This window comes from Periophthalmus magnuspinnatus, chromosome 13, assembly GCF_009829125.3.
Source record: "Periophthalmus magnuspinnatus isolate fPerMag1 chromosome 13, fPerMag1.2.pri, whole genome shotgun sequence".
Classification (NCBI taxonomy): domain Eukaryota; kingdom Metazoa; phylum Chordata; class Actinopteri; order Gobiiformes; family Gobiidae; genus Periophthalmus; species Periophthalmus magnuspinnatus.
In genome coordinates, this window is record NC_047138.1 from 5958206 (window position 1) to 6482336 (window position 524131).

At 39.5% G+C, this 524131-nt stretch overlaps 45 protein-coding genes across 69 annotated transcripts; 26 read left to right on the forward strand and 19 right to left on the reverse strand.

The window, feature by feature from the left end:
- Positions 1-12398: 12398 nt before the first annotated feature.
- On the reverse strand, positions 12399-21470 carry treh (trehalase (brush-border membrane glycoprotein)). Its single transcript, XM_033976828.2, has 15 exons — positions 21366-21470; positions 20987-21087; positions 20783-20924; positions 19989-20076; positions 19778-19878; positions 19571-19663; positions 18899-19015; positions 17992-18114; positions 17846-17895; positions 17156-17356; positions 16846-17060; positions 16060-16171; positions 14874-14986; positions 14743-14796; positions 12399-13987 (listed from the first exon to the last, which is right to left on the reverse strand). The coding sequence occupies exons 1-15, from the start codon at positions 21440-21442 to the stop codon at positions 13844-13846; spliced, it is 1731 nt and encodes a 576-aa protein (XP_033832719.1). The 5' UTR covers positions 21443-21470; the 3' UTR covers positions 12399-13843.
- Positions 21471-21592: 122 nt separating this feature from the next.
- ddx6 (DEAD (Asp-Glu-Ala-Asp) box helicase 6) lies at positions 21593-28040 on the reverse strand. Its single transcript, XM_033976829.2, has 14 exons — positions 27902-28040; positions 26729-27163; positions 26592-26655; positions 26413-26517; positions 26023-26152; positions 25776-25922; positions 25598-25692; positions 25399-25521; positions 25200-25328; positions 24974-25090; positions 24832-24895; positions 24554-24655; positions 24301-24479; positions 21593-24212 (listed from the first exon to the last, which is right to left on the reverse strand). The coding sequence occupies exons 2-13, from the start codon at positions 26923-26925 to the stop codon at positions 24304-24306; spliced, it is 1449 nt and encodes a 482-aa protein (XP_033832720.1). The 5' UTR covers positions 26926-27163; positions 27902-28040; the 3' UTR covers positions 21593-24212; positions 24301-24303.
- Positions 28041-29455: 1415 nt separating this feature from the next.
- LOC117380100 (C-X-C chemokine receptor type 5) lies at positions 29456-30522 on the forward strand. Its single transcript, XM_033976830.2, has one exon. The coding sequence runs from the start codon at positions 29456-29458 to the stop codon at positions 30494-30496; it is 1041 nt and encodes a 346-aa protein (XP_033832721.2). The 3' UTR covers positions 30497-30522.
- A 168-nt stretch (positions 30523-30690) lies between these two features.
- bcl9l (bcl9 like) lies at positions 30691-77271 on the reverse strand. Of its 4 annotated transcripts, none has more exons than XM_033976827.2 (9): positions 76875-77271; positions 38360-38416; positions 37534-37901; positions 36626-36748; positions 36271-36403; positions 36106-36190; positions 32613-34890; positions 32279-32533; positions 30691-32169 (listed from the first exon to the last, which is right to left on the reverse strand). In XM_033976827.2, exons 3-9 carry the CDS (start codon positions 37826-37828, stop codon positions 31076-31078), a joined length of 4263 nt encoding a protein of 1420 aa, XP_033832718.1. In that variant the 5' UTR covers positions 37829-37901; positions 38360-38416; positions 76875-77271; the 3' UTR covers positions 30691-31075. The 4 variants fall into 4 exon arrangements, with proteins under 4 accessions (XP_033832718.1, XP_055081773.1, XP_055081771.1 ...); XM_055225798.1 differs by lacking the exon at positions 76875-77271 and adding an exon at positions 75304-75338; XM_055225796.1 differs by lacking the exon at positions 76875-77271 and adding an exon at positions 39113-39315.
- An 8577-nt stretch (positions 77272-85848) lies between these two features.
- LOC129456730 (V-set and immunoglobulin domain-containing protein 10-like 2) lies at positions 85849-87459 on the forward strand. Its single transcript, XM_055225983.1, has 2 exons — positions 85849-86150; positions 86985-87459. The coding sequence occupies exons 1-2, from the start codon at positions 86075-86077 to the stop codon at positions 87347-87349; spliced, it is 441 nt and encodes a 146-aa protein (XP_055081958.1). The 5' UTR covers positions 85849-86074; the 3' UTR covers positions 87350-87459.
- A 2191-nt stretch (positions 87460-89650) lies between these two features.
- On the reverse strand, positions 89651-117408 carry cdon (cell adhesion associated, oncogene regulated). 2 transcript variants are annotated; one of them, XM_033976822.2, is made up of 19 exons: positions 116975-117408; positions 103291-103427; positions 102884-103162; positions 102258-102404; positions 101960-102103; positions 101577-101870; positions 101087-101356; positions 98378-98652; positions 97569-97743; positions 96087-96203; positions 95345-95548; positions 94878-95059; positions 93755-93860; positions 92581-92703; positions 92168-92359; positions 91707-91996; positions 91550-91629; positions 90824-91077; positions 89651-90275 (listed from the first exon to the last, which is right to left on the reverse strand). In XM_033976822.2, the coding sequence occupies exons 2-19, from the start codon at positions 103361-103363 to the stop codon at positions 90121-90123; spliced, it is 3360 nt and encodes a 1119-aa protein (XP_033832713.1). In that variant the 5' UTR covers positions 103364-103427; positions 116975-117408; the 3' UTR covers positions 89651-90120. The 2 variants fall into 2 exon arrangements, with proteins under 2 accessions (XP_033832713.1, XP_033832712.1); XM_033976821.2 differs by having other exon boundaries at positions 90824-91080.
- A 49468-nt stretch (positions 117409-166876) lies between these two features.
- Positions 166877-169408, reverse strand: si:ch211-151h10.2 (uncharacterized protein LOC567699 homolog). The gene is made up of 8 exons (XM_055226184.1): positions 169340-169408; positions 169201-169250; positions 168974-169103; positions 168326-168438; positions 168076-168256; positions 167696-167779; positions 167530-167625; positions 166877-167205 (listed from the first exon to the last, which is right to left on the reverse strand). The coding sequence occupies exons 1-8, from the start codon at positions 169406-169408 to the stop codon at positions 166909-166911; spliced, it is 1020 nt and encodes a 339-aa protein (XP_055082159.1). The 3' UTR covers positions 166877-166908.
- A 1229-nt stretch (positions 169409-170637) lies between these two features.
- prdm10 (PR domain containing 10) lies at positions 170638-189514 on the reverse strand. Of its 3 annotated transcripts, none has more exons than XM_033976823.2 (23): positions 179518-179571; positions 178066-178176; positions 177795-177953; positions 177667-177726; positions 177492-177593; positions 177251-177422; positions 176934-177175; positions 176635-176835; positions 176444-176516; positions 176242-176359; positions 176054-176162; positions 175667-175933; positions 174842-175186; positions 174410-174565; positions 174142-174321; positions 173956-174066; positions 173686-173886; positions 173454-173597; positions 173200-173370; positions 172673-172807; positions 172408-172588; positions 172228-172325; positions 170638-171701 (listed from the first exon to the last, which is right to left on the reverse strand). In XM_033976823.2, exons 2-23 carry the CDS (start codon positions 178123-178125, stop codon positions 171513-171515), a joined length of 3474 nt encoding a protein of 1157 aa, XP_033832714.1. In that variant the 5' UTR covers positions 178126-178176; positions 179518-179571; the 3' UTR covers positions 170638-171512. The 3 variants fall into 3 exon arrangements, with proteins under 3 accessions (XP_033832714.1, XP_055082247.1, XP_055082248.1); XM_055226272.1 differs by lacking the exon at positions 179518-179571 and adding an exon at positions 179247-179304 and having other exon boundaries at positions 170662-171701; XM_055226273.1 differs by lacking the exons at positions 177251-177422; positions 177492-177593; positions 177667-177726; ... (1 more) ...; positions 178066-178176; positions 179518-179571 and adding an exon at positions 189508-189514 and having other exon boundaries at positions 171445-171701; positions 176934-177167.
- aplp2 (amyloid beta (A4) precursor-like protein 2) lies at positions 180594-228848 on the forward strand. 3 transcript variants are annotated; one of them, XM_033976454.2, is made up of 18 exons: positions 180638-180918; positions 207630-207803; positions 208589-208718; positions 214568-214680; positions 215126-215346; positions 215797-215981; positions 216412-216579; positions 217952-218085; positions 218631-218705; positions 219640-219798; positions 220222-220350; positions 222124-222223; positions 222985-223161; positions 223755-223790; positions 225089-225162; positions 226114-226194; positions 226965-227120; positions 227256-228848. In XM_033976454.2, exons 1-18 carry the CDS (start codon positions 180847-180849, stop codon positions 227355-227357), a joined length of 2286 nt encoding a protein of 761 aa, XP_033832345.1. In that variant the 5' UTR covers positions 180638-180846; the 3' UTR covers positions 227358-228848. The 3 variants fall into 3 exon arrangements, with proteins under 3 accessions (XP_033832346.1, XP_033832345.1, XP_033832348.1); XM_033976455.2 differs by lacking the exon at positions 223755-223790 and having other exon boundaries at positions 180594-180918; XM_033976457.2 differs by lacking the exons at positions 223755-223790; positions 226114-226194 and having other exon boundaries at positions 180639-180918.
- An 842-nt stretch (positions 228849-229690) lies between these two features.
- st14a (ST14 transmembrane serine protease matriptase a) lies at positions 229691-239304 on the forward strand. The gene is made up of 19 exons (XM_033977243.2): positions 229691-229981; positions 232088-232247; positions 232727-232857; positions 232999-233069; positions 233212-233378; positions 233458-233493; positions 233885-234119; positions 234971-235113; positions 235237-235340; positions 235434-235546; positions 235618-235754; positions 235833-235937; positions 236357-236464; positions 236543-236659; positions 237047-237169; positions 237369-237552; positions 237661-237932; positions 238118-238254; positions 238400-239304. Exons 1-19 carry the CDS (start codon positions 229940-229942, stop codon positions 238556-238558), a joined length of 2544 nt encoding a protein of 847 aa, XP_033833134.1. The 5' UTR covers positions 229691-229939; the 3' UTR covers positions 238559-239304.
- A 253-nt stretch (positions 239305-239557) lies between these two features.
- Positions 239558-246711, forward strand: dhx34 (DEAH (Asp-Glu-Ala-His) box polypeptide 34). The gene is made up of 16 exons (XM_033976820.2): positions 239558-240450; positions 240534-240845; positions 241047-241301; positions 241370-241472; positions 241600-241817; positions 241958-242132; positions 242210-242403; positions 242482-242583; positions 242656-242913; positions 242983-243156; positions 243256-243358; positions 243432-243538; positions 243716-243982; positions 244052-244231; positions 244993-245137; positions 245237-246711. The coding sequence occupies exons 1-16, from the start codon at positions 239764-239766 to the stop codon at positions 245374-245376; spliced, it is 3420 nt and encodes a 1139-aa protein (XP_033832711.1). The 5' UTR covers positions 239558-239763; the 3' UTR covers positions 245377-246711.
- A 248-nt stretch (positions 246712-246959) lies between these two features.
- Positions 246960-252549, reverse strand: spred3 (sprouty related EVH1 domain containing 3). The gene is made up of 6 exons (XM_033976819.2): positions 252044-252549; positions 250283-250448; positions 249993-250161; positions 249832-249893; positions 249581-249739; positions 246960-249367 (listed from the first exon to the last, which is right to left on the reverse strand). Exons 1-6 carry the CDS (start codon positions 252052-252054, stop codon positions 248363-248365), a joined length of 1572 nt encoding a protein of 523 aa, XP_033832710.1. The 5' UTR covers positions 252055-252549; the 3' UTR covers positions 246960-248362.
- Positions 252550-255523: 2974 nt separating this feature from the next.
- Positions 255524-257279, reverse strand: psmd8 (proteasome 26S subunit, non-ATPase 8). The gene is made up of 7 exons (XM_033977694.2): positions 257136-257279; positions 256710-256782; positions 256525-256627; positions 256275-256440; positions 256085-256185; positions 255880-255991; positions 255524-255805 (listed from the first exon to the last, which is right to left on the reverse strand). The coding sequence occupies exons 1-7, from the start codon at positions 257238-257240 to the stop codon at positions 255668-255670; spliced, it is 798 nt and encodes a 265-aa protein (XP_033833585.1). The 5' UTR covers positions 257241-257279; the 3' UTR covers positions 255524-255667.
- A 66-nt stretch (positions 257280-257345) lies between these two features.
- Positions 257346-259706, forward strand: nup88 (nucleoporin 88). Its single transcript, XM_033977691.2, has one exon. It carries the CDS (start codon positions 257381-257383, stop codon positions 259538-259540), a length of 2160 nt encoding a protein of 719 aa, XP_033833582.1. The 5' UTR covers positions 257346-257380; the 3' UTR covers positions 259541-259706.
- A 1201-nt stretch (positions 259707-260907) lies between these two features.
- ehd2b (EH-domain containing 2b) lies at positions 260908-266192 on the reverse strand. Of its 4 annotated transcripts, none has more exons than XM_055226005.1 (7): positions 265855-266192; positions 264731-264961; positions 264488-264664; positions 263504-263601; positions 262339-262751; positions 262094-262258; positions 260908-262021 (listed from the first exon to the last, which is right to left on the reverse strand). In XM_055226005.1, the coding sequence occupies exons 2-7, from the start codon at positions 264949-264951 to the stop codon at positions 261473-261475; spliced, it is 1623 nt and encodes a 540-aa protein (XP_055081980.1). In that variant the 5' UTR covers positions 264952-264961; positions 265855-266192; the 3' UTR covers positions 260908-261472. The 4 variants fall into 4 exon arrangements, with proteins under 4 accessions (XP_055081980.1, XP_055081979.1, XP_033833584.1 ...); XM_055226004.1 differs by having other exon boundaries at positions 263486-263601; XM_033977693.2 differs by having other exon boundaries at positions 264731-265155.
- A 377-nt stretch (positions 266193-266569) lies between these two features.
- Positions 266570-279552, reverse strand: bicra (BRD4 interacting chromatin remodeling complex associated protein). 6 transcript variants are annotated; one of them, XM_033976465.2, is made up of 15 exons: positions 279454-279552; positions 278209-278254; positions 278068-278113; positions 277606-277671; positions 275366-277426; positions 275028-275198; positions 270971-271540; positions 270698-270890; positions 270504-270601; positions 270292-270429; positions 270173-270219; positions 269949-270097; positions 269765-269859; positions 269573-269678; positions 266570-269304 (listed from the first exon to the last, which is right to left on the reverse strand). In XM_033976465.2, exons 2-15 carry the CDS (start codon positions 278247-278249, stop codon positions 267500-267502), a joined length of 5586 nt encoding a protein of 1861 aa, XP_033832356.1. In that variant the 5' UTR covers positions 278250-278254; positions 279454-279552; the 3' UTR covers positions 266570-267499. The 6 variants fall into 6 exon arrangements, with proteins under 6 accessions (XP_033832356.1, XP_055081822.1, XP_033832357.1 ...); XM_055225847.1 differs by lacking the exon at positions 279454-279552 and adding an exon at positions 278756-278776; XM_033976466.2 differs by lacking the exon at positions 277606-277671.
- Positions 279553-280739: 1187 nt separating this feature from the next.
- On the forward strand, positions 280740-284013 carry napab (N-ethylmaleimide-sensitive factor attachment protein, alpha b). The gene is made up of 11 exons (XM_033977207.2): positions 280740-280985; positions 281517-281596; positions 281678-281794; positions 281901-281947; positions 282016-282093; positions 282168-282223; positions 282300-282384; positions 282451-282555; positions 282630-282698; positions 282782-282832; positions 283583-284013. Exons 1-11 carry the CDS (start codon positions 280888-280890, stop codon positions 283682-283684), a joined length of 888 nt encoding a protein of 295 aa, XP_033833098.1. The 5' UTR covers positions 280740-280887; the 3' UTR covers positions 283685-284013.
- A 1413-nt stretch (positions 284014-285426) lies between these two features.
- On the forward strand, positions 285427-286743 carry b3gnt2l (UDP-GlcNAc:betaGal beta-1,3-N-acetylglucosaminyltransferase 2, like). Its single transcript, XM_033977026.2, has one exon. It carries the CDS (start codon positions 285462-285464, stop codon positions 286728-286730), a length of 1269 nt encoding a protein of 422 aa, XP_033832917.1. The 5' UTR covers positions 285427-285461; the 3' UTR covers positions 286731-286743.
- A 100-nt stretch (positions 286744-286843) lies between these two features.
- bckdha (branched chain keto acid dehydrogenase E1 subunit alpha) lies at positions 286844-290316 on the reverse strand. Its single transcript, XM_033977025.2, has 8 exons — positions 290049-290316; positions 289007-289165; positions 288845-288931; positions 288670-288778; positions 288335-288496; positions 288059-288265; positions 287844-287985; positions 286844-287650 (listed from the first exon to the last, which is right to left on the reverse strand). The coding sequence occupies exons 1-8, from the start codon at positions 290142-290144 to the stop codon at positions 287308-287310; spliced, it is 1305 nt and encodes a 434-aa protein (XP_033832916.1). The 5' UTR covers positions 290145-290316; the 3' UTR covers positions 286844-287307.
- Positions 290317-290540: 224 nt separating this feature from the next.
- Positions 290541-292206, forward strand: exosc5 (exosome component 5). Its single transcript, XM_033977513.2, has 6 exons — positions 290541-290658; positions 291119-291232; positions 291312-291433; positions 291519-291659; positions 291789-291878; positions 292027-292206. The coding sequence occupies exons 1-6, from the start codon at positions 290562-290564 to the stop codon at positions 292120-292122; spliced, it is 660 nt and encodes a 219-aa protein (XP_033833404.1). The 5' UTR covers positions 290541-290561; the 3' UTR covers positions 292123-292206.
- A 103-nt stretch (positions 292207-292309) lies between these two features.
- tmem91 (transmembrane protein 91) lies at positions 292310-300494 on the reverse strand. Its single transcript, XM_033977512.2, has 4 exons — positions 300022-300494; positions 295622-296727; positions 294812-294958; positions 292310-294047 (listed from the first exon to the last, which is right to left on the reverse strand). Exons 2-4 carry the CDS (start codon positions 296057-296059, stop codon positions 293892-293894), a joined length of 741 nt encoding a protein of 246 aa, XP_033833403.1. The 5' UTR covers positions 296060-296727; positions 300022-300494; the 3' UTR covers positions 292310-293891.
- A 7364-nt stretch (positions 300495-307858) lies between these two features.
- ppp1r13l (protein phosphatase 1, regulatory subunit 13 like) lies at positions 307859-316193 on the reverse strand. 2 transcript variants are annotated; one of them, XM_033976940.2, is made up of 14 exons: positions 316047-316193; positions 312570-312624; positions 312357-312472; positions 311654-312212; positions 311491-311583; positions 311314-311399; positions 310907-311225; positions 310366-310817; positions 310143-310277; positions 309917-310050; positions 309642-309808; positions 309174-309367; positions 309040-309096; positions 307859-308932 (listed from the first exon to the last, which is right to left on the reverse strand). In XM_033976940.2, exons 2-13 carry the CDS (start codon positions 312604-312606, stop codon positions 309061-309063), a joined length of 2328 nt encoding a protein of 775 aa, XP_033832831.1. In that variant the 5' UTR covers positions 312607-312624; positions 316047-316193; the 3' UTR covers positions 307859-308932; positions 309040-309060. The 2 variants fall into 2 exon arrangements, with proteins under 2 accessions (XP_033832831.1, XP_055081957.1); XM_055225982.1 differs by having other exon boundaries at positions 307859-309096; positions 316047-316189.
- A 484-nt stretch (positions 316194-316677) lies between these two features.
- Positions 316678-318120, forward strand: opa3 (outer mitochondrial membrane lipid metabolism regulator OPA3). The gene is made up of 2 exons (XM_033976961.2): positions 316678-316860; positions 317385-318120. Exons 1-2 carry the CDS (start codon positions 316719-316721, stop codon positions 317711-317713), a joined length of 471 nt encoding a protein of 156 aa, XP_033832852.1. The 5' UTR covers positions 316678-316718; the 3' UTR covers positions 317714-318120.
- Positions 318121-318324: 204 nt separating this feature from the next.
- hnrnpul1 (heterogeneous nuclear ribonucleoprotein U-like 1) lies at positions 318325-325433 on the forward strand. Its single transcript, XM_033976723.2, has 16 exons — positions 318325-318394; positions 318844-319109; positions 319226-319474; positions 319618-319822; positions 319925-319998; positions 320085-320224; positions 320331-320430; positions 320517-320629; positions 320705-320968; positions 321063-321185; positions 321258-321386; positions 322690-322858; positions 323482-323748; positions 323821-323969; positions 324362-324589; positions 324660-325433. Exons 2-16 carry the CDS (start codon positions 318875-318877, stop codon positions 324768-324770), a joined length of 2556 nt encoding a protein of 851 aa, XP_033832614.1. The 5' UTR covers positions 318325-318394; positions 318844-318874; the 3' UTR covers positions 324771-325433.
- Positions 325434-325514: 81 nt separating this feature from the next.
- Positions 325515-334317, reverse strand: rasgrp4 (RAS guanyl releasing protein 4). 2 transcript variants are annotated; one of them, XM_055225775.1, is made up of 17 exons: positions 333935-334317; positions 330726-330901; positions 329955-330076; positions 329747-329802; positions 329522-329653; positions 329255-329396; positions 329002-329175; positions 328792-328908; positions 328404-328679; positions 327859-327939; positions 327508-327612; positions 327282-327391; positions 327045-327195; positions 326925-326961; positions 326271-326399; positions 326023-326201; positions 325515-325957 (listed from the first exon to the last, which is right to left on the reverse strand). In XM_055225775.1, exons 1-17 carry the CDS (start codon positions 333949-333951, stop codon positions 325847-325849), a joined length of 2115 nt encoding a protein of 704 aa, XP_055081750.1. In that variant the 5' UTR covers positions 333952-334317; the 3' UTR covers positions 325515-325846. The 2 variants fall into 2 exon arrangements, with proteins under 2 accessions (XP_055081750.1, XP_033832616.1); XM_033976725.2 differs by lacking the exons at positions 329955-330076; positions 330726-330901; positions 333935-334317 and having other exon boundaries at positions 329522-329672; positions 329747-329949.
- A 2019-nt stretch (positions 334318-336336) lies between these two features.
- On the forward strand, positions 336337-379857 carry ryr1b (ryanodine receptor 1b (skeletal)). The gene is given in 110 exon segments (XM_033976721.2): positions 336337-336623; positions 344609-344728; positions 345972-346073; positions 346950-347024; positions 347102-347180; positions 347283-347395; positions 347489-347588; positions 347750-347846; positions 347936-348010; positions 348096-348252; positions 348340-348504; positions 348583-348704; positions 348772-348958; positions 349044-349179; positions 349256-349351; positions 349419-349537; positions 349619-349752; positions 349837-350078; positions 350162-350354; positions 350460-350676; positions 350766-350870; positions 350973-351076; positions 351164-351247; positions 351318-351477; positions 351563-351710; positions 351795-352000; positions 352786-352960; positions 353039-353247; positions 353329-353675; positions 353784-353916; positions 354022-354182; positions 354258-354420; positions 354525-354611; positions 354687-354913; positions 354987-355431; positions 355539-356081; positions 356192-356392; positions 356471-356576; positions 356655-356798; positions 356881-357154; positions 357232-357349; positions 357454-357586; positions 357858-357952; positions 358031-358166; positions 358238-358421; positions 358505-358616; positions 358730-358850; positions 358920-359089; positions 359173-359393; positions 359509-359599; positions 359710-359850; positions 359940-360103; positions 360218-360296; positions 360369-360458; positions 360538-360681; positions 360773-360850; positions 360951-361026; positions 361120-361243; positions 361318-361433; positions 361514-361581; positions 361694-361815; positions 362059-362108; positions 362489-362549; positions 362637-362763; positions 362836-362944; positions 363027-363108; positions 363203-363333; positions 363419-363558; positions 363560-363601; positions 363603-363656; positions 363658-363742; positions 363812-363841; positions 363844-364054; positions 364138-364225; positions 364317-364409; positions 365999-366076; positions 366078-366170; positions 366266-366325; positions 366397-366531; positions 366616-366728; positions 366799-366895; positions 367009-367115; positions 367217-367268; positions 367387-367464; positions 369490-369589; positions 369669-369748; positions 369818-369894; positions 369991-370064; positions 370433-370450; positions 371824-371904; positions 372031-372119; positions 372226-372354; positions 372438-372542; positions 372692-372773; positions 372853-374165; positions 374799-374884; positions 375061-375244; positions 375328-375414; positions 375530-375784; positions 376067-376197; positions 376742-376784; positions 376867-377000; positions 377089-377149; positions 377247-377393; positions 377476-377610; positions 377684-377840; positions 377945-378009; positions 378142-378242; positions 378326-378377; positions 378457-379857. Coding segments are annotated over 110 exon segments (15180 nt in total). The 5' UTR covers positions 336337-336575; the 3' UTR covers positions 378553-379857.
- Positions 379858-380668: 811 nt separating this feature from the next.
- On the forward strand, positions 380669-384597 carry LOC117379723 (galectin-4-like). Of its 3 annotated transcripts, none has more exons than XM_055225904.1 (14): positions 380669-380768; positions 381705-381793; positions 382297-382501; positions 382580-382709; positions 382871-382926; positions 383014-383040; positions 383131-383157; positions 383273-383299; positions 383366-383392; positions 383609-383635; positions 383708-383737; positions 383901-383989; positions 384111-384276; positions 384357-384597. In XM_055225904.1, exons 1-14 carry the CDS (start codon positions 380724-380726, stop codon positions 384501-384503), a joined length of 1092 nt encoding a protein of 363 aa, XP_055081879.1. In that variant the 5' UTR covers positions 380669-380723; the 3' UTR covers positions 384504-384597. The 3 variants fall into 3 exon arrangements, with proteins under 3 accessions (XP_055081879.1, XP_033832308.1, XP_055081880.1); XM_033976417.2 differs by having other exon boundaries at positions 382580-382693; positions 382867-382926; XM_055225905.1 differs by lacking the exon at positions 383014-383040 and having other exon boundaries at positions 382580-382693; positions 382867-382926.
- Positions 384598-384940: 343 nt separating this feature from the next.
- Positions 384941-408529, reverse strand: LOC117380396 (tyrosine-protein kinase receptor UFO). The gene is made up of 20 exons (XM_033977201.2): positions 408206-408529; positions 405027-405237; positions 404629-404729; positions 404364-404546; positions 402279-402359; positions 402083-402198; positions 399544-399739; positions 395571-395710; positions 394428-394572; positions 394329-394346; positions 393122-393251; positions 392422-392513; positions 390768-390863; positions 389922-389999; positions 389671-389763; positions 388911-389032; positions 388041-388150; positions 387653-387812; positions 387421-387557; positions 384941-387133 (listed from the first exon to the last, which is right to left on the reverse strand). Exons 1-20 carry the CDS (start codon positions 408324-408326, stop codon positions 386683-386685), a joined length of 2781 nt encoding a protein of 926 aa, XP_033833092.1. The 5' UTR covers positions 408327-408529; the 3' UTR covers positions 384941-386682.
- On the forward strand, positions 408225-414321 carry si:ch1073-83n3.2 (uncharacterized). Of its 2 annotated transcripts, none has more exons than XM_033977205.2 (7): positions 408225-408308; positions 410673-410782; positions 411915-412029; positions 412896-413154; positions 413313-413346; positions 413436-413616; positions 413728-414321. In XM_033977205.2, the coding sequence occupies exons 3-7, from the start codon at positions 411990-411992 to the stop codon at positions 414084-414086; spliced, it is 873 nt and encodes a 290-aa protein (XP_033833096.1). In that variant the 5' UTR covers positions 408225-408308; positions 410673-410782; positions 411915-411989; the 3' UTR covers positions 414087-414321. The 2 variants fall into 2 exon arrangements, with proteins under 2 accessions (XP_033833096.1, XP_055081894.1); XM_055225919.1 differs by lacking the exon at positions 408225-408308 and adding an exon at positions 408707-408771.
- A 5531-nt stretch (positions 414322-419852) lies between these two features.
- LOC117380399 (cytochrome P450 2F5-like) lies at positions 419853-423753 on the forward strand. The gene is made up of 9 exons (XM_055226267.1): positions 419853-420256; positions 420331-420493; positions 421135-421284; positions 421527-421687; positions 421757-421933; positions 422112-422253; positions 422333-422520; positions 422616-422757; positions 423157-423753. The coding sequence occupies exons 1-9, from the start codon at positions 420092-420094 to the stop codon at positions 423336-423338; spliced, it is 1470 nt and encodes a 489-aa protein (XP_055082242.1). The 5' UTR covers positions 419853-420091; the 3' UTR covers positions 423339-423753.
- A 931-nt stretch (positions 423754-424684) lies between these two features.
- LOC117380397 (cytochrome P450 2F5-like) lies at positions 424685-427957 on the forward strand. The gene is made up of 9 exons (XM_033977202.2): positions 424685-425020; positions 425095-425257; positions 425343-425492; positions 425752-425912; positions 425985-426161; positions 426873-427014; positions 427094-427281; positions 427386-427527; positions 427601-427957. The coding sequence occupies exons 1-9, from the start codon at positions 424772-424774 to the stop codon at positions 427780-427782; spliced, it is 1554 nt and encodes a 517-aa protein (XP_033833093.1). The 5' UTR covers positions 424685-424771; the 3' UTR covers positions 427783-427957.
- A 1295-nt stretch (positions 427958-429252) lies between these two features.
- Positions 429253-432917, forward strand: LOC117380398 (cytochrome P450 2F5-like). The gene is made up of 9 exons (XM_033977203.2): positions 429253-429437; positions 429655-429817; positions 429891-430040; positions 430817-430977; positions 431170-431346; positions 431416-431554; positions 431878-432065; positions 432137-432278; positions 432376-432917. Exons 1-9 carry the CDS (start codon positions 429267-429269, stop codon positions 432555-432557), a joined length of 1473 nt encoding a protein of 490 aa, XP_033833094.1. The 5' UTR covers positions 429253-429266; the 3' UTR covers positions 432558-432917.
- A 551-nt stretch (positions 432918-433468) lies between these two features.
- On the reverse strand, positions 433469-438184 carry LOC117380782 (cyclin-dependent kinase-like 1). Its single transcript, XM_033977626.2, has 10 exons — positions 437982-438184; positions 437295-437468; positions 437056-437177; positions 436176-436248; positions 435659-435749; positions 435131-435331; positions 434741-434823; positions 434610-434666; positions 434248-434397; positions 433469-433981 (listed from the first exon to the last, which is right to left on the reverse strand). Exons 2-10 carry the CDS (start codon positions 437460-437462, stop codon positions 433886-433888), a joined length of 1041 nt encoding a protein of 346 aa, XP_033833517.1. The 5' UTR covers positions 437463-437468; positions 437982-438184; the 3' UTR covers positions 433469-433885.
- Positions 438185-439333: 1149 nt separating this feature from the next.
- On the forward strand, positions 439334-448635 carry tgfb1a (transforming growth factor, beta 1a). Of its 2 annotated transcripts, none has more exons than XM_055226268.1 (6): positions 439334-440989; positions 445653-445937; positions 446490-446724; positions 447331-447481; positions 447633-447743; positions 447831-448635. In XM_055226268.1, the coding sequence occupies exons 1-6, from the start codon at positions 440659-440661 to the stop codon at positions 447876-447878; spliced, it is 1161 nt and encodes a 386-aa protein (XP_055082243.1). In that variant the 5' UTR covers positions 439334-440658; the 3' UTR covers positions 447879-448635. The 2 variants fall into 2 exon arrangements, with proteins under 2 accessions (XP_055082243.1, XP_033832355.1); XM_033976464.2 differs by having other exon boundaries at positions 439345-440989; positions 445659-445937; positions 447831-448631.
- A 13939-nt stretch (positions 448636-462574) lies between these two features.
- Positions 462575-467192, forward strand: ppp5c (protein phosphatase 5, catalytic subunit). Its single transcript, XM_033976463.2, has 13 exons — positions 462575-462722; positions 463531-463772; positions 464021-464168; positions 464273-464394; positions 464492-464557; positions 464645-464743; positions 464837-464942; positions 465028-465170; positions 465442-465529; positions 465612-465652; positions 465743-465921; positions 465991-466072; positions 466216-467192. Exons 1-13 carry the CDS (start codon positions 462626-462628, stop codon positions 466276-466278), a joined length of 1476 nt encoding a protein of 491 aa, XP_033832354.1. The 5' UTR covers positions 462575-462625; the 3' UTR covers positions 466279-467192.
- Positions 467193-467342: 150 nt separating this feature from the next.
- Positions 467343-469872, forward strand: LOC117380266 (THAP domain-containing protein 5-like). The gene is made up of 5 exons (XM_033977047.2): positions 467343-467593; positions 467888-468062; positions 468198-468844; positions 469147-469333; positions 469425-469872. The coding sequence occupies exons 1-5, from the start codon at positions 467529-467531 to the stop codon at positions 469536-469538; spliced, it is 1188 nt and encodes a 395-aa protein (XP_033832938.1). The 5' UTR covers positions 467343-467528; the 3' UTR covers positions 469539-469872.
- A 1648-nt stretch (positions 469873-471520) lies between these two features.
- Positions 471521-474550, reverse strand: LOC117380561 (claudin-3-like). The gene is made up of 2 exons (XM_055226270.1): positions 473886-474550; positions 471521-472624 (listed from the first exon to the last, which is right to left on the reverse strand). The coding sequence occupies exons 1-2, from the start codon at positions 474371-474373 to the stop codon at positions 471976-471978; spliced, it is 1137 nt and encodes a 378-aa protein (XP_055082245.1). The 5' UTR covers positions 474374-474550; the 3' UTR covers positions 471521-471975.
- A 1748-nt stretch (positions 474551-476298) lies between these two features.
- Positions 476299-477296, reverse strand: LOC117380204 (claudin-4). The gene has a single exon (XM_033976965.2). The coding sequence runs from the start codon at positions 477188-477190 to the stop codon at positions 476528-476530; it is 663 nt and encodes a 220-aa protein (XP_033832856.1). The 5' UTR covers positions 477191-477296; the 3' UTR covers positions 476299-476527.
- Positions 477297-479600: 2304 nt separating this feature from the next.
- LOC117380337 (claudin-4) lies at positions 479601-492208 on the forward strand. Its single transcript, XM_033977129.2, has 2 exons — positions 479601-479652; positions 490963-492208. The coding sequence occupies exon 2, from the start codon at positions 490985-490987 to the stop codon at positions 491624-491626; it is 642 nt and encodes a 213-aa protein (XP_033833020.1). The 5' UTR covers positions 479601-479652; positions 490963-490984; the 3' UTR covers positions 491627-492208.
- On the forward strand, positions 480696-481653 carry LOC117380500 (claudin-4-like). Its single transcript, XM_033977317.2, has one exon. The coding sequence runs from the start codon at positions 480779-480781 to the stop codon at positions 481400-481402; it is 624 nt and encodes a 207-aa protein (XP_033833208.1). The 5' UTR covers positions 480696-480778; the 3' UTR covers positions 481403-481653.
- On the forward strand, positions 482156-485276 carry LOC117380030 (claudin-14). The gene is made up of 2 exons (XM_033976751.2): positions 482156-482870; positions 484511-485276. The coding sequence occupies exons 1-2, from the start codon at positions 482278-482280 to the stop codon at positions 485253-485255; spliced, it is 1338 nt and encodes a 445-aa protein (XP_033832642.2). The 5' UTR covers positions 482156-482277; the 3' UTR covers positions 485256-485276.
- Positions 486547-489624, forward strand: LOC117380759 (claudin-4-like). Of its 2 annotated transcripts, XM_033977597.2 has the most exons (3): positions 486547-487186; position 487481; positions 488936-489624. In XM_033977597.2, exons 1-3 carry the CDS (start codon positions 486704-486706, stop codon positions 489607-489609), a joined length of 1158 nt encoding a protein of 385 aa, XP_033833488.2. In that variant the 5' UTR covers positions 486547-486703; the 3' UTR covers positions 489610-489624. The 2 variants fall into 2 exon arrangements, with proteins under 2 accessions (XP_033833488.2, XP_033832644.1); XM_033976753.2 differs by lacking the exon at positions 488936-489624 and having other exon boundaries at positions 486617-487685.
- Positions 492209-492219: 11 nt separating the features above from the next.
- Positions 492220-493167, forward strand: LOC117380324 (claudin-4-like). The gene has a single exon (XM_033977112.2). The coding sequence runs from the start codon at positions 492323-492325 to the stop codon at positions 492995-492997; it is 675 nt and encodes a 224-aa protein (XP_033833003.1). The 5' UTR covers positions 492220-492322; the 3' UTR covers positions 492998-493167.
- An 86-nt stretch (positions 493168-493253) lies between these two features.
- sbds (SBDS ribosome maturation factor) lies at positions 493254-495152 on the reverse strand. Its single transcript, XM_033977516.2, has 5 exons — positions 494906-495152; positions 494651-494780; positions 494375-494575; positions 493982-494146; positions 493254-493897 (listed from the first exon to the last, which is right to left on the reverse strand). Exons 1-5 carry the CDS (start codon positions 495031-495033, stop codon positions 493772-493774), a joined length of 750 nt encoding a protein of 249 aa, XP_033833407.1. The 5' UTR covers positions 495034-495152; the 3' UTR covers positions 493254-493771.
- A 188-nt stretch (positions 495153-495340) lies between these two features.
- Positions 495341-516830, forward strand: tyw1 (tRNA-yW synthesizing protein 1 homolog (S. cerevisiae)). 2 transcript variants are annotated; one of them, XM_033977068.2, is made up of 16 exons: positions 495341-495478; positions 495681-495805; positions 495899-496027; positions 496221-496322; positions 496854-497048; positions 497113-497394; positions 497712-497831; positions 499206-499326; positions 499899-499951; positions 500037-500155; positions 502376-502485; positions 502811-502988; positions 503707-503842; positions 505468-505578; positions 509452-509619; positions 515806-516830. In XM_033977068.2, the coding sequence occupies exons 1-16, from the start codon at positions 495388-495390 to the stop codon at positions 516025-516027; spliced, it is 2262 nt and encodes a 753-aa protein (XP_033832959.1). In that variant the 5' UTR covers positions 495341-495387; the 3' UTR covers positions 516028-516830. The 2 variants fall into 2 exon arrangements, with proteins under 2 accessions (XP_033832959.1, XP_055082238.1); XM_055226263.1 differs by having other exon boundaries at positions 495687-495805; positions 515806-516828.
- The last annotated feature ends 7301 nt before the right edge of the window (positions 516831-524131 follow it).

The following is a 524131-nucleotide window of genomic DNA, read 5'->3' on the forward strand; positions in this document are numbered from 1 at the left end:
ATCCAAAATGTGTTGTCCACAGATGAGGACACCAGGTCTCAGGAGGTTAAAACCACAAATGTCACAAAATAAAGATCTAAATACTGAAATATAATTGTCCACACACCTAGAAATAAGATTAATATTATGAATTCAACATTTTAAAGAGGGTTAAACTGCAAACACAGAACATATTTAGATCACGTTTATCATTTATCGTTTTGATTTGATTGCTATTTATTGCTATATTTGCCAAAAATGAACAATGTTTAAGAAGTTTCACTTTAGTTTTTGATGCTCTGAGTCCTCCCTTTGTTCTCTGCACTAAGTCACTCCCCCTCCAGAGCATTATCACAACACAATCAGCTGCATCCCGCTAATGAAACGACTGCACATCACATCAGGTTTGTGAAGTTGTGTATTGTGTTGTATCCTGTTTTTTTTCCTGCTCTGGCTCCATATCACTTTACAGACTCATCATTTTGGTTTTAAATGTTCATATTAACCTGCGCTACATGATCCTGGTGTTTTTATTTAGCTGTTATGTCTGTAAATCAAGATGGACCATTAAAAAGAGACAAATCAGGCGCTCTCTTTCCCTGAGGTTGTTCCCGTTAGCGTTAGCAATAGGTTTGATTGACAGCGTTGATTAGTGCCAACTCCCTACTAAACCAACAGTGCAGGTGGGATGGGGCATTACCTTCATCAGCTTCACTCCAGATTGGCTCTTTCGTTGCTATGATACTCACGGTCGGAAACGCCTCCAAATTTGCCTCTCGATGAGCTTCCTTCGACTTTAGCCGAACGCTGTGGGTGACGTCACACTCCCTTAATCCACTTCTTTATACAGTCTATGTCAAACACAGACATTTCCCCAGCAACTACTTCTATTGGCCCGACTTTTTCATGTTCTGAGACGTGTGAATTTGCATAAGACACAACCGACTTTGTTTGTTTCTTAAAGGCGATATGAAGACGCCAAGTGTACATCGGAGAACCTTAAAATGATTCCCTACTTTGATGTTGATATGTGCTTTATGGAGGTATTTGTTTCCGTCAAAGTGTAATCTAGCAGAATTATAAAAATAAAAATGGATCATGTCTACACAAACTAAACCATTAAAAGTCACTGATGTTGTTAAGGGCCAGTGTATTTTCAGAGCTGCTTAAGCGCATAACGGATCACAACCTACATGCAAAAGAAAAGACTTCAAATGTTGTGAAGAGGGAAGTGTTGCATAAAACGTCTGAACTGGATTTTCATGTTACTCTCAGCCTTTGGAGAAGTACATCCAAATGGATAATGGAGGACCTTGATCTCTGCTGCAATCACAGTCAAAGCAGTTACAATCATTGCACAAGCCAAGGACAGTCTATATTCAAACTAGGACTTTCCTCAAGCTTCTCTAAGACTCAAAGCATAAAGTTCACCGCATACGAGATGGAAGTCTGAATGTGCTTTTCTGTTTCCAGGAAAATAGATTAGAAACCAGACAAGATATACAGCAAATAAATAAATGTACTGGAAAAAATATTATCCATATAACACAACTCAATTTCAAAAAAAGTATCTTGGTTTGAGCAGATTTGAAGCTCACAATGTAACTTTACTAGTCCTTTATTTGCTTGTCTCAGTGAAGTAGATGTTATTTTGCCTGGAATGTTACACAGTATGGCATTAAAGTCCTATATTTTGCATTTATTTAATTTCACTTGTGATTGTTGAAAAAACTCCTTGGAAAAACATGTATTCTTACTGTGAAAGGGCTCGTCTCTCCATAGATCTAACCTGTAACTTGACCTGGTAGCGTCATCAGCTTGTCTCTGTGTTAAAGGTCAAAGCACCATCAACAAGTTCCAATGTATTTATTTCAAGTTTATTCTGACTTTTTGTAATAAATAGCTTCTCATTTGAATTTGGGTGATAAAAAAAAGTTGAAATAAGAGTTTTCTTTCCACATTTGCAAACGTATTTTCTCCAAATGGTATTAAACCCACAAATGTCACAAAATAAAGATCTAAATACTGAAATATAATTATCCACACGCCTAGAAATAAGATTAATATTATGAATTCAACATTTTAAAGAGGGTTAAACTGCAAACACAGAACATATTTAAATCACGTTTATCATTTATCGTTTAGATTTGATTGCTACTGATTGCTATATTTGCCAAAAAATAACAATGTTTGACAAGTTTGACTCTAGTTTTTGATACTGTGAGTCCTCCCTTTGCTCTCCGCACTGAGTTACTCCCCCTCCTGAGCATTACCACAACACAATGAGCTGCATCCCGCTAATGAAACGACTGCACATCACATCAGGTTTGTGAAGTCGTTTATTGTTTTGTATCCTGCTTTTTTGCTGTTTGCTGCACGGGAGCATGGGTAACGTAGGTTTGCACACTAAGCATTGGACAGACTGTTAGCGCTAACCGTAAAGAGGGTTCAAAACCTTCTCAGACATAGTTTTGACGAGGAAAAACATCATAAAAAACTCAAAAATACTTCCTCTTTGACCTCATCTGGATAATCATTGTTTTCAGTGTATAGTTTCATCGTCTATATTAAAATATCATGAATCTATTGTTTCCATAGTGAACATAAAGTCATTTTATTTTATGATTAGCTTGCGCACTGTCTGTATCATGCACAAGAAGCTAAACCAGTAATAATTTAGTCAGGCACCCCTCTGAGCCACCTCCCGGGGTCCTCCGTCTCCATCACAGCCACCAATCCGCCCATTTTCTTCCAATCGGTGACACTTAATTATTCGTATTCTCGCGCTGATTAAGAGCAGCGGATGTTCCAGATGAAATATCAGTGTTGTAAACCACATGAGGTCTTCTGTATTCTTAAACCTGCTGCTGGGGAGAGGGCTGTACCGAGAGCGTTATAATGATGCGAGGGAGCGGACAGGAGCAGAGCAGGCATGGGCCCTGTTCCTGTTCGGCCTAATGGGGTCTGTGTCCACTGTCTGATTAATTAAACATCGCCTTGAGGTCAGGAAGTCACAGAGGAGATGCGATTTATCTATGGGGCAGTGTGTAATGGAGTGTGGGTCTACTGCAGAGTCGCTCATTAACAGTGATAAACTTAGTGGATGTGTACGAAAGCTCGCACTATTCAACTATTCAGCAAGACAGGAGCTCTTCAAATGTGTGGAGGAAAGCAAGTGGAATCCTAATGGCGTTCTTGAAATGTGTCATATTTTGTAGTAATGATGTATTGGTTTTATATAGATAGCACTTTTCACTCGCTTTAAAACTGGCTGCATTATTCTTTCACACACCAAACTTCGAGATGGTAGGCTGCCCTGGGGTAGACTGATGGATGTGTGGCTGCCGATCTGCACCTACAGCCACTCCAATCACCACCCATCACTCACTCACACAACACATTCGTTATAGGGCAAGGTAGGTGAGGTGTCTTGCCCAAGGACATGAGGAAAGAATGCACCAGCTGGAGAGAGGATTGAACTGACAAGTTTTGGGTTTATGGGCAGATCCGGCACAAATGATATAGCTATTTATGTGCATTAGATAGAAAGGCAAGGCAAGTTTATTTGTATAGCGCAGTTCGTACACAAGGTAATTCAAAGTTAAAATCACAATAGAACAAATCGAAACATAAATAATCACAAATAATCATCATAAGATTAACATTAAAGGAGAAAAGTGCAGAATAAAAACCTGTCAGGCATATGCACAGCTAAGAAGAACCGTTTTGAGTCTGGATTTAAACATTGTCAAAGTACAGGCCTGTCTCACATCTTCAGGAAGACTGTTTCAGGTTTTAGCTGCACAAAACTGAAACACTGATTCTCCATGTTTAGTCCTGACTCTGGGCACCAACAGGAGGTCGGTCCCTGAAGTCGTCAGAGTGTGAGCTGGTTCATGTGGCACTAACATGTCGGAAATGTACTTTGTTGCTGGTCTATGGACAGATTTATTCACAAACCGAGCTTCTTTAAAGTCTATTCTCTGAGCCACAGGAGCCAGTGCAGAGACCTGAGCACAGGACGCATCTGCTCATACTTCCTGGTTCTAGTCAGTGCCTGAGCAGCAGTGTTCTGGATGTACTGCAGCTGTCTTAATGCTCGTTTGCAGAGGCCAGTGAACAGGACGTTATAGTCGTCTAACCTACTGGAGACAAATGCATGGATAAGTCTCTCTAAGTCTGGTTTTGACAGTATACTTTTGATTTTTGTTAATGCCATATTTTGTGAGATTCCAAGAAAAGCAATAGCATCTCCATGGAAACAAGCAGGCAGGACACACTCAACCTGAGAAGTTACTTAGCTCCTTGTGATGCATAGACGATGTTTTAGACTATTTAAAGGATCAGTAATGTGTCCGTTGCACAACAAGAAGGAGCTGCACATATAAGGACGAGGCATAAGGTTTGGATTTATTTTGGTCATAGAATGTGTTATGCACCAGCCACATTTTCAAAATATGATGGACTACAAATCATCTGCTGCAGTTCACAGCAGCTCTTTCTGTATATCCTGAAGGAAATGGGATGGGATGTGTTGTGTTGTTGCTCCCAGTTAGACGCAGAGCGGATGCCAGGTGAGTCAGGTGAGTGCGGCTTTGTCCTGGGATCGTAGAAAGAGAAAAGAGATAAAGCAGATCATGTGACGGAACTGTTTCAGAAGCTGGTGAAATGATGTGAAATTACCTGAAAAGATTTTGTACAAGAAAAGATGTTTTAAAATGAATTCATGATTTTTTCTTTTTTGTTGTTATAGCTTTAGAATTGTAATGTAACTTCATGTGATATGTTTGAGATGCAGCCACTGTGCCAGCGATAAAAAAGCTTGGTATAGATTACATTACATGACATAGTGTCCTTGAGCAATACACTTGGTCAACCATGAATGCATAATGTGATTCATGATTTATTTTTGAAGGTTTGGTTACATGTTGCTTCATAATCCAGAGTGAGACATCATTCTGGCACTGACTAAAAGACTTGAGTGTTTGAAAGTAGAGCTCTCCATGAGTGTTTTCCCATCATGCCTTGTGCTTTTGTCTTTGAATGCAGAGTCGTGACCTCCCTGAGTGTGTTGTCGTTTGATTCCTGCCATTTCCTGTGGTCTCCTGCTCCGATGAGTGGGTGTGACTGCAGCACACTGCCCCCCACTGGGCGCTGTACGGCTCTGCAGCCCCACCGTGCCGCATCCCGCTGGAATATCAGAGCATCTGTCCCCCCTGCAGCTCGCCTTTCTATTTGCGCAAGGCCATCTCCCTCCAGCACAGGCATTTTTCAAAGACTCTGGGAATACGCTGTGGGAATACATTATCAATGTATCCACGGCAACACCTAGGAGGCCGGTTTCAACTATTCTGAACCATCACACTAATACACTGTCCATTGAAATCTTTCAGTCATTATGAATTATGTGACTCAGTTTAAACAGGAGGAGGTAAAGTGCATAACGTTTGTGCACTGATCTAAACCATATTACACAGGAAAAAACACACCAACAAGCTGTAAATAGTAAACTTGATTAACTACTTTTTCATAAAATCAGGGAGGAAAGTGACTAATTAGATACTCAAAATATCTTCTACATCAGGGGTTACTGAGTAGAGAACAAATACAAATTGTTGCCAATGCTCTGTTGTCTCATTTCTGTTTACAATGGAACAAATGTAACCCATCAAACACCGTGAAGCTCTTAAAATGAAATTCCCTCCTTTGTCCTGACAGAGCTTTGGCTGAATCTCCTGATTACATGGTTGAAATTGTTTTGACAAAAGAGGAAATTGGTTTCTTCATTATTCATTTCCACGGGGACACAGCAGGTCTGTGGTGGTCACGACACCAGCAGGCCTAGTGAGCATCTACATGTAGTGCAAGAAAATATGATAAAAAGAACAGTGACGCACACCGCAAAATCCCTGTTGCATCACAAAAGAAAGTATAAATATAGCCTCTTGTTCTTGTTGTGAGAAATGCAAGTTAATTAGAGGACGCGCCAAAACACAGACACCTAGAATTGTTTAGAAGTACGTCGTGCACTGGCTGCATATTGATCAGCTCAACTAGACACTGCAAAACTTCGCCCTTTGGTTTAGGGACCATTAAAAACCTGTTCATTCAACTACTTAGCGAAAGTTTGTTTTGTTTTTACCTGTGTGAATAGTTAAGCTCTAACTAAACCATTGACGTCACATTTTTGTGACTCACATTTTTTACCTCCCACTCAGTGTCTATGAGGAGATACAGAGATGCTCCAGGAACTGTTCAACAAGATTGTCACTATTTGTACTTTTAACATTTTAGGCTATATTGTATTTATTTATATTTTTTAACTGTGTGCAGCAAAATGGATTTTACTACCTGTCCAGTTAAATCTACCACAGCTGCAGAATATTATAAAAGTGATCATAAGAGGATCAAATTAAAAAGAAAGTCATTACTATCATTGTCATCATCATCATCATTATTATTATTATGTTGTTGTTGTTATTAATGTTATTGTTATTATTGTTATTATTATTATTATTAGTAGTAGTAGTATATTTTATTTTATTTTTATTTATTTTCTATTATTTTTTCTATTATTATTATTATCTTGTTCTAAAATGTAGCATCTTGTTACGTGACACATCGTGCATTCACTCTGTTCAGACGACACTAAATCAGACTCATTTAAAGAAACAAATTAATTGTTAAGGCAGTTTAAAAAGTTAGACTTGAGGGAGTTCAATCTAACTTATTATCTGGAGTTTCTAACAAATAACTGCAGGTAAACCAAGCTCTGAATTTTTCAAAAGCACAACGGCGCACTGACAATAAATCTGGTGTGGCAGCTTCCGAGGGGGTTTATTTTGTTGAGAAATGCCACCTCCACTTATTACCAGCACATTTATCACCCACAGACTGAATGAATATTGACTTGGGCTGAAATAATAGCTTAGCAAGCACAAGTCTGGCCCATTCACAAGCCTCCTCTCTCGCAAACGCCGAATCATGAGCTACACAGAATCCTTCATGCGATCATTTCATTTCCTGCTTCTTTCCAGACTCACTTTATGCAGACCTGCTCTGTGTGCGGCAATACAAACTCAACTCACACTGAATTATATAAATGGAATGAAACTACAGCTACAGTTGTGCGATATAAGTATTTAATTGTGACAAAACGGTTGTAGGTATGAGGAAAGCAGCACCGTTCAAATGAGGAAAGGTGAGCAGCTATAGTGAGTAAAAGTAGGGATGTTTGAGCCGTTGTAGTTGTCCATGTGTTTCAGAATGATGAAAAATTGGGAACGTTGACACAGTAACAATAAAAAAACGAGAAAAAACTCATATCATTTGAGAAGTCCTCAGAAAATTGCCTAGTCATGGGTAAAATTTCCAGTAATATGCAACATTTTGAGGACTTATCCCAATTCTATAGATGTATTTTGTGTTCAATGTTTTATCGCTATGGCAACAGTCCTAATTTCTCATCATTCTGAAACCCAGGAAGCTGAAACCCTTCATTTAGAAGCAGAAGCGAGTGGTGAAAGTATAGTACAAGGATATGTGTTTGTACTTTTTCCAGGAAACGCAGTAACAGTACATCGCCCATTCACATTAACACACCGTTGCACAAAAACACTAGAGAGAAGGTGGGTCAAGTGTCTCCCGACGACTCCCGCTTCTCCACCCTCCCTCGATTCATATTTCACACACGTCTCACTGACAAATCAGAGGTGGGAGGAAGTTTCCAAAGCAGCCACGGCACAATAAATATTCAAGTGTTTCTTTTGGAACTTCTCCAATGCAGCAGCGCCTCTGTTCACTGTCAGAGATGTGCTCACGTGCCGTCGTTCCCCTCCATCTCTCCTTCTCCCTCTCTCTTATCCGTAGTGGTGCTCCTTATCTCTCTCCTCGTTCTCCCGTCTCGTCTGCTGCACCATCTGTGGAGTGGGAGTGTGCGGAGGGCGCCTCCTGTGCACTTTTTCACTCCCTCGGTGTGGTTCAAAGCTCACAGTGCAGGTGGGGAAATTGTGTCAACCAAAAGAACTTTAATAATTATACAGTTCTTCCTGATATTTTTAGGAATGATCAGGAATGGCAATCACGGTTTAGCTGCAGGAGTACTGTAGTGGATTTAGTACATTTATTTCACCGTATAAAGGATTTGAACAGCATATGTAACTATAACCTTGAATGTTTTGTTTATTTATTTATTTATTTATTTACTAATAAGGTCTGCATGAATGTGGAATGGGATTTAAATCTTATTCATTTATCTCAGAAGCACGGGAATAACCATGAATTATGTTTACGTTAATTGTTTTATAATAAATTAACTGTCTAATTAAATTAGTGCACAAGCAGCAGTTTGCCATTATTACATGTGTTTTGTGGCAAGCAAAACTGATTAGACATTTACCCGTGAACTAGAACGTTTAGGTTGGTCAGTTTGTCCTGTTTTTTTTTCCACTTTTCCACTGCTCTCTTATTGTTCTCAGCCTCAATGTGCAAAGACATGCTCTTGGTGGAGAAGACTTAACACAACAGCTCATTCATGCTCTAATGTGGAGGAGCAGTGAGCATGAATGCGATAACCTCACATGTACAAGGCGAAGCGTATTCACGACGCATGAACACTCTCCATTACAAACACAAAACACAAACGTTCCCTCTGCAGATTCAGGTCTGGAGCTGACAAGTCCAGCCCTAACCAGCACCAGAGCTATTGATCGAAGCCAGTCATCGCACTGTCATCCCACTCTGATGGATAATGGGAAAATCAGTGTGAAATATTGTGCGTGATTGTCAGGCTTTCGGTTCAAACACAACTAAATTGTCTCTGAAGACGAATGAGAGCATGTGATTAGTTGTTTTTTTCTTGGAAACATTTCAAGTGTGGGGTAAAAGTCGTCCATTTGCTGAAAGTGCGGCGCAGTCCAGTGTTGATAGGTTGTTTTTTTTTGAGTGCTTGCAATATTGAATGAGACAAAACAAGGCTGGTTCTCATCACATAAAGGACACTACAGACTGACAGTGGGATTTGGAAGAGGGGACATGGCTCATAAGGATAACCAACAAACACAATAGTAGACCTCAGTGTAAAATTGTCTTTATTTTCAATCACTCAAGTGTTTTGTCAACTTGCAAACATTCTATGATAATGACATTGTTTAGTCAGGTTCTGTGTTTCTATGATCACTCCACACATGAACGCAGCCCAAATTATAACGTTTTGCCATTATCAACATTTGCTTTGAGTCAGTTGCAGAAATATTGAAATGACACCACTGAAAATTTGGCATATTGCACAATCAGTTCTGTTGCACACATTTTTCATTTCCAGCTACAAGCTCAAACCAAAGGGCCAAAGTTCTCACTCCAGAGGCCGATCCATGTCCCACAGACTGAAGTTTACATCCCACAGACTGATGTTTTGATCCCAGAGACTGAAGTTCATGTCCCAGCGATTGAAGTTCAGGTCCCAGAGACTGAAGTTCAGGTCCCAGAGACTGAAGTTCAGGTCCCAGAGACTGAAGTTCAGATCCCAGAGACTGATGTTCAGGTCCCAGAGACTGATGTTTAGATCCCAGAGGCTGAAGTTTAGATCCCAGAGACTGAAGTTCAGATCCCAGAGACTAAAGTTCACGTCCCAGAGACTGAAGTTCACATCCCAGAGACTAAAGTTCAGATCCCAGAGACTGAAGTTCACGTCCCAGAAACTGAAGTTCATGTCCTAGAGACTGAAGTTCAGGTCCCAGAGACTGAAGTTCACGTCCCAGAGACTGAAGTTCACGTCCCAGAGACTGAAGTTCAGGTCCCATACCAAGGTCCAAACCCAGGAGTTGCCCTCAACAAGGAGCTGACCTGTCGACATCATAACTGCATGTGATTCCTCATGTGATGGGCACCACTACCACCATCTTCTGGCAAAATATTCTGATGGATGTTCATAGTGTCACAAGGAAACATGAGACTTTTGATATTACTTTATAAAGCAAATATTTTTAGTTCCCTGCTGTTACAATACCAGGTTATTTTGTTGTCGTTCCAGTCAGCCACATGGACCACCTCATTAATATTCTTGAGGTCAAACGGAACAAAAAGGTTATTACTACCGGTATATCTGTGTCAGTATTGCAATATAGAACATTTTGAATTCTGAGCGCTCCTTCCACCCCTCGTGTTGAGAGCACATCCTCCCCGATAATATTACATTTCCTTTAAATAACAGCTCGCCCTTCATTTGATCAAATGTCCACTAAAGGAACCAAAAGTCTATAGGAACGATACCTCAAGAGTTATTGATTATGAAAAGCCTGATATCTCCAGCCCCTTCCAAATCAATATCACTAAGCTATCTTATATTAATCTGTATAATGCCTGCAGTTAGCCAATCCTTCCATTTTAGAGGTCAAGGATCAGGATTCATTTACACACAATTTAGTGCTAAGCCAAAGACAGAGGGATTGCTGTGAATGCAATGGTCATAATTAGGAAATGCATTGCAAAGGGACAAAGGCATGCTCCCTTCAATGAGTTATTGATTAGAGCAGAGTGAATTAGAGAGGTCTGCAGCTCAGGAACAGCATGCCACCGCACACGCAAGAAAAACATAATATCAAGTACCTCAACTCAACTAAACTCAAGTAAAAATACAATTAATACAAATATTAGTTGACGTAAACATACTACATTGCCACAACAGGGATACTATAGCCATTTCTTCTAGGGATATACTCTTAAAATGTTACTTATTATCATTACTGCAGAGCTACAACTGCGACTCTTTTATACAAATATATATATATAGCAACGTCAATATAATTTTGAGTGCCACTTTATTATAACTAAGACTAACAATGGGAAATTAAAGGCATTTAGTATACATTTTGAGGTTTGGTTTTCACTTGTTAAAATAATTGTAATTGTAATTTTTAAATGTTATATAGTCTGTATCTAGTTTCCCGCACACAGCCTGAGACATTAAAGAGAGGGTGAAGCTGGCCGTGCAGAGCAGGAGAGCCCGTGCAGGACTCAGCGGATAATGAGCAGTGTGTGATGTGTGCTGCAGGGGCCAGAGTGAGCTTTGTAATGGAAGCCCCACTCAAATACAGCAGGAATCCACAGCCATTGTTCCCCCCTCTCTCCAACATCACTGCGCTTTGAGAGCATTTTACAGATTTTAGAACTACATGCAATAAAAAGGAAAATGGTTCAGGTGACATGGAGCTTTAGGAGAAGGAGGAGGTTGAAAGAAAAAAAAAGATAATTGTTGTTAAATGTTCATAACCAACAGCATAGTTTTCAATGTTTTGCAAAAATTGTGTAGTGTTATATGTGTATACATATATATATATATACATATATATGTATACATATGTATATGTATACATATATATGTATACATATATATACATACATATATATCTACACATATGCACTTAGTTAGTCAATATTTAGTCAATATGAACAATTAGAAATCTGTAAGCTGCCTTTTGGACGACTGAGGGTCTACACAAACATAAGCTGCATTTTGTCGACCTTGTTTGTCAGGAGTTTCTGAGGAAAATTCTTCTGCGTACTCAAACACAGACATTTCTAAATTCTGTATATTTTAATATGAATAAGTTTATTCATATCTAACTGAGAAATGTTTTGTGTGGGTGGCTGCTAGTTTGTATGCATAAGTAGTAACTCAGAGACTCCGGAGGACATGATGCCCTGACCTTTGCTTCCACAACAATATGTAACTCACTTGTCACCGCTGCTTTACACGTGCCTAACTATTCCTCCAATGTATCCACATGTCTGCAGTGAGAATACAGTCCTACAGCGCTGGTCAGAAAGTACATTTATATCAGCTATGTAACTTTTGTGTCAATATATCAGGCATTCATTACTAAGTTTAGACAACACAGTTGATTCGTGTATATGAAAACACATCTTCAGTCCTAATGTGTTGATACATCTATCAGTAATATCAGTATAACCACTAAATAGACCAAGTACAGGATTACCAGGATTTTCTACCTTAACAAGTGTCCTGTGTCTTTTAGGACAGATGGTCTGTCACCTGTTGTGTCCATGGAGACTTTATTCCTCAGCCTGGCATTAAACTTGTCTGCCTAATTATTTATACTAAATATTTATTGCATTGTGGGTGTTTTATTGCCCAAAACCTGCAATATGGCCTTGTGGTGCTATTTGCTTGGTTTCATGGAGTTTCCATGGAGACAGGCTCCCTCATCAGGAGTTACATAGTGCACATTTAAGTGATCATAGTGAATGAATCAAAATCAGGGATCTTCATAAAGAGATACAGTTTACTTTATAACTGTTTTAAAAAATTCCAAACATTATTATGCACATATATGTGCAGTTACATTGTCCATTAGTCATTTTTCTGAAAGAAGACTGAATACACTCTAAATACTGCAGGGGAGTAGTGTCTACTTGATTTAGCTGTGTCAGTGAGGGTCAAACATAATGCCTGCCTTTGCCTGCTGCTAAATCTGTCTAAACACATGTAGTGCTCCCAGCTGCTGCCTGGCGGGTGTCACAGCTCAGAGCGTGGGATGGGCCAGTGCAGCTGATATGACATGTAGATGGAGGCTTACAATAGCACATTACCGTGGTGATCTTTGGGACAGCATGGACCACTGCTCATTGGCCTTTTACCCATTTAAGCAGCACACTCTATCTGCTGTGCGCTTTCAGGCTAAAGAGGCAGACGTACTGAAATCCCTACTTAGAAATGTACATCTACCACAGCCGAAAGGGATGCAAATTCGTCCTCAAAAGGCATATTTCTCATTACTTTTGGTGACAAGTATTTGGATGTCTGTATGGACTTAATTTCATGCTTGACCTGGATTTTGACATAGCTGCACAAGCAGAAACTGTACAGTAGAAATGACTTTTTTCTTTGTCTTTGGTTTCCATTTAAATTTTAGTTCCTCCTTTAACGGAAATCGCTATGGGTCAAAGGCTGTTCTTTTAAAAATAAATAGTATGATTTCTTTTGATTTACAATAAAAGATGTTGAACTGTATATATAAGGGATGGTTAACGTTACCTATATTTGGAGAAAAGGCTTGAACAATGGAGAAATGAGTTGTTCTTGTTCTTTCTGGTTTTAAATCCTGCTGCGTTTCTTTAGTTAATCAGATCATAGGCCCAAGAAAAATAATTCAATGCAAATTAACTATAAATGCTTAGATAACCAGTGCTCATATTTATTAATTTGATAACATGCCGGAGATTATTACACACTGTAAGCGATATCCATTTCTGGGCCATTTTGAATCCCCATCACATATGCAGCACAGCTCAAGCATGAAAACCTATTATCAACTGAATAATGCAATTTGATTTCTTCATTTTATTTTATGAAAGTTTTTTTTTTTTTACATTTTAACTTTGTATTATAATGCAAGCAACACTGCCAAATTGTTGGTTAAAAACGGGGCATTTAGTATTCGACTACAGCAAACATGGGTCATTAATGTACATTTTTTGTTCATTTTAAATTACAATATTGATCTAAAATGACTTAATTGTTTTAATTGCTGCAAAATGGCAACATGGGAGTAAATAGTGAGCAGAGGGTGGAAACAGGGGGTCGACTGCAGGGCACTACTATATTACACAAACGTGCAACATCATTACAACAAGCTCTTAACAGTCGATTTTACCTAATATATCTCTTTAATATTACAGTACCTACAAAATCAATGGCATTAAATGATCTTATGCAAAACAACACATACTGTACTAGCTGTTGGTGGTTAGTTCCAGCGTAGCAGAGAAGCTGTAGTGACTGATGTGGTGCAATGAAAGCTGGACTAAAACAGAGCCTCCAGGTGTGCTCCATGTCACTGTGGTGTCAGTGGAGCGTGAAGAGGAGCGAGAGGAGCAGGAGGAAGATGAGGAGGAGGCCAGGGCTGCTGTGTCTGCTGCCCGAGGTGAGAGAGGCTCCGTACTGGTCCAGCAGCTGAAGGGCCACACCGTTAGTCCAGCCAAAGCCAAGCTACACACACACAAATGCACACACACATCAAAGCAGGTGAGCACAATAGCATGGAAGAATAACAGGCAGAGGCATACAAATGAGCTTCCTTTTTTTCGTGGTTGCTGTCAAATATTGCAATAGTGCATACACGTATATACAAAGAAAATATAAACATGAAACATAATATAAGCAAAATCTAATTCTATAGATTTGGCACAAAATGAATGATGAAATAAGTTATTGGATGCAAAAGGTATTGCTGGGCAGAATAATGGAGAACAGAGACTATATTCAGTTCTGTTTTGGACTTGAATCTGTGATATAGTTAGTGTTATTGTGGTAGTTACTTTAAGACCAACAGATTTTACTTTTGATTAACTCTAAACAATCATATCCAAGCTCAAAGAAAATAAAAAATAGTGAAAAAATGGTTTACCGTGTGTGCCGTATCTTACAATATTCAATTATACTATGAATGGGACAACTGAAATAAACTAGATTTTGACATAATTCTAATTTACTGGCTGAGTCGTAAAGGAAAATTAACATGTAACAAGATTCAAAGTGTGCATTCAACACTGTTCTATCTAAATTACTGTGGATATGTACCAAAGACGGAGTGTCACATCCAAACTCAGCCGAGCAGAAAAATGAACAAATGGTCTTATTTGAAATGAGACGACGCAAAATGGAAGATAGTACATTAGCATGCAAATAAAGCAGAGACAAAGTGACAATAAACAAGTTCTGGACACAAAACACATGCAAAGTACCTGGACTTCATACTCCCCTCCACCACCGGGTTTACCATCCCCATTCACGTCATACTGTGGAAGGAACAAAGTATTAGCTCTGACACCGCTATAAAAGACTCACGTTTGAATTTCCAAGATGATTTTGTCACCTTTTCAAACATGGCTTCATACGTGGTGTACGCCTTCCAGTTTGTACGAATCCACTTCTGTGCCAAGTCTTCTGCAAGTTGCTTAGCGTCTTCTGAAGGCACCTTAGATAAACCTGAACATCCAATACGACTTTTTAGAGTAGTTTGTAAAAGACAGTTTTGCACTTCAATCCAAACACATTGTACGGGCTAGCACATAGAGAAACACCTGCTTATGACACTAGACAGTAGAATAGAAGCTCTTCGGATGATTACCTTTACACAATGTACCTGTATAACATAATTATTTTTTGGTTTTATACTACAAAATCAGTGTACCATTGTGTATTCTTTCAACAAACAGATGGTAGAAAGAATGTTGACTCTATGGTCGAATGAAAAATGTGTCACTAACAAAGATACTAACTGTGCTTCCCAAATTAATTTTTGCAGAACGTGGTTGACCTGATTCCAAATTGTTGTGTGTTCATTTGCTATAGATCAGGCTGGAGGCAAAACAGCAGTGAAAGCCTGAGAGGAGAGCTGGCTGCAGCAGCTGTGAGCCTGGCAGGCATCTCAGGGACAGGGAACAAGCGCTTGATGAGGACTGGGGGTGTTAGAACTAAAGCCAAATGCTAAATATGAATAGTTTGCAATTATGGTTTGAAATCATTTAAAGGTGTACTACATAGTCAGTTTTCCGGAGAATGCTCTGCCACCGGCTTGTCTCCATGGAGATGTTATGGCACAGTATGGCATTAAATGTAGCATTTTTTTCATTATTTTCAATTACAGTTGTTTTTAGCTCTAAAAAGCAACAGTGAAAACCATATATTTTGGCTGTGAGCAAGCTCGCCGCTCCATAGATCTCACCTGTAACTTGACCTGATTGCGTCACCTGCTTGTTCTCATGAAGGCTGATATGTTTAATGTCATGCTGTGGAATATTACAGGTCAATAACATCAATCAATGGTCAATAACATCTCCATGGGCACAAGCAGGTGATGGTGGACAATCCAAATGAAAAGTTACATAGTGCACCTTTAATTTACACTGGATTTTCATATACAGAGACAGATAGGTTACAGGAGACCAGCAAATGCCACAATCTCATAAGGTTTTGTCTATCAGTGGAAACCCTAATGGTCTGTCAGTTGGTAAAGACGCAGATATAAAGAGTCAGATGTGTGTCTCGTCTTCCCTCACCCTCGATCAGCATATGTTGCAAAGGAGGCCAGGCATTGGGATAGTCCCACTGCTGCCCGGACTCCACCAGTGATGTAGGGACTCCATTTGGGTACTTGAGCGCACCACTCCCCTGTAAAGCAAAGAAACAGAGAGAGCTTCATGGTGCGTGGGTGCCCTCTAGTGGACACAAAAGGTACAACATCAGGGAAAATATAAAACATCTGACAGTGCACTGGAGAGGGTTGGGGTTTCACAGCTGATGAAGAGGGGGATGTACTCTCCTCCCTCCACCACTGTCAGGACACTACTAAAATACTGTTTATAGTGGTAGATGGTGAGTCATAATGCGCTGTTATGCACTGCTGGACTCCCATAACTAGTGACAAAATTGTCCCAAATAAAAAAAGCACATTGCTACTATTTTCTCTTAACACATCGCAATATGAAAATAACACTAACAATAACACACTTGTCATCATTTTGACTTCAGCACAATGCATCTGCTCTAAATGGCTGATTGTGCTGGGACACGGAGAGAAGCTTATTGATAACACTACCGATTTTGAGTAAAGCACAGTCTGAAATAGCAATAGGTACAAACATATTATCTTGAAAGCCAGAACAGCCAAAAAGGAACATTCTCTAAATAGGAGGGAAGAGGGACTGAGGCCTAAATGGTTGCACTGGACAATCAAAAGAGGGACAGGTAGTACCAGGTAACAATACAACTGATATTATAAGTAATTTTACCTTAACCAACATCTTTCAATCCTTCAATCAAGATTTTTTCCAGTTCATACTAACCTTGAGATACTCCACTGCCTTGTGTGCCTTCTCATCAGAGTAGCACTCGGCCCAGAGCGGTGCCAGGTTGGAGGGGTAGAATTGCAAATGTTTAGAACCTGTCTGCAAGTTGTAGTCAAACCACGCCCCCTGCTGGTCGTCCCACAGCACTGCATCCATGGCACGCAGTCTGTTTTGTGCTGCCTGCTCATACTGCACTGCTGACTCATTAGAGCCTGTCACAAAAGCACATATGCTCCTTATGTCACATTATGTAAGAGAGATTAGAGTCTCAGAGCAGATCAGACTCAGAGCAGATCAGACTCCTCACCCATGATTCGGTGAAAAGAAGCCAGCACCTTCTCAGTGCGGCACAGCAGGGCGTTGAGGTCAGAGGGCACGATTTGGCTGGTGCGCGTGTCTTTGAGGGTGCCAGAGTTTTGACCCGTACTGCTAATGTACCAACGAGAAGAGAAGTCCCATCCAGACTCTGCTCCAGCTTTAAGGTCCATCCACAACTGTTGCTTAGAAGCTGAGTAGGAATAATTACACATTTTAGTTATTTAACCAATGCATTTAATAGAATTTATTTAGTGTGTTTAAATATTTTGCTGATGTAATTGATTATATGAGCAGGAGTTTGATGTTTTCATGGATAAATAGTAGCACTAGTTCTAATAATACTTGATTGCAGTAGTTGTAACTTCTGGAGTATGAATCATTAGTAGTATATTATTTTATTAGATTTAGTTGCTATTTTTTTTTTTTTTTTTTACTGCATTTGAGAACAGTTAATTAGAACCACATCTGCAATCTGAGATCCCTTTTTTATCTTTCTCCATGGCATAGCATTTAAACATAACAAAAGCAACTTCTACTTTAATGTTAGAGGGATTTCTCAATAATTGACAATGGCTACAACTGTTTAGAGCAATATGTAATGTATCTGCACATTTATATAACTATATTTGATCCACAAAGCCTAAGAAAAGGATGAAACCAGCCACTAATCAACCCTTACCCTCCGTGAGTCCTTCAGCCAGCTCCAGATCGTCTGTGTAAGACTCAGGCCTGGATTCAATCACAAAGAGGAAAATGTTTCAGCTTTTATCATTCATTTTTCTGATTATGTTTTGGATCATTTGTGGTCATTTCTTTTAGACATACCTTGGCAATCCTACCTGGACGTCAAATCTGTTGAGACTGTGGTTGTTGCCATTCACGCTCACCAAAACAGAGCGATTCTGCATCCAAAACGAGTACTCCTGATCCAGTCTGGGTAAAGCAGCCCTGGGATGTGACATAGGACACAAAACAAACACTTTATCATGTGAGCAGACAATATTTTGCACATTGCAGTTTAGCACAATACGACAAAAAACCACAACCAAGATGAAGATTTAAAGAGCATACTATTTAACATTTGTTTACTGAAGCATAACTCTTCAAACTATTAACTTCCTTTTGCAAATTTTGGAGTAAATCATCTGCTGCCCCATCACAGTAACATTCAGTCTGTGGAGGAGCTGCTGAACTTGTCAAGTTTTGATATAAAAATACAACATTGTTTAAGAGAAAGTAGGTGCTTGAAACTCAAATGTTAATTACATAAAGTATGTGCCGTTTAGGATTAAAATATTTAGTATAACCAAAACAATCTACTGCAGTATAACAAAGTTTGAACATTTTTGAAAAGCTTGTGTTGTGAATAATGGTCTGTGGAGTTATTATGGAGTGCAGTGATGTGAATGACCTTTCAGATAAATGCCAGCTCTTCATCAGTTTAACCCATTAGTGCATGAGGATTGGTAACTGCAGCAAAATGTTTCAAGGTCACAGTGACATTTCACATGCCATAATCATATTATATAATTTGGCGCACTTGAATTAAGCTAATGTGCAACAGTGTCTGAAAATAACCCCAGAGTCCCTGCAGCCAAAGCTGTCCCTGCTGCACTGGGCAGAGGACAGACTGCAGCTCAAGGGAATTGTTCAACTTAATTCTGCATTTTGGGGAAATAGAAGAAAAATGAGAATGTGTGTGACAGGACTTCAGCGCACGTCTAAATATCACCTGAGGAGCTCTTTATCCTTGGTGACCTGATAGTAGCTCTCCACCATAAGAGTGAGGAATGGAGGCTGACTGCGGCGCTCGTAGTAAATCCGCCCACCGTTTGGAACGCAGCCATATCTGCAGGAGAGAGAAGATCTGTGACTCTTTCAATCCTGACATCCCCCTGAGAACACCATTTCACAAACCAATGGCGTGGGCTGCAAATGACTTAACATTTAAAACAAATAGGCCGAAGCACCTGCAGTCAGACACAGCCCTTCATGAAGCGTTGTGAGGTGGAAGAGGCTTTAAGGCAGTGTCTGTCTGCAGTGCCCATGGAGATCAGTGGAGCTACAAGATGAAGAGCAACTGAATAAAAATAAACACTTGTATGATCACCATTAGAAAACCACAAAGGCTACAATCATTTAAGTAATAAAATGTCCACTGCAAACAACAATGTGCAGTTTATTATGTTAAAAAAACAATAAAAATCATGTAGTGAAATGCATAACAATCAGTCTTCTGAAAATGAGCAGTTGTAAAGTTTAAAATGTGCACTCTAAAGAGAATCGTATTCCTATTCCTAATCTTAATCCATTAAAAACATAAAATACAAATCAAATCATCATTTAGTCCATTTAAAACACACTTATTTGAGAGATTGGACAAATTGTAGTTTCGCAGACTAACCTATCAACAAGGTGGAGGAAGTTCTGGATCATCCCTTTAGCTGTGTCTCTCATCTCAGAAAGCAACAGTCCATTGATGACCCAGTAGGAGTCCCTGTGGAGGGTACAGAGGGGGGTCATATGACTGCCCTGTTCACCTGTGCAAAGAGAAACTGCCCGTCCAACACATCTGCACCGGGGGCAGACAGAATAAGGACACAGCTCTCACCAATAGTAGAGCTCCCTGAAGCGTCCTCCAGGCACCACGACAGGGTACGGCATATAAATCTGTGAGTAGAGCTCAGCATGATCCTTAACACTGTCCTGAATCTGTATGAACATAAGACATAAAACTATTTTAAAGTTGTCTGAGGTGAAAGCTTAACTTAAATGTTATAGTGTATATAGTGTTATAAAGTGTATATTTTTAATGATGTCACCTTTTTGCCAAGTAGTTTCCAGAGTTGATGGATATTGAGAGCCCATTCACGCAGTTGTGTGTCCTTTATTTTGTTTAAAAATGCTGGGCTGTACAAAAATAACGTTTTAAAAATGACAAGATTCCATATATTCCATCCACCCAGTTTCTTCCGCTTATGAAGAACCAGGTCACGGGGGCAGCAGTCTAAGCAGGGACTCCCAGACTTCACCCCAGACATGTCCTCCAGCTCCTCCGGCGGGACCCCAAGGCATTCCCAGGCCAGCTGAGAGACAAAGTCCCTCCAGCGTGTCCTGGGTTTTCCCCGGGGCCTCCTTCCTAATACTATTACTATATTACTATTACTATAATCGTCAAGAAGTGAATACTGATATATGTAAGTAGTTCAATGAAGAAATTGGATGACAAAATTCTAAATTCTTCAATGTAATATTTTGCTGCACATGTACAGGTTGAGGTTTGTGGGTTACTCCTCTTGGGGATTAAATTGAAAGCAGTATTTGGTTTATTTATAGACAAATTTAGTACTGCATCCGCCCTCTTTTTGGTTAAACATTAATTAGAACTACACTATCTAGTGATAAGCTTGGTCTAAATTGAGACTCATAATTTAGTCCAGACAAAGTTTGGGTTTAGATCTGGCGTATTCGGAAAAACAAATATCATCTTAGACGGTGTAAGAATCACTGGCTTAGATCATGTATGTTAACCTGGCTCACCTGTGTAGCACTCTGAAACGCTGAATACATTTTGCTGCACAAAGTTACATGAACTAAATACTGAAATTGTACTTACTTGCTGTGCCAGTCTGGTGGGGTCCATGTTTCAAATTCTGTGCCTGGTTTCTCAAAATACATATTGAGGAACTCCTGCAGTTTTTCTCGCGGGACAGTTGGGGAAACACTCGAGAGGTTTTTAAATGCAGATAAAATAATATCTGCAGGAAAAAAAGCATTATCAAGTCTGAGAATCCAAAAGTAATCTGTCAACCTGACCTACCAGGGGCGACTTTAAGCTTCATGTCAACAAAGTACTTGTCATCATCATATAGTTTGGCTTTCTGTACTTGATCCAGGATGGACCCAGTGCAATAAATTTCACTGCAATGAAGGTAAAATATTAAACAGCATTAGCACATAGGCCTGCCATAATTAGAAGTGCAAGGTCCATGAAAAAAACTATACTATATAATAACCTTTATAAACTTAACTCATATGAATTGCATACTTTTCATACATATAGAAAATACAGAGAAACATTATTGATATCTTTTGTCAGTGGAAAAAAAAACTTCTAATAACAATCAATTCATAAACTCAAGATTTAATTGAGAAACTGATTCATACAGCAAATTTATCGAGCAAACCTTTGGTCTTACCTGTCACATGGTGGAGGCAGAACATTTTCACAAGAAATAAATACTGTGAAACACAGAAGAATAAGCCAGCTACTCATTGTGAACCAGACTGCTCTGAAGACAAGAGGTTAAATACTATACTGTGTCAATCGGGCTACAGTTTATAGAGCTGAGTGCCATATAAACTCAATAGCCCCCCCTAACTACAGTGTAGATATTAAAACCAAACAATAACACACACACAAAGATAAACTTCAGTGAGCTTTATTTTCAACAAAACTTTTCAGATAATTTTCCACTGTTTTAACTCAAATCCCAGTAAAATTCAGCTCCACTGAAACATTGCCAATTAGACCAAATTGTAATGAAATAAAACTCAATTTTAACTTGTTAAATTTGAAGATAATTTAAACAAGATGAAATCCATTTGAACATTTAATTTGAAACAAAAATAAAATCCATGTCTGAGGGCATCTTAGTGACAATTTCAATCCCATCCCAAAACACTGGATCTTACTTAATGCCACTTAAGGCTCCCACCCACATTAATGAACTGATGCAGCCGTTGGAAACAGACCTCACAAGGAGCCTGCACTTCAGGAGGAAACAATGTGAGCCAGAATTTACACAAATGTGTTTGAGTTTAGACCAAATTAGTGACTGCATCAGGGCAGCAAAAGGACCAAATTAACCACCCAAATGTTTTTAAAAGTCCTTAATGAATGAGACAATTCAATATACATTTTGTAATTATTTACCAATTCAAGGCAAGATGCTCTTGTCTCAGTCTTTAAGGATTTGACTGCAGCCTGTGACAGTAGAGCCACTATCAGCACAGTACAATGTTGTGCCTTTTGGTGTTAAGTGTCTGTGGCTTGTACGGTCAGAGGCTGTCAGCAAACAGACAGCTGCCATGTGTCTGAAGGTAGAATCCCTGTTCTCACAAACTCTGCACAAATTTGGACATCCTCCCACCCCCCAATATTCCCATGTGCAAAAATATGTAATGGACTAAAGCCGTAAGAACAGGGATCCACTCTAACCAACGAGAATTAAGGATTATAGACAATCTTAATTTAAATAGACAGACATTTTTAAATCTCACTGATTAGAACCTAAAGCATCTCACCACAACAAGGAAATTGCACTTTATCAAAAGAAAATACCTCAAATTTCAAAAACTTAAATTGAGGGGAGGGGGAAGATAATGAGTGGATTTAGTTACCCACTGTGTAAAATAAGCAGCCTGACCAAATAGTTTCATTCCTTCAACATTCCCCTTTTCGTTAATTTTAAAATAAAAATCTTATCTGGGTCAGAAGTGTACAAAAAGCAGTGCAGTCCATTATTGCCTAAACCCATTATTTCTGTTAACAGCAGCCAATCAGACTGAGCATGTTGTGGAGCTGCACAGATGCAGACCACGAGTTGCTGCTACATTTAAGTGTGATGTTAATTTTGGATGCTCTCGGTTGACTTTTTTTTTTTTAACATCACAGCTCCTTCCTAATCCTTAATCAGGAGCTGTGCCTAAAGCCAAGATGAACGTAACAGTAAAGTACCTTCCCCAAAATACAGATTATCTAACAATTTAGCTGCACTGCAGCACTTGTACTACTACCAAGACAAAAATCATTGGCCATTCGCGATTCACAGAGACCTAGATGGTAGAGGTGGTCTCAGGTTTTACAAGTTAAGGCTGGTGACAATAGAGAATTCAACACTCACACGCACAAGCTTTAAAAAGCCATCTGTCTAAACAATACTTGTTAACACTGGTATCTCAAGTCAAATAGTCAATCATTTAAGTGCAGCTAAAATAATCACATCTACCTTCAAATCTGAAGGGGTTTCAAAATTGTCCAAAACATTTCATGCAGTCTCAAGATTATGATCACTTAGAATTTTTCATAACTTAGAAATTTAGGTCACAATTTCAAAAGGAAAACCGGTATAACATCTCCAGTGATAACAAAAGAGTAAGTCGTTTTTCAGTTTATCAGCCAGCCTTATAAACTTGTTTAAAACAATCTAAAATGAAAGTATATACACAAGATGAAACATGCACCCCACACGGGCTGCACGTTTCTAAACAGTGTGGCCATCCACTGGGAAAGTGAACGTGGGCTTAAAAGCTCCAATTGTCTCCATCAGGAATCCTCATGCGGTGATGTTGAGGTGCTGCAGCGAGTCCATCTTTAGAGTTCCATTGTAAAGACAAGAGGAAAGGACCAGGGCCTCTGAAAGCATTTGGACAGTCTCTCTGAAAAACCCAGTGTTTGTCCAAATGAATCCAAGTTCATCCTTAATAATAAGCCAGACCTGTGCATCAAAGCCAGCAAAAAAAAAAAAAAACCTCCAGCAGACCTCCCTTTTCTGGAAAATGTGGCGACATAAAACTTTATGAATTCACCTGTGTGATCAGACAACAGGAGCCTGACCATTTCTTTCATTAGGTGAACAGTGTGTGGTGAGACAGGACGTCACAAGGATTATTACTTTTGAAGAAGTTGAACAGCTTGTTAAGGCACTTGATACAAACTGGTTTAAATTTTCTAGGAAAAAAAAAAAAAAAAGCTGACAGGGCATGACTGGGGGTCTGTGGGTGCTGGCTTAGTGTCACTGATGGATAGGATTCACCAAAATGTGCACATTTCTACTTTGTCCAAAGCTTTCCTCTTCGTGCACTTGTCTTCGATGTGATGGTGCAGCATAAAGCCTTACAAGGCAAATGAGTTCTTCCCAAATACTTCAGCCCAAAACACAATCCTTACGGTGGCACCCAGAAAAAAACAAAACAAAACCTGTACATTTAAAAAAAAAAAAAAAAAAGGAGAGGGAAGAAAGGGGAACGGAAGGTGGACTGGTCTGTGGAAGAGAGAGAATGCGTTGTTTGTATTAGAACTATATGCTCAGCACATGTATATGACTGCCCTCGAGGTAGTGGAGTACTCACTGCTCATGGCTTGGCCTCTTCATGACTCTCGCTGTGATACTCGGCCACATAAAGGCTCTTGTCAATGATCCCAGGGATGGGTTTGATTTCGGTTCCGAGCTGCTCTTCAATGCCCTTCAGGTTGAAGCGATCATCATAGGTGATCAGATTGATTGCAAGACCAAGATGCCCAAAGCGTCCTAAAAAATACATTGGCGAAATAAATAATCAAGTTCAAACTGGTTTATTTTGAAAGGAAAATGTAATCTCTTACCAGATCTTCCAATACGATGCAGGTACGTTTCTCCCAGCTTGGGAAAGTCAAAGTTAATGACGACATTCACAGCCTGAATGTCAATTCCCCTGGTGAAGAGATCTAGTGGAGATGGTATCATTTATTTAAACTATTGTTACTGCTGCTACCTCTACTGCAACACTACAATGGCTGCACACAAAGTACATGTTTTTTGGCACGTGCAGCATACTTTTGCAAACTTGATTTGACCAATTTGGAGGCTGCCACAGAATAATAAATGTTGTTCTACCACTCACCAGTGCACACGAGATTACGGCACAGGCCATTTCTGAAGTCATGGAAAACACGATTGCGGTGCTCCTGAAAAGTGTGAGGGGGTGGAAAAACTGTTAGTCAAAATAAATTTTAAAGTTTATATATAGTTAAAAATGTACCAACCTGTCTCATCTTAGCATGAATGTAAAAACATGAATAGCCCAGCTGAGAGATCTTCTTGGCAAGTAGCTCAACTCTTTGAGAGGAATTGCAGAAAATTATAGACTGGTTGATCTGAAGCTGAGTAGAAGAGAGCAAAATATTAAATCAGGCCAAAAAAACAAAACATTCCAATATTATTAAACAAATAATAATAATTAAACAATGAATGAAAATCAAAAAGTGTTACCCTGGAAAACAAGGTGTTGAGGCAGTGGACTTTTTGCCGTTCAGTAACATAAGCATAATACTGGGTCACTCCCTTCAGGGTGAGCTCCTCCATGAGGTTGATCTCATAGGGTTTTTGTAAATGTGAATTCTGCAACAAAGTACTGCAGTTACAAACAGGTTAGCTGCACGGCAAGTGTTAGGTAGTTGAGTGAACATACCATGAATTTCTGCACACTGAGGGGGAAGGTGGCAGAATATAGTAAGATCTGTCTCTGTTTTGGAAGAAAGCTGAGGATTTCCTCCATCATTACCACAAAGTCTTGTGACAACAGTTTGTCTGCCTGTGAGGTAAAAATATAAGATTAGGTGCACATAGGTTCAACAACAACAAACTAAAGAAAATAAAATTAAACTCACTTCATCCAGCACTATCATCTGCACCTGATTGACTTTGGCTACTCCTTTCTTGATGAGGTCTAAGATTCGCCCGGGAGTGGCGATCACCACATGCACTGTGAACAGAGAGCATGGTGCAAACTGAACAGACTACAGTTCAGAGGTGGATTTTAGACAAACAGTTGTAACGGATAGTCACCTGTTTCATCGAGCCTCATGATGTCATCACGTAGGTTTGTGCCACCTGTAGTTGCCATCACCTTCACCCCACCCATGTGTTTGCTGACCTGGATACATATTTGGCTTACTTGCAGAGCCAGTTCTCGAGTGGGCACTATGACAAATGCTACAAGCGAAGGAAGAGAATAAACAAATCATTTGCCAAACCCTGCCACACACAAATTAAAAAAAGGATTTGTTGAATGCTGTGTAAAAAGGCTTGTCACCTTGTATGCAGTCCTTCTTCAGGTCAATGCGTTCAAGTAAGGGAATGAGGTAGGCTCCACTCTTCCCTGTGCCGTTTTTGGCTCTGGCTAAAATATCACGTCCTGACAGTGCAATGGGGATGCTTTCCTCCTAGAACAAAAACACCCACAGACTGAACATATTTAATTTATTATGCAGTGTATAAAACAAGCTTTGCCCTTGAAAGAGGCAGAATGAACAGTTTCACCAAGGTTAAATAAGTAACCATTTTCATGGTTACAGTAAACCAAACAATTGCCATGATTTGAGACAGGATATAGATGAGGCTTACTTTTGAGGGTTTTTTCCTTTGGATTGGAAATTGTATCACTTGTACAACAGAAAGATGCATTAGTTATAGATGACAGTACCTGAATAGGGGATGGTTTCTCCCAGCCCATTTCAAATATTCCCATTAGTAGCTCTCGTTTTAGGCAGTAGTCTTCAAATTCATTGCCTTTAGTTGCTGTGACATCCTGGAACAAAATTGGCATCAAGTAGTTGGTATTATTAAAGCATGGGCATATATGCTTTTGTATCAACTACACACCGATGTTTTCATTCTCATGTCTTTTGGGGGTAGTTTCAAATTCTTCTTCCAGTCATCCCCAGGTCTGTAGGATGAATTCATTTAGCATATACGCATTTGTGATCAAACTCAATGTGATCAAAGCTGGTTTTGCTTACTTGATAACAGCATTAGTTGTAGTAGCTGGCAGAGAGTCTCCATTGTTAACTGTGCCTTTTATAGGATTTAGCTGTGGGCCTCCTCCTCCTCCTCCTCCTCCTCCTCCGCCTCCTCCTGGCTTCCCTGAGCCTCGGATCTGTCCATTCTGGTTGGACAAGCCCAAAATCACTGGGCTCTCTGTTCTTGCAGTACTCATGACAACTTAATTTTAATGTACCAAATAAACTTATCGGTCACAAATGTGTGACGACTTATGGAGTTACTTTGTTTCTTCTTATCTTAGTGGGTACCACACAAGTTCTTATCTCATAAGCAGGTTCAAATGGAATCTTAAAATTTTTAGATATATCAACAGGCTAGCTTTGGAATTATGGCTCGCTATTTTAGCTAGCCATCTTGCATAGCTTGGCCTTTGAGTCCACACAAATCCAATCCTGCAAAAGTAGAAACAGCGACGTTAACACAGATGTTATTAAACAAAACTGTATTTATGGCAGGTCTAATTACAGAGGCCATTGCCATTTCATTCGTTTTTGGTAGTTTGGCTCAAATGTAATAGCTGCCAACCTTCAAAAAAAATCATATCCATACCACAAAACACTAAAACGCACCATCAAATAACCTTGTTTGAACACGGCTAACAACGCGAGTTAAGGGATTATTCGTTCACTTAACATCACGAGACAAAGTTATATCCTCAACTTCCAGTATCATATTACATACTTTACCCTGGCGAATTAGCTTTACAGCAAATAACGACAACAGAGCAGTTAATATCTGTACAATTAAAGTTTTACGTAGCGTTACAACAAAACGTTCCAACATGTTAGCATTGACGTTAGCTGGACTGTTAGCTTCCGTTACAAGGCTAGCTCGCTGATTGTACAGCACATTTAAGTAAAAATGTAAATTCAATCTAGTTAACCAGCATTATAAAGCTTTAGTCAGTTCTCATAATACCACTGAGGATTTGCGATGTCGTGATAAATAGTATACGATGACGTTGACTTGTACAGGCCTCCTCGGGACTTTTGATCGAGGCTAGCTAGCATAAATAGCTAACAGTGACGGATATTGACTTCGGCCTGTAAATAACCGCTGCACAAATCTTCATATCCTTTCAGTATACAAAGCTATAGGTCTGCGATGTTATTTTAAGTCGACTGCCTTACCTTTTCTTTTAACTGACCGGTCTTTGTAGCGCTGATTGTAAGGTGTAGCTATTGATTTTTGCTGACTACGAAAAAGCCCTGACAAGCCAGTGTCCAAGATGGCCCCCGCTCTATTTGAACCCGCCCCTTGTCGACATCGTCATATTTTTAATCATTTTCAGGCAGATTTCTAATTGGTTTAAAGCTGTAATTAAACGTTGTATTGAGCATTTGCAAAATAAATAAATAAATAAATTAAAAAAAAAAAAATTGTTGTCTAAAATCATTTGTAAATTGTAGGCTTCTGCTTGATTGACAGTGTATTGTATTGTAATGTAATAATAATAGTGCAAATCACTTTTAAAAGGCGTATTTGAAAGTTTGGAATTTGGTATTTTCTCCTTGGATATGTGTTGTTATGTGGATCAAACCGGCTAAAGTATTTATAATCATCATACATGTTTTATTTCTTGCACTTTGATCATCTACCAAAACCAGGAGCCTCATAAATCAACAGGCTATAGGCTAAAGGATTACCCAGTATCACTATAAATAATCATTAAAACTAAATCCTGATTGAAACATTTAGTTGGAACACATTTTATAGCCCTATATTTTAAAAGTTGGCCTTTAATGAATTATACCCTGCAGCAAAAGCTTCTGTATAGGCTGCAGTTAAGGTTTAAGGTTGAAACTTCAGCCTTTGTATTTCTCCGTTTTGATTTGGTATTTCTCTTGGTTTTGGTTGTAGTAAAATTTAGTGGAAAGTTTTTTGACTACCTAAAAATAAATTGATAAAGTCCAGTGAGTGCTCAAAACGTGTAAGAAAGGTAAGAGGAAGTTGGACAGTTTACCCCAACCCACTCACTAAGACACATATGGCAACCTATACGGTGTATGAGGTAAGATCTAAAATATTCTTAAAATATATGTTTTTTTATGCTAATAATTTTCAGAGCACTATTTTTGAGATGTTGATGCTGTTAAGTCCTAGACGTTAAGAAATGTATTGTACATACACTACTACTTCACATTTTTTTGTAAGAATGAGAATCTTAATGTGACTTTTGTAACTACTTTTGTACTTTCTATAAGTTAAAGGTATACATAGCACGCTCATAAATAAACAATGATGCAAACACAGGTGATGTCAATACATGAGGGGATAGAGCTTTGGACTCAGGGTGATTGTCACACATTGCTTCAATATGTTGTCACCCTGATAAGATCTTCAGATTGAATGGGCATCAACCAGACATATATGCCTCTGCTAATATTTGATTATATAGAGAGCTTGAGCCTTTATGCTGCATGTTCTTGCCCCAAAGTACAGAATACTAATTAGAAAAAAAGGGGAAGTGAAAAGAATTTCACCCACTGTGATTCCTGTAAACATTCTGTGTTTGTTCGTGATTTTGAGATTTAATTTAATCTTAAACAATAATATTAAACATATTAAAATAAGTCTTTTTTTTTTTTTTTAGTACAAAATTAAATATATTGTTCACAGTTAAGCCTCATGTCCTTCTGAACCACAATGGTAATGTACATTTTCTGTTTTTTCAGATAAAGGATATGGGAGAGCCTGATAATGTCACCGACTATGGCAGCTTGTTCGACTATGAATATGACTGCCAAATGCAGGAGAAGGCCATGCAGCTCTTCCACTCTGTGTTCCTGCCTGTGTTCTACAGCCTGACATTTGTGCTGGGGGTAGCAGCCAATGGCCTCATGATCACAGTTCTCCTGAGACGTCGGCACTTCCTCCGCATCTCTGAGATTTACCTTCTGCACCTGGCCCTGGCTGACCTCATGTTGCTCTTTACATTTCCATTTGATGTGGCCGATGCTGTGACTGGGTGGATGTTTGGCAAATTTCTGTGCAAGTTTACAGGGCTGATGAAAAACATGAATCATCTGTCTGGAAGTTTCCTTCTTGCTTGCATTGGATTTGATCGATACCTGGCTATTGTTCATGCTATCTGTAGTATCCAAATTCGACAGCCCAAAACAGTGCTTCGAATTTGCATTATACTATGGGCAGTTTGTTTGGTGTTCTCAGTTCCAAATTTGTTCTTTTTGACTGTGATAAGGAATGAAACAAATTCAACTTGGCTTTTTTGCGATTATAATGCCAACAACTGGCTTCTGACCAACAGAGTTCTGAATCATCTGTGCTTTTTCTTGTCACTGTCTGTTATGGCTTACTGTTACACTGCAGTGGTGGCCACTTTGTACAAAAGTCAAAAGAATAAGACCAAACAAGGCGCAATTCGTCTTGCTTTACTGATAACGCTTGTGTTTTGCCTCTGTTGGCTTCCATACAATATTACATCATTGATGAAAACTTTGGTGGATGTACAATTAATTATAAATATTAGCTGTAATTATCATGCATCACTGACCTCTGCTTTAGAGGTGACAAAATGCCTTGGCATCTTCCACTGCTGTCTGAACCCTTTCCTCTATGCTTTTGTTGGGGTGCGTTTTCGAAATGAACTGATAAAGTTGTTCTGTGAGCTGGGTTGCCGTCGTGTGTGTCTTCCATTAATGAGTATGCGGAATAACCATCATTCATCCATTTCAGATGGAGAAATAACCACAAACACCTACTGAGAGAAATACTTTTGAGGCTTGTAAATGTGCTGGATGTCTTACATTTGAAATACATTTTATTACCACATTGCCTTTTACCTGTGTTGATATCAAAATTTCTTGTGTAAACTTGATCTAAAACCTTAATAAAGTAACCATGTAATAAGAGTATGCTTATGATATTTTCAAGAGTGGAAAACTCAAAACAAAGTCAGTTCAGAGGTTGTTGTACTATATTTGACTTCTAATAAAACACAGTTATACAGAACAGTTGCAAAAAACAATCACAAATTGCATGATATATACAGCAGGTATATATTATATTTTTCTATTACTCTTTTGCACATTAGCTTTGAGAAAATAAATCAATAGCATCAAAACAAATAGAAATTTGAGGCACTCTCCTTACTGCCACTCTGCACAACAATTATATTGCAAATTTACATATATTACATTTTTAAATGGCTTCAGATTAATAGTTTAAAATCTGATCATCTTTGTTACCTCATCTTTACAATTTATATTTTTTCTTAAATTATGTAAATATTTAGTCACATAAATGGACAGTATTAATCCAGTGCTAACATAATGTTGTATTTATTAGAATGGTATATTGGCCATACCCCCTGATCCATAGCTAATTGGACTGTCCAAAGGTGTTCCCCTTTGTCTGATTGACTGAGGACCCATCATGCCTGGTTGGGGCGGGCCCATCATTGGACCCTGAGGGCACATTAGAGGTCCTTGGGGACCGAAGGGATCACCTGGAAAAGCCAAACCTTGTTGCTTGGCCTGCATCATCATCATCATGTTGTGCTGTGCCATAGTGTTGTGAGAGTGTTGTTGAGAGGGCATTATGCCTTGGTATGGGTTGGCTGAATGGTGAAGAGTGTTGTTGGGCATCATACCATGCTGTTGCTGCTGCAAAGACATGGCTGGTCTTCCCATCATATGTCCAGGGGGGCACATTGGACCAATCCCAGCACCAGACACCATACCTCTAGAAGCTCCCATGCCTTGGCGCCCTACACTATGTGACAGGGGCTGCAGCTGTTGTTCCGCCATCATATTTTGTAGGTTAGCTATGTGTGGGTTTGATGAAGGGCCACTGCTGTGAGCAATAGACGAAGACAGTTGTTTGAGTAGCTGCTGTGAAGAACTGTGCTGAGATGGTGGTCCTTGAGATGGATTCTGATGAGCTGTATTGCTCTTGGGAAAATACTGAAGTATACTACTGGGTTTGTCACAAGGAATGATTCTGGAAAGGTCAAACTCAGGAATACCTGTGTGCGTAGGGCGTATTACTTCACTTAGATCTGGGCCATTTCCCATAGGCAAAGTATTGAATGAATCTGATGGTCGTTGGTGTGGGTGACCTTTACTGATCATGTGCAGCTGCTGAGGAGGCAGGATATTGTCATTAGACTGTGTGAAGTTCTGGACCATTGCTCCCACAGGTGAATGCAAGGGCCCATGAGGCTGCAGGCGAGGAAAACCTCCCATCTGGTTCTGAGATAAAGATGAAACTATTCCATCAGGGGCACCAGCTCCAATCACAGAGTTCATGGAGGACAGAGCCATTTGGTTTGGTGAGGAAAGCATTGGTCCTGTTGCATCATGAGAGAGCTGCTGTTGACCGTGGCTGATGGGGCTTTGTGGTTCTGGACCAAGCAACTGGGATACCTGGGTGTTTCCTACAGAATTTTAAAAACATTGTTAGATTTATATTGTTTTTTTTCATACAAAACAAACAACGCTGCTGAACTTTTTTTGAGCTTTTTGTTTAATTACTTGAATTCTTACCTCCGATGCACACACCAGACAGAAGAGGGCGGTCTGGCAGCATCTCATCATCAGAACTGGCAAGTGTTTTGATTGCTTCATGATAGAGAGGGGTGGAACTGGGCATAGCATATTTGGACATCTGAGACATTATTAACGACAGAGGATTCTGTGAAGGAGGTGCCTCGGTAGAGGAAGTAAATGGTACACTTGTGTTTGTACAGCCTGGCTGACTAATAGGTGTTAAGCTGGAACTTCTGGGAGGCAGTGACTGACCTGCAAACAATAGAAAAAAACATGACAAAGTGCATATACAAATACAATATAATCATGTAGCCAAACTAAAGCTCTTTACCCGTCTCAAGAGACGGTCCTCCATTGCCCACCATTTTGCCACTGGCAGGACCAGAACTTGGAAGAGCTGGTTTTGGAGATGTCCATCCAGGAGAGCCAGCAGCTCCGCTAACAGCAGGAGACTTGAGTTGTCCTGGTGAGGCTGAGGGAGAGTGCAGCCCATGGGTGGAAGAGCCAACTACTTGAGGAGATTTAATGGAAGAAGGAGTCCCAGCCCCTGATGCTGGAGGAAGAGGAGGCTGATGTGCCCCAGAAGACATCTGGGAAGGTGACTTTATTCCTGCCCCTGAGGATGAAGGCAGAAGAGGTGATGGGACTTGGTCCATTGACGGAGAATTGAGCTGATGAGGTGCAGGAAGTGATGGAGAGGCTAAAGGATGAAGGTTCAGCGTTGGATCTGAAGGGTGTCTTGCTCTGGCATCTGGACCCTTAAAGCCCTCTGTCATTGGCATATGACTGAGCCGCATCGTACCTCCCATCTGGTTTGGGCCTTGCTCTTCGAACATTTCAGAATCGGTTTGAAGATAAGGCCCTTCAACATGTCCTCCAGTGAAAGGACCTGGGTTTGGAAAGTGAAAAGGACCATCAGGTCCAGGGTTAAATCCCCTATTTTCTTCTCGTCTATTTTGTGAGTTTCTTGCTTGGGACATTGCAGCAGGGCCAAAAATTTCACTTAATGTTCCAACTTCCAATGAACTTCTAAGCTTTTGAGTTAAATTCAGCTGCTGATGTTGCTGTACATTAATGGATTGTTTCATATTCAGAGGATTATTACTCCCAAGAGGAGAATCTACCAAGTCCTTTATCTGAGGGCCAGCTCCAGGTGAACCCAAAATAACATGTGAGCCAGGAAAGTCCATGGAATCATTTTGAGAAGGTGTACCTCGGCGAATCACCCGATTAGGTCGTTGCATGTTGAATTGCAGCTGTTTAGCCAGTCGAACAAGTTCACTTCTCGGAAGTCCTTGCATCTGACGTTTTTCTAAAATATTAAATATTTCCTCACGTGCAATTAGATGATTAGAAGATTCTATATTACTTTGCAAGTGCTGAGGAGGCCCACCAGTATAGAGGCCTTGAAACTGACTTCCAGGTCCTTTATTATTGGGCATTTCATCTAACCAGAGCATTCCTGGTCTAGTTGCCCTTTGGTGTCCTACACCATCCAAAGGAAATGGCCCTGGACTACCAGGAAAACCTCCTGCTGGTGGGCCTCTTGAGATATGACCTAAAAATCTGGGGCCCTGAGGTCCTTCTGGTATGTCTAGTATTTGTGTATTTCCTCTAACTCCCCCACCCATCATGTTGTTTGCCCATTGCTGCTCCCCAGGTTTGCTATGGTAGGGAGGAGGTGGTCCTCTCATCATCATTGGACCTCCAGGCATTCCCATTTCAGATACTCTATAATTTTCAGAATGAACCGGAGGTTGTATCTCCTGTTGTCTTCGCTTCTCTTGATAGTATTCCTCTTGGAGTTTTCTCCAGGCAATTTGTTCAGGAGTCAGCCCATCTGGACCAAGTAAATGACCAATATCCACCCCAGATGGGGACATCTGGTGATGAGGGTGGTCTATATCATGATGTTCTATTGGTGGTCCACGCAGTGACTCTGTCTGAGAAATGATTGATTGGAGTGGTTCCTCATATTTCCTCATATTCCCCATTGGAGATGAGGAAAGCACATTATTATTAGTACCGCTTCCAGAAATAGCCCTTCCATTGCTATTGCCATCCAGAACGCCACTCCTTTCTGTAACGCTAGGCAGGTTGTTGGGATGGTTACTGGTGCTGTCTGGATCTCCAGGCCCAGCATTAGTTGCACTGCGCAGAAACAGTCTCTCAATGTCTCTCAGTGTCTGCAGAGACCGCTCTCTGTGTTCTAGCTGCTCTTTAGAAAGATTTTCAGGGCACAGTCTGGGAGCTTGAGCACTTTGTGGGTGTATAGACTGAACAGTAGGGCTTTGAGAAGGAGAAACTGTTGGAATAGGAAGAACCATACCTCCAACTGACTCTCCATCTCTAGTTGCTGGTACTTGGTCTGCTGGCAAACTACCACCCTCTAATCTGGTGAAACTTGTATGGGATGCCTCGCTGGTTCTAGTCTGGGCAATTTCACTGGTGGATGAAGGTGGAGTCCCAACTCGAAGTGCCATGCCCATTACACCTGCTGATGATGGCCGTGGAGTTCCACTTTGGGATTTAGGTGTGGAACTGGGTGGGGAGCTGCTAGATCTCACTTTCTCTGGCATGTTAGAGGTCTTTTTTCTTGCTGGATGGGCCTGTGAAAAAGATGAAAAATGTATTGTTTGTAAACAATAAAAAAAATCCCATAATAAAAAGGGATTTTAAACCTATGATTAAAACATGAAGCACTTTGTTAGTTTTGTTTTACCGGTAACTGTGTGACATGTTCACATAAAAAAAAATTAAAAAAACTTTGCATCTACTGTACTATGGAAGCCCGTTTCCGCCATGAAAAAAAAAATAAAAGCCCCACAGAAAGTCGAAATTACGAGTTTTAAACTCGTAATTATGAGTTTAAAACTCGAAATTACGAGTTTTAAACTCGTAATTATGAGTTTAAAACTCGAAATTACGAGTTTTAAACTCGTAATTATGAGTTTAAAACTCGTAATTATGAGTTTAAAACTCGTAATTATGAGTTTAAAACTCGTAATTACGAGTTTAAAACTCGTAATTTCGACTTTTAAAACTACTAATTATGAGTTTAAAACTCGTAATTATGAGTTTTAAAACTACTAATTATGAGTTTAAAACTCGTAATTAGAACTTTTAAAGTCTTAATTGAGCTTGTAGCACACTGCAACTGAGTGTACAGAGCAGAGGAGACAGGAGGAGGACTGTTATGTTTATCACCTACATACTTTTAAAAAATGAATAAATTAAGCTCCAGTAAAGTTTCTGGCGTCTTGAACAAATCAGTGGGCCCTGAGTGCTGTTCTGACCACTCATGAGCTGTGCTCTGTGTCTGTGAGCGCTCGTTTTCCTGGTCTGAGCAGAGTGCCAGCTGGTCACAACCCCGCTGGTTTATTGAGGAAATTATTAAAATACCAAATTCATTTAATCAAAATTGATGAGGTTCACTTTTTGTAAATGTTACATTCCCAAAATTACGAGTTATAAACTCATAATTCATACTTTTAAAAGTCCTAATTACGAGTTTTAAACTCATAATTAGTAGTTTTAAAAGTCGAAATTACGAGTTTTAAACTCGTAATTACGAGTTTTAAACTCATAATTACGAGTTTTAAACTCATAATTACGAGTTTTAAACTCATAATTACGAGTTTTAAACTCATAATTACGAGTTTTAAACTCATAATTACGAGTTTAAAACTCATAATTACGAGTTTAAAACTCGTAATTTCGACTTTCTGTGGGGCTTTTATTTTTTTTTTCATGGCGGAAACGGGCTTCCATAACTGTACACCCGAAAACCCCCCTCAAATTTAAGCATATGATTTGCACCTTACCTGTTCCAACTTAGAGCGAGGAACATTTTGCTGGTGAAAAAGAAGAATGGAATCACTCTGGCCTTTTAATACAGCATCTGCAGCACTGAAAAACATACATAAAATATAAAAAAAAAAACTGTTCTTCAAAAAGAATCAGACTGTTACTTGAAACGTGTGCTGTACCTGTTGGCTAGGCTGGTTGTGAAAACATACACTAGTTGCTTTAAAGTCTGTTTGGGTTCCACCTTCATCTCTGGTCCAGGTTCTGATTTGAGATCACGTAGACCCGGAACAGGACCCACCATGGTCTTTTCTCCTAAAAGAAAGAAATTTCACAATCTAAATATAATCTGTAATACACATAACACAATATGTATTATGATATCTTCAAGTATACACTAGATGGAGCTAAATACATGTATTAATTTAAACAAATACACAGAGCATTTTTCAAACTTAATGTCATAAAATGTGTTTAGCTAGCTGAAGGCAGAAAATAGTATTTTATTTGATGCATGACAGTAACTACTAAACTTACTGTGGATTAGAGTTTGTGGCTTCTCTTCATCTTCCTCTGTGTCAGGTCCAGAGCACCATTCATCTCCACTATAGGGCTGCTTTCTCTCCAAAACACAGCGTCGCTTACTGCGCATGATGCCTTCTAAAAAATATAAAAGACTAAGTAGTAGTAGAAGTAATTTAAATACAACAGTCTCAAGAATTACTAAAACAAATTTCTCATTTAGTTACAGCCTTAAAATATTGATGATATGAGTCAAAATAAAAGCGAAAAGCCTTGAAAGGAGATCTATGCAAGGTCATGACATACGCAGAAGACAAGTAATGTAGAAACATTGTTAACAATATATGCACATACACATTGTCAACTACTGTATGCATAGACACAAGCATCACTTTTCCATAAAACAAAATATGTGCAAGTTGATGTACACAGACTACATTTGACAGTTGTTCTGCCATAAAATTTGTAATTTAAATCAATAAGATTTGTAGAACATACAACTACATACATTTAAAGTCCATTATTTATCTTAAGTGCTAAACAAAGCTCTTTGGTTGCTTAAGATTTACAGTAATCCAATTCTTGTACAGGAAACCCAAATAACATTCATATCATAAAAGAACCCTACAATCAGGTGCTCCCTAAGACAACTCAAAAAGCACTGATGAATTCTCAGCCAGTACGAGTCAGCCTGTGAAAAGCCTGGGGAAATTCTAACGCTGTCAGAAAGGTCAGGACATTTCAGTGAGAAAGGAAACAAGTTCATAGGTCACCTCAGTCCCAACATTCACTTCCTGCTGTGGAGGAGGCAAATGCGCATCATTTGGCGTTTCAAGATTTAGCTGATAGTAAAAGCAAAATGAAGGACGCAGCATAAATCTATAACATAATGTGTACAGGGCTACAGTGGATGCTAAACATACCTCCTTTGGCATCGCTCTCCACAGATGTGCGCACATGTCTCTCATCTGAGTCCATGGAGACACTGCGCTCCCGCTTTGTTTTGGTCTTCAGCATCCCTCCAGCGGAGCTAACTGATTGGCTCACAGACTTAAGAGCGTGACTGCCAGGGGAGACTTGGCTGCTCTTGACTCCATTGCCACCGACACCTTTTGGGCCCTGCTGCTGCTGAGCCTGCTGGTTTACAATGGGGTTGTGGGATTGACTCTCACTACTGACCTGTTTGCCATGATTGGCTAGTTTATTATCCGTGTGCATTTGACTGGCTGATGGCAGAAAAAGGTGTGGTATGGAGTATTGTCTGTCACCCTCACATGGTTTAGTGGCAGTGCTAAGGGTAGAGAAAATTATTCATTTTAGCAAGTTATTTGAGAAATTCCAAAACATAAGATCAAGAAACCATGCCAGGTCAAATGCAGCATTTGAAAAAGCAAGAAAAACAGAACCATAATCCCTCATTAATTCAATGATAATCAAGTAATTACTTTGTTTTGTCTGAAATTATTAGGGCTGCAACTACTAAATCATTTTATTAGTCAATAAGACAACAAAACATTTTGATTAGTAAACTTGTACAAGAAAAAAATAATTTGACAATTTTCATTTAAAAATCTGTTTTTCCAGTTTTTAGTACAGATAACAACTGTAAAATGTTAAAATGATTGCCATTAGTTCTCACAATTGAATAGATGAGTCATTGCAGGACTAGAAATAAATGTATTGTCTGTAACATTCTGGTAAATTTTGCTTATGTACAAATTCACCTACACACAAAATGATTTCACTTACCTCACACTTCATCTGTAACACTGTCATGGCTCTCCTGGGACATTCCTGCACATATGTCTGTGAACAACAAATGGATACAATCAATAGAGATAAACAGAAACCAATCAGTTCTACGTGTATTTGTCAACATTGTCTAACAGCTATTTCAACAAACAAAACATGCGGCCATGTGAGACCACTATCTTTTTAAGGGAAATGGGCAAAGTGATGTGCAGCTCACACGTTTTAGACTCCACCTCCTGCAACACTCTGCAAACCGCAAAACTCTACCACACATTCCACAACACTCTGTAGCAATACCTGTCTCCCTCTTCTGAGCTGGTCCACTCTTTAGTTACCCACATGACAAAAACACATACAAACCTGTTACATTACACCTCACCATTTTGGTTTATCCAGTATCCGTTTACAAAGACAGCTACATGCCAGCTTTTTTCATAGGGAGTAATACACATGAGCTCTTCACAAATGCGGTTTGAAGCTGCTATCCAACAAAAGGGGTCGACGACATTAAAAAAAGAGTTTGGCAGGTCCCAGCAAGACCTTTCCACACCTGCTGCTTGTGAACAATAGCTGGTCATAACAGTCATAAGAGCTAGTTCACAAACACGCAGCAGAGATATTTGGCTGACAATATGCAGATATCTTAGTCAACATTTCCAGTGCATTCTATTTTCAGAACATCACCCCATGCTTCTTACTGTTTCTGATCAGCTGATCAACCCTTATCAAATCATCTGAGGGCTAACTTACCTCGTCAGGTAAGGACAATGCTGTAATTAGTCATTAACACAGCACAGAGCTCTGCCTTGTTTGGTTTCTGAAGATCTCGTCAGTCATTAACCAAGAGGGACGTCACTGCTGTTGACAAAGTGTGACTCAGTTGCTTTGTGTAACTCAAAGTAAAGCAGGCCATCCAATCATGGTCACTCTGAACTTCAAGTAGGTTGGCCTCACCTCACATGCCTGTCTGGTACATTTGCTAGATAGCAGTGCGTAGAGTCTCATTGAAGACAACATATTTAAAAAGTACAAAAGGCCAGTGAAGCAAAGTTTACCATTACAAAACAATTATTTTATAGCCTACAAGATGGTTACCGTGTAGTTCACGGTGTTATGATGTTGTGGTTCATATTCAGTTAACATTAATGTTTAACCAGTGCTTCACCATCTTGGCTCTCAAATGAAACTATCCCAAACACAATATGAATACAGTGCTGAGCGGAAATGTCATTAGCCTACACTAGAGGGACAAAAAGGATTGTAAGTTCAGAGTCCAAAACATTTAGTCAGACTACTAGACAAACATGACTTCAGCTTATAAAAAAGGTCAAAATACCAAAATCTATACTGGATACAAAATTCTTAGACTGTAAGCTACCAGTGTTTTTCAACCTTTTTTATTTGTGCCACTATAAATAATTATTAAACATGTAGTTTGATTAAATGTACAAACCTAATGTTCAATTAAAGCCGCAAGCGGCGATGATGGCCCTCGCCCCCCGCGCGACCGCCCCCCCATGCGACCGCCCGGGGCCGGCCACCGCCCCCACGCACCATTTTCCCCGCCCGGCCACCCCACGGCTGCAATCCGCCCCCCTTTCTATATAAATATGTGTAACCAACACATGACAATGGCTGTGCAAGGCGTTGAACCGGCAACTGCGTACATAATACAGGTATGGTGTAATTGACTTTTTTGCCTCTTTTAATGCCCAAAATTATCTCCCCAAGTTTCATGCTAATCGGACAAAGTTGAGTAGACAAAGTTGCGTGTAAGAAATTTTTTAATGATTTTTTTTTTGAGTGTTTGCGCCCCTGGTGGCCAAATGTGGAAAATGAATCATGGCCATAATGTAATTTTTTGTTTCTTCTGATGCCGTCGATTTATTCCGTGAATTTCGAAGGAATCCGATAATATTGGCGATTCACCCTTATGGTAGGGGGCGCTATAGTGTTCATTTTGATTAAAATTAATATTGCATTCCATTCATGCCCCAATCACACATATGTGATGTGAATGTGAGCTCTGTAGGGCAATGCCTGTGGCCGTGAGAGGACATTGAAAAAACAGGAAACAAAGGCGTTTTCGGTGGCGGCGTACGGGCGAACCGTGTGGAATTTGGAGAAAACGTGGATAAGTTATGAAAACCCATGTGTCTGGATGTGGCATGTGAAATCTGAGCTCATTTGGACCAAAAACCTGAGACTAGTAGCGTTTTGAAAACACGCTGCAAATGAAGTGGTGAATTTTTGATCCAAAATGGCCAACTTCCTGTCTGTCATAGAGCAGTACTTCAATTCATTTTTATGCTTGTCCGATGGTGCTCTATCACTGTTCCGAATTTTGTGAATGTATTCCAAAATTAAACAGGCTCCTCTCCCATAGGGGTGAAGTTTTAGGTGGCGCTGTCGAGTCAGGGGGCATGGGACATTTTCCCGACCCATGTGAGACTTTTCGTGAATGTTCAGGGGGTGAAAAATGCGATTGTTTTGGCGGAAAAACGAAGAACAATGTTAATATGCAGTGTGGCCCTGGGCTGTGTGGCCCTGACTCTATATGAGAGGGGTCTGTGGCTTTGCACCGGCAACCACGTACATAATACAGGTATGGTGTAATTGACTTTTTTGACCCTTTTAATGCCCACAATTATCTCCCCAAGTTTCATGCCAATCGGACAAAGTTGTGTATTTTACCAATACTGTAGGGGGCGCTATAGTGTTCATTTAGATATCAATTAATAGTGCATTCTATTAATACCCTCACATCACACGTGTGATGTGAATTTGAGCTGTGTAGACCAATGCATGTGCGTGTCAGAAATTTTTTTATGATTTTTTTTTTGTATTTGCGCCCCTGGTGGCCAACCGTGGAAAATGACTCATGGCCATAATGTAATTTTTTGTTTCTTCTGATGCCACTGATTTATTCCCCGAATTTCGTAGGAATCCGATAATGTTGCCGTTTCACCCCTATTGTAGAGGGCGCTATAGTGTTCATTTTTATTACAATTAATAATCCATTTTATTAATACCCTCATATCACACGTGTGATGTGAATTTGAGCTGTGTAGACCAATGCATGTGCGTGTCAGAAATTTTTTTATGATTTTTTTTTTTAGTATTTGCGCCCCTGGTGGCCAAGTGTGAAAAATGACCCATGGCCATAATGTAATTTTTTGTTTCTTCTGAGACCATAAATTGATTCCCCAAATTTCATAGGAATTGGATAATGTTGGCATTTCACCTCTATGGTAGGGGGCGCTATAGTGTTCATTTTGATTAAAATTAATATTGCATTCCATTCAAGGCCCAATCTTGCATATGTGATGTGAATGTGAGCTCTGTAGGGCAATGCCTGTGGTCGCGAGAGGACATAGAAAAAACAGGAAACGAAGGCATATTTTGGTGGCGGCGTACGGGCGAACCGTGTGGGATTTGGAGAAAACGTGGATAAGTTATGAAAACCCATGTGTGTGGATGTGGCATGTGAAATCTGAGCTCATTTGGACCAAAAACCTGAGACTAGTAGCGTTTTGAAAACACGCTGCGAATGAAGTGGTGAATTTTTTATCCAAAATGGCCGACTTCCTGTCTGTCATAGGGCAGTACTTCAATTCATATTTATGCTTGTCCCCCCTCTCTCTATATCACTGTTCTGATTTTAGTGTGTGTTTTCCAAAATAAACCAGGCTCCTCTCCCATAGGGGTAAATTTTTAGGTGGCGCCGTCGAGTCAGGGGGCATAGGACATTTTCCCGACACCAATTTTATGACATTTTTCGCCGAGCCGGTCGATTCTATACCCCCATGTGAGACTTTTTGTGAATGTTCAGGGGGTGAAAAATGCGATTGTTTTGGCGGAAAAACGAAGAACAATGTTAATATGCAGTGTGGCCCTGGGCTGTGTGGCCCTGACTCTATATGAGAGGGGTCTGTGGCTTTGCACCGGCAACCACGTACATAATACAGGTATGGTGTAATGGACTTTTTTGACCCTTTTAATGCCCACAATTATCTCCCCAAGTTTCATGCCAATCGGACAAAGTTGTGTATTTTACCAATACTGTAGGGGGCGCTATAGTGTTCATTTAGATAACAATTAATAGTGCATTCTATTAATACCCTCACATCACATGTGTGATGTGAATTTGAGCTGTGTAGACCAATGCATGTGCGTGTCAGAAATTTTTTTATGATTTTTTTTTTTAGTATTTGCGCCCCTGGTGGCCAACCGTGGAAAATGACTCATAGCCATAATGTAATTTTTTGTTTCTTCTGATGCCACTGATTTATTCCCGAAAATTTCGTAGGAATCCGATAATATTAGCGTTTCACCCCTATGATAGGGGGCGCTATAGTGTTCATTTTTATTACAATTAATAAACCATTTTATTAATACCCTCACATCACATGTGTGATGTGAATTTGAGCTGTGTAGACCAATGCATGTGCGTGTCAGACATTTTTAAATGATTTTTTTTGGAGTCTTTGCGCCCCTGGTGGCCAAGTGTGAAAAATGACCTATGCCCGTAATATTATTTTTTGGTCCACGTCATGCCCCCAATTTATTCCCCGAATTTCGTAGGAATCCGATAATGTTTGCGTTTCACCCCTATGGTAGGGGGCGCTATAGTGTTCATTTTGATTAAAATTAATATTGCATTCCATTCATGCCCCAATCTCGCATATGTGATGTGAATGTGAGCTCTGTAGGGCAATGCCTGTGGTCGTGAGAGGACATCGAAAAAACAGGAAACGAAGGCGTATTTCGGTGGCGGCGTACGGGCGAACCGTGTGGAATTCGGAGAAAACGTGGATAACTTCTGAAAACCCATGTGTCTGGATGTGGCATGTGAAATCTGAGCTCATTTGGACCAAAAACCTGAGACTAGTAGGGTTTTGAAAATACGCAACGAAAAATTTGGCGAATTTTCGATTCAATATAGCCGACTTCCTGTCCGTCCTAGGGCCGCACTATGATTGGCTTTTTTGCTTGTCTCCATGAGCTCTATCACTGGTGTGAATTTCGTCAAGCTAGGGCGAAAAATGCGTGTCGGCTCCCAATTCATTTCAAAATTTTGAATTTTCTAGGTGGCGCTGTCGAGCCGGTGTGCTTCGGACATTGTCGCGATGCCAATTTTATGAAATTTTTCACCAAGCCGGTCGATCCTATATATATATGTGGGACTTTTCGTCGACGTTCAGGGGGTGAAAAATGCGATCCTTTTAGCGGAAAAATAATAATAATAATAATTAAAACTGCAAGCAGTGATAAAGGCCCTCGCCACCCCTTGCGACCGCGGGGTACACGCCACCGCGGAGATCCTGCCTTTCATTCCCGCTTACATCGTTCCCCCCCCAAAATCAGCGACTGAGTAATACTACTCCATTCATTCCAATGACACCATTTATCACATTTTCACGCCTGCACGGTTGGAAATAGATGTGTTCATTGGCTTTTTTGTTCAGTATGATGAGAGGAATATGTGTACCACATTTCAATGGTCTATGACAAAGTAATTATTTTTCATCCTTGTTGACCAAAACCCATGTATTTCAATGAGAAATGTCAGATGTTGTCATGGCAACACCTTTGAAAATAGAGGTATAGTGTCATTGACTTTTTTGTTCAGTATCGGAATAGGGATGTCCATGCCAAATTTCAAATGTTTATGACAAAGTAATTTTTTTGTGTACCATTTAAAATTTCAAGGGGGCGCTGTGGAGCAATGTAATATTTGATATGTGTAAATTGCATATCTATGCACTCAAAATAAGATTTTAAACAAAACGTATATTAATGCTGGAAAATAGGACACAGCATGTTCAAGTTACGGACAATTTAGTATTTCAAAAAACGTCTTTTTTCTTTGAAGGCTGGCCACACCCACATTTTATAACTTAAAAAAATTTAGGAGAGTAGCCTATAATCCCACATGTGTCTAATTTTTTTTGACCAATTCGCAAGTTTCTTGAATGAATATCCAATGCGCAAAAAATTCAAATGTGTGAGGTAAAATTTTGAAAAAATGGGGTTCCGCCCACAATGGCCGACTTCCTGTAGGGTTTAGGGTGGGGTCATAATATAATTTTTTACGTGTCTTGACATGTTCTATGTTTGTACCAAATTTCATTTGTCTACGATGAAAAAGATCTCTCATTGCCGCAATGTATTTCAAATTTTGAGGTGGCGCTATTGAGTCATTTTGTTACGTACATTTTTTTGCACATCAAAATACAACATTTCTTGCCAATCTTGAATTTTAGGCCATAGTTTGATGAGTGTAGAGCAGGGGTGCCCACACTTTTTCAGCATGGGATCTACTTATAAAGTGACCAAGTCAAAAAGATCTACCACCTTCTATAAAAAATGTTAAACATATTTAATTATATTTTTTATACTGAACAATGAAACTTACATTTTTGTCACTCTGATGACTGCACTGAATGGAATCAGCCAGGGATCCATAGTCCGGAGAATAGCTGCTGATAACCGGCCTCAGGCACGCTTCCAAATGATCATCAGTCAATGTGGAACGGTATTTGGACTTAATAATCTTCATGTGAGAAAAGGCTGACTCGCACAAATAAGTGGAGCCGAATAATGCAGTCAAGGAGGATGCGCACTTCCTCATGTTGGGGTACTTTTCCTCTGTGAGTAAGTTCCAGAACTGTCCATGAGCCCTGGACTTAAGATGAATGTCAGCTTGTAGTGTCAGAATCTCCTCCTCCACTCCAGAAGAGTTCAGGTGAAAAAGTGATGCAATTTTTGTTGACAGCGAATAAACATCAGCATCTTCCAGAAAAGGGTAACACATGAATGTAGCGATTGGCTCCAATAAAACAAAGTCTTGAAAGCGTTTGTCAAACTCCGATAGACAGTTCTCAATCTGCTCTGTGTAGCGTGCACTGTCAAGTTGCACGCACGCCCTGCGTCTCCAACTCTGATGCGAGGTTCTGGAAGTTACCCAAATCATGGCGCTTCATCTTTGACAATAGATGCAGCATTTTCCGTTTGAAAGCATTAACAGAGCTGATCATATTGATCACAGTTTTGTCTTTTCCTTGTAACTCGACATTAAGGTCGTTCAACATGTTGGTCAGATCGGTTAAAAATGCTAAGTCTAGCAGCCACTGGTCATCATGTAGTTGCGTGTATTCTGCATGTTTAGCAACACGGAAAAACTCCTTAATCTCCGGACAGAGCTCTCGAAATCTTTGCAGGAATTTCCCTCGACTAAGCCATCTCACGTCAGTGTGTAGCAACAACTCCGAGTGGTTGCAGTCAGCCTTGTCCAGATGTGCGCGGAATAGCCGTCTTTGGAGCGATCTAGCGCGAATAGAACAGGCAATCTTCGTTGTTACGTCCATTATCTCTCTCATGTTGAGCATTTTTGCGCATAACGCTGGTTGGTGTATTATGCAGTGGTAATTGAGGAAGTCCGGGAAAGCATCATCGTCCCTGCACCTGGCAATAAATCCATTTGAACGGCCAACCATCGCGGGCGCTCCGTCCGTGGTGACGGACACCAGTTTGCACACTGGGAGTTGGGTTTTCTCAATAAAGTTTTTGAAAGACTGAAAAATGTCCTCTCCTCGCGTATGTTCAGTCATGGACAGTAATGTTAACAGCTCCTCTTTTGCAGTCATATCGGAAAATACCATCCTAATAAATACACACAGCTGGGCTGTGTCACTCACATCTGTAGACTCGTCCAGTTGCAGTGAAAAACACTCGCAGGCCGCGATATCCTTCCAAAGTTGCTGGGTCAAATCCTCGGCCATAGCCTCACTGCGCCGTGTAACTGTATTTTTTGATAGCTGGATAGCTTTAATTGAAGATAATATTTCTGGTTTGTTTTTAAAGTCTCGAAACAACGTGTTAGCTGCTTCAACGAATGCCTCTTTTATCATCTCTCCGTCTTGGAAGGACTTCTTGTGCTTAACAATTAAGTGGCTCACCCGAAATGATGCCTCGGTGGCTGCCTTTGCTTTTGTGGTCGGATGTGTAAACAATAACTGCTGTCCGGACAACTGGGATTTTAGATCCTTCACCTTTCTCTTTCTCAGCTCACTATTTGGAGGAAAGTTAGTGTCATAGCTTTTGTGAACAGTCCGAAAATGCCGCTCCACATTTCCTTTCTTTGGAATAGCGACAGTACACTGGCAAATGAGGCAAACGCACTTCGAATATGACATTGTGAAAAAATAGTCCTCCTCCCATTCTGTATGAAAGTGGTAGATTTTTGGCTTCTTACTTGGTCCAGCTCCCGCACTCATTTTATATAATTTATTAAGTTTAGATAGAAAAACAAATTGGAGCTAACTAGATAATGTGATAGCTTGATTTTGTTTGGCCACATTTGGCGCGTTTGTAGACGCATGCGTGTACAAACGCCTGGCGTCTACTTTTTGGGGAATGTCTCGCGATCTACTCGTACTACCTTTGCGATCGACCGGTAGATCGCGATCGACATATTAGGCACCCCTGGTGTAGAGCATCTATTTAGTCTACAACAAAGTCCAGTACTCTGAACCCCATTCATTTCAATGACACATTTATTATGTTACCACGGTAACATAGTTGCAAATAGAGGTATGTTGTCATTGGCTTTTTTGTTCAGTTTGCCAAGCCAAATGTCCATGTCGAATTTCAAATGTTTATGTCAAAGTAATTTTTTTGGTCCAATTCAAAAGTTCAAGGGGGCGCTGTGGAGCAATATAATGTCTGACCTATGCAAATTGTATATGTATGTGTTCAGATCCACATTTTGAAAAAAATGTATATTAATGCCGGGAATTTGCAAACTGCATGTGTGAGTTATGTGCACTTTAAAACTTCAAAATATTGCTTTTTTCTTTGCAGGCTGGCCACACCCACATTTTATGATATAGAAAAATCCAAGACAGTTCCCTATAATCCCACATGGGTCTAGTACATTTTTACCAATTTGCAAGATTCTTGAATGAAAATCCAAGGCGCAAAAAATCCAAATGTGAGAGGTAAAATTTTGGAAAAATGGAGTTCTGCCCAAAATGGCCGACTTCCTGTAGGGTTTAGGATGGGGACATAATATAATTTTTTACTTGTCTTGACATGTTCTATGTTTGTACCAAATTTCATTTGTCTACGATGAAAAAGGTCTCTCATTGCCGTAATGTATTTCAAATTTTGAGGTGGCGCTATTGAGTCATTTTCATACGTTAATTTTTTTCCACATGAAAATACAACATTTCTTGCCAATCTTGAATTTTAGGCCATAGTTTGATGAGTGTAGAGCATCTATTTAGTCTACAACAAAGTGCAGTACTCTGAACTCCATTCATTTCAATGACACATTTATTATGTTACCACGGTAACATAATTGCAAATAGAGGTATGTTGTCATTGGCTTTTTTGTTCCGTATAATGTGAGGAATATGTGTACCAAATTTCCATGGTCTGTGACAAAGTAATAATTTTTCATCCCAGTTATCCAAAACCCATGTGTTTCAATGAGAAATGTCAGACGTTGCCATGGCAACACATTTGAAAATAGAGGTATGGTGTCATTGACTGTTTTGTTCAGTATATCAATAGGGATGTCCATGCCAAATTTCAAATGTTTATGTCAAAGTAATATTTTAGTCCAATTCAAACGTTCAAGGGGGCGCTGTGGAGCAATTTATTGTGTGACCTGTGTAAATTGTATATCTATGTGTTCAGATCAACAATTTGAATAAAAAAAGTATATTCATGCCGGAACGTAGGACACTAACTGTGTGAGTTACATGCAATTAAAAACTTAAAAAAATTGCTTTTTTCTTTGCAGGCTGGCCACACCCACATTTTATAACTTAGAAAATTCCAAAAGAGTTGGTTATAATTCCACATGGGTCTAGTTCATTTTGACCAATTTGCAAGTTTGTTCAATGAAAATCCAAGGCGCAAAAAATTCAAATGTGAGAGGTAAAATTTTGAAAAGATGGGGTTCCGCCCACAATGGCTGACTTCCTGTAGGGTTTAGGGTGGGGTCATAATATAATTTTTTACTTGTCTTGACATGTTCTATGTTTGTACCAAATTTCATTTGTCTACGATGAAAAAGGTCTCTCATTGCCGTAATGTATTTCAAATTTTGAGGTGGCGCTATTGAGTCATTTTGATACGTTAATTTTTTTGAACATCAAAACACAACATTTTTTGCTAATCTTGAATTTTAGGCCATAGTTTGGTGAGTGTAGAGCATCTATTTAGTCTACAACAAAGTCCAGTACTCTGAACCCCATTCATTTCAATGACACATTTATTATGTTACCACGGTAACATAGTTGAAAATAGAAGTATGTTCTCATTGGCTTTTTTGTTCAGTATGATGAGAGGAATATGTGTACCAAATTTCAATGGTCTATGACAAAGTAATAATTTTTCATCCCAGTTATGTAAAACCCATGTATTTCAATGAGAAATGTCAGGCGTTGCCATGGCAACACATTTGAAAATAGAGGTATGGTGTCATTGACTTTTTTGTTCAGTATAGCAATAGGGATGACCTTGCCAAATTTCAAATGTTTATGTCAAAGTAATTTTTTTGGTCCAATTCAAAAGTTCAAGGGGGCGCTGTGGAGCAATTTATTGTCTGACCTGTGTAAATTGTATATCTATGTGTTCAGAACAACAGTTTGAATAAAAAAGTATATTCATGCCGGGACATAGGACACTAACTGTGTGAGTTACACGCATTTAAAACTTTTAAAAAACGTCTTTTTTCTTTGCAGGATGGCCACACCCACATTTTATAACTTAGAAAATTCCAAAAGAGTTGCTTATAATCCCACATGGGTCTAGTTCATTTTGACAAATTTACATGTTTCTTGAATGAAAATCCGAGGCGTAAAAAATTCACATGTGAGAGGTAAAATTTTGAAAAAATGGGGTTCCGCCCATAATGGCCGACTTCCTGTAGGGTTTAGGGTGGGGTCATAATATAATTTTTTACTTGTCTTGACATGTTCTATGTTTGTACCAAATTTCATTTGTCTACGATGAAAAAGGTCTCTCATTGCCGTAATGTATTTCAAATTTTGAGGTGGCGCTATTGAGTCATTTTGATACGTACATTTTTTTGAACATCAAAATACAACTTGTTTTGCTAATCTTGAATTTTAGGCCATAGTTTGATGAGTGTAGAGCATCTATTTAGTCTACAACAGAGTGCAGTACTCTGAACCCCATTCATTTCAATGACACATTTATTATGTTACCACGGCAACATAGTTGAAAATAGAGGTATGTTGTCATTGGCTTTTTTGTTCAGTTTCCCAAGCCAAATGTCCATGTCGAATTTCAAATGTTTACGTCAAAGTAATTTTTTTTGGTCCAATTCAAAAGTTCAAGGGGGCGCTGTAGGGGAAAAAAAATTCTGACATATGCAAATTGTATACCACTTCGTGCAGATCAAGATTTTAATCAAAATGTATATTAATGCCGGGAAATAGGACACTGTATGTGTGAGTTACGCTCACTTTAACATTTCAAAATATAGTTTTTTTCTTTGATTGCTGGCCACACCCACATTTTTTGGTTTAGAAAAATCCAATGCAGTTCCCTATAATCCCACATGTATCTAGTTCATTTTGACAAATTTGCAAGATTCTTGAATGAAAATCCATGGCGCAAAAAATCCAAATGTGAGAGGTAAAATTTTGGAAAAATGGGGTTCCGCCCACAATGGCCGACTTCCTGTAGGGTTTAGGGTGGGGTCATAATATAATTTTTTACTTGTCTTGACATGTTCTATGTTTGTACCAGATTTCATTTGTCTACGATGAAAAAGGTCTCTCATTGCCGTAATGTATTTCAAATTTTGAGGTGGCGCTATTGAGTCATTTTGAAACATTAATTTTTTTGAATATCAAAATAATAAATTTTTCACCAACCTTGAATTTTGGGTCCAATAAAATTGACTTTTCGTTAACGTTTAGGGGGTCAAAAATGACTTCAATCCGGCACGTATAATAATAATAATAATAATAATAATTAAAACTGCAAGCAGTGATAAAGGCCCTCGCCATCCCTTGCGACCGCGGGGTACACGCCACAGTGAAGATCCTGCCTTTCGTTCCCGCTTACATCGCCCCTCCCCCCAAAATCAGCGACTAAGTAATACTACTCCATTCATTCCAATGAGAGCATTTATGATATTGTCACGCCCGCACGGTTGGAAATAGAAGTATGTCTTTATTGGCTTTTTTGTTCAGTATGATGAGCGGAATATGTGTACCAAATTTCAATGGTCTATGACAAAGTAATTATTTTTCATCCCAGTTCAACCACAGCCCATGTATTTCAATGAGAAATGTCAGACGTTGCCATGGCAACACCTTTCAAAATAGAGGTATGGTGTTGTTGACTTTTTTGTTCAGTATAGGAATAGGGATGTTCATGCCAAATTTCAAATGTTTGTGACAAAGTATTTTTTTTACATGCCATTTAAAATTTTCAAGGGGGCGCTGTGGAGCAATGTAATATTTGACACATGTAAATTGTATATCTATTCGTGCAGATCAAGATTTTAAACAAAATGTATATTAATGCCGGGAAATAGGACACTGCATGTGTGAGTTATGCACACTTTAACCTGTCAAAATATTGCTTTTTAATTTGAATGGCTGGCCACACCCACATTTTATGATGTAGAAAAATCCAAGAGCAGTTCCCTATAATCCCACATGGGTCTAGTTCATTTTCACCAATTTGCAAGTTTTTTGAATGAAAATCCACGGCGCACAAAATCCAAATGTGAGAGGTAAAATTTTGAAAAATGGGGTTCCACCCAAAATGGCCGACTTCCTGTAGGGTTTAGGGTGGGGTCATAATATAATTTTTTACTTGTCTTGACATCTTCTATGTATATACCAAATTTAAATTGTCTACGATGAAAAAGGTCTCTCATTGCCGTAATGTATTTAAAATTTTGAGGTGGCGCTATTGAGTCATTTTGATACTTTAATTTTTTGGAACATCAAAATACAACTTTTTTTTTGCCAATCTTGAATTTTAGGCCATAGTTTGATGAGTGTAGAGCATCTATTTAGTCTACAACAAAGTCCAGTACTCTGAACCCCATTCATTTCAATGACACATTTATTATGTTACCACGGCAACATAGTTGAAAATAGAGGTATGTTCTCATTGACTTTTTTGTTCAGTTTGCCAAGCCAAATGTCCCTGCAAAATTTCAAATGGTTATGTCAAAGTAATTTTTTTGGTCCAATTCAAAAGTTCAAGGGGGCGCTGTGGAGCCAAAAAAAAATTGACACATGTAAATTGTATATCATTTGGTGCTGATCAATATTGTAAACAAAATGTATATTAATGCCGGGAAATAGGAAACTGCATGTGTGAGTTACGCGCAATTTAATAGTTCAAAATATTGCTTATTTTTTTGCAGGCTAGCCACACCTACATTTTATGATGTAGAAAAATCCAAGACAGTTCACTATAATCCCACATGTGTCTGGTTCATTGTGACCATTTGGCAAGTTTCTTGAATGAAAAGCCAAGGCGCAAAAAATCCAAATGTGAGACGTAAAATTTTGGAAAAATGGAGTTCTGCCCAAAATGGCCGACTTCCTGTAGGGTTTAGGGTGGGGTCATAATATAATTTTTTACTTGTCTTGACATGTTCTATGTTTGTACCAAATTTCATTTGTCTACGATGAAAAAGGTCTCTCATTGCCGTAATGTATTTCAAATTTTGAGGTGGCGCTATTGAGTCATTTTCATACGTTAATTTTTTTCCACATGAAAATACAACTTGTTTTGCCAATCTTGAATTTTAGGCCATAGTTTGATGAGTGTAGAGCATCTATTTAGTCTACAACAAAGTCCAGTACTCTGAACCCCATTCATTTCAATGACACATTTATTATGTTACCACGGTAACATAGTTGAAAATAGAGGTATGTTCTCATTGGCTTTTTTGTTCCGTATGATGAGAGGAATATGTGTACCAAATTTCAATGGTCTATGACAAAGTAATAATTTTTCATCCCAGTTATCCAAAACCAATGTATTTCAATGAGAAATGTCAGGCGTTGCCATGGCAACACCTTTGAAAATAGAGGTATGGTGTCATTGACTTTTTTGTTCAGTATAGCAATAGGGATGTCCATACCAAATTTCAAATGTTTATGTCAAAGTAATTTTTTTGGTCCAATTTAAAAGTTCAAGGGGGCGCTGTGGAGCAATTTATTGTCTGACCTGTGTAAATTGTATATCTATGTGTTCAGATCAACAGTTTGAATAAAAAAGTATATTCCTGCCGGGACATAGGACACTAACTGTGTGAGTTACACGCATTTAAATCCTTTAAAAAACATCTTTTTTCTTTGCAGGCTGGCCACACCCATATTTTTTAACTTTGAAAATTCCAAAAGAGTTGCTTATAATCCCACATGGGTGTAGTTCATTTTGACCAATTTTCATGTTTCTCGAATGAAAATTCGAGGCGTAAAAAATTCAAATGTGAGAGGTAAAATTTTTGAAAAATTGGGTTCCGCCTGCAATGGCCGACTTCCTGTAGGGTTTAGGGTGGGGTCATAATATAATTTTTTTCTTGTCTTGACATGTTCTATGTTTGTACCAAATTTCATTTGTCTACGATGAAAAAGGTCTCTCATTGCCGTAATGTATTTCAAATTTTGAGGTGGCGCTATTGAGTCATTTTGATACATTAATTTTTTTCCACATGAAAATACAACTTTTTTTGCCAATCTTACATTTTAGGCCATAGTTTGATGAGTGTAGAGCATCTATTTAGTCTACAACAAAGTCCAGTACTCTGAACCCCATTCATTTCAATGACACATTTATTATGTTACCACGGTGACATAGTTGCAGACAGAGGTATGTTCTCATTGGCTTTTTTGTTCAGTTTGCCAAGCCAAATGTCCATGCCAAATTTCAGATGTTTACGTCAAAGTAATTTTTTTGGTCCAATTCAAAAGTTCAAGGGGGCGCTGTGGAGCAGAAAAAAATCTGACATATGTAAATTGTATATCATTTTGTGTAGATCAAGATTTTAAACAAAATGTATATTAATGCCGGGAAATAGGACACTGCATGTGTGAGTGATGCACATTTTAACACTTCAAATTATTGATTTTTTTTTTGCAGGCTGGCCACACCCACATTTTATGATGTAGAAAAATCAAAGACAGCTCCCTATAATCCCACATGGGTCTAGTTCATTTTGACCAATTTGCATGTTTCTTGAATGAAAATCCAAGGCGCAAAAAATCCAAATGTGAGAGGTAAAATTTTGAAAAAATGGGGTTCCGCCCACAATGGCCGACTTTCTGTAGGGTTTAGGGTGGGGTCATAATATAATTTTTTACTTGTCTTGACATGTTCTATGTTTGTACCAAATTTCATTTGTCTACGATGAAAAAGGTCTCTCATTGACGTAATGCATTTTGATTTTTTGAGGTGGCGCTAATGAGTCATTTTGAAAGAATAATTTTTTTGAACATCAAAATAATAAATTTTTCACCAAACTTGAATTTTGGGTCCAATAAATTTGAGTTTTCGTTAACGTTCAGGGGGTCAAAAATGACTTAAAAGCGGTAAGTATAATAATAATAATAATAATAATAATAATGGAATTTTTTTTTCCACCCATTATTTTTCTCCTAAACCATAACAGCTACAGTCATGTGACTTTCTCACATTGTGCCCCATCATAAATAAGGCCCCTGTGATTTTTTTCACACGTCCACGTCAAAGCGTTTGTCTTCTACGAATTTTTGAAAATGAAATTTGAAGAGGGCGCTAGAGAGCCATTTTGTGAGAGAGTGCCTTGATTTGCATATCATTGCGTTCAGCTCACAAATGTGCATAAACGCTGTATTAGCGTTTTCCCAACAAAAAATGTGTGAAAGAGAAATATTTTATTGAAATATTCCAAAAATTGCGATTTTGTTGAAAATTCACCCTGACCACACCCAAAGTCATAATCAAAATGTAATTGATAATCTTTAATCACACATGGGTTTAGTGGGATTTGGCCAAATTTGAAGTGTTTCTGATGAAAACTGTGCGAGAAAATGTCCTGAATGCGAGGGTGTGCACTTTTGTCGTTCCCGGGTTTGATCCAATATGGCCGACGTCCTGTACATTTTAGGGCGGGGCCATAATATCATTTTTGTCATGTCCCGACATGTACTATTTTTTGATGTGAGTTTCGGATTTTTACGTCGACTTTTTTCCGAGTCGGGCTCCCATTGGCCCCATGAAAATCAAAGTTTGAGGTGGCGCTACCGAGTCGTCTTTCGTTATTTTTTCTCGGGGTCTTTTGTGACAATTAGAGCTCGTCGAGTTCTAATTTTTGACACCACTCACTGCCATGTCGGGGCGTGTTTACTACTTGATTTTTGCCATTTTCCACTGCTCCGGACGCGGTTTTAATGAGTCCCTCGCCGGGACGGAGTCCCAGGCTCGGGCCTAATAATGGAAATTTTTTTTCCACCCATTATTTTTCTCCTAAACCATAACAGCTACAGTCATGTGACTTTCTCACATTGTGCCCCATCACAAATAAGGCCCCTGTGATTTTTTTCACACGTCCACGATCAAAGCGTTTGTCTTCTACGAATTTTTGAAAATGAAATTTGAAGAGGGCGCTAGAGAGCCATTTTGTGAGAGAGTGCCTTGATTTGCATATCATTGCGTTCAGCTCACAAATGTGCATAAACGCTGTATTAGCGTTTTCCCAACAAAAAATGTGTGAAAGAGAAATATTTTTTTGAAATATTCCAAAATTTGCGATTTTGTTGAAAATTCACCCTGACCACACCCAAAGTCATAATCAAAATGTAATTGATAATCTTTAATCACACATGGGTTTAGAGGGATTTGGCCAAATTTGAAGTGTTTGTGATGAAAACTGTGCGAGAAAATGTCCTGAATGCGAGGGTGTGCACTTTTGTCGTTCCCGGGTTTGATCCAATATGGCCGACGTCCTGTACATTTTAGGGCGGGGCCATAATATCATTTTTGTCATGTCCCGACATGTACTATTTTTTGATGTGAGTTTCGGATTTTTACGTCGACTTTTTTCTGAGTCGGGCTCCCATTGGCCCCATGAAAATCAAAGTTTGAGGTGGCGCTACCGAGTCGTCTTTCGTTATTTTTTCTCGGGGTCTTTTGTGACAATTAGAGCTCGTCGAGTTCTAATTTTTGACACCACTCACTGCCATGTCGGGGCGTGTTTACTACTTGATTTTTGCCATTTTCCACGCTCCGGACGCGGTTTTAATGAGTCCCTCGCCGGGACGGAGTCCCAGGCTCGGGCCTAATTAAAACTGCAAGCAGTGATAAAGGCCCTCGCCACCCCTTGCGACCGCGGGGTACACGCCACCGCGGAGATCCTGCCTTTCGTTCCTGCTTACATCGCTCCTCCCCCCAAAATCAGCGACTGAGTAATACTACTCCATTCATTCCAATGAGAGCATTTATGACATTGTCACGCCTGAACGGTTGGAAATAGAGGTATGTCTTCATTGGCTTTTTTATTCAGTATGATGAGAGGAATATGTGTACCAAATTTTAATGGTCTATGACACAGTAAATATTTTTCATCCCAGTTAACCAAAACCCATGTATTTCAATGAGAAATGTCAGACATTGCCATGGCAACACCTTTGAAATTAGAGGTAAGTTCTTATTGACTTTTTTGTTCAGGTTGCCAAGCCAAATGTCCATGCCCAATTTCAAATGTTTACGTCAAATTAATTTTTTTGGGCCGATTCAAAAGTTCAAGGGGGCGCTGTGGAGTAAAAAAAATTCTGACATATGTAAATTGTATATCATTTCATGTAGATCAAGATTTTAAACAAAATGTATATGCCGGGAAATAGGACACTGCATGTGTGAGTTATGCTCACTTTAACACTTCAAAATATTGCTTTTTTCTTTGCAGGCTGGCCACACCCATATTTTATGATGTAGAAAAATCCAAGACAGTTCCCTATAATCCCACATGGGTCTAGTTCATTTTGACCAATTTGCAAATTTTTTGAATGAAAATCTGAGGCGCAAAAAATCCAAATGTGAGAGGTAAAATTTTGAAAAAATGGGGTTCCGCCCACAATGGCCGACTTCCTGTAGGGTTTAGGGTGGGGTCATAATATAATTTTTTACTTGTCTTCACATCTTCTATGTTTGTAACAAATTTCAATTGTCTACGATGAAAAAGGTCTCTCATTGCCGCAATGTATTTCAAATTTTGAGGTGGCGCTATTGAGTCATTTTGATACATTAATTTTTTTGAACATCAAAATAATTAATTTTTCACCAATCTTGAATTTTGGGTCCAATAAAATTGACTTTTCGTTAACGTTCAGGGGGTCAAAAGTGGATTCAAAGTCGCGACCAAAATAAGAAGAAGAAGAAGAAGAAGAATAATGGAAACGCATTTTCCACCCATTATTTTTCTCCTAAACCATAACAGCTACAGTCATGTGACTTTTTCACATTGTGCCCCATCACAAATAAGGCCCCTGTGAATTTTTTCACACGTCCACGACAAATCGCTTGTCTTCTACGAATTTTTGAAAATGAAATTTGAAGAGGGCGCTAGAGAGCCATTTTGTGAGAGAGTGCCTTGATTTGCATACCATTGCGTTCAGCTCACAAATGTGCATAAACGCTGTATTAGCGTTTTCCCAACAAAAAATGTGTGAAAGAGAAATATTTTATTGAAATATTGCAAAAATTGCGATTTTGTTGAAAATTCACCCTGACCACACCCAAAGTCATAATGAAAATGTAATTGATAATCTTTGATCACACATGGGTTTAGAGGGATTTGGCCAAATTTGACGTGTTTGTGATGAAAACTGGGCGAGAAAATGTCCTGAATGTGAGGGTGTGCACTTTTGTCGTTCTCGGGTTTGATCCAATATGGCCGACGTCCTGTACATTTTAGGGCGGGGCCATAATATCATTTTTGTCATGTCCCGACATGTACTATTTTTTGATGTGAGTTTCGGATTTTTACGTCGACTTTTTTCCGAGTCGGGCTCCCATTGGCCCCATGAAAATCAAAGTTTGAGGTGGCGCTACCGAGTCATCTTTCGTTATTTTTTCTCGGGGTCTTTTGTGACAATTAGAGCTCGTCGAGTTCTAATTTTTGACACCACTCACTGCCATGTCGGGGCGTGTTTACTACTTGATTTTTGCCATTTTCCTGGGTTTCGGACGCGGTTTTAATGAGTCCCTCGCCGGGACGGAGTCCCAGGCTCGGGCCTAATAATGGAAACGCATTTTCCACCCATTATTTTTCTCCTAAACCATAACAGCTACAGTCATGTGACTTTCTCACATTGTGCCCCATCACAAATAAGGCCCCTGTGAATTTTTCCACAAGTCCACAACAAAGCGATTGTCTTCGACGAATTTTTGAATATAAAATTTGAAGAGGGCGCTAGAGAGCCATTTTGTCAGAGAGTGTCTTGATTTGCATATCATTGCGTTCAGCTCACAAATGTGCATAAACGCTGTATTAGCGTTTTCCCAACAAAAAATGTGTGAAAGAGAAATATTTTTTTGAAATATTCATAAATTTGCGATTTTGTTGAAAATTCACCCTGACCACACCCAAAGTCATAATCAAATGTAAATTGATAATCTTTAATCACACATGGGTTTAGTGGGATTTGGCCAAATTTGAAGTGTTTGTGATGAAAACTGTGCGAGAAAATATCCTGAATGTGAGGGTGCGTACTTTTGTCGTTCCCGGGTTTGATCCAATATGGCCGACTTCCTGTACATTTTAGGGCGGGGCCATAATATCATTTTTGTCATGTCCCAATATGTTCTATTTTTTGATGTGAGTTTCAGATTTTTAAGTTGACTTTTTTCCGAGTCGGGCTCCCATTGGCCCCATAAAATCAAAGTTTGAGGGGGCGCTGTGGAGCAATATAAAATCTGACCTGTGTAAATTGTATATCTATGTGTTCAGATCAACATTTTGAATAAAAAAGTATATTCATGCCGGGACGTAGGACACTAACTGTGTGAGTTACATGCAATTAAAAACTTTTAAAAATGGCTTTTTTCTTTGCAGGCTGGCCACACCCACATTTTATTACTTAGAAAATTCCAAAAGAGTTGCTTATAATCCCACATGGGTCTAGTTCATTTTGACAAATTTGCAAGTTTGTTTAATGAAAATCCAAGGCGCAAAAAATCCAAATGTGAGAGGTAAAATTTTGAAAAAATGAGGTTCCGCCCACAATGGCCGACTTCCTGTAGGGTTTAGGGTGGGGTCATAATATCATTTTTTACTTGTCTTGACATGTTCTATGTTTGTACCAAATTTCATTTGTCTACGATGAAAAAGGTCTCTCATTGCTGCAATGTATTTCAAATTTTGAGGTGGCGCTATTGAGTCATTTTGATACATTAATTTTTTTGAACATCAAAATAATTAATTTTTCACCAATCTTGAATTTTGGGTCCAATAAAATTGACTTTTCGTTAACGTTCAGGGGGTCAAAAGTGGATTCAAAGTCGCGACCAAAATAAGAAGAAGAAGAAGAAGAATAATAATGGAAACGCATTTTCCACCCATTATTTTTCTCCTAAACCATAACAGCTACAGTCATGTGACTTTTTCACATTGTGCCCCATCACAAATAAGGCCCCTGTGAATTTTTTCACACGTCCACGACAAATCGCTTGTCTTCTACGAATTTTTGAAAATGAAATTTGAAGAGGGCGCTAGAGAGCCATTTTGTGAGAGAGTGCCTTGATTTGCATACCATTGCGTTCAGCTTACAAATGTGCATAAACGCTGTATTAGCGTTTTCCCAACAAAAAATGTGTGAAAGAGAAATATTTTATTGAAATATTGCAAAAATTGCGATTTTGTTGAAAATTCACCCTGACCACACCCAAAGTCATAATCAAAATGTAATTGTTAATCTTTAATCACACATGGGTTTAGAGGGATTTGGCCAAATTTGACGTGTTTGTGATGAAAACTGGGCGAGAAAATGTCCTGAATGTGAGGGTGTGCACTTTTGTCGTTCCCGGGTTTGATCCAATATGGCCGACGTCCTGTACATTTTAGGGCGGGGCCATAATATCATTTTTGTCATGTCCCGACATGTACTATTTTTTGATGTGAGTTTCGGATTTTTACGTCGACTTTTTTCCGAGTCGGGCTCCCATTGGCCCCATGAAAATCAAAGTTTGAGGTGGCGCTACCGAGTCATCTTTCGTTATTTTTTCTCGGGGTCTTTTGTGACAATTAGAGCTCGTCGAGTTCTAATTTTTGACACCACTCACTGCCATGTCGGGGCGTGTTTACTACTTGATTTTTGCCATTTTGCGGGTTTCGGACGCGGTTTTAATGAGTCCCTCGCCCGGACGGAGTCCCAGGCTCGGGCCTAATAATGGAAACACATTTTCCACCCATTATTTTTCTCCTAAACCATAACAGCTACAGTCATGTCACTTTCTCACATTGTGCCCCATCACAAATAAGGCCCCTGTGAATTTTTTCACACGTCCACGACAAAGCGATTGTCTTCTACGAATTTTTGAATATGAAATTTGAAGAGGGCGCTAGAGAGCCATTTTGTGAGAGAGTGCCTTGATTTGCATATCATTGCGTTCAGCTCACAAATGTGCATAAACGCTGTATTAGCGTTTTCCCAACAAAAAATGTGTGAAAGAGAAATATTTTTTTGAAATATTCCATAAATTTGCGATTTTGTTGAAAATTCACCCTGACCACACCCAAAGTCATAATCAAAATGTAATTGATAATCTTTAATCACACATGGGTTTAGTGGGATTTGGCCAAATTTGACGTGTTTGTGATGAAAACTGTGCGAGAAAATGTCCTGAATGTGAGGGTGTGCACTTTTGTCGTTCCCGGGATTGATCCAATATGGCCGACTTCCTGTACATTTTAGGGCGGGGCCACAATATCATTTTTGTCATGTCCCAACATGTTCTATTTTTTGATGTGAGTTTCAGATTTTTACGTTGACTTTTTTCCGAGTCGGGCTCCCATTGGCCCCATAAAATCAAAGTTTGAGGGGGCGCTGTGGAGCAATATAAAATCTGACCTGTGTAAATTGTATATCTATGTGTTCAGATCAACATTTTGAATAAAAAAGTATATTCATGCCGGGACGTAGGACACTAACTGTGTGAGTTACATGCAATTAAAAACTTTTAAAAATGGCTTTTTTCTTTCTTTGCAGGCTGGCCACACCCACATTTTATTACTTAGAAAATTCCAAAAGAGTTGCTTATAATCCCACATGGGTCTAGTTCATTTTGACAAATTTGCAAGTTTGTTTAATGAAAATCCAAGGCGCAAAAAATCCAAATGTGAGAGGTAAAATTTTGAAAAAATGAGGTTCCGCCCACAATGGCCGACTTCCTGTAGGGTTTAGGGTGGGGTCATAATATAATTTTTTACTTGTCTTGACATGTTCTATGTTTGTACCAAATTTCATTTGTCTACGATGAAAAAGGTCTCTCATTGCCGCAATGTATTTCAAATTTGAGGTGGCGCTATTGAGTCATTTTGATACATTAATTTTTTTGAACATCAAAATAATTAATTTTTCACCAATCTTGAATTTTGTGTCCAATAAAAATGACTTTTCGTTAACGATCAGGGGGTCAAAAGTGGATTCAAAGTCGCGACCAAAATAATAAGAAGAAGAAGAAGAAGAATAATAATGGAAACTTTTTTTTCCACCCATTATTTTTCTCCTAAACCATAACAGCTACAGTCATGTGACTTTCTCACATTGTGCCCCATCACAAATAAGGCCCCTGTGATTTTTTTCACACGTCCACGATCAAATCGCTTGTCTTCTACGAATTTTTGAAAATGAAATTTGAAGAGGGCGCTAGAGAGCCATTTTGTGAGAGAGTGCCTTGATTTGCATATCATTGCGTTCAGCTCACAAATGTGCATAAACGCTGTATTAGCGTTTTCCCAACAAAAAATGTGTGAAAGAGAAATATTTTATTGAAATATTGCAAAAATTGCGATTTTGTTGAAAATTCACCCTGACCACACCCAAAGTCATAATCAAAATGTAATTGAGGTGTTTAATCACACATGGGTTTAGTGGGATTTGGCCAAATTTGAGGTGTTTCTGATGAAAACTGTGCGAGAAAATGTCCTGAATGCGAGGGTGTGCACTTTTGTCGTTCCCGGGTTTGATCCAATATGGCCGACGTCCTGTACATTTTAGGGCGGGGCCATAATATCATTTTTGTCATGTCTCGACATGTACTATTTTTTGATGTGAGTTTCGGATTTTTACGTCGACTTTTTTCCGAGTCGGGCTCCCATTGGCCCCATGAAAATCAAAGTTTGAGGTGGCGCTACCGAGTCGTCTTTCGTTATTTTTTCTCGGGGTCTTTTGTGACAATTAGAGCTCGTCGAGTTCTAATTTTTGACACCACTCACTGCCATGTCGGGGCGTGTTTACTACTTGATTTTTGCCATTTTCCAGGTTTCGGACGCGGTTTTAATGAGTCCCTCGCCGGGACGGAGTCCCAGGCTCGGGCCTAATAATGGAAATTTTTTTTCCACCCATTATTTTTCTCCTAAACCATAACAGCTACAGTCATGTGACTTTGTCACATTGTGCCCCATCACAAATAAGGCCCCTGTGATTTTTTTCACACGTCCACGTACAAAGCGTTTGTCTTCTACGAATTTTTGAAAATGAAATTTGAAGAGGGCGCTAGAGAGCCATTTTGTGAGAGAGTGCCTTGATTTGCATATCATTGCGTTCAGCTCTCAAATGTGCATAAACGCTGTATTAGCGTTTTCCCAACAAAAAATGTGTGAAAGAGAAATATTTTATTGAAATATTCCAAAATTTGCAATTTTGTTGAAAATTCACCCTGACCACACCCAAAGTCATAATCAAAATGTAATTGATAATTTTTTATCACACATGGGTTTAGAGGGATTTGGCCAAATTTGAAGTGTTTGTGATGAAAACTGTGCGAGAAAATGTCCTGAATGCGAGGGTGTGCACTTTTGTCGTTCCCGGGTTTGATCCAATATGGCCGACGTCCTGTACATTTTAGGGCGGGGCCATAATATCATTTTTGTCATGTCCCGACATGTACTATTTTTTGATGTGAGTTTCGGATTTTTACGTCGACTTTTTTCCGAGTCGGGCTCCCATTGGCCCCATGAAAATCAAAGTTTGAGGTGGCGCTACCGAGTCGTCTTTCGTTATTTTTTCTCGGGGTCTTTTGTGACAATTAGAGCTCGTCGAGTTCTAATTTTTGACACCACTCACTGCCATGTCGGGGCGTGTTTACTACTTGATTTTTGCCATTTTCGGGTTTCGGACGCGGTTTTAATGAGTCCCTCGCCGGGACGGAGTCCCAGGCTCGGGCCTAATTAAAACTGCAAGCAGTGATAAAGGCCCTCGCCACCCCTTGCGACCGCGGGGTACACGCCACCGCGGAGATCCTGCCTTTCGTTCCCGCTTACATCGCTCCTCCCCCCAAAATCAGCGACTGAGTAATACTACTCCATTCATTCCAATGAGAGCATTTATGACATTGTCACGCCTGAACGGTTGGAAATAGAGGTATGTCTTCATTGGCTTTTTTATTCAGTATGATGAGAGGAATATGTGTACCAAATTTTAATGGTCTATGACACAGTAAATATTTTTCATCCCAGTTAACCAAAACCCATGTATTTCAATGAGAAATGTCAGACATTGCCATGGCAACACCTTTGAAATTAGAGGTATGTTCTTATTGACTTTTTTGTTCAGGTTGCCAAGCCAAATGTCCATGCCCAATTTCAAATGTTTACGTCAAATTAATTTTTTTGGGCCGATTCAAAAGTTCAAGGGGGCACTGTGGAGTAAAAAAAAATTCTGACATATGTAAATTGTATATCATTTCATGTAGATCAAGATTTTAAACAAAATGTATATGCCGGGAAATAGGACACTGCATGTGTGAGTTATGCTCACTTTAACACTTCAAAATATTGCTTTTTTCTTTGCAGGCTGGCCACACCCATATTTTATGATGTAGAAAAATCCAAGACAGTTCCCTATAATCCCACATGGGTCTAGTTCATTTTGACCAATTTGCAAATTTTTTGAATGAAAATCTGAGGCGCAAAATATCCAAATGTGAGAGGTAAAATTTTGAAAAAATGGGGTTCCGCCCACAATGGCCGACTTCCTGTAGGGTTTAGGGTGGGGTCATAATATAATTTTTTACTTGTCTTCACATCTTCTATGTTTGTAACAAATTTCATTTGTCTACGATGAAAAAGGTCTCTCATTGCCGCAATGTATTTCAAATTTTGAGGTGGCGCTATTGAGTCATTTTGAAACATTAATTTTTTTGAACATCAAAATAATTAATTTTTCACCAATCTTGAATTTTGGGTCCAATAAAATTGACTTTTCGTTAACGTTCAGGGGGTCAAAAGTGGATTCAAAGTCGCGACCAAAATAAGAAGAAGAAGAAGAAGAAGAATAATGGAAACGCATTTTCCACCCATTATTTTTCTCCTAAACCATAACAGCTACAGTCATGTGACTTTCTCACATTGTGCCCCATCACAAATAAGGCCCCTGTGAATTTTTTCACACGTCCACGACAAATCGCTTGTCTTCTACGAATTTTTGAAAATGAAATTTGAAGAGGGCGCTAGAGAGCCATTTTGTGAGAGAGTGCCTTGATTTGCATATCATTGCGTTCAGCTCACAAATGTGCATAAACGCTGTATTAGCGTTTTCCCAACAAAAGATGTGTGAAAGAGAAATATTTTATTGAAATATTGCAAAAATTGCGATTTTGTTGAAAATTCACCCTGACCACACCCAAAGTCATAATCAAAATGTAATTGTTAATCTTTAATCACACATGGGTTTAGAGGGATTTGGCCAAATTTGAAGTGTTTGTGATGAAAACTGGGCGAGAAAATGTCCTGAATGTGAGGGTGTGCACTTTTGTCGTTCTCGGGTTTGATCCAATATGGCCGACGTCCTGTACATTTTAGGGCGGGGCCATAATATCATTTTTGTCATGTCCTGACATGTACTATTTTTTGATGTGAGTTTCGGATTTTTACGTCGACTTTTTTCCGAGTCGGGCTCCCATTGGCCTCATGAAAATCAAAGTTTGAGGTGGCGCTACCGAGTCAGTCTTTCGTTATTTTTTCTCGGGGTCTTTTGTGACAATTAGAGCTCGTCGAGATCTAATTTTTGACACCACTCACTGCCATGTCGGGGCGTGTTTACTACTTGATTTTTGCCATTTTCCGGGTTTCGGATGCGGTTTTAATGAGTCCCTCGCCGGGACGGAGTCCCAGGCTCGGGCCTAATAATGGAAACGCATTTTCCACCCATTATTTTTCTCCTAAACCATAACAGCTACAGTCATGTGACTTTCTCACATTGTGCCCCATCACAAATAAGGCCTCTGTGAATTTTTCCACAAGTCCACAACAAAGCGATTGTCTTCGACGAATTTTTGAATATAAAATTTGAAGAGGGCGCTAGAGAGCCATTTTGTCAGAGAGTGTCTTGATTTGCATATCATTGCGTTCAGCTCACAAATGTGCATAAACGCTGTATTAGCGTTTTCCCAACAAAAAATGTGTGAAAGAGAAATATTTTTTTGAAATATTCATAAATTTGCGATTTTGTTGAAAATTCACCCTGACCACACCCAAAGTCATAATCAAAATGTAAATTGATAATCTTTAATCACACATGGGTTTAGTGGGATTTGGCCAAATTTGAAGTGTTTGTGATGAAAACTGTGCGAGAAAATATCCTGAATGTGAGGGTGCGTACTTTTGTCGTTCCCGGGTTTGATCCAATATGGCCGACTTCCTGTACATTTTAGGGCGGGGCCATAATATAATTTTTGTTATGTCCCAATATGTTCTATTTTTTGATGTGAGTTTCAGATTTTTAAGTTGACTTTTTTCCGAGTCGGGCTCCCATTGGCCCCATAAAATCAAAGTTTGAGGGGGCGCTGTGGAGCAATATAAAATCTGACCAGTGTAAATTGTATATCTATGTGTTCAGATCAACATTTTGAATAAAAAAGTATATTCATGCCGGGACGTAGGACACTAACTGTGTGAGTTACATGTAATTAAAAACTTTTAAAAATGGCTTTTTTCTTTGCAGGCTGGCCACACCCACATTTTATTACTTAGAAAATTCCAAAAGAGTTGCTTATAATCCCACATGGGTCTAGTTCATTTTGACAAATTTGCAAGTTTGTTGAATGAAAATCCAAGGCGCAAAAAATCCAAATGTGAGAGGTAAAATTTTGAAAAAATGAGGTTCCGCCCACAATGGCCGACTTCCTGTAGGGTTTAGGGTGGGGTCATAATATAATTTTTTACTTGTCTTGACATGTTCTATGTTTGTACCAAATTTCATTTGTCTACGATGAAAAAGGTCTCTCATTGCCGCAATGTATTTCAAATTTTGAGGTGGCGCTATTGAGTCATTTTGATACATTAATTTTTTTGAACATCAAAATAATTAATTTTTCACCAATCTTGAATTTTGGGTCCAATAAAATTGACTTTTCGTTAACGTTCAGGGGGTCAAAAGTGGATTCAAAGTCGCGACCAAAATAAGAAGAAGAAGAAGAAGAAGAATAATAATGGAAACGCATTTTCCACCCATTATTTTTCTCCTAAACCATAACAGCTACAGTCATGTGACTTTTTCACATTGTGCCCCATCACAAATAAGGCCCCTGTGAATTTTTTCACACGTCCACGACAAATCGCTTGTCTTCTACGAATTTTTGAAAATGAAATTTGAAGAGGGCGCTAGAGAGCCATTTTGTGAGAGAGTGCCTTGATTTGCATATCATTGCGTTCAGCTCACAAATGTGCATAAACGCTGTATTAGCGTTTTCCCAACAAAAAATGTGTGAAAGAGAAATATTTTATTGAAATATTGCAAAAATTGCGATTTTGTTGAAAATTCACCCTGACCACACCCAAAGTCATAATCAAAATGTAATTGTTAATCTTTAATCACACATGGGTTTAGAGGGATTTGGCCAAATTTGACGTGTTTGTGATGAAAACTGGGCGAGAAAATGTCCTGAATGTGAGGGTGTGCACTTTTGTCGTTCTCGGGTTTGATCCAATATGGCCGACGTCCTGTACATTTTAGGGCGGGGCCACAATATCATTTTTGTCATGTCCCGACATGTACTATTTTTTGATGTGAGTTTCGGATTTTTACGTCGACTTTTTTCCGAGTCGGGCTCCCATTGGCCCCATGAAAATCAAAGTTTGAGGTGGCGCTACCGAGTCATCTTTCGTTATTTTTTCTCGGGGTCTTTTGTGACAATTAGAGCTCGTCGAGTTCTAATTTTTGACACCACTCACTGCCATGTCGGGGCGTGTTTACTACTTGATTTTTGCCATTTTCCGGGTTTCGGACGCGGTTTTAATGAGTCCCTCGCCGGGACGGAGTCCCAGGCTCGGGCCTAATAATGGAAACGCATTTTCCACCCATTATTTTTCTCCTAAACCATAACAGCTACAGTCATGTGACTTTCTCACATTGTGCCCCATCACAAATAAGGCCCCTGTGAATTTTTCCACAAGTCCACAACAAAGCGATTGTCTTCGACGAATTTTTGAATATAAAATTTGAAGAGGGCGCTAGAGAGCCATTTTGTCAGAGAGTGTCTTGATTTGCATATCATTGCGTTCAGCTCACAAATGTGCATAAACGCTGTATTAGCGTTTTCCCAACAAAAAATGTGTGAAAGAGAAATATGTTTTTGAAATATTCATAAATTTGCGATTTTGTTGAAAATTCACCCTGACCACACCCGAAGTCATAATCAAAATGTAATTGATAATCTTTAATCACACATGGGTTTAGTGGGATTTGGCCAAATTTGAAGTGTTTGTGATGAAAACTGTGCGAGAAAATATCCTGAATGTGAGGGTGCGTACTTTTGTCGTTCCCGGGTTTGATCCAATATGGCCGACTTCCTGTACATTTTAGGGCGGGGCCATAATATCATTTTTGTCATGTCCCAATATGTTCTATTTTTTGATGTGAGTTTCAGATTTTTAAGTTGACTTTTTTCCGAGTCGGGCTCCCATTGGCCCCATAAAATCAAAGTTTGAGGGGGCGCTGTGGAGCAATATAAAAGTCTGACCTGTGTAAATTGTATATCTATGTGTTCAGATCAACATTTTGAATAAAAAAGTATATTCATGCCGGGACGTAGGACACTAACTGTGTGAGTTACATGCAATTAAAAACTTTTAAAAATGGCTTTTTTCTTTGCAGGCTGGCCACACCCACATTTTATTACTTAGAAAATTCCAAAAGAGTTGCTTATAATCCCACATGGGTCTAGTTCATTTTGACAAATTTGCAAGTTTGTTTAATGAAAATCCAAGGCGCAAAAAATCCAAATGTGAGAGGTAAAATTTTGAAAAAATGAGGTTCCGCCCACAATGGCCGACTTCCTGTAGGGTTTAGGGTGGGGTCATAATATAATTTTTTACTTGTCTTGACATGTTCTATGTTTGTACCAAATTTCATTTGTCTACGATGAAAAAGGTCTCTCATTGCCGCAATGTATTTCAAATTTTGAGGTGGCGCTATTGAGTCATTTTGATACATTAATTTTTTTGAACATCAAAATAATTAATTTTTCACCAATCTTGAATTTTGGGTCCAATAAAATTGACTTTTCGTTAACGTTCAGGGGGTCAAAAGTGGATTCAAAGTCGCGACCAAAATAAGAAGAAGAAGAAGAAGAATAATAATGGAAACGCATTTTCCACCCATTATTTTTCTCCTAAACCATAACAGCTACAGTCATGTGACTTTCTCACATTGTGCCCCATCACAAATAAGGCCCCTGTGAATTTTTTCACACGTCCACGACAAATCGCTTGTCTTCTACGAATTTTTGAAAATGAAATTTGAAGAGGGCGCTAGAGAGCCATTTTGTGAGAGAGTGCCTTGATTTGCATATCATTGCGTTCAGCTCACAAATGTGCATAAACGCTGTATTAGCGTTTTCCCAACAAAAAATGTGTGAAAGAGAAATATTTTATTGAAATATTGCAAAAATTGCGATTTTGTTGAAAATTCACCCTGACCACACCCAAAGTCATAATCAAAATGTAATTGTTAATCTTTAATCACACATGGGTTTAGAGGGATTTGGCCAAATTTGACGTGTTTGTGATGAAAACTGGGCGAGAAAATGTCCTGAATGTGAGGGTGTGCACTTTTGTCGTTCTCGGGTTTGATCCAATATGGCCGACGTCCTGTACATTTTAGGGCGGGGCCATAATATCATTTTTGTCATGTCCCGACATGTACTATTTTTTGATGTGAGTTTCGGATTTTTACGTCGACTTTTTTCCGAGTCGGGCTCCCATTGGCCCCATGAAAATCAAAGTTTGAGGTGGCGCTACCGAGTCATCTTTCGTTATTTTTTCTCGGGGTCTTTTGTGACAATTAGAGCTCGTCGAGTTCTAATTTTTGACACCACTCACTGCCATGTCGGGGCGTGTTTACTACTTGATTTTTGCCATTTTCTGGGTTTCGGACGCGGTTTTAATGAGTCCCTCGCCGGGACGGAGTCCCAGGCTCGGGCCTAATAATGGAAACACATTTTCCACCCATTATTTTTCTCCTAAACCATAACAGCTACAGTCATGTGACTTTCTCACATTGTGCCCCATCACAAATAAGGCCCCTGTGAATTTTTCCACAAGTCCACAACAAAGCGATTGTCTTCGACGAATTTTTGAATATAAAATTTGAAGAGGGCGCTAGAGAGCCATTTTGTCAGAGAGTGTCTTGATTTGCATATCATTGCGTTCAGCTCACAAATGTGCATAAACGCTGTATTAGCGTTTTCCCAACAAAAAATGTGTGAAAGAGAAATATTTTTTTGAAATATTCATAAATTTGCGATTTTGTTGAAAATTCACCCTGACCACACCCAAAGTCATAATCAAATGTAAATTGATAATCTTTAATCACACATGGGTTTAGTGGGATTTGGCCAAATTTGAAGTGTTTGTGATGAAAACTGTGCGAGAAAATATCCTGAATGTGAGGGTGCGTACTTTTGTCGTTCCCGGGTTTGATCCAATATGGCCGACTTCCTGTACATTTTAGGGCGGGGCCATAATATCATTTTTGTCATGTCCCAATATGTTCTATTTTTTGATGTGAGTTTCAGATTTTTAAGTTGACTTTTTTCCGAGTCGGGCTCCCATTGGCCCCATAAAATCAAAGTTTGAGGGGGCGCTGTGGAGCAATATAAAATCTGACCTGTGTAAATTGTATATCTATGTGTTCAGATCAACATTTTGAATAAAAAAGTATATTCATGCCGGGACGTAGGACACTAACTGTGTGAGTTACATGCAATTAAAAACTTTTAAAAATGGCTTTTTTCTTTGCAGGCTGGCCACACCCACATTTTATTACTTAGAAAATTCCAAAAGAGTTGCTTATAATCCCACATGGGTCTAGTTCATTTTGACAAATTTGCAAGTTTGTTTAATGAAAATCCAAGGCGCAAAAAATCCAAATGTGAGAGGTAAAATTTTGAAAAAATGAGGTTCCGCCCACAATGGCCGACTTCCTGTAGGGTTTAGGGTGGGGTCATAATATAATTTTTTACTTGTCTTGACATGTTCTATGTTTGTACCAAATTTCATTTGTCTACGATGAAAAAGGTCTCTCATTGCCGCAATGTATTTCAAATTTTGAGGTGGCGCTATTGAGTCATTTTGATACATTAATTTTTTTGAACATCAAAATAATTAATTTTTCACCAATCTTGAATTTTGGGTCCAATAAAATTGACTTTTCGTTAACGTTCAGGGGGTCAAAAGTGGATTCAAAGTCGCGACCAAAATAAGAAGAAGAAGAAGAAGAATAATAATGGAAACGCATTTTCCACCCATTATTTTTCTCCTAAACCATAACAGCTACAGTCATGTGACTTTCTCACATTGTGCCCCATCACAAATAAGGCCCCTGTGAATTTTTTCACACGTCCACGACAAATCGCTTGTCTTCTACGAATTTTTGAAAATGAAATTTGAAGAGGGCGCTAGAGAGCCATTTTGTGAGAGAGTGCCTTGATTTGCATATCATTGCGTTCAGCTCACAAATGTGCATAAACGCTGTATTAGCGTTTTCCCAACAAAAAATGTGTGAAAGAGAAATATTTTATTGAAATATTGCAAAAATTGCGATTTTGTTGAAAATTCACCCTGACCACACCCAAAGTCATAATCAAAATGTAATTGTTAATCTTTAATCACACATGGGTTTAGAGGGATTTGGCCAAATTTGACGTGTTTGTGATGAAAACTGGGCGAGAAAATGTCCTGAATGTGAGGGTGTGCACTTTTGTCGTTCTCGGGTTTGATCCAATATGGCCGACGTCCTGTACATTTTAGGGCGGGGCCATAATATCATTTTTGTCATGTCCCGACATGTACTATTTTTTGATGTGAGTTTCGGATTTTTACGTCGACTTTTTTCCGAGTCGGGCTCCCATTGGCCCCATGAAAATCAAAGTTTGAGGTGGCGCTACCGAGTCATCTTTCGTTATTTTTTCTCGGGGTCTTTTGTGACAATTAGAGCTCGTCGAGTTCTAATTTTTGACACCACTCACTGCCATGTCGGGGCGTGTTTACTACTTGATTTTTGCCATTTTCTGGGTTTCGGACGCGGTTTTAATGAGTCCCTCGCCGGGACGGAGTCCCAGGCTCGGGCCTAATAATAAGAAGAAGAAACCCAGGAAGAACAATGCCCCTCGCCATCACTTCGTGAGTGGCGAGGGCCAATTAGAGTCTGAGTTAGCCTGACACTGCTACATCATATACACAACTAAAACAAATGTGCCATTATGCATCATTTTAAGTGTTTTTTTTTTTTGGTTTTTTTTTGTATTAATTTACAATACATCAAAAAATTAACCACAGGTTTGTTAAAATTCCAATGTACATTTATTTATATATATAGATGACAAATAAATATATTAAAATGTTGTATATCTCCCAAAAAACAATTCCGATATAACTTGTTCTGTCAAGTGACTGAATTTTCTGTTTATAAAAAAAAGGAAATGGATTAGAGTTACTAATATGTCAACTGTAACAGGGTTAATGAATGTACATGTCATAATAAAGTTAATCCAGTTCAAGTCTATTATTATGTTTTTGTTTTCCAACACTTTTACGGCAAATATTCACTCTGTTATGAGTGAGCTATGTATTGTTGTCCCCATGAGTGGCAGTATTTTTAGTCTGAGGGGATATGAATAGCCCCAGAGGGCCCTGGTAAGTCATGGCCGAAAGTGACGACAAAAATCGGGGCCAATCCCAGAACACAGATGCCACAGAGGCTCTCTGTGGAGTGGGCGTTAAACACAAGCCACAGTGTACCAGCACACATAAATAAATAGTGTGAGTGGGACTGAGAGCACACCCTCCAAAGACGTGTACACTTTTTACTAATGTGCAGCCCAACAAACTTCATTTGCCCATGGCACCACTAAATATGTGGCCTTGGTGAAGTAGCCTTGGAGATCACAAGACTGACTGACAATAGGCTGAAGTTGAAGCGGGGCCGTTAGTACTTGAGGATACTGACTGCATTAACAAAACAGATGACAGTGTGGGTACTGTTCTTTACAAACAGCTGCCAAGGCCTGTGTCCAACCCAAATATCTCTTTGCATTAGGGATGCAACAATACATAAAGCTATTCAATCATTAAACACTGTGCGTTTAAGATATGGACCCCAAGAAGAGCCACCATTGTCAAGGCAATGGCTAATAGGAATTGAAATGAACAACATATTATGCCCGTTACAATACAATAAACGAATAATATATTATGAAATACTGTTTTGCCCTCTAGAAAGTAGTTGGTAACACCTAGGACATGTTGGCTGGATAGTACCCCAGACAAATGATTATCCATTTCTCCAAGCTTGGGACAGCACAAAAAGTCAGTTCTAGTGTCTTGTTGAGTAAATGGAAATCAATAGGATCACATGTGGCTGCCTCTTATCTCCACACTGGCTGGGATATACTTTATTGCCTCTAAAGGCCCTTGATAGGATGCAGTCTAGACAACACATTAGACTCAAGACACATACACTGACAGACAAGCATTCACTTACACTTACATTCACTCTAAATGAAACCTCATTTAAATTTAACTGTCCAGGGCGGTGTAGATAATGGGAAATCTTCTTGCAGAGAGAGAACAACAATACGTTTACCCAAAATTAAGCTAAAAATGTAGAGAAGAATCTAGGACACCTCCTTGACCTTGGTGTCTTTGTAATATCTATACAACACATTTTACAGACTGAAACTGACAGAAGAAAAAAGGCAAATATTTGGGTGTGGACCTAACAAATATTTAAATAAAGTTGACATTTTTCTAGTGCGGCAGAGCTGGTCTTTAGTTACTTACCTGCTGTTCCGATGTGCCACATTCCCAACACAAACGCCTCTGACATTTGACTTGCCACTCTTTGTGGGACTTGGAGGGGGATGTCTAACTACCTCCATGACACACAAAAGTTTCAAATAAGGCCAAAAATGTGGTCATTATCTCCGCACACCACCAAGTTTGACAAGTGGCCTCTCTGAGTGCTAATCGCCCCAGGGTCTACTGTAATAATTACTTTTACGTCTCAAAGCTCCTGGGACCAAGCGGAGGAGTGGTCTCAGTCCTTTTATCTTTTATGTTTTGTTGTCATATGCAGGTGGACAATAATTCACTATGTCCATCCAACTGTAGCTAAGTGGATAGGCCTGTCACAATAACACATTTTGAAGTGCAATATATTGCTACAGAAAATATTGTGATAATAAGACTGAAGACCATTTTAACCAGATAAACCCTCTTGAACCATATTAAAGACAAAATATATAAATAGCACAGATTTTATAAGTTATACTGGTGCAAATCAAATTACTGCCAATACATTTTGAGCTTAAAAGATGTGTTAATCTTTTATTTATTAAACAATAAGTCAGCATAGCAATTGGTGTTTACAGTTTTCCCTATTGATAACATGGTACTTTGTCATGAATATCCAAAAGGCAAAGTCACATTCATGTTGAATCTGATCATTTCTAGTAGTGTCTTGACCCAAGAAGTTATTTAATACAGATGGGGGCAACTAACATTAATATTGTTAAAATGCACATTTTTTGTTGTAATATGATACGAGTGTTCTTTACATCTTTTATGTTGTGATGTCATCTGAAATCCAGCAATTATTGTGAATGACAAATGGCAATAAAGCAAGGTTATCAAAAGAAAACTAAGTAACAGCCTGCTGAGGCAACTATTGAATGAGGAAGATGTAGCATATTTTGAGGAAATACACTCAGGTAGTCCAACACATCATTGGGGGGAGGGGAATACCAAACAAGTACAACCTTTGAGTAAACACTAGGCAATACCATTGAGAAGAGTCAGCAATAGAGAAAATCACAAAAATTACCCCTCTTTTACTTTTTATTTACTGAGAATATAGCCCAGATAAGTTTAGGTTGAAATGCTTGACACACTAGGTGGTTAGCACTGAAGACTAAAATGACTTTATGGCCTTAGCTTGGTCTAAGGACGCACTGAAGAAAAACAGAAGCACAAGAGTTGTGTCCTCTCCACAACCTACATGGACAAGTGCCTACTAGAGCAAGGAAAAAGCCCAACCCGTCAAAAGCACAGAAAGAATCAAGAGAATGGGCTGTGTGAGGCAAGCAGCACCTGTTTACGTCTTTGACCTTTGCCCTAAAGGCAAAGATTGAACTGGGAAGAGGATGATTGATTTGCTGAGACAGCTAAACATGCCTGATATGAAAAAACTGGAATAAGGAGATAAATTATGAAAAATCTATTTTATGAGCTTTTAACCATGCTACATGTGGTGTTCCCTCATCTTTAGTTTAGACAGAGATGCATTTTAATTATTACTGTTTTGTGCTGTATTTAAGGCTAGTGTGATCGAGTTGCTCCAAAAATTTACATTTTCACCTAACCCCTATCCCCACTCACCCTGTTCTTACTTGCGACACAAAACCCAAATTGTCATGTAGACAGTTTTCAAAAAGTAATAAGAAGTAAATCTTAAAGTAAAGCTTGCTATGGTGAAATACTTCTATGATGAGAAGTAGTTCTAGTTTTGAACAACATGTCAATCGACCATTTTTTACTTGTTTTTTAGATTAATATTGCGTTTATGATTAACAAAATGTTAAAGAAAAATCTCTGTATATTGATAGTTTATTACTAAATACCACAAGAAAAGCATATTATCTGCCCGTTGAGCAGGACGCTCCTACTTTCAGTTTGACTGCAGGATCTGGAACCAGACGATACAGAGCATCAAACGACCACGCTTATTTGGGAAGTGCCAATCATAGCTGTTAAATTTGTCGCACGTGTCTCCCAAATGCAGAAGGCATCTCCTGTTAAATATTCGCGTGACATTCAGAACAAAAAATGTAACTTTTTTTTTTTTTTTTTTACCTCAGACTCATAGAATTTTGTTAGGTTTCTTGTAAATTCTGCACAAATCCGCACGATTTCTCAATTTCATCCAGACCATGTGTTTCTCTGATTGATTAAACCGATTCGTGGCAATCAAAATTCTGTGAGACAGGCTAAACCATCATGAAAACAAAGTTCATTTTTAACATATTTGCATAGGCATACTTTTAAAATTAAGAGCTTTTAAGGATTATTAAAAGGATCTATTCACTAGGCCCACATAGTCCAGTGCTGTCTTGGGGCATTCGGTCATGTGGAAAGGTTCTCAATATCCCATTATTCTTTCATAGCTCACCTTAGCAGTGCTCCCTGTAACTCAGCCCAAACTTCTCAGATCACCTGTCCAGATAAGAAACATGTCAGCTGCACAAACCACATCTCTCTGCATGGACTATGCCATTCTCTAAGTTACGGCTGGACTCATTGCTCACTGTTTAATCAGATGTGGACACAAATAAAAGAAACTTAAGATAAGAAATAGGTCAACTCTATCGTCATTTCATCCATAGTTACAGGTTTAGTGAAAACAGCAGAAACTTGTAAATCACAGTCGAATATGGTTCAAACCCAAAACAAGGGAAAAACTGCCTTGTACAGTTCAAATGCTCCAACAGCATTTACATAAGCCCTAGGCAAATGCAAAGGATGAGATCACACACAAGTGGAAATGCAAAAGAAGAAAAATGCCAAAGAAACCAGGCACGATTTCACCTTCAGTGGAAAGCAATGCACAGTGGACTGTGGCCTTGAAAGACAATTCAGATCAAGTTGCAAACTCTGTTAGGTGCTATATATAGAGCACCAGGACATTGTAGATACACAGCATGGAGTGAGTGCACTGCTCAGTACTCACATATCTGAGCTGTGGGACAAAAGAAAAGACAGACTAACATGTCAAAGAAATACGTTAAAGTTAAAGCTGATAGGCCCACTGCAATGTTTAGCACTAGTAGTTGAACATTTAGGGGAATAAAACTAAATGTGAAAAGTGTTTACTCATATCCTGTCGTTCAGTCAAAAATACACGCCCACATAGTCTACTGACATTTTCGTTTTATGTAGTTTGTAAGATTTGTAGAAGAGCTAGAACTCAGATTAAATCAAATATGACAGGATTTCTGAAAAAAACAACTAAAAACCACGCCACCATTAGCTTGTCACAGGCCCACAGTTGCTTAGTTTTCTACTTAGTTTGATATTATCCTTACCTCCTCTGCAATAACAGATGTCACCCATTATTAAAACACACAACTAAATATGTCATCTTAAGTAAAAAGCAACACGTGGGTCAGTTAGTTGAAGAAAAGTGATAATTATTCCCCTTGTGCACAGTCATGTCAGTGCCCCATTGTTGTTTTAATGACAGGTATCGATACTGTGCTTTTCACCTGATGAACACAGGTTAGCCGCTGTTTAGCATCAAGCCAATCAAACGTTGGCACAGACTTTGAGGTTAGCTAAGAACGCGAGTCTGTCATAACAAACCAAAAAAACCTGGAGTTATTTGGGTATATTAGACACTGATAAAATACTAGCTGTTGCTGTGAATAATGGTGTTTGGGAGAATGTGTGTCCCTGATGTGAACCCAGCAGCAGTGAAGCGCGGTGGAGGAGACGGGCTAACTTTAGCATGCTAATTCAGATTCAGCGCTAGCTCCGAGCTGACGTAGCCGTTGCTCACACATCTGCAAGCGAACCAATGCTAGCTAACGGGATCTGAACTTTCACAGGGGATTGTCACTGAGCTGGAGACTTTCTACAAGAACACAAACTTAGACGGGGTTTAAGACACAGGCAGAGAGATGTGTGCACGCCATACGCAGCGTGTTTACACAGTGTCATAGCGGGGGAAAGAGTAGTCCATACCCCATTTATTGGCAGCGCGACGTGAAGAAGAGGCCGATGTGAGGACTGACGGCCAGCAGACATTCCCCGGAGTGGCCGCCGCTGCAGCCGCCACCGCCACCACCGCTTGCTGCTTGCTTGCTCGCTCGCTCCCTTGCTCCCTTCACTTCTCCGCAAGATGCACAGTTCCTTCTCTAATCTAATCCGTTTGGTTCATGTATAACAAGCCCAGCCGCAGTTTAGTGTCAGTCCACGGTGACAAATATCGCAGCGCGTGTTGTGGCTGAAGTTTGGCATGAAATGAGAGGACGCGTCACCTTGCAGCGGTTCATGACTCCCACTGTTCAAGATGTAGAAGGGCAGGACGAGTCTGCAGCTGATCACAGCATTAGCATGTCCGCATCCGCACTTTTCTTCAATGCACTCACTCTGGACACTAGTTGGTTTTGCACAGTTTTTTTTTTTTGCAATTAACACCACCAATGTAGCTTAGTGTTGCAGATGTAAGCACACATTGAAACACATAAACGCATGCGTCAGATAAACTACTGATAGTCACATACATGTTTTACTTTACTGTATCACAGATCACACTGAATATTGCATAAATAATATTCAGATGTTTTGAAGCCTGTGCTGTTTTCCAGATGAATGCTCCCTCTGGCGGTCTGGGTATCAGCAGCAGATGCCCTCATGTGAACTCAGCTCAAATGAAGTGCACTCTACATACTACAGCCCGGTAAGATGATGACTTCCTCCTATCTGTTTCATGCTATTGAATGTTTTTAATGTTGCAAGATATCTTTCTACAAGGCCTGATTAGAATATTTATACTTTTACTTTGGTGTTTGAGTTGGAAATAAATCAAACTCTTAGACTGCTGGACACTTTCACACCTGTTGCACTTGGATGAAGGCCTATCTGATTCTGATATAAACCTACTGGCTACCTATTATGCCTGATAATTGCAGTTATAACAAATACAGGTATGTCTTACATTATTTTAGAATCCCTTTAAGATATGGTTTATTTCCCAACCCGACATGACAAGCAAAATTGATAGGTTCAATAGAATGAAGCAATGCGAGAGAGGAGATAAATTGTTGGAGTAAGGTCAAGAGAAATGTAGGAGGGATCAGTGGGGACTTTGAGACCTGCAGAGAGACTGAACAAGTGAATGAGGCGGAGGACAAAAAAGTGAAACTATGTTGTCATGGAAACTGGCATGGATCTGAAGAGAAAAACAAGAATGTAAATTGGTTTGCCCTTAGGTATAGTGCTGCTGCTGCGGGGAAGAAATCATCATAAATATATAGTCAGGACCTCCCATTACAGCACACACAAATAAAGCAATTTGCAAAACTAATGCATCCATTATTATTACACTGTTCACGCTGCATGCTAAAGGATGGAGACGGCAGCAAAACAATATTATTTTTAAATTGCCCATAAGCAACTTGGGATCGAGACAGAATGCACCACCTATACTGTATTATTTTCCAAGACAGGAATAGATCTGAGCCTTATTTGTCCCTTAATCGGATGGGCCGTAAAACATAGGTTAAGTGAATGAGATAATCTAATTAATTCATTAATTAACAATTGGATTCATATAGTGCCTTTCAAGATACCCAAAGTGCATTATTCATTCATTGGTAAGCTATATTGTAGCCACAGCTGCTGCTACAAACTTAAAGACCAGACTTATAATGGATGGTTTGGTTACACAAAAGAAATTTAGATTAATTCTATTATTCATGTTATCTGAAAACTATTTTTATTTAAATTCAGCAGTTCTGTAATCTGATAATTCTGATTTTGGAGATAATACAATATAAAATGGAGCAAAAACAGGTTTCCGTGGTGATTAACTTTATCATCACATGGAGCAATGGAGGCAGCGTGGTTCACGGTGGTGGACCATTTTTTCACTTTTAAGGACACTGTGTACTCGGGACACAATGACACAAATTGAAATCTTTGCCAGCAGAAAAAGCATTTTGATACAGTGGTAGTAACCATCAGCTACAATACAAGGGAATAGAAAAGATTTGGATTTTGTGAGCTAAATGATTTTGGTCACAAGCGTCTAGTAAAAAATTGATATCATGAGAGCCCAAATCTGGACAACAGCAACAATGTGATCAGATTCTACATCAAAATGTGAGCATTAGTGTTGAATACAAAGTAGATGGAATGAAGTGGGTTCTTTAACATTTGTGAGATGAAGTGTTCAGTGGTTTTGTGGCACCATACGCTTTGGGACTGGCTGCTGTCTTGGTGGAGGTGTGGTGTATTTCCATAACATCTTTTGATCAGTACCTCTGGTGGTGCGTGGACTGCCTCTGGTGGTAAGCGGGCCCTCTGCAGTTTTTGTTTAATTTAGAGACAAATCTATTATGCTTTTGTTCTCTTTTGAGTTAATCACCAATCAAAACTACTTTATCTATGGTTTAGGCTTATTTTAGACCTGGTTTAGTCTCACTTTAGACCTTGTTTGGTCCTAAGTTAGGCTTTATAAAGGTTTAGATTTGGTGGTACCTGGAAGATCAAATATTATCTAAGAAGGTACCAGTGTGAAAAGGTCAAAATATTCAAATGCCACAGTTTTGCAGGAAAAAAAACCCCAAAAAACTAAACATAAGTATTCAGAATATTTTACGGGGTTATTTCTAATTGAAGTCTTTTTACCTTTAGTTCATGTTCAGAATAAAATTCTAAAAGAAAAAAAAATGCATTTGATATTGCTACATACATTTTGATATTACTAATATGACTGATTGTTTTGTTTGTTTGTATATGTTTATTTATTCACCTATAAACAGTGAAACACAATGGAACAAAGCTGACAGCAGATGGCAGCAAAGTGTAGACTTTTTGGTACGCCAACACTCCCTTTGTCATTGTCTGGTCTACTAGAGATATAACCTTTGCTCTGTTGATAACATTAATGACATTTTGTGAACATAATTGAACAACATGAACAACAACTGTTGTGCCTTTCAGATATATTCCTGTCAGTTGTTGACAATTAAAGATTACTATATTTTTATGCAAAGTCAATTTAAGTCTGATTTGGCCTTGAACTAATGAGTTGTGGCAGTTCAGCTTTTACTGTATTGTTCTAGTGAGTGAGATAATCAGATTCAGTTTTAACTCAATTACTGCTCTTGTGGTTTGTCTTGGTATTGTTGTAATGTCAGGACTTGTTCTCTTTAATTCTCTCTGAAGTCAAGCTTATTTCATCTTAACAAAAGTGCCATTTAAAAACACTGACAGCTTATAGCTCCTGTCCTTCCCTTTCCTGTATATTTGTGCTTAGTTGGTCTGATCTGCTCTTGGCAAGGGTCCAGAGGTGTCTTTACAGTGGCCTGTTACACAGCCCTTTACACTGTGTGTATTGGTATTTGTAATGAGAGACACAGAACCAGTGGAGCTCATGAAGTTTAACGGGGGCCACACGAGGTGAGGTCCTTCACTATTTGTGAATCAGTGCTGACCCTAAAAGAGGTTATGGGCACTGGAGGTGTTGCAGTGACCTTTTGTAAGCTGTGAAAGTCTGGCCAGAGCTCACAAACAAACAGTGTGTGCGTTGTCCATGTGGCAGCAGCCTCTCTGAAAGCGCCACAGCTCCAACCGTCTGGATCCTATTAAACGCTTTTGTCTTTCTCCAGCCCCCCCTCCTGGTTGTACTGTCTGTTTTTACTTTGTGTTATTCATATTCATTCCATCACAGCCCTCCTCCCGCTCTCAAGCATCCCACAATGCATTTCGTCAGGACTGTGAGGCAGATGTGTTATTGGGCCATATGAAATCTCAGAGCCAAACTCGGACAATGGACTTCAAACAGTATAATCCAAAAAACAATAATGACTTTGCTTGTGCTAAGAGAGACAACAAGCTTATTCTATTAGTCCTTGTGTAAATGCTCGACTCGGCCTACATGACGGCACAGCTGGCAACGAGTGGCCTCATCTGGAAGTGCCATCAGCCTGTAGTAAAAGCTTTGCTGATGGGCGGAGCTAATGCGACATGTCCCGCCATAGCAACACTGGGAGCTGTGCACACCAAACCTGCTTACGCTCCAGTTTACTTGTATGTGTAAGTGTGTCTAAAGGTTACATTGGACCACAGCATGGAGCAGGGAAAAGTTTGCCCTCCTCCCCCCTCTCCTCTCTCCCAATCCTGTCTGTGTAATTGATCCCAGCCTGGACATTGGAGTTGCCAGGAGCGATTCATATCGTTTTTATCTTTTAGACAAGCCCTCTACTGCTTCCAGATGGAAAAATCACTCTGGGCCCCGAGTTTATTTATGAAAAAATGTAACGCTTTAATGTTTTTACCTTACAAAAAAACAAGAAGCAAAGGGGGACATTGCTCTTGATATGACTTGTAGAAAATATATATGTAGCATACTTAAGATTTCAGATTCTACTTGCACAGACATTATTGAGTATTTTTACGGTCACCTTTCTTAGAAAAAGTACTCCAGTGACCTCTCCTGTACAGGCAAAGATGTTGCAAAACCAGTAACTATCTACTTTACTGGATTGTAAAAAGGAAGGCCATACAACAAGATTTTTATTTATTTTTTCTCACTATAGAATGTTTTCTCCATATGGCTTTGGGTCGAACCTGGATCTATGTCAGAAGTACAGTCAAGAATTTGATCTCAAGTACTCATTTATCCCACTTTACAGTGTGTCCTAATAGTAATGAGAAATCTAAATTAACAATCTTAATAATATTAACATCAATACTGAATAGGGAAAAGCTCGGCTGTGAGTGTGAAAAATATGCTTGTGGTTTGAGAGGCCTTCCTCTTGTACTGTATATGTTCCCAAAATGATTAAGACAACTTCATTTTAGCCTAGAATAACTTTGAGCCTGTATCATAATGTCTTTCATGCTGTGATGTATGCCATTATAATTTTGAAACAACAATCATGCCAGCCAGCATAATACACATTCACACCATTTCAATTAGCGGTGTAGCTGTAAATCACAGAAAGCGTATGTTTTTCCCCTAGGAAGGAGTTAAATTATGTTTGACATCTCTATTACACTAGTGGAAACTTAAATACCAATTTGACTGTCATCCTTGGAGTTTTTCTCGGTTTTTAGAGGAACTTCTCAAGCTGCCGTCATGCCACAGAGCTTCTGTTCAGAGCGAGTGATAATTGACTGTCGTACATCTGGGGATAAATTGGATAACAATTCCCTAAATGCAACAATGTTTTTAACATAAAACATGGCCACAATGACAGTGACTCTGAAACTAGTAAAAAAAAAAAAAAAAAAGAAGTCAGTTCTTTAAAAATTGATTTAGTCAGATGTTGTTTGCGTGGGAGAAGACAGTTCAGTGTGTCACAAATAATTGTATACATTAGTTATGTGGTTGTTTTGGTCTGGTTGATTAGCTCCCCAAATAAATGTTTTTAGATTGTGTAAACTACATACTATTATTTATTTATTTTTGGATAATTTACGTTTTTTTCTGGGTGAGAAAAAGGCACTCATAGTGAGACGAGAAATGTTATATTCAAACAATGTTGATATTTATTAGTGTGACGAGAGACTTAATTGAGTTTGACACCACATGCCGTAACTTGTTGAATGTGCAACTGTGAAGTCCGAGGTGTTTGGTATCCGGAGTTTACAGGAATGTCGACTTTTGGCTCAAAGTGTTACAGTTGCAAGTTTTACTAAACCCCCCCTTTTTTTAATCTGCAGTTATTTGACTTAATAAGCCAGTGACTGCTGTATGAAGACTTTGGCTTCTGCACACTGTGCAGCTGGGGCAGGGGTGTCCTGTTGTAGGTTACAGGGGTGTAAAGGGGCTCCTGTAGTGGCGGCTGGTTGGGGCATAACTGATCCCCAGATCCTGATGGACAGTGGTCAGGTCCGTGCTCAGTGCATAAATACTGCACGCTACATTAGCTGCCAAAGCCTTTCCACATGTTGTTTGCTGAAGGCCTCTGTGGTGCTTAAAGGCGTCTGGCTGTTTCAGCTCAGCTCATTCAGCACTTCATAAGATCATTCTGGATCATTGTCATCTAACAATCTAGAGACATCATTACAACAGTGTAATGTCGCAGATTAAAATATGTTTCTGTCACAGTATATATATAATTTTTATTTTCTGAAGAAAATTGTCCAGGGGTTCCCAAACTTTTCAATGCACAACTCCAATATAATGGCTAACCCGCACTGTGAAATGTAAAAGTATGTCATAAGAGTTGATATTGTTGTTGTGTTTGTTTGTGTGTGTGTTTTGCCCCTTTCACTAAACTCATGGGAAAACTCAAGGCTCAGTGCCTTCTAACCCTCACTCGCGGAACCCTTGAAATATCCACATATCCTTGGTTGCAGCCTTATATTTAGTACCCCAACCACTAGGGTAGATACAGGGCCTGTGGACCACTACTACTGGATTTTTTTTGCATAAAATGGTAAATAGTAACACATGTACACAAAATGGTAAGAAGTAACACATGCACACAACAATGTGGAAAATATGCAGGGATACATAAGGGAAAACCAGAATCTTGTTGCAAAAGTTACTCGGAGATTTATGTAAAACAATATTTAGTGGTATTTCTCTTGGGAGAGGCCTTGCAGGCTGCCCCTATCCCAAGGCCAGTCATCTGGACGCGCTGTGCTCAGGTATGAGCCCAGAAGGGAGACGAGGACATGGGGGTCACGGACCGCCTGGACCTCTGTTTTATGAGCTCAAGTCTTTACACAGCCGTGCTCTGCCTGTCGCACCCATAAATGATGATGGAACAGCTATATTCAGAGGCTGGTTAATATATGTGACCCTGTCCACTCGAGCAGTACAATAAGACCACTGCTCCACTGGCCTGTGTGGCCAAAAACTGAGCTGTCAACTTGAGGAAAAACAGGAAAACGTGGCACTACTGGGACCACTGGTGCAGGGGAAACATGACGTGAATGAAAAAGTAAATATAAAGTAGTAGTAATAAAAGTAAATTTTGCTCTGCCCTTTTAGTCTACTTTTGTTTATGTTACTCTAAACATGTTGAACATAGTTGGTCTTGTTTTTTATGTACCACAAATATAAAGTACACCAGAATAGACTTTCTAGGACCAATATATTTTACCTTCATGTGGGTTTCATTAAGCCTTTGTGACAAAGGGGGCATACATTTTGAACCAATCACACAATCAGAACAAACATGGGTGGTCCCATTGAAACTGGAGTGATTTTATGTAACACAAGCAGAAGGTTTTTTTTTGCCTCCTCAATAATAATTTTATAGTTTGTCTTTACATTCCCAATAGACACATTCACTTGAGTTTGTTATTGTCTTAATAATCATAATTTTCTTTTCAGTAAACAACACTTCCCCTACCACTGTAGATTATGAAAAATAAATCAATACCACTGGAAGCAATGCGATTAAAAACACAAATTTAGTGGTGCAAAAACTTTTCCTCATCACTTACAAATAAGAGTCAGGAGATAAGTGGAAACACATTCTCTAAATGTGTGCCAACAAATACTGTTTTCTCATCCAGCGCCTGAATCATCTGCTGTTTAGCTTAAGCCATACAACCCGGCACAGGTGGTCCCATGGCAAATGAGAGGTTAGCTTTGCCCTTAACAATACTAACGCTAATGATGTTTTTAATCATAGGTTCTGCTCGGAGAACCCACCTGTTTTGTCAAGTGTTGAGATCACATAAAGTCGTATGGTAGGGTGCGCAGTGGGAGCGGGTGACACATGTGGAGGCTGCAGGGTAATGTGCTGCCCAGATCTCCATATTACTGCCTCAACTCTTTTCTCTTATGTGCTGCCAAAAAGACAAAACCAAAGTCAAGTTGGCCCCATCTAAGCTGCTCAATGAGACAATGGCACCTGAAAGCTTTTACAGGGAGAAGATAGTCCAGATAAGAGATTTTTGTACAGTAATATCTACACATTAAAACTGTACTACGTGACTTTTCTGGTGGAGTGTTTGCTATGCCGGCTTGTCTTCATGGAGATGTTATTACTATGCTTGGCATGTTCCATAGTATGACAACTTAAATTTTACTTAGCCATAACATTTTGTGCTAAATGAACACATTTAAAACAAGTATCTTTACCTATTCAGCAAACCTAATTGGAAGACTGGGCAAGGAATAAGCAGCATATGACTGCTCTTACTCCAAAAGCCATCGCACAAGTTTACGAGTTTATACACATTCGGAAAATAATCCTGGATATCAAATATGCTTCAGTTCATATTCAGATTAATGATCGATGTTACCCATCTGGGACTAGTAAATTTCCTAAATGGCAGAATTCCTCCTGACTAAGCATCCCAGCTGCAGCACCAAAGGCATTTTTGACTTTTGCCTCTTGCACAAATGTTTTCTGAAGCTGTTCCAAGTCTTGTTTGTGCCAGATCAATGTTACTGAACTTGTGCAGGTGAATCAGGCTGGACTTGACAAAAAGCCAGGGGCTAATGTCTAAAAAGTGTAGCTTTACGCAACTTTTTTAATCATCTTTGTCTGTTGTTCTGTGACTTTGAACTCAGCCTCATCTTTAAAGTACCCGAGACTCATGTTGTTTTATATTGGATGTTTATCACATGTGTCTGTTCTCCAACAACAGCTAAATATAGTGAGGACCTCACCACAAAAAATGATGCCTAAACTAATTACAACCTTCCCTTTACTCGGGAGTCGCCTCGAGTCACAGCAGGTTTATGGGCTGCATCCATATTGCTCCTATGCAAGCTGCTTTTTCCTTTTATCCTTCCTTTAGTTTACATTTTGCTCCTTTCTTTTTTCCTGACTACTTGCAGCAGCCCAAAAGTTATCAGTCTTGGGGATTTAATCGTGTTTTTCTAAGCATGTTTATACTAGATTTACTCTGATTCACCAGTTTGGTTTTAGTTTTATTTATTTGGATCCCCATTAAGTCTGCAGTCTACAACCACTTGTTTTAACTCAATACACAATACCTTCATCTCATTCTAATAAGTCTATTCAGCCAGTGTATTCAATAATACATGAGGAAATGGCGTCATGGTGATACTCTACACTCTGAGTCCTCAGCTACACAGGCCAAATGCAGACACCGGTGAGCTGGAAACTCTCCTGAATAATTAAATGTGAGTTCTGTAGTTTGGAGCAGTTTATCTCGTCAGTCACACATTCTGACGCAGTGTTGTGGATGGCACAAGAAGCCGGGACTGGACTTGGTTTATGGGACTAAAAAGACCACGAACCATGATTCTACACTTTCTCTTCATCTTCTCAATAGTGGCTCTCCCTCTCCAAGGTAAACTTGTCATTGCTCTTTTGATGCCTGTAACAATAGCAGCTAACGGGGAGCAGACAAGCTGAGACCAGTGCAGTTCCTCCTTACCATTAACGGCTATCATTATTTTGTCAAAATGCTGAGTGGAGCCAAAGACAGAGTCATAAAATCGAGTTTGTAAAAACACCAGCGGCAAATAAACAGTGTGATTTCAGAATGATGTGTTGCTCATCTCTAGGAGCTGATTCCCAACCTTCTGGGGGGTCCACAAGTTGCTGTAGAACATTTCAACTTTTAAAACATGAAGTTGGGGTAGCACAGCACAGTGGCATAGTGGTTAGTGCTCTGGACTCACAGCAACAAGATCCTATTGGGAGTTTCATGTTTGCATGTTATTTAGTTTCCTCAGGTTTCCCCTCCCACTGAAAACACATGGATCAGGGTGGACTACAGACTACTACGGACTCATAACTAACTGACGTCTATGTTTGTTTGTTTTAGTTTTTATATAGCTTATATATAATTATGAACAAAGCACGTCACTTTTACCATAACACAGTTGTCCTGTCTTCTGGCAAGAATGTTCTTAACTTCTGCAGTTAAGAAGTCAGTATGTACTACATGAGAAGGTTGTAGCACTGTGGTTTAACTATTTAACGTTGACTGACTTAAGTTTTGCTGTTAGTATCCATACCTGCCACTGACACCATAATTAGTTCAGATTATATTCCAAGAAATGTAGAGATACTTTCCCCATTTGATTTGATAGGCTTCATGAATCCTTTATATTAGATTTCATGAAAAATTGGTATACTCTTCAATAATCTTACAATGGTCTGTACGTGTATATTGCAGGCCTGGAGCTGTTCCCTGAGGAGGTGGAGTACATTCGCTCTAATCTCACAGTGGCTGTAGGAGGCACTGTCACTTTACCATGTGGCTCTCCTCCTCCTCAAATTTTCATCTGGGGCTTCACCAAACCAGGCACTGACAACAACGTGGCAGTGGCCTTTAACTACGGACACGGAACCAAAGTGCAGTCCACGTCCAGCGACCTGGGACAGCTGATCATCCCCGAAGACACGTCCTCTCTGCAGATTGAAGATGTACAGGCTGAAGCACAGGGCATGTTCACCTGTCAGGCTCTGTATGATGAAGAGCAGGGAGTCAGAGCCACCTTCTATTTCACCAACCTCAGTGTAGTGGATGAGTCCACATAATAGACTGAAATGTTTTGCACGCCCATATAGTTCTATATTTATGCAAAAATGATGTGTCTTTGTTCTTTGTTCTTTAATTTTATATAGGAGTGAAACAAATCTATGAAATAATCCTGCATTACTTTCTCCATCTAGTACCATATATTCAGAGTATTTGAATCATAGTGTATATCATACAATAAATCATACATATATATTTAAAAAAAAAAGTCCAAAATATCTTAAACAAGTATCTTGTTTTTATTACCTACAGACATTTCTACCTTCATGGACTTGGAAATTAAGTGCAAGAAATACTGTAGTTGCAATTAAATTGTGTATTACACTTTTAAGTGTTTACTATCTACAATTATTGTAGAAATAGAAAAAAGCACCTGTAAACTTTATTCAATTTACCTTAAGTACTTTTAAACAAAAGTAGATCATGATACAAATTTTTATGATGTATCTCCAATCAGTCAGACACTCGAGACATTTGATATAAACTAAAGTATAAGTCACCACAATTCCCTTTTTGAATCTAAAACCATCAGTTCTATTGTAAATGTTTGTATATTTAGAATTTGACACCACATGACCTCATCACTTGCAGCTCTTTATCACTGGAGCCGTTCCAAATCCAACATGCTCCACTTGTGGTTTTGTGGCATCTCCAAAATAGTAGAAAAGACCCAGAGCTGAACAAGGCCAGCTCCCAACACACAGACTGATTCATAAGGACTTGCATCCTCATTGAGTTTGAACTGAGGAGGAAGAATGGTGGGAGGGGAGAGAGCCTGGCGTTAACAGGTCGGCTCTGCTGCAAGGGGCACAAATTCCTGGGAAGACAATGAGGTTTTTTGTCCCTCGTGGTTCTCCTTAATTAGGGGGTGTAGCTGCGTGGGCAGAGGGTCCCAGCCGACTGAAGGAGGGTGTGGACTGACAGGCGTGGGACATGTAGGAGAGGCTCATTCGAAGACAACCCTGGTCTTATCTGGTCCTCATCAGGCGGGCTGGGATCTGTCAGCATACCCCCTTGCACCCCCACACCAATCTCTTTCATTTCCACATCCATTTCCTCCCCATTGTCTCCATCTATTTATCCAAACAGCAAAAGAAAGTCATGAAAGATGTAAGGAGTTACATGTTATTTTTGCAGATGGTGGACTGCATTATTTTGCATAGTGCATCATATAAAAGCAATGTTATTTTACATCCTATACACATTTCTTGAGCGCAATGGTGAATACAAAAGTAGTAGATGTATGATGTACTTTTTAAGCCTGTAAAGTGGCGTGAGAACTTCTAGCAGAAAAGCTAACCAAACTTTGGCTTTGCTGTGGCTTCACTACAAGACAAGCTGAAGAAGAGAAAAGAAAAAGATAAATTATAGTGTCTGTGAACTGCGTACATTTATTTAAGACGTATACCCATGTTTGCAGATGTTTGTTAATGGGTAAAAGATGAATTCAAGTCAACTGGATAAATATTTGACAGGCTTGGTTGCACAACACAGACTAAAAATATCAGGCGGAAGGAGCAGTGCCACGCCTGAGCAAGAGCTGAGTGGCTGTGGGCGCCAGGAATATCCACTGGAGACGAGACTGGGCACAAAGCGAGCAAATGAGCAACAAAAAGAGAAAGAATATAGTTGGTCAGCAGGAAGTGCGGCCCATTTGAACTTATAAAAGAAAAGTCTGCATAAAAAATAATTCTGCTACAACAATTAAATGTAAACCCATTTCTTTTCAGGTTTTCACAAATGTTGAGATGGATATGAATAAACAAAAAATAAAGAAAGAAAGAAAAATATCTGCTTTTATATCATGGCAAAAAAAGTTTGGATCAGCCAATTTAAAAGCGCAAAGACATTTCACTATATGGCCCGATTCAGTATTTTGCCCAGTTAATAGGAAAGCTTTTTAATAAGACAATAGATGGGATGAATATCGTTAACATAAATGAAAAATGATGGCCCAATTGTCACGCTAAATTCGTTTTGTAAGACTGTATCTTGAGGAAACCCTACATGTTTTTCTGAGCTGCACCCGCTGCTTACACTGCTCAATGTCTTCTACAGATTGGGGCCAGTGGGTCAACACAGTGCACTCAAAGCACCAGAGCATTTTACATAAAGTAATGAGCTATCAAGTCTTCAGTGAAGCAGAGAGCAAGGCCTTAAGTGAACAGTGAAGGGAGTGTTTCAGGCGTTTCAGGGGTCACTGCAGTGGAATAGCCCATCAGAGCCACTTCAAAGCTCCACCGCAAATATGGACAGGCCTGGAAAACCTACTCTAGTAAATCATTCATCAAGAAGGCACAGAAGACAGAGAAATGTGTGTTTACTCTTCCATATCTTCTCTTTATATTATTACAAAACTTTACACAGACACTTGCGGATCTCCATGTTTAAGCACAACACAAAGACGAACAAAAAGCATAAATAATATAAAAGACAACCTTTTTTCTTTAAACAGATACATTCATATGAAATAATATTTTACTACTACAAAAATAAATAAGGCATCTAAAAAGTTTTTTCATCAGTCCTTCCTCCAGTGGGATTTCAGCAACACACTCTTTTCACTTTTGTCCATTGAGTCCTGCTTAAGTCTTTAAAGCCATGTCTTCTCTGATAAGTTTAATCCAATTTGCTCCACAGATCCATGTGGTTCAAACATGCAGTGCGTCCGACTGTTCGTATATCCTCTTTTGAGTCAGGGTCCATAGTCTGTCCCAGTGCTCAGTTATGGCCCATACGACAATAGGCTGTGCATGTAGAGAGCCACAGTTTAGACTTCCTGTGGCCCAGCCTGGATCAGCTCTCCTCCCAGGCTGCTGCTAGAGATCCAGCTTGGCTTCTCATCACAGTCCAAGTCTGTCAGAGTGAGTGCCTCCCAGCACACCACTGTCCCCTCCTCGTCCATGCACTCTGGCTCCTCATCCCCTACAAACAACAATCATGGTTTAGATCATTGAATATGCTATGCCTTTGTTCCTTCATCATATTACATATAAACAATGTAATATATTAATATTACATTGTTTATAAATGCAAATTGGTATTTTTATTATTATTGAATGTGGGTGCTAAGAAATAAACAATAAACACAATAAAACCTTTGTATATGAAGCTCACTACATGGTTCTGGAAGTAAATTTCCCATTCATCTTTCACATTAACAATAAAAATATATAATATATTTGATATATATATATATATACACTACAGATGGAAAGTAGCATTATGCTAAATCTGGTGCAGCCACATTGTCCTTAAAAAAAAATAAATATATATATATATATATATATATATATATATATATATATATATATATATATATATATATATATATATATATGTTTTTGAACTAATACCACTACCACACAGAAAAAAATGTATGGAAACCGCAGCAGGCTTCAAAGTAGGCGGGACCATAACAACACAATATCATCACTAATATATTATATGATTGTTTTTGCAGCATGTCTCACCAGTTCTGTCTGAGTTGTCAGTGCTGTCTCCTAAACAACAGGAGTGCTGTGACGGTGACCCTCGTGCCTCCTGTGGGTGGTACGGACTGTTGGTTTCGGGATCCCCAGTGTGAGAGTGGTGCTCAGGGCTGTGGCAGTGCTGGGACACCTGCCCCAGAGGCACCATCTCCAGGCCATCCTGCTGGCAGCCGGCCACACGGTGCATTAGAGGCAGAGTGCCACTGGAGAAAGTGCCATTGGTTTTGTTGTGACATCTGCTTCAAAACACAGAAGACACAATTACCCTTGAGGTGCCTCACGAAGACCAAACCTATTTTTGCACAAAGTTTGTTAAATTATAAATTATATTTTTTCCCATCCAGAGTGGGCATTAGAGAACCTGTTCCTTAGAGAACCTGTTCCTCAGTCGCCAGTGTGGCTTTGCTGTTTCCCTGAACTCAACTTTCCTCTATATTGGTTTATGATTGGATTGTGGCCACGCCCCTCTTTCCCAGCAGCAGAGGTAAATAAACAGAGGGCTCATTAGGTCTGTGGCTGGGTGCACAGTGCACACAGGGTAAACTGTGATGCTGAGGACTCTTAAGTACATAAACAGATCAAGTAGTATGGGAAAAGGGCAAGTGTGTATGTGTCCATTAATCAGACTAAGTGATTAATGTCTTGTCATTCATAATATCTCTACAGTGTGATTGGAATACTGTATAAACCATGAGTCTATTTTCTTACCTGTTGTTGTTGCAGAGATTTTGACAGCTCATACAATCAGATGACTCTGTCTGTGGAAGTGCTTTGTACATCCCACCACCCTGATGACAAACAGTGTGAGTTTAGCTACATTCAAATGATCACCTTTTCCAGACTTACAGTAGAACAGGTGACTCACGTTATGGTGATGGTAAGGGTGTGAGTGCTCACACTCCCGCGTGCTGTGGGGCAGGGTCCCGTCGTGGCTGTGCCCAGGAGAGAACAGACTTCCTGTCCCGTTTATCAGGGACAGACCGTTGGGGAGTTTGTGGTGGAGGTGATGGCACCCTTGGGACAACATCTGGCCACTGTGTCCATAGCTCCCATGCACACCTCCATTGATGTGGTTGTTTCCAGCCACGGAGGTGTACTCAAGAACATGGCCATTCATCTCTGCTGGCTGGTAGCCAGCGTAGCCCGGGGGATACTCTGATGAGAGAGAAGAGATGCCAACATGTAAAAATGTAAAGACAAAACATACACATTTGTGGTAAACTACTGTTTGTCAAAGACTGACTCAGCACAAGTATCTACTTAATTAAGACCATAACAAAGTGCTGGGCATCATTTTGTATTTATACTTAAATAAGTGTTACTCACTGTGCATGTTGTTCTGCTGCCGATTCCTCCACAAACACATAGCAATGAATGCTAAAAGAATGAGCACCATGACCCCCAGAACACAGCCTACGATCAGGTAGAGCAGCCCCCCTGGAGGACTGGGAGGCTCCTGAGGGTGGGGTCCGGGGGGAGTGATGGGGTGCTGGCTGGGTGAGCCTGGCGCCTGTCGTGCTGAAAAATACACAAAGAGCAGTGCTTAGCCACTCACAGCAACACATAACAAAGGCCCAAAGCATACAAAGGTGTCATAAAATACACTACTATTGTGTTATGTAATTATAGTGGTCAGAGCTGTTATTTAAGTTATAGCATTACCAGAAACAAGCCTGGACTTCTGATAAAGAAAAGGTGAGGAGACACATGACTCAATGCACTACACTTTATGGTCCTACCTTTAGTCTCACAGATCATTACGTTGCTGTATTCGCTCTCGCCCCCGTCATTAAAGCACTGCATCTTAATATCGTAGGAGGTCTCGGGCTGCAGGTGTCCAATCATGTGCCAGTGCTTTACACCTGAGGGAGAAGGGACAAAGGTGAGGACATCCTGCTATAGTTGCTGTGTGTTTACCCACAATCAGGGCACCCTCTCTCTCTCTCTCTCTCCCTCTCTGAGGTCATGTTCTTTCATGCTCTCTCTATCACTCACCCCCCTCCCCTCTGTCAGCTCTAGCCCTCAGACAGTTGCTTTGCTTTAGACAAGCCCCATATATGGCAGCTTCATGTTTGTTCTGGCTTGTCTCCAGTGTTCCCACTCCACACATACTACACACAACTTAACTTTGGACTCATGGACCAGACTCGCAAGATGGAAATGCAACATTTCCAGCAAATGGGGCTGAAATAAGATGCTGTTCTCTCTCGGCGCTGATGAATGTGACCTCAATAAATCACTTACTACATGGGTAACTATTAAGCCATTCCAAAAATAAAATACAAAGTCCACTTAACCATGCGACGGTGTTCATTTTTACAGATTTAACTCTGACACAAAAGGTTTAATGCTTTCTAAACTTTTTTTTTTAATTAAATAAATTAGAGAATTAACCAACTCAACATGTGTAACTACTGCATTCAATTATGGACAAAAAGTGACCAATGTTGTGTGCTTTAGATATAACATAGGACGTCCTAGCTTGTACCAGGCCTAACTGTTAGCATTCTTCACAGCAACCGGAGCCGCACTCCTGTGGCTCCTCTCAGATTTCAGGTCTGACCCATTAGCTGGCGACCATTTATTAAAAACAGATTTCAGCGTGTGTGCTTTCGGGGAGCAGCAAGTATAAATCAAACAGCAAAACTGCACCACACCACAGTATCCATTACTCCCTGTTTATCTGCACCGTACATGAGAGCAAGGATACTACAAATACTACTTACTACACTACTACTAGAAGTTCAAAGTATGTTGGGATTACTTTATAATGAAATCATAATACATACATTCTACAGTTTGAAGTGAAGTGAGCACAGACATTCTTTAATTTAATGATTACATTTACTCAACATTTTTTTGTCAATCCTTTTACTCCACTACTTTTGACAGTACTTGGGTCATTGAACTTACCCTCGACAACGTCTCTTTTGTAGTCGCTGTCATTGTCACTGTCTGTGGGCCTGTAGTAAATGTAGAAGCCCTGTATTGGAGTGTTGTTGTTGCTTGAAGGGCTATACTGCAATGGGAAAGGAAAAAGATTACGTTAGATTACTCCAATCTGGCGGGCAATTATTATTAAGGGAGAAGCTTTTCCTGTTACTAATGGTGGATTTGTTATCAGCAGATATACTGGACGGCGAGTATAATTGTGATTGCACTGTCTGTCTGTCTGGACCACAGAAACAAATGGGGCTGTCGAAGCTAAAGTTAATGTGGGGAACAATCTGCACAAATGGCTCAGAGGAGAAAAAGAGCTTTGATGAGTGCAGAATAAAATGTAGATGACAAGGGCCCTTAATCTCAGCCTGGGCAGATCTGTAATCACTGCAGCCGCTTGTTAGAGGTCTGATTGGGTCCAGCGGCCAAGAGGCAGTGAAGAATAACTAGTGTACATGCATTTGTACGAATAAAGAGACTAAAATGTTTCTTAAGCTATAATGGCCCTGCACGATGGTATGATGCAAGAGATCTTATAATTCATCCATTAACCTTTCTGAGAGTTTATTGTAACATTTAGAATTGAATCAACAATATGCATTTTGTGTACTCTGTACTGGGAATAAAGTGAATAGAGCTTGTGGGTTGTGTTGCACCATCTCAGACAAGTTTCAGTTAGCCAAATGGTAATGCAATGCAAAATACTAACGTTAGCATTCATTCAATAGTATTCTGACGCTGTAGTGTGATAAATGCATGTAACGAACAATTTCAGTTGACCAAAACAACACAATTCAAAAGGTTGTCGTGCTTCTTGGTGTCTGTATCTACTTATAAAGCATTTTTATTGTCCCAAAATCAAGAGGTGCACATTAAAAACCTCCACTTAGAATGTTACTGCCACATAATGTATGGGTCTCATTGTCATTGTAAAGCTGGTGTTTTATATACATTGCTACTATATCTATTTCATTCAGTTTATACAATATTGCAATTTGTAATTTATGTAATTTGAGATATTTATCTTACAGTTTGTGCATGACTATAATATACTAACAGTGTGTAATTTATCTACCAAGCAAAAAAATGTACGTACAGTCCAGCGTAGCATTATCTGAGTGTCGCTGATGGCATCGGTGGAGGAAATGTGAGGTCCCACAACAGGTCTGTCGGACATCCTGGGACTGGCCTGAGGGACCTGGTAGGGCTTTGATGGGATACTGTGAGGACTCTCCCCATACATGTTCATCGCTACCACACGAAATCTGTAGGTTGCGCCTGGGAAGAAGTTTTTTGTTATTAGTAATACCAAACTAGTAATCAAATAGTAAATACCCTAATGTTACTTGTAGGATTGTATCATGAAGCTATCAGTTCATAATTATCAATATAGTATGTGATAAAATTAATGTGCATATAAATCTGATCTATAGTCTAACTTTATTTCAGACCTCTGTTTTTATTTTACATTTACTATAAGTGAGGGATTACACCATTGTTTTGGCAGTCACTTTACATCTCACTTTATTGCACTATAAAGTTTTCAGTTGTGTGAATACTTACCAGGCTCCAGGTTGCGCACTTCCACAGACAGTTTTAGAGGTGAGATGTTATCTGCTGCTACGGCCCACTCTGCACTGCGCCCACGTTTGTACTCCACCCGAAACGCTGTGATGGGAGAACCTCCATTTGCTCTGGGAATCCACGTGACGTAAACTGAACTTTCCGTCGCCATGGAGATTGTTGGTCTATCGGGAGCTTCAGGTACTAAAAAGAAGATAAATAATGTAGTTTTATTTCATGTAATCAGCAAAACCTCATTGATAACCACAACAATCATATTTAGTCTTGAAAACAAATTAGGTAAGAAGAAAAAAAGGAAGCTACATGCCATAGAGAAATGTATACTTACTGAATGTGCCCTTGGTCACATAGTTAGAGATGGCAGAAGAAAGTTAGAGAGAAAATGGGTTAGTAAAAGGAGTGCAAAAAGGAGAGTATGGCTGCTTGTAGTGGTGCAAACATGAATGATGGGTTTGCACCGTATTTACAATGGCAAATATCTGCATTTCAACTACAAGAATGTTATATTAACTTTTAAATACAAAAAGAGTCAACATAGTCATTGCTAATTAAGTGTTTTCTTCTATATTGTGCAGCCCTGATGTATAAACAAACAACAAATATCATTATCATCCATATTTTTATATATCACCAGTCAGCAGTATATACTTGCAGACTTGGGAGTCAACAAAATACTGTATATAATTCTTTTCCCCGTAAAACAAAGAAAGAAGAAGCCTACCTCTGTCGTGTATGACCACTCCAAAATGTGTGTTTGGTATTTTGTCTTCTGGAGCTTTGGGGGGCAGTGACACAACCGGAGGCTTGGAGGGATTCTTGTTGGAGGAGGTGCTTTTTTCTAAAATAACAAAAAAGATAAAAGAGGTTGGGACTGCCACAGATATAAGTGTCTGATAGTAGTGACACTACGCTTGGAGTGCTGTCTTTTTCCAACAATATATTTATTTAATCTTTCGCAATAACCGAGTAAAAGTAAATAAATACAAAAACAAAAGGTGCATTACTAATACACATACTTTTTTAACCCAATTCCCCAGCTACTACTTCATGAATATAAATCAAATAGTTTAAACTTGACTTTATTACTTTTACTTAACACTCAACACTTAACTATCACAGAAACAATTTTTAAGCAGTATTTAACAAGAGTAGATATTCTGAATAATGTTAAGATGTACTTCACTCTTTCCTTCAGCCAGTGTTTAGAAGCCACAGATCTGTTTGTAGACTTTTGAGAGCAGCCTTTAGGCTCCAATCAAATTTGTGGTTTGTGGCATTTTATATTTGTGACCAGTGACTTTTTCAGCTCTTGTGTGGTAGAGAATTATTGTGTGCTTTAGGGACACTTGTGGTTGCAACATTTTATTTTGATTTGTTTCACAAAGAAAACGAAACCCAAGAGTACTACTTTGTTGGGTAAGTTTATGTTTGGACCACAAACTGACCATTTACATAAATATGCCTAGGAACACTTTACTCCCATTTGTATCTGGTTTAAAATAAATGACCATGCAAATCATTTAGCCTAGAGATTTTTTTTTATTGCAACACAGTTTAGATCGTGCAAAGAATAAATGAGTTGTTTCATTGTGACATCCTTTGTGCCTCAAACTTCTAGCATCTGATTTCCCAAAGCGAGGTTGCGACGGGATATTATGCGGTGGCTGCAAAATGATTTTAAAAATAAAATTCATAACATGATATTACATTTTCGTTTAAATCTGAAAAGAGGGGGTTTTCCTGGTTGTTTGCATGGTTACTTTGGCATGAAAAGTAAGGATCTCTGCCTTTATATAAACTTTTAAACATTTTATTTTACTTGTGTAGTGCATACATTTTTTGTAAATCTTTCTTTATTTTGTTCCTTTCTTTTAAGTAGGCCGACAGGATTTTGGAAAAAAAAAAATCTGATTGCAATTTGTCTGACAGGTAATAGTTCATACCGTAAACCACTTGAGCATTTGAGAGAAGAGAAGAGAAATATAAACTGCTAAACTAGTACAAGAATCCCATTAATTTAAGAACATGTTTGTAAAGTTGTAAAGCTCCAAACTACATACAACAAGTTTTTTTTATACAGCGAGTACATTCTACTATCTAAATAACTGCAGCCTCTGTGATTTGATAAATCTGTAAACTCAAATAGTGACTTTGATTTGATTGTGACACATTATATAGCTGTATTTTTTGTTTAGACACTGACCCTTGCCGGTGCGGAAGGTGAGCATGGCGGGTTGTCCCTCTCCGGCTGAACTACGCGCCACCATCAGGACTTCATAGAGACTGGATGGCTCCAGCTCGGACAGCCTCAGGGTTTTCTCAGAACCCGGGACACGGATCGTAAGCCAGCTCCCAACCACGGTCCCCATTTCATCAACCTACAGACAGACAACCGCACAAAAAAGAATGTCAAGACAGGACACAAGATGACATTAAGAATAACACAATCAAATGGGTTAGTTATTCTCGGGAAGGATAGGCAAGGGCTTATGAAACAATGCCTGGGAGATTTCTGTCATAATTTCCACTGTACACTTAATGCTGCCAATTGAATCTTAGCTGGTATTGGAACATTTTTATAGTTATAGCAGCTTATGAAAGAAACTGAGCTCTAAGCAGGAAATGGCTAAACATGAAGTCACACCAACTTGCTTTTGAAAAACAAAGTGACAATTTTATTTTTACTGGAAAATTACAGTAACACGTAAAATTAAGTCACCATGCTAGGGTTGTAAAAAACACCAAAACCTAGACACTAATTGATACTAAAAGCCGTATTAAACAATATATTAATTTGAAGTATCAATACTGAAAAAATGCCTAAAATATAATTGTAGTATTGAAACGTTATGGACTACTGAGCCTTTACCTTAGTAGCAAAATCAACTAAGAGAACTCAAGCAGTACAAAATTTACAAATCCAAATAACAAATCTCTTATAAGACTATTGCACTTGCTTTACTAAACTGACCGTCAAATGCAAACTGTCCCATTTAACATCTGTGACGTTACCTTTCTGTATTTCACAAAGTACGCATTGATGGCGCTGCCTCCGTCGCGGCCCGCCCTCCACTCCAGGTCATACACATCGGGTTTGTGGGTTTGAGGGGGGCTGATGATGATGGGGGCCTCTGGAGTGGAGCGGTCATTACTCCTGTCGGCAGGGAGGTGCAAAGTGTCAGAGTCCTCCTCAGTGAAGAAGTGCTCCAGACCCTCATCGCTCTGCATGGGATGTCCCGTAGGTGAGGCCTCAAGGACGGCAGTGACTGTGGGCATCAGCAAGGAGTCTGTACAAAATAGGAAAATATGAAGCATTATTTTCCAATGGCATGAAATACAAAAAAATGCAAAAATAAAACTGTGTTGCCTTTATTTGGTTTTGCCAAATAACTTCACCCAAGGACCAGGAAAGTCAGCACAGATACTCTGGTGCCATAGGGGATCTCTCAAACAGCTTTCAATTTAATAACTGATTCTGAAAGCTCAAAATTACTTAAAATGATCTAATACTGATCATTTGGACAGTACCATTGTCAAACATCAGGGTCAAACATTTATGGATTTTAGGTTAAACTTGACTATTTGAAGACATTAACCATTCAGTTAGAATATTTCATTTTCACTCATTAATTGCTGTGGCAACGATTATTTTTCTTATTTTTCATCACTATGAAACCCAAGACTATATCATGTCCAAAGAGCACCAACATCCAGGTGATGACACATGAGGGGCCACAGTATTCAGTATTCAACAGTATTTTTCCTATTTTACGTTTACAAAAGATTTATCCAGATAATTCAGTATTTCTCAAACAATTCTGGACATTACATTAAGTGAATTAATTGGATTGTAAATGCCTGTCTGTGGTTCAACTCAAAGTGAAAATGGAAAGTTTTACATTTGGAACAAGACTTTTAATCTACATAAAATAACAAAAAACTGGGTAAGCTCAGCTCTACATAATCAGCCTTTGTTTGTGTTTTTTTCATTAAATGTTGGGCAGAGCCAGAGCAGTCCACCTGGGCAAATCCAACTGGCTGGAGCGTTATTACGGCTGACACTACTTGGCAGACTGAGGGTGGAACATTTCACAGACATTTGGACCCAGAGCACGGCTCGCGGGGGCAGGTCCCGTTCACTAATGGCCCCACCTCTCCAGCCGAGACACCAGTGCCAGTGAACAGGGAGGATAAGGTAGACACACTGCAGAGACACTGTCCTCCACAGCTCTGCCTCTGCTCTTGGCCTGTTTTTGGTGTTTGCACCACTGGTTCACTTTGTAAAGCAAACAGGCCTGGAGCTGGTAACACTAGACCTGATCCAGGACTACGGCCAGCTGCCACACATTCCACACTCCAACCATTAAAATACCGAAGAGAAGCAGAGCCCAATGCTACATCAGCTCTGCCCTGTGCTCTGTGCCTGTCTGCCCCATGCTCCAAGACCTGAGTCAGAGAGGCTCCTCCTCTGCACCACTACAATGTTAAGAGACTCAATAAGGGCAACAGGCCCTCACAATATGAAGCAAAAGGCCATATTTCAATACTTAGCTGCTGTCTTTTCAAGTGCTGCTGCAAATAGTCTGTAGTTCCAATATAAATAAATCATAATGTAATAATAATAAATCATCAAGAAATATCAGAACTGATGAATTTTGTTAACTTATACATCTCAAATATGTATCTATATTTTAAATAGCTCATTTTAAATAGTTAATTGTTGTCTTTTGGAGAAGAAAAATTATGACACATTACATGCACAGAATTAGCTTTCATGAACTGTGATTATTACAAATCCAACATGTCCTTTAAAAGTAAAAACATCATTGCTGTTTTTTAGCAACATGTAGCCACTGGGAAGCAAACTTGGAAGCTGGAAAAAACATCAACAGTGCAACCCACAAAACAAACATAACACGTTTTAGATGAAAAAATTGCCATGATTTGGAAAGCAGTGGCCACAGCCTGGAGACTGGTACCAAACTTCTGAACCCAAACTGACCTCAGTTTGTCTTTGTTTAGTATTTCCTGCTTATCAGCCTCACTTTCTGTTTTTGTACTTTAAACATAGGTGTAGCTCGTTGATATTAAATCTCATTCTTCTCCTGGTTTGTGAAGAGGAGCAGAGCCGCCCCAAACCTGCCTGATTTGTACTCCCTATGTACTGCCTGTAGCTGCATTCATCATTGCAGAGATACAGGGGCCAGCCGGGGAATGGGGCCCTGGTGCAAATGCTTAGGGAGGCTTTGGTGGAGAGGTGGAGGGGGCTGTGATGTGTTAATAAATAAAAGCCATTTGTGTATGATGTTGACAGCTGGGTGGTCTGGTCCTCGTCATAACCCTTCATAGCTACTCCTTACATTCCAGCGTCCGGGGGCTTATCCCCGACGGCGTGCACAAAGCTCGCTCTCACGCTCAAGTTCAGTTCAAGGCTCAGGAGGAGGACAACCTTGGCAAAGCCTCTCCTATCGGCATGCACAAAAACATTTAGATTCACACTTTGAGTACAAGGATCCCCTACAGACACTGTGCATCACAGCAAATGGCAAAATGCCTTATAACATCAACCTTCTTACAATCCTGATAACAAAACATTATCTAAGGTGATAACTATTTTTGAGGAAAAAGTGGGTTAAGTTCTACACAGGTTAGAGTTGCATGTTTGTGACTATTTAAAGTAATTGTGAATCAGACATAGAATAACTACAAAAAGGACTTTACCTGACTTGATCGAGAGCATCCCATGTGACTGCACCACCGCAACACCATTGTCCAACACACACTGGTACAATCCTCTATCTCCTGGTCTCACGTTGGAGATAATGAGTGAATCCTTTGTAATTTGATAATGCTGCGATGGTTTCAGAGGTTCTGTGTTGAATATCCAGGTGATGTTTGGGCTGGGGTTGCCGCTCCCTTTGCATCTGAAGTGCACAGAGGAGCCAGGACTCTTCAGCTGATTCGTCAATCCTTCTACTATAGATGCAGGTTCTGAGGAAAGACACATATACTAATTATGTAACGACTCCAATTTATAGCTACATTTTACAACAGGAAAACACTAAACATGTCAGGACAAATAAATTACAATATAACTGCAGAAAAGTTTGAGATTTATATTGACTATCCGGCCTAAAAAAGCACATTTAACAACTTATCTCTTTGTTGCCTGTATATTTTGTATAAAGAAGTTATCACTATCAGTACATACCTAAAACACTGACAGTGTAGGGGGCACTCATAACAAGAGTATGTCCAGATTCAGCTGCACAGGTATAACTCCCAGCATCATCTTGTGTCGTTGAAATAAAAACAAGATTGTGGTGCAGAAGATGAACTGAAGGTCCCAGGATCACTTCTTTGCCATTTTTAAACCATTTGACTGTTTGTGCACTACTCCCAGAAAGGACACATTCCAGTGTTAGTGAATGAGAGGGCTGCACTGAGATGGTCAACGGGACAAAAGGGTAAAGTATTTGGACAGGAGTGTTGTGAATGGGGTTTTCTGTTAAACAAATAAAAACACCTAATTCATTAATTAAAAATAATAATAATTGTAAAATCAAATATCAAGATATAAGATCAAAGACTTACGTTTGACTGACAGTTTGGCCCCGTGTGTCTGCGTAACAGTTTCTCTGGTCACAGGGTTGTATGCTCCACATTTGTACATGCCTTGGTGTTTTGATGATACTGATATAATTTGAAGATTTCCAGATGGAAGAACTAAATAGTTGCCTGAAAAGTGATGAATGATCAGCACATAAAAATGCGTAAAAGGATTTGAGATGCTGACTATAAAACTATTACTATATTATTATTATTATTATTATTATTATTATTATTATTATTATTATTATTATTATTATTATTATTATTATTATAAACAAACCTGTAGATTCTTCTATCCATTCCCCTCGCACTCGTAGTCTAGGTAACGCTGGTGGGACACTATGTGGTAAAGGGCACTCTATGAGAACAGTACTGCCTTCTTGTACCGATAAGGACCGCCGTCTGCTCTCTTCATATTCTGAGATTTCTATGAAAGACAAAGTTGTACACATATTAAAATCGTAGGACAGCGTAGAAGTCTGTCTGCCTCTGCTGTAATCCGTTCTGTCAGTGTGCAAAGACTCTAGTGCTACTTGAGTGAATGTTTGTTTTGGATTTGGATTTGTTTATTGTTGCACTGAGTAAATCAGTTTTGTGGTCGATACAGCTCTGAAGTCCCGATAGTTCCTTAGGGCTATGTGTGTTAGTATGCATTCCCAGCAGGAACGTAGTGCACAGGAAAGGCCCAGGCTCATTAAGGATACTAAACAAGAGACTCTGGACAAATGCTCAACAAAAACTCAGACAGTTTCCTTCCCTTGTGCCATTCAGCAGCAGCCACGGACGCATTTTCGTTCAACACTCACAAATGACCTTCCTTTCTGCAAAGTCGCTTCCTCTCTTTCTCTACCACTCCTTTGAGGAAAGTGTAAGTACAAACAAAGGACCAACTCTCTGTATCCGTACCTGCAATAGACACGTGTGCCGGGCTGCTGGCAACAGCTAGCCCCTTTTCTAAGCGTGCCACACAGTAGTAGTGGCCCACATGGCTGGGTTTTAAGGATGAGATGTTCAGAGAGCCTCCACTGATCTCTACACCAGGAAGGGCGTCCTGTTCCAGCGGCCGTCCTTTAAAATGCCACGAGACCACCGCTGAGGGAGGGGATACTGAGCAATGCAGATGCACCACTGATCCTGCTACCTGGACCACAGAGGACGGCTCAGACAGAAACGAGGGGTACTGAGCTGTGGAGGCACAAAAAAAATAAATAATCAGACATTAAAAAAACAAATATATAATACAATATAAAACAAAATAGAAATCAAAATATAAAAAATAACTTAACCTATTTGTAAGTGAATAGAGGACTTACATGAGCAGCTGGTGAGCAGGGACTGGCTCAGACACAGCACAGTGGACAGGAGGACCCTGAGGCCACTGTCCATGATGCACCTCCACCCCTGCCAGTCACCCTGTTGTCCAGCACCCTCCTCCTTGGGTTGGAAAACGCTGCAAAATAAAATAAGCAAAACATTGAAACCAATTTTTGACAGAAAATATCATGAAAACAAATCCAACAAATATAAAAACAATGCTAATATTTTTAAGTAGAAAAAACTCTATCCAGTTTCTAGGCCATCCGTTTAATGTGCATGACACATCCTCTTTACACACTCCTTGATCTCCACACTGCCTCCTCCCCTGCGCCCTCTTCTCACCCGCTGGAGTGTCTTTACAGAAGGTGGAATGTCCCGGGACCCCTGCCCCTGTGTCCCACCTGCCCCTGAGTGTAATGGAGTGGCTGTGAGAGACTGTGGCTTTGCTCTAATATCACTCTCTTGTCACACTGTGTTGCTTCCTCATAGGTTCAGCGTAGCCTGAAGTGCAGTCCTAACACACACAGTGAACAAGAGGAACGCCAAAAGAAGCCCCCAAAAAGGAGTGGAGGGCACGTAATTAGGAGCATTCCTCTATCCTTTTCAAGCCGACCCCCTCCAACCGCGGCACCACCTCCCACTTTTTCCAAGAGTAATCCTGGCCGGCTTTGATCCCAGGTTCCTGGTTGGTTACCAAGGTTTGAGCCTGAGGCCAGGGGGACAATGGCAGTCCAGCTGTGATATTCAGACTGGAGCTTGGGCAGAGGGCAGACACCAGCAGCAGGACTGACCAGGGCCACAGGCTGGGTCAGAATTAAAAGGGTAATGTTTGGGTGGGATAAGCGGGGCTCAAAAGGTTTCTGACAGCTTCTAATCTGAAACTTTTAGCAGATTTGCATTTTCTGATTTAATTAACCCCGATATAGTCACAACATACTAGAAAATGAACTAATTCCCAGTCAATTCACTGACAGTATTTTAGTAGAAATCTGTCCAGATTAAATTAGCCAACTATATCAGCGTCAGTAAATGTATCAAGATTGGGGCTCAGTATTTATCGTGTGTTACTTTCTTTGCAGTATTGGGGACAGCTTTGTTAATTATTTTAAATACGATAAGATTTGACATTTAACAAGTAACTCGGCTATGCCTAATTATCATTACATGCTTCGTATTTGTTGCAGCTCAATCCTGTACATTAAAAAGGTTTACGGGGATTATCCTGCTAGTATCAGTGGCATAAAGTAGTTTCAGTATTATTGTTTATTGTGATGTTTTCTGTATCAATATTACATGCTTCAAAATGTGTTATCAGGCACAGACCTAGCTCTTGGATATTTTTTTTTTTATATCCAGGGTCAAACCTGTTGCACAGATGCTTTCTTCTAATTCTCACTCCCTTTATCTCACTCCTTACATCCTCAGTGAAGACCTAGAAGAGGCAGGAAATAATAAACTCCCCAAGCTGCTGGCTCACGCCCACTTCTCACCCTGAGGTCAAAGGTCATGGAAGAGCATAAAGTGGGTAACCCTGGACTTCTCCCCAGAGGTCACCCCAGGCTTTCTTTTAACCATACACTTTTCTACTCAATAATTCTACTTAAGTGACATTTTTTCAACATTTCAGTTTAACAATGTGTTCATGATTGTTACAAAATGGCTCGGCAATAGAAATATAATCACATTTTCTCATTGAATTTTATTTGATTTTCATTTTGTCTTATTAAAAAAAGGCTTTCAATATCACTTTAACGAGAGCAGACAGCCTGTAAATCAATGCCATGTGATACAAAAACTGTTACATTTCTTCCTCAAAAGTCTAAATTCCTCACCATAATTTAGTCTTCAGCATAGACAATTATAAATTACTGAATTAAAATTGGATTAACTGCACAGCCCTTGTTTAATTCATGTATTTGGGCTGGGACTATTTTTCTAACTTAAAAAAAAAAAAGACTCTGAGGACTCGGGCAGACAAAGCTCACCTTAACTTTTATTTTCATTAAAACTACAGCGCCCTTGTGCCATAATAAGACATATATGCTGCCCACAAATGGTATTAAAAAGCAAAGTTTGAGGATATGAAGGCACTTTTAGGCACATCAAACCCACATGCTACAGCCAAGCATTTCTCCACCTCACGAGTTACAACAAGCCTCGACTCACTGCCCCTATGTCATCACTGCAAACTATCTTTCTGTCTGTGTCAGAATAATGACATATAATTACAATAACAACGGAGTCATATGATGTGCACATAGGTGGGGGCAAGTACAGTATACGACAAAGGTGCTGAGACAGTAGTTTAGCAGTAGACAATAAAGTTTTTCATTTGTAATTTTGAAAGCAATGCTCGGTCTCTATGTGCAAACAGACAGCCTCCTATCTGTCACATCAATCTGCCGAGACGAGGAAACACAAGGGCATCGTTTGAGGGGCTTATCTTTGGCTCTGCTTTGACATCCGCCAGCATGAGGCCAGCCCAGTGGAGACAGACACTCTCAGGCTAGATCTTGTGTCCCTGATGCTGGCAACATTATAGCCACATGGAGAGGTACATCCTGCTCACTCAGACAGAGGCAGATTTTCAGACAGAAAAAATGAATCGCTGACAATGGGAAAGTCCCTGTCAAATTATTCCTATAGTAAGGAAGGAAAGAGAAGGAAAGTAGACTACCATCTCATTTCCAGCACCAAAATAAGATGGAAAAATTAATGCTCCAGTTTCGTGGTCATATCACATTTTCAGCTTTCTGCCTCAGTTTTGCAATGTGAACTCATCCCAAAATGTGAGAAAATGGATATCTGTAGAATTTTTAAGAGATATGACAAAAAAGAATAATTGTTTTTCCTAATCAATCTTGAATTGCTATTAAATTGTATTTTTTCTTTTCAACTCTGCTCCAAATCACATGCTTTTACTGACAGAGAATCTTCCTCTCAATTAACATTTGTTCAATTGCCCAGCCCCACTACAAATCATTTTAGTACATTTGCACATCACACAACTTTGATTTGACAATCTACTTAAGAAAAAAAACAAAAAACAAGTATCTAAAATATGCTACATTTAGTTGACATTATAATAAATACATTACTTGATTTATTTTGGTGGTTTCTCCGTATTGTCTATTGTAAGTCAGTCAACTGCGACACAGAGTTGGGTTTCAGCAGCACCCATCCATCACAGAAGGACTACAAATGTCTCCTAGACTAACAAGGCCTCTACCTGTCTCCTTGTAAGACATGAGGATCCCTGGTGATGACACAAGGGAAAATAAACACACTGACACATTGCCCTGAGGGAAAGGAAAGGGTTCCGCTTTAAAAGGGGGGTAAGCACCTGCAATTCTGAACAGGAACTACTGCAAACCCCATCTGCCCCTATCTGGCCGTAACATCATCATATTAGATACACAAAGACAAAAGTAATGGAGCATTTAGGATCCCCCCGGGTAAGAACAGATCACAACTAGTGCACTGGCGGAAAAGCTGTGTACGTGTCACGCTCTCAAAAGACTTATATTGATCTACTTTGATGTGTGTAATCATCTAGGAAACAATGCTGTACCTATGAACGTTTGAACATTAACATTTTTTCCATTTATTACACACTAGAGGTAGGCACAGTTGTCATTTCTTTTGCCAAGTAATAGTTGAAAGTCTTTGTGGCTGGTAGAAGAGCCTGTTGCATGTCAAGGCAATACCACTAAAGCCAAAAAGCATTTTTCATAAGTATGGTCAGAGTCACATAATACTGACTTTAAGCTTAATCTCCACTGTCCAGGAGGCTATATGTGAACTGCCTCTAACAATACATTTATGAAGTCAAGTATGTGAGAAATGCTAAAAGCTTAAAGATCACAGAAATAGCACAGTACATTAGAAAGAAGTGGTGTGTAAAAGACAGATCGGGTTATTTCTGGTATGATGGTCTAATCTGACCTGTGCACTGGAGATGATTCACATGCTATATGCCGAACCTGTCTGCACTCGCCCCTCATCCTACTGACAGAGGATCTACAACGTGCATTCCACAACTGCACTCTGAGAAACACTGCACCAAGATGCCAGATAAATTCACAAACCAAAAAATAACATGCAACAGCGGGTCTTAAAAGCCACCGAAAGCTCTCCAAGATTGTAAAAAGGGGTTAAGGGGTGAAAAGTTGCCAAGCCTCCCCAATTTGGTAAAGACGCTGAGATAATAGGCAAGATCCATATGCCAAAAACTGACAGATGATTTAGCACATTGAGAAACTTGAGCAATACTGTCCAGAAAGAAGGCACTAGGGGACTATTATAGGCTTCCTGAATTGGTCTGGGTGATCCCATGGAGGCAGCCTCAGGCCACGAAGCACAAATAATGAGTGGAAACGCATGGGGCCTTACTCTGATTAAAGACTGAGACATTATTAAAAGTAGGACAGCTTTAGAGGTGGGAGTGAACGAGTTAGGGGCAGGGTTTGGGTTGAAAATTAGCAGAAAGAGAGAGGGGGTCTATTTTGTTTTATGTCCAAAAGAGAAAATCACATTCCAAGGGTTTAGACGATCTCTAACAGGAGACGACTGCCCTTGTCTGAACCTGAGATTTTGCAGAAAGTTAATGCAAGTTCTCCTCGATAAATCTTTGAAACGGGAGTGAAGGAGAGGGAGATAAATGGGCTACAGCTACAAGGACGGTCTGCGTTTTAGACATATCTGTCTCTCAGCACATTTGTCTGAAGGACAGGAGACAGAGCCGAGGTCAAACGCAGCGCAAAAGAATACAGAAGAGAAGAGGTGATGAAAATGGAGTCTATATAAATACACCATTTGGAGGGCATAAAGCAGAGGTTGGACATAATTTTACAATGGCAGAGAGAACTACAATGATTTTGTTACAGTGTTTATCGACTCTTTTTAACGGCTCATAAAGAACACCGTGTTTTTGCGTGTTGGCTGCTACAAAATGCAAAAAACTGTGATAGGATTAAATTTTTTGAAATGAAATACAGTATATAATATTGTAATATAGTAATAATAAGCAACATTTCATTTTTCCCCTACAAATATCAGTCATTAAGTAGCTGAAGTAGTTAGAGAGAAAGATAAACTAGAAATGCATGTTATTTAAAACTGCTTAGTCAACTTTTTTTGTCTTTTTCGATAACTTTTGATTGGTCAGTTGCTTCCCAGAGATAAGAAAAATAATGACACGGACATCACTACAGACAGCTGCCACCTTCATGTGCCCCCTCCCTCAGTCTTTGTGAAGTGGTCACCCAGAGCAGAACATGAGTCTGGGGTGAGTGCGGGGCCAGACCTATCCCAGAGCTCGACACTGCTCCTCTGTGAGACCAGATGAGAGGCCCCTGGGATCAGACAGTCACATCTCTCAAAGCCCTGTTTACCAAGGACACACAAACCCCCCTCTCCTCCAGACCCTCCCCGAGTGCCAGGGCCGGGACCTGGGATACCACACTAATTCTAGCCCTGAGGCTGCTTGGCCCAAAATAGGGGGAAAGGCGAGAGAATGAAACAGTGGGAGAAGGCCTGAATGGTACTGTATGTAAGAGCCATTTTAATTGGGAGATTGTTCTGCGATGTCTTGTTTTTCCTGGGAATTTGCGGTCAGGGGGGGGGAGCGGGACAGGACAGTGGGGAGGCAGGGCCAATTCCCAAGGACCTGAACAGCGGGATTAACTCAATAGCAGCTCTCGGACAGTGGAAACAGATCCCAGGGTATCGCTGCCATACAAGGCCACTGTGAGACCTCTCGCGTTGCACATGTAACTAACAAGCTGTTCCCATTGTCAGAGCGCCTTGGGGTCTTCCGGCTGATTTCACAGGCCTTTGAGCCCACAGGGGAATGTCTCCTCTGAAGCAAAAAGGTAATTCTGATGGAAAGGATGGAATGCACCAGGAGAAGGCCCTCTGCTGCCCGCGGGGTGTTATAAGGCTGATCTCCAACATGTGCCAAGAGTCTAACTCATCACGCCAGCCGAGAGGGGAGCCGGTATAGAGCAGACATGGCACCAGGGGCACAGGAGGCCAGCCACATTCCTCCTTATCAGCTTTGATTACAGAGATGATGGGAAAACATGGAGATGCAGAGGAGAAGACAGAAAAAAAACATTGAGTTGTAACTGTCTATCGGTTTTACAGGGAGTTAAGGCCATATCTGTGATTGTAAATGATGTTGTGTGGGCTGTGAACTATGGGCAGGCGGTGATGTGATCCAGCTGCCCCCTCCCCTTTCTCTCCTGGATTCCATCAGTGCGTCTCTACAGCAACAAGCACAGAAAGACGCAGACAACAGTTTCTGCTCAGTCTCTTCCTGATAGCTTCCTGGCGGCCAACCAGAAATTCTTTCAAAGCAAAGCATACATTAAATATTGTAATTTTAAATGCACAATGTCAACTAAATGACAAGGTGTCCGAAAAAGATACAAACAAGAAACACATCAGCAGAAGCATAGGGGAATACTAATTCACTTTGTCTTTGTTCTGTGCAAGGCACAAGAAAGAAAGAGTATTTTCATTTCTCAGGATGATAAATGGCCTGTCTAAATAAAGTGGACGGACGGTCGTATATTCACAGCAAACTTCGACTCTAGAGCCGTGCAGCAGGACAAAAACAAACACGAGGTAATTTACAATTAGTCTTCCTCAACAAAATCCTAAACAAACAAACCAGTATCCTTGTACGCATGGGGAGGACGCTCAGATGAATGTGCAGCCCTTGTTGAAGTGTGCAAATTCTTTATTTAGATTGTCTAAATGTTTATCCGTTTTGCCTTGTAACACTCCACGCTTGTTGTGCCCCAATCTAGAGATCACAAAACAAACCCCGGTGGTGAGTTTCCACTTTTGGCTGTTAGACAAACTGTAAAAACCTCAGATTTAGCCTATGCACCGAGTCGCCCCTCAGTGATGCCACAGTCAACGTCAGAGGAGGGTTTGGCACAAGACAAAGACGCTCTGCTAAAGTAAACATTTCACTATGATAACAGCAACATTATTATTTATGCAACCAACTTATGTTGCCTGAGGATTCTGATCTAACCACCAATTATGTGAATAACTTAATATATATTTTGGACAATTTGTTAGTCACCCAGTTTCCCCCAGGGCTCAAACACTGCTTATTTGAACTAGAATAAGAATGAAAAATGATCTGAAGAAGGCTTAAGTCAAAACCTCAACAAATCTGTAACCTGTACGTGTGCACCTTTTGTCTCATTTACTCTTTCATTTAAGTGAGCCCCCTTAAACCATGATTTGCAAGTTAGTATATCAAAAGAGGATATCTAGTTGAGCTGTACCATCACTTTATCCAGGCTTGGGAAGTTTTTACTGGCACAATTTTGGTTGCGGCCCTTTGTCACCTAGTCTTAATTTCTTATTGTTTAATTCTTTCAATGCAGCTCTAAAATGTAGGTGTCTATGCAAACATCAGCCATCGTATAGTAAAAGCCAATGTTAAATCTGTCAACTGGACCAAAACCTGTAAGAGTGAAGATATTTCATTGCTCATCCAAGCCGCTTCCTCAGTTCAGTCCAGAGCTGAAGAAGCAGATTGAATGAGCAGCAAAACGTCTTCAGTCCTGCAACTTTTCATCCAGTTGACAGATTTAACTTTGGCTTTTACTATGGATCAGACCTGGACGGCTGAGGGATTACACAACCATCAGCCATCATATGTTTTATAGAAGGACATTCTACTTAACACAATTTGCGGTTTGCCTAATGAACTATATGCTGAGATTCTTCAACTAACTCTCAATATCTTATAACAGGGGTTTCTACACTCCCAGAGGGGCCACAAACTTGAATTTGGGGCGTCCCAAAATGGCACCACTAACCACAGGCAGAGAGGCAGGCAACAGCCCAGCCACACTGCCTCACACTGACTGGGAGAATATAGGAGAAAAACAGCCCTTCTAACAAGTAGCCTGTTTGTCAGCTGCAGGGGAGTGCCAGCCGCTAGTCCTGCCTTAATATAGTCTTGCTGATCCCTGTGCCGGCTTTTCAACAGTGTGCATATTCTGGTCTGCAGAAAACCCCAAGTCAGATGTGACTTATTGGTTAAACATTTGAAATAGAAAGCTGCGGTTGCACACTCAAGACACAGCTCTGAGGCGAGACTTCTGAAGTATCTAGGAGGAAACACTTGAGGAAATCAAAATGAATCTTACGAATAAGAGGGGGAATACGCACGCAAAGAGAAAATGTTCCTTTTGCGCTGGTCTAAAAACTTTTGTGTCCTACTGTCAGCGAGGGTCCAGTTCATAAGTTCATATGTTGAACTCCTCCCTCGAGGCGGCTGAGGGATCACTAAGAAAATTACTTGTGACACGAGCAGCAGAACAATGGCCTCAACAACGTATGTGCGCTAGTATTACGAGCAAAAGTGTTGTTTTTGGCAACGATATGCATGCAACGAGAAAAAGATGACATTTTGAATCTTCTGGAGGGACCATTTCAGATGTGCGTCTTGTGGTGAAGGGAAATATTAAGGCTTGTATTTATGTTATAGTGTGATATATTTCTTGACAATACACAAAAGGATACTAGGGCTACTACTGGGTTTGTCTCTTGGTGTTTTTCAAATAATAAGATGTATGTATAAAATGAACGCAAGCACTTTTTTTTCTTATTGATTACATTGTCCACTGGCATGAAAAAAACAAAACGTAAATTCATAAATGTTGAACCTATTGATTTGTATTATTAATATGACTTATAACTCACGAAAGCACAACAAAAATCACTATTTTAATTGAACTGAATATTCATTTTTGCTGCCTCTCGTCTGTATAACATACTACTGGTCTATAGAACGTTGTGAAGTCATCTGAAGCCCAACAATAATGGAAATCTGTATATTTTTATTTAAATGGAAAAGCTCACTGCACACTTTATGCATTGGACTATCGCCAGACTCATCCAGTCCCTCCATATTTCAGTGGCTGACTTCCACATCTGTTTCTCCTGTTCTGAAAACTGTTTGTTTGTCTTAACAGTTACCGCCCGATGTTTCTCATTTCATTTCACAAATCTCTTGAAAGTCATTATCCAGTTTCAGGTCCTTCAAGGTTTTGAATGTGAGAAACTCAATCCCACCATCTGTTGAAAGCTGGTGTATACATGGAGCTACAGTGGGCTCACCTTTGACATTTTGCGAGGTGTAGCACTGGAAGAACGCAGCCTATCTCTAACCTCCAGGAGTTACTGAGTTGCATCGTAAGAGTAGAGTAGGGCAGAGGCAGGTTGTTGGGATCGTCTGTCAGTGTCATGGGACTGGGCCAAAATGGAGGAGGGTCTTTTTGAGGGGTGTGCAGTTAAACTAATGACAGTGTGTGCGCTGAGCAGATAAGAAGCACTACCAATGACAACTTTACATAAACAAAAGCCAGACACCTTTGGCTACTGAAACACTGCTTGCACTGTAGTCGTTAGGTAAGAGGTAGAACTGTCAAGCATCTTTAGCTTTTGGTCATGTGAAGAGCATTTAGCCATTTTGACCGTTTGTTTTGAAGTTTTAACTGTCAGTAATTATATTTTAGTAATATTTATTTCATCTCTGTTTTTGCAAATCACAACACTTTCATGATGTAAAAATGCTTAAACTGTTTTCAAAATTTCAAACTATATGCATAATATCCATATAACTTATTTCTTGCTACGCACTGAAAACCAGTTTGGAGCACCGAAAATTTGTATTTGTAGCGATAAGAGTTTAACAGTTATTTAGCATTTTTTCCATGAAGATTCAGTCAATTCATGTGCCTTGTGCTGATGGATTTACTTTGTTTTTATGAAAGATTTTTGTCAAATGCCCTGTCGACCCTAATGTGTAATGGATCATTGCTAAGAAAACTTAATTGATGTATTGTGTGAGAACAGATTGTGAAATTGCAACACAGCAGCATAACTCTTTTGCAAAAAAGATACACTTACTAAAACTGCATGTATATGACTAAACTATCTCTCTTTGACCTGCCCATCCTCTCCTTCAGCCCTTGCTTCTATAGCTGCTGGGTGTTGTCCGTCAGCACCGCCTGGTTCCTTGGACATAGGGGTTATTTGGCACGCTGCCCACAACTCCCCTCTGTCCATCTAATGAGCACTGCGCTCCGACTCTGTCCTTGACAAATGGGACCCGGCGCTCACTGTGCGAGGCTGGTATTAGAAAATGGGAAAGCAGTAGTATGACTTAATGCTTGAGCAATGAGACTATGAGAGTGTAAGGAGGGTTGTGTCAGGAGTTTGGAAACACTGGGATAAACATCCATAAAATAAGACTTTAATAAACTGGGATATGAATAGCAGAGATGGTGAATGAAAATCACTATTCAGTATTGATTTGTGTGTTGTTGTTTTTTTAATACAACAAAATAAATGTGAGTTTTACTCACATTCAAATCTGAACTCCACTACAACAATAAAAGGTGCTGCTTAAAGGTGCACTTCGGAACATTTCTGGTTACCGGCCTGTCTTCATGGAGAAACATTCCAGGCAAGTAATAACATCTCCATGGAGACAAGCTAGTAGTGGACCCTCATCAAAAGTTACACAGCACATCTTTGGTGTGCTGCAGTCTACAGTGACAGTGTCATGTTTACAGATGATAGAGGCTAATTATTAAGACCACTTGTCGCAGTGCCATTAGATAAGGTAGACGGATTTTTCAAAGTGCGTATTCATAAACCTCTAAAACATATTCATGTACACATGCAAGGAAAAAGGACTGAGTGGGAACCAACTATCTCCCAAAGTAAAAACGTGCAGTAATTTTCCATATATGCGCTCTCTCTAAAAGCTGATCTTATGGCTTGATATTATGTCAGATCACGTCTCAAAACCAAATAAACAAGCAGACCACATTGTGATTTTGGTTTTACATTCACTTCAGCTCACTGTGAGGCTGAGGTTTGCTGCTTGGCCTCAAATCTTTAAGGCTTGAAAATGGGAGCAAATGCTAGTGGCCCAAAAATATACTTAAGTCAGCCATGTGAACACACCCTCTGAGACCACATCCACCTAACACCGCCATGTTCATCTTTAACATTCTTAAATCAACAACCAATGACTAAAATGTGTGTACAATGCACACTATGTAACTGGAAGAGTTGTTATAATGTCACATTGTGGAACAAACATCTCCATGGATACAAACAAATATCAGACCTTCCACCTAAATAGGAGCATGTGTATCCATATGTATTTATTCGACCAGTGAAATCTCTATTACAATGTCTAATGCCATTACCGATACTTCTGTCAGTGTGTGGTGCAACTACAACCTGTACATTTTTTTCTGTCAAAATTATAAATGCATTTCCTCAATTTTTGCTTTCTTCAAACTTGAGCAGAAGTACTTTCTCCCCCTGTGAGCTGCTATTTGTCCTTGTGGTTGTGTGATTGAGCTTCATCAGAAAAATCAAGAAAGCCATTATGAGTAAAGGGACTGGTATCATTAAACATGCTTACATTCAAATTGCCCACTTAACATACTTCTCCTACAGCAGCATGTGTTTATCATTAGGCCGTACCCTAATGCCTCGAACATTATTCGAGTGGGCTAAATGGCAGAGCTATGCTTTGTTCCAGTCCCGATAAGGGCTCGCTGATTTCCACACTAGAACTTAATGTGAAAACTAAAAACAGAGCTCTGAGGTTGTCCCTGGAGGAGTGCACTGCAGAAGTAAACAATACAAAGATGAGTTCTCGTAGTAGGAGTCAAATTGTATTTTAACATTATTGTAAAAAGTAATATGCAGCGTGGTGATATAAATGCCATTTGTCAATTATAGCTCAGCTAAAAGACTAAAACTAAAGAATATTTAGTGGAACTGGATTGATCAATGTGAGGAAAACCATTGTGATTATTGTTTTCTCTTTTGTCATGTGACCCAGGCACAGCCTCTGTATATGTTACTGGGTTGTTACACACATCCAGCCAGGCATATGATCACATTACTTTTTCTTTTCAATTTCTACTAATCAATTTAAAAATAATGGGAAAAGGTCAGATTTGAACATTTTAGAAAATGTTTAATTGTAAAAGTTTTGAAAGTGCACCAGACAAAATTAAACCTGGTGCAATAGACTGGCTATAAAACCCCAAAGAGGATTTGTCCCTGAAAGTGAACAGTCAGCTCAGGCTTAGCACTGGTGAGCAGATCTGAGTGGGCCAATATTGAGGATTTGTGAGAGGATATGAAAGCCATCGGAAGTGTCTTCTTGTCCCCCAGTGAGGAAACAATGCACCAGCAACTGTTTGAACTTGGAGACATTTTATCTGTGCGCAGCCATGTGTGTCCCCCTGACTGGATGTCATCCACTGGAATGGGACTAACACTTTGTTCTCAATATCGTTTAAGTGTTCACTTTTCACAGAGGAACCCCTATGTAACAAAAGCCGTGTGCATCCCTGATGATAGGGGTGAACGCAGACACAGGAAATGACTAGAGGGCACGACCAGGGATTGTCTCTTTTTCACTCCACTCTTTTATAGTGCCATCTGCATCAGCGTATCAGGTGTAAACTATTGAGGGAATGTGCATTCTATATTTCACAAAAACACAATGGAATATGGCTACAGTTCATAAAATGTGTTTAACCACTAATCCCCCATTATGCATAGAACTACCAACAGGAACAGAAGAGGAAGTCTGAGATTGTGGTTTGTATGAAATGCAATGGTTTGTTTTAGCACCCATCTGACGTGGATTTAGCAAAGCCACATTAATGGCACCCTCAGAACTTATACCAAAAACACTAAGGACTATCTGAAAAAATACGCACTACAAATATTAGTCTCTGCTCCATGTTTCTTTTCAGTGGCAAATGTGGCACAAAGCTGGCCCCTGACTCAGGCCCATTATGACAGTCCAACTTTAGAACAAAGTTAAGCTACACAAACAAATGCCCCATATTCACCTTTTAGACTTTGACACCAATATGTCAGCGGGAGCAGCCTACATATGTGCTATTTCTAAAAATTCTCTTTGGTGTTTCAAAGCAGAAATGCAGCCCTCAGGCCATCTATTTCAACTGAAATGCTCCAGTGAAGTGTCACAATTCTGCAGCGCTTTAAACAACTAATCTGATTTTATAAAAAGGCCTAATACAACTAATACAATACAACTACTCAAACTAAATGGTTAGTCAGTTTTGGGGGGTTTATCAAAAAGCAGAATTATATTGTATTTGTATTTTAACTTCAACTAAATAAGAAATAAAAATATTTATGAAAAGAAAAATGTTTTAATAAAATAGGGTTTTATCACACATTAGGATAATCACACTGCTTCATTTAGAAATAGAGATTCAGTTGTTATTATGGACTATTTTAGAGTTGAATCGTTGGTGTGAACATGAAGATGTGCACAGTGAATGATATTTTTATTAGTTTACATAATGTTCTCCTTAACACATTGTCCATACTGTGGCTGTAGAAGTGACTTTGGTTTTTTCAGTGTCTGCACAGCGCGTGAGCTCCACGCTACTCTCCTCTACACTACAAACCTAAAGTTACACAGACGAGAATGTAGTGTCTAATTTGACCAGGACACCTTTGTTTTTGACTCTAGTGGTGGGTTGTTCTGCTGGTTTCGCGCACGCAGCCTCCACAGCCCTGCGCGCCCGGACCTCTCTAGTGCGGACCTCTCTTTACTTTAGTGCTTACCTCTCGGAGAAAAGAGCGAAAGCTGTGATTTAGCAGCCAAACACATTCTTCTGATGGCAAATCCGATCAGGGCCCTCCATTAGACGCGGGCTCGATGTGTCAAACGTCGGGAAAAACAAGAACACAGCCGAATCACCAAAAGGGTGAAGAAAGTTTTCGGAGCCCCCGAGCAGCGCAGGCTTCGGGGCGAAGGTAAGACACGTCCCACAACTCGTGAAAAACTCGCTGCGAGCCGCTTGTAAGTGTTGTTTCTCTTTGTTTCAGACTCATGCGCTGGCACAGAGGCGCTATATTCCCGCTATGTCTTCGTTCTGCCCGTGGAAGCTCTAATAGTAACTTGTTGAGCCTCTTCTCTCTCTCTAGCGCCGTGTCTTCCACACACGCATCTTTGAAGCCAGTGTCGAGTTGCTCAGCAAATCATGGCAGCGCCGAGGCTGGTCGTCAAACCAGGAATGTCCCTGCCCCACAGCCCGGATCCCGGAGAGAGGAGGGAGGGAGACACGAGGGGGTGTTGCCCATAGACTGAGCATTAACAACTTTTACAATCCAACAAGGAAAAAGGCTTCCTGCTCTCACCTGCGTGAGCGTAGTCCAAAGAAAAGATTCAGGTGAGTCTGGTGCACCAGGCTGTAGGCTTCTTTATAACACAGGCCTACAACTAGTGATAGCATAAGAATATGCAAAAAGTATAGGCCGAAAACAGTGATGTAATGCATTCTGATTTTATTAGGACTAACTAATATATATATATATATATATATATATATATATATATATATATATATATATATATATATATATATATATATATATATATATATATATATATATATATATATATGCAGAGTAGATTGGCTCTGGCCCTGTATTGTCTGTTGTCGTTTGGAGTGGACAGCACATGTGTTATAAGCATGGGTCCTGGTAATGATAGGACAGTGCCAGCATCGCAGGTGCAGCTCACCATCTGACAGCTGACTCCTATCAGTGCCCCATCCAAGTCTCCTCAGGCCACTCAGCCTCAATGAGCCAAAGCCAACACAGCAGACAGCATGGAGAGGATGAAGACAGACCTTTGGTGCCAGAACAATTACAGCCCATTGTAGATAAAAAAAACAAAACACTGTTTTGTTGGCATCTGAAAGTCAGGTTAAAGTAATAATTGAGGTAACAATATTAACACCCCTTGTGACAAACTTCACACCAGTTGTTCTTGTAAAATTTGATGGATATCAGCCCCCCTTCTCTCAAAATATTATAGCTTTAAATTAGGTGTACAGTCTTGAGTATAAGGTCTGATTTTCTCTGTGTGTTTATTTCATTATTTTCTATTTTATGACTTCTTTTTAATTGAACGTAAATAATATTTGAACTTATTATTGATGACCAATACTTGAAATCAAACTCGGCTCCTCTACCAATGAAAATTTGACCTTTGACCAAACTAAACTCTGTGATTTTCACTGTACTGCTCATGTGTCTGTGTCTGCATGTAGGTGGTGGTCAGAGCTGGAGACGAGGCCCAGGGTTCAGAGGGGGGTGAGCTGGGGATTGGACACAGTCGCATGTGAAAGGCCACTGAGCGGTGAGTCTACAGGGAGCTGGGTCCACACACAAAAGCCCAGGGAGGGGCAGGTTGGAGGTATGAGAGAGTTGGGGGGCTCGCTGGGAACCAAAGCTGACAGCAGAGACACTTCTCATCCGCGGAGCTCTGGGCTGTCTCTGGCCCCCTGTGGACCGGACTGTTGTGCTTCAAAAGGCGCTCACACGAAGGAGCAGCGGCAGTAACATTGGGCACCGCACAAAGCCCTGCTGACCCCTGGCCCACATTTTAGGACAGCTTTTGTGTTCTGCTAAGATCAGGTAAGATCATGTATCAACAGGTCACAACATAGAACCACATTCAAAGTGACTTTAAACGGGCCTCTTCACAAGTCATTCCCCCGACAGCGTGCTTCATTTCAGAAGGACTGTAACTGCCTGCCCCAGGGCAGATGTGGCTACAGAAGGAGCTTACCACCTCAGAGTATGGGGAGCAAACAAACTGTACACAAAATGAAAAAAAAAAAAAATGCAATCATGGGATGTAACGCTACTAGAGACAAATTGACACAAGATATTTATTTTTAAAAGTGAAATTTATTGAAGTTTGTTGAAAAATGTTTGATATTCCTATGAGTTTGTATCCACTAACAACAATCTAATGGTACTGTGTCTCTTGGCTGACCTGGAAACACCTCTGGGTTCTCTTTGTGGAGGCCTTAGACTGTCACCCCTGCAACACAGCCCTGCATAAAGAAGGCAAGTTTTTATTTATAATCACTGATCGTTGCCAAATCATAACACTGCCACTAATACTGTGGATGATATGCTTGGCGATCCCAGAAGGGAAAAGCTGAAGAGGAATAAAGATTCCTGGTGTGACGTCGCGCTAACTAGGGCTTTTGAGATCTTCAGCTGGGATTGTTTGCATTAAGGACGTCCAGGCCCCTGTCCTGTGCTCTTGAGGACTTTAATCCTGGGCCCACTGTCAACAAAGTGTTTATGACCTGCAAAGCAGAGCACTGTTTTGTTGACTTTGTCAGCAGGGGCCCAGGGGATGCCTGACTCCCAGGGCTATTAAAAGACACTTTCAGATAAGACCAGGACCATCCCAGCACTTGAGCTGCTCTGGATTTGTGGATTGGGCTGCAGCTTCACTAATTATTAGACTTGAGTTTAATAAATAGTTGAGTGAGGTCATTATGCCAAACTGGAAACTGTGAATTGGCGTGTAGATCATAAGCAGTGATTCATGTCTGATTTAGTACAGTAAGCTTTTAGAAGACACAGAAGCAGTGTGGATTTCATTTCACTTTGCCATTAATTCTTTTGCAGTGCCTTCATTGTCATTCATTATGTATGACTGGCTGAGACTTTTCTGTTTAACTTTTTATAACCTATTATAGACATAGAAAACATTGGGGAGGGAAACACATACACAAGTGAGAAGAATCACAATATTTTACAAGCAGACTAAACGGATTTCCCCTCGGAGAACCGTATATCTCTGCACAGGACAGGTGTGTGCGTGTAGTCCGCCATTGTTGCCGTCTCTAAGCTGCAGCTGTGTGTCTGTTCACCAATGTGTAAAGAAGGAGGGGAAGCTGCAGTGTACTGGCACCCCTCTCCATCTGGTTTGTGCATCAGCATGGTGGGATCAAATTATCCATCATAGGCTCTCTGGGAATTTCATCAGTCTGTAACATCTCACTCATTCACACATACATAGACTTGAGCAAGCACAGCCATCCTGAGTGCCCCTCTTGACATGACAGTGACACTGCACATCCTCTGTCCCACTTTACAGTGCAGCTCATCAGATATGTCTTCTCTTGAAGACCGATACGAAGCATAAAGCTGTCTAGAGTTCACTTTCACACGCTCGCTGTTACGTCTCAGCTGTCGGCGTCTTCTACAGGTTTCTAAAGCATAAACACAATTACTGCTTTGCCTATCCTTCAGCTGTAAAAATGATCCATTATGAGATAAAGCAGGCATATTATGCAAAATTGGCTTTTTTATGAGATTTTAACCATTTTATAACATACTTACTTACATACTTACTTAGCTACTTAGCTTACTGAAAGTTGTATTTTAATTGATTCATGAATCTGTGAATATCCTCCCTTGTCCTGCATTTAAGGATTGAGTGCTCTGAACAATTCTGCACTCATCCTGGCTGCACAGGTCTATCACACCAGACAAGACCCAAGGTGTAGGCTGTGCGAAGAGGCACCTGAGACAAGATGCTGGCAGGGAACGTATACAGGGAGCAGCATAACCAAGTGGCGGGCTTACTGCACAGAAACATCTGTGTAGAGTGTGGACTGGAGACCCCAAGGTCAAGGTGGGAAACACCTCCAAAGGGAGTGGAGAAAGATTGAGCCAAGATCCTGTGGGACAACCAGATACAGACTGACAGAACGGTGATGGCCAACCGGACATTGTGGTGGTGGATAAACAACAGAGCAAGGTCGTAGTGGTGGACATCGCAGTGCCCAGTGATGGGAACGTCAGGAAAAAAGAACATGAGAAACTAGAGAAATACCAGGGGCTCAAAGAAGAGCTGGAGAAGGCCTGGAAGGTGACGGTATCAGTGGTGTCCGTGGTCACCAGAGCACTCGAGGCAGTGACCCCCAAACTGGAGGAGTGGCTACAGCAGATCCCAGGAAAAACATCAGACATCTCAGTTCAGAAAAGTGCAGTACTAGGAAGAGCAAAGATACTGAGCAGAACCCTCAAGCTCCCAGGCCTCTTCTTTAACATTATTTTAAAGAAGTCACATCTGTCACGAAAGAGTTCTGGACTAGAAATTCACTAAGAATGATAAAGTAGTGAATTTCTAGTCCAGTTCTTTTTCTGACCCCTGCTGGCTATACTTAGAAATGGTGGCACTGTCTTACAATCCATCAATATCATATACTATACATATACTACTTGCACACTTAAGATATAGAAATTAGGTGGGAATTACATGAGTGAGTGAGTGATTAGTGAGTTTCAATTTAGACTACTATTAGAATATTACAGTTCTTTGATATGGACACAAAATATGAGCAGTACAAACAAAACAAATTGACCCAAATCAACACATAATTACATTGCTAATATGTGTGTAATTCTACTGAGAGTACCCTTTTAGTAGACTTCCTGTCATGTACATAAATACAAATGACTTTGGGTGCAGTATATCATTTCCACTGGCCTGAGATTTTTAAGCGTTTCCCAGATTGTCTAGGCATGGTCTTCCGATCTTATCCTGTCTGTGATGTGGAGTTGTCACAATAAAGAATCCGGGAGCTGGTTGTTGTGGGCAGCTGGGGAATAGTGAGCAGGAAGGAGACTCAAGTGAAATATCTATTACTGCTTAACACTGATGTCTCCTTTGGTCCCTGTGGCTCACTGCGACCTTGTGATTTATGGAAGGGCTTTAGAGCAGAGGATCAAAATACAGCTGCCCCAAAGCTGTGCATAAACATGTGTACACCAGAACTAACATTTATCTAGTTCCATTATGCAGTATTAGAGGAGATTTCAAGGTTCAAGTGTAGTACTGTTAACGTAACGTCCGGTTGATATTCTCTCATTTGCCAGTATACACCAATTTGCATCTAAAATAGTTTTATCTTAAGTTGTTTTTAATTCAAACTGCTTGGAAAGAGAACACACTTGCTTACAGTTATTGTATACTGTTAGTTGTCAACCTTTCTAAATTAAAAAAAGCATTAAATATATTCTCTACTACAAATATAAATATATACTGACTTTCTCTTCCCATACAGTAGCACAAGTTCAGTGGCTTTGATACTGTCATATAGGTTGAAAATCCTCTATTTTTTACCTTGCCATGTCAAAAAATTTTGGCATTTATGAAAGCAATGGCCATATCTTGCAGAAGTAACAATGTACCATTGAATTATAATATTTTATTTCAGTGGTAAAAGAGATACTACTTTTCCAAATCGTATGTTAAAGGAGTAACCACCCTCCACTCTTTACCTTAATCTTCAAGCAGCTCTTTTCTGGCTATTATTTCCAAAAGAAAAGCGCTTATTAACAAGTTTTCTCAAAGTGAATCCTTGGATTAAGCATCATGACACTGGCTTAAGCTCAACACCGGCTTTTAAAGGTCAGTTTGAATGGCATGAAGTGATGTAGAAAATCTGCCAGATGAAGAGGATTCGAACATCTCGTGTAGCACCAGAGCGTAGCCATAGAAACAGGAAGTGCGAGGCAAGCGTTCAAGATGGCCACCAGCTTGTGAATGGGTGCATTCCTCAACAGCAGGGCGTCAGCATGCGGGAGGAGGGGTAAGTCAGTGTTTACTCTGAAAAGGGACTATATAAATACTAACTGCTGCTGTTTTAAGGACTTCCTGTCACTAGGTATTCCATAAAACAGTAGTTAAATAAACAATCAGTTTCCCATTGGGGCCTGCCCTATCCATATACTGCTGTCAGGGCTCATGCCGGGATCCCCAGTCTGCAGTGAGTGGATTTAAAAGGCCCAGACTGGAGTCACGGAGCTGTTACAGGTCACCACACTCTCTTTCACTCGCACCCGTCTGGTCGTATAACCTCCGCACATGCTAACTCGCCACTGAGAGACTCATTCAGCATGTTATTCTCAGCTCTGAAGGACTTCCCCACTTACTCTTCAATGAGCTTTTGAAATACTTTCTGGTTTGAACGACCAAGAATGGTGTAGACAAGAGTGATCTGAGTGGGGCATCCTTGCACCCAGAAAAGAATATGGGAATGTGGAAGAAATGGGATCCCTGTAATAAGTAATGTTACTCTTAATGTCATCATGGGAATGAAAGGGCTATTAGACAATTTGTAAAAGTTATCAGATCTATTGATATCTGGGCAATTGTCAGTACTAAAAGTTGTAAATACTCAACAACACTCAACAAAACTTAACAAAAAAAATAAACAAATAAATCACGCATCCAGGTTTTACAACCAAAGCTCCAAGCTTTTTTATTAACATTATAGTATCAATACAGCTGTTTACACTATCCCAAAAACTATGATTAGCAACTTTATCACTAATAATAATACAGATGTTATTATTAAAACTAATTGATTTATTTTGAGCTATAAATGTAAATTTTGCACATTTAGACAGTATAAATCATAACAAAATAATCATAAAATAAAGCTATGTTCAAGATGGACAAAGTGAGTTATCTGCATCATTTCACTGGTGATAAATATTATTTTGTTCATGGCATGTACAGCTGCACATTTTTCCTAGAAACACTATATGGTTGTTTTGGCTGTTTCTGTCTGTGGGCTGTGGTGGACAGACACAAGAGATTTGCTGGTCCAAACCCCACAGGAGCGACTCTTCCCGGAACAGGATGAACTGGGAAATGTCCGGCAGATGTGAAGTGAAGGCACTGATGTCTTCATAATCATGTGTGTTTTCATGCTACTATCTCCCAGGCTCTGCCCCGTCCTGCCTCGCTCCTTTCATGCCAGAGATAGCGCTAGATCCATGAACAATCTCCACCATCCCACAGGCCGCTCTGCTCTCTGCGCCCCATAAATCTCTCCTCTCTGGGGACATAGACACTGTACAAGGAAGGATAGAGCTGTCTCAACTGCCCTGCTCTAAATTATGGATAAAAGTCTCCAAAAAAATGTTTGCCACTTTGGTGCATACTAGAAAAATAAATATCTGTGACCATATCACACTTTGGCTACATAAAGTTTGGAGATTTCATTTATTATATTGAAACTGTGTCATCTCCATGAATGTTCTAGATGAGCTTGCCCTAAAAGATATAGGTCAGTGAGACCTGAGAGAGAGTGTACTCTGAGGGAAATGGGGTGCAGTGAGACAGATAAGTGTAATGTCCTGAATCCAAATGTGGAATTGTACATTTACAGCCTCAGAGAGGCTCTCAAACTATTTTACATCCTGGACTTCTTTTGTTTGATTTTCTGCTTTCTGCTTATTTTGTCAAACCTAGGAGATCCATAATGCACCTTTAACATTTCCGTACATTATTTTAAAGGAGTCATATTGGCTTTTGACTGTAGCAGGCAGTAGATTGTGTTGTGAAAAGTTGCCACATGACTTTTTTTTACTATCCCTATATGATTTCAAGTCTGAATATGTTTTTAATCATCACAAGAAAGTACAGATGAGTGGGCAGAGACAGGTGTAGGTGACAAAAGATTTTTTCTGTGCACTCAAGCGTCAAATGCAGAATTACTCAAACATGCATGAATCAATCAAAATACAACTTTGAGTAAGCTATCGACCTAGGGAACACATTTATAACATAGTTTAAAGCTTCAAAAAGTCTATTTTGCCCTCTTTAAAGAAATTATTTGATTACAACTCTGACCAGTGCATTATGTTCTTACTTTGCCTGTGTCTTTTACTTTTTCATATAGTAAGCTTTAAAAGTATTTCATATTGACACTATTGCATCCACCACTCCCTTCTTTACCATAACACTCTTTGATGTTCCTGGTGGTGTCCAGTGTGGGGATATGTTATTGTGCCTGAGGGTAGCTCTAGCCAGCTGTACGTCACGTAAAGGGACAGGCAGTTCGTTCACACCTGTGTGCGTCTTGGGTGATCCCTCAATAACAGCTAAAGCTCCTGCATAGCTCACACCTGGCTCTGTCTGTGTCCTCTGTGACCACTGAAATGTCTGTCTCTGTGTGCAAATAAACACGCAGGTATGCCAGGCGAGCACTAAGCTCCTGTCACCTGGAAGTAAGGTCAGGCAACTTTAACACAGAGTTTGGAAGATATTCACATGTCATTGCTCAGATTGTGACATCCATATCACCATCAAGGTTTGTTTATGGCATGCATTTTGTATATTTTAGCAATAATGGTCAAACACTACATCTGGTATAAATATACTTTAAAAAGCTTTTGTACCTTTAGCTTACCAGATATCAGTCTATACCTGCTTGTAAGATATTGGAAGCAAAGCAAGACAGAGCCTAGTTAGTGCTGTGGCACATGGTGCACCCATTGACAGAGTTGGTGTACATGGCGCTCTATAGTACTCTTTAAAAAGGCTTGGAAAATAAAATGCCATGTTTATTAATGAGGTTACGATCTTAGAATTACTTACATTTGCAGTGAAAAGTACTGGCCATGATAATGAGTCATAGTTTGGACACTTCTGGTCTATTATTTTGGTAGATAGTTTACTTTTGTTTCATATAAAAGGGTTTATGCTTAATGGATAACACTGTTGGTGTTAAGCTTGAATTGTCCAATTCTAGGTCTATATATATATAAGCTTTTCAATCTCAAGTTTAGAGATAATTCATGCATCTTTTTCTGACTCAAATGTTCCAACACATTATTTTATCCAAATATTGTGAAGCTATACATCAACGTCATGCTCTGAACCAAACTAATAACATTTTTTAACGTGCGGTACCTCAAGTTTGCTCTGAAGAATGTCTCCTATAGCACATCGTAGCGTTAATCTGCTGTGTTCAATCACCCTGATGGATATTAGAAGCAGGTTGTTCAGGTCTGGTCCCATCACCTTTGACCCTGGCTGTAATCCGCCTCCCCATCAGCTCATTAAGACCAGGGACTTCACACCTCACCCCATGTTGGCCGCAGCTGTGTACCCCCGGTGCCCAAGTCCGGTACGGGGTGTCAGACGGGCTCCTCCATGTCGGGCCCCTCTGATCTCTGCCATAAAACGTTATAAATCACAGCACTGAGGTGATGGTCCAAAGTGCTCATTAAAATAGGTCATTATAATATATGTGCAGAGAAGGAAAGGGCCTCAGTCTATAGCTGTCAGCCTGTCGCTCATAATGAGACTAGCCTGGTGCAGTCCGCTAATGGCCCATGATTAGGAAAAGTCTAGATGGGGTGTTAACAAACGTTTAACTACACGGGCAGCAGTCATAAAGATTTCACAGCTATAACAAGCTCCATAATAGCACATAAAAAGCGCATTGATGCATCCTGTGTTCTTAGTTATGTTTTTGCAGACCCTAAAATGGCCACCTATGGTCTTTCTTTGAAGCCAGTTTATGCATTAGTGTATGTGACAAGTAAATCTTTTGTTCATATCCTCTCCAAAAAAGGCATTCAACTCTGTGTCTTTCTTTATCTTGCACAATGATTCTTCCTCTTTATGGATATGCACTGTTTTTCTAGACTACGGATTGCTGCTTTCAAATATTTCCAGCCTTGCATTTACTTGATCTTGTATAGTTGCCAAGTTACCAACAGGATGCCTCCTCCTTTATTTTTCCACTTTATCTCACCTGAATAGCCACAAAATGTATTTATGTTTAGACTTTTTCTTTTAGTTTTTTTTTTGTCATTTTAGATCAAGAAAGAAAAGGAAGAAAAGAGCACACCTGCATCTCAAGATTAAACGTCTTAATGTAAGAAACACACGTACAGTTGACAATACTTCATCAGTTGAATTCAATAATTGTTGAAAATGGATAATGGTCACACTTTTTGCCAAATAAAAAAGTGCAGTACTGCTATGAAGTGACTGTGTTAGTATTTCATTTGGAGCTAGTTCAGTTTAAACTTGTGATGGTTAATTGCGGTGCATTGTTTTCTTTCCCTTACTGTTTTTTTGTTTTGCGAAAAGGGAAAAGTAGAAAACATGTCTTTGCTTCTAATGTATTCCACTTTACTTATTCTGACTTTGTTGTGGAGTTTTGTTGTCTCAGTGCAGTCATTAACCTAATCCATTGCAGTAGTATACGTAAGGCTTATATCATCTCTATCCTGCCATTTCATGTCAAAAACCTTTGAAAAAAATATGCTGAAATAAAAGCCGGACACTGGGCTAAAGAAAGGAGGAGTGAAATTTGGTCTTGACTGGATTAACGGAGGTCTGTTTTCCCTCTTCGTGTCAGTGCTCTCTGCTCTGGGATGGATAGATAGTGACGGACTGCCAGTTGGTTTTCATTACGTCCTGTGCACTTCAGACCTATACATAAAAAATGGCATCTCTCCCTCTCTTCCTCTGTGCCCCCCGCTCCCCCTCTCTTAGCACACTTTTCCCTCTGAAGAAAAAGGTACAAAATTGGTCCTGAACAGAATTGCCAGAGGGGACTTTTTCCAATGTATTTTTCTAATATCCTCTTCAGACTCGCAGTCTCCCCATGTGCATGCCTTTTTACTTTTAAGTAAAACCCTGTCATCTACCCTGTGGGGGCTACATTGGAATGCTCCCTCAATATACGATCCGTACCTATATGCTCACAGGGGAGAGGAAGGCCAGTACAGGGTGGGGGGATATGGGAACCAGTAAGAACCTTGCTTTGTTTGTTGCCCATCCTGCATACTGACTTCAAAATTGAACAGCAATAAAATAAGGTACAGATGTGCATTACCGGCTCAGACTTCAATTGTCCGCAAACCTGGGTGGAGGCACGGTCAGATGTTATTAAGCGGTGAACTGTCTGACTCCATAGGGCAAGTTTATCTCTGCAGTATGTTGCACTGTTGGATTCCACCATATTATAACTACAAGCAGCACTGGTCTCTGTTAACCCCACTATATTGCAGTCACGCCATGCTGCACCTATGGAGTATGTCTGTAAAGTGAAGCAGGCGAGTTGATCCTCATCGGATAAGACAACTGATCTGTACCTCTGTTAGTCATCCCCTTTGACTTCTGGACTGGTAACCTTCCACTGTTCATTATTTCAATCAATAAGGCTTTCTTTCCTGTGTGCACCTCCTGTTGTAAATCATCAGGTATTAGTTGCTGTCTATGTAGAGAAAACAGACCTGCAACACAGTGTCTGGATACTAGATCAATATGTCAAACTATGGAATTTTCAAACTAAATCTTATTTTCAAACTAAATCTTCAAAATGTGCACTTTTAATTTTCAAGAGGTTCAATGTACTGTACTGTACTGTACTGAATATGTACAAAATGTAATATGATAAGATTATGCTGCAACTACTATTATTGCTCCTACTATTTTTTCTGATTACAGCTTGGCAGCTGCTTTGTGCTGTCATTTGTGAATGAACTTATGTAAGCATTAAAGAATTTGAGTTTGTAGCTGCATCCATTTCCATTATTTGTAAACAATGCTTCTTTTATAACTTTTTTACTACAGCTATCTGTCATATTCTATACGAGCATTACTCTAATTAAACAGTATTATTCAAGCACACACACATTTCTGAATTTTTAAATAAATTATGGCCTTTGCCTTGTTTATGTTTACATTTTTGCTTCATAAAATACTGTACAGTTTGAATAGTCTAAAGTGTTTTAGTGCTAAGCAGTGGTGGAAGAAGTACTCTATTTTGTTACTTAAGTAAAGTGTATAGATACAGGAGCAAAAAAAGTGTCACATGAAAAAAATCTACTTAAGTAAAAATGTTAAAGTGCCCATTTAAAAATGTATTTTGCACAGATTTTGAGGTCTTTTAAGGCTTTAAATTCTGAATTTTGTTCAACTGAAACAACTGCATCAATTTTTCTAGCTGTTTTTATTTGTTGTTTTTTTTTTTTTTTTTTTTTGCTCAAATTATGAACGTGCTCAAAATAAACCCTCAGCCTTTTCGGCAGGTCTCAAAAAGTAATAAAAAATGCTTTCAGTTTTCAGTACTGTTCAAATATGTAGTGGAGTAGAAAGTACAGATATCTACTCTTAAATGTAGTGAAGTAAAAGTTAAAATTATCCACTTTAAAATTAACTTGTAAAGTACATATATCTAAAATTTGTACTTAAGTACAGCACTTTACTACTTTTACTTCATTACGTCCCACCACTGGTGCTAAGTATGTGAATAGGTTTGTGCTCCCAGACCCTGCAGATTTGCACAGATACCTTATCAGCATCACTTACTCTGCCAGATGGTTGAGTGGGAGCAGAGTCATCAGCAGCATCAGTCTGTGGTGATGCAAAGCAGAGCAATTACAATCCTTGGATAAGTCACACAAGTTGTTGTTTTCAGAAGAGCACTCAGTGAGATTAGGGCTGGTATTTATAATGTATCTTATCTTCTGCTGTGGAGAGTTACAGATAGAGACAAGAACTACAAGACAACAGCATCACTGACAATGATAATCTGTAATCTCAAACAAATTTGTTGAGTTTTCTACATCAAAGGGCACAATGCATATACTGATGCAACATCACTGAGGTAATGAGTGAAGTTTGAAAACAATTTATCCAAATCGTTAACAAACTCAAAAATAAAAAAGACAGCCATCATGTCAAGTGTGAACACAGATATTCTGCTTAATGGAAAGTAAAACCTTGATTATGGTGGCAGTAAACTATTTGGGACTGGGACCACAAAAGATCATAAAGAACCATTGAAAGCACCTTTCACTTTTTATAGGGGCTGTAATGATAGATGCTGCTGATCTTTAAGACATATATAAATCCAAAGTACTTTAGTTATAGAGATTGTCTTAAAACATTGAACTTGTAACACTGGTAAAACATAGTAAAATATAAGTAACATTGCACAAAGAATTATAGCTGTGGTTTTTCTGCCTGAACTGCCGTCCACTTTAAAGGCTAATGATTGAGGGTCTTTCTTAATCCCAAAGGTAGTGTGGTGAATTTAATAAAAAACTGCATCAGATTACAGCAGATCAGCATCATCATTAATGGCTATAGAGTTACCAGGGCACAGATTCATCTAAATGAATATGATTTATTGTATTGATATGGATCCATGTTAAGTATGTCATGGTTTTTAAGCAGGAGTGAAGCTGACCCCTAGACAAAATGTTTAGCTAAGCAAGAGTGGTTTGTGTCACGGTCATTAAGCATGCATAATGCATTCCTCCACCAAATATCATACAGAGGAAGAGGCGTCTAACTTTGATGTGAACAGCCCAAGTGGGCGCTGGGGTGAGCAGGTTGAGGGGTGATACAGGCCTGTGATCTGCTGCAGTGTGACCAGTGTTAGAGAAAGGGATAGAGCGAGAGAGGGAGAGACAGAGAGAGAGGGAGAGAGGGGAAGAGAGGGGAGCTGGACGAGTCCTCACCCCCCGCTGCACCTCCAACATCTGCTCACAGACATCACCAATCACAACACTACACTACAGGAGCCGTGACCAATCGCCTGTTCACTGATCTTTTCAGGAGATCCTGGTGTAGGGCGAGGAACAAAAAGCCAACCCCCACCAATATGAAGCCCCTGGCTCCATCCACCCGCTCCGTCCTCCCCGTGGTCCCGTGGCTTTGATATGTTAGACCCCTGCATAGAGGAGTAGCCTCCATGGCTCTCACACACCCACCTCTTGATAATAAGCACATGGGTTTGACGGGGAAATGACAAGGGCTTTAGAGTGCATAGACACCTTCTGACATGGATCTGTAAACCCTTATTTGTTACCTTCACAAGATACACTTTAAAAGGGTTTTTCAGAGACAGCTCCCCTTCAACGGGTTATCAAGCGTCATAGGAGATTGTAAAGAGGCATTGAAAAATTGTAGACATGACAAACCATTTTTTTTCTTTATTTTCTTTATCAACTAATTACAATGAAGTTTAGAGGTAAAAATTAGTTTGTAGCACTTTGCTAGACTGATTGATCCTAATTAACATTGTGTTTGTTTGTTTCTCCATGCTCTTCATCCAATTACATGCCATATTATCCTGTCCATTAACACCTATGGGCCAGTGGAGTCAGTGGTTTCTCCTTGAGAGTTTATGTGTTTGGCAGAATTGTGAAAGACTATAGTTTTATTTTGTTGTCTTCTTTACTGACGACCTTTCAGTTTGGTCAGTGTTGATACAAGTTCAATTGGCCACTGATTTGGACGACAGCAGACAGTCCAGACAGTCAGTTCTTGAGCCTGTTGGTCTCAGCGTGTAATGACATGGCTCACTGTGAACATCTGAAGGTCTGGCACTGCGGCAAAGGGAGGATTGGGTGTACTGAGTGAAGAGCACAGAGTCATTATGGGATAGAGCAGGCAGAGGAGACAGGGCACTTGAGTACATGGCATTGTGCCCAGAGACACAAAGGGTGCCCGCATTGGGATGACATCTTCCCATCCACATGATAGGCCATGACCAGCTCTAGTTACACCCCAGTGCTGAAATATGCCCCCATGCATCTCAAAGCAGGCTCATCCAATCTGCGCTTGTCTGAGGGCAACTTTCAAAATCAAAGGAACAGCTGACATGGACAAACAGATAAATCATAAGACATAAATCCTTTTACAACTCTTCTATGTTTCCCCTTGTTACTTGTCTGTTAACATAGTTTTATTTATATCTTGGTGTTTGCAGTATTCTGCAGACAAAAGAGGGGTCTATCAATCCTCTTACAGATTTGGGGTTGGGTCACAGGTACTGCCAAAAAGGTGCAGTTGTGGTTTCCCAAGCAGTGCTCAGGGACAGCTCGTCACGTGATTATCACAAACTGGGTGTTTTGTACAGCGTGCATTGCCAGTGACGCAGATTGTTCTTGTCACGCAGTATTAACACACAAGCATCTACCTTGAACCACTCATGTTGTCGGGTTTGAGCTCAAATCCACTGAAATTTATCAAATCATTCTCATTAAGTACTTTGAGCTATGTTACACTACAAACACAATTTGCACTTTGTTCTGGTGTCAAGCTACAGTAACATTAGATTCTGTCTGATCCTTTCATCACACTTTGATGCGGTTGTCATCAAATAAACACAGAGACTGCAGTGCTAAGTGTGGCTCTGATTTCGTAGCAGATGTGGCCTATATCAGGGATCACCAGGTGAAGTCTGGACCTCCTGCCACAACAGGTGTCTAATGGCTATAAAATCTCATCTACTCATCCACTTCTACTTTGAGAAACTTTACATGCCTTTCATCCTAAACTCTGTCACTTCTTATTTATCTAATTGGAGCTTCTGGTAAAGAGGTATTGACCCGCCAACCTCCGCCCCTCCCCACCACAGCCCCCTCTGCTGGTAGACCCCATGTCTCCAGCGTTTATACATTGAAAGCTAGAGTCTTTATGCACCTCTGCACATTGAACTCTGCCTCACCCCCGCTGGTGATGAGCTCGGGATCATCACTACTGACAGATCAGACAGAGTTGACCATCTCACTGCAGAGAGACTAGGGGCCCCAAACTTCACATATTCCATCTGTATTCTTGCTATTAGAGTGAATATCATAAATGTCAAATGTCTTATTATGGAAATTTGACCCCTGCTGAAGTCATACAGTCAATGGGTATCTTTTACAGTATTGATATATAACAGATGTTGAGAGAATGTAAATAACTCTTATGGACAGCTATAATATGTTAAAAATGTATAAGGTGGTGGAGCTGACACTTGAGACTTGAATCTTCTTTATTTGGCATTTCCCTTTTTGATATCACAGCAAATCTTTGACTTTTCAGATAAGAACCATGTATAATGTTTCAGCTTAGCAAACCTATTCATTTGTCTGGGCTTTGGAATAGCACAAATAACATCCCTGCTGAGGAAGGTGAAAACAAGACATTAGTAACCATTTTTATTTCTAATATACTACACTGCCTGGCCAAAAAAAAGTCTCCACCAAAAAAAAAAAAGGTCACACACGCTAATATTTTGTTGGACCACCTTTAGCTATGATTACGTTGCGCATTCTCTGTGGCATTGTTTCGATTTCGCTTCTGCAGTGTCACAAGATTTATTTCCATCCAGTGTTGCATTCATTTTCCACCAAGATGTTGCATTGATGATGGTCGAGTCTGACGCTGCACAAAGCTTCTCCAGCACATCTCAAAGATTCTCAATGGGGTTAAGGTCTGGACTCTGTGGTGGACAATCCATGTGTGGAAAATTATGTCTCATGGTCCCTGAACCGCTCTATCACAATTTGAGCCCAATGAATCCTGGCATTGTCATCTTGGAATATTCCAGTGCCATCAGGGAAGAAAAAATCCACTGATGAATAACCTGGTCATTCAGTATATTCAGGTGTCAGCTGACCTCATTCTTTGAGCACAGACTGTTGCTGAACCTAGACCTGACTCGTACCTATAGACTTGTACCTATTTGTTTAGTTAAATCCAGGTGGTGACATTTTTTTTTGGCCAGGCTTCTTCAGTTTTCACACTGTTCTGGTACGTCACTGCCTTTTATCTGTCTTGGAGGAGCTAACTACAGTGAAACTAACACTCCCTAGTTGTTTACTGTAATGAATACCTGTTATTAAGTTCATTGAACAACCCTAAGGTGTGAACTCTGACCCGGGTCATATTTTGCATACTCGTCCCTGCCACTTATGGGTCATTTAGTTAGCTCCTCCCCTCAGACAGGTATAAAGCAGTGACTTACCAGAAACCTGTCAGAACTGAAGAAGTTAGTGGGATGAGTGGCAAAACATATTTACTGTTTGGTCCAGCTGACAGATTTTTTTTTTTTTTGCAATGGATCCTACATGGACAGTACCTAGACACTAATCACTACAAAAACTCAGGTGCTCTCAAAGTAGGAAGAGAAACTCGACTTGACAGACATGACAGGTAGACAGGAAGTAAGGAAGCGCAACAGGAAGCACAGACCTAACTCTACGTCAACACTGGAGGGAGTTTCAAATGGCTTAAGCAGAGACATGAGCCGTAGCAGCCAGGGGAGGGAGGAGCAGGAGTCGGGTCAACGGCCTGAGAAACCAAAACAGGCCTAGTGAAAGAAAGAGTTTCAGTCAGGAAGGCACAGTGGCTGCTGGGTAATTTATAGCACAGAAAGGCTTGTAGGGTGAAAAACATTATTTTAGCGGCCCCCACATCCTAATAGAAGCCAGATGTGAAGGGATTAACAAAGCCCGTTCCCCCTTCTCCCTCACCCGCTGCAGCTCAAGTCCCCTCTGTCTCATTTTCCCTCACTTTCTCTTTTCATACTCAATCTAGGCTTTGCTCTGCCACCATTGCATATTTTTCCTTCAGAGTGTGATGTGCTTTGGGAATACGAGGCCAGTCAACACTTCGGTCTTTGAGGTGAGGCGTTGGAGAGCGTCGCAGAGCTTTTACAAACAGATTTTGTGTGTCTGCTGGATGTAGTAACAGGAGATTGTGGTTGGTAATGTCACCTTATAGCCCAGAGGTTTTACTAAACTAAAGGCTGCTGCACCACACGTGAGCAAGCACCAATACAGGCTGGCACCAATATATCTAACTACTACATATAACTACAATTAATGTGGCTGTGTGTTACTTTGAACTACTAATTAGAACATTGTCATAATTGTAGTAGTAGTAGTAATAGTAATAGTATAGATTGACATACTGCTGAGTAAAGAACATCCTAAAAATTTGCTAATAAAAAAGTTATTATCTGACTAAATTTAAAGTATGTATGTTGAGATTAGTCTGTTTATTGATAATTGTGAAACTAAATAAGTAATTTCAATTCCGTCTATGCTCTAATGGACACTATATAACTTTTCTTATGAGGGCTCCACCACCTACTTGTTTCCAGAGATTGTATTACTTTGCTTGGAATGTTTCACAAGATTATTCAGTTATAGACGTTTGTATTGTTAAAAAATACATAGACATACATTTGTCATTTGTACTGACAGTGGGGTTGCCTCTCCACAGATCTTACTTGACAGATATTGTTGCTGTTTGATACCTGGAGCTTCAAAAAGTGCACACAGCGCCTGCAGGCATTGGTAATTCATCCCTATGTAAACTCAGCTCAGCCAATAGGATCTCTTCATGACAGTCACGTGACAAAGTGACACAGATGTTTGAAGTCTATTTTAAAGCGTTAATCACTAAAATGTTTGAACTAAAAGAAGCTGCCAATGAAAAGCTTCTGCATTCCTTCCAGGAGATTGGTATCAGTTCCAATGTCAACACATTATGTAAATTGCACAAGATTACTTTCGTTCTTCCTTCAACACTTACATCATCACCCGGGAATAACAGTTAGATGTTTCAGCTCCAGAAACCATCTCTGCGAGGCATTTGTTAACAAGGGAACTTCCAGGATAACATTAAAATGTGTTTACAGAAAAACAATGCAACAGGTGGAGGAAGGGAAAGTTTTTTCTTTTTGACTTGATATCAACAATGCATAACAGTTTTTGTTATACTAGTGTAATATTTCTTTTGGAAAAAAATTGCTTTTTGCAGTTTTGGAAGTGCTACCTGCTTGTCTCAATGGAGATGTTATTGCTTTGCCAGGAATGCTCCACAGTATGGAATTAAACTGATACTGAATACGTTAAAAAACAATTCTCAATGTGAGCCTAGCTGCCTGTTCATAGATCTGACATATTATTAGGCTTATTAGTTTAATGCCATGCTGTGAAACATTCTGGCAAAAGCAATAACATCTACATGGAGACAAGGTGATGGACTCTCTAACAGAAATGTTACACAGTGTGTCTTTAAACTGTGGTAATAGTCATACATGTGTAGTAATGGTCTCATAGTGGCACCTATAAAACTGTCGTCATCGTACATTTTCATGATATTTTTTTATAATTATATATATTGTTTTGATTGTAGTAACAGTACCTAGTACTGTGTTTCAAGTAGACAACTGGTATTTCCAATTCTGAATCACGTGAAAATCAGAAACAAAGAAAGGAATTTCATCAAAACTTTTGACCATCAACCAAAGTCAATCTTAAGCATTTTAGTATTGTCCAGATGGTGTGTGGCCTGACGGGTGATGTCATATTGATCTTGTGTTGAAGTTGATGCCTTTACTCTTTGTGAATGTGAGATCGCAGCGGGGGCAGATTCTCTCTGGAGTGACAGGGCAGTTGTGGCGGCAGCAGCGATGAAGCCTCTGATCCAGAGCGTCCTGCCTCCCAGCTGTCACTGAGCCGCTGGCATGCCTCATGCCCCCCTTCTGCCCCCCCTTCTGCCCCCCCTCCTGCCCCCTCTTGCTCTGTTTGAAGACCACTGCCCAGGAAATTGAAAGCTGAAAGACAAGAGTGAAGAGAATCACACTACAGAACATAGATCAAAAGCAGCAGCAGTAGTTCATCTTAAAAAATGTTGAATGAGTACAATAGTGCACGTTAACGTTGACACTACATGTGTAAACTGACACTACATGTGGCTTTGAGCGCCTTGAAGTGGATAAGCATCGTATAAAAATGTGGCCATGACCGTCTGAAAACAAAATATTAGATTAGACCAGTTGGTTTGAGTTTTATCAGCCGTATCTGTATTAATATACACTTTGAATTATTATGTGCTGCCTCTTCTGACAGTTAGCTCACAAACTGCACAGATTTCTATTAAACCAAGGAAAGGTTAGGGCAGGGATCAAAGAGCAAACTGTTAAATTTCTACTGCAGATCTTTAAATATATTTAATGCTTTTACCACCTGGAAAAGACAGCCCTTAAATGTTTCAAATGGTGATTCTTTACCTTTTTTATATTTGACAACTTCTGTCCATAAATCTTGGGAAACAATGATGTCTTTAAGTTCTTGTTTTTGTACTGATGTACTAATAAGCTGCTGTAAAGTGTATACTAATTCCATTATTTACTTTTTTTTTTTTTTTTTTTTGCAGCAAAGGAAAAATGTATTTAGTGCATTGTGTAAAATTCTTGGTGCTCATGTGGACGAGTTTGCTGATGTGTTGCAGAAGGTTGGTTGATCTCATTTGTTATGTATTGTCTCTCTATGGCTCTAATAACATTGCAAGATAAATATATTGTGACTGAAAAAAGTGGGTTACCCTGTTGCCCTTTCTATGCACATTTACTAGACAGTCGGATGAACAGGTGGGTGTCACATGGACGAGAGCGGTAGAGGATCATCCGCAGCAGCCTCTTGGCACTGAAGCCCAAACATGTGAGCGGTGGGCCAACAATAATGTCCGCCTCATTAGTCCTGCACACCACAAGACTGACCAGCTGTACCATAGAGGAGAGCTTATGAGGCTCGCCACTGTAAAGTTTACTAATGCAAGCACCGCTTAACACACTCTTAAATCACTGCACAGAGAGCAGAGTTACTACGGTGACGAAAAGTGGAGTCAGCAAGCACCGCTCTGAAATATGCACAAATGTATGCTTGATTTAATGATGTGTAACTTAGGAGACACATTTGAAACAAGAAAAAATGACTTAACAAGAGCCTGGTATATGGGTCAAATTCTTTTCTACACTTTTTACCATTGGAGACTGAGTCATAAGCCATTTTTTTGTAGCATTTAGATTTGGCCCTGGTTTTCACATTGGATGCCCACCCTTGTGCAATTTAAGGATTGGAAAGATATGAGCTTTTCTCTCAATTATATTTGGCAAAAGTTTCATCGATTAGCTTGTTCTGATTTTGTCACTTCGCTCAATCATTGTGAAATATTTCACTGAATATTTTCCTAATCACGCTCAAGGATCACAAGATTGCTTATGTGTAGACTTAACTACGCAAGTTAAGAACAGTTTTTGACAACTCCTCCAGCCATGATATCATCTTGACAGTGCAAATATAGTTAGCTACTGGGACAGAACCAGTGTATTATTGATATTATTAATCTGCAAATGTTGTGGTCTGTCCAAACACAGACCATGTGGAGCCATGCAGAGAAATGTTAGTACAGCTACACTCAAGAAATATGTCCAACTTGGGCAGTAAAAGTTACAAGCTTTAGATTTTCCATTTCCTGGCTGTAACATAAAAAGAAAGATATCATTGCTTGAAGAGGGGAAGTTTTCCTATAGTTTGTATTATTCTAAAACATTGATATTCCTCCCAGGTTTCAGTGGATTGTAAAAATAACATTTGGCAGTACTGGAGTTGAGATTTGGGTCCAAGACTGGCATCTAATCCTAAATATGACACTCATGTATTATGGCTATCTGGACCTTCTCCAAGTACCTCCAAAGCCCATTTTACAACAACAAGGAAAGAGCTCTACTACTGTTACACTGTAGCGCCAGTACGACCCAAATATTTGCAAAAGTAAACCAGGACATGGTGAGATAGGAGGTAAGGCCAAATGTGAAACCATGTAATTATGTAGTAATAGAGCCTCGAGGTCTGAGGGGTTAATTCGTCGCACAGGACTCCTCTTCTTTCAAACTACTTGGCGCCATTGAATTGAACAGATTTGCACTTTATGACATGCAGAGCGGGAGTATTAAATGGGGAAATGATCCTCCTACTGGCTGATTTCATTGTAGGATATCAAATAGTACATAAAGTATAATGGAGGTGTGTGCAGACAGCTAACTGCGTGACTTTGGCTCCCACAGACGCCTCATAATCAGCTCTTATCACCTTCTTATGTATACAAATGTGTACAACTTGGGAACCATGGAAACCAGTCACCACTGTAAAATTACATGGCATTTTGTCAAAGGGGATTACACAAGGAATGATCATAGGTCTTATAAAGTGTGATTCTTTTGGTTTCTAACAATGCACAAAAATGGCAAAGCTCTTTGAATGGTTTTGTCTTATATACACACATATCCTATCATCTCTTTGGCAATACATCCTTTCTGTATTTGCTATATATGACATCCACAACTGTGGGACTGGGCCACAGACAAGTTACGATTCCTTTCATAGCAGTCAAAGTTTAAGTTTGTTTGGAGCAATTGTGACACAAGGGTGAAACACATTTTCCGTGCATGTCCAGCAGACTGGATCATCTTTATTTTTATAAAATCAAGAAAAAGTAGAAAAGTTTCTGTGGCAGCCAATTCATTAAACTTAATTATCAATAATCTGGTATTTAATAGACAAGCTACAAATAAGCATTTTAATGGCAGCATGTTTTACAGACGTCCACTTTGATGTTAGAGTGACATACATTTTCTGTATGCAGGACAGATCTTTGGCATTTACAAGTGGTTTTATTGCTGCCTCTCTTGTTTTCTGGTAAGGTATTAGTGAAGGCTTTACTCAATACTTTACTGATACTGAAAACTCCAATGTTCAAAATATGTGCATGCATATATAGTTAAATTATGTTAGCCTTGTAGTAGCGAGGGGCACAGGATTTGTAACCTGATCCCAGGTGTGGAGGTGAGGGTCACAGTTTTATGGCCGAGCTGCTGGAGGTCACAACCTCTGCTCTGAGGAATCTGGATGTCACCATAGCGATCACAATGGAGTGGTGAGAATGACAGGTAGCCCCCGGCTGTAAATAACAGATATGCTCTCATACTTTAGGAGGGAGGCAGAGGGCAGCCCAAAGCTGCTGTAGCCCACAACAGGAAATGAGAATGAGAGGGACAGACAGGGAAAATAAAAACAGACAAATGGGAAACATAATTGCATTTCTGAAGTGGAGGAATGCTATGAGCTGAAAGTATCTTGTGTCCCATAAACATGGAAAAGGTAAAATGCTTTGTAGTAAGTGCATCAGCTTTGTTCTTATATCGTCTAATCAGTCAATACAAACTAAATTAACCTTAGTAACATAAAACCAGCTTCTCTGGGAGTCCTTATTCAAATGAGCTTTTGACAGTGAACAAAAAAGAAATGCTGCTTCTTAAAAACAAGTATTACAACATGTTCCTTGTTGTCTTGACTGGAGTGGCCACACAGAACATGGCCTACAACCTGACAGTCAGTATAAAACATTGCTTATTATTGATTTTGTTAAAGAGTTGATTGGAATTCGCTTACATTAAATATGTTCAGCCTTTGAAGTACAATTTCATAAGATATGTAATAGGTATAATGTAAAATACTTTTAACAGTTGTTTTTTTTTTTTTTTTTTTTTTTTTTTGTAGAACTGTGAAAGCCCCATCTTTACTGAAACCATTCAGAGTGGCCCTGCAGTGCTATTGATCTGTGCTCCAAAATGTGCTGGAAACTTGAGCCAGGCCCTCTCTACGCTCTGTCAGTGCATCTGTGTGAGAAAAAGGACTCAGGTGTATACAAAATACAGAGATGTGGAGAAGGGGCATCTTTAAAGGGGAGGGAGTCCTTCACCCACCCCCAGGGTAGGTCACAGTCCCTGACCTCTGAACCCGCTCTGAAAGAAGGGAATGCTGGGAAGGCAGAGTGGAGCATGTCTGAACAGAGCAAGAACCAGAGCAGCATAGCGAACAAAGACACAACACAAGTTTTATTTTAAACCATGAATCACAGAAAATGTGACAGGTGGGGTAGGAAAAATCAAGTAGACTAAAGTCTAAGTAGTTATAGTCTTGTTAAATTTTGAGAAATAAAAGAGAATGGAATCAGATTATGATTTAATTGTGTCTAAAGGCTAAATAGTGAACTTTATCTCTTACCTGAAAATCCAAGATATTTTAGACATATGGATGGGAAATATAAACTTTAGAAATTATACATTATTTATTTTAGTATTATTTTAGTAGTATATTTAGATTTAAAGTGCAAAGAAATTAGTGTTGTTCCGATACTGTTGATATTGGCAAAAGCTCCAATACCGCATATTTTTCAGGCATTGGTGTCAGCGAGTACTCAGACCAAATCACTGATCCAATTACACTTCGTATTTCCAGAATGAGGACTTGTAGATGAACTTGATACAATAACTACAGAGAGTGAAGCGGGACAACAGCTCTAACACAGACTTTGTGTACTCTGCATAATTAGCCATGTGCTCAGACGATGAGTGTCTTTTTACAGGCCTCACTGGTGTTTTTATCCAGCTCTGTGGTAGAAAGTGACCAAGTAGAAAAGTAAAAGCACTTACATCAGCACAACATATTATCAAAGCCATTATACATTTGACTCTTTAGTCCTCATTCTTGTTGATTTTCTTTAGAGATAGAGATAGAGCCTTTTACTAGAGTTATTTTTTGCTCCAAAATTGAGTAGCCTTAGTCTGCTCCTTCACACTGTGCAGTATCGGACTGGCAAGTACACTAGGGTCAAGTATCGGTATCAGAACAGAAAATGGTATAAGAACAACAGCAAAAGAAGAAGAATTAGTAGTGACAAAATGTATTGTATTCATGCCCTGTCCTTAATATAGGGGAGGGTGATAGACAAAAATCACATGATAAAATATAATGATTTTTATGTTTCCAGAGTGATATTCAGATGATATTTTCACAATGTATCAGAACTGTACTAAAATGTATTTGTAAATATCTTTGTTTTTGATGTAATTTTTAATATAGATATGTTTTAAACTAAACAGCGCACTTGATATTCTCATTTAGCTTATCTCCAAAACAGTATTTGCAGTATTATCCTTTTTCAGATACATCTCCCACCTCTCGTGTTATGCTGTTGTGAGTGTGACTTCATGCTGTCTATCCTTGGATCCACTTAAGAGTTTGTTCATCTCTGTTATTCCTCACGTTTGACTTTGGGCAACTTCTAAGGGTCCATGCAACCTCTGACCCCTCCCACATCTGTCTCTGCAGCCATGTGCTTTCCAGATGTGAGCCTCATCCATAGTTTAAGCAAAGCAGTGCAGTGAGGCAGCAGTAGGTGGCAGCATATTAGGATTGTCTTTTTGTGCGCGTTGATTTATTCTTTCTTTAGTCTCTTTAGTTGTTTTATTGTTTGAATTTGAATTTCCCATTTGGACTGACCATGCAAGTTAGTCCTGTCTTGGCTGATGTGGAACGTGACCTACAAACCCACAAGCTTCACCCAGATTGACATTTGCTTGTGCAGCTCCGTGGTGGTGCTTCCATCCCCCTGTTTCTGTTGTAACCTGCCTTTTCTGGAGCTGTTGTCAGTCTCTCAAACACATGTGAGGAATTTCAAACCTTACACATGAGCAAACACAACATCCTGGGCATTTAAGGCTTATACTTCTACACTGCGGTACCAATCACCAGTCAGGATTGTTTTATGGCTTTATGCAAAAGTATATTTATATGTAAAAGTAGTCAGAGAAAATCAGTACTAATTGAAGACCAAGTTTTAGCAGAACTCAGAGCTTGGGATCAAATGTGGAAAAAACATCATTAATCAGAACAAGCGTTGAAAACTGTACGTTGCTGGGAAAAGCAATATAAATCCAAACCAAAAAGCTCCTGGATCATTACTGGTAAATACATTTAACGCTATAGTGTCAGAATACTTTTTAATAGATACTAAATTATCTTAAAATCTCTATAACATTAGGTTAACTCAAAATTCAGTTGATGTATGAGCGCTATTCTTTGTTAGCAGGAGAGGTTTTGTGAAGGCGATTGGTAGAGACTTGGTAAAGAGTTTTGTTTTGAACTTTTTTATATATTTAGCTTTTTCTGATCTCCATAAAAATGCTTACATCTACAAATCACTATGAGCTAAATTGCAGACATTTTCAAATTTGACCTGCCGCAGCCCTTTGACTTTGCACCCTGTGGGAATGCCATACGCATTTACTCATATTAAAGAAACCTTTGTTGCTGAAAATGATTATTTGGTCAATTTTAGATGCACTGTCAGCTGATTTTCAAGTGAAGTGACATCAGACCTTTGCCATGACAAGTATGACTTTTGCTCACAGACTAGCTTAGCGCCTGAACACACTATTGCACCGTTAAAGCTGCTTACTTCTTTGCACCACACACCTTTGTACTTATCCTGTGGCGGAGTTAGTAATCTGGGGACCGCAAGTGAGTTTGACTCTGGGGCCCTTTATATTATTGCCTATTTTTTCCCCATTGTTCTTCAGACGCGCACATCTCTATTTATTTTATTTAGGATGGACTGGAAACTTCAATTTAGGGTATGATTACGTTTTTGTTTTCATCTATTACAGCTTATAGTATAGTAAGAAATCAGTTTGGTAAAATCAGTGGTTTAATCATTTTAAAATACCAGATTACTTTTCTATGGAAGCCCTACAGACAAAGGACACATGTAGCCCTACCTTGTCATGTATCGATTATGTTTTAATCCAGGCCTATTTAATGACTTTTTCATATTGAGTCAGAGAGAGCTAAATTCCGGGACATATTTGCTGCAGACATTTTACACAATAAAGAACTTTGAAGTAGTTCTGACATAAAACAAGAAACACTCGGGCTATGAAGACTTTTCTTCTATGAAATAAACTCTCACTCAATGGTTATTAGGTTTTCACCCTGCAATTTTCAACATTCAGTGGTTTGCTGGTTTGTTTGCTACGTTTGAAATGTTTTTTGTTTTGTTTTTTGCATTTGCACCATTCATTTGAACTTCAGTCTCACTTGTGCTAAAGACAGAGGAGAGGAGGATAGAGTGTGTGCCTGTCCCACGCTCCTCACAGTGCTGCAGCTGCGAGTTAGATCCAAATGAATGAGCTCGAATTAGATAGATTAAAAAGCAAATAGTACACAGTCTGCCCCAAAAATGAATTATATTTAGTTGTTTAAGTGATGGTTTGCGTTTAAACTTTTTTTCAGTGGGACTACTTTTCTGTGCGTAAGGTTCAGCAGCTTGCCGTCTCCCTCCCTCAGGTTATACGGACAATTAATATGCACAAACAACGATATTCTGGGGCTGCAGCATGTGAATACGCGCAGTTAATATGCAAGTATTTAATATGTATTCAGTGTATTTGCTGCTCATTCATGCATCATGTTTATCTAAAAGTGAACCAGACCATTGACTTTATAATAGGTAGCTGTGTCTTAAGTGAAAATAAAACTAGAAGAGTCCAGTAAAGAGAGATGCCTTTGCCTGTCTCCTCACACAGGTATCCTCAAGCCTCCAAAGAGGAAGAACAAGTCCATTCAATAGTCTGTTGTCTGGCCATTTCGTAAACATCTTTGAAACTATATCAATGGCAGCAGGGCCCCGTACTCTTGGACTAGTCCGTTCTAACCTGAAAGGGGGGAATGCTTTGACAAATAAAATCAAAATGACATACTATTTTGATGGTGTTTTATTGTTTAAAAGTAAACTACTCATTTATTATGACACTGAGAGAATATCAAATGTGTCTGAAGTTGGGGCCATTGGTAGCCCTGAAGGACAATTGGTTGGGGGCCCTTTCAGGGTAGGGGGCCCTAAGCAGTCGCCTACTCTTGCCTAATGGTAGCCCCGCCCCTGTCCTGACCCCTACACTCGTTCTTTTGGACCATTTTTCCAGTCCCCAACCCCTGGCTTCAGGATTCCTGGGCCAAGCCAGCGAGCTAAGAGCACCAGAGAGAGGGCCCTGTCTTGTTTGAGGGGGAATGTTGAGAACAAGCCAGTCTGAGAAAGGAGGCCATTGTAGGGGGCTGGACCGGGGACAAGTCACCCATTCAGATGCGGCCAGCCGTGTACAATGGCTAAACTAACATCATTGACATTTGGAGTTGCCCATGCTATAGAGTGAGAGGAAAAGGGAGGAGTAATAAGACGAAGGGAAGGGAGCATTAAAATGGGAGGGAGGATGAGCTACTCAAAAATGAATTTCAGTGATGACTGTTCATACAGCTTTTATGTTAGATATAGAGCAGAGGACACCTACGAACACATAGACAGAGGGTCATTTGAGATAAGGTGCTTTCTGATCTTTGTCCCAGTGGAGAGGAGGGTACCACACAGGGACAGGCAGAGCAGGCAGATGCAGGATCAAAGTTCTCAGATAGCATAGTTTTACACTGGCATTTAATGGCACTAGTTTGATTAATGACAACACAAGCAGCTGAGTGGCTTCTATGGCAGCTACTAATGACTCTCTCAACTCTGTCTGACAGATATGAATGAGGCCTGGTGCCAAGAGCAACTAAAACTATGCCTGGAGTTTAAATAGTTTATTTTAAAAATGCACAAAGCTGTGATATTAAAACTAAGACTAGACTTTGTGATACAATCACAAAACAGACATTCATGAGTTGCACTGAATTGTATATGTATCATAGATAACACATACTTTTGTTCCTTTGGGCTTTGCACTTCAGTCACAGTAAATCTCCCTTCTCTATCAAAACTATGTAGCATAACTTTGACTTCCAAAGAAGAGAACCTCAACAGCAGTGTTGAGAAGGTTTCAGCGGTAGTAGTGTAATATTTCTGTTACTATCTGTCTGTTTGTCAGTCTCAAAATATTTATTTTATTTTATTTATGCCTGATGTATTTATATTACTACAGTAAAGTAAGCAGTTAGTGTGGTTTAATTTCCAATTATAGATCGGTTGCAGTTGTTTCGTTGTGTTTTTTGTCCGGGTGTTGCTCAGGTCAAACAGCTGGGAGGGTGGAGCCTACACATTTGTGGGTGCTCCTTGCTTAGGGCATATCTACACCCCACTGACTGATGACGTCCACAGTCAGGAGAGCTTATGTAGGCAGCCGCACTGTATAAACACACATATGCTGCAGCTGGAGGGGTAAACAGGCCCAGACCACCAGGCCTGTCGAGTCTCTGCTGCCAGTGTAAGTCGCCTGGCACTGGGGCTGATGAATCCTGGCATCACATGGTGTAGTGTGGGGAAAGGCCACGCCCTCTTTTCTGTAACGCCCCCACTGCTCAGGGCAGGTCTTAATTAAAATAACATCATGCACACTTCATGAATATACAGGGCGACAACTTAAAATGTTTTCTCACTGTTTCACTGCATTTTTAATGTAGTTTATACAAAGTATGTTAAAACATTTTATAATACATAATACAGGTAACTCTAACTACACTTTGATATAACTTCTGAAGCCTTATTAGAGAGCCTGAATGAGAGACCCAGAGCTACACTGCATTGCCTTAAATCTAGTAACAGCTGCTAAATCAGCCAACTGTGAACCTGATATACACTCCCCCTCTGTAGCACTGACCTGTGCCATGAATCAGACCGGGACAGGAGGGACTTTGGTCATGGTTTTTGTAACCACAGAGTAATTCATATCTTTTCAATGTAGACATAGATTTCAGTCAATATCTTACATTTGTCTTGTGGCTGTGGCCAAAATCTGATATTTGGTTAAACTGATATCAAGATTTTAAAATCTATGGCAAGTCACCAAATTGATTTATTTATGATCTAAAGTTGTTTATCCCATGACTGTGTAAACCACTATATAGCCACATTTTTTAGCCTATTTGCTATTTCCATTTGAACTTACAAATGTGTTTTAAAAGGCATCTGATACAATGAGGACACTGCCAATGACACATGGAAACACAGAGATGGGTCACTTTAGAAAAAAAAAAAAAGAAAAAACAGCACCAGATATAGACAAAATTTCCAATACAGGCCATCCCTGATTCAGCTCCTTGTGGTAATTCTCCATGCATCAACACTCATCAAAATGTGGTCTTGCTGCTGAGCAAATCTGATCTGATTAAATGCAGATGATTTTTTGAGGTTTCTTTGGCTCCAAAATAATATTGTTGCTGTGCGATGTTGTGTTTATTTTTTCATACAATTTCTTTGTGGTTCAGCATTCGTTCAGCAATGTATCACATTAACAAAGTCCCAGACAGACGACTATTATAGTATATTTATTTAATTATGCAAAGAAAAACAGATGCCCCAAATAAGCATTGACTCATGTGAGGGTTATGTAATCTAATATTTGCTGACTCATATCAATCGTTTTCCATATCACAAATTGGGGGTTGAGAGACAGGGCTTGAGAAAGTAACTGTTTTTTATCCTGCTTGATAATCTAATATTGGGTATGAAACTATGTGTAAAACCAAACATAATTTAATAAATTATGATGATCTGGACTTGTGGGAGACAGACAACCTGGAATTCAGTGAGCTCAAACTTGATTTAAGAACTTTCCTAGTATTTGAGGACTAACACTTCCAGTACCGTGATTTTACATTTTGGACCAGTCTTTAGGTTAAGGTTTACTTTATTGTCCTTATAGGGAAATTTTTCCTGTGCATTGACCCGTTGGGTCAGTGCCATGGGGCAACCTGTCAAGAGCAGCGGGCACAGCATCTGAGGACCCATCTCTATGATCTTGTTGCTAGGTTTGCTCAGGACTGGCTGGAGGATGTTACCTATTATGTATGTTTTTGTTTGATGGTAGAAGTCAGAGTGTCTTGAGGAAAGAAATGTGTAAACTCCACAGGCCCGAGCAACCCCAGAGTTGAACCCGAGGTTCAAGTTTAGAACTTCTAAATGAAAACACAAGCCTAATTCTGCCTTTTATGTTTATAAAAGCTCAATGCATCAGTTGTGTCAAACACAAAGAATATTCAACATGCATTTGTATTACCATAGTTAAACATGACTGAATCCACCTCACATGAAATAACTTGTTTACAAATATTTACCAAAGAGCAAATCCTGCTCCTTCAATCCATCTATATATGACACACACACACACACACCCACACATACATTCCCAGAGTGCATCCCCCGTCAGTGGTGGGGGCTTGTTCACACCGCCAGTGCCCATGTGATTATGACTGTGTTAAGATAAGGAACCACACAGGTCGTGTGGGTGGACAAAGGCGACCCTGTCCCAGCAGCTGCCCCGGAGAGGCGGACATAACCCCAGCTGGAACACACTGCACATTTACCTGGGCCTGGCTCCACCTTCTGTGTCCCGGAGGTGAGGGGCACAGAGATGTTCCCCTTGGCCAACAGTGAAGGGGGCAGTCCCGCTGATACACACACTGCACAGTCCAGCTCATAGTAGGTGCTGCACGGGCCACCCCCTGAGCAAGCCCACCCAAAGGACTGCTGCTGACTGGAAATTTCAAATGTTAAACTGTTTTTCCACTTGTTGTTGTTTGCGATCTGTGCGTCCCTCCAGGATTTCAATGTGCATTTTCAATTGGATATTACTGTGTGTATGAAGGGAAATAGCTATAACATACTCGTCCTTCAGGAATCAGCAAAAAAAGATGTACTGCTAACACATCATTTTATATGGCATTGACATTTCTACAGCAGTATTTTAAAGATGCTGTACACTTTTACTGGAGGACAGGTTACAGGTCAGATCTATGTATAGATAGACCTGTTGTGTGTAAGAATGCATTCTATTTAATTATGTGTAATGGAAGATAGATATGTTAGATGCCGTACTTTGGAACATTCCAGGCAAAGCAATTTACATTTTCATGAAAACAAGCAGGTGTCAGCCTCCTCACCGGAAAAGTTACACAATGCACCTTTAAACTAAACTCTAAACAAACAAAAACAAAAAAAAAATAAAATAAAAATAATCCTATTGAAGAATACTATCCACTTTGTCTCCAGAAACAGCATGATGTCATAGAGAGGAAGGAAGTCCCCCCTCCAAAAGGCAATTTCACTGCTATAGGAGCATATTCAGCGTCTGGATAAAATATATACTTGGCCGAGTTATAGCATCAGGTGCGAGTGTCTATATAGCATAAAAACTTCACTAAGCCATGTGAAGTACAGCACGGGTTACCTCATTTCTAAATACCGGTCTGTGGGTTTTATAGTTGTATTTTTTGAGGATTGTAGCAGTATAAACTTTGCATCGAGCCTTCATTTTTTAGTGACTTTGACAGGCAAAAAAAAACGTTGGCGACTTTCGTGATTTCAATAGTACCGTGAAGCATAATGTTTAGTGGTTTGTAAGGTTGTGAAAACAAAATAAATGCTCTTAAGAAGTGAAAATGCAACAGAACATTAGGATTTTAAGGGCGAATAATGAGAGTTCGGGATTATCCATTTTATGAGTCAATTCTTAGTCGACACTTTATGTGACACTTCTACAAATATTGATAAAACTCATTTCTGTCAGATTTTACTACAAGTTTTATTAGTTTTTTTATTTGCTTTTGAGAAGATTTTCACCATCTTCATTAGCAGTCATTAAAATAAACTGAAATTTGGTTATAAAGGTCAATTTTTTCTATCTGCAGACCACATTTTTCTGTCCCGTTTTCTCGTGATCGTAATCCATGCCTTTATATTTTTTCTCTGTCCATTCTCTTCCAACAGCATAGCTCAATTGTCTTTTCATCTAGAGGCGATGAATGCGCTCAGTAGTAAATCACGGCTGTAGCGTGTCATCCTTGGACTGTAGTAAGCCTCCGCTGAGGTCTGGGAGGAGAGAGAGAGAGAGCACACAGCTCCTCTCCATCGCTGCCTGGTGCAAATCAAAATGCTGTCCTCTCTAAAAGGCCAAGCATGTGCTCAAGTCATTTGAGGCCCCGAGAACAACCTGGGAAAATACAACTCCCATTTGCGTCTATAAATTTACAAACAAATAAAAAGTGTCCTGCCTCCAGTTCAAGGCTACATTTGGAGAAGTGTTGAAAAGTAAAGTCTGTTGCTTTGTACAGAATACATAGTGTAGAAATAGCAGTGCTTAGTGTTTAGTTCATTACAAAACTTTACGGCAGATAAAATATGAGTTCAAAAATTATATTCTCAGTAGCATTTTAGCAAGGGTCAAATTTATAGAATTATATGTGGATTTCCTTTAAACTTCCACTATTTCTTGTTACAGATACTACAGCAACTATACATGGATTTGATGGGTGCACAATAAAACAATGCAGGATTTTTAAATTAGTTTATATACAATTATGTCATATAGGCAACCAAGATAGATTTAGAAAGCTAACTAATTATCCTCTTAACCAGTTATCCCAGCGTTTGCAAATTTTCGATAGAGGATGAGCATTCAGTGTCTGGACGTCAATGTAAAACAAACTAACTACCCTAGAGAAATGTAACCTTCTTCCTGAAGCGCCAACGAAGACGGCCACTAAAATACCTCCTTACTCGTTGTGCAATTGCTGGGCCACTTCAAACTTATTAGCATTGCCCCGTTATAATTGCAGTGTTTGCATGTCTGCACGCATATTTGTTTAAAGCCGCCTCTGTCTCAGAAACAGATGCAAGTGTTTTGGTTGGATAAATAAATCGGTGGGAATTTTCATGAGCTACATTAGACAAACAGCTGTGTTACAGGTGGACACACACGCATATGGGTTTACGTGATTTTTGGGGACTTTACATGGACTTACATTCATTTCCTGAGGACTGATCGTAGCCTTAATCTAACTCACTACTTGCTTAATTCTAACCCGTAACCATAATCTATTTAATCAATGTCTGAACTTTAACCATGCTGTTGATCTTATAATAAATTGTGTACGTCGTAGGGACACGATTTGGAAGTAGATGTCTATAAATTGAGTTTGTGCACAGATTTTAGTTCTCACAATGTGATAAACACCGGCATACACATTGTTATGAACAATTAGACTTTTCTGTTTTGATACAATCTGGACACAATATGATAATGAGCACGACACATGACATTCTAGTCTATTTTAATTAAGGGAGTGGTGGCAAATGGGGATAAACGTCTGATCTTCACATGTTGCTTTTAGTCATGGCTGTTGCATCTGCAGTGCCCTTGTGTAAACTGTGTGCTTTTCATTCCACATTGTACTTTGAAGATATATCCCATTATAAAAGAAAGATGTACAGAAAGCCAATTACCTCACCTCCTGGCAGTGCCTTTAATGAAAACCAAACTGTTTCCTTCAAGTGAACAAACATGACAGGCACTGAGCAGAGGAGCGTTTTTTTCCGCTCTTGCCAAAATATTAAGTGAGTACAGGTGCTCCAGGAATGTCTCTCAGGGAGGGGGCAATGCAAAGCTTGACCCCCCCCCCCCCCCCCCCCTCTCTCTCTCTCTCTCTCCCTCTTTCTTTCTCTAACGCTCTCTCTCGTTCTCCCTCTCTCCTCTATCTCCTCTGTCTCTTCCTCTGTCAGTGTCTCTCTCTTTCTCTCCCTGCCCTCTCTTTCTTCCTCCCTCTCCTCTCTCTCTTTCTCTCTGTACGCCAGACTTTATATGTGTGTTTATTTATCTATTTGCACATGTGTTTCCTCCAAACGCTAACTGTTTTCACGCTCGCTTTAGTTGCACGACAGAATAGCGCGCACCCAGAAGTTTGTCTAAGCAGCCGACGCTACAGTTTGGAGAGCGGGGAGAGAGAGAAAAAAAAAAAACTGGAGCAAAAACAAAAATGATTGTTGCATTATTCGGGAGAGGCTGGAAAGGGCTGCTCTAAACAGCACCAGATGCAGGAGTCCTGAGACAGACCAAGGAGCACCATCAAAGCTTCAGAAAGTGATCTTCAGAGGCACTGGGGAATGCTAACAATATAAAAACAACTTTACTCTGTTTACTATGGTATATAATATAAGCCACTTTTAATGCTATTTTGTGTAAATCTTTCAGGGATAGGACTCGGGTCGTGAATGTAGAAACCACAAAAGCCTTAACGATAAGAAATATAGATACAAATTTGAAGCTTTTACAGCGTATCTTGTTGATTTGATTTAATATGTATTCGATCAAAGCACATGCATCTTCATAGAAAAGAAATTGCATAGTCTCCGGTGCAAATCCCACCCTGACTTTGCATCCACGGGCAAGAAGAAATCCAGTGTAAACTTAACTTCTTTATAGACATAAGGAGAATGAGTGCAGTTTAGGACAAATCGGATTGGAGAAAAAGTTTTTACGTGACAAAACAAACAACTCGTACTCTGAAAGCCAACACATTTTGCTCGCACACATTACAGCTCAGTCCCGTAACCAGATCCTTCTACCTGTGCCTTCTACCTGCGCATGGGGGACAGAGCCAAGCTGTGGTCTGACTGATGAGAAGGTGATCTGTAGCCCGCACCCCTTTGGCCTTTGGTGAAAGTGCAGTATTGGTCACATCTGCCTCTCACATTCCTCCTCAGTGGCTCTGTGCAGGGTTGGCGTCTTGGCACAGCACTGAACGGGGAATTTTCCACCGGTCGACAGAGAGAGGGGCACACAGTTGCACCTTTGTCTCTGCCCAATCACTGCCCTCCGCCTGCAGGACAGCTCATTGGGCACAGATATTGCATACAGTCAAAAAGTCAGCGGAGACAATATCGCGTTTTACACAGGCTGAAACAAGCTCAGGTGATAGAATGATCTCCCTGAAGCGATATGGTTGCTGGTTCAAATCCCTCTACAACCGGCTTATTTTAGTTTCTTGTTATTGCATCAATGGACAAGATGCTTCTCTCTGGGGCAAAGCATAAATAAAACTAATGACTGCATGATTTCTTTACTTATGGGGACAAAAATAATAATAGCAAAATGGCTTCCCACAATTTTAACATGCACATTTATAGCCTAGCCAAAAAAGTTTAAATGAGTTGAGAGTTCTTTTCCCATATACCCACAGAAGTATTCCTCCCACTGCTAGCGTGTTACCCACTGGGTCAGAGGGGGGCCCCCTGGTGGTGGGGTAATTAAAGTACCATAGCTCAACCAAGCTGCAGTAACTCTCTCAAATCCAGAGAGAATGAGCGGAGCCGTGGGTGCTCCTAATCCTGTTTGCGGCCATCGGGAACCACTCCAGTCCCAGCCGGAAGACGGGCAGGTTCAGGACAGAGGACAAAGGCACAGCAGTGGGACAGCAGTGGGACAGGGAGAGGGAAGGGGGGGTGGGAGGGGACACTAAACCTGTATCCAATCTACACAGCAAAACAAAAAAACATGTACAGGCCCCCCTTATTTAATTTTTTGGACTCTTAGCAAGCTTTTAGCAAGTAATGTCATTTCTTAAAAAAAAAAAAAACAGGTCTAGAGTTAACTATTGAAATGCAATGTAATAGACTTCTTGCATGAGACTCAATATTACAGTGCAAGCCAAAGTTATAATGAACTGTTCTTGTTTAGACTGGATTTCATTAACTGAATGTGGAGTTTTACTGGAATATGAATGTTATAAATCTCAGTAAGAAATAAAAAAAATTGTCTTGACTTTTGTACAGCCCACATCAGGGCAACATGATTTTAAGCCAGTGTTTTAGCAGAGGTTTAGACTGGAACTACAAACCCATTAAAACAACTTTTTAACTTTCACAATTGTGGAAGTGTGTAAATTCATATTACGTACAGGTTACGTTGATAATTAAGATGTTACCAAGCCTAAATCTTCTTAATAAACTATTTTTTCATCATTAAATAAGTATTTGTTCATGCTTTATTAAGTCTAATTAAGGTGTAGTTATTATAAAGTTATTTCCACAATATATAAAGAATCCTTTTCCACATCTGACCTCCAGATTACACGTTTTGCCTTCACATTGAGAATATTTGTAGCCTCGCATGACCCGCTCTTTATCTGAACCAGTCGAGCTCATAAAACACTCTTGTGCTCATATGGACAATAATCCTTGCCTTGGGAACACACATTTGGAGAGAAAGGGTCACAGTGGTAATCCGGTCCACAGGTCTGCCCCCTCATCTCCCCTCTCCTCGGGGGGTGTCCGGCCGCCCCGCCCCGGTCCTGATGTCCTAGCGCCAACTCAAAAAAATCCAATTAGAAACCTTCATTACCAGACACAGCAGGAGGGGCTGAACAGGCCTGCACACACACACACACACACACACACATAAGGTGCACCTGTGGGCTGCCCCATACTGAGGTGCAGACAGGAAGAGGGGCGTGTCCAAGTTGACTCCAGTTTGTTGACTCATTTCTGCCCAAAGAAAAAGCTTACACAGTGCAATATAACATCAGCGTGATTGGTGTTTTCCATGATGCTATGTCCCAGGTGGAGACATGACACTCTTTTAATGTGGTAAACTATTACAGAATGCTACACCTACAACTACATCACCCCTGCTCCCATCAGACGCCGTGGTCAGTGATAAAGAATTAAAAGTTTTGAAGTGTAAGTGACTTTTTAGTGTGTTATGCCTGAGATATCATCAAATCTGGAATACAGCTCATCTGCACATTGTGAGAACCCCACTCTGAACTTGATGATATTTATTTATTACGGTTATCATTTTTAAGATTTTATGTTCTGAAGGCTTTATGTGACAGGACAGCTTCAGTGTGGAACGGGACGAGACAGGCTAAGAGTCAAGCCTGTAAAGCAAACGCACAATGTCAAGGTGGTAACAACATATTCAATTTGTTAAACCACTCCACCAAATTGTTACCGCTCATTATCTGTAAAATATAACTTTCCACAGCTTTGGAAACAGAAGTGGGCGTGTTTAAGCACTTTTTGTTCCTTTAATCCTTAGTAAGCGTGATTTTAAGTGGAGGGCGACATGAGTTTTGCTGTGTCTTCCTCCTCCAAACCAAACATCCACATTCCTGAAAAAATCTGCAGAATCGCCAGGCGTAAAATTCACTTCTCACATGGGCACATCTGCACCTCCTAATCATAACCTGCACTGACATTTCAATCCCGCACTCCACCGAATGCCCCTCCCTCACGCTGGACTGTCTTCTTCACCTCACCTCCAGCCTGTGTGCCTCATTACACCCACCGAAAAACAATTAACAATGCCAGCTATAATTACTGTAATGGCCTTAAGGGAACTAGTGACCTGCTTCCCTTGTGTGGATAGGTCTGGGGGTGCATGCTGTTTGGGACGGGGAGGGAAGAGGTGGGACCGGATATGGTGTCGGCACGTCTGACTGACTAATGGCTGGTCAGGGCAGTGATTAGGTTGTGAGGAGGGGGAAGAGAGGAGGAGTGGGGTGTGTGGTTTGGGGGGTCCGGTTTGTCCCCCTGCGAGCAACAAACAGCCCAATTCATCATCCATGGCCTAAGATGTGTACAGAAGTGATGAATGTGTAAAGTCAGGTAAATGACTGAATTAGAGTAATGGCTGATTACAGCAATTTGGCCTGAGCAGTGCCAGAAATATTACATTCCAGGCCGCAGCAGCTCATGGTCTGGGCTAATCCCAGATGTCTGAGACGATGTGAGAGAGGGAGGGGCACGTTGCAGGTTTTGGTCAGTGAGAGCCAAAACCAAGGCAAACTACAAGTGTATCAGGAAGCAAGATTATACTTAAGACATAATTAACGGAAGGCACTGTGCAGACCACAAATCAAGTAGAAGTAGTAAAAAATTTAAAACGGGAACTTGAACTGCACCAATGATGTCTGTAAGATAGTTTAAAAACTAGAGATATGCTAAAATATAAAATATTCATATATTGTGATACTAAGTGCATATTGTGGTCTGCTAATATATTGCCGTAAGTATGTTTAGTTTACTTAACAGAATGATTTATGACAGTGCTACAATTTCGTTGCCTATTTAGAGAAAGGCAGTTTATGCAACTGACATATTTACTGTGATTAAAATGGGTAATATTACTGTAAGTTTTTGCAGGTTTAGCAAAGAAATACTGTTGTTGAGATCTATTTTGTTCTTAAAAACAGAACATGGCTGAACATCATCCAATATATTGATTATTGCAGGTATTGCAAAATTGGGATATTAACATTTTGTGAGCTTTGTATTGTGTATCGCTTTGAATTGTGAGTGAGCCTGTGATTTCCAGCATTATTAAGAAGCGCTCAGACGTGCACTGTATTGTTTATTTGTTGCACAACATTTAAGTTCGCTCTGGCCTGTCTCTGTCTTTGTAGAATCCATTCTCTGACTGGCTGACTCAGTTGATTGCACCTCTGGAGGAATATATTTGGGATGCTTAACTTGTGTTTACAGAGCAATCTCTGGGAGGAATTGCACTGCAGAAATTACCGTCCACTTTTGATGACTCAAGTGAAAAGACACACTTGTGAGCGAGCTGAGCTAATTAAAGCCAGTCGACTTGTTTTTGATAAATAGTTGTCCTCTCCGCATGCCTCCCTTTGCGTCCTCCCTTTTTCTGTTCTGTAGACCTCCCACAAAACCTTACAGATACAAAACAGAGTGGAGCAGGTAAAATGGCTCAAAACACTCTTGGGAAGTAGAGGCACGAGTAGAAATCATTGCTTTTCAAAGGGTCAGTGCAAAAGGAAACATAAGAAAAAAGACTGTGATGGAGGAACAGTATGAGGTAAAGCTCTCTCTCCTTCTCTCTCTGTTTCTCTGTCTCTCTCTCACACAGGTTCCTACTCAGCCGCTCCTTGTGTGGTCCGGAGCTCCGAGTCATTCCCAAACAATCAGCATTAATCCAGGGAGTGAGAGGCCTGGAGTACAGTGCTGCCAGAGGAGCTGATGTACAGTACTGCGCACACACTGTGGCCAGTCACCCTCATTGCAACCACACGGCCTAATTACACAGCCAGTGTACTAGGTCACTGTGTAAAATAAACATATAAAGTTATTTTGAAATATTAGCCTGCTATTATTATCACTAAATAGTTAATTTACAAAATTGAAATGATTGAAAATTGTTTGCATAAATTGTTAAGTTGTTCAACAGTTGTCTTTGGAATAAGCGTGCAGATGTTCAAATTTACTTAATGTCCTGCTAAATTTTTTTTGTTTTTTTTTGTTAAATACAGTCAAAGGATGAATCTCTGTAGCATTTTAATTGTAATTCAACTTTTATTACAGGATTTGTTATAGCATAGTTAGTCACCTATTGAAACTACATATGTTAGGCTGACAAAATGTTTCCCTTTTAATCTTTCCATTGAACTAACTTTCTAAAGCATATAATCAAACTGAGTCTTGTGTCAGTATATGCCAACATTGAAAAGCCATTGCATTTAAATAGTTTTCTTTAGCGGTGTGGTCAGGTCAGGTTTCATAGTGGCAGGTTCAAGATGAGGTTCGAGTTCAAGTCTGAAAAGTTCTTTCAAATACTTGAGATGCAGAATAGTTTGAAGTCTCATATCTGCATTCTTGAAACATATTGAATAACAAATGAACGTCCGTACGACTGCATTGTGGATGTTGTTTTAACCTACTCTGCAGTAAAAGACATCCTGCCAGAGAAAGGCAAACTAAGACATGAGTTAATGTGTTGCTTTTATTTAAAAAAAAATTGAGCATATATTTACTATAGAGCCACCAGGCATAATGGTTGTTTCAGAAATAAAATTGGAAATGTTTTGTTAAATCTGTTGGTTTTATTGCCACATAACAGCAAGAGGAAGAGATTAAAGGGGCACTGTGTAACTTTTGTGATGGGGAGTTCACCACCACAGCATGGAATTAAATCTTTATTCATTTTCAGATACAGTTTATTGCTCAAAAATACCTTTAAAAACATAGATTCTTTAATGTGAATGGACCCCCATCTCCACAAATACAACCTGTAACTTGGCCCTGGGGCGTTACCACCGGCAATAAACATCTCCACATGTAAGAAAACATACAATTTTAAAGTTCTTATCTTAACAAATTAGTTAACTGAAGTGTTCAGTAATCATAAAGCAGCACTGTTGAAATACTTATTGCCATTACTTATTGCTTTTGTTAGCACCACTGCTGACCAAGACCAAAATCTAGAGTATTGCAGTATTATGTATGACCACCTGCCTAAAATGCAAATACAATTGTGACAAATCATCATCGTCTGCAAATAAGGGACAACACACACAGCTGTAGTATAGTCGTCACAATATTACCTGCTTAAAACCACTGGTCACATTCTCTGCTTCTAATACAAAATATACACAAAACAACAGTTTGTTTATGAATGTAACATGATGAAGAAAATGATAAGTCATAGTCAGTGCACATAATGACAAGGTCACTGTTAAGGACTGTTGAGTCAGCACCAGTATCCTCAGGGGGGACAGTGACAGGCCTGGCTGCCCATAGACTGTGGGTCTGGAGCTGGCACCAGACGGACAGCTGTGTTTGTGGAGCGGCCCGGTCTGAGTGGTCCAGATGCTCACAGTGACTCGATAGTGTTCATGTGGGAGCGCCGTATAAATCAAACTTCATATCAAACAGCTTTATTCCCAGACTGGTGCTGCAGCTTCAGTCTGGAGTGGTGAGTTTGGGGTTCCTTATGTTTAAAAATGTACAGAAATGAAGGTCACTATAGGGTTTTGTAGGCAGCAGGTACATGCAAGTGTATCAGAGTGTCAATTTATAACCATAGCTATCAAAAAATGTTATAGGTGCTTTTCAAGGACTAGGTTGAGAGAGTAAAAAACTACTTAATTCTTAAAAAGATGAATGTAGACTTGCTCCAGAACACTTTGAAAGTATGTATTCTTACTGTGAGTGGATCTCGACACAGATCTGACCTGTAACTTGGTCTTGCGGTGGCACCTGCTTTTTTCCACAGAGATAAATAAGTTTAATGTCATACTGTGGAACAACGTATCTCTATGGAGCATACCGTTCACCAGAAAAGTTACATAGTGCACCTTTAAATGCACTGTACCTGTTTTGTACTTTCTTAAAAATAGAACTAGTTCATTTTAAACTGTTCGTAGTGTTTTTCCTCATTTACTGTATGCATTTAGAGCATCCTGATTATTCATAGTGATGAGTTTATACACATTTTTCACAACTTTCACAAAGTTTTTCCATCATGGTATGGCCAACAACAACTAGCATGCTACGACAACGAGCATTTCCTGTGTATCAGACAATATAAAGCTTAATAATTGGATGCAGCCAGCACACAGTGGACATATTTTTACCTCAAGAGCTGCTTATACACTATATTTGTATTGGGGCAAGACATTTTTTTCTCAAATATATGTGAAAAAATGGGTACGGGGTCTTTAAGTGAAACCCTTCTGCACGGTTATGAACTCATGACTAAGCATAGGAAATACTTTGGTAAACTTTAATATACACAGAAACCTGGTTAAACAGTCACCACATATAAGGACAAGTCACAAGTAATTTTGACTCTGGTTAAGGGTCACAGTTGGATTTCCTTTAAGACTTCAGGAAATGAATGCAAGCAATGGAAAAACTATATGTTAGAGCAGTCAGATATCTCATGTATAGTAGCTCACGTCAAAAAAACTTACATTTATGAGGCCAGGTGCACTTATTAAAATATATAATCCTAGACTAAATGAACACTTCTGTCACACGCCATGACTAAAACTAATGAAGTGAACATGGGGACATGAGTTTCAGGAGTCAGGGTTGGATGGAAAATGAAGGCAGTGTTTACCTGGTGCAGAGTTTTAAGGTTATTATTCCAAATATACAACAGTGAAGGAGGCGGCTGCTGTGCTGACTGAAGTTTTGATTGTCAGATGGTTTTACTAAAATACTATTATTGCATTAATTCAAACACTAGAACTGTATTTGGAAGCTCATTATTTATAATAATGTCGGCCATCATTTATTATATTTTTATCTTACCTCCTACTTACTTACTACGTACTCATTTTCATAGTACATTTGCTTTGAGCACATCACATTTCCCCGGTTTTACTCTCTTCCTATAGACTCAGTCCTACCTCCCCCATGTCCACAGCCAGAACACACCCCGTTACGCCATAGGCCGGCTCGGTCCGGAGCAGCTGCCAAGAATAAGACAGGCTGATGTGGGGGCCCCAGGGGGAGGCCCTGCGCTGCTGGGCTAGTGCTGCTCCAGCCCCGTGCTCACTCTCCTCAGTCAGGCCACTTGGCTGTGTTTATTTAATATTCAGTCAGCTGTGGGGAGTGGGGTTAGCCACAGCTTATAAAACTCAGTCAGCATGACCAAGATATAACCCCCTCCCCCTCTGTTCTGCAGCCACACGTGCTCGCACACACACACACACACAGACACACACACATATACATACACGGAGATGTAACTCTGCCAATATGAGGCACTTTTATGTAGATGACTCAGACCATTTAAAAATGCAACAAGCTCCACCAAAATCTGTGTCCCCATCACTGAGTGGCATCTGGAAGGGAATATAATGTAACAGGTGTCGAATTATTATCAAATGCTTGCTGTCAAAAAGGCAGATGATTTGAAGTGGTCTCAGAAAGAAAAAGTCAAAAGAAAAGGAAGAATGTGTGCTGTAAATTTCACCTGCCACCATAACTCAGTATTTTAACTCAGTAAGCCGTGAAGCAGTCTTTTCAAGTTGCCTCAAAAGTCCATGCATCTACAGTGAAATAATTCCAGTCTAGATAAAAGTTATACCAGGAAGGCTAAAAACACATGTTGATATACACATCATTTAATAGAAGGAATATAGTGTAGTGTAGGGGAGAGTCAAATGTGCCAACGCCAACAGTGCCAATGCCAACAGTCAAACAGCCAACCCGCCCTTTCCCTTGTAGTGTATATACATAGGCCAGTGTACAGCAGCATTGGTTCAGATCAATACTTCCTGCTTTATGTCATAATATTGCTTTAGCCACACTTGAAGTGAAGTTGCAAAAAGTTTGAATGCGTCACATGGTTTCACTAAAACTATTTGGATCTTATATGTAAACTATCATACTTTTAGTCACGTAGATCAAAGCAGGAGTCTGGGACGTAAGGGGCTTATTCGACTGACTGGGTTTGAAGTGACAGGGCAGGGACAGAGCAGGAAGTCAAAGGCCCAACAAGTGAGCAAGTTCAGAGTAGCATGAATATGGATTTGAGCTTGTGCAAAGAAACGAAAGGGGGAAGGGTGGCTTAATATTTCTCACAGCAGCCTATATTCAGTTCGTCCCGCTGCGAGCAATCCCTGGATGCCTCTGTGTCCCTCGACAGGAAGGCTCCATGGCAACCCCTGGGGTCACAGGTCGCGGGGAAAGGTTGCTTTTATCTGCTAATGAGGTCGGTACCTGGGGCTGTGTGTGTCTCCGCTGCTCTGTGGAGGCAGGGGGCAAGTGGACCATCATTGCGAGCTACTGACACTGATGCCATCTTCACTCATCTCCACTCTTTCATTGCGGGGTACGAGGGGCGACCGAGTATTAGTTTCTGCCCTGTAGGGAAGATAACAAACGGCTCAGAAATTGCTGTCACCCAGTCTGGCTTCTCATTGTGCAAAGTGTTCACATGCAAATCGAGCAATCACGCCACAAGACTATAGCGGAGCACATTCCCCATAACTCCACTTCAGTGCTGTGATGGATGGGCCGTATATAGCAAGATGGTGTGTGTAGCTACTGTTAAAGAGGGAAGATGAATGGCATGCTATGAGCTTCTTTTTGTACACAAATCTCAACAGCTGAAAGACCAATGACAGACAAGTCAAACATTTGCAATTAACACTATTTTCATTCACTGGCTGTTTAGAAAGAGGTACACTTAGAAATATTGTCTCTTAGAATGAATGTTACTTAAATTGGATGAGTTAATGTACCATGCTTTCCTAATCTCTCTACGTCTTTATAAAATGAGGGTCAATTGTATTTTGAAGTATGAGTTCATCGTATTTGCCCATACATTATTTTGACAGTAGTGTTTTGTCACGCCACTTGTTGTCAATATCTGTCATGATGTATCTTTAAATATTTAGTTAACGTAATTAAAGCCTCAATACTGTTTTAATTAACTTGACTGACAGGTTATAGCTTCTTTCCATACACAAACCTGCTTCGGTGAAAAAACTGTGACATAAGTGTCAAACACATTCACTGTAATTAACATTTTCATTCACAACCCTGACACTAAGACGGCGTTCACTTTGACTTATAGACTTTTCTTAAACAAATGTTAGCTGAATGAGACAACCTAATGCGACTTAAACACACTTCCCTTGCCAGTCAGCCACACTACATCACATGAGACTCATTGGCCCATGTGCCCCGTGAATGGAGGGGTAGAACATGCACCCTCGCCAGCCCCCATCTCACTCCCACACACCCCTTTTACGCTCATGCACACGCCCCCTGTCATGTTCGTAGCGCTGCAAAAGAAGTCCATTAACTCTGATTTAGTGGCAGTGTCATGCGGTCTCCTTTTGTGAGGTGGTGACATTCAGTGAATGGGAATCAGAACTGCCTCCCCTCCTCCTCCTCCATCTTACCCGGCTCTTGGCTCCGCTCTGGGGACAGGAGGAGACGGGTATAGTGCTGCGTGGCTGTGGTGGGACAGGGGGCTGGAGCGACATGGCTCTGAGTGGCGGGACTCTTTGTTTGGGGGGCAGCCTGTTTGTTTAGCCTTTCCTTTAAAGCAGCCTCACACATCAGGGCTTCAAACTGATCAACACTGACACCTTCAAGGCACCAAGTGTGGAAGGGAAATATATTGCAATGTCTAAGCAAGCATTAAAGTGGGACTATGTAACTTTTCTGGAAGAGGGCTTGTCTTATTGGATCAATGCTTTGCCTTTGAATTTGCGGCCTGAATCTTATTTCGTCAGATATGTGAGAGGTGACCCTGCCCACAGCAAGAACGCAGCCTTTTATGATTTTGTGTTTTTTTCAAACAATTAAAACACCTTTACTTGAATAAATACAAGTTAGACAGGTTTAATGCTATACTGTGGAACATCAGGCAAAACAATAGCATATTCCCCCGGCCCGACACTCCACTATTAAAGTTACACAGCGCGTCTTTAACTAGTGTTCAGGGATTGCAATCTTTTAGTTTTAATGATATTTAAATGATTACACAACATGGCTGCTATTTTTTTATTATGTGTTATTGGCTCGTGGTTATTGGAAGTTTTATTTTAATAATTTATTTGTTGTTTTAAGATGGTTAAAGAGTTTTGTTTTTTTCTTGTCAGGCCCTTGTTTCTCCAGTGACCCTAAAGATAAACAATGTAATGGAGGGAAGGAGTGTGCCAGTCAAACAATAACACCTTTTATAGGCATTCCTCTGCATGACATGCGGCTGTTAACAGGTAACACACCTCCTCGTGTTTCCACAGATAAACCCATACAATATATATTTAATTTGGCAGCTGGGGCATGGGTTAGAACCATAAATAGCAAGTTTTGAAAAAGCTCAATTATTAGATTATGGTAATATTCTGCTTGTTTGAAATCTATTGTTATATACTTAAAGATATACTGTGCATCAACATCTAAAATTGTCTTTGGTAAAGGTGGGTCATGTATAGTTTAAATACTCAGTAACGTTGTTTATTATTGCAGATATTGACATTTTGCATCAGGTTCATTATTTAAAACGAAAACCATGAAATCACCTTGTCAAGAAATGTTAATAGAGTGTGTCAAACTTTTCCACGCACAATTAGATCAGCTGGGAAATTGAAGGACTTGCCAAAGTTTTAAGGATATTATTGGAAAAAGAAAAACAGTGTTGAAAGATATATTGTTGTTTAAGTGTTTGTGTTTCCAAACTGCCCAGAGCTCCAGGAGGGAGGAAGGCTTTACACTTCAAACTCAGAAATGTTCCTCCACATTTCATTAAATCAAACCATATTTCAGTCAGACCTAAAACCATGCTAAAGGTCACGTAGTCCTTGACAGAGCAGTCTCTAAGCTCGCCACAGCTGTTAGCCATTGGTATCAATAGCTGTTCCCCTGACCTTTGCAGAAGAGCCCTCTCCAGTAAAACGCTCCGTGGCTCTGTCCCAGTGTCCAGGCACAAGGTAATCCACGTCCAGCCTATGTCCCGTCAGGAAACAGGAGGGTCAAGGGTCAGCCCTGATTGTTGTAGTCGACCCTCTAGGAAAACAAAATAAGCAAATATTTACGCCATCAGGAAACACTCCACTAATGATGCTTAAGGGACGCCTGTCAGTCACAGCTATTTATGTGCATCAGGCTGACAGCAAAGACGTGTAAGTATTTATAGAGGATTATTTTTAGTTCACATTGTTTTGATTTTTTTTTTTTTTTTTTTTTTTCAATCAATCAAATGTAGGTATGTAAGTAGGGTTTGTTACAAGACGCAGGAGCAAGTCAAATATTGAATAGCCTTTCCAAATAAACAGTAGCTAAATCAACGTTAAGAACATTTGAAAATCAGAGCTTATTAAATATACTTTTACTTTCATTTAACATCTTGTGATAATTACTGTGTGTACATATCACACAAGTACACAAGTAAGATATTTATGGCTAAAATGTCAGAAACAGTGTCACGAGTGTAAAATGTAATACAAAGGACATTTTAATTTCAAATGCTATTCACGTCCACCTTTCTTTTAAATCTGTTTTCATCCCTGGTAAGTGTTTGCGTACCCCTGATTGGGAAACACAGCTCTTGCCTGTTTGTTTACTGACAGTATATCTCATGTCAGATTAAACATGAAAGGTTTTGGGCCTTTTTGATTCTTATAACTAAATACAGCATGCAGGAATTTTCTTGCACTAACTCAAAGCCCATTAATGTTGCTTGCTTGGCTTCCCTCCAGCCATGTTAGATCAAGCATAATAACTTGTGAGTTTATGGACCTTTGCTCCCCAAATGTCTACCATGTTGCTAATTGCGTACATCTGTGGCTTGTGTTTTGATGTTTTGTCTAAATGTGCAGCTGTCCATTCAGTTTCCAACAGGCTCTGGATAAAAGTGGCATGTCCGAGCACTATCTGTGCCCAACCTTTTAATAGCAGTCATTTGAATGGGTTTTTTATCATGCACCTGGGGGCCATCACTTTGTTACTAATCCTGATCTTAAAACTGACCCACTGGTTCAAGGAGACAGTTTGGCTTTGCAGCATAAACAAATTAAAGACTGAAAGGCAGCATGCGTGTTACAGAAACAAAATAATAAGCTAATATTTGGAGGTTATTACATTATTTGAAAATATGTCTTTGTTGTATTCATTCCAGACCCGATCACAGTCAAAAGTGCACTAGGTTTTCTGGTGGAACATCTGCCACTGCTTGTCTCGATGGATATGTTACTGCTTTGATTTGGATGCTCCACAGAATGGCATTAAACTTATCAATCTCCACGTCTAGCAGGTGATGTGAACAAGCCAAGTTACGTGTCTGATCTGTGGAGAGGTGAGGTGCACTCATAGTAAGAATGCATGTTTCACAAGGTATTTTGAGTAATAAAACACAAAAATATGAAAATGAATACATACAAAATAAGTAAGTGAAACATTACAGTGAATGCAATAACTCTCTGGTAGCGGACCTGTCAGAAAAGTTACATAGTGCTGCTTTAAATGAAAAGGGTCCAAGGTAAAAAGTATGCCAAATGAACAAGCACTTCACTTTATGCTTTGTTCTTCATTCACATATATAAATAAATGACAAATATCCATTTACACACAGTCCATTATTTGCAGCTTTTACACGTTGTTGCGACCTTATCTTTTAAATTGTGATGTTTTGGTTAACGCATCATTTACCATGGATTAATTACACTGGTTTATTTGACTTGACTCTTAAGCCTGCTGTAACAGTCCAGTGGTTTGTTTGGATCAGATAGCGGCTGTCTTTACTGTGTTGCTGCTGCAGTGTCATCACACGAGGGATCAGTGTAAATGTGCGCTCTGTGGACATCAGTGAAACCCGATCTGGAGTAATTGTTGGGATAAAAAGAGGGATTGACCTCTGCCATTAACCGTATTTTGTGAAACAACACACACTTGAGCTGGCTTTGAAATGTCTCTCCTTTGACGAGAGCACTCATCTGATGTTAGTGTAGCTAAACAAAGACCCTGCTAATGTCATCTCTGTGTTCTCTCGGTGAGCAGATAACCAGTACCACAACATCCCTCTGCTGGACAGGACCTCATATGTGAGAAATGCAGAGTTCATATGGACTGCACCAGGAAACTGCCCAAATACTTTTTCATTTACATGCAATAAAAATCTACTCCCCTACTACTGTCCCTTATAGGGATCCACAAACTCACCATATTAATTGTGAAGTACTTTCAACTGAATCACATTTTTAGGGTTGAATAACTGTACGTCTTTCAGAAGCATTTTTTAAATTTGTACTAACAGAAAGGACATTGAACTTTAGGTTGATAGGTCTACTATTTGAGAGATTAACCATAAACCAGGTCAACAAATCTGCCATCTGACAGCAAATTCCGCTACAGAATTCTAACTTGCCCTAAAACTCATTTTAAACTAGGCATTCTGGACCATGTCACACAAACGCAATCTATTGTTTTGTTATGGTACTTAATATATAAAAACATTTACTGAGTGTGGTTATGATCATTGCCTATTTCAATGCATTTCTCTTCTAAGAGAGGTCGTCCATATTCATGAACATGCCTGAACACATTTCTGTGGTCAAAGCTCTTGTCAGTGTCTTCATATGAGCAAACACACAACACGTCTGCTGGATCACATGTGTTTGTGTGGAGTTGTTGTGATAGTTTGGACCCTGCACATTCCTTTCATCTGGGACCCTCTGGCTGAGCCCCACCTCTCCCTGTCGTGGCCCCGGTGTGAGAGGGGCAAACAGATGCAGCTTTGGCAGATGGTGCCCAACTCAAATCAAGCCCATATTTCAAGTTCAGTGTCCACTCGTCCAGAGCCTGTCCCCTGGTATGATATTTGAGTTGAGATCAAAGCCATTTGTGCCTTAATAAAGGTCTAAGGCTGCTCAGTTTTTTTGTAATAACACAAACACTTCCGCCAGTGACCTTCAGTGCCCCCTCAGCCCTCTTCTCCCTGTGGCGCCCAACCTCCAAACCTGCTTTGAAGGCTTAAGCCGTCACATATACTCAATCACAAACTCTGAACTTCACTAACATGGAAACATTTCCTTATTTACAGGAATATAGATGTAAATATGTATTTATAGTTATATTTTAAAGAAAAACACTGCCTAATTTTTAACAACAATAAATAAATGATACAAATAAAAACAATACTCATAACATCATACACATTCAAGCTGTATAATTGCACTGCACTAAAACAATTTCATATCTAAGTCCTTCATCTTCATTGTTAATATTATGGTAAGGGGCGCCCCCTTGTGTTCATGAAATGTAAACTATGTCTTATAAAAGTTTTCAGGAGTCCATGAAATATAAGGTAGCAGCAAACAGTCTATGTGAAAAGTAGACTAGTTTTAAATATGGTCCAAATCAATAGTTACTTTCTCCTCCGTGACAAGCGCAGTCGTCCGATGGTGGTGGTAAAGGGCCGAGCTGTGCGCTCACACAGAGACTGTGGAGTGTCATCATTGTCCTCGTCCACATCCGCGGGAGAAATGGACATAGAGGACGTGTCACTCAAATGCTCATTCTGGACCTGAGGACTGTCCGGCAGAGACGCTATGGACAGAGATGTCTCACTCTCCTCACTGTCTCTGCCCAGCCCCTCCAGATGGGCCTGGAAGGTCAGGGTCTGCTGCTCCACATTCAAGAAATCCTCCTGCAACTTGTCAAACTACACAAACAGGACACATTATTAATAATAATAATAATAATTATATATATATATATATATATATATATATATATATATATATATATATATATATATATATATATATATATATATATATATATATATATATATATATATATATATATATATATATATATATTTATTTCAGTTCACACATACAGAATAAAGTGATTACCTACTAAACTGTATCGAATTAACCACAGCTCATAGTGCTACTATTACTGCTGCTATATCCACCAATGCTGAGTGGTTATGTTGTCATATTCAGTTTAGCCAATACAATTCAGCTGTGTGTAAAAGTACCTGTTCAATGTTTGACTGAAGCAGCTTCTCTGGCCACACTGACTCAATACTGCTATTCACAGAGTGACTCACATTAGTGTGGCTCCATGTCAGCTCCTGGAGACAGACAGGACATTAGTCAAGTCTTTAATAAACAAACATGTTTATATCGTCACAGAAACTTCACCTGCAACACTCGAATGGTGTCTTTTAGATGTGACTGGCAGCGCTGGAGTTTGTTCCTGTACTCATCCACCTCCGTCAGCATAATCTGTGGAAAAGAAGTGTTACCAGTATTTAAGGGAACAAGTAATGTCACAGACAGACAGAGGCTCTGTTACTCTAATAGACTCATTTATAATGTGTTTTTATAATATTTGGCAGGATTTATTTAAAATTTTTATTTTATTTTTTATAAGAATTCACAAAAATACTTTTTAAGCCTGTTAAAGTCCCATCATAACATTCCAGCAAAAGAAAAATGTACTGTACTTTTGACACCCAACCCAATCTTCTTCTGATGCACTTTATAATATCTATAATAAGTAAAGCATTATTGTGTGTTACCTTGACATCAGCCTGAGCGGAGGGCAGCTCTCTGCATTCACGCTCTCTCTTCTTGGAGATTGTGACTCCAGTGTGCATCTCCTCCAGCTGAGCCCACAGTCTGTTCAGACCCTGCTGCATGTCACAGACATTGGCCTCCAGACTGGACTGAGCCTCCACCAGCTCACTCAGCAACACCACCCTGACAACAGAGCAGAGGGTAGGGTTTGATCTAACCAGTCACAGCACATAACTACAGAGACAAACTCACCTCTGCTGGAGATAGCTGTAGATAAGCCCCACTTTCTCTGTGAGAGTCGCATCAACCTCCTTTACTGTTTCTTCTGGGTGAGTGTCAGCCTCCTCAAGAGTTTGAAAAACTAACTGGAAGTTAAAGAAGATGACAAAAATTACATTTTACAAGTACTTGTGCAGATATACTGGCTGGATAGTCAGTTACAGAGTGGCAATTTCAGTGACACTCAAATAATAAAACTCGCTGGAGGCAGGTTAGATTGAATGATTAGATGTACTGATTTCTCTGAACACATTGATGTTTTTTTATGTTCATGACTGAACAATAGGGTGAAACAGTACACACAGGATTCTTAGGGCATGTAAAGTCTGTTAGAGAAGACTGTTTTTTGTGTAAGAGGTTCCTGTTGATGCTTAAACCTCCAACAGGAATCTTGTAACAGAAGTCATATCCCTCCTCTGTCTGGATGAATAGAAACGACAGGTATAATAGCCCAGGGCTAGAATATTATGCTGTTGAGACTAATAATGTGATGTGTGTAATACCAAGAGAAAACCTATGATCTACATGCAGAGAGTGAGTGAAACACACATATGACAGATGTCTCCTTTAGGCTACGGTGCAATGCCTGTATTTTATTGGTATTTGGACAGACCTTCTCACCTGCAGACTGCTGAGGAGAGCCTGAATATGGGCCACAGAGGGGCCCTCTAGTGGCTCCTGCAGCACACACCGAAGCAGACAGTCAGCCAAGACAAGAGCAAGAGGCTCGGATCTGCTCCACTGCACAGGTCTGAAACATGTCACATGTCACATGTCAGAATAGATGATTGCACTTGTATGGTTGCATCATACAAAAAGAGATTTTAATAATAGGTTAATGTAGTTACCGTAGAGAGACATGGCACACGTTTCTTTGGGTTTGTTGAGAATGCTCTTCCTTGAATAAAGAGAAGGAGTTAAAAGTTTGTTGTTGTTTTTTTTAATCAATACAAATTTGGAGTCCAATTCTCATCATAGTGCTCTTACTTTAATGTCCTTTATGTGCCCCTTTTGCAAGTGTTTTTGGAGTGCATGAGCACCTGTGGCCAGCAGCATCCAGACCAAGCAGAGGAATATAAGTCCAGTGAGAGAAAGGTACTCTTGCTCCTCAACCTGGCAAGCAGACCACACTACAGCAACTGCTACAACAATCCAGAGGTTTTTCCTGGGAAGAACTGCTCTATGGTCAAGCAGCCAAGAGGGGATCTGGGACTGAGCTGCTGTCAGGGTCTGGGACCATGACCATCTGAGAATTTAGACATGTTCATGTTATTATTTTGTGCACATCACTGATGTCTGAATGACAAATAAAAAAATAAATACAATATTCAATAGTGGACATTTCTATATTTTGTCCAAGTCCAAGCTACACTTAATACATTAGAACACTGGCATTATAATATAAAGTATAGCAATAATAAGCAATGATATTGCAGCAGTAATAGTGATACACATAGCAGTATACATGTTGTTGAATCTTGTTAAAGTTTAACCCGAGAGTTGCCACTCACTGACACACAAATGACAAAAAAAAAAAAGTTAGAACCTACCTGCTCAGCCCACTCATTTCACTTTCCTGGTCTTTCTTCTCCATCCATTGAAAGCAATCGTCCCAATTTACAATAGCAGTAATCGTACTTTCATCTTTCTGTTGTAGAGACAATGGTCAGCTGAGGCTCAGTAACACAATAGTCACAGAGTAGTGAGTACAACATTGATTTGAATGTAGGTGTGAAGCTTGACAGACAGGTTGTACAGGAAAACTATTTTTCTGGGCAAACCTTTTTCTCTTGACAATGAGAGGAATGTCTTGATCAAACTAGTGACAAATGTATTAAGAACCAGTCCAACCCCTTCCTCATAAAGACAACAGCCAAAACACACCCCAAACAACAACCTGTGGGAATGACTAGGAATGAATGACAAGGTATTTATAGTTTCGTGTGTGTTGTAAAGCCGTACTCTAAATCTAATAGTACAAATTTCTCCTGACAATTGTTTGCTTCTGGTCTTTACACTAGCTAAAAAATCTGGAGTAGTGATGTAAAGAGGCAAACAATTATTAGTGGTGGCCTATCAAAATGAGCACAGGCTAAATTGTGGGTAACATTTCAAGTGAAATGCATGGAAAATTTATTTCAGCTAACACATGAACATAAAAAGTATAATTGCAAAATTGGCAAGTCTAGTTAATGTTTCAAGTAACTTGTATGAAATCATGCACAGTCTGGTCTAAACCAGGAATAAGGGCCAATGTTTATTTATTTAAAATAAGAGCCAAAACAATTTCTTCTCATGATCAGTTTATTGTACTTGTGTCAAACATACATATGCAAATACACTGACGTATGACAAAAGGCCCAAATGTTGTTACTGCAAATATATAATGTAATATTCATATGTATGTTAGCTTTGGAGGTAAGGTGCTGAGACATTTGATATCTTTCTTATCAAATGATCTGTCAGTTTTTTTTTTGTTTTTTTTTTACATAGCAGAGCAAACTGTGCTATATTTATCTCGTGAGGTACAGTACAGCAGAAATAATGTTGTAAACACCATAACATTTCAGATATATATTTGCTGTAATTTTGAAAGAAAATTCCACATTGTGCAACGCTGGAGTAGTTGTTAAATTAAAAACAAAACATATAAATAATAAAATAATACTGAGAATGTTTCAGTGTGGTCCAACATCCTTCACTTTAAAAAATCTCCAGCCCATTTAGAAATAAAACTAACTTGTATGAATGCTAAATGTCTAAATTAAAGGTGCACTATGTAACATTTCTGGTGGAGGGTACATTATCTGCAGGTCTCCGTGTAGACTGCTTTACCTGAAATGTTTTACAGAATTGTATTGAACTTTTAAACTATTTCCATCTATGGATAAGCAACCCTGCTTACAATAACAATTAATGTTTTTCAATTAAAAACACCCATAACTTAAACAATGTATACCATATTGTGGAATATTCCTGGCAAAGCAATGGCATCGGCATAGACCTTCCACCAAAAAAGTTACATAACGCACCTTTAAATATAAATTATCTAAATATGATAAATAAATGTGCTTGTTATCTTTTTGGGCTTAAACTACAAAATAATCCCATGATCACTATTCATTCATATGTGCGCTGTGCCGCAAGGGTTGTATTTGCATTATGGTTTTGTGATGTGCACTTCACTAGCACCACTGCCGTTCGTAGTAGTCGTGATGATGTACTGCGTTGTAGCCTGCTGATTGGTTGACTGCTGCTCGAGATGTTCCGTGTGGCTCTGGGCTGTGGTTTGGGGCACGGTCTGTTTGGTGTCCAGCTCGGCTTGACCCTCTGAGATAACGTAGTGTGTCTTTGAATTAAAAAAAAACAAAAACAATTGAAATAATTTAATGGGAAAATTAGTTAACCATTATTTTAACTATACAAAACATTACATCAACAATAAACATATTTGAATTTTAAAAAGTCTGATTTATTTGGTCCTTTCTTTAAGGGTTTCTGTGTAAGCTTTTTGATGGAGGGGCTGCTACATGCTGGTCTTCATGGAGATATGTTTTTCTGGAATGGTCCACTGTATGGCATTAAACTTATCTATCTACATGGAGAAAAGCAGGTAACACCATCAGGCCAAGTTAGGTTTGATCTGCGGAGATTAGAGGCAAGCCCCACTCTCAATAAATGCATATTTAAAAACAAAAATCTGCAATAAAACATCATACATTTATTGATAGGTTTAATGCCATATTTCAGAACTTTCCAGACAAAGTAATAATCTCTCCATGTAGACAAGCAAAAGAGTCACCCTCCATCAAAAAAGTTACAGAGTGCAACTTTAATTACTGTTTGGTACAAAATACAGAGTAGAGTTTTCTTACCGTTTTGACCTGGCTACTGTTCACACCTGATACAGGGGTGCTAGCCTCAGCAATGACATACTGAGCATGAGGTAGTGCCATCATCTGGATCTCAGACGCTACAAAAAGGTAAAAGGTAAACATGAGCTCTGGACATTCAGGCAATATAATAACCTACTATTACAAAAAAATATGACTTACAGTATCCCCTATAGTTCCAATTTCCAGGTAAATATGCATGCTGCACTGCCCCCTGCTGCTGAGGTTGTGCATTGCTGGTCGAGAGACTTTGAGACTGGGCTAAGGTCACTGGGGTCAACTGAGAGGGACTCAACTCCTGACTGGTCTGTTGGGAGGAGGGGCTAAGAGGCTGACCAGCGACCTTTATAAGTACAGAAAAAGATGTATATGTTAATGTAAATGTAACATGTAATTGTTATAATGCCTGTTGGTGACAAGGTCTTACTTGTGTGGCAGGCCCGTTGCCTGTGGGCTCTGTAACCTGAATGTGTTGCACTTGGATTGAATGCTGGCTATAGCTGTGAGGGTCATGAAGCTGGCTCACATCTACGGCCTGGTGCTGAGAATGTGGGGAAGACGCCTGGAAAGAAATAACCATAACTTTATATAGCTGGTACAAGTTGGAGCCTATTTGATAAAGGATTATAAACATAATACTGGCTTGTCAAAGCCTGATCTAATCAGATCTCAGAAGCTAAACAAGGACTGGCCTGGTTAATACTGGAATGGGAGACCTCTGGTAAAACTGGGTGCCACAGTGGGGTACTTACACGCACACACCACTTACATTCTAGGCAATGTGAGTGAAGTGTTAGTGGTGGTTGGAGGGGCTGATGGCACAAATTGGCAGTCTCACTTCCATCAGCCTGCCCCAGGGCAGCTGTGGCTACAATTGTAGCTTACTACACTGAGTGTGGAGGAAATGAGTGTCCTATATAAATCTTTATTATTTGTATTATTTGGATGGCTTACCGGGGCTACCTGCACAACCTGTAGCTGAATGTGCTGAGGTTGGGCTAAATTGGCTCCAGCCTGAGAAACTGGGATGTACTGGATTCTTTGGTAATCTCCCTGCGCTGTCCGGTAATCCGTGGTCAGTGTCTGGGATAGCTCTGTCATAGCTTGTGTGAGTAGATCTGTGGTCTGTACAAAAGGACAATTATAATAATTTAGCAAAACAGAATAACATATTTTCATTGACCATGTGTTATATAGGTCTTTCTTACCACCACAGCCTCAGCTGTTGTCCCATCTGTGCTAATCACTGCAGGAGTACTACTGATAACTGCGGTGGTCAGTGGACCCTGGATGGTGCTAGCAAGTTGGGCAAACTCTGGGTGCTTTTTGCGTATGTGCTGCACCATTTTGGTCTAGGAAACAGAACAGCTTTTTAGAAAATATTTTATGAATGACTTATTTTATGAATAGCTACAATGTGTAATAACACAATGTATTTACCTTGCTGCTGTACTGCTTCGCACAGTGGGGGCAGCAGACTGGAGCAGTGGCAATGGTCCCCGTTAGCTGAGTGTGTGTACTCAACATAGGATCTGGTTCTCCAGGAGCAGCAGGACGCAACTTTCGAATACTTGGAGGCAACTCGGCTCCTGGGTGGTTTTTTAGGATGTGAGCCTTCCTCTTGCTGGCACTTTTGTAGATCTGTAAAATACAGTTAAATTAATAATGAAGGATTTTGAAAAAGGCTCTTAGAATAACATGATACATTACCTTATCACAATACTGACAGAAGTAGTCTCTGTTGGGCTTGATAATTGGCAAAGTAAGCTCAGGGACATCATCAATTCGCATCTCAGGATGGCGTTTGGATAAATGATTCACCTAAAGCCATAACATACTGTTTAAGTGCATTTACATTATTTATGTTAATGTTTTTTGTTCAGAGCTTGTTCTCACCAGCATCCCTCTCCGCCGGAAGCCCATCATGCACAATCTGCATTTGAACATGAAGCTTTCGAAATCTGTGGTCGGGACTTTCATTTTAAGAGCTTTGGATCGGTGGATTTTATCAGCCTTCTTGGCTTCTCTGTCTGGATTATGCATTCGCTGCATGTGCTCACGTAGCTTGTCTTTCCTCTTTAAAATACAAGAAAAGTACATTTAATACAACATCCAGTTTTCTGAATAAACTGGGTCCGATGCTTTGGCAATGCCAAATTCAAACCTTAAACTGCTTGCCGCATGTCGAACACAGAAAGTCCTTGCGGTCAGAGTGGCGTAACATGTGCAAGCGAAGTTTGTCCGGCCTGCAAAACGCCTTCTCACAATCTGGGCACTGAAAGACCTTCTCCGAATGAAAGCAACGAATATGCTTCTTCAACTGTAAAGCAAAAAATAATTAATATATACTAAGAAAGTCAATATTATCTTTATCTTAGTATATAACAGATGTTTAGAACAATATTTATTCTTTTTCTATTGTAATTCTTCCTTCCTGGCACAGCCTAAAATGAAAATAATAAAGATAAAAATTGCAAGTTGGTGGATGCTACTGTCTAAAATACCAACGTTTCTACAGTAGCTTTAATTTCATTCCCTAATTTCATTAAAAAGGGAACTTCTGAATAATGTTAACTGTTTTACATGCAATACTGACCTGGATAAAGTCATTAAAAGTCTTTTTACAGGAGGGACAGGTGAAACAGCCATCTACTGCATGAACCCCGACATGATCCTTGAGCAGGTCAAGCTTTTCAAAGATCTCTGGGCACAGGAGACAGGTGTAGGAGCGATTTTCTGTGTGCACCAGCAGATGGTCCTCTAGAGCAGAGTCTGTCATGAAGCTCTTTGTGCAAATGTGGCAGGAAAAGGTGTAGGCCTCCCGACCATGAACCCGCAAGTGCTGGTCCAGTTTGTCTTTATCACGAAAAGCTTTGCCACAGTGAGTGCATTTGAAAGGACGGAAACTTTTTCTGATAAAAAGGTGTTGCAGTGCTGCATTCTGAAAACAGAAATAAGAGAAAATATCAGTTTATTTCAAGGTGATTAAATGATAACAAATGTAAAATCTGTTGCAAAGTATGGATGGTGAAACATCTTACAATGCATAATACACACAATGAAAACAAAATGCATGTTTTCTGCAATCCTTTTAATCACACCTACCTGTACATCCACCTTTACAGGCAGCACGCAGTGAGGAAAAGAGACACAATGGTGTAAATATGCCCTCTGTAGTACTAGAGCTTAAAGCCTTATAGCCATAGTTAATGTTTGCAAGCACAACCTTAAAATAAAACATATTTCTCCATAAAATGTAGTAACATCTCTGTGTTGGTATTCAGCAAGTAAATATCTAAATGACCAACAAGTAGCCCAAATAGAGCAAAGTAGTACTAGTAGCATTTTTCTAGACTCATTTCTTGCACTTCTTATTCACACAGAAGCATTAGCACAGTCAACAATAACATTAACTTCTTACTCGTATCCTCTTGGCACGGCGCATATCTTGAGATGTGAGGTGGGCATCTGACTCGCTGTTCTGTGACGGGTCCTCCTTCAGTACAAGAGGGAGCTCCAAGTTCGAGGGCGGAGAAGCAGATTCTGGGACTGATGCCTCTACAGCAGCAGGGAGTTCACCTTCTGCCTCTGTCCCAGGCTCAGTCTCTAGTTCTGCTGCTTTTAGCCCATTTTGAACCCCCTCAAATTCCTCTTCATTATCTTGCTTTTCAGTAAGTTCAAGCATTTCCTGTTAATGGGAAATATTGAAAAGGCTGACTTTTCAATGATTTAGCAAAAATACATTACAAGCATGTTGATGCTATTTGATATTTGGTTAAGTTTTGACAAATATAGAAACTATACTTACAGTCTTCTCAGTCTCATCTTCTACTGCACTTAAGCGCATGAATTTGGCAGGACGTCCTGGTCTTCTTCCATGTCTCTTTTTGCCCCTTCCTCGACCCCGCCCTCTTGCTCTACAGTTACAATTATTAGACCATTAGTAAATATTGTAGTAACTTAACAAAAATAAAAAAGGTGTAGCAATAACAATACCTAGTAGCTGTAGTCAACTTGTCATCATGCATGTTCAGATGATGTTGTAATTGCTCAGAGCTTACAAATCGTTTGTTACATTCATAACAAGGCCAGTTCCGCTCCAGCTCCCGTAATGCTGGTAAACCATAAGAAATTATCACTAAAAGTAACTTCAAAACCTAACGCTTTAATGTTTGTTATGGCATAAAATGTAAAATACCTTTTCTTTCTTCTTCTGTTACACTGTGAATCTTTTGATTTGCAAACTCAGCATACGATGCTGCATACCACACCTACAGACATCAGTCAACATCTTCAAATGAACCACTTTTTAAAATACATTTTAAAGTATCTTGCAGCAACTGCCAGAAGATAATTGACAACTATTCACTGTTATCTTACAGCACTGACCTTAAGTTCCTGTTTGGGTTGGATATTCTTGATAGTTGTGAAAAATATTTCAGGACCATATTGGTAGGCCACAAGATTCTGCTCCAGATGGTTCTGCGCTGGTCTCACAAACATCATCCAGTTACAGCTGTCCTCCTCCGACAGGTTGAACCACATGTCACTCGACTTCTCTGCTTCTTTTTCAGAATCCAATAAGCACAGCTAAAGAATAACCAGAGTCCTTAGTTGTGCATGACATTAACAAAGAGTTAAAGTTTAAATTATTATAACATATATTTTGAGAGACATGTCAGGCCTACTTTAAGGTGGATGTAGCTATCCTGGAGTTTTCTCTGAGAAATAAGAGGGGCTTCCAAAGGTCCAAACTGTGTGCGCTTTGGGATACGCCTTTTGGAGAAGACACCACCAAGAAATCTGTCAATGTACAGGATTTGCGGAAGGCTGGCCCGGGCTTTGGACAGCACTGGTCTATTGGGAACAGGGTGCAGAGGACCATGCTTTAGACAGACCGAAGGGTTCGCCCCATTGCACTCCTCACACCCTGGAAGAAAGATAACACATATTTGTATGCAAAGGCAAACTCAAATATTATGTTAAAACAAAATGTTTGACTTACAGAGTTTGTGGGGGTTAAAGTCTTCATGCTGAGAAGGGGGTTCCCAGTCGTCCATCTCTGAATCATCTTCTTCATCTTCATCAGAATCATCAGTAGAGTCTGTGGCACCAAGAGGACTGGAGGGGGGCTCAGCTATATCAGTTATGGAGGTAAGCTGATTGGAGAGTTGCTCCTTAAAAAAGATTACAAACATTACACTTCATATTACACATTATATTACATCAATCAGAGAAGGTCCAACCTGTGGCACAGGTTCAAGAAGGGCTTGTGGGGCTTCTGCTACATTACTGAGAACATGTAGATTAGCCGCGTTCATGTTTTGGCCACTGGGAAGCAGAACAACCTAAAAATTACACAAGTTAATACTTTTGGGAAAAACGAATAATACTTATTTAAAACTTTATTACACAACATACTTGTTGTGTTGCACCATCCTGCTGGATGTAAGCCACCTGTGGCTGGTCTGCAAAGACAGTCTGTCAGAAAAAATAAAGAGGACATGAGCAAATAAAAATAAAATACTTTTAGTCTCCAACTTCTTTACCTGAGTGCCATCTGCAGGATGAATGTAGACTAACGTGTGCTCGGCTGACTCTACAGATGTGTAGGAGCTTCCGTCTGCTGTGTATACCACCTGTTGTTGTCGGTCAGTCTGATCATCACTGTACACAATCTGAGCAACTGTGCCTCCTTCAAAATGTACCTGCAACACAGCAGAAATGAATCTGTATGTAAAACAGGGTTCTTAGGGCTCATAGCACTGCAGCCCATGCGTCTATATTAAATAATGCATCCATGCCTCAGACAGTGCAGACCTGTGTGCCTGACTCGCTCTCCTGACTCCACACTGTAGAGGCCTCCTGCTTGGTTTCCATAGTAATACAGTCCAGGCTTGTCACCTGTAACCCCTGAGACACTCAGGAATCCTACAACAAACACAACCAAAGGTGGTTTGGGAACTGTAGTTAAAACAGGTATAATAATATTGTTCTTTGTTAGTGCACAATGTAATTTTTTAGATGGAGGGCTGCTCTGCTCCACAGAGATGCAATTTCTTTGCTTGGAATGTTCCACAGTATGGCATTAAATTGAACTATCTTCATGGAAACAAACAGATCATGCTATTAGGCCAAGTTACAGGTTAGATCTGTAGAGAGGCAAGCCAACTCAAAGTGAGGATGCAAAGTACTTTTGCCACAAAAAAATAAATACCTGTAATTGAATGGATGCAAGATAGATGTTTAATGTCATATCTTAAAACTCCAAGAACAGCAATTACATCTCTTACCAGAAAAAAAGTTACATAGTGCACCTACAAATTTGAGTATGCGTTTTGCTAAATTATGCATGTAATAAAGAAGTGCAAGCAAAGCATGGTAGTTTAAGAAGTGGATGAAATATTTTGTCATTTGAGGTTATTGTGCTTCTCTGTCTTTATAGGAGACATTACTACCAAACAAAACACGAACCATTACCACAGAATTAACTCTTTTGAACAACATGGGATTTGGGTAACAGATAGGCACAGATCACGCCAAAATAACCCCAAAATAACCAGGCAGGTTTGTGTGGGTCCGCTCGCACAGGACACTCAGCGGGGGTACGGAGGAAAAGGCGGCCTAGGATTGCTACACAAGGCCGCCGTAAAATGGTGCCAGCGATGTGTTTTGTAGCCTAAAAGCCCTGCTGAATAATAATCACTCGATGAACTACTTCTAAAAGGCTAGTTGGTAGAATCGATAATAATTTCAATCCCCCCTATTTTAACCCTGCAGGTTGTCAGTCCCAAACGGACCATACCACAAAAAACTGCCCTAACGAAACCCGGGCACTCACAGTCCTCTAACATTAGCATTACGGACACATAGAGCCACATTAAACGCGACATGCAGGGCAAATACTACTGATAAAACTCTATCACGACTGTACAATGTAGAGGTTATATATGTGAGGGGTTATAATGCGTTAAACGGACAGGAATCTTTAGCAAACCCACCCGTCCCCCATTCTAGTTGAGCCCAGCCCTTCAACTGCTCTGTGGAACAAGGAAGAACGGGCTCCATTTTGGGTGGGACTAACAACAACGGCTACACACAGAGACAAACGGTTCAGAAAAGACATGCTTTATCACAATACCACCGCAGAAATAACACGCTCACTGGACCTGTGTTACGAGAGGGACTTCTAAAAAATCAGCATACGTTAGTTTTATTGCAGCACTTGTCCTAAAAGGTTCATTTTGTGGAAGTCGTAGAAGTCGGTCTTACCTCAGAATGGTAGCTGCAGAGATGGCCGCATTGCATATATTAGCATAATCTACCTAGCAACCATCAAGGGTCTGACTCCTGATTGGCTGTTATTTAGAGGGAGCTTAATAAAATAATTTGTGGCGTAAAAATACAATATATTATACGTTTATGTATTTTATATGTATTAGAAGTACATATTAATCCAAACAATAATAAACTATATTAATTTCACCTTAAATTTTACAGTAGCCCAGTATAAATAGGCTGTATATGCGAAGATAATACATACTTATGTCATCTAAATATAATAAAGCCTTCCCCTAGATTGCAAAAGTGCCCAAAAGAGTACACATTAATCCAAGATCTTGTATGGTTCTTGATGTTCAAAGTTGTGTTCTGCATTAATTAGATTTTTAATCATTTTGAAAAATCATTAACCTAACACCCAATACAACCAGAAGATGGCAGTAAGAAATTGGGTAGATGTCAGATATCTTTAGTTAATCTTTGTCTCTACGGTTTAAATGTGCACTATGTACCGTAACTTTTCTGTTTGACGTTCTGCCATCTGCTTTTCTCCATACGGATGATTTATCTCTCTCAAATGTCCTATAGCATGACATGTAATACATCTATCAAACATTTATTTTTTATAACAGGTGTTATGTCTCAAAAATCCTTACAAAGCATGCATTCTTACTAAGCGTGAACTGGCCTCTCCACTGATCTGACCCGATAGATAAGTTTAATGCCATACTGTGGAACATCACAAACAAAGACATCTCCATGGAGACAAGCAACTTTAACAGGCATGTTTTCTCACACCAAACATCTGATTCATTTCATCTAGTCTATGGCTTCATCTCACAGCATTGTCCCTTTTCTTTATTAGAAGTAGCAATTCGTGTCCTTTTTCCAATTTTGTTTTGTTGAGGAAACAACAAAGAAGAAAGAAACCTAAAAGAACAAACTTTAAATAAACGATGATAGTCACCACCGCATTTGAAACAGATATTTGTCCTGGCCACACGGTGGCGCAGTGCGTGCTTCCCCAGGGCAGGACTAAACGGGGCACGGATCAGGGATCTGGGAGCAGGGAGGGAAAGACGGAAGGAGGTGGGAAGGGGAGGAGGCACAGCTCCACACACACTGCTGCACATTTCCAGAGCAGGGCGACGCACGCGACAGGAGGGTTTCTCTGGAGCTCAAAACAAGCGGAGCAGGACTCGTCCCGCGCACACTTTGGTCAATTATTTCCAGGACGCGATCAGCTCTTTCTTCTTGCAGTCGACAGCCTCCAAACGCTCAAAGGATATAACTTATTCAGAGCATACGAGCTCCTTCAACATGGGTCCAGTCCCAGCGATATCTGTCCTGTTTTTGGGCATCGTGGTTCCCTCCTTGGCCGCTTATATTGAGGTATGTGACCAAAATGAGCTTTTTACATTCTGTCATTGCGATGTTATTGCGGTGTAAATCCGAGCTTTCAGTGTTCTTCTATAAAGAAACAAAGGGCCCCGGGCCAGTCGTTTTTACGTAAATGGGGCGCCTAGACCAGTTTTCTGCATTTTGTAGTTATTTCACTGATTTAATGTGGGTCAGTTTATATTTGTAATCCCAAGACATTAACAAACTACTCATTGTGAGATGTATCTGAACGGTCTCAGTGCTTGTCCTGATGTCGCACCACAGCAGTCTGTTTGTGAGAGTTGGACAATATGGGCCCTGAAGGTGTTCTGTGACCCACGCTGCCTGCTACAAAAATCAAATGGAAGACAACAGGTGCTTTGTCACGTCTTAAAGAGATCTTGGACAATTTCCAGATCAAGATCTTCTGAAGTAGACCTATTCGACTAAAAGTTCTGATACTTGGGCTTATCAAAATGGGCTGTTCTCAGAGGATGAGGGGCATTTCAATGTATTTAGTCGAGGGCCTTGGTTATTCAACAATGCTGTGAGTGAGATCCAACTCGAGCTTCAAGTCACCTGCCATTAAGTGATTATCAGTTGAGACTATGACCTTTTGAATTAGTATCAAACCTTCTCTAGTCTGGCTAAAGTAAAGGATCCCAGTGTGCAGTTCACTTGTCCCAATTTTCTATTGGCTCACCATTTGTTGTCCCTGACACTTGTGCCTTTCCTGTTTCTGTCACAGAAAGATCCATTTTTAGAGCACCCACCCCTGAGCTAACAAGTCTCACAGGAGTAGTGCTGATTATTATGACAAAGCTGGACAACTTGACATGACATGCAGTCTGAATGATGATTTTGGATTGTGCATTTTAATACGCCAACAGTTGCAGCCCTATGCAGTTATAACATTGCCATACAGGATGAAAACCATGACAGCTTTAAGCATTTTTCTTTCAAGGGAATGCATAGACCTATTCTGAAGTGGTATGTGTGAACCTATTAGGTGCACTTATTTGTACTTCACAGGCTTTATCGAGTGTTTCTAAACTCTCAAGGTTTTGGACGAATACTGAGGCTTGACCATAAACTTTTGCAGGCCTACATTGCTGTAGACATGGACCACACATGTTTTTTCCATTGTTCCTCCGTCATTGACCCATTTGTTTCACACTTCCTTTCTTTGGGACGTTACCTCAGCTGTGTACACGCCTGTGTTTAGTCAGATAACCGAATGTGCCTGATTACAAGCTTTTGTTTCCTCAGCTGTGATTCCCCTCTCACATCACAGCTCCATACTCAAATCTGAATCTTCTTTCTTCATAATATATTCTGCTCCATTATACGTGTAAATGAAGTGCAAATTCTTACTCTTGCTTTTTGAGGCATTATGCACATCTGTAGTTTGTTCAGGACCATTTAGCAACAGCATACACACCCCATGCAGTTGTAAACCACTGGATTGCATCACCGTGAAGCATTTGCTGTTGCTCCCTTTGGATTAATGGAATACAGAATATGTAGAGCACTTAACACATTCGGGACATTTTATTCTCTGCTGACATAAGCACATAATCTCTCCCCAAGCTAAATGTTATGCAAGCCAACATTGTAAGAGCCTAGTTTTTGAATTTATTGCAGTGGACACGATATTTAGGACAAGATTGAGCTTGTCATCTGATAAAGTAAAGGTTACTCATTTGATGATGGTTGCTAAAAGTACTGCTCAGTTCTTATTGCAGTTGTATTGCACCAGAAATTTCCTCTTATCATGGAGTCTTCTTGCCGGACTGAGAATGCAAATAGGCCAGCAGCAGTGACATTAAAGTCCACCTCTTTGTGTGTATTCTGGGCAGACGGGGAACAATCGCATATGAATTCCCCCAGTACCCTGTTATTGTTGGGTTAGGGGCACTAGAGCTGGCATTTAAGGAGACACAATATAACTCCCTATGTGGGTTCTTTGTGTGTTGCTGAATAGGGAAAACATTACCATACAAGCTCTATTTAGCCTGTAAAAGGGCCAAAACAATGGCTGCCACTTACATGTGATAATGATCTCGCTATTATGTTGTGGGGAAGCATACTGTATTGCCTTCAAAGCCTTGTCTTGGCCTTTTGACCTCTTCTGTTTGCTGTGTCTGGACACGTTGGCCTGCTCCATCAAATGAGAAGCTTTCCTTGAATTTGTAGATTAGCTGTATAAGTCTTGTTTTCAATTGTTGGGACAGCCCTGTATCCCCATGAATCCTCTTAGCGACAAGAGACACAGGGTCTGCTGCTTATAGATCTGCAAAGAGGGAAGCACTAATCCTCAGCTCTACCCTTCACTGTCAGCTCGTACGTGCTCCCTTCTCACCCACACACTCTTCATTTGTACACCTGCACGAGCAACTGATCTCCAAGACCCTCTGAGCTGAGTCACACACCTGTATGTGGCTCCTCACATGCTTTGTACCATTGGATTATTCCATTAATAGAATGTCATCATGGCTATTTAAATTCTTCTGTTTGTGCCACTTAAGATTTTGATTTAATGTTTTTGTGCTTCTAACCTGCATATTTTTACTGAACAATGAGCATTCAGTAATGGTATGCAAATCAATACAACATTTGGATAGCAAATATTGATTTGAACTACAGGTTAAAGCTGTCAGTGACGATACAAAAATTCAAGAAAAGGCTTGATCCCAATGTTGATACCAGAACAGGCTCTTTTAGATATTTGATTTGAGTGTAATTTTCAAAGCATAATACTATTTTATACAATTTCTGATATAAGATAAGGTATTTTTGACAACCCTACTACCCTACCCTACCCTACCCTACCCTACTAGAGTATCAGGGAAGAACCTAGAGAGATGTACTCTTATGATGAATATTGAATAAATTCAGTATTGGTCACAACTGTGTGTAATTGTATCAAAGATTTTAGTTTAAGGCTTTTGTACGAAAAGCCGCTATCAAAATAGCTTTGCAATATGCAGCTTTTATTAGTGGCTCTAAAATGGGTCTCATCACGTAACGTCCTGCATTATCTACTTGGCCTTGCATATTCTGTTCCTCCAGTCACATTCTGATAATGAAAATAACTTGTTCTTTTTGCATCTGGAGATTTGTTTCGTTGTGTGCTCCCTGAGTGTTTGTCTGTCTGCTCTCTCAGCTCATCACATATTTAATCAACTCCTCTCAGTGAAGGATGCCATGTGCCGGTGTGAGCCGGTTCAAATCCTAACACTCATGAATGCACATCACTTAGCATTGCTCCAGCCTGCTTCAATATGTAGGCCGCGTCCACCCCAGCCCAAAGACATCTGCACATATGTAGTTAAGGTGAGTGGCCCTTATATACTGCTATCTGACTACTGGAATCTGTAGCCTCCAGTGCCATTTCTCTGTTGTTCTCTTACTGAAACCATTCACTCTAAACATTATCCCCTCTACCCTGAAATGGGATGCATTTTTTGCCCCTTCAGTACTTTCTGTTTCAGAGTGAGTGCATTTGATGTAAGGCTGTAAACCCGGTCACCCCCATTCAACTTCTGTGTCCCTAGCTGTGAGTCATTCTTTCTTACCATAAATAAAATATTGGCTGTTCTATCCGTGAATTATAGTGCACCGGGCCTGTATGGCACGCCTGTCCCGCCCCAGTGAGGACTTTGTCTGCCCTGATATCTGGATACATAAAGATCAATGAGCCAGTAGAGCTACTTTTTTCTTTTTTTTGTTCAGAAAAAAAGTGTTATCTTCTAGGGCTGCAAGATTTTGGAAGAACATTTGTGGAAAGACTGCAATAATAAAAAACTGATACAAGAAATGTATGTAGGAGTTCTACTATCTTGCTTTTGGGGATTTAATCAGTGATACTCCTAAAAAAAAAAAAATGTACTCAAAACAAAATTATCATGCAAGATGTTGAACGAGGTGAAGAGGATCAAACTTCCATGTGATGTTTTGAAGGTTGGAAATAGTTTTACATTTACATTAGTTGATAAAATAAAAGCTGAAAGGCACTTTGCTCTGAATCGTGGACTTTGAAACCTTAACAGAACAAATTTAGACCAAAATATTTGCACATTTTTTGTCAACTGCCATTTCTAGTGTCTGGTAAATTTGGAACTGGAGCCACTGTGAATCTGGTAATTGTTGCTATCACACTGGCTTAACACAATCACAGGCACAGCTTCAAAAGTATTCAAAAATGTCCACACTCTTTGGCAGACAAAATGTTTCTTTTTTAATATAAGCTTTTTTAAACATTAGTCTTTTCATATTGTGCATAAATGTGTAATATGTCTAAGTAAAGCAACTTTTCACAAACCGTATGATCTAATGTTTATTTTCTAGGTCTTGGCATAGTGTAAACAGACTGGCATACTTTGATTGCCAAAGCAGGAAAGAGGAGGAGTCCTTTATGCTGCCTTGATAAGCTGCCTGCTTGGCTTAGTGCCTTGTTGATGTAGTTTGCAGTGCACATTGAAAACAGAGCCAGCTTCCTCCTCCTTGTCCATCTTTCTGGCTGCTGAGGTCCTCCCGTATCTTTCCTTCAAACCCCCCATCCTGTTGGAAGTGGTACCATCCGTGAGATATAATGAAGAATAACATTTGCTCGGAGTGTATTTTTTTTCTCAGGAGAGGGAGAGGGGAAATGAAAATGTCAGAGTGGTAAGCGATAGAAGCAATGCAGTGTAAGTCTATATCCCCATAGAGAGGCGTATACTGCTGCTGTACCACGGAGTCCAGCTCTGTGAAGACTGCTCAGCCTGATACAGCACTTTTCAAGGAGAAGGTGGCAAGGACGCATGCCGACCAGAGCCCATTGGGATAACACTAAACGCATATCACACACCTATCAACGCTGACCTTGGCTGTGGAGCAGAGCAAATATGGACCATTGGCGCAAACTGGTCCAAGGGCAATTATGTTTTGTTCAGTGTGTCTTTATTTCTTAATTCTTTTTTATTTTATATAAGCCCAGCCTCACAGAATGAAGATCACATGGCAAATACAGAACCATTTTTCTCTCTTCTTAAGGGGATTTCTTACTATATATGTGGTCTTATGTCCACATTTAACTGCAATAATCTAATTTTTAAGGAAATTTCTTAATGTAATGAAAAATAAAGCAGGTTTGGTCTGGTTATCTCAGTACTATGTTTATCCTTGAACAGTGTCCAGAAGAATTAAAATCAAATGTCTATTCCTCAAGGCTGACTAGCTTTGAGGCTACTTTGTTTCCATGTTTAATTTATCGTCATTCTACAGTCTTTGGGTGATGCCATTTTACTTGCTGAACCTGAATGAACAGTCCTTGAACAGGTGATGATTTCTTGACACTATTTTTTTTTTTTTAAGTAATTGTTTAATGACCACGTATGTAAAACAGTGTTGGATTTGTGGAAGAACTGAGACACACTCATTAAGGATTCTGCACCAGGTTTTCATGAGGTCAACCTGATATTATGTTTCTAATAATTCTCCTCTTATGACGAGTGTCCTTTGTGTCCCAGGAGGATGTTATCAGATGAGCACTGGAGCTTCAAAAAATATTCGTAAACCTTTATACCCAGTGCCTAAATCAATTCATGAATAATGAATTATGAAAGCATGAGAATGGATTGGATGTAAACCGGATGATGTGGTGCGAGTGAGTTGCTTGGTCTGAAAGTATTCTGACTGACATGTAGCTGTATAGGAATCCCTCTTGTATGGCCCACATGGACTGTACAAGTTCCCTGAAAATGCACTTTCCTTGAGCGAGAGTACTGCTCACAAACTGCAGCTGTGCCGTCCAATCAGGCTTCACGATCTGAGACAAAAACCAATCAGCCTCTCTAGAGAATTCCATTAGTTTGATGAGATCTGATTTTGGCTTTGGGCACACATGAGAAATAGGCTGCTGTTTTCAGACAAAACCATTAAAAGTCATTTGATCAACGGCTAATTATAGTTTGCAGCTAGCCATCTCCACCAGTGCTAACCTTATCAGTTTGTCCAGAGACTGCCCTGCCCTGACTATCAATGTTATTCATGCCACTCTCTTTAGTTTTAGTAGGAGGTAACCCGCTGCTGTTGGAGGCTGACAGGCATTCACTGCAGTCCAGTCATGCAAGAGGAAACATTTATCATCCTCGTAGTTATAGATAGATACTGTGCTAAGTTAGATTGGAACATCTTTGACAGCAAGAAGTCTGATGAAGCAACCAACAGTTTCATTATGTTGTTCAGATAAAAAACAATAGGCCCAGTATAATTTTATTGCATTTTATATATATTTTTTTTTTTTCTTTTTATGTCTAATTGTAATTTCAGCACTAGATGAGTAATCAACTTAACACTGTTGATTGTTGAAGACAGCACAAGCATAAAAACAAACCAAAGGATCAATGGTACAGTCGAGAGGTCGCACCATGACTGATTAGCTGCTAGCCTCAGCATGTCTCTTGATCGTTGTGATTGAAGTCCTTGGTCCTGCCCCCTGATGTGGCAAAGCAAGGTCACTGAAGTAGCTCATAACATATAAGTCTGTCTATGCTATGTTCATCTTTTCCTTGTTATAGATGGTCTCTGACATGTTGCCTGTAGCATGGCAGTGTAATGTGGGATGTGGATGGTTTCTATTCTATATGCCTGACATTGCCCATAGGGGACAACATGGAGCAGCACAAGCGTTCAGATCTGTCTTGTTGGACAAAATGCGATGTGTGCTGCAAGAAATCTGAACAGTCTTTACTAATAAAACAAATGGCTACAACTAGTCTCATACTTATCCTTATTCTTTAAATTTGAGAGCTTGAGAATATACAAGTTAATTAAGTTCAATTATTTTTTACTCTTAGGGCTGTGCAGCTCTTCACTTTAATCAAATGAAGAGCTTCAAATTGTCAATGTCTGAAAAGCAAAGGGCTTTCCTCTGTAAGTAAAAGCATGATATTTGGAGCAGACCTTGAGACCTTGGAGGAATAAAATTGACTTGTTCATATCTATGAAATGAAGGTTGAAAACTACATGTGTTTTTAATATGAAAAATGATCAGTTCATTCATATAATATTTTAGTGTTAAATCTTCAAGTAACTTTTAACCCTCTAATCTTTTATTTGTTCACATTTATGTTGAATATCACGAATGGCCAATAAATCTTCACCAACTTTTACATGTTGGTGTATGGGCTTTGTTGTCCGTCCTTGATCCAGTTGTGTCTGGACTGTAGCTGTTTTACGCTCGTGGCCTCTGCAGAAGTCACAACAGCCCTGTAACGGGCCACTGTGATATTTCCATGTTGTCCTTGAGAAATCTCTCTCCCACCTGCCCTCAATGTCGCTCTTCTGTGCACTTCTGTCCCTTTTTGATATATATTTTTTACTGTTTGTATCAGCTGCGTTGAGCATTGAATGCCACTGTACAAAGCAGAATGAATGGTTATATTTGTTCACAAGACTACTTTGTCCTCCTGCCTAGGCCTGTCACAATAAATAAAAATTACGTGATATATTTCTTTAGAAAATATTATAATAACTCAAACTACTTTATGCCACTGACACAAAAAACATGCATGATGCCTGTAAAGCCTTTAAATATGTAGTGCAGGTGATACAAAATAAGCAAAAGAAACAAAAACAACAAAAGAAAACTTAAGAATTTATAGTAAAAGCCAAAGTTAAATCTGTTAACTGCACAAAATGTTGTAGGAGTGAAGACATTTTGCTGCTCATTCAATTCTGGTCACATTGCTGGTGGACACTACCTTATATCTATATGAATGGAGGAGCTAACTACACTGTTAAGAATTCAGCTGGTGTTGATAATATGTCCTAGAAGTTACCTCCTATTATACTCAAATCTCATATAGTACTGAAGGAAAAATACAAATATTTCCACACCTGTGCAATGAAAATGTACATAAATCTTGACCGTCAATAAATGTTGTTCCCGCTTTAATTTATGGAAATCAAAAAGTAATTATTGTGACATGCCTACTCCTGACCCCCTCATCCTATTTCTAAAGCTAGTTTTCCCTCGCTGCCTTAATGTGATTCACTCTTTTCTCCTTTGCTTGCTGAACTTGTGTGCTGATTAAGTGCAGGGCGTAGAGGCAGCGACGTTGGTGACAGGCTGAGATTTTGCTGAGGTGCCCCGCTTCCCTGCTCTCTCTATTGACAAGTCTGCCTCCCGCCTGTCTGTCTGCCAGCCTTGCGCCGCTACTGCATGCTGATGAGGGCGCCGTCACCTAGCACGAAAACCAGGGCACTAGGAGGAAAGGATGCAAGTGTTTTTTCCCTTCAGACCAAAGGGTCAGAGAAAAGTGAAGCGAGAACAGGTAATTTCCCTTAAAATCCTTGCTACTCATTGCAGTGCAGTGCAGTACAGATTAGGTTTTAGTCACAGTGGAGAGGCGTACTCTGTGTCTAATCCTGCCCCCTTTAAACTGCTGAGAGTGCAGTACAATGTAGGGGGAAGAGTCACTCCACATAAAACATCCTGCGCAAAACATAGCCCTATAGTTCAAAACAAACTGAGCCCCCTCTAACAATCGCCTAAGCTCAAAATCTCCTGTGTAGCTGATGCCAAGAGCGGAACTCATGACTCCTCTTTATCACTTCACACCAGAGTCTCACTCACTTGAATGAGAAAAGTTTGTGCTTTGTCCTATATAGAGTTTCTACACTTATTATAAAGCTGAGCTAGACTGCACTCTGTTGCAGTATGTAATATATCCATTATCCTCTTACCAGGTCCTTCAGACGGCACCAGTGGTGTGAATTTTGTCACAAAGTGCAGCTTTTACAATATACTTTATAGGGATAATTTACTAGAGAAAAATTGGTAATGCTTTAATGATTCTTATTCAAAATGTATTAAGAGTCTTCCAGTTGAAGTTTGAGCTAGGGAATTTGTCAGTGTAACCTTTCTGGTTCAGTGTATTGGTAGAGCTGTGCAATTACTCAAATTTGAATGGTTATTTTAATCATCATTGATTAAAAAGACCAAGCCTATATCACTATATCAAGTCTACAGAATATGGCTCTGATTATCATAAAATGAAAATTTAAAGCCATTTTGGTTCAATCAAACAGACGTTTTGTGCTCAAACAAAATACAATAATTTAAATACATCCTGATTGGGGTTTAATAAGTCAATAACTTACTTCTACCAAACTATAACTTACATGTTCTGGTAACGTAAATCTGGTTAAGTGCTGGCATGATGGCACCTCGCTAGCCACATCAGAGTCCAATTCATGCTTGAATTTTCAGCAGTAACCCATCTCATTACAACTCGGGTCTGAATAACCGCAGCAGGGCCAGTTTATGGGCGAGCATCTGGGAAACACCTCAGAAAGCAGTGTCCATAGCTCTGTAAGATTACGGTAGTTCTTCAAGCTCAAATCTCTCTGGAGAACCACCCGATCCACTCGGGGGCAAAACCCAAACCTCCGGTTAGCTCAACTCCTTTACAGCAGGACTGGTGGACAGTTAACTGTAAGCGGTCACAGGGGAGTCACTCCATCTCTCCTCCCGGTGACAGCAAGAGGGCCCGGGGAGACCCTGATTTCTGCTCTCCTCCTGCAGATGACTTATTGCTCCACAACAAATTTAGTTTTCCGGATCTTGAGCATTTTCCCCTACTGTCCACTCATGCTGTGCCTCCACCGCAATCAGTTTGCTCCCTGAGCCCTGGCCTCACTCGGCTGCCATGAATACACGCTCTGCATCACTACAGCTCCACAGTGTAATAAGCCCAAGGTCTGGCCAGTGGATAGGCCTGCGTGATTTCCACCTTTAGAGGCTCTTGTCAATTTGGATGAGAGGAAATCTCCCGCCACTGCTCCACCACTGCCCACATTCTGGCGTGAGCGCAGCACCTACGAGCCTGACAGATCAGCACACGAAGAGGCTTCCAACAAATGCTACTGCTGTGACTCCATGCTGCACAGAGACATGGTGCACAGGATCTCCAGCCTCAGTGTGTCCAGCCAAAACCCTTCAGCGCTCTTCCATGGATCATTCATGATTCGCCCTTGGATCATCCATTTTCCGACATTTGTGGGTAAGACAAGGCTACACTTTGTGCCATCCAGGTGCTCAGGACATCAAAAACTCCATCCCACAAAAATGAATGTACATAGTAGGCCTTGGCGATTTTAGGTAAAAATACAATTATCAAATTTTTCTCCAAAAATGTTATTTTTTCCCCACTCAAAAACTACAGAAAATGGTAAAAACCTAATCTGTGGACCTTTTGTTCTCCTGCTCAAAGTGTAAATGTTTTGAATGTCTGTGTCTGTTGGCTTTGTAAATGATCGTGATTAAAAAAACAAACAAACAAACAAAAAAGGTCAGAGAGATCATTTCTATTCCGACTAGACCTGACCCTAGAAATTGATATAAAGGTACACTCATTGTTATAATCTTAACAAACAAACCCCATAATTATAAGGCAAATGGTACTTTCCCACTGGATTTTAGTGACCATTGTCCAATTGGGTGTATTTGAAATACAAAAGTTAAAAGGACACCTGAGTGTAAAGGCGAGAAGATCATTTCAGACATTTCAATGAGCAGGCCTTCATCTCTGACCTGTATTACAGTGATATCAGGTTAACATCACCATTTCTTGACACTGATATGGCCTTAAATTTTGTATTAATTCATTTAATGAAATTGCAGACCGACACTGGCCCTTAAAATAAAAATTGGAATGAAATAACTATAATAATCTTTGGTTCAACACAGAAACCAAATTTTGTTAGAGAAAGACATGCTGTCATAGTACTGTCGCTGCAACCACAAAAGTTTTAAATGACATTTTCACAGCCCTAGATGACAAACAAGATTGTGTAGCACTGTTTATTGATTTAACTAAAGCTTTTGATTCAGTAGATCATAAAATCCTCTTGAAGCACCTGAAGCATATTAGATTTGACAATGGTACAATTGTTGTACAAAGTTAACTTTCAGACAGAACCCAGGCAGTTGTAGCCAATGGGTTTAAATCACATTTTTTAAACTTTAAGCAAAGGAGTGACCCAAGCCTATTTTTTTGATTCCATCACCTCATCGCTTTATCCGGGGCCAGGTCGCGGATGCGGCAGCCTGAGTAGGGAGGCCCAGACTTCCCTCTCCACACACACTCCCTCCAGCTCTTCCAGGAGGATTCTGAGGCGTTTACAGGCCAGCCAAGAAACATAGTCCTTCCAGCATGTCCTGGGTCTTCCCCGGGTTCTCCTCCCAGTGGGGCGTGCCCAGAACATCTCTTCAGGGAGGCGTCCAGGAGGCATCTGGAATAGATGCCCAAACCACCTCAGCGGGCTCCTCTCGACGTGGAGGAGCAGCGGCTCTATGCTGAGCTTTACCCGTGTGACTGAACTCCTCAACCTATCTCTAATGGAGCGGCCAGCCACCCTGCAGAGGAAACACATTTCGACCACTTGTGTCCGCGATCTTGACCTTTCAGTCATTACCCAAAGCTCATAACAATAGGTGAGGGTAGGAACATAGATTCACCGGAAAATCAAAAGCATTGCCTTTCGGCTCAGCTCCTTCTTCACCACAACAGTCCAATATAGAGACTGCATAAAGCCTCATACCTTTATATGCAGGTGATTCCATTTTGTATGCAAGTGCTCCCTCTGCTAATCAAGCGAATTTAAAACTGCAACAAGATTTAATGAAATTCAGAATTCACTCAAAAATCTTGAATTATCATTGAATGCACTAGGCCTCACTAGAACTGAAATGGGGAATAAAGCTTTTGGTTGTTTTGCTTCCCAAAAATGGAATACATTTCAAGGACAAGCAAAACTGGTTACACTGGCACAAATATTAATCTGACAATAAACATTTGTAATCACACCTGCACCTGTTTTTTAGTGTTTTAAGTGGACCTATGTCATTATTTTTGTTTTGTTTTTAAATATTTTTTTTTGTTTGCATTGTTCTGTATTTTAATAGGGTCATGCTCATGAAGGAAGGACTGAAGATGGAAAGTAGCCAAATTGGCTATAATCCTTACTTATTTTACATTTTTAAATGTTCATTAATATGTGATGGCCCTTTGCAAATAAATAAAATAAACAAAGAGACAAAGAAAGTCTGAGGACCCCCACTGGGCTGTCTCTGTATAAATAAAGGTAAATGAAAAATGAAAAAATCAATGTGAGGGAAAAAAATAAAACCTATTAAATCGCATGGAATTTCAATAATGGCAGAAAAGCTAACTATTTCATCGGATTCTTTTACTAAACTCAATCAAAGTTGTTGTATATCATTTATCATTGGCTAAGAGATGCATACAAGGCTACCACTTTGCCTGAGAGTGTGCGTAAGCTATGTTTAATGAAATGGAATGAATAAAATAACTTGTAAGGCTTATTTGTTGACTAACATCATGCCACTACTGCACATAATCTGCCCCATTAGAGTCAACAGAGATGCTTCAACTCTTTGGTCAATGCTAATAGGTATAGTACTTGGAGATTATTGGCTAATCATCTTTCTCTGGAGAGCAGTGGAGCAACAAGACGGGCAGAGCAATGAGGACAAAGCCGGCCTTGTTCTAATCCATGAAGCTGTTAATGAAATCGGAAGTGGTTAAGCACAGACAATGGACCCCTTGAGTCATGCTGGATTGTTTGGTTCAAATAAATACAATGGTTGAGTGAGATGGCTTGCTAGTTTGTCTATTTTAGTTGTAAACATCTGGTGCAGTGATGTCAAGAATGTAATCGGCTTTGGTCCACGTGAACTGTAAGCCAGTACAGAGAGCGGTGAGGGTCAAACTCATGAGAGGGGCAGGTGAGGAGGAGGAGGAAAACCATATACTGTGCTGGTGTAGGTTGTACAAAGAATAGTACAAAGAATAGTAGCTCAAAGTGAGAAGAGATGAAAGGCAGTCTATGGAGGACATAAGGGCTTGTTCATACACAGAGCTTTTAGTGGAAAAGCCAAAAAGTGTTGGTCTGCTGCATCCAGAGACACCTTGATTGAGAGTGCAAAAATGTGCTATTAAATTATACACCATGTATACACTTTCTCCCAAAAATGTACAAAAGTCAAGTAGTAAAAAGTAAAATAATTGAAAGTACTATAACATGGATATATAAAGGTTCATTATGTAATTCTTCTGGTGGAGGGTTCGCCAAGTATACTTCATTGCATTACCTGGTTGTATTACCTGTTTTGTTGCCATAGAGATAAATATTTGAATGTCATTCAGTGAAATATTATAGGCAAAGCAATGATATTTTCACGGAGACATGACTTTAATTCAGGCCTATTTCACAAAATTGAGTTTTAACCATGTTCTAGTTGCTTCCCCTCACCATTAATCACGCAAAGTTGTATTTGGAGTGATTTGCTCAATCTTTAATCACTTATTTTCAACATGCCATATTACAGATCAGTCCCCATTTTCACACTGCACTGTACTTCCTTCATTCTCCAATTTTATTTTCTTAATCAGTGATACGCACAGAATTCGGCAGCATTTCGTATTCATTTTGATATGAATGAAGAAAAAATCGTCCGATAGATAGCTGCAGATCACGCTAGCAAGCAAAGGTGCTGACTCTTTGTTGTGATGACATTTACAGCAATATTGGCTCCTATTGGGCAGTGCAGTTTTCTAACATTGAAATCTGCGGACTAGTTTCGTTTATTAAATTGTTTTAGATGAATATTGTGATTTGAAATGTGCAAATGATTAAAACATAAGGATCCATGGGTGTCATAGATTATAGCTATATAGCAGAAACAAGCACAATAGGACTTTAATTTGAAACGCTGCACCATGGATGAATATTTATTAAACTTTTCACTACTACATTGACTTTACTTTGTCTCCCGCTGAAACGCATCGTCAGAATCCCAATCTTCCATCCATTATCACCTAATAAACAGCTATTATCTCACTGATTTAACACTGCTGCACATCATGCAATTCTGCACCTGTGTAGCTTAGCAACTAAACAAGGAGCTCTGGGTGAAAGCCTAGGTCTAATTATTGCTGTATCATTTTGACAGGCTTTAACGTAGATATCCACAAAGCCTGCATTTAGAACCGCCCTAAATAACTGCACTCATGCCCAGACAGCCGTGTTATTGAACTCCCCATCTGAATTATAGCAGTAGTTTTTCAGACAAGTACGGTTGAAATTGAATAAAGCATAGATTATTGCTCCACGCTTATATTTCTGATTTTGAACGTAAAAAACTAAGGTCAGTTTTAACTTGAAAAATGTTAAAGCCCACCTGTATGCAAAATCGACTCTTTAGAGCTTTTAACCATGTTCTAGTTCTTTCTCGTCACTATTTACTCACCCGAAGTTGTATTTAGAGTGTTTCATACATGTCTGAGCAATCTTCAATCACTTATTTTCAAGATGTCTTATATCATAGTCATTTTGGTACAAATGAGAAAAAAATCCACTGTTCACTAGAATGATTTGCAGCTATCCATCTGAGGTGTCAGCTCTTTGTTGTGACAATGTTTACATTGTTTCTTTTAAGTCATTTTAGATGAATATTGTAATGTCCAAATTAATTATAACATAATGATCCACGGGTGTCATTGATTAGAGCTAAATAGCAGACACAAGCACAATAGGTCTTCTTTAACATGACAAAAGTGCTGGATTGTGGCATACTCGCGCAGATTTGTGTTTGATTTAACAAAGATGTTTTTTTTTCCCACATTTTAGTCACATGGACAGTTCATCAGAAAATAATGATTGAAGAAAGGATAAATATCTGTAGTGATATAAATTTGAGGATACCAGTTTCTCCTTAACAGCTTTTTGTCTAGGCTTCTGCAGCACTTTACTTTTTGCTTTTAGACATATCCTAAGGAAGCTGTGGAAGGCCCTTGAAAACTTCTCCAATTTTGGCAGCACTGTTTGGCAGCACTGGCAGTATGTTATAATACTCGCTGTTATGGACTGTAACAAATTTGTCATCACATCTCTTCATCTCTTTAATTTCAATCAGATATTGTTAATTTAGAAAAACACAGTTTATTATTTGGAGCCCACCTAATTTCACACAGCATGCAGAAAATGCAAAAGTCAACTTTAGATCTGTGAGAGGTACAGCTCAAATCTGTGTCAAGATGTTGCAGGGAAATTGGCTATTTGGTTCCCCTCTGGTTCATCTTGCCTTGCTCAGCTGACTGGCCCATCCCAATGCATGAAACTGTAATGAAACGTACAACAAGCACCCCAATGTTACATCACACGTCCTTGCCCAATCCACAGCCCAGTGTGACTTTTAGGCTCAGTGCAGATAAGAGAAAAGGAGGGCCACACCAGACTGTCAAGTCCAGAGACACATTCAAAGAGAAGGATTAGAGGGAGCTGGGACTGGCTTAAGTCTCTGCACCAAAGCACTTTTCCCATGACCGTCTGTCCCTCAGTCATTTGGACTTAGGCTGTGTTTGAACTCTAACTCGGTGTATCCTGGTTTGAATCCTTCAAACAGTTCAGTCTCCTATTTAAACCAACTCATGATTTATGCAGCTCCTGTAGGTAAAGTAAAACACAGCAGTTTTGGGTTTCATGGATACATTTTCAAAGTCACACTTTGACTGTAAAATAAAAGGTTCATAAAAACTTGAAATTATTTATATGGCATATTTTTAGGTTCAATCATTATCTCAAATATGCTAGATGTAGTTCAGCAAGCCCTGACTAGGGTTTATTGGTTGGAATGAACTCCCATTTGATGAATAATGGCTTTAATTAGCATGACGCTTCTGAGGGGAGCATGTTATGCTGTCCTAGCTGTGTTTTGCAGTGAGTATTTGCTTGTCCCTTTTCAAATGGCTTTAATGGCCTGTGCAGGCTAACCCCCTCTGCCCACACAATTATAAATAACTTGGGGGTTACACCTTCTCCCAACTGAAGGGCCATGAAGAAAAAAAATGTTTGTGCTAATTAAGGCTTATTTCTCCTCCTGGCATGCTATGTATCTACTTTACATTTTTATGGCCGACTTTGAGCTGACACTCTTGTCCGAAACCACTTCAGCTAATTGCTACATGACAACGCAACAGTCAAGAGCACTAACTTGAGATTGAGACCTGACAATGTCCTTTAACCAATTCAGAGCCTTTTTGAGAAAGATTGTCAGAAATTATTGTCCAGTTCTGTCAGCTTTTCTTTTTTTTATAACGAAGACATTTGTGGAGAGATGTGATTCAGCAGGCGGAGGGTGAGATGAGGTTCTTCGTGGATAAATGTTCAAGATTTTGACAGAAGTGGCAGTGATGATGCAGAGCCGACTACCACTGGCCGCCGCCGCCGCTGCGCTGCTGCCAGATAATAACATGGTCCCAGAAAGCTGTGGGGAACTCAATTCCAGCGGAGCTCACAATTATAGTCTGCAAATGCATATGAGCCGCTCTGAGCTATTTTCCCTCCAGCAGATGGGGTTTCAAGGGAGAACAGTAATGAGCAAAACCTCACAGCAACACTTAAGTCAACAAAATGGGATGAAATGTAAAAAAATAAGCCAGAGTATTTTTTTTGTTTGGCACAATATACAAACTGGTCATTATAATGTTATTCGCACCTGCGTAATAGTAAGCGTTTTGAAATTTCCCTTTTGAACAGTAATTGTGTAGGGCTGTACTCATAATATCTGTATGTCAAAATCATTCTATGGACGTCTGTAGTGTGATACTTTTAGGAGCCTTACTCTTGTCTTTTACTTGCTCCACTCTTTGCCTTAACTCTTCTGAAGTGATTTGAATAGAATATGTATGAATAAGTCCTGTTTCGGGCATATTTGTGAGGACATTGTTAATAAGTGTTATACCAGACCAGCCCAGTCTAACACGTGTTTACCTTTAGCATGTCCAGAGCTGTGACTGACTGTTGTGAAACCAGAGGCCGTTTACTGTCTGCTCATCACTGGGACTGGGGACATTGCTGAACACAAGGCTGCACACTGCCATGGCGATGGGCACCGTTATTTTTCAGCACAAAAGAGCTGAGCACAGACATGGCTTTGTTCCACTGTGTATGTGCGACAGGGGAGTGATGTGTGGACTTATTGAGCGCGGGGTCGCTCCAGTATTTTTGTACACAGGACTGTGAAAGATGAATGTAGCAGAGTTGTTATTGTGTGCGAGGCATCCCGGGTGTCACTCACATGATCCTCACTCAAATGCCAGGCTCTACAGCTTTGCCCTCATTTTTTCTTTCTTCATAATGTTTTCTCCAATCCTCTTGCCTCTTTGCCATCTCTTCTGCGTCAAGCTTCTGATCATCCATCTCCAGCTCGTTTCTCTGCTCCACTTTAGGGGTTGGGTTCATGTGACGTCAGAATAGCATTCTATGGGGCTTTTGGAGATTGAGAAGAAAGGCAGGGTTGGTTTTACAATTTACTGATATTACACAATGTAGATGGCTTCATGTTGTTTATAGTCAAATATGTCAACAACAACTTGGCATGACATGAACTTAAAAGTGGTGCAAAACGTAATTATATTTTCACTAAAGCTAGACTGAAGTATTGCTGTATACAATTCCATTCCACCACTCAAATATACCTTCTATTTGTCTCCCACTCCTCCTGTTGGTCAGTGTTATATGTATAAGTGACCTGAAGAAATAACTTATCACATTGAAGTATGACAACTCCAAAACCAGAAAGCTTTAGTTTCCTCATCCCAAAAGCTATATAAAGCTACAAAACATATTGAGTTAAAAATAAGTCTTTGAATTGTGGCTTCAAGCCCATGAAAAAGAGAACCCAAGTGCTCTTATTGGGTTCCCCTGTATAAATAAAAATAAATTACATTTTTAGTTTATTTATGTATTTAACATTTTGTGATGATTTTGATCCATGTGACCAAAATCACAAAAAATGCCCCGTTATTGTGACTAAAGTAATATCCCCTGCCCTCCATCTGTTTTTGACACCACTAGATTCTAGAACGTGAACCTATTCAGTCTGTTTTTCTCTCCTCCCCGCTCTCCTGTTTGTGCCTCCACCGCTCCAGTCTGCTCCTGTGTGAATAGCTGGGATACTTTTGTAGCAGGTTTCCATAGTGACGAGCCATTTGAACAAGTCGTCATTGACGTGGGTTTTGCTCTGAGCTGGAGAGAAGCCATGTTATCTCCCTCTGACACACAGGCAGACCTATGCCACTCAAAGCACCGCACGGTTTCACAGAACGCAGCCAGAACTTAATTACCGAGACACATCCTGCACTAAGACTCAAACCAGTGGCGACGTATTGTTAGATCCAGTTTCAGCTCTGTCTCTAAGTGCAGTAGCATTTAACAGCAACCGCAACAGGTTGAATAATGGCATGTGTTAATAATTAATATGTGAAAATGAAAGCTGGTGTTTACTTGTAGTTCAACTTGCATTGTGGTATTTGAACTATACATTTACAATCAGTGCAGCATTCTCACAAAAGAACAGAATAAAAACAAACACAAATGTGTAATAGCCCATATAAAGCATACAAGCATACTAGTGTTAAAGGGATGGGCGATATTGCTGAAAATGAATCTCTGCCGCATTGAATTATTATCAGTGTTTAATAGTACATCTTATTTATATAGAGCTTTTTATAGCGCCAGAGGACAATCCAGTTTTTGACAACTCATAGCTCAAAGTTCACTGACCACTTGAAAAGCAAAGGACACTTATTAAGACTGCCTGGATTTCTGTTTGTCTGACCAGCGAGTCCCTCCTACATTCTGTCCTAATCCAGTAGGGTCTGGAGCCAGACTATAAAGGCCGTCAAACAACTGTCCTAACTTAGACACGCGCTACAAATTAGCAGCTGTCAACTGCAGAGGACAGCTCTCAAATTTTGATATCATTCAGTTTAGTTTATTAGTTAATTTATCAGAGACAATGTACATAAAACACTGATCAACACAAAAGAAGTAATATGCATGTGCCAGGTTATAGCACTTCCTATTCAGAACAAAATATAGAACTTTTACCTGAGATAAATAAGAGTTTGGTTCTTCGATTGTTGATCTATTATCTGCGTAATTTTTACTCCGTTTTTATTTTTAAGTCACCATGTTGGCTTTGACAGGAGCAGAAAATGCATTTCTCTGATTTGTTAGGCATGATTTACAAGCAGATTATCTAAAATCAGGGAGACGGGATACAGTTCCAGCTTCACGTGTTTGTAAAGTTTTGTCAAAGAGTGTGGTTTTGGGCAGCCGTGTAGATTTCTATGTGCCTTTGCTGGATGTTTGGGGGCAGTAAGTACAATTTCACTTCTTTTTGCCCATTTGTAAAGCCAATAAAGCTGCATTAGGTGGTACACTACTGGAGTAGCTCTGTCTTACTCGCAAGGACTGGTTCAATCAAGTCCAGATTGTGTGTGAAGGATTATAAAAAGACTTTTGTGTGAACTTGGGACATGCCACTACCAGCCCATCTGTAGCAGTATGTTACACAAACAGGGATTTTTAAAAAGTCATCATCTGACATTTCAGGGCAGAGAATATATCTTGCTTTTCACTTGTTCCCTCTGAACAAATCATGGTAGGTTAATGAGCTGCTTACTTATATTTTCCTCCAAACTATAAGGACAAGTTTTACAACTCATGGGGACAAGAATATTTCCATACTGTACTCTTTTACATAAAAACAATGGATGCACTGAGTCATTGAACATAAATTTCCAGTTGCGTTGAGACAGTTGATACAAAAGGCCAGTTCATAAAGATGGAGAGGCTCATTTGCATTGGAGTCAGTGTCTGTTTGTGTGTCTGATTCTGCCCTTTACTGCTTTAGATGTGATGGCAACACAATTATCAGTCACTCATAATGTTAAAACAATACAATAAATCTGAATTTGGAAATTAAATAGAAATACTGAAATATGCAAGTTTGTATATTTTGGCACTGTTAAGCACAACAAATGGTACTACAACCTGGTGCAGTTCAAGGTTGGTTAACAATTCAAAACATATTTTTTTTAGACTTGGTGGCACAAAATTAAGCAAAGCAAAATTGTCCTCATTTTTGAGTCATGGATCATTAGCAGAAAGTTGTAGTAATATGAATTGAGATCAAATTTAAGTATGAATGTGTTGCAGTGGTGGTTGTATAGTGGTACATAGTGGTAGTTTCATTTGCAGTGAATAAAGTAATGGCAAATGGCTAAACATTCAAATCGATAATCTGTTTCTGTTTCAATACATCATACCACTGCTCTGTGTGTGGCTTTCTCTCTAGTGCCTAAGTTGTTTAGTGTTAAGTCACCACAGGGAGGGATTAGGTGGATTAACGAGGCCTGGCGTTGCAGTCACATGGATGGTATAAGCGCTCTGAGAAACTGGAGGTCTGTTTTTATAAACCTAAGGCGGCCATACTTGAGCCAAATTTAGCCCTTGCTCCAGAGGGACCGTGCTTTATATACCAGCCAACACCAGAGCCGACTGGCTGTGGTGCCACACTAACCACATGTAACAGTAATTGTGTGTCAGAAATGTCACCCAGTGGTTTAAGATTATTGCCCTCTTTCACTTAAGCATTGTCCTCCTGTCCTAAGTTGTTTTTTTGTTTTGTTTTTTAACAAATAAGACTGAACTCAGACCACACAGGCTGGACAAGATAGAGCAATTTTTCAAATGTGCATTTTTTTCTACTTTCCTATTGGCTAAGTTACCAGTGCAATTCACTAAAACATTAGTTCCAGGTAGTCCTGAAATGGAGTAAGTCTCTGCATAAGGGAAGGGCAGGTATCAATTTTTTCAGCCAAATCGCAATGTCCAATATTGATCTTGCTGTTCTGGCTTATATCAGATTTTTTTGCCAGTATAGAACAATTTCCAATCCATTGCAAGGCCCACAAATTGGAATCCTTTTTAAGTTCACAGATTTAACAGATAACAGATAACGATACTGATTGTGCACCTACAGCCACCATTTCAATGTTCTTCTACTTATCTTAAAAATATAATAAATTAGGCTGATGTATCAGAAAATGTTACTAATACAGATAATTGAAATTTCACAATGTTAATTATTAACGAAAGATGATGCCAGAGGCAAAGTATCATTACTGATGAGTAAGCCAACGCTTTTTTGTATTTTAAAACTGTCTACACTAAAACTGTTATGTGTTTACCAGTCATGCCTTAGCTTGTTTTATGTGAGCTCCAATAAAATGTTTGTTTGCTGGAGGCAGACAGAGGCAGCCGCCACAGTAGTGGGAAGGCTGCAAATGAGCTCAATGATGTTTCTGACAAGCGTCTGTGGTGGCAGCCCTGTCTGTCATGCCATCAGGCCACCTCTGATTTCTTTATTACATTATTTTGTCTCCATTCATTTGAGAATCATATGTCAAACTGTGACGTGCGAAACAATCAGCACCAGCTCCCTACTTCTGTCATCTCCCTCTGTTTGCTTAGCCACCCATGTCCGCTCCTCCACTCCCTCCATCCCGTTTGTCTATGACTGGAGTTCACGCTTGCACATGATATGACTGCTCCTGGTGAGTCACTTATGACAGATAGCAACTCAATATTTACGCTCATTAGGTGTGGTGGGTTGCAATTCTGTTCCTGTCAGTAATACTTTCCTGCCAGTGCTTCATGAATTTAATAGAACATGACAGAATGCTGAAAAAATCTATGCATGCCATGGAGAGGTCGTAAATGCACTCACTTCCTGTAAGTTTCACAATGAATTAAAAACTACTGACTAATACTATTGCAATAATTTTGGAGTTGTCAGTTTGTAACATCACCCTTGTAGTTTTCATGACATTGGGTTTGTTGATTGTATTGACTACTCTCCAGTCCTCTTTGTAGGACTTGGAGTCATATGGCACTGCCAGAAGGCTGTGGTATAATGTTGTTCATTTACTGTTTTCTTCAATCCTAAAAGAAAAACATGCCTGAATAATGAACTTAAGAGGTATGCTGCTTATAAATATATTTGTGCTCTTGCTGCTATAATCTGGTTGTTTTTTGTTTGTTTGGGGTTGTTTTTTTATTTGAATTTTTGTGACAGTGTATTTCAAGTAAATTATCCGTCTCCTCAACCATGTGGTGTACTGTTTTGTTTATTTTATTTTTTTTATTAATTTAGCATAGAGTTTGCCTTGCACTATGCTGGGGTTGGAAGGGCCACAAACTGATGCTGACTGGATTTGATGGCATTTCAGATGGCCAGGGTGAACATATAAGGTCAATATAACCCCACATTTGTCCATAAGTGGTCCACGTTAGGAAAAGGTTTCAAGGGTAGTCATCTCTGGATAATGGCTTGTGAAATCAAAATGTTTCAGCAGATTGGTAATGGCTTCCGGGTGGCAGCTGAAACATCTTGAAAAAACATTGCCCAGATCATGATCGCCCTAACACATATCAAGGTTGAAATTAAATGATAAACCAATGCTGTTTCAAGGTGATCTAAAGAAATGCATACCAAGTGAATTATTAACTTCTTTTGTTTACTAAACTAATGGGTACCCACGTTGTAATGTTAGTAATATTATTCTGGCTAGTCAGAAAAAAATTTATTTTATGGACATTCTTACAATTTACTTTCTAGCATACAGTTATAACTACTGTTACAATGGGATTTCTCTCTCTTAAGGTTATTATGACATTTGTCACATATCAGTCTGTGACCACACCATGAAACACCATGAATGAGAAGTATTGTTTTGTTTCTAACACCCTGTGCACAGTCTGTACAAAGTCTTTCTCTTGTGCTACATTTGAGGTGATCTTCCAGAGAAATGACCATGAATGAGCAGGAGGAGAGAAAACAGGCGTGTGGAGCAGGACCAGGTCATTGGACAGGGGGAGGCTGGGTTTAAAATGGAATGTAGTAGTAGGGATGTAAGAGTAATCGCAATTGAATCGAGATTTGAAGATGATCTTGCTACTAAAACATAAATCACAAATCTAATCAATTGCAGTGCTTGAAAGCATGGCCTTACGTATTGAAGTATATGAGCTCTGGGCATAGGTATTTTTTCTAGACCAAATTCTACTAATAAAGAGCCAATTTATTATTATCTATGTTTGTACAAGTGGATTTTTTTTTTTTTTTACATATGTGATCTTCATTAATGGTATATACTGATAAATAAAACAGTCTAGGAACAGTCAGTAACCCATGAAAAAGTTCAAGACCACACAAGCTTTTAGTTACTTTTCATTTTTTTGGAAATTTAATGACACTTTTTTTTGCAGTTTTTAAACAGCAGTGGAAAAATACATCTATAATCAATAGCTCGAGTTTCAATGGCAAAATGCAATGCTTTTCTTTCAAAATTTTAAGCTCTTGTGTTTCTGAGCATCACAGTCCAATGTGAAGCTGCAACTTCCATACACCGCTGAGCAGAAGAGCAAGGGCGGAGCAAAGGAGGGCAGCAGAGGGCTGGGGATCCACTCGAGTTTTATTTGTGCATATAAACTCCCTTTCCTTCAACAGTAGGTCTAGCTGCCATAAATCAAGACTCATATTCAACTCAATACTCAGAGAGTCTTGATTAATCGCCTCATAATTCTGAGCAATGGAAAAGTCTTTATTTAAAGTTAAAGTTTGTTTTTTTGTTTTTTTTATTTGGATTTGAATATATTAAAAGTCCTGCCCTGCTTACAGCCCTGCATGAAAGGACATCTTTTTTTCATCATTTCAAAATTGGTCAGCTCTCAATCAATGCTCGTCACAAAAATGTAAATCATCATACTATAATTACTAGACTTATAAGTGTGTATACTAAATCATTTAGCCATCTTGGGGTGCTTTCACACTTGCAGCCTTTGATCCGGACTTTTGGATTTTTCTGTTTGGTTTGGTCTGGTCCGAAGTCCAGGTGTGAACGCTCTCGCGGGCTGTGGTCTGGACCAAGTGGGTCCTTTCGTCTGGGGAAAAAGTGTCAGTCTCAGTCCGGAGACACGCATTTGATCACACACAGATGAGCAAACATGAACCCAAACGTCTGAAGAAAAGGGAGAGACAAGCCTTTACAAGTGGTTATAAAGTTGTGTATTGTGCTGCTTTGACACAGTGGACAGCAGCATAGACCTCTTGGTTTCATCAAGTGTCAAATTAGCAAAATTAGGCTTCCAAACAAAGTAATTGCAAACCACTCTGCCAAAACAGAAACTACTGCTCGAGAGTTAAAGAAGTCTTATTTGGCCTAAAATCATCAAATGCACCTGCAATCGATGTTAGTTAAGTTATTCTCCCTCCAAGAGCCACCAAAACTAAGAAATGCCCTACACATCCACAACAACACCAGTGTAAATTGTCACATCAGATAAACCAAAATTACCCATTTACCAAACGCACACTTATGAGAACATATCAAACACATGCACGCTAAATGACAGCATTTGGTTCACTTATAGTAGAGGATGCGCCGCTGTAAATCACTGTACTGTAGATGTAGTACACGCATATCGTCTAGCGAACGTTTTATTAGTGATCTATAAACTCCACATGCATACAGCACTTCCACTGCAGTCCTCTGCTTTAAATCCAATCATAGTGAGTGGGCAAAAAATGTTTTATATATCCATATAATCCGTTTGTATCAGCACAGCACAGGGAAAGTCGGATATTTAGTAGTGTGAAAGCAAAAGTCCAGGGAACAAGCTAAATTTATAGAACACTTTGTACGTTCTCAGTCTGGACCAAGGTTTGTTACTTTCAGGTGTGAATCAGCCCTTAGACAAACATAATTGTGTGGTGGCAAGCAATTATTGTGAATATTGCATGAAGTGGAGTATGCTTGGTCTGTCTGTTCCACTGCAGCCAACGTCTGATTACACAGCAGTTGTTTTATCCAGGCTCCTCTCTGTTCTCCTCCCATTATCAGCACGTGAGCTGTGTTTCAATGGCAAGCTTTGTTAAACACAGTGTTGCTGGTGTTGCCTCTTCAGCTGTTTTCGTCTGGTATCTTCATGCTGCCATCATTGACTGGGCTTCGGGCACTAGAGCAGGGAGAATGCTGCATCAATTTGGTCGCTCTATCTCACAGTTATACACCACAGCCTGTTTATTCAGCCATGTTGTTATGACGATCAAGAAAATATCAGTCCACTTCCTCTTCAGAGACTCCCTGCTGTGGGATTGAGCAGAGTGTTCGGGTACTCTGTTTTGTATTGTAGTGGGATTGGCCAATTGTAATGGGCTATGACTATCAACAAGTTATGGTGATCAGAAATATGTGATTTAGCTTATTCTTCTTGAATCAAATCTATTTTTTGCTTGCAATGAAAACACATAGGTTGGTTTTAGATCAAGATCAAATTGTTATGTTGTAATTATAGCATGACATAACATGGACCTGCAGCTGGATGCTTGGAAGCAATGCTTAACACTATACCAATATATCAGGCCAATTTTTGCACTTTTTTGCACATTGGCTATCGGCGTTAAATCTCCTGCCTAGTTCGATGTATGATTTAGGCTCACCAATTGCTGCCTAAAACTTTATTTTAACACTTTACTGCAACAATAGCATTGCACAAAATGAGATTACTCTGCTCCATTATGGGTTAGTAATAAAAACTTCTCTATTCTTCTTCTCTTGAGATTATCTTATTATAGGTTAATTATGCTGAGCAGTAAAAAGTATTAACAATATTTATTTCAAATCATATATTTTTGGGAAAACTGATCAATATAGGCCCAAAACTATGGGCAGAGCTTATCAGCAATCAGTTGCTCTGGATTCTAAACCAAAAAGGAAATGTTTTTTTTCTTCTGTACAGTAGTGGTATCTTAACAAAACCCAGCCCTTAGATAATGAAGAATGACCATGTTTTTGTGTCTCATTTGAAGGCTAAATAACGTCCTGCTCATAAACAAGGAAATGCTTGTCGTTTATCAGCACTACAATGGGATGACACAGAAGATAACATTTTATGCTCTTTCATGAGAACATTAGGCTGTACATAAATGTTTTTGATGAATTGTTATGCTGATGCGATGATTTGTGGTGTGTCTCGACTGATCATTTTACTGACAGTTTTGTTTAGATTGAGTAATAAATTATCTATGCTGGTGAGTTGGCTTTATCTCCAGAGGATTGAATGAGCAAAGCTTTGCCCTCTGCTTGGAATGTCCTGCTTGGTGAGGCATGACGGCGGCAGCTCTGCCTCTGCTCTAGTCTTGCGTATACAGCCTTCTGGTCTAAAGGGCAGTGGGGCTCAAACACAAATCCAATCTGAACCAGGCTTGTTTAACAATCCACCTGCTCAAACATTCCCGAGGGGCAATTAATTTGTGTCCTGTCTTTCTTTCTAAGGTGAAGTGTTGAAACTGTTGAAACAACAAGTTCACTGAGGTTGTTCTATCACTACGTGCACATCTTGAAGTATCAATACCTAGACAAGCAATACTAAAATCTAGCTTTTAAACAGACTAGCATTTTAACCTTTTCTGAATGTTTTTAGAATGGTCTTCATCTATAGTATAAGACCACACGGTAATATGAAAGGAAACTATATTTTGGTGTTGAAAATCACATGGTATTATATTTTAAAAATTGTGTTTCAGTCATTGTGATAATCCTACATAGTACAATTTCAATTATTGAGGTACATCCTTGTTTAACTTTTATTCTATCAGCAGCATTGTCATTGAGCTGATGTAACACACACCAATAATGTGACCTTAAAATAAAACAGTATTATGCATGTCTCGTCCCTTGCATCTAATTTACAAAACATTGTGCAGCCCTTATTCACCCATTTCTTTCTTTCTACAGGCACTAGCAGCCAATGCCGGCATCGGGTTTGCTGTAGCCGAGCCACAGGTGGCCATGTTCTGTGGAAAGCTCAACATGCACATCAACGTACAGACCGGCCGCTGGGAGCCAGACCCCTCTGGCACCAAAAGCTGTGTAGGAACCAAAGAAGGAGTGCTGCAGTACTGTCAGGAGGTGGGTGTACAGACTTCAACAGGACTGATTACAGCAAAATGATTTCTCCACCTGTATGTGGGTGGTATCCATGTGTTTGAAGCGTTGCTATAGACTTTTACTTTTAAAAAAGCTGAGTATTATATCTTTTAAATGGTCAAAAGTCCAAGAAACAAAAATAGATTTTTGGTGCAAGTGGATGTTATATCCTCAAACGTTTACATGTTGGAAGAAAGGTATAGACAAGGGTTTAGCAAAAATTACGATGGTTAGATGAATTGGTCACAGCATGATGGTCTGCAAAGTGGTTTAGTGCATGTTTGGATCGAATTGCCACGATCGTCCTTAAGAGAATTGTCTCTGCAGTATGAAATTGATGGCACAGTATAGTGTATCACATATATGGTTGCATATTAAGGCATGTCATGGGTAATGTACATTTTTTTATCTCTCATTATATCCGTGGACACTACAGATACTTGAATTTTCTCACATTTCCACACTATCTTCATAGCCATTGGACTGCCAGCATTAGTGTCATGTTTATTACCCTGGCTTTCTAAGAAAATGAGCCAAGGCTTACGTTTTCATGCAGCTTCCCCAGCAGCTTAAGATGCAGTTATTGATGACATTTTGATGGCATTCAGGCAGAGCGTAAATTGTGCGCTCTTTCATGGATGAGCAGATGGCATCTAGAGAGTATACAGCGTGGATTAAAATGATCCCATTCAAGCTCTGCTCACAGTTTGCAGTGAGTCTCCTTTCGTAATGCTCATATTACAGTTTCTGCTTCCTTCCTCCAACAGATGTATCCTGAGCTCCAAATCACTAATGTGGTGGAAGCCAACCAGCCAATCCACATTGAGAACTGGTGCAAGAAGGATAAGAAGGTGTGCAAAGGACATGCCCATATCGTGGTGCCTTACAAATGTTTAGGTAAGCTTCAACACCAAATCACTGCTAGTTCAAGGACAGTGCGTTTCTGTGCCCTCATCTGTCAACATTAGATTATGATGCATTTTAGCCATCAGAGAGAAAGAAGCAGAGGAATAGGGTAGTGTGATCCGGTTGGCTAATCCTGGCCTTGAGCGGCACATTGAGAAAGCCTGAGAAGGATGAAAGCTAAGCGATGGCTTTGGGGCAAGCTATTATTGCAGGAGAGGCTTGTTGAGCAATAAAGCACAATCTTATTTTCTCCCCCAGACAGTAGCCATAAACTGCACAGACACACAGGGTCAGAAAGGGGGAGGTGGACTGCGCAGTCATACACACACTTGAGCTTTGGGTTCTGCAGCATCACAATAATCAGTAGTGGCTACAGGGCTACATCCTGCTATATTAAATGTCAGTTCTTAGACTTTTGCAAGCCTCGGTACTTCGTGCTTGTCCAGCACTCAAACAAAAAAGGTATTTCACTGCCTTTGTGTCACAAGCAAGATTTCTGTAGCATCAGCCGCTGTTGTAGTTGCATAACGTAATATTCAAACTAATGCCAGATCATATATATCATTCACCAAAATGTATTAAAATCAGGGTGTAGTTGAGAAAAATAGAGAAATATGTCCATACTTTCTTGTTTTTCACAATGGGAGCGAGGCTATATGGACACCAATACTTCTTCATATTATTTTAAGTATATTTGGTCTGTATTAATTCAAAATGGTTATTCTACACTCTCCTGAAACTTAACAGTGGTCTTATGGATCCTTACCAACATAACTGGCCTCTCATCTGAGTAGATTTGAGATGTGCCAAATCAGCGTCCTCACTAATGCATTGGCCCGGAGCTTGTCTGTCTCAGCCTTATTCGCTTTACCCAATCTTTTTTATGAATCAGCACCACAGCCATTTAATTAAAACAAACCCATTAGTTCACCAGGAATAATTAACCATCCCTGTTTCCTGTCGTTGCACATTTTGTCACCACTGGTAAAGGTCTGTAGGGTCAGGCCTCCTAGAATGATGAAAATTGCCTGTGCTGTTCTCAGTAGAGACAGCTGTGTGGTCTGTGTAGTTGGAGGGACCTTTTGAGATGCTTTCAGATAATTATGTAATGGAGCGTGTTAATTGGGGGTGCAGGAGGTTCAGGCATATGCTACATGCTACAACAAATCTTTATGAACGCCTCACCACTTGTCACCTTCACATAAAATGCCATTATCGCCATGTAATAATGTTTGTGTACATTTTTTAAAATCACAGCAAAATAATTTTATTTTAATTGTAATAGAACTGGCGGTGGTTTAAGCATTGCACGCATTGTCCTCCAGGCTTAATCATTCTACAAATGGTTTGCTTTGGTCAACCCACCCCCTGACAAAATTGGAGCATGTAATTCAAATGAAATATGCATTTGATTTGCTGGGTCATCGTAACAAATTATCTTCCTCAAACTGGCCTTCTCTTGTTTAATGTATTTGTTTGTGAGACCTATTCACTTAAAATGCTAAACTCACTAAAGTTATATTATTATTTGTGTATTTTTGTGCAGTCCCTCTGTCCACACACAAAAAGCTTATGAATGTCATTTCTGTTCTGTTCAGCCTAATCCCTGCAGCATGTCTTTGTCAAACAGTAAAGGATTATTTTCCAACACGAGGCAGGTTTATTTGTATAGTACAATTTGTACACAAAGTAATTCAAAGTGCTTTACAGAATAAGAATGACATTCAAATTTGAAAAAATAACATTAAAAGAGAAGAGTTCAGAATAAAAACCTGATAAAAAAAACTCATTTGAAGGTTTTAGAGCAAGAAGCAGGAGGTGACTGCTGTCACTTTCTCTTTGCTTCTGTGGGCCAAAGACTATGACTTTAGTCTTGTCTGAGTTTAGCTGGGGAAAGTTTTTTTTGCATCCACACACTGATCTGTTGGGTGCAGTGGCAGAGTGAATCCACTGGTCCATATTCACCTACTGCCAGTGAGACATAGATCTGAGTGTCATCTGCGTATTAACTGGCCTAACAACACCATGTAGAAATTGAACAAAAGGGGTCCCAGGGTTGACACCCTACAGATCGGGGGCCATGTGGTCTGAGAACACAGTTTTTAATCTCAACAAAGTACTTCTTCTAGATAGGACTTAAACCAGTTTAGTGCAGTACCAGAGATGCCCACCCAGTCCTCTAGTCCCTGTAAGAGGATCCCATGATCGACAGTCTTGATCATGTTAGATCTGAGTGCTGCTTTTGGCACTGAGACTTTGCCTGCATCAATGTTCAGGCGGATGTCATTTGTTACCTTGGTAAGAGCGGTCTCAGTGCTGTGGTGAGGTCGAAAACCTGATTGGAAAACATCAAAGGAGTTGTTCATTTGGAGAAAGTTGACAGATTTAACTTTGGCTTTTACTAAGACCTGACCGACTGAGGGCTTACACAGACATCATTTGGAGAAAGTTAATAAGCTGTCTGTAAAAAAACTTTTTCAAGGATGTGTCTAAATACTGCAGATTTGTGATGGGTCAGTAATTTTTTTGTATTGTGGCATCATAACTGCTCTTCTTTAGGAGAGGCTTCATAACCGCAGGTTTCAAAGCTCTTGAGAATGTTCCAGACTGAAGTGACATTTTAACTATGCAAGCAAGTGGTGGTAGCCCTGAACCTTGCCAAAAAAGAATATTGCAAACTTGTTGCACTTAAATGTGGAAATTAGTTCTAACGGTAGCGGAGCTGGAGGGTTTGTTAATCTGTTTACTGTTGCATATAGGACAGGTGGAGAAGTTGTTACTTCCAGTAATGTCTGAAAAATACCTCTCCCTTGTATATATGCAACCACAGTTTATGTAGAACATCTTTTGTTTGTAAATCTCATAATAAACCTGGAGCTCTGACTTGCACCATTCCCACTCGGCCCTCCCTTTTCTGTGCCCTCCAGACTTTTTATGATTGTGGCTCAAATGGTGAGAGCAGTCACTGGTAAATGTACAGCTGGGTGTGGCTTGTGCAAAGAGGAGCCTTACTCATATTGATTTGTGGGTAAATAAAACATAAAACCCAGAACAATAGATTCAAGTGGTTATTAGGAGAAAATGAACACACATTTGAATGGATTAGTGTTTATACATTTTCTAGAAAGAATAGGAGGAAGTTAGTAAAATCTTTATTACTCCAGAAAAGGTGATCTTCTCTTAACAAAACTTTTTAAACCTCACCCGGCCCCAGATAAAGCAGCAGAAGAAGATGGATGGACTAAAAGAGCATAAACAAAGATATTCAATGTTCTGTAAATAAATACATGCGATAAAATAAGAATTAAATAAATAAATAGCTAATTTTGTAATGGCTACTTGAAAATTATTGCTTTTTGATATAGCCATAGTAAAATAAATATATTGCTGCTATTAAGATTTGTAGGTATATTCTCATTTAACAAATCTTAAAAAAGAAAGAAATGCATGTTAAATTTATTATAAATATTTGGCAAGTGAATTTGCTTACAGTACTTTTATTGTTTGTGTATTTTGGATGTAATGATGATTACACTGCATTAATACATGGGGCTCCTGTTTGAGACCCTTGAGAGATAATAAGCATAGCGTCGACAGGCAGATTTTAAAGTGGAGCTTAATTAAATTCTCCTGCTCCCAGAGCTCAAGGTATCATTGGTTTAGTGAGTGTAGTCATACCTCTTCACTACTTACTCGAGCGGGCTGCAGGAGAGGAGAAATGGAGAGGGTTTCATCTGTGGACAGACAAAAGGTTACAGGAAAGTCAAATGAGTACAGTAGATGAAGCGGGGTCAAAGAGAAGGGACTAACTCAGCACTGCACAAACGTATGAAGTAAAGCACTTATAAGGCACACAGCTGCTGCCTGGACAGTGCCATCCATCACCCACTGCAGCATGAAACCTACTGTACAACCAAAACATGGTGTGGTCCTTGGATATGGGTGAAAAGAAGAAGCCTCTGTGACTGAATGTGTTTGCAGCTGGTACAGGAAGAGCAGCTGATGAGGAGAAATGATAAGGTCATTTCCTGTCCATCTTTGAGTGAAGATTTATGGAAGGTTTTACATGGTTAGCACTGCTACTGATCATGTTTGATTTGATTAGTTTTATTAGTAGTATTTTATATTATGATGTTATGCTATTTGATTTCAAGTCATAGGCATCTTCTACCTAAATACATTATAAGTGAAGAAGTAGAACATATTTATCAGTCAATCACATGTATTTTTATTATTATCAGAGCTTTTTTTAATATTTCCTGTAACATTGAGTTTTAACAATACATTTTTTATTTTTTTTTAAATCAAGTACTGCATAGTGAGCCATTTTCAGGAAACCAAAAATTGTATCACCATTACTAATGCAAAACTTAGACTCTATAAGACTATTTTCTATTATCTTGCCTCTGGAAGTATTAAATATTTTCAATACAAGACTTAACAGTGCCCCCCCTAAATGTTTACGTGTAGAGATACAACACTTTGTGGCCAGGGGGAAATCAAATAGTGGTGCGCCGTTAAAAGGGTGTTACTCTACCTCCTGGGCGGGGATGAGCAGCAGCTGCAAAGGCCTGCTATTTCCAGTTCTTTTCTCTTCCTATCCAACCCTCTTATTTTCCAAAACACTGCTCTGACGGTCCAACCTCGCTTCAGCAGGTCGACTCCTGACTGGAGGTGGTGTCAAAGCACTAAATGAGCAGTTACGACAGATCCCAGCCCACTTTGTCGAACCTTGAGACCCTCATTTGTGTGATTTCAGCCTACCTTTACATCAGACCCTCCAGCTTTCATGACCTTTACTTAAGTTTATACTTAGCTTATAGTCTTCTTGATGGCTATTTGCTGCAGAGTACCTTTTAGCTGCACCTGCATTTTTTTGTTATTTTTTTTTCACTTACAAATTATTTTATTGTGTTTGTTGTTTTCAGTTAACTTTTGTGAATACCTCCCAAGCACATTGTTTAATACACTGTAATTGATATGAAAGTAATTTATCATTATATTCACCATTCATTATTATTTCTCTGTTACCTGGTTGGAAATATTTGTAGCAATGGTTTGAAAGAAAGTGAAGTACAATTTATAAGTTGTAACATGGCAAGGCAAGGCAAGTGTATTTGTATAGCACAGTTCATACACAAAGTAATTCAAAGTGCTTTACAGAATAAGAAAGTCATTAAAATCACACAAATCAAAACATAAATAATCATCATCAATCAACATCATTCAAGTTTCTATTGGGCAAAGCAGTACCGATAGTTTAAGTATCTGTAGTACAAACATTATAAGAAGTAGATGTTGCAGTAACCACACTTGCTGTTATTAGTAAATACTGTAGTAGTAGTAGTAGTAGTAGTGATATCATTAGCATTAAACACCAAGTATGTATATATATTTATTTTTTTTGGTTTTCTACTTCCAAATCTACATCAATCTGAGTTTCATTTGGTGCAAATAATGATTGAATTTCCTGACATTTAATTTGCTTTACGGCTTAGACAGTGCCACAAGTCTAGCCTAGATATTGGATCTATAAATCATCATTCAGCCCATTTAAAATCCAATGCAATTAAGTTGTCAGCAATGCAATATCTTGTTTTCCCAGCTGCCATTTTGATTGGAAAAGTTTTTAAAATGTTGTTTGTCAGATGTACAGGTAACGTTTGAGTGTTTTTGACATGTAATTAAAGTAATATCAGAATGAGGCCTGCCTGTTTCTGGCTTGTTTCTTACTTGTTTTTGGTCCCACTTTTTGAGCACTGACCAATCCAGCAGGCAGAGTTTAATTGTGAGCAGATTGGGGCCTGACTAACAGCCTGTTTGTGTGATTTATGTTACAGTGGGTGAATTTGTGAGCGATGTACTTCTGGTTCCGGAGAAGTGCAGGTTTTTCCACAAAGAGCATATGGACATGTGTGTGAGCCACCAGCAATGGCATGGCGTGGCGAAGGAGGTAAGAAAAACTAACGGTAATAATCCTATATTAAGTGTTTTTGTTTTTGTTTTGTTTTTTGTTATTTCTTTACTTAAAACCAAGAGCATTGCAGGAAATTGCTATTTCATGGTGGATGCTAATTCCATAATTGTAAATAATCCATGTATTGTCAATAGTTTATTCACACACCTGTTTGAGTATGAGCTGCATCGATTAAATGGTCTTTACTTCAGACTCTAATCACATTACTGTCAAGGCAATGCAGTTAATCCCACAAGAAGATGCACAGATGTCCTTGAAGTTGATCTTGAAGCTTGGTTTTATAGCTAAAATAGACCACTTAAAAGCACTCGTGTATCAGATGAAATTTTCTTCAATCTCCATCTTCAGTTGGATACAATTGTTAATAATAATTGGCAGTTTAAAACTAAATGTTAATACATTTCTGCTCTTCTTTTTCCAGGCATGTGTCAAGAGTTCTATGGTGCTGCACAGTTATGGCATGCTGCTGCCTTGTGGCATTGACAAGTTCCATGGCACTGAATATGTCTGCTGTCCCGCCACACGGTCTGAGGAGGCAGCCCCTCCACCCCAGCCCACTCAGGAGGAGGACGCAGATGAGGAAATCGAGGATGAGGAGGTTGATCTGGTTGACCTAGATGAAGACGAGGTGGCTGAGGAAACGTAAGTGAAATGAATCTCAAAATAGCAGAAATTCACTTCACTTTTACTTAAAAACACTTACATTCCACATGGCCCATAATTGAAAGGTTTACACTAAATGAATGAAACTGTTATTTGGTCCCAATTATCCAGATGTAACTTGTTTGTGCTTAAAATATGTAGGTATTTTACAAAGAGAGCTTCAATTTTCTTAATTTCAACTTGCCGGAAATATTATTTTGAGTAGTATAACAGAAATCTTGAACAGCTCTCTATACAGTATGTGTGAGTGCCTGAAAATGGCAACAAAATTTGTCACGTCGTATTGGTGAAGGGCGGATATTAAGGCCATCTGGATGAATTAAAGCCCTGTGACATTGACCTATGGGGAGTGCTCAGCCTTGTTTGATAAATCACACGTCCTTTTGGCCCACGCCCCTTCACTCAATCATCCACTCCTCCCTTTCACAGTGAGGCGCCTGCTGCCGAACTGCCCACACAGAAGGAGGAGTCATTTCTGGGGGACGATGATGATGACGAAGAGGAAGAAGTGTACTACGATGCTTATGAGGTGGAAGATGCTGAGAAAGAAGACTCAGACAGGAAAGACAACAGCATGACGCAAGATGACGACAAGGTTCTGGAGGAGGTCAAAGGTTTGTTGAAGATACATGTTTAACTTGCTGTGTGTTTAAAGGAGAAATATCTTTGGAAACATTGATATTCACAACAGAGTAAAATATTTTGAATGTTGTCTATTCTGAATGAAAGATAAGATGTCAGTTTTACAACACAGCAGAAGAACAATTACATAATTGCTTTGTGGGAATGGTTGTATTGCTGTGTATCACCCCAAAAAGAAGGTGAATGCAATACTTTTAATTATGGATTCCCCAATTGGATGGATGTTGGTGTCTTATTGTTGTCTTTGTCATAATTTATTTCTCCTTTAAACAAAAAACACACTCACCACCTCTAAGAAATGAAAATCTGATTCTATCTGACTATTGAATGTAGTTGGTTAGCTGTCTTTGATTTGAGTGGCGCCCCTAGTGGCCGGTTGACTAACTGGCTGTCCCCTGGCAGCCGTGTGCACCTTGGAGGCAGAGACGGGTCCCTGCCGCGCCTCCATGCCGCGCTGGCACTTCGACATGAGTCGGAGGAAGTGTGTGCGCTTCACATACGGGGGCTGTGCCGGCAACCGCAACAATTTCGACTCAGAGGAGTACTGCATGTCCGTGTGCAAGCGCCTCAGTAAGTCTCTCCTAAGACTGGGACCAGCTTTACTAACTCCTTCCAATCTTTCCTGTGTCTGCTGTTGACTCCAAATCTGAAGTCTCATTTTTGTGCTTCAGCTTTTAACTTGAATATCAGAGCACACACACCAACAATTTTACATTTATTTTAATGGCTTTTTATAAGTTGCTGTTTTTTTAACAAGCCATTATCCAGTTTAAGACCTTCATCCAAATGACATGACATTTCAAAATTGGAGTTTGGATATTACGCTGTTGATACCAATCTTATTAAATTAAGGCGTCATTGCACCAAAATGTCTTCCCATAAATACCAGAATTTCTGTCATAATGTTTTATTGCAGAATTTGCCTAATACATTTCCCAACTAAATTTAATCAATTTAAAGTCTCTGCTCTAAATGACTGTCACATCAAATTCCGTATTGTACAAAAAGGGCTGCTCAGACTGTGACAGGACAGATGTGAGTTTATTCATTCAACTATTTGATAGTTTCGTTAATGCCCTGAAAAATCAAGACCAATGAAGGATTTAATGATACCAATATGACACAAACATAATCCAAGGTTTGCTTAGAAGCATTTGTAGTCAATCAGAAATAATGCATTATAATAGCAAATGTTTGGGCTGAATTATAAACTGAATGAAATCTGTCAATTCATATATTATTTATTAAAAGAATGCATTGGATTTATCTTGTGTCATCGTTACCAAAGCACTTTACTTTGCATTATTCTTTCACTTCACACCTGGTTTTGTTGAGCTATATCTGTAGCCACAGCTGCCTTGGGGTAGGCTGCTAATTTGTGCCATCATCCTCTCAGACCACCACCAATCCCGCTCACACACCACATTCTTATTTTAAAACCTCCTTTTATAATGCCATAGCAAAGTCTAAATCTCTAAACTTCATATTTCATGGTAGAATTTCTTTCACATATCCATCTGCATGCTATGTTTTATTTTTTCTTCTTGTCTGTAATTTTTTCAGCTGTCACAGATCACTGTTGTCATTTGTCACAAGGCTAGTTCCAGATATGTTACATTTTTGGTTCAAACAGAGTTACAATAATAAGCTGAAGTTTAAGAGGCTTTTGATGTTCAGATATGAAAGACACTATTGTCTGCGTTTTGAAGAGAGGGAGTCCTGTACAAAATCCTTTGGTCGTACCTAACCTAAGACCTAAGAGACATGAAAGGCAACTTGATGTAAATGCCACAGTATTTAAGGAGAATGGCAATGAGAGGAGCCGTTTTGTGACAGTCTGCAGTCTCTCTGCTTATCTCTGCCAGCTCTAGCCCACTTGTCTGTACCGGTTGGGTGACATTTGCCATTCAGTTCACTCGGCATTTGTCTTTTTGTATTGCAGTCCTACCCCCAACTCCTCAACCCACAGACGACGTGGACATCTACTTTGAAACCCCAGCTGACGACAAGGAGCACAGCCGCTTCCAGAAAGCCAAGGAGCAGCTTGAAATCAGGCACCGCAACCGCATGGAGAGGGTAAGTAAACAGTAAACAAGTCATTTTATTTCATTTTTCTTTATTTATACACGGCTTACAGCATGTTGTAGGCTTTTTATAAACCAAATATTTCTATTGATTTTCATTTGTAACACTACATATTCTTGAACAATCAAAATGCATTCCTTGTACCTAAGCAGACAGAAGACCTTAATGAAAGGACTTAATTAAAAATAAGCTTTAAGTATTTCGTAATCTGTTATTCAGTCTAACTTGAACAGTATACTGTAAACTTAATTGACTGGTTTCAACAATAAAGCCACCACTATAACACAAACAAAAATAAGAAAGAGATAGGATTTGAACTAAACCCAAACTTTATTTAAAACATTCAAATATGTTTGCATGCAAAGCTAACACAATGTTTAACAATGTATGATCTGCAGATATAAACAAGGTTATAGAAGTAATAGTACTAATTGGGAAGTATCGAAAATCTTTACCCCATTCTTGTCTTTTTTTTTTTTTTATCAACTTGCCTTTTGAAATTGCCTCCTCACCTGTTTCATTACACTCATTACCAGGTCCGAAAGGAGTGGGAGGAGGCTGATCGCCAGGCTAAAAACCTGCCTAAGGCCGAGAGGCAGACATTGATCCAGGTAAGACACAGATCCTTCGCCTGGGACTGCCTCTTTGTCCCTTATTACCACTTACACCCCACAGTCGGTCGCTGACTCTGCCGTTAAATAGTGCTTCTCCCTGGCTGCTCTATCTTTATCACTGTGAGGCTAAACCAGGATACAGTGTGAATGGGAGACCTCTAAATGAGTAACTCTTGATGACAGTGTAAGTATGAATGAATCAATACTTTTTATCATAGTTCAGGCTGAGATTTAAAAAGTGTTGCTTAGTTCCCTAACATTATTTCTCAAAATTCTCATACATCATTTAAAAAAAATGCCTCAATGTAGTTTTATTGGTCTTTTAATATGTAGTACTCATATTGAACACTTATAGGTTAATTGAAACATCTACTGTAGATTTTCTGTCCATCTTAATGTGTGGTGTGAATTTGGAAACCTGTGACCATTTTGTTCCCAAGGTTTTTATTGATATATTAAAAGCATACAAATTTATATTTAAGATTGGGTCCAAGTTGTGACGACTTAATGAGGTAAGAACATGTTCCAAATTGCAACTCGCTCACACTGTCTCACTCTTGATTCACTTTTATTTGCACAACATTTCAGTCCCTCTGACCTTCCTCACGTACCCTCAGGTTGTCTTAACCTTTCAGACCAAGTGCTTCTCCTCTGACGCACCTGTCGCCCAATCAGGTGTGCAGAGTCTTCACAGAAACGAACCCATCAAGAGTTGCAATTTGGAATATGTTCTGACCTTACTGTTGTGCCATGTTCAGTATTTTAGAAAAAGACTGACTTTTGTTCAGCAGCATGTTATATTTTTATTCACTGCCTTTTCCCTCTTGATAATAATATTGTTATTGATTAGACTCATACAGATACAGTACAAGTGTAAAGGTAGCTGCTTGCTTGGTTCTGGGTAATTAGTATTTATTGTGAATGCGTGCAGCACTTCCAGGCCATGGTGGAGTCTCTGGAGGAGGAGGCCGCCAGTGAGAAGCAGCAGCTGGTGGAGACTCATCTCGCTCGGGTAGAGGCCATGCTCAACGACCGCAGACGTCTGGCCCTGGAGAACTACCTGGCCGCCCTGCAAGCCGACCCACCCAGGGTAAATGCCACCGACTGACCCACAGAACAAAGGAGCCTCTATCTCTTCTTAATCTGTGGAGCGCTTCTTACCTTGACCTTTTTTCTGTCTGGTAACATAATTGGACTCAAATGCTGTAAAATGACCCAATGCAAACTTGTCATGATGAGAGGCATGTACCACTGCCTCTCACCATCACATTTAAACATTTATACATATACCATTTTATTATGTCACCTGTGAAGTTATAGGACACTCGATGTATCCTTTGGCATCAACGTTACCAATTACTTTAGTCAGTTTAGTCCTGTGTGCAAACCCCTCATATGGTGCATATACCTTTTTCATTATGTCAATTTGTATTATATTATTATTTTAATGTAAAAGTTGCCGGAGGTGCTTCTTACCTATTCAGTTAATTTTTTTTTTCTTCATCATCTTCAGCCTCATCGCATCCTTCAGGCCCTGCGGCGTTATGTCAGAGCTGAGAACAAGGACCGGCAGCACACCATTCGTCACTACCAGCACGTTTTGGCTGTGGACCCCGAGAAGGCTGCTCAGATGAAGTCACAGGTCAGTGATGAATATTAGATTAATGTCATTATCAATGTCTCCTCCAACTCAGTGCATTTGATTATGCAGATGTAAAAACAAAAAGCCCTCAGCTAACATATCTAAATTTAAAAATCACTGTCTAGTCGTGTAGCTTTGAATTTATTTTTCAGGTCAAATGTATTAACATGATTATCTGATTGTCTAATATGCTTAAAGTATAAAGTATTTTAGTTAAACTTTTCCTGTGTCCTTTTGTATTGCAATCACCCAGTTTAAACTCTCACCAGTATAGTGCTCTACATCAGTAAATTCAATTGGCTGAAGCTTTAGCGTTTTGCATCCGCCTCAGTACATCTGAAACCTCCTACTGTGCTCTTTCCCAGTTCTTCCTGTTGGAGAGATAATGATCCCTGTGGTCTCTCTGTTCTTTGATTGTAGAGTTGGGAGCGTGTCTGCCTTTGAGTTTGAGGCCAGCCGATTCACCTAAGCTTGAGCTGCAGATTAGCATTGCACCACTCTTGTGTAAAAAAGGGCTCTTCTGTTAGATGTGCTGGAGTCTGTGTGTTTCTGCTTTTTCATCGCATTTATACTTTCTACAGTACTATACACCATCAGCAAAGGGATGAAAATACACACTGAGAACAATAATAACCAAGACTTGATTGCTCCTTCATGCTGCAAAGATATTTCTGTTTGTGAATACGCGGTATATAATTAAATCTGCCAGTAAGTCCATTTTCTTAGTTAATTAATCCTTTTAACCTATGACTGAAGTAAACACAGAGATTTAAATAATGCATTTTTTGTCAATGGTTTTGATTTACAGAAACAAATTGGTTTATTCAGTCAGGACATTTCGTTTTCTACCATATCTTACATGAAATATTTTTATTGTAATTGCCATGTATGATTTATGTGTCGCTTGCTGTATGTTCACAATGAGGCTTCTTATGTCAACATAGACAGTTGGACCTTTCTTTGGGAGCTTAATGGGAGAGAGGTGTTGTTGCCATCTGTTGCTGGCTTTAGTGCACTACAGGCCTTTAGTGGAAGGCTCCATCAGTCAGTCATTACAGTGGACACAAACAGCTCGGACATGCCAGGAGCTGAACAGGTCTGTCCACAGCAACGCTTTATGTTGTGCCAACCCCCTCTGGCAGCAGCAGTGTGGAAATACAGTATTGTCCAATTCTAAACATAATTCTGCTGGATACAGAACTGTGTCTGTGCTGAGAGTGTTGTGTTTGTGTTCAGTTCTGACATAGCAGTCTCTGAATGCTGCCAAATCTCTTCAAAGTGTCAACTGCATTTTGAATACTGCATGCACCAATGTTCATGTTGATGGGAAAGTTTGAGAAAGTCTCACTATTTTTTTTTTTTTTCAGTGATATTTTTCTGAAAAAATCTGACTTTTTGCACTCATGATGAAAGACTAAGATGGATACACAAAGACTAATGACTTTCTCTGTTCTGAGATAATTATATTTAGTGAATAATGAACTGCTTTTCATAATGCTGCAAGAAGTGGATTTTCTTAGATTGAGAATGAGGATAATTAAACTTCCCTGCCACAATTCAAATGTATAGCTCTTCCAAATAAATCAAAACCCCAAATTAAATATCTTGATGGTAGTTCATTGCAATTTACATATGTCAGATGCACTATTTTGTTCAGCCATCATTTTATAACAGTATATGAGTACCGGTATGTAATGTATTCATAGTTAACCTAAGAACAACATTAGTGTATCTCTTGAATGAATGAAATTAAACAAATGAAACTATTTTCAGGTGATGACCCACTTGCGTGTGATTGAAGAGCGTATGAACCAGAGCCTGTCTCTGCTCTACAAGGTCCCATATGTGGCAGAGGAGATCCAAGATGAAATTGGTGAGTCTTGCTCTTTACAAAACTTTTAACTCATCTAGAATGACATATGAATGAAAGTGTTCTGTAATGGCAAAAGGAATTCATGGCATCTGTTATCACTCAAAATAACCTTGTTTACTTGAGAATTGAAAAGTTATGTTATTAGTACAAATATAGGTATTCTGTTGACTCTTTAGACTGATTTGCAAACATCACAATGGCAATGTTTGTTCAACAACACAGAACTTATTCATTTTCAGTCATAAGTAGCACATTTTCATATTTTTGTCCCTTTTTAGTTCAACAAAGGAGCTGTAGCTTACTCTTGTGGCATAGATTAAAGTGCAGCGTGTGTGCGGTGACAGAACTGGGTCACATCCCAGTGCATCCTGTTGGGATATCTGCACATTTCCACACAAAGAAGCGCTCTGGAAAATACTAATTGATGTTTAGCAGGATTGGGGACGGCCCTGTTTTGTTGCTGGCAATCAGTGAGTGCTATGTTAATTGGAGTAAATTATGGATAGCCCCTAAAGTTGCCACAATATTAAGACTTGAACCACTATTTCAGTACTAAGAAAAAGGCTCGATCCTCACTGCCACATTTGATATCACAGTTCTGAAGCACACTTTTTAAATTTCTTGTCAGTGTCAATACTTCAAATGAGTATCTAGTTTCAATACTGGTTCTAGTACTGATTAGGATCTGGTTATTATGTTTGAATAGCCTTATGCATTCGATAGTTATGTATTTTAATGTATAGTATTTATTTGTGTTGCAGATGAGTTACTACAGGAGCAGAAAGCCGACATGGACCAGTTCCTTTCTTCAATCTCAGAATCCCAGCCAGACATCACAGTATCGTCCGAGGAGAGTGTGGAGGTCCCTGTATCCGAGATCATCAAGCCTTACCGCCCTATTCAGGTCCACACCCTTGGATCCCGACCAGAGCCAGAGGGTGAGCCTATTGAACTTATATTTTCATGCACGTACCTGTAGAAACCAGATTTAAGAATGTTTATGCTTATGCCAAGTTTTGTTGGAATTGGAAAGGAGGAGTGGTGGGTACATGTCCACAACACTAATGTATTTCCCGTTAGACACTTGATTTGGATTGGTTTTGTGCACAGTAATCAATGGCCCTGGCAGAGTGTGACAGAGAGGCCCCAGGTGCGGGTGTTCATCCTAGATTACTTTGAGAGAATGAGCAGTTATCATCTTCATCATTATTCTGTGATAAATGAGTTTGGGAAAAAGTACTTGGTGTGAGAGGGCTTCTAACAATAAATCCACAGAGAACATTTCCTGCACACATCAGCACCCTGCAGGCTACAATACAGAACTTTCTAACCCAAATGAAATGGCTTCCTTTTTTGAGTTGAGTTTTGATCTGTAAAATTAATTTCCAGATTCCTCCCTGCTGGGCTCCTTTTCCTAATCAATTAACACAGCTTGATGATGCTGCCTTTCTCTGCTCACGTACGTTTTCTCTGTTCTCTCCTTCCCCTCTTTTGTTCCTCTCTTTTTCTGTTGCTCATTTTGAATGCCAAGGAGATCTATCAGACTCCCCACGTGCCTTCAAGAAAGGTTGGTGCCTTTGCTGCATCTTGTTTTCCCTGGCTCCTCCTGTCTCCTCAGCTCCCATGCCATTTTCATCTCCTGTTTACTTACTCTCCTGTCTCTCCCTCCCATTTGGTGCAATTTGACTTGCTTCATCATAACATTGTAATAAACCCTTTACACGTTTATTTTGTCATGAGCTGTGTGGTTGGATTTCAATTGTAATTTTTAAGGTCTCTCTGGCTGTAGGAACAAGAAATTGAAATTTGTTGTCTTTTTAGTGAATTTGAAGAAAACTTACTCTTACCACATACAGTCTCCTTCTCATAGTTACTTCTTTGCTGTAGATGTCCCTAAATATTCAATATATTATTGTAAATAGACAAATTTTGAAACCTTGCCTTATCTCCTGAGAACTACTCAAATATTTGACTGTCAAATGTTTAATTTATGTATGTAACTTATGGTTGAGTTCTGCTTTCAAATTCAACATATTGTGCTATTGTGTAATGTTATTACTGTTTGTTGTTTTTATTGTCCAAATTCAATCCATGTGACCATTATATTGCATAAATGTTGTGTTTTGTACTGTGTCAATTTGTATTCTTAAATTGTCTTAAACTGGGAAAATATACATAAAGTAAAGTACATAGGTATAATTTAAACTTTGCATTATCCAGCCTTTGCTGTTATTGACGTAGTACTGTATTCATTGCCATATTCAATGCTATACTGTTGTTGCTGCATGCACACTGCAGAGGCATGGCTGATGTCACTGGGTCTGTGAACACACAGCATTGTTCTTTATTTAATACAAAGCTCTTGAACTCTCCAGCAGCAGACAGCAATAACTCTACAGCAGCCGCAGCAGCAGCAGCCTATATTGTTTAGGGGATGTCCACGGCTGCCGCACACTCGCTCCCTTCAGCTTCTTATTTATTTATGGCAGATCTGGCGGCTGTGTATTAATAGATCTTATGCCTTTTTCAGTACCATCAGTCTTCCATTGTAGCCTACTTTTACCTCAAACTAAGTAATGACTTTCGTTTTCAGTTAATCACGTAAATTGATTTCACTGTGGCCCCATTTTTTAATAGATACGATAAATAGTGGTAAAATTACAGTTAAGTTTTTATGGAAAATTTAGGGTTGGATTGCTGTACAGAGCTCACAATGTGAGCTGTATCAAATAAAGGCCTTTGTTTTCAGAAATGCCCAGTAGAGATGAGGCGACAGTTGTATCCCTCTGCCCCACTGCCTCTACCATCCCGTTCTGTAGTTGTTTGTCTTGCCCTGGTATTGACTGTGTTGCTGACCTCCTACAGGCTCAGCGATGGACGGGCTTATTGGTTCTGAGGAGAGGATCATCAACAGCAAGCCCAAAATCAACAGCAATGTGGTAAGATTCCCAGCAAGCTGTTAGTTTGCTGTACAAGCATTTGTTTTTCTTCACGCTTTCTATATTATCTTTGTTAAATGGAGTGAACAGATGTTCAATTCAATTAAAATATTAACTGTAAATTTTAGACTTTCCATGACTTAACCCTTATGTCTCATCATAAAATAGTAATTCTATTTGAATACATTTTGCCATTAAGATTCATTTTTAATGGACATTGTCTTACAAATTAAAATAGTCAGTTGTGTGTTGAAGCATAAGGGTTCAAGTGTAGCCAAATGAATGAGTTCACGCTCTGTAACTTTGACACTTTAGTTTTAAGATTTATTATTACAGTAAAAGTAATTATATTGTCATAGTTACAGCTGTCTACAGCGTGTGTCCTCCTTTGGCAAAATAATCCTCATTTAAATCAACTTTAGGTGTTGTTCTTGCATGCTGCTTTACCTTCCCTGAATCACTTCCCCCTTAGTTTGCAAACTGTTTTTGTTTTGCATGTTTATCCAACATCAACTAAATGTTCCATTGCAAGTGTGTGATTGCATGTTTGTCTTTCTTTGTTTTGTTTTTTTGTTTTAGATTGAGTCTGAGGGTTTATAGCACACAACAGCAGTAACATGGCTCTCTGCGTCTCTAAAGCAGATTTCGTTCCGCCTCTGAGCACTCTCACTTCACTTGCAGCGCTTCACATCATTCAGATTAGGGCTAAAGTGGCTTCAGTCTATTAAAAAGACATCCTATGGGCCTATGGATGCCTGCAATCCCTTTGTGCTCGTCTTTCAGATTGTACAAGACGGCTCCAAATGTACCATCATACTGACAGTTTTCCGGTTAGCTCCTGCACATTGATACCGCTCTGTTCTACCGCTCACTTCTTTGCCTATCTGATGCACTCAGTTTCACACACACATTGCAGTGGGTGTAACCTGGACTCCCTGTCTGTGTTGACAGGTGATTGATGAGTCTCTGGATGTTAAAGAAGTGCTTTACAGTGCAGAGAGAGTCAGCGTTATGCATGGTGACGAGCTGATGGTGAGTACAGCGACGCCCTCTGCTGACCTCTCTGGAGAACTGTACTATTCTACTTTGAGAAATGATAAGGAGCAGGGATTATACCATGTAGCTGAAATCTGCAACAATACTTAAGCATCATTACTCCTGTCTTTAAAGATTTCTGTACGTTTTGCTTATTTCTGCATGAGTGCATGTGAAATGTGAATGTATTTGAATGCAATTGTGAAAGTGGGCGTGAATCCACACAAACTGAGCATTCTCAGTTTATGTGTGACAACAAGTGAGAATATACTCATATGAACAGATTGAATCATATGGGATACATTACTTTGTGGAGACTGGTGCAGTGCCTGTGGTTTGGTGTAAAAGTTCCTTAAGTATTACACAAGCCTCCACTTAGACACATTTATTGCATGTCTCTCTTAAGGCGTGTCTCCTCAGTAAGTATATTAAATACAATGAATCCAACAAATTAAACTGCAATATATCTATTATAAAAACTAGTCTAAGGGTGCATTCACATTTGCACCCACATTACATCAAAATTGGGACAAAAACTGGGACTAAACCCAGAACGAATCCTTGACGAGACCAAGGGCTGGACCAGGACCAAACCAAGTGTGAATGCACCCTTAACTAAGTACTTTCTGGCTAAGAGTAGCAGCTTTATAGCATCATATATTGTTTTTAGTGTGTGTGTGTGTGTGTGTGTGTGTGTTTTTTTATGAGCGAGATGTTTCTGTTGTGCTGAAGTCATAATCTAAATTGGCCTTCTGTCTCCTTGTCAGGAGCCCTACAGGCCCTTGGGAGAAGACTTCAGCTTTGGGAGCAGTGCCCTTATCGGCCTGTTGGTGATCGCTGTGGCTATAGCAACTGTGATTGTGATCAGCCTGGTGCTTTTGCGAAAGAGGCAATATGGCACCATCAGCCATGGCATCGTAGAGGTGAGTTGGCCGCCACAAATTCAATTATGAGCAAAAGGTTTATGTTAATATTGTAATAAATAAACTACCGGTAATGCTCTTTTGGCCAGTCGTCATTTACATTGTTTTTTTGTTGTTGTTGTTTTGTTTTTTTAGGTTGATCCTATGTTATCGCCAGAGGAGCGTCACCTCAACAAGATGCAGAACCATGGCTATGAAAACCCCACCTACAAATACCTGGAGCAAATGCAGATCTAACAGAGGCCACCGGGGGCACTGCTGCATCAGAGGGGGAACACATGCGTACTACTGACCAAGAACATATGTTGCTAATGTTAAAATATGTTTGCATATATCCAAACTCCATTTTCTGGTTTCAAAACAATCCCTAAATAATGCTACTACTTCTACTACTGCTACTGTTGTATTATAGAGCTTGTTTTGATCATGTATTTTTAAACAGGTAAAATGTGATTCTGCAGAATTTACAGTAATAACCAGGATGTAAAACATTTATTCAGGTGTTTTCTTCTAAAGTTGACAAGCGAATCAAGAAAAAAATGACTTGTTTTAAATCACCATCTTTGACCGCAAACCCAACTCCTCCATCAATTGTTAATCATACAGTTTTTGATGGTTTTATGGTTTTTACTCTCAATAGACTGCTTGTATATGAATGGTCTTTGTACCAACTTTACTGTATAGCAAAACATCAAAAGAGCAAAATTGAAATCATTATTTTTTTTGTTTATTATGACAGATACAGTATAAATATATATAAGAGTAGATGTTTTTAATCCACCTTTTTCCAGGGAAGGTTGTGAGTTGGTTAAATAGTTTGAGTGACAATTGCAGGCACGCTTTTGAGTGCACATGCACAGGCTCCTAGCTCAAAATGGGGGACACTGAACCAACTAATGAATGTTAAACTGGCCTAGTTACATATTTTGACACGTTTTATCAGGAGAATGACTACATATGAAGTAAAGCATATTGACTAGAATGTGCCTGGAATGTATTATGAAAGGGTATAAAGAAATGTCCCCCGTGTCCTGCTGTAAAAAGTGTGTCTGACTAATATACTAAAAACTGTATTGTTGGCTTTACTGGTTCTAAAGCCCAAAGCTCTGTGATGTTATTTTGTAGCATAATTAGACCCAGTCAGTTGAGTGTGTCGTAAAATTTGAGGTACCAGTAGTAGATTTGGATAAGATCTCAAATAGTTTGTGAAAGGGTCTTATAGGTTGCTTTGGCTGGCCCTGGATCACTGTGAGCTGGAGGGCTGTGCAGACAAAACACACACAGAACTGAGGGGCTTCAAGAGCTGGTTTCTGAATAAAAAGCTAACTTGTGTATTTTTACAGATGGAGAATGACACAAATAATGTCTACCCAATGGCCCTCTTTAACTCTTAGTATTGTCTTTGTATGCTTGTATAGTTGATGTTGCAATCATGGCTTTTCCAGAGGACTTTCTGTGATGTGCATTGTTCTTATATGAAATTCTATATATTTTTAAGTTTTTTTTTTTTCTTGTTTTCTATTTGTTCCTCTTCCTGTGACAGTATCTCTGTATGTGACTGTCTCACTATGCACCCAAACAGCTTTGATCTTGTAACTGCCTGCTTGATTGTGGGAAGAGAACTAATATAATATACATATTAGTGATTTTAAAATATTGATTGTCACCAATGGAAACAGATTTATGAATACAAGGAGGATACACGTCAATAAACTTACAAGTTCCAAATCTTTGAGTGTGTTGGGTTTTTTTTTGTTTTTTTGTAATGCAAACCTTAATCTGCTGCTAATCTACTAATCACTATCAGTAGTGGCTTTTCATAAATGCTTTCTTTTAAAATAGACCAGATGTTAATTTATATTGGGTTATACATGCCCGATTTGTTTTGACCTTTGTAACAGTTTCTGCCATCAGTTAACAGTAATTATTTTTGTGTAATATTCCATTTTAGTAGAGTAATAATGTCTGAAAGAAGTTTCTTCATCTGGGTGGTGACTGTTGTACAGTAGGTCAACTACGTTTTGTTTTGTGGCGCAACAGTTTTTCATGTGTCAGCATGTGTGTGTGCTTTTTATGAATCATGTTGTGTCTCTGAAGATAATGTGGGAATTTCTGGCGCGAAGGAACTTTTGTCAGGAATTTGTACCTGGTTTTGGAAAGACAACACATGAATGATTCACTGTGAGTCACCTGCATCTTTATAACCCCCAAACAACCACGTGACAGATACTAGACCTAATAATGACTCGATCTAAGAATAACTACAGACACAGATGCATAATGTTACTGTAGACGTTTGATGTTCTTTTGATTTGTATTAATGTATTGGCTCAGTGTCATTAGTCCACCACAGGTTTAAACAGTGAGGGGGTAAATGTTGATTTGACCCACAGAGGTGTAAATGAGGCGGAGGGTTACAGTTAATCTGTCTCTTTGTCCCAGCTACATATTGATGTTTTAAATGTATTTATGTCACTTTTCTATGGTAGTTTTCGTTTCGTCACTGTCTCGCTGCGTAAACAGGAAGTATATTCAGGTGCACGGGGCGGGGACACGCCCATAGAAACCTCAGGTACCCGGAACTGCCTCTGTACAGGGCGACATATTGAGAATAGACTCGTGCTGGAAAGCACCTCGATCAAAGATCGTTTTAGACGCATAAGACGTAGAGTTTGTGAACTTACTTTAAGTTATTTGGTTTCTTCTTATTCTTCTTATTCTGTTCCGGGCTCTTAAGTCCACTGCAAACTTACTGAGTACGTTTTTCCTTTTCAAAGTCAGACGCTCAGTACAAACAGGGTTTGCTTTTGGTTCTTTGGATGGAGTACATGGACAGTGGACTGAGGTATACTCCCAGAAAGGTAAGAAAGTGACTCTGCCTTTGCTTTCATAAAGAGTGTTTGTGTTTTTGGTGAATGGGGGTTTGTTTGCTGGTGTTTGTATGCTGGTGTGCCTGGGTGTTTGACCACACTCAAATAATGTCCAGCTGATGGAGACAGGGGGTGGACACTCTTTAAATCAACCATTTGGCTTTAAATAAAGTCTTGAAGGATTTCTCAGACTGACCTCTTGCAAATTGGGTCACTCCAGACTTCAATGACACCTCCTCCTCCTCAGCGCTACAGTCACATTAACCCACAGACACACTTGAGCACTTTTGTTTGAGCTTGGGTCAGTGCCACACTTGTATCTTGGATTAAGCTTTCACAATGGACATATTTCAGCCACATAATGTTTGGCAACAACAATAATGAGGGCACACACAGCCGGTTAGAATAGAGGCTATATTGACAACTTGTCTTTTTAGGCTAATTAATCACCAAAACGAGACAATTCAAGACATTTTAGACTCTCTGGACACATGTACATAATATGGATCAGGTCTACATACAGACTTTAGAGAGCAGTAACTTTGGTTCCAACAAACAGGTCTTTTATTTCACCGTTGTGGTTCTTAGAACTTCTGTGGCTTTTCTGAGAATGGAAACAAAGCCGCACTTTGAATGTACCTCAGAATATTATTTCCACACACAAGAAAACTTTTCTGTCTCAACTAACAGCTTGAGTTTTCAGATGCATAAGAGGACTTCCATCTTGTACATGCAAACTTAACACTTGTCCTGGACCTGGTTGGTCAGTGCAAACCAGTGGACCATTTCGGGCCAGTATCTAAATTCCTGTAGTATCTTCCACCCTGTTGTGACATGTTGACTTGAATCCTTCCCCTCACTTTTTCAGTTGCCACTCATTCTGAGCTGCATCTCACTATAGAAACACAAATGACACTACAACAAAATGAACACAGTAGTGGCAAACAGCAGCATAATTTATTATTTAAACAGCTTCTTAAAACTACAAATGTCTGCCTGCGAGGGATGATTGTAAATGTCACAGAAGTATTTATATGGTAAACAGTATAGTACGGTTCATGGCCAGTGTATTACAAAAAAAAATAAAAAAAAATCACAGTTGTTGTTTGCAAAGCTGTGGGAAACATTTGTGGTGCCACTAAACCAAAAACTGCATGTGGAAAGTTGAACTTGTATTGGGGATTTGCTGACACAGTGTGTTGCATGTCAAATATTTTGCGGGAAGTTCAGATTTTTTTATTATTATTATTATTACTTGTATATATTTATTCCATTATATTACTGGAAAATACATTCTAAATCGTCTGTACACAATCAAATTTTAAAACAAATTTAGGTTTGTTTTGGAGTGTTCAGAGTGCTGAGAAGTGTGCATGTTTGTGTGTGTTGCTGTTCCTCAGAATATGGCTGGAGCAGGTTTGACAGGATATTTCATGGTGAAACCTTTGTACTCCCCTCCCCCTCATGACTCAAGCTTACGCTTCTTATTCACGACACACTAAACTATATTTAGGTTTTGCTAAAAAAGACAGTGACACATCAGTTACAGTGTAGTCTGTGAGCTTCAATAAAGTGAAATCTTTATAAATGATGTATTTGATTTGATGTAGAGTTTATGTTTATGTTGTGGAATGGATCGTCTTCAACTGCCCCAGATTTGCTGCTTATTGTCAAATCTATAAATAGGCCACACCTGATTGTTACGTTCTTTTTGTAGTACAGGAATTACAAATTGGATAAATGTATTCAAATTATTAACATGTATGTCTAAAGGTAAATGTCATGATGTACAGTCATACATGAAAAAACAAACCAAAAACGCCCTTTTATGGCAGACTAATCTCTAAATGAATTCATATAATTTGTACAAATGCAAATCTTAATGGTAGTATTGGTAGTAGAAGTTGAAAACAAAATAATATGTGGTTATAATGGCATAAGCTGTAGGGGTAATTTATTCAAACCAGCTGACTTTGACTCACTACAGAGTTTTAATTTTGCAGTAATAATTAGATGTACTGATTGTGATTACTTGAATTAAACTATAAATAAAATATATTTACTATGAATTACCCAGTGACATTTGATTATTTTCAGGATGCAGGATGGGAAACTACAGATCAGTTCTTGCCAGTATCTGATCACAAAAAACTGGAAAAGAAGAAGGGTCCAGGAAAAGTGGGGGCTGTGATCGGCGTGGTTATCTTTGCAGCAGTCATAGCTCTTATGGCCGGTCTGCTGGTCTGGCACTTTCACTGTAAGTTTATTCATTTGAGAAAAAACAACAACGTAGCACCAGCATTGTCCGTGTTTTAAAAAGGTTTCATAAATGATGGTGCTTAAAGGTGCACTGTGTAATGTTTTTGATTGGGGGACCACCACCTGTGTGTCTGCATGGAGATGTTATTGCTTTGCCTGGAATGTTCCACAGTATCGCATTAAACTTATCTATTTTGCATTTATTTAAGAACGGGTTTTAAATACCGGGTTATAAATACTATGAAAAACATGCATTCTCACTGTGGGCAGGGTCACCGCTACACAAATCTGACTTCTAACTTGGCCTGGCCGTAGATAAATTAAATGCTATACTGTGGAACATTTCTGGCAAAGCAATAGCATTTCCACAGAGACTAGTACACTCCATCAGAAAAGCTACATAGTGCACATAATGATAATGATGAACTCAGTCAAGTTTTTTAGACTAACAGGTGTCTCTATGTTCGACTCCTGCAGTTCGGAAAGACATCAGAGTTAAGAGAATGTACACCGGCTCCTTGAAAATCACCAACCAGGTGTTTGAAGATGCTTATGAGAACTCCACCACTCCTGAATTCAAAGCCTTGGCCAAACAGGTCACCATGCAGGTAAGAACATGTTTATTAAACCAAAACAAAACATTGAGGACTAATTATAATGTATAGTGACTTGAATGGGATATTTCCATCACTGTGACACTTTCACTTGAAGTTAATAAAGTTTTAAACTGTTTTGCAATTATTTTCTAGCTGAAATCGATCTACGCCAAAGTCCCACAACTTTCCAAATACCATGTTGGGTCTACAGTTCAAGCATTCAGGTAAGTCTTTTTTTTTTATATCTTACCACTTGTGGGGAAATAATGACTTCAGACCAAGGCAGTGTGTTTTATAATTTAAAAACAAACATTTAGTTAGTTTTTTTGCTAAGTTATGGTATAATTGTGACCTTTCTTTGTCTAGTGAAGGCAGTGTGGTCGCCTACTATTTATCTGAATTCAGCGTGCCTGCGGGTCAAGAGGCCGCTGTTGACAGTGCAATGACTTCAATCAACCAGCAGGTGGAAAAAGAGCGCAGTTCTTATAACAGGCCAGGCAACTCTCTGATGCTCGATGATGTGGTGTCCTCAGGTGCCGTCATTTGTACTGTCTGTGGCAATTTGTCTATTTTTTTTTTCTACTGCTTCTAATAATGTAATTTTTTTTACAGCACTTGATGCCCGCATGCTTTCAACATCATTCCAACGTAAGTATTTTTAAATCCTAAACTTATAGTTGCGTTATGTAACTTTTCTGGTAAGCAGTTCATCACCTGCTTGTCTCCATGGAGAAGTTATTGTTCTGCTTGGAATGTTCCATAGTATGGCATCAAACCTATGTATCTTGCATTTATTCAAATAGGAGATATTTATAAGAAAGTCCCCTCTCCACTCATATGACCTGCTACTTGGCCCAGTGGCATCACCTGCTTGTCTCCATTGAGATGTATTTATTTAATACTCTACTGTGGAACTTTCAGGCATTATTATATCTTTGCAGACAAGCAGATGTACCCTCGACCAGTAAATTGTAATATCTTAACTGTAGTCTTCTTACCAATTAAGATTTATGCAGTTGACTTATACCTTGTGTTTCAGAATTCCTGAAGTATTCCGAACATGCAAGGACCAACTACATTGGGAAGATCGAGTCTCCTGGTTTTCCCAACAGGCCCTACCCTCCAAACACATTTATCCAGTGGCAGCTGAGAGCCGATCCCGGATATCTTGTCCAGCTAGATTTCGACACCTTGAATCTGGAGGAAAACTGCAAAAACGACTTTGTGAAAATCTATGACTCTCTTATAGCTATTGAGAGCAGAGTTCTGGAAGAGTGAGTTTAAAATAGTCCTAAATGTGCAATAGAATATAGTTATTGTATTTTTGTTTATTTCATATTGCATGCGGAGGTAATATTGGGGTGTTGCTGAGGAATAGAATAAATAATAGAAGTATCTAGATCTAGAAAGAAGACCTTAATATACAATGTGAAAGAAGGTGTACGAGGCACCCCGATGTGCTTAGTTATTCTTTTATTTCTTATTTCAATGACACCACATTTCAACTTGCGTCTTCATCAGGGCATGTAAAATCCTCAAGGTCATACTGATTGTATTTAAATATATGTCTCATAATTGCACTGTGACAAACAACCCATAAAAATAGATGTACAATAGAACAGCAAAAAAGTGATTCATTACATGCTATGAGCATGTACCAATCTGAATACAGACCATAGCCTACGAACAGAGTGGTGTATGTTCATTTATAAAGCTCGGGTAGGCTGCTTGGAGATGACAAAATGATTATATTAAATATGAAGTGATCAATAGATGAGAGACCGTATAAATGAAACACGGCAACACAGATGTTATGCCATGCCATTCACATATGAACATTGACTGCACTGAAGATCACCTGATTATTGTTTTCACTTACTCACTCGCTGGATCACTGCTAACTATATATTCCCTATATAATGTACAATGATGGGTTGAATTTGTCGTACTAGCCACAGCACATCATCTCTTATTAGAGAATAGCATAAATATAGGAATTATAGTAAAATGAAATGACTCGTCATCAAATAAATATGAGTGTGAATACTTGTAGTTAAGCCATCAAGAAAATTATCATTGTGTATCTTCGCTGCAATCCTATCTTATTATTCTGCATTTTTCACAGGTTGTGTGGTTATTATTCTCCAAGTGAACCAATGACTTTCCTCTCTTCTGGTAATGTCATGTTAGTGACTATGGCAACAAATGATAGAGGAAACTATCCCGGATTTAGAGCTCAAGTCTCTCAAGTCAGGCGTGGCAGCAAAGGTAACTCTTCTGGGTTTTAACTTGTTAACAGGCTTAAGCACTCAATAATGAACTGATTGATTAATTGAATATTTGAAAAAAGTAAGTTATTGCTATAATTTCTGGTCTATTATAATTTTACAGGAACAACATGTGGAGGTCAACTCACAGGTCAAAAGGGTTCTTTTACTTCTCCAAATTTCCCCAACTATTATCCTCCTGACACATTGTGTCAATGGACAATTACGGTATTTACTTAATTAATTGCATTTGCATTGCACCTTTTCCAGTTGTTTGTTCTCTTGTCTGAACAATGTGATTTGTGTCTTTTTAAAACAAAGGTCCCTGAAGGGAAAGCTGTAAAGGTGACGTTCAACAAATTTCTTTTGGGAGAGCCTGGACAGGAAAGTAGCAAGACCTGTCGGAAAGATTATGTAGATATTGATGGGAAAAAGTAAGTAAAAGATGAATTACACATATAAAAACATTATGCATTGATATTAAAGACATGTTTTTATCACACAGAGTGTGTGGAGAAAAGCCAATGAAAACGGTAACACAAACCAGCAAAAGCAACAAAATGACGATCACCTTTTACTCTGATAAATCCTATGTGGACCGAGGTTTTGATGCACAGTATGAGGCCGTTGACATGAATGATCGTAAGTTCTTCAGATTTACTATTTATCCATATTTTACACAGTACAGTAGACGAATATTAATAGCAACTGTACCCACAGCTTGTCCAAAACAGTTCCAGTGCAGAAACCAGCGTTGCATCAAGTCTGAGCTCAAGTGTGACGGATGGAATGACTGTGGAGACATGAGTGACGAGCTTCAGTGCAGTAAGTGCAACATCCAAATTAATGTGTCTTAAATATAGATGGAACCAGATGTTACATATATTGCATAATAACACATTGTTATTTATAATGTCCATTTATGTATATGCAAAGGGACAATGCATGATGAACACAGTGCATGTAAATTTGTGTATGAGATTATACCCTGTTTGGCTTATTTCTTTCTACAGGCCATTTTTAATGCATTTATTTATTTTAACCAATACTGAAAATCTTCCTTTCTTGCTCAGCAGCTCTAAACTCAGCATTCTTCTACCATGTATATTCTCAATTCCTCTTACACACTGCACACTTTGTTGATGTTATTGTAATTATGGTTGCATCATCTGCAAAAAAACTGACATGATAAATGTATGTTATGTTATATATGTAATGATGTAAAGTTATTTAATTTCTCCTAGCTTGTAAAGCAAAAGACATCAGCTGCAAAAATGGATTTTGTAAACCACCATTCTGGAAATGTGATGGCATAGATGATTGTGGAGATGGCACTGATGAACTTAACTGTGGTGAGTGACCACTCTGAGTTTCTTCTTCAGCTGAGAAACTAGGAGCCTATCACTTACATGTGCTTTACTGTATCACAGGTGGATGCCCCTCTGGACACATCACATGTGAGAACAAAAAGTGCATTTCTGAAAAGCATCGCTGTGATGGGAGAGACGACTGTGGTGACGGCACAGATGAGCTTCAGTGTAATAGAGGTCAGTCCTTATTGGTGGTCTCCAGATTCTATAATGTGATATCATACTCCCAGAAGTGGGGCAAGACTGTATTGATTACTTTATTGTACTTTCATAAGTAATATCCAAAAGATAAATTCACAATGGTGAGCTGATCATTTCTATCAGTGACTATACCCAATAACTATCCATCCATTTTAGCTGCCCCCCATCTATATTGAATATTATCAGCCTATAGAGTGTTATGATGTATTCTGAAATCCAGCAATAGTTTTTTACTTACTCAGAGTTCACCTTCCTTTTTATAGATGCCATTTTGAACACCTTTTACCATTAAAAAATATATAATTGAAATCCATGGATGCAGTGGGTAACATCAATGTGTGTTGTTTGTTGTGTTTTTTTCAGACTCAGAAGTCACCTGTACAGAAACTACCTATAAATGTAAAAACAACAAATGCATCTCTAAAGTTAACCCCGAATGTGATGGGGAGAAGGATTGTGAAGATGGCTCTGATGAGGAAAACTGTGGTATGTTTAGTTTAGTTAGTTTATTAGTTTATTTGAAGGGACAGTGTGCAAAAAAACATTAATAGATGCTTTGCACCAGATTATAGCCGAAGCTAGTTTTCGTCTGTCTGTTTTAAAACAACAGTGCAATAATTTTGTTAAATTGTTTTTCAGTCATAATTGCTTTTTATTTATTAACTTTGTGTGTGTGTGGGTTCAGATTGTGGTCAGATTTCTTTTAAGACTTCTCGCGTTGTGGGCGGTCAGGATGCGGGAGAGGGAGAGTTTCCATGGCAAGTCAGTTTACATGTCAAGGACTATGGCCATGTGTGTGGAGCGTCCATCATTCATCCCCGCTGGTTGGTTACTGCTGCCCACTGTGTGCAAGATGACGGCAAGACAAGGTACCAACTGCAAACATCAACTCTAACGTGTAGCTGTAGCTTGGTGTATGTTTCTTCTGTAAAACTGGTCTACCCCCCATACTCATAAGTTAAATATTGTGTCCACAGATTTTCTCAGCCTGGCACTTGGGAAGCATACTTTGGCCTCCATACCCAAAGAAAAATTGGTACTATGGTAGTAAAGAAGGCACTGAAGCAGATTATCCCCCACCCATACTATAACCACTACACCTTTGATAACGATATTGCACTGATGGAGCTGGACAGTCCTCTCACGTTCTCGGACTACATTAAACCCATCTGCTTGCCTTCTCCACAACATGTCTTTCCCATTAGCAGCACCGTGTGGATCACTGGATGGGGCGCTACTCGAGAAGGAGGTGAGGTTGTCTGAAAATATATTTGATTATACCATTTGTAAGTTTTGGAACTAAAGTAATGGTAGCCCAAATGTTCAGTGTCCAACGATCACACTATTGTGGTGTTGGTTTCATATTTTATAGACACCAGTTAGGTTCCCATGACAGTTTAAATCACTGATGGATTTCTTTATCATATTTCTAAGGATTTGCTGCTTCTGTCCTGCAAAAGGCCCAGGTGAGAATGATCAACCATGATGTGTGTAATGACCTGATGTCAGGACAGCTCACATCTCGAATGCTGTGTGCTGGAGTACTCTCTGGAGGAGTTGATGCTTGCCAGGTATTATAGCTTAATCTTTTTATTATTGTTTTTTCTTCAAAAATAGATATTTATTTTAACTTTATGTACAGGCCCAGATGAAAATGTCTTTAGTCTGCATATGATTGATACCAGATTGATACATTTATTTTTATTTGTGTGTCAGGGAGACTCTGGCGGTCCTTTGAACTTTCCAGAAGGGAGTCGAATGTTCCTGGCAGGAGTGGTCAGCTGGGGTGACGGCTGTGCCCGAAGAAATAAACCTGGCATTTACACAACAGTCACCAAGTTTAGAGGATGGATAAAAGAAAAAACAGGCGCGTAGAGCGCCTTACATTCATAGACTTAAACACCACACCGATACAGGTTAACAACAAAACTGGCTTAATGGCTGGATTCCCACCTATACTGCATTGGAAAAAGTGTCCACTGCGATTTAGTAAGCTATGGTTTGTGAAATGTAAATATTTGTTTTGTGTGTTATTTTTAAATGTTTGTTGCTGTTACTGTTCTTATTTTGTGATGGAGCCGGATTTTATTTGTCAAGCTCACCACATACCATTTACTTGTAATTGTATTTTTTTACTTTGTGATCGTGAAATAATCACATTGATGTAGATATATAATACATGTACTGAACTGATTAGACAGACCACAAACTGAGGACAATTTAATGACTTTGTACATTATCATTTCATTGCTGATGATGGGGATTTAGTAATGTTTTAATGCAATTTTAACAAATGTAGCTAATCTGACTTCAAACACAAACCCCATTTTACATCTAATTTAGTTTTTTGGTTTTTTTTAATTTGTTGTTGCCATTAGCTCAACTCTGTCATGCAATATGTCAAGCATACTGTTTAATCTGTGAATATGTTTTATAGTAAATGTTTTTAAATAACTACATTTTTTTGTATGTTTTCTTCATACCCCTTTCATATGACTTGCTTATCTATATGTATTATTGTATGCTAATCTATCTTTTTAGTATCTGTACTGTACCTTTTTAACCAATTTCATGATATATCCATTAGTTTAACTCTGATTAAACTCTTATTGGTGGTTTTCAGATTCTAGATTATGATGGTGTCATACACTCAGATATTACATTGTACTTTAATGGGAAATATCAAAAAAGGTAAAGTCACAAATGTTGCACCTGATAATTTCTATTATTAACTTAACCCAAGATCTCACAGTATTACAACAAAATTAAATAAAATATTGTTGGCCTGTAGAATGTGTCAACTGAAACCTGCGGTAGATCCATAAACCGTTGCTCCCCGTCGGACATTATTTATAAACGGACCGGAAGAGGTCCGACCATGTTTTTGTTTCGGCTTAAAGTTGCATTCGTGGGGTTGCGTTGTGTCTTTAACTAAATGAAATTTTGCATTCATTGCGAAATTATGCTTCTATGAGAACCTCAGTGCTTTAACCTACTTTGTAATGCTATAAAAATACACAGTTGTCCATCGCATCGTTTTGGGGATTTATCCAAAACTGTAGCGGTAACCAGCCTGATCAATGGACTCGAGGGGGAGAGAGAGTCGCAGCTGGGACTGGGACAGCCCGCGGTGTCGAGCCGAGTTGGACGAGATCTTCTTCAGACAACATGATTACATTCAGAGTGGGACCCCGGAGCATAAGGACTTCTGGGCTTTCTTTGAGCGTTTCCAGAGATTCATAACAAAGAGGGAGATGTCAGGATATTGCAGCTCTGAAAATGAAATGGTCAAGAAAAGCAAACACCACAGGGAAGTGGACTTGGGGCTTCCTACTGACTACGATGCTCGGTATAAAATCAACCTGTCTGTGTGCACCAAAGACATTGAGGAGCGCCTGGGGAAGCAACATAAAGGCGGGCGGTCTTCATCTGGACCGGGACGTCAAGAGATTGCCGAGTGTCGCCTTTCGTATCTGCATTTTCTGGATTTCACTCAGAAACAGAGCTTTAACAAACTTGCCAAACTGCGACGGGAGCAGAAAAACTTGCCAATTTTCCAGTACAAGGGCCGGATAATAGAGCTCGTGAGACGCCACCCTGTGGTTGTGGTGGCGGGAGACACAGGCTGTGGAAAGTCCACTCAGGTTCCTCAGTATCTCCTCTCTGCAGGATTCACACAGATAGCCTGCACTCAGCCACGAAGAATAGCCTGTATATCTCTGGCCAAGAGGGTCAGCTTTGAAAGTCTAAACCAGTATGGCTCAAAGGTCTGCTTCAACAACAACAAAAAGCATATATTTTGGCTGATTAGTAACTTTTGTAAATGTTGTTGTCTGCTCTTCGTTAACAGGTGGGCTACCAAATACGTTTTGAGACAACTAGAACCACAGCCACTAAACTGATTTTCCTGACTGAGGGGCTGCTGTTGCGTCAAATTCAACAAGATGGAGAGCTGTCCCAGTACCAGGTGCTGATTGTAGATGAGGTCCATGAGAGGCATCTCCACTGCGACTTTCTCCTTGGAGTTCTGCGCACTCTTTTGGAAAATCGCTCAGACCTTCGTCTTATTCTCATGTCCGCTACCATCAATATCAAACTCTTCTCAAATTATTTCAACAGTGCTCCTGTGCTACAGGTGCCTGGGAGGTTGTTTCCCATACAGGTAGAGTTTTTCTGCAACTCTGTCCAGATGTAGTACTTTTCCAAAATAGATTTATGTGTGTAGGTGTTAAGTGTTCTCATGCTGAGTGCTACTATTTTTTATGCTTTAGAATAGACAGTGATTTAACCAGATATATTTTACCATACCCATAATCAAATATGAATTAATAAATATATCATACAACAACTTTGTTCTTTTTAGGTGACATACAGACCTATTTCACCGGAAGAGCAGGTGTCCCGCTCTGAGAAACTTGACCCCCGACCATACCTTCGCATTCTTCAGGGGATTGACCAGCGATACCCCCCAGAAGAACGTGGAGACCTCCTCATCTTTCTCAGTGGTGTGACTGAGATTTCCACAATCCAAGAGGCCTGTCAGATTTATGCTACACACACACGACGATGGATCATTTTGCCTCTGCACAGCACTCTGTCTCTGGCCCAGCAAGATAAGGTGCTTCCTTCTTGGGTATTCCTGGCTTTGTATACTTGAAGAGACTGATATATTTTCTGTTGTTTTAGGTTTTTGATATTGCTCCTCCAGGGGTCAGAAAGTGCATAATTTCAACAAATATTGCTGAGACATCAGTTACAATAGATGGAGTACGTTTCGTTGTTGACTCAGGTAACATAAGATTTGTATTTTTGTTAGTAAAAATAAAGTAAAAGGAAAACTAACAAATCATGATTTGTCATATGTATTGTCAATGAACACAAATATCAATAGCTATTTGTTTTTGTTTTGTTTATAGGAAAAGTTAAAGAAATGAGTTATGATCCTAAAGCAAAAATGCAGCGTTTGCAGGAATTTTGGATCAGTAGAGCCAGCTCTGAACAGAGAAAAGGCCGAGCTGGTCGCACAGGCCCAGGAGTGTGTTATCGCCTTTATGCTGAATCTGATTATGATGCTTTCGCTCCATATCCTGTGCCAGAAATCCATAGAGTGGCCTTGGACTCATTAGTTCTTCAAGTAAGTAAAAAAAAAATTATGTGTGTGAGTGTGTGTGGGTGTGTGTGTGTATATATATATATATATATATATATATATATATATTATTTCAGTATATATTATTATTATATAAAATACTATGATTTTTTTTTTCACCTCAGATGAAAAGCATGGAGCTTGGAGATCCACTCAGCTTTGTCTTCATTGATCCTCCACCTGCAGCTAGCATCCAAACTGCAGTGACCTACCTCAAAGACCAGGGTGCTCTGAACAGTCAAGGTGAATTAACCACTATTGGGACATTACTGGCACAACTACCAGTGGACGTGGTCATAGGTGAGATTTTCTATATGGGATTAAAACAGTTTGGCTATTAAAAGTATGGAGGTAATCTGCGACCTCTCTTTTTTCAGGGAAGATGTTGGTTTTGGGCTCTATGTTTAACCTTGTGGAGCCTGTGCTGACCATAGCAGCAGCTCTCAGTGTTCAGTCACCTTTTCTACGCAGTTCACAGCAAAACCCAGACTGCGCCACTGCTCGCCAACACCTGCACAGCAACCAGGGAGACCCCTTTACTTTGCTCAACACCTTTAATGCCTGGGTGGAGGTAAAGTTATTATGGTGTCAAAAACAAACTAAGAAACAATGATTATTGTTCCATAAATCTAAAAATATTTCTGTTCAGGTTAAGGGTGAGAGAGGTGGAGGATCTAGGAAGTGGTGCCGCAGAAGAGGTCTGGAGGAGCAGCGGCTTTATGAGATGGTCAACTTACGCAGGCAATTTAAGGCATGACACTTTTTACATTTGTATAATTGTTTTTATATAAGTGCATGAATATATCCTTAAAATATACAATAGGATTTGTTGAAAAGCCAAGGACTTCTGGAATCTGAAGACGGTGCCTCCTCTAGTGGCAGCCGTGGGCAACGCATGGAGCGGTTGTCGGAGAGAAGGAAGCTGCATCAGCTGAAGAGAGATCACGAGCAACAGGAGAGCAGTAAACGTAAAGTCCTGCGACTGGAAGAAGGCCAAGAAGATTCATCGGGATCAGACACTGAGGACAGAGGCCGACAAAAGAAGGACAAAGAGAAGGCAGGCCATGATCTGGACATCCAGGTAAAACTGATATAGTCTCACAACATGCGTGGTACCATTGAATGGCTACTGTTTACTGTGCATTATCAGGAGGTGAAGTTCAAATTGCGTCATGATGTGTCCGAGCTGCACGATGCAGTGAGCGCCTGTCAAGACCTGTCCTCCAGAAAACAGGCACTTCTAAAACTGCTGGTCTGCCGAGGCCTTTATCCACAACTGGCTCTACCAGATGAACACAACACCGCCCGAAAGGACTCTGACCAGGTTAGGCACCATCATTTACCTCTTCCATTTGAAGCTGAAACCATTATTATTTAGCATTTTGTATTGTCCTTAATTTGGTGTATTCCCCTATCATTTCAGGTTTTTCACACAAAGAATAAGCAGGGAGTTGTGATCCATCCAACAAGCGTTTTTGCCAATGATCCAGAGGTGTTGCATGTTCCTGAAGATGACGGCAGAGAAGGTAAAACAGCAAGCATCTAATGATTCACTCATACACTCCCCTGTGTATGTTCTCATGTTTTTAATGTCAACAGGACCTACTAAGAAGGACAGCAGCAAACATCAGCTACTCGCTTTTGTCACTCTGCTGGAGACTAACAAGCCCTATTTGACAAACTGTGTCCGCGTTCCAGCACTGCAGGTACTCCACCCACATAAATGCAAACCAATTTATATTGACTTTTCATTTCAACTTTTCATAAAGTAACTTGTTAGACCCAAAATACAAAAAATTCACAAAATAGTATTTTAAGACAAAATTAATATTAAAATACTGTAACTCGTATAAATCTTTTGTTTACTTATGTCATCCTATTAGACTTTGCTGCTCGTTGCCAACTCAGTGGACAGTAATGCAGACTGCAGTCGTCTTGTAGTGGACGGCTGGCTGGAGCTGGAGTTCAAATTGCCAGAGGAAGCTCTGAAGATCCTATCCACAGCTCTTTCTCTCAGAGCAGAGTGGGAACGATTCCTTCTGCATCAGCTGGGCCACAGTTCAGTGCAGGAATCATCAACAAGGAAAGTGTCCCGAAAAGACTTGGAGAAATTAAGTGATGGCCTGGTTCGCTTTCTGCATTACACTGAGGTGCACAATCCACTTTAATATATTAAGATTATTCTTACACTTTTCTAATTTAGTTCTTTGCTTCCACAGGTTAGCTATAGCATTCGTAGACTGACAGCTTTACAAACTCAAAACCTGTACATTGGCTGTCAGGCTGAGGAGACCACATTTTCTGGTGTTAACGCCCTTTTTCCAGGAGTTGAGGCCAAACCAGATCCCATTAAAGGAGGCCTTTGTGTTACCAGTTTTTTCAACTACAACTGTCTGTCTGTAAGTCACTGTGTGTATGATACGTTTTTTAAATGATAAACAGAAGTGTAACATCAGGTCTAGGATTGTCTAACCCTATTATACACTGCCTGGCCAAAAAACAGGTCACACACTCTAATATTTGGTTGTTCCGCCTTTAGCTTTGATTATGGCACGCATTTGCTGTGGTATGGGTTCGATTTCGCTTCTGCAATGTCACAAGATTTATTTCCATCCAGTGTTGCTTTAATTTTTCACCAAGATCTTGCATTGATGATAGTGGAGTCTGACGCTGCACAAAGCCTTCTCCAGCACATCCCAAAGATTCTCAATGGGGTTAAGGTCTGGACTCTGGTGGACAATCCATGTGTGAAAATTATGTCTCATGTTCCCTGTACCACTCTTTCACAATTTGAGCCCTATGAATCCTGGCATTGTCATCTTGGAATGCCATCAGGGAAGAAAAAATCCACTGATAGAATAACCTGGTCATTCAGTATGTGTCAACTGACCTCATTCTTTGAGCACGGACTGTTGCTGAACCTAGACCTGGCCAGCTGGAGAAGGCTTGTACCGATTGGCTTAGTTAAATCCATGTGGTGACTTTCTTTTTTTTTTGGCCAGGCAGTGTATTACAAATGTTGATATAGAATTTCGTATGGGATGCTTTCCTTCCTTTCCTTTTTCACACATTTTTTTCACCTTTCCTTTCACATTTTTCTTGATTTTTTTAAGATAGTTTTTTCATAGAGGTAAAATTTTGTAATACGTGTGTCTTGTAGGACTCCAGAGATCTGTACAGTGATTGTCTGCGTGCATTCTGGACCTGTCCAAACTGTGATCTATACATGCCTCTCACTCCTCTGGAGCGCATGCAGCATGAGGCCACCTGCAGGCCGCCAGGGGAACAGCAGCAGCCAGAGGAAGGTCAGTTTTTTATGTTCTTTGAGTTCTCCTTGCCTTGGCCTCATTATACTGAGTGTAGAGATTTCTAATTTGTACTCTTTTTGTGTTTATGTTTTTCAGAATCTGTGAGTGCAAAAACAAACTCGTCCATGTCCAGTCTGACAAGAGTTTACCATTGTGACATCTGTGACAAAGATCTCACTCTTACTTCAACTGAGATCCTTAAACACAAGAGGCAGCACATGTATTCTGTCAAATAATCAATGTCAACTCCAGCCAGTTGGGGATCAAAGACTACTGATTTTTTAGACTTAAAACATTAAATGTATTTTTTATACATGTCTCCCTCATTGTTTGTGTGAAGAGATAAAAAGACACTCATTTAAAATATAGAGTGAGGGTTTAATAATGATACAAACCCACGATATGTAACACCTCAAAGCAGCACATTGGCACAAAGTCAGAAGTAAGACAGCACGGAAGATAAAAACCTGTCTCAAAAAATAAAGAATCAGAATAAATATCTCAATAAATAAATAAACAGGTAATATTTCAAGAATTACTTTGAAACATAAATAAATACATACAATTAAAAATATGCACATTGGCAAAAATCAATAACCCAAAATGTAAAGAGTACTTAATACAGAGTTACTTAGAAATAATAAGTTATTGATTAATCAAATCAAAAGGCACATTTATTAAGATGTAAGAATGGGGCCTGCAGGTGTGATTGCATGACTGTCAGTGCTGTCCTCTCCTCTAACACTAAATATGAACCAGAAGTAGCAAACTGTGTGCAATGGCTTTACTAGTTGTGTCTGCACCATTGAGTGAACATGTGCGTCAGTGTGCAGGATTCACACTGCAGAATTGTGGGGAGTGGGTGTGTGTGGGTGAGAAGGGTAATTCAAGATCAGAAAATGGCAGTCTCGTGACCAACTAGGTTTGTGTTCCCCGCCATTTTGACACAATATCTTCTTCACTGTTGGCAGAAAGGCCTGGACCATGTTGAATATCATGACTGCCTGCTGCCTGTTCACTCACATTAAGTCACTTTGGATAACAGTTCTTGGCTAAACCTAAATGTAAGTTTGATGAAGCTTCTGAAAGGTTCATTCTGCCATAAACCAGGGTCTCCAGGCATTATGTCCACACAACACTGTAATAGCCATAATTTCTTAAATACACAGTGCTGTTACTGTAAATTGCCTCACATATTTTAATACAGATTTAATTTTACACTGATTTTACATAGCCTGTGCATTTTGTTTTTTTAAATGTTGTCTTTTGTTATTAAAAATACCCTGTGTGATTGCTAAATGTATAATATGCAGGATTTTCCAAATGTATATCACAATTTACTGTACCTCTCTTAACACAACTTTGTGGTGTCTGAACTGTGAGACAGAAGCCCAATGCATTTATCTCTTCCTCAAATGTAAACCAATATACATAGAGCTATAACAGAATAATTATATAGCTTCAAAAGTCAGTATAAAACAAATAAAAAGGGTATGAAGAGGCTTGTTTACAAATACTGTCTAAGAAATCCTGAATATTATACTGTTAAGCACCGTTCAAGCTAATTGATTTTTTTTTTTTATTGATTTAAAAGGTGCACTGTGCAGGATTTAGTAACCCCAAGTGAGAAATATTTTTTCATATTCTCTATAAAGACACCTATTCTGTTAAATTATGAAAAGAAAGATCTGAAACAAGAGCTTGAAAGAAAATAAAATGTTGCAAAAAGGGAAAACAACCAATGCAAATCCTATACACTGCACCTTAATACATTCCAATAAAGCAATGTACATAAAAGTACAACAGCTTTATCTCAGTAATCCAAGCTGATGAAAGCCTTTCTTATACTTTTCACTGTTTTGCAGTGACTTGGGGATGTTGTCCATATTTTATCTAAATTCTGGTTAGTTGTTGCACCACTTTGCAGGTCAACAGGGCAAAATAGCAGCATTTCCATTTATATTTAAAGCAACATTCAACAAACATATCCTCAGCTGTTCCCTAACAAAGAGCTTGGTCCATTATTTTCAAGGTGATGCATCTGCAGTATGCATGTTCAGACATGCACGCTGCCCCTCACAGTTGTGTTGCTAGTATCATTACTGTTTTGCTTTTCAACATTAACTCCTAACATTAAATGTGTATTTATATACTGAGTATATACCATTGATCCTTTTACTGTTCATTGCACTTATTTTTGGTAATGTCTACCTTAAAGGTCAAGACACATCTACAGATTTGTCACAACAGGGTCCTGCTTCACTGGTCTTTGGGACTATATGATGCTTGTATACATTAGGTAGAATAAACTCAATCAGAGGCCTCAGTTGTAAGCACCTTGACTGATTCTACAAGTATAGTGGTAGGATGTAATGTTTTACATGTGTAATATTTTACAAATACATGGATAAATGAAATAATCAATGTGAGTTTAATGATTGACACATATTTTGGATTTTATGATTACAAAAAATCCCCATTTTATGGTTACCAAGGACCACAATGAATAACATTTTGACTTTTAGTCTTAGTGGTTGTCATTGCAACTTCCCTTAATATCTCTCAATCACATCTGAAAAGTGTTCTTTTGTGGTAATCTACTACTCAATCAAAAAACAACAATGAAGGGGCCTCTCCGTACTTTTACTTCTTTACCTGGGGATCTGAGGTAAAATCAGAGGTAAAGGGTGATATCTGCTTATCTGATGGATAAACAGGCTAGCACAAAACAGATTACTTCTCCACCATGTTTTGAATGTGTGTGCCACTGGGGGGTTCTTTCAATATGTTCAACATTTAATAAAATATACCAATTAAAATTATAACAATTATATATATAAACATCTTTAGTTTTTTGTGTTTTTCTTTCTAAATAAAAAGAAACAAAACATTTGAAACAGTGTACACATCATCTTTGCCCTTCTCTTACGGGTGTCTGAAGATGGCCAACTCTGCAGATCCACTATGAAGGCTTAGGATGACACCCACAGATCCTTGTGAGTGCAGTGCACCTTCAACAGGCAGGGGCCAGGAGGAGGGCCCCAGGTTGCACAGACAAAGAGCAGGAATGCAGTGAAAGGCCATAGGGCTTTGGAGGGCCTGGATCTGCTGAGAACACTATAAGCCACTTGCTCCATGTAGTGCGTGCCTATAGGTGCTCTCTAATCTCAACATCCAAACCACATTTGGTCCAGTGAACCCCTCCCACCCCTGCACCTGGCCTCATCGCACCGCTTTGTGCTTTCCCCCACAGCAGCCACACCTCTCTCCACAGCGCAGGCAGGCGCGCAAAGGCAGGTAGCAGCACATGCAGGGCACAAAGACTGACAGGGCTAGGAGGGCCAGCCAGCGCGCACAGCACAGAGGGTGCGGATGGCCCCCCAGTGAGTCATCACACGAACAAGGCTCCCAAAACTCTCCCTCAGAGTCTGACATGCAGTGGTAGAGCAGACTCTCTGCGCACCACACACATGTCCACTGGCGCAGGCAGTGCAGGGCCGGGTCAGGGGCGTCTCTACAGCGCCCCCTCCCGTTCTCGGATGCGCTGAACACAGAACGGCAGTACACACAGCGGGACGAGCATGAAGATGAGGCCTGGGGACACGGGCTGTCATCATCTGGGGATATAACCCCGGGGTCACCACTACTGCTAGCCGCGCCCCCTCTCTTACGAGTCCGTGATCTAGGCGTAGCCAACGAGGTGTGTATGCAGCAAGGTGAAGGGGACCCTTTACCTGTGTCCTGGGGTGAGCCGCCACCCGAGGACATCCCAGAGACAGCGTTGGACATGGACATGCAAGTTGGGGAGGATGAGGACAGACGTTGGGACGCTTTACTGTCCAAACTCACGGTCACATCACAGCCTGTTGTCCCCACTCCTGCCAGCTCCTTCTCAAATCGCACCACACACAGCTCAGATTTGTCCTGTAGACTAACTCCACTGCCCACAACTACACCTCCTGTCAGGCCCCCCACCATAGTCCTAGTAGCACCGGCTCGGCGGTAGTCCTCATAGCCCCTGGAGCCCCACAGGTCTTTGCAGGGGTCAACGCTGCGCAGATCGCCCTCCTCCAGCAGTGAAATGGTGGGAGACAGAGGGGACAGAGGAGATGATGCAGGAGGACCAACAGTAGGCGTTGGAGGAGCGGGTGGAGGAGGCGGAGGAGCAGGGGGATTCAAAATAGCCGACATTTGTGAAAGCTGGTGCTGTCCGGGCCGGGTGTGTATCTGCGGAGAGAGTATAGGATTACTGAATGAGCCAAGAACAATGTGTACAGTGGCAGTGGAAGTACACACAATGCTATCATCTCAAGGGTGCCTGAAATAGATGGATGGGTGACTTAGTATTTTCTACAAATAGCTTAAGTACTTATTTGGAGAACAACACAACAACACAAGATACCACAACTCAATGTTCAGTATGGTCATTGAAGTATTTACCTGAGCAGGAGTTTGGGTGGTGACAGCATGACTGGAGCCAAAGCCAAATTCCTCTGCTCGTACAAAACAGGTAGATGAAGATTCACTTGTGACGATGGTGATGGGTTTGGGAAGCATTTCCTTCCGACTGTTCGACGATGACTCACTTCCTGTATGGGACTAATCAAAGGATCAAAGTCATTCCTCAAGCGACAGATGCCAAAATCAAATGCTAGCGCACCAAGAAAAAAACAAACTGCTGGGACACTTACAGCTTGTCCATCATCTTCAGTGTCAGCCTCTTCAGGGGTTGAGGATGAGGGGGAGTCTGAGCCTTTTCAAAAGCAAATAAACTGGATTTAAGAACTAAATGATCATTTGCATGCCATGATAGAAACTACTGAGGAGAAAGTTGCAAAACACTTGTTAATACCTCTGTCAAGTTTGTCTATGACAGCCTGCAACCCTTTTTCAAAGGAGATGGCATCAGCAGGACTCTGGAAAGTGAGACCAAACTTGCGATCTTCAACTCTCCAATGATGGAAGATGGGGTTGACTTTGTTGTAGACCAGTCCTCTTTGTACTGCACACTCCAACACCGGCTAAAGACAGAGCCAACCCAAAACAAACCACAGACTTAAAATGAACCACCATGGAACACTATGCATCAGACAACACCCATTCCAGAGTCTTCAGGTGGACCACACTGCCACACACACTCACAGCTCGATCTCGCAGCCGTTCTCCTCGTATGATATACTCTCTCCGTCCTCTGCCTTCATGACTCCGCCCCTTACATATGACCACATGACTAAGGCCGCCACCTCCTAGGGGCACCCAACCGCCACTGGAGTCATCACGTGTCATCACCACTGCACGAACACGCACACTGGGAAGTCAAAGGAGGGAGGAAAGAATATAGCCAGGTTAAATAACCACAATGAACATGGAGAAAAAAAAAAAGAAAAAAAAACTTTAGTAGGTTATGCAAGATATATTTTACACACAATGAAAAATGCAAATAGCAATATTGTCAAACACTGACATATCAACAGGTGTTTAAGTGTGATGTACACACTCAAAATGATGTGCTTTATTTTGTGTAGCCTAAGTGTCAAATGCATACAGTAGGCCAATGATCAATGAGCTTTATATTTATCCAAGCTCAGTCAGCAAACCTACATGCATAAGATAATCACAGTACACTATCATGCTTATATAGATTACAGTAATATATTTCTACATTTCGGAGGTAGTTGCCATTTTATTATGCATGATAATGTAAACATGAGAGGCATTGAGGAAGTCTTTTGTATTGGCAGCAGCTTCAAAAACCAATCCAAACTGTGATTCAATGTGAATCTCGACAAGAAAGGAAATGTGGATGAACTGGATAAAAGCAAAAGCAGCGCCGAGGAGGTGAGAATGGCCAACAGGCGGAGGGAGGGAGAATGAGTGTTTCCCACATAGATGTATCAATGAACGCACCCATTCGCCATCAGAGGCCCGGCATAAGGCAGCCTCCACGGTTTGGCCTGTCTTCGACGATTACTGTATCAACAGCCTCATACAGCGCCTGTGATATTCTCTGATGTTATGTTTCGGTCAAATTATATTGGGTTTGTTGCAGTTCTTTGGTCAGATGCAGCTTGGTTTTCCCCATAACGCCCTGCGCGCGCTCATTAATGCAGGCCTATATGATGCTAGATTTTTTATGAATGGGACGCAACCAGCCTGACTTCGACATCGCCCAGTGCCTTACATATTTCGCCGGAAATGTTATTAGGTCTAAATAAAATCGCGTGTGAAAAAGAGAGCGAGTGGGAGAGAGGTTGGGGAGGAAACAAGAGATGGGGGAGGGGGCCATTAGAGAAAGGAAGGAGGAGAGGAAGGGTGAGGAGGGAGCGCGAGAGAGGGAAAAAAAAATCACATTTCATTCATAAAGTTTGGCTTTAAAAATCATAATGAAAGCTCAAGACACGTTGATAAAAACCAAACGCACTCACCCATGCCTTGTACAAGTGAAGCCGCGGCTTTTTAGACGCGATACTGGCCTCGCCATATTTTGCCTTTTCCCACATTTTACACATTGGTTCATTTCGTGACTGTTTTTTACCATTTGCTAAGCACGCAATGACTTTGGAGAAGAGGCGCTTATGTCGCTTGTTTAACGTGTCATCTGTTTCCAGTCTTTTGGATATTAAGAGCTCGTCATCCAAAGTCCACACGGCGCTGCGTTTACATTGATCACATATTGGCTCAGATCTATGGGAAATGGGCCGTATAATGTTGCCTGGGGACTACGTAATGGTGTTTTTATCCTCGGCTGCCAGCTAAACTCAAGTGCACCGCTTGTGACAATACAACAGTGTGTGATGCTTATTGGAGGCACATCCATGGCGCTGCTGTTCACTCTGTCAGTTTGGCTGGATGGCTTGACAAATGTCTGATTGCAATGTTAGAAATGAAAATGTAAGGACTTACTCGCCCTCCATGGCTCGCTGTAGCCCGCCGCTTGCAGCAGCCCACTCCGGGGTCTCCTCACTTTATATCCTCCTTTCAGGAAAGACTCGCTCACATCGTCGCTTTTTCGGCTCTCATTTTGCTAATCTTCCGCTGCCTTTCTCTGGTGCTCCGGCTCCCTCTCTCCCCACCTTTATGTCGTTTCGGTGTATCAGGATAGGTTTGAGGTTGCAGCAGCCATTTTCCGCTGGCAGCATCCTCCCTCCCTTCCTGCCTCCCTCTTACTTCAAATCACTCCCTCGCTTTGCCTCTTCCCTTTCTCACTCTACCTGCCCTGTACCAACACTGCACTCAGCGCTGACTGCATCGTGCCTCTCTCTATAGGGTGTTTCACTGGGGCCATGTGATTGCAAATGACTAAAATGTAGCTCTCAGTTGATGATAGACGCGGTGACGTGGGTGGGATGCATCAAGCTGGATAAACCATCAATGACCTCCAGTTTATCCTACAATATGCGTTTAAAAACTTCAGCAGTACTGCCTGAAACTTCATTTGTAGTCTATTTATCCTTCATTACTGACACTGTAGTAGGAGATAGTCAAATGTAGGCTGTATGAGCGCGCGCCTCTGGTAAAGTTCAGCACCACGGACAGCGACAAGTAAAAGCGTAAAAGCGCAGCGCGGTCAATCCAAGCTGGTCTTTTTAAACTCTGGAAGTTCAGTTTAAGAAAAGATTAACATATGATACCCACAAACAAAGATAACAACCTAAATCATAACAATTAATCACTCACACTTTTCACAAAACCTTGTACAAATCGCTTTATCACAGTAAAACCAAGAAAATAAAACACTTGTTGCTCAAACTCAGTATTTAAAATAAAGAAATAATTTAAATATGTTGCAGTCTGACAACAAGGAAACACCAAATATATCCAGTGTTTTAAAATGTATAATTAAATTCGGTTTTGGAGTGTACCACGTGTTTGTTTGTGTTTAAATGAACACGCGCGTAAAGAGGAAGAGACACGAGCAAACAGACAAACAGCAAACAAACTGTGACTTAAAAACAGGTTGGTAAACGAAATGCTTACTGTTAACAGATTTAACATTCAATCTACTGTAAATATTCATGCTAAGGTATATTTTTCTGATGGACTACGGTCAGCAGTGGGTTATTTTAACGTTATGTGGTTGGTTCTTCAATATTCGTTTTTTCAGCAAGACTAACGGTAACACAATGGGTGGTGGAGCGTCTAAAAAAGAGAGGAAAAAACAGAAAAAGAAACAACCTGCAGAGCCAGGTGTAAAATCCCAGCTTCTAAATACAACCTTACCTGAGATCATCATTTAGATTAAGGTATTTGTTAACTGTTATTCTGCAGCAAATGATGAACCAGTTTTGCCCCGTGACTCTGCAAAAGTAAAGGAGAACTGTCAAGGATCTCCACATGATGATGAAGAAAATAAGTGTAATATAGCATGTGCTGCTCCACTAGAAAATGAACGACCACAAAATCTAAATTTCACTGGACAAATGGAACAAGAAAATATTGGTATGGAAGTGACACCCCAACCAGGCGTGCATCATTTTACAAGGTGAGCTCTGTTCTCTCAAATTTTCATTACCCTACATTGCATTACAAGGATTTATGTTAAAGAATATTACGATGGATTATTGTATTGGATTATTGCAGCAAGGCTAACAGTAACATAATGGATGGTGGAACGTCTAAAAAAAAGGGGCAAAAACAACAGAGGACACCAGTTGCAGAGCCAGGTATAAAATCCCAGCCTCTAAATACAACCTTACCAGAGATTGTCATTTATATTTAGACCTTTTGAATTTGTTAACTGTTTTTCTGCAGCAAATGATGAACCCGTTTCACCCCGTGACTCTGCCAAACCTGATGTGAATGCTCCCCAAGAAAAGGAGAACTGTCAAGAATCTCCACATGATGAAGAAAATAAGTGTAGTATAGTATGTGCTGCTCTACTAGAAAATGAACGACCACAAAATCAAAATTTCACAGGACAAATGGAACAAGAAAATATTGTTATGGAAGAGAGACCAACAGACAGAAACAATACTGAAGTGACACCCCAACCAGGCTTGCATAATTTAAGGTGAGCTCTGTTCTCTCAAATATTCATTATCCTACATTGCATGAAAATGATTTATGTTAAAAAATATTAGGATGGATTATTGTATTGTATTATTACATTGGATTATTGCAGCAAGGCTAACAGTGACATAATGGATGATGGAACGTCTAACAAAAAGGGGCCAAAACAAAAGAAGACACCAGTTGCAGACCCAGGTATAAAATTCCAGCCTCTAAATACGACCTTAACTGAGATCATCATTTAGCTTGAGGCCTTTTGAACTTGTTAATTGTTATTCTGCAGCAAATGATGAACCAGTTTCACCTCGTGACTCTGCCAAACCTGATATGAATGCTCCCCAAAAGGAGAACTGTCAAGGATCTCCACATGATGAAGAAAGTAAGTGTAATATAGCATGTGCTGCTGCACTAGAAAATGAACGACCACAAAATCAAAATTTCACTGGAGAAATGGAACAACAAAATACTGGTATGGAAAACAATACTGAAGTGACACGCCAACCAGGCGTCATTTAGATTAAGGCCTTTTTAACTTGTCAACTATTATCCCATAGCAAATGACGAACCAGTTTCACCCCGTGACTCTACCAAACCTGATGTGAATGCACCCCAAGCAAAGGAGAACTGTCAAGGATCTCCACATGATGATGAAGAAATTAAGTGTAGTATAGCATGTGCTGCTCCACTAGAAAATGAACGACCACAAAATCAAAATTTCACTGGACAAATGGAACAACAAAATACTGGCATGGAAGAACGACCAACGGACGTTAACAATTATAAAAACAATACTGAAGAGACACCCCAACTGTACTGCGTGCATCATTTTACAAGGTGAGCTCTGTTCTTCAAGATTATGTTAAAAAATATTAGGGTGGCTTATTGGATTTGATTATTGCATGACAGACACCATTGTGTAGGAACACCACGCAAGGTCAGAAGGTGGTGAGTGACAATCTGTTAATAACTAATTTGTAACCATTTTTTTTTTCCAAATTAATTAAGACTTTTCTTAAACAGGATTGCTGACTGCCCCAACTACCTGTCTGAAGCTCCTTGGATTACAACAGCCAAAGTTGCAGCCTTTGTGGCACTGAGGGAGGTTAAAGACATGGAAAAGCAAATGAAGGACTAGGTGGAACAGTAAATAAATCTGCACTTTTTTTGTTTTACTTCAAGATTTTAAAATGTATTTGAATATGTATTTTAAACAAATGTTTAGTTATTCATTAGTTGATAAGATTTCAAGAGGAACTACTCTGGGGACAACCTCAGAAGGCGAGCCTTCTTGATTAAACTTGGTCTTAAATCTATTTGACAATAAACTTTTGTAAAATTCAAAACAGAATGGGAGTAAAAATTTTCTTTTAATTGTAGTTTTATTGTGTGCTGCAAACAGAAGAAATCTGTTTCCATGGACATAAGTACAAAGAACCATCAACATTTAGACAAAGTATATATGTAGATACCTTATATTTCAAATTATGGGAATTTTACTTATTAAAGGAATAACACAAATTACACAATCATTTCCAGCTGCCTTGCGTATTCGATGACCTGCTGTGCTAGTTCTGTAGATGGGATGTTCACCTCCTCTGTGCGCTGCTGCTGACTGGTAAAAGAATAATATCCATCAGGACTCAAAGTCCATTTCCTCTGTAATGAAAGGATTAGGTGTTAATATGCAATAAACACAAAAACTATTACACCCCAGCCATTTCAATTCATACCTTTTTGGCATATTCTGTCATCTTTTTGGGAGAGCTAAAGAAAAGTACTCGTGTGGCTTCATTGAACTGGATTTGCTCATATGCCTTCTCTATGCAGCCCGCAATTTCGTCACTGAAAATGTATATAAATACACACACACAATCCAGTTAGAGACACATGTACTTAAAACAATTTACACATTTGCAGTGGTAGATTGGTCCTTACCGAATTGTGTCAAGGAGAATATCAATGAAGAAGGTGTAGCTCTCAGCAGGTATGTTACCTTTTGCAAGAAATACTTTGTTATAACTTCCTTCCATCAGGTACTAAACAACAAAATCACAAATTAGACCAAGAAATTAAATGGTATAAGGAGTGGGTATATATTTTTATATACACAAAGAAAGATTTCAACCTGCTCTAAGGACACTGGGTGCCTGATGTACACATTTGTCTGGATATCTTTGGCACTTAACCTCTCAAGTTCAGTATGAAACTCTGAGACTCGATTCTGTGACAACAGGAAGAGTAGGTTCAACCCAAGCAACTGGTGCATGTAGGCAGCCTCAGGTAGTTCATTCCTTCAAAACAAAACATATTAAAATATAAAACAATATAATAACTTATTATATATAACAGTTAACCCAAATAAAAATCAGAATTACTTGTAGTCAAAGTAGTAACACTTTAACTGTGCCATGTATCTTTCAAAAGAGGGGATGTCCTTCTTGAGAATACTCCACAAAGCTCCAATCTCCAGGACATCACCTACAAAACATGGAGGAAAAAAAAGCACCTTAACACCAGAACATTCATAGGAACAATAGGGCTGATGCATTATACTACTTACGGGCCAAAATGAGCTGTTGCTTGGTGAGTGAAGACCCAGTTGTAGGTAAAAAGTTCAGTTCGAGTAATGAAACCTGTATAAAAAAACAACAGTGTAAGCCAACAAACGGCTAATGTAAATAAATGCACCCCATCTACACATCATAGCAAAAGAATAAAAACCGATGCAAACAGTAAATATTTTTGATTAAATATTTATCAGAGACAGACTAGTTATTGTACCAAATAGTTTCAAGAAAACACTGGAATAACAATGATTGGAAACCTTATTTAAACGTGAAACCTGATATAAACATCTTAGCTTGGTTAGCAATGGTTAGCTTCCCAAGCTGCTTTAGCTACCGTGACTTAGAACAATTATTTGTATGATAAGCAGTATCCACTGAACAGAGTAGCTACACAACCAGAAAGGCAACTCTTATATTACCTTTAATTTGCTCAAAAGTTCTCCGCATTTACTCAGATTTGGGTTTTTCTTGTTCCATTCCGCTTTCAGAGTCTCGTACAATCCCGCTGTCTCTTTCAGCGCCATGGTGATTCTGCAAAAAGTACAGCACCGGCCACCGAAATACGTTAAAGTACTGTCGTAAAAATACGGCAGCAGCCATCGGAATACGTTAAAGCACTGTCGTAAAATCTGATGTTTTGCGCTCACCGGATTGGTAGTTCAAGATGGCGGCATTCAACACTGAACAGTGGCGAAATTATCTACCAAATCATTCAATTTTTACCAGAATTCGTGAAAATGTTCTGTCAGAGGCCAATGGGAACGAGAGAAGAGTCGCTAAGAATCTCGCCTTTTGTTTGGGGGCAGATTTTTTTCTGTGGGATGAGACCGCACGCGCCTTTCACACGACCAATCTGCGACAGTTAAACCTGCCACAGGAAGATCCCAGCAGCAACGATGCGAGTTATCAGACCCTCATGTGCATTAATCCTCCCTTTTTTGAGGTAAGCCAGGTGCTGCTTAGTCCAACTCGGCATCATGTGGCACTCATCGGAAAGAGGGGTGTCTCAGTGCTGGAGCTGCCACAGCGATGGGGGAAAAAGTCGGAGTTTGAAGGTGGAAAGAGCGAAATAAACTGCAGGACCATCCCAGTGGCGGAGCGTTTCTTCACCAGCTCCCCTTCTGTGAGTCTACGCCAGGCAGCTTGGTTTCCCACCGAGATTGAAGAGCCCTACTTGGCGTTGCTTATGTCGGATAATACCATCAGGTTTTACAGTCTGAACTCGCCTCAAACGCCAGCTAAAGTACTTTCACTTTCACAGTCAGACGATGACAGCTCAGCCCATCAGCCTACGCGCTCCTTTGCTGCGTCTCTGGGAGAAATTGCAGTGGCGTTTGACTTCGGGCCCACCTGCTCTGCTCACCGAAAACTGGCCGCGCAGCGCTGCAAAGAACAACCCCTCTACCCCTTGTATATCCTCTATGAAAACGGAGAAACCTACCTGAGCTACACGAGCCAAAGCAACGGGGTCACTTTGAGCAAGCTAGTTGGACCTCTCCCTATGTACCCTGCTGCAGAGGACAACTACGGATACGACGCATGTGCCATCCTGTGTCTTCCATGTGAGCCCAGCATCTTGATCATTGCCACAGAAACCGGCACTCTGTATCACTGTGTGGTGCTGGAGTCTGAAGAAGAGGAAGAGTCTGAGAAGTGGATTGACAGCTCGGAGGCAGTGCCAGCCCTGTATGTCTTTGAGTGTGTGGAGTTGGAGCTCACTCTGAAAGTGGCGACTGGAGAGGAGGAAGAGCCCCAGGAGTTTGACTTCACGTGCCCCATTCGTTTGCACAGAGACCTGTTGTGTCAGCACAGGTATCATTGCACCCACGAGGCAGGGGTGCACAGTGTGGGGCTCATCTGGATTAACAAGCTGCAAAAGTTTCTTGGCTCGGGTGAGGAGGATAAGGACAGCCTTCAAGAGCTGGCGGCTGAGAAGCGCTGCATTGTGGAGCACATACTTTGTACTAGACCTCTCCCAACGACTGAATCGGCCCCAGTGCGTGGCTTTGTGATTTTGTCAGATCTTTCTCTGGGAGCTACTATGATCTGCATCACTAGCATCTATGAGTGCATTCTCTTACCCCTTCTGAGTTCCATCCGGCCTCCCTCTCCTCCCCTGCTCTGCTCCCACCCTGGACCAGGCTTGGGCAGTTCACCTCTGCGTGCAGTTGCTGATGATTCCTTTGAGCAGCATATTCGTAATATTTTGATGCGCAGCTCAACCAATCCTCTTGTTCTGAAAGCTGGAGACAAAGAAACATCCCCTCCACCTCAAGAGTGCCTCCAACTCCTCAGCAGAGCTACTCAAGTGTTTAGGGAGGAGTACATTCTGAAACAGGACATGGCCCGTGAAGAGTTGCAAAAGAGGGTGAAGTTACTCACAGGTCAGAAGAAAAAGCAACTAGAGGAGCTGGTTCTGTGCAGAGAGGAGAAGAAGAGTCTCAGGGAGACAGCGGAGAGGTTGGCTGACAAGTACGAGGATGCAAAGTATCGACAGGAGACCATAATGAATCGTGTTAAAAAGGTGCTCAGTAGCCTTCAAAACCAACTGCCAATTTTGTCAAGTAGTGAAAAGGACATGAAAAAAGAGCTCCAGTCCATCACTGATCAACTGAAAAATCTAGATAACAGTATCAAGCAGGTGAACATGAAGATGGAGTACCAGAAGTCACAAGTTGGCAAAGACCAGGCTGCAGAGAAGACCCCAGTGCAGCTGAACGCTCAGCAGAAGAAAGTTGTGCAGGATGTTCTCAAAGACCACGGACAGCAGATTGGAGACATGATGAAGCAAATCAAAGACATTAAAAACCATTTTAGTTTCTAAGTGCTATTCATTTATTTCTGGCATTTCTGGTTATTTCTGGCATTTTTACATGGTGTTTTCTTTTGTTCATGTTTTCAATTGATACAAGTTTGCTGTTCAATATAAGCTTTGAAAAAATATTACACCTAGAATCTTTGTTTTTCTTTTGATAAATATATTTTAAAAAGACAGGACGTTTGTGTATTTATTACTGAAAAAGGTGAATGCTGTCCTACACTTACAATAGTTTACTGAAGTATACTATACACTAATAATGATTATATAAGGCTTTTGCCATAAAGTATTACAATTTCAGTATTAGTAATTTAAAATGCAGTATTCCATAGTATCTGTAGGAGTTACGTAAATTTGAAGTTAATTGCCAGAATATTGCAGAAATTTTCATTCATGGAAGTATAAGATCCATGCTTCCATTACACCTCGTCCACCAGATGTCACTGTTGCGCTTTGTGGACATCTTTTCATACATTTTTTGAGATGTCTTTTGGTGAGGAATTCCCCACGTAAACACAGTGACGCAAACGGAGACCCCCGTTTCCTTGACTCAGCTTCATAGGGGGTGATTTAGTGCGTGAAAGGGTCATGTGTACACTACAGTTATCTTAACTCTATTTTGGAGCTCTACTGATATGTGGTTATTGTTTAGTCATGATGTTTGGGAGATGATGATGTTGGGAAGGTATACATCATTGCACAAACAACACTATTACAACAGCATCTAAGCACTCTCATTAACTCTGGGGAGGGTGTGGCATTTACTGCATGTTTAGGTCAATTATGTGTCCAAATAAGGCAATGTGTGTAGTATTTTTTCCACAAAGGTATAGTGTCTAGCTCCTGTCCTCGCGCCTTAGGAAACTTAGCGGACCCTAGGAAAGGAGATATTAATAACTCCTAGGCCAGCCCTCTACATTCTTCACATGTGAGTCACTGAGGGAGCGAGCAGGCGAGGGAAGAACTGTATTGCCTGTTTCTCATTTGTGTTTCTTTCCATGGGGGAGTGGAACGACCCAGGAAAGCCACCCCTCTTTCTCCGAATGTTTTAGGTCTTATGAGACACACGTAGGCTTAGTGCAAGATAGATATTTGGAATACACGGCATAGTTTACACAAGCTAACCCCACAGAAAGACGAGCAAACAGTGAAATGAATGGCCTGTATACAGTATTAGAGGGTTGGTGGGGGGAGAGAGGAGATTGGAAAAAATAGTGGTCTTGGGACTTTGGCAAGGGAGAGAGTGAGTCACTGTTTTCTGGTCTCCAGGAAACCAAACCAAGCTTGATATAAAATGAGGAAAAAGTTTTTTGGAAAATGCATAAACTTTCTGCAAAATGTTTTAACCAACAAAATATCACAAAAAGACAATGCACAGTCATAAGTTTATTTGTTTACGTTATTAACATTTGGTGAGGAGGTGCACAGTAGTCAGTATATTCAGTCTAGTTCAAAAGTTTCAGCATGTTACATACAAAGTATTTGCAACAATATAAAAATAATATATAGTTTTGAAAGGGTTAGCACAGATAGGTGAGATATTAAATTTGCAACTTATTATTTGGTAAAACTGATGTCATTAGTTAAAATAATCATGTACTAAATCAGAATGTCAGGTCTAATCACTGAAGGAATGTTTAGTCAAAATATTTGTAATACTTAACATTTCTTTAGATTATATTAAATAATAGCTCTCTCAGAGGGCGTCAAACTTCTGCTTACCAAACAGACATTTTAAGAACTTATTACTCACAAGGAAACCTCAAGGCCAAGCAGAAGATACAAGCACTGTTCTCTCTTAACAAAACGATCAGTTGTGAAATCTAGGGCAATGGTGCACTTAAATAAAAAAGAAAGGAGAAATTGCATACAGCATCTCAAGCATTTCAGCATGGGTAAAAAGAAACAGTAGCATAGGTAAAATAATGCTGAGAGTCTTTATGCATCTGACCCCTTTTGTCTGCGTTTGGATGGGGGTACAAGCCGAGAGGGCAGCTCAGGGGGCAGACCATGCCCCTCCAGTTTGACTTCAATCAGGTGACTTGCCAGGGCAAATTCTTCATCATCCAACATACCATCACGATCCACATCCGACAGCTTCCAGATCCGGCCCAGTACTGAGTTGGGAAGGCGGGAACTCACCATCCAGTCCTTGGCCTTGGTACCACTCAGTTTCCCCTCATTGGGAGCCAGGTTGTAGAAGATCTCGTCATATTTTGGTTTGTCCTTGGTCACTACCCAAGTATCCTCCTCCTCTTCTGCCTCTCCATTCTCCTCAGCAAAGGGGTCTCCCTCAGTAAAGGGTCCAACACGGGTGCCCAGGAAGGCCCCTCCCTGTACCCCAGGCTGGTCCCCTGCCTCTAGCTCTTCTTGTCGCAGAAGGGGCATCAGTTTGGCAATGTCAGAGGACAGCAGCTCATCTAGGGCAGCCATCAGATTTGGTTTCAAGGTTTTGAATTTGGTGAAGTCATGGACCATTAGTTGTTCCTGCAGAAAAGTAGATTTAGTTTTACCTTAGAGTTGGATGTCTTTATAAATGTCAAAACTATTGTGACAAACCTGCATTTTTGCACAGTCAGGAAAATCCCCTGCTGAGATGTTGTGTGCCAGTTGGATCTTGGAGAAAATGACTGGAAGTTGGTAAATTAAGTTTTTCTTTTTATTATCTTTCCTGAAGACAGAGGGCATCTCTTGTTTCAAATAACTAATAATATGTGCGTGGACCTAGAAGTCATGAAAACAAGATAATTGTTAGACACCTCTCTAACTGCCATTTTCATGTTTTTTTCATTGACTCTACTGACCCTGACCAGTCGTGCCCTCTTCACCAGGTCATTCAGCTTACGCAGCGCTGCATTACGAGGCAGGTTCTGGATGTCTGCAAATAGGTCCTCCTCCTCCAGCTCAAACAGTTTACGGTTGTCTGCGACCATCAGGGGCTCAGACCAGAAAGACCCAATGTAGACCCGCAGAACCTCAGGGGTTCCAAAGACTTTCCCCAGGGACCACATCAGAGCGCCATAGACTCTCATGAGCTGCTGTGTGCCCACCATGTCAGCCTTGTTCAGCACAACACGAAGCTTATCTTCATTGCCTTTCAATGCACCAATGGCTTCAGAGAACTCATCAGAAATTTCTAGTTTATGTGCATCAAACAGCAAAATGATGCGGTCCACGCGCTCAGCAAACCAGCGCAGCACTGCTGGGAAGTCATAGCCTGTATGGATAAAAAATAAAAAAAAGTAAAACTAATAACATATGACAGGGCAGGAGAGGAGTTGAGGTCAACACAGACTCAAGCCCAGTCTTCTTATTTAAGTAAATAGCCTATCTGGAGGTCACTGCATAGGCCAAGACTATTGGCTATATCATATATACTTATACTTACTTATACAAATGTTAAATATTCCTGCAGTTGTTGAAAAAACAATCCTTTTGGTTTGTATTTTCTGCTTTAAATCTGTTTTATATGCTACTTGTTGATGCATGATTAATTTAGGACAAAATACATATTATGCAATTCATCAATTGCATAGTTGTTTACTCCAGTTCGAACCACAAGAATTGTTCCAACATTCTTTCACCTCTGCACCACTGGCAACTTGACAGAAATCAACCACATCCTTCTGCCTGCCATCTGGAGGGTTTTTTTTTCATTTCTGAACAGAAATTCTCAAGTTTGTTAGTAAATCATGCACTTATAATTTTTACGTAGAGCATGAAGATATGAGCTGACGTTATAAACCACAGTGAAATGAAGGATGGTCCTCATCAGTATTCTCAGCAGAATTGTATCTTCACCAGTTCTGCTCTTAATTATAGTTTAATAGATGCTGAGTACACTGCTGAGAGAGGGATTGTGACACTGATGCTGGTCCCACTGGTTAGATATGCGAAGATGACTTGTGATGTTTACGATGCGTCTGTGAGAACCCCAGGCCCCCTCCTCACCTTTGCGGTCTCTCTCACCTCGACTCACTCTCTGCTTGGCCCCAGACAGGATTCCAGGCGTGTCTATGACGCTGATGCTCTCCAGAACCTGGTTGTTCATCTGGGCACACTGGAACCTGGTATTGCCAGCAGCATACAGAGATACTGAACATTAACCTTTTATGATAAAAACTGAGAGAAAATCTAAATTATCTAGTGCAAAAAAGGACGTTTGATGCAAGGTCCATATTGGATACTGCTTAGTCGACCTCCTCCCCCTGTTCCCCTGCAGACCATTGTATGGAAGCAGGCCTCTCAATGCTCATGGTTTCCTGAAGGAAAATGACCGCTAGTGCCAGAATCAAACAATAAGGCGTGCTAACAGTTTGCGGCCTAGAACAACAACATGGCTTCCTGTAGTTTATGAACTTAATGAGCCCACCGGCTCCAGTTCAGGAAGTCAAAGCAAAAGGAGAGACGTAAGGACATTCACAAACACACCCTGCTAAGGGACAGAGAGGGCCCCAGTTGGAAAACCATCATCACTCAGTTACACTGGCACTGTGTTAACAGAAGGCTCTTTGTATTTCTGTCGCATTTGGACTTATTAAGGCATTACTTCTCTTACAGCAATATTTCCACTGCATCACATACAACTCTGTTATTATACTGTTAACAGTCTCACTATTATTTAAATGTTTACATGATGCCTGAACATTGCTGGTGACCTCACATATTTGTCTGTGCCCTGAGGGGCTGTCGAGCTTTAACCTCATCTTTGAACTTGTGCACATTGCAGTTCCTCTCTGAGTACATTAGCCGTCATCACCCTCTCTGGCGATATCGCTCCCTTTCTCAGATTTTCCACAAATAAGGCAAGTACCTCCCTCCTCTGACATTTGGCACAAGAACTAGAAATTCCAACAGGCTAAACTGTTATCTTTGCTTCCCTCTCTCCATCTAATTGTAGTGTTTCTGTTGATGTTGATTGACAATGTAAAGAAATGCTTTAAAATTGGTCACCTGTTGAGAAATGTGTTTCCAAAAGGGTTGAGTTTTCGAAAAGGCTTGTTGGGATCAACAATAAGAGCATTCCCAGGAATTACTCCCTCCACATCCCCATGCATGATTGCTGTGAAGCAGTCAGTGGTGGGCTCAGGTCCCACCCGACTTCCAGGAATCTCCTGCTCCAACAGGTACCTGTCAATACGCATAGGCAGTGAGTCAATAGCTTGTTTAGATTTTTTAGATAAAGTAAATACTTACTTGATGAATGTGGTCTTTCCAGTAGAGTACTGTCCAACAACCAGTACCATAGGTTTGTTATCGAAGTCTGCATCCTCCAGACTGGGAGAGTGGAAGTCATGAAAGCCATAGTATTGCTCCAGTGGCAGGAGTTTTTTGCGGTACAGAGACTTAAGCCCCTCGGTCACAGTGCGAATCACTTCAGGTGCCTTCTTCACATTCTTTTTTCCCCAACGAGACATGCTTTATTTTCTAGAAAACGTCAGAGCTGTCAGATGTGTGTATGTTTGGAGATGTGCTTCCTTCAGGTGTTTCCTGTATTTATTCTGCAGCTTCTCACTTGTCCTTGGATACCTTCGGGCGCACGCCTTAGAAAAGTAATATGGCTGATGTTTTGCTATTATTCAGAACTTCTGTCAAAGCAGTCCTCTGCAGTAAAATAACTCCTGAAATACAAGATAAAATGTTCTCATTGACTCACGCTAAAATGGGACAAAAAAACCTCAGGCCCACCCACTGACTATTAAGTATTGTCAGTGCATGTCTGGAAAAAATTTAGAGTAGAATGGAAAACTTGCAAACCCAACCCTGCATCAGGATTTGCACAGGCACAGCTCATGTCCTACAGTGAAATGAGTAAGACATTCCTTCTGACCCCAGCAGTTTGCCTTAGTGGATCAGGAATCGCATGCACAAATAAAGCACTTGCAAGAAAAGATGGCCACTAAAAATAGTCCATATATGGTTAAAAAACTTGTATCAACAGAGCTGAATGTACACATTACCAAAAGGAGACAGGACATGCATCAATAGACATCAGTTAATCTGTAGAAAAATATCCTAGATAAACACCCATTTTGGTCAGGGCAAATCAATTATGGCATGTCATAAGACCAAAACTGTTGTGAGAACAGATTTTATAGTAGTCATTCATACTCAAGAATTGTACAAAACAAATTTAGAAACCTCTTCAGGCAAAACGATTCTTTAAGCTTCCCGACAAAGCATAAAGCTGTAGGCTATAAAGTTTATCATTTCTTAGCAGGGAAACTATAGCATAACCCAAGGGCTCAATGTGGCCTTGAATGAACTAAACAGCATGCAAATAATTAACGTCAAATACAGAAAACAAAACAAGTACTTACCAAATTGCAAGAGCACAGCTTCAAGATCTTTCAGTCTTTCCCGCAACTGGAGTTTGGAAAATATTTGCACTGAAAACCCCCAAATAGAGGAGCTGCTGCTGCATATATGGGTGTTCCTTTTACAGCAAATAGGATCCCAGATTACAGAGGATGATTCTTCTCCAAAGTTTAATGTATTTCAGATGAGCTGTAGACCTGGCACGGATCCTCGCTCTGCCTGTTGAAACCAGCACAGGGCAAACACAAGCACTACACTTCAGATAACTTTGATTCCCTTGTCTCCCTCTTTTCTGCAGCACCTCCTCTTCAGGGCACGAAAGCAGGCAGCACTAAAACTCAGATGAGATGGGCTGTGGTCAAAGGGCGTGGACCTGGAGGAGGGACACTGAATAAATAATTTTACTAGAAACAAAAGGATTACGTTTTCTAAACTAAATCATACACTAAAACAACGCGTAGAGTTTCCATTTGACTCTATTTTGACAAACCTATCGTCTGTGCTCCAGCTCCTCCCAGACTATAAAAGCATCATACCTCAAAATATTCAAAGTATTATCTTTTTTTTCATGCACCACCTACTGGCCATGTTCACGATGTCATCTCCACAAAAAAATAAAAATAATAATAATAATTAAAAAAAAGAGTAATTTGCACCACCTATGTATAAAACAAATATGTCCATTATTCAAAGTGACAAAGACAGAAACAAATAGCCTACATTTCATAAGAAGCAATGTTTAATTTACAGTTTTACTAAATGTACATTTCTTTTTAAAAAGTCATTATACACAATAAATACAAAATTATTCTGTAATACTATACTTCAAATTCTTTTTGTACATTATTATTGTTCCTTTTTTCTCCATTTCATTGTGATGTTTGTGTTTGAATTGTCCATCAGAAAAAAAGCAGACACAAAGGAGGGGGGAGAGTACAATAGCAGAAAGATGAAAGACTTCAGAATACACAAATTGAACAGGTAGAAATGACCTGCCACCTGCTGGACAAACCTGGAACTTCAAGCAGTCAGTACAAGAATGCATGTATTTGAATTGAATGAAGGTTACAACAGAAAAAGGTCACGCTGAAAACCAAGAATCGCAAAGTAATAGTAATGAAATGTATTAAACATTTTAAATGGTTTTATCATATGGTCAATATATGGGGGGGGGAGGTTTCCAATGACAATTTTTTGGTTTGCCTGAAAGAGAACACTTTAAAGCACAAATTTTGACGTTTTAGTTCATTTTTGGAGTGATCTATGCTGCATAGTACTGTGAATGCAGAGTATCAAATTAAATTATATACCCAGGCAATGTGATGGAATGTGGAAATACTAAAATAATGAAATGACGTGTAATATAATATAGAGAATAGGGAACACTGAACAATTTTTGACCATTTTGTTTTGTTTCTCAAGCTCGGCTGAGAACACAAAAAAATCCAGGCATATTAATGTACATGAATGTAGCGTTCCACAAATTCACACATGTACCATCAACAGTAAAGACAGAAATGTCTGGACAATTCAAATGAGCAAACAAAGCCATCATAACTTGGCAGAGTATACAGTGATACTGTGTTCACAGTGCCCACCCTCACTCACTCGTCAGTCCCCAGTATCGCTGGTTGAGGTGAGGGCCTGTTATCTGCTCTGAGTCTGGGGTACCAGGCTGCCATTGTGGCCTCGGCCACGGACCTGAGGGTGCTGGGCCAGGGAGGATGATGAGGCGGACGGCAAGACAGAGGGTCTATGGGACAGAGGGGTGGAGACCCCCTGGAGGTGGTGGTCGTGGTGAGGTCTGCTTTTGATATGGGGGCCATGGCCAGTGGGCTCCTGCTGCAGGTTTAGGATGCTATCAATTGCGCACTGCAAGTGCTCATTCAAAGAGTCATCGGGGGGACTGCCACTAGAGAAGCTGGCATTGTCCATATCCGGAGAGTCCGACTTGCAACGTTTAGCAGGAAGCAGAGAGTCTCGGGTGAAAGATTCTGGGGACGGGGGTCCGGGGGCGTGCTGGTCCATTCGAAATGTCCCACCTGCCCTCTGTCTGTTTTTCATCTTTTTGTATTTACTTTCACCAGTTTCAAAATCCGTGTGCTCACCCTGCTTCTCTTTGGAACAGTCCCTGTCTGAAAGCTGTGGCACATTATGTTGTGAGGTTTTGAGACCACGGCTGAAAACCTCATCTACGTGGTCCAGCCCATGCATTGCACTTTCTAATCGACCCACATCATTACTAGACTCTCTATAGACATGCTCCCGGTTGTCTCTTTTTTCTACCTTCACACTGGCAATAACGGTCCTTTCTGAAGGAGAAGAGGATTTGTGACAGGATGGTGAATCTGTGGTTCGGGGGTAACCCTCATCGCCTCCTCCTGGTATACCAGGGCGAACACGTGGACTGACATTTTCACGGTAGGTTTTTCTAAGGGGCAGACGACAGGTGGTCTGTGATGAAGTGCTGGAGGCAGTAGGGTTGGGTTTGGTCCCCCCTGCACTGTGATGTTCCATTGTCCCATTCATTTGAACAGAGGGCTTGGACAGGGTAGAAGGAGCTTGTTTGTAGAGAGGATTGCTTCTAAACTCTGGGTTAGACTGAGCTGTGCTTACTGAAGGGAGATATGTGGATGGAGTACTAGTGCAAACAGGGGTCTGAGTTCGAATGACGGTGGTCACTGAGGTGGAAGGGGGGCCTTTTGCGTCTTGTAAAGCGGAGTTTGACTTATTTGAGGATGGTTGTGTGGACTGACTGCTGTGCTGAGGCTGAGGTGTATGCACAGGATCTAAGGCAGTGTTGTGGACCACCTTACTGAAGCCTGCCTGATCCTGCTTGATTTTGAGCTTCAAGCCGATCCTCCTGCGAGCTTCGTAGGTCTTTATGGGTGGTTTACTAGTCCGCTGCAGTAAAGTGTCATCGTCATCAGATGCTTTAGAGTTGAATGGTGAAGGAGAAGAAAAATGTGAGGATGAAGCAGCAGAGGCGCGACTGATGGAAGAACTTAGAGTCACCGTATGCTCTGGCGTGGATTTTGTAGAGTCGATGGGAGGTGTGGGGCAACTACTGGACCAAGACACTGAGGCTCCACTTCCTCCCTGTTTAATGACCAATTTGGTTGGAGGGAAAGGAGAGGCAGATGACACAGAGACAGGAGGAGGCGCTGCAGCACGAGTAGTGGGGACAGGAGCTGGGGCTGGTACTGAAATAGGAGGGATAGGGGCTGAGGCTGAAACAAGAGGAGCAGGGGCAGAAGGAGGGGCAGCCAGAGGGACAGGAGCTGGTGGAGTAGGAGGTTTTGGGGTCACATTTGGTGTAGGAGCAGAGGCAGGAACTGAAGTGAGAGAAACAGCAGCCTCTTGAGTTCCTGAAGTGGCTTCAGGGGAAGGAGAAGACTTCTTTGAGGAAATAGCTGCACTCTCCCATTTGCGCACATTGGCCAAAAACTCCTCTGCAATAAAACAAATGAAATATTTCACCATTTAATAGATTTTTATGATTTTGATTGAGTCAAAATATTCTTAGTGTGGAAAATGAATTTATAATCTTAAATATATCCAATTAAGAAATTAATCCATAAACTACTGTTGATATAGACACCTTAGATTAGATAAACCAAAACAGTTCAAAATTCATTGTTTACCCAATTTAATAATAGCAATCTGTATAAAATCTTTCAGAAACCTTGATATAGCACTAACAAGTAACTTTGAAAATACCTGGTCTCTCTTTTGCCAAAATTCTATCTTGACTTATTGCAACCTTCTCCTCCTGTATGAACATGCGGTCAATCATTACCATCTCAGCAGACGGGCCCAGTCTTTGCTTAAATACAAAAACAAAATCAATTCAAAATTAGTCCCCAAACAGAATTTTAACAAATAAAAAATCATTTTCGCTTGGGAAGGTACCTTGGATTCTGAAAAAAGCAAATGTCTGTATTTATCCACCATAGCCTGTGTCCGCTTCTGAAGCATGGAGGATACCCTCTCAAATTCTTCATCCACTGAACCCAAAGAAAATGAATGAATGAATTATACGATATACACTACACACATTTAAGTTATAAATCCAGAATACACAACAAGATGTAACCTTTTTCATAATCCTCTGAGGAGTGTACATTTCCTTGGTAGAGATGATAAGGCAGTAGTCTATGCAGCGTGTCCTCAAATGTGTTAAAAGGAGCACTGTAGTTTGGGTGGAGCGCTGAACCCTGTTGTTTTCTTAGTTGTTCTAGCAACCTAGAGTAAAGTAAATGAATTCAGTTATACAAGAAATAAAACATGGTGTTACACTGAAATGATCACAGCACTTACCTTGCTTCCTTACTAGGCTCTGCAGTAAAAGGCATCTTCATTGTTGTCTGCAAATATAAAGTTAAGTGAATACAACTGTATTGAACCTGTAATATCAGAGGCACTGTGTGCTTTCTTACATGGGTTTGTACAGCAGCAGCAGGAGGTTGTGGAGCAGGCATTTGAGTCAGACTAGTTCCTAAAACTTGTATTTGCACCCCTCCTTTACCCAGGGTCAGTCCTCCCACCGAGCTAATCACCCCTGGCTTTGGCTGAACCTGTGGACAACAAGATGTATTTCATTATCTTTTGCAGAATGCATTTACTGGTGCAGCAAAAACCAAATACTTACCTGTGCAGGCTGGTTAAGGCAAGTAGGAGTGACAGTTTGATTCATAATTGTTGCAGCTGGTCCTTGGGCTCCTGAGAATACCTGTAAGTCACTTGCTCCTAAAGCAAATAAACACATGAACATGAACACATGAATGAACACATACGACACACTTCATGTTGTTTCATTAACATATTTAATGACTGGGCCCTAACCTGTTGCAGGTGTTTTCACAACTACTGATGTTGGCTGCAGCACTGAGGGGATCTGACTGGGCAGACCAGCACTCGATGATGACATCACTTTGTCTAGAGGCACGTCTTGCTGGGAGCCAAAATGAGTCGTTGCTTGAGGTTGAATTTGAGGCAGAGAGGGCTGCTTTGACTGTAGCATAATGTTATGATGAACCTACAGAAAAAAGCTAATTTATTATCAGCAATAGACACTTTGATGTTTGAGATTTTAAGTTTAGATTAGTAGTGTAATACCTGGTGTAGCTTTTCCAGCAGTTGTTTTTGCTGAGGTGAGGGCTGGGCAATAGCTGACAGCGTCTGGATTTGCGCTGTTACTAATTGCAAGTGGTGCTGCTGTTCTGTGGAGAGGCCCATAACAGGGACCTGGGCTTTCACTACTGCACTAGTCCCTGTGTTTATGGGGGATGCACTGAACTGATGCTGTGCAGAGGGAGGTTTTGGGGACTGTGATAAAGGCATTTCTTGCTGATGAGGGCCAGGGACAGTGGTGGGCTGGGGTTGAAGCTGAACTTGAATCGCGGTCTGTGGCTGTGATGTTGGCTGAGGAGATTCTGCACTTTGGTTGTGAATTATAAATAGTGGAGGGTGGGAAGGCGTGCAGGAACGAGAGGGAGTCTGATTCTGAGGCTGAGGTTGTGAGGGCGGTCTGGATTGTTGGTGTGGGGACTGTATGTGTTGGCTTAAAGTGAGTGGAGACTGAGAAGGCTGGGGGCTCTCGGAAACACGCTGCGCTGTGGGGTGAGTGGGCACGGCCGGTGACATGTTCTGGATCTTCAGGGGCTGCTGATGTCCAGAGGAAGGAACCTATGAAAATACAACCATAAGAAATATAGTCAACAAAAATCAGTTTCAATGTACATAAATCAATGTCAAACATTGAGAAAGCGTACAAATTTGCACAAAAAACAACTGAGCAAGGCCACAGCGGTTCTGATTTTACACGAGGAAATCAGAGAAGAACAATAATGCTGATTAGGGCTAAACAATTAAAAATGCAATCCTAGGCAAATTGTAATTTCATGTGCATAAAAAAAAATCCAGATTAATTTCAAAAGTTTGAACCATTTAGAAAAATTAATATTTGAGAGAACATTTCAAACAAGAATTTGGGAAGTTTTGCAATGGCTGTAGAGATCTTGTCCATGGTGTTCTATACATAAAACAAACAGGATATTTAGCAAATTCTATATGATAGGTTATATTATAACCTAAATAACTGAAGCATTTGCAATTGTAATTGTAACTAAACAAGCTATTAATTTCCAAACAATTGTTCAACCCCAATGCTAATGCAGAAATAAAATTATTGTAAACAATTTTACAAATTGGGGAAAACATTCAAGCAAAAAACAATAAAGCAAAAACTAAATCAATTTTGATAGTGTCACAGTGCATGTTGATTTCCCAACTGATATTTTTCCTAAAAAAACTATTGCTTGATGTGTTGCCTGGCCAGCTGACACTAGTTTTCACTATTCTAAAAGGTTATAGTCTGGAACCTTGTCCAGTGCTGTTTTCAAGTGCATGTATATTAGCTTGGGAGATTTCTGTGAGGGCAGAGAAACTGCTAACAACAATCCCTTAATGGTAATATTAAAGGTGCAAGCAGAGATGATGGCCCATGCCACCGTGCACATGTCCCTCACATGCGACTGCTCAGGAATCACCTCTGAATCACCTGCTTAATCGTGATTCCCCTAGCATCAACCGCCCCTGCATCGCCAACCGCCCCTGCATCTCCGACTTGGGTGGCCGGTGCCCAGACCACGACCTGATCCTCTTCAAGCTGACTATCTAATGCAGTGTGCCAATTGGCTTACACTGGTGTGGTTAAGGACATTGAACCTCGGCAAGGAACGATATTGAAATCTGGTGTCACGATTATCATGGCCAAAATAATTGCAATTAACGATTATATCACAACAATGATTAAAATTGTTATTCGTTATTGTTATTAAAAATGTTATGGATGTGAATAATTATAATTTCAGCATTATGAATAGGTTCCATATTTAAATAATTGTAGTAACATTGCTTTGTTATATGTGAAAACAACCGTGATCAAGAAGGAATCATCGTGGGCAAGTATGTTTTTTCTGCTGATATAATGACAATTATCTCTCTCTGACATTTTGTATACCGTAATCATGATTATTGTCCCATCCTGAATTGAACCAGCAACCTCGTGCATTATACAGCTATGGTGTAGCTGACTTTTTTGACTGGAGTGCCTAAATGATGTTTGTGTCAATTTTCAATTAGGTTGCATCTGTTAGTCAGACAACCATAGTAATGTATGTCTCTCATTATACCTGGAGGGTCCATGGCTGTGAACCAGCAACTTCATGAATAATACAGCTATGGTGTAATTGACTTTTTATGACTGAACATTCTAGGTTACTCCAATTATTTTGCATAAAGTAATTTATGTCTCTGTATATAGATTTGGAAACTCCAATATGAAACAAAAAGTGGACTCCACAGTGCAAACGATAACATAAACGATGACATTGACTTTTTTGTGTTATGGTCAATACAATTAAATACCTCAAGTTTCATGATAATTTGATATTTTCTTACTTTTTATGTATATTTTAGGAGGTCACCATTGGTTATGTGCTCATTACTCTATTCAGGCTTTGATTTTGCACTATTGGCTGACAAATGTGGCGGTGAGCAGGTATCAAACAGGAAATAAAGAATTTTTTTGATGCCATGCTAATCAAAAACAGCAATGAATTAAAAAAAAAAAAAAGGATAACTGCTGATTATCAACATTTCTAGATGAGGCATGTGGAATGTGAGCTCATTGGGACCAAAAACTAAGGGGTAGATTTCATACAAAGGCAGTAAATGTGACAAGAAAATGCAGTATGGCCGACTACCTGTTCATCATTGGGCTATGCTCCAGTTCAACTTTAGGCCTGTATCATGGAGCTCTATCACTCTACTCCAAAATTTGCCTGTTCCCACTCCCAATGGGGTCCTATTCTGTTCCATTGGCACTAGGAGTTTACAAAAATATTGAAATGTCAATATATCGTATTATTCACTTTAATGATACAGTATCAATATCATGGACTGTATCGATACATTTTTTTGTATATTTTACCAAATTATTCTGTCATGGTAGGACTACAATTGTATGGCTTGTTTAGAGGAAATAAAATTATTTATGCAATTCATTTGACATTTGATTCACAGTTTTGATTATTAAAATAGCAGTATTTAATATTAAATACACAGGTAGTGGTTTAACAAAAATTTTTAGTATCACAGTTTACACACAATTTAGTAGATGATCCTTTAGAGCAGTTAAACTGCAGAAGTCCCTGTGTACATGTAAATGCGGAACTTGTAAAAGCTGTGGATGAATAATATTGACCAATGAAAGTTTGATGTGTTCTTCTAGTTAGTTTGATTTCCACTAATCAAATATCCCCAACGCCACAGCAGAGGCAGTTTCCATAATCCCCATTTCCCAGGCTTGACCAAAAAACTTGCTGCATAAATGTCCACATTATTTATCCAACTCATGAAAACAGAATTATTATTATTAACCAATTAACGAAACACGTGGTCTAATTGTTTCAAAAGACTGTAGTAAAAATAAATCACTCTTCTACCAGGTGAGCAGTAGCGAATTAATGACACATTTCATTTGAGCTACAAATACATGAACTTCATAGGTCTGCCGTAAAAACCTGACAATACGGTCTGCTGTGAGGAAGGTTCTAAACACTCATGCTTTAGAAAAGTAAGTAAGAGTGGCTGGCTTGCCAGGATTTGATTTTTACAATTCTGGGATGGTGAGGGGGAAAAAAAGGGTGGGGTATATTTGGGAAAGAGACAATCACAGAAATATTAATGTTTAGTACATGGATAACAGTTAAGGGGACATACGAGCTGATTCACAAAGTGATAGATCAGGCAAAGGATGCTACCTCTTAGTTGATGTTTTTTTAATACTTTAATCACCTTACATCAATTGTTGACAGTTTTAGCCAATTGTTTTATGTTAAAATGAAGTTATGTACAGTAAAACTACATTGCATTAGGACAAATAACACATAAGTTCCAAAACCAATATAGATTAAACTAGGAAATTGCACAATAAATGTACAATTGTTAGCATACGCTTTAAAAATTATCAAAGCAGCGCATGATTAAGAGAAGCATAAAAGGAGGGTTGGAAAAGAGAAATACAAAGCGGTGATGGGGGGGAAAGGGTAAGACACCCTAACAGCAGCAGCGACAGGTGGGTGGGGCTTAGTATAAATGGCTTTTCTACCTGCTTTACCACTGTTGTCAAGAGGGAGGGGCTCTGAGAGACCCAAGACTCTGTTAACTGGCTGTCATGGACAGTAAGGTCCGGAGCAGTGATGTGGTTGCTGCTGACGATTACAGACGCTGGCACTCCTACAGAGGGGGTAGACTCTTTCTCTTTTTGATGCTGCAGCTCCTGATAGGAGTACATTTACCATTCAGGGGTGTCAAAAAGGATGCGGGATTGAGGCATTGTGGAATAAAATAATCACCAAAAAGATCAGGCCCAATATTACTCCAAGCAAGGTTAATGTTAATTTTAAACAAGGAAATGCATATAAACTTAGAAGATGAAAAACATACCTGTTGAAGGAACATTTGTAGAGACTCCTGGCTCAGGATCATGCTGGATCCCTGGTTGGTAAACACAAGCCTTCCTGGATTTTGCTGAGTTTGAGGGGGTACCAGCCCCATAGTTGTCATGGTGGAAGAGGTGGAGACTGAGATGGACGGAGACGATGAAGGTATGGGAGTGGCTGAAGAGGCGCTGGGAGTCGGCTGCATGGCTACAACAGAAGGCTGGGGTACATGGATCTGTGTGGGATGAGAGGTCTGCTCTGTGGAGCTTCCCAAAACTGTGACACATTCTGGCTGCCCCTGGGCGGTGGTTCCTGCAGCAATGCTACTACTGTTGCCACTGCTCGGGACTCCACCCGTTTGTGGCTGTACGTTTGTCTGAAGGCTAACTGCTGGGCTAAGGCCCTCCACCTGACCCAGCATCAGGGGGTTCTGGATGGGCATGCCCTGTATGACTGTCTGTGCATGGCCTGTGACTGTGTGCGTCTGGGCCTGATTATGAGTTTGAGCCAAAGAGACGGGCATCTGAAACAGGGTGGGTGTGCCCATTTGACCAGGTTGGAGTTGGATGGGACCAGAAAGGATGTGTGCTGCCCCAGAAGGTCCCTGGGAGGTCAAGACTTGCCCAAGGTTGATGTTCTGATTTGTTGTTAAAATCTGGTTTGCGATTAGCTGTCCACCTGGACCCTGGCTGGTTATGATGTGGCCACCTGGATGTTGTGTGAGGATTTGTCCTCCAGCCTGCAGCTGGACAAACTGGGGATTCTGACCTTGAAGAACAGTCTGCGAAGGAATTACAATGCTTCCAGATTGGTTTAATAAATGTACACTGAGAGGTTTGCCAGATGCTTGTGCTGCTTGTGGTTTGAATAGTGTTTGTGAAAACTGTGAGGCTTGTGATGTGGCTTGAGTGCTTAAGACCACATTAGAGCCAGGCTTTCCCGCCAGGAAAGCTACATTTTGAGCTGCAGATACTGGAATCTGCTGTAGCCCTAGACCCTTGTGACCATCATTTTGATGGGGCTGAGGTGTGGGCTGTGGCTGTTGCTGTTTGTAAAGTTTTGGCTGGATGGCGCCACCCTGAGGTGGTTTGGGCTGAATGGGTGTTGGTGTGCGCTGGATGATAACGTTCTGCATGATTTGACCTTGAGTTTGTGGCTGGGGTGCTATTCCTGAAGCTAGAGGGGAGTTTCCAAAGCCCACAATCCCAGCAGGGGCAGTTACTGTACTGCCACTGCTGCTACTGTTGGTGCTGCTGACACAAACTGTAGGTCCATTTAAAGCTGGGGATCCTAAAGTGGCTTTGTTACCTTGGATCAGAAGTCCACTTCCTGAGCTTCCAAGGCCAGCTTGAGAGCCAGCTCCTGAAATCTCAGGTCCAGACTGGTGAAGCTGATAACCACCCATGGCTTTCGCTAGAATTGGCTGTCCAGACTGATTGATAGTCATAACCGTGGGTTGACCTACAACCTGAATTTGTCCTATTCCTAGCCCAGGCTGACTGCCATTGGGAAGTGTATGGAGACTCGAAATGGGCTGAAGGGTCACATTTCCAAGGCCTACAGGTTGCATGAAAGGCTGCACACTTATGGCCTTGTTCATCACCTGGGGCTGAAGCTGAAGGCCCTGCTGGGCAAGCACTGAGCCCAGCATATCAGCTGCTGCATTGGGGGGAGTTGCAGTAGAACTTGGACCTCCAGTGAAAATAGTTCCTGCCCCCCCAACGCCTATGCCTACACCAACAGTGCCCCCTGCACCAGTGAGGCTGGCATCAGGCAGCGTCTGAACCACTTGTGTAAGTCCTGGGATACCAAAGGACCCCAGGTCCAGCTCCGCCTCTGCCTCTTGTAAGCTTTGCTCTGTGATGTTTGCTTCAGCCAAGCTCTGCTGGAGGATGTCACAGGGTTCATGATTTGTCCCAATACCGTTGCTTCCACTTTCACCGCCTGGAGATCCTCCCAGAATGTCATCATCTTCCAAGAAGTCCAAGTCAACGCTGACTCTGGGCAGGCCGGGCGGCTCATTTGCTGAGAGCTGCACTGTGGGCTGAACTTCCGATACATGGCCCTTATTAAAAAAAAAAAAAAAAAAAATCAGCAACACCAAACACATCTCAATTGCACCTAACACAATTTTACAGAGTGGCAGTGCTTGCAGTGTTAGTGGAAAGAAAGCTCATCAGGAGCAGTATGGTAGGATGAGGACAACAGATGAGGTGAAGGCAGAGACTGGGGGATTTTACTCACCCCTGCAGCAGAGAAGAACGAGCTGGAGGGATCACTCGAACCATCCAAAAGGTCGTCAGTGTCCAACTACAGAGACACCCACCAAGAGCAAGATAGACAGAAAGCCCCAAGGCACCCAAAGCAGCAGGCAAAAGCCAGAACAGGACAGAAAGATGAATAATCAGAAGAAGGGCAGGTACACAGAACCATGTTAGAACTAACAAATGAAAGGGACTACAAAGGAAAATGTATTATTATGCTTTAAATAAGTGGATTTAATAAGGCAATTTTACAGGTTTTAGTTTTCAGGACTCAAAGTACTTCAAAGAAGATAATAGTGATATAAGAAAATTGAATAGCAAGGATTGCAAGGATGTTGGGAAAAAGTACAAAGCATCTATGAGTAGGCCTGAACACTGAAGTAAACAAACCCAAAATGAATTGTGACTGTAAAAAGTGGTACAAACAACTTAAAATACTCACATGGGTTTCAGAGCCATGAAGAAAGTCATTTAGAGCTTCTGGGTCACTGTATTATAACAGAAAGCACATAATATCAGTAGCGTAATTAATGCCATGATGTTAAAATAATACCAACTAGATGTGTAGTGTAGCCTAACTTACCAAATTACATCGAGAAGGCACCTGCCGTCTTCATCATCCATGACAACTGATTAAGAAAAAAATAGTTAGGTTCAGCCTAAATCTTATTGCATAATGTCCCGATGCCTGCAAATAAATAAAATGCTCATGTTCAATGTCAATAGAAATATAAAAAACAAACAAAAAACAAATATTATAGTTACAGAATGATGTTAACAAAAATTGCAGAGGCACGAAGCAGCTAAAGTTCGTTGTTGATGTTGCTGCCGCAACAGCACTCGAGACTGTAAAATAGTTTTTATAAGAAACACAAGATATGGCCAGTAGGCTGGTACTTATATGTCGCAATTGAAAAGCCTACGAAAGTCTGTCAGGATCCGGTACATTTTACATATAGTTACTTAAAACAAATGTGCAGCGATTGATGGCAAACAACAAACGGAAAACGCGCGGGTTTTACCAGGTAAGAATTGGTCTGGGCTTAGCTTTTGCAATAATGTAAACATTACGTTTAATGCAGCACATTATACAAAGCCTAAGTTTAAACTATGGTTTAAGACTTGCATACCTCTCTTGCACCTCAAAAAGGCACTGGATCGTAGCCATTACTCGGTAAGAGCACAGTAGGTGCGCAGGATATGAATGGAGAGCGGCTACATGCTAGTCCGTGTTTTTTTCCCTTTTCAACAATGATTTGCATGCAGAGTTTGAATGTTTGTCAGGCTTGGCCTTTATGGCAGTACAATATACCTTTGTGAATAAGAGCAAAAATGCTTTTAAGGCCTATGATTTGGGTAGTAGTCTGTATTTAAAAGTAATAAAAAACTGACAGTCTCTCGCTAGCCAAGCTAACTAGCCTTCTTAGCAAATCAGCAATCAACAATATTGAGAGGTCCAGCTAGCCACAGCCTTTGACATTCAAAACAAACCACCGATTGATGAGATTTTGATCCTTAAGGTCTAAATCGATCGTCCCACTTTACAAACACACGCTAATAGTGTTTGCCTTTACATACAAACATAATTACGCAGCGAGCAATGGCTCCCCTTGCAAGCAAAATATTAGTTAATGTTGGAATACTCTTGGATGAGGGGGGTATGCTTGGGAATTCGGTGTAAAATGACCGGGTTAGAGAGGCGTGCAGCATCGTAACTTTGGAAAATGGTAGCTGTGCAATTTGCGTCTTTTCCGCGCCTTTTACATACTGCAGCTTACAAGCAGTTTTTCGGATTAATTGAGAAATAGCTACATTGTAACAAACTCACCCGAGACGATAGAGGTGCAGGCAGCGCGGGGTCTCCAGGACAGCCTCGCACGGGCTGCAGTTCAGGACCCAATTACAGCAGGAAACAGGCGTCCTGCGCTCTGCCAGACTGAATGCGACGATCATCCTCAATCTGATGTGGTTGCCAAGGTTTCCAACTGTCAGACACTACGGACCTTTACGGAGATGAATATGTCCAAATACGCACACACAAGCGAGTATAAATGACTCATCACAATAATAATAATTTAAGGAGAGCTGTAAAACATGTCGTCATTTCAGACATAACCACTCTCTTGTGTTGACAGAAAATAATCTGCATTTATAATCCGAAATCTGTTTAACACTCTTCGAAGTAGGCTATAATTCACTCTACGACTGCGACTTTATTTTTAGATTTCAACAGATTAAATATCAAGAAAATACATGGAAGTTTAGAATGTCGTAATGGGGGTATATAATAACCAGTGGAGGGGTCGGCCATGGTTACCTATAGCAACCAATTCGCGATCCATTTCCGGTGGCCATGTTGGGGCTGTAAAATTCTACTCAAGAATTTATGCACATAGATAGCTGAACTTAGTTACTACTACTTTATGCCACTTACACAAATCATTTAAAAACATGAGTTGCAACAAATAAAATACAAAAATAGTAGTTATTTTGTATAAATGAGGTGTCATAGAAGTCATTTCACCTCCCAATAGCTCAAATATTATTACACTACAATAAATTAAACTAATAATCTCTATATTTGTGCAAAAAAAAACTGTACACACAATAAATAAAGAACCCCAAGAATATTTAAAATGACCTGATCAGCCTAAAATCAATATAGCAATTATTATGTGACAGGCCTATTAATAATTAAATGTTTTGCTTTATACTTTATTTATGGGCCAAATTTCAACCATGTAACGTGTAAAAATCTGTAAATATATTTTATAATAATTGCCGTAAAGTGAAAAGAATAATTATCAGTTGCTGTGCCCATATGTGTAAGGACATACATCCTTACAAATATACATCAGTGCAGTACTTCGAGGGTGAATATTCATTTTCACTTCGTAGAAAAAAAAAAAAAAATCCTGAAAGAGAAAATGTTTACTGCATTATTAATACAACAAATATACCATTATACCAGTCAATCGTTAATTTTGGTCTACTTTTTGTATTACTTTTATTTAAATTTTCCTACGCCTACAGTCACAAGATGGCCGCCACAACTGCCACGGCAAAAGAGACCACAGTCTTTCTACTTACTTTTTAAATCATTCGCAGCAGAGGGTCCTGTGTCACGTGATTGGGACGGTCTATGCGGCTGCTGCTGATGTGACAAGGCAACAGAGCAGAGGCTATTGCTAGCTGTTATCGTGTAGGTTTGTTGTTTAATGTTTCTGATTTTTTCCTTTAACTTTTGAGAAGTAATCGTAAAATGGACAACAGCGGGAAAGAAAAAGAGGCAATGGCTTTAATGGCCGAGGCGGAAAAGAAAGTGAAATCTTCGCAGTCGTTTTTTGGATCTTTGTTTGGGTGAGTGTTTGCGCTAGCTTTATAAAACGTAGCGGGTTCTTGGTAGCTTCTGTAACGCTAAAGGCCAACTAGGTATACACATTAAACCACTTGGCCTGTTTTAGTTTTTAAGTGGAAAAACACGTTTACCAAACCTTTCTGGTGCTGATAAAATACTGCTGGGTTGCAATGTAGACAGTAGTTATGGTCCATTAGTGACCTCAGCATTTTAGATGGGACAGTACTCTTTTATAACTTGGATCAAACGAATCCGTACACTATGTTCTTTGTATGTACTGACATCCCGACATGGCGCAATTATTTTGGTCAGTTTCAGTACAACGCTGCAGCTGTATAACAACTTGTTAATTATCCTTACGTTGAGAATGTGTTGATAATCCTTACTACACCAAGGTTACAGAGTGATTTAGTGTTCTTTTCTATACCAATTGTTGTAACTTACATTCATTTTACCACTACAGACTCTGGTAATTGTAGAAATGCATAATTTTTAAGAGGTTTAACGTTGGTTTGTTTGTGCTTTTAACACAGGGGCTCCTCCAAGTTGGAAGAGGCATGTGACATTTATGTGAGGGCTGCAAACATGTATAAAATGGCTAAAAACTGGTGTGGTAAGATGTTTTGCAAATCCTGACCTTAATTGTTGTGAGGGATTGCGAGACAAATTTAAGATCTGTTTATGGGCTTTTCAGCTGCAGGAAATGCATTCTCTCAAGCTGCACGCCTCCACCTGCAGATGCAAAGCAAACATGATGCTGCTACAAATTACATTGATGCTGGAAATGCCTTCAAAAAAGCAGATCCACAAGGTACATTTTCTGATTCTGTCAGTGCCTTAGTGTCACTCACCAGAGCATTCACTATTTTTTATTTCTGATTATTTATCTGTTACTTAATTATCATTTGCATCCACAGAGGCAATAAACTGTTTAAACAGAGCAATAGAAATCTATACAGATATGGTGAGTTATTGCATCATATGCCATTTTAGAGTAATATCAACTAACTTAATATGTGTTTTCATTTCCAGGGACGTTTTACAATTGCTGCAAAACACCACATCACTATTGCTGAAATATACGAGACAGAGTTGGTGGACATTGATAAGGTTAGATAGAGTATACATTGTGTTTTGTCTGATATATCCATTTTGTGGCCTAAAATGTTAATTTTACATTCTAGGCGGTTGCACATTATGAACAAGCAGCAGATTATTACAAAGGTGAAGAATCCACAAGGTGATTATATATTTTGAATAGCATGTTCCACTACTGGTACTGTTTACAATTTTGGTTTGAATATTTTTCTTTTTAGTTCAGCCAACAAGTGCCTTCTGAAAGTTGCAACCTATGCTGCCCAGTTGGAGCAGTATCAAAAAGCTATTGAGATATATGAACAGGTGAGTTCTTGCTTGTATGCCTCCAAATTATGTTGTACTCCTGAAATTATTTTCTTCTACTTGAAGATTGGAACATATGCAATGGACAGCACACTTCTGAAATACAGTGCCAAGGATCACTTCTTTAAGGCAGCACTCTGTCACTTCTGTGTAGACATGCTGAATGCAAAGGTAGGCTGGATTTGTACTGTTCAAACATGAGTAAATGTTTGTGTGTAAATGGTTGTTATTGTTATTTCACCAAGCTTGCTGTGCAGAAGTATGAGGAAATGTTTCCAGCCTTTTCAGACTCTCGGGAATGCAAACTGTTGAAGGTACGTTTTTATTGTAAGCACTTATTTTCAGTGTTTGGTCAAATTAAATTGTTAACCATCTCTATCTTTTCTAATTGATCCAGAAACTTTTAGATGCATATGAAGAGCAGAACATGGATGCCTATACTGATTCGGTAAATATGTCAAACATTGTGGCGCAAATTTAGGTCATTTTCACACTGGCTCTTCCTGGTGAGGCTGACCCAACAGAGCAATGTATGTGCATGTGCGTTTGGGCCAGTGTGAATCTAACAGCTGTACTCTGGTGTGTCTAAACTGGTTTTCTCGGAGCAGCTGGAGTGTGGGGGAGTGTGGAGTGATCAACCTTGGGAATACCAATTTCAATAATAATTTGGCACTCTAAATCTGGTGTTACACATTAGATCACCTCTGGCAGACATGTCTCGTGCAGCCTCTGTTTTAGACCTTTATTTAACCAGGATAGCCCTGCTGAGAGAGAGTGTCAGCAGGGTTAAAATTGTCTCTTTTTCAGATATAAATACATTTATTTGTGAAAAGAAAGAAAAAACCACACTGCACGTAGTAGTTAGGAAAGTGTGTCTGTCCATGTGTTCACAGGGCTCTGTTCGCTTGTTGCTTTTTGTCATTAAAAATAATTTTGTCGATCACTTCTCATGTAGCCTATGGTTGGGGTGAGTGATAATTGGTCCAAACCAACAGTGAAGTAAATAGAACTAAATCCAGCATGTACTGCGGCTGCTCCACTAAGCTCAATAACATGTAAAAGCGCCCTAGAGATAATGCACACTTTGCTTTGAAACAAATCATTAATTTGCTGTAAAGCTGTCGATATGAAATTCAGGTCGTGGTGCAAGTAGATTGTTTGTTATAGCTCTACTTGAAATATATTTATTTTGTCTCAGGTAAAGGAGTTTGACACCATTTCACGGTTGGACCAGTGGCTCACTACAATGCTTCTTCGTATCAAAAAGACCATACAGGACGATGAGAGTGACCTACGTTGAACCCTGTCATCCTTTAACATCCATTTGACTTTAACCTTTGGCCTATGTTTTTTGCAGATAATGCTGATGTCCAATATATAACGTTGTTTTACTATTACGCTTCTCTTACACATTTTGCGTTTTTAAAATGTAAAAATTTGTTTTCTCTTAGTTCACTCTTTGGGTATAAACACTATTTTCTTTAACCCTTTATATTAAGTATGTTAAGGCTCTAATTTAAGAAATTTGAAATGCAAGTGATCATGCCAGCACAGAGAAAATGTACTTTTTTATTATTCATGTAATTGTAAGGGAGTCACAACACTTATAAATAAATGCATCCAAATTAATATATTGGTAATATGAGTAAAAATTTTGGCTATATTTGCCTAAAAAATATCTAATGCCCTTGGCTGTAGGGAAGGCCAGCTGTAATAAGTTATTTTTTGAACTCCCATTAAGGAAATTTTTATAATAAAAATTTTCGAATCAAGAATAATTGTACAGTGCCGCCCCCTGGAGTCAGATGGGAGTAGCACATGTTCAATTACGCGTACGGTTTATATTATAATTCAACAGTATCATCTGCAAAAGAGACACTATGATTTCCCCAAGTACTCTCTGCCTTATTTTGCCTGATTCTCAGGATCTGCACAGATTTGATGGAAAGGTGCATAGCTTTATCTAGAGCACTTTAATCCTCGGTAGGTTTGTGCATGATTTGGAATGATTGGAAAACCTCTTGTACAGGTTACATGTTTTATTGTCTAATTGTTGGTGGTTATTTAGTTTTAAGCAGGCTCGATTTTTAAAGCCTTTATAAGATGCAAATGAAATTAAATACCCGCCTCTGAACACTGTGTGTATTTCCTCCTGTAATTTTGTCCAAAACAAGGGTCTTCGTCTGGTTGAAGCCTTCTCAAATTTATGTATCTGTGACTTGATCTTTTGAATAAAAATGACTTTGACATTGATTTGTTGTGGGTGCGGCTTGTATCCACTTGTCCCTCCCTCAGGTGAAGTGCACGGTGCGCTGTGCAGAGCTGCTCTGTGCTCTTCACGCTGCAGATGGTGTGGAGAGACAAGGAATTTCTTTCTACTTTTACCCGGAGTCCCGTAATCTTTTGTAAGTATTTGGTCGCAAATTAATATGACAAATTTACAACAATAGTATGCCTATATCGTTTCATGCATTTTAGTGTGACTAATTAAGAACACCTGTTTGTGATGACTGCAGGGGTCAGGCATTCTCACATTTGGAAGTTTATTTATTATTAATATCATTATTTTTAAGTTATCTGATTCTCAATTCTTGATAGAAAACCTCAACAAATTTTGGATAAAATATTGTATTTTTTTTGTTTACTTTAAAGGGTTGTGTAGGCCTCCTGAGGGATTGTGCTGTTATTTGAATGTAGCTGGCTGGGTTAGGTCTAATCATACTCTGGAGACTGCACCTTAACTACAAAGTCCCATAGCAATTTCCCTTTATCTGCTGGTAACATCAGTGATTGTTGGGGTACATTGTCATTCTCATAATAGGCTACTGCTGTAAGCCTATTCAGTGTGTGACCTTGAGTTTAAGTTTTATTTTGGGAAATTACTTAATTTGATGTCATCTAGGCATCTGGTCAAATGAGCCAGAGTGTGATCAGGTGATAAACATTTGTTTTCTTTATTTTGCAGAATTGGACTGTACATGCAATCAAACATTTCAGCAAATGGCTTCCCCCTGAATATGAACTTCCCTTAGCTTAAAGGTTAAAAAGCACTGGATTGCATAACTTTTTCTAAAACAATGAGACCCTTTCAAAGCTTAATTGTTATGGTTTTACTGACTTCATTGTTTCTCATTTTCCTCTCAACATTACATTTGGAGAAGACCCACAGTCACAGCCTGGAACAGAAAGAGCTAAGGAGGCCTCGGATTATTCAAGCAGCAGAAAAACTTAATGCAACTGTCTCACCATTGACCAAACATGTGAGTTTTCCCACCGTAAAGCCTGATGTCAGTGTGTCTGTTTCAAGTGGTCTGACACAGGCTATCTCTAAAAACAAAGCCTACTGGAATCGACTGCTTTACTCCACCCTTAGGCAGGTGAATAGAAAAGAACTGGAGCATCATCATCTGTGGTCTCACTGTAGGGAAGTCAACCAAGAACTCTTGAAAACCAATATTCATGATTTTGCTTCATATCCCTACATGTTTCAGGACTTTTTAATGGCCATGAATTGTAAGTCTCCTCCACTCCTGGTAAACCAGCCAGACAAATGTCTGAACAGTGACAGAGGTGGGCAAACCTTCCTTCTTTTTGCGATCAAGTCAAGACCTGGAAACTTTGAACAGAGGCACTCAGTGCGTGAGACCTGGGGAAGAGAGGAAGTTTTTCAGAATAATTTGAGAGTACGCACCCTGTTTCTACTGGGCAGCCCATCATCAGATGACCCTGATCTTGGTGCCTTGTTGTCATTTGAAGCTAAAACCTTCAAGGACATCCTTCAATGGGACTTCAATGAGTCTTTGCTGAACCTAACACTCAAAATGGATGCATTTCTCCACTGGACTTTGAAAAATTGTCCACATGTTTCCTTTGTGTTTAGTGGGGATGATGATGTTTTTGTTAACACACCAGCATTACTAAGTTACCTGCAGTCTCTAGAGCCTTCAAAGGCTACTCAGCTCTTTGTTGGTCATGTTATAAGTACAGCTGCTCCACTCAGGGACCCTAAAAGCAAATATTATATCCCTCTGAGTTTCTATGATGGAACATACCCTCCTTATATTGGGGGTGGTGGCTTTGCTGTCTCTGGGTCATTATTGCAACGGCTTCATTCAATTTCACGTGTTATTCCTTTCTTCCCAATTGACGATGTTTACATTGCAATGTGTTTAAAAGCCTTAGGGATTTCTCCTGAGGCACATTCAGGTTTTCAAACATTTGATGTAAGTGAGCAGGACCGTCAGAACTTGTGTGTGCATAAAGGTCTCATACTGATACACCAGCGATCCCCCAGGGAGTTGAAGAAACTGTGGAGAGGAATTCATAGCCCACTTCTGACATGTTAAATTCCTTATTCCAAAAATTATATAATGTCTATTCTGTAAATGCTTTAGTTTTGTTTTTCTCTTCAGACAGGACTTGAGTCTAAAACATACAATGCAAGGCTACACAAAAGCAATTACCATGTCATGTTTATATATTTTTTTCCCTCAAACATGTAACAGAAAAATGTTGTACAGTTTATCAGAACAGTATACACACTCCCATATAACAGGTACAATATATACTGTATAAAAGGACTAAAGGACACAACATAAGATGACACATTTCTACACAAAATGTTTTTTAATTGAACAACCTGACCACTTTATGATCAAAATAAGAGTTAGCAATTGGCAAACAGCATTTAAGTGATGTCTGCTTTTTTTTTCTGTTTACGGTAACTAAAAGGCACCAAAAACATTTGTGTGACTTATAGTACTGCACACATTCATACTTTGTTGTCTTAGTTGTGCATAAAGGAAGAATAAATCCCATATCAAAACTACAAATCTGTTTACAGTTATATGCAATTTTGTGCAATTCTTCACCTAGGTCACAGTCAACTAGAGGATTACATTGTTACTTAAAATGATCTGTTAGTTATTTTTCATATAGATCGAGAGGGTAGTGCTCTTTGTACTGCTGAACATGTCTCCACAGGGACTCCCTCTGCTTGTCCAGCTGTGGGGTCATCTCCTTGTACACATCCGTAAAAAGTAGCTCAGGGTTAGGCTTCAGACGCCTCTCCGCCTTCTCAAAAGCCTCCATCACAGTCTTACGGGACTGTTTCCTCCAGCTCCTCTCATCATCTTCACTCCACCAGCCCCGAGCTGTCATGTAGTGTCTGAGGCGAGAGATGGGGTGGTCCTGCTTGTCCCAATAGTTCACCTCATCCACAGAACGATATGCTGAGCTGTCATCACTTGTACTGTGGTGACCGATTCTACAACGTTAAAAAAAAAAAAGCTTCTTAAATATTATGCTTAGAAAATGTTTGCAAATGTGTGACTTTCAAGTAATTGGAGAGGGGAGTTGTGCTTTGTGCTATTTTTTTTGTAGTTCAAATTCTATGACAGAAATATTTTAATTATAGATTATACATTTGCATAATTTAAGGACGATTACACATAACTAACCTGTAAGTCATTGCCTCAATTAGAAAAGGTTGGTTTTCTGCTACAGCCCTTCGCCGCGCTTCCTTGGTGGCATTGTATACAGCAAAGACATCATTTCCATCCACTCTAATTGACAACATTCCATAACCAGGTCCTCGTGCAGCTGTTGATAAAATGTAGAATAATCAGTAAAACTATTGGCCAATCTATTTAACTTATTCAATAAAACATCTTACCAATGCCATCACCCCTATACTGCTCATTAGTAGGGGTGGAAATTGCATAGCCATTGTTGCGGCAGAAGAATATCAAGGGGCATTCAAGAGTGGCAGAGAAGTTAAAACCAGCATGTGCATCTCCTTCACTAGCTGCCCCCTCTCCAAAGTAACAGATCACAGCACGATTGATGTTTTCTCTCTTAACGGCATAAGCTGCTCCAGCCGCTATAAAGAGGAAAGACTGTATTAGAGAAATTAAGGTGGAGCTGGGACCAACTAGATGGAAATACTCACCCTGGGGAATCTGTGTAGCCAGGGGTGAAGAGATGGTAACAAAGTTTAGGTCTTTGCTGCCGTAGTGAACGGGCATCTGACGGCCCTTACCCAGGTCATCCGCATTTGCATAGCACTGAGCCATGAAGAGATCCAAAGGAAAACCACGGTACATCAGCACTCCTGCATGTGCAAAACTGTTAATTAGCTGTATTGTTAGTGTTTAGTAAAATAGATTGATTGATTATGCTTACTTTTATGATTTGTTGATAATAGAAAAAGTTATTTTAATGTGTTTCTGAAAGAGCAAGAAATATGCCCAAAACATACAGTAATATTACAAATACCAGCCTTACCTGCTTCACGGTACTGGCCAAACACTATGTCATTTGGATCAAGAGCAGCAGCACTTCCAATGTGTGTCCCTTCTTCACCGTAGTTGGTCATATAAAAAGAGATGCGACCCTAAACAGAGGTTATATTTAGGGGGGAAAAAAAAAAAAAGATACAAAAAACTGTAGAAAGAGTTACCTGTCTCTGAGATTCATAAAGAATCCGATCCATTGTGTTCAGCATTGTCATCTTCTGGTAAAAATTTAAAACTGTCTCTTTTGGAAGCTGAAAGGAAAAAAATCTAAATCTCAGACAAGAGGTTCATATAAGCACAATATTTTTAAAAAACTATGTATGTACTTGAGGATCTTGAGAGGGGTTGATAATATTGCCCTGGCGGTCCATCACTCTGTATACGGGGATCCCAGAGATGACATTGGGCTGGATGAACTCAAGATGGTCCACAAACTCTGCAGAGGCTCCAGGGAATTGTGGTTTCTCCAGTGTTGAATCAGCAGACTTTTATTTACGCACGGAGAGATATGAAACGAGGAAACAATGTATTACTTAACCATGGCTACTCAAATGGAAGTCTAATAACAAAATTAACAGTTCCCATAGAGCTGTATGCCTTTGGTTGATTGATCAATTTGACTAAGCAACCACTTTATTATTGGTTGACTAATAATCTTAAGAATTTATGTGGAGAGTCGACAAATTCCCACACAGGGCATGTCTTTAGTTGACCATCCCTACATGACAATGTCATACACAATTAAAACTGGTTTTGTCACCAGTCCATAGGACACTTAATCCAGCCATGAATAACATTTCATCTAAATCCTAAAACCTCCAAAAAAATAAAAAATCATGTACCCTTGTTATCACCTAGTCTGACACATGATCTTTAGTTAGGGAAAAAGAACAACAGGGAAGTGGGCGGCCAAGTTAGTTCACGCCCCTTTGACCAACCAATAGCAATCCAGCAAGCAAAAATACAACAAAGTATCTCAAAGTTGAATGACTAAAACCTGTTGAAAATATATTTCCTCTTAAATCTACAGCGGCTACAATAAAGACCTGAATGTAGGCTGGGTTGTGCAAGGTTGTTGCCCTGTGCGAATGAAAATATCGCGACGCTTCAAAACGTTTCTCGGGTATTTGTTTAAGTCCTCGCGATATCTGTGCAGCGTTAGCAAGGACACATTTCAACAAAACAAATCATTTGAAAAGTTGCTTATTTCTTGAAATGAAGTCCAAATGTTAATGTTGTTAAAGCATGACCATGTCTGTCTTATAGTCGGGGTTTTAACACTAACATCAAGTGGTATGCAAACATTACACCATTGACTTAGTATGATAATCAACATATTCAGCAGTGCCCGGAACACATTTTACTTACAGACAACCTGAAGGCTCTACGTTGAAGCAGCCTGAATGATTTTGGTCGTGCAGTTTGACGAACAGCGCGGATACACAGCCCATACATCTTGTTCATATTTGCCACCGATAAAAACCACACACTTCAATGTTAAAACGCACACGGGATGGCTAGATATGAATTTTCAATGCCTAAATAGAATAGTGTCTCTTATTCACAGCTAACCAGTAACAACAACGACTGAAACGCAATCATCAAGGGCTGTGCAAGGCTATCCAACCGGTACAGTATCCGGTCCGGGTCACATTTCAGAGTAACGCGCAGAGGTAACGTTACGTAAAACACTACAAATATCGCTTAAAAATATTTTTCTTTGATTCGCAAACCATAATACATCTTGGGTCCAAACCCAATAGGCCCATGTCCAGGACTCTCAAATGTTTCCAAAATATAAAGAAAAGAAATTCTGTAATCGTAATCAAAATAAATGACGTCATATTCCTGCGACAAACAGACCGCCAGAGCACGAGCGCGATGGAGGTGTGCAAATCTACAGATATTTCTTTGAGAGAATTTGGCTGCGAACAAAACCTTCTGTCACGGCCAGACGGCTCGGCTTCATTCATTCAAGGTATGTACATAATAAACCTGTCGTTTGTGAGGAGAAAATCGCTTCCAAAACTTGTGAAAACTCATCAGTGTCATAAAAGTGTATGGCCATCCATCACATGTATCTTACAAAGCTAATCGTCCTGTTTGTTATATTTCTATGGAAGTGGATGTCTGACAGCTTTTCACTCAAACAGTGTGGATAGACTTTTATCCAGTTTGACTTTGAAGCTTGTACTTTGATGATAATGCTTAACTTTGCAGCAGTACACTGTTTTCATGTTGCACTTTGCTTACAATGAAGCCTAAACATCATGGTTTATTTTATTATCAATAATTATGTTAGATATATTGCCTCAGATACAATATGACCACCAGACGTTGGTATTATAGTTGTATTACATATTCTAGCAGTAGTAGTAAATAGTAGTATAAAGTTGCAACTAATATTTCAAGAATCGCCACAAAATGCTTTTTTAAAGGGGACACAAGTGTGCTTGCTGGAATGTATGGTCCGGCAGAGGTCAAAGTCAGTAAGGAAATCTATGACCGTGCAACACTGGAAGTTCTCATTCAACCCAAAGTCGGCCTGCCAAGTAGGTTTTGATCAGACAGAAACATAAAATAGAGGTCCCATGTATTATTATGTCACTGATATTCATCTCGTGTTTCTAGGTGTGCGAGAGCGATCACAAGAACAGTGTGTGCGAGAAACATGTGAAGCATCTTTGCTGTCTTTCCTTCATCCTCGGTCATCACTGACTCTTATTCTTCAGGTGGTACATAACGATGGTTCAGTATCCTTAATTATGCTATTTAAAATGTAATGTGAAACAGTACTGATAAAATAAAGCAGTGTATGCTTCCTTAAGTTGTTTATAGCTCCTTTCTTGCTTGCTGAATGCTGCCTGCATGGCGCTCATGGATGCGGGTCTGCCTATGAGCTGTCTCTTTTGTGGAGTGACTTGTGCCATAAACTCAGATGGTCAAATAATTACAGATCCCACTGTTGCTCAAGAAAAGGTGTGTTTTGCGTGTTTGTCATACTTGAAACACTTACAATAAAATATTCTCATTTCTGTGATCAAAAGATCTTCTTGATCTAACAACAAACCTTAGCTTCATGAAAAATTGTTTGGGTTATTGTTACAGGAATCTAGAGCAATACTAACCTTCGCCATTGATAGCACGGACCATAAAGTACTGATGTCTTCAACTCAAGGATCATTTTCAGTCTATGAGGCAAGTACTTTTGGCCAATAACAATTCATTAGTAACATTCATTTGACCTGTATTTAAAAAGTCTTTCTAATATTTCTCAGCATCATTACAAATATTTCTGGTAACTTAATTTGTGGTTAAAATATTGTGTATTTGTTTTTTTCTGCAGCTACAACAGTGTATAGCGGTCTGCCAAAAAGCTTCAGAGAAGATCTTTCTATTCTACAGAGACTCTGTTCAACGCAGATACTCTAAAACCTTATGAAAAGAATCAGCCTTTTGGATAAAATTCTTTTTTACACATTTGCGCCCATGTTGTAATAAAATATTCATAACCCCTTTGCTACCTTATTTCAATGTATTTCTGTGTGATTGAAGGCATGATCTTTTGTGACTGAGAAGATGAGATTGTATAACACTTAAAGATATTAACCAAAGCTAGTACAGTTCTTAGGGTTTATTTCTTTATTTTACAGATCAATTTACAAGTATGGACTCTAAAGGTAAATAATATAATTTATAGCATGTGTAATACATAACCTTTAGCAGCAGTTGGCACATATACCTGTTAAATTCACTGCATCCAGTAATTGACTATACAAAATAAACCAAGTCTGACCATGAGCTGTCAAGCAATGTCAACCATCTAAGAAAAGGCAATTTACATCAAATGCCTTTTTATCAAACTATAATGCTAAAACTGACAGAAACGACAAATAGCCCATTGAAGAAAAGTGAAGGATTGTCTTAGTGGATGTTGTAATTGTAATATTATTTAGAGGTTACCATGTGTTGTCGCGTGGTATTCAACTGTAATTAGTTTTTATGAACAAATTCTGATCCAGAAATTCATTTCTGTAGTGGATCTAAAAAACTATATACAATATATAAATAGAAAATATTTACCTTTTCCTTTGAATCACTTTTAAAATACTTGGGGATTCATTTATTCACAGTTTCATTGATGGCACACTTGCTCAAACCAATATGGATGAGGTTTTTGTTTTTCATTTGTTTTCATCAGTTTGTTTTTTGTTTTTTTGTTGTTTTTTTTGCATTATTGAACATCACATAACATGATACAAATGTCAAGCCTGAAATTGGCTTGATTGGCAAAAGTCTCCATGCATATTGCATTCTGACCAAAATAGATATTTTCACTGACATGTAAACTCTTGCTTTCCTTCTCCTTTGGCTGCATTGTGTTTCTGAGTTCACAGTATTACATTTCAGTTTCCAACAAAATCACCTGTGCTGTAGCTAGACTTGGACAAAAGTTGCAGAGACGACCTTCTATTATTAGAATAGCTCATGACAGTTTTCTCTGTATATTTTTTGCACTTGAAGTCTTAACTTTGCTGTTTATTCATCTTTCGGTATTCTTTACAAAGCTCTCTATTTACATTTTTCTGGGTATGTTTATTTTTAAAGCAGAAAATGCCCCATAGTTGTGTATGCATATGTGTTGGCATAATATGCCCCGACACATCTTACTGAGCGCCATACACCACAGATCAAAACTGATTTTGGCTTAATAGCAGAAAACTTATCAAAATAATGCAATTTCTGTCATTATAAAGAGATGAAAAGATAACCCCTTGCAGTTTTGGAGTAACCCTTGGAGCCAGTCAAACCATTATAAATAATCAGGCTCAAATCAATAGAAAAGCAAAGGCAACATCACATGTATGGCTCTTTTCTTTTGTCTTTTTTACAAAACATTTTTCATAAAACTTCCGTATTTCTTTCTTTTTTTTATCTATTTGAGTATAATGAGTGGGTGTCCTTTACGTTTGGATAGATTGCATGTGTGCACTATGGAAAAAAATTATATGTAAACAGATTGGTCTCAATGCGTCCATTTTTGGGCATGCCTTCAACATGATTTTTATCTTTTACAACTTTATAGAGTTGATGACAGACATGGTATAGGGAAAGACAGCTATATTACATCTACAGCCTGTATGAATGTTGATTTATGAGATTCTTGTATTGGCTTGGGGTTGTGTCTTTTTAAGTTCACATGATTTACTTCTAAGGTGGCTTTCCAGACAGGTAGGAGATGAGGGCAGCAATGGCACAAGTATACGTGATGATCCCAAACACGATGGACAAGACTGAAAGCCACAGGGCCTGACGGGATGCTGCAGTGGCCCCCTGGAAGTCCCCCTGAGCCGATGCCTTGTTTGTCTAAAATAGGTAAGAACAGAAGAAAAACACATTTGCTATTATTGTACAGTATGTGAAAATTGCAATTTCAAGATAGGGCTGGGCCATATCATATCGCTGGTGGTACATTGTGATATATGTATGTGGATGATATGGAATTTGGAATATCGTGATATAATTGCACGTGTACTGCAGCACTTTTCTCAGTTGTGAGGGGTGCAGGTAGAGATCGTTGCTAATTCCTACTGCTAAAGCCTAGAGTGACTTAAACACTGACTCTGGAGGTTCTACAGAGGCAAAAAAACAAAAAAAACAAACTGTAATAATTAAGGAGATAAAATGTAAGGACTGGAAGCAAAATGTAAGGACTGGAAGCAGAACATATAATATAGCTTTAACTTTAATAGCCCGAACGAGTAAGTGGAAAATATCATAAAAGTCATTAAGCAGTGTGCTCTCCTCAATTATATTGTTGGGCTCTTTGTAGTTATATGTAAAACTTTATTACATGCATGGTACACTTGCCTTTCTTGTTCCTCTCACCTTACTCTCTGTCTTTGAATCTGACCTTCTTCTCGACTATATTGGAAATCTATCACGTTTGAGCTTCTTGTTATGACTCTAATTAAACCTTAACAAAGGCCATTGATCGGGTCAAAAAGCCTTTGCCGTTTACAGGTATTTAGATTCTAGCAAAATAGCAAATTAGATTTCTTTCTTCAAATTGCTGGAGAGATGCCTATATCAGAAATCAGCCACTTCACTGCAACTGATGTAAATTGTACCTTTTGTGACAGGTAGAACGCAGCAATGCCCAGGGGCCAAAAGCAGCAGAGCATAGAGAAGAAGGCCAGACCCAAGTAGTCCTGTGGTATCATTAGAGGGAAGTTGCTCTCACTGTCTGTGTCTGTGTAATCTTCAATGGATGAATCCTGTGGGTACAAAACAAGCACAATGTTACAATAACATCACTTTTTTATTACATTTACAACCTCTGTATTACTGGATCCCATATTAATGGCATACACTGTGACTGACATAACATGAATATTAGTATTTCCGTGGACCTTTGTCACTTTCTTTCAAAGGTCTTTTTATGAAAGTATCAATTAAGTGTACAATACTTATATAGCATGACTTTTCTTTTCAAAATAACAAATAACCAAATTACCCCCTACACACATAAAACAACAAACCACAGACCAGCTGCAGAACAGAAATGAGATATATATATGAAAAAATAAATACATCTGGAAATGCAAAAACAGAATATATTTCTCTGTGAATTTCGTCATATGTTTCTACACTGCTTGCTAAAAGAGGTGAAAGACGGTCTGGGCACCCCAGAGAGGGTGGTGGTTTGTAACTGGGTTTTTTTTGCCTCTCCGCTCTTTCTCCTCAATATTGAGACAAAATAATCTCTCTTGTCTTCTCTTCTCTTTTGAACTGTAATATAGGTTGTGAACCTATCAGTTTGAATTTTCAAAATGTGTAATTGTGTGTTTCCCTTTACAAATAGGGCCTACTCTCAATAAGCATACATTGTGGACAACTACTAGAGTGTGTGAATGTTTTATATTCATTTTAATTCTTACATCTGAGTCTGGGAGCAGGTCGTCTTCATCCTCCATGCTGTAAGTACTATGATAGTCCTGAGCCTCAGCCATCAGCTTCCTCTCCAGTGTTGAACCAGGCCTTATGTCCACAAAGGTAGTCTCCAGATAGTCCTTATTGAGCAGTGAGTCTGTGTGCCCCCACAAAGGGCCACCTGGGTAGTAGGACTCCATGGTGCGAGGCAGAGAGCAGGGGTCCAAGAGCTGCTGCTGTTGGATCTCAGGGGGGTGTCCGCAGTAACTACTCCAGGCCAGTGGAGGGTACACTTGATCCTCCTCACACTTTACTAAGACCCCTTTAAATCGCTCACCAGGAGAATATGTGGACACGGGCCCAGAGACAAAACCAGGTCCAGACACACTTTTATTATTTGTTCCCTCTCCCAGAAGAGGGTGCTCTAACTCATCCACTTTTTCCATTCTGCTCAGTTAATGCCAAAAACATTAACAGCAACTTATAACTCAATCAGTACATGCTGCTTTTCCGGGAAGTTGTCCCGACGATTAAAAGATTCTTTGCCTCTGTTGTTTCAAAGATACGTCGTATTGTTTTTGGTTGTTGTTTTGTGTTTATAGTCTTTCACTCACTGTAATTGATAGGTGTGTCCGTAGCATTAGGTGTTTGTGTTTATGGTGTCTGTATTCTGCACATGTAACAATCCATTTGTTTCAGGATTGTATGGCTCAGTCCGATGGCCCTTGTAGGAAAAGTGCACACAGATCGCTAGGAGATGGTGATAAGATTGATTCACAGGGTGTTTGAGGCAGGATAGGCACAACCATAGGCAGCAGTCAAACTAGTGGCAAATGAATGGATTGGGGCCATATTAGAGGGCAACTAATCTCTGAAAGCAATGAGGTGCCAGAAATAGCATCCCTTGGTGTACGTTGTTGGGTCAGCAGCCTAACAACACCCCTGTTCCTGTGCTGCTACAGTGGAGCATAATGGACAGTTGGAGCGCCTCACTGGTGATTTATGGCTTTGGGTTACTGTGGACTTCGCTAGGCTCCTATGGGAACTTGGGCAGTACCACACTTCATCTTACATAAGGGTAGAAGTCCAAGTGAAGTGCTCTCTCCAGTCATGTCTGTTTAAAAAAGAACAAAAGTGACTTAGTGGTGCTAGTTACACAGTTAAATTCAATGTAACATTTCTAATTCATCTAGAAAACAGTTATTTGTTACATAGGCCAGTTTTCCTTCTAAAGTCCTTTTTGACTCTCATACTAAATCCATTACAGCATTTAATTATACTGAACAACCAAAATGTTTTTAAAAAAAATGTAGGAGTATCATAACATCTCAATTTTAATTGAGTTTTAATTAAATAAGTTACATCTAGATTTTTGAGCAGCAAGGGGTCTAATCTGTCATTGAACTATGTGCTGTCTGACCTTAAAGATAAAGGTGGCAGAGATGATGAAAAGCAGACGGTGTCTATTATATGATGTAATAGAGGATTATTTGGAGATCAGATAATGATTTGTGCAGAACATTATTTTGCAATATTATCACTGCTACAGAATATAGTATTAGTATTAGTTAACAAAACATATTTAGAAGTAAAGATTTACTATTGTATTGTTTTTATTTTTATATTAATCTGAAGCAGTTACATTTTTGACAAAAGTCTACAGATTTTTTTTTTTTTTTTACTTTGACTTAAAATAAAAAGGATTTACAAGTATTTATTGTGCACTGCAGAGCACTTTACAGACTACCAATCAATGCGCTGACTCACTGTTTTCCCAGCATGCCATGCAGGAAAACTGTGGAGTAATTGGGTATCACTGGAATAGTTTTCCTTTAAAGACTGCTTGGCCAAACAAACCCTTAAATTGTAATGTACACTCAGCCCATTATGAAAGACTAGCTCTCAACCACAAACAGAGAAGCCTGGCCAAAAAGTCTTTTCTTATTCAAAAAGAAAGTAGGTGGGGCTGACTCACAAGGCTACAAATGGAGCTGTACCCTGTAAACAGTATTTCAAGCAACATCCTAATAAAGAACCAGTCATCAATACGTTGTTGTGTTTCCGATTAGAAATTTGGCAGTATACAGGGTTTTACTTGTACTCAAAAATGTGGACAATGTATCCTTAAAAGAATTATAAATTAGCCCACAGAGTGATACCAAATCTAAATACAGCTTTTGAAGTCCAAATGTAATTATGACCAAGAAACCATGGTTGAACATACTTTAAATATTTGTAACAGATTTTTTTTTTTTTTTTTTTTAATTATAACACATTTTACTGACAGGCCCAATCTGGTTCTCTGTGAGGTGTGACCTGGAATAACAACAAGGGCTGGCTCACCACTTGCTTCATTCCAGTAGAGATGCACTCTGCTTTATTACACCCCGCCCTGCTGTTACTCGGGCCTATATCCCCCATAAAAAGTCTTCAGTCAGCTGTATTATAAGCCTGCCTTGCTCTGATTCTGCCTCTCCCATAAAATATCCGGTCAGGTGGATGATAGGTTGCAAGGACGCAGCAGCAAATCATCATTGACACTTTTACAAGAGCTCGCCTTTCTGTGCTTGCTGTCTGCTACTTAGTCAGCTGCTGTGTCATACAAAAACAGCATAACCGTTCACCTTTCTCTGATACACCCTCTCTTCTTTTGCTTCGTGCCTGACTACATTACCTGTTTTAAATCCCAGCTCTCAGCAAAACCACTGTACTAAACCCTTTGGTGCAATGATGGCTTTCCGTTTCCCCCAAAGATAGAAATGTGCAATTAACTGAAATGTTGCCTTTTAGTCTTGCCACAAAGGAGCTGCTGAATCCCACACAAATTGTAATGCACACTCTGCAGTTTTGCTACAGTAATAGTATCTGTTATACACTAACAGGGGGAAAAGGGTAATTGCCATGATATTTCAGCAGCCAAAGATCAAGAGATTCTGTAAGTACTTTGGAGAAAAAAGAAATTGCGTATATATAGGAAGCAGAGGCTGTAAATGCTTATAAGCTTTAATCAAAACGCATCAATAGGATGTTGCACTGAATGAAAATGTGAAATATAAGTGGTCCTTTAATGATCCTATTGATTTGCTTCCTCATGCACCCTACTCTCAGTCTCACAGAAGAGCAGGAAAGATAAGCAAAAAACTGGAGTGCATAGCGCAGCTTGTGAAGCCCAGAGTAACATCATGTTCCTATGGAAACACATTCACAGTGGAGTGGAGAGCGTGCTGCAGGATAAATGAAGCAGAGGCTAATTTGCCATTTCAGTACTATTCCTCTGCTCGGCTTGATAATAACTGGATGGGATAATTCCAGCTCACCAAGCCTCACAGTAAGAATGTGTTACTGTCACATTACACTGCGAGGGATTTCGGCAGAGCCACCTTATTAACATCAAATTAGAGAAGTCACGCCGCACGCCCGTTGACTTGAATCCCATTGTGCAGAATGTGTGTAAGGCAGTCTTGTTAAGCAGTGCACAGTAAATGGCCCCTGCTAACCCTGGAGACACACATTTTACATAACTACACTTGTCCACAAACTCAACACACACGTCCCACATCATAACGCTCCAAAACGCACACACAGTAAATGAAGCATATGAAGTGTTCAGCTCTGCCTCCTACATGCTCACACAAATACATGGCCAGTGCTCACAGCTGCTACAAATAGGGCACTCCATATGTTTCTCTTTCTGTTGTTCACCTAAGCCTTTGGAGCTATGGGCTTGTATTGACTTATGAGTGATTTAAAATATATGCAGTATTCATGTTTTTCATCATTATTCTTTGTACTGCTTTTGTTGATGATTTAGTGTGAACTGTGATGACAATCCATGGGCATCAGCCTTTGTTTACCTGAGCCAAGGGCAACTGGGAACATTACAATGACCTGTATGTGTGAGACAAAGATAATCTGAAAAACCTGCTTCAATCTGTTGACACATTCTGCTGTGGCCTATTTGACTTTGGGGACAAAAGGCTTATCAATCTCATACAATTATGGATGATCAATTACTGTCAGGATGGACCAAGTTTAGAACAACACAGGTCACTAGGCTGTCATTGTCATCCATTGGCAATGACCAACAACACAAAAAGCCATAACATGATTTGAAAGCACCACATGCAACAAGATTTTATAGTTATACATTTCAATATTTGCATTAGGCTTTATTTCAGCGCACAGAAGAGTCATGAGCTATGAATGGTTTGGTCCCACACTATTCCATTGTCTTTGTGTCAAAGTAAACAAAGATGAGTCTGCAGAGGCATGGCTGAATTAATAATATTCACATATAAGACGGTACATTTTCGACTCAGACCATTATACAGGCTACACAGAAAAAGAAAAAAAAACCTTTATGTCCACAGTGACGATTTTGCCCTAAGAGATAAAGATTGCATCTCACCTCTGCTTCTCATCTGCTCGTGTGCTGTCCGTTCAGGATGATTGCAGTGCATTGGGTTTGTAGGTTGAACTTCAGGTACACTGCTCGTAGCGCACGGGCTGAAGTCAAGGGAAGAGCTACACACAGGTGCGTCTTTTGCGCTTGCCCTGTTAAACCCGTGGGTCACACTGCCCCTTTCTCCATCCGTTCTATCGGGGTTTAAAAATCACCCAAGACTTTGTTCATCTTTCCGGGCGTTAACTTTCTGCTGTCCTCTCGCTGTCACATTGTCGCAGCCGCAGCCCTCTCCTCCGCATCCTCTCCGCCTCTGCTCTGCCTCAGGTCTGCTGCTGACCAGTGCTGTACCGCGGGGTCCTAAAGCCGGCTACCGACCACACTGAAATAATAGGATAACCCTTCCCACGTCCTATCACAGATCAGGGACATGGGAGCGATGAGGATCACTCCCTGCACGTGCGCAATATGGCCTTTCCTCTCCCCATATGGAATTGCTGTTCATTTCAAATAGGCTATTAGGATTATATCTCAAAGTAATCTCAATATGTTACAATAAAACACCCTTAATCCATAATCACGCGTTAATCAAGCATTTTTGTCGAGGGACAGAAATTGTACAACCCCAGTTTTTTCATACCTGCTCATAATATTTATATAGCATTTCAGTTTAGTGTCCAGTGTAGGCTATATAGCAAATCCACTGTATTTTAAATATGAGAACATTAAAGAGCACCCATTCTGCCCCAGGTCTCAGCAGTTGGTCCTATTAGAGAAGTGAATTGAAAAGAGGCACTGCGTTTAGTCTTTTCTTTCTTTTAAAAAGAGGATTACTGACAGGGACAGGATTTTAGGTTGGAATTAAGACTATGGTTAAGATTCAGCAGGAAGGGGATTCAGGCACTAACAGTATATATATATATATATATATATATATATATATATATATATATATATATATATATATATATATATATATATATATATATATATATATATATATATATATATATATATATATATATATATATATATATATATATATATATATATATATATATATATATATATATACATATATATATAATATATATATATATATATATATATATATATATATATATATATATACATATACATATACATACATACACACACACATACATAAAATGCTATTGTCCAAGGAGCAGAAAGTGAAGGATAGAGAAGTGGTGCAGAGTCATTTAGTGGTTCTGCTGCAGAGAGGAGAGATGCCCCGGGCCAGGCTGACTTCACTTTGTATCAGGCATCACCCTCTGACCCACTTAAAGCTGCACGGGCCACTCCACATTATACGATCCAGTCAGGACGGATTGGACTTAAGATGCACAAACAACAGCAGTCACATGCTCATTTTAGGGACCGCCACAGGGATCAGGCTTGGCCACCGGCAATCAATGAAATCCACAGGGCTTAGGCTGAGTATTTAATGAGGAGCGCTCCCCTCCCCCGAAACGCTTTAACCTTTTGGCTATTTTTTTTGTTGTTGTTTGGTCCAGTGCAGCCACAAATCTCCTATTGAATGCCCCATTTGTCTTATGCTGTCTCTCAGCCGCTTAGTTTATGTTGGGCAAGGGATCAATAAGACTTTTTAGTCCATGCACATCCTCAAATTCATTTTCTCTTTTTTCACGTCTTTCTGATGCTGTGCATCACTCTCTTTCATCTCATTCTGCATGTCCCTTTTTAGTCATTGGCAATGGCCGATGGAGTAGAGGACAAGGAAGGAGACTGGCGGGTATTTGAGATGAGGGCACTAACGATATTGCATTGGGGTTGGACCCATGTAACACTTTGTTCAAGTCAGTCGTGCATCGATTCAGCAGCAGACATTAATGTTTAGCACAAACCTGAGTGGGAGGGGTCCTTTAATACGTTGTCTTTTCATTATACAATGCATGTCTTTAAATGGAATTTGCATTGATCTATATGCAGACAAAAATACTGAAAATAAAATATGTTGACTGTATTCTGATTTGATCAAAATCTTTCTTAAACTGTTGTGTGAGTCAATTTAAACCAAGCTCAATAAATCAAAATATCTGCATTTATTTTAAGATGATTTGTAATTTCTAATTAAACATTGTCATCTCTACAATCAATTTGCCATTACACTTTTAAGTTCCAAAGTTGATAGACACTAGTTCCTTGCAACACTTAATTACAGTAAGAGGTCAAAGAATAATAGCTGACAACATACTGTGAGTGCAAAGAGCAGTATGTGCATGTATTTAGAGCTGTGCAACTACCAGTCCTTGTTAGTGGTGCAGAGATGTTAAGTGGGCCCCCCACTGTCACTCCTGGTTACATAGATTGTTATTATTTTTGTGTGTTACTGTCTTAATGACTCCATTAAAGAATATTTTTATAGAGCAAACATTTGTTTTCTAGTGTCATGTGCCAAAGATATTGATTGCTGTGTGTCAGTGGGTCATAGAGCTCGTAAAGGGCCCCCGGGGTTGTCTGAGTGGACTGAGTGATGAGCTAAGGACGGGGCAAGAAAGGCAACAGTACATATGCGTAGACCGTAGGAGGAAAGACATGACAAATGAACACATTCTGCAGCAGAGGGCTTGTGTTAACATTATCAATGAGATGGGAAGCGCTGAGGGCCTTAGAATTTCAATGTAAGAATCTGTTATTGCTTCAAGAACGCTGTGGCAGCACTGGAGATGGCTACTTCAGCAAAGAGTGTGGAGAGTAGCATTAGCAAAAAGCCTTAGGTGCTAAGTAGCTCAACAGAGAAAACACTAATCCAATACAAAGCAAACAGGGAAGCTAAAGCATGTTAAACGACCTTATAGATGCTTAGATGGAGGGCAGGTGCCTGTAGATGGCTGCCATACCACCTTGAAAATGAGCAATCTCGCCTGATCTCGGAAGCCTAGCACTGGTATGGGAGAGCATTAGGAATGCAGATTCTGTGGCAGGAGTGGCATCTAATGCCCCTTTGTGTAACGCAACCCACCATACCTAGTATTAATGTATGAATGTTGTATATACGTGAGTGATGGGTGGTGATTGGAGGAGGTGTTGGCGCAGATTTGCAGCCTTGCTTCCTTCCTTCCTTGCTCCCATCTGTTTACCCCAAGGCAGTTTTGGCTTCAAAAGATGCATGCCACTGCCAGGTGTGGAATGACTGAATAGTGCAAAGCATCTTTGAGTGTAAAAATAAAAGGAATACAGGAATACTGTCAACTATTGGATCCACAACCTCATTTGTCTTTATTTGTCTATTAGGCTATATTTATGCTGTAGAAGGTGATAATGGAATTAATGTTCTGCAAATAATGTGAAAAGACCTGCATATTGGTGCTAAAAAAATCTTCCATTGCATTATAGGCTATCCACCTCCCCCCAAATCCTACATTTGTGTGATAGCTGCTCACTATGGAAATCTGTTGATTTTATTGAAAAAAACAAACAAAAAAACAACAACAAAAAAACCCCAAAAAACTAGTGCATTGTCCTACACTGTCTATGTGCCAAATATTGTACACAAATGCATCTTAGTCTCCTGCCTGCTCTGAGCTGAAGCGGCTTGACTTGAGCATGAACAGGCCTATACACAATCTAACAAAGAAATGCGCCCTAGAAACATTGCACTGGGAAAAAATATCTACATCTGTTTTTTGTTTTTTTTTCTTTTTTGCCCTTGCATGTTCTCTCTCTCTGTGTTCTTGGAGTTAATTATTGAACCTACACAAAGAGAGTTGCTGAGGGAAAACAGCACAATGCAATGGAGATAGCACAGTGTGAGGTTTACTCAAACGGCCACCCGTGAACATGGATAACATAATAACAAAGTAGGTATATGGGTGTTTAGAGATTCTTTTACATGGCAGTTTAAGGGAGTGGGATATGGAGGATTGAAAAGAAAACAGCAGGAAAAAGTGCATGTGTTAGCATAATTTGATAATGTAATCATTTTATGTCCTCACAGAAAAACATATTTCAAAATTAATATGAATTTGTATTTTAATGTTTTACTTAGATTGCACTGTGAAAACATTTGGTAAAAATATATTTTAAAATGCATCTTCAAATTATTGCTGTTAATTCAAATCATATAACTCATATGTAACAATATGTAATGTCTTTAAAGCACTGTATATTAAATATTAACATGTAATCAACATTCGCTATGAGTTATCAGTAAATGCTATTGATTGCAGTTGATGTTATTTAATTGTATAATAATAATAATAATAATAATAATAATAATAATAATAATAATAATAATAATAATAATAAATTTGTGATTAAATGTATACAGTTAATTACATGAGTATAAAATAATAATTTCCTGTCAGTGGTATGGACTCTCCACACACACAGACAGTTAATAATAAAATTAGGGCTTAAGTGGCCCTTTAAATTCCTGTGTGAGTCCTGAGAGAAGCTTGACTTGAGGTGTTAATGCCATGGGACAGAAACGTGCTAGTCAAGCAGATGAGAGCTACTGGACTGGAGAAGGGTCTGTGGCTTTTCAGCATTTACAGTGATTAATACCCCTTCACTGAGGAAGAATGAGCTGTGGAATCGTGGGTAATGCAGTCCGATTAGGAAGAGGTGCTGTCCTGGCACTGTGAGTCTGTACATGCAGAAATGTGGAGAGATGGGGGGTAGTAGAAAGTGGGAGGATGGAAGCAGAGGTTTGTGACACAAATAGCACTTTTGTTGTTTTATATGTTTTATTATTTTACTGTCAGAGGTATATTTACTTATAATTTATAGCATTTGAGTGCAATGTATATGTCAGTATATCTATTCTGCAGTTTGTCCTGGATGGATTTACAATTTGTATATGTTTGAGGCATTACAATTATCTTTGAAACCTTATGTAATAAAATAATATTAATTGCATTGTCAATAAAAAATGGAAAACAAGAAACAAAGGTATTAACTGATATTTCTGCAAATTAGTTGTTAGTTATACAAAAGGCATGATAACATATTTTGAATATGCTGTATTGCTGAAGTAAATATAGATATTAGACAAGAATACTGAACCTAATTTGTGCCACTGACACAATAACCCAAGAGCAGATTTAAACCGCAAAACTATTCTAAATGTACAATATTGTTATAAACATGAGCTGCAATAAATAAACTGTAGAATTAAACTGTAGTAGTTAGTTTGCACCTGTAATGAGTTGTATAAGTTATTAATTCAACTTTTTATGGCTCAAATCACTTAGCCCAAAAATAACCCAAAATTTCCCAGTAGTGGAAAGAAAATGTGCACACGATTAACACTGACCCCAAAAAATATTGTTCCAGCTTTCATGTATTTAACAATAAGTTGATATAGTAATTATTTTGAGAGCCCTACCTACAATTTATTCCTGAATGCCTGCAATGTTGCACTGTCTTCTACGACTGTCTCTAAATGTTACATCAGACATCAGAATTCATCTAAACAAGCACAAGCAAAACACAGAGCAGAAACTGCTCATGACCCAATGGACAAACTGACTCCAGGGAAAGTCTGCATTTTACAGTCGAATGGGTCTTGACTTAAAATGATCTGAATGAAAACTTAATAACTGCGTACAGTTTAACAGTGACAGATTGTTATATTCATATATATATACTAGGCTATATAGGTATTTGACTAATTACAAAATGTAGAAATAATGTGTTTTAATTCTAAAAATGTTGTTTACTGAAATTGTTTGAGTAAACATTACATTTGAACAGTGAAAGTATATTGATGTTTTTCAGTGATTGCCATCAACATTCCATGTGGGGGTAAAACTAACTGGAGGCACTACTCTGCCTAAAGCACTCGCCCTCTTTGTTGAAATCTAAATGCCACCATGAACACTCATATTTATCACAGGCTCCTGATAATGTGTTGTTTATGAATTTGAGTGTGTTATCACTGAAAAGTATCAATAAAAAATCATAATAGGAATGGTTTCTCAAGAGACATGCAGAGCTTAGTATAGAGAATGCAGGTAAAATCAGTGGACAAATGAAAGAAATATTACCTAGCTTCCTGTTTCAAATCCATCCTAAGGAGGACAAAAACATGGCAGGGTTTAAAGCAGCTTGGCCCTACTTAGTGTGAGCTGACGGGCTTGTCGTCTTGAAGGCCTGAATGATTTATTAAAGTGAGGAGTGGCAAAGAGGAGGGTGGCCAGGCAAGCTCTGATTAACTAGGCGAGTGAGCAAGGACAAGCATTCCTCTATTATTCATTACTCCACAGGATTGGAAAGGGAGTCGGCCACAATGACAACCAGGAAATATACTCATAAATATACAGGGATATCTCGAATTGTTTTGCTTATTTTTGTTTTTGCCAGAAAAAGTAGGTGCACAGATTTTCTGAAGACTCCTATAGCATTACAGAGGCCATGGTAGAGTGAAGAAAGGAAGAGTATGCACTGCAAACATAGCAGTGGTGGATTATTTGCAATATTGAACTGGATGGAGACTTATTTTAGCTATTTGTTGTTACATACTGATTTACTGTAACATTATGACCACTTGCAGATGAATGACACTGTTTTTTATCCTCATAATGTCATGCATATTACTGTCTGTATATTTAGAAATAAATATGCACTTTTGACACTTACCTGGCTCACTGGATCAGGGCGTAACCAAAACATTAGTATTTGAGTCATATTCACATGAAATTTGCAATCATATTTTCTTTACATGGGAACGTCTTTTAAAAATGATCCTATAGGGCTAAATAGCTACACTTACAGTTGTCTTTGTAATCTCTAAATTATAAAAATATGGGCTTGGTGAGATCACATTATAAAGTACTCCTCTGGCACAGATCTAAAACGACTCGCCTCTGAAGTGCAAGTGAGAGAACATTCAAATTTAATGACCAGTGGGTTTGCTCTTGTTATCCTCAGAATGATATTGTGCTCATTTGTCTCTGTGCATATGCTAGGACCAGCTTTATATTGTGTCTGCATCATGTTGGCTTGTGTTTTGCTAAGTTGGTTGCATTCTTACTGTGAGCGGAGTCACCTCTCTCCACAGATCTGACCTGAAGCTTGACCTGATGGCATCACCTGCTTATCTTGATGGGTATGGTTACATTTATTGGCAACATTTTTATTCTGTACTCTTCTCTTTTAATGTTACTTTTATGATGATTATTTATGTTGTGATTTGTCTGTACTGTAATTTTAATGTTTTTTTAATTCTCTAAAGCACTTTGAATTACTTTCTGTATGATTTGTGCTATACAAAAACATGCCCTGAATTCATGAATAGCAATTGCATCTTCATTGAGACAAGCAGGTAGTGGACTCTGCACCAGAAAGTTGCATAGTGCATAGTAAGCAGTCAAGCACAATTTCAAAATAAAAGTACTCACATACAGGATTCTTTTGAATTTGATACTTACAAGCAATTGGCCATGTGAGTAAATTTATCAATGGTAAAAAGTTGTAAAATATGGAACATAATGGCAGCATTTACTGTTGAAGACTCCACTATGCCTTCTCCTTTTAGTGTTTCTTTGTGTTTATTTGACCTGATCTGGCTGTCCTGTGTGTCAGGTGGAGTTTGAGATGGGCACAGACAGCAGAGGCAGTGGTCAGCACGAATAAGGCATTTCACTGCTTAGTGAGAAGTAAAAAAAGTGTGAGAACAGGGAGCAGACTGGGCAAGTCTTGGGCAGACCTGGTCCTGTCCTTTATCTACAATAATAGCTCAATGTGCTTTGTCTAGATTATAATGGGCTTTCATTGAACCAGTTCAATAAATGTTAGCTCATAAAGTGTCTGTATAGTGACTTATATCCTCAAATCAATGAACACTTACACATTCTACATGTACAAAACATCACCTTTATTACTATTCTACACAGAGAGCCCTCTTCACCATAAATTGCATATAAGCACAAAGAATGCAGTGAACTTCAAACAAAATAGTATTCACATCACTGCCTTAATTATAACAATAAAAATCATAGTACAGTTTTAAATATGCTTTAAGAAACTAGAAGCTAAAACTAACATTGTTTGGACTGGTGATGGAAGGTGGAAGAAGCCATATGAATAAACAGACCTTCAAACAAATGTGAATGTTTAATAAAGATATAATAAAAAGAGGTATTTTACAGAAAGCAATACTGGAAGCTTTAATGCTTAATGTGGCTTTTCTACATAAGTGCATGGTGTCATACCTAATGTATAGTGCCACCTGTTGGCTAGTAATGGACTTTTCACTTAAAAAAATAGCGCCATATCACATCTCAAGAAGGTGCAAAAGTGTCTGATTGGAGTAGTCTAGTTTGCTCTGGCTCACTTTACAAGCAGGAAACTAAGTAAGCACATATGCAAATGTTTTATGCAGTTCATTATTAATAAAAATGTAATAAGTCTGTGTCACAATTCACTATATACATTCCTCATTTGTAAAAGTTATACAACCTACACAGCTCTCACGGAGCACAAAACAAAAGAAGCAAAGACACATCCACTTATTATGGCATTAAATGTACAGTTTAATCTATGTTACAGTGGCAGCAATTCTCTACTATCTCAAACAGTTCCCTGCTTTTAGTCAGGTTTTTCCAGTAACAGTTAGTGTCAACAGGGACACAGTGATCTTTCATGATGACGCATAAGAAAGCAGAGCTTGTAAGTGAGAGTTTGATGTCAATGCTTCAATCAAATCCAACAATTTCGTAATAATCGTAATCTAAGGTTCTAAAGTACCAAAATAATGGTTATTGTTTTTATAGGTAATATCTCTGCTCTATGTAAGATTAGCAGCTAAACAAGTAATTTTAACAGCACATTTTGGGTTTCCAGATACTGTATATATGGATCACTACCAAGCCTGGTAGATTGCCCCAGCAGCATTGAAGGACTGGTTTAAAGCAGGTGACACATTTGCCTGGATGTGCACAAAAAAGTATACTTAACAGATATTCTTGTCAGTCAGGCCAAAATTTGACACATTTTTTCCTATAATAAAATATATATAAACACTACAGTCCATACCAAATAGTCTTCTTCAGCTTTTCAGCATATAGTTTTTGGCCGCACCTTTGGAAATAACTAAAAACCAAAGACAAAAACTTATTAAACTTTAACATCACTTGTTGGGATATATGAATGTAATTTTTGGAGCTTACCCCAAAGTAATTGTTAGGCACAAACCCTTCTCTCCCACATAATGACGCCCACCACCAGTCAGAGCCCTCTTGTTTCTGTAGGATTGTAACCATATCTCCATCCTTAAAGCTTAACTCATCAGGCGCTTGGGCTGGGTAACTCCAAAGAGCATATAGGACACCACTGTTCTCCACACCCATGGCCTCTTCCACTCCTGTAATAGGACAGTTACTTACATTTCCAAAAGGGAATAATGAGACATTGTCTGAATAATACTGTTCAAAAATCTATACTTGTGTTAAATAATGTGAGCCCAATGCAGTGTCCGTGACGTGACATACAGTATTGTACCAGAACTATGCTAATGCTCCATGTAAGCTAAGGAAGTAGTTGTGCAATAAAAAAATAAACATGTTCCTACATGTTCAAACTGTAGGAGTTGAAATTCTTGATTCACTGAATTATGATTACTAATTTATGATGCTCACCTCTTAGGAAGGTTTCACACTCCTCGAATCCAACCGCAAACGGATCACACTTTTGTGAAGCAGTTGCCCAGTCGCTTTCTGTTACGGCCATAACAGCTGCTCCATTTCTCACCAGAAACTCACAAAGATTCCTGTCATTACATGAAGCTGCACAATGCAGTGGTGTCCTATGAGCAACAAATGTTATACTACATATCAGAATACATACAAATATATGTCAGAATTCACAAGCACTATTATAATTTTCTGAGATAAGAAAATGAAATACTATGTACCATCCATGGCTGTCTGGAGCACTGACATTTGCTCCAATACGGACCAAGAAGTCCACAACATTGTAGTGGCCTCCACAGATTGCATTGTGAAGAGCAGTAATGCCTTCATCATTAGGTTGGCTGGGATCATTCATCTGCCAAAAATTTTTATTTATAACATGAAATTTTTCGGTAAATATGTTTTTCATTGAACACCAATGACATTTTATATTAGGTCCCGGCACACCTCCTGCATGGCCCGCTGCACTGTGTCCAGTTCACCCACTAGTGCCCCATCCAGAGCCAACACCAGGGGGCTCAGGCGTGCTCTCTTCCCTGATGACTTGCGCTCTCGGGGCTTACGCAGGATGGAATGATAACTCTGCACAGAGGAGTGGTGTTAAATACAGTCATAATATAAGGTCACAGACAATTTTAACATTTCTAATTGAGTTGTCTATGATTCTTACCTTGTATCCATGGGGTGGCATAGTGGTTGTAGGAAGAGAAGGAGGGGTGGCAAAATCTTCTCCATCAGAGGAGCTGCTGTTATCACTACCGGGATCCCCTTTAGAATGTCGTTCCTTTTTGCGAAAGAGCTTGCTGATGAGAAACTTATACTGGTTCGGGTCATAATGGGATGCTTTTTTTAGAGGGCGAGAGTGGTCCATGGACCCCCTTCTCTTCAGAGCACGGGGGATCTCTGCTCGAATGGCCAACAGCTCCTCCAGGTTTGGGATCTCTTGCACCTGGGCCTCAGGAGCCACCACTGGCTGCAGTCTGGTGGGGCTGAGGGGGCGTGGTGCAATCTGAGCCCCCTGGTCTCTGATGGGGTCAAGTATGGTGTTTTCATCAATTATACCCATGTGATGCATCATATCAATAGCCTCCAACTCAGCATCGACATCAGATGGATTCAGAGCTGTAAAGACACAGACATACAAGTTCAATGCAGCTGTGGGTTAAAGTGTAAGTTTATGATTTTTACAAACGTCTAGGTAAATCTTTTACCGTCACTGTACACAGGTGGCTGTCTGAGCTCAGGGGGCCTTTGTTGAGGTTGCTGTGCAGGTGGAAGAAAGTATTCCCTTGGGAGGGGTACAGTGGGCTGATAGGTTGACAGATGGGGGTTCTGTAGACGCATGATGACAGACAGAGGAATGGGTCGTCGCTGACGTTGCTGGGCCGAAGTGGGAGGAATAGAGATACGGGAGATGATAGGCTGAGGGAGGTATGGTGTAAATGCCTGTGAAGAAGCATCCGGAGGAACGGCAATACGTGTAGTACGAGGAAGGGAGCTGTATGACTGATGAGACGGAGAGCGAGACTCCTACAGCAGAAAAAAACAGGAGAAATGTGGGTGTGAACAAAATACTCAGGCACATTGTGTTGTATTTATAAATATATTCTAGGCCTACCTTTTTGGGGCTTGGCTGAAGAGGACCATCCAGGTTTGATTCCCTCCAGCTACCGCTTGACATCATAGGTCGCAGCCACTCAGTTTCTAGAGAATAGGGGAGGTCACAGTGATTTGATGCTTTTTTTACACTCAAATATTGCAAAATTATATGTAATTGTGATAAAAATAAACAAACTGTCATAGGTGTGGTGAGGTTTTCTCTCATACGACATGTCAAGATCTGTCTCACTCCATTTGCTGGGAGACTTCTGACGTTGCACATTTTCTTCTGCATAGAATATGTTGAATTGCAATGTTATTACAAAACAAAACTGAACTGAACTTTATTGACAATATACCTGCTGATCTGAAGTTTCGAGGTAATGTGCTGGATATAGAGTGAGTGAAAGCCAGTGGTGAGGGGCTTCTGTCTGGTCTTGGGGATCTTCGTCCCATCTGGGCATTGTCATATGGGCTGAGCATGTTGGAGGAGGAGTAAGAGGTAGAGGGTGTGCGGGGTGATGGAGGAACAGCTGAAGGAATGGGAGAAATGCTTCTCTCCATGTAACTGGTTGAAACACGTGGACTCCTGACAGGGGAATTTCTCCTCTGGGTTTTTGGAGACTCTTTGGGGCTGTCTATTCTGAAAGAAAAGCTGTCAGGTCCAGACAGCGACTCACGCTGAATTTTGGATGATGGAAGTTTGATGGGAGAAAAGGCAGGTGAAACTGGACAATTTTTATTGTCCGATAGTACAGAGTCCAGAGATCGATTTGTCGTTGGACTTTGGTAAAATGGTTTGCTGCTGTAGCTGTCAGTACTGCTGCCACTTGCCCCAGTTGATGTGACCAATGTGCCGGACATAGACATGGGCATGGACATGGGCTCTGGTCTCCCCCTATACTCTTTAAACGTGGTCTGTGTAGAAAAGGCCGAACATGTCAGAATCAGAATGTACTGTGTTTTTGTTTTAATGATTAAATTGTTAATGGTAATTTAATAGGGTTAACCACAGTGTGTAGCCCACAGTAAAAAAACAAATCATTAAAAACATGAGTGTACCTGTGATGGGGTGTCATTGCTGTTTGATGATGCTTCTTTGAGCATAGAACTAAATTCTTTGGATAATTCATCGGCTGTGGCAAGTGATGCATTTAGGTCTTCATTTATGGACCGGACTGTACATCAGTCAGATAAAAAAAAACAAAAAAAAACATAATTACTATGGTTGTAAGTGCACAGAACAAAATGACAGTTACGTATACACAAACTTACATAACATACTACTGCCATAGCTTGTCTGTGAGGTCATGGTAGCGGAATTCAGCTCCTGAAATTCGAACATAGCAACAATTAAAATCTGTCTTAAGACTAACATCTTAAATTGTTGCACAGCACCCTCTGCTTCAAGCTTCATCTCATTCAACAACAAGGATGCAATGTCCTAAATCAAATCATGGTCACAAAATAGATAAAATACATTATGAATTTGTTACCTACATGTTTTAACATGCCTCAATTTGTGCCAACTGTACGGCTGATAGCAGATATACACAGCGCCATTGGCCAAACAGTCCCAGTGCATGTGAAAAGAACAGCAGTTAGTCCACTCTGCTCTCTGACTAATCCACTGTCTGTGTTTCCAGGTGTTTCAGGGTGACATCACAGTCATCAGTTCAAAAGCCTCAGACAATAGCCCACACAACTCATCAACAGATTATACTGTACTAACACTCTAGACAGCTTTAAGTGCCAACAAAAACATTAGTTTAAGAGTATTGTCTTCTTAAAATGTGATTGCAATTCTGTGTGCAACAATTAAACCACAGGTAATCTAGTAACTTTTAAAGAAGATACAGCAAGATAGGCACACCCTACTAGAGTTGAAAAGCAGGACCATGACAACGGTACATTTTCTACAATGCCCTCTTAGAAAAAAATCATGTCAAGGCGTGTAAAGCATTTTATCAGTAAATCATATGCAAATGCCAATAAAGTAAAATACAATACAACTGAATTCAAATTGTCTAGGGTCTTTTATCTGAGGTTGGTGTGTAGTTTGTTAGCAAACACAGATAAGAGTTAGTCCATAAAGTCCAAAAAATAGTTTTTGAACATCAGAGGCTCTTGAGTTGCATAATTGTTCTGGGGACAGGACAGGTCGATAATAACAGTTCTGTCATGCTGTTGTGTAGCTGAGTTCAGGTCGCAGGCCCACATTCCTCACCACACCTCTGGCATTCAGCACAGACACTGTTTGAGGGCCTTATCTCTGTCAAACTGAAAAACACAACACTCTCACTGCAGTCACAAGGGTCAAACCTGAATCACACCAAATCTCTGCATCTTATCAACACTTCAGTTCATGTCACCACCACCTTTCACACTGAAATTTTGTTGAGGTATAAATAAAATGTATTAAGTCACAGTGAAATTAGGCTATAAAGCTATTCTATTCACTGTCTATGTCTCATTACAAGTCTGTGTCTGACTTATTCTTACTTAGTCATGACCATGGTAAGCTACTTAGTCACTGCTGTCACATACTTGCCTGAATGAATATACAGGCAAGTATCACAAACTAGAGCCAATGCATTAACTAGGATGAGCTGGATTTAAACACCCATGCTTCAGATTATAACCGTGAGAAATTTTAATACCTGGTAAAGATTCTTTTATTCTATTTATTATCTAAACTTATACAATAAAATTATTTATTTAAGCAGAGGAGTAATTACATTACCCAGTAGTACTCAAACTGTTTATACAGGATCCTCTGCATTTAGTCTTATTCAGACCTGGTTTATGACTGGTTGTACTAAAAAGGCCAAACAGTTTTTTGGAGGTACTTGGTATGAAAACTTTGAGAACAGCCATAGCCAAAGTGCCCCATTTTTTTTCTCCTGATAATAAATCCTACGTATAAAGTTTCTGTAGAACTCTCTCCCTTTCCCTTGTTTCACAATAGTTGGTCCCTCCTCCATATCCTTCCTCCACATTTTTCAGTATTGTAACCTAGCAAGGGACTTGGCTCAGACTGAAAGGCAAAGAGCTCTTTTGAACTGACCACTTTGTAACTTGAGTCAAAGCAAAAAGTCTATGTAGTCTTGTATGCTAGAGTTGAACTTACAATAATTAACTTGTTTATATTTGCACATTACTACCTCATGGTTCAGGACTGGGAGTCTTTCTTGATCTTCAGGCCTACTCATCAATTTGAGGCGATTAAGGCCAAGATGTGTACTTACAAAAGGAGAAACTATATAATTATAGTGTAATGTTTGTGCATTCAAAAATAAAGTTGTATTTTACCCACTGGAACTAGGCAGGATCTCTCTTGAGAATCATGACTGTGACAAAAGTGACAAACGACTTCAATGCCGCCTAGTTAAAACTTCTAATTTCTATATGCTTCTCCTGTCTGTAAAAACTCCACCCACAGTATGTTTAAAATGTACCTACTATGTTTTCCCAGGTTAGTCACTAGAATGCCATTCATTTCTATAAAGGAACAAACATGAACTGCTGTGCCAATGAAAACACTTTACCTAATTATATTTAGGGATGTCACTAAATCATATTTTAAAGTTACAATTAATGTGGGACAAAACATATTATTAGGTGAAGAAACCATTTTTAGATCACGTTACTAGTTTGACCAGCTTCACAAAATTAAATCTAAACAATATATGAAAGCAAATGTGACATAAAGAGCCCAATAAAAAAGGCATGTTAAGAAGTTCAAACAGCAAGGTCTATCACCACCATATCAGTCTGGGTTTTCTTTCAGTTATCAGACTGTTGCTATTTTTTTTAGCAATAAACTGCTTTTCCATAGAGTTGAACTGTAACTTGGCCATGTAACGTCACCTGCCTGTCTCCACGTAGATAAGTTTAATGCCATACATTAAAGGCAAAGAAATATGGTTGCATAGTGGACCTTTAACACTAATATTACATTTTGATAATTAACTTCTTTACAACATGAACCTTTAAATAGTATTATTAAATGTCTAATTCCTGACTTACAATGTTGAGGTCTTGCTTGGCACTGTGTTGCAGGGGCCCTAAAGTTCTCAACAGTACATGACAAAACCATCTCACAGTCCCGCACAACATAACAGTCATTTTTAACAAGTTGAACAACCTTTCTAATGTTGACTTTGGCTCAGCAGTGAGCAAATGTTATTAAATGTGCACTTTGAGCATGGGAGGGAAACATGCAAATTCCATTGTTGACAAATATATTTGACTCAACAGGTTGCAGCAAGCTAAAGTTTGAATGTGCATGTTGGATGGGTGCCTAGATTCTAGCCTGTCACAGTTTGGCTGTGGCTTTGAGAGGGCAATAAAAAAGACAATAAGTTGCAGCTTCAATGTTCATATTAATTACATGGTCATCAGTCAGTATGAAAAAATCACTTAGGATTCATTCCTACTTGCTCCTTTGGTGAAGTAACACTTTTCCTGCACAGCATAGGTTTTGCCAGAGGCTTGTGGTTGCAGTATTTGGTGACGTTTTGGCCAGCAGTGGCATAACATCTGATATTCATTTAGGAAGTAGCTGGCTCCTTCTCGCAAATGCCCCAAAAGGAAGAATAAGTATAAACCCTTTTCCGTAAAAAAAACCTTGTGATCAGCAGCACACACTCCTACAAGCTCCTGCTTTTTAGATCCACCCTTATCACTTTCATACGCCACCGTCTGCTAAACAACATTTTCAATAACCATGTACACACAAAAGTGACTTACCTCTTATAGCCTACTTTTCCCCTTCTCCCTGTAGAAGTTAAGTCCTTCTGAAGTCCGTATGATCTTTGTTAAGTTTGTTCGTCTTGTGGCAGTAGCTCCAGACGCTTATGTAGTCATCGCTCCACTGACTCTGGAGTCCAGCCCCTCTGTCTAGTCACCGCTGTAACCCGAGCCAGGTGTTCCTCACAGCTGTAAGGGCACATCTGAAAGACCCGTGCATCAAAATATGGATATGAAATATGGATATTCAATACTCCAAAGTAGGCTTTTGATTGAACCTAATGGGCACAGGCCTAAAGCGAAAGTAAGGCTTACCCTAATTGTTTTACTTTCTAGGAAACGTCCGTATTTTAAACACTGAGATAAACTACAAATAAATGAAACATTTATTTATAGGCTTATAAGCTATATAAGCTATCTATTGTGTTCACTCTGATTATTTGGATTATTAGACTGTTTTGCCAAAATAAAACGCTTTTGTGTTGTAGCTTATTAAAAAATATATAATAAATAAAAATTACTTTGGATTGCTTGGGACTGACTCACGTGAAACAAATCAGATAGATCGTAAACTGATATATTAAAATATTATTCTATTTCTTTCAGTACATCATGACGTCATCACGTAACCCCTGTGCGTGCCCCGCCCCTCAGTGAAGCGTTTCCGCCAAGATGGTTGTCGGTGCCTTCCCCATCGCCAAGCTCCTCTACCTTGGTGTAAGACAGATGAGCAAACCTGTGGCAAACCGTATCAAGGCTGGAGCTCGAAGAAGCGAATTCTTTAAAACTTACATCTGTCTACCGCCGGCACAATGTGAGTAAACTAAAAAAAATCACATGAATGACCGCTGGCTCACTGTGTCAGGATTGTCAGGAAAGCAAGTGGGGACGTTTGCAACCAATCAGATTTTAGTTTAACAACACATTGTCCAATCAGAACCACCTATTTATCTTTTAGCCCAATCAGAGGAAGACTATTCCTAAGAGGCGGGACCTAGTTGTCATTGAACAAGGAGTGTCTACATATACATTTTTCTTACTAAAATATCGATTTATTATAATAACTATTTATAGTCCTAGAAAGTAGATGGACACAAAATTCCAACATTGCTCTCTATGTTGTTAAAATATTATGATTTATGATAAAAATAGAAACAAAATACAAACAACATAAATCAATTTACTAAATCTTGGGATGGTTGCTACTTGATTGGGCAACAGCAGTGTATTGGATTGTACATAAAGGACGCATCTACTTGATGATCTTAAATTACGAACCTTCTATCAGTATCTGTTGGCTCAATTTATTAACTATATCTTTTATTTATTTTTTTCCAGTGTACCATTGGATTGAGATGCGAACAAAGATGCGAATCATGGGCTTTCGAGGTGCAACTATTAAACCGCTGAATGAGGAATCAGCTGCAGAACTTGGTGCAGAATTACTGGGAGAAGCAATCATCTTTCTTATTGGAGGTGGTTGTATGGTACTTGAATACAGCAGACAAGCTGCTAACTCACGTCGCAAAGAAGACGAGCTGAATGCTACAATCACAAGCTTACAGACTCAACTTGCAGAACTGACTTTAACCACAGAGACACTAGATGCCCAGTTACGAGAAGTCAATCGACAACTGTTGTCTTTCCCACTCCCTTCTAAAAAGTGACAAGAGCAGGTTGCACAATGTTCTTTGCAGTCTGATCACAGTCCTGCATTATGCACAATCCTCTGCTTCTCATAGAGAGGAAGACAAGGGAAAAGGCATATCCAGGTGCTGTGAGCTTGGGTGGTATAATTGGCTCAAGTTTTGAGCAAGTAATTGCGTGAGGTGATGCTATGATATTCATAGTACATTTATTGGTGTGAGCATGTTTATTGTAAAAAATAATCAAAGGGGACAATTAAACAGTGAATAGTCAATGTGATATGTTGGTAATATTTTGGCACAAAATATTTGTATTTTCAGTGCCTGTTTAAAGCATTTAACATTTCATGCTTGTGTCATCTTAATTTAAATGCCAAGTTGACTGGGGGTTCATTCATTGTATGTCTTTTGGACTTGTAATAAAGACATGGTGCACTTGTCTTGTTGGTGTTGTGTTTTGTTAGTAAACGTGTCCTTGGAATAATTTTGATGCAAATACATCGTCAGGTATACGACTTTTGTGAAACACAATCATAAAATTATCAGATCAGTAAAAGCAATGGCATATCACTGCAATTGACTGTACTGTGTAAAATGAACTTAAACGTTGCTCTTCCGGTCTGGCCTTCGGCCGCCAGGCGGCGCTATCTGCGCTCACACATTCTTCCTCACCCTGGACCCGCGCATCTCGGGTGAGAGCAGGTAGGCCTCGTTTCTGTTTTCATCAAAATAGTCTTTGCACGGAGTTCACGAGTGCATGCATAGTGTTAAGATGTCTTCTAAAAAGCATTATGTGAAGAATTATTCTTGTCTCTAAAAGGACATTTTTCAAAATACTAATATTTTGCGTGCAACAAATATTCTTAAAGTAGCACACGCTAGGTTATGCTATTGTTGTTAGCATCAGTTTACGCTGCTTTGTGAGAAAAAAGAAGAAATATTGTTGCACTTTGAGAGGGTAGTTTGAGATGTTCAAGTATAAATTCTACGTGTATGCATATTAACGTCGTATTATTATATAGTGGTGCATGTGTTAAAACATGTAGCTAATAAGGTTAGCTACTTTAGCATAGCGTTAGCTCGCTTGTCGCATAATAAACCGTATTTTACTAAATGATATGTGCGTATTCACCTCACAATTTATTATACAGCAACAAAGGAAGGGTTCAGATAGCTGCAATCATGGATATTGACGTGAAGAAACTGAAGGTGAATGAGTTGAAGGAGGAACTCCAACGACGCGGCCTGGACACTAAGGGCCTTAAGGCTGACCTGGTGGAGAGGCTGAGAGCCGCTCTGGAGGAAGAGGCTCAGACAGACGCCGCGGGCATAGAGGATCACGGGGACGAGGAGCAGGGGATGGAGGAGTACCCCCAAGACGATCAGGATAATGATGACGAAGAGGCTGTGCAACAAGGTAGCGTTAAGTGTTTTTTTTTTTGTAAGTTAGTGTGGATGAATACATTTGTCTTAACTCAATGTAGTTTTTAATTAACTGTAATCATCAGAAAGTGTTATCTTTTATTTACTCAGAGCCAATTGAAGGTTATGATAATGGAAATGGTAATGATGACGTTCCAGAAGGTGATTATGATGAAGGTAGAGATTCTGGCGGCTACTATGAGGAGGAAGAGGCCAATGGTGAGGCATACGACAGTCAACCGACTGAATCAAGCCACAGCATGCCTGACTTTGCAACTGATGCTGACACTTCCAAATCTGACTTTGTGCCAGAAGAAACAAAGCCTGTGCAGGAAGCAGAAGCTCCTGAAATTAAACAAAGTTAGTAATTATCCAATACTGTATTGAACTTTTTTTTGTGATCATGTTCATTCATATAAGAGAGTTGACAATTGGGCAGTGTTTTTGTCCTTTTTGATATTCAACTAAATAGTAATTCATTACCTCCACTTGTGTTTTTATAGACATCAAAGTTGAAGTGAAAACCGAAAATGCTGATGATGCGGAGCAGGGTAGTCACAGGGAGCAGGAGCAGCAGCAGCGTGGTGAAGAGAGGGCCACTCCAATTGAAGTCAAAACAGAGAGTGGAAAAGGTGGACCTCAAGGCCGCAAGAGACCATATGAAGAAAATCGAGGATATGGCTATTATGAACATCGTGAGGAAAAGCGGTATGAACGCTTGCAACTTTGAAGTTTTAGCTAGTTTTACCTTTGTGATATCTAAATATTTGCATCTATATATTGCATTAAAAAAAACTTTTAATTTTGTAGATCACGCACACCTCAGCCTCCTGCAGAAGATGAAGAGGAGAAGATTGATGACACCCTTGTTACAATTGATACTTGTGAGTTAATTACAATATATATGCACATATTTAATTGTCTTGGGGGTTTCCTAAATTGTAATCTACTCTTGTGTGTTTTATTTTAGACAACTGTGACTTGCATTTTAAAGTCTCGCGCAATCGCTACAGTGGCTATCCTCTCACCATTGAAGGCTTTGCTTACCTGTGGGCAGGAGCTCGGGCTTCTCATGGAGTTACTAAGGGTCGTGTGTGTTATGAGATGAAGGTACAAAAAATCTTTCATCTGCATGTTTCTCCTTGAAATATATCAAAATATTGAAATATTTACATATTACATACTTACTAATTATGACATATTTAATTTTCCTTAGATCAATGAGGAAATTTCTGTTAAACACCTGCCCAGTAATGAACCAGACCCCCATGTGGTTAGAGTTGGATGGTCCCTCAACCACTGCAGCACTCAGCTTGGTGAGACAAGATCTTCTAGACTTAAAATAAATCCTAAAAAAAAATATTGATTTAAGTTGGGACAACACAATCTTTTTTTGTTGCAGGTGAGGAACCTTTCTCTTTTGGGTATGGAGGAACAGGAAAGAAATCTAGCGACTGCAAGTTTGCAGATTATGGTGAACGCTTTGGTGAAAATGATGTCATTGGTTGTTACATTGTAAGTATTTCTAAAGATTACTAGAGTACTCACCTTGACTGAGGCTAATGAGTTGATGGACTTCTATTATTCCAGGACTTTGAAAGTGGCGATGAAGTGGAAATGTCCTATTCCAAGAATGGCGTCTCACTTGGAGTGGCTTTCCGAACAACCAAAGAAGCTTTGGCAGGTCGTGCTTTGTTCCCTCATGTTCTGGTGAAAAACTGTGCCGTGGAGTTCAACTTTGGGCAGAAGGAGCCCTATTTCCCTCCTCCAGAGGGATACACCTACATTGACAAGATTAACCTGGAAGATAAGATCAGGGGAACCAAGGGACCTGACAGCAAAGCTGAATGTGAGGTAAGTCTTGACAGTTGTATTGTGTATGGTAACTTCACCCATTTGTTGCTGTAATAGAGCCTTATAATAACATGGGGGTTCATGTGTAATTCAGATCCTTTTGATGGTTGGCCTGCCTGCCTGTGGGAAAACCACTTGGGCCATGAAGCATGCAGAAGCGTATCCTGAGAAGAAATACAACGTCCTGGGCACAAATGCCATCATGGACAAAATGAAGGTAATATTAAATGTTTAATAGCCTTTTTACCTCAAGTATTTGGGATTGGTGGCTAATAATTTTTGTGTTAAGGTGATGGGTCTGCGTCGCCAGAGGAACTATTCTGGTCGCTGGGATACTCTGATTCAGCAGGCCACTCAGTGTCTGAACCGCTTAATTGAGATCGCCGCCCGCAAGAGACGCAACTACATTCTCGATCAGGTACTGCACTCTTAACCACATTGTGTCTGTTCTGGACTTAGCCCGCCAATGTGCCGTCATGCTCTCTCTTTCTAATGGACTTTATTTATGTTTCAGGGATCTGTGTATTGTAGATAGAAGAAGCATTGATCAACATTTTATCACTTGCTTATCATATATTTAAACATTAATGGCTCTCATAAGTTAAAGAATATTTCATGTTTTCATCCTTCAGATTATTTTTGCACTTTGCTATTTCTTGTCATAAAACAATCTTGTTTGTCTTGTGAATATGAAAACTGTGAATAAGTAAACCATGACAATGTTAAGATGTTGAGAAACAAGTAAGCTCTGGCTGGTGAGTAAGAAAATAACTTCTGTTGCTAATTTTATAAGGCTGAGATAATTGATTTTTAGAAAGATATTTTAAGTAAGATTCATGGAACTTGTAAGTGTATTTTTATTATGTTGCCTTTTCAGGTAAGTAATGACTAACCACTTTAAATTTCTAGAGCCTTGAGGTCAGCACAGCTGCTTTAGGTAGGTTGGTCAGGAACTGATCTATCCATGGCTCTGTAAGTATGAGAAGGTAGGTCTTATATGTTTGTCCGATGTCTTCATGGGGACTTGAAAACCTGCTGTTTGGTAAGTAAAGGTAAGTGAGGGAACCCAGTAGGCAGATCCAACAATAACGCCATGTTTGCTGATTTAAAATTACCTTTGCTACACAAAATGTTTCAGCACAGTTCCCTCCCTCTTGCAGATAACATTGCCGATAAAATGGTCTTTATAGTTGTTTGTGCTTTTTTACATGCAGGTCTTGCTAAATGCTTGGTATACAGAAACACATTATTTATTGCATCACTATTTAGCTCAATATTTTGCATGGTGCTTGTACTGTTAAAATACTTGCACTATTATGGGCAAAAGAATTGCATGAATGGAATGTGATTTACAGCTTGTCGCTAAACAATTGAACCCCTTTGCAGATGTATTTCTTGACAATTGCACATATACGTGTAAATTGCATAATCAAATCTGTTAATTTGGTGGTCATGGGTTCAGCTGCTTTCATGGACACATTTTTGGGGTTCCCTGAAACTAGCACACACACTGTTAAGTACTTTGCTCTAGATGCTACAGAATGAAGGTAAGTCTGTGGAGTGATGAGAGGCCATTAGCACTTGAGTAAAACCGTAGCCTGACATCAGTCAAACCTCTCTCACTTCATTATTGCAGGATTCCAGCTTCCTTCCAGTGGAAAGCCCTTAACAAGTTAACAATAACAAACAAGCTTCTACTTCTTTCTTGTCACCATTGCTAGACAAATGTATATGGATCAGCAAGGAGACGAAAAATGCGTCCTTTTGAAGGTTTTCAACGCAAGGCTATTGTAATTTGTCCCACGGACGAGGATTTAAAAGAGCGAACGTTAAAGCAAACCAATGAGCAGGGGAAGGATGTGCCCGATCATGCCGTTTTAGAAATGAAAGGTAGGAATGCTGTGGAAGCTACAAATAAACACCAGATCTACTTTTTACTTTATCTATGTGTCTCTAAATCAAACTTGGAAGATGTCCCCTCCCCCTTACCCCATCATAAACTTTGGCCAGTTATCAGAACTTGGATATTTTTAATAATCTACACAAATTTTATGTTTTTCCCCCAACTATTTGCAATATACCATACTTTTCTTTTTTTTCCATATGAACTGCAAACTGGGTCTTAGACCTGAAAAGGGTCTAGTTAGTTATTTGCTGCACAATTGGCATAAAAGTAATTTCACTAAATGGCATTTATGCTGTAAATTGGCTTGGTTTGCAGAACTGTTTTCCTTTCACACCATTCCCTAGTTATTCATTTTGTCCCCTGTATCTACTTCCTACTGAATTCCTGTTCTTTTCTTTTGAACAAATGTTTCCTCCTTTATTTCCTGGAGGTAATGTTTGTCTTTTTACCCCACCATCTGCAATCATCTTGTATTGGTTTTGCTGACACTGTAAGGTTGTAATTTATTTTTTGTTTGTCTTCTGGTGGTGTGGCTGCTTGCCCCTCTGCTACCTCTCCTCTTCTCTCTGAATCAATCATCTCCTCTGATGGCCTGTGACCACCAAAGCCAACTTTACTCTGCCAGAAGTGTGTGACTTCTTGGAGGAGGTGACGTTCGCCGAACTGCAGCGAGAGGATGCTGAAAAGCTGCTGAAGCAGTACAACGAGGAGGGCCGTAAGGCTGGACCACCCCCAGACAAGCGCTTCGACAACCGACAGGGCGGGTTCAGAGGTCGCGGTGGTGGTGGCGGCAACTTCCAGCGCTATGACAACCGTGATGGTCCCCGTGGTGGCTACTCAAACCGCAGTGGGGAAAGTGGAGGATACCATGGAGGTAATGCAGCTTATTTTATTTTTTGTTTTTATTGAGGTTCAGACACTTATTTTAGCATGTCATTTTTTTCAGGTTATAGTCGAGGAGGCTATAACCAGAATCGTTGGGGTAACAGCTACAGAGATGCACCTGATTCACGAAGTGGATACAACCGCAATCAGCCACCTAGTGGAAGCTACAACTATCGCACAGCTCCTTACAATAAGGGTGGATACAGTCAGGTAGTTCTCTCATCATCTTCATGCTATTTGCCATATATAGGGATGGGATAAGAAATTGTGAGACAAAATAGCCACAAGATTGTGCACACATGTGGAATACAATCTTGAGATTATTTTCCGTGTGTACATTTGGATTGACAAAAAAAAGAGGTTGAGTGCTGAGGTGCATTTCTTGAGAAGCTATAGTTCCGGGAAGTCCTATTGTGACAGCAAAAGTGTTAAAGAAAATCAAGAATGGTGACGCATTCAATTTCTTATTATAAATAATGGCAAAATTGCATTTTGTCTTGTTATTGTTGACCCAATCTCGTGTCTCATCTTGTGGAAATTCTCATTCCACCCTTAGTCACAAGTCAAATGCAAACTGTATCATCTGAATGTTTTTCCATCAGGGTTATGGGCAGGGATACAACCAGGGCAGCTACAATCAGGGCAGCTACAACCAGGGTTACTACGGTAATTACAGCCAGTACCCAGGCTACAGTCAGAGCTACAGCCAGCCGGCCGCCTCTGCTCAAACGTACAGCCAGCAACAGCCGCCAGCACAGGCCCCGCCAGCACCGGCCCCAGCGCAGCAGTCACAGCAACAACAGCAGAGCTACAACCAGCAGTATCAGCAGGTAGCTCTACTATCCACACTGCTTATAAACTTTGTATTGCATTTGACTAACAAATAATTTCTTTCAACAGTATGCTCAGCAGTGGCAGCAGTACTACCAAAACCAGAATCAGTGGAACCAGTATTACAGTCAGTATGGCAGCTATGGACAGGGCCAAGGCTCTTCCTCTGGTTCTCAATAAATGTACCTGTACTACAGCCCGCTCCCATGTGTCTGACACTTCTGACCTCTGCTGCAAGTTGAATTTGTACAGTCATTAAGTCACCTAGAATATCCTAACACATAAATATCCATTCTTCACCAGTTAATGTAGACAATTTGTGTACAGATTGATGTTTTTTCTTTTGATTTATGAAGAAGTCTTACTCTAATCAGTGGCTCTATGGTGGTAGAAAATGGGTTTCAAAACATTTAATGTGTATTGAAGATGAATGTCTGCAGGTTGAGCATTGGTCACATTTCGATACAATAAATTGTAGTCTGTACAGTGTGGACAATAGGGCCAGGCAGGAAAAATCTATATAAAATACTCTGCTGCTTATGAGAGCAGAATGCATGTTTTTAATCTTTATCCCCCATTTTTCTGTTTGAGATGGAGAGCTGTAGGCACATTTTTATTTTAACACATTTTATGCTGATACCCTAGTATTTAAATGTTAATCTGCTTTTTGTTTTTTAGACCATGTCATGCTTACGTAGTCAAAAGTGCTTTTTTTGTGCCCTGTAGTTGAACCCTATTGTGACAACCCTTTTTTTTTTTTTTTTTTTTACAGAAAATTGAACAAGTAACAAAGCTGTCTTGTCTTTATACAATAAATGCAATTTGATTGCTGGTGGATTTTTATATTTGTGTTTTTTTCTTATCCCCAACACAAATAAAATGTGACTACAAGCACAGTATGATGAATTGTACAATGTGCCACAGATATAGCCCATTAAAACATTTTGTCAGATTTTTCTCATTTACATTTAACAATCATCCTTGTCGTATGTTGGTTGCAGAAGGATTCTACCTTGACTTATGTGTTCTGAACATTTAAGAGTTATGCATTCAGCTGCAAATCCATTTGCTGAAGATGGTAGCACCAATGAAACAGAGAACTGAATGAGAAGTTCATAAATTAAAATAAAATACATTTTTAAGCCCCAACTGTAAACTGCAACTAAGACAAGCACAACTTTGTTGGAAAAACATGGTACAGCACAAAGTAGGATAAACAGTCCCATATCTGAATATTTTTTTCCCACAGACTTGGTTTAGTCTGGCTCTCGGCTTTTGTCTTTATTAAGATGTAGTTCCTCCATCTTCTCTTGCAAGAAGCAGACAGGCTCAGACCCGCCACGGTTCCTTTGTGGCAGAGTGTGGACCTGAGTAACAGAAATTACCATTACCTGAACAAACAAAATATTCCCAGCTGTGAATATCCGCCTACCTTTCTATCTAGAGAACCATGTATAAATGAATGTGGATGGTGTGGCCTTTTCTCCTTTTTGTCCGGTGTCCAAACTCCCGGGTCTGTTTGAGTAGAGCGGTCCAGTAGCCTAAAGTCTTTATTGTTATTTTTGCAGACATCATTGCTTTGGGGGAATACAAAGGTATCCTCCTCTGAATCTGCAAATAGACATTAGAATTTAAAAATATGATATGACAGATGGTACATAATACATCAAAGATACATACTCCAGCTGTTGCTCTTGGTTTTAGAGTCTGGACCAGGAGTACATGGGCAGGAACTAGTATTTTTGTCTTTTTTTAGGCACTCACTTCCCACAACGTCTCTGCAGTGTTTGTGACAATTAATCCCACAGTCTAGAAAAAGAAAAACGTTTTTTAAGACATGATAATAGTAATAATGAGCTGGAGGTCATGTCAGAATTCTGTGTTGCAATTTGCTGTTCATATGTGTTTTGTTTTTTTTTTTTTATTATTTATTTGATAGGGACAATGCACATTAATGAACATCTGTTGTAAACAAATGTAAATATGCCGGATTATAGCTACAGAGCTAATTTACATCCGCAGTCCCCAGGCAGGTAAAAAGTGTACAACAAATACATCACATTAGTACAATATACAAGAGTTAAAAAGTGAGAAGTAGAGTAAAAAAAAAAAAGGTAAGGCCTATCCATGTGAAACAAAAACTGATAAGCCTTTTTTTTTTTAATACATCATCTCTGTTAGCATAAATAAAGATGATTGTTATCAGTTGAAAGGACTTTAAACCAAATAATTAATATGGAAAGTTTGTGGAGCTAATGCCTTATAAATAATAACATCTGAAATTATTATAACAAAATTCCAGAGCATGAATGCAATTTATTGTCATGGCCTCACCTTTGCAATGAAAGCCTTGTTTGATGACACCCCATAGCTAAAAGAAATGCAAAAACCTTATTAATAAACATATCTATAAATGTTTTACATTCTGTAGCAGGAAGACACAGCAAGACTCACAAATCCTCCGCAGTGGTCACAAAATGTTGGCCGCTTGTATGTTGTTTCATGGAAATTATGTGTGTCGTTGAAGTTATATCCAAGTTTGGCACATACAGACATTCCCCTCATGAAGTAAGAGGTTATTTCATCACGACTTATTTCTCCCAACCTTATGATTGAGAAAAAAATAAAATGAGTGACTGTTGGAGAATTACAATAGGCATAGTTGTATGGAGTTGTACTTATTTTTCTAACCTGTCAGTTTCATGTGTACGGAATGAGAAAGGAAAGTTGGCAGCAATTTTTTCAAAATCCTCCAGTGATATGTAGCCATCTTGATTCTGGTCGTAGTTCTTCATTATAGACTGTAGGTGGCAACAGAGTCATATTGTGAATGCCATATTAGGCTTCTCTAGAAGTTTGGCTGTTCTGCTTTGACTTGCTCACTAATAAGGAAGTGAAAGAGCAGTTTTCTACTTACGTCCACCATTTGTTTGACGTGTTTGGATATGGTGTCTGGATCAAGCCTGGGAGTCACCCCTGATCCCCACTCGGCTACTACTGGTGGTTTAACTGGAGCTACAGGCTGTGGAAAAAGCACATAGAGAAGACCTTTTAGACAGTTCGAAGGAGAAACAAGTAGAGCACACCCACCACATTACATGGCTCTGTAACGTATGGTGCTTTGATGTGGTTAACATTGATGTAATTCAGTACTAGTGCCTGACCTCTGTTTTGCAGTTACACCCACGATAAGCTCAAAAAATGTCCCTTGTTTTGTAACTGTAAAAAGCAATAATCAGCAAAAGGTTGTCAGTGTTTTTCTACTGACCTGGATCTTGGGGTTCTTGGGCTCCTTGGTGTAAGAAAGTTCATATATTTCATCTTCTGTGTAATATAAGTCTAGAGATAGCTAAGGCAGAAATAAAAAAAAATATGTATATATATATATATATATAATATAAATATAATAATATAAGTATGTAAATACAATTTCCTTTCCATAGATTCATTGTACACTTACCAATCATACACATTCACATAATCATAAAATGTCTAGTTTCAGGATTATTTATAATATGAGGAGATTTATTTAATGATGCCAGTTCCAAAAAACAACCAGGCCTTATAAAGTAAGTAACTTTAAAAAAATCTACAAAAATGCACTCTTTACTAACACGTTTACTAATAAAGGACTTCAGGAGATGATGTGATTACCAATATTTTAAAACCTTTACATACTTATTGTACTACTACATTATGTATTAATACATAAATTATATGATAATTGGCTTGGCTTGGTCTGATTAACAGTATGAATACACGTATGTGTGTTATAATAATAATAATCATACTATTTTTGTATAGACCACTTACTGTGAGCAAGTGGAGCAGATCTTTGTTGGCCTCAAAAGGTGGTGTGCAGCTGTGGATCAACAGCAGGTCATTGATGTTGCTGTACAAGTGCTGGAGCTTGCTCAGGTTGATCTTGTCATTGTCTATGTAGTCTGGCAAGGCCTCGTTTAGAGAAATCAGATCCTTGAGGTGAACCCCGAGGATTGGCACTTTGAAACCACTGCACTCGTTATAAACTCGCCGGTAGTTGATGTAGTTGCTGCGAGAAGAAAGTAACTCTGTCATCTCATTAAGGGCCTGTAAGGACACACACATGTACATCGGTAACAATAATTTCACTCATCAAAGTCTCTCTCCATTTTCTTCAATACTTTTGTAAGATTTTTGTAAGATGACAAATTAAAAATACCTTTGTGACATCAGGAGGCAGCAGGTTATAGGTGTCTTTCAGACGGGAAATTGAACTGTGACATAAACCTCCTGTTACAGCCATTAGAGTGTTGAAGTTCTGCAGAGCACGTAGTTTCTGCCAATGAAAGAGGTTGAAAACAAAGCAGTTCTTGGCTAGCCCAGAACATTCTTGTAGGCCTCTTAATCAGTTTATGTGATGTGTTGTTACCTGTGCCACATGAATGAACTTGGTGAAGACCTGCGCCCTCTGCTGGGCTGTGTGCCGGCTCAAGATCATGAGCTGAACCCACTGAGAAACACCATTACACATCATGACAGTCCGCTCCAGAGCAGGATTGTCCCGCACGGACCCCCGCACTACATAGCTCCGGTAGTCTAGAAACTGAAAAAACACTAACAGGTCACAACACAAGTCTTTACGTTTACGTGAACAGAAATGCCCAAGGACATGTAAGACATACCGAAACATTACAGAAGTTCTTAAACTCCAGATAGCTGAGATGTTCAGCCATTTCATCTGGCTCCATGTGGTCAAATATCAAAGACACTTTCCTTTTCTTCACAGAGGGGGAGGGTGCTTGAGAGATGTTTTCATGAAGATTCCTAAGAATCACATGTGTAAATAAGGACCAAAACAAAAATATATATTTATGGAATAGTTCTGTGCATTGCTATATATAAACAAGAAAGTAAATTTAGACCCTAATCAAATGTGCATCATGACTCACAGGCCGGAAGTGTCGATAAACTGGGAGTGTGCCTCTTCTCCATCTGAGCACACCAGGGCCCACAGGTCCCCCATGGTCTGCTCCAGGAGAGGTTCTGTCTCAAACACCGCCGGGAACTGGCTGATCCACCACCTTGCCATGAAGCATTACACTAAATATGTTTACTATTCGCAAAAAGAGCAGCCAAACCAGTTCTACCACACTTGGGTGCATGTCCTTACTCACCTGACAAGGTGCAAGATCTGTGACCTCCTCAGTCCTCTCTTGTCACTGGGACAGTCCTTATATGTGGGGGCTAGAGTCAAGGACCCATTACAACCCAGCAGCAGTTATTTCAATGTGCTTTTCTTAAGCAGAACAAAGCCCTAGCTGTTTCCAGAGCTGATTATTAAGTGTGACCATGTGATCCAAAGCAGAGGACTGAGATTCAAACTGAAGGATATAGAGTAAGAAGTTTCTGGGCAAATGTTTGTGATGGCACCACCCACATGTGCATCATCAGGACCATCTGCACAAGCTGGGACCCTCTGGGGCTGGAAATCTTCCCTTCTGAATCTGCAAAAATCAGAAAAAATAGCTTGAGAGGAAGCCGAGGAAATTTTGGTCACTACTCTTATCAAGAAAATAAAACATCCATACACACATAATTAATCCATTTTAATATTCACTAAAATATGCAGTGATTGGCAGATAACTTTAAGAAACAAGTCAGAGAATACAAAAAAAGCTACTCCTAGGTTGTGGGTTCATGTAAGCGTGTGTACATGTATACCAGTAATCATGGTTCATGTCTATAAGTAGCACATACTTAGATATCTGAAGATATCTGAATTCACTGTGTATTCTCTTCTATTTGAAGACAAAATGCAAAGTGATCCTTGTCCAAACAAAACAACTGCAGTATGGAGCATTTTATTTACCCTTGTCACAATAACCTCCAATATTCTATGTAAAGTGAAAGTAACCTTTGTTTGTTGTGACTGAGCAAGAGATAAGTATAGTGAAAGTATGTTTAATATGAGAGGAAAGCCCTATGATGCCCAAAAGAACAAAGCTGGATCGTGTGAGAGTTCCCTTTGTTTCTCTCCCTGGTCTCTTTTCAGCCTCTAGATCCTCTGCACTACATCATCCTTCACTTATATAAACCACTGCTAATGAAGACACATGCAAAGTTTGGGACGAAGCTCCAGAGACAGAGACTGACCAAAGCTGTTGAGGCAACGCTGTATGAGCTCGTCCAGGCTGGCTGCACTGATGCTGGGGGCAGGAGTGGGGCTCTGCAGGGCCCGACTGATGTCCTGAGGACTGGGACATGTGTTTCTCCTCCTCTGGACCAGTTTTTTGCTCTTCAGTTCAACAGAGCTCTCCACATTGGGCTTTCTGAAAAAGAAGGATAGATATGCAAATGTAATGCCAAATAAACTGTTTTATGTGGTAAGGTATTGTCAGCATCTGCCACACAAACTGACTGACTAGCCTTATCTAAACCAAATGGGTGGAAAGTGCGATTTAAAGGATGTAGTATTACATTTGTTACACTGAAGCCCAATCAATACTTGAGGCTTTCAAAAGAGTATGATTTTAGACAGAACAAAGTGTCACACTGTCTCATAACGTAATAGTGGATGAAAGTGTAAAAACTATTGCAGTTGTGATTTTTTTTTTTTTCCATGATGCGATTGTTACTTCCTCTTATCTTCAGTTTAGCAATGTCTTATTTCACAAGTATCTGACTCTTTTAAACCTTGACATTAATGTTAACTGAGTATTTTGAGTGTAATGTACTCTATTGTTAAGTATTGCATCCGGGAGATGGTTAACCTCTTGTTAGAGAAGTGTAGTATGCGATGTTGTGAAGCAAAAATGTGTTCTCCACACAGCAGCTAATGTGATGACATTACCAGGAAACTGTGTGTGACTTCAGAGAACTGGTGACAAGTTCCCTGAATGGCCAGACCTACATCCCCTTCTCTAGACCTGCGTTTGTGTGTGTGGATCATTTCCCTAGCAGACTCTCATTTTCAAAAACACAATTATAATATGATATGCATATAATGTTCACACAATCAAATTAATTGAAGAACAAATGCACTAATAGATACATGCAGGGGTGACATGGTGTCCTGTAATGTACTGTTCCTTTTAATAGTTACAGTGTGCAGTTTCCCCTACAGTTAGGCCTGGATTAATCTAGGACAAGGGGCAATGTGCAGAGACTGGCACCTGCGGGACAACAAAACCCCCCATTAGTCCCTGCTCTGTGCTTCATTTGGACACAACATTAACAGCCAAAAGCACAGAATGTACGGTATTAAGTGTATTGTAATAACCTTTATTATATGTAAACAAATACATTTTGTAGGCATACTTTATGTTAGATGCCCTTGGCTTGAATAGCGTGACACCACTGATGCCAATACAAATTTTCTTAATTTCAGGTCTGTGGTAGCTTTAAGCAAATGCAAAAGCTAACACTCCTGTTACTTCCTGTTTCATTTCCCTGCTGTACATCCATAACTTTTCACCAGTGTCATTGTCAATGAATTTTAATAGTGCAAATTCCATGCCTATGAAACTTATGAAAACAAAATTTAAAACGTAAATAAGGCAATATAAGTCAATAAACTCCTTCCTTATCTAAACAGAGACTGACACATAGTCAAAATGCTGGTGCTGAAATGTCACTGATGTCATGATGTTCAAAGGGAATTTCCCCATCAGTGTATAGCAGGTAATACAATTTTCAGTTTAGCATTATCTTATCTCTGTACTGCAGCAGATAGAGCGATAGCGGATCCATAACTCTAGTGTTGGTGCCTCCTATGCAAAACATAAATATAGCACATAATGTAATAAAAGACAAACTCTCATTTAGGTAATGGTTAGAGTAAAGAATAGCTGTTCCTCACTGTGGCTAGCCTTTCAAAAGTAACTAGCCATTTTGGGTTAGCCACTATTATGGTTATAATAATATATTATGGTTTGGTGTATAGTTTGTATTAAAATATGCACATTTGGCATTAAACTATTATATTGATTCAAAGATCCAAGAGGGATTAAATGTAACTACAAATGTAGTTAAGATAGTAGAATACGTCAAGGTTGGAGGGACTATGCATAAAATTTAACTGGTTAAAGTTGCTAAAAAGTGTTAGGGGCCAAAATGTGTTATATCAAGCTCTGCGGTTTTCCTGAGCTGCTTCATGCTGATTTTGGCTTTATTAATTACACAAAATTGTCAAACAGTCTAGTGTGGTACTTGACGTGAATGTTCAGGACTATTCTCCTTAATCTTAGATGTATTTTTACAATATATTTTATGTCACACAGTCTTCCTGTGTATTTTGTCCTTTTTCATCCCTCTTCTATTCAGAGGATTCAGAAAACAGTTTCACTTGTTCTTTGGAAAGACCCCCCCCAACCCCCTGCTCTACTCCCACCACCAGACCACCTCTCTCTCTCCCATTCCCATCATGTCAGGCTACTGGCGGCAGCACTGGTCCTCCCTCCTGATTCTCACACTGGTGGGGGAATATGCAAATTCCTCGCTTTCTTTGCTTAATTGATTAATTGAAGCTCAAGTCCATTGAAGGGCTTGTTTGTGTGATGCTCTTTTTCCCTCTCAGCCCCCAGTCTCTCACAACCTGCCTATCTCTCCCCCACACACTGAGGGGATGCATCCACAGCAGAGAGCCCTCAAGCCCTTTGGTAAAAACTGACTTATAGTACAGAAATTTAGTCTAGGATTACCCAGAACTAACAGTGCCAATAGTCCATGAGAGGTGGTCAATAACAGACTATTACTTTGTTACTCTGTTATTTTTTCCAATAGATTCTGCATAGGTTTTTAAAACATGAGAGAGCAAAATGTGCCACTTTATATGACTTTTACTGACTATGTCAATTTGGTCAAAAAATATTTTCATATAATATTTGTACAAATGCTGTGCAGAACCACTGGAACACACTAATTTGTTCACCTTAATTCAGACACTTTTCAGACTACCTTAACATAAACTTTTTCAGATCACCTGATAAGAGCTGTGATAGCAGCCACACCAGCAGCAAGTGACACATTAAAACTCAGACTGCTCTGAGTTGTGCATTAACTAAGACTTCAGCTACTAGCAACTATTCAACTAGCATAATATGTCAGTATTTCAATTTCATGTTACTATGTTGCTCATTCAGTGCCTGTATCTATAACGGCAGATCCAACACAATACCTCTACTGATGACAGATCAGCATAATCTTCCACCAACAAACAATACTACACAGAACAGGTGGAACTAAATGTAAATGCGTTTCCCTGAGTACTCACGGCTCTGACAGAAGCCATAACTTCATCACTCACTGGTGACATTTACTTAGTCCAATACACTTTCTACCAAACATTAAGTGTGTGAAAGTACCTCTTGGTCTTGTTCATTGCCGTGCTCCTCTCCAGGGTAATCCACCTCGTGTGCAGATGATGATCCACATGGACATTTGAGCGTGTCTCTACAGCTCCATGCTTGACCCCGTCTCTCCTCCTCTCATGTGTTTGTTTGCCCAGGACAGAACAAGGGCACAGGACCAACTGCTGCAGAGGGTGAGGACAGACCGGTCACAAAAGACCTTACTCCACTTCAGAATACTGTGACATCTGCAACAAAAAGTAAAACCACCCTGGCCTGCAAAAAAGCATACACATTGGAAGAAAAAACTCTTTGGTGTCAAAATAAAGTAGAAGCACCAACAAACTCACTGGCTTGTCCCTTAGCATAAACAAGTCTACATCTTACTAAATGGAGGAACTGGCTCTGACAGATAGGGGAACTCACATCAGTTTGTGTGAGGGTTTGTGTGATCACAAGGGGGAGGGGTGAGCCCTGACAGAAAGACAGAAACATAGAGGCATATTAGTGCATATGAGCAGTGCCAGCAGAGGAAGTCTAGTACGAGAGCAAGATAATGATGAGCAATCAACTGAGTGCCATCAGCTTACTCCAGGAAGTGAGAGCTGTGCATCAAAGTGTCACGCCTAAATGACATTTTTACAATTTTTACAGATTTTTAAACTTTAATCAAACCATTTTTTTATTGAGATCTACACTGTTTGTTAGTTTTTTAGGAGCTATCTTACCTAACTGGCTGTGTCATTTCTAAATAAGCAAGTGGTTACACTGGAGGTAGTGTCTGTGCTGGTGAATGCAGTGGTGCAGCTGGACAGGGGTCTCAAAGGCATCCTTGTTAATAGACACCAGGAGGAAGAGACGTCCAAACAGGGCACATGAATGTCCCGAAGGCTGCAGAGGTGCCTTCTCTTCAGCAGGAAGCCGACTGTCTGGAAGGGAAAGTGCGATATGGCATTGAAGAGTATGAACAAATACACCAAGCCAGAATCCCATAGACCTATAGCATCCAAGCCCAGAAAACCTACATTACATCTTGTGTGCTCATTTCCATTAGTCCCTATCCTTTTCATAATGCCATTTGAGGACAATTTCTGTTGTGTCTCTGGTCTGAAATATAATAAAAAAAGTACTTTATCATTATTTCAGGATTATTGGCTGTAATAATGTAGGCCTATAGAGGAATAGCCTATATATATTTAAGATTCACACGTTCAGTTTCACGTTTTGGCTTAACAATGACATGGCCATCTGGATCCATATGACTAATGTGAAAATTAAATCAGGTGGTAGGATTATCCTGGCAAGAGTATAATTTGTCTTAATTCAGTTTGAATGAAAACACTTGACCCTAAATCAAGAGAAATATTTCAATATTTACCATGTTCTTTCTCCAAAGTACCTCGTGCACAAACACACTCGTCCACTTTGCGGCGATGTGCACAGCCTCTCATATTTGTGCAATGTCGCCATCTTGAGTCTTTGCAGCAAAATTGTCACCACCACCACCAGCAGCAGCAGCAGCAGCAGCAGGAGAAGGCGGGCTCGTGAGTCGGCAAAACAGGTAACAGTCATCAGATGGTCGGGTTTATGATGTGATGCAGGAGTCAGTGCTAATGCGAGGGGGCTTTGCTGTTGCAGGTTTCCCTAGTACCAGCCCTGTATGTTGCACGGTCTGGAGACGAGAGGAGCAGAGCAGTGGCCCGAGGCTGGCGCTGGTGAGGATAGCGTGCTGAAGGATGCCAGATGGGGAGTAAGCAGGTGAGTGATGCGCCCATGCTCGTGCTGCTCTATGTGGCACATTTTCGTCTTGATCAAATATCTCCTGCAGACAAATAAACTACTTGATCATGGACATTGGAGTGATATCAATCCATATTACTGTTCTAGGACAGGATGTGTTTTGCAAAGAGCTGTAAAAAAGTAGTTTTCTATTTTTATAATTTGATTTTCCTGATGTATCAGCCATATTCCTTTGTATTTTGTTAGTCTACCAGCATTTTCATGTCATCTGAATTGTTCTATGTTGGGCCTATTTATTAGTATATGTGGATGTGACTTCAGTTGTGTCACATTGTACAGCTGACCAGTCTCTAGACACCTACAATCTAGTTTTGTTGGTTAGATACAGGCTTTTAAATTATTTAGAATTAAACAACTATTTCTCAAAGGGCTTTATTTTTCATACATTATGGCCCAAATGTTCTGTTCTCTCACTTTTGTTAACATTTAAAGTGCTTGGTTTGCACACACTCCCTGAGCATTCATTCAAACTCCCTTTTATAGCATCATACTTAGGGCTCGGAGTGTGTTGCTGTTGTGTTGTGGGATTGGAGTGGGTGTCCATCTAACTAGGTGCTGGCCCCTCCCTGAAGCGTCACTCCCTCCTCTGCTGGGGGGATGCAAAGCGTGAGGAGAGAGCACTCACTCTCTGGCTAAACATGCCTAGAGCCAGACCTGTCCTCCAGAACACCCCCACACACATGAACTGAGCCCAAGACAGTGACACAGGTGCAGCAAGGAGTCGAGGTGCCACCCTGGGGCCAATCAGACCGGAAAGAACATACAAGAGGAGATATAAAAACAGCCCGAATACTGACGAAAATAAAGAGGAATTTTTCTTTTCTCCCGAGGAGCTACAAATAACCCTCGGTGAAGGATGGCAGAAGGGGGAGAGGGAGAAGAGGAGATACAGTTCCTGAGAACGGTGAGTCTGACTTACTTTCCTTATTGGGAATGCTAACACACTCTCAGTCACGATGAGGTTTATTGCTTTGGCTATCAATGTTTATACTTGCCATAGCACATAAAACTTGCTACAACTTTTTAGGTCAAGCTACTAATAGTAAAATGAATTGGAACTGGATTTGTCTTTTATTCTGCAATTAATTAACTATTAATATTCTGCCCTCAATGAGCCATGACCTGCTTGTAAGTTGCTATCTTTAAATCCTACAACTTGTTTAGAAAATCTCAGGCGATGCTTATGCCAAGTTGGTAACACAGACATTCACCAATCACCATCCTATCATAGATTTTAACTTAATTTTTGTTGCAACTTATAGATAACTTTTATGAACATGTGTGAGTGAGTGCGGAGAGATAGACAGGGGCTGGTGCAACTGCTAGAGTTATCTATTTATATCTAAGGAAAGTAGAGCCTGTCAGTGTGGGCTGAGAAGACAGAGCAACTCACTACGCAGACCATACAGAGGACAGCTGACCAAAGGCTGCATGACTTCTGACACATAGTAGATATATCTTAAGAATGACACAAAACACACACAAAGAGTTTATGTGCAAAATCCTCAAATTACATAACTGGACAGGGAATGATCACACATTAACTTTTCATTGTTTTGTTTTGAAGTTCCTGCACCTGGCCTACTTGGCACCATTAGAAGATAAAGTGAATTAGGGGTCAGAGTATTATAAATCACCAGAATGACAGCACAAATGGCCAGCCCGTGGACACTGATGGAAAGTGTGATACAGAATTACACCAAACTATTATTTACAGTATCATTGTATATAATAAATATACACATTGTTTGAACATGTTTAATCACAGGCACAACTGACTCAAGTAGTTGTATTCTTCTTATCTAATATCCATAAACTAATCTATACTAAAACTAGTATTGGAACTAGATACTCATTTAATAATACTGAAAAAAATCTTACAAACAAGACCAAGTTGGGCCATTTCTGATTAGTTTTAATGGTGTTGATGTATAACATGACTAGTATGGGACCACATGGTAATATTACCATTCTACCATTCTATGATGAAAATTACATTCTATTGTCTAAGAAAACATTTTTTGATCATTGTGGTATCAAAATTGGTATAGAATATCAAGCATTTTCCTTAGTATTGAAATCAAGTTTGAAATGTTAGTATCACCTTCATTTGTTTAGGTGAAGTTACCAAAGACATGGAGCCAACATGTGTGTGTCTGAACTCACATTAATCAATTATTAAAGTCTAGTGTGCTTCAATGGGATTACCCTTGACACTGTCCTGGTAAGAGGTTAACGCTCCGTGGAGTAGACTGGGCTAAAAATGTTATTGCTCAAACACTGTGAGCTTGGTGGATTAAAACTCCCTCCAAATGGTCTGTGTTATCAGCCATTTAATTAGCTGGTGATGGAAGGCATCGTGTGAGTCAGCTGTTTCTATGTGTGGGGCTTAGCAGGGCTGTGCAGGGTGAAAGTGGACTTCTCCCCTCATCTCCAACAGACTGTTGCTGCATCCTTTCATTGTAACATAACTGCAGTTAAACATATTGTCAGCATTGATTGTAGTGATCTTGTATTCTAATTCAATGTAAATCATTTTTGATAGTAGCAGAGCTGCACAATTAATCAAATGTTAATCAAATGAAAATCCTATCATTTTAAATTGTGAATGAGCTTTTTTTCATTCGGATGTCAACAGACAATCCTTTTGTCTGTAAAAACATGTGGTTTAGAGCAGAATTCAGACTTTGGAGGAAGAAAATGGATTATGTGTGTGTTTATTAAATTACACTGACTGGTTTTGTTTATGTTCATGAAATCAATATTGAAATACAGATTTTTTCTTTTTTTAAGAAAAAAAGAAAGTCAAATTGTTATTGTTTTATTTTTGCCATATTTCTCACTCCTAGCAGATTAATTTATGTTGCTTTGTATGCCTGGATAATGGTCAGTAGGAGTCCCTATTTGCATAGTATCCTGATATTGGATTTCATCTTGAATGAATGAAAAAAATAAAGAAATATATTTTTTGTATAAAACGGAATTATATGCCTTTAAATAAGATAGAATATCTTCCTCCAGAAGCAAGCAGTATTGTGTTCATCCCTTTCTCTCTGAAAGATATTTTTTGTTAATCATGTTAAGGCATACAGTGACACATATGGTGGCCTATACTCTCTATACTCTGCTTCCGTGTGGTGACCTCAAAGTGTTTTTTAACTTGGACAGTTGGCTCCCTGCAGTTCATAGTTACCACAGTAGCATGTAGCTGGATTCTTTCTTACACTGACTGAATGCTCTGTGCTCCACAGGTCTTCTCACTTGAAAATAAAATGCTCCACAGGAAGCAGCCACCACATTTGCAGAATGCTTTAGCTGTGATCACGAGCAGTAAAGAAATGTCCTATTAAACCTGTGTGTATAGCATCCAGGAGACTGTGCTACTGAGAATAAACACACCCCATGTATACAGTTTGACTGTCACTATACCATACCAATACAATGTAATGTGAATCAGCCTGGACCTGTTTGAGGGGGTATTTGAGTTGCAGTCTGTAACTGCAGTTTCTTTTTATAGCGAGCCACTATAAGAACACACACTCTAGAGGCAGAAACCAGAGGAGTCCGTGCCCTAGTTGCTATTGCCATCTATTAGAAGAATATGTGTCATGTGAACAGAGCTCATTGTTGTGTTAGGCTTACATCTTCATGGTCAATAAGTTGTGATCATCAACGTGGCTACTCATAGCCAAGGGTGTGTTACTGATATGACATGGTTACTATTACAAGCTACTTTGAGTGTAGTCTGCTCCTTATCCTTAAACGTAAATGTAGCACCACACGATTTGCCAGTTTTCAGTTCTGCTGTAGGGTAAATGGTGACAATGGTAGCATTGTCTGATGCTGTCACATTTGCTAGTCGGTTAGCATTTCGATACCCACCATCAGCATTGGCATATGTGTAAATATGTGTGAGGTCATGTGTGATTGTGTATGGTTGAGAAAGACATCAACAGAGAATGACTACATCTCCATCATTTTGTCCCAAGGCAGCTGTGGCTAGAGGAATCTACCTCTGAGTCTAACTGAAAAGTAATAATAATAATAATAATAATAATAATTGACCTTGACAAACATGTCAATGTAGTCCCTTATTTTTCCCGGAGTGGTCCATAAGATTTCAAAGATAGTAACCTCTGGACAATGTTTCTGAAATTGAGGCAATTTGGCTGACACCTGGAAACTCTTGTCAGTCTTAAGGTACTGGTCTAAAGGGGAGCTAGATTAGTGCTTCACAAACAAGGTTTGAATATTAAATTAAGATGGTACAGTGTGACAGCATTATTTAATTATCCATTTAAAAAGCCCACATGATTGCTCCTAATGTCTTTTGAGACTGCTTGCCTGACACATGTTTACATCTCATTGTCACCAGGAGTGTTAACAGTAGTACAGCAGCTGATTCAGAGGATGGCTGATGGTTTAAAAGCCAAGTCTTTTGAAGTAGTGTATCTAGAAGACAGACACACAAACAGCACCTGCTAAACTTGGGCTCTACTCTCTGTAGCTCACACAATGAACAGGTGCACTGAGAGACTGGATTGGGCCATGACACAGGGACATGGGGAGGGGTTGTCAGGAGTGTGATAGTTACTCAGCTGTTATGCAAACTGCTCTGCTTGTGTCAAGTGAGCACCATTATCACCCTGAGCTGGAGATTAAGGCTTGTTTGCATATGACACAGATTTCTTTTAATGTGTGGTTTTATGCCAAAAAAACTATATTTATATTTATGAAACCAAAAATCAACTGTCTTCATATTGGAGCATAATTTAGGTGTACTTTTTCTGTGTTCCAAGCTAAAAAAACAACAACAACAAAAAAACAAAAACTGAAATAATTATCAAAATATTGAAGCAATTAAATTATCCTCAATACATTAAATCACACAGTGACATGGGGAGGGGCTTATAACCTCTTATCAATATTAAACTCTTTGCCTCTTGCAGGACACAGGCACAGCTAAAGCAGTGACTCTCCGCACTCTCCAACTGAGACTGCTAACTATCTGCTGGTCAGCAGAAGGAGGCAATGTGATATTGACAGGTGCAACTACCTAAAATAGGAGCGAAGTGGTGAGGGGAAGGCCCATGGCCATGTTAACAACTAGAAACAGACACAAGCAAACTACTTGAAACATAGATATCTTCACCATTTTGTAGTTTCCTCTACCTGCCCAAGAAAGTATCAGGTATGACAATGTGAATATTGAAGACAATGTAATTCATTTATAAAGCACATTTTCTTATTGAAATTGTGGAATAATATTGCGGGTAAGGGTTAATCTAGCTCAGGATGGGTCGCATAAATTCTTGCCTCTCACTTCAGTGAATTCAGCTTGAAGATTACTTCCTGATGGGAGTCATAAGTAAACGTCTCAATTTCAAAAACATTGTCCATATAAGCACCTCTGAAACTTTTTTCCATTGCTCACACTGTCAGTAATGACTGTGATTCCTACACTATTTACAACTGTAGACAGTAGATCAGAGTAATCATTATTGTAGTCATGGTTTTATAGTTCTAACAGTAGGCAATAGCAGCAAAGGGGGAATGTGGTACATAATTATTTTTATAAAAATTTTAGATTTTTCTGAATAGCAGATTATTAACAATGATTTACAAAAGCAGTCGTCTGAGAGGCAAAACGTTTTTTTTTTAGGGCTTTCTGTTTTGGATAGGGTTGCACAATTAATACAATTTTAATCAAGCTCAACCCAGCCCTGATGTTGAATCATGCATTTTTAAGAGCAAAGTATTTTTTGCGTATAGCCTGCGTATAGCCTGTAAATGTGCACAGTAAAGGTTGTGTAGTGTTTTTAAAGGGAACCCCCGGTTTGTTTGTGATGCTCTCATCTGCAGCTCTGTCCTCCTCCCACACACTGCACAGAGCTCCCCTCACTCTGAAGTGCGCAGGATCTCCATCACTGTCCCATGGAGGCCTGCATCAGCACACTGCCAACCAGATTCCCCATCTTTAAATACAAATAGTGTTAACTATTACATCGACATTTCTTAGACTTATAATATATTTAGCAGTTTGTGTAGTTGCTAATATCAAGCTGTAGGGGTGGGTGATATTGACTAAGATTAATACCTCACAGGAATTATCTAAAATGTGTATATTTTACAAATTTCAAACTAATATTATGAATTATTTGATGTGTTTTATGTGTTTTTTATTGCATTATGTTGCAAAGCACATTCCTACATTGTCATTTTTTTAATCACTGACAATAGCAATAAAGATTTTCTGATGCTGATTAACCACAAAAGGGCCTCGTTTAATAATTACACTAGATCAGTTACACTAGATCAATCATGAATCAGTTCTTTTTGAGGTAATATTTTATCATTTTACAGACAATATACTCGATATTGTATTTTTACACCCTCGCAACCATTTTTGATATACCTCCCACCCCTATCATGCTGCATAACTTTGTCCATGTGTAATACAAAAATAAAAGTTATTTTTATTTAAGCCTTATTCATTTCCCATATCAGTTTTGTTTCAGATTGGTGTACAGTATTAGGCATTCTTGCATTATAGTCTTGGAGATCAGACCTGGGAATCTCTCTCACTATTTTGCTTATGTGGCTTCCTGTTGGGATGGGCATTGAGCCCGATTGTCTGGGGAACCCCGAATAGCCCCGCCACCTCTTCACACAGCTCATCAGATGACCTAGAGAATACACAGAGGTGTCTGCTTACAGCCGCTATTTGCTGCATTTGGCAGCACATCTCTCTGCATTACCCACCTCTATTTGTGCCCCTCTGCTCTATTTGTTATGTAGCTGTCTGTCAATTTAGCCGCAATTGTCTGTACAACTGCACTGACCTCCACATTCAAGACACCAGCAGCAGAAGGATTTTGAAAAGTCAGGTGCACAACGCTTCATTTCTGGTCTAGCTTAGAAAGACTTGACCGTGTGAGATTAACAAATAATCAACTGTTGTGGTTGGCTTACAATACAGTATCATGTGTTACCCCGTGAATCCTGAAAGCTGTGTCTATTAATAAAAGGATGAGTAAGTCTATAAGTCAGCTTTTCACATGGCTAAATGAGCGCATTTGGAAACACAGTGACTTGTGAAGGACACTTTTGTGCTATTATAATATACGGGTCTGCCCAAACATTTAGCATGGATTTAGAGCGCTTTGTAAGTGCCATTTAAATGACAGCCTATGCTAACTAAGTCTGAAAGCTTGTCTGCCTGCCTAGTGTTGCCAACTGTTTAGCGAGTGAGAAAAAAACAATTCACCATCTGCATTGTAATATTTTTATCATTCATCTTCCTCATTTTTAATAAAGCTTCCACTTGTGTAATAATGTGTAATGGCAATGCATGACTCCTTTTTTATTTGTTAGATGTATTTTCCATTTATTACATTTTTCAGATATCAATGATACTTGGATCTTTATATCCATTGTTCAATATTTCTCTTGATTTACCACATACAAAGCTTATTCCCTTATTCCGTTGAGTTTGGTAGATGTAATAAGAGCAGTGTTGCCCCACTTTTCATAATGCTAAGCTGGGAATGCAAGGACAGTAGAGGAGATGTTTCTGGGTTAAGGGGAGATGGCTACAAGGAAGTAAAAGTAAAAGTATTTGTAATCGAGACATGTGGATGTTACACAAATATGAACGATGTCACTTTGTCAACACTGGGTCCACTGTGTCAACCAGTATTGTGCATTGTATTTTTTATACAGTGGAGTGTGTTAAGATCATAAAGCCAAAGTGAATCATTGTTTGAGAAGTGAGAAGTCAAGAATCTGGCTGGCACAGTAGAGGGAAATGTTAGAGGCAGGTTAAGCGATGGATCTCCTTGCATAACGACTGACTAGATGGGACAGCTGAGAATGTGAGTGTCCGGGGGGCTTTTACAGAGAGGGGTGGAGGGTGTTTATTGCTGTATTTACGCCAGAGTCCTGTATCAGAGGCACAAATAATTGTCCATTGTGTATTTTATGCCCCACACTGAGAAAAAGGTCTGTTAGGTCTGGTCAGCTCTTGCTTTAATATAGTGATTTTTAAGCTGTTGTAATGTATTTAGTTAAATGGCACTGATTGAGTTTTGAACCATGCTATAATGGTCTTCTCTCAATAGTCTATTCAGAGTTGTATTTTGAGTGATTCATGCATGTTTGACTAAACCTGTATTGTTTTGAATAGGATATGTGTAGATCTGTTTCTATTATTAAGCTGCTTTAGATCAATATTTGAATTGATGATGAATAACAATGAATATAATATGAAAATACTAATCTAATACTAATAATCTACATATTATAGGCTATTATTAAATACTAGGGCCGCAAGCATATTGAAATCGCAATTTGAATGGACACAATTAGTAAAGCTGTAATTTTGGAAGTACCATAATTTCCTTATCAAACTACAAAATATCGTTTTATCGTTTTATTCTGCATAAAAAACGCTAACCCTGTAGTTTGGATCTGTGCAAACCTGTTCTGATATGTGATTGTTGTATTCATATTTCAGTCTTTTGTCAATTCTAGATGAGTTACAAAGTGAACTGTGATCAGAATCCTATTATTAAAACATAAATCACAAATTTAATCACAATGCATGTCACAAAAATCACAGTTGCATATTTTTCCAGATTGTTCAGTCCTACTAAATACCCAATGAAAAGATAATATGACTTCTTAAATCTAGGACCAACTGCATTTGCTTAGATCTCTCTCATTCAGGATGGCATGTGGAAAAGCAGCTACATGGCTTGATATGTGAAATGCAGTGATCAAGCAAAAGCACAGAATGCATAGTGTTCTTGTCTTACTACTTTTCCACATAAAGACACAACAAACATAAACTTGATGTAAACTTAATGATTGTTTATGTTGTTTGTACAGGATGACCAGGTGGTTCTTCAGTGCACTGCGTCTGTGTTGAAGGAGCAGATTAAGTTATGTCTGTCCTGCGAAGGCTTTGGGAATCGTCTCTGCTTCTTGGAAACAACATCCAACGCTCAGGTAAGATAAATGTAGCATATACGAGTGGTAGGTACGCAACAATAGAAAAGGGGTATTGGCTAGTATCAGAAAATCTATTAGTTCTACTCAGGGAGGGAAGTGGCAGTTTAAAACACAAGAGGAGACAGTAATGTGGTGCAGGATGTGAAGTGTAATGAGTGATTGACAGACAAAGGGGGTATTTACAATATATGCAATGTTTACAATATGTACAGACATGAAAGAGTTCGACCATCAACTGATTGCCGTTAGTCTTCAGCAGTATAGTAGTAGTAATAGCAGTTGTCACCAGGGAAGAGTTTATATTGTCTGAGCATATGTTAGCGATATGAATATGTATGACCGAGTCTTTATGGCAATAAGAAAGGAGTTGTGTGGGGAGCTGGCTACTGCGCCTCCTATCGCACTGTAGACGTTGGTGGTTATAGTTACTCAGGCTCGTGGCTTTGGGCAGTTCACTGGACCAACGGGATGGACAAACTGACAAATGGGGTGATTGACTAATAGATGGATGAATCAATCCCAAAAGGAACCTGTATATGGGACAGGACAGGTACATACATACATACATACATACATACATATATATACATACATACATACATACATACATACATACATACATATACATACATACATACATACATACATACATACATACATACATACATACATACATATATACATACATACATACATACATACATACTTTTACATATAAAAGTTCATTCCATCATCATGTCCAATATGAATTAAATTAAATACATGCACCTGCTCAACAATAAATCCCACATTCATTGTTCATTAATGTGAGTAATCATAATTCACAATAATACTGCACCATAACCCATAGTGCAAAATAGTTAGATCAGTGCACATTCAGTTTCAGAGAAGCTAATTAGCCGGTAAACAAGTTCAATGATGATCATAAACAGTGACATCAAACAATGGCAATTGACCATATTCATTGGAAAGGACTTGCAACAGAGTAAACGCCATGACACCAATATTAGGCGCCAATAATAAACAAACAACATGGCTTGAGCACCATTCAGAATATGGACTCACCAGTTTCCTTTTGTATTTTGACACAATTTTTTCACACTTAGTCAGTGGCAGCAAGACGGTAATAAAAAGGTAGAGAGGTGTGAAGGAATGCTGAAATTCACCAAGGTTACATAAAGCTTGGCTCTTTTCAGTTCGTCATTATCACAACTTTATAAGCACATCTGATGTGTTTCAGAATGTGCCCCCGGACTTGGCCATATGCACCTTTATTTTGGAGCAGTCCCTGTCAGTGCGAGCTCTGGTGGAGATGCTCGCCAACACAGTGGAGATGACCGAGGTGAGATTACATTAAACGTGTTTTTATATTCTCCATTTGTAGAAGTAGATCTGCTTTGGCTGTCTGGCTATAACAACCTTACCCATATTTTAAATTTTATTTACTTCCTATCTTGCTACATGCTAAGCAGGCTGTCGATTTGGATAAATGGGTATGTGGAATACTTACTGCAATGTGTGTCTTACTGGAAAATCACTGCTCCAGTCTTGTTATTATATTGTTGTTGTTATTCTGTCAAAATCATTGCACAACATAGAAAAAAACCCCTGAAATCTGTCATACCACTTGTATTCCTCATGAGTCACATCTTTGGCCTAGTGTGCTTTTATGCCTGTGCTATATTTGTTGTTAATTGGTATTTGTTCAGTGCATTGTTAACCATTGCTCTTTGGTCATAAACTGTCTGTCATTACACAAGGAGCTAAACCTGGCTTTACAGGCCTTGTTCAGACAAGGTGAAGAGGGTGAGCACACACACACATACTGCAGTTGTGAAAACAGAGGCCGCTGCCAACACCTGTCTTGACCAAGCCTAGTGATAATGCACAGCACGGCTGATGGTAAAGTGCTACTACTTGACATGGAGCCCCTCACTCATACCAGTGGATTATGGGCTTAACCCAGCATAAATACTTAGTTGTAACCAAATGGTTTGGAATAAAATGGAAAAGAACATAATAGAATCAGTAAAGGAAGGTTGATCATTCAATATAATGAAGGGTTAAATTTAAGGCATTCATAAAAAAACAAAAAAACAAATAAAGTTTCTCAAAATAAGCACATTATTTGTTGTGGTCTTTATAGTCCTTTGGTTCTTTGCTCTAATTTGGTCTCTGGTTTAACATGTGTGTCTTAATTTTGTTTGCTTATGTGTAGTCATCACAAGGTGGAGGTCACCGGACACTACTCTATGGACATGCCATTCTTCTGAGACATCATCACTCAGGAATGGTGAGACTTATAAAACAAAACAAGAGAAGGCAGATGGACCATGTTTAATAATGTTTATTTTCCATTACTACTCCTAGTATCTGAGCTGTTTGACTACATCCCGGTCACTCACTGATAAGCTGGCCTTTGATGTGGGCTTACAAGAAGATTCAACCGGTACAAACACTGCTTTTACTTCAGAGTATATTAACATCACATTTTGAGAAGAATGAGATCCAGCTTGAACAGAATATAATTTTTCTTCATCTCTTTTTGCAGGTGAGGCGTGTTGGTGGACCATTCATCCCGCCTCAAAGCAAAGGTCAGAAGGTGAGAAGGTCAGGGTTGGAGATGACCTCATCCTTGTTAGTGTGTCATCTGAGCGATACTTGGTGAGAGCTTTTCATTTCACATTTCTATAACCGGCTAAATTTACACATTATTACTATGCAGTATGTTTATTAAAACCTGTTCTTGTAAATTAGCACCTGTCTTACGCCAGTGGAGATCTCATGGTGGATGCCTCCTTCATGCAAACCCTTTGGAACATGAACCCCATCAGTTCTGGATGTGAACTTGCTGAAGGTAAAAACTTTAACAATGTAACTTTTTAAATAATGGTACAACAATGTTTTGTTTTTGTTTTTTTTGTTTTTTTTTATGGAACTGAAAAAAAAAAAGTCTGAAAAAAGTCTAATAGTCTAAAGCAGTTTGAACCAGTTTATAAAACTGTTGAACTTACTCAGGTTATCTGACGGGTGGCCATGTGTTGAGACTGTTTCACGGACATATGGATGAGTGTCTCGCCATTGCAACCCCTGAAGAAGGAGAGGAAAAACGAAGGTGTGATCAAGATGTCAAATGATTTCAACATAAAAACAATCCCTTTTTGGATTACATTAACTGCACCGTGTTCTTTGTGTGTGCTTTAGGATTGCCAGTTTTGAAGGTGGCACTGTATGCAGCCAGGCTCGATCACTGTGGAGACTGGAGCCTCTGAGAATCAGGTAATTGCTATAAGTATTACTATTTAATGCACATATTACAAACTGTGCAGGAGAGACCTAAACTGTTCTTGTTTTTCTCCTGTAGCTGGAGTGGAAGCCACATGAAGTGGGGGCAGTCTTTCCGCATTCGCCACATCACCACAGGCCGGTACCTGTGTCTGGAGGAGGAGAAGGGACTTTTGGTTGTTGATCCAGAACGAGCCAACACAAAACAATCAGCTTTCTGCTTCCGTGTTTCAAAGGTTTGATATGAATACTATTGAGGATATCTTTATTTTTGTTTTTTACGCTAAACATCTATTGTATTTTGCCTGCGTTGCCCCCTGTAGGAGAAGGTGGATGTGGCACAGAAGCGTGATGTGGAGGGAATGGGCATTCCTGAAATCAAATATGGAGAGTCTATGTGCTTTGTTCAACATGTCTCCACTGGTCTGTGGCTTACGTATGCTGCTTTAGATGCAAAAGCCGCTCGCCTGGGAATGATGAAGAGAAAGGTATCTTTCCTGCATGATGCTGACTGAACTTTGTCTATAGAGATGTGTGTGTTTTAAACAATCCTTGGTTGTCTGCAGGTTATTCTTCATCAAGAGGGTCATATGGATGATGCTCTGACTGTGTCCCGTTCTCAAACTGAAGAGTCTCAAGCTGCTCGAATGATTTATAGCACTACAGGCCTTTTCAGACAATTTATCAAGTAAGAAAAATGCTTCATCAAATAAAAGATCTAAGGCAAATTATAAGAAAGCTTAAATTTTGTGCAGGGGTCTGGACTCTCTGAGTGGTAAAAGCAAGTCCCCACTGTCCGTATCCCTCCCTCTGGAAGGAGTCATACTCTCCCTTCAGGATCTCATCTTCTACTTCCGTCCCCCCGAAGAGGAACTGGAGCATGAGGAGAAACAAACCAAGCTCCGCTCCCTCCGCAACAGGCAGAATCTTTTCCAAGAGGAGGTAATATCCACTGTGCTGGTACAATATTACACTGTTAATAAAAAGACTTACCAAGCTTATATTGACTGATGTCTGTGTTTTTCAGGGCATGATTACCATCGTGCTGGAGTGTATCGATCGTCTAAATGTTTACAACACTGCAGCACACTTTTCCGAATTTGCGGGAGAGGAAGCAGCTGAATCTTGGAAGGAGATTGTGAACCTGCTCTATGAGCTCCTAGGTACACTTTTGGTTCAAAATAATTGAATCTTCTTTGTAAAAAACTGGGTACCATTTCAAATCTCTGTGTTATGCAGCTTCTTTGATCAGAGGAAACCGCTCCAATTGTGCATTGTTCTGTGATAACCTCGACTGGCTAGTCAGCAAATTAGACCGTCTGGAGGCTTCATCTGGTAGCTCATGCAATTTTAATACACATACATACAGAATCAAAAGTTTAGATATTTGACATTTGTTTAGGTATTCTGGAGGTGCTGTACTGTGTACTTATTGAAAGCCCCGAGGTTCTGAACATCATTCAAGAGAACCACATCAAATCCATCATTTCTCTTCTGGACAAACATGGAAGGAACCACAAGGTTAGTTCCTATTGCTTGGCGCTAATGGCCAATACAGTGTGCCCATAATGGACTACATAATTGTTTGTCTCTTGTCTCTAGGTCTTGGATGTCTTGCGCTCTCTTTGTGTGTGTAATGGTGTTGCTGTGAGGTCCAATCAGAACCTCATCACTGAAAACCTACTTCCTGGTCGTGAACTCCTGCTGCAGACAAACATTGTTAACTATGTAACAAGGTATATTTTACAATATGTGCAAACAAACACATATTTACTACTGTCTTTAATCAGTTATCCATAATATTTTCATATTTTGCTTAGTGTGAGGCCAAACATCTTCCTGGGAACATGCGAGGGATCAACTCAGTACAAGAAGTGGTATTTTGAGCTGATCGTAGATTATGTGGAAGCCTTTGTAACTGCACAGGCCACACATTTGCGTGTGGGCTGGGCCATGACAGAAGGTTACAGTCCATACCCCGGAGGAGGAGAAGGCTGGGGAGGCAATGGTGTGGGAGATGACCTTTACTCCTATGGTTTTGATGGGCAGCATCTGTGGTCAGGTAATGATACTCATAATCAAATCAATTATAAAATGTATCTTAATTAGTCCAACATTTTAACTTCACAATTTGTTGCACCCCAGGTACCATACCTCGTCAGGTTGCATCTCCCAGCGCACACACTCTGGCAGCGGATGATGTTGTGAGCTGTTGTCTAGATCTGAGTGTGCCCAGTATCTCCTTCCGCATCAATGGCCACCCAGTTCAAGGCATGTTTGAAAACTTCAATGTGGATGGCCTCTTTTTCCCTGTCATCAGTTTCTCTGCTGGAGTCAAGTAAGATAAAGTTAAATTAACACAATTCACTACAATTAATAGTAATATCATAATTTTTTAGTGTTTTATACAAACATAAAATAAACGAATTACACATTAAAACAGGGCTCGGTTTCTCCTTGGTGGTCGACATGGAGACTTCAAGTTCATGCCACCTCCCGGTTATGCCCCATGCTATGAAGCTCTGCTACCAAGAGAGAGGATGCGAATTGAACCCATAAAGGAGTACAAGCATGATTTTAGCGGTGTCCGAAATCTCCTGGGACCAACCTTGTCTCTTACTCATACTTCTTTCACTCCCTGCCCAGTGGATACTGTTCAGGTAATGTTTGTCAAATGTACATTTGTAAACTTTTTGTAAGCTTATGTCAGTTTTGAAGTTTGAGCTAAATTTGTGTTACTTTTAAATAGATTGTTTTGCCACCTCACCTGGAGCGCATTCGAGAGAAGTTAGCAGAGAATATTCACGAGCTGTGGGCTGTCACTAGAATTGAGCAAGGATGGACCTATGGCTCTGTAAGTACAGATATATACTTGTATATACTGAAAAACTAGACTATTCATAGGCTGAGTAGCAATAATGCTATTTCATATTACCATTGAACTCTTCTGTCTCAGTTCAGGGATGACAACAAGAAACTTCATCCTTGTCTGGTGGACTTCCAAAGTCTCCCTGAACCAGAGAGAAACTACAACTTGCAGATGTCCGGAGAAACTCTGAAGTGAGTGAAGGATTTTTTTTTTTTTTTGCCAAATATCACCGCTACTCATCATGTTACATTTGGTGTATAATCTGTAATCTTTTGTAGGACTCTGTTGGCCTTGGGTTGCCATGTTGGCATGGGTGATGAGAAAGCAGAGGAGAACCTGAAGAAGATCAAGCTACCTAAGACGTACATAAATATTTACATATAAACAATATTTCATAATTATTTTAAAATTTATATTTTTGTTTATTAATAGCTATGTGATGAGCAATGGATATAAGCCTGCCCCCCTTGACCTTAACCACGTAAAACTGACACCCAACCAGAACCAACTTGTGGAAAAACTGGCAGAAAATGGGCACAATGTGTGGGCAAGGGATCGGGTAAGACAAGGATGGACCTACAGCATTGTACAGGTATTTTCTTTATTTTTTTTATTAGATTATATACTATAAATACAACATCTTTACATATTATCAAAGTATTTATAATATATTGTAGGACATCCTAAATAAGCGTAACCCTCGTCTGGTACCTTACAATCTGCTGGATGAGAGAACTAAGAAAACCAACCGAGACAGTGTTAACAATGCTGTCCGAACCCTCATTGGCTACGGCTACAACATCGAGCCTCCAGATCAGGAGAGCAGTATGTTTCATTCACTGAACACATACATATCACTACTTCTTTAATTAATGCACTAATTTGATATGATTTTCTATTCATTTGCAGGTGGCCATGGCCTTGAAAACACCCGGGGAGACAAAGTACGAATCTTCAGGGCAGAGAGGTCGTACGCTGTTACTCAGGGAAAGTGGTATTTTGAGTTTGAGGCTGTCACCACTGGAGAGATGAGAGTCGGCTGGGCACGTCCTAGTGTCCGATCTGACACTGAGCTTGGAGCAGATGAACTTGCCTATGTATTCAATGGCAATAAGGTCAGTTATAGCTTTATATAGTCTCTTATCAATAGATCCTTTAAAATGCTATGTCAGTGGCTTTCAAACTTTTAAATCCAATTACCACCTGTTCTAAACCAAGTATATAACATGAATATTTCAGGTCTAAATTAGGGTTAAACCAGGTCCATAATAGGGCTGTACCATTGCCACAGTTGTTATAACCAAAAACTTACAAGAAAGAGCACAAAATGTGGATACAATTGATGAATAAAAAACTAAAACAAAGGTAAACATACCAACAATAGAAGTGCTATGTCATCAAAATGTTGAAAATTCTGAAATAAAGGCAACTGGAGGCAAATGTAATCAAGATTTTGGCTTCATAAAAAAGAGTTTGGTTATTAAACTCTTTTTTATGAAGCCTTATTGTTTAAATAAACAAATAAGGCAGACCACATTACTTCATGTTTTATAACTCTTGACTGATATGTCTTACTTGTTGCTGAGCGGTTTTCATTTGCCAAAACCATTTTTTTTTTACATTTTCTCCCATATTCAGTGGCTAATGCTGACTTGAACCTGCATTATGTTCACTTTTGTCTCTAATTGCTCAATTTTGGGGATTTTAGAAAGTATTTGTTTATGAACTTTTATTTAAGGGTCTATTCATGGGTTTCAGGGTGATGGAAAAGTAGTACGGCTGCTATACATTTCAACAATTCAGCACTAAATATTCTATCTTTTGAATGGTTAAAGGTCCTTAAAATGGCACCCTCTATTCAAAACCCTGTGTAATGTCTGACAAAACTATTTTTGTTTAGGCTCAAAGATGGCACATAGGCAATGAGCCCTTTGGCCGTCAGTGGCAGTCTGGAGATGTGGTCGGCTGCATGATTGACCTGACTGAGATGAATATCATGTTCACTCTCAATGGTGAAATGTTGATAAGTGATTCAGGCTCAGAAATGGCGTTCAAAGACATTGAAATTGGGGAAGGTAGGCAGTTTCTCTTTTCATTTCTTATAATAACAGTACAGACATTTGTTCAAAAATTTACAACTGTTTTCTCTTTAGGTTTCATCCCAGTTTGTGCACTGGGCCTTTCACAAGTTGGAAGAATCAATCTTGGTCAGAATGTGAGCAGTTTGCGCTACTTTGCCATTTGCGGCCTACAGGAGGGATTTGAACCTTTTGCTATAAATATGAAGCGTGATACGACCATGTGGTTTAGTAAAAGTTTGCCTCAGTTTGTTCCAGTCCCCACAGATCACAACCACATGGAGGTAATATTTATATATGAATAAAGTACTACAAATAATTATCTGATACATTGGGGAGTGCTTATCTTTCAATCTGTTCTTCAGGTATCTCATGTGGATGGGACAGTGGACAGCGCCCCTTGTTTGAAAGTTACTCACAAAACATACGGCTCTCAAAATGCCAATACGGACATGCTCTTCCTTCGTTTAAGCATGCCAGTCCAGTTTAATGAGACTTTCAAGATACCAGCCGGCACCACTCTCCTCACCAGGGCCCTCACAATACCTGAGGATGAGGTGGTGGTTGTGGAGCCTGACTCAGAGTTTGAAGTTTTGAAGAAATCTGCCAGTAAAAAAGAACAAGAAGAAGAAAAGAAAGAGCCGTCAGTACCAAAGGAGCTCTCTGTGGAGAATGAGAAGGATACTATGTCTGAAAAGGGGAAGAAAAAGGGGTATGTTTTGCTTATTTACCAAAAAGATTCATTCAATACTTTGTTGTAAACATAGGTTGATTATTTTAATAAAAAAATGACTAAAATAATTTTTTTTTGTATTTTCAGATTCTTCTCAAAGGCCAAAAAAGCTGCAATGACACCTCTTTCCCCCCCTCCGCCTCCAGCTGTGCCCCGTTTAGTGGAAGACGTGGTGCCTGATGATAGGGACGATCCAGAGATTATCCTTAATACCACAACTGTAAGCTTTTTCTCAGTTTTGAAATATTTTTAATTAAATAATTGAACAATGTCTCCAATATTTTATCTTTTATGTCTTAATTATTTTGTATTTGGTTTTCTACAGTACTATTATTCTGTGAGGATCTTTGCTGGGCAGGAGCCTACTGGAGTGTGGGTTGGTTGGGTCACTCCTGATTACCATCAATATGATCAAAGTTTTGATCTCTCCAAAGTTCGCAATGTCACTGTCACTGTTGGAGATGACAGGGGCAACATCCATGACAGGTCTGTTTTGTATTGTCTGTGTCTAATAGAGATAAGAGCTGAATCTCAATAAATAGTTCCCTCTTTCCTTTGTAGCATGAAGCACAGTAATTGTTACATGGTTTGGGGAGGTGACCTGGTCAGCACTCAGCAGACCCGGTTCAGTCAGGAGGACATGGTGGTTGGGTGTCTTGTTGATTTGGCCACAGGACTTATGACCTTTACAGCAAACGGCAAGGAAATAAATGCTTTTTACCAGGTTGGTTCTATATGACATAGTTACTCATCATCAACAAAATGTGTATAATCATAATACACATCCATAGTCATTTGATTCTAAAACTGACAATGTTTTAATCAAAGGTCGAGCCAAACACCAAGCTGTTCCCTGCTGTATTTGTTCAACCCTCCAGTCAGAACATGGTGCAGCTTGAATTAGGCAAACTGAAGGTAAGCAAATGTAAAATAATTGTGAAGTGTTCAATAAAGGCTGTTTTTAATAGTCATCTTGTGCTTTTTCTGTAGAACATCATGCCCATCTCAGCAGCCATGTTTCGCAGCGAGCGTAATAACCCAGTGCCGCAGTGCCCTCCCAGGTTAGATGTCCAGATGCTCACACCGGTCATATGGAGCCGCATGCCCAACCACTTCCTCAACCCTGAAGTGGGCAAAGTGAGCGAGAGACTGGGCTGGGTGGTGGAGTGTACAGAACCACTCACTATGATGGCACTGCACATTCCTGAAGAAAACAGGTAAAACTTAAATTGTGTTTATTTTGTTATTGCAAAATTAAAGTAATAGAGCATAATGTGTCATTTGCTTTAGATGCATTGACATTTTGGAGCTATCAGAGCGCCAGGATCTAATGAAGTTCCACTACCACACCCTGATGCTGTACTGTGCTGTGTGCGCTCTGGGCAACAATCGGGTGGCTCATGCCCTCTGCAGCCATGTTGATGAATCTCAGCTTTTCTATGCCATTGAAAACACCTACCTCCCTGGACCTCTGCGTAGTGGTTATTATGACCTACTTATCAGCATCCATTTGGAGTCTGCTAAGCGGGCGCGTCTAGGCACCAACAGGGAGTTTATTGTCCCCATGACGGAGGAAACTCTAAGCATCCACCTCTATCCAGATACAAAGAAGGCCCATTCTCTTCCTGGTGTAGGACTCACTACTTGTTTACGACCAAAGCTTCATTTCTCTTCAATCAACTTCGTCGGCACTGACCCTGACCTCTACACTCTCAGTCCGGTTTTCCCTCTACAGGTAGGCAAACAATTGTGCACAAGCAATATTATGTGTGGTAGTTACTTTTCATAATATATATAATTTAGATAGATTTATAAATAAACTATAAATATTTTTGCCAACAGGAACTGAAGACCAGGGCAATCAGCATGCTAACAGAGGCTGTGCTGGATGGTAGCCAGGCCATGCGAGATCCAGTAGGGGGCAGTGTGGAGTTCCACTTTGTTCCCATTCTGAAGTTGATCAGCACTTTGCTTATTATGGGAATCTTTGATGATGAAGACACAAAGCACATCCTCAAAATGATTGACCCCAATGTCTTCAGTGGAAAAGAGGAGGAAGAAGAAGAGGTAGTAGAGGAGAAAGCGGAGGGAGAAGCTGAGGCAGAGGAGAAAGAAGAGGAGGAGGAAGAAGAGGAGCTGGAGGATGAAGGGGTCGGTGATGAAGAGGAGGAAGCAAAAACTGAGGGGAAAACTGAAGCTGAAGGGGAAGAACCAAAAGAGGAAGGACAGAAGGAGGCAGAGGGTGGGGGGGAGGGTAAAGAGGACGGAGAAAAGGCAGAGGAGGAGAAGGAGGCGGAGGCTGTGGAGGCAGAGCCTAAAGATGAAGAGGAGGGTCTGGAAGAAGGACTGCTCCAGATGAAACTCCCAGAGTCTGTAAAACTACAGGTAAATAATCACTTATTTCTATTATTTATTTTTAGTTTTATTTATTTTTTCTTCCATAATAATAATAAAAAAAAAACTTTTAAAAATACTTATTATTTCTCTCTTCATAGATGTGTAAACTTCTCCAGTACTTCTGTGACTGTGAGCTGCGCCACAGAGTGGAAGCTATTGTGGCTTATTCAGACCAGTTTGTCCAAAACATTCAAAGCAATCAGCGTGTGCGCTACAATGCACTAATGAGAGCATTCACCATGTCAGCTGCTGAGACAGCACGCAAGACTCGGGAGTTCAGATCTCCTCCACAAGACCAGGTTACTATTTTAAATGTATTTTTATTTTATTGACACTGCTTACAATACATTCATTATGGTATGTGTTATGTCCTTTAGGTACTTTTGCTGACCAACTTCAAGCATGAGGATGAAGACTGCCCAGTTCCTGAAGAAGTGAAGGAGAGTCTTGCGGACTTCCATAAGGACCTACTGCTTCACTGTGGTAAATAATCACACTGCTGCTATTTTTTGTCCCATCCAGTCACATTTGTTTCCTTTCTAATGAGTATGTTGTCCATAGATATCCATATTGAGGAGGAGGCTCAAGAGGAGGAGGTGGATACTTCTCTGAGGGGCAGGCTGCTCAGTCTCGTTGAGAAGATGAAAAGTTTGCGAAAGAAACAGGAAGAAGAGGTGCCTGAGGTTGAGGAAGAGCCAAAACTAAGTAAGATACATTATGAGCGTGTACAACACCTCTAATATTATGCACATCTCTTTTTAATTCCTTCTATCATGGTTTCATCAAGGCACGCTTCAGGAGCTTATCTCCCACACTATGATCCACTGGGCACAGGAGTCCTATATACAGAATCCTGAGCTGGTGCGTCTTATGTTCAGCCTGCTCCATAGGCAGTACGATGGGCTTGGGGAGTTAATCAGAGCTCTGCCCAAAGCCTATTCAATCAATGCTGTGTCCGTCCAAGACACTATGGACCTGTTAGAGTGTTTGGGACAGATCCGTTCACTTCTTATTGTACAAATGGGTCCAGAAGAGGAGCGACTTATGATTCAAAGCATTGGGTTAGTGTGATCTTTTTCTTTGTCACATTATGTTTTGCTACCACTACTTATTTACTGTACTTTTTCTGTTTTTATAGCAATATCATGAACAATAAAGTATTCTACCAACACCCTAACCTGATGAGAGCTCTTGGCATGCACGAGACTGTTATGGAGGTGATGGTCAACGTGCTTGGTGGAGGTGGAGACTCAAAGGTATTTATGTTTTATTGATTTTACTAAGGAGGGGAGGGTTTATCATTAGACCTCTTGACTTATATACAATATACAATGTGTGTAATGTGTATATTTTTAATCAGGAAATACGATTCCCTCAAATGGTGACCAACTGCTGTCGTTTCCTGTGTTACTTTTGCCGCATCAGTCGTCAGAACCAACGCTCTATGTTTGACCATCTGGGATATCTTCTACAGAACAGTGGCATCGGCCTGGGTCTGTATCATATGTTCAAAAAGAAGACACTATAGCCCATGCTTATAATAACAACAAGTATTCTTCATTCAGTTATTTTGGTGGGTGGTGGTTTTAGAGTTAGAATAGAAAATGCTTAGTATGACTATAAGATGATAGTGTGACTGCAAAAGAAAATGTAATTCTGTCAACTGGACAAAAGTTTTTAAGAGTTTTTTTTTTCCTTGAGCAAACATTACATTGAGTTAAAATTATAAACAATAAATCATTTGTATGCTTTATGCATTTGCAGGCATGCGTGGGTCAACTCCTCTAGATGTAGCCGCAGCTTCCTGCATTGACAATAATGAACTGGCTTTGGCTCTTCAAGAGCAGGACTTGGAAATGGTATGACCAAACCATAACAGAAATATATGTAATTAATTTGAATATCTGGTGCAGTGATTTGTCTGTTGGCTGTTGCAGGTGGTGACATACTTGGCTGGCTGTGGACTTCAAATGTGTCCGATGCTTCTGTCTAAAGGATACCCTGATATCAGCTGGAACCCAGTTGGGGGAGAGAGATACCTTGATTTTCTGCGCTTTGCTGTCTTTGTCAATGGTCTGTGAGATTATAGATACCAAAAATTTGATGTTATTTTTGATATTTCCTCTGATTCCTTGTCTTCACAGGAGAGAGCGTGGAGGAGAATGCTAATGTTGTTGTGCGTCTTCTTATCCGTCGGCCTGAGTGCTTTGGACCTGCTCTCAGAGGTGAGGGTGGCAATGGTTTACTGGCTGCTATGGAGGATGCAATCAAGATCTCTGAAGATCCAGCCAGGGATGGACCAACTGTCAAAAAGGACAGAAGATTCATGTAAGAATGAGTGTTTTTTTGTATTACAAAATTAATATTCTTACTTAAAATGATCACTTAACACTCTGATCTTGGATTGAAAGGTTTGGTGGGGAAGAGCAACATGAGGAAAACCGTATTCATCTCGGGAATGCCATTATGTCTTTCTACTCTGCGCTTATCGATCTGCTTGGCCGATGTGCTCCTGAGATGCATGTAAGTAATATTGTGCTTTAAACTTGTGTGTTAAACTTTGCATTCATTAAGTCATTCATTATTTTGGCTCTGTGTATTTTTTAACGCACTACCATCTATGTTCACTTTCACAGCTGATTCAAGCTGGTAAGGGTGAAGCTCTACGAATCAGGGCCATTCTGAGGTCACTGGTGCCCATAGAGGATCTGGTGGGAGTCATTAGCTTGCCTGTGCAGATTCCAGCATTCGGCAAAGGTACAATATGATCAGTCATTTTGTATATCATACAATATTTTGGTATTCATTTTTTTTTGTCTATTTCAGATGGTCAGATTATTGAGCCCAAGATGTCTGCTAGTTTTGTGCCGGACCATAAGGCCTCCATGGTACTGTTCCTTGACAGAGTGTATGGCATTGATAATCAGGATTTCTTGCTACATGTGCTGGAGGTCGGCTTCCTTCCTGACATGAGAGCCTCAGCATCTTTGGACACTGTGAGTTCAAACAACTGTCATTTGTCTCATTACTGTGAATATTTTGCTCATTGAGCATAATCCCCCCCTCTTTCTGGTTGTAGGTTGCATTCAGCACAACTGAAATGGCCTTGGCACTGAACCGCTACCTCTGCTCCGCTGTGCTGCCTCTGCTTACCAAATGTGCCCCCCTCTTTGCTGGGACGGACCATCGGGCGATCATGATTGATTCCATGCTCCACACCATCTACAGGCTGTCCCGTGGCCGAGCTCTAACCAAGGCTCAGAGAGATGTCATTGAAGAGTGTCTCATGTCTCTCTGCAAGTAAGTTAAAATCCTGCATTTGGTTAAATTTTATGATGTGATTAAAATGCTTGCATGAATCTAATGCTATAATAAATGTTTTCATTACTTACTCCCACTTTTTAAATGCTCACAGATATCTACGGCCATCGATGCTGCAGCATTTGCTTAGACGGCTGGTATTTGATGTGCCAATCCTTAATGAATATGCAAAGATGCCTCTTAAGGTTAGTTTTAAATGTCTCAAAAAGTCTCATTTTAGCTTTATATATATATAATATATTATTCTTATAAATAGTTTCATACAAGGTAATTTTTTTTCCTGTAATTTCCTCAGCTTTTGACCAATCACTATGAGCGCTGCTGGAAGTATTACTGTTTGCCTAATGGTTGGGCTAACTTTGGGGTGACCTCAGAGGAGGAGCTGCATCTCTCCCGAAAACTGTTCTGGGGAATCTTTGAATCTTTAGCACACAAGGTGAAAGATTCATTTTATCAATTAATATAGTGTGAAAGTTAATCAGCGCTTCCCTTGTCTTGAGTTAAACTTTTGTGTGACAACTCTAGAAATTTGATGCTGAGCTCTTCAAGATTGCCATGCCCTGCCTCTGTGCCATTGCTGGCGCCATCCCTCCTGATTATGTTGATGCCACCTACTCGTCTCACACTGAGAAGAAGGCCTCTGTGGATGCTGAAGGCAACTTCGACCCTAAACCTGTGGAGACCACTAAGTGAGTGTTGAGATCTTTATTTTCTCACTTGATACTCTTGCTTGTTTTCAGTAACAAAGTGTATTTATAGCATTGCAGCTACTATAGTTTTAATTCATATCCATGTATTTTTAGCACTATTATCCCTGAACGGCTTGACGGATTTATCAACAAATATGCAGAGCATACTCATGACAGATGGGCTTTTGAAAAGGTCAGTAGCTAACTAAATTGTGATGGAATCTTTTCACTGTGTATGCACTTTAATTATAATTAATTATTCCAGATCCAAAACAACTGGACCTATGGTGAAGTGTTGGATGAGAATGCCAAGACACATCCAATGCTCCGACCATACAAAACCTTCTCTGAAAAGGTACTTTTGCATAATCATTTGTATTTGTTTTAAACTTCTGAATCCATATGTTAATGAGGTTGTGCCTTTCTGATCCCAGGACAAGGAGATTTATCGATGGCCCATAAAGGAATCTATTAAAGCAATGTTAGCATGGGAATGGACCTTGGAAAAAGCCAGAGACGGGGAAGGAGATGTTGAAAAGAAAGCTGCCACCACACGCAAAATCTCCCAAACTGCCCAGGTATTGAGATTGTGTTTCATTGATGCTTTTAGTAAAAGCTGGACTCAAGGACTCAAAATGAATTTACAAATTTATCCACAAATGTTTTTAGGCCACGTATGATCCAAGTCATGGTTACAACCCTCAACCAATTGATATCACAGCAATGGCTTTATCTCGTGAACTTCAGGTATCTTTCTTCTTTCATAGTCGCACAATATGTTATTATATCTACTCAGTGACAATCAATTACCACATACATAAATGTTGATATATTCTTCTTTCTGTAGTCCATGGCAGAGCAGTTAGCTGAGAACTATCACAACACCTGGGGCAGGAAGAAGAAACTGGAACTTCAAGCCAAAGGTAAAATAAATCTATTTTCCATTAATGTCTAGTTATTGAGTTTTTTATTGGAATATATTTATGGAAATTCTGAAATGAGGAATATAATTGTAGGCGGTGGCACCCATCCTTTGCTTGTGCCTTATGACACCCTGACGGCCAAGGAGAAGGCCAGGGACAGAGAGAAGGCCCAAGACCTGCTCAAGTTCCTTCAACTCAATGGATATGCCGTCACAAGGTAAAAGGGTATTTTAGTTACAGTTATTACTTCATGGCACTTTTTATACTCATTTATTGTATCTATGAAACCAGGGGCCTGAAGGACATGGAACAGGACATTTCCTCCATTGAGAAACGTTTTGCTTATGGCTTCCTTCAAAAACTTCTTAAATGGATGGACATTGCACAAGAGTTCATTGCTCATCTTGGTAATTACATTTGATAAAATCAGAAAATTGCCCAAGTTCATTCTGTGCTTATATAACTTAATCTGCGTTCCTTAAAATAGAGGCTGTAGTTAGCAGTGGAAGAGTAGAGAAGTCACCCCACGAGCAAGAGATTAAGTTTTTTGCTAAGGTAAAGTAGATAGGATTTATAATTTTATGTTGTACAATATACTGTATTATTGAAATCACTACTAAAAGTGGCAATTGATTTGTAAGGTGCAACTGTGTATTGTTTTTTATAGATCCTTTTACCGCTTGTAAATCAGTATTTCAAGAACCACTGTCTGTACTTCCTGTCCACTCCTGCCAAAGTCTTGGGTAGTGGAGGCCATTCATCCAATAAGGAAAAAGAGATGATTGCAAGGTGATTTGAACAAATGAAATCACTTAAACATTTTACTTCTGAATTGTTTAATCCAGTTACATTGCACCCTTAATATAGTGTGTCTGCCTTCTCTGCCATTACTGTTAATGTTGCGTCTCTCCTGTCCTAAATCATAAATTCTTATGTATTTCTTGAATGTGCTTACCTTATCATCTTAAATATCTTCATCACCTTCTTCCCTTAATACCCCTCCCACCTCTCCTCTTTCTCCCTTTACCATAGTATCTTCTGTAAGTTGGCTGCTTTGGTGAGACACAGAGTATCTCTCTTTGGTAAGGAGTTTGCATGATGGCTGTCCTGGTTTTACTTTTGTTTTTTTGTGGATCAGAATCTCTTTCGTTCACTGTGTTTACTCCTACATCCTAATGCTTGCCTTTGTTGCTCATTTTACATTATCTATTTTTTTTCCCTTAGCATGTGCCTTAATCTTAATAGAGAAAACTTTAGCCATTAGAGTATAAATAGCCCACCTCAATCCATTTACTAGTAGAGTCAATTATGTAATTTGCATATTTTATTGTATAATACATAATATTAATTTGGCCAAATAAGCATTTATGCCATGCTTTGGATCAGTGCTGCGTGGTGTATTTGTATTATTATTTTTAAATCCCCAACGAAATCCAAATTCTGATTGTTGCATTTTATATAGGAACTGATGCAGGTGCGGTGGTTAACTGTCTTCACATTCTCTCACGCTCGTTGGATGCCAGGTGACTACATTGTAATCACTTTTAGACTTAGAAATTCAAAATACTCTTACTACTTTTTAACATTATCTCTTGTTATTCTCCCTCAAGAACTGTAATGAAATCAGGCCCAGAGATTGTGAAGGCTGGCCTTCGCCAGTTCTTTGAGAGTGCAGCAGACGACATTGAGAAAATGGTTGAGAATCTAAAACTGGGAAAAGTGTCCAGTCGAAATCAGGTTTGAAAAAGATTTACACAATTTAAATTTCTCCACTGTGGATCAGTGTTATTGACATAATTATGGCTGTAGGTCAAAGGTGTGGCCCAAAACATCAACTACACCACTACAGCCCTGCTCCCTGTGCTCACCACTCTGTTTGACCACATCGCTCAGCACCAGTTTGGAGATGATGTTATCTGTAAGTCACACTTTGTATTTATTGGATATATATATTTTCTGTAAATATGTTTAATGAGATACATTTATTTTTCTTATTCAAGTGGATGACTTGCAAATATCCTGCTACCGCATTATGTGCAGCATCTATTCTCTGGGCACTGTAAAGACTCCTCATGCAGAAAAGTAAGTTGGCGCAACCCTTGGTTTGCTGTTAAAAATGTTAGTTAAAAATGTGTCCTTTGTTGACTATTGCCCCCTGCCTTCTCTTTTTGTGCAGGCAGCGTCCAGCCCTCGGAGAGTGTTTGGCACATTTGGCAGCAGCAATGCCTGTAGCCTTCCTTGAACCAACACTCAATGAGTACAACACATTTTCTGTTTACACTACCAAGACCCCTAGAGAAAGATCCAGTACGTTTGATTTTCTTTTTAATAATCTCAGTCAGTCAATTTATAGGAACAATAATTCTCACTTTGCTTTTATCCATTTGTCTAGTCCTCGGTCTTCCAAACCAAGTAGAGGAGCTTTGTCCTGACATCCCAGAACTGGAAGTCTTAATGAAGGAAATCCATGATCTTGCTGACTCTGGTGCTCGCTACACAGAGATGCCTCATGTGATTGAGATCACTTTGCCTTATGCTGTGTAACTATTTGCCTCGCTGGTGGGAGAGAGGGGCTAGAGAACTTTCCTGAGCAGGAGGGCCAACTCTGCACTGATGTGACCTCCGAACAAACTCAACCAACTGCTGGGAAGCATCATGAAGATCGTGGTAAACAACCTGGGTATAGATGAGGCCTCTTGGATGAAGAGATTAGCTGGTCAGTGAACAAAATAAAAGTTAAATGTTTGGTATGTTATCTGAATATTAACTTCACATAATTTTCCAGTCTTTGCACAGCCCATTGTAAGCAGAGCCCAAACCTGAGATGCTGAAATCACAACTTCATCCCCACCATGGAGAAGCTGAAGAAACGCTCATCCAAAGTGGTGGCTGAGGAGGACCATCTGCGCATGGAGGGCAAGACAGAAGTGGACAGTGAAAATGGAACGATCCGTGATGAGTTTGCTGTACTTTGTCGAGATCTGTATGCTCTCTACCCTTTGCTTATCCGCTATGTGGATAATAATAGGTAACCACACTGTTTATCAGATGTATGATTGGTATTAGTATACAATTTAGAATATATTAATGTGTTTCTGTTTCTGTTTGAAGAGCGAGGTGGCTGACCTGTCCTGATCCTGATGCAGAGGATTTATTTAGGATGGTTGGAGAGGTCTTCATCTTCTGGTCAAAGTCTCATGTAAGTTATTGACTTCCCCTTTCTTTTGGGTTGTTGTCATTTGTTGTATTGTACATTATACAATTGTATGTTTTGTAAATTTTCTTCATAGAACTTTAAAAGGGAAGAGCAAAACTTTGTGGTAATGAACGAGATCAACAACATGTCTTTCCTGACGGCTGACAGTAAGAGCAAGATGAGCAAGGTGAGCAGAGCCAAAGCTATAAAATAGATTTTAAAAAACACTCGCTCTAAACTACTAACTCATGATCAGTGATAACTTACTAAAATTTCCCATTTTGAGTGGAGGCATTATTGTTTCATAAATACATTTAAAAAACGAATTTACTTGTATCCCTTTAATTTTAGTTGATGGTTTAGTCAGTGGTGACTGGGGTGTTGCTAACTATGTTTTTTCCTCATATCCTGTGACGGTTGGATGCGGGGTGACTAGGCCGGAGATGCAAGAGGTTAGACTGAGTTGTGCACGAGAGCTGTGCTGACCGCATGGCACCCGATCCGGGGAAGCTTTTCAGACTCTCCCATGGATTACACTTGACACACAAAAATATGTCCACACAAAGAAAACTTTATTATTAAGATCAGGGCAGCATTTAGGCTTATGAGTGTTGTTTTTGTATTGTCAGTGATACTGGTACATTAAATATACACCTCACTGATCACAAGGTAACATACATACTACAGACATGACTGAAATGATACAAAGGGTATAATGTGTGTTATAAAGTGTTTTGACAGTGTCTTAGTCTGTGTCTTGTGTGTGAGGAGGGCACTTGAGTGGTTCTGCAGAGTGTTAGAAGCCTGTGAGGTTTCCATGGCGCTCGGTTTCGCAGTTCAAAGCACTGTATTGTATACTTTATATTATATTTTATATATGTGTAAAGTTTCTGCCACCGGGCACCATCACCCTGTTTGTGTTCGATTGAAACGTTTGTTTTCAAATGATTTCTTATTGAATAAACTGATTTGGATAAAGATGATACTATGGTCATCTTATATGTGATATATATCTTTATGCTTGAATTTTCAGCTCTTGTGGTAAATCTTTTTGGGTGTGGGGAAGACTTGCTGTTTTGACTTCATCTATAAATAGTTTTATTAGCTTTATGTATCACAGTTTTAGTAGCACATTCATTATCATTTCACCATCTTAACGTTTACCTTCATATCTAATGATTCTCACTCATTTCTATAATGTACTGTATGTAGTAATAGTAATGTCATATAAAATCTATCCTGATTTATTGTTTGCTTTAAACCTCCATCGGTCAACTACCAGTTGAACATTGCTGCTACTAGGTTCTGTTATCTGTTAATTACAGTGTCCCTTTTATATATAAAAATGAATATAATACTTTGTAATTAGTCATGCATGTGTCTTAAAGGATTGAGAAGTGGCACTGCAATAACAAACAACAGCCAGTAATGGGCATCTGTAGTTAAAGGATGAGAGTGAGAGGAGCTCAGAGCATTGGAGCTGACCCTGTGGGCCTTTGCTGATGGTCGCTCTACTAACAGTGAAGCTGCATTGTATGTAATCAGATAATGCAGTACAAATCTCTGTTTATAGAAATCTTTTCTCTAGCTTTTATTTGCTGTATATTGTAGCCAATGAACTGTAAAGCATGTGTGCACATGTGGTTTGTCTCCAGTGTCTCTGCTTTCTAGAGTAGAGGAGCCTTTGATGTTGTAAAACATGGCTGTTACGCATCTTTCCTGTCATTATTTGTTTGGCACCAACAAAAGCAACTAAACCACTGTTTTCTGTTTAAGTCTGGAGGCTCAGAGCAGGAGCGCACAAAGAAGAAGAAACGCGGTGACCGCTACTCTGTCCAGACATCGCTAATCGTCGGCAGCATTGAAGAAAATGCTGCCCATTGGTCTTAATATGTGCTCTCCAGCAGACCAAGAACTTATCAATCTAGCCAAGATAAGATACTCACTGGTAAATTATTGTGTGCTGTTTTAAAGCTCCAAAACTTTACTGTAATAAAACATGTTTATTCATTTTGCTATTAATACATATTTTTGGCTGTATAGAAAGACACAGATGAAGAAGTGAGGGAGTTCCTGCACAATAATCTGCATCTGCAGGGCAAAGTATGTATTTACAATTGTTTCAGTGTTGTATTAATTTAAAATGCGTTATTTACACAAATCACTGTTGTCAGGTGGAGGACCCGGCCATGCGTTGGCAAATGTCTCTTTATAAAGAAATGTCTGGCAAAGCTGAGGATGCTGAGGACCCTGAGAAAGTGGTCAAAAGAGTTCAAGAGGTGTCTGCTGTTCTTTACCACATTGAAGTGGTAAGTATTACTTGCAAAAATAATGTTTAAAAAATCTTGATATACTTAATCTTACACATTATTTAATAATTCTTCTGTCTTCAGACTGAGCATCCCTTTAAATCCAAGAAAATGGTGTGGCACAAGCTGCTGTCCAAACAGCGCCGCAGAGCTGTAGTGGCCTGTTTCAGGATGACACCTCTTTACAACATCCCTAAGTACAAATCTTCTTTTAACAAAATACAATATGGTCCTGGTGCATCTCTGAAATGTTGTCTCTTTTTATAGACACAGGGCAACAAACATGTTCTTGGATGCATACAAGCGCAACTGGTTAGAAACTGAGGGCTACTCTTTTGAGGATAAGATGATTGATGACCTTTCTGTAAGAAACCTCTTCTTATTTTGAAACACATTTATTATTTTATTTTTAAATCCAACAATATTTTTATAGCATCTAATGATGGTTTTTACAAAATATTTTTAATTAATGATTAGAAAGCATTGGAGGAAGAGGAGGAAGAGGAAGAGGAGACTGAATCAAAACCTGATCCCCTTCACCAGCTGATTCTTCATTTCAGCCGCACAGCTCTAACAGAAAAACTGTAAGGAATTTGGGATTGTTATCTCAGTGTGGTTTAATTGAGACCACACTGCAGTAATTCTGCATGAAATAATTATATCCCTTTTATTATGTATATTTCAGAAAGCTTGATGTAGACCATCTCTATATGTCTTATGCTGATATTATGGCAAAGGTAAGTTTCTAGGATCGGTCATTTGTGTTTTGAGTTACATAGTCAATTTGGTGACATTAATTTGACTGTAATTTGTGAACTAATACTGAGTTTTTGCCTTGCTGTTGTGTCTTTCCAGAGCTGTCACATTGGTGAGGAGGACGAAGGGGGAGAAGAGGGGAGGAGCCTTCCTTTGATGGTGCGGCAGACAGAGATGGTATGGGGGGGCCAGGGGAGGGGAGACACGGGAGCCAGCGAAGAAGCAGCTCCCGCGCATAAGTGACTACACCACACCGTCACACCCGGCACACCCCCCCACAGCCATATTTTCTCTTCCTGTCTTCTCTCTCCTGCTCTCACAACACTTGTTTACTTTCTGCTATGGTGGACTGACCTGTGCATGCATTTGCTGAACCCGACCAACCTCCAACCTTTCGAACGTGCATGACTTGAGTGCAGAGAGATGATGCTGTTAAAGACAACAAAATAAACCCCAGCCAAATCACTGCACAGTGGTTAGAATCACTTTTTCCAACCCTGAAGTCCTATTTTTCCTGTTCAGTGTTCCTATTCAATCTTTATTGCTCTTAACATTTTCAACATTAAACTATCTAATATTCTATAAACCAAGTATTAATGATTTACACAACTAAATTGGTGCACTTACTCTCACCCACTTGATGTGTTTTCCCATCTGAACCAGGTTTGGAAACTGTGAGGTAGCAGCTGTAGATTCATTGCTTTTCCTGGTGGTAGCTTTGCAGTACATAGTTAACTTTTGATTTAGACTTTACATTCAATTTTAAGTTAAGTTGTCTTGAATCTTGTGTTAACTGTTGCAATGTTACCATCCAGGAGTTTGGTCAACCAACCATCATTCCTAATTCTCATACCTCCTCATGTGATGACCTCCATCTTTACACGACTCCTCCTGATCTTTTGGACTTACCCCTGTATTTACCTACTAACTGTGATCTTCCCATCTTCATTTAATCTCTTAACAAAACTAGCCCAATGATTTTGTTTGTCTTTACTTGACTAAATTAAACAGCATTAACCAGAGTTGCTCTCTGTGCTCAGAAAGGACTACAGTAAAAGCCTGCACAGTCAGCCGTACATCTACTTTGTACTTAAACAGAGCTTTTACCCCTAACTACCACACATGCTGCAACACGATGGCCCACACATAATGACAATGAGCAAGACTATTTTGTTTCTCATTACCTCATGAACAGTCAGGCTTACGAGGGATGGGGGAGGAGGGATGGAGCAATGGCCCTTGCATGGTACAACGTGGGTGGGTTACATAAACTAATGGGTGGCTGTGTTATACTGGGACAACTTCATGAGTTAGCTTAAGTGCACCCTAAAAAGATATTTAGGAGATCAGCGGTTGGTTGCACATTTGGGCACAATATTTGCATGTTGTAAATGTGATACAGAAAACTGCCGTTGCCTCTGTGAAGCGTGTATGAAGTGTGTTACATTTTATGTGAGAAACCGCCAGTGCCGCCAGTGAATGTTCGCTGCCTTTGAGAGATGTCAAAAGCTGGAATAACAATCGCCACCACTAATACACATTGTCTTTCAATGGAAGAGAATGTGTGTATGTTCCTGTGGATGTGTGAGTTGTTTTTTTTTAATCATTAAGATCAGGTTTAAGCCCATGTTAGAACAAAATCCAGTGACATTTAATGAATGGTGCTTTCAGCCCTACAGCCTAAATATTCAATAATTCACCTATTTCAGTTGCTTCAGAACAGCATTATCCGCAAGATAGTTTATTGTAGCTGTTTTAAAAACAAGAAGGTGACACACTATGGTTGGGTAACACTTTAAAATAAGTACACCTTAATTAGCCTCAATAAAGCATAAAAATAAGTAATTTATTCAGAAAGTAGGTAGCAGGTAGGGTTAGGATATTAATTATGCAGTTACCACACCTGAATCACTTTTAATAAACTAGTTTCTTTTTATAAATTATGTCTTTCACTGTGTGTTTTTAAGGCATAAATATGTGTAGTTATAACGTGTTACCATGGGTTCTTCACTTATTGCCATAAACGAGTGTCGATATATATATTTTTCTTCTTTAAATAATATGTAATTATTATATCTACTAAGTTCTAAATTCTTACAACAGAAAGCAGCTGGTGTGCCTGTGTGTGAGTGCGTGCGGGGGGCAGTGCAGCTCTGTTTGGCAGTGTTATAGCTCAGTCCTTTCTGCTGCGCTAATCCACAGGAAAAGGAGATGGAGAAACAGAGGCTTCTGTACCAACAGTCTCGGCTCCACAATCGTGGGGCTGCTGAGATGGTGCTGCAGATGATCAGTGCCTGCAAAGGTACAAAGCAGAAAGAGTTAACATTAATTATCCCACATATCTGTTAGATGTGTCATTCTGCATATTTTTGTTGTTTAAGGTGAACCAGGAGCCATGGTTTCTTCTACACTAAAACTGGGAATCTCCATCCTCAATGGAGGCAACAGTGATGTGCAGCAGGTACGTAAGAAATGGCCACAATGTGCAGTAATTTTACTTGTTATACAACTAATATAACTTTGTATTCAGAGAATGCTGGACTATCTGAAGGATAAAAAGGATGTGGGATTCTTCTTGAGCGTTCAGGCTTTAATGCAAACTTGCAGGTAAATTGTTGATTTGGCTCTTAAACATTTTTTTTTACTCATCATACAATTCAAGTTCATTAATTGACTAAATTAATTAATGGTTGATTTTGACAGTGTTTTGGACTTGAATGCATTTGAGAGGCAGAACAAAGCTGAAGGTCTGGGGATGGTTTCCGAGGAAGGCACAAGTGAGTACAGTTCAAAGTATAGTTACCTACAACAGTTTATGTCCAGGACTTAAAATATTATGTGTAGCGTTTTGTTGAGTCCTCTGGCATTGTACCATTTGCTATGTGCTTGAGGATTTGTGTGCCAGAATGAGTTTGAATACGAATTCCTGTTTTCAGGTAGTGTAAGTGAGCGTGGGAGCTTCGCTGCAGCATTTTGTACCATAATAAATGTAATGTTTGTCACTGTATTTGTATGACACATGTTATCATCAACTGACTACCATTTGATGTTGTCGATTTACCAAGTGTTTCTTGTTTTTTCTCTCCCAAACACAATCACTGTCTTCCCCCTTTCCCCATGTTCCCATGTGCTCCCCTCTCGTCAGATAAGAAGCTAGAACGTGGTAAATGAAACTTTGCTCTGGTTCTCTTTCTGTCCTCTTTCCTTCCTCTGTCCTCTGTCTTTTCTTGCTCTCAGTCACCTGACTAGTTTTTCCTGTCTGTGGATTAAATACTTTGTTTATCACAGATCTACTGAAGCTCAACTTGGACAAGTTCACTTATTCATAGCCCCCCACGTAGGAAGTATAATTGTCTATAATGTATACCAGGGGTTCTTAACTTTTTCAACCCCAGGGCCCAACTTTTACAGTACAAAGAAGCCTGAGGACAATGCACATGTAAATAAATTGTGTTGTACTATTTATGTAGCCCTTGAGGAGGTGCTCACAGCTCTGTGGTTAAGAATTACCAATGACAATTATAGAATCTGTATATTGCATCCAAAAAGGTATATGATTAAATAGAACATGGATCTCCGTGGCTTACATTTTATAGAAATCAGCCCCATGCTCTGTAACAGTGAATTTGCCCATAGCATATAAAACTTTTAAAATATTAAAATATTTTAAGCTGCATTTTAGTCATGAAGATCTAGGTTGAAGTAGGCTTCTAAATACAATAAAACCCTGACCATAGAACAGCATCTAGGTCTGTGTTTCCAGTGCAATTGTTGGTTCATGTTGGTTTACTCCATTGTCCGTCTATGTTGATCCATCCACCATCACCATTTGTTTTGTTACAGAACATTTGAGCATGTTGTCATAACCAAATTCTTGTTTTACAAAGCATGATTACAGAATTAGAGTTTTAAAATTAAATGAATTATAATGACGGAACCTTGCACCCCCTTACGTACTCTGAAGCTAAACCTACTCATGACAGCCCTAACCGTCACACAATCTCTCTGCACTTGTGTAGTTAAAGAATTAGAGTTCAGTAGATCTGTTTTTAGCATGGCATTGTGACTTCAAATCATTCCTTTTGTACCTGTTTTATTTTTCTTAAACATGTGTTTTCTGTTCATTCTCTATATGTGTGTGTGCTTTTGTCTTTTTTGTGTTGTCCTCTTGTTCATTTATTTGTTTGTCATTTCCATTACAGTCTCGGGGGCAATGCTGCTTTTTTGTGTTTCATGTCATGAAGCTGCTTTGTGAACAGTTAAGTTAAGAGGCTGCCTCAAGCTCCTATTGCTAAAATAATTATTTTAATGAATCTAACAAAGCCAGCAGCGGTTTTATTGCATACTGTTCATGCAGAAATGTGTTTTTGTTAATTAATTTGCCTTAAAATTGAACTGCAAAACTGGTAAGTTGATGAAAATATATTTCATACATACTAATATGTGTATGTATGAAAACACTTCAATAATGTTGCTTCTTTCCTAACCTGATGCATCTTCCCTGTCTATCAGAATAACATTTTCTTCTGCGTCTAGATGAAAAAGTCATGGCAGATGATGAGTTTACCTGTGACCTCTTCCGCTTTCTTCAACTCCTTTGTGAAGGTCATAACAATGGTAAGTCTAGATTCCACACTGAACGCTGATATGTGACAGTAAACCTTTTTACTGTTTGTTTCAATGTGTGCTTAACATGTTCACTCTATTTATGTTGTTTCTAAAGGTTTAAGTTTTCTTTTTCAGATTTCCAGAACTATTTAAGAACACAGACGGGTAGCACTACCACCATCAATGTCATCATCTGTACTGTGGACTACCTGCTTCGCCTGCAGGTCTGTTTTTCAACAAATGTTATTTCAGAAATAGGCTGTTATATAGATTCAAAACATTGAAAATGTAGTCCAACAAAATATAACTGTGTGTTCTTGCCTCCTTTAGGAGTCAATCAGTGATTTCTACTGGTATTACTCAGGAAAAGACATCATTGATGAGCCAGGAAAAAGGAACTTCTCCAAAGCTATGACTGTGGCCAAACAAGTCTTCAACAGTTTAACTGAGTACATTCAGGTATGACTGCTGTTGCTTTATACCAATATTTTTGCCTTTCCCTTTTTAAAGATAAAAATATGTCATTGTATTATTTCTGGCAGGGTCCTTGCACCGGCAATCAGCAATCTTTGGCTCACAGCAGATTGTGGGACGCTGTTGTTGGTTTCCTTCATGTATTTGCTCATATGATGATGAAACTAGCACAGGTGAGAATTTTTATTTCTACAAATCCCTCTGTAATAATTTTTGAAGTACATGACTCTTTGTAATACTCTTATGTTAATACTAATAAAATAAAGATAGATTAAACAATATTCTAGAAAAAATATTTTGTTTTGGGTTTCTTGCGTTGCAGGACTCTAGTCAGATTGGTCTGTTGAAAGAACTGTTGGATCTGCAGAAAGACATGGTGGTGATGCTTCTGTCACTTCTTGAGGGTAAAACAGCTATTCTAATATATATAAATAACATTATCCATGGCTCTACACCTTTTCACCTATTGCTTTTTTTTTTCAGGTAACGTGGTGAACGGCACCATTGCCAGGCAGATGGTGGACATGCTGGTAGAGTCCTCCAGTAATGTCGAGATGATCCTGAAGTTCTTTGACATGTTCCTGAAGCTCAAAGATATTGTGGCGTCTGATGCATTCAGGGACTATGTAACAGATCCTCGTGGCCTCATCTCCAAAAAGGACTTCTCCAAAGCCATGGACAGCCAGAAACAGTACTCTCCATCTGAGATCCAGTTCCTGCTCTCCTGCTCAGAAGCAGATGAGAATGAGATGATCAACTTTGAGGAGTTTGCTGACCGCTTCCAGGAGCCCGCCAAAGACATTGGTTTCAATATCGCAGTTCTTCTTACAAACTTGTCCGAGCATGTCCCCCATGACACTCGTCTGCAGAACTTCCTGGAGCAGGCAGAGAGTGTACTTAACTACTTCCGTCCTTTCCTTGGCCGCATTGAGATCATGGGAGCCAGTAGAAGGATTGAGCGTATTTATTTTGAGATCAGCGAGGCCAACCGCAACCAATGGGAAATGCCTCAGGTCCGGGAGTCCAAGCGACAGTTCATTTTTGATGTGGTCAATGAGGGAGGAGAGAGTGAAAAGATGGAGATGTTTGTCAACTTCTGTGAGGACACCATTTTTGAAATGAATATTGCTGCATCTATTTCTGAGCCTGAGGGTGAGGAGGTTGAGGAGGAGGATGATGAAGAGGAGGAGGAAGGTGGTGGAGGTGAGGGAGGTGAGTCTGCAGAAGGAGAGGAGGGTAATGGAGAAGCAGAAGTCGCTGAGTCCACTTCTGCTTTCGCTGAGTTTTTAAAGAGTGTTGTTAACTTCTTCAATATGTTCACCTTCCGCAACCTTCGCCGCAAATACCGCAAACTGAGGAAAATGACCGTGAAGGAGATGGTGATTGGTCTGTTCACTTTTTTCTACACAATCCTCATGGGAATTCTGATGTTTGTCTACAGCGTTTGCAAAGGCTTCTTCACACTCATATGGAAAGTGCTCTTTGGTGGAGGCTTAGTTGAGGGGGCTAAAAAAATGACAGTGACTGAGATCCTTGCGAGTATGCCCGACCCCACCCAGGACGAGGTGCACGGAGATCTGCCCCCTGAACCAGGAGCTCGAGAAGTACAGGACATAGAGGGAGCAGCAGATGGATTAGATGCAGTAGGAGAAGGGGAGGAAGAGGAGGATGGAGAAGAGAGGGAGGGCGGACGACTGCCGGGCTTTAACACCCCCGGAGGGCTGGGAGACTTTGGAGAAACCACACAAGAGGAACCACCTACTCCAGAGGGAACACCACTGCTCAAGAGAAAACTGGTGAGATATATAGCCACAGCCAGTATTTTTTTTTTATTTTGTATTTTTTTTTTAATAATGATTGTATTGTAAGTATTTATAGATTTTATTTTTATATTTAACACAACAGAAGAAAACAAAAACAACAAAAAGAAGTGAGGCACAACATAAAAGCACATACTCATTTAGACATTGAGGCAGTTGAAGGCATATACAAACAAAAACTGTCGCACTGGTCAGTCAATGCAATTATATTTCATCTACGTAGAATTATAAACTTCTGTCTGCGTTCTGGGTAGTTTTGAAACATTGAGATTAAAGTTAAAGTTTTGGAATTGGGAAATTGTTTTTTGCATATATAAACCTAAAAAGTTTACCAAGCCCAATAAAATCTTGATTTAAATATCCAGACGGTATTCAGGAAGAACAATAATAACAATACTGTATGAGTCACTCTTTCTACAAAACGTCAGATAGAACATTCTGATTCTAAAGGAACTATTTACCCTCCCCAACATTTTCTCACATGCAGCATTCTCCATCATTCTCTCTTTTCACATTTCTGCCTAGGAGTATTCTTGTATATCCAAAATGTGATGTTATATGTGATCATATTTAATCTCTAAATGTCACTTCTAACCTACTTTGAAATAGCTGGCTGCTACCACGGGAGGCCAAGGAGATGAGGAAAAGACAGAGGTAACAGAAGAGGAAGCTCCCCAGGAGGCAGAAAAAGCTGAGTAAGTTGTTTTAAAAGTTTAAAACTTTTTTTTTTATTTATATATAGATAGTGAGCAATTTCTACCATAAATGCAGTTGGTTATTTGCAGGAATGGTTTTAGTGTGTTATAAAATCTCTTGAGAGAAGAAAATACTTAACATGCATATATAATACAGCAATTCCCTTGATTTTTAGCACTGAAAATGGAGAGAAGGTGGAGAAAAAGGAGCCAGAGCCAGAGCCTGAAGTAAAGGAGGAAGAGCCAGAGGAGGAGGAGGAGAAGCCCGAGGTCCAGACCAAGTCCAAGAAAGACAAGAAGGCTATCGAGGACGGCTTTGAGCTGTGGAATGAACTGGAAGTCCAGAGAATAAAATTCATGGTAACATTCATAATTTTCACATTTTAAATAGATTCAATAGATACGTTGCCATGGTAATGTGATGCTTTTTTCACCCCCCATAGAACTACCTGTCTCGCAACTTCTACAATCTTCGGTTCCTGGCACTGTTTATTGCTTTTGCTCTCAACTTCATTCTGCTTTTCTACAAGGTGATGTTACATGACACTTACACACCTTACTTATATGCAGTAAATAGATTGCACCTTATCATTCACCATACAAACTTATAATATTAGATTCTTGCTGTTTTTATTGCTTTCACAGGTGTCTGACACTCCCCCTGGTGAGGAAGACTTCGAAGGCTCAGGTCTTTTCGAGGGTTCAGGTCTCTTTGAAGGTTCAGGTGCAGAGGAGGAGGGCTCTGGGATGGAGGATGGTGGTGAGGATGATGATGAGGAAGGCCCCCTGTACTACTTCTTGGAGGAGAGCACAGGCTACATGGAGCCAGCTCTAGCATTCCTTGGATTGGTCCACACTATCATTTCCTTCCTTTGTATTATTGGATACAACTGTCTCAAGGTGAGTTTGACAATTTTTATGAGAACTATAGTGATTGCAGTTAGATTTAACAGTGCACATTTTAAACACCCATGAGCAGTAGTTCTTTAATAGAAAATAGTAATAGCTAACATGTTTATAGGTGAAAAGCTTTGTATAACTATTTTTGCTTCTAAACTTAAACCAGACTGAATAAAAAATGACTATAGTGTAGAACTTTGAGAGCCTTCTCAAGTTTGTAAATCATAATATAAATTTAAGTCACAGTACATGTACAAAGCACATGTTCTCCTGCTTCTCCAGGTACCACTCGTTATCTTCAAGAGAGAGAAAGAACTGGCCAGAAAACTGGAGTTCGATGGTGTCTATGTGACTGAGCAGCCAGAGGACGATGACATCAAAGGCCAATGGGACAGACTTGTGCTGAACACCCCGTACGTACCACAGAGTATTATGAAGTTTCCTGCAGAACAGAAACACATTCATTAGATACAGTGCATTTTTATGTAATAATTTGTGATACATGCTGTAAAAGTACCACCACTATTAAAGTACACTATGTAACTTCTTTGGAAAGGAGTTAACCACTTTCATCTGACCTGGAATGAATCAGAATAAGAATCAGAATCAGAATCAGAATGTTCTAGTGTATAGCCTTAAACTGATCTATCCTGCATCTATTCAATTACTGGTGTTTCTATTGCAAAGAAAGTACCTGGAAAAACAAGTGTCTTTACCGTGTGAGGGTTTTCCTCTCCACAGATATGACCTGTTACTTGACTTATGGTGTTACCTGAATGTCTGAGTGTTTTAGGTAAAGTAGTGTCCATAAAAAACAGACAAGACAGATGAAAAGTTACATACTGCACCTTCAATATTACTATGTTTTGGTCAATTAATTTCTTTTCAGTATTTAACATTTGCTCTCTTAATATCATAAAAAAATTAAAACTAAAACATCTGTGTGTCTGAATACAGGACATTCCCCAACAACTACTGGGACAAGTTTGTGAAGAGAAAGGTTAGGAGCTCAATTTTATCATAAATTGCTGCAGATCATGTAGTGAATGTATGTTATTAATGTCATATGTATTCATTGCCAGGTTCTGGACAAATATGGCGACATCTATGGCAGGGAGAGGATTGCTGAACTGCTTGGAATGGACTTGGCCTCTCTAGATGTCAGCGCTATGACTCATGAGAAGAAACCTGAACCAGACACTTCTATGTTCAGCTGGTGTGAAATGCTTTTGAAATAGAGTCAATATTGCAGGTGAAATTGAAAAGTGTGGAAATATTATAGCATTTCCCCCTTTTATTTGTAGGATCACATCTATTGACATTAAGTATCAGATTTGGAAGTTTGGAGTTGTGTTCACTGACAATGTGAGTAAAAGGAAAAAATAAAAAGAAACTTGTGGTGCTCATTATACACAATGTTTTAATGATTATAATACATGTTTTTGGTATTTTGTGATTTTAGACTTTCCTCTACCTGGTCTGGTACATGTTGATGTCTCTGCTTGGACACTACAACAATTTCTTCTTTGCTTGTCATCTGCTTGATATCGCAATGGGAGTCAAAACCCTGCGCACCATCCTGTCCTCTGTTACTCACAATGGCAAACAGGTCTGAATATTCATATGATATACACTGGGGTTTACTCACTCACTAGACAATGTTGTTAAAATGATGTTTTTCCTCTGCACAGCTGGTGATGACAGTGGGCTTGCTTGCTGTAGTGGTTTACCTCTACACTGTCGTGGCCTTCAACTTCTTCAGAAAGTTCTACAACAAGAGTGAAGACGAGGATGAGCCGGACATGAAGTGTGACGACATGATGACTGTGAGCAGAGGACATATTATGCAATATAAAATACTGTTTGTATAGTGTGTATAATGCATGAGTTGTGTTGCAGTGTTACCTGTTTCACATGTATGTGGGGGTGCGTGCTGGTGGTGGTATTGGAGATGAGATCGAGGACCCGGCAGGCGATGAATACGAGCTGTACCGTGTGGTCTTTGACATCACCTTCTTCTTCTTTGTCATTGTCATCCTGCTGGCCATCATTCAGGGTATGGGATATCTACATTTAACTAGTCCATTGCTTATCCACTGTACTGTTAAAAAGCATATCAGGTGATGCTAATATCAACTTATGGCCTTCTTTACATTTTAGGTTTGATTATTGATGCTTTTGGTGAGCTGAGAGACCAGCAAGAGCAAGTCCGAGAGGACATGGAGGTACGATAATAAAAGTCTTCTCACTTCATTCAACATTCAATTGTCTTTATGTAATGTCTGTTGCATAGCATTTGGACTTTTGGGACAGTAGGAGCCATTTGATATAAACTTCATATTTACTGTTTTTTTCAGACTAAATGCTTCATCTGTGGAATAGGAAGCGATTACTTTGACACAACGCCACATGGCTTTGAGACACATACACTCGAAGAGCATAATTTAGCCAATTATATGTAAGATTGATCTTATTTTATATCACTTGATTGGTTTCTGTTTCAGTTCAAAAGTTTATTTATGTATTTATTTTTTCCTTCAGGTTCTTCCTGATGTATCTAATCAATAAAGATGAAACAGAGCATACAGGACAGGTCAGTATATATTTACAGAAGCAACCCACATATAGTTTGTTGTGTTTTATTATTCTAAAACAATTTTTCCCCAAATTAGGAGTCCTATGTGTGGAAGATGTACCAGGAGCGATGCTGGGACTTCTTCCCAGCTGGAGACTGTTTCAGAAAACAGTATGAGGATCAGCTCAGTTAAACTCATATCCTGAGAGGAGATCTGGAGGGGCAGAGGATCAGACATGTACAAGTCCACTGTGTGTCCCACTTTAGTTGTGCATGTTTGAAGCTATGCACACGTTGACTGCACTTTTGTACCGGTTAAACAGGATACTGCCTGAGCAGATCTGAGTAACATGAAAACAAACACCAAAGCCAAGAACACAGTCTGGTTTTGTGTGATACTCAACATAGGCTGCCTTGCATATCAGATGTTTTGTACACTGGGCTCTTTGCTGCTGTGAACGTCCTAGTGCCTATAGCAATGTCACTGCTTCAGCTTTGAACACTTTAGATCTAGCTTTTGTTTGAAATATTATTTATTTATTTTGTTTTGATGTGGCTGCAGCCATCAGATATTTATGTACAATTACTGAGCAAGTGTCAAGAGTGGAAATATATCACAATGAATGCAGCCATAACGTAGCATTTGTTCAACACTTTAAATTGTGTTAAAGTGATCCTTCATGGAAATTCTTAGCAGGAATAACCTGCCCAAAACCTATTCAGAGAAACATTTACCAGCATGACCCCAATATACCAGTTTGAACCCACTCTGAAGTCTTACAATGCATCTCAATGGATGTATGTGGTCCGCCCGCCAGCATCGTAAATATTTATAATGTGCCAACATGAGGGTCGGGAAAGAAACCACTTTTATTTATTTATAGTTTTGATGCAGATTTAGCTGGTCTGTTGTGACACTTGCACATGAACACTTATGTTTCTTTCGGCGCATCCTGATAAGCACTGAATGTATTTCATAAACACTACGCCAAAGTGTTAATAGAAATGACAAGAGAGATGCCTTTTAAAGAAGAGACATATTTTACATACATCATATAAATATATTTATTTTTCTTTGAAGAGTTTAAACTATACTAAACAACATGTTCATTATGTTTATGGACATTATAAGGAGACGTTTCTGACTTAACAATAGTTAGAAGCAAAAGACTTGTTTTGCTAGTTAGATTTTTATGATAGATATTTTTAGGAAGCCTGTGTTCTCTGTATTAAGAATATTGTGTGATGTGTGGATCTCAGGCAGTTTTGTTGCCTCCTTCACAGCACACTCATTTGTCCCTTGTATTTTCTCAGTTGTATTTTAGGGCCATTTTTGCAAAAGCGGAGCATTGAGTTCACTGATATCTGAAATGTGTGTTGTTGTAGTTCACACATTGTACTGAACTGAGTGGAAATGATGACTTTCACCTCATGGAGTGCCCTCTGACTGAAACTTGTGCTTCAAAACACAATAAAATTATTATTTTAAGGATTTTAACTGTTGCCATCATTTTTGAGTCATAAAAAATGTTAAGAACAAATAGCAACATTTATAAAGACAAACATGAATTGCTAAAATTAAAATGCAAAGATCTTGGATTAAACATGTGTGTAATGTGTAATGAAAGCTGCTTTATTTAACTAGTAGATGATTTACTCCATGAAGTTTCCTGCATCACTGATGAAATATTTTATGTCAGATGCAGCCTGTTCTTTTAGTGTTTTTACAACTGGTGTAGGTAAATAAATAGTTTGCTTTGGAAAAGGTCAACAGAGACAGTTTGAAGGAAATGTATTTTTGTGTTGAAATGTTTGGAATCTTACTTTTAGGATGTGGATGGTCCTTTGGAAATTATAGAAAAAATTCCCAGACATTTTATTTAACTTTAGAATCAAGTATTCATATGGAACACGGTGTGTCACTATGGGCTCTTTGTTCCGCTTGCATTACAGGGCAATTTAGATAAGGTTCACTTGTCCTTGTGTTTGCCTTAGGAAGGACTGGATATTTTATGAATTGCGCAACTTTGCACAATTTTCCGCATTTGTCTAAATGCAAGTTGGATATCTTTGCTTTCTTGCCTATTGATCCTATTGATATCTTTCTATTGATGCACCTAGTGCAATAGTAATAGTTTTAAACAGTTGATGCTGCATAGTTTAAACATGTACACTTATATAGCAGCACCACTCCTTCCCTGGGTCAGAGGTTAATTTGCATCTTTCACCTCCAGAGCAAACAGAATGAACAAGTCAGGGCTTGGTTTTCCGCTGTGCCCCTCCCCTACACCTGTATAAATCTAAGAAGGACCTCCCTGAAAATCCCCCATTACCTGTGGTCTGTCCTTTGATTCAACTCTCACCATGACTTTTGTTGCACCTCCTGGCTACCAGCCTGTCTACAACCCTGTAAGTACCTGCACATCTAAATCAATGTAAATGTATAAATACATAAATTGGCCACATTGATCTAATGACTTTTTAATAATATGCATAGATTGGTCTAAAAATTGTACAACTTTTTTGCTATAACTTTTTATTCTAAATTACAAGAATGTCTAAGTCTGTAAATATCTGTTTATTTTTATGACAGCACGAAGAAACAGCAATCCAGAAACATGCCCAAAAGATTTTATATGTATTCTTTATTCAGTCATATTTCTGTCGTAACGCTCGGCACAAGGGACCAAAGATACAGAACTCGGGGAAAGTTTAACAGTGTTTATTTACAAAGTGCAAAAAGTGAACGTGGGTCACTCGGTGAGCCGTGAGCGGGGCTTGGGTCGTGGTCCAGGGGCAGAGCGTGAGGAGCTGAGTCTGAGGCGGGACGGACTGTACCGGGAGAGAAGAGCGGGTCCAGGGAGTGGGATCTGGTGAGAAGCAACAGTATCCAGTTTAGCAAGATCAAAAAACGTAAAAACATGAACTGAGCCAAGCGAGGAATACCACGGAGATACGCGGACGATCTGGCGCTGAGTGTCAGGTCCTGGCTCCTTCTTCTTCTCCTCAGGTGCAGCTGATTGTCGATTAGCCCAGGTGTGCACGGGAGGAGCGCAGCTCTCCACCCCAGCTCTAGACTCAAACACGTGAGGGAGATAGGACAGACCAGGATCATGACAGTTTCAAATGTGTATTAAATGTATGTTTCAGTCTTGCTATTACAAAATACGTGTTTGTTGTTTGAATACTTGCTTTTGAGCCATACACATTTTTACACCACGTGCATTCAAGAGGAGATTAAGACATTGAAGAAAATGCCTCCTTGTTCAGTTTTCAACCTGTTTCCATGCATATTTAACATTCATAGAAGTCCTCTGTCTAATTATTATGTCACGTTCAAACTAGAGCATTCCCTATCTGGGGCCAATCTACGGAGGCCTGAGGGAGGGCTCATCCATCTACATCCAGGGCTCTGTACCTGAGGACATCACCAGGTAAAGCATCTCATGGTCTGCAGAGAGAGGGCTGGGACAGGGGTGGACTAAATTAAAGGCTGTTTGATTTTAAACAGCAATCTATGTAGTATACCTACATATGTACTTATATAATTCAAAGGACTTAACTAATAACCCCAGTAACACTTACTTTAAACAGCTAGGGTGTGTCAGTTTTTAGTGTAGTTGGCACCTACTTGAATGAATGGCAAGAAGTGGTTACTCTTTTAAATATTTGTCCACAGATTTGTTGACAGATTTAAAACAAAAATTTGCTATAGAACCTACCTGGACTACTGAGGGATTAAGCGGATATGTACTTACTTAATTACAGCAGATGTCTCCTCTTTCTGACATTATGTAACATTGGGTCTGGGAGGTGGTTGTCTCTTATGACTTGTTCTTTCATAGGCTATAAAGCAAACCAAACATGGTATGCCCTCTCCTGCCTTTCCCCCATCTGTTTGCATAAGTGCCATTAATCACAAGTTTATCATTGGCAGGTTTTATGTGAACCTACTGTGTGGTCAGTCTGATAACAGCGACGTTGCCCTTCACTTTAACCCTCGCTTTGATGGCTGGGACAAAGTGGTCTTCAACACTCGTCAGAATGACAATTGGGAGTCAGAAGACAAAATCAGGAGTATGCCTTTCCGTAAAGGAGAGAGATTTGAGATGGTCATCCTGATCACATCACAGGGCTACCAAGTAAATATTACAGTTTACACGAGTTACTTGTATTGTGTAAATCTGTACATGTGTCATTGTGAAATCACTTTGTGACAGATCAGAGTCAATGGTAATGACTTTCACATGTTCCCTCACCGGATCCCCGTGGAGAGAGTTGGAGGTTTAGAGATTGCAGGAGATGTGGCTATTCAGACCATCAACATCATCGGGGTGAGAATGGAGCCTTGTGGGTCAAAGGTCTTTGAATCTGGACCTTTTTAAAAGTGTGTTTATTTCACTTGAACTTTGTGCTCATGTGTAAGGTGGATAATGTTTTCTTTTTTCACTAATAATTTACTACATAGTTATTTATTTCACTACATAATAGGTCTTTCTTCATTTAGGGAGGCATGGGTGGAGGTTACCCTGGCATGGGTGGAGGTTACCCTGGAGGCAACATGGGTGTACGTCGTCAGTAATATTCTCACAATATCGATTATGCAATTATGATATGTAGATTATCCAACCTACTGTGTATTTTCCACATTTAGGGGGGATACCCAGGAGGCAACATGGGGGTATGTGATTCTTCTGACAATTAAAAATAATTATTATTTTTATGCTATTGCACATTAGCACACATAATAAACACCTATTTTCGCATATAGGGAGGATACCCAGGAGGCAACATGGGGGTATGTATTTTAATTTATGGCAAGGGCATTTATGCTCTTTCTTGATTTAAAAAAAAAAAAAAAACAGATATGTGATATTATAAAATTATATTTGAACTAAAGCTTTCTTATACAGGGAGGATACCCTGGTGGCAACATGGGGGTATGTAGTAAAGTGTGACACAAATATTAAAAATAAGTGCAGATTTTTATTTAAACTCTTTTACAGGGTGGATATCCTGGAGGAAATATGGGGGTAGGTTATTTTATTTTCTCTTCTAAAATACTGTATGAAAGCAAAACTATATGATCTATGTGAACCAGTATAAACATATGGATAAGTTGTATGGTTTTAAAATTTAATTTACATACCCGGGAGGTGATATGGGGGTATGTTAACAGAAACTCAATGAAACCTGAAATTGCATGTGAAAATATGAAACTAATAATAATAAACTCTCTTTGCTTCCAGGGTGGATACCCAGGATCAACCCTTCCGGTAAGAAACCATACATCATTGTTCAGTCTTACTATTTACTATTAACCTTTTAATATGGATCTTTGATTACAGGGTATGGGTGGTCAGCCTGTTTACAACCCAGTAAGTATTCTGTAAAAAAAATAAAGTACTGCACCAGAACACAACTCTTCCCTCTAGTGGAAGTAAATTGAATAGCTACAGGCCTAGATGTTTGAATAGTGCAATTATAATGAAGAAGGCAACATGTAGTAAGCTTTTCTCTCATTATTCCTGCCTCTTTCAGCCTGTGCCATATCAAGGCATGATTGCTGGAGGACTGTCTCCCAAAAGAACCATCATCATCAGAGGCATGCTGCCCTATGGAGCTTCCAGGTATGTGAATAACATGGAGTAACTGTGTGTGTGTGTGTCTTTGTGTACTCATATGTACTTTAGAGGAGATCTTTGAAGTAAGTTTGCTGTTTTAAATTAATATACACTGCATGTGTTTCAGGATGGCTATAAACTTTATAGTGAGCAGAACGGGAGACATTGCTTTCCACCTAAACCCAAGGCTTAATGAAGGGCTTGTGGTTAGAAATAGTAAGATTGGAGGTGGCTGGGGCAACGAGGAACGAGAAATCAACTTCAACCCCTTTGCAGAGGGACAGTACTTTGATGTGAGAACTGATAGAAATTCACAATTTTGTCTATGAGGGATAAAGCTTTATATTTAACTATGTGTTTTCTGTTTTATCAGATGTCGATTCGCTGTGGAAATCAGAGATTTAAGGTGTTTGTGAACGGACAGCACCTGTTTGACTTTTTCCACCGCATGCAGTCTTTCAATGAGATCGACCAGCTGGAGATAAAGGGCGATGTGCAGATTTCCTACATCCACTTCTAAACTACAACTAATGTAAACAGAAATGAAGAACTATGTATTACACAACTAATAAAGATACCTCAGATATGCTCTTTCATGCCTAGTGGTTTATGTTTGATTAAAGAAACTTAATAACGTTTGTATTGAAGGGTCTGATGCTCAGTTGTCTCCAGGGACACATTAAACATGAATATCTGCTGGACACAAGCAGGTGACACCACCAAGACTAGTTAGAGGTCAGAGATGTGAAAAGGTGGCCCCATTAACAGTAAGAATGTTTTCAAGGTATTTTTTTTCTAATCAATAAAAATATCTGTCATTGAATAAATACAAAATGTATTACTTCAAATTCATACTGTGGAGCCACGACATCTTCATGGAGACAAGCAGAAATCCTCTAAAATCCCCCACCAGAAAAAGCTGCATAGTGTGTCTTTAACTAAATGAAAAAAGACAAGAGGTTATACAGAAACAAATTTATTTCATATACAAAACACTGCAGGTATAAAAATGCATAAAAAATAATGAATGGCAATATAAATGTAACTATGTACAATCATCTCCCAATCAATACTACAGGAGAACCACAAGCATGAAAAATACTGGCTCTCAGAAGGCACTTGGAAAGTTTGGAAGTTGATGCACATTTTTACAAGAACAAATCTGTGAAAACTATCAGTTAGCTAAAAAGATGAATAACCATTAAAAGTGTCAAAGCTCAGTGCCTTATAATCTAAGATACAATACCTTTACTGTAGATTTCATGAAATGTACATGTAGGCTACATGTATATCTTACATTATAAACATATGCACAGTGGAAAGCAAAGGTCAAAGTGGCAGCAAAATAGAATGTAACTTGTTAGTTTGACCAAGTCCTATTTGCACTAATGCTGGTAATAATAGTAAATTTTATAAGGACCGGACAAAATTGGAACATGTGATTATTATTTTCCTGAGTTCCCTGGTTTGGTATCGCAACATTTATCTGTCTTACTCAAGTAGATCATCTTTCAAAACCAAACACTATACATGTGAATAGGAGTGTGACAAGTCAATAATTCAATATTACAGTACCATTGTTGTACCAAACTAAACACACAGAGCCTTATCAGAAGAGGTTTTCTCTTTACATGTGTGGTCTATAAATCTCATGGGCAATAAAAACAAAAATACATTTTAAATTAAGTGCCTCATTGTTGAAAAGCTGCTCAGGTCTGTGCGAAGCTAAAACAGCCCTAAACATGGGAGAAACAGAATGACTTGTTCTCACTTATTACTCAGACTCATATGGAAAAAGATATTTTGCAACGCCTGAATATTTGTCAACAAAATGATAAAATTCATGTATAGAAAAAGTAAACATTTACAAATAAGACTTTCAAACTTTAGTGCAAAATCATATCAGCAAAACATAGAAAGTGTATAATAATAACACTGTGCTTTTGTCAAATGTAAAGGCATCAAAACATGGATCTGCTGTGTCCGAACCTTTGAGTATTATTCAGTCTCTTATGTGTCCCTTTGGACTAGTACCTGTATTTTAATTTCAACATTTTTCCTTGCAAGAAACATAACACGAAGTATTATTAATTAGGTCGGACAACTTAGAAACTGATTTACAGTCCTTGTGGTAATTAAAAACAAACAACTGGAAGTGCTTGTTCAGATATTGCCCTTATCCCAAGTGTCAATACATTATGGCAGTGTGTAGCTGATTCACAGATGTTTAGTTTCATTCAAGGACAGATGTGAAATGAGTAGCTACATGAGCTGAAATGGTACTGATTGTCCAGCAGTGTGTCCTCTTGAATGCATGCAGTGAATGTCAAAGGAACGTACTGAGGTGTCCACAATACACCAATCATATTTGATCAGTCAGACTTATTATGGCAAATGGAGCAACATCTCCATTACCGCAGCTTTTCTTGTATTGTCTATGCAGTGGCCTGTGTGTATCAAAAGTGGTCCAAGCAAAGTGTTTGCCCAGTTAAACAGATGAACAGTTATTGATACACAGGGTTCATTAAGTTATTCTTGATCTCTGTTTTACATCTCTTCTGTGGAATGTCTTCGGCTGTGTGGGCAAGAGTACATTTGCGCAAAAGCATTTCTTGGGGCACTTTGTGTGTTTTACAGTCAATAAAGTCACTCTCAATATGGGCACATTGGAAGTAAATGGTCATTGTCATAGGCCATCACTACCAGGGCACTCTCCTGTCTCTGTCCTCTAGCAGCTCCACAGTGGGGGTGGGGGCTGGGGTCAGGTTGGGTGTGGAGTGGCAGGACGGCTGTAGGGGCAGAGTGGCAGTGGATGATGAAATGGGCATGTCCAGACTTTCCATAGAGTCACATAAGGCCCGGTTGGTCTCATGTTGTGGACAGAGGACGTAGCGGTTCGGGTGGTGCACCTCCACAGTGGTGACAGAGTCCAGACCTTTCAGACACAGAGGGGAGGGGCCCACATTAGGGTCGCGGCCGCCCACAGCTCCCAGCTCCATGGATGACTCCTCCATGTTGACGTACAAGATCTCATCAGGGTCCTGGGGGTCTGGTAGATCCTCCAGAGCCTTCTCCAGCTCACAGCGTAGGGTCTCAAAGGAGGGGCGGTCTTTGGGACTCAGAAGCCAACATGAGAACATCAACGTATAGCTGGAGATGGGAAAGATGTGTTTTATTTATTTAGAATTACAAATAGCAAACCAATGTTCATAAGAGGCAATTAAAAGATGGCTTGTACAGTAGCTACGTAAGTGTTAGTCAGATCCATACACTGACTTAAACACTTAAAGAATCACTTTTATGATTTCTAGCAAAGGATGTAACTGCATCCTTAAATATAAAGCATTTACTAATTCAGGTTTAGACCACTGGTACACTTCTAATCTGATGAACTATCTGTGCTATGTGTGTTTTGCAGAGAGGGAGCAGTCACTCACATGCTGTCCAGACAGTCAGGAGGCTGTTTGAGGCGGTTGCCCTGTCTCAAGTAATCATAGATCTCACTGTTCTCCACTCCAGGGTACGGCGTCTGCCCCCTAGTGGCAATCTCCCACATCGTCACTCCAAATGACCACTACACAAAAAGAATATAATGTTTTGTAAACACAGTGCAAGTGAAAACAATATTTAATTAGTGACAATAATTTAACATTTTCAAAGAATACTTACAACATCGCTCTTAGTGGTGTATACACGATCAGCCAAGCTTTCAATTGCAATCCATTTAACTGGCATCTTTGAGATCCTCCCTTGTCTGTAGTAATCCCCATTGTAGATCTTTTTAGACAGACCAAAGTCTGCCACACAAACGTTCATGTTCTCATTCAACCTAAAACAGAGAATTGATTTGTTTATTTTACGTATCCAAATTATAATTTTACAAAATATTAACATTCCACTTCCTTTCTTGAAATTCAGTTAATACATGTTTTAACTGCCATAACATTTTTTCTATCCACTGTTGATCAGGGCATTCTTCCACAATAATAGGTCTAACTTGCATGAGAAATAAACAGAGCAGGAACTCTTAAAGGAAGTGAAACAGTGTGCTGCTTACATGCAGTTGCGAGCGGCGAGGTCTCTGTGGATAAAGTTCTTGTTACTGAGATACTCCATTCCTCGGGCAATGTCGGTCATAAACTTCACCAGCATCTGAGAGGGGAGGTACTGTAGGACAACAGAGAGAAGGGTCATTATGGTCCAAAACATAGTGTATTATGTGCTGTCAACAGCAGGGGGCAGTTAAGATGTCCTATGTGGAGTGAGCATGAACTGGCTGCCCTTGTTTTAACACAGAGCTCCTATGGGAAGATCACAGTTCAGCTCTATTGCATTTCTAAATGTTTGCCAAATCCATGGAACATTTTAGTGTTGTTTTGATTAACTCTGAGTATCTTGAGTCACTCTGTTGGGACTTACAGCGTAAAGTACATTTCAGTCCAAAAATGACTTCACTAATAATGCATCGTATCCAGTGCTGTGCTGAGGAGGCCGGTAATCAGTCAGGGTTGAAATGATAGATTTGGTGTCCCCAGAACAAGATGACAACAATTCTGATGTTAAACACATTTAACTTCCACAATGCATTAAAAAATAACACACTTTATCATTGTGGAGGTGAAGCAGTGCCTAAGCAGATATTTATGTTTTCTAGTTTAATTTATCTTTTATTTTTGAAGCTTTATAGCTATTTGTACAATGATTGCATATTTTTTTATTCAAGAAAAAAACACCTGGCTATGCTTATATGTATTATCAGGCACAATTTATTCTGGTTTATGGGTCAGTAGGCGTGGTTGTGCTGCTCACCTTTGGATCTCATTCTGCTGACATAGAAAGTTGAACTCACTGGGCCAAACAAGTGTTGTGTTTGTGCAATGAGTGTGCAGCTGATTGGACACTTTGATTGTTGTTTGATTGGACTCACCACGGGGCAATCGCCGAGTCTGGAGTAGAGCAGATAGCTGTGCAGGTCTCCATGTTTCATGTAGGGCAGGATCACTACAGGAGATGGATAGCCTTCACTCTCCACTGTCTGCAGACACACACCTGAACAAACACACACCACCAAGATAAGTGCGTGGAAATAGATTCAACACTTGAAATATGACATAAAACAAAAAAATATGATGGATGATCTTTGGAAAAACATCAGTGCCCATACTACGTCAATGAACTGTTTATCATTGATTTGTCACCCTTTAATAACTGCTCCTTCATGGTGGTTTTCAGATTCTAAAATGTATTTGACCCTTAACGTGACCTTTTTGTGACCCCAGCCCCTGGGACAACAGATGCAAATTAGCCTTTGGCTAATTGGTGTACTTACATTCATCTTTAATCATGTCTGTTCATCAATATGCATTGTCCCAGTCAAATAAATTAATAAATAAATACAAAAATATTTGATGATGTCTACCCTGAGATTCCTTATTTATTACATGGTATTCTCATAAAAAAATATCCAAACGAACATTCACAAATGTTCAACTGTCATTTCTATTCACAACAGTACCGTAGAACTTGCTATTGTACAACAACAATCTGCAATTTAACAATATTCATTTTAGCTATCTCCCATCAGTATTAAATACTACTGGCCTATACATTGTTGTGTTGTAAGCTGAAACCCAGCTTGTTGTTCTGAAGTGCAAAAATATCTAGACAACATTTGTATGGTGGTTTACCTAAAAGCCTCATGACATTGGGATGATCAAACTCTTTCATGCAGGCGGCTTCACGCAGAAAATCCTCCATTTCGGAGCGTGTGCAGATAGCAACTAAGATGAGACAAGAGTTACATTTATTTTTGATACAGTGAGAACATGAGATTTCAGCCCTTTAGACCCCTTATCTTTGTTATGATGGAGTGCTGTTTATGAACTAGACAGTGTTCTCAAAAAGAAAACACTCATTGTAACGCTCTGACTCTACTCACTCTTCATCGTCTTTACAGCCACTTTCAGAGCAGACTCCTCTTGAGTGAGCAGCCCTTCCATCACAGAGCCAAACTCGCCTAAAAACAAGCAACAAAACACATCAAATATACTGCACTTACTATCATTATATTCAGATCTAGTGTATAAGGGAGTGAAACATAACACTCAAGTCTATATTTATTTACAAAACGTAAAACAACACTGTAACTTTTTGGAGATGGCATGTCATCTGTATGATCCGTGGAAACAGAGAGTTAACATTCTCTGTGGAGATGTTAAGCTTTATGCCATATTGTGGAATATTATAACCAATGAACAACATTTCCATAGAGACAAGCAGGAGGACGCCTTCCTCTAGGGAAAGTAAGAATCAAGTTTGTGGGGATGCAAGCCTACGAGGTGTAAGAACACATGTTTTTCACTGCAATGAAAACATCCAAAATGAAAACACGTGCATTTATATTAGTCTCTTTTGAGGCTAAAAAGTTACACAGTGAAACTTTAAGCAAAAAATTGAATATGGTGTAGAGATAAAGGTAACACTAAAAAATACACATGGCAAAATAAGTAAACATTTACCAATACAATCTAAAACATATTCTTAATGTTTAAATAAATAAATGAATTAATTAATTCATACATTTTATCAGTTTGTAAAAAATTTGGCAATAGCATGTTCATTTTTGTCTCGTAACAGCTTGATAATGATGAGTTATTCAAAAACAGCTCGAAGAGCTGTCAGTACTATAAATTCAAGCTGCAGTTTGTCAGACACTCCTTGTACTTTTACTGATACAACCTCCTCCCTTTCCCAAAAACATTACAAGCTAAAGGTTACACCCCACCTTCTCCAAGGGTCTTTCCCAGAGTCAGTTTGTGTCTGTCCACCATGACGTCCTGCAGCTTCTGCTTCAACTCATCACTGATGCCCAGGCTGTTCACTGAAAACACAACAAGACATATTTTTAGAGTAGTGAGAAAAAAGAACTGACTCCCCAGCAGGACTTTCCCGAAACCACAAAGCAAAAGGAAACAGTTTAGAATTTTTGTCATTGTGTAACATAAAATTGCTAATGGACTATGTTAAATTTACATGAACTTGCAATGTCTTATTTGAATTACCTACAAAAATGCTACTAATGAGTTTACAGGTGACATTTTAAGCACATTTCACCATTCAAAAGAAATAATAGTTTGTTTTAAATTGTTAAGTGCTGTGGAACACTCTCAAATAGATAGCAAGCCATGTCTGTTCCTAACCATATTTTTCCATTTTTGTCACACCCAATCTAATTTGCTCTTTTTGAGTAAATCTCAGTTTTGATTTTCGTCCATATTGTTGTCATCCCTCCATTTCAAATCAATTTTCATGCCCAAATCATCTCAGTCTGGTCTATCTACGATACAGCTACCTCTAAAATAATTTCTCCTATGCATTCATTCAACACAACATCACAATAACAATAGCAGCAAAAATCTACACCCCTTTAAATGTACTGGTTGAAGTTATGGCTGTAACAATAACAGGCAGAGATGAGGTCAGAGGATTTGTGCTTGTGGTTGAATCATTTAACTTCTTTCTGCATGGAGTGTTTTCACATCTGGACAGGGCTGTGACAGGACAGCTCCCCCTCCCTCTCAGCTGCTGTTGTCCCCCACTATCAATCAGCCACGTGCTGGACAACAATGCGCTCAGTACGCAGGCATGTCCCAACACATGTTAGTAAGACCAGCTATTAGCCTGTATATGTTTGGGAAATACACCGGTCCTCGGGGTTCAAATTTGTGTAGAAGAACTTGTCAACATCAATGCTATAAATTCCGCCTAAATCCCTCTGAGCTGACCTCTTTTTGTCTATTCCCCAAAGCAATTCCTATTCACTCAGAGTGCATGTTATCGACACATCTCACCCCTCTCGTTTTACCTACTCCACACATTTAGGGGCTGTTTTGCAAGTTAAGACCTGTACAGGAAGAAGGTCCATAAACAGTCTCCACGACTGCTGCTTCAAGGAAAACTGAACGACCATCCATGGGTTTCAGAATGATTGATGATTTAGAATGGGAAAAAAGTCCTCAAAAACTTACATATGACAGGAAAATGAAACCAATGAGACATTTTAACAGTGATTGTAGGAATATAAAAATGGAGAAGTGAATTTCATTTTTTTTCCCTTTTGATCGAGCGGTACGACTGCTATCTTGTCTTTCGTTAAGTGTACAAACTAGTCTTGAAATGCTGGTTAAACTTGATAGCTGGAGCAGTCTGTCACTTTGCATGACAACAGCTGCAGTTATCCTTTCACAGGAATTGTACCTAAGACAAGACTGAACATGCTTTGATGTGACATTTATGTATTAGAGTGTTGAGGCATTTATGTATTAGAGTGTTGAGTCCAATTACTGAGGCATGTTTAGGCCTGCACATTGTGAATCCCCCTTAATGACATATCTGTGGTGTTTTGGGTTATTTTGTTCACATCTGTTGTCTAGACTTACGTGTTGCTTCTGTTGTTCTCCGGCTGTAGGTGCGACGAGCTCGATACCTGACAACCAGCTCTCCACTCTCCATCATCGGCTCAAATGCCTCCCTGCAAAATCAAACATGACACAAGTCAGCACAAAAACAACAACTGTAGGCAGAAAGGTTAATTTAGTTAAATTTATGCACCTAATCTGCACAAAAGTAAAAAACAAACAAAGAATCCTGAATTCTCAAATATTAAAGAAAGAAAAACTAGGATGGTGCCAAAATGGAATGTTGACATCTCTGCAGCTGGGAGTCAGGAAATGCTCAAAATGGTTTGTGAAACAATTGTGAAAGATGTCTGACAGCTGTGATAGAAATTAAAGTCCTTCACAATGATCGATTTTTAGATAAAAGATCAAAATCCCCAATAGTATATTTACCAAAACATTATCGTCCACTCATTACAGATCCATAAATGTACATAGTAAATATTCACTTGAACTGAACATTTGTACACAGTTTGAATAATTTTGGTCAAAGATGCATAAACACAGCTGAAGAGTCCATAATTCACAAAATTAGTGTTGGTCTCTGAACAGATGTTTCCTATGGTATCCAAGTACTTCAGAATGCATGCAGAATCAAGGGACTAGCTTAGAGGAATGTTAAAACTGCAGTTTTTGGGTTTGGCATAGTGTTAGCCACTAAGAGCAGGACCATGGTACATACCCAAAGCGCGTCTCCTTTCGCCGCAGCTTGGCCACATAAACAGCCATGAGCACAGCTATGGACACAGCTCCAGCAATGGCCATCACCACGTACCACCAGTGCCAGGAAAAGGCTGGGGGCGAAGATCCACCTGAGGGAGGAGTGGTGACGAGTTGTTAACCAGAAAACAGGAAATAGTGTAATGCTAGAACAGTGTATTTTTGTACAAGAAGTGCAGTTATTCAGCCAAAAGCAGAGGTGGAGTGGAGGGGTTTGACATTAATACCAACTAAATAGCCAAATTCTTGTATATTTTCATTTCAAGTATTTTGCAGTAGATTTTATCCCAGTCATAATAGACAAGATTCACTGCTCGAAGCTATACGGACATGTAGTAAAAATATATAGCATAGTAACATTTGAAAAACACTAGCCGCAGTGGCCTGTAAGTAAAGTTTAAGTCAAGCTAATCCTGCTACTAATTAACATAATAAAGTTCAAAATTCTCCCTACTTTTTCAAACTTTTTTCAGCCACGTCAACTTTTTGAAACAAGTCACTTCTTCAAAAATGTCTTAATTAGTTACCGCTCATTGTCATGACTGGATAAACTATAAACTGCAGAAGTACGATTTATAGCATTGTTATGACTGCATATGTATTTGTGTGGTAAGGCTGACTTTTGGTCAGACTAAAACCAAACTTTACTCTCTAAAAATAGGTGTCCTTGTTCACTGCTGTAAATATGTGCATAGAGTTGTCCCATTGGCCACATTAAATATATTTCCAGTCTCCCACAACCTCCACCCAGTGTTTGTCTGTAACTTTCACACCACCCTCCCCCAACTCTCCCTGGCTCCTTCAATGTTTTATCTATGACTGTTGTTGTTTCAATTGTCGGTCTGCCTGTATTAGACTAAGCAAACAAAGATGTTGCAGCGTTCTGGCCTGCTATAAATATTTATGACGCGTCGCCTCATTCAACCCACCAGTCGCCTGATAACCCCCCTCTCTTTGAGCATCTTCTCTTTTCTCTCTCTTCCTTCCTTTTTTATCTGATGTTCAGGAAGGAATAGGCTCACAGAGGAACAGAGGACAGAAAGTAAGAAAGGGAAGTTGTGTGGTGAAAAACACTGATCTCACTTCCCATTGGTGTCAAAAAGGCTTTTTAAGAGGTCAAAGAAGAAGATAGTGGTCAGACTGTATTTGACAAACAAGCACTTACTCACCTTTCATTCCCTCCATTTCTGTGGAAGTGAAAGAGAATAAACAGTATTAACAGTTTGTAACTTTAAAATGTACAACATGTATGAAATGCTATTACTGACCAGGTGTTATGAGCATAAGAGTCTGAGTGGGTGTCCATGGTCCTGGGCCTGCCCCTGTATAGGCACATACCCGAAAAGTCACATTGGACAGTGGGGTAGAGAGGTTGATGGACAGCTCTGTGTCCAGGCCAGTGTCCACAGTGAACTACAAAAACACAGAAAATATTGTGAATGTCAAAGTATAAAAAGCCTGGCAAAAGAAAAATATAAAATCTGTCAACTGGACAAAACATCGTAGGAGTAAAGACGTTTTGCTGCTCAACCAAGGTGAAATGTCTTCACTTGTACAACGTTTTGTCCAGTTGACAGATTTTATATTTTTCTTTTGCTACGGATCAGATGTGGATGACTGAGGGATTACACAGATATAAATATCTACAACAAAAGTACTTTATCAACATGAATATTAGGGCTGCAGCTAACAATTATTTGATTAGGTAACTGGTCCACTTTTATGTGATTCTTTTGCTATGGGTTTTAGGGTCTGATTATTAGATAATTATTACAAGACGATATCGACAACTCAGTTATTTGGATTAATTATTGCAGCCTTTAATGACTGTTACAAATTCCCTAATTTAGTCATGAATCTTGAATCAACAGGGGTGTTGTTCTTTAGTCGTTCTGTCGAGTCTTAGTCGACCAAAATTTGTATTTGACTAATTATTTTATGTAAATTGTAAGGATTATATGGGACAAAAGCAGAAAGGAGAAGTTAGTGAGTGAGTCAGTTGAAGATTTGGTATTTTTTGCTATTTACATAATTCACAATGATTCGTGATGTTTAATCTGTTTTAACATAAATACATTGCTTCCTGGCACAGTTTTCTGCATACATGTAGTTGAAATCTTTGGTCAGATACATGGAAATACATTGTCATTTTGAGATCATTTGCCACACCACTTTTTAGTTGACTAATTGATCAGCAGGACATGTCTTTAGCTGACCCTAACCCTAATGTAGTATTTGTTATTTATTGTCTAATATTTAATTTGTATTTAAATTAACTTACAAACGTGACCACCCACATGCTTGAGAGAAGATGCAACAGCTTGATTTGCAGACCTATTTTTTACACACTGGGCTAACAAGAATACAACTGAGGATACCAATCAATTAGAGCTTGATTGCCCCAAACTGACCTGTTGCTGGGCAGGTGTACTGTACTCCACCATGTAGCCCTGCAGCTCTCCATTGAGTTTCCCTGGAGGCTCCTGCCATGTCATGAGCACTTCTGTCCCATTGAGCACAGCAGTCACGTTCACTGGTGGATTTTCAGGCACTAAAACATAACCAAGTGAACAAAACATTTTATCAGTAATTGGGATAAGAATATTTTTTATTTCCATTGTAAGTGAACAAAGCTCACAAACTAATGAGATTTGATGATATGGTGCAACATAAATAATGGTCAAACATGAAATCAGCTCAACATGCCTAAAATAAGGAAATAAAATGAACTCTGACTAATGCACTTGACTTAAGCCATAGTCTTTCATGATAAAAGCATAACAGAGAGTCTAAATATAGCAGAGGAAGACACATCCAGAGGCCAGCGGGCTGTAGGTTAGCCAGGCGTGTGTTGTTTTGACAGCCTGAATCCTACGAAATGTGAAGACAGCTGTAGGCTCAACTACAGAGTGGGCACTGATTGGATTCATTAGACAAATAAGGCAGTATCTGTGCAGCACCCCTTTTCTCAGACATGGTGACTCACATATGTCACTGCCTATTCTGTTTTAGTAAATTTAGTAAAATATGTTGTTGGCAGCGCGTATACTCAGAGGAGATGTAGCATCGCTCAAAATAGTCAGAGGAATATGTGTTTGTATGGGATTACTATTCCATTCTACATTCCACTTTCAGAGCTGTTCGCTACAGCCTGAATTGGGGCCATTTTGTCTGGTTGTCAACCTTTTTATTTTTCTGGGGAGGTGAAAAAGTCTTAAACTAGCATTTTGCACAGTCTGAATACGGTGTGAGTGGAGAGAAACACGACCCAGCCTATATGGATGATGTTATCAAGAAGCGTTTCAGAGCTGATTGTTTCCACATGTGGTCCCTGTTCAGTCGGCAGCAACAAAAACAACCTCAGAATCAAGTCTCCACCTTCACTCCGTCACCCAGTGCTCTCTCTCCTCTAAGTCTCTTCTATGCTTATTGTCCTTTCTTTGTTGCTGTAATTTTCCATTATCTTCCTCAAAACAACCCTGTTCAAAGTTACCTTATCTATCAAGTTATCTTCTGTTGACAATCACTTTAACATTGAATTCAAATTAGTGTATAAACTTATTGTTAGGCTATGGGCACTACAGAAATATGACTACAGTAGAACTTAAAAGTAGGCATAATGGACATTTTTACCAACAGTTCCCAAAATCATTAACTTATTGCCTTGTCAAAAATCAAAACATTGTGCAGTATGTAACTTGTACTCAACATATTAAAATAGACATTTCTTAAATAACATTGGAATCTTGTGTTGGCTGGTGGACTGAACTGGAGGGGGTTAATGTTAACGTCTTTGTCTCAGCGTTAAAGAGGCTGAGAAAACAACACTTCTGGTGACAATTAGTGAACCATTAGGAGTTAACATCTGCATCGTCCAAAGGCTACTGTTACACAGGCTATTATGTGCCACTATTTGTCAAATAACAGTGTAGGAGTTGTTTACTGTTAAAATTACTTGAAAATAGTTCATATGAGTCAACATTTATAAAGCAAAAGGTCAAACAGCCAAACAAGGAACATCTATGAGTCAGAACTATGACTTTCTCCATAAATGAAAACAGACCCTTTTCCTCAAAGAATTTTCCAGATCAGGACATCATCAGTGGCAGTGATAACAATGTGTCACTATAGACTGTCGAATCATTGTAAAATCGTGCATTGTCTGAGAAAATTGGTGACTATGGTCTGATTTTAGCTGATAATAGGATTAAGACGTGTGAGTCACAGCCAACACAGCGGGTAATAATGGTGAGATTGTAATTAGTTCAGAGCATCAACTGATATAATGCACCACATGTGTAGATGATTCATGAAACATACCAAAACGATTGCTCTAATCCAAGTTAAGTCCAAACCCAACCAAGATATCTGAGTTACAGTGAAATTCATTAAAGGTGCATCCTGGCAATTAACTCATCCATCTTCTATTCAATTAAAGGTATTTCCATGGTGCAGGTGATGTACACACCACCAGAAAAGTTACATAGTAGTGCACCTTTAAATGTATTTCACGTTTTCGCTCTTCTGTCAGGTGGAAAGTCTGAACTTGTTGGCTCATTTTTCATCTGATTTTTACTCTTTTTCCTTCAAGAAAATATAATGTAGTAATAAACTAGAAGTAGTTATTTTAAAACCCCCAAAGTGTTCACATACTTGATATTTTCTGAACATGTCTAGAGCTGATAAAGTCTAGGCTGTCAGATTAGTCGGGCCATGCGGGTGACCTTGCTTCCTCTCCCCCCAGCAGACTGCGCCCCACCTTCTTTCACTCCCCCTCCGTTTTTCCCTCTGTCTTTGCCTCTCTCCCTCCCTCTGTGTGTCTCTCTCTCTCTTTCTCCCTTCTCTCCTCCTTCAGGGATCAGGACGGGCTTTGGGAAAATAGCTGCACAAGTATTTGGACAAAGCAGCCCCTTCCCCCTGCGACCATCCCATCAACTCCTTCTCCCCTGCTCCCACCAACAACCCACTTTTTTCCCACAGTGGCCAGTAGGTGCTCTGGAAAGAGAAATTACAGGTCATACAAGGTCAAGAAATGAAAGGATGAAGTAACAGAGTAGAGCAAGTGGATCTAAAAAAAATAACTGCTTTTGTGCTTGTTTAGAAAAGGGAAACAAACTTAGTACTTGTTTATGAAAAAAAAAAAAATCCAGCGTCATTACAGAAATTTATGAGAATGGAGCTGACAAAAATGCATTTATGACGTGAAATAAAACTACAAGGAATTTAGGAGGAGCAGCAGATGGGGAAGTCTGTGCCGGGATAACACATATAAGAGATACTACAGTGTTATAGATTGTAAAAGATATTAATAAGAAACATATGATCCTGGTCAATTTAACAAAAGACTGGAGGAATGTTGTGAATGTTTAGTTAAAGATGTGATCTCAGACTCAAAGATCTTCCTACATTTGCCTCCCCCCTTTCCACTTCTCTTCCAATAGCCTCCTGAACTCCATCTGACCAATAGCTGAATCTAATCATAAATACTTTGATGAAATAGGTGTCAAATTAATACAAAATACATCAAATGAAGTTATACAGTGTGTCAACGTTTTGTTTCTATACTGAAATGAAACTCATCACACGTCTTAAATGTTCTTGTTTGAACTGTACATGCTACTTCTCTTTTTCTGTTTGTGGGAAATGCTCATTTTCAAATCATAACTCCCTATGAACCGCCCCTTGTGCGTCCAGCAACATATCTTCCCTCATACACTGTTTCCATTCCTGTTCACTGGCTGAGAGTAGCATGAGCTGGCATGGAAAATCCCACCTCTGTATAAACTAAGACGTTAAGCAGTCGTTTGGATGTGCTCTCCATCTACACACACTGCCCTTAATACTATACTGTTCAACATTTAGGTTTACATTTGAAAAAAGAGGCTCACTTGGGCCTGGCAATTTTCATCCATTCAAACCGGGAAGCAATTTTATGACTAAACTGATTCAAAGTGTCGCTGTCTGTACATTTGTAATATGCATTCACTTTCACTACTATTGCCAAGGCATTGACTATCTCACAACAGTAAAGAGTGAAGTATATTTTCTGTCCATTGAGCCACAAAATGCACCCAAACCATTTATTTAGATATCTCTAAATAATAATCTATATGTAAAACTTTTTTTTTTCTTAACTCAGACAAAACGCCAAGCATCAAAACACTGGCTACAACCACTATAACAACATGCTAAAAATGTCATATCTTCAACATCATAAAATATACTCTAGTTATATTTTTAGATATGAACTTGAGCCATGAACACGTAACTGACACACGTGAAACCTCTGTCACACACACAAGCCCTATCCCAATTCAATGGCTGCTTCGAAGGACCCGACTGACAGGGCTGCTCCTCCTTTGTCACTGTAGGCTAGACTCTTACCTCCTTCTTTAGTGCGCATTTCCACCCAGGGTGACCACTCTGATGCACCCTGGCTGCTGTGGCAGGACACCCTGACAGCATACAGGCTGTGGGGCTCCAAGAGCTCAATCAGGTGAGTGGCTGGGGGGATATTCACATTCTGGTTGTGGATCATTCGATCAGGCCCAGCTGTGAAGGTCTCTGTCACATGTTTAGCCTATAATGGTTAAAAGAACATTGTAAGCATAAAGATTTTAAGCGTATTATATTTTCAGTGATGGTAAATAACAAATCACCAGCCCTGATCTGTGCAAAGATTAACATATGGGTTTGAAAAAATCCCAGATTTTTCTTGTGACTGTGAGCAGGGTCACATCTCCACACCAGTAGCTTGGTCTCCATGGACATAGACACATATAATGCCATTATACAGATGAATATTCAACACAAGGCAATAATGTTATTGTGTAAAGAAACTTGTGGACCCTCCACTAGAAGTTACATAGTGCACCTTTAATTCATCACCACTAGCTGCCATGTCTTTTCCATTTTACTATTTTACTCAAACGCCCAGTGGTGCTGTACATTAACCCCCTGTTGTGATTTAAATTGTCCAAAAGTCATTTACAGTCAAACTGAGGATAATGCACAATCTCTGCTTTCATCCTGAGCCAAAACTCAGTAAGGTGCCCTCAAAACAACACTCAACAACCAAAGATTAGAGGTGAGAAACTGCTGCCTCGGCACTAACCTCTGTCGTAAACACTTTTAAAAAGGAACATGGGGCAGAAAAATGCTTCATTACAGCATTTCATAAACCACATTAAAGTTGCAATTTTGGCCTTTTCCCATGATTCCTTGTTAACATATAGCTCTTGAGAGGGTGGTATTTTTTACAGTAACCTTGCTTCGGCAACAGGTAAGTTGTGAGTGTGCATGCAGTTGCTGGTATAACCTGTTTTAACAAAGGAGCTTAAACAATAATGTGTGTGGCAGGAACAGTCGGCCAGGCCCATATGAGGCTCTGTGAATGAGAGTGGAGAGCCATTCCTACTGCAATGAGTCAGAATCCAAACGTAAACAATAAGTGCAGTGCAGCTAATTCAATTCTAACAGTCATCCCTGAGTCACAGTACTGCATTCCCAAAGTATTACTCGAAGAAAAATTATATCCATTTGTCGATTTGTTTCAAGTTTAACATTCTTTCTTAACACCCGTTTCCTTTCACTTGTCAAATGTGTCGTAAAGCTGTCTCTTCCTAAGGCACTGACATTGTTGTAATACTTAAGAATTACTCATACTATTAAACAGTGGTTAAAGACTAGTGATTGCTTCTTTACAAGGCATTACTTACACTACTGAGTTAAATTATTTGTGTTTATAGTAATAGGTTTTGGATAAATCAAAGCAAACACAAAGTACTCTTTGTGTCAGTCCCAAGCTTAAATACAAATGTAAATGAAAAGGCATTTACTGTACCAAATCAATATGCAAATTACAATGGAGCAGGAGGAAAATATTAGGAATGCAATGATCTGATACTGGTATCGAATATCAGCCCTGATACATAAAAAAATCTGCTGCATCAGATATCGGCTCCCAAATATTGATTCAGCCAATATCCTGGTTGGTCAAATAAACTGATGTAATAGGACTATGTACTGGTCGTAATCGGCTCAGAAAAAAACTATTTATATAAAGTTGTCCTGTAGTTCCTTGAAGGATAATTAACAGCTACATTTGGATTAGTTTTGTCTTATTTAATTTTTGTTTTAAGGAAATAAATCCAGGTTTTGGTTGCTGCTCTGGTATCAGTTGATGGGCATCAGCAGATACCGGTACTTAAATCCTTAGTAGCAGAATTAGTATCAGAACTGAAAAAGCTGGGTTGGTGCATCCCTAGAAAACATTACTGTAATAAGTCTAGAAAGAAAGAAGTGAATATTGAATAGTGCACTACTATAGTCTACAGATACAATGATTTTTTTTAAAACTTGAGTTACTAATAGAAGACAATGGTGTGTTAGTCAGTTTCTTTCACCAAGGATAGTTTGGCTTTGTTCAAGTTTTTCCATATTACTTTTGTCTACACAAAGAGCTATTAACATTCACGTTTGCCCCATTTTGAGGCCAGCCCCTCTCCTTGTTCCCCAGCGAGGGTGCAGTGCTACGGAGGGTTGAGCCAAGAGCGAAAGAGGGGAGGGGGCCATGGAGGTATGAGGGGAAGCTTTATTAGAACCAGATTTTTAAGGGTGGTGCTCTAGTTGTGCCTCATTCAGAAGAAAAAAAAAGAGAACTGGGAGAACTGAATTAGCAGCAAAGAGACAGGGAGAGAGGGAGTGGTTCTGGGCTGGTCCAGAAGGCCACTTTCGCAAACTGAAACATGATCCAGAGGTACATGGATAAATAAGGGAGGGGCTTAGGAAGAGTTTGGAGAAAAGAAAAGCTTTGTCTTATTCTTTTAAAAGAAGCTCCCCAAATGCCCTTATTGTATCGGGTAAAATACTGCCTTGCCTTTTGTATTCATCTTCCCCATTTACCTGCATTTCATTGTCTCACCTGAACAGAGCAGTGGATTATGGGATAGTCGCCTCCAAACCCTGGATGCCAGGTAACACGAAGGCTGTCCTGAGTTATTTCCACTGCTCTGAGGTCCTTGGGTTGAGATGGCAGCACTAATGAAAAGAGGAAAAGACCCTTATGAGGGCAAAAAGTATGACAACAAACAAAGTGTAATCATAGCCAAGACACCTACCTGTAACAACACCTGAGCCAGAGGTGGCCACGCCCTTTCGGTTATGGGCCTCACAGGAGAAGGAGCTGGTTCGGTTAAGACCTGTGTGGACACAAGACAACATCAACAATATAAAAAATGTTTTTCAATAATGTTCAAGTTTTTGTACCTTAAATGCCAAACAATTAACATATAATCTAAACATATTGTGACTCCATAGATTCTAAGATGCAGATGCACCTTGTGTGACATAAATATCAAAAAGACTTTATATTTAGCTTTAGCTGATTGTATACATTCAAATTACTTGATTTTGCTTTTAAAATGACCGTGGTTATTTATTTTTATTTTTTTTTATAACGTGACTTGAAAAATAATCAGAATAAGCTTGACCTCTATATTATTTAAAATATAAGTTAAAAATATTTCTGTAGTAACAAACTATGACTATGTGTTGAGCAAACATCTACAGTTCAATCAAAACTGTACAGATGCTTACTGTAAGGAGTTACACACATGGACACACATAACAGGGTGGACCTAACTGACTCACAGCTCTCAGTCCTGACACATTCCTCCACTGCCTGCTCAAAAACACGTGACCCCCGCTCTGCCCCTGCACTAGCACAGACCCAGGCTAAGGCACAAATCTGCTGTGTGTGGCTGCCGACACCATGCCACCATTGTGCTCAGGACAGACTGGCCCAGCACTGCGGGGCACGGAGTTATGGGAGAGGGAAAAGGACGGAAGTGACCAGTGACTTATGTAAATCTTGAGCCAAGATTACATCACTCACTACTAGGGTTGGGCAACATGGTAAAAATGAATGGCATTCGGATCGTGATTTTAATTGTGTGATTTGGTGCTTTTATGGTAATTAGCTTTTGCAAACAAGTATGGCTCTTTTCCTCACTCACTCCTCTTATTGGTAAGCCTCTGTCATGCTCTTAAGTGACAAGTGGAGCTACAGTGAAGTATGAAGTTTCAGAAGAAGACAGCTGTAGTTACCTGTTAATGGTATAAAGGTATTAACTGTATGGCAATCATGATTTCGTGCTGATTTTTCTGGCATATTACCCATCCCTACTTTTTTCCTGAAGGCTCATAAGAAGCAAGTAGAAACACATTCAGTCATACCTAGATGTTATGAGTTGAGTCTGCGAGAAAGGTTAAGCTTATCCTTGAATCAACTTTCTTTTAGTGAAAGCACCGAGCTGACATTGCAACCATGGGTGCAAAGTCTAAAAACATCTGTACCAACTTTTGCTGTCACTACAACTGACAAGAGGATCCTAAAGTGGGTTAGCATTAGGATGCTAAGTTGGGTGTGACTGACAGCTCAAATCACATCCTCCCCAGAAAATGTTTTCCTAGTGTTTTCCTTGAGCAAGGATTCATGAAAACAATACAGTACTATTTGGCTATAATACAGTTAGGTATACACAATACGCACTAAAATATAAACTAAGGGTGTGTGAAAAAGTATAGTAAATTTGCATCTGCTTTAAGTTACCTTTGTTGGTTTATGAAGTGAGTGCCAGTACATCCACAGTAGGATACCTCACAGCTGGTGCATGTTTTGTACAGTGTATTTTATTGATTGTAATTCGTTTACTATTTTGCTTTGAAGTTTCGTCTTTCTTAGTCTTGACTTGTGGTGTGCCAGGGCAGCTGTCCATTCTTGGGTTGTGAGTGTAGATTACCGTCAAAGGGGTCTGGTCAGTGCCAACCTGCTCTGAGTCAAACCTTTAACTCCACTCGCTGATGCTGCCTCTTGCTCACTCCTTCCTCTATGACTCATCTATGTGGGTCTACCACTGGACTTCACAGAAGTCTGTGAACTGACACACTACTGTGGTTTGCTTTGAAGCAAACAGTAGATCCTTTACTTCTCTTTTTAGAGCTTGTCAGTATATGGAATTATGTGTATAGTTGTCACTTGTCTATTCTATCATTTGCATTTACCATCCACAAAGACAAAACACAAAACACCACCTGGCCACCTACCTCAGACTTTACAAGCTCCCTCTTTTATAACTACACATTAGTTAGTGCTTTAGTTAGTACAACACATTAGTGCTGATGTAAACCCACAAAAATGGTACCTGTAATATTGAGTGTGGAGGGGGACAGTGCCACGGGGTCAGTTAAAGTATTGAGGGGCACCCCATCCTGCAGCCAGATGACATGGACTGGTTCAGGGGGCCCGTGGGCGACACAGTGAAGGCTCAATGACACATTGGCCACTATAGAAATGGGCTGAGGCTCCACAGAGAAATGAGGTAGTCCTGTAAATAAGTACATACAAGGATATGTTTCATATTTGTATATCCAGTGATGTTTGTTAGTTCAGGCATTAGTTAATCTCACCCTCCAGTTGAATGCTTCCCTCATCGGAAAAGGTCTGTTCCGTTTCAATGAAGACAGCACATTGGTATGAGCCCATATCAGTCAGCTGGACTTTCTCAATCCTGTTTAGTATACAGCAGAGACAAAGAATGTTACACAATCACTCTCAATTTCACATTTTATATAATATAGTGAAATTTACATAGTACATTTAATTTCATATTCTTTTTGATGTGTGTCCAACCATTTTGAAGCACCATATATTATTGAAATATTTTTATCCCAAGAAAAAAATCTTGGAACAAAATTATTTTACTTTTAACTACACCTAAATAAACATGTAGGAAATGCATAGCAGTTTCCTCTGGGCTTGTCACTTGCAGATGCACATATGTGGTGGCATGGCAGAGTGTTCCCACCTTAGGGTGCTCATGATGGTCCAGGTGTGGCTGCCCGTGTGCACCTGGGACTGGGTAGTGTCTGCAAATTGGAGGGGTTCTCCTCCATGGAGCCAGAGCACATCAGGGGGCTCCTCCTCCTCTCCTCCCGCCCCCTTCAAAGTGCACTGCATCATTACAGGCTTCCCGAGAGACGAGATGACTGTGGCAGGGCTCCGCTCAAACTCCAAATCTGTCAAAATAAACCATGATTACACATATTGTTGGTTCTTTTTAGACTATTTTCAATTATATTATTTCTACAAATATATATTTCCAAAAATAAAATAAAAAACAATTTAAAAAGTACTGCTAATAGCTAGATAATACTACACATCCCAACCACTAGTTTCTATTAGTTCCTCTTATTACCACCACCTAGTCTATCTTGAATGAAAAAGAACAGCATAATCAAAATAGATGGATAAAATCGGTTTATTGATTTAGTCTTTACTATAGATATTACTATATAGATTCAGTAATCAAGTTTTATTTGCTTTTAACTTTGATCGCTCCATATAGAAGCAGCATTAACATTCCGTGCCCAAACAGAGTGGAGTTATCTGGTGTCCCTGCTGATAGAGGAGCCAACCTGTGGGACGGGCTGATTGGGGACAAAGGCTTCTTGTTAGCTTTACTCAGCTCAGTGCACAACTCAACACAGTCAAGGCTGCACCACAAAAACATCTGTGAATCTGTTTATGTAGAAATTCAGCTGAGAGGGTAAAAGATTTGATGAACGCAACTTTATCAAGCGTTTTTTCCTTTATGCCCAAACACACAATTGTATTTTAGGAAGCGTACGTGTGTCAAGGCCATTAAAGTTTGACAGAAGACTGAATAACTGATCAACTAATAAATAAATCATGCATTTCAGTTTTACATGATAAGACCAATTGGAGGAGGAATGTTTTGTTGTTTGTAAATGAAATAATAATACCCATAGAACCGCACCCTTTGCAATTTGCTAACTGTGGCCAGAAATGTGGGGTTTGGATTTAATTGCAGTATATCTTCCAGCAGTAACAGACATAACTGAGGTATCACCATAAAGTGCCTATTTGAAAACTAGCAGAGCCATGTTTTGACTCCTGAGGCAAGAATATCCCATGTCTGATTTATTATGCCATGTCTGTAAAGATTTTCTCAAGCTTGTTGGCCCACCTTCCTAGTCTGCTTCACCGCAAACCTTTGAACTTTGCCCCCATCATTGTGACCCGAGGGGGGACTCCATGGTAACTCAAGTGACCCAAACACACACAAACACACACAAATCAAGTTTACAGGACTAGATTTATATAGATTTATGTAACGCTACATATTGGTCCAAGTTATTTAATTACTTAAACAAGTCGCAAACACATATTCAAACATTCCCCTTTGAAGCTTTGCCACCCTCACTGTCTGCACTTTTCAAGCTTTAAAAGTCATTGCCTCCCTTTATTTTACCCTTGACTGGGTGCTTTCAGAGCGTGACTTTGTTGTTTTCAGTGCCACATTTGACAAAGGCAGACCTAGTTTCTTCTTTGCGCTCTCTTGATGTTGCATTCATATCATAATAGGGCTTGTAGAGCAGCACAAAGGCTACTGAGGTGGAGAGATATGCCTGACCTGTATGTTTTTATATTTGGCATGATAGAGGCTAACCATAGTGATGTATCCAGGCCTCGTCTCCTCCTCTTTTGTCCTTAACAGCTCCCTCGATGTCCAATACATTTTCTTGCCTTCTGTAGTGCCATGGTGTCCCAGTCTTTGCCCCCATGTTAAATGTCATTGGACTGGCACATTCCCCAAATACCCAACACAGTTCATGTATTTGTCCTATTCCCAATGGCTTTTTAACGCCCCATAATTCAGCCTCCCATGCAATACGGCGCCTTTGCCCTTTCTCATCTCGCCTCCTTTTCATGCCTTTCTTCAGATGAACGCTACACATTTAACCACCTCCCCTCCCAAACTTTTTCGCCCCTACACTTTTGCCCCCTTGCCCCATTCATCATGTGCCTGTTAGTTTGAGTCAGCCCAGTCTGACTAAAACTGCATCCCCCCCACAACCCCTCCTCACTCTCCTGGGCCCCCAAACTAATGTAAAACCCCCAAAAGTCCTCCAAGAAGAAAAATCGACTGTAAAGCGTTCACTCTGAGCTTGTAAATCATAGGGATGTGCCTGTCGTGGTCATATGTCTACGAAAGACAGAAGTTATAGGGGCTCAGGCAACACAGCTGGTCTATAATGACCAAAACACATGAGCTGACAGATTTTTATTGGTGCTCATTTTAGGACCGAACATGACAGACACTCTATGCCTGAAATCACAGTAAAGGTATTTGTGACTATAGACATTTTTAAGCATGCCTTTGTTTTGCCGTTTAAAGGTTTAAGCATTGAACTACAGGCACATGACAGTAGTATATCATTTAGTTTTTTGTTTTTTTTTACATTGTACAATATAAAACAAACTATATGCCAGGGATACATGTTTTAAAAGTTATCTTATTGCTTTATCTGGTACGTTCCACATGGCATTACACTTATCTTTCTCCATGGAGACAAGTAGGTGACACAACCATGCCAAATTTCCAGGTCAGATCTATGAAGAGACTACTCTGCTTTCTTACAGTAGGAATCCATGTATGTAAGTATCTTTAACAATAAAAAAAAACTGTAGCCTCGTTGAATAAATAATGCAAGATAGTCAAATGTCACATGTGGTTATTATTAAATCCCAAAACAATAACATGGAGACAGACAGGTTACACAGTGCAACTTAAAAACAGCAATTTCATAAAGGGAATACAGTATTGAAGAAAGTAACAGGCTACAGTGAATATGTTCAAGTAAGTCTAAAGTGATTATCTTTTGCCTCACATCACTTTTTCTACCAGGACCACAAAAATTCAAACTCTGCACATAAACGGTGTATGTTTGTTTTCTTTGTTGCAAACGCTTATTGGCTCTTTTTACGAGTCCAGAAATCATGTTCCCAGATGCTGAAGGCGCACAGATGTGGTCCGCCTCTTCACCTCAAAGCAAATTGTATTAATGAGCTGTGAGCTGTGGGAAAAGGTGTACTAATTGCTCGTTATTGTGTTTATCCACTTAATTCAACGATAATCAGCATTACCAACAACTTTACGCATGGTGTTGTCTAGCTCCTTACCTGTCAGTGGCTTCACAGGACAAACACACAGCGCGACCAGGCAACACAACAGGACAGACCGGATAGATGCGCTCATGGTTCGTCTCGTGCCAAGAAGTTTGAGGTACACAGCCGTGGTCATCTCACAAACATGGCAACTTTAAAGAGCTTTAAAACTTCTCTTTTGACTTCAGTTGATGAAGAAAATGCGATTATCCACAGAGCAAAAAAATCAAAGAGGATCCTCTGGTTTCACTTCCCCCAAGGAAGGAAAAAAAATCTGCGCTCTCTCACTCAAATTGTTTTTAATCCCAAAGCGTTCTACTACTCTTTGCCACTCCAAAAGCGCAAAAAGTCAGATAAAGTTGTTAAAAGTTTATGTCTAGAGCCTGTGCGTATTTTAAGCCCGTGTTTACTCCCGCGCGTCGTCCCAAGTCTCGCTCCTTCCCACCGGTTCGCTCAGACATTCCCCTGGCTCATTCTTTTCCCTCTCCTCCTTCAAACACGATTCAAATTCCTCAACTCGACTTTTTCCCTCCGCCTCCTCCTCTTGGTCCTGCTGAGCGTGGCTGCTTTTCTTTGAGGATGTGAGTAACCCCGCGGCATGCTGATTGTCTCTATACAATCCTCGATTCGCTTTTTAATTACGCACGTCCACCGCGGGCAATACGCACCAAAAAGGACACGTTTCCAGCCACAACAACTCAGCCTAGTCTCCAAACAGCAGAGACAGTAAAGTATAGGCTACACATTTAAGAAGTAATGTCAACTTTTGCCCACATTAAGTTTATAATAATTAAGGCTCAATTTTCGAATCTTTTTTTTAATTCTACCCAGTAACTTTTAAAATTATGATGGCAAAACAAGTGAGCCAATAGTACAATGTTAAAAGACCTAACCTAATATGCTGTATCAAAAACATCTGGCCTTTTAAAAAAACTACAGTACATTCACACCAATGGCTGAAACAAGGAAAGGAAATGTGCTTTGTCTCAGGCCTCTTTGACCAGTTCAATAACAGAGCAACAGTTTTTGATTTGCACAATGGAGAAACAATTGGTTTATGTGGTTGTTAGAATAATGTTGTGGCTCACCCAAAAATACAGAATGGACTGGAGAAGATATGGCCATGTTATTCACAGCCCCTGAATCGATGTTTGTTGTTTCATGTTTAGAGCAACTCTTTATTCAGCAGTGATTTTTGTGTGTAGACGAATAGTAATGTTTAATTGTCAGTGAAGCTCAAAATGTTAACCATATGCCGACCTTTCTAACAATTATTTCAGTAGCTGACTTGTCACTAGTTCATTTATCGACCAGTCAAACCAAGTAAAAGTTAGAATAAAGTGATATTGCTGAAAATCATGAATTGTTAGACGATTATTCTATCTCTTGTGACATCTATCTATAGGATGTTCTAACCTCCTCCCATAAGTGCCTTATTTAGATAAAGCACCAAGAAAGTGTGCCAATGTGAACTTGGACCAGTTACTACTCAGCATGGCACTGTTGGCACTGTCACTTGGCAAACTGCTGGGCTATCACCTTGTTTCCTGTTGAGTGTTTATGGACGTACAGAGCTTCTTAGGATTCTGCTAGTGAAGATATTTAAAGATACCTGATAGGACCACTCTGGCATGAACTGAACATCGGATCTTTTTCCATTATTTGCCAGGTAAATTAGACAGTCTTTTTCAAATTTAGAACTAAATGCATTGTTTTACAGGTGGTTGTTTGTTTTCCCTCAGTCTGATGTGGCCTACAAGGTAACGTATGCTGTAGTGTATGTGGAGATTGTCAGGCATAGAACCTGTAGAGTTAGCATACCATTCACATGTAATTGATTTGTTGTGTGCATTCCTGTTTTTTTTTTCTGTTCCCATGAAATTAATGGGAGGTGCAGGTTGTCTGTGCAGACCTGAGCCTCACTGGCCCTTTAAGAAGTGGCTGTGTGGACAGTGTTGTGTTCCCAGGGTTTTTAAATGGAGACAGAAAAGGACTGAGAAAGACCCCATTGTATACACTGGCTTTTCAATAGGAGCTTGAGCAATAGCACTCTCACTGCTCCCAGATAGAAAGAAACAAGAAAGAGGGGCGGCCGTCACCAAGGGGGTCCTCCTCTCTGCTCTGCTCCAAAACACTATATTCTGGGTTGGACTGTGTTGGAGAGAGGAGGATGTTTCCTAGAGTTTTCAATACGAGGGGGATGGGCTCAGACTGCACAGCTTAATGTTTAGGTCAGTCTCTGAAAAAGCCAAAGTGCTGACTTGTACCAGGACCCATTTAAGAGTTAAGGAGTTTTACACCAAATGGATTAAAGGAGCTCAATGCAAAAAAAGCTACTGAAGAATGACTTGTTATGTAAGAGATGTGTGACAGATTAAAACAACAACCATATGGGCGTTATTCTCTCAAACATATGATAAACATAATTTCTGAGAAAGTGTGACGCACTGGTTTATTACTTCATCCATTTGGCTTGTGGCAGGTTGTACTAGACACAAACAAAACTGTCTTCAACCTGTTGCTACATCAGATGGATTGTGCAGACACGTGACTACTGAAGGTTTACAAGAATGTGCATGTTGCCATCTGCTGGTAAGAGATGCAAATGCAAATGCTGATGCTATATCACGTGACCAGATTTTCTTTTGCACCATTTCTGGGTAAAAATAGAGTAGCCAATTGTAAAACTGCTATTTGCCATGGTTATATAGTGACATGTAGGATCATTTTTAGTGTTTTTTATTCACACTGAAATAACTTTTATTGTAATATAAAGTGATCATACTCATTATTTTTGAATTTTCTCTAATTGTTTTGATAAGTAACTAATTATTACATTTACATTTACATTCAGTTGGTAGATTATATTGATAATCACAATCCGATATTTCACGTACAAACCTAAAATGGTAAATACCTTTTTTGTTGCGCCATAAATATAGACACTTTGATTCCTGCTTTTATCAACTTTGAATACATGCACTCTGTCCTGGTCTCTTCTCAATCTGTTACATAATGTTATTTGTGCAATGATTGTATTCTGACACAATAGTTAATCCCCAATGAATACTTGCCATAGTTGATATCTTTGACAAAACACTGCAACCCATAATTTAGAGTGCAGAAATTAAATTCCTGTTGGGCATATCAAACCTCCATGTCAACAAGTGTCCAGATGCACAAGAATAATAATCCCTCTGTTTTAATCTGTCCGAAGCAGGACGGGATTCAAGATTTAGTTAGGAAGCTATCTCAGGGCAAAGGGGGAAAAAAATGAAAGCACTTGCAATTTAAAAAAAAAAATCTTATACAAATGATGTTGTTTTGCGCAGTAAAAACACATATGCTTTCAGTAATAAGAGTCCATTGTTTTAACATGTGACCTGAACGTGTGATGGGACTCCTCTTGATCTCTCCTGTTATATAAGGACTTTCTGACTTGATAAACACTTCTTAATCTCTGGATGTGTAGCTATAAAGCGAGTTAATATGCTTGTTGATGTACCATACTTTTCACCAGAACGTATCACAACAGGCAGAAGAAACAATAACATGCAAGACTGACAAAAAAGCATCTCGTTGGATAAAAGAACATGTGCTGATTCTGTATGTTTTTATTCTGTCATCACACTCTGTAGAGCCGCACAAGTGACCGACCCACTTTAGATAGACAGTCCTAAATTGTAGGGATTATAGCCTCACTCTCCCTCTCCTCTCTCTCTAGCCTATTTTTCATCATCATCCCAGAATCCTACAATGTTCCATTATTCCTGAGCCTGTTGACCTGGGGACGGCAGACATGAACACCGGGGTGCATCGGGGATTCCTCCGAAAATATGGTGAGTTTCATTTGATATTTTCTATGTGAGGAAATTTTTAAATATTTAACATGTGTTGTATGTGCTGTTATGTTCATAAACATGAGGATATGCAGCAAAATAATATTCTGGAACAAAGACTTTGCGTGTTCTTTTTTATTGTAGTAAAAGCTTAGAATTTGAACTTTGCAAGGCATATATATATTGTAAGTTGTAAATATTTGAGGTAAACAGTATTATTATTATTGTTATTATTATAGTAGTAGTAGTCTTATGTGAATAAACAATGCATATGTTTTCCATCTTCCAAAGCAGAAAGGCTGGAGCCATCTCACAGTGTGCACCTGTTCAGCTGTAATCCTCTGCAAAGAGAAATAGAGCTGATCCTCTTCATCCATTAACATGTGTTTTCAGTATACTGTCATTATAAATATTGAGCTGAAACACAATAATATATAAACATATTCTCTGAAGTAGTGTGAGCCCTTCCGTGGGAGGATGTAGCAGATACAAGCACAGTAACTTGAATCGAACTTGAAATATTTTTACAAGGAGCATTGGTAATGGAGAAAATATTTAAAATCTGCCTAATATTCTGGCATTATCTGTCCGATAGGTCACTTACAGGTAGGGGTGATCAATATGCCAAAATAATTATAATAATTATAATAGCAGTAATAATATAATAATACACATTTATCCCAATTCTTGAAAAAAGATTGCAAGTGGGAAAAGGTGTTTTTGTGTGAGCATAGAGCTGATTCAAAACATAATCTGGCTATTTTATTTTTATTATCACATCCCCCAGTCCTACTGCTAAGGCTCGGAGCAAAAAAGTAGAAAATTAGTGAGAAGAAAACACTTACATGCTTATTTGTCATTTGCAGGAGGCTTCATGTTCAAACAGTGGAAGGAGAAATATTTGGTGCTGACAGCAGAGGGCAGTCTGCTGGTGTGCCGTGACATAGAGTCCCCACCAGACCAGGTAATTTCTCTGCAGAATGACTGTGAGACCATCGCTGAGGGCAGAGACATTCTGGACCTGCCCAAGTTACCTACGGGGGGCAGGAGGGACTGCTGCTTTGCCCTCCTCCTGCCCCAAAACAAGTTCCTTCTTCTGCTCGCCGACAATCCCGATGACTGCAAGTATGTACTAGCCCACAGATTATAAATGTCCTTTACTCCAGTCTTTATCTGGTGCATAGCAGCCAAAAAAATAACTGTCCTCTGTCCCACTGAGTATTACACATGCGTAAACAAGATAAGAGGCAAACAGGCATGACTAATCTATTCTATATTTTCAGTTTATGGCTCAATTTGATTCGGAAAGTGAGAGAGGTGAGTCTGTAATTGCCAATAACGTTTCCCCTTGACTTTTACCCTGCATAGTATAATTGTAGATGAGTCATTCTATTGTTGGCCCACAGGGTGTAATGTCTCCCATGACCCTCCAGAGGCAGCGCAGCATCACACCGTGTATCTCAGACAGAGACTCCCTGCTGGACTCCTGCAGTGACAAAGACCCAGGCTCCCCCAAAATATGTGACAACACCCCACCCCTGAGTCGCTTGGCTGACAGAGGGGGATCCTTTAGAGAGCCAAATCAAAGTAATCTACTATGTATAACTGAAGTTGTGTGGTAACATCCAGTGTAATAAAGCTGCTGCTACTTAATCTCGATTAGAATTACACACTGTTTCTTAATTTACTTGTATCCAGGTAATGGAGTGCGGCGACCTCTGAGGAGCGTGTCCGTAGCCCCTCCACACCGGGTGTCCGATTGTCTTCGTCATGGCAACAGCAGTGATGCGCGTGCGGTTCGGGCAGTGTGTCTGCTGATGGGTGGTGCTGCTGCCTCTTCAGCTTTGGGATACCTGAACTCCTGTGCACCCACGTTTCCCATCGCTACCAACAGGCCACCTGAGATCACTAGTGGTTCCGGGGGCTTTTCTGAGCTGCCCACAGGGAATGCCTTCCACGCCTGCAGCCAGGATGTGGACTCCCCACACCTCAACAGCTTTGACTTTGAGGCGGACTCTGATTTTGATGCATTTGACTGTGGATCTTTCGCTTTTTAATTGCTTGATGTGATTATGTGTAGGTTTAATTCATAAATTAATTAGCATATTCTTCCTGGCACAGTGCCCTTGCTCCTCAGATAAATCATTCATAACCCTGAGTCTCTGAACACTGTCTGTCTGTGTTGTATCACTATTTCCAAGCCACAGAAAAGCCTAAGGTCAGGCAGGGACACTGTATAATGACACTCTCTTAATGAGGAAACCCAAACCTGTCTCTTGTGGGAAGCATCCACTTTAAATGTATCATGTGTTGATATTAGACTTTTGGAGTCTACATCAGTTAATCATCTTCATTTCAATGGCTAGTTTTAATTTAATTTAAGATGTCAAAGCCCATAATCTAAGCTGTTACAAGCACATATAACTCTACATGCAGTCTAGAGGTTTGCTCATGTAAACACTAATGTCACCGTAACACTGGTTTGCTCCATATCTCTGTTTTGCCGATATTTGTAAAGTAACAAATCTGCTGAGATCTCAGGAGGGAATGAAGCCAATCTGTCCGAACATCTGCCTGTATGACAGGCTGGATTATAATCATATCTGTAGAAACACAAACAACTGCGACTGCAAATCTTTATCCCAATGCTATAATTTAATAGGCCTATGTGAATAAATGGACTAACACACCTTTGAAAGCTATTGATCACCTCAGTATTTTGTAAATAATGTCTTGTTAATTTAATGGGGAATAAATAATTACAAACCTAGTTGTGATGATATCATATAAATGTCAAGTCTACTACATGGGTCAGGTGGTTTGTTATTGTTTTCTTAGCCTGAACTTATTTTCAGTGATTGTTAGTTTACAACCTTTAAATTAAATTAATTAAGTGAATATCAATATGGTATAGTGACAGTGGTTCTCAAACTTCACCAAGTAGTCTGACCACCAAAACCAATATTTTGCCTTGTGTTCTGAGTGCAACCAGATCTGAAACAGGACTCTTCTATGTCCAAAGCACGCCTACAACTGGACTGCACAATTACTAAAGTTACTAGTTCTAAGGACTAACAGAAAGCTAGAAGTGACAAATGTGAATTAAACATTTCTTCCTGCTTTTTCGATGCGAGCAAGTATTAAGTTTAAACAAGAACATTTTCACATTAAAACGTATCATTACAGGGTTTAACGACTTCAGTCTTACGTTTTAACAACATCAGTTTCATGTTTTAACGTGAATATATTAAGCTCATATCGAATGCAGTGACCAGGGGCAAGTCACTTTAAGCAGGTCTGAGTGAGTCAATTATCTGTATTATCTGCAGCAATGCGCAGGGGAAGATCCCAGCCAAGCCTTATCATTTGACTTATATCGCCTGAACACCAGAGAGCACATCCAGCCACATCTTCTCTGTTTCGAGCGCACTCGTGTGCCTGGACACTCCGACTTTAAGATGTCCCATTGATTCCTTTTCGCCTTCCTTGTTTCCCCAGAGATGTTTGTTCAGGCATGGCATCTGTCAGATAGGCTGTGATCATAAGAGTTCAGTTAGGCATGTCCCTTCTTCTCTAACACACAGTGGCTGTGTGTGGGTGCCGTAGTTGATTGCTCCGTTGCAGGTTGCGTTCAGGTGTCCTGGGCACACACCCTGTGATGTCCATGTGCTCTGCCCTCCGCAGAACAGGTAGCTGAACATATTTGGAACACAAATTGCTCAAACCTCACCCATCAGAAACATGTTGCTTTTACGCTGGAGCAGAGCAAAATACGCACACGTGTCCCAAGCCTATAAGGCTTGTTTTGAATCTCTTTGGCTCGCGTGCTTTTTGGTGGCACCAGCAAAGGAGCCATGAAGAAATCAGGATCTACACTAACAAATCATTTTGGGACGAGCTTTTTTGTGAAGCCCAAAATATAAAGGAGAATTATGGGACTTTTAAGGGATAAGTGGATTCTTCCGCTTATCCGGAGCCGGAGCCGGATCGCGGGGGCAGCAATCTAAGCAGGGACTGCCAGACTTCTCTCAACCAAGACTTGTCCTCCAGCTCCTCCGGTGGGACCCCAAGGCGTTCCCAGGCCAGCCGAGAGACATAGTCTCTCTAGCGTGTCCTGGGTCTTCCGTGGGGCCTCCTCCCAGTGGGGCATGCCCGGAATACCTCCCTAGGGAGGCGCCCAGATGCCCGAGCCACCTCAGCTGGCTCCTCTCAACATGGAGGAGCAGCGGCTCTAGAGAACATTCAAAACATTCAAGTGTTTTGAATGTTCTGGACACCATTGCCCCGATGAAGGTTAAAATGGTTAAAGATAAGCAGAAAGCACCATGACTAGGTCAGGGCACAGAAAAGGAAGTGCCGGAGGGCCGAGTGGGAATGGCACAAGTCAAAGTTCAAGGTTCATTATGAGATTTACAAAGAAAAGATGTACCAGGTACAACTACATTTTATGTAGAACAAAGGAGAGGTGTTTTTCTGACATTATTGGAAGTTGTAGTAACAACTCTCACATCTTGTTTGCAACAGTAAAGAGATTAACAAACTCTCCACCTTCGCTGCCATTAGAACTAATTTCCACATCTAAGCGCAATGAGTTTGCAGTATTCTTTAATAACAAGGTTCAGGGTATTAAAAATGTCATCAATTCCATGACGCAAATAACACCCCTGCACCCACCAGAACACTTAGAGCTGACTCACTTTGCACCTGTAACTGACAAAACTGAGATCGTCACCAGTCTGAGTTCATCTACATGCTGCCTTGATGTGTTACCCACTAAACTTCTAAAGTCTGTGCTCAACAGTTTGCTGTCACCACTCACTTGCATAGTTAACATGTCACTTCAATCTGGAACATTTCTTAGAGCTCTGAAAACTGCAGTTATGAAGCTTCTCCTAAAGAAGAGCAGTCATGATGCCACAATACTAATCTCAAATCTGCCGTTTTTAGGCAAAGTCCTTGAAAAAGTTGTTTATCAACAGCTTATTAACTTTCTCCAAATGAACAACTCCGTTGATGTTTTCCAGTCAGGTTTTCAAAACCACCACAGCACTGAGACTGCTCTTATCAAGGTAACAAATGACATCCACCTGAACACTGATGCAGGCAAAGTCTCAGTCTTGATCCTGTTAGATCTGATTGCTGCCTTTGACACTGTGGATCCTGGGACCCCTGTTGTTCAATCTCTACATGCTGCCGTTAGGCCAGGTAGTATGCAGTAATAATGTGTCCTTCCACAACTATGCAGATGACACTCAGATCTATGTCTCACTGGCAGCAGGTGAATATTGGCCAGTGGATTCACTCTGCCACTGCATCCAACAGATCAGTGTGTGGATGCAAAACAACTTTCTCTAAACTCAGACAAGACTGAAGTCATAGTCTTTGGCCCACTGAAATATACAGAAAGAGTCAGCAGTCACCTCCAGTCTCTCTCTAAAACTTTCAAATCAGGCTAGAAATCTAAGGGGAATAATGGAATCAGACTTGAACTACATCAAACAATAACATCTGCAGCTTTTTACCATCTAAAAACTACTGCAACGTCCTGTTCACTGGCCTCTCCAAACGAGTGTTAAGACAGCTGCAGTACATCCAGAACACTGCTGCTCGGGTCCTGACTAGAACCGGGAAGTAGAAGCACATAAGTCTTGTGCACAGGTCACTGCACTGGCTCCTGTGGCTCAGAGAATAGACTTTAACACAGCTCTGTGTGTGTACAACTCTCTCCATGGCCTAGCACAAAGTACATCTTCCAATGTTAGTGCCACATGAACCATCTCACACTCTGAGGACTTCAGGGACCGGCCTCCTGCTGGTGCCCAGAGTCAGGACTAAACATGGAGAATCAGCGTTTAAGTTTTACGTAGCTAAAACCTGGAGCAATCTTCCTGAAGAAGTGAGACAGGCCTCTACTTTGACAATGTTTAAGTCCAGGCTCAAAACGATTCTGTTTATCTGCGCATATGACTGAAAGGGTTTTATTCTGCACTCTTCTGTTTTAATGTAAATTTTATGATGATTATTTGTGATTATTTATGTTTTAATTTGTTGTATTGTGATTTTAATGCCTTTCTTATTCTGTAAAGTACTTTGAATTACTTTGTTTATGAATTGTGCAATACAAATAAACTTGCCTTGCCATTAGATATAAGCAAAATGATACGTGCTTGGCCTGATCCTCCCGTGCGCTTTGCTACAGATCATACAGGCTGCGCACTCAGACACTGGATATGAGCTTAATACACTCACCTAAAGGTTTATTAGGAACACCTGTTCATTTTCTCCTTAATGCAATTATCTAATCCACCAATCACATGGCAGTTGCTTCAATGCATTTAGGGGTGTGGTCCTGGTCAAGACAATCTCCTGAACTCCAAACTGAATGTCAGAATGGGAAAGAAAGGTGATTTAAGCAATTTTGAGTGTGGCATGGTTGTTGGTGCCAGACGGGCCGGTCTGAGTATTTCACAGTCTGCTCAGTTACTGGGATTTTCACGCACAACCATTTCTAGGGTTTACAAAGAATGGTGTGAAAAGGGAAAAACATCCAGTATGGGGCAGTCCTGTGGGCGAAAATGCCTTGTTGATGCTAGAGGTCAGAGGAGAATGGGCCGAGTGATCCAAGCTGATAGAAGAGCAACGTTGACTGAAATAACCACTCGTTACAACCAAGGAATGCAGCAAAGCATTTGTGAAGCCACAACACGCACAACCTTGAGGCGGATGGGCTACAACAGCAGAAGACACCACCGGGTACCACTCATCTCCACTACAAATAGGAAAAAGAGGCTACACGAGCACGAGCTCACCAAAATTGGACAGTTGAAAACTGGAAAAGAGTCAGAATTTGGCGTAAACAGAATGAGAACATGGATCCATCATGCCTTGTTACCACTGTGCAGGCTGGTGGTGGTGGTGTAATGGTGTGGGGGATGTTTTCTTGGCACACGTTAGGTCCCTTAGTGCCAAGTGGGCATCGTTTAAATGCCACGGGCTACCTGAACATTGTTTCTGACCATGTCCATCCCTTCATGACCACCATGTGCCCATCCTTCCAGCAGGATAATGCACCATGTCATAAAGCTCTAATCATTTAAAATTGGTTTCTTGAACATGACAATGAGTTCACTGTACTACAATGGCCCCCACAGTCACCAGATCTCAACCCGATAGAGCATCTTTGGGATGTGGTGGAACGAGAGCTTCGTGTCCTGGATGTGCATCCCACAAATCTCCATTAACTGCAAGACGCTATCCTATCAATGTGGGCCAACATTTCTAAAGAATGCTTTCAGCACCTTGTTGAATCAATGCCACGTAAATTAAGGCAGTTCTGAAGGTGAAAGGGGGTCAAACACGTATTAGTATGGTGTTACTAATAATCCTTCAGGTGAGTGTATATTCACGTTAAAATGAGAAACTGATGTCATTGAAAGGTGAGACTGAAGTCGTTAAAACCAGAAATGATTGCTTTTTAACGATATATATGTATAAATCTCGTTTTAACATAATACTTAAGCTGGTAAAAATGTATACTCCATGTTTGTCAGTTCTACGCCGTAAGGACTAATCCAAAAGAGGACACATTTATAGGCTAAATTAAATTTACTCTAAAATTTGCAATTATTTGCACTGCAGAAGCATCCACGTGCCCTCTAAAACAGCTCGTACCACAGTTTGAGAACCACTGTTACCTCCTTAACACTAGTGCTACTCATACAGCAGCCCACTGTGTCCTGCAACACTGCAGGGGAAAAGGAACTTACTTTTAAAGATTTTGAGCCGGCTAAATCACTTTATTTTGAAAAGACGAAAGTGGGTTTGGTGCCTGTTTTCCGGTGTTGTGGCGTTATGTTATGTAGACCTAAAAAGTCAAATCAGGTCAAACCTGATGTAGTCACATTTAGGCTATTATCAGGCAGAGGTGAGTGCGCACAGAGGTGAGCGGAGACACGTGTTCACTTCTTTCATCACGAAAGCTCTGACAATAGGCTGCACCTCTGAAGCTGTAAAAAGTTATTTAGCCCCTTCTAACAGTAGAAAGTAGCCGTACGTGTGCGCAATGGAGCTGTTCACAACAGCGCTCTTGGGAGCGCTTGTACTACTTCTGTTTTGGATATTTAGAGTGAAAAGTAACAGTAATTTACCGCCAGGACCTTTGGCACTTCCCATTGTTGGAAACCTGCCGTTTCTGGACAAAAATGCACCGTATAAATCTATGATGGAGGTAAGTTTGAATGCACTAGGATGTTTTGGGATTGTGCGTGAATTATTTAACATGCTCCTTGCTGTTGACTTCAGTTCAGTAAAACCTATGGTCCTGTGATGACCATGTACCTGGGATGGCAGCGGGCTGTTGTTCTTGTGGGCTATGACGCAGTGAAGGAGGCTCTGGTGGACCAAGGAGAAGACTTCTCTGGAAGAGCTCCAGTTCATATGTTTAAAAAAGCCACTAAGGGTTATGGTAAGGACACAAAACTTAACTAACTTTGCTCAATACACAGTATGAGCTCCTGCAGTCTGTCAGGTACACGATTCTTTGTGCAAAAATAACATTTATAAAAACTGGTTAGTAACTCTGTCCATAAAATGGATTAACAGCATGGACTGTGCAGATGTTTGGAGCCTGAGTGATTGTATATTGTCCAGTTCTACATGTTTTTCTTTTGTTTTTTGTTACATGTCTGTATGTTAATGCTGCTGAGCCTTGCTTCAAGCCAAATTTCTCCATGAGGAGAAGAAATAAAAGAAAACCTGAAACCTACTTAGCCTCTCAAAGCACCATAATGTAGTCATTAGATTCATTCCACACTCAGGGTAGTAAGCTACTTTTGCAGCCATAACTGCCCTGGTAGACAGACAGAAGTGAGGCTGCCACCATCAGCCCCTGTAACCACGACCCACCACTCAAACGCATACACAAATAGCCTACATCACATCCATAGTGTGGTGAGGTAGGTGTTTTGCTTAGGCATTATGAATTGGCGGGATTTAAACCTCCAAACTTTGTCTTGGAGGCACTCTAACCCTACTGTGCTACTGCCACCCATTTGGTTTTCAAGTATCCTATTTGCTGTTAACATCATCCATATTTGTTTTGTTAAGGTTTGGCCATAAGTAATGGTGAGCGCTGGAGACAGCTCAGACGCTTCACTTTGACCACTCTGAGAGACTTTGGCATGGGACGCAAGCCTATGGACATGTGGATCCAGGAGGAGAGCAAGCACTTGATGACACGCATTAACACCCTCGACGGTAGGTCAATATGATAGAAATACAATAAAAGGATTGATCTAGTTTTTAATAATGCATGCTTAGTGATAGAAGGTATGCTAATCTGTATACAACTCAGCAATACTTTATATGTTTGCTGAAAACAAACAAATCATACAAAATTGCAATTATTTCAAGTAAAGAAAAACTATATCGCTCTGGCTCAATATTATATTATAAGTTAATTTTCTCTTACATCGAGTTTGTACATCTTTTCTTTTCAGGCAAGCCCTTTGACCCCACATTTATATTAAGTCAAACTGTTTCTAATGTGATCTGCTGCCTGGTGTTTGGAGAACGCTTTGACTATGAAAATAAACAATTTCTTCGACTACTGAAGACGTTTAATGACTTTATCAAATTTAATAGCACCCCCTTTGGGCAGGTAAGGTTAAATTAATCTAATGTGTGCATAATGTGCATAATAACTTGTTGATTGATGTCATTTCTTCAGATGTGCAACATCTTACCCTGGCTGATGGATTGTTTACCTGGTCCACATCATGCCATTTTGGCAGACATTAACAACGTGAGGGCGTTCTGTAAGGAAAAGATTGAAGAGCATACAAAGACACTGGACCCAGACTCCACCCGAGACTACATCGACTGCTTTCTCGTCCGCATGAACGAGGTAAATAAACCTATCTATTTATCAAACATCCAACACATGCTTGTGGCAAAGGTAGGTTCGTAATAAAATGCCTACTTTGGTAAATTATCTTTAAAATGCCAGCAATCTCTGAGATCTTTAGCCATAAATATATATATATATTATTGTTCTTCATCATACAACACTTGTTTTCACTCAGGAGAAAGACAATCCAAACAGTGAGTTCCACTTTGAGAACCTGTGGTCCACAGTTCTTAACCTGTTTGCAGCAGGAACAGAAACAACCAGCTCTACTATCAGATTTGGTCTGAGTGCCCTCATTAAATACCCCGACATTCAGAGTATGTATCCATTGCAGAACACCTATTATAAACCATAAATCTAATAACGCAATAATGTTGTTGTATTTGCCATATTCAGAGAAGATGCAGGAGGAGATTGACACTGTGATTGGACAAGAGCGTAGTCCCAACATGGACGACAGGAAGTCTCTCCCCTTCTGTGATGCAGTTATTCATGAGGTTCAACGCTTCATTGATCTTGTTCCCCTCAGCGTCCCACGTTACGCTCTTAAAGACTTCACTTTCAGGGGCTACACAATCCCAAAGGTAAAACAAGTCATTTCTACTAAACACATTTAGTTTTGGAGCTTTGACTTATTACAGGAAAATACATGATTTAACTAACCGTATGCACTTTTTAGGGCACTTTACTATTTTCAATGCTACACTCTCTACTGAAAGGTGAAAAGGAGTGGGCCACTCCCTTCACCTTTAATCCTCAGCACTTTCTGGATCACAATGGCAACTTTAAGAAAAATCCTGCTTTTATGCCTTTTGCTGCAGGTAAAAGCCAATGCACATACATACTAGGTCTATGAATACTAATAATACGAAGTTGGTGTGACTACCTCAAACAGTAGTAAAAAGTAGGACCATTTGAGCAATATGGTGGGACGTGGTGGGATGTGATGAATTTAGGCAAATAAAGACAGCTATAAACCTGTCAGACATAAAGACATGACCCCTAAAAAAGTGTAATTTTTTGCAAGGAATATTTATATTATCCTGTTTTCTATTTAAATATCTCTATTTTATACCATTCATGCTGCACCAGTGAAAAGGTGGGACATTATCTAATTAAGTAGGATGAGCGACAGGGGCCTATCTGTCTGTGCAGGACAACCAAAGAGGGACAGGTGGTCTCTCTATATGACATTAAATGTTGGATTCCTCTGGTCATAGGGAAGAGGTCGTGTGTTGGAGAGTCATTGGCCCGTATGGAGTTGTTCATCTTTATAGTGTCTCTGCTGCAGCACTTCACCTTCTCGTGCAGTGGAGGTCCCGACAGCATCGACCTGACGCCTGAAAGCAGCAGCTTCGGCAATATAGCCCGAACATACGAGATCATTGCCACAGTGAGATGAGCATGTATAGATCTTTATTACAGTGATTGTGACTGTATTAGCAGGCTATTAATGGTACATACATTTTAAAGTTACTAAAGAGAGGCGAAACATACACCAATGTTAAAAGAAAATAAGGAGATATTCGCAGCCTATAGGCACACTTGAGACTTCGTCAAGTCATAGTCCAACCTGCACATATTTGCTTGTTTTTTATTGCTTAGTGTTTTAAAATAATAATATTGCAATGGTTGTTTTGAGGCCAAATTAGAATATTGAATAGATCACAAAAGACAATTTTAAAAAGGCTGCAAAAACACCTGATAACAAACAAATAACAAATCAACCAAACTTTTGCTGTAACCTTTCATAAAGATATATTTTTGCACTTTTGTGAATAAAGAATGAATCAAGGTAAACTGTCTGTGAGAATGTTTATCTTTTACTGTTCTCTGGTTTCTTTATTTCATAATAATAAGTGAGTAACTGTAACTGTTTGCATCTTAATATTTTATAGCTATTGCATTAAATAATTTTACATTTAATCAAATAAACATAATAGGTTTTCACTCGTGTCTGGCTTCATGCTGGTTTACATGACGTGTGCTGGATTGGATCCAAGTGACCCTGATCTTTTTGGGTTTCCATAAGAGCCAATGGTACAGATAGGCAAGACTTGTAGAGTAGAAAAATAACTACAGTATAGCATTTTGAAAGGCTTCGACATGCCTGTAAAGTGCATTAAAAGAGTAATGCATTATTATTAGTAGTGAAAAAACATAACATGACAATTTTATATTTATGTTAACTTTAATATCTACTTAATCGTCTGTATTTACTTTAACTTCCAGGAGTGAGGAACATGTTTTGTTTTGTTGTTGTTTTTTGTTTTGTTTTTTTGTTTTTTTTGGGTTTTTTTGTTTTTTTTTGGGGGGGGGGTCTACAAATGCACTACATAACAATTTTGGTCTCCATGCAGATGCTGTTTTTGTTTGAAATGTTTCAGAATATGGCATTAAACTTATATATGCTGCAATCAATTAATTACACATCTTATTGCAAAAAAAAAAATACCTTGCACTGTCCACAGTTCAGACCTGTAACAACCAGGTGGCAGATCTTCCACCAGAAAAGTTACATAGTGCATCTGAAATAGTCACTGTAAGAAAAATGTCTTATATCAATCTATATTACATCTGCACTGTCAGTTGTTGTTGCATGTTTAATTTGATGTTTGGAGAACAGTGCATGTCTGGTCAAGTCGGTTGCAAGTAGATTTATGAGCCAATCAAAATCAGGGATGTTCTGAGCGTGCTCAAAGGTGAACAGAGGAGTCACGTGGTTGATTTATGACCTAAATCTGTGCTTCTGTCAACTCTCGGCCCAAGAAAAACATACAAGAGGTTACACTGGCTCTGCCCCTTTCACTCGAGTATTAAAGGAGAGCGTCAAGGATGTACAAGCCAGTCCTTACAATACGTGATTTCTGGAAACTTGAGAGTGGGACTGACACTTGGCTACTATCATTGGAGAAAGAAATGGAGCTGTTCACAACAGCGCTCTTAGGAGCGCTTGTACTAGTTCTGTTTTGGATATTTCGTGTGAAAGACAACAGCAAGTTACCTCCAGGACCTTTGGCACTTCCCATTGTTGGAAGCCTGCCGTTTCTGGACAAAAATGCACCGTATAAATCCATTATGGAGGTAAGTTTGAATGCACTAGTATGCTCTGGGATTGTGCGTAAATTATTTAACATGCTCCTTGCTGTTGACTTCAGTTCAGTAAAACCTATGGTCCTGTGATGACCATGTACCTGGGATGGCAGCGGGCTGTTGTTCTTGTGGGCTATGACGCAGTGAAGGAGGCTCTGGTGGACCAAGGAGAAGACTTCTCTGGAAGAGCTCCTGTACATTTTCTGTACAAAGCCACTCGGGGCTATGGTAAGTCTAGGTTATTCCAAATATATGTTTTTCAACCATTCTGGGTTCATCAAAAGCAATATGTTGTACTGTTCATCTCATTCAGGTGTGGGCATTAGTAATGGTGAGCGCTGGAGGCAGCTCAGGCGGTTCACACTGAGCACTCTGAGAGACTTTGGCATGGGACGCAAGCCTATGGACATGTGGATCCAAGAGGAGAGCAAGCACATGATAGCACACATCAACACACTTAAAGGTCTATACATACTTTACAAAAGGCTTTAGGATCCATCATAACACATGCTTATCCATAACAGAATAAAGAAGCATAGTTTTAGGGGGGTGTTCAATCTAATTCTTACACAATCAAGATGGACCAAAGTAAACTGTTATATAACTCACTGATGATAATAAATGGGTTGATGAAAAAATACAAATTGCAAGTGCTTTGAATTGAGGAAACAAAATGTGTGGCTAATACTGCTGATTTGAAGTGAGTGATTCTTTTTTTTCAGGCAAGCCCTTTGACCCCACATTTATATTGAGTAAGACTGTCTCCAATGTGATCTGCTGCCTGGTGTTTAGTGAACGCTTCCGCTCTGAAGATACACAATTTCTTCGACAACTGCAGATCTTAAACAAGTTTATAAAATTTAATAGCACCCCCTTTGGACAGGTAAGTTTAAATGTGATCTTACATGCAAACAATATTATAGAAAATCATTTGTTTATTACTGCCTTTCTTCAGTTCTACAGCATCTTCCCCTGGCTGATGGATCACCTTCCTGGCCCACATCACACTATGTTTGCAGAAGTTGATGAGGTGAGAGCGTTCAATAGGAAGAAGATTGAAGAGCACATGAAGACATTGGATCCCAGCTCTCCACGAGACTTCATTGACTGCTTTCTCATCCGCATGCACCAGGTAGAAGATTTGGATATCATCCTAATAGTTTTTTTCTGTTACCAAAACTATTGTACAAAAATAAAAGGTAAAAAAATAAAGGTCAAATTTATTTTCTCATGGTTGTCTGAAAACCAAAAACATGGTTGTCAGTCTGTTGTGGCAAGTGCTGTCTTCTTTGGTGTTGTCTGTTGGGGTGGCAGTCATTTGGACAGACTGATAAAGAAGTGTGCATCTGTGATCGGGAGGAGGGTGGACTCTGTGGGAGCTGTGGTTGAGAAGAGGATGAGGGCTTTAATGCAGGGCATCCTGGACAATTCCAGACATCCCTTGCATGACATTATGTCTGCACAGAGAAGCTCACGGAGTAACAGGTTCCTCTCACTGAGCTGCAGGACAGTGCGCTTTTCGAGGTCGTTTGTCCCTTCAGCTATCAGTCTGTTTAACAGAACTGCCTGATATGAACTGTGACTTCTATATGATGAGCACTTTATACTATTGTTAGTAATATTTTATTGTTTTTACTGTTATCATTGTGTGTGTTTGTGCAAGTTTGTGTTTGCTGCCGGACACCTGAATTTCTCCCTTGGAGATTAATAAAGTTTTTTATCTATCTATCTATCTATCTGAAAATGCAAACAGGGTCATCGATCTTTCTGATTACCAGTATAAAGCTCTTACAAATTCAGCCATCTAAATCCATTGTTTCTTAACACGCTTGTTTTCACTCAGGAGAAAGACAACCCTCACAGTGAGTTCCACTTTGAGAACCTGTGGTCCACAGTTCTTAACCTGTTTGCAGCAGGAACAGAAACAACCAGCTCTACTATCAGATTTGCTCTGAGTGCCCTCATTAAATACCCCGACATTCAGAGTATGTATCCATTGCAGAACACCCATTTTAAACAATAAATCTAATAACGCAATAATGTTGTTGTATTTGCCATATTCAGAGAAGATGCAGGAGGAGATTGACCCTGTGATTGGTCAAGAGCGTAGTCCCAACATGGACGACAGGAAGTCTCTCCCCTTCTGTGATGCAGTTATTCATGAGGTTCAACGCTTCATTGACCTTGTTCCCTTCAGCCTACCACACTACGCACTCAAAGAAATCACTTTCAGGGGCTACACAATCCCAAAGGTAAAACATGTGTGTCCTGTTCTCAAATCACCTAATATGATTCTAGATAAACATTAAACCATGATTGGGTATTGCACGTATAAAACAGTATGTATTTGTTATAGGGCACTTTTATATTCCCCTTACTACACTCTGTGCTGAAAGGAGAAAAACAATGGGCAACTCCCTTCACCTTTAACCCTCAGCACTTTCTGGATCACAATGGCAACTTTAAGAAGAATCCAGCTTTTATGCCTTTTGCTGCAGGTAAACTTCAATGCAAGTGGTTGATAGGTCTATACTATTTTATTTCTATGTTTGATTCTTCCTTTTATCACAGGGAAAAGGTCGTGTGTTGGAGAGTCCTTGGCCCGTATGGAGTTGTTCATCTTTATAGTGTCTCTACTGCAGCACTTCACCTTCTCTTGCAGTGGAGGCCCTGACAGCATCAACCTGACGCCTGAAACCAGTGGCTTTGGTAATGTGCCTCGAAGACACGAGATCATTGCCACACCACGATGAGCTCATTATTACAATGGAATAAATTACATACAGGAAATTTGTTAAACCTGTTTATTTTAATATACTGTTCTTTTTACATGGATCATTTTGTAGAAGAATTTGCATGTGCAATGTGGGTATCAATGTAAATATAAAATATAATATATAATTTTGTAATAAAGTCTGTCATTTTCCCCAAAATATACTTTTTTCCTTTATTCATTAATGGACAAATGCTATTTTTTACATATGCAGATCATTCCCCTATAAATAGCTGTAAAATGTGTTGTGCAGTCTAATTGTGGGCAATGCTGAATAGTACACTATAGTAGTTGTGGTTTTCTGTTCTGTTGCATAAAGAGCAGGCACAAAGGCATGGGAATCATTCAGTAGATCTTTATTGTCAGTTACAGTTAAACAGGCAGCTTAAAGGCAGCGTCCAGAAAAATTCAAAGCTGAGTCTAGCAAAGTGAGTAGAGTCTAATGCAGAGTCTAAAGCAGTGAGATTGCACCAATATTTTACCACCCTCCCAAAGTGGGGGTCACACATTGCTGAATGAAAAGAGGCTACAGATAAGAAATGTGGCCTTAACCAAAATGACCTTAGTGTGGTACATGGCCACTGCTGCATGGGAAACAGAACGTTTTGCACCTTTGTAAGAAAGTAAGCTACATATTATATTTGTATAGTGTCCACATAGTATATAATATAGTTTAATACTTTATTGATACCAATACTTGAGTTTTGAAAATCTGCCTTTATTCAATAGGAGACAGAAAAGGGTGCACTGTGTGTCTGCTGCTTGTGTGCGTCTGGAGGGGGTGGGGCTCACATGGGCAGGTGTATGTGCACGTCTGTGTGTAAAGACCTCACCTCTGGTACAGGTGTCAAGAGTCAGTCAGTCATTTTCTCTACCAGTTTTACCTCCCTTTACTCATCTTACCTTACTCTGCTGTATCCACCCATGTCCATTCTTTGCTGCGGTGATCATAGATCTGTGTGTTTGTCAATAAATCACCACAAAAAGCATGTTGGATCTCAGCATATTTGTTTGCAATAATCTATCTGTGCGTCACAAATCTACAAACCCAGGACCCACTCTGGCTCTAACCTGCTGGCTTCAAGGTTTGTTAAGGGAAGCCGCTAGGGCAACCAATATGGGTCTAACCCCTGACCAATATCCTAATATAAAAAGTGGATTGGACTTGACCAGACTATGACGCACTTGTTGATATGGGTGCATCTCAATCATACACTTTTATGTTTGCCTTTTTATTGCTGTGTAATTAATGCCCTTTGTCACAGAGGGCATTTGATTGAGAGAGTGGGTAATAGGGTAAGTATGTCATAGTGAAAGGTCGTTAAGAGCACACCCCCTTCTACAGACATTGGCCAATCACAGATGAGTCAACAAGCTGCAAGTGGCTCATTGAAAAGTTTTCACATATACATGTATATATAAACAGACCCAAAGTACTGGTGTACAAGTAATGCAAGAGACATCATGCCATTTTTTGACTCTGTTCTTTTGGCAGTGCTTGTGTTTGTTCTGCTCTGGCTGCTCAGCAGAAAACAGTCCAGACAGATGTGTTTACCCCCAGGACCTACTGGCCTTCCCCTTGTGGGAAACCTGTTTCAACTGGACAGGAAGGCACCGTACAAATCTGTGGTTAAGGTAAGAAAAAAGAACAACTCCAATGTCACATGCATTGAGTTGTTGAGGAAGAACAGTGGCAAATGACGAAAAAGACAAAACAAAAATTGTTCTGGTGTTTTCAAACTTCACTACACATGTGCAGTCTCTCTACAAGGAATGTTATGAATGTGGCAGTATTGCAGAAAATGTGGGGCAGGAGTTCCCTTGCGCAATCTGACATGTTGTGTATCTACAGCTGAGTGAGAGTTATGGCCCTGTTATCATGGTGAACACCGGATTGCAGCGCGTTGTCTTTCTGATTGGATATGATGCAGTAAAGGAGGCTCTGGTGGACCATGCAGATGACTTTATTGGGAGAGGACCACTACCTTTCTTAGTCAAAATTACCAGGGGCTATGGTACTACACGTGGACTGCTTGTATTAAATATACTAATATACTTATGATGGGGTAACCTTATTGTTTTCCTAAGGGCTGGTTATCAGTAATGGAGAGAGGTGGAGGCAGCTGAGGCAGTTCACTCTGAGCACACTGAGGGACTTTGGGATGGGACGCAAAGGAATGGAGCAGTGGATCCAAGAGGAGAGCACACATTTAGTGGAGCGAATCAAAACAATGAAAGGTATGCTACATATGGTAAATAAATACATCAATACATCTTGACAAAGTTGACTGGCAAAGTCTTGCTTCAACTGGAATTCAAATAACAATGATAGCAACAACTGTATATTGAAGATAATAAATTCATTTGTATTCCTTTCTTCCCTTTTAACAGATTTTGTTTGTTTGTTCATTACTATTTGGGAAACAACTAGCAGTATTTAGAGGAAAAAATGATCATCAAAAAAGTTTCAAAATAAATACAATAATTGTAAGGAAATAAAATTATTAATTAGAATGATAACACATGTTTTACTTGGTTTTATATCTAATTTGGTCATGTATTTTCCTCTAAAATTCCACAAAATGTTTACCGGTACTTTTCTTGACACAGCTGTCCAAACACAAATACAAAATTAGAGATAAAGAAGGATGGCAGAGGTGGTCACACCTGACCATCAATAAGCGCACTGCAAATCACAGTGTCTCTGTCATCTTTATCTCGACAATAATTCAAGCCCCCTGGTCTGATGAGATGATCCAGTGCAGAAATCAAATCATCATCAACATTTTATAATTTTCAAACCATTTTATAGTTTTCAGTGGTATAACCACAACCTCTCTAAACAGATAAAGCTAAATACAACCATAGAATAATATAAAAATCATAAAGCTTTTATGTGGCACACAGTTTTCACACTGCATCACCACCAAGTCACCACAGCGAACTACAGTCAGACTTCAACACCCATAGCAGCCTCCGTGTCTGTTTCTGAACCCATCCATCATTTTGTGCAGGTGGACCTTTTGATCCCACTTTCTTTCTGAGCTGCTCTGTGTCCAACATCATCTGCTGCCTGGTTTTTGGCGAGCGCTTTTCCTATGACGACAAACACTTTCTCCGCCTCCTGCAGCACATCTCTCAAATACTGATATTGATAAGCAGCCCCTGGGCAGTGGTGAGACAATGTCATTATGTCAACATATTCCAACATGTTTTAATTAGATCAGCTAAGGAGACTGTATGTAGCCTGTGCTCTACACTGGGTTAAAAAAAAGGTACAATTACAGCTCAATCAGATCAGTTATAAGAGGCTTGATGAAGAGGATTTATAGCTTGAACTGTAAAAACAATTTTATTCTGCCCACAGTTGTACAACATATTTCCTCGGTTGATGGAGTGGTTGCCCGGCGGCCATCAAAAAGCATTTAAAAGAATTGAAGAGCTCAGAAAATTTGTAATTGAGAAGGTGAAAGAGCATGAAGACACTCTAGACCCAAACTCCCCAAGAGACTACATCGACTGCTTCCTTACGAGAGCCATAAAGGTTATATTTTTGTGTTTAGCAATAAACTTTTAAAATATGCCAATTAAAATTGATCTTTGTATATTTTAGGAAAAGGGCACTTCCACTGAGTTCCACAATGACAACTTGGTGTCCACTGTGTTTAATATGTATATGGGAGGAACCGAAAGCACCAGCTCCACTATAAGATTTGCTTTAAATGTGTTCATCAAGTATCCAAAAATACAAGGTAGGTAATATTTCTCCAAATTGTGAAATGATCTGTCTATAAATAGAATGAAATGTATCTTACGACAAAACAACAGTTACTTGTTCAATCACTGAAGCAAAAAGTGTTTGACATACACCCATGTATAAGCAGTTATTCTGAAGGACACCAGCATTCACCAACTTCAAGAGCAGAGTTTACCACTAGATTAAGATTAACTAACAATGGATTTTGCAAAAACAACAACAAAACAAAACATTATTGTTATGTTTTTATTTGCTATAAATAAAGCATCTAACTTATACAGTATAATTAATTCTTTATTTGTATATATATATTTTTAGAGAGAATGCAGCAGGAGATTGACAGTGTCATTGGACAAGAGCGTTTTCCTTTTATGGAAGACAGAAAGTCCCTGCCCTTTGTAGATGCAGTTCTCCATGAAGTCCAGCGCTTTATGGACTTTGCACCTCTAGGAGCGCCACACTATGCTCTTCACAACATCACCTTTAGGGGCTATACAATACCTAAGGTAATTTTGTCACTCAAAAGAGTATATGGACTTATTTATTTACTGTAAACAAATTTGTCTTGTGAATGCAGGGCACAATGATTTTCCCAGTTCTGTACTCTGTTCTTAAAGAGGGCAAACAATGGGCAACTCCCTTTTTATTTAACCCTCAGCACTTTTTAGACCACAATGACAACTTCAAGAGAAATCCAGCCTTCCTTCCCTTTTCTGCAGGTAAGACACAAATGTTCAGTATACAGTTGATCGTGTAAATCTAATAGGGTGAACATAATCTAAATAATCTTTTATCTTTTATGTTGTTTTTTTTTAGGAAAAAGAGCTTGTGTTGGGGAGTCTCTTGCTCGTATGGAGATTTTTTTATTCCTGGTGAAACTGCTGCAGCATTTCACATTTAGTTGTCCTGGAGGTCCAGACAGTATTGAGCTGACTCCAGAATTCAGCAGCTTTGCAAATGTTCATCGTAGATACAACATTATCGCAACACCACGGTGAAAAAATGCTTCCAGAGCCTGATAGCAAATCTACCTGATAGTAATAATTCACACATTTGTTTGGGGGAAATCAACATTTACTAAAGCTTGACACTGGCACATTACTACTGTGACCCTCTAAGATTAGGTTGGTGTTAGGGGCTACATGATTTTGGAAATAACTCCAGGAGCATCAACATTTGAGAGAAGAGTTAAAAATAACCTAATAAATAAACTAATACAGGAATCTCATGCATCTCTGGACTTGTTGTTAGTCTAAACTACAGGGACAACAGGATATTTTGTTCTTTGCAGAAAGGTTTCTATTATCTAAATAACTGCAGCCTGTGAGATTTAATAAATGTGCTTGCTCAATTTACAATTTTGACACTTGTAGACACTTTTTTAAAATGATAAAAAAAAACCACTTATTTTATTGTCTATGATTTCTATACATATGTTCAGGTGTTACTGATTATATCACTGTTAATATAAGTTAAGCTTAAATAACAGAGGAGTTTTAAAGAAATCCAATATCCTTGCGTTCAAACAAAACATGTTTAGCTACACTTACTCCCATTACTACCGTAAACAAAGGCTGTAATCTGAGCAGTTTAAAGTGGTGATCAATCAAGGTAGTGTGTCAGTTTGTCAGCGTGCTAATTTGAATCCTAGCGCGCTAAAGAAGCCACTATGCATCATTGGATCATTGTCAAAACCAGTGCTTGGAGGCATTATGTTACTTAACCAGTCTTTGAGGCTACCCTGCAGCTTTCATAAAGGCATCACTGAACAAAATGGTTGTTAGGACAGATATCTGGAAAGGCTCCATGTCCCTGTGACCCAGAACAGGACAGATGACATTTGTCTCTACTACCAATGTATTCCTTGCTTGGATGCAAATAGAAAGACATAATAGATGCGATACAAAATACAAAGTGCAAAGTTTAGTCATCAGTGGATGTAGAAGACGTTTTAAATGGTAAACAAAAACATCATACTGGTAGATATCCGTGCATTACAGTTATTGTTTCACATTACATTTATTTGAGATCCCAAGTATACAGTAGTACAGAATAAAAAGTATTTTCTATAAACACAAATTACGTATTTCCCTAAATACAGTAAACACATTTTAATCAGTCAAAGTATTTGCTCTTAGTGCACATAAAGCATGCCAATAGGGGATGGCACATCTGTGGCATTTAAACATCTTCATCACTTTACAGAAATGTGCCTGGTGCCAATAGGAAAATTGGTTGATATTGTATGTTAGGACAGTTATTGGTTTTGTAATGACAACTTAAATAACATTCATACACAAAACAAAATTCTTTTAGTCTTTTAAATCTAGATGTTTGGGAGATGATATTTATGTTTCACCTGTTTCTTTACATCAGGTGCTGGAGACAGATTGCTGTGTGGTAACTGTGGCAGGTACTGGGCCTAAAAACAAGAACAGAGAAAATGTGGATAAGTACGTTTAAGTGCAAAAGTTCAGTTGATTTTCTTGGTTTTGTTGTTTTATGGTTGCAATTAGGCTCAGCATCATGGTGCAATACCAGCAATTCTCACCACATTATCAAATCCTATTTTAGTAGCAAATATCAATTCTCTATACTGTATATTGTATCAAGAGGTTAATGCAGGGATTACACAGTATCACTAGATTTGAATTCTTACTTAATTCTCATTAGAACTATGTGTCTCACCCCTGCCTGTCTGCGCCTAGAGCCCTTGTCGTGGCGTCTTCCAGGACGATCTGTGTCTCTGGCCCAGTTTGCTGCCTCCTCCTGAAAGTACGGCAGCTCCAAGATCTCCTCACACGACCGACGCAGAGAGGGGTCCATCACCAGACACGACTGCGCCCATACACAAACACACAGAATACACGTGTAGATCAGTGCATATGTTACTTGTCAAACTTTTGTAACCTCATAAAAATGCAATATGACCTGAATACTTTCCTGAAAATGTAAATATTATTAATATTGCTTGGTAAAACTGATCTAAAACATTGTTAATAATTAAAAGGGGAGAACTGAAAGATCAAACCTGTGGATTGTTTACACACCTTCATAACTTGGAGGGCACTAGCAGAAACACCACAGAAGCGTTTTTCAAGGGGCTCCTAAGTTTGACACAGAAAAATATAAATTAATTCTAAAAGTTCAAAGTAACATCCACCAGTTTTCAAAGATTTACCGTAGTGTCTGGTTCAGGAATGCTGACTCCATTGAAGAAAACATTGGACCGAAACACCTGCTGATGTCGGGGGATCAGGTCACCTGGTATGGAAAAAAGACAATGTTTTATTAAATGATGTTTAGAATGATAAATGTGTTGTCAGTTAGTCTTTTTGTAGGCATAATCTAAATGTAAGAGCATTTCCCAACAAATTATCTAAAACTAACTAAAAAAATCATATTAAAATTATGGGACATAGGATCATGCTTGTTCGAGCCTACTGAATTTGGGCAGGCAGACAGAATACGTATAAGGTAAAGGCAATGGTAAATGATTCCTTGGGTAACAATCACTGAACTTATCATTATTTGTAGCTATTGTATTGCCAGTATTGACAGTGTTTGATACCTAGAGTCTTCTGAATCAGGTAAAGCTGGTCGACATCAGACTTCCCTGGCCAGAGAGGATTCCCATTGAGCAGTTCAGCAAATACACAGCCCAGAGCCCAAACATCCACAGCAGCCCCATACTGAGTGTCCCCCACCAGCAGCTCAGGGGCCCGATACCAGCGCGTCGCTACATAGTCAGTGTAGTCATCCTCTGGCCCAGCTTAAGCACAAAGAGAAAACCAGGGAATACTGAATAATAGACACTAAATAGCAGGTACATTGTAGAGAAAGGGATTACAAGGCTCACTGAATGACTTCATGTTAAGGTATGGAAACATAACACTGAAACCCAAGGCAGTGAGGGTAAACAGAGACACGCCACACACAGGTGCACTAACTGGCTCAATGCCCCTCCTATGCAATTGATTCGCTCAAACGCTGAAAGTGAGGAGGCAGCAGGAGCTGATATAAGGCCCGTGCTGAATAAGTCATCAGTGGCACATTAACTCTAAATGCTCATAAATGCACTGCTCTCTGGGTGACCTACTCAGGATCCGAGCAAAGCCAAAGTCACACAGTTTGATCACGCCAGTTTTGGTCAGAAGGATGTTTTCTGGTTTGACGTCGCGATGGATGCACTGTGAAAAAGTTCAACAAAAGGAAAAAGTGAGAAAAGGGTGAGCCATTTGCAATATTAGTCTTTACATTATTTGTTCAAAACATGACCATATAAGTAATATACATGGCAGAATGGATAATATATAGATGACAGATTTACTATTCTTATGTTCTTGGCAAAAAATCTATAGGGAAATGGCTGGTTTGTTTATTTTGTTTATTATACAGGGACCATGTACAGGAGAATTAAAAAAGAAAACACTGAGATGCAAACAACTAAATAAATGTTTCAGATGCAAAAATATGAACAGCACTGCAGAATAGGCATGATTGATTAAAGTACATTTGTTTTGTAAAAGCTGATGGCAGCAGGTATGTTTTAGTACAATCCCTGCAGAGTTATGTGTAATAAATAAAACATTTATAAATAATAATGTAATACATACATTGTGCTTGTGGCAGAAGTTGACAGCTTGGAGAGTCTGCCACACTATACTTTTGAGCTGGGCCTCGGGGACACTGTGCAGACCAAGAGTGGAGCTCCATTTAAAACACTGGAAGAATTCTATTGACGTGTTAAGTCCTGTCATGTCAGGTACATTCATTATTTGAGTATTTTGAAAAGAAGAAGTGACTCTTTGCTCTGGCTGCTCTGATGGCCAGGGTAACCTTAGGCCTGTCACTAGCGGCAACAGTCCCTTTGTTTCCAGGAGCAGCTAGAGTTTCTGCCGTACGGCCAAGTGGGAAAAGAAAAATGGCTGCAGAGGCGACAGCACACAGTGACATTTACATAGAAACAAGTAGTAGCACCGTGTTGAATGGAGAGATATTATGCTGGGTAAGTCACAGCAAACTGTGCATAGATAATTTTAATCTACGCCTATACTGTTAAATTAAATTGAATATGTAAATATGGATAAGGTGTATGAATGTCAATGATTTACTTAGATTATGAAATTGCATATTGATTATATTTTTATGAGACACTGAATTTTGTTTTTCATGATATGTAAACTAAAATGATCACTATCAGTAGTTGAAGTAGTGAAGTTTACATTTATTTATATCTGTCAATTTGAACTGACCCCCCTTTTTAATGTTCTAAATTTGTCAGTCAAAGCTGTATCCCCCAGAATCACTATTTGTCCAAAATAAATTATATTAAATGATAATCTTTTGTGTAGATAAGCTATAAAAACAACATTTTTCTTTTCAAATATATCCAAACTTGTACACACTGCACAACCTGAGACAAGTTTAGTAACTCTTTAACTTCTCAGACGTCATTATAATCTTTAATCCATGCACTCTGGTAGTTAAACTTACCCTCTGGGGTGTTTGTCCAGCTCATTGAGGACGGTCTGTTCACAAAACTCAAAGACCAAATGCAGCCGTCTTTTCCTCCGAAACACCTCCAGTAGATTCACAAGATTCACATGTTTTAACTGCTGCAAGAAATACAGAGACAGAAACAATTTTAAAACACAAATTATAAGATTACGATCTATATCACTAAGAAAACCATACAAGAGCAAATTAGAATAGGCCTAATAACACATTCTTACCTTTAACATGCGTATTTCTCTCAATGCAATCTTCTTAATGACTGGATCGTCTTCAGATTCCACAAACTTCTTGATGGCAACAATCTGACCGGTGTCTCTGTGTCTGCACTTGAACACCACACCATAGGAACCCTCACCGATTTTGGCAAGCTTTTCATACTTCTCCATTTTCACCTGGCAAATACAAAATTTAAAACCACTTTGAAACATTCAGTAGTAGGCCTATGTAATTCTTGTTTACCATATGCAAGGCAAGGCAAGTTTATTTGTAGAGCACAATTCGCACATAAGGTCATTCAAAGTGATTTACAGAATAAGAAAGACATTAACATCACAATACAACAAATCAAAGCATAAATAATCACAAATAATCATCATAAAATTAACATTACAGGAGAAAAGTGCAGAATAAAAACCTTTGCACCTACTTATAAGATATTAGTTGTACTTTGTATACATGCTTTAACTAAAAAACTTTCTTATGGCATTTTATTCAACAAATTAAGGTGAGATTAAAAACAAAAATAAAATAAACAGAACTCAAACAAAGCAAGGAGCTGCCATTTTCTTAGTAGAGTAGTCTAAACTGATACTGGTTGGGTTTTCAGAAAAATCTACCCCAAATCTCTATGTGCGCCATCATCACAGCCTATACACAGTATACAAGGTTCCTTTACGTTCACTCACTTGCTGCGTGCTTTATCCTCGTCCTGTGCGTCGCCAGTTTCCAGGATGCACTCCAGATATTACCCACCATCTAAATGCAAATTCAATCTTCATCTTTTATTATTTTTCATATTCCACAAATAAGTTGCTGTCCACTTTAGCTCAAGATCCAAAGAACAACTCCTCTGTGTCGTGTGTGCTCTGCCCTCTGCCACTTTGGCCACAGGGAGAAAAGACCCAAGAGCCACAGAGAGCAACGCGACAGCATTCACCACACTCACTACGCACGTTTTAAGACGCACAAAGATAAACTTACGTGGTTACCAGGGAGAACGCCATGTCCGACAGGTGGTAGGCTGCAGGTAGGCGCGCGTGATGGACCTCAGGGGGTTTGTGCTGTAACTTTAGATTAACATAAAGAACATAACGCAATTAATTAATGCTCCACGCGACAAATCACGAACAGTGTTGTCAGAAAAAAAAACAACTAGTTCCTGTCAGTCTAATAACAAAATAGGAGTTGTATTTATTAGAAGGCTGTGTTCTTACACTTACACCACCAGATGGCGTTGTGAACCACCAACAACCACTGGGCCAAGTGAGGAGGCGTTCTTAGTCACTTGGAAGGTAATTTTTACTATTTCACAATCTGTTCTTTAATATTAGCAATATTTTTTTTGTTAAATGTTGATGTTATTGATGTTTAAATCCAGGCTCCAAACTGTTCTGTTTAGCTGTGAATATGATTGAAAGGTTTTTATTCTGCACTCTTCTTTAATATTAATTTTATGATGATTATTTATTATTATTTTAGATTTGTTTGTATTGTGATTTTAATGTCTTTCTTATTCTGTAAAACACTTTGAATTACTTTGTGTACGAATTGTGCTATAGAAAGTTGCTTTGCCTTGCCTACTAGTACTTACTCATGTGCAGTTGGCAGCCAATCACTAATCAATTAGATCCAAATCTGATGCTGTTTTGGGACAAAAAATAAATACATAAATAACCAAAAAAAACCCACCAACAACAACAACAAAACAAAAACAAAACAAACAAAACAAAAACAGCCCAGTGCACCTCATGGCTTTGGCAGTTCCTTATCTCTCACTCATCCTTGGAGAGATGCTTTTGGGGGGCTATCTGTACTGTATCTGTACTGAGAGGGACATCCAGTATGTAAGCTGGTTTTCTAGTAGTGTGCCGTGCAAAACTTACTACTTACTTGTACTTACTTGTCACTCATCAGAGTATCCGGCTATAGTTGATATGACAATGTGTCTCTCTGCAGATAGCTGGTGCTTGCTAGTGGGGACAGGAGCAGATCTGTGTTAAACAGCAGATGTTTTACTCTACGGCCGTTACCCTCATTTCCTGGGCGGAGAGAGCTCCCCACACTATTAGACCAGTAACAGGAACCAGAGAGGAGTTAGGGGGGGGAGGGAGGAAGAGAGGGAGGTAGAGCAAGAGAGTGTAAAGGAAAAGTTATCTAAGCCTACAGCGCCCACAAATCACTTTGTCACCAGCAAGCTCTGACAAGCTCCAGGAGAGAGAGGCAGCGAGGGAGTTAAATACAGAGGAGCAGAGAGAGGAGATCCACATGAGGAAGAAGCTGCAGAAGAGAATACAGCACCTCAGAGACATCCATGGACAGAGGGCATTGACACAAGGCTGACCCGGACAAGTTGTGAGCTAACTGGGACTGCTACTGCTGGGTTTACTGCGCCTGATCTCCGGAAGTCCTCAAGATAAGTCGTACCAAATTTAATGCTGAATTTGAGAGAACTGTGAAATGAGACGTGTTCATATAGTGCAAACAAAAACATTGAGACTTGAATGAGAACCCTTTGTACAAATACAGCTGCACACTGATCACATGCTGTTATGCTAAAAAGAGGTAGTCACAGTCAGGGGCATTGTGTATGTCAGATGCTTCCTGACACTTGTCTTAATAACAGCATAGTGTGATGGCTGTTGAAAGTGATACAATTAAAATCTCTCAAGTGTCAATTTGATCATCTCTAAGTTAACTCAAGTCCCCTGAGAAGTTTGTCTGACCTTTAAGGGAGAGAGGTCAACTGATAAAGCTTTCTATATAAACAAAAAGTTATTATAAACACACGTACGTCATTCAAAAACTATTCAGATTCTGGAAGAAATTTGTCATAATTTGATTGGCTGGCTTTGTTCTGCTGGGTTAATACTGCATGGAACCAGCGTAAAAGTGACTATAACATTCAAGTTCATAGGTTCATTTTGATTCAAGATGATAGAATTGAGCTTTCATTACACGATATGACATTCAGCCAGGCTTTGTAGTAACATTTGACAGCTCCACTCTGGGCATGGTTCACTGTCTGGGACGTCACTGTGTTACCTGCGAGGTTGAGTCAGAAACTGGCTCATCAGTTGAAGCCTGTCTGCCCACTCATAGGATTTCTCCCACCTGCTCACATGCAATGAAGACAGAGGAAGTATTTTTACAGCGGACTGCATTGCCACAATTTGCCAACCTGGGTCACTGAACTTTTTTGGACTCTCCACACTGCTTTGACTATTCTGCTATATGTAAACACCTTGCGTCAGTAACACCTCCTTCTTGGTGATTCACTGTTCCCTAAGCATCCTAAGTTGACGGAGGCAGTAGCTGAGAAAGAATTAACAAGTCAATTGGTGCGTTTGTTGTTGGGACGCCACCATGAGGGTCCTCTTTATGATCATTATGGCAGTGTACTTTTTAGAAAAAGTCAATTCTATGTCGACATGTAAGACTTTAGATCTGGAGATGGTGAAGAAAAAGCGCATAGAGGCGATTAGGAGCCAAATTCTCAGTAAACTGCGTCTGCCCAAAGAACCGGAGCCAGACCAGGCTGGAGACCAGGATGACATCCCAAGCACACTACTGTCCCTGTATAACAGCACCAAGGACCTGCTAAAGGAACAACAGTCACAGGCCCCCACAGTCATCTCCATGGAGCAGGAGGAGGAGGAGTACTTCGCCAAAGTGCTGCACAAGTTTAACATGACTGGTGAGTACAAAGAAAATACTTAAGAACTAGAATACAGTAGTATATAAGACCACATTGTAATGTTGGAGAATTTATTATGTGTAAAAATTGTCCTAAAAATGATTGTGGTATTGGAATTGGTACATAGAGTAATAAGCTCTAGTATCAAAATAGAGTTTGGAATTATAGCTGTGGCAGCATTACAGTGTATAAGACATATGGTTTACTTCTTTCACATATGTTTACTGTAAAAAAGAAAAATGGTTATGGTTGGTTTATATTGGGTATATTGTAGGCTATTTGGCACATATTTTGGTATATTTGTACAAAACTGCCCAACCAACTCAAAATAAAATTTGTAATGTTTTTTTCTAAATATTAACCAAAGTCAGCTTCTTGTGTTAAGGTTTGTTTTTCTTTTTTCTTTTTTTTTTTTTTTTTTTTTTTTTTTTTTTTTTAGATTAATCAGAGTTCAGAAATCTTTTGTCATGAGAAATTGACCTATAATTTGTTGCAAATGTCATTACATAAACTTTACTTTACAACTGCTCCTGCCCAAATGAGTAATCCCTGGCCTTTTTAAAAAGAGCCAAAATTCCAAAACTCGTGTAACGTTTCTCATCTCATCCCAATATCTTCAGGCAGGCTCCAAAGTTCAGAGTTCACAGGCATTACAAGTTAGCAGGGCTAGTTTGTTACATCTGGACTGAAGATTTGAGTAGGTTTCGTTATATCTACGGCATTTTTACTGCTTATTAACATCACTCCTGGCTGGAGCACATGTGCAGTTTGTTCAGCCAACAGAAAATATGGCAATAATTGTGTGTAAGGAGGACTCTGACGGTAAACATATCTTTTTCACTCTTTCTTTGCTCAATTGTTCTGTACATGCCTATACTACTCCCCCAGAGACAGGCGTTCACACTATCCCTGTCTTATCCACCACTTCAAAAGAGATGTGAGTGGATGGACCATTAGTAGGAATCAGCAGCACCAGGAGAGAACAAAGGTGTTTTCAAAATAAGTGGCAGGATTTGGTTCTGCTCAGATGAAAACCAAAAGACGAGCAACCAAACAAAGCTCAGATGAGACAAGACGTGAATAAACTCCTTCACCCTTACCCTGCTGTCTGCCTCTCCGGCCTCTCTCCCTCAGGGAAATGGGGTTTTCCTGTAACTTGAGCTTTGGATTCTCCCATACTAACCCTGCCACTTGTTCTCAATAGGCCTTCATCCCAGCTCTGCCTGTGATAATGTTTATATATTTAATATTACATTTCATTTATATGTTGTTTGTTTGATGTCTGCTGTTTTTCTTTGCCTGGTCATTGCCATTGCATGTTTGTGACAGGGCAGCGTAACGGAAGGAAAGCTCACTGATAGAGTGACTCCGGTGCTAGTGATGCCCATGGGAAACATGTGCTTCCTTATTCTGTGGAAATGCCAGAAACACCCAGTCCGATGGCTATTTGCTATTGTCGCTTAGTTATGTTTAAGCTTGTGTTTCAGTAACTTGTTTAAAGAAATTAAACAGGATTATTTATAAATGTATTTTACTTCTAGTTTAGGGTTTACACAATTTTCCTTGACCCGAGTTTAATCTCTGGCGAGGCTCAGTTTGCTCTTTCCCCTTCTAAAAGAACTTAAAACTAAAATAGATTATTGTTACGGGCAAGTCAGACAAATAAGTACACTAGATTTGATAAATTATTCATCAATAATGAAGTGGTTATTAATAACAGAAACAAACTTTAACTTGATGTCTTGGATAAATGTGTTCTAAAAGTTTTTTCTTTGCAAACAAACACTGTTGATGTAGCCTAGGGTGGTGCATATCTGTGGAAAACACTTGAGAGTTATTAGCATTAGTCCATAATTTTAATCGTAAGGTGGATTACAAAATAACAATGCACTCCTATTCCATCTCAGTAAAGAGGATGTTCTTCCTCAACAGGAAATTAGCTCCAATTAAATTAATCCCATTCTTAGATTTGCATTTGATTTGCCAAACAGAACACATTGCATCACATGTAACTATTGCATGTAAAAGCTTTAATAAAGCCAGTGATCGATGAGTGGGCTATAAGGTGGAGCTGAACGTATCAAGGAGGCAGCATTTAGCGTGGTGCAGGAATCTGGTCCCTCCCTCGGGTAATTACAGAGCTAACACCGTACCTGCCACAACAGCTGTCCTGGGCTTACCTGCCATAGGCCCTGATTCGACAACACAAATCCCTCCACACCCAAGATAGTGCGCACTAGTCTATCCTTACTCCGCACTGTTTATCCATCCCTTAAATTGCACCACTTTAGACCAATATAGGACATTACTTATGTGCAATACAGTCTCAAACTTTTTGCCTCAAGCAGCAACTCAAAACATATTTGTCTCTAATATTGACTGAGTAAAATTAACTAAACAAACTGAAACACACCTCTATATGTACTTCAGTCTAGACCAGAATGATATTGCGATAAAAAAAGAAAAGAAAAAAAATCTAATTGCAATCTGATTCTAAAACAATATATTATTTGGTAATATTGTGTGTTCAACCTTGATCATGTTCTGAGTGAGTGACAGGTGGATTTAACAAATTTCAGCGAGGTGTGGACTCTCAGAAACAGCATATGACTTAAGTTTTGCATGAATGAAAAATTGTCATATTCATTTATATTTATTTTTTGCTACTTCAGTCTAAATCACATAGCTTGACCCATTATTAACTAGAAAAAATTAAATAAAATGCTGACCTTATTTAATTTTTGCAAAGCTCTGTAAGAAACTATAGCATTATGTTATATTCATAGACTACTATTGCATGTAGTACAGATAAGTCTATCACATTACAGCCAATGTAGGAGGGAAATGATCTTATTTCCTGTTTTGCAAGTACTTCTCTAACCCTTAACACATTTTTATACTTATTCAAACTCACACGGAGCTTGACCTCTTTGATGCATCATTCACTCTGCTACTCAGTACAGCACTGTGTGACTGTATATTCACTTTCTTCTTTATGGGTGGAACCAGTAAAATGTCATGTTATTTCCCTTAGCTGTTTTCAGTTCTCTGTCAGCTTCACTGCAAGAGATACACTACATAGAGTATAGTATATATACAGATGGTGGAGCTCATAAATGATAGGGGCAGCTGGGATATGGAGGATCCTGGTACCGTCTTGACAGAACAAGTATGTGGTAGATTCATGCTGTGTAGCCAAACTTCATAAGTGAGTAATTCCTGAATTTGAGGTATGTGCTGTTGACAGGCTGAAACATAGTGAAAAGTCTTGGGCTGCTTCACACCCCAATCTCCAATTTCTCTGTACCTCACCCACTCCACCCCACCCCACACATTCTACGTTCACTAGGGTATTCTTTGGATTTGCGCTTATGCTGAACAAGCCCAATGCTGTTTAATTTGCAAACAAAACTGTAGAAATATCACTTTATTTTGAAAGACTACTGCAAAAGTTCTTTTCCATTTTTTTATTTTCAATTTCTGTAGCATATCTTGACAATAACATAGTGGAGCTTTGCTAAAAACTGGCTAATACTTGCATCTGAACTGTTTGTTATCCATCATTGGTCACTGAACAGCCCATATTTTTAAAAACAGTATATAATAAGAAATATATATATATATATATATATATATATATATATATATATATATATATATATATATATATATATATATATATATATATATATATATATATATATATATATATATATATATATATATATATATATATATATATATATATATATATATATATATATAACCTATACATGTGCTACATTCACATAAGGGAATTCTTTATGTTTTCTTTGGACTTGCTCTTATTTTCTCTCTTTAAATAGGTTTCTCTTGCACTTAGCTTATTGCACTTAATCCTTCTTTAATATCGCAATGGTAGATTTATGGACCCGAAGCCCTAACTTGGCTCTGTTTTTCATCAAACTTTACAGAAGGAATGTTCTTGCTGTCAAGATATGGTCAAACTGAGAAATAAAGTCTCATTACAGTAAAACAACTCTGTGGGCGAGAAAACCACCCCTTTTACAGAGTTTAACAGTAGCTCACGAAAGAATCTGGCATATTTGGCTTAATTATGTTTAATGAACTAGCCCAATTTTGCAGCTTCTATAAACATTTAGACAGTTATTCGGACAATTTAGGCTTGTAATTTTAATGAAGTCAGAAAACAGCATCATTACAAAACTGTTCAAAACTATTCATAGTTTTCAGCTTCCAGTTGTTGGTGACATTTTGACTGTTATAAGATATAAGATATAAGATAAGATATAATATTTTGGTTTAAAGTGTCAGTTGCTATGATAATGGTCCTAGATTTTTATCATTCTGAAACACATGGGTTGAAATTGTTGATCTTTGTATTGTTGGTCTACTAATATGGGCAACTCCAAGGGATGCTTGCAATATAATACTTTTATTAAGTTCATTTAAAAGCTGGCTTCTCTTGTGTACTTTGTGTTATGTGCAGTACCCATTACAGTCAAAATGAGCGATCCATATATTCATAGTACTGGTCGAAAGAACAGGAAGGACATCTTTCTTCAATGCAATACATAATTTGCTGTGGCAACCCAAGTAAAGAGATGAGTTGAATAGGTGAAAAGACTTTCTACTTACAGTTTTTCATTTTGTTCCTTCACAGCAAAAGGCAACAATGAGACAACAATGAACTCCAAACGTGTCTCCATGTACTTCAACATGGCGGACATACGGAGCAGTGTGGGAGACTACCGGCTGCTCACCACAGCCGAGCTGCGTATGCTCATCAAACACACTACTATTCCCACAGAGCAGCGCGTGGAGCTGTACCAGGGCTTGGGTCCCTCTGCACGCTACCTGGCATCACGATTCATCAGCAACCAGATGAAAGACAAGTGGCTGTCTTTTGATGTCACAGAGACACTGCAGAGCTGGTTAAAAGACAACGGTGAGAATGATATAATCTAGTTTAATAGTATTGTCTGATAATCACAATTTCATGATGATAATCATGAAATGTAGACATGTTGATTACCAATACTGTGTCTAAATAGCAGTCAAATCCTTAAATCAACACCGTGTAACTACCTGGAGGTGCCACATCCTTTGTATGATTTCATGGAAATAGAAAGGTAATGCCATATTTTGGAACATTCTCCATTCTCATCCCATTTTGTGGAAAATATATAACATTTCAATGGAGACGAGCAGGTAGAGACCCTCCTCCAGGCCAAATGAGAGTCAGGTCAAGTTTTTTCAGTATTATTACAACAACAACAAAAAAAATGCTTTTATTTCAGTCTACTTTTTGGGCTAAAAGGTTACACGGTGGGGCTTTAATTTATTTTCATTCACATTATATTACACAATTATATGAAATCAAACGTTCTAAATAAAAGCACACTAACCCTAGTCCTGATCACTGTTATCAATTGACCAAATATTGACCCCTAACTTGGACTAGTTGAAGCTGAATTAACCTGTTGATATTTGTGTTTAGACGACGAACAGGGCTTTCAACTCTGGCTCTTCTGTGAATGTGACTCTGTACGTGGGGACACCCGCTTCAGTTTTGAAATTTCTGGGATTCAGAACGGGAGAGGAGACACGGCCGCACTAAAAGCAAGGGCACAACAACCTCCTTATATCCTCACCATGTCCATCCCTCAAAATGTCAGCAGCCACCCCACGTCTCGCAGTAAACGCTCCACTGACTCGAAGGACACCTGCCCAGCGTAAGGAGGACTTTTACTGCCTACTTATTTCAATTGACCAAATTACTTGACAACTGGTTTGCTCTGGCAACTACATAATAGGGCATTCAAAAAAAGACTCTTAGGAATGGGCAATATTGACATAAAAAATATTTATCAATATTTTTGGGTAATTCAACAGGAATGTGGTAAGTCATTAGTTGAGGTGTAATATTTGTGTGTAAAATTAAGATTACCACATGAACTTGTTTCATATTAAAATTTTTAGTCAGGTCTTTTTGCAGCATGTCGATATGTTTTTTTTGTAAAAACAATATATTCAAATTTGGCGTATCTTCCAAACAACATTGACAATATGAATGATAATGTATTATCTTGTCCACCTCAGCCTCTTCCTATTGAGTTACTTAAAAAAAAAAAAAAAAAAACCCTGCTAAAACTTGCTATTTTTATCCATCATTGGTCACTGAATAGCCCATTAAAAAAAAAAAAAAACACACTTCAGAATATGAACTAGATCCATGGGTGAATATGGCCTATATATACGTAATCCATAAGAATATTAAAATACATAATGAGTAAAGATAAGCATTACCTGTCTTGACTTGTTTGCACTTTTGTCCTCAGCCAGACAGAAACATGCTGTGTGCGGAGTTTGTACATTGACTTCAGGAGGGATTTAGGCTGGAAGTGGATCCACAAGCCCACGGGCTACCACGCCAATTACTGCATGGGCTCCTGCACTTACATCTGGAACGCTGAAAACAAATATTCACAGGTAAGGACTGGTATGACTTCTGTGTCACACTTTTTGGACTAATATTTTTTTATGACTTAGCTATTAAAATGTGTTTGGCATTGATTGTGTAGTGGTGAAATTCATGCTCAGTTGGGGTTAGCTGTTGCTTGAGCGATATAATTGTTTACAGATCTTGGCCCTGTACAAACATCACAACCCAGGAGCCTCAGCCCAACCGTGCTGCGTTCCACAAAGCTTAGAGCCACTGCCAATTCTCTACTACGTGGGCCGGCAACACAAGGTACCGATACCACATCACAGGGCTTGTCATGCTACTGCTATGTGTTTGAAGACGAGTTTTAATATTGGTGTTGATTTTCACTTTTAGGTGGAACAGCTGTCCAATATGATCGTGAAGTCCTGCAAGTGTAGCTAAAAATACATAGCGGCGTGGAGCGTTGGCACACAAGGATATACAACAGAGAAGGATGAAAGGAGTTTTGTTTGAGACTCGAGGCTCCGACAAAGGAATATTTAAAACCATCTGGATCGCTTGTGGTCCAGTTTTCCTCCTGTGATCCATGACATTGTTGTTATGGATGCAGACAAAAGCATAGACTCCTGTATAGGTAGTATTTTCCATGTCTGAACTGACGTGAAAGTGGTCAAAATATACATGTTGAAATTAATTTATTTTGTAGATTAAAAGTGCATTTTACATTTATTTTATTACAAATGTGGATAAAGCCTGGACCAAATGAACTTTGATGGAAGATAAGCCATTTCTTTAGGACATTTGAGACTTCCTTACAAGGGCATATTTATGGTGCTTTAACTGAGGTATGGAATTAAGTGCCATGAAAGATACCTGTAATGACGCAGGTGTTCAGGGCAGCAAAGGGACTGTCCAACTGAGGGGAATTCCTACAACTGAAGTTACTCACAAACCGTCCATCACCTTCACTTTCCACAATGTTACTGTTTGTTAGGAGAGATTTGTGTTGCCTTAGTGGTTTACTGCTTCAGTTTTGGGCAGATATCACGTACTAGTTCTATCATCATATCAGAAACAATAAATGTTCATCTGAAGGTTAAAGATGTAGTACACACAGGAAAGTTTACTCTTTTTTAAATGCACTTACGATTTGTACTGGTAAAAATGTTAAAATATGAAATAAAGTAAATGTTGTTTGCATTTTCTGAGAGTAATATTGGGACTAAGAGAGGTCACAAACTTTAATCGCGATCCTAATACTCCAAAAGTTAGGATGCTGTGTAAAAACAACATACAACATACATACCCAGAAACTCAGAAGATTTGACCATTAATTCCCTTTTTATGTTTTTTTATGGGGACATGTTTCTTTTCAGGTGGGTGTTGTTTTTTCAAGAGGCAAACAAAGCAATTCGCTAAACAGTAAAAAACTAACAAACCTGAGGATTCTTTTTTATGAGATCATAAATGGAATATCTTGACATTTAAACATACATTTTTAAAATTCATTACAAAAACAAAAATCATTGGGATAGAAGTAACAGGGCTGCAAGGAAGTGTTGTTAAAAAGTAGAATTTTGAAGCTGTACAAGGCCATAAACTGTTATGGCACTAGGCAGTTGTAAATCATGCTTGCTGTGTTACAGGTGTGTGTTGGACACCTGGTAAAGTGGCCAATAGTTATACCCCATGTCAGAGTTCACCTGCTCTTGTAACTTAAGCTATTGGGAGGGTTTTTCACTACTACCCCATGTGACACCTCTACCTCCACCCTGGCTGCCCCACCCCTCCCCAGTACACAGGGGATTACTGGCAGCACACGAGGCTGGATTGGGAATGAGGGGAGCAGGTCTGGGCGCGTTGGTAAGCCATAGTCTTAAGGGCAATGACTGCATGGAAAATAAAACACACACACACATCGTATACACATGCACGTGAACCCACTGACACCCCACTGACGCTCCAGCATGTCAACATCGAATGCTTCACATTGTAGGCTTCATATTAGAGAATAGTGTCAGGGTCTCTCTGTGCATCAGATGACAGGGAGGTGTGCCAGCTTGTTCCATAGCTTTAAGCAGATCACAGAAGCTTAGGCTCTGTTTGTCTCCAGGGGGCTATTTTTGACAACAATATCAGCGTAATGTATACATGTCACCGAATAGTATAGTTTTAGATTACAGAAGGATTTAAAGGTGCACTGTGCAACTGCCACCTGCATTGAGATGTTATTGCTTTACCTGGAATGTTCCCCAGTTTTGGTATTAATTTTTGAGCCATAAAGTAATCTGTAATTCAATAAATACAAGATAGATAAGGTTAATGTCACAATGTGCAACAATCCAAGCAAAAAAATTACATTCCTGGAGACGAGCAGCATTTGGTGAAAATATATAGCCTTTTCCTTGTGTTTTACTGGAAACTCGAGGTAATTTTCCATCGTAATGGCACATTCAAGAGATAGAAGATTGAGAAATTTGGCACTAAAATAATTCTAATTTAAAAGGTCTTGTGCAATGTATTGTTGTAGCTTTGTGTATGTTGTATAACTCAGAAAAATAGCCTGCTCATAAAACCATTATCATATCTATGTTGACAATCCAGACAGACATTACAGAGTTACAGGATTGTAAAAGAACAATAGACACTGTGTAAGGTTGCCAACATAGGTGTAATTGTTCTGTTAAAGGTTTTCCCCTAGAAAACAGACTCATTACTATAAGCAAACAGGAAAAACCAAGAGGATGGATGAAATTTAAAGAAACTTCCCAGTTGTGACAGCCCCTGTGCTGTGACCTGTTTCACTTTCACTGCACAGAGCAAACAAAGAGAATGAGTGTCAAGAGAGACATAAATCTCCTATAATGCAACTGTCCCAGGGGGCAGTCGAAAAGCAGGACCGTCCCGCTTCAGATCCTGTTCGTTTCTCCGCAGCTGCTTCCTCTAAGGCCCATGGGCGTTTGAAAGGGACAAACCGTGAACACCTCTCGAGTGTAGCAATACCCATCGCAGTGCACGCAAACAATGTAAAAGAGGCCACTTGAAGCTCTTGTGTTGTATGCTAGTGTTACAGATACGAGTGGCAGAGGAGAAAGAGAGCTGTCTCTGTGTTACAAGTCTAAACAGGTGTTCCATTTAAAGCTAACAGGACACACGTGCCGGCTTTTTATGAACCAATGAGTAAGAGGAACATTGTTGTTGTGGATAAGTCATTCACTTTTCACATAATTGCTTCTTTGATTACTGACATGTGCACCCCCATTTCACTAGCCCAGCTTAATGTAATGCCTGAATCATCTTTCCTTTGAGCCTTTGAGTTAACAAAGTAAAGCTGCCATAGTAAACATATGCAGAGTCTGTTTTAATGACCAACCTGTTCAAAATTAGGACTGGGCCATATAACAAAAAGAATCTCCTACGTATTCTCCCTCAATCACAATTTTATTTTATTTTGTACTATTAAAACCAAATAAGAATGACTTTTAATGTAATTTCCTGGACATAAACAAGACAGATTTAAATAATGGGCATTTTAAACAAACAGATAAAGTCCTCATGACAGATGTTTGGCTGTGGACGTCTCAACTAAAGACTCAAGCTTAAATCACTACTGACGATTGTAGATGACTAAATCTTGATGTCAATTAAAATTTGATTAATTGGCCTAATTATATGTCCCAAGTTTTTTGTTACATGTGGTTGTTAAAAGTAGACCAGTGCAGCAACACACTGGCTTTGGATGGGGCCGGTTCTGACCTTAATAACAGGGGCTGGTGTCCTGCTGCTGCTCAGCTCTGCTCCACAAACACACAGCTGCTCAAGGCCATTGTTGCTGCAGGTGCTCATTCTGTGGACACACTCACAACAAAAATATACACCTTTTCCTTCTCCTGTAAGCACTGTTATGTTACATCTAGAGTCTTTAATTTAAAAAAAAGGAAAACTTTAAACCAAATATTATTATCACAAATTTAATTTCAATTAACTCTGCTGACAGCTCATGTGGCTTGTATAAAAGAGGAGTAGTTTTTGCAATATTGTAATGTAAGTCGGGTTTGTCTAGAGATATAAATATCAAGTGAAAAAGACACTATTCCATGTGAACTGTAAAGAGTAAATAACTGTGCCGGATTTCTCAATGAAAACAGTGAAAAGGTGAAAGGCCCCTCCACCTGTCTTGTCTCCAGCCCTCATCGCTCCACTAACACCTGTAGTTAAATCCCAGATGTTTTTCAGCACCTGAGTCAGCAGACCGTATATCGTTCTACATCTTTCTCTCTCATCACTTTGCCAACTCTTTGAAGATACTCCACAATAAAGAAGACAAGTGATAGATGTGGATAAAATCGATGTACAGGGAGGGGAACATTCAGACCACACATGCTTTACTGTTTAGTTGACATTTGACATAGAATAATGAGGTTAAAGTGCAGGTTTTCATGTTTTTCCCCATCTTTACTTGGTTTGGTGGGATAGTACCAGTGGTAAATATTTGTCAAGGTTTTACACCAGTTAAGTGGCAAATTGCAGAAAAAAGAAGAAAAGTACAAAAATACAGGAAGTAACGTTAACTTCTAAAACATAATCCTTTTACCACCCATGTCATCCATACCAAATATTGCATATAAAGTGCAGAGATATTTAATGCCCAAGGAATGCATTTTACAGTTTAAACCTTCATTTAACATAATAAAGGTGACGCATCTCAAGGGGCTATCCAAAAATAAATACATACCATTTTGACATCCTTTGGCCCATGTTAACTTTGTAAACAGTAATGTAATTAGGCTACTTCTACCTACGTCACATCATCCGCACATGCACAACCAGGAAGTACAATTATAAACCTCACCAAAAGAGGTACTGTACCCAACCGCGGCATAATTTATTGCCAAGAAAAAACTAGGATGAATTTTTAGTGCAATCTTAATCTTATATAATCAGGTTAACGATGTTTTAGTGAAATGAGTTGTCTAACCGGTGCACTTTAAAGCATACCTAGCCAATGGTACAAAGTACTTTTGAGAACGCTAACATATCCAGTAGCTAACATCATTGTTTTAATACCCAGTGGATCAAAGTCAAAGGAGAAACTTTAACCCTCTTCAAAGTGAAAAGTACAAAGGGAAAGTATGATAAACAATGTGTGAGCGTCTGAGTGGTTTTAAGCCCTGACTCATAGACCGGACCTCAGCAAGTGTTTTCTAAAAAAGGAAAGGTACCAATTACATTAGGAGGTGATGCCCCTCCTTTCCTTCCTGCTCTTTTCTCCTTCTCCCTCTTGCTTTGCTTCACTGAATTCTCAAGTCCAATCCCAAGCCCTTTGATAACACACATCTAGAGTCCATTTGCACAGAGAGGGATTTCTGAATAATTGTGTAATCGCTCAGAACAAATGGAGTATGACAACAGGACGGGAGAAGGAAGCTGGATGGTCCCTGAGCTGCCTGATAAACATCAGTGTAGGAAATACCCTCTTTATGTAGTTTCAGTTTTATGGGTGACAGTGGCTCAGAGGTTAGTGTATTAGTCTAACAAATTCAATGTGCAGTGGTTTGAACATTCTCAGCCCAAGTACATACTCTGATGAATCTTTCACCACACCAAGACACTTCACCCACCATGTCTTTGTGATTGATGGTTGGAGGACAATGGGCGCAGATTGGTAGCCTCAATTCCACTGCAAAGCACTCTGAGTATCTCAAAAGGCACTATAAAAATCCAAGACATTACTATAGTTTTTCCTAATCCAATTCCTAACCACTGTTTCCTTGGAGTCACCATGGCAGAACTTCACCAGCCTGACCTTCCAGATTACATTCTTCACTAAGATACTAAGTTTGAAATGTAATTTTAGCATGGAAAAATTGTCAACTCAAATGGCTTATTGGGAAACAAACTTTGCATAGCTCAGCCATTTTAATAATCCGATTTTGATCTACCTGCATGGAAAAACAACATGCCTGTAGTAGAATTAGTGCAAAAAGAATACATCATCTTATTTTTGTATATGTCAGGGCTTCTATCTAACTTTACGCTCTGGGAAAAATAAATAAATAAATAAAAGTTTTATCATTATTTGTTTTTATTATTATTCTAATATGTGTATCCAGGTTTGGGACAAGAATAAGGAGTACACTGACTCCCTTGTGACTATGGTGTTACCCGATTCAACAGCGGCATGACTTTGGACCAGACCAGTGACCAGTGAGTTATTGTGGCTGATAAAAGTGCAGGCGTGCTGTGGGCAGCTTTCATGTGTCCGTAAACCCCCCTGGAGAACTGGACTGAAACACAGCCTTGACCCTCAGCGGCGGGTTAAACTATGTTCAATCACACACTATTAGTCATCCTCCAACCTCTCCTGACACCAGTGTGAAAGGCTGAAAACTTATATAGGCGCTGCTGTTAAAGTGCCCGCGCAGGATAGAGAGATAAAACATGGTGGTGTTGACTCTGTGACCCTTAATTGGATAAATGGTAGGTCATGGAGAGGGTTATCGAGTGTAGCTTTGTGCTCGGTCTGGTTTCTATTATTCAGCTGTGAAGTGAGGCCTTCTGTGGCAGTGGGCTTTATACTGTTTTGATGGCCGTACAAGGGTTATGACAGCAAGAGAGAGGGCCTGGTCTTAGTCTGTCAGCTAAGAGCGCTTTGGGACATTAGGTCAGTGTGCACCCAGCCCACCTACTCCCACCATGTCCCCCCCTTGTTCAAATTCCCAAATGAGCCACAGATTCCAACTTCATCTCCTTCTTTGTTTATGACACGCCATGCCTTTGAAGATGAATGCTTAAGAGGAATAGGGATGTGCATGTGTGCCGAATTCATAAATGTTTCTGGATTACACAAATCAGAAGGGTGTGCAGCACAGATTGGATGCACCTGAGCAGGTATGACTAGGGCATAGTACACATGTGTTAAACAGCTGCTAAAGAAACTGCAGATGTAGTTGAAAGAGGTGGGTGGAGGAGAAAATGATGAGTCACAAACAAATTTATGATTTTTTTTTTTTTTTTTTTTTTTTTAATGACTAAGACAAAGTGAGTTGTAAAGAAGACGTTGCTACACCAGTGGGCTTTTTGATTGAGTTTGTGCATGGAGTTAACTGGTCACTATCAAAACCTTTAAAGTGGCACTGAATTACAAAGCCACAAATACGCAATTTATATGCAATAAAATTAAACAGACGAGGACACACACCCCTCCACACACACACACACACACACACACACACACACACACACACTATTTTCCATATAACTTCATGCTGTGAGTGTGCTTAATTTGGGTTTGTGGGATATGCTACGAACATTTACTGAAGAATTTGCCTGAATTGGACAAAAAGCAGAGCTGAACAGACCACCATGCTTGTTTACGTTATGACTCAACAACTTTAAGTTTGTGAATGAGTTTATATCTTGGAAACAGAGAGAATATTTTATCTTCTGCATATAGGGAGCCTAATAAAGTACACAACATTAGAGAGCACAGTAGACTCTTAAGTTTACACTGAAGGGTGAGCAATATGGCCTAATTCCATATGACAGTGAATTTGGAGTTGGGTTTCAGAGCCCAGCTGTGTGTGGAGGAGAGGCCAACTATATCTAGTCGGTAAAACTCAACCTCCCGCACAAGCTCAGGCTCCTTCCCCCCAGTGAGGTAAGATTCCATGTCTCTAGAGCCAGTTGTTGCGTCTCTCTGCACTGGCCCCTTAAGAATCCTCCTGCAGGTAATAAGTCCGTGGGAGGATGGCCCCACATTGCTCCTTCCCCATGTGGGACGGCGTGGCCACCAGATGCTCGACGTCGGGCACTCACCACAGGCCTGACCCCAGGGTGGGGCCCCATTGACGAAAAACAGGGCAACGTAACTGGCCTTGTTTGTGAACTTGTCATGAAGGGCTTCTGAACCATCTGACCCATCCCGTTGGACCTGTTTTTCATGGGTGACCCTAGCAGGGGCATGAAGTCTCTGACAACTTAGCTCCCAGGATCATTCGGGCACTGAACCCCTACATCACGTTAAGATGGAGGTTCAAGGAGGTGAGTGGGCCAAGTGTGCTGCAGCTCTTGCAGTTGCAGAGGCAAAAACTCAGGGTTGGAAGGAGTTTGGGGTGGCCATTGAGGAGGACTATTGGTCAGTCTCAAAGACATTCTGGCAAACAGTCAGATGCCTCAGGAGTGGGAAGCAGTGCTTCACCAACACTGTTTACAGTGTGGGTGGAGAGCTGCTAACCTCAACTGGGGATGTTACATGTTATTGAGTGGAAAGAAAACTTCAATCCTACCATCACGTCTTCTAAGGAAGAAGCAGAGGCTGGGGACTCAAGGGCAGACTCATTCATTGCCCAAGCTGAAGTTACTGAGGTGGTTGGCAAGCTCCTTGGTGGGAAGGCACCGGGGGTGGACGAGATCATCCAGAGCATCTTGAATCTCTGGATGTTGTAAGCCGTCTTGGCTGACACGCCTTTGCAACATCAAGTGGTGGTTGGGGACAGTGCCTCTGAATTAGCAGACTGGGGCAGTGGTTTCTCTTTTTAAGAAGGGGGACTCGATGGTTTGTTTCAACTACAAGGAAATCACACTCCTCAGCCTCCCTGGTAAGATCTATTCCAGGGTACTGGAGAGAAGAATCCGATAGTCAAACCGATAGTCAAACCTCGCATTCAGGAGGAGCAGTATGGTTTTTGTCCTAGCCACAAAACATTGGACCAGCTCTATATCCTCCATCAGGTGCTCAAGGATCATGGAAATTTGTCCAACCAGTCCACTTGGGCTTTATTGACTGTGTCCCTCATGTTGTCCTTTGGAGGTGCTGTGGGAATATGGGGTCCATATGTCCTGTATGACCAGAGCAGGAGCTGTTTTCGCACTGCCGGCAATAGTCAGACCTGTTCTCAATGCTTTTTGGACTCCACCAGGACTGCTCTTTTGTCACAGTTTTTTGTATTAATTGAATTTCTAGGTGCAGTCAGGGGTCACAGGGGTCTGCGTTTGATACCAAAGGATCTCATCTCTTTTATTTGCAGATGTTGTCTTGATGGCTTCATCAGACAGGACCTGCAACATGCACTGGTTTGCAGCCGAGTGTGAAGCAGCTGAGATGAAAATCAGCTCCTCCAAATCCGAGGCCATGGTTTTCAACTGAAAAAAGGTGGCTTGCCCTCTCCTAGTTAGTGGAGAGCATCTACAGTGATGCGGTCACTGTATCAGACTGTTGTGGTAAAGGAGCTGAGTCGAAAGGTAAAGCTCTCAATTTACCGGTAATCTACATTCCTACTTTCACCTATGGCCATGAGCTTTGGGTAATAACTGAACAAGATTGTGGATACAAGTGGTCAAAATAGGTTACCTCCGCAGGGTGGCTGGGCGCTCCCTTAGAGATCGTGTAAGGAGCTCACTGGTCCACGTTGAGAGAAGCCAGCTGAGGTGATTTGGGCATCTGTTGCCCATACTTACATTGCTTACAGTAACTTCAAGGTATAAGCTTTAAGGTATAAACAAAGAAGTGTCACCACAAATGAATATTAAAAACTTTTGATCTATAGAAATGCATAATGGCATTTATGAACATGGTTTTGTCATTCTAGATAATGATTAATAAAATTGCTGTTAATATACCAATCACTCCATCAGAGCAAGGTTAACCAAGAAGTAGATACATAGGAAAATGTAGATGACATTATAGATGGCGGTATCTGAGCATTTGCAGTTATAGTAAACAAAAGCATTAACAATTTACCCGTCTTTCAAGACAGGATCAGATGGGATCACTATTAAGTTTTATACCACCATAACGCCCACCTCTTCTTTTACTTATGATCAATACAGGCATGTGTGTTTATTTGCCTCATTTTAAAGCCATACACACGTATAGGACACTGAGTAAATGCACATTCCACATGTGGACAACACACGTAACCAAATGGAAAAAGACAGGGATAACAGAGCACAGACTTCAGAGAGAAAAGCACAAATTTAAACCAGTCTGCACTGTGGCATTGGCACCACAGCATTTCCCTCTGGCATATCTGAAACATACAGAAATTAAATTCATCCACTGAGGGACTGACTGTTATTAAGTTAATATAGTTTTCCACAGCGGTAATAATTGGGAATCATTCTGTTCAAAGATTCCACTTGAGTCCAGCTCGGCACCGCAGCACACTTCATCTTGAGTAACAGCAGTGAGTGTGGTCTGTAGCTTTAGATACACCCGCTGCACTCGGCTCTCAAATAGGTACAAAGCAGCCGTGCACCGTAAAGAGCACCTACATCTAACACCACTACCTCCCTCTGGCCACCCAAGAGAACAGGATGTGAACTAATACTTAACAGTGAGAAATCATACTCCCCTTGATATAAAGTCCAGTTGGAAAGAATGCGGTCAGATAGAAGTCACCCAAAGGTCTGTCAGTATAGTTAATGCAAAAACTGACAGGAAAGTCCGGTGGTAAGAGCAACAGGAAAAGGAAATTCTCCCCCACAGCATCCTGGATGGTTAAATGTGACTGGATATTTTGAGACCCTGTTTGTAAAGACAAGTTTTCATGTTTTTGTTATTATTATTTGGTTTGGTGTGATAGTATATGTCGGACATATTTACCATAGTTTATATTTATGTCAGTTAAGGCGCAGTGGGGAAAAAAGTTTGTTTGCTATACAATTGGAATTACCACTGTGTATGTCATATCTGCTGTCCAAGTCCAACCAGGAAGTAAAATTATAAACTTCACCAAAATAAAAATTTAAAAATTAAAAAACCTGCAAGACATTAAGTTAAAATCTTAAATATAATTTGGTTGCAACATTTTAGTGAAATGTCAGTCTAACATGTCATATGTACTTTGAGTCTGCATTTGTTAGTCACAGCAGCTAAGATTTAGTGACTCAGTATGTCTACAGAGGCAATGGGAAAGTTATTTTGTTCATATATTTACTGTCGCTCTTGAAATATGTGATATGTCTGTCTGTGTTGCTTGTTTGTTATTACTGTCTCACCACGGCTATTCACGCCACTTAAGACAATTTATCCCCTCTAGACGGAACTGGGGTGGTTTTTTCGACGAGTTTGTTTGTTGAGACCCATTGAGCTCTTCCTCCTCTTTCAAGTCCTGTAGTCATATAATGGTCAGAGTGTGTGCACGCAGACATCCTGAGTCAGTCGTGAGGCAGGTCGCTCAGTCACTGTGGGAAAGCCTGACCAGGAGAGGACCGCACCGGGGCTCATGGCTCATGCACAGTAGGAGCGCGGCGTGCCATGTAAAATAAACCGGCTGTCACAACATGTCAACACTACTATAAAGCAGCATAAAAACAAGAACCGCACACACAGATTCGGTCTTTGCACCTCTGTCACATTGACCAAAAATCCCCGAAAGCTCTTTCTGCTTTTACAAGCTTAACTGCCACCGTCTGCTATTTAGCACGTTCTATTGGTTTGGACCACCATGCCAACCCCATCAAGTCTAACTTTGATTCCTTTTCTTCTCTCTCCTGCTGATGGGAATCCAGCTTCAGTTCAATTTATACAACCACATCAATCTAAATTATATAAGTGCTAACACTCAGAGGTCTAAAACTGTACACCTTTAGTGGTTTGTCAATGAATCACCACAATTTGTATTAGTCAACTAATCATTCTCCTCAACTTGAAAATTTATATATATATATATATATATTTATAAACTGGTCAGGTTTAAAGAGCTGAAACTATGTCAATAAATAAAAGCCAGGCCAAAACCACAGCCCAACATCCACACCAAACACTAATCAATTCTTCCTGGGCCCATTACAGACCGTTTCTCAAAAATCATAAAATCAGACCATTCCTTCAGCAAACAGACAGAGACATGCAAACAAACCATTGAAAGAAGACATCTTTTCTTTGGCAAATATGTTTAACCAAACAACAATGCACTTGTTACTAGTAATACATTTGACCTTCATCTTACATATAGCCTTTTGGCTATACACATATTTTCCATATACTTCCCAATCTAATCCTTCCTTTTTCATCTGCCTACATTGTCTGTGTCTTGAAGCCACACATGTATCCAGCCATTTAGTTAAATTCCTCATTTCCTGTTTGGGGTGTGTATCAGATTCCTTGTTCCTGTGGCCATGACACATCGAACATCTGAGTGGCACTAATTCTAGCAAAGACAGAATTTTAAAAATTGTGACGGGCTAAAACTATATTTAAACATACCATTCTCTTATAAAAACAAAAAAAGCTAAAGAAAAAAAAAAGAAAATCTGAAAATAAATGCTAATAAGATGAGATGAGTCCATACAAAACAATACTTAATTGTTGAACTGTTAATGTAAGTATCTTGGCTGCTTTTACTTTTGGTAATTACATTTATAATTATTCTAATTGTATGGTAAGTCATTTTCTAAATTTCCTTTTAATGATGCTGTGGTGCCACTCAACAAGGTTTGTTGCCCAATAAAACAGTGTCCAAATGGGCTTTTCCACAGTTAGCGTTTGTATCCTAATAAGCAAATCATTGTATTAGCTGTACATAGTGGTACAACACAACTAAGATACTGAAAGTCACTTTTAAATAATGGCAAGGTATATAGGGTGAATCCATGTCTTTTGGTTCGCAGGGTAATTACCACTCATGGTAATACCCTTTAATAAGATTAGATTTAGTTAGTTTATGTTTCTTGCTCTGATTTGGGGCTGAATGTTTATTCTAGCAATAGTTCTGGTTACACAGTATCCTGAGATAAAACAGGCATAGAATAATTACCTACTTTAGTCATGCTTCAGATTCTAGCTGAAATGTATGCAGGGATGAGATGGATTAACAAGTTAAATGATAAATAACATCTTTCTACAACTAGAATCTACTATTTGTTGCATATTCATTGTATGTGTTCTTTTTGCATGCCATGAGACTAACTCCACATATTTCATTGGTAACAGCTCAGTAACAGAAATAAACAGACACAAAACAAAATATAAACACAATTACTTATAACTCTGCCCAAGCCCCCTGTATCCAGGGAAGTAGCTGGTCCAAGGAACACATGAGAGTTTTAATGTGGAAAGGTAAATGTAGTAGACGTGTTCAACAGGTATGCAACACGTTCTGTTTTCCACTTACAAATCGTTTCCAACTCTTTACTGTGTAGCACAAAAAGTGTGTGTACTAACCAGCCATATTATTAGGTAAACATGTTCTAAAGTTTCTAACTATGAATGTGTAATCAAATATGTGAATATGTGTAGTGTTGCAATTCCCATCATTCAAGTATTTTCACCACAGTATTGCAAACCTTAAATTTTCTCAGTATGATCTTATAGATCAACACTAATTTCAGTGTAGATTTTTAAAAAATGTATTGGATAAATTTTGTGAAGCCCTGTGAAACAGCTGTTACAATTTTGAGCTCTACAAAAATACAATGAAGTGAACAATATGGAAACTAATATTATCACCCACATGTTTCTTTATATTTACTAGGATCAGCAGGAGATTACACGGACAAGGATGGATAACTTCAATAATGTAATAATTGCAAATCACAGACTATTCTAGCAACAATTCTTCCTACCTAGCAGGTCTTGTTAGGCAAGACAATGAAAAAGAAATTCTTCTTCAACTGATCTTTGATTCAGCGAAAAGTGCTTCGATGTTAGGAAAACATATGGTTTGAATAAGTGTGCCCCCCACAGTTCCCCTTAAGCCAAACTCTCATTAGTGAATTATGTGGACAGGGCTGAGGAGAGGTAGAGCACGACTCATGCTACAAAATATTGGCAAAATCCAGACAGTTAAAGGGGAGGAGCTTTAAAGGGGGTGTTCACCTTCACTGCACAACACAACAGGATAATAAATAGTTAGGAAGTCGGCAATAGGCCCATATTACATACATTTACTTCATACTGACTAGGCCTCATCATTCAATAGCTCCCAGCCCAGGAATGTCACTCACTTCTCCCCTTGACCTTTATTGCTCCCTTACTTTAGTTGCTCATATATCTCCATGCTTGTGCATTTGTGTATGTTCAAACTTTCTCAGGACCTCTTCCAAAGCCCACGCTCATGCACTATGTATGGACCCAAGAGAACAGCTATTTCTCTCCAGTACTTGTCCTCCCACAATGTCTCTCCCACTCACTGTCTGCGTTTACACTTTCTTATTGGGTTGTTGTACCAGTCTAAATTAGTTATGGCTCAGATAAGATAAACTAGAGAGGGGAAAGTGAACTCACACTTGGGGTTAATTTTTGCTCAACACAGATGCCATGAGTCACTGGGCTGTGCGACCTCTTACTTCATATGAGTCAGAGCAGCAGGCTGGACAGTCTCCTTTGTGTCACACTCGACTTCGAAATGTCTCTTAATCTGAAAAACCTCAGGCACAAACAATCACCCACTCAACCACAATATTGCTATTTTAAGGCTTGATGAACTTGTATTGTATGGTATAACTTGTATTTTGTCTGACTTTGATTTTTTGAAAGCTATTTGTCAGAAGATTAAGTGATTTGGGAGGTTTCTGGTATTTCTTTTCAGAAAGATCCATGAGGTAGGCACACCTTGTCCCAGATCATGTAAAGATGTGCTAATTGACATAACTGTGGTCTTAACAGTATTCTGTGGTTGGTTAGTACTTACTGTGCACCCTCCACCCCAAGGCATCTGTAGAACATAACACACACTTCAACCATAATGTTACTACAGTAGAACAAACGGCATATTAAATAATTAATGCGCCAGAAAAGATGCTACTCATTTTGTCATCTCATAGTATCATTCTAAAAGTTCTCTCAAATAATTCAAAACAAAGTTCTAGTAGTCTTGCTAAACAGAGAATAGGCTGACACCTAGTGGTTGTCTAATGATAACACTCTAAATTTTGCTTTGAAATTATAATAAGTTTCCCAAGCATTTATATGGATCCTTTTTTTTTTTTTTTTTTACATATAAGTTTTATATTGAATTCATGTATTCCTTCATGTGCCTAAATGATCTAAATTTCTTTACTTACGACCAGAAACTCCTCCAGACTACAGCAGCAGCAAATCACTCGTCTTCTCTATAACTGCAGGTTATTGTACTTATCTTAGGCATAGGATGAATCAAGAATGACGAGATAATTTAACATCTTGAGGTGCTGAATGGTGCTGAAGAAAACTGAGTTTACGACGTTTTGCGACAATTTGGTCAATGGTGGGCACATCGAAAAACTGTAGTGACAAGAAGATGGCGGAGGGAAGTAATGATGCTGAGCTACTCAAGGAGAAGGCGAATAAGTACTTCAAAGGTAATAATACTTCTTTGACACTACACTGTTTCATGTCAGGCTTTTGTAACTAACCAAGGTGGTGCAATTAAGAATGATGGTTTATTATTACAGCTGGAGACATAGGCTGATGAATAGCTAAGCTACAGCGTGCTAGCCGCGCACCTTATTCATTCAGTCTGTGAAGTGAGCGGTGCCCGGCTTAAGCTAACGCCGATTAGCGGCATGTCTGCTTCATCATGGAGCATCAGCACATGCTGTCACGCCTTAGTATAACTGTCTGCTAAGACATTTACAATAGATTTAAAATCGCGAGATAATCACATATTTTACCCTTGGGTCAGTTTGTGCTGTGTCGTATTTCCATCCAACCCAGCGTTTTGTTGCCTCTTGTTTCCTGGTTTTGTCCATGTTGCTGTCACTTTGAGGAGCATCAACTTAGATTAGTGATGATATGAAGAGAGCAAACGATTAACTTTAAATGTAGGCGACAATAAAACCAGGCCTTAATATATGTGTGATATTTCATATTATTTAAATCCATTCAGGAAGTAAAGATACAGACATGTTTTCATTGCATTTAACCATAGTATTATAATTTGTTAATATAAATACAAGTATAGGTATTTCTAACAATAATTTTCACTTGTTAACTAATAAGTTAGTTAATTAATTATGCACTATAACATAATGTATTCAGACCATGACAAAGTGTCAATAAACCCAAGGCCAGAATATAAACTGTTTTAAGTGTGGTTTTGTCAACCTGTTATCCAGAGATTCTTTGTTTTTTTAATTGTGTATTAAAATTTTCATTTCATTTTTACAGAGAAAGACTATGAAAATGCTATCAAGTATTACACAGAGGCTTTGGAGCTCAATCCATCCAATGCCATCTACTACAGCAATCGAAGTTTGGCATACCTACGCACAGAGTGCTATGGCTATGCCTTGGCCGATGCCACAAAGGCCCTGGAGATAGACAAAAACTATATAAAGGGATACTACAGGCGTGCCACGTCCAACATGGCCCTAGGAAAGTTCAAGGCTGCACTCAAAGACTATGAAACGGTAAGAACAGACTAGAACAGACTAGTCCTTTCAACTGACATTTGGACTGATTGCCATTTTACATAACAATAACCTTTAAAGTAAAAATGTAATTGTTTAAAAACTATTAAACTTAGTGAAATGTCCTTTTATTACAATAGAAAATAATAGAAAATTAGGTAAGTTGTTTAATTGAATATTTTTGTGTAGAACTTGTATTCTGTTGTTATTAACTATCAGTAGCAGTTGACTAATATTCTCCTTGTAAGGTTGTGAGAGTCCGACCAAATGACAAAGATGCAAGAATGAAGTACCAGGAATGTAAAAAAATTGTAAACCAAAAGGCATTTGAAAGAGCCATTGCCAGTGACGAGACCAAAAAATCAGTGGTTGATTCTCTGGATATTGAAAATATGAGTAAGTTGTAATGTAACTGTCATTGTATTCATATGCATGTCTGAAATTATTGTAATACAGTAAAACATCTGTTATTAACTTGAAAATGCATGTTGCTGTTGCAGCTATTGAGGATGACTATGTGGGTCCCAAACTTGAAGATGGAAAAGTCACTTTGACGTTCATGAAAGAGATGATGGAATGGTTCAAAGATCAGAAGAAACTCCATAGAAAGTGTGCATATCAGGTAAGATTGTAGTTTTCATTATTTATTGAACTTTTTCCTATAATATTGTATAATCTTGCTCCCTCCTACCCCTACTAAGTTAAAAACACTGTTTCAGATTTTGGTGCAAGTCAAAGATGTTTTGTCAAAGCTACCAAGTCTTGTTGAAATCACATTAAAAGAGGTAACTTTAATTAAAAGTGATATTTTCTTGTATTGACCTTATACCGAAACATGTATTCATGCTATTATTTCATGTACATCTTCACAGTCCGATAAAATAACCATTTGTGGTGACACCCATGGGCAATACTATGATCTTCTCAACATCTTCACACTGAATGGTTTGCCTTCAGAGACCAACCCATACGTATCCTTTTTAGTATGGTCTTTGTATTGTGTCTAGATATAGTGCTGTGCATAAACGAAAAAATCAAACTTGTGCCTTAACCACAAACTGCAGCTGTTCAATGGTGACTTTGTAGATCGCGGATCTTTTTCATTGGAAGTCATTTTAACACTTTTTGGCTTTAAGCTCCTCTATCCTGACAACTTCCACTTGCTGAGAGGTGAGAGCTGTTGTCTTGTTTCCATATTATTCTACATAAGGAGACAATGAACAAACTTAACATTAAAAACTATTTTGCCCTGTAGGTAACCATGAGACAGACAACATGAACCAAATGTATGGTTTTGAAGGCGAGGTCAAAGCCAAGTACACAGCCCAGATGTTTCAGCTGTTTAGTGAGGTCTTCCAATGGCTGCCTCTTGCACAGTGCATCAACAACAAAGTATTGGTAAGCACCAGGATTCAGATGTCTCCCTATTATTATAATTATTATTTTATGTATTACCTTCTTGTGAGGTGTTTGAAATGGGCATTTTATTATTGGGTTAGTTTTCCTTGGAAATATACATTTGTACCTTTTTTTTCCCCTGAAAAACGCCACAACAAAATTTGTCAATACTTTTTGAAATTATGAGAAAAACCATGAAGACTTTGATACTAATTTGTATACAGCAAAATAACAACTTAATATTGTACTAATATACTTAAAATTTTTGTAGGTAATGCACGGAGGACTCTTCAGTGAAGATGGGGTAACATTGGAAAATATAAGGAAAATTGACAGAAACAGACAGCCTCCAGATTCAGGTAACTGTTGGGACAGTTATTAGTTTTTAGGTTGTTAGTACAGAAAACAAGATTGTATTATTATTATTACATTCTCCCACAGGACCCATGTGTGACCTCCTTTGGTCCGACCCACAACCACAGGTACAAATCCCAAAGTCAACATTATAGGAATAGGATTTTGATGTATTTTTAATGAAAATATTTTTGCACTCTTACTTGTGGTTTGTGTAGAATGGCCGGTCAATCAGTAAACGGGGAGTCAGCTGTCAGTTTGGACCAGATGTAACTGAGCGCTTCCTGGAACAAAACAAGTTGGACTACATTGTCCGTAGTCATGAAGTGAAGGCTGAGGGCTACGAAGTCACTCACTCAGGAAAGTGCATCACCGTGTTTTCAGCACCCAACTACTGGTGGGTAAAAACATTTTCTCAATGTGTTGACTGGACTGCATACCTAAGCAATTCCTTTGTGTTTTCCAGTGATCAGATGGGAAACAAAGGAGCTTATATTCATCTCAGGGGATCTGATCTGAAGCCAGAATTTCACCAGTTCACTGCTGTGGTTCGTGTCCTTTTGTTTTTACTTCTTACTCATTCATTGTATTCAGGTCTATTTGCGTGTGATTTGTATTATAGACATCCTTTTATATTATATATTATGCATTTAGTTCAATGTACTAACTTTCACAAATGATTTCCTTACAGCCTCATCCGAATGTCAAGCCCATGGCATACGCTAACACATTAATGCAGTTGGGGATGATGTAGTTCTCCTTCCGTTATCAACCATCCCAGCCACTTCACTCCCTCCAGTGCCCAGAAATACTGTTGTTCTAGCTGGGACTATGAGATACCTGTTTCTGCTGAATGGATACTAGATGTATGCACAAATAGTGATTCATAGGGAAGCAATCTCTTAGCCCAGCTCAGTTGGTATGTTCTTTTATATTATTGGTTACAACCGGAAATAATAAAAAAAAGATCTCCTGTTGCTCATGTCCATTAGTAGGTAAATGAACCAGCCGTCATGTACCAAAGATCTGAGTTGAAAATGATTGTTTGGTTTTAGCAGGGGTGGCTGAAGCCTAGAATACTAATTCCAGACTGTTTAAATATGGTTAAGAGCAAGCAGCATGCCACTTGTGTTCAAATACAAACCATCCTACAGTATGTGACTTATTTTGCTGTTAGCATTTATTATCATGTTTGAAGATACTCTACAAGTCAGTCAAAATGGTTCCACTTGAGGTGCTGTCCGCCATTAATGGTGTTACTGGGTGAGCTTTGTAGCTGGTAATGATTTGCACTGCTGCATTGTTTCCTCATTGGGAAGGTACTGCTGCTCTTCATAATTCCATCATTATACATAATTGTGCCACTCACCAGGCAGCTCCCGCACAGTCTATTCTGTAAACTAGTTTTAGTCTAGCAAACACTGATGGCAATCCAGCCAACAATACATGTTTGATTACTGGTTATTTAGCTCACATGTGGATTTTGTCAGTACACAAACGTCCAAAATGCAACCCTGTCTTGAAACGCACAGCTGTATTGTCCATTGGCCCTCTTTTTAGATTAATATACACTGTTGTGTATGTGTATATATATATACTGTATCATTTAAAGATTCTGTGTAATGTTTCGGGAAAATTATTGAATAAAAAATACGTCTAGAGATTTTAGAGACGCAGCCTTTATTTGTTGTAGATCTGTTTTCGTATCAACCATTTATGAGAAAAGTGGTAATATTTCATTTAACTTTTATATAGCCAAAATATACAATTACTATTCAGACTGCTTTTTAGCGCATTGATAAGTTTTTTAGCTTTTAGTACACGTGACGTCGTTTTGTTTTGCTCGGCACGTCGCACGGATGTGACGTCACTACTATGAACAGCTGATTGTATTACGTCAACTATGCGCCGCTATTTGACAACACAGCACGAGTTTCACCCATGGTTTCACCTTGTTGAGAAAGATTTGTCCCAGACTCTTAACTTTATCTAGAGTTATCCGACATGCCTAAAAACTGTTCGGTACCACACTGCAAGACAACGCCTGGCAATAAAAAGAACTTCTATAAGTAAGTAGGCTACTAACTTTTCTTCTTTTCCTCTTGAGCAACATACGAAGCCTACGATTGGCTTAGTGTCTCCTTTACGATATCAAGGGAAGCATAGATATATATTACATAACTTGTATTTGTGGTATATTATGTCCAAACGCTTTTTTAAAAATGATCATATTTGACCTTATTTACTAATAGAAAAGTTATGGGTAGACATTACAGAAGATATTTCCAAATGAGTAGCATGAGATCAGTGTATAGGTTAACAAAATGTAACTTAATAGTTGACAGCCTTAAATTTGTTGTTAGGTTTCCTCTTCATGACCCTGAACGACTTCATCTGTGGCTGAGGAATATGGGTAAAAACAACTGGACACCCTCTCGACATCAGTACATTTGCCATAAACATTTTGCACCTTCAAATTTTAAAGTTTGCTGGGGTGTTCGCTACCTGAAGAACACGGCGGTACCTACACTATTCCAGGTAAATGCCTGGATCGATGCTTGTTTCCTGTTACAAAAAAATAAAAATAAAAAATGTATTTGGCATTCAACCCAGTAGGCTCCTTGTACAGTCTTGAATACAAAAAAAAATAACTATTGTTTTCTTTTGTCGTAGAAAGTAAAGTTGCAGAGGAAAAGTGAAAGACAGGCTAAGTGGCGTTGGACAAACAATAATCAAAGCATAAAGACGCTGAGATGTGTCACTGAGACTGCTGATGAGCAAGTTGAAAGCGGTCTACAATTGGATTTCAGTGATTTGGCACAGATCTATGAAGATCAAGACTCTTCTCAGACAGAAATGAATCCGCTGGCATTCAAAGACCAACCAACGTCATTACATAAAATTGAAGATTTTAGTATAGTTGGAGACTGCAACGAAATGGTACTCCTATCTGAAAATCAAGAAGATGCACATGGCTTGACCACTTCTGGAGTAACAGATGAACACAGAGAGGGAATGGAGGATATAACCTGCGCCATAGTGGATTTTTCTAAAGTTTATGAAGTTGATCAAACTGCTGACGTTGCCTACTTTGAGATCATACCCAATCTAATTTCCACACTTCCACACTTGACATTTATACCAGAAACTGTTCTGTCACCAGCTTTAAGCTCTCAGCCTATTGCCTCGACTGTGCCAATAGTGTCTAAGTACACTCAGAGTTCAAAGGTTGTAAAGAGTCCTGACTTGGAGGAGGAGGAAGAGGAGGATGACGTCAGGTTGGATAGTTGCAGCTTTGAACACCAACAAGTGGAGCACTGGTCAGTAAAACTTAAATAATAAAATACAGATTATACCGTCTAAATAATATATTTTCAACTATCTAGCATAACATTAGTGAGAGAAGTTCATTACCAATATATTCTGTTGGTTAAAGCAAATTTATTAGAAGCAGATGAGATGTTAAACTCCAATTCTGAAGTTGTGGTTCTTATGGAAAGGGTTTAAAATGCAGAATACATTACAGTGGCAACATATTGGCCTCAGTAATTGGTCATAATGGTTTGCCTAATTGGTATATCTTGTATATTGTCAATAAAATAATATTTCTAAATTTTAACAGTTACCATAAAAACAGTGTGAGCAAGGAGCAGCTGCAGGCTACTGTGGTAGAGTTGCAGAGAAAAATGAAGCTCCTGCAGCAGCGTCACTGCACACATCTGGAGAAATTGGAGGAACTGGAGAGGACCGTGGGTCAGCTGAGGCAGAGCAAGCTTCTATATGAGGAGCGGTTGCAGCGTCTCGAGAGGGTAAACATGAATAATTATGACAGTCAAAAGCTTTGAATGCCATAATAGAGTCATATCACATAAACTTACCTAAAGTATATGCTTGTTTTAGGCCTACTTCCAAGCAGATGTAACTATTACAGATCCTGAACAGATTGTGACCATCATCTATGAAGAGGAAAATCCTGAGTATTTCTGCACAAACCTTCTAAATGAAAAGCTTTGAGACCACTCTGTTTTCTACTGTGCCAAAATCCAAACAAGATTAACAAATGCTTCTAGATTTTTTTTATTTTCTTTAACTTCATAAAATTAAGTGCAATGGCTATTTTGGTACATTTTATGTTTTGGTTAAATTCAAATGTATGTGAAAATAAAAGACCAGCCAGTACTTATTTGCTTGATTTATAAAACCAATAATTAACAAAACACAACCAACATAGACATGACATTCCCTGACTGCTGTGTGTGCAAGACGTTTGACTAAATAATATGAACATGCAATACTGACCTACTGCTAATTATATAATGAGAAAATAAAAGCTACCATGAATTTAAGCATAATACACCTTTAAAGTAAACTCTATCTGTGTCTTCTGTTCTGTGTGATTATATATGTATATATATAAAATTATAGTTCGGGTGGAGGTGACATTCACACATGATGCAGCAGAGCCTGTAAAATTATCATACAGCAAAATGCATTTTAAAGCTTTAATAACAAAACTTAATAGAAAGTACTATGTTTTATTTTTTATTATTTTTTTATTTTTTTGTAGCCCTATAGCACGTTGCATGGCAAATGGAAAATGACTTAGAGGCACTAGCTGTATGGGTGCAACAAGTAGCTACTGTAAACGACATTTCCGAATATGGACACAAGGTGGCTGTGTTAAAGAAGGGTCAGTGTGGACCTCTAGTGTTTAACGAAACTTGACGGTACCGTAGGACCATACCATTATTTTCATGCTGAGATTCCACCTGACAAAGGATACCATCTTGTACTGTTGTATAGGCCTACGTCTTAGGCCTACCCCTGATACCACAAGATGGTAGTCTAAAAGTGAATTTATAGCTGTAGGACTACTAGCGATAGAGATCTATATAAATTTATCTTACAAAAACAGTAGGTCTACACTTGATTATGAAGTAGGATACCAGAAGCAAAATCTAAGCCAAATGGCAATTTTCTCCGTGGCACTGATGTCCATAAACCGCACAAAGTCTCCCTCACCATCTCTGGCCCTTCAGATTTTTCAAGCAGGAATGCTGAGCAAGTATCTGTTCGCACCACAGCCTGTAGTCTGTGTGGTGGGATCCAGCCCCCCTCTCTGATTCAGGCAACCAATCTGCAGACCCCTCACAATCCCAAGTTTCGGTCACATGATCACCATTTGTCAGCGCTATCAGACCATGATTAGAAATTTGGACCGATCTAATATTTTTATACATGAATGCGACATTTTACATATCATGCATCTTAGTAGCACGTTATTGGATATCATAACATATTAATGCATAGCCTATATGTAAAATGGTCAGTAGTTTAACAAAGGCCAGACTGCCTTAGGGTTGTTTAACCAATCATTGGAACAACCACAGGAAAATGCAGATCAGTGGGACCATGCTCCATCATGCCTGTCTGAGAACAAGGACTTTAGAAAGTTTGTTTATGCCCAAAACCTTTCTGAGTGTGCAAGAGCAGTTTCAAACGATAACAGTAACAACAGTGATGTTACAAAGTAAACGTTTTACTGGTTACATTTTCTTTCACCCCTGGTAAAAAGAAAAGTATCTACAAACACAATGTTGGCAAGACCATGGAAAGACTATTTTACCCATGGCACATACTTTATGCAATCAGATTCAGTCATCCAATTGAAACTTCACTATATATTTTGTATCTAGAGATGTGATATTTAAAATATAATGAAATGAATAATCTATAAGCCAAGCATAACTAATACTTCCTGTAAGACACTGATGACTCACACCTGTGCTGTAACCGATCCTGTGGCTAATTGGTGGGAGCAGATGTGGTTAAATTGTGAGCCTGCGGTCAGGTGGCACCTGGCGTTAGGTGACAGGATAATCTTTCAAAGGTGCTGGGTGCATTGCACACGCGTCATTTTAGTGACTGACCATTGCATGAGTACGCCCTTCCAGGTAAAACATGTAATTTGTGGGATGGACAAAGATACAAAACACTTTTGTGACAAAAAGACATTTATTAAAAAAGACAAAAAATGTTTACAACAAATACATGCACACAGGAGCGCCTTCCCTTCTTGAGGGAACACAAAGCTCTGGGGCTGCTATTGTCTACAATGACCTTTAAAGATATTCCTTAACAGTATTTACAAGATGCAAACAGAAATATTGAATTTGTTCCATCTAAACATTATCCAAAAATGCAATTTGATGTAAAAATATTTACTGGCAACCAAATATAAAAGTAACTGATGGTATTTAAAATTAGTGCATGACCTTATCACAAAAACACATGTTCAGGCTTGTGTCATTTGTTACTATTTTTATCAAGGAAAATTTTTTCATAAATACAGAACAAGAAAGTTTGGACATTATCATCCTTCAGAGTGGAGTCTTTGTTAATTTTCAATCAGAGATCACATTTAAACAGTGTCTTTTGTATGTGTTCCATTTTACACATAGTCTTTCCTTCCTAAAGCTGCTCCCCCTGCGGACCGAGGTATCGAGTAGGCCATACGGGACGGGTTGTATCTGGTCTCTCGTGGTGGGCAAGAGCAGCAGAGGAGTCCCCCTCCCAGGATTAGGAGTGCAGCTGCTGCCCACCCAATATACAGCGCAGCTCCTAGCTCTCTTCTCTGAGCATCCGTCAGTAGAGGGTTGTAGAAGTCCCTGATGATGGTGTTAGCTGACCAGCACACTGGGATGAGCTGCATGACACCTGAGACAATGAAAAACACTCCAGAAATAATCATAACTTTGGCCTTGGATGCCTCGTCATCAATGCAGTTGGTACATTTGGCTCCAGCAATGGCAATGAGCACAGCTAAGATGGCCAGGAGGATTGAGATCACCGTGAGCGCCCGGGCAGCCTGCAGGTCCTGAGACAATGCCAGCAAGGAGTCGTGCACCTTACACTGCATCTGTCCTGTGCTTTGGACCACACAGTTCATCCACAGACCCTCCCATATGATCTGCGCTGTCACTATGTTACTGCCAATGAAGGCAGTAACCCTCCACATGGGAAGAGCACAAGCAACAATGGCAATAATCCATCCCAAAATGCACAAAGAAATGCCAATCAGCTCCAGACCTATTGACATCCTGGACAGCAATCTTCCTCTTGTAGTCCTAAATCAGCTTGACACCTGTGAGAGGGATGTTGCCTGGACCACAGTATCCACCGTTTATAAGGCAGGGCAGGTGCAGAGGAGGAGCCCACAGCAGCTGACTTCAGCTCAGGGAGGAAGGCCCTACCGAGTTGTGAAGACAACTATCAGTTTACAGGCTACTCTCATAATAAGCCTGTCCACAAAGAGGCCTTTGACAGATCAACGGTGATGAAGGCACCCAGTGTTTTACACCTGTATTTAGGTGCCAACACTGATTATAACTGTCTCATTGTGTTTTAAATGTAACCTAAATGATCTATAGCGCATGTCATTGTGGTCATCCCCAGAGATGTGGGTCACAGGAAAGGACTAAGTAAGTTTAGTTTTAATAGAAACTGTTTTGACTTTCACTCACCAGGAGTACTGCCTTTGATGGTATTTAATGAGTTGGTTTGTCTGCAGAATGCCCTTGAATATTTGGAAGGATGAGGCCATCTCTCAAGACACCTCCCCCTCAGCACTCAGTGACCTCGAGCTGATAACCCAGTCTCCCTGCTCCATGAAACAGACCCATTGTTTAGTGTTGTGGCCGAGCACACAAAGTAGTGGTTCTTCTCAGATCAGACTGAGCATATGGGAGACAGCCAAGTGAAACATGCATGTACTGGGACTTCCCGTTGTCAGCCTAATGGCACCAATGAAGCAATGAGGAATGTACTTTCAGAGCACTTGTTAATATTTTATCTAAAAAACAACTAGCTAAATATTTCTGTATTTACCAGAACATAAATTGACAAAAAATACAGTTTTCTGTACAAATTTATTGAAAAAGTCAATCCTAAATCTAACATTTGTTAACTTGAGAAACACTGATGCTATAAAAACAAATACTTCTGAAGACACAAAATAAAAGCGTATGTTGCACAGTTTTTTCTGTAAAAATATTGACAGCAAGAACAAAAAAAGCATAAATACAATGGTTTTAAGAAAAAAAAGTCTAAACTAGAGTATAGAGTACAAAATATTTTCTCTTCTTTTTCCTCTTTGTGTTCATTGCAGTCTAATGTTACCAAGCCCCTTTTAATCACACATAGTCTCTCCTTTCAGGATAACTCGGGGCCACTGACCGTGTTTGAGAGTACACTACTTTGGACGGAGGCCCGTACCTCTTTTCAGTCTGTGGTGGGCAGCTGGAGCACAGGATGATCCCACCAATCAGCAGGAAGGCAGTGGCACCCCATCCCAAATACAGCGCTGCTCCTATCTCCCTCTTCTGCGCCTCAGGTATCACTGGGTTATAGAACTCCATGATGATTGTATGTGCCGACCAAGACACTGGAATCAGCTCCATCAGAGAGGCTATGATGAAGCAAGCTCCTGCTGCTATCATCACTCTAGCTTTAGACGCCTCTTCGTCCACGCAGTTAGTGCACTTGGCCCCCATTATAGACACCATCACACCTACAATGCCCAGAAGTATGGCGATGATAGTGAGGGCACGGGCAGCCTGGAGGTCCCCACTCAAAGCCAACATGGAGTCATGGACTTTGCACTGCATCTGACCAGTGCTCTGAACCACACAGTTCATCCAGATACCCTCCCATGTGATCTGAGCAGTCACTATGTTCACCCCGATGAATGCGGATACCCTCCACATGGGTAAAGCACAAGAGACAATGGCAGAGATCCAGCCGAAAACAGCCAGGGTAACGCCAAGAATCTCAAGTCCAGCAGAAGGCATGATGAAGACCAATGTTGTCCTTTGGAGAGCTTGTATGGCATTTCCTGATTATTGTACTATCTCCAGCTAATATAAGCAGTCGTTTACCACAAAGCTGAGGGTGGAGTCGCTTGGTTATTGGCCAGGATGACTTCAAATTATCTTCTGTTGAAGCTGATTTGGCCATCATGTTAGGCATGTTAGCGACACTGGTTTAATGATTGATCTTGCTTGAGCCCTGGTAGCTCACACACCTGTTTGGGTGAAAGAAGAACAAACAGGGAGGCAGTATCTGAGGTCAGTGTTGGTTAAAACCTAACGTACCGCACAAAGAATAGTGAATGATTGAAAAGAAAGGAAACAGTAAAAGACATCTGTAGGCTAGCCCTATATCTGTAATAATCACAAACGTTAAGAGGTGAAAATCAAGTTTTAATTAAGTTGAACTCTCAAAAATTACAGTTTAGAAAATATAAGTTTATGCAATTGGAAAAAAATCCTATTTTAATTCATGCAGAATGTGAGTTTTGCTATTTTGTATGCAGTTCTAATGCTGAAATATTGTAAAACTCCTAATAAAGTTAATTTGCTACTTTAGTCAGTGTGCTGTTCTTCTAATAAGCATAGAGTATACTCCCTCTCCTCCTACGTACATTTCTCAAGAAACCAAGAAACTCATGTGTGAAGTTTTCATCTGCATTTTAGTTTAAAAAAACAACAACACTAAAACTGAGAAGATTGGATTTTAAAAATATAGATATGTACAAACCTATTTCTCTCTATTTGAGATCAGACCAGAAACCATTGTACAAAGATGCTTGGTATTGCTGTATAGCCCGTCTTTATCAGGCAGAAGAATGGAATGTCTCTGAAACGTACCTTGTGCCACAGAGTTAATAAACATTGAGAGCTTTGCCTAATATAGCATGAATGCACCTCAACAAATTCTTCAAATAACTGTAACACACTGAGCTAGAAAGCATCTGGGGAAAGTAATGTTTCTTTTCTTTCTGAATGATGTTTAAGTCTGCATGAAATATACCGTGGAGTCAACTATAGGTATAACCATCAACCTAAAGCAAACAATGGGAATTTTGTTAATCTTAATAATATGTAATACTAGACATGCCCTATACAACTTGTTCATTTGGATGTGACGTATGTCACACTGCCTATATCATTTATGGCTTGTCTCTCACATTTGCCACTTAATTATATTTGGTGCTTCTAGTTATTTTTTAGTTTCGGCCCAAGTGACTCCTGAGTAGAAGTATGTGGTCTGCTCTAATGACTCATTGGTTGTGAGTCTTCTCAGCTCTGCTTTGTTAATCCATATGCATAAAGGCAAACATGTCTCCAGGCATGTGCTCACAAGAGACCTTCCAGCTTCCAGTAAGCTCTTATTCAATCATTAACTCTGCAATTCAGCATTTTAGTCTTATTTTTTTACTCATTGTACTTTATTTGAATCCATTGGCTCTGAGTTGAGGTTCTCAGTTTCACTCCACACTTAGAGCTTTTTTTCAGTTTAAGGTTTTTCAAAGCAGCACAGCCAGTAAATCAATAGAGGTCTTTGTTTTTGTAAGACCACTCTGCCCCCCTCGGCTCACTGCTCTCCCTGACTGACTCTCAAGAACAATGAGGCTTAGAAGGTGTACTTTTAAAACAAGTCACCGATTGTTATAGTTTCTTCCATTGAAGTAAAATACTCCAGATTTTTAAAATTGCAATACTTTTAAATGTTATTGGTTGATTTCCTTTACTACATCTGAATCTTTCCAACACAAAAATACTTTAGAAAAAACACACAAGACCATATATTGTTTTTGTAAAGTCATACATTTACGTTTATCTATAAAAAGGAAATATTTTACTAGATCTAGCTGTATAAATATACAAAAAGAAAACATATTTACAATTTCTATTGACAGGTTCACATTGGCTTCCCACTTTAGGTTCTAATTTAAACTTCTATACATAAAACTAGAGTGAATTTCTTCATGTCTAGAGTCACAGCAGTATGAAGAGTAGGGGCTACAAAGCTGGAACAGTTTTGGGCACATTTAAGCATGTGACTGTAGGGTTTGTTGTTGTCAAACATCTGTCTTTCAAATAAATGCTTTATCCTTCAGCAGTGCACTATAGATAGCCAGTTCACAGTACCACATGCTTTGCTCACACATAGTCTCTTTTTGTGTACCCATTGACTGTCACAGTCTTAAGGGCAGAGTAGTCCACTTGAGGCGGCACTGAGCCGCTCTGTCCCCGGGTTGCCCTGGGGGGGCAAGAACAGCAGAGAAGTGCTCCACCAAGGATGAGCAAACAGCAGGCAGCCCAGCCGAAGTACAGAGCATTCCCAAACTCCCTCTTCCCGGTCTCCTCCAGCATAGGGTCGTAGAAGCCCAGGACGATGGCATGTGCCGTCCAAGATACAGCCACAAGCATCAGCAGTCCTGCCACGACAAAGGTGACTCCTGCAGCAACCATAAACCGAGGTTTACCATGCACGTCCTGGCTGCAGTTAGTGCATTTGGCCCCTGCCACTGACAGACCAATGCCAATAATGCACAGCACCATAGAGACGATGACCAGGGCCCGGGCAGCCTGTAGGTCCACGGGCAGCCCCAGCATGGAGTCATGTACCCTACAGTGCATCTGTCCCGTACTCTGCACCGAGCAGTTCATCCAGAGGCCCTCCCAAATCACCTGAGAGATGACAATGTTCTGTCCGATGTATGCAGCCACTTTCCACATGGGCATACCGCAGGCCACCATCACCCCCAGCCACCCAGCCACAGCCAGGATCATGCCCAGGATTTCCAGACCGGTGGAGGACATGGTGCTGCACAGATATGTCTTCTAAGGCCCGTGGATAGGGGTCTTCTGTCGGCAGGCAGCAGCCTCAGCCTCAGTGACAGAGCAGATCACAGAGTCAAGTCCTCTCATAGACTTAGGTAAGAGAGACGGAGAGAGAGAATCACACTTCTTTATACAGCTTAGACTGAAGGTGGAGTCAGCCTCAGCTGGCATCATATTTACATCCAGAGAGAAGATTGGACTCATGTGTCCAAAGACAAACTTAGTGTCAAATATCAAAGTATTACTCCAGATAGGAACAGCATAATTCACAGTACATTTACAAACTCAGATTTACTGTACAAAAGGGTACAAAATACACAAAAAACAGAAATGAACTGTATTAGTATATTTGTTTTCAGCTGTGTTAAATTGTTTTATTGTCCAATTGTTATCTTTATCTCACACAGTATCATTCTTTGAATGCCCCTGAGACAAACTTGTTCTTTCACAGATAAAGGGTGGTCAAACAGATGAGCTCTGTCTCACTCCTCCGTCTATCAGAGGTCATCGGGGGTCAGTAGTTCAAATGAACTTTGATCCTCAGTCTGACCCCTTTCTTAGACTTCAGTACACACACTGCACAAAAACTGAATCTGAATGCATTAGGTCTGGGAACCATTAGGCCTTTCAAACTCCTACAACGAGGAAGTCACCGTCTACTTTTGGCCAGTTTGTGTGTTGTATATTCTGAGCAACAGGAGGGGCCAGAGTACAGTAGCCTTCACTATTACACTGAGATTATTATTTGTACACAAATTTAATAGACCACATTTTTTTAGATGTTAAAAAGGGAGAAAAACGTTTAAAGGATTTGACCAAATTTAACAAGTAACACAATATTTATACCTAAAATGGCTAATATACCCAAGAGCAAATAGAAAACCGAAAGGCTTTCAATAAGCATAACTGATTCATGTGCAGTGCACAGACCTTTGTGCCAGTTGGTTGGTTTGGGGCACTGAAGTCAATATTCACACCAGTCATACAATACATTAACCTATTTGTGAAAAAGAAATGCTGCATTTAAATATTACATTAAATTGTTGAATGTTGAATGAATGTCATTTCCCAGAATAGATGTGCAATTTATTAGAACAATGTGCATGTCGTCACTTGTAGAGCACTCAGTACACTAGGCTATTACACAGTGGGAGTGTGAGCCAGTCCAACCTGTTTCTGTGAGAACAACCGTGCGTATTCTCATGAGGTAGGAAAAGCAAAAAAATGGTTGCCTATTTCAAATAAGTTACAAAACAAGAAGCTAGAGTATACTAACCAGCTCTAAAAAAAAAAAAAAAAAAAAAAAAAAAAAAAAATTCAAAGTAAAAACCTTTCAAAAGAAGTCACATGTGGTAGTTTTATTTGTTTTGAACTGCAGTTTCCTGTTTACATCATGTGACACAGTTCATCATCTCTGACTCACCCCACCATCTTGCACAGATACTACCAATATACTATTAACTGAAACTATGACTGTGCAAAAACACTATAGCCTTAGGCCTGACCAGGATGACACCATGAACTAAGTTTAGACCAGACTGTCCATACGCACATAAGCACAATGATACAATACAACAATGATGCATGGCAGTGCCGAATCAGCCAATGTAAATTTTACAGGAGAAAGCCGTTAACAGGTGCCTGGGCTTGTCTTTTCTTTACCTGCTACCACTTGCCACTTCTGTTGCCTCCGGCGTTTTCCCATGCTGCTCTCTACACCTCACACACCTGTTGTCGCAGTATTCACCTGTCAATACATAAGAAATTGTTTCAGCTAATCACATCAGTAAGGCTAATAGTAGCTTGCTTCTTTATTAATTATTCATGGTTTTAGATGCTTGGTCAGTTTAAATCTTTAAACGTAGTCCATCCACATTTATGGGTTTCAGAATGGTGAACAATTAGGACTGTTCCCATAGACACATAAAACTACATATTATACCTTAGTCCTCACAAGGGTCATTCAGTTCTTTGGTGCAGAATGATATTAAGTTGTAAGGGCACATAAGGTCGAAGACAAATCTCTGCCTAATCCCATCTTTCTTCAGTCACTTAATTGTTCAAATTCCTCCTTATCTCCTGCTTCTTGTGTGTGGAACTCTATCTCCCCATATACTTTTGAGTAGCTTAGTGACTTTACGTGGACAAAATAGAGGCTTTATATTCTTAATGATACTTTTGGAACCTTAACACAGTATCCATTCATACCTTGGACAATCTGATACTCTGGTTCGACTGACCCCCTCTCTCCTGTCCCGGTTTGTTGGAGTCCGCTGGATTCAGTAACATGTTATGTGCCAGCTCCTTAACATCGCTGTCTTCATGTATTTCTGAGCTGGACAATAGCAGTAATTAGTCAGAAGGGAGACCTGAAGGTTTCACTTAGTGTAGGAGCTTATGGAGGACACTTGCACTGCTTCAGACTGAAGAACAGACACAAGGTAGGCAAACCTTAACACTTTTTCTGCTGAAGTATCTCTGAAATATACTGTACCTGCATGTATGGTTGTAGTGCGCTTATAGTGTGTCTGCATACTATGTGGTGTGTAAAGTTAAACAAGTTATTTTAATTTAATATATATTGAGTTTTTTGTTATTAAAATACCAAAATTACTGAAAATACATTGGTTGTTCATATTTATATGGCAAAAGGAATCAAATGTAATAGTAGGCTATTCACATCAATTACTTGACTGTTGTTTTTTTAAATGTTTTTAAATCGTATATAAAAAACCTTTGGACCATAACTTAAGTATTGATAACGTCAGGATCTCTGCCCTGAAGAAAGTTACGGTTGTACAGATTGCAGCTCTATTTGGCCACATTAACACAGGCCATTCAACTTTAAAAAAACAAAAAAAAAACAACATATTATCCCACAGAGATGCAGTTAGTATGTCAAGCAAAAGTAGAATCAACAAGTACATAGCTGAAATCATGTAAGGATAAAACCTGGCTTTCTAGAATAAGATGTTCAGAGCTCAAAACCTGGTACAAAATCATCACAGAGGTTCTTTAAGATTTATACTTCCGCAGCTTTTTTGCAGTAAAGAGGCTTTCTAAACTGTGGTATTCTGTGTCTGATTCTTTGTGTAACCTCCACATGTTGGTGTAAGATAAGTATGACACATACAGTGTTGTTTAAATAATAAATTACTGATAATTATTAATAGAAGCTGTCAAAATGTTGCTTTGCTTTATTATGCACTCTTTGCTTTATACCTTTCATCTTGACATGAGCAAATATATGTTTTAGAAATTTTCTTAACTATTAACATGTTTGAAAACAAGAGAAAAAGAAAAAAGATCTGAAGGTGTGGCCAAACTTGACTCAAGAGTATGTCATCCATTTAACGAAAAAACCCTGGTTGACATGATGAAACATGTCATACTTGGGAACAAGGGGGGGCTTACATCACGTCACAACTTTATGTGACAATGTTTGAGCCCAACCCCCTTTAAGAGTATAAAAGACCCGCTCCAAACTCACTTGCGCATTATATCTGGTCCCTTGGAGTACAAACTTTACTGACAACTCTAGGACATTTTATCACATAACAAGAAGACATGGTGTCTGCTGGCTTTCAGATCATGGGCATTGCCCTGGCCATTATTGGATGGATTGGAGTCATCGTAGTATGTGCTATACCCCAATGGAGAGTGACAGCATTCGTTGGACAGAACATAGTGACAGCTCAAACAACATGGGAAGGCATCTGGATGACCTGTGTGGTGCAGAGCACGGGGCAGATGCAGTGTAAGGTGTATGACTCCATGCTGGCTCTTCCGCAGGACCTACAGGCTGCCCGCGCTCTTACCATCATCTCCATCTTGGTCGGCATTATTGGGATTCTCCTGGCCATCGCTGGAGGGAAGTGCACAAACTGTGTGGAGGACGAGACGGCCAAGGCCAAAGTGTGTGTGGCAGCAGGAGTCATTTTCATCATCAGTGGAATCCTGTGCTTGGTGCCCGTGTGCTGGACGGCCAACAGTGTGGTCAAAGAGTTCTACAACCCCATGATAGTGGGCTCTCAGAAGAATGAGCTTGGAGCTGCTCTCTTTATTGGCTGGGGCGCCTCAGCTCTGCTCCTGCTGGGTGGGGGCCTCCTCTGTGCAAACTGCCCTCCCAAGGATAACTACTCTGCCAAATACACTGCCTCCCGTGCTAGTGCTCCCAAGGACTATGTGTGAGAAAAAGAAAAAGCTTCTACAAAGACTTGGTGAATATATTTTGCCCATTTGCTGTGCCATTTTCATTTCCTCATTCATTTGAAACAGCAACACTGCAAAAAAGGAAAGTGCCACACCCAGATGTAACTGGACAGAGAAGGGACTTCAAATACATAGGCTACTGTTGAAAATATTTTATGTCTTTTTCAGCCATTTATACTACATCTATTGTCTGTAATTTCTGCTGTAAATAAATGTTTCATTTAAATATTTTTGTATTTGCCATGTTTTTTACAGTATGTTGCATATTTCTTTCTTAATAAAATATTTCAGATTCATGTTTTATAAAATCAATTTTTGTAACAACTGTACAGAACTGTACATATCTAGTTTACTACTTCCATAGGCTACTTCTATACATCCACACACTATTATGTAGAATACATGTTCTAACAATTTAAAAATGTATTTTTAATCTGATCAGTAGTTACAAAGGATATAGAGTGACTATATTAAAAATGAAAAAAAAAAGAAAACAGATTTAACAAACACTAAATTTGTCTTCAAAGTAGCCAAATAGTTTATTATTTCATGTTAGTTACTCAGTGGCATTGTTTCCCATGAAAGCCTTTTCAAAGCACTTCTACCTTACTGTGCCTTTATCAAACCATACCACTGAAATTATATTATTTTGCAAAAAAGCTAGCCAATTGTTAAGATCAACTTTAATTCAATAAACATATTCACTATAAATAATAATAAATCATTTACTGCTAAATGTTCAGTCATTGGCTCTAACCTTGAGGCTCTATACTGCACAGTCAGCACTGAAGGTCAGTTGGTCTGTTTGTTGGTAAACTGCTTTGGGCCAATGGAGGCTGAGAAATGCTGCCCTCATGTTTTTGGCCCTGCTCGTCACACAGCACTCTATATATACACCATCATTGGCTGCTCTTTGTTTTTTCTTCACTTGGGGTCTGTGTGGAGAAGGCAGCAGAATGGTGTCCCAGGGGATTCAGATGATGGGAATCTGCATGTCTGTTATTGGGTGGCTGATGGTGTTGGTGGTGTGTGCTCTGCCCATGTGGAAGGTAACTGCCTTCATTGGGGCCAACATCATCACAGCTCAGACCATCTGGCAGGGCATGTGGATGAACTGTGTGGTGCAGAGCACGGGGCAGATGCAGTGTAAGGTCTATGACTCCATGCTGGCACTGCCCCAGGACCTGCAGGCTGCTCGCGCCATGATCATCATCTCCATCCTGGCTGGGATAGCAGGAGTCCTCCTGGCCATCGCAGGTGCCAAATGCACCAATTGCATTGCAGAGGAGCGAGCCAAGGCCAAGACGTGCATCGTGTCCGGAATCCTGTTTATTGTGTCAGGGCTGCTCTGTCTCATCCCTGTGTCCTGGACCGCCAACACCATTGTCCATAACTTCTACAACCCCCTGGTGCTGGAAACCCAGAGGTATGAGCTGGGAGCCTCCCTGTACATTGGCTGGGCTGCTGCTGCTCTACTGCTGATGGGAGGCGGACTCATGTGCTGGAACTGCCCTCCCAAAGAACAGTACAACTACGGCCCCAAATTCACCCCTGTCAAGTCGGCCTCCACACAAAGGGAGTATGTGTAGGACAAGCCATAGAGGACTTGCTTGACTGATTTCTACTCCTTTCAGTTGTGGCCTTCATTCTTGTTTGAAAGGAAGCAGGAAGCCACCAACTAAATAAGACCAATTTGAACTGTGAGAGCTCTAAATCCAGGAAAATATAAATCATGATATTTTATTTGTATGTTCATTACTGTTCAATGTAAAACTTTAAAGGGATAGTATAAGTAGCTTAGTGCTGTTATGCTGTTGTTGTGAACAACAACATAATTCATACAATTATTTCTAAAATGTTAATACACTGTCACCATTTTCATTGATATTTTTGCCTCATTTCACTTTTCATTTTAGTATTTTCAGACAATGTCCTATTATTGTAAATTAATTATTTTCTCACCGAATTGCATGGTTTGAGTTATTTTATTCTAAAGAGTTGTATTTCTATTGTATTGTATTACAGCAGAATGGAGAGGTTATTGAGTGAGTTGGTTGAAGATCTGGTGTTTTTACATGTAAAAAAATAAAGGGCAGTGTAACTTGAAAACCAAAGGCATTTTATGACTACAGTTTGTCTACAAATCTAATAGATAATCTCACCTATTTATAGCAGGGCAGTACATCTTGTTGTCTGACTGTTTTGAGTTATGACTTTCTTTAAGCTAGTGGACATCTTGAGCACTCCATTTAGGCAAAGAATGCATCTACACCTCACATGCATCTGTAGCTTTTGAATAAACTTATAGCAACTTAGTAATTTTCTGGAAGTGGCACATCACCTGCATGATTCCATGGAAATAGAAAGTTAAAACCATACGCTCCATGGAGATAGATACGGTTTGGGCCATACTGTGGACAATTATAGCGAATGAAACAGCATTTCCATGGAAACATGCAGGATGAGGCCCTCCTCCAGGTCAAGTAAGAGTCAGGTTTGTGAAAATGCAAGCACGCTCACAGTAAGGACACATATTTCTCTGTTTTTCAGTACAATAAAAACAACCAAAATGAAAAAAAAAACAAAAAAAAACAAAACACTTTTATTTTAGTTTATTTTATGGGCAAAAAAGTTAAGTGCTAAGGCCTTAACATAACATATTCCTCTGCCTATTATTATTTAAAAGTAATAATAATTGTATATAAGTAAGCCCCAGTTCAAACTCTAGTCTACTTTACATAAAAGCTCTGTATTTTTACATATACATTTAAGTCTAGGAGTGTTATAATTCTCCAGTAAAAATACCAATTGATCAAGGGCCACCACTCATTAGCAGACTATTGGCCACTAGTTTCAGTGTCTTTCAAGTTATCTCCCTCAGTATTGCATGGTGCTTGTCAATTTACATAAGAAAAAGGCCCACTTAGTTTAAAAGCTCTGACACTCCTCCAACCCACACAACAAGAATCTAGTCAGTCCAGAGTAACTAGTCAGACCACGGGACGTCCTGCAGCTCAGCATTCACGAACAACAACTAACTCACCAGCTGTGTTACTTTGGCTCCCAGCTCTCCGGCCAGGCACACAGCACCAAGATGGGGAGAGTAGGGAAGGAAGTAGCAGGCCAAGTCCTCAGCTTCATCGGTCTGGTTGGTGTGTCTGTGACCTGTGGGGTGCCTATGTGGAGGGTGACTTCTTTTATTGGGGCCAACATTGTGACGGGGCAGATCGTGTGGGATGGCCTGTGGATGAACTGTGTGATGCAGAGTACTGGACAGATGCAGTGCAGAATCAACGACTCCGTGATGAGACTGACCAGAGACCTCCAAGCAGCACGAGCCCTCATAATTATCTCCTTGGTGGTTGGATTCATTGGATTTATGATTTCATTCCTTGGTGCCAAATGTACGAGCTGTTTGAAGAAGCAAGCATCCATGGCTAACGTTGTCATCATAGCAGGTTGCCTCATAATCTTAGCTGCTGTTTTGGATTTAATCCCTGTGTGCTGGTCAGCCGCCATTACCATCTCGGACTTTCAAAATCCTCTGACCATAGAAACACAGAGGAGGGAGATTGGAGCGTCTATTTACATTGGCTGGGGATCTGCAGCTTTTCTACTCATTGGGGGAATCATCCTCACAACTTCATGTCCTCCTCGAAGTCCGTTCTATGGTTACCCACCACAACCTGGAGCATACCCATACATCGCACCATCAAACCAGGGCGGGTATAGGCCAGTCTACACTCCAGTGAGCCAGCCATACAGTGGATCTTATGTGCCCACTAAGCCCTATGCAGCACCCTCAGCTTACTCTGGTGGACAATACATCTAAAAAGAAACTTTTAGTGAACATGACCTGCATGGAATCTGTATTATTGTAAAAAAAAAAAGAAAAAAAAAAATTGTTATTGTTATGATTTTTATAAGAAAAGATGGAAAATATTAAAGAGTGCTTGTTAAAAATATATCTTCTTGTGTAACCAGAATCCTTTGTAGCCAGAACAAGTCATATATATTTGTGCTGTAAAAAAGGAACAGAATACCTAAACAAGTAACTTCTCCCTCAGAAAATTCACTTCAGCCACTACTTAATAGCACTGTAGCACATAATTAAATTTAAGCTTTTACTATATGTCCAAAGTTGTATATAATCTCTATATTGCAAATATTTTGTATATATTGATGATTTATTCAATTTTTCATTTTATTTTTAGGTTGTACAGTTTAATAAAATGTATCATATTCTATAGCTTGAGTTGTGTGCAGATTATATTTGGTCTGGGCCCAAACTGCTCTCAGCAGAAATGTGGATCTTTGAAATCAACTATAACATTAAATAACATCTAATTTAAGACATTTCCAATGCAAGCCTTCTCACTCATTGTTTTTCTTATTTATAATGAACAGTGAATTAATGCATTTCTTTAATTTAATATAAAGAAGAAAGGGAGGAAAATATTTATAATAAATAATAATAAAACATGCTTTCAAAAAGTGCAATTTGAGTGAGCGAGAGTGAGGAAAGAGGCTGAGACACTGAGCCATTCCCCTTTTTAGACAGTTACAAATTGTCTCATGTGCATGTAAGCAATTGTTCAACATAAAAATATTGTAAATAAAAATGTTATAACAATGAGCGTCGGATATTAAGAGTAGATTTTGAGTAATTTAAAAAAGGAATGCATCTTGCATTTCCTCAAGCAGTAAGTTTCTAAGTGAGATAATTTGAGCTTTGGGCACTGGAGATTTAGAAACTGTGGCTGTGGTAGAAATAAATTTGCACTTCAAACATTGAAGTCTCATTTGAGACTGGGAGTTATTTTACCAGTTTAAAAAAGGTACAAATTGAAAGTATAACAATATCCTTCATTGGCCCGTCCTTATTTTTTATATTATTTTCATTTTTCTTTTAGATTCAATTTTATTCTTTCATGAAACTTGAGTCTGGAATGGGCCTTCCGGTAACTGCCCAATCAAACATAGCCATTCCAGAGGCATCTGAACAGGAAGTGTAGGCCTCTTTACGAGCATCATCTACATAGCCATTGATGAGTGATGTGGATCTCATCGAAACTGTTTCTTGTCCATCACATGATTTGTCAATCATGTGAAGAATCTTGTCTGGCAGGTCAGTCAGTTGTTGCACAGGTTTCAGGTCAGAGGGATGGGCTTTCTGACGCCACCCTTAAGAAAGACGCGCTCAAAGCCGAGAATTCATTCACTTGAGCATCTGAGCAACACTTAACTTCTCCTTTATTTTACTCAGTCATCAGGACCAACATGGTGTCGATGGGACGTCAGATGCTGGGCTTGGCCCTGGCCATCGTCGGCTTTTTGGGAACCATCATTGTGTGTGCTCTCCCCATGTGGAAGGTGACTGCCTTCATAGGGGCCAACATTGTGACCGCACAGGTGATCTGGGAGGGCCTCTGGATGAACTGTGTGACGCAAAGCACAGGGCAGATGCAGTGTAAGATCTACGACTCTCTGCTGGCACTGCCCCAGGATCTACAGGCTGCTCGAGCTCTCGTTGTAATTGCCATCATTGTTGCTGCTCTTGGGGTCTTATTGGGCATCGTTGGAGGAAAGTGCACCAACTTCGTGGAGGACAGCACAGCCAAAGCTCGAGTGGCCATTGCTGCTGGGGTTGTGTTCATCGTCGCAGGAGTGCTGGTCCTGGTCCCCGTCTGCTGGTCCGCCAACACCATCATCCGCGACTTCTACAACCCCATCATGACCAATGCTCAGAGGAGGGAGCTGGGGGCTGCCCTCTACATCGGCTGGGGCACAGCTGCTCTGCTGCTACTGGGTGGGGCTCTCCTCTGCAGCTCCTGTCCCCGTAAAGACAGCCCTGAGTACCCAGTCAAGTACTCTGGAGCCAGGTCTACAGACAGCCGGGCCTACGTCTGAGATCAGCCCTCTCCACAAAGACTAACTTATTATTAAGCCTTTTAAAATCCTCTTTGTGAGAATATGGTGGAATCCAACTCATTGATGGAGCCAATGTATTAATGGACAAAAACTTGTGGTCTTGAGGTTTTGCTGCTGAAAATAGAGAGTTCTTCCTGTAGAAGCTTGAGGATGGACATATAGAGAAAGATTTTATTTTTTGGTCTCTAATAGTTTTTTGTATATGGAGATTAGATGTGCTGTCATTAAAAACAGAATTTGTACATTATTGTTAAAACTGATGTATATTTACTGTACTGTAATAACTATTACTCATGCATTTGTTCATTAAAACACAGATTTTTATTTTAAATTGTCTTTGGATTTATCATTTTTAATGGTGAATACAAGCTTGCAATAACAATGACTAGGTTGCTATATTTTCTAAGTAGACAAACCAGCTGAACAGGTTTGACAGAGCGCCAGTCTCAGTGAAACAGTGACAGCTGAAAGTTTTTTGCTGAAAGAAAAAAGGTCCAGCCCCATAACGAGAACAAATTAGAATGCTTGGTGTAGATATCTGTATTAAACAATGTGTCATAACAAGTCACATTTCAAATGTATTATGCCATCAAATTGAAGTTGTATTGGAAGTGCTAAAACACAGACACAACCACACACATACAAGCTACAAAACATATTTGAATAATTTTTTACCATGTGCTGTTTGTGTTTAAATGAAATAAACAATATTTTGAATCTGCCCTAGTAGTGGTTAACATTGGGCCAAATCATTTCAGTGCTTTTTTTTTTTTTTTTTTTTCCACAAATGAGCGTCACACAAACTGTCAGCACACGTTTCATCAACAGCACACACCTTCGGCCAGTATCACATTCCAATCTTATTAAACCATACTAGAATGGCTTGCCCTGTAGTGACCCATGTAAAATCTGCAACAAATTAGAACATTAAGGCAACTTGATGGTAAACTCTGGAAAACACTATAGTGCAAATCCACATTTATCTCTGTCATGCCACGACAGTATGATTCACTGTTTATTTAGTGATATCTGCCAGTCAGACCCAAAAATCTTGATATACAGACTCAAAATTGAACAAATTCAACACTGTCCAGCATAATACATAATATTAACTGATTCCATAGCAAAATGTTTAATAATGTATTTCTGCTAAAACTCTACAAAATAACCAAACAATAATAAATCATTAACAACAACCTCAATAATGACACCAAAGGTCAAGATCAGGCTAAATCTGCTAAAATGGGCTAATAGGATTGTGTTTTTTCATATTGATATTGAACTTAATGAAAATTAAAATTGAAACACTTGCTTTTATTTCTTTCCATTGAAGCGTATTATAATATTCTTCTCATCTCACAAGACTACGCACAAAAGCCCATGGAACCTAATCTTAGTCAAAGAGTTTGGACTCCATCCTTTATTGTTCTGGCCCACAAAGAATCCGGCATTGCTGGTATTCTTTGTCAGGCCTTCTAACGTGTCCTTAGCTTGTTTTCACGCCTCCCATTCTTCCTGTTTCTCAGTACCTCATAAAGACCTCATTTGGCTTTCGAGCACAACTTCAAAACTTCACTGCAGCGATGGCTTCGATGGGAATGCAGTTGCTGGGTGCCATTTTGGCTCTTTTTGGCTGGATTGGGGTCATTGTTGCATGTGGAGCTCCTACGTGGCGAGTAACTGCTTTCATTGGCAACAACATTGTGACATCGCAGACCATCTGGGAGGGCATCTGGATGAGCTGCGTAGTCCAAAGCACGGGACAGATGCAGTGCAAAGTGTATGACTCCATGCTCGCTCTAGGTACTGACCTTCAAGGAGCTCGAGCCTTGGTGGTGGTCTCCATTATTACAGGAATTCTGGGGCTTGTAATTGCCTTCACTGGGGGTAAATGTACCACTTTTATCCCAGAGGAACGGGCAAAATCCAGGGCTACCATTGCAGCTGGCGTGGTATTGATCATCAGTGGAGTTCTTTGCCTCATTCCTGTTTCTTGGACAGCGAGCACGATCATAAGGGACTTCTACAACCCTGTGCTGGTGGATGCGCAGAGGAGAGAGCTAGGGGCATCGCTATATGTTGGTTGGGGAGCAGGGGGACTTTTGGTTCTTGGAGGAGCCCTCCTTTGCGTAAACTGCCCAAAGAGCGACAATGATCAAGCCCCATCTGTGAAATATCTGCTCAACAAATCAACAGCAGGACAGAGCAGGATAAACTCTGTCAGATCGCTCACTCCATCAAAGACCTATATCTGAGTTTTCAATGTAACAGATAATTAAATTGAAGACAAAATAAGTTGCTGTTGTAAAGATGATAAACGCCTGATAAGGAATGAGAGAAATAGACTCTTGCTTTAAGACTAACTTGACGCAAAGTTGAAATAAATGTCCAGTAATTATGTAAAAGAATATGTAGATGTAAATATATACTATTGGCACTGACAAATTGTTACTTTATAATGTTTTTTTTTTTTTTTTTGTTTTTTTTTACTCTAAATAGGCTGATACTTTGTAAATAAACAATAATTAGGCAAGCTGGTTCCTATTATTTAAATACTGGTTTGTATAGAAGTTGTTTTTAAGGGGATGTACTTTTTAATTGTACTTCCAATTACGTTGATGTTTTACTGAGATTTATAACCTACTTTTTCAAACTTGTTTACATTCAAATAAAGCCTCTGCCGTTTTTTAAGTCAAGCTTCAAGTAAACCTGTTTGGCAAGTTATTGTAACACACATCTCTTTCCAGGGAAGTAGTGATTCATGTCCACTCTGTTATTGACGCATTGTGTAGTTTATTAAATCAGAACTGTCCTATAAGGTTTACGTTTTGTTTGATCTCTAAACAGAAAATCCATAGACAACCAAAACAAGTGCCAGTGTAACATAAAGTAATACAGGCTACTTCCTATTTTACAGACTGGCTTTTTGTTTTCTACTCAAGGTATGGAATTGTTAAATGTTAGAACTGAATATAACTGGATTCATGAGTTGGTGTTGTCTTTTAAAGTTATTATTTTGAAAAAAAAAACAACTAAGAAGACATTTGTGAGTTCAACTGCAAGATAAGCGAATGCACCTCAACTATTTATATTCCATTCCAATATTCCAAATATTCTTTCAGACAATCAGAAAGTTTTAACAGAAACCATTGGAGAAACCTTTGCCTGATGTTTATGATACATAAAACTATTGTTATAGTGCCTCCTAGTGGTGGCATGCATTCAGTGCAAGTGCATGACTAAAAGGAAACCATATGGGAAACTACCTGAACTTCCCACTTCAGATAGTTTCCCAGTTAAGCTAATTGAAATAGTTTAGCCTATTTTAGACTTTTCCCCTCCTGATAACCTAATGGAATAAATTAATTTATAATTTAGTATCTGAAAGCCATACAAATGTCATTGAGACCAGCAAAAGGATACAAAGCTAGAACCCAATCAGTTAAAGCAACTCATAAATATAGCTGCTGCTTCAATAGCATGCTGTAGTATAAAACAATATGTAGAAATCATACTTTGGATGTCTTGAAAGACACTTTACAAATCCAATGCATTTTTATTCATTCTTGGCCTCATGTAGCTGAATGTCCCATTTGTGTTTGTTGCAGGTCACAGCAGTCATCAAGTCCCATGGGGGGTATACAGGAGCTGGGCATCAGTGTGTCTATGGCAGGGGTAGCGGGGATCATCCTGATATGTGCCCTACCCATGTGGAAGGTGACTGCTTTCATTGGAACACACCTGGTGGTCATGCAGGTGTTTTGGGAGGGGCTATGGATGACCTGTGTGAGCGAATACACCGGACAGCTGCAGTGTAAGCTCTATGATGCCATCCTGGACTTGTCTCCAGACTTACAGGCAGCCCGAGGTCTCATCTGCATTAGTCTATTTCTGGGTTGCCTGGGTTTCCTTATATTTTTATTGGGTGCCCGCTGTACTAACTGTTTGAACCATCCACGGGCAAAACAGAGAGTGGTGATCAGTTCAGGACTCATTTTCTGTTTGTCGTCTCTCACCAGTATTGTAGCTGTGGCATGGACTGCCAATTCAATCATCAATGACTTCTACAATCCACGTGTACCAGAAGTGCTCAAAAAAGAGTTGGGGGCAGCAATTTACTGTGGCTTTGTAACATCTGGGCTGCTTTTTATAGGAGGACTTTTACTATGTGTTACTTGCCCACCTCAGAGGGCCAAGTTCCCCTTGACTAGATACACACTGGCCAGGGCGCCCCCCACACAAAGCAGTTATGCCATTAAGAACTATGTATGAGGAACTGGATACAAGTAACGTAATAATTTGTCAATGTTAATCATTGCTATCTGATATTATAAAATGTGAATGAGTTGTAATTTTCAAACAAGACTGAAAAATTAACAGTGACATATTTCATTTTTTTTTAATCCCATCATGGACAGTTGGTGTGGTGCTAATGTTTAAATTAGTATAAAATGCTTATACAATTTGTGTGCCAGATATGCAATTCAATGTTTTGTATGCTCATCAAAGAATTGTGATTTAAAATAAAAGATATAAAATTTGCACAATTGTCATTAGTTTTAATATGTTCATAGATGTTAATATGCTGTATTTTTGTGACAGCCCAAATTCAGCACTGATAAATTGATTTCTCTTTAGCCAGTTAGAGTAACATAAGCAGTGATTTATAAACAGGCAGCACAGAGGGAGCATTGTCCTACTACAAACTCGAAGAAAGGGATTGTTTTGAAACCATTGCAGAGGATTTCCCTCCTCCACCCAGATAAAGGTCTCTGTTTTCCACAAATACCAAAGAACCAGTTTCTCCATTATGAACCACCATGCAAACTCTCCAATGACACAGTCTGTCGGAGCCTCACCCTTGCTGCACATGTACAAACAACAGCCCAGCCCCATAGCACTGCACTGCCAGCTGTTCGCAGTTAGGCAGTGGGGCCTGAACTGAGGAGGAGGCCGGTTACTGTAGTCATGCTGAGGCAGTTGGAACTTGGTGCCCTCGGCTTGGCCTTTGTGGGGTGGATCTGTGCCATCCTGACCCGTTGCCTGGCCCTGTGGAATGTGAGTGGCACTGTGGACAACGCTACAGCCACTCTGCCTGCCTACTGGGACGGGGTGTGGCTGCAGTGGGATCATTGGGACCTGGCTCACGATGGAAGCCTGCACTGCTCATTCTACCAAACTCTTATGTCTCTTTCTGGAAGTTTCCGCACATGGAGATCTCTCATCACAGCAGCAATCGTAGCAGGGGGTTTTGCTGTGGTCATCAGTGCAGTGGGGGCTGTGTGGTTTCCTCACCGTAACCAGATTAAAGTCTTTTCCGGTGGCATTTTTGTTTTGTCTGGAATCCTGCTTTTGGTTCCCACAGCATGGACATGCCATCACACCAGTCAGTCACTAGAGGGAGCTATACACTTGAGAAGAGACTGGGGACCTGCGTTGTACTTGGGGTGGATCTCATTTGTTTTGCTGATAGTGGGGGGAGTGTTTCTGACCACCAGGTGTCCAACAACTCAGAGCCAAGGAGAGCACACCGAAGTTGCCACTGCCCCCCTTCACGAGGAGGATTCCAATCATCCCCTCAGCAGGATCAACCGGGCCACATTCACTAACAGCCAAATACAACGTGGGGCAGGACCAGTCTGAGCTTGCTTTACCCATTTTAAAGGATTAAACCAAGAACAAATAATATATGCACAAGTTGGATCATTTATGTGGGAACCCCCCCCCCTTAAGAGAATGCATGTTTAGTGGTGTGTGATAATGAAATGTAGGTAGAACCCTTTTTTTTTGGTTTTGTTTTTACTCTGCAGACTAATTAAATGCACTTCAAACATAGCCCTATAGATGTAAGCTAAATGTTTACCAAGAAACTCAAAACTTGAATGGGACAGTGGCAAGATGTTTACAAGATATAATTTATTTGAGAGAATGACAATTAAAAACATTTTTACCCTTTTAAATTATATGTTATGGTAAAGACAGACTTTTTCCTCAATGCACATTTTAAGAAGTTTGCCGTTTACCCAAATGGTAATGGACCATCTCTTTGCATGGTCATAAATTAAAAAAAAAATTGTATTTATTCATTTTTGTTAAGATTTAGGTGTTTAGTTGTTGTTTGTTTTTATTTATATGAAGGTAGCAAATACATCACTGTAATCATCATGTTCTGTGTGTGTTCCTGTTGGTAAATGTGATGAAATCTTGTAACTTTTTATCACTGATGCCATGATAAATGCATGCAGACCTCAGTAAAGCATTAGAGGTTATTAATATTTGGTTTAAGTGCATCGTAATCAGTTGTGTTGTGTAGCATAATATAAAATACTGTTCAAAATGAATATGAGATGCATTTCTTATATAAAGTAAGTTTGATACAGAGAACATGTAGGTGTGTACTAACTGGAGTCTTAACAGCTATAGTTTCTCATCGCCTTCCTCCACATCCTTCAGACTGAGAACTTCAAGGGAACCTCTGCCTTTGGTCTCGCAGCGGATGAGCTCATCAATTTCCCTATAACAGCCAGGATCCACCAGAACAACCTGTACAATCAAACAGTATTACAAAGATTTACATGTTAGCTTAGCCATTAACACAACAGATTTAAGTTAAAAAATATATCATACCATTTCCAGCTCCTCATCAAAATCTTCACTTTCGACAACCTGTAGGAGTGTTTTAAGCTTTTCTTTTAGCCTCTTGGCCTCTTTTGCCGGGAGCACTAACCGCAGTCTCATGTGGGCTCTCTGGATCTCCATGGTCTCCTTCAACTGCCGAATGACTTCTAGTGCCTTTACATATCAGCAAAAATACAATGACCATTAGTAATACATAATGAGATGAGGATAGAAGAGACAAAACACAATTTGGCTAAATAAAAATTGAAGGCTGTTGTCAGTCACAGCATTTTCATACTTTTTTTTTTCTTAAATTTTCATAAATTCCGATAAAAATGTTATGGGCCTTTGAAGCTGTAAAATAACCAGAATCAGAAAGATCAAAACGACCAGTTCCCTTACCTGCTGCTTAGCGCTTTTGTTGGCTTTGACAGAGTAGTGGATGTCCTTCATGGCCCTTTCAATGAGACTGACTGTGTATGGCCTTTTGGTCTCAGGGTTGACACACTTTTCAGCTACAATAGTTGCAATGTCTCTGAACATTGTCTCCAGTTGACTTTGCCTCTCTTTGTCTGACACTTGAAGCTCGCCTTTGGCCAATATCTATGTATGAAAAGGTTTTAGATTAGACGTGGTGTTTTTCATTGGAATAACATTTAAATGGACAAAAAATATAACCTGCTTGCAGATTTCTGTCAGATCATCTGTCCCAAAAGCTTTGGTTAAATCATCCTTCTTGGCCACCTGACCCTTTGACACATTCACGAAGACGGAGTGTGTTTGCATAACCTCATCCAGATCTTTCTCTCTACAAAAACAGCAGACAAGTGCATACTTAGTTTATCTGTAAAGCATAATGTATTATCTTGAAAACTGATGTATTTGTTCAGACACAATAAAAAACAATAAATGCATTTTTACAATCGTACTTACGCCCCTGATCTCCAGCTCATAACTTTATTTTTATAACAGGCGATCTCAAATCTCTTACCGCCCTTTTTCATCCGCACCACGGCTACATTGGTAAGTCGTATTTGATTTGTTGGCGTAAATATAGACATGATTATGTCTAATATTAGAAAAAAACTAAATTGAAATCCACTGTTTTTATCTACTCATAACATGCACCAAGTGCGCAACACGCAACTAGTCCGTTGATGAAATGTGTCCCCTACGGAACAACAAAGGCGATCCTTAGTTCCGCGATATGTTGTCTTTGATATGACAATTGAAACATTGAACATATTTCAATCTCACTCACTATTTATGTTCAACATAATAAGTAAACTTTTACAATGTACAAATTATTAATCCAGAACAAAGTGTGCGTCTAAATCGCTATAACATCATTTCCCAGAATTCTTTTCGCTCAAACAACATGGTTTCACCCGGCGCATGGACTAGTAAAGACTAAAATGTTTTCATATGTTACTTTTAGGGTTATGCAGGCTTTACTAATTGTTTGTTCGCTTTTGTCAAGTGTCGTGTGTGTTTCGGAAGACAAAGGTAAAGTAGTCTGAAGCTGGTACAGTGTAAAAGTCAGTTGTTGCTTTATTTTATGAACGCAGCTAACAGCTAGAGGGGTCACTGGGTAGCTTTCTACCTTGTGACCTGTGTTGTGTGTTTTTCCTTCTGTTGTCAAGTGCTATTGCCAAAAATGTTAAAGCAGCTTTTAATCAACCTGTTTTGTCTTTGTTTTACTCCCCAGCTGTAGAGTCCCACAGTCCTATTCTGTCATTCATTATTTCAGTATGGCAGAGCAGATTGTACCTCTACTCTGCAGGTGCTCTTCTCTTTGGCATCTGGTTCTCAGTGAAAATGGCACTAAAAAAGGTCAAATGATATTTGGCTTAAGCATCTACAATGTAAACTACACCATCATTGATTCAGATCAGTTTAGTTGACATTTCCTTTTTTGTCCTGTAGAAAAGTGTATCCAGTGACACAAACTCATCCCACAAACCTGCGAAGAGCAGTGGATGCTCTGACAAAGAAAAAGTGGTCCATGTTTCTGGAGTTAAAATCTTCTATGGATCACAAACTGGAACCGCTAAAGTATGCACCTTTTCTGAGTTTTAACACACTCATTTTGTAATTACATTTTGACATGTTTTACATTTCTGCTTGTGACTTCATTTTTTTCTATAGAGTCTGACAGAGAAGACTAGTTGTCAACAAGTTACATTGTTGACTGAACTTGAAAAAGTAACGATTAAGTTAAATTATACATTTTTTACTGTTTCTACAGGGCTTTGCCAAAGAGCTGTCAGCTGAAGTTGAGGCATCTGGTTTACCATGTGAGGTTATTGATTTAAAAGATTATGATCCTGATGACCAACTTGCTGATGAGGTTTGTTTGCTGTACTTGTTATATTGCTATATAAATGTTCCCTGAGGTCTTCTTGTTTTATTAGTTCAGCAGATCTATCTATGGATCTGTCGATTAAGCAATATGGACAGAAATTGTGTATACAAACTATTAAATGTTGCTGTTTTGCAAATGTACAAGGGCTGGCATTGTAATTTTAAAAGTCACACTCATATAATTATATTATATATATTTTTTTGTTTTGTTTTGTGTTACGTACAAACTAAGCAGTTTAATAGAAATTTCCAGAACATGCACAACACAGGCTTTTAATTATTATTATTATTTTTATTATTTATTAATTTATTTATTTATTTATATTTATTCTACTTGCAAAGCATTGGCTGTAGACTTCTCAATTAAATCTCAAGCATACCATTGACGATGAAAGAATTGATTGAATGATATAAAATCAATAAAATTTGATAAATTGCACAGTCCTAAAATGTACCCTCAAAGATCCCTTGTGTGAGTAGTAATAGTAATTGTAACTTGATTTCTTTTTTGTTGTAGAGTACCAACAAAATAGTTTGCGTGTTTCTTCTGGCCACTTACACCGATGGACAGCCCACAGAGAATGCTGAGTGGTTCTGCAAGTGGCTGGAGGAAGCATCCACTGACTTCCGATACGGAAAAACATACCTGAAAGGGCTTAAATATGCTATTTTTGGGCTGGGGAACTCTGTCTACACTGGTCACTATAACACAGTAAGGCCCCTACTTAATAGAAATAGTAAAGTAAAGTGGCATGGTTTTGATTGTTTATTTACAGGTGGGAAAAACTGTAGACAAGTGGCTGTGGATGTTGAGTGCCAGTCGGATAATGACCAGGGGAGAGGGTGACTGTAATGTGGTGAACAGCAAACATGGCAGCATCCAGGCTGATTTTATTGCTTGGAAAGTAAAGTTTTTAAATCGCTTGAAGAAACTTGTGAAAGGAGATAAGAAGACCTGTAGTGGAAACTGTAAGAACGGAGGCTCCTGCAAGAACAAGACAAAGCATGAACATGAGCATGAGGAGGAGGGAGATGCCGTCCAGTCGACCAACAATGAGGTAAACTGGCAAACTCGAGCTCAAAGGAAAAATTTAAAGCTAGTATGTATTTTGATAAAACAGCAGTTTTCATCAACAATTAATTATGGATAATAAGAAATATATTGTAACATGGAATCAAATTATTATTATAAAAAGGATAATGTCTTTAGATATTTTAGATTGTTTTATTTTAAAATATGTACTCTACTGATCATTATGATTGAAAAGCAACATTATCCATTTTCAAGCAAACTAACAATATTGCAATAACTATATATTGTAGTTTTGTAGTCTTCATTCATGAATCAATGCCTCTTTGTCCTTTTTGTGTTCAGGAAGATCTTTTTGAGTCTAGCAGTGATGATGAAGAGTCTGCTCTACAAGATGAGAGGAAAGGTCCAGTTGTTGACATGGAGGATCTTGGAAACATTATCAACGGTGTCAAAAAAGCTAAGGTCAGGCTTGACATTCAGTTATGATACCACTTTACTACACAGATACGCATACGCACACACAATAACTATGTATGATTTGTTAGATTATACTCTGTTTGGATGATCTTTGGTCATGTGTCTATCTATTTAGTGTCATGTTTCTTTCATTATATGCTATAGAAGTGTATGAGTAGATAGTAATGTGAGTGGAGAGAGAGATATGGCAGATGGTTTGATAGACACCAGACCCAAGCAGGCGAGAGCACAGGCTTGCGTAAGAGCAAGGACACCCACTGCACAGGCTGTGAGAAGAAAGTGACTCAGGAAGAGGAAAATGGAGGAAGAGCAGTGTTAAATCTTTTCCCCCATATAACCCCCAAAAAGAGCTCTACTATACAATCGCATACGATTGTACAAACTCAAGTGAAATTCTGTCACATAATATAGCATTTCAGTAAACTGTGACTGTGTCAGCTACAGAAGTAGTCCTTCTCCAAAATAACACTTTAATTACAGTTACCACACCAGTATTGTTTTTTGCACTTTCCGGTCAGGGCAGGAAAAGATTGTTTTGGTGTCCAAAATTAACATTTGTTTCAAGATGTAACACATTGTTAACAAAGCTGCAAATTATGTGTAATCAACCAACCCCCTTGATTATAGCACTGTTATCTGGTTCTATTATCCAGCTTTAACAGATTTTTAGGCAGGACAGTTTAAACATGTACATTATTATTAGTAGTATTGGTAATCTCTTTTTTGCAGTAACTGTTTGCTTGATGTTGATTATGCACATGTACAGCTGTACTACACCAAAATTTTGATTTTAACCAGTACAAGTGCAGGTTTTTGTTTTTTTTTTAAATGCATTTTCACTTCATCCATACATAGGGCAGAAACAGCAATGGGCTAATTTCGGTTCAAATGTAATGTGCTCAAACATCTCATTTAAATACATCTATTGAGATTTAAGTATTAGACAAATACAAAATAAGTGCAGAAATATTAAAGTTTTTTCCCATACAATTTTTAACCAACTTTTTTGCAGCATTGTGATTTTTTTTATTTTTTATTTTATAAACGATATACCCAATATTGAAGTTTTGGCATCTTCTGCACAACATTCACGATATTATTTCTATATCTTCAGTATCTTCTGGAGAAAACATGTGGTGTGTTGTTTTAGTTTCCACAAACTGCTAAGCTATTAACTCTGTTTCTAATTTACAGTAGTCCTTCAGTAGGCGTTTAACCGCATCCAGGTATATGTAGAGGCTAGGATGAATTTAATCCATTTGAGTCCAAGCTGACTGACCCAGAGTTAAATTCTGAGCCCTAAGAACAGATGGAGTGCAGTTTTTAACCAAAATTGTATTTGTTTTCTGCTTGCCTCAGAGCAAAGATGAGGAACAGATGGTAAAACTGTCCAAACTGAACGGCTTTAAAAGGGCTGAAGATGAGGAGGAGAAAAGAGAGATGATCACCCCCACCCTGAGAGATGCACTGACAAAGCAAGGTGAGAAAATGTTGCTAAAAATACATAAATATTAAAAACTAGATTAGAAAGAAACGTTAAGAAATATTGCACCTGAGTGAGTGCCAAAACATCATCTACTTAATGCCACGGATGGCTTTTCATTACATTATCTAATCATATTACTAGACCGATTGTCACTGACTTCTTGGGTATTATGTTTTACATTACAATTAAGTGGTCTTGTCCTTGTAGGACTATTCTACTTGAAATTAAAGTTCATCCTTGGTGGATGCTCTTCCTTTTACAGCCTAAAAATTCAATGTGCTGGTTTTATAGTTATATGGGCAATATGCCAAAAAAATCACATTGTTTAAATTACAGATTACAATTTAGATTTTTATCACAAGCCATGCAGTATATTTTTATATGGTATTGACAGGTAACTCAAGCTATCTTCTGGTTTTGAGCATTCACACTTTGAGTGGTTAAATTCATGAATTCAACGTATAAAATAGTGTAGCTTATAGTTCTATTTGTTAACCAATGAATTGAACTGTTCTAAACTAAGCTGACCTATATACTACATCTAAATTCTAATAATGCAATTTCAGGTTATAAGTTAATTGGAAGCCACTCAGGAGTGAAGCTCTGTCGATGGACAAAGGTAATACAGGTGGAGAAGACAATTTACTTGTAAAATACAACCTACTGATTAGTTTGGTTTGCATATTGATTTCTCTACTTTTTAGTCAATGTTGAGAGGAAGAGGAGGGTGTTATAAACACACCTTCTATGGCATTGAGTCACACCGCTGTATGGAAACCACACCCAGCCTCGCATGTGCCAACAAGTGTGTCTTTTGTTGGAGGTATGTGTACACAACAGTTGATAAAATATTCAAAAACATCATAAGAAATAGCAGACGGCAAGTACAGTTGAAACTAGAAGTTACATACAATACGTAAAAAGACACATACTCTTATTTCTCACATGAAATCAGACTAAACTAAACTTTTCCTGTTTTATGTTACATAGGATTACCAAAATTTATTCTATTTGCTAAATGCCAAAATAATGAGATGGATTTTTTTAGACATTTTTTTTGACATTTTCAAAGTCAAATGTTTACATACATTTCATTAGTATTTGGAGCCATTGCCTTTAAACTGTATGACTTGGGTCTAACGTTTTGGATATCCTTCCACAAGTTTCTCACCATAGTTGGCAGGAATTTTGGCCCTGACAGAATTGGTGTAACTGAGCCAAGTTTGTAGGCCGCATTGCTCACACATGCCTTTCCAGATCTGCCCATAAATTTTCACTAGGATTGGGATCAGGGCTTTGTGATGGCCACTCCAAAACATTGACTTTATTATCCTTAAGCCACTTGGTACCAATTTTGGCGGTATGCTTTGGGTCATTGTCCATCTGGAAGACCCATTTGCTTGAGTATTTCCACATAATGCTCTTTCCTCATGATGCCATTTTGTGAAGTGCACCAGTCCCTCCTGCAGCAGAACAACCCCACAGCACGATGCTGCCATCCCCATATTTTACAGTTGGGATGGTGCAAGCTTCCCTCTTTTTCCTCCAAACCTAACAAAGCTCATTATGGCCGAATAGTAAAATTTTAGTTTCATCAGACCTTTGGACATGTCTCCAAAAATTAAAGCCTTTGTCCCTGTGTGGATTTGCAAACTGTATTCTGACTTTTTTATGTTTCTTTTGGAGCAATAGCTTTTCCCTGGCAGTGTGGCTCTTCAGCCAATCTTACTACAGTTCTCATTTCAATGTGGATAATTACACACACTTATCAGGTTGCACCCAAGGATGAACCAGACTTGTACAAATTCACAATTCTCTTCCTGATATCTTGGCTGATTTTTTTGATCTTCCCATGATGTTACACAAAGAAGCAGTGTGTTTCAGGTGTGCCTTCAAATACATCCACAGATGTATCTCTAATTAACTCAAATGTGGTCAATAAACCTATCAAAATGTTCCAAAGCTTTGACATAATCATCTGGGTTTTCCCAAATTGTTTAAAGTCATAGTAATCTTACTGTACGTAAACTTGTCTAAATCCTTCTCTCATTATTCTGGCATTTAACAAATAGAAATAATGCTGGTAATCCTAATTGACCCAAAACAGGAAATCATTTCATCAAATCAATTCATGTCAGACAGTGAGAAAAAAGCATAGGTGTCTTTTTATATAGTGCATGTAAACGTCTTGTTTCAACTGTAAATGGGTAAATCCAGGAGCCCAATTATTGCGATACAGTGAGACTTAAGGGGTAGACATTGATTGATTGTGGCACTGGTGTCAGATTAGTGCTCCTCTGTTTTCATTTGAAAAGGCATCTGTGCAGCTCTGAAAGGTCACTGTGAAACAGTGCAGCGTGAACTGTGTTTCTGTCAGCCCAGATATGCCCCTCACTTAAGAGCCAGGTACAGTGACAAGACCTGGGCAGGTGGGACGCACATGTAGAGTTAGCATGAGGATCACTCATGCAAGTTGTTATCATTATTAAGTCTTATAGAGTCTTAAAGTCACTTTAAAATTTCATGCATTATTCATTCACTCCACACTCAGTGATGGTAAGCTACTATTGTTGCCACAGCTGCCCTGGGATAGACTGACAGAAGCGAGGCTGCCAATCTGTGGCATCGGACCCTCCGACCACGCACACACACACACACACACACACACACTTTCATACTAGGCAATGTGGGTGAAGTGTGTTGAGAGAGTAGTGATTGGCAATTCCAGGCTTGAAATCATCCAAATGATTCTAGTGAAGGTGTATGGAGTTTAAAAACACAATGGAGCTCTTCCTGTATTACCACATGACATCGCAAGGTGCAACAGTGTGTTTTCTGTTCGAGAGAAGAACTCCGTGTAAATATGCAGGGTTTGTGTGTTAAACATGTGTCAATGAAACAAAACACAACATCAAAAACACAGTATGTTTAAGAAGAGGAAACAGCATTATAACATGGATCAGAAAATGGCAAAATATGGGCCCTTCTAAATATTTGTGTATGTACATAAAAATTAAAGGTTACTTATTTTGTTTCTTCATAGACATCACACAAACCCAGTGGGCACAGAGTGGCGCTGGAAGATGGATCCTGCTGAAAAAATCCTGAATGATTCTTTAGAGAAGCATCAAAACATGATTCGAGAATTTAAAGGTGTGTTTTATTACTCACAAACATGCTATACTTGTGCCATATGTATGTATGTATGTATGTGTGTATATATATATATATATATATATATATATTTTTTTTTTTTTTTAATTCACTATCCATTGCTTATGTGTTTCGTTGCTAATTAAAGTCAACACAATCTTTCTAGAAAATCATCTAGTCTCTTTTTTGATCTTGAGTTGGTTGTTGCTCTGCTGCCAGTTTTATGCCAGCAGTCAGACCATAGCCTCTGGTAATATTTTCAGATGTCAGTGAACACCCTCTACCATTGTAAAGTGACTGGATCTGTGCCCTCTGTCCACTGCAGGAGTTCCAGGAGTCAAGCCAGAGCGCTATGAAGAGGGTCTGGCAGTGAAGCACTGTGCCCTGTCTTTGGTTGGGGAGCCAATTATGTACCCTGAAATTAATGCTTTCCTCCACCTGCTCCACTCACACCGGATCTCCAGCTTTCTGGTCACAAATGCCCAATTCCCAGAGGAAATCAGGTATGTTTTGCTGTTTTCAACAGAAGTTATTATTTCTAGTTATTATATATTTTGTTGCTGTGGTAAAAAATATTGCACTGGGCACTGCAGTATTATAGTGTTATATTAAAGTTGCACTATGTAACTTTTCTGGTGGTATGACAATGAACATCTATCTTCAAGGAACCAATGGATGTTTTTAAAGGTATTATTTAGCAATACAAACCCATGTATTTGAACAAATGCAAGACGAATATGTTTAATCCCATGTGCTGGAATATATCTGCAGTCCCTGGGCAGGTACACGCACACACACTAAAAATAGGCATTTCATTACAATTACATTCTAAGACTAACATATTTCATCATTAACATTAGCAATAAAATGCATTAAAATGTCACCAGACATTTCAAAAAACTAGATGCAATACCTCAGTACTAAAAACCACCTTCAAATGCCAAATTGTACTATACTATAGTACACTACAATTATATAATGTGATTAAACAGCATTTCCTCCAACTTGTAATTAAAAAGTAATTTGTGATCATGGCTGAGCTGACAATTTCTATTAAATATATTGTTATTTTGTTGAGGTCTTTGCTGAAAGTCTCTTTACAAGCCTTAAACAGCAGATAGTGAGTGACATTTTGTACTTGGACTGTCCTCTCTCTCCTCAGAGGGTCCCAGTGGGCTTGTCATTTTTCCTTCCAGTTTTCTTATTCTGTCTTATCTGCAGGAACCTGGTGCCTGTTACCCAGCTGTATGTCAGTGTGGATGCCAGTACCAAAGACAGCCTGAAGAAGATTGACCGGCCGCTGTTTAAAGACTTCTGGCCCCGCTTCCTTGACTGCCTTAAAGCACTGGGAGAAAAGGTGAGAGACTGTATTTCTAATATGTGAATAGAAGACCTCACGCTTATTTACTCACTTACCCAAAGCATTTTTTACTTAATGATAACATACGACTGCATTATTATTTTTTTTTAATTATGGGAATCAGGACTGTTTTTAAATGTAAAAACTTGGAGGTTTAGATCCTGGGAGATAGCGGCATCTGGGATAATAAGATTGAATATGATAGTTTTTTGGGAGGAGGAAAAAAGCTTCCCTGTGGGCAATGGCAGTTTGCAACACAGATGAAAGGTCAAGAAAGAGGGGAGAGAGAGAGTGCATTCATTATATTATTATTATGCATTTAAATTCAGCCAGAAGTGCTTAATAGGGAAACCTCTTGTGCCATTTTTAAGCACACAAGGAGTATAGGCACCAGCATTAAATCTACGCCACAGATTAAAATGCAAGACACTAGCTGCCAATGATTTCATTTGACAAGCACAAAAAAGATAAGTTCATTTACATTAAACCTTCCCAATTGAATTTTGGTCTTATTAACACCCACTCCACATCTTACTTTCTCTCATGTAATGTTTCCAGTCTGAAGTCCAATAACACTGTGTCAAAGGTCAGCTGTGGTTCAGGCCAAGTGGGGGACAGAAAGCATATTGAGTGATTTAAATATTGACATTTTTATTCTGGGATTACATCTCCTACTTTTAATTTAAAAGACTTTGACAGCTCACCAATCAAAATAAAATAATTTTAAAACTTGTATCAGCATGTACGGGGAGGGCATATCTTTGAGATATTTGAGTTGACAGGTCAACATTGTCACACAAACTTAAAAATATAATACTTTTTGTTTTTGTCGATCAAAAGTATTTTAGGAAGCCTGTTCTTGTAGCCATTTCCCCCGATGGCTGTAAGAACTGCACTTATATAGACCTCAGTGTGAAAGTGGGCTTCATCTGACTGCAGAGTGGCCATAAATACTTTATCCATTGCCTGTCCGTCTGCCAATTGGATATCCACTGTGAATTTGATGGTGGCCTGTCTCTTATCTGTTAAGTTGGCTCTTCTCTGGACAGCTCCCCCTGCTCTACTCCACCTGGCCTTGTTGGCAGTGCACCAGAGGATTGATAGAGTCATGCTTTGCCATTGGATTTGAAAAAGGGGCAGCTCAAAATATCTCCCTGCACCCACTATGGCCAATTAGCCCCCTCCCCACTGTGCCGAAAGGACCCTGTGTCACAGATAACCTTCAACTCAGAGGCTAAACAAGGGAAAGAATCTATTATCCTCAACCTTTGTCATTTATGTGTCAAACATTTCTGCCTGATTTGTAGTTTATACCCCAATCATGTGGTATTCAATGAACTCTTATTTTAAAATACTGTAACATCTAAAACAAGTACTATTTTGGCTGCCACTGTTATACATGTAAAAGTTTGATGTTAAAAATCAAACAAGTATCAGTAGTATCATAGAGGTACGTGTTAAATGAATCGTAAGTACCAGTAAATCCTTAGTTCTTTAATTTAATACATTTAATTTAATATTTTTTTCCAGGTTCTAATTCAAATGAATAATGTATATATTATGGTCACTGAAGTTGTGATTGTATTATTGTCATCATTATAAAATTATTTTTGCCCATTCAGAAACAAAGGACGGTGTACAGACTGACACTGGTCAAAGCCTGGAATGTAGAGGAGATGTTGGCCTATGCAGATCTCATCGCTATGGGACAACCAGACTTCATTGAAGTCAAGGTGAGTTTTCAAACTTTTTGTGAGAATGTTATTCTTTTTACATTTTCAATGATATTTTTTTAGCTGCATAAATCTTGCCTGGTTGGCGAGGCTTATTTTCAGGGATGTTGTACCACACTGACCTTACCCTGGTTAGCAGACATATAAATACTATGTCCCAGTGGGCGTAATATTTATAGTGTGGCAGTGAGCACATGGCTCACATGTTTAGTACATGTTACTACAGTCAAGGTTGGCAAAGTTTTAAAAAAGATGTTCTGTTCTTTTATGTATGCTTTGAAAATGAGATGATGCATCTCAATGGATTATTGGATTATTAAGAGATCCTGCATAGCAGAGTATTACTCAGTTGCACCACAAGTAATGCTTCAAATACAGTAAATTACAATGATTTACTTACTACAAGGACAAGTACATTGTAGTAATTTAGGGTTTGACAGTTCAAACCCCACTCAAACCAGTCAATACTGTTGTTGTGCCTTTTAGCAAGACACTTTACCCACATTGCTTCCAGTGTTATGGTACAATGGAATATGACAGAGTGAAAGTAGGATAACAGATGTAAACTAGTCAATCCAATATGTACATGCACACATGTCTCATGTATATACATTAGCATTCATTGTTCCAACTGCTAAAAAAAAAAAAAAAAAAAAAACCCTCTACAATTACAATGAAATGTAATTATATATTTGCATTAAGGACTTAAAAAGGATTCATATAATTCAGGTGAAAATCTCCTGTGATTTTTGTAGTAATTCAGTTATCTACTCTATTTTGGACTTTCTGCCTCTCCAGGTTGCTTCTAAACACCAAGTTGTGACCAGGTAACATTGTGTGGATAAACCTATTTTTGACCTTTTTAAAGCCCAGCCAAGTGCATGTTGACTCATTTTCTATTTTCATTCCACTGTAGGGGTGCCAGCTAATTGGTCTGAACAGGAATAGTATAGTAAGCCACCTCTTTTGAAGGGTTCCAGCACAGAGCAGAATGATCCCCAAGTAGCCTCCATGTACACTGGTTTACACATTTAGGCAAACACTTCTTTTCCTCTTAATACATTACCACCCATGACTTTTAGTACTGAACATAACATTACAGTTAAATTATGTAATATAGTATACAGTAATATAATGCCGGTGAACATGAAGTCCTCACTGTGACTGGTTTGAGGAGGTGATGGCTACATACCAGTCAGGGTATCTACAGAACGTCAGTCCTTTTAGCTAGAAATTATTAATGACCTAAATAAGACAGTCCTGACCAAGAAAGCCCAAGATCTGGAGATGGGTATCCAGGTGCTGCACTGTGGTGCCCACTGCTCCTGACAGGTTGTCTTCTGCATGTGCCCCATCTTACAATTCTGCAAGGGCAAATTTCCCCCTGGGGACAATAAAGTGTACCTTAACCCCTATGGGATTTTTAAAGTATACACTAGTTACCCTGAAACTCAAAAGTGGTCAAAAGTTAGCATACAGACTTTGTATTTTTTTCACGTACATATAGTGGGTGTTAAATCTCTACAATATTGATTTAGTTTGGGAAAAACAAACAAAACAAATGCCAATAAGTGTTGTTTTTTTTTTTTTTTTTTTTACATTTCAAATCGGGTCCAAAGAGGACTCTGAAATCCAGTGGCCCTAAATTAATAATGTTGTTGCCTGAAGCTGTTGGCTGGTTGAAGTATTTATGCCCAAGAGCATGTGTGCAGTTATTACTTGGCCGGAACTGCAGAACTGTAAACAGGAAATCCAATTAAAGTTTTAAGTTGTTGATGGGTTGAATTGATGAACCTTTGATTTGGAGATTAGCTGTTTTTCCAAATTAAATTGAAAGGTCATTTGTTGTTTATTCTTGATGATGTGGTTTTGAGTTTAGCACCAAATTTTGTACAGACTCTGACAGGCATGGAAATTCTATCTTTTGTTGGATTGCATTAAAATGTTCTCTCACTTACTGGGACTGAAGATAATCCTGTGAATAATTTACAAGGATCCAGCAATTATCAGAGACCATTATAATATTTGTAATGTGTATGTTGCTTTGTGGTAAGTTTTGTCTTGATCCGGCAGTCAGTCACACCAATCAAAATGTTTGAAGTTACTATGAGTTACAATAGACTGTAATTTTCACAAAATATTCTTAAATATTACCATGATTTTATACATGATCAAGACCTTTCTAAAACTATTCAGTAGGGGTCTAACTGTGATTTGTTTCCCCGTATTGATATTTCCAATCAGTATCAAGTTTTAGTAGCAATATTATATGGGTTATGATACTTTTGACCTTCATCCTACTACGGACTGTGAGCCATGAATAACCATTTGAGTATCTCTTAAATTATAACAGCTATTGATTACTATTATGCATTCTTTGTTGTCTTTCTTATTTGTATAGCAGTACAATTTAATGGGATATGTCTTCTATTGGGGCAGTGTATTAGATTGCATAGATTTACACAATTTCCCCGCTCTGTGATGGTATTTTGTTCCACTTGGATTACATTTATTTCATTTGCAAAATAAAGTACTTGTTTGTACAGCAGTAAATAAGAAAAAGGAGAAAAGAAGAACACACAATTGCCTATCAACCAACTTTTTATTTTATTTTTTTAAACATTTACAGTTGATTGAAGTTGTTGAAAACCCATCTTCCCTCTCTCCTTGAAAATAAAACCAATAAAGATAAGACATATTCAGCGCTCAGTCATATCATACACTCTGAAAGACCTTGATCGTTGGTCTTGATGATTTCTATAAACAAATTGGCCTTGTATCTTTTATAACATCCTCAAAGTGTACAAACTTGGTCTTTTCCCACTGAGCACCACACTGTAGATTTATACCACTCTTCGTTGGTTGATCTTTATTCAGTAAAGCTCTGGCCGCAGTAGATAACGCCAAGGTCTCTCATCAGTTCTGTCCAGCCCTTTTACCTCACAAGCCCCTGCGTCACCTCTTCCATCTCAAACAACATTATGATACGAATATTTAAGCCTATTGTTTCAAACACATTTTGTCTTTTTCATATTTGGTTGTCCCCCATCTTAATTCATCTTAATAAAATAAGTTCAGACTATAACTTCTGCTGTTTGTCCTTGGCCTGTTTGATGAATGGTGGCTCTCAGTGATCTTGAAATCTTAATTACTCCCTGATGTTATCTAATCTCTTATACCTGCAAAGCTGATCTGCTCATTTCCTTTCTTAAGCATGGTCTGGGTACTGGATGCTTTGTTTATTGACTGTCTGCCAGGTGTGGACATGACAAGATCTCATGGCACAACATCTCATGAGATCAAATTATGAAGCATTAAGAGCATTCAAAGACTGTGACCATAAGAGCATAGCAGTGCTCCGCTCTTCATCTAAGAGTGAGTGTTATGCTTCAACAAAACTGCTCCAACAAAGAAGTCTGAGCGAGGCATAAGAGATTTTTCTACAGCGATCAATTCTGTCAACGTACAATAATGCCAGAACCAAAGCTGAAAAATTGCTTTTTAACTCAGACTGAATCATAAACCAAAATTTGTGAAACAAGAGGTAGTCAAGAGGTATATATTGTAAGCCAATTTGTTAAAAAATAAAATACTTCTGTGTCCTACAGTCCGGGCATCAGAGACGGCATCCAGGGGGAGTCAGGTGAACTCTGGAGACACAACAGGAAAGCAATTAGTTACTCAAATTATTTATATGGATTTTTATCAAGCCATCAAGATTTTCAGTATAAGTTGTGTATAACTTTGAACTATAACTAAGTTGTATTCATAAAAATCTGTTTGCCATTATCAAGAATTAATCTGTCTATATTTATTTTTTTTGTGTCATAGTCAATGAAGAATGATGTAATCATTGTTACATTTTGTGTGCAGGGAGTGACGTACTGTGGGGAGAGCACGGCGAGCAGCCTGACCATGGCCAACGTCCCGTGGCATCAGGAGGTGGTGTCCTTCGTGCAGCAGCTGGCTGACATGTTACCGCAGTATGAGATTGCCTGTGAACACGAGCACTCCAACTGCCTGCTCATCGCTCACACTAAGGTACCTTTATGGGCATTCTGTACACACAATACAAATGCTTACATGTTTCCCTTTTTAACAATAATAACTCTGGCTTACTCAATATGAAATGTTTTTCTCACAAATAGTCTCCTTTTTGTGTTCTGATAGTGACCTTTTTTGGTAAAATATCTTTCTGACTTGCATTGTAATATCCGATATGTTTTAAAATCACTTTTCTATTCGGAAGGCACAGTGCTTATAAATGGGTATAGCTTGTGTCAATATATTAATATGGAAATATATGTAGGCAATCATAAGCGGCTTTGTTTTATCATCAAACCTCTCCCCAGGATGTCACCGGTTCAGAGCCCTACATATATATATATAATCTGTTTGTTATTGGTCCTATTCATTTGCATTTCTGCTTGTTAAAATATGTAAAGTGTTCTGCTTAGCCCTGGAGACAAAGAGTGGTTGGCATTGGTCTGTCATTTGATTAGCAGTGATTAATTTGCTTGCTCTTGGAGAAAAAAACTTGCAGTCAGCAGCTGTCACATTCTCATAAACAGTGGTGCCTCTTCCCGTGTTTGTATTTATCATCGACTTTGTTTCGGCTGTCTTGGCCCTAAACGCTTTGACAGAAAAATGGAGAATGGAGAAGAATTTAAAGATTATTCTCACATAGGCTAATGAGACAGGCTTGCACATGTTTAATTAAAGTCAAGGGCAGGCAAAGTCAATACTGGATGAAAGAACAGCTCAGGTATTGATCAGGAACGGGGTAAACTAAACTACACACTAGAACATACATTAGAGTACATTATACAGTATATTCCATTTCTTTTAATTAGGTTAAAAATACAAAATTTGCAGCATCTATGAGCAATGGTTACAAGATTTAACTTCTTTTTTTTTTAAATGTAGAAAGAAACATTTTGTAGATGAAACTTTTCAGCACAATCTATTTGTTTGTGGGCTTGACTCCCCAGATGGTGCGTCATCCTGAAAGAAATTCATTTTTTGTGAATTATGTTCTGTGTAATTTGCATCATAACAATAGAAGTTTAGGCTTTGTTAGGCCTGCTTCTTTTAGAGTGAGCTTAACCAAAATCTGTAGCAAAATCTTTTCTTTCTGAGCTACTAATAAGACAAATAAAATAAAAGCACATCATGACTTAAGTACATATGCTATACAGAGCACATCTTCCGTAGGAGTTGTTACAGGGCAAGTTTGAATATATTTTGTTATCCCTAACTTATAAGAATATCAATCATTTATGGTGTTAAAGTTTTTATCACATAATATTCTTAAACCCTTTTTGGTGGTTGCACTGAATAATCTCACTAGGAAAGCCCAGACAACCAAGGGCACCATTAATATTTGACTGAATTGATTTCTAGCAGTGCTTTTCAGTGCCTGCTTCTCCCGTATACTTCTCTCAAGTCATCACACCTGCAGTGGGCTGTTATAGCTGATATTTGTGCCCTTTTCGTATAGAGTCATTCATTTGCACCTCTCTGTAGTCAGAGGAGGTCTTACTCTCTTCTTACTGGATAATATAGATTAAACAGTGTCTGGTACTCTACAGTTGGAGTCGTCCTCAGGGGATAAAGCCAAGGACAACTTTGCAGCATATAAATGGTGACAAGTGTGTCCTTATTATATGATTGTCTGTAGTGCAATTGGTGATTTAGGAACCGTACATTATATATATATATATTTTTATCAAAATGTGAATGCTTTTATTTTAAGTTATGAACCAGGTTTCATACAGTATTACTACACTGCCTGGCCAAAAAAAAGTTGCCACCTGGATTTAACTAAGCAAATGGGTACGAGCCTATTCCACAACACAAATAACAACCCAGCACCCACCTAGACACTTAGAGCTGACTCACTTTACACCTGTAACTGATAAAACTGTCCAAGAGATTGTCACCAGTCTGAGTTCATCTACATGCTGCCTCGATGTGCTACCCACTAAATTTTTAAAGTCTGTGCTCAACAGTTTGCTGTCACCACTCACTCACATAGTTAATATGTCACTTCAATCTGGAACATTCCCAAGTGCTTTGAAAACTGCGGTTATCAAGCCTCTCCTAAAGAAGAGCAGTCTTGATGCCACAATATTGAACAATTATCGACCAATCTCAAATCTGCCATTTTTAGGCAAAGTCCTTGAAAAAGTTGTTTACCAACAGCTTATTAACTTCCTCGAAATGAACAACTCCTTTGATGTTTTCCAATCAGGTTTTAGACCCCACCACAGCACTGAGACTGCTCTTATCAAGGTGACAAATGACATCCGCTTGAACACTGATGCAGGCAAAGTCTCAGTCTTGATCCTGTTAGATCTGAGTGCTGCTTTTGACACTGTGGATCATGGGATCCTCTTACAGAGACTGGAGGACTGGGTGGGCATCTCTGGTACGGCACTAAACTGGTTCAAGTCCTATTTAGAAAACAGGGAGTACTTTGTTGAAATTGGAAAATGTATATCAGATAAAATGTCCCTGACCTGTGGGGTGCCCCAGGGTTCAATCCTGGGACCCCTGCTGTTCAATCTCTACATGCTGCCGTTAGGCCAGTTAATACGCAGCAATAATGTGTCTTACCACAACTATGCAGATGACACTCAGATCTATGTCTCACTGGCAGCAGGTGAATATGGACCAGTGGATTCACTCTGCCACTGCATCCAACAGATCAGTGTGTGGATGCAAAACAACTTTCTTCTGCTAAACTCAGACAAGACTGAAGTTATCATCTTTGGCCCACAGAAACATAGAGAAAGTGTCAGCAGTCACCTCCAGTCTCTCTCTCTAAAACCTTCAAATCAGGCTAGAAATCTAGGGGTAATAATGGACTCAGACTTGAACTTTAACAGCCACATCAAATCAATAACATCTGCAGCTTTTTACCACCTAAAAAACATTGCAAAAATCAAAGGTATACTGTCAAAGCCAGACTTAGAGAGACTTATCCATGCATTTGTCTCCAGTAGGTTAGACTACTGTAACGGCCTGCTCACTGGCCTCTCCAAACGAGCCTTAACACAGCTGCAGTACATCCAGAACGCTGCTGCTCGGGTCCTGACTAGAACCAGGAAGTATGAGCACATAAGTCCTGTGCTCAGGTCTCTGCACTGGCTTCCTGTAGCTCAAAGAATAGACTTTAAAGCAGCTCTGCTTGTGTATAAGTCTCTCCATGGCCTAAGTCCAAAGTATATCTCCGATATGTTAGTGCCATATGAACCATCTCGCAATTTGAGGACTTCAGGGATCGGCCTCCTGCTGGTGCCCAGAGTCAGGACTAAACATGGGGAATCAGCGTTTAAATTTTATGCAGCTAAAACTTGGAACAGTCTTCCTGAAGATGTGAGACAGGCCTCTACTTTGACAATGTTTAAATCCAGACTCAAAACAGTTCTGTTTAGCTGTGCATATGACTGACAGGTTTTTATTCTGCACTCTTCTCTTTTAATGTTGATTTTATGATGATTATTTGTGATTATTTATGTTTGATTTGTGTGATTTTAATGTCTTTCTTATTCTGTAAAGCACTTTGAATTACCTTGTGTACGAATTGTGCTATACAAATAAACTTGCCTTGCCTTGCCTTGCCTATAAGTATGAGCCAAAAATAGGTTCAGCAACAGTCTGTGCTCAAGAATGAGGTCAGCTGACACCTGAATATATTGAATAACCAGGTTGTTCCATCAATGGATTTTTTTCTTCCCTGATGGCACTGGAATATTCCAAGATGGCAATGGCAGGATTCATCGGGCTCAAATTGTGAAAGAGCGGTTCAGGGAGCATAAGACATCACTTTCACACATGGATTGTCCACCACAGAGTCCAGACCTTAACCCCATTGAGAATCTTTGGGATGTGCTGGAGAAGGCTTTGTGCAGCGGTCAGACTCGACCATCATCAATGCAAGATCTTGGTGAAAATAAATCTTGTGACGTTGCAGAAGCAAAATCGAAACAATGACACAGTGAATGTGTGCTGTAGTCAAAGCTAAATGTGGTCCAACAACATATGTTTGACCTTTTTTTTTGGTGGTGACTTTTTTTTTGCCAAGCAGTGTATTTTCTGTTGAATATATACCTCAATATAGAGGACATATTGTTTGTGAATTGGCACTATGTAAACATCTACATTCTTATCTAGAATCCTATTAACTCTTTTTCCAATGGTGCAGCCACCATAATTTGAAAACAGAGTTTCTACGACATCAGACAAGTAGTGGTATTTGATCTGGTCATATCTCTGAGGACAGATTGTTCTATGAAGTTCTGTAATACTTCCTCTGGCATGTACACATACATTACTCCCTGCTCCCCTGTGGAGCTCCTCAGCTTTCGCAGTAAACAGACTATTAGTAAACACCAGCCCTTTTCAGAGTGCTTTCCTTCTCTTTGTTGCATAATGGTTAAATTGTTTGCCAAGATGTGGCTGAACAAATCTCTTCCCCGCTCATTACCAGAAACATTAAGTCCCAACAGACCTTGCCTTGGTTTTGTGCTCTTCTTAGGTTCATTAGTAATGCAGTGAGTAGTCTCGCTTTAATGGCCGATATATTAAGCCTCAAAATGCTTAATGCAGTAACTCTCAGAGAGGGCCATCATCTCAACTTTTTCACTGAGCGAACAAATGTTCAGAATGTGCAGACATGACTGCGTTTTTGCCTTTAGAGATGTTAAAATAAGGTAATTACTTGTGCGGTGTAGTGCAGATCTCTCTAATGCAGGCATTTTAATGGCTCTGTCCGTATTTTAGTTAATCAAAAATAATTCTGAATATCTCCCTATTAAAATAATTGTAATTGTATTTTGATAATGATAATCATTCTCTGGTCTATACAGACTCTAAAATACATATGAAAATACCTTTTTTAAAACAACGACAGTGGCATCATTGTGCAGCGCATTGTGCAGCGCATTGTGCGGTCTGCTGAGAAGGTGATTAGCTGCAGCCTTCCATCTCTACAGGACCTGTACGTCTCCAGGACTCGGGGGCGAGCAGGCCGTATAGCAGCTGACACCTCTCACCCTGGACATGGATTATTTGAACCACTTCCCTCTGGCAGGAGGCTACGGTCCATTGGGACCAGAACCTCTCGTCATAAGAACAGTTTCTTCCCCTCTGCAGTTTGTCTCATGAACACTTTATAATATTTGCACAAAACTGGACACTTATAACACCGGCCACTTTAATAAGTCATGTTTGCACTGTTGTTCTGATGCTGCTGTTGTATATATTTTCTACCTTTAAGTATTTGATTTGATTTTTAAGCATATCTTTTTTTAACTTCGTGCATGCCCTTATTTGTATTTGTATTTATTCAGTGTGTTTTATGTTTTATGTTGCACTTTATCACCAAAATAAGTTCCTAGTTTGTGAACTGTGTTCACAAACGATGGCAATAAAAGGATTCTGATTCTGATTAAGTCAAAATGTCAAAAAAGACTTAAAGCCTTGAGTCACCATATTTCAACAATTGTCTGGTTAAAAATCTATTCAAATAATCTCTGTGTACAATAAGAATAATCGTGTGACTAATCGACTAATCAAAATCATTATTGCTGACCAGTTGAATACTAAAATAATGGTTAGTTGCACCCCTACTACAGAACAATAGCTTCTATGCCCGAGTGTATTGTATAGAGTATACTTGTGCTATAGTGGCACATGTACTCTACAGCCTATGTACACAACCGGTTAGGAAAAAGGAGGGGCTAGCAGTGCTCAGGGTCAGTGCACACTGGTAAAATACTGTCAGGAGTGTGTCTGTGAAGATTTTTCTGTCTTGTTTAATGCTGGACAATTGTGTTTTTGTTTTTTTAACACAAACCTTGAATTTAGAACAAGACCTAGTTGTAATTGTAGCAGCTCAGAAACAATCTGCACTGAAATGCAGCAGCTGTGGCTGGAGTCATTTTGGTTTCTGTTATAATATATATGCAATGTACTTACATAAGTATTCAGCACTTGTGGATAGATGGTGGTGAGAAAGGTTTTCTTATAAACATTTGCCCACATTAATGCGAAAAGCCTTAAAATCTTTACACTACATAACGATATAAACTATAAATCTCACTATTGAAGCTTTGTGAAGAAAAGTAGTTTTTGTCCCTTAGAGAAGAGAATACATGATGGTGAAAACCAAACCTATTTTTTTCAAGTCTAAATCACAATTTTTTGTTTTTGTCTAAACAGTTTAAGATCGACGGAGAGTGGTGGACGTGGATCGACTATGAGCGTTTCCAAGAGCTGGTTCAGGCATATGAGGACAGAGGAGGACAGCAGAGCTTCTCATCTCTGGACTACATGGCCAAGACTCCGGCCTGGGCTCTGTTTGGGGCAGAGGAGCAGGGCTTTGACCCCGCTGACACTCGCTTCCAAAGGCGCAACAAGACCAAAAACATCTCAGGGTGCTGATGAAACAACAAATGTAGAATGTCTAGTGCAAAATGACCAGCTGCTTTTGTATTGTGTTTTTTTGGTAGGCTGCACATAAGATGATTTTTTTATTTTTTTATTTGTCAGGATTCAATACAAAGAGTACACTAGCTTCTTTGGATATATTAATTGAATTGTCCCTGTATTTACTTGTTATTTTCCAACATTTTCTTTTTTTATTTATTAGCAGGCTAGCAATCAAACCCACCTATTCTGTAATAACATTTAGATCTAAAAAGAGCAGATCTCTGACAGTTTCCTACGGTCTGGTCTATGTCCGCTCAGCCTATCGCGCTGCAATGGCTTGTCACCTCCCACACACCCTCATTAGGAGGAGCTCTCAGACCCACCACGGAGCAGGCCAAGCACAGGTCAGTCCACTGCACAGACACACTATTGAAACTTGAAAATCTGCATTTTTTTTTTTTTTATCTTATCAAACCAACCTGTAACTTAAAATGTCACAGAACCAGTTACTCTATGTTTTGATCAGAACTGTAAGGATTGTGAGACTAGATTCTCAAACCACTGCATAGTCATATTTTAAAACAAACATTTTTCATTCTTTTGCTTTTGTGAGGGTAATCCAGTGCCTTTTTAAATTTGAAAAGTTACTTCCATCATTACAATGTGTATTTTAGAAAACAGCCTTTGGAAATTTGGTTAGTAAAGGTTTTCTGTTTGTTTGTGTACATTTAAAAGTCCATGTTTTATTTGTTCAGATCAACGTCACCTGGCTGTATGGTGTGTTTCATTTCAAATAAATGTCTTTTTAATATTATAATTTGTTTTATTGAGAGCAAACGTTCATATGACTTAACAACTGGACTGAAGCTGGACGCTCACGATACGCAAACTTTCACTTTTGCTCAAACACTTACAAAACTAGGGCAATATGGACTCTAATCTGAAATATAGGTACATTCAAGGCCGCATGATTTTGGAAGCAAAATATTGTAATTTCAATAAGATAAGATTAGCAACACTCAGATGTTTGCAGAGGTCTGTGCTGATTCATTGGGTTGATTGGAAATGATTGGTGACACATCAGATTTGCACTTTTTGACTAATTACTGTTACTTTGAAATTAATTATGGTTGATACACTTAATTCTCCAAACCATTATGTGTAGTGAAGTATAAATCTTTGCTAATACCCAATTAAAAAACAATAGTAACTAAATTGTTCTGTGTTTTGCTGCAGTGAGTATATCTAGTACTGAACCCCTGCTTGGTGGGTAGTCTTTTGGCCTTATGTTCTCACAGGTGGTGGTGCTGCAGGTTGGCCCCCTCGTTTGTCTTCAACCCAGCCTCGTGTCACTGACCTCCACGATGCTTTGTATTTCTAGACTGATGAAAAATAGCTGCTGGCGTTTCGTGCTTCATGTGTTTTTGTACAAGAGCCCCCATTCATTTTCAAGGTGCTGCCAGAGTGGGGTGGGTGTGAGGCGGGCTGGGATGGCTTAGGGCAACGTATCATATAAAGTTTAATCAGTATTTTTATAAGCCTGGTGCCTGGATGTGTGGCCCTTGACTAATGGTAATTTGCTCCACACTCCAGGGTACATTGAGGTGATAATGGCTTTACAGATGACAAGCAAATGTGTCAAAGGAAGGCCTCCTCTGAGTATTCACAGCTCTAGATCAGCTACATCTGAAAACATCTTAATCAAAATAAAAAAATACCCTATATCATAGCATTTTTTATGTCTTGGATATCATCAAAATGTGCTTACTTTGATCCGTGTGATGATTCCAACGTGTGAGCCGAGTCTTACAAAGCACTATATTTTCAGACAAAATTATACTGATAACGATCTCTATACATTTGACATATGAAATTCTCCAAAATCTAGATATGTTTTAAATAAATTGTCCAAATGATTCTGTTTCTATAATTCATACATCAGTGCTGTTTGTATAAATGCATCATATTAGCAGGCGAAATCGCACAGAAAAGCCTTGATCCATTACCCATGAGCAACCTGTCACAGCTCATTGCCACATCAGGTGAGGCTCAGCTGCTCCCTGTTTTACACATAACCAACATGTTTACATTAATAGACCTGACTCTGTGCTTAGCTCGAGCGCCAATAAATCTTTATTTTTTGCCACACCCCGTCCACTCATATTGTGGCTTACATACCAAAGAAAATGACTTTTGCCAAAGCATTTCGACTGATGCTGCCTATACCTTTTCCCCCTGCATGATCCTTTCTCTTTAGTGTAACCCTGGTTTTGAAGTGACCGCATTCACCCACTATCTAAGGTGTTTGCTTTTCATATGCATGTATTGTGCTGCTGAAGGATTTGCATTGTAATTGCATTGTAAGTTCAGGGCTGTCACACTCACAGCTGATGAATCATAGAGAACGGGTGTCATAATGTATGGTGAAATGCCTGATGTGGTGCAGAGCGATTAGTGCAGATAAGTGCTAATTGCCTCCAGTGTTTCCTAGACCTCTTTGTCTCTTCCTCAGCTGTCATATGGTCAGTTTTGTAGCTCACTGCAAAACTTTGGCATCACCAGAAAAAAGGCAGAAACATATCTTCTATTTAAAGAAATAGAAAGTTAAAACAATAAAACCTGCTTTTATTTTGTATTTTGGTAAACGATTGGTAGGCTCAGGACTGTCTACAAATCACTTCTGCCCTTTCTCTGGTTTCAGCTCGACTGACTCTGCTCCATCAGCCACAGATAATTGAGTTTGTCATTTGCTTCTGTTGGCTGGTCATTGATAGTGTGGTATAAGCACTATAACAACTTTAACAACTTCAATAATAACACTCACAGCTGATGTCCCAGAAAAGCTGCCAACCTGCACATATAGGCAAAGTGGATGAAGTATCTTGCCCAAGAACATGACAATAGTAGGCTGTGTGACCCTGACATGTCCTTGGTTTTATGTAGATTTTCTCCTGAGTTATCAGTCTGAGAGAAATGACACTGCTATACAGTTGATATGGTACTTTATGGATATGATTGATATAATATGGACATGTATTTTGGATCAAGTAAAATAATTTGTGAAAATAAATATAGATCCTCACTATACCTTAACCATCAGTGAGCAGTGAGCACAGATTGGACCTATGCTGCTGAGAGAGACTGTCTATAAGTTCAGGCAGCTCAGCAGAAACTCTGGACAGGCTCTAAATATAGACTGCATCGACTGACTGATGTTAAAGAAAATGCCAAAGCTTTATACTGCAGGCAAAGCTATTTCAGATAAAAGATCATCTTCTATACGTCAACTCTGGCAGACTTCTCCATTGGTTGTGATAAAGATGGTGATACTTTTTACATTGCACTCATGCACTTGCAGGATGAATGGGTGCCATAAATCACAATTGTAATCGCTTTTGTGAACGGAACAATACACCTTTGTAAACAACTTCTTTGTTTAGCATTGCACAAAAGGAAGCTTTTTTGGAAATTACTGAGAAAAGATGTAGAAAAGACATAAGATATATAGAAGAGATATAAGAAGATATATATATATATATATATATATATATATATATATATATATATATATATATATATATATATATATATATATATATATATATATGTATGTATATATATATATATATATATAGATATATATATATAGATAGATAGATAGATAGATAGATAGATAGATAGATAGATAGATAGATAGATAGATAGATAGATAGATAGATACACACACATACATACAGTCATTCATTCATTTATGGAAATACAGTAAGTTTCCTCAGGCAGGAGCAAAGTTGTAAGTTAGCAGATAGATTTGGTATGTTTTGGTATGTGCCCAATTTTCACTCTCACTTTTGCTACTATCATCAGAGGACTAGAAGGTTTATGTGTTAAGTGCCAGCAGATGGACTTGAGTTCTTGTGGGTGGCACAATAGAATATGCTACAGTCATTTGTTTATTTTTCACAAGTTTAGACTGTATAAATGAAGAACAGTTGTGGTTAGACATTACACATGCAAAAGTGAAATGCACTTGATCCTAACATATAATAAATGAACCAAAAGGTTCAGGACTGCGTTTATACATCACTCTTAACATTATAACTATAGGTAACTTTTTAATAGATCATTTTTTATTCAGACAATCAAAACTACTATCAAATACAATGGCTTATCTTGGGGTCATCCTGTCCTACAAATCAGCTTTTCACCTTTCACACCTGTTGCTTGAATTTCCACTATTTCCACTATTCTTTCTCTTTTCCCCAATTTATTTTGTATAGCCCAGTACCACAACAGCAGTTAAAATTACACATAAATTGATTGTTCCAATAGACAACAGTTTAAAAAATATCAAATAATGAAACATTCATTAGTCTTAAAAGACTATACAGAAACTCAATATTGCATATTGTTGACCACAGACCAGAAATGAAAGAGAATGCCAGCCCCACACTGCCAGCCCCACACTACCAGCCCCACAATGCCAACTCAACCACTGATATCTTGGCCTACGTCATCAGAGTTATATACTTCCTACAATGGAAGCATAACCACACTGGACTGCTCTAGACTTGAATGGACAACACTATCATGCTGCCTTAAGAGTTTATGTCTCCGGGTCCTGGGTCCTGTACTGAACTCCAACTCCATGCGTCTTCTTCCAACCACCGGACTGCTTCAGTTTATTCTACTACAAGGATTACCAAAATTGTATCAATTTGAATCACATTTGCCTATTTTTTCTCCCAAGCACTAGCAAACATTCAAGACTTACTCTGTGTTATTGATACCTACGAGTGGACACAGTGTTATGCCTTATGGTGCTGATGACGCTAAAACTGTGAATTATAGAAAGCCTCATGAATGCCCAAGAAGCAGAGTATTTGTGGCCATGGTCCTCAGCAGCTGTCAGGCGCTATCAGTGAAGCCTTTAATTGGAAATGTAATTGAAAAACATGTGATGAAGCCACAGCAGAGAGGAGCCAGGACACTGTGAGTCATTCTATCAAGAACATACAGTTACACACACGCCGCCTGCTGATAAGCCTGCACCGCTGAACTGGTGAGGAACTCAGCACAGATTGCTATGTGATACAACGTGATACATGCTGGAGTCTGTGCAGTGGATCGGAATAGCTCCAGAGCTCCATGCATGAGAGGAAAATATTATACTAAAGCGGCATGTGCACCAAAATTTGAGTTGTAAGCAAATTTCCATATATTATTGTTACATTGGGATGAGGTTTAACATTAAATTCTATATATTTTTGTCAGTGTACATGATTGCATATTTGTTCACATGCAGCTAATTAAGTTGTTTTTTTTTTTGTTTTTTTTCTCCTGGTGGTCAGTTCATTGTGCACCAAGCGAAAGAACAAAAGTTGAGTTAAATTTAGTCTTTTGTATATAATGTGCATTTTAATCTAATTTATTTTGCACAAAATTCATTGTGCATGTTAAAAAACGTCTCAGTTGAATCCGCTTTGGCATATGCTCCGATTACAACATATGGAAGCCTATAACCTATATCCCACTGTACCATGTTCTGCAGATGAAATGAGGTGAATAATTATCTTTTAAACAACGCAGATGGTACAGTTTTAATCATTTGCTGTAGCTATGCTTTATTTGTTTTGTTGATGCAGGAAAGAGTGCATATATTTCCTGCAGTTGGTTCTCTGTACCTGTGTAATCCAGGGGCATCCATGTGACAGGAGAGAGGTTGGTGATTGTAGTGGCAGGCCTCTAATTTTAAGTTTGCACATTAGGCTCATTGTCCCCTTTGCAGGCATTTAGAGGCTGAGATTGGCAGGAATAAGAATAACAAAAAGGAGTGGGTGAGCAGAAATAGCAGGGTTAGCAACCTGGTCACACTCATAAGAAATCACACTGGCTTTTCAGAAACATGTGTCATTCACTGAAATAAATGCATTATTTATTTTTCCACATCCATAATACAATCCAAGACTGCACATGTGTTTTCTAAAATAACAAGAGATTTGCAAAACGAAGCAAAACTTCAGTCTTCTATAGAAAACACAAACACATAGAATACTGTAGGTAACATTTTTAATTAGACTAATTACTCACATCCATAGTCTAGTGTTAGCTCAGGACTGGAGCTATGTCTTTTTTTACAGAACAAAACAGCTAATGTGGTGTGCATAATTTAAGGTTGTCCTGTTCTCTTTGCAAAACCACCCTGACAAGGGGAGAATGGAAGAAACCTGCAAAATGCCCGGGAGTCGAACCTTGTACCTTCTTTTTGTGCCACTGGCCAAAATAGTCAATTTGATAGTCGCAGGTGCATTTGTAAATGTATGATTTGTTTAATTCACGATAATGGGCTTTTATTTTGGTATTCAGATTTAGGGAAAGGCTGTACTACAATCGAAGTTGGCGTTATATAGTCCGCGTTACGCTCACTGTGAGCCTTATCTCCAGTATCTCCAGATCACCCTGTTACAATAAAGCGCAGCGCAGCCAATAGGAGCGCTCTGACTCCACTGAGCACAGACCCGAGATCCACCGGGCTGCTCCATCAATCAGACCAAAGAGACACCTGCGCGCCTAAAGCGCTCTTTTATGGCTTTAGAGATAACTCTTTGTACCCTTATCAAAGTTTGATGTGGTTTGGCTAATGGCTGACGCCTATTAGAGTTTGTTCAAAGTTAGGCAGAGCCAGTCGCTGTGGACTTCATTGAACCCACGGGGTATCGGCGTTGTATCGATTTACAATGGGAATGAATCGACGAGTTGCGTTTCCAGAATAAAGGAATAACGTCTTCACCTCCACTGACACGCATCGATCTGGTGATTAAAGTCTTGTGTGGATCTATTCTGGGAGGACAGTGACAGTTACCGCTGACCTGCACATCCTCAGAGGTACGTGGCTTTAATAACAACGTGTAAGACATGATGGACGAACAGCTCAATGTTTGGCATCATAAAAGTGACCAGACCCTCGAGGCTCAGGCTCACCTGTTGTTTGTGCTCATTTACACACAGACTGTGTCCTTGCAACTTTTGGCACTGCATGTTTCATCAGATGTAGGAAAAGTCTGTGATGCAAATTGAGATCACTGAGGCGATTGTTAAAAGTGGCTTAATTTAAGCAAAGTTGTATTAGTTACTCTTGCTTCCACATACAAACTGACTTAAAAAAATATATTATTATTATTATTATTATTATTATTATTATTATTATTATTATTATTATTATTGATTTTATTTATTCATTTAGTTTTTTGCATTCTCGTTTCATATCATTTGATAATGGATGAAACATGTAACACTGTATGAGCCCCTCCACCTGCAGACTGTGCTCTGTGCTCCACACGAGGGCGCGCGCAGGAGCTGTCCACACCTTTGTGGTACTGACCAGAGCTGGTCTCACCGCAACATAACAAAGACATGACGGACAGTAACAAGGATACAGCTGCTTTCAAACACGTTTACACATAAAATAGAATAACTTACATCGGACTGTAGCAGAATATGATGACAAATGTCAATGATAAAAATAACACTGGCATATTAAGTGTAGTACTGAGCATATAAAGTACTAGTATTAAGTGAAAACTTTCAAAGTTCTCTTCATTATGAAAGGTGGTAATGTTGTTTCATTCTCTCAGTTGCAGTGATAATAAACAGTAGTATAAATCCATTGCAAATGTGACAGTCCCTAGTGGTAATATAATGAAAATAAATGATGACTGCACCACAAGCCCAGGGCAGAGGCACCAAACTTCTTTACTCAACACTGGGTTCAGAGACCTGCTGTGAAAATCTCGAGTGCATCTAAACATAAGCAAAATAAGGATGAAAATGATAAATTATAATGTGTTCCAATACAACTCTTAATTCCCTGACAAGACAATGCAACACCTGTTATTGTATGCATACTAAACAAGCACCTATTGTGCATCCTTGGTTTTGACAATTATTACTGATGTCTATCCTGTACTCTAAAACTGAGGAGTTTTCCCTTTTCCTATCTTTCTATTCATTATCACCCTAATCCATATATAACAGTGCTTATTTATTTTATACAATCTTCAAGTCTTTCTATAAAAATGTAATGACATTTGATGTTTTGTTATAAGAGAGAGAGAATTGA

What these genes read in the sequence shown, in the direction of transcription:
- LOC117380500 (XM_033977317.2), top strand. Translation starts at nt 480,779, where the DNA reads ATGGTGTCTGCTGGCTTTCAGATCATGGGCATTGCCCTGGCCATTATT.
- LOC117379723 (XM_055225904.1), top strand. Translation starts at nt 380,724, where the DNA reads ATGACTTTTGTTGCACCTCCTGGCTACCAGCCTGTCTACAACCCT. An exon ending in TCACATCACAGGGCTACCAA is followed by an intron (nt 382,502 to 382,579) that starts GTAAATATTACA and finishes ACTTTGTGACAG; the next exon opens with ATCAGAGTCAATGGTAATGA. An exon ending in ACCCAGGAGGCAACATGGGG is followed by an intron (nt 383,158 to 383,272) that starts GTATGTATTTTA and finishes TTTCTTATACAG; the next exon opens with GGAGGATACCCTGGTGGCAA.
- dhx34 (XM_033976820.2), top strand. Translation starts at nt 239,764, where the DNA reads ATGGACTCGAGGGGGAGAGAGAGTCGCAGCTGGGACTGGGACAGCCCG. An exon ending in ACCAGTGGACGTGGTCATAG is followed by an intron (nt 242,133 to 242,209) that starts GTGAGATTTTCT and finishes CTCTTTTTTCAG; the next exon opens with GGAAGATGTTGGTTTTGGGC. An exon ending in GCTTTCTGCATTACACTGAG is followed by an intron (nt 243,983 to 244,051) that starts GTGCACAATCCA and finishes TTGCTTCCACAG; the next exon opens with GTTAGCTATAGCATTCGTAG.
- psmd8 (XM_033977694.2), bottom strand. Translation starts at nt 257,240, where the DNA reads ATGGCGCTGAAAGAGACAGCGGGATTGTACGAGACTCTGAAAGCGGAA. An exon ending in AACTTTTGAGCAAATTAAAG is followed by an intron (nt 256,783 to 257,135) that starts GTAATATAAGAG and finishes TTTTTTATACAG; the next exon opens with GTTTCATTACTCGAACTGAA. An exon ending in GCAACAGCTCATTTTGGCCC is followed by an intron (nt 256,628 to 256,709) that starts GTAAGTAGTATA and finishes CATGTTTTGTAG; the next exon opens with GTGATGTCCTGGAGATTGGA.
- LOC117380399 (XM_055226267.1), top strand. Translation starts at nt 420,092, where the DNA reads ATGGAGCTGTTCACAACAGCGCTCTTGGGAGCGCTTGTACTACTTCTG. An exon ending in ATAGCACCCCCTTTGGGCAG is followed by an intron (nt 421,688 to 421,756) that starts GTAAGGTTAAAT and finishes TCATTTCTTCAG; the next exon opens with ATGTGCAACATCTTACCCTG. An exon ending in TAAATACCCCGACATTCAGA is followed by an intron (nt 422,254 to 422,332) that starts GTATGTATCCAT and finishes TGCCATATTCAG; the next exon opens with AGAAGATGCAGGAGGAGATT.
- spred3 (XM_033976819.2), bottom strand. An exon ending in AACGGCTGCGAGATCGAGCT is followed by an intron (nt 250,162 to 250,282) that starts GTGAGTGTGTGT and finishes CTCTGTCTTTAG; the next exon opens with CCGGTGTTGGAGTGTGCAGT. An exon ending in CATAGACAAACTTGACAGAG is followed by an intron (nt 249,894 to 249,992) that starts GTATTAACAAGT and finishes GCTTTTGAAAAG; the next exon opens with GCTCAGACTCCCCCTCATCC.
- tgfb1a (XM_055226268.1), top strand. Translation starts at nt 440,659, where the DNA reads ATGAGGGTCCTCTTTATGATCATTATGGCAGTGTACTTTTTAGAAAAA. An exon ending in GCACAAGTTTAACATGACTG is followed by an intron (nt 440,990 to 445,652) that starts GTGAGTACAAAG and finishes GTTCCTTCACAG; the next exon opens with CAAAAGGCAACAATGAGACA. An exon ending in CTGAAAACAAATATTCACAG is followed by an intron (nt 447,482 to 447,632) that starts GTAAGGACTGGT and finishes AATTGTTTACAG; the next exon opens with ATCTTGGCCCTGTACAAACA.
- si:ch1073-83n3.2 (XM_033977205.2), top strand. Translation starts at nt 411,990, where the DNA reads ATGAACACCGGGGTGCATCGGGGATTCCTCCGAAAATATG. An exon ending in GACAATCCCGATGACTGCAA is followed by an intron (nt 413,155 to 413,312) that starts GTATGTACTAGC and finishes CTATATTTTCAG; the next exon opens with TTTATGGCTCAATTTGATTC. An exon ending in CTTTAGAGAGCCAAATCAAA is followed by an intron (nt 413,617 to 413,727) that starts GTAATCTACTAT and finishes ACTTGTATCCAG; the next exon opens with GTAATGGAGTGCGGCGACCT.
- cdon (XM_033976821.2), bottom strand. Translation starts at nt 103,363, where the DNA reads ATGGACAGTGGCCTCAGGGTCCTCCTGTCCACTGTGCTGTGTCTGAGC. An exon ending in GGCCAAACTGTCAGTCAAAC is followed by an intron (nt 101,871 to 101,959) that starts GTAAGTCTTTGA and finishes TTTGTTTAACAG; the next exon opens with AAAACCCCATTCACAACACT. An exon ending in AATGATCTGTGAGACTAAAG is followed by an intron (nt 92,360 to 92,580) that starts GTAGGACCATAA and finishes TGTATTTTTCAG; the next exon opens with CACGACAGGCGCCAGGCTCA.
- LOC117380759 (XM_033977597.2), top strand. Translation starts at nt 486,704, where the DNA reads ATGGTGTCGATGGGACGTCAGATGCTGGGCTTGGCCCTGGCCATCGTC.
- tyw1 (XM_033977068.2), top strand. Translation starts at nt 495,388, where the DNA reads ATGTTTTCATATGTTACTTTTAGGGTTATGCAGGCTTTACTAATTGTT. An exon ending in GTGTGTTTCGGAAGACAAAG is followed by an intron (nt 495,479 to 495,680) that starts GTAAAGTAGTCT and finishes TTTACTCCCCAG; the next exon opens with CTGTAGAGTCCCACAGTCCT. An exon ending in TTAAAGCACTGGGAGAAAAG is followed by an intron (nt 503,843 to 505,467) that starts GTGAGAGACTGT and finishes TTGCCCATTCAG; the next exon opens with AAACAAAGGACGGTGTACAG.
- opa3 (XM_033976961.2), top strand. Translation starts at nt 316,719, where the DNA reads ATGGTTGTCGGTGCCTTCCCCATCGCCAAGCTCCTCTACCTTGGTGTA. An exon ending in CTGTCTACCGCCGGCACAAT is followed by an intron (nt 316,861 to 317,384) that starts GTGAGTAAACTA and finishes ATTTTTTTCCAG; the next exon opens with TGTACCATTGGATTGAGATG.
- bckdha (XM_033977025.2), bottom strand. Translation starts at nt 290,144, where the DNA reads ATGAACAAGATGTATGGGCTGTGTATCCGCGCTGTTCGTCAAACTGCA. An exon ending in GTAGAGCCTTCAGGTTGTCT is followed by an intron (nt 289,166 to 290,048) that starts GTAAGTAAAATG and finishes CGTAAATAAAAG; the next exon opens with TCTGCTGATTCAACACTGGA. An exon ending in ACCCCTCTCAAGATCCTCAA is followed by an intron (nt 288,932 to 289,006) that starts GTACATACATAG and finishes TTTTCCTTTCAG; the next exon opens with CTTCCAAAAGAGACAGTTTT.
- ppp1r13l (XM_033976940.2), bottom strand. Translation starts at nt 312,606, where the DNA reads ATGACCTCACAGACAAGCTATGGCAGTAGTATGTTAT. An exon ending in ACCTCACCACACCTATGACA is followed by an intron (nt 311,400 to 311,490) that starts GTTTGTTTATTT and finishes CCTATTCTCTAG; the next exon opens with AAACTGAGTGGCTGCGACCT. An exon ending in TGCAGCGGGCCATGCAGGAG is followed by an intron (nt 310,051 to 310,142) that starts GTGTGCCGGGAC and finishes AATTTTTGGCAG; the next exon opens with ATGAATGATCCCAGCCAACC.
- aplp2 (XM_033976454.2), top strand. Translation starts at nt 180,847, where the DNA reads ATGGGTCCAGTCCCAGCGATATCTGTCCTGTTTTTGGGCATCGTGGTT. An exon ending in GGTGCCTTACAAATGTTTAG is followed by an intron (nt 208,719 to 214,567) that starts GTAAGCTTCAAC and finishes TTTATGTTACAG; the next exon opens with TGGGTGAATTTGTGAGCGAT. An exon ending in ATCCCGACCAGAGCCAGAGG is followed by an intron (nt 223,162 to 223,754) that starts GTGAGCCTATTG and finishes TTGAATGCCAAG; the next exon opens with GAGATCTATCAGACTCCCCA.
- tmem91 (XM_033977512.2), bottom strand. Translation starts at nt 296,059, where the DNA reads ATGGAAAAAGTGGATGAGTTAGAGCACCCTCTTCTGGGAGAGGGAACA. An exon ending in ACCTGCTCCCAGACTCAGAT is followed by an intron (nt 294,959 to 295,621) that starts GTAAGAATTAAA and finishes TTGTACCCACAG; the next exon opens with GATTCATCCATTGAAGATTA. An exon ending in CGTTCTACCTGTCACAAAAG is followed by an intron (nt 294,048 to 294,811) that starts GTACAATTTACA and finishes TACCTATTTTAG; the next exon opens with ACAAACAAGGCATCGGCTCA.
- LOC117380266 (XM_033977047.2), top strand. Translation starts at nt 467,529, where the DNA reads ATGCCTAAAAACTGTTCGGTACCACACTGCAAGACAACGCCTGGCAAT. An exon ending in CACCAACAAGTGGAGCACTG is followed by an intron (nt 468,845 to 469,146) that starts GTCAGTAAAACT and finishes AAATTTTAACAG; the next exon opens with TTACCATAAAAACAGTGTGA. An exon ending in GGTTGCAGCGTCTCGAGAGG is followed by an intron (nt 469,334 to 469,424) that starts GTAAACATGAAT and finishes TGCTTGTTTTAG; the next exon opens with GCCTACTTCCAAGCAGATGT.
- LOC117380782 (XM_033977626.2), bottom strand. Translation starts at nt 437,462, where the DNA reads ATGGAGAAGTATGAAAAGCTTGCCAAAATCGGTGAGGGTTCCTATGGT. An exon ending in ACTTCTGCCACAAGCACAAT is followed by an intron (nt 435,750 to 436,175) that starts GTATGTATTACA and finishes ACTTTTTCACAG; the next exon opens with TGCATCCATCGCGACGTCAA. An exon ending in TGGCTTTGCTCGGATCCTGA is followed by an intron (nt 435,332 to 435,658) that starts GTAGGTCACCCA and finishes TTTGTGCTTAAG; the next exon opens with CTGGGCCAGAGGATGACTAC.
- LOC117380337 (XM_033977129.2), top strand. Translation starts at nt 490,985, where the DNA reads ATGGGGGGTATACAGGAGCTGGGCATCAGTGTGTCTATGGCAGGGGTA.
- LOC117380100 (XM_033976830.2), top strand. Translation starts at nt 29,456, where the DNA reads ATGGGAGAGCCTGATAATGTCACCGACTATGGCAGCTTGTTCGACTAT.
- ppp5c (XM_033976463.2), top strand. Translation starts at nt 462,626, where the DNA reads ATGGTGGGCACATCGAAAAACTGTAGTGACAAGAAGATGGCGGAGGGA. An exon ending in CTTCAGAGACCAACCCATAC is followed by an intron (nt 464,744 to 464,836) that starts GTATCCTTTTTA and finishes CACAAACTGCAG; the next exon opens with CTGTTCAATGGTGACTTTGT. An exon ending in CAACTTCCACTTGCTGAGAG is followed by an intron (nt 464,943 to 465,027) that starts GTGAGAGCTGTT and finishes TTTGCCCTGTAG; the next exon opens with GTAACCATGAGACAGACAAC.
- treh (XM_033976828.2), bottom strand. Translation starts at nt 21,442, where the DNA reads ATGAGTAGCTGGCTTATTCTTCTGTGTTTCACAGTATTTATTTCTTGT. An exon ending in CCACCAGACTGGCACAGCAA is followed by an intron (nt 20,077 to 20,782) that starts GTAAGTACAATT and finishes ATTTTTGTACAG; the next exon opens with CCCAGCATTTTTAAACAAAA. An exon ending in GTCCAGGTAGGATTGCCAAG is followed by an intron (nt 17,896 to 17,991) that starts GTATGTCTAAAA and finishes GATTGAATCCAG; the next exon opens with GCCTGAGTCTTACACAGACG.
- LOC117380398 (XM_033977203.2), top strand. Translation starts at nt 429,267, where the DNA reads ATGCCATTTTTTGACTCTGTTCTTTTGGCAGTGCTTGTGTTTGTTCTG. An exon ending in TCCTTACGAGAGCCATAAAG is followed by an intron (nt 431,347 to 431,415) that starts GTTATATTTTTG and finishes TGTATATTTTAG; the next exon opens with GAAAAGGGCACTTCCACTGA. An exon ending in GGGGCTATACAATACCTAAG is followed by an intron (nt 432,066 to 432,136) that starts GTAATTTTGTCA and finishes TTGTGAATGCAG; the next exon opens with GGCACAATGATTTTCCCAGT.
- LOC117380561 (XM_055226270.1), bottom strand. Translation starts at nt 474,373, where the DNA reads ATGCCTTCTGCTGGACTTGAGATTCTTGGCGTTACCCTGGCTGTTTTC. An exon ending in AAGAGGGAGATAGGAGCAGC is followed by an intron (nt 472,625 to 473,885) that starts GCTGTATTTGGG and finishes ATTGCTGTCCAG; the next exon opens with GATGTCAATAGGTCTGGAGC.
- bcl9l (XM_033976827.2), bottom strand. Translation starts at nt 37,828, where the DNA reads ATGCACACGGATAATAAACTAGCCAATCATGGCAAACAGGTCAGTAGT. An exon ending in GGAGAGCGATGCCAAAGGAG is followed by an intron (nt 36,749 to 37,533) that starts GTATGTTTAGCA and finishes TATATTTTTTAG; the next exon opens with AAGGCATCATGCGCAGTAAG. An exon ending in CTCGCTCTAAGTTGGAACAG is followed by an intron (nt 34,891 to 36,105) that starts GTAAGGTGCAAA and finishes TCTTTTTCACAG; the next exon opens with GCCCATCCAGCAAGAAAAAA.
- st14a (XM_033977243.2), top strand. Translation starts at nt 229,940, where the DNA reads ATGGAGTACATGGACAGTGGACTGAGGTATACTCCCAGAAAG. An exon ending in GCTTTCAACATCATTCCAAC is followed by an intron (nt 233,494 to 233,884) that starts GTAAGTATTTTT and finishes CTTGTGTTTCAG; the next exon opens with AATTCCTGAAGTATTCCGAA. An exon ending in GAGAGCAGAGTTCTGGAAGA is followed by an intron (nt 234,120 to 234,970) that starts GTGAGTTTAAAA and finishes CATTTTTCACAG; the next exon opens with GTTGTGTGGTTATTATTCTC.
- LOC117380397 (XM_033977202.2), top strand. Translation starts at nt 424,772, where the DNA reads ATGTACAAGCCAGTCCTTACAATACGTGATTTCTGGAAACTTGAGAGT. An exon ending in CGTATAAATCCATTATGGAG is followed by an intron (nt 425,021 to 425,094) that starts GTAAGTTTGAAT and finishes TGTTGACTTCAG; the next exon opens with TTCAGTAAAACCTATGGTCC. An exon ending in CAAAGCCACTCGGGGCTATG is followed by an intron (nt 425,258 to 425,342) that starts GTAAGTCTAGGT and finishes CATCTCATTCAG; the next exon opens with GTGTGGGCATTAGTAATGGT.
- ddx6 (XM_033976829.2), bottom strand. Translation starts at nt 26,925, where the DNA reads ATGAGTACTGCAAGAACAGAGAGCCCAGTGATTTTGGGCTTGTCCAAC. An exon ending in GAAGAAGGACTGCATACAAG is followed by an intron (nt 25,923 to 26,022) that starts GTGACAAGCCTT and finishes CTTCGCTTGTAG; the next exon opens with CATTTGTCATAGTGCCCACT. An exon ending in GCATCGTATTGGAAGATCTG is followed by an intron (nt 24,480 to 24,553) that starts GTAAGAGATTAC and finishes TGTATTTTTTAG; the next exon opens with GACGCTTTGGGCATCTTGGT.
- si:ch211-151h10.2 (XM_055226184.1), bottom strand. Translation starts at nt 169,408, where the DNA reads ATGCTGCTGGCCACAGGTGCTCATGCACTCCAAAAACACTTGCAAAAG. An exon ending in CCGCTCAGGCTGATGTCAAG is followed by an intron (nt 167,780 to 168,075) that starts GTAACACACAAT and finishes TCTTTTCCACAG; the next exon opens with ATTATGCTGACGGAGGTGGA. An exon ending in ACACCATTCGAGTGTTGCAG is followed by an intron (nt 167,626 to 167,695) that starts GTGAAGTTTCTG and finishes GTCTGTCTCCAG; the next exon opens with GAGCTGACATGGAGCCACAC.
- ehd2b (XM_055226004.1), bottom strand. Translation starts at nt 264,951, where the DNA reads ATGTCTCGTTGGGGAAAAAAGAATGTGAAGAAGGCACCTGAAGTGATT. An exon ending in GGAAAGACCACATTCATCAA is followed by an intron (nt 264,665 to 264,730) that starts GTAAGTATTTAC and finishes GCGTATTGACAG; the next exon opens with GTACCTGTTGGAGCAGGAGA. An exon ending in CTGACTGTGCAAAAATGCAG is followed by an intron (nt 262,022 to 262,093) that starts GTTTGTCACAAT and finishes ACTTTTCTGCAG; the next exon opens with GAACAACTAATGGTCCATGA.
- hnrnpul1 (XM_033976723.2), top strand. Translation starts at nt 318,875, where the DNA reads ATGGATATTGACGTGAAGAAACTGAAGGTGAATGAGTTGAAGGAGGAA. An exon ending in TGCCGTTTTAGAAATGAAAG is followed by an intron (nt 322,859 to 323,481) that starts GTAGGAATGCTG and finishes TGACCACCAAAG; the next exon opens with CCAACTTTACTCTGCCAGAA. An exon ending in ATAAGGGTGGATACAGTCAG is followed by an intron (nt 323,970 to 324,361) that starts GTAGTTCTCTCA and finishes TTTTTCCATCAG; the next exon opens with GGTTATGGGCAGGGATACAA.
- nup88 (XM_033977691.2), top strand. Translation starts at nt 257,381, where the DNA reads ATGGCGGCATTCAACACTGAACAGTGGCGAAATTATCTACCAAATCAT.
- LOC117380030 (XM_033976751.2), top strand. Translation starts at nt 482,278, where the DNA reads ATGTTTTTGGCCCTGCTCGTCACACAGCACTCTATATATACACCATCA. An exon ending in TATGAGCTGGGAGCCTCCCT is followed by an intron (nt 482,871 to 484,510) that starts GTACATTGGCTG and finishes CCAGGCACACAG; the next exon opens with CACCAAGATGGGGAGAGTAG.
- b3gnt2l (XM_033977026.2), top strand. Translation starts at nt 285,462, where the DNA reads ATGAGACCCTTTCAAAGCTTAATTGTTATGGTTTTACTGACTTCATTG.
- bicra (XM_033976465.2), bottom strand. Translation starts at nt 278,249, where the DNA reads ATGGATGATGAAGACGGCAGGTGCCTTCTCGATGTAATTTG. An exon ending in CTGCTGCTGTACAAACCCAT is followed by an intron (nt 270,220 to 270,291) that starts GTAAGAAAGCAC and finishes TTATATTTGCAG; the next exon opens with ACAACAATGAAGATGCCTTT. An exon ending in CTCAGAGGATTATGAAAAAG is followed by an intron (nt 269,860 to 269,948) that starts GTTACATCTTGT and finishes CTTTGGGTTCAG; the next exon opens with TGGATGAAGAATTTGAGAGG.
- exosc5 (XM_033977513.2), top strand. Translation starts at nt 290,562, where the DNA reads ATGGAGGTGTGCAAATCTACAGATATTTCTTTGAGAGAATTTGGCTGC. An exon ending in ACCCAAAGTCGGCCTGCCAA is followed by an intron (nt 291,233 to 291,311) that starts GTAGGTTTTGAT and finishes TCGTGTTTCTAG; the next exon opens with GTGTGCGAGAGCGATCACAA. An exon ending in CCACTGTTGCTCAAGAAAAG is followed by an intron (nt 291,660 to 291,788) that starts GTGTGTTTTGCG and finishes TTATTGTTACAG; the next exon opens with GAATCTAGAGCAATACTAAC.
- rasgrp4 (XM_055225775.1), bottom strand. An exon ending in ATCTGCTCCACTTGCTCACA is followed by an intron (nt 327,940 to 328,403) that starts GTAAGTGGTCTA and finishes TTTCTGCCTTAG; the next exon opens with CTATCTCTAGACTTATATTA. An exon ending in ATGGTTCTCTAGATAGAAAG is followed by an intron (nt 325,958 to 326,022) that starts GTAGGCGGATAT and finishes TCTGTTACTCAG; the next exon opens with GTCCACACTCTGCCACAAAG.
- LOC117380396 (XM_033977201.2), bottom strand. Translation starts at nt 408,326, where the DNA reads ATGACCACGGCTGTGTACCTCAAACTTCTTGGCACGAGACGAACCATG. An exon ending in ACCATCATGAGCACCCTAAG is followed by an intron (nt 404,730 to 405,026) that starts GTGGGAACACTC and finishes TATACTAAACAG; the next exon opens with GATTGAGAAAGTCCAGCTGA. An exon ending in CTCCACACTCAATATTACAG is followed by an intron (nt 402,360 to 404,363) that starts GTACCATTTTTG and finishes GTGTCCACACAG; the next exon opens with GTCTTAACCGAACCAGCTCC.
- napab (XM_033977207.2), top strand. Translation starts at nt 280,888, where the DNA reads ATGGACAACAGCGGGAAAGAAAAAGAGGCAATGGCTTTAATGGCCGAG. An exon ending in AATGGCTAAAAACTGGTGTG is followed by an intron (nt 281,597 to 281,677) that starts GTAAGATGTTTT and finishes TGGGCTTTTCAG; the next exon opens with CTGCAGGAAATGCATTCTCT. An exon ending in TAGAAATCTATACAGATATG is followed by an intron (nt 281,948 to 282,015) that starts GTGAGTTATTGC and finishes TTTCATTTCCAG; the next exon opens with GGACGTTTTACAATTGCTGC.
- LOC117380204 (XM_033976965.2), bottom strand. Translation starts at nt 477,190, where the DNA reads ATGTCCTCCACCGGTCTGGAAATCCTGGGCATGATCCTGGCTGTGGCT.
- prdm10 (XM_033976823.2), bottom strand. Translation starts at nt 178,125, where the DNA reads ATGGAAACCAAGCAGGAGGCCTCTACAGTGTGGAGTCAGGAGAGCGAG. An exon ending in ATAGCTACATCCACCTTAAA is followed by an intron (nt 176,836 to 176,933) that starts GTAGGCCTGACA and finishes GTTATTCTTTAG; the next exon opens with CTGTGCTTATTGGATTCTGA. An exon ending in AAGATGAGACTGAGAAGACT is followed by an intron (nt 175,934 to 176,053) that starts GTAAGTATAGTT and finishes TCCCATTAACAG; the next exon opens with GAAATGCTTGAACTTACTGA.
- sbds (XM_033977516.2), bottom strand. Translation starts at nt 495,033, where the DNA reads ATGTCTATATTTACGCCAACAAATCAAATACGACTTACCAATGTAGCC. An exon ending in TGACAGAAATCTGCAAGCAG is followed by an intron (nt 494,576 to 494,650) that starts GTTATATTTTTT and finishes TTTCATACATAG; the next exon opens with ATATTGGCCAAAGGCGAGCT. An exon ending in TTGATGAGGAGCTGGAAATG is followed by an intron (nt 493,898 to 493,981) that starts GTATGATATATT and finishes TTGATTGTACAG; the next exon opens with GTTGTTCTGGTGGATCCTGG.
- LOC129456730 (XM_055225983.1), top strand. Translation starts at nt 86,075, where the DNA reads ATGGGACTAAAAAGACCACGAACCATGATTCTACACTTTCTCTTCATC. An exon ending in AGTGGCTCTCCCTCTCCAAG is followed by an intron (nt 86,151 to 86,984) that starts GTAAACTTGTCA and finishes TGTATATTGCAG; the next exon opens with GCCTGGAGCTGTTCCCTGAG.
- LOC117380324 (XM_033977112.2), top strand. Translation starts at nt 492,323, where the DNA reads ATGCTGAGGCAGTTGGAACTTGGTGCCCTCGGCTTGGCCTTTGTGGGG.